The sequence below is a fragment of the Drosophila serrata genome, unplaced genomic scaffold (genome assembly GCF_035046125.1).
Source record: "Drosophila serrata isolate PLE 108 unplaced genomic scaffold, ASM3504612v1 contig_276, whole genome shotgun sequence".
In the NCBI taxonomy this organism is placed as follows: Eukaryota; Metazoa; Arthropoda; class Insecta; order Diptera; family Drosophilidae; genus Drosophila; species Drosophila serrata.
The window spans coordinates 5,326,561-5,899,720 of record NW_028257174.1 but is presented as its reverse complement, the minus strand read 5'-3'; the positions used below and the strand labels follow the sequence as shown (position 1 = coordinate 5,899,720).

The 573,160-nt window shown below is 38.9% G+C and overlaps 38 protein-coding genes, 9 long non-coding RNA genes, 1 other non-coding gene and 4 pseudogenes across 103 annotated transcripts in view; 31 read left to right on the top strand and 21 right to left on the bottom strand.

Moving 5' to 3' along the window:
* The window catches only part of LOC110179475 (uncharacterized), a 2,914-nt gene extending 1,397 nt beyond the window's left edge, over window positions 1-1,517 (bottom strand). Inside the window, exons 1-2 of the mRNA XM_020947048.2 lie at window positions 380-1,517; window positions 1-312 (exon numbers count right to left, since the gene is read on the bottom strand). The exon at window positions 1-312 is cut by the window's left edge and continues 339 nt beyond it. Of these exons, the coding sequence (XP_020802707.2) occupies window positions 1-312; window positions 380-1,211 (1,144 nt within the window). The 5' untranslated portion in view covers window positions 1,212-1,517. The remainder of the gene's footprint in view (window positions 313-379) is intronic.
* Window positions 1,518-2,122: 605 nt separating this feature from the next.
* On the top strand, window positions 2,123-6,445 carry Fpgs1 (Folylpolyglutamate synthase 1). Its single transcript, XM_020947045.2, has 5 exons — window positions 2,123-2,404; window positions 3,458-3,529; window positions 3,598-3,771; window positions 4,819-5,654; window positions 5,727-6,445. Exons 1-5 carry the CDS (start codon window positions 2,123-2,125, stop codon window positions 6,157-6,159), a joined length of 1,797 nt encoding a protein of 598 aa, XP_020802704.2. The 3' UTR covers window positions 6,160-6,445.
* A 581-nt stretch (window positions 6,446-7,026) lies between these two features.
* Window positions 7,027-13,098, top strand: LOC110179544 (uncharacterized). Its single transcript, XM_020947124.2, has 3 exons — window positions 7,027-7,581; window positions 11,752-12,301; window positions 12,410-13,098. Exons 1-3 carry the CDS (start codon window positions 7,509-7,511, stop codon window positions 12,669-12,671), a joined length of 885 nt encoding a protein of 294 aa, XP_020802783.2. The 5' UTR covers window positions 7,027-7,508; the 3' UTR covers window positions 12,672-13,098.
* A 1,205-nt stretch (window positions 13,099-14,303) lies between these two features.
* LOC110179567 (uncharacterized) lies at window positions 14,304-23,179 on the top strand. Of its 3 annotated transcripts, none has more exons than XM_086835762.1 (4): window positions 14,304-14,766; window positions 21,989-22,142; window positions 22,200-22,391; window positions 22,458-23,179. In XM_086835762.1, exons 2-4 carry the CDS (start codon window positions 22,026-22,028, stop codon window positions 23,052-23,054), a joined length of 906 nt encoding a protein of 301 aa, XP_086691888.1. In that variant the 5' UTR covers window positions 14,304-14,766; window positions 21,989-22,025; the 3' UTR covers window positions 23,055-23,179. The 3 variants fall into 3 exon arrangements, with proteins under 3 accessions (XP_086691888.1, XP_020802810.1, XP_020802811.1); XM_020947151.2 differs by lacking the exon at window positions 14,304-14,766 and adding an exon at window positions 15,992-16,089; XM_020947152.2 differs by lacking the exon at window positions 14,304-14,766 and adding an exon at window positions 16,127-16,214.
* Window positions 16,861-24,378, bottom strand: LOC110179566 (uncharacterized). The gene is made up of 5 exons (XM_020947150.2): window positions 24,238-24,378; window positions 19,538-19,681; window positions 19,282-19,473; window positions 18,417-18,914; window positions 16,861-18,345 (listed from the first exon to the last, which is right to left on the bottom strand). Exons 2-5 carry the CDS (start codon window positions 19,679-19,681, stop codon window positions 18,229-18,231), a joined length of 951 nt encoding a protein of 316 aa, XP_020802809.1. The 5' UTR covers window positions 24,238-24,378; the 3' UTR covers window positions 16,861-18,228.
* A 662-nt stretch (window positions 24,379-25,040) lies between these two features.
* On the bottom strand, window positions 25,041-26,536 carry Aven (Apoptosis and caspase activation inhibitor). Its single transcript, XM_020947096.2, has 2 exons — window positions 26,234-26,536; window positions 25,041-26,168 (listed from the first exon to the last, which is right to left on the bottom strand). The coding sequence occupies exons 1-2, from the start codon at window positions 26,260-26,262 to the stop codon at window positions 25,268-25,270; spliced, it is 930 nt and encodes a 309-aa protein (XP_020802755.2). The 5' UTR covers window positions 26,263-26,536; the 3' UTR covers window positions 25,041-25,267.
* A 6-nt stretch (window positions 26,537-26,542) lies between these two features.
* Ns3 (nucleostemin 3) lies at window positions 26,543-28,822 on the top strand. The gene is made up of 4 exons (XM_020946971.2): window positions 26,543-26,799; window positions 26,868-28,158; window positions 28,226-28,431; window positions 28,494-28,822. The coding sequence occupies exons 1-4, from the start codon at window positions 26,698-26,700 to the stop codon at window positions 28,722-28,724; spliced, it is 1,830 nt and encodes a 609-aa protein (XP_020802630.2). The 5' UTR covers window positions 26,543-26,697; the 3' UTR covers window positions 28,725-28,822.
* A 7-nt stretch (window positions 28,823-28,829) lies between these two features.
* LOC110179436 (enoyl-CoA delta isomerase 2) lies at window positions 28,830-29,990 on the top strand. Its single transcript, XM_020946972.2, has one exon. The coding sequence runs from the start codon at window positions 29,145-29,147 to the stop codon at window positions 29,937-29,939; it is 795 nt and encodes a 264-aa protein (XP_020802631.2). The 5' UTR covers window positions 28,830-29,144; the 3' UTR covers window positions 29,940-29,990.
* An 822-nt stretch (window positions 29,991-30,812) lies between these two features.
* RpL17 (ribosomal protein L17) lies at window positions 30,813-32,912 on the top strand. Of its 3 annotated transcripts, none has more exons than XM_020947242.2 (3): window positions 30,813-30,844; window positions 31,076-31,166; window positions 32,335-32,912. In XM_020947242.2, the coding sequence occupies exons 2-3, from the start codon at window positions 31,086-31,088 to the stop codon at window positions 32,812-32,814; spliced, it is 561 nt and encodes a 186-aa protein (XP_020802901.1). In that variant the 5' UTR covers window positions 30,813-30,844; window positions 31,076-31,085; the 3' UTR covers window positions 32,815-32,912. The 3 variants fall into 3 exon arrangements, with proteins under 3 accessions (XP_020802901.1, XP_086691884.1, XP_086691885.1); XM_086835758.1 differs by having other exon boundaries at window positions 30,813-30,856; XM_086835759.1 differs by having other exon boundaries at window positions 30,813-31,023.
* On the top strand, window positions 32,548-47,356 carry LOC110179629 (uncharacterized). 5 transcript variants are annotated; one of them, XM_020947241.2, is made up of 4 exons: window positions 32,548-33,593; window positions 33,671-33,831; window positions 45,399-46,765; window positions 46,830-47,356. In XM_020947241.2, exons 3-4 carry the CDS (start codon window positions 45,430-45,432, stop codon window positions 47,108-47,110), a joined length of 1,617 nt encoding a protein of 538 aa, XP_020802900.1. In that variant the 5' UTR covers window positions 32,548-33,593; window positions 33,671-33,831; window positions 45,399-45,429; the 3' UTR covers window positions 47,111-47,356. The 5 variants fall into 5 exon arrangements, with proteins under 5 accessions (XP_020802900.1, XP_086691879.1, XP_020802899.1 ...); XM_086835753.1 differs by lacking the exons at window positions 32,548-33,593; window positions 33,671-33,831 and adding an exon at window positions 37,725-37,937; XM_020947240.2 differs by lacking the exons at window positions 32,548-33,593; window positions 33,671-33,831 and adding an exon at window positions 39,440-39,733.
* On the bottom strand, window positions 34,734-34,806 carry TRNAF-GAA (transfer RNA phenylalanine (anticodon GAA)). Its single transcript has one exon. It is a non-coding gene; the product is annotated as a tRNA-Phe (tRNA).
* Window positions 35,022-37,470, bottom strand: LOC147643244 (uncharacterized). Its single transcript, XR_015272323.1, has 2 exons — window positions 37,255-37,470; window positions 35,022-35,093 (listed from the first exon to the last, which is right to left on the bottom strand). It is a non-coding gene; the product is annotated as an uncharacterized LOC147643244 (long non-coding RNA).
* A 480-nt stretch (window positions 47,357-47,836) lies between the features above and the next one.
* Window positions 47,837-63,289, top strand: sov (small ovary). 8 transcript variants are annotated; one of them, XM_086835745.1, is made up of 8 exons: window positions 48,085-48,282; window positions 50,986-51,215; window positions 51,463-51,700; window positions 51,758-51,827; window positions 51,892-58,435; window positions 59,268-60,446; window positions 60,510-61,249; window positions 61,315-63,289. In XM_086835745.1, exons 3-8 carry the CDS (start codon window positions 51,519-51,521, stop codon window positions 62,992-62,994), a joined length of 10,395 nt encoding a protein of 3,464 aa, XP_086691871.1. In that variant the 5' UTR covers window positions 48,085-48,282; window positions 50,986-51,215; window positions 51,463-51,518; the 3' UTR covers window positions 62,995-63,289. The 8 variants fall into 8 exon arrangements, with proteins under 8 accessions (XP_086691870.1, XP_086691872.1, XP_086691871.1 ...); XM_086835748.1 differs by having other exon boundaries at window positions 48,144-48,282; window positions 51,466-51,700; XM_086835750.1 differs by having other exon boundaries at window positions 48,144-48,282; window positions 50,986-51,302.
* On the bottom strand, window positions 61,887-63,773 carry LOC110179551 (uncharacterized). The gene has a single exon (XM_086835760.1). It carries the CDS (start codon window positions 63,771-63,773, stop codon window positions 63,318-63,320), a length of 456 nt encoding a protein of 151 aa, XP_086691886.1. The 3' UTR covers window positions 61,887-63,317.
* A 160-nt stretch (window positions 63,774-63,933) lies between these two features.
* LOC110179550 (uncharacterized) lies at window positions 63,934-67,793 on the bottom strand. 2 transcript variants are annotated; one of them, XM_020947133.2, is made up of 3 exons: window positions 65,135-67,793; window positions 64,338-65,070; window positions 63,934-64,283 (listed from the first exon to the last, which is right to left on the bottom strand). In XM_020947133.2, the coding sequence occupies exons 1-3, from the start codon at window positions 65,523-65,525 to the stop codon at window positions 64,037-64,039; spliced, it is 1,371 nt and encodes a 456-aa protein (XP_020802792.2). In that variant the 5' UTR covers window positions 65,526-67,793; the 3' UTR covers window positions 63,934-64,036. The 2 variants fall into 2 exon arrangements, with proteins under 2 accessions (XP_020802792.2, XP_086691881.1); XM_086835755.1 differs by having other exon boundaries at window positions 63,934-65,070.
* A 1,852-nt stretch (window positions 67,794-69,645) lies between these two features.
* Window positions 69,646-71,729, top strand: Coq7 (ubiquinone biosynthesis protein COQ7, mitochondrial). Its single transcript, XM_020947105.2, has 3 exons — window positions 69,646-70,117; window positions 70,887-71,350; window positions 71,410-71,729. The coding sequence occupies exons 1-3, from the start codon at window positions 69,967-69,969 to the stop codon at window positions 71,566-71,568; spliced, it is 774 nt and encodes a 257-aa protein (XP_020802764.2). The 5' UTR covers window positions 69,646-69,966; the 3' UTR covers window positions 71,569-71,729.
* On the bottom strand, window positions 70,165-108,921 carry shf (WNT inhibitory factor 1). Of its 4 annotated transcripts, none has more exons than XM_020947101.2 (8): window positions 108,545-108,921; window positions 73,332-73,737; window positions 73,009-73,269; window positions 72,748-72,942; window positions 71,836-72,036; window positions 70,722-70,817; window positions 70,466-70,663; window positions 70,165-70,393 (listed from the first exon to the last, which is right to left on the bottom strand). In XM_020947101.2, the coding sequence occupies exons 2-8, from the start codon at window positions 73,723-73,725 to the stop codon at window positions 70,371-70,373; spliced, it is 1,368 nt and encodes a 455-aa protein (XP_020802760.2). In that variant the 5' UTR covers window positions 73,726-73,737; window positions 108,545-108,921; the 3' UTR covers window positions 70,165-70,370. The 4 variants fall into 4 exon arrangements, with proteins under 4 accessions (XP_020802760.2, XP_020802761.2, XP_020802762.2 ...); XM_020947102.2 differs by having other exon boundaries at window positions 71,836-72,024; XM_020947103.2 differs by having other exon boundaries at window positions 72,799-72,942.
* On the top strand, window positions 104,122-104,599 carry LOC147643243 (uncharacterized). The gene is made up of 2 exons (XR_015272324.1): window positions 104,122-104,295; window positions 104,363-104,599. It is a non-coding gene; the product is annotated as an uncharacterized LOC147643243 (long non-coding RNA).
* On the top strand, window positions 104,889-108,021 carry LOC147643242 (uncharacterized; annotated as a pseudogene).
* A 575-nt stretch (window positions 108,922-109,496) lies between the features above and the next one.
* eIF3g1 (eukaryotic translation initiation factor 3 subunit g1) lies at window positions 109,497-110,619 on the top strand. Its single transcript, XM_020947066.2, has 2 exons — window positions 109,497-109,586; window positions 109,650-110,619. Exon 2 carries the CDS (start codon window positions 109,650-109,652, stop codon window positions 110,457-110,459), a length of 810 nt encoding a protein of 269 aa, XP_020802725.1. The 5' UTR covers window positions 109,497-109,586; the 3' UTR covers window positions 110,460-110,619.
* Window positions 110,620-112,789: 2,170 nt separating this feature from the next.
* Smyd3 (SET and MYND domain containing, class 3) lies at window positions 112,790-115,007 on the top strand. Its single transcript, XM_086835757.1, has 6 exons — window positions 112,790-112,921; window positions 112,975-113,222; window positions 113,283-113,524; window positions 113,589-113,722; window positions 113,974-114,436; window positions 114,496-115,007. Exons 2-6 carry the CDS (start codon window positions 113,056-113,058, stop codon window positions 114,867-114,869), a joined length of 1,380 nt encoding a protein of 459 aa, XP_086691883.1. The 5' UTR covers window positions 112,790-112,921; window positions 112,975-113,055; the 3' UTR covers window positions 114,870-115,007.
* Zw10 (Zeste-white 10 kinetochore protein) lies at window positions 114,945-117,463 on the bottom strand. Its single transcript, XM_020947086.2, has 2 exons — window positions 115,958-117,463; window positions 114,945-115,873 (listed from the first exon to the last, which is right to left on the bottom strand). Exons 1-2 carry the CDS (start codon window positions 117,299-117,301, stop codon window positions 115,061-115,063), a joined length of 2,157 nt encoding a protein of 718 aa, XP_020802745.2. The 5' UTR covers window positions 117,302-117,463; the 3' UTR covers window positions 114,945-115,060.
* Window positions 117,464-121,304: 3,841 nt separating this feature from the next.
* On the top strand, window positions 121,305-122,397 carry LOC110179523 (nascent polypeptide-associated complex subunit alpha pseudogene; annotated as a pseudogene). The gene has a single exon (XR_015272321.1). The product of XR_015272321.1 is annotated as a nascent polypeptide-associated complex subunit alpha pseudogene (transcript).
* Window positions 122,398-122,548: 151 nt separating this feature from the next.
* egh (beta-1,4-mannosyltransferase egh) lies at window positions 122,549-136,556 on the bottom strand. 4 transcript variants are annotated; one of them, XM_020947089.2, is made up of 3 exons: window positions 135,453-136,556; window positions 124,787-126,086; window positions 122,549-124,449 (listed from the first exon to the last, which is right to left on the bottom strand). In XM_020947089.2, the coding sequence occupies exons 2-3, from the start codon at window positions 125,585-125,587 to the stop codon at window positions 123,877-123,879; spliced, it is 1,374 nt and encodes a 457-aa protein (XP_020802748.1). In that variant the 5' UTR covers window positions 125,588-126,086; window positions 135,453-136,556; the 3' UTR covers window positions 122,549-123,876. The 4 variants fall into 4 exon arrangements, with proteins under 4 accessions (XP_020802748.1, XP_020802749.1, XP_086691868.1 ...); XM_020947090.2 differs by lacking the exon at window positions 135,453-136,556 and adding an exon at window positions 131,916-134,801; XM_086835742.1 differs by lacking the exon at window positions 135,453-136,556 and adding an exon at window positions 130,900-131,841.
* On the top strand, window positions 134,432-135,848 carry LOC147643241 (uncharacterized). Its single transcript, XR_015272322.1, has 2 exons — window positions 134,432-134,573; window positions 134,706-135,848. It is a non-coding gene; the product is annotated as an uncharacterized LOC147643241 (long non-coding RNA).
* Window positions 136,557-137,543: 987 nt separating the features above from the next.
* Window positions 137,544-140,480, bottom strand: wds (WD repeat-containing protein wds). The gene is made up of 3 exons (XM_020947031.2): window positions 139,638-140,480; window positions 138,926-139,551; window positions 137,544-138,756 (listed from the first exon to the last, which is right to left on the bottom strand). The coding sequence occupies exons 1-3, from the start codon at window positions 139,903-139,905 to the stop codon at window positions 138,568-138,570; spliced, it is 1,083 nt and encodes a 360-aa protein (XP_020802690.1). The 5' UTR covers window positions 139,906-140,480; the 3' UTR covers window positions 137,544-138,567.
* A 736-nt stretch (window positions 140,481-141,216) lies between these two features.
* On the top strand, window positions 141,217-142,428 carry LOC110179530 (nascent polypeptide-associated complex subunit alpha pseudogene; annotated as a pseudogene). The gene is made up of 2 exons (XR_015272320.1): window positions 141,217-141,424; window positions 141,562-142,428. The product of XR_015272320.1 is annotated as a nascent polypeptide-associated complex subunit alpha pseudogene (transcript).
* Window positions 142,429-142,576: 148 nt separating this feature from the next.
* On the top strand, window positions 142,577-145,380 carry LOC110179439 (protein GUCD1). 4 transcript variants are annotated; one of them, XR_015272319.1, is made up of 4 exons: window positions 142,607-143,278; window positions 143,452-143,537; window positions 143,601-143,949; window positions 144,519-145,380. XR_015272319.1 is itself a non-coding variant. In XM_020946983.2 (3 exons), the coding sequence occupies exons 1-3, from the start codon at window positions 142,800-142,802 to the stop codon at window positions 143,714-143,716; spliced, it is 735 nt and encodes a 244-aa protein (XP_020802642.1). In that variant the 5' UTR covers window positions 142,577-142,799; the 3' UTR covers window positions 143,717-145,380. The 4 variants fall into 4 exon arrangements, 2 of the variants coding, with proteins under 2 accessions (XP_020802642.1, XP_020802643.1); XR_015272318.1 differs by having other exon boundaries at window positions 142,613-143,278; window positions 143,398-143,537; XM_020946983.2 differs by having other exon boundaries at window positions 142,577-143,278; window positions 143,398-143,537; window positions 143,601-145,380.
* AANATL7 (Arylalkylamine N-acetyltransferase-like 7) lies at window positions 143,896-145,178 on the bottom strand. Its single transcript, XM_086835740.1, has one exon. It carries the CDS (start codon window positions 145,176-145,178, stop codon window positions 144,504-144,506), a length of 675 nt encoding a protein of 224 aa, XP_086691866.1. The 3' UTR covers window positions 143,896-144,503.
* Window positions 145,381-151,966: 6,586 nt separating the features above from the next.
* Window positions 151,967-154,238, top strand: Vha36-3 (Vacuolar H[+] ATPase 36kD subunit 3). 3 transcript variants are annotated; one of them, XM_086835738.1, is made up of 5 exons: window positions 151,967-152,180; window positions 153,052-153,110; window positions 153,181-153,298; window positions 153,357-153,720; window positions 153,777-154,238. In XM_086835738.1, the coding sequence occupies exons 2-5, from the start codon at window positions 153,070-153,072 to the stop codon at window positions 154,004-154,006; spliced, it is 753 nt and encodes a 250-aa protein (XP_086691864.1). In that variant the 5' UTR covers window positions 151,967-152,180; window positions 153,052-153,069; the 3' UTR covers window positions 154,007-154,238. The 3 variants fall into 3 exon arrangements, with proteins under 3 accessions (XP_086691864.1, XP_020802733.1, XP_020802734.1); XM_020947075.2 differs by lacking the exon at window positions 151,967-152,180 and adding an exon at window positions 152,657-152,935; XM_020947074.2 differs by lacking the exon at window positions 151,967-152,180 and having other exon boundaries at window positions 152,654-153,110.
* Window positions 154,239-155,816: 1,578 nt separating this feature from the next.
* On the bottom strand, window positions 155,817-198,388 carry Pdfr (Pigment-dispersing factor receptor). 8 transcript variants are annotated; one of them, XM_086835730.1, is made up of 11 exons: window positions 198,094-198,348; window positions 194,810-194,842; window positions 193,145-193,335; window positions 162,660-163,143; window positions 162,264-162,374; window positions 160,658-161,070; window positions 159,448-159,744; window positions 159,123-159,386; window positions 158,893-159,062; window positions 158,507-158,831; window positions 155,817-156,969 (listed from the first exon to the last, which is right to left on the bottom strand). In XM_086835730.1, exons 4-11 carry the CDS (start codon window positions 163,117-163,119, stop codon window positions 156,727-156,729), a joined length of 2,283 nt encoding a protein of 760 aa, XP_086691856.1. In that variant the 5' UTR covers window positions 163,120-163,143; window positions 193,145-193,335; window positions 194,810-194,842; window positions 198,094-198,348; the 3' UTR covers window positions 155,817-156,726. The 8 variants fall into 8 exon arrangements, with proteins under 8 accessions (XP_086691856.1, XP_086691855.1, XP_086691857.1 ...); XM_086835729.1 differs by having other exon boundaries at window positions 193,145-193,487; window positions 198,212-198,346; XM_086835737.1 differs by lacking the exon at window positions 155,817-156,969 and having other exon boundaries at window positions 157,305-158,831; window positions 198,212-198,348.
* A 7,979-nt stretch (window positions 198,389-206,367) lies between these two features.
* On the top strand, window positions 206,368-207,280 carry LOC110179554 (uncharacterized). Its single transcript, XR_002319398.2, has 2 exons — window positions 206,368-206,528; window positions 206,586-207,280. It is a non-coding gene; the product is annotated as an uncharacterized LOC110179554 (long non-coding RNA).
* Window positions 207,281-211,878: 4,598 nt separating this feature from the next.
* LOC110179553 (uncharacterized) lies at window positions 211,879-212,808 on the top strand. Its single transcript, XR_002319397.2, has 2 exons — window positions 211,879-212,040; window positions 212,098-212,808. It is a non-coding gene; the product is annotated as an uncharacterized LOC110179553 (long non-coding RNA).
* Window positions 212,809-218,747: 5,939 nt separating this feature from the next.
* On the top strand, window positions 218,748-256,823 carry LOC147643239 (uncharacterized). The gene is made up of 9 exons (XM_086835214.1): window positions 218,748-218,800; window positions 219,495-219,833; window positions 252,454-252,985; window positions 253,811-253,985; window positions 254,051-254,214; window positions 254,468-254,614; window positions 254,939-255,151; window positions 256,047-256,220; window positions 256,780-256,823. The coding sequence occupies exons 2-9, from the start codon at window positions 219,723-219,725 to the stop codon at window positions 256,821-256,823; spliced, it is 1,560 nt and encodes a 519-aa protein (XP_086691340.1). The 5' UTR covers window positions 218,748-218,800; window positions 219,495-219,722.
* On the bottom strand, window positions 239,413-240,487 carry LOC147643240 (uncharacterized). The gene is made up of 2 exons (XR_015272315.1): window positions 240,332-240,487; window positions 239,413-240,274 (listed from the first exon to the last, which is right to left on the bottom strand). It is a non-coding gene; the product is annotated as an uncharacterized LOC147643240 (long non-coding RNA).
* Window positions 256,824-262,410: 5,587 nt separating the features above from the next.
* trol (terribly reduced optic lobes) lies at window positions 262,411-325,944 on the top strand. The gene is made up of 41 exons (XM_086835712.1): window positions 262,411-262,587; window positions 269,181-269,324; window positions 290,131-290,241; window positions 290,533-290,655; window positions 291,001-291,132; window positions 291,228-291,341; window positions 291,532-291,657; window positions 292,339-292,845; window positions 293,831-294,009; window positions 295,291-295,384; window positions 295,988-296,158; window positions 296,544-296,693; window positions 296,875-297,007; window positions 297,525-297,610; window positions 297,844-297,960; window positions 298,448-298,645; window positions 299,018-299,266; window positions 300,498-300,725; window positions 300,829-301,071; window positions 301,329-301,409; window positions 304,079-304,212; window positions 304,286-304,379; window positions 304,800-305,186; window positions 305,255-307,497; window positions 307,563-308,661; window positions 309,593-309,757; window positions 310,818-310,954; window positions 311,016-311,196; window positions 311,425-312,031; window positions 312,102-312,364; window positions 312,819-312,996; window positions 313,061-313,461; window positions 313,528-313,975; window positions 314,570-314,813; window positions 314,885-315,059; window positions 320,338-320,567; window positions 320,626-320,898; window positions 320,963-322,613; window positions 322,672-323,088; window positions 323,151-323,298; window positions 325,051-325,944. The coding sequence occupies exons 2-41, from the start codon at window positions 269,222-269,224 to the stop codon at window positions 325,091-325,093; spliced, it is 12,663 nt and encodes a 4,220-aa protein (XP_086691838.1). The 5' UTR covers window positions 262,411-262,587; window positions 269,181-269,221; the 3' UTR covers window positions 325,094-325,944.
* A 177-nt stretch (window positions 325,945-326,121) lies between these two features.
* boi (brother of ihog) lies at window positions 326,122-358,903 on the top strand. Of its 5 annotated transcripts, none has more exons than XM_020946963.2 (9): window positions 326,122-326,654; window positions 327,264-327,350; window positions 345,503-345,581; window positions 350,946-352,212; window positions 352,286-352,439; window positions 355,556-356,272; window positions 356,329-356,523; window positions 356,591-356,760; window positions 357,723-358,903. In XM_020946963.2, the coding sequence occupies exons 4-9, from the start codon at window positions 350,962-350,964 to the stop codon at window positions 358,308-358,310; spliced, it is 3,075 nt and encodes a 1,024-aa protein (XP_020802622.2). In that variant the 5' UTR covers window positions 326,122-326,654; window positions 327,264-327,350; window positions 345,503-345,581; window positions 350,946-350,961; the 3' UTR covers window positions 358,311-358,903. The 5 variants fall into 5 exon arrangements, with proteins under 5 accessions (XP_020802622.2, XP_086691851.1, XP_086691849.1 ...); XM_086835725.1 differs by lacking the exon at window positions 357,723-358,903 and adding an exon at window positions 357,058-357,617; XM_086835723.1 differs by having other exon boundaries at window positions 326,427-326,771.
* LOC147643238 (uncharacterized) lies at window positions 343,858-344,451 on the bottom strand. Its single transcript, XR_015272317.1, has 2 exons — window positions 344,353-344,451; window positions 343,858-344,293 (listed from the first exon to the last, which is right to left on the bottom strand). It is a non-coding gene; the product is annotated as an uncharacterized LOC147643238 (long non-coding RNA).
* Window positions 352,499-355,393, bottom strand: z (zeste). The gene is made up of 3 exons (XM_086835728.1): window positions 354,521-355,393; window positions 353,887-354,449; window positions 352,499-353,819 (listed from the first exon to the last, which is right to left on the bottom strand). Exons 1-3 carry the CDS (start codon window positions 354,934-354,936, stop codon window positions 352,933-352,935), a joined length of 1,866 nt encoding a protein of 621 aa, XP_086691854.1. The 5' UTR covers window positions 354,937-355,393; the 3' UTR covers window positions 352,499-352,932.
* Window positions 358,904-360,020: 1,117 nt separating the features above from the next.
* Window positions 360,021-485,976, bottom strand: LOC110179426 (uncharacterized). Of its 3 annotated transcripts, none has more exons than XR_015272313.1 (4): window positions 440,202-440,235; window positions 382,932-383,028; window positions 372,219-372,318; window positions 360,021-361,342 (listed from the first exon to the last, which is right to left on the bottom strand). XR_015272313.1 is itself a non-coding variant. In XM_086835727.1 (4 exons), exons 1-3 carry the CDS (start codon window positions 485,847-485,849, stop codon window positions 483,175-483,177), a joined length of 2,238 nt encoding a protein of 745 aa, XP_086691853.1. In that variant the 5' UTR covers window positions 485,850-485,966; the 3' UTR covers window positions 382,965-383,028; window positions 483,165-483,174. The 3 variants fall into 3 exon arrangements, 2 of the variants coding, with proteins under 2 accessions (XP_086691853.1, XP_020802614.2); XM_086835727.1 differs by lacking the exons at window positions 360,021-361,342; window positions 372,219-372,318; window positions 440,202-440,235 and adding exons at window positions 483,165-485,138; window positions 485,507-485,666; window positions 485,736-485,966 and having other exon boundaries at window positions 382,965-383,028; XM_020946955.2 differs by lacking the exons at window positions 360,021-361,342; window positions 372,219-372,318; window positions 382,932-383,028; window positions 440,202-440,235 and adding exons at window positions 482,949-483,085; window positions 483,165-485,138; window positions 485,507-485,666; window positions 485,736-485,976.
* On the top strand, window positions 360,030-362,377 carry tko (30S ribosomal protein S12 technical knockout). The gene is made up of 2 exons (XM_020946961.2): window positions 360,030-360,278; window positions 361,915-362,377. The coding sequence occupies exons 1-2, from the start codon at window positions 360,227-360,229 to the stop codon at window positions 362,283-362,285; spliced, it is 423 nt and encodes a 140-aa protein (XP_020802620.1). The 5' UTR covers window positions 360,030-360,226; the 3' UTR covers window positions 362,286-362,377.
* Window positions 384,005-385,581, top strand: gt (transcription factor giant). The gene is made up of 2 exons (XM_020947192.2): window positions 384,005-384,056; window positions 384,188-385,581. The coding sequence occupies exons 1-2, from the start codon at window positions 384,005-384,007 to the stop codon at window positions 385,579-385,581; spliced, it is 1,446 nt and encodes a 481-aa protein (XP_020802851.2).
* Window positions 388,462-390,393, top strand: LOC110179427 (ATP-dependent DNA helicase DDX11-like; annotated as a pseudogene).
* On the top strand, window positions 401,583-402,689 carry LOC110179429 (uncharacterized). The gene has a single exon (XM_020946960.2). The coding sequence runs from the start codon at window positions 401,583-401,585 to the stop codon at window positions 402,687-402,689; it is 1,107 nt and encodes a 368-aa protein (XP_020802619.2).
* Window positions 428,417-451,380, top strand: PsGEF (Protostome-specific GEF). 8 transcript variants are annotated; one of them, XM_086835713.1, is made up of 14 exons: window positions 430,258-430,545; window positions 432,198-433,545; window positions 434,256-435,153; window positions 435,214-435,391; window positions 435,449-435,623; window positions 441,782-442,333; window positions 442,472-444,397; window positions 444,452-444,567; window positions 445,365-445,446; window positions 446,983-447,741; window positions 447,808-448,307; window positions 448,387-449,139; window positions 449,194-449,407; window positions 449,616-451,380. In XM_086835713.1, exons 2-14 carry the CDS (start codon window positions 432,454-432,456, stop codon window positions 449,700-449,702), a joined length of 7,332 nt encoding a protein of 2,443 aa, XP_086691839.1. In that variant the 5' UTR covers window positions 430,258-430,545; window positions 432,198-432,453; the 3' UTR covers window positions 449,703-451,380. The 8 variants fall into 8 exon arrangements, 7 of the variants coding, with proteins under 7 accessions (XP_020802613.2, XP_086691839.1, XP_086691841.1 ...); XM_086835715.1 differs by having other exon boundaries at window positions 430,429-430,545; window positions 441,785-442,333; XM_086835716.1 differs by having other exon boundaries at window positions 430,449-432,107; window positions 441,785-442,333.
* Window positions 452,231-481,859, top strand: LOC110179424 (uncharacterized). Of its 6 annotated transcripts, none has more exons than XM_086835720.1 (5): window positions 469,591-469,808; window positions 472,028-472,122; window positions 476,620-476,938; window positions 477,065-477,367; window positions 477,446-481,859. In XM_086835720.1, the coding sequence occupies exons 3-5, from the start codon at window positions 476,881-476,883 to the stop codon at window positions 481,087-481,089; spliced, it is 4,005 nt and encodes a 1,334-aa protein (XP_086691846.1). In that variant the 5' UTR covers window positions 469,591-469,808; window positions 472,028-472,122; window positions 476,620-476,880; the 3' UTR covers window positions 481,090-481,859. The 6 variants fall into 6 exon arrangements, with proteins under 6 accessions (XP_020802612.2, XP_086691848.1, XP_086691845.1 ...); XM_086835721.1 differs by lacking the exon at window positions 469,591-469,808 and adding an exon at window positions 470,071-470,297; XM_020946953.2 differs by lacking the exons at window positions 469,591-469,808; window positions 472,028-472,122 and adding an exon at window positions 452,231-452,750.
* A 312-nt stretch (window positions 485,977-486,288) lies between the features above and the next one.
* On the top strand, window positions 486,289-486,999 carry mRpL14 (mitochondrial ribosomal protein L14). Its single transcript, XM_020947116.2, has one exon. The coding sequence runs from the start codon at window positions 486,427-486,429 to the stop codon at window positions 486,901-486,903; it is 477 nt and encodes a 158-aa protein (XP_020802775.1). The 5' UTR covers window positions 486,289-486,426; the 3' UTR covers window positions 486,904-486,999.
* A 311-nt stretch (window positions 487,000-487,310) lies between these two features.
* Window positions 487,311-490,976, bottom strand: Raf (serine/threonine kinase raf oncogene). 2 transcript variants are annotated; one of them, XM_020946987.2, is made up of 5 exons: window positions 489,263-490,971; window positions 489,035-489,163; window positions 488,824-488,964; window positions 488,377-488,750; window positions 487,311-488,304 (listed from the first exon to the last, which is right to left on the bottom strand). In XM_020946987.2, the coding sequence occupies exons 1-5, from the start codon at window positions 490,199-490,201 to the stop codon at window positions 487,725-487,727; spliced, it is 2,163 nt and encodes a 720-aa protein (XP_020802646.2). In that variant the 5' UTR covers window positions 490,202-490,971; the 3' UTR covers window positions 487,311-487,724. The 2 variants fall into 2 exon arrangements, with proteins under 2 accessions (XP_020802646.2, XP_020802644.2); XM_020946985.2 differs by having other exon boundaries at window positions 489,035-490,976.
* Window positions 490,977-491,712: 736 nt separating this feature from the next.
* LOC110179473 (ATP-dependent DNA helicase DDX11) lies at window positions 491,713-494,976 on the bottom strand. Its single transcript, XM_020947043.2, has 3 exons — window positions 493,101-494,976; window positions 492,846-493,043; window positions 491,713-492,778 (listed from the first exon to the last, which is right to left on the bottom strand). Exons 1-3 carry the CDS (start codon window positions 494,835-494,837, stop codon window positions 492,134-492,136), a joined length of 2,580 nt encoding a protein of 859 aa, XP_020802702.2. The 5' UTR covers window positions 494,838-494,976; the 3' UTR covers window positions 491,713-492,133.
* A 236-nt stretch (window positions 494,977-495,212) lies between these two features.
* LOC147643236 (uncharacterized) lies at window positions 495,213-561,893 on the top strand. The gene is made up of 3 exons (XR_015272307.1): window positions 495,213-495,344; window positions 528,168-528,241; window positions 561,770-561,893. It is a non-coding gene; the product is annotated as an uncharacterized LOC147643236 (long non-coding RNA).
* LOC147643237 (uncharacterized) lies at window positions 502,131-506,100 on the bottom strand. The gene has a single exon (XR_015272306.1). It is a non-coding gene; the product is annotated as an uncharacterized LOC147643237 (long non-coding RNA).
* On the bottom strand, window positions 502,131-548,959 carry LOC110179441 (Activating transcription factor 3). Its single transcript, XM_086835710.1, has 5 exons — window positions 547,846-548,959; window positions 526,255-526,299; window positions 512,665-513,537; window positions 512,467-512,559; window positions 502,131-507,756 (listed from the first exon to the last, which is right to left on the bottom strand). The coding sequence occupies exons 3-5, from the start codon at window positions 512,929-512,931 to the stop codon at window positions 506,191-506,193; spliced, it is 1,926 nt and encodes a 641-aa protein (XP_086691836.1). The 5' UTR covers window positions 512,932-513,537; window positions 526,255-526,299; window positions 547,846-548,959; the 3' UTR covers window positions 502,131-506,190.
* Window positions 561,894-573,160: the final 11,267 nt, after the last annotated feature.

The window sequence follows — 573,160 nt, the reverse complement described above, 5'->3', positions numbered from 1 at the left end:
CCTCCTCAGTCGGAATGTTGACAAAATACCACTCCACACGCCAGAAGAGACAGGACAGCTTGCAGTCCCAATAAGTGGTGTTCTCCTTGTGTTTGCTGAAGTTTGGCTCCTGCCACTGAAGTCGAACCTTGCGGCTTAAGGCCGCCTTTCGCAATCGCTTCTGCGATGGCATCGAGGGGCTTCTGTTGTCCTGAGTAAAGCGCTTGCCGCGTTCCTTAGAAGCCATTTTCTCTTCATATAACCGACGTTCTTTCTTGAATTTCTTAGCTGGTGGCGAGGATGTGGGTGCTTCTTCTCCCAGGTCCCAGTTGTCTTTAATTGGGTTAAAATAAATTAATTTCAAAGAAATTTCAAATCAAAATGATTGACTAAGCTGTACCGCATTCAATTGCCTCGAATCCCAAGGGCGGCTTCGGCTCGTAGGTAACATAGATGGTGGGAAACTCGATGATGGTCTTGCGGCTTAGATTCTTGCCCAAAGGCTTTGACGCCTCCAGGGCATAGCAACGTGTGGCACTAAATGGAACGCGTTCGGCCTGCAGCCAGAAGCTCAGCTGGCCAATACCTGCCGTTTGGTGGTGGGCCAAACGCTTGCGATGATTCCGCGCCGTCTCCTGCTGCAGATCTACATATTTAAGGGCGAAATTCGCCAGGGTTTCGTGCTCGTCGCAACGGGCATCCACGAAGCGAGCTACTGCCTCCGCCTGACCCTGATCATTCTCCTCCGTCGGAATGTTTACGAACTGCCACTCCACACGCCAGAAAATGCATCTTTGCTTCCAGTCAAAATACGTGGTGTTCTCTTTGTGCTTGCTGAAGTTCGGGAGCAGCAGCTCCAGACGGACATTACGCCAGTAGGCCGCCGTTCGCAGTCGGTGTTGTGCCACCGAGAGGTTTTTGTTGTTGCTGCTGCTGTCGTGGGTGAAGCTCTTGGTGCGATCCGACTTGCGCGCTTCCGTGTAGCGTGTGGCCTCCTCCAGGAAGCAATAGTCGCTCATGAAATCGGTGGACGTCATCTGGTTAAGGGGCACGAATTTGGTACGGTCCCGCTGGCCATCGCATGACAGCTCCTTCTTGTGGATCTGGACGCAGTCCAGGCAACACGTCTTGACCTCACACTTGGGACAAGCGTAGCGGGCCTCCTTGGCGGCACACACCTCGCACATGCCCAGGCGCGGGGTGCTGCTCGAACTACTGGCGGTTTCAGTCATTATTTGCGGATTCGGATTTTAATTTTGATTTCAAAACTATTTCGGCGTGCTGACTGATAGAGATGCTCTCCCTGACGTTGTTCACAATGTGCCAGTGATGTTCAACAACGACAACAAAAGAATAGTCAAATACAAAAGCGGGTCTGTATTTGACATTTTCACATTTGCTTGAGAATGACACGACCTTAGTAGGCGTTGGGTAACCAATCAAAATAGTTAAACAATGGCTGGACTTTAATACGTGCAAGATAAAGTTTGGAAAGCAGTTATTTTCCATTCGCTTCAAATTTCACAACAACTTGGCTTGAAATTCGCCAACCTGTCGCCGCTGAAGCAATAACATATGTTTTTGCCGTCCACATGTTTTATGTTGGGGCCGTACGTGTGTGCGTGAGATTACGTCATAGTTCATTGCCAAACAAATAATGCCCAATATTTCTCAATACTCAACAGGGACGACAACTGAAAAGTGGCTAAAGAACATAAGTCAATAGCGTGACAACACAGTGAGTGCCCATATTCTTGGAAACAAGTGCAGTTCTGTTATTTTGTTTTGTTTTGCTTATTGGAAGTACACAGCGAGTGTGTGTGTGACTGCAGGGTTGCCGTATTTGCCCCCAATTATCGTTATCGTGCTGTGCATGTGCAAAAGCTTATCCAGTTATCGCAATCGGTATCCGATATCCGTTATCTGGCGCAATATTTGAATACATTTGCGAAATACTTTGAGATGATAAACGCGAGCGTTGCGTACACCTTACTAGCCACACACACGGACCGCCGACTAACTGATACAATCCCTTGTTAGAGTTTGTATTTACCAGCATTTCGTCCCACAGATACCGCTGTCCCCGCCAGCGAGAGGTGCGACCAGACGATCGAGAGCGCCAGCCGAGAAGCGCTCTATAAGTATGGCGAATCGCCAGTTGTGCCGTGTCTGTGTGCCCAGACTGCTGCCCGCCAGCTTTTCGAGCACCCTCAGCGCAGTGAGCAGCAGTCGTCGGAGCACAGTGAGCAACCGCCAGAGCATGAGGGAGGCACGTCTGCGTGCCGCCAGGGAGCAACACTCGAGCCCGCCCAGCTACACCCTGGCCGACCTGGTCTTCAATCCCGATTTGCAAAGGAGCATCAGTGATGGCAAAGGAACCATCGAGACCAAAAAATGCGACAAGGATTGCAGTGAAGCCTTCGAGGTGAGTTTGTGCACTTCTTTTGAACTATATCTTCGATATAAATACATATATCTTTCGATATAACTATGCATTATACGAATTTCAATTAAGACATTCAATAAATAGCATTAGCTATTCTATTGAATACGGTTTAAGCTTCTAATTAAAACTTAGAATAGGTTTTAAATAAAAATATTAATAAGCTGACGAGCTTTATAAAAAATATATAACATTTTTAGATATACAAATATTCACTGAAACAGTTACAGATTCAAACTCCAACGAAATGGTGTCTAAAATGCTTAAAAATTATTAAAAGAAAAATAAAATATATAGTACTACATTTCTACATATTTTCAGAGGCACAATTAATGTAGTTTGGTTTGCATTTTATAAAGTCACAAGTTTTAAAATAATTAAAAGGGAATAACTTGTAAAATTATTATGGAAACTTTACATATACCATTGTTATATCTTTTAAAAAGCAAAAATATCTAAAGACAACATTTTTTGTTGCGGCTTAAAGGAGAAAAATAATATATACAAATTATTACTTATAAATATGTATACTCTACTCTTTTCTAAGAGTTCCTACACTACAGTAACAGTAGATCGGATTATTGCAACGCTTTTATTTCTGGTAACCCTTTCAGGGCATTTTAATTTGAAAAAGAAGCTTAAAACGCTGTGAAGGAATCATTTCCGACCCTATAAATCATATATATTCTTGATCAGCATCAACAGTAGAATCTTTCTAGCTATCTCCGGAAAAAAAAAATTTTCAAAAATTTGAAAATTTTATAAGGGGTTACATCGTTAAAATTTAAAAAAAAAATGAGAAAAATTTGAATTTTTAAAAATCTTAAATTGGGTATGCAGATTTGTTAATTGATTAAAAACTAACATAGGACCTCTTTCCGATTTAAAAGTAATGCATTTTTGGCTTAGTTGGGAACGATTCCCTGATCCAAGGGTATACAGAATTTTGCTTTCATTCTAGCTTTTGTTTTTCTTATTTTTTTTTGTAATTTAAAATATATACATAAATATATTATTTTGCTTGATCTTTCGTAGGAAGCCGTCGAGCAGCTAAACTACCTGCTAATAAGCGACGAGACCAACAAGGCTGTGAACGCGGCCTTCGAGGTGAGTCTCTCTGGGAGAGCTTTGGGAAAATAATCATAACAAATATGATCTTTCACTTTAATTTGCAGGCAGCCATCGCTCAGCTAAACTACCTGCAATCCAACGAGGACACCATCAGGGATTCTGTGATTTCCCGGAGGGACGCCAAAAAGTTCACGGTGAAGTATCTGGAGCGGAGCGGTCTGGCGCTGGAGACCGTGGAGAAGCTGAACTACATCCATGTTTCCGGCACCAAGGGCAAGGTCAGTCAGCAAATGAGCTCTATTCTCGTTAACGAATTCTTTGTAACCAGATCTTTGGTGGGTTTCCAGCTCCAAACTTGAGCTGCCACCAGACACACGCACTCGTGCACACCTAGCAATAGCTCAGAGTCACTGCTCTCCGCCGGCTCTCGGCACTGACAAGGCCGATAATCGCTCGCTCGCTCGCTAGCTGGCTGATAAGATTTGTTTAGCTTTTTTTGAATTGGTATTTTGTTTATTGATGGATCTGTTTTGGTCATTGATACCCAGCAGAGTTGAGGGGATAATCGAATGGGAATGGGATAAGAAATTCCTCAAAAGAATACATAAACAAATACACAATTCCTAGACACATTTAATCTTTACTGTTTTCTATATTTATATAAAAGACCCCTATCCAGTTCCACAGTCTTCCTCGGTATATCTCTTAAACCCTAATAATTTCTGTATTATTATTATTATCAAAATTATTATGTTAATTTTATTATGAATTGTTTTCCAAATTCCTGGCTTTCTAGGTACCTTTATTCTTATATAATTGGTAGAACCAATTATATAAGAATTGTATATTTATGTAAGCAAAGTATCTGAAATGTTTACTTCCTTAAACTATAGTATACACCATATATCGTATATGTATCCCCTAAACGATCATAATTTCTGTATTGCTAGAGTATCTTCAAGTCTAGAAACTGTCTGATTGTTTACTTTCCGGTTCTTTCTCGTTACGTTCTGCCGTAAATTGAGCTTTGGCTTATAGGTACATTTAATACTTGGCTTATTTTGATTTGCCGGCTATACTATTCGAGTAGCACGTTCCATAGATAACTCCCATTATAAACAGATAAACAGGTTGTCCGCGACTGGAGTCGAGTTAAGATAATGGCGGGGGGGTGACCTTGTAGCATACATATAATTACCAATCTAAATATAATCACCAAATAAAATAAAAGCAGAGAGAGAGAGTCATAAGTTATAATATTCAAATTATGTTTCCTTCCTTTGAAAACTATTTCTAATCCTTGTTTGACCCTTCCCTTTCTATAGGGCTCCACCTGCGCTTTGACCGAGTCCCTGCTACGCCATCAGGGCCTCAAAACAGGCTTCTACTCCTCGCCGCACATCCTGGCCACCAATGAACGCATCCGCATCAATGGCCAGCCGCTGGACAAGGCCAAGTTCACGGAACACTTCTGGAAGGTTTACAACCGCCTGTGGGAGTTGCGGGAGCATGATCATGATATGCCCGCCTATTTCAAGTTTGTCACCATACTGGGCTTTCACGTATTCGTGGAGGAGAAAGTGGACGTGGCAGTGCTTGAGGTGGGCATCGGCGGTGAATCGGATTGCACCAATATTGTACGCAACGTAGGCACTGTGGGCATCACTTCGCTGGCATTGGAGCATACGGATCTGCTGGGCACTACGCTCGAGGAGATTGCCTGGCAGAAGGCGGGCATCATTAAGCCCGGATCGCATGTCTTCACGCATGTCACACAGCCCGAGTGCCTCGAGGTGATACGTCAGCGGGCGAAGGACAATGGCATCGATACCATCTTTGAGGTGCCACCCACCGAGGATTACTTCAAATCGGAGGCAACCGCCGCCCAGCCGTACGAAGATCTCAGCGCTGTGATTAAGCTGAATGGCTCTCTGGCCGTCCAGCTGGCCATGGATTATTTGGTGCGGGCGAAGGGAAGGAAGCACATCGCCAACGAGGTGCTGATGGATCAACAACTACTAGATGGCCTGGTAAAATCCCACTGGCCGGGTCGATGTCAGAAGGTCGAATGGCGGGGAATGCGTCTATTCTTTGACGGAGCCCACACGCTGGAGAGCATAGAGGTGTGCGCGGAGTGGTTTCACAAGAACGTGAAGGACAGGTGAGGTTTCCAACTTTCTCTCTTTAATTTTCCATTACTTGTTTATTCATTTTTGCTTTCCTTTTCTTGCAGTCCGAATCCCAAGATCCTGATATTTAACCGCAAGGGGCAGTCGGATATCCGGCCGCTGCTGAAGGTCCTCCGTCGCACATGTCCCTTCGACATGGCCTGCTTCTCACCCAATCTGTCCGCAGCGAAGCCGATCTATGCCAGCCAGGTGTTTCTATCCGTTAGCGAGGAAAGGCAGCTGGGCCGGTCTCAGGCCATTGCCAATGACTGGGATGACCTGTGTCGCAACGAGAATACACCGTGCAATAGCCAAGCCTTCGCTCACATGGTCGATGCATTTGTGGCCATTCGGCAGAAGTTTCCACTAACAGAGAACTCCGGACACTTGGATGTGCTCGTCACCGGCTCCTTCCATCTAGTGGGGGCGGCCATAGCTGCCCTCGATGCAATAGATCAGTCTCAAAGGAACAACGAGGAGGAGGAGGAGCAGAAATGAGGTTCCTGCTCCTGTGTTCCCTCTGCATTCTCGTGCATTCCCAGTGCGCATCCTGTGTGCATCCACAGGATGCTAAGTAATGGCTTAAGAATAGTTAATAGTCGAGTTACAACTCTGGCGCGTAAGCAAAACGGACTCTTATTATCCAAAGTCTATTTTAATTTTTACATCGTACGTGTACGTCCAGGTTCTTATGGCCTAAGAATCAATTTATTTTGTCATCAAATTTAATTTGGAATGTAAGCTGAGAAGAACAAATTAAACAGTGGATGGACCTTACATAAAAGTTGTTTTGAACATATTCTAAATTTCGCCTCAGCTAGATTTTGTTGATAAACTTTCTTCGTAGAGGCTTTCCGCTTACCGGCGGCAAAGCAGTGTTTCCTCTCTGACGATCTAACGGTACCTGCACTGCTTGCTCATCCTGATCCGAGCCAGAGCTCCTTGGTCACGCGACTGTCACAGACTGGGATGAAAGTAACGAAAGCAACGAAAGCTTTGCGAGAAGGGTGACTTTTCGTGCTCAAATCAAAAATTCGAGGGTTGTTGGTCCCAACGAAAGTAACGGCCAATGGCAAGCAGGCAAGTCCTGCGAAGAGAGAGAGACAGAGCGGGCGAGTGTCCTGCTCTGCTTAACAAAATGGCTAACGGGACGACGGAAGTTGGCGAGCGAGCGGGATGGCATGAGTGTGCGTCGTCTGTGAGGCGACTGATTAAATAACGGTTAAATGGCAGCGGCCATTGCGAAAGTTTCCTTTTTTTCTAGCCTTATTTTTTGTATTTTTTGTTTGCCTCTGCCTCTGCCGACGTCAGCATGAGCGCTAAACTGTCCCGTTTACAGCAACAAATCCGCGTAATTCACTTGCTTCTCTGACTGTGTGTGTCTGTGTGTGCGTGCTGGCGGGGGTGTGTGTATGAGTGCGTGTATCCTGACGATGTTCGCTAAAAGGATTAATAAACGTTCGGCGTTTCGCATTTCAGTTGTTCATTTGACTCGGCGCTTAGCGGTTCAGTTACAGTTACAGTAACAGTTACCGTTACCATTACTTCTGCCTCCGGTGCCGTCGTTGCGCCACGTCCCGGAAAACTTGATTACTTGTAGAATCCTAAGATCCTGCCCGCCGGCGGGTAAAAATAACACACATTATTTGGCCATTAAAAAAAAAATCTTAATCAAAAACAAAGGGAAACCGAAAATTCAAAAGATTTTTGTTTATGTTAAACGAAGTGACAAGTGTAATCATAATCAAAATGTGGAAGGCGGCCTAAAGAAGTTCGCACAAATAAGAATATATATCAATCACATTTCTAATCGAAAGCGGAGACGATATATAAAATAATCAGTAACAATGCAGAGTTCAAAATCATTTTTAATAAGAGATCTTCTGGGGGATTTGATCACGCGACGACAAACAGATTCTGGTGAGTGAAAATTCTGGAAATTTCTACATTATTTCGTTTAAAATAAAAAAAAAAAATGAAATAAAAATAAAAACAGCTATTTTTCAAGCTAAAATTATAATATAATTTTTTGAGTCAATATTTATTTCTATTTTATGTGGAAAATTGTTTGTTTAACTAAAGGTTAAAATATCATAACTTTGCCAAAAACGCAATAATTTTATTTCGGAAAGCTGTCCTATGCTAGTTTTTTCAATAGTTTTTACATACTTAATAAAAAATGTAAAAACAAATTGGATTTTGGGAAATATTAATGATGTGACCCCTTATAAAATTTTGATAAAATTTGAAAATTTTTTTTTTTGTATGCTGAAGATGGCTAGATCGACTCGGCTTTTGATACTGATCAAGAATATATATGATTTATAGAGTGGGAAATGACTCCTTCATAGCGTTTTAAGCTTCTGACTAAAATAGAATACCCTTGAAGGCTATAAAAATAAGTATTAATTTATACAATTATTTTTATGTTACAATCAAAGTTTAAAAATCGCATACCTCAGCCAAAAATTCATTAAATTCACTGTGTTGCAAGCTTCTGACTAAAATGAAAATATCCTAAAAGGTACTAAAATAGGTATAAATATAGGAATTATTTTTATATGACTATTGAAGTTTCAAAATCTCATAGCTAAGCCAAAAAGGCATTAATTTTAAATCGGAAAGCTGTTCTGTGCTAGTTTTTAACTCGTTAATAAATCTGCATACCCAGTTTAAAATGTAAAAAAATGAAGATTTATGCAAATTTTAACGATGTAGCCCCTTCTTTTTTTTTCAAAAAATAGAACATTTCTGAAAAAATGTTTTTCTGCCGGATATGGCTAGAAAGATTCGCCTGTTGATATTGGTCAAGAATAAATATTAAATATATGGTCGGAAATGCCTCCTTCACTGTGTTGCAAGCTTCTGACTAAAATGAAAATATCCTAAAAGGTACTAAAATAGGTATAAATATAGGAATTATTTTTATATGACTATCGAAGTTTCAAAATCTCATAGCTAAGCCAAAAAGGCATTAATTTTAAATCGGAAAGCTGTCCTGTGCTAGTTTTTAACTCGTTAATAAATCTGCATATCATCAGTTTAAAATGTAAAAAAAATCGATTTTTTTCAATTTTTAAAAATTTTAACGATGTAACCCCTTTCCTTGTGTTCAAAAATTAAAAAAATTTGTTGTGCCGGAAATAGCTAGAAAGGGGTCGCTGTTGATGCTGATCAAGAATATATATGATTTATAGGGTCGGAAATGACTCCTTCACAAAGTTTCACACATAATACCCTTCAAGGGTAAACAAATTAGCATATTCAAAGAAAGAACTTAACCAAAATTGTTTTGATATATCCCTAAACTAGTGAAAGTTATGCTTTGCTTATGCTTGAGTGTAAATAAATAAATTATTCAATGAAATAAGTTGCCAATTCAAAGAGTTCATTTCACATAATAACGATCACATACTAAACGTCTTTGTTGGCCAATTAGCCTTCTCTTTGTTATTCCCTTTCCACCTTTGATGTTCGCTGACAATTGCCAGGCTCGCTCTCTCTTGCCTGGCTCCTTCGATTCCCCTTCCCTCTCCCTTTTTGTCCTGTGGCATTTAAATCTCACACCTCGCTCAATTATCGCAAACAAACTTTTAGCAAATGAGCGAGGGAGAGACGGCGACAGTGGCTGGCTAAGAGAGAGAGGGAGAGAGTGTGGGTGGGAATGAATGAGTTGAAACAACAAGAAAAACGGGCGCTTGGGGCTGTTATTTAATTGTGCACTGCTTGCACTGCATACACGGCAAAAAATAAACTAGCCCACATGCTAAGAAAATATTACAAGTATAAACTATTCTGAATCACATTTTAACTATAATTTATATATTATTTATTTATTTTATTTTCCCTAGAGTGAACGACTTTTTTACAGTGTGGCTGGCACTGCTTGGTTTGTAACCTGCGCTTGAGCAATTTGTCACGTACGAACACTTTAATTGTTTTTGGCCAAAGGGAACAGAAGACCGAAAACAGAAAGGGAAAGGACAGTTGAAAAGGAGATGGAATTAAAAGAGGAACCATGAATGCAAGTTCTGCAATGACAAATACACTTAAAATAATACATTTCAAAGAGGGGATTATAAAAATACATTGAAGCATATTCCCCATAGATCTCACACTTCACATCTTATGTTCTACCCATAACCCAAAGAATTACTTCTATTAAAAGTTTACAAATTATTTAAAAATAAAATCAGAAGAAAATACAATTTAACATCTTCGTTTACACATACCCGATGTATTTGTCTGAACGCTTTTCAGTTTTTATATACCAAAGCATTTGATAATACAATCTTTTTCAGTGTACAGCCTCAGGTACTTTGGCTTTGTTGGGTTTTTGGCCCATGTGTGTGCCTGTCTTCTAATTATGCATGACATTAAATAAAGTTTAACTCAACAATTACAACTATTTAGAAGCTAATTGTTGCCACCAGTTAGATGGAGAAAGTGAAACTTTTGCAGGAGTTGGCGTCGTATGAGCTAGTCCTTTAGCTTTTCCGTCAAGGATATCAGTATAGAGAAGATATTTTTTATACAGGGAAAGATTTATCTTTCCAATTAATATTTTCAAAGTAGTAACAGATCTTTATCTTTCCTCTAATTGAACACTTCACTTAGATTTGATTTGTTCTCCAATTGAGACGAAAATACGTCATTCTTAAAGCGATCTAAATTGCCGGCACATGCAAGGACAACACATCATCCTTGTCCTTCTGCGTTCTGTGTGTGTTTGTGTATGTGTGTCTCACAGTTCAAGTGCCTATTAAATGGCAATTGTGCCGCAAATTGATACGACGTGACTTTTCAAGGAAAAAGAAAGAACTCACTCGAGACGCTCCCCAGGACATCCGCACACACACATATGCATAATTGAATAACCTTTCGTATGTGCTTATATCCCATATATGACAGGACCCCTTCTGCTTTCGTCCTGTGTCTAAGCCGGTATAAATAGAATCAGAAGTCGAAACCCATTTGGGGTTAAAATACACAAATATATAAATAATTTCCGCTTGGCAAAAAAAATAACGAAAAGGAATCCTTGCTGAGCGGACACACGTGAGCGCCTGGGGCGGTCGCTCACGTCAAGTCAGTAAGGCGGCGAAGAATCGAAGATAAGTATCCAAAAGGGGGTTGCTCTCCGGATGGCATTAATGTGAGCGTTAAGTTAAGTGACACAGGGATAAAAAAAACCAAACTTGCAAATTTTTGAGAAATTGAGAAACACCTGATATTTTCCATATTTTAAAATGTTTTTCTGCAGCTTCAAATAAAGTGGTCTTAGAAGGTAGCATTTAGCTAAACCTCCTGGTTATTCGATTCATAAAGATAAACCCCTCAGAAACATTTTAAAACTATTTATATATAGACTAACATGCCATTAGATATTTTAAACTTGTGAAAATTTCACAAACAAAGGTTTGTGGACTACTTTTAAAGTGCATAATTTCATTGGCATTCTTTTCAGTTGAATTAAATAAATATAAAAATCATTTCAGTGTACTCACATACATGTAGATTCCAATGCGAAACAATTGAGCGCTCGACGACACGTGAATTTAATCAGGCAGCCCGCAGAGTCCAACTCCGATTCAAATTTCGATCCTACACCGGATCCGGATATGTGCGGCGGATATAAATAACACATTGATTGCGGCAAATTGCTGCCGCTTCTGCTGCAGCCCATTCGAGTCGCTGTCTTCCTAATGGACCAACGCCCACTTGAGGGTGCGACTTGTTGTCTGTGGCCGGCAGCGCGGTAATGAGTTTCCCCGGGTCGCTTCTTCTCAACCGGGAGTGGCTGCACGCGCTGCCAAGACCGACGGAAGCATTAACGCCACGCTGCGCCCGAAAGCAGGCAACAGTGTTTCAATGCGAGTGTCCTGGCCCAACGCAGGCATCCTTTGCCCAACTCAAGCGGTCAATCGAAGGCATTGATGGGCTCGAAACTCTTCTGATTGAGTCTCTATGCATGACCTGGGGGGTGAAATTGCCATAATTTCTCATCACACTCATTACTTTATACTTACCCAATTGGACTTGTACAAAAGCACCATGTTAATTATCAATATCTCCTCCGTTTGAATGCAGAGCTCGAGCTCTCCAATGATGACTCGGATATAGACATCGAGGACCGATCAACGCCAGACTCAACGGCTCCCGGCTGCCAGCAGGAGCTGCTGCTTGCGCACCACCACCACCGGCATCGATTCACCCACCACGACGAATCTAGCGTGGAGTCCTGCGGCTCGGCCACGCCACGGCCAGGATCGGGTTCCGGTTCTGGTGGAGCTGCCGCTGGTGTGGCCGTGGGCATGGCCTCTGGACTGAGTGCAGCGGCAGCGGCGGCAGGTGTGGCAGCTGGTCTACTTGCGGCGGCCGCCTCTGGCGGAGATGCCAATGGAAGCGGCGCAGGTGGAGGAACAGGAGGCACTGGTGGCTACGCAGAACACAAGCTGCAGCTAAGCAAGAGCGGACGCAAGCCGCGTCGACGTCGCACTGCCTTCACGCACGCCCAGCTGGCCTATTTGGAGCGCAAGTTTCGCTGCCAGAAGTACCTCAGCGTGGCCGATCGCAGCGATGTCGCCGAGACCCTCAACCTGTCCGAGACGCAGGTGAAGACCTGGTACCAGAACCGTCGGTGAGTACTCGCCATTACTCTATGAATCTAGAATTAAGATATTACGTACGATATCTCTAGAGATCACTCACGACCACTTACCTGTTTCCACCCTGTTTCAACCAACAGCACCAAGTGGAAGCGACAGAATCAACTGCGCCTCGAGCAGCTGCGGCACCAGGCGACTTTGGAGAAGGACTTTGTGGTGCAAGATGGCGGGGGCGGCGGTGGCCCCGGCGGATTGGGGTGCTGTCCCACCGGTTTAAGCAGCTCTTTCAGCGCCGCTGCCGCCGCAGCAGCGGCCGCTGGGAATCCGTGCAATTTTCTCACCTCTGCCGCAGCGGCAGCCATTTTCCGTAACGTAGGTTATGTGCACGGCTGTCCCATGTAGGAGTCGTGCCAGGAAGCAGAAACCTTATCCATGGACACCACCCGGAACCACTCCAACTCCCAGTTAATTCTCCAGTTGCCTCTGTGTACATAATATGCAAATAGGAAAAACACTTCTTGTGCAATAACCATCTGAAGATAATCGAGATCGATAACGACTGCGATGGCGATGAGGAAGATGCGATGTGGGTGACGTTGCCAACGCTAATTTACCAAACGATGTCGATGGCGATGTCATTGCCAACGTCAATGCAGTATTTACCAAGCGTACCCGATATTATTATTATAAAACATGTACTTAACGATATAATCATAAATTAGGCTTAGTTGAATTAACTGTAATATACATAAATCAATCAAACCTTTTTTTTCTTCGCACTCTATGAAGGTGTTTTTTTTTTTTTTGCCAAAATAAATATTTAATTTCACGCTCTGAGGAGTTTTCATTACGAATTAGTTCATTGAATTGTTTAATTATTAAATAACTTCTTGGCTTTTCAATCAATTCTAATCGATAATTTCGTGTTTTTCGATATCTTATTGGAAGGTTTTCGCTTTCTTTTGAAAGGCTTCCAGGCACACAAAGAAGAATACGAAAAGGACGGACATAACGGATCAGAACCGTTAAGTGCCGCTCGCCCATCTGCATTCGGTGAGCTGTAAGCCAATGCTTGAAAATCAACTTGAGCGAATCGCACAAAACGTTATCAATTTGTCGCTATATAGAAAATAACCAGCGACATATGCACCCACAAACAGAGGAATCACATGCTTCTCTGTATGTACAAAAATACATGCAAATGGATGCACAACCCACACTAGCAGCGTATTCTTTAGTAGGAATGGTGAAGAGAGAAAAAGAGAGAGACTGTGGAATGGGAAGAGGGGCAATGGACCAGCCAACCGGAAAACAAGCAACAAATCTGCCCGCAATTATAACGGACCAAAGGAGTCCAGACGGCGCATGAGCGGGGGAGTGTGCTAGAGCGGGATGGCACCAGTGCGTCAATGCAACAGAGGCCACGACAGAGGCTGTGGCATTGCCTCCATATACAGTCATTATTCGCTAATTCAAACAGTTTGCACAGTAAGAAGTGCATAAATATGTTTTAATGATTTGTTTACCCTTGCAGGGTATTCCCATTTTAGTAAGGCTAAGAGTGAGTCATCTCCGACCGTATAAAGTATAAATATTCTTGATCAGCATGAATTAAAAATTATATACATTTCAACATATTTTCATCAATTTTTATATATAGAGCTGTTTTATATTATTCTTAAATTTCGGATTACATTTAATGAAAATTGGATTACTATTTCATATAGCTGTCATAGGAACGATCGAAATATGAATAAAATTAAAAATTAAAACTATTTCAAAATATTTTCATCAAATTTGGGACGTAGCCATTTTATATTATTCTAGAATTTCGGTTTTGATTTTATCTTTCTTGTTAAGATTGAGTTTTATATTTTTAGAATATATCTCTTTATTTTATATATAGTATACGACACACAAGTTTTAAACTTTCCACTCTGTGGTAATTATATCATGAGGGCGCACTGTAGTTACAGTTACATTTTCATGCACATTTAGCTCGCTACACAAAAAGGAGGAGAAATGTTTAGCCACAAATTGAATCTGCGGTGAGTGAGTTAACAAGCGCGAGAGAGAGAGCGAGAGCGACGCGGAGCGCTCGGGCAGGCAGAGAAGGACACAGTCGATGGCAGACAGACAAAGTGAGATGATGAAATGGGGGCGGCTGCCGGAGAGTTAGTCAGTGTGGAGTAGTTTTTGAGTGGTGCGGAGCAAGCAGGACGCTAATTAAAAAGACACTTGAAGGGATCCACCGGAAACAAACGCAAAGGCAATGGAAGCAGCAGAAGTAGAAGCAGGAGCAGAAGCACAAGCTGTACAAGAGCCAACAAAATAACGGGAGCTAAAGAGAGCCATAGAAAAATGGCAAAATGGAAGGGAAGTGGAAATGGAAAACGAGTTACGGTTACCATGAAATTGTCTATGAAATGTGAGCGTAATTTAATGAATAAAACGCAGCTAAGCCCCGCACTGCCCCACCGCAGCCACTTGGAGATAGGTATGTACAATATAGATATAGAATCTGGATTCAGATTTATGTACGTTTTTCGTTCGCGTTTCGCTTTACTTTTTTTTTCTTGCATTTTTCGCATTTCCACATTCATGCGGTTCATTTGCGCAGCGCAATTGAGATCTCAATTGCATTTTTAATTGGTACATTTTACGCAGGCATCCTTTGAGCACAAAGGATCAGCGTTATCCTTTACCCCCCCTACCCCACTCTTCACCTTTTCCTCTTTCTTTTGAGCCTGGCGTCCACTTTGATTTGTATTTATTTAATGAGTTATTAATTGCATTAAGCTTTCAGCGTTTGCCAACTTTGCAATTAAAAGCAAACAAATGAAGAACTTGGCAAAAAAGAAAAAAAAAAAAAACCAAAAAACAAAGACAAAGAAAATGAAAAAGAGAAAGGGGAAAAAGAATCAACTTTAACTGGTGCATGCATCCAGGCTGAATGATATGAAACTCTAGACTCGGCAACAACAAAAAAATGCATTATACTTATCAGGGCTAGCTTTTGATTTTCGGACTTTCCTTAACAAATAGACTAAAGTATAAATTATATATATAGTGTGATTTAAAAATGACAAATCCTACGCTGGAAGCACTTGACTTCGAGGCAAGGACCCTGTAACTGAAACCGAAAGTTACTGGCAACGCATTATTTACCAATTTCGATTTAAATCTATGCCGGAGGGCAGGCTGGCATTAAGGGTGTGGGATCCGGTTTACAGATTCCTGATCCCCCAGGATCTGCCGACCGCAGGCATTAAAAAGGACTATGAGGGAGACAGGGCGACACGACTCGACACACTTGACTTCCGGTTGAAGGCCAGGGGCGACAACGAATGGCGGCACCAGGAGAGGAAGGAGATGTTTGCCATATTGTGTGAAAATTTGCGTGTTATCCTGCTGCTCCTGCTGCCGCTGCCATTGGTGGTTGCTTTCCATTCTGTGATTAAAATGAAAAAAACAGAATGCTTCGTCATTATCCGGTTGGAAAATTGTCACAAATTGTGTTTGTGCCGCGGGCCGTGCCACACTTGCTACTTGTTTGTCCTTTCGGATCAGCAGCATCCATCCATCCCGCATCCATATCAGTCATCTTTATCCCTAATTGCCGCATTGTGCCCTCGCCCACTGTGCTGGCCATCGAACCGCACCGCACCGAACCGAACCGGGTTGATAGAGCTGCCCGCATCGAGCCCGAACAGGTTGGATGTGGCGCTCTTGGGCCTAGTGAAGTCCAGGCTCCAAAGGCCGGATCGATCGATCGATTGATTAGTTGCAATCCGTTGGACAATCTGAAAACAATGGAGAAGTGAGTGGAATTAAAAGTGAATTAGATTCTTCAGTAAAACAATTTAAATCGGTTTACTTGCCTGGATAATTGTGAATTAGAGTTGAACCAAGCCCAGATATCTCTTTTGGCTGCCTAAGTAAAATGTACTAATAGTGACAAAATGTGTGGAAAGGGAAACAAAGAAGCACCTGTTTACAATTTAAATAAATTTAAGCTTGCAAACTTAAAAAGCGAAGAACGAAAAGTAACTTCGGAAAGCCGAAGTTGATGTACCCTTGCCCTTGCAATCGAATATCTATCATAACTGAGCTTTAAATATTTGAAACTTCTTAATTAATACTATATATATATGTAAAAGACAATTTTCTAAAAAATCACAGATTTAAAAAACTCATAACTCAACCAAAAAAACATTAATTTGAATTCGGAAAGCTGTTTTATGTTAGATTTTATTAGGTTAAAAAATCTGCATACTCAATTTAAGATTTAAAAAAGTTCCTTTTTTTTTGAAAAATTTGAAAATTTTTGAAAAAAATTTTTTTGTGCTACAGATGGCTAGAAAGATTTCGCTGTTGATGCTGATCAAGAATATATATGGTTTATAGGGTCGGAAATGACTCCTTCACTGCGTTTTGCACTTCTAACAAACTTTATAATACCCTGTTTTATGAACATGAATTTTTTTATTATCCAGAACTATATTAGGTTTTTATTTGATTTTGTCCTTATCTTAAAGATGCTATTCTTGGCATTTACCCCATTCTTTAATTTAGATAGAAACACATTAAATTGGTTGTACATTATTATTTATTAATCATCCGCATATTCATTACTAAAGTGAAAAGTTGTTACAGTTGTTGCCTGCCTGTATGGTCCCTGTTTATATATTTTCTTATAAACAGCGATCCGAAAATGTGTGTGTGAATATGTTAGATGTAAATTCGTGTTTTGTTGATGTTTCCATAGCGATTTTTGAATTGTATGTTTCAGTATAAATCAGATATCGGATGGGTGGTATTCCAGAGATGGGACCGTTATTATCATACAAAATCTACAAGGACCAACCAAGTAACCAAGTATCCGTATGTATGTTTACCACCAATATTAGTCGTGCTTACTAATTGGATCTCCGATAAATGATTAATGGGTCCCTTAAATCCCAAATTTGTCCCCAGCATTGCTTTGGTTTCGTTCGTTGTTCTTCGTTCTTGTTTAAATCATATTTTGCAAGTTATGGCTCCCTCAATTAGCCAAGAAAATCCGTCTTGGCATGACGGATTCTCTGAATGTTTTGTTAAATATGTATATCTAGTTCTTAATACTATATAGTGCGTCTTGGGCAGGTCGTTGTTAAATGCCGTTAAATTCTGTGTTTCATGTTCTCGATTTGTATTCTTTCAGCCCTTTCATAGAGCATTGTGTCTTCGTTCCGCCGATTGATATACTTAGTAGCAGAGCGATATGTTTTTGCCAAGTTGCCAGGTTAAATCATTACCAGCAAACCACTTTTGATTATATCTCAGTGTCTAGTGTGAGCATCCTTGTTTTGTAATAGTGTCGATGCCGTGTGGTGACGCGTATTGTCACTCGGAACGGCTTAAATCTAATATCTTATATTATAATATTCTTAATTAATAGTAGTGTTCCTCTATAAAGGCTACTAGGACTATTTGGATTTCCGCTCATTCGGTTGTTGATGTCCTTTTCCTAATACGTATTAGTATACCTTTATAAAGCCCACATTTTGTCATATTCCGTATCGGATTTTCAGTTCATTCACTTGTTGATAGATAGCCTCTTTGTCTTTCAAGACGATTTATCTACTATTCTAATGCTTAATTCGTAGTAGTGTACCTTTTATAAAGCCCACTTTTTGTCATATTCCGCAAAATATGTGGTTTCAGTTCATTTTTTTTATAGATAGCCTCTCTCTGGCTTTGAAATGTCTTCCAAGGCGATTCTTCTTTTGGTTCTTGGTGTTGTGATGAATATATAGATGTAAATCCAGACGTAAATCCTTTGAATGTGGACTCTGGTTTTGAAATTGAATCCCGTAATCATCAACGGTGGTACAAAAAAATATAAAGAACTCCAGAAAAATTTAGAAAAAATATGAAGAAGAAAAATGCCAATGGCAAAGAAATTGTTGACCTTGGCCTAATCGCTGCTCAGGTTCATGGTGGTCTCCACCATCGCTGATGCATCAAAATCTGGAATACTTTCCTCTCTGCACTTCATCAGCAGGCCGATAATGCCGTGCAAGGGTGCGCCAAACTGGAATAAAAAGATTAAGAGTTTCCAGTAAAGTAAAGTTTAAACTTTGAGTTAGTTCCCAGCCCACTCACCTTTCCACGAGATCCGCACATACTGGCAGGCAGCTCATTGGACAAATCGATGCACCAGTCGGAGAGGAAAGTGCTTTCAGCTCTCTCGAGGACGAAAAAGTGGTCCGGATAGCCAAATTTCCTCAGATCATCGTTGTCACAAGATAGCAGCAGATCGAGGACGCGTTCCATCGCCTCCAACATCACGCGCAGTGACTCCATATTCGCCTGTACGGTCTCCATGGGCAGCTCATTCTCATCTGACAGCCAGACGCTGGGCGAGGTTGGTGGCTTCTTTCGAATGGCCTCGACCAGTTCCATTGGCTCCCTGTAGCGATACATGGTTATCTCCAGAGCGGGCAGGCAATGGCCCAGTACCGTCCACAGTAGGCAGACGGCCAAGACACGGCCGCTAGGGCTTATGTCGTACAGCTTTGATGCGAGTTTGAGTAGGTTCACGTCGTTATCAACTTGATACTCTGCCAGATCCTCCAGCATCTTTTCGAGTAGCTGATGAGCCTGGAAGGAAATTATAGATGTAGTTTATATGGCAGGCGAAGGAAGGGGAATTTAGTTATATATAGAAAAGGTAATCATTCATTTCTATTAAAGTAGCAAATCTCAGAAGAACACATTCCTCAGAAGTTGAGTTATTGTTTGTTATTACTAGAGTTCTATGGAAACTATGGAATAACCCTATATAGGTAGGTTTTATATTTGATTTGTTAGGCAGAAAACCAGCATTTACATTGATCGATACATAAACATTGATTTTCTATGAACTTATTGAAAAATCTAAAGAGAAATTCATAAAAAAATTGATCAAATCTAGGATAATCTATAGGCTAATCTCTTAAGCTATCAAAAGTTAAGAACACGAACTTACCTTCATCGGGTCCAAGCAGTCAACAAACCCAATGAAGCGTCCCATCAGGCCACTGCGTTTGAAGCAGAGACCATCCGTGTTCGTCTCCTTGGTCAGGATGAGCATGCAGAGCGCAGTGAACATTGGTTGGATACGGTCCAGCTCCCAGAATTTGATGCCCCGCAGCAAAATGCGGAAATGGCGTTCCACCTGCTGTAGTTTTCAATTTGAATTTTAGATTCTAATATAGTTGGGTATACTAGGGTTGTGGCCTTACCTCGACGACGCCGCTGGAGGTGCTGAAGCGCCTCAAATGGGGCGCCAGGTTGCTGTTCATCACGAAGCTGCGCAGCTTGGCCAGGGTGCAGCCAGAAGGCCCTTGGCCAGAAGGTCCTTGGCCAGAAGGTCCCGGAGCAGACATCTGCAGAGGAGGGCAAAGAAAAGCATATGAAATTATATGTTAAGAGATGTCTAATAACTAATTTTGTAGGAATATTATCTTCAAAGTTTGTCGGTTTAAGCGTTATAAGTCAAGAAATAAGTTTAGTATTTCCTTTATGTGTTTCTAAGAACTCATGGGTTTCTCTTTTGTGTTTTTTGTTAATATTACATGAAATCAATGTCTTTTATGTGTAGAAAACAAACATTTGAAATGAAATTCAATTTACTTTCTCGGAACATACACAAAGGCAAGTGCCTATATACATATATCAAAATAATTCAAACGAACTCCTCGAATTTCGCTGTCGCGACAAATCGTCAAGGCGTCCGTCCAAGTTTCTCGGATGACAAAAAGTTGGACCTAATTGGTGGGTGGACGATATGTCCCAGCCGCTTGTTTGGGTTATCAATTTGCATACCTTATACGAATGACACACACTCCTCGGCGGCGGTGGCGCATTTGTGTAAACAACAACTTCATTAGCAAACAAAAAGGGGGCGCAGAACCGCCCCCTTCACATAATACAAATCCAAAACCCAAAATCGCACAAATCAACGCATAATGATATGAAAATCTGTTGGCTTTTGTCAAAATGCCTGGCGGCCACAAAGCCCAAAAAACGGGAAAGTGGAAAAGTGGAAATGTAAGGGGGGTGGCTTACATATTTATGTCAACAATTTGCCTTAAATTAGGCGTAAAATGCCCAGATTGGTTACAAGCAGCACAAGCGCCTCATCAGGTCCACCCCGAAAAATTAAAGGGTAGCTGTAGAGCGAGCTTCTGCTAGCCACTTGTCATCGTCGGAAGGGTATGATTGTTATTATTTGTTGCTGCCACACAGTCAGACATCCCCGGGGCGAATATGTCCTAATTGAAACTAAAACGAAGTTGTAAGCGTTTCTGTAACTGGAACAATAATCCCAACATCATCTTTATGGCTTATGGATGTTCTACTGTATTTACAAATCGCCATAAGCTAAGCAAACCCTCGCTAATTGAGCGCTTTTATCGCGGCTAATTGAAGAGCCCAGTGATTGTGCGGCATCCGAGGGGAGTTTCGGCCTTTTGCACTTGTCGTCGCCGCCGTCTTTGTGGCTTAATTTAGATCAGATCAGATTCGTATCCGTATCCGAATCCGCATCTCAAACAAAACAGATCTGATTTGCATAAGTGCCTGTGTGCCTTTCAGCCGGTGTGTTGAAGCACTGCCTGCTCGGGGGAAAAGGAAATAGAAATGCAAAGTGAGGTTATGTAAGATGCTGGCCCCCTTCTTTGTAAATACAAATATGGTGAATATGAATAATTAAAATCGGGAACAAATGCACAGTGACTTGGCTGCGAAAAGTTGTTAATCTTTTCATGCCGGCGCATAATTAAAATATGTGAATATGGAAATTTCAATGGGGAATCTCTGTGAAAAATTTCAAGCAAATGGGGCAAGCGCTCAAAAAAAAAGAAAATATTAAAAAAAAAGTAAACAGGGAGAAGGCAGAAAGAAAGAAAAGGCCAAGCGAGATAGAGAGCGAGAAGAGACACGCACACATACAAAGCCCCGTTGACAGGAACTTAACAGTTTGCGCTGCTGTTATGGCCATCCCGCTTACACCTCTTGCTCTTTTTACCAACCGTTTGTTTACGTCCCGGCGTGTGTGTGTGTGTGTGTGTGTGGGTGGGTGAGTGCAAGTAATTGCAAAATATGAATGCATAATGAGCAGATATTTCGCAAGTACGCAAGAAACTTCAAGCGGCAGTGGGGCGTGGGGCGTGGCAGGTGCAAAGGAGCAGGACGAGCAGCACCAGGAGACGGAGGCTAGATGACTTTTATGCTAAAATGCGCACATCGCGCGTGCATCTGCATTTTGCATAGCCTTTTCGAAAGCAGCGCAAGGACAAGTACACACATACACCGGCAGGCGTTTTGCACTATGAAAATCGTGAAATACAGTGAATGCTGGAAAGAAAACGATCTCCTGGATCATTAAATGAAATAATTGAAATTCGTATAGTTCGTGAATAAAGAATATTAACTTGTTTAGTTCCTGCCTCACTGAAGAATCTATATACCGAGGGAATTGAGTTTGCCTTAGGCAACACACACTGTAAATTCAGCATCTGGCCAAGCCCTCAAAGTGAGGTTGAAAACGGGACAAAATGTTTGGGGAGCACAGCTCATTAAAATGCCGTTGGCCATTTGCACACACATCTATCAAGATGTCACTAATTTGCAAGGAGATCCACGAAAGGACCTGCCATCCGACATCCCTAAATCGTCTTCCTTTTACACAGTTGGTGTCCAAATCCGTCCGGAGAAGCCCGCCCATTCATGGCCCATATGGTGCGACCCCAGGGTTTTAGCTTGGAGCAACTGCGCCTTACTTTGGGCCATTCGGCGATCCGTGAGCAGTGCTACTTCATCTATGGCACCAACAACATTCTGGAGGTAAGAGATATCTAGGAGTTATTCTACCAGTAGTTATTGTGTCCTGTCTATCCACAGATCATAGCCGGATTTGACTGTCTGCTCAGTCAGGAGGAGATCGAGTTCGGCGCAGAGCGACTGGCCGCGATCCATGTCACCGGAATGATGGTATATCTACTGCATCACGAGAATTTGGCCAGTACCCAGATGAAGAGGACTCTGTTCATGCAGCGTTGTTTCGAGTATCTGGCCTGCACCGAGGAAACCTATGTACGTTGCCGCTTAATTCTTCTCTTCCTAATTTCCCGATTCGTGATTACTCTTTCGCCCCAATAGGTCCATCACCTGTGCAGCCATATTCTCGGACTGTTGGAGGCCAGCGATTCGGAAGTGATGCTAAACCTGATCCTCTGCTTCAGAGTGGCCAGTCCCTTGAGCCTGATGGCTCGTGTGGTGGCCAACTGCCTGCTGTGGGCCATGCTGGCCCGTCTGACGGACCTGGGTCTGGACTCGCACCGCCTGCGCCCGTGCCCAGCACTGTTGCTGGTTGTCGCCATGGTCAATCCCCGCGTCTACGTGGAGTCCTATATGCATGCCCTCCATCTGGTGGTCCGCCTAATTTCCTGTCTCCTTATCGTGGGGCCTCTCGCTGGCAATGGACAGATACTCTGTCAGGAGGTTGGTGTGCCTCCGGAACTACTTGAACTCTCCAAGGAGGACTCGGCCATATTATTTCGCTGGCTTACGGCTATCGTTCAGGATTTGCGTCCCCAAATGCTCTCTGGAGATCTGGGGCACCTGGAGGAACGCCTAGTGCTTCTGGAAGCCATCTGCGAACTTATGCAGATCCTGCACGGCCACCTTATCAAGTGCTACCAAGCCAATAGTGCCCTAACCTTAAGCGGGGAATCCAATGACGGAAATCAAATTTAAGAATACACAGACATTCTTGACAGAAGGTAAATTTCTTTAGTCCTATTCGAGCATGTTTATTATAACCACACATTACAAAATAAACGAATTAACTTAAACACAATATAAGCATATTGGCAAATACATTTGTTAGCATTTTTATTTCTGTAAGTTTCGGAATTTATTTTAGTTTTGGATTTTAGTCAAAAATCGGAGTCTTTGAAGTAGTATGCTCAAATTTACGGACGCGTTACTCCGAAACATAATTAAATTAACAAAGAAATATAGTTCAAAACTACTAAAAAAAACTTATTGAAATTGTAAATAAGAGCAACAGAAATGTAAAATGGCTAGTATTATTGCAGGAATGCAACAAAGTTGAATTCTTAAACCCAAAAGAATAAACAGATGTATAAGCAGTGGTAATGCGCAAGCGTCAACGTCAACGTCATTTTTCTTTCTAGACGTTTCCAAATTTATTTTTTTTTTTGAGTTAGCAAGGAACTATAACTCAAAACTAATAAAGAACGCTTTAAAAAATTTATGCAGAAGCGAAATATATGTAAAATTGCTAGTTTTCATGCACAATTCCAACAAAGTTAAATTTCTAACCTCAAAAAGAAGAAGCAAGCACAGGTACTGCGCAGGCGTCACCGTAAAATAGGTTATGTTGTGGAAAATCATTTTTATAATAAACGAAACCAGGTCGGAAAACTCTAGAACATAGTTTTTGAGGTTATCTGCCGACTTTTCACATTTTCTGGGAAAAAAGCTTCTTCTTTAATATAGTATTCTGCAAGTTTACGCACTGTTATGTAGATTATATTTTGAATTTGTTCAAAAGAAACCAAAATACGGTTCAAAACTTGTAGGGATTATATTTATAATATGTAAACTAGCGAAGGAAAGTTGGTGTTTTAATATTAAGAACATGATTACAATAGATTTAATATTCTAACCTCAAAAGAGATTAGCACTATACACGGGAAAACGACCAAGAAATTGAGGTTAGTTGCGACCTTTATGCTTTTTATTGGAAGTACGAATTTCTAGAAAAAGCCTCAAAAAGTTGATTTCTTCTTGGTGAATGCCTACATTGAAAGTCGCGCATTTATGCTAATTTCTTAGAAATTACCGCCTTTTTTCAACACAAACTTTACACAGAAATCGGGAACTGATTTTAAAAGCACTGTATAGGACTCACCTGTGTTAATAAAATAAAGTTTTATGCCGAAAAAGAACACTACTTAAAATTTACTGAGAATTTTGAACTGCTCCGGACAACGTATGAAAACGAAATGAACTTCGATTTAGACAGGAAATGGGTCCATAGCTGCAAAACTTCAGAGGGAAGGGGCTACCAGATCGCTTAACAGTGTAACAGAGTGTAAACGAAGCCAAAATTATCGATTCTTTCTTTTTATCTCCCATTCCAATATTCCTTTGAATAAGTTTAATATCACGTGTTTTTTTTTTTTAATGTTTGAATTGAGGAATTCGCAGCAAAACTCCAGAAGAATTCAATGAATAAAGTAACCAAGCGAAATTGATCAGATTAATATTTAAAACAGTCATTTCTTGAGACAATTTATGGAGCAGACTCTGGACTCCTATCTAAAACTAGATTAAAATGACTTTAAATGCAAATATATAATCCAAACTATTTTGAAAAAGATTGAAAAAGAGACACGTTTACACTTCAAGTGTTACGCAACCGCTTGGTAATTGGGCTTTTGACTCGTTTACACTTTACCTACAAAGCTAATTTGAATAACCCACTTGCCCAATATGTTAATTTCATTGATTTCCAGGGTTGGATTGTCCATAAAAGCAATGAATGAAATAAAACATCAGTTAAATTTAAACCACACAATTCCACTGCAGATCCAGAGTGGTAATCATATAATAGATGTGTGCAAAAATAATGGTTCTTAAAGAAAACTAGGCGATGATAAACCCATCTGTTGCTGAGCGAGCACCTGGCCATTATCGGAAACACGTGTTAAGTCTGCTTTAAAGCTAAGCATATGCTTATTTTAGTGGCTTACAAATTAAATTAAATTAAATTAAAAAAAGCAATAGATGTTGATATTAAATTGTACAATTTGGGGCTATTTTTAATAGTGTTCAAGGAACCAAGTTTCGGGATTTAAAAGCTAAGCGCACTTGGTGATTTCAATTAGCTCGTGTGCGTTGTAAGCGTAACAAGTTCAGATCTCCAGATCAATCCAAGTTCACTCATCCAAGACCGAGTCTAGCCACTGCTCCACCTCGTTTTTACTGGCAGCCGATGAGGGCGTAGCCGGCTGCACCATAGGCATGGGCATAGGCATGGTTATGGGTCCAATGCCTCCGGAATTTAGATCCATTTGCGTATTAGTCATGGCCAGCAGTTCATCGAGCTCATCGGGCTCCCCGGGAGCAGCAGCAGCAGCAGTAGTAGCAGTGATTGTAGGTGTAGGGGTAGGTGCTGCCTCTTTGGTTGACTTGGCTGAGGGAGCCCGCGACTTTGCGCCACCACCATTGGCATCCTGAAGAATGCGCTGTTGGTAAACGGCATCTGCTCGCTCAGCGGCCTCCTCCTGGGCGATAATCTGCTGGAGGGTGAACATACTCGCTGAATAGTCCATGCGCTTGTAAAATGGAATCGTTTGGAGGCCTGCGTTCAGTCGGCTTAGGTTCAGGGTGAAGTAACCGCTTGCGGCCTTGGTGTTCAGCTTGGTCTGGCCCTCGGCCACGCTGTTCCACTCGCGCTCAGACCCGAAGGTGAAGTGGCCGCCGCCCAGATTGGGGAATTGCGCCAGTTGCTGGAAGTCGCCCGCCCTCAGCTGGGCACGGGCATTCTCATCAATGGGTGTACCGTCTAGGCCCAGCTGCTGATCAACGTCGTCCGTGTCACTGGGCAGTGTATTCAGCAGCTCACGGTTTCGTTGCGGTGCAAGGACGCTACGTCCAGTGCCGCCAGATTGCCAATTGCCGCGCGGTGGGAATCTTGGCTCGTCGCTGGAATCCGCCACATCGACCATGCTGCGCCGTGAGTTCGGCGGTGGTGATCCCGACGATGTGGTTGTGGACCTTCCCTTGGGCTGGTCCTTTTTGTGGTGATGATTGTACTGCTTCATATTCCTCCGCTTTCTGCAAGCACAAAATGTAGATTAATTAGCAACTTCTGGGGTTACGTTGTCCGGCAATCAACTCACTCCTTGGATCGATCGTCCTTGCCGGACATTCTGCTGCTGGGGGGTTGGGGTGGCCTGGCTTCCGGGGATGATAAAAAGCAGGTGAATTTCGCGACTTTAAATCGGTTTGTTTACACTTGGTTTGTTGTTGCTGTGCAATCAGTGTTGCCAAATGCTGGCGAGAAACGTACTTGGTTTTGTCAAATGAACAAAGACGTAAATAACTACAACAAACGAGCGATTTTAAGCAAAAGCAAAGGGTAGAAATGTTTAAATAAATTTGTAGGTTGAATTAATAAATAAAGATAGAAATTTTAAGAAAAAGCAGGCGACTTAACAACTCTGTCCGCCGGTTAGAACAGCTGCGAAAAAGCTTTAAAGTATTTTTCAACGGTGAAGTGACGGTCACACTGCCGCCTTCACACGTGTTTTTATTTTGTTAAATTCCACAATTTTATACGTATTTCGGCATCTTTAGCATCGCAATGGGAAAGAAAAACAAGGGCTCGACGCCCAATCTGGGCCGCCAGTTGATCAAGGATCGATTCGGTCACACGCCCCGCCGCAAGGTGGACAACGATACGATGGTAAGTGCGTAGAAGAGAAAGCAATAGGCAAATTGTGAATTTAACGCATATTCCCTAATCCTATCTAGCTGCACACAACCGAGCTACAGGATGGCTATGACTGGGGTCGCCTCAACCTATCGTCCGTCACGGAGGAGTCCTCGTTCCAGGCCTTTCTGCGCACTGCCGAGCTGGCCGGCACTGAGTTCCAGGCCGAGAAGCTTAACATTACGTTTGTGAATCCAAAACAGCGTGTAGGGCTGCTGAGCAAGACGCAGGAGCAGCGAATGCACCAGAAGCACGTCGAGCACCGCGACCAGTTGAAGATACCACGCCGCCCCAAATGGAGCAAGGAGACAAGCGCCGAAGAGCTGGAGCGGGCCGAGAATGAGGCCTTTCTCGACTGGCGTCGTGACCTGGCCCTACTACAGGAGGACGAGGAGATTCTAATGACGCCCTACGAGAAGAATCTGGAGTTCTGGCGCCAGCTGTGGCGCGTGGTGGAGCGTTCGGATGTCGTTGTTCAGATCGTGGACGCTCGCAATCCGCTGCTCTTCCGCAGCGTCGATTTGGAGCGCTACGTAAAGGAGGTGGACCCCAGCAAGATGAACATGATCCTGGTGAACAAGTCGGACCTGCTCACAGCGGAGCAGCGTCGCCATTGGGCGGAATACTTCGACAACGAAGGCATCCGAACGGCCTTCTATTCCGCCACTCTGGTCGAGGAGGAGCTGAAGCGGGAGGCGGAGGCGGCGCGCCATGACTCCTTTTCGGAGGTGCAGCAGCTGCGTGAGGCCGCCGAGGAGATTGCTCAGTCGCTGGACAAGGTGGAAGACACACTAGATGCTATCGAGCGAAAACTGAAGGTGGACAAAGAGGAGGAGCAACTGCCGCGTCTGCCGGGTGACAAGAACAGTTCTCGTCTGCTGTCCCGCCTTGAGCTCATTGAGTTCCTGCGCCACATCTACACTGGACAGCGACATACGGAGCAGCACGTCACTATCGGCATGGTGGGCTATCCCAATGTGGGTAAGAGCAGCACCATAAACTCACTGATGACTGTGAAGAAGGTGTCCGTATCGGCCACACCTGGCAAGACCAAGCGGTTCCAGACGCTCTTCCTGGACAAGGACATACTGCTCTGTGACTGTCCCGGCCTGGTAATGCCCAGCTTTGTTCTCACCAAGGCGGACATGTTGCTCAACGGCATTCTGCCCATCGACCAGATGCGTGACCATGTGCCCGCCGTCAATCTGCTGTGCGAGCGCATACCGCGTCACGTTCTTGAGGATAAGTATGGCATTGTGATAGCCAAGCCGCTGGAAGGCGAGGATATGGAGCGGCCACCGCACTCGGAAGAACTGCTGTTAGCTTACGGATGTGAGTACAATGTGCTTTGTTGTATCTGCCCTGTCGCTAAGCCCTTCCCTCTCTTTCTTTTTCGCAGACAATCGGGGTTTTATGACCTCCAACGGACAGCCGGATCAGGCGCGCTCGGCTCGCTATGTGCTCAAAGACTATGTCAACGGCCGGCTGCTGTATGCCATGGGTCCGCCTTCGGTGCCCCAAGCAGAGTATCACACCTTCCCCGAGCGCCAGCGCAAGGTCATCGAGGAGTCGCAACTGCCCAGTCAACAGCAGAGGGCCATGAGAGTGAGTATTACATACATCACTTGAATTCGATTTTTTTAACATTGAGATCTATCTCCCCTTAGATTGACAAGAGCACGTCCAAGGAGCTGGACAATCAGTTCTTTTCCAACAAGCCCAACCATGCCCATGTCAAGGGTCGCACCAACTTTCCGCATGTTCGCCTGGCCAATGACGGCTCACTGGTGGCCAGCACCGATCCAGCGGCGGCAGCGGCAGCCAAGCCCTGGCGTCACGTGAAGAAGGAGCGCCGCGAGAAGCTGCGCAAAAAGTTCTCCCACCTGGACGAGCACTGAATCGGGGGAGTGGCCCAACGTATTTATTCTGAAGCCAGGCACTTGTATATTATTAGCATTTAGAGATAGGTAGCTATTAAAGTACACTAAACCCAGAACAGCCCAGCTGCATATGTGCATAAAAGTGTCTTGTAAGTAGTCCAAGCAAACAGGTTTCAGATAAGCTACCAAGGCGACGGGCAAGTGTCGATAACCCCGAGCCTATAACTAGCTTGCGGTAGGCATTCTTTTCCATGACGCCTCTATTAATACGCACAGCATGGAGGCGAAACTGCGCTGTCAATTGGCATCTTGCCCGCGAACGGGCTGTGCGGAGCTGATAGCAGCGACGTGTTGCACTTTGATCGCTCGATGCTCGGCGCCTCGGCCTATGCTCACTGAGATCACTTTGGCTCTTGTCAGTCTCAATTGCCGATTCGGATGGAGGCAATGTCGACCTCCGACGCGAGCTATAGCAACTTTAGGGAGCTGGACGTTAGGCGGCGCCGCCCCGCGTTACTCCAAATAGAGTTCCAGAGACGCTGGAACCTTCGCACCATCTATGAACTGATGCGGGTCATGGACACGGCCAACGCAGACACCACTGTCCAGGTGGTGGTGCTATCCGGCGAGTTATCCGTGGGACCGCACGATCCGTTGCTGCTGGAGCAGGGAAAGGTGAAGAGGCACCGCCAGTTGCCTATGACAAAGGAAACACTAGCAGTCAGCGGCGACGATGCCGAGGATCGGTATATTCACGAAAAGTCGGCCAACTTTGTGATGCGCTCGCTGGCCAAGAAGATGCTGGCGCAGCGCAAGCTGCTGGTGGCTTTGGTCCAGGGACGATGCGTTGGCCTGGGCCTCAGCGTGTGTAGCCTGTGTGATTTGGTCTATGCCACGGAAGCCGCCGTCTTCCTGCCCGCCCTCTCGCACCTGGATCCCTGCGCCCAGGCGGGCCCCTTCTGGACGCTGCCACACATCTGCTGGCTGCTCCACCTGGGCGAGCAGGCGGACGCGAGGACCGCGCTCCATTGCGGCCTGGTGGCCAGCGTCGTGAGCGAGTCGCAGGAGTTCTGGGACCGCATGGATCAGTATTCGCGTCTGCCACCGTCCGCGCTGATGGCCACCAAGCGGCTCTTGCTGCGCCATTGGCGGCAATCCATGCTGACCGAGCTGCGACAGGAGGGCACACCGATGGCCGCGCAGGGACGACGCCTGGCCAGATCCAAGCTGTAGTGGGGAGTCTGAAGACGAATTAGTGTAATAAATATATGATATCTAGCCGCATTTTGAATTTTACCGGTCATTTAAATGAGTATTCGATTTGCCGATAGAGAGATGTTTTGATATTCGAATGAGAGCTGGCAAAAATTCGATATTTTCCACTACCGGTTTTCTCGATGTTCATACGACTAATACATCGATAGTATCGATACATCTATATTATACATTTTACATTGCAAAATTACAACTATTGTTATGATTACTGATTAATTAATAATTTAATAAGTTGTTTATACAAATGAATTGAAACGTAATTAATAAATTATTATCATTTTTTTAATATTTAATAATATTTGTATTCGCCCGCTCCCGAGAGTACTATCGACTCTTTATGCCATTATATTGAAAAATTACAACTATTATTATGTTTAACTAATAATTTAAAACGATTTTTAGTAATTAATGTGCAAATGAATTGAAGCGTAACAAATCATTTATAATCGACACATATTTTACCCATATTATATTAAATATTACAACTATTATTATGATTAATGTTCAAGTAATAATTTAATAGGTTTTTTTTTTTGAATTTAATGAGTGTACAAATGAATTGTATAGTAACAAATAATAATAATAATAACTTCTGTTAACATCCAACCGACAGGACCCGAGGGCAAATTTTACATTTTACATGGGAATCCACCCCAAAAGTGAGAATTTGACCCCATGTATCTGTAAACGTGTAGAAGGCCGCTGTAGAGCCTCTGTAAGCGTGTAGGGTGTAGACCAGCAAAATGTTAGACTTCGATTCCGATTCCGATGCCGATTCCGATTCGATTTCGATTCGATTGCAAGTCTGTGCCATCTTTTCCGGTCCGAGTTCTTTTCCGGTTTCGTTTTCCAAGCAACAAGAGGTATAGTTTCGGGTCCGTGTGAAATTTGTGGCATCGGCGCGACGCCGGCCCCTTGCGAGCCCGAAGGCGCGAAATAGCCTGGTTTATGAATGTGGTGGGCCGATGGCCGTTTGATTTTCGAGGAGCGGAGCTCGCAAGCGGCGGGAGGCGCCGCCGAACTTTGTGTTTATTTTTTTGATGTGACGTATATGAAAAGTGTTTGTGCCCGACTAATTGTGGTGTATATTACAGATATCGAACAATGGGCCGTTACTCCCGTGAGTCTGACAACGTTGCCAAGTCCTGCAAGGCGCGCGGGCCCAATCTACGTGTGCATTTCAAGGTGAGAGACTCCTCCGACTGTTTGTTGTTGTTTTTTTATGTGAGTGTGTGTGTGAGTGTGCAGCCCTAATCAGTGGATGACCGTCTCGAGCGGCGTCTCACTTTTGCATCGCTGCTAGAGGAATAATCCCCCCAAAAGGGGGAAAAATGGACGAGTTCATCAGCTGAGCGCTGTCCCCCACTGGACGCGTTCTTCTAAAATCTCACCCACAGTTCCATATTAGTTAGTTCCCCCTCCCCCAGTGCCGGCGTTGACTGGCTGCTCCAGTCAGTGGACGGCTTCTGTCCAGATGTAGGGGTGCATCTTGCTAAAACAAAGGCCCACTGGCGAGGCTCTACATATAATTTGTCAAAATAACACACAAAGAAGCCACTCCGATCAGGGATCTTTATAAACAAACCAGATAGACTATATTGATTGACTAATACGACAGACTTGCTTCCTTGTAAACACTAATACTTCGATTAAAACATGTGTTTTTCCAATTTGACGGCCGAAACTAGTTCAATTTATAGACCCAGCAGTAGGGCAAGTTGAGGAATTGAAAATATATAGTTAATTCTTATTAATGTTGTATTTCATAGCCTGCCAACGTGCTCTGTCGCTGAAGGAAGCTAAATCATCATATATAACCTACAAAATTATTACCTTTATCTGTTGTTAAACGTTTATTACTTCTTTTAATAGTTATGTAGAGCAAAGAACCATGTGCTTTGTGTGAATCATTATGTTAGCCTTTTGAGTGGGCACAACTCTTAATTTCGGTGGCTTCCATGTCACGGGACCACCGTATCGAAAGCTGTGCCCAAAGCAAACTCCAGCCTTTGTAAAACAGCGGCGTGCCGGTCATCAATGCCCACGTCTCTACCTGAACCTTGGTACAAACAAGTCTACGCCATGTGCTTTGTGGGAAGAGTAATGTCTACGAGTTCGTTACCATGTTAGATCTCTGTGCGGGCATAGCTTCTTATTTCGGTGGCTTCCATATCACAGGACCACCGAGCCGAAAGCTGTGCCCAAAGCAAACCCCAGCCTTTGTAAAACAGCGGCGTGCCGGCCATCAATGCCCGCGTCTCTACCTGAACCTTGGCACAAAATTGCAGCAGCTCCCTTCCCCCTGCTCTACTCAAGTTAAGAGCTCCAAACTTAATGAATATTTCTCTTGCAGAACACACATGAGACCGCCCAGGCCATCAAGCGCATGCCCCTGCGCCGTGCCCAGCGCTACCTGAAGGCCGTCATTGACCAGAAGGAGTGCGTGCCCTTCCGCCGCTTCAACGGTGGAGTTGGCCGCTGCGCTCAGGCCAAGCAGTGGAAGACCACCCAGGGACGCTGGCCCAAGAAGTCCGCCGAGTTCCTTCTGCAGCTGCTGCGCAACGCAGAGGCCAACGCTGACTGCAAGGGTCTGGACGCCGACCGTCTGGTTGTCCACCACATCCAGGTTAACCGCGCCCAGTGCCTGCGTCGCCGCACGTACCGCGCTCACGGTCGCATCAACCCCTACATGTCGTCGCCATGCCACGTCGAGGTGATCCTCACCGAGAAGGAGGAGGTCGTCTCCAAGGCCACCGATGACGAGCCCACAAAGAAGAAGCTGTCCAAGAAGAAGCTGCAGCGCCAGAAGGAGAAGATGTTGCGTTCTGAATAAAATGTGTTCTGGGCGAGAGCCGCCCAAAGCCGGTGTAACCTATTTGAATGAAGCTCCATCTTTTTTTTTTTCATAATATAACTAAAACGAAAGTTAAATGTGCATCCTGTGTGTATATATATATCTGTATATTGGCTAGAAGAGTTGGATGTGGACAATACAACACAAGCGCAGACTTGACCACCCGGAAATGTGATGCGTTTTGCTTTGTATTCGAGTCCAGAGAACAATTGTTGGTTCGGAATTGGACGTGGACGAGATGCCCCTGAGATTCAAGTGGGACAAGCTAAGGATTTACTCTCCCTACGCCGTTGAATTAAATGCCAGTCGCTTCATACTGCTGTCTCTTGCTGTGCTCTATATTGATTGAGATGATGGACTTGGTTTACTTTAAAGATGCATTGTTTTAGTTTTGGAACCAATCTACCAGCAAATTCACGAGCCTGGCAGATGAAAGCTAAGTCTAACTGCAGGTTTACATATCTTGTTTTGAATAACTTTAACAAGCATTATTCTTTTCAGATACTTTAAGATTAACAATCGGTTCGTGTAAGCGGTAAATGTCCAGCCAAGCTGACAAAAAGATTCGAATTCAGAGCTTAATGCAACAGCATAGCTCGCAATCGGGCTGCGGGCTTGTTTTTTGTGTGGCATATTTTCCAGAGAACTGTGTATATATAAATATTCTTGAACGGTCAAAGTGTAAAATCTTTTGGAGCCGAAGAAACTGCTATAAAAAATAAAATGAAGCTAACATCGAGAAGTCTAAGCCTAAGCAGGTAGATTGAAATGTTTTATAAAAATTTAAGTTGTAATTTTAATTTATATTTATTTCCCAATTAATTCCATGGAATAGCTTCCATCCGATCCAGTCTCTTACTTTTATACTAACTGCTATAGAAGGAAGACTATCTCGAAAGTTTCATTCTGCTTTAAAATTGTGAGACTAGTGTTTGCTGTTTGTGTTTATCAAAGTGTATATGCTTTAAAGAAAGAGGATTCTAAGGATGCTTGAGGGTAAGTAACTATTCAAGTTTGTAACTAATATTTAAAAATAAGTGACCCAATCGAAATTTGTCCATAATTGAAAGGTCTAGAATATGCCTCACTACTCATTCCAAATATAAGCAAGTACAAAAAATACTTAGCTTTAAGAACTGGAGTCTTACCCTATATAAGAAAGTGATAAAGATAGCTCGCTGTTTGAGTAGGAATCCATTTCAGAGGGCATATATATATATTTAAATTTATGAAAATACGGGAAAATTAAACAAAAAAAAAAAAAGGCTACTTTTAGGAACCAGAAATTTCTATACCTTTGCAGTGAAAGTCAACCATAACTCAGGCAAAAAATTATTTAATTTTTAATCGGAAAGCTGTTCTGTGTGTGCTTACATGTCTGCATACTAGTTTAAAACTTAAAAAAATTGTAACTCTTCTTCAATTTTTGATAATTTTAACGATGTAACACCTTAAAAAATTAAAAAAAAATGGTTAAACTTTTTTCGTCTGCACATGCCTAGATCGATTTTATGCTGATCAAGAATATATATGTTTTATAGGGTCGGAAATTACTCCTTCACTGTGTTCCTGGCATCTGACTGGAGTTTTAATATCCTGCAAGGGTATATCCTCGGGAAACCGAAATTTCTATACCCTTGCAATGAAAATTCATCATAACTCAGTAAAAAATTGATTGATTTTCAATCGGAAAGCTGTTTTGTGTTGGTTTTTTGTAGGTTACCAATCCTGCATACTCGTTTAAAATTGCAAAAATTTAATTTTGATAATTTTACGATGCAACCCCTTATAAAATTTAACAAAAAATGGTTACATTTAGTTTTCGTCCGGATATGCCGTTTCAAGCTTCTTAGTTAAAATTAGAATACCCTGCAATTGTATAAAAAAGGATATATGAATGCCGAAACCCGGGATTGAACCGGGGACCTTTAGATCTTCAGTCTAACGCTCTCCCAACTGAGCTATTTCGGCCCTTGTGCTGTTTCGCTAATCCCGAATTAATGAGATAAGCCGGCACGATTCTTTAGAGTTCATCAATAGTCATATAATTAGTCTTTAAATAAATGAAATCTTCTCATGCCAGAGCCGCGCATAGATTATCCCACTCGGAGGGGGGGCCCGTGGAACAATGGGACATTCACTTGGACCGCAGCACAATTCCCATCGTAGATTTAAAATCAAATAAATTTAGTTAAATCATAAAAATATGCATCATTTATTTGGTCTATATTAAATAGTGGGAATGCCTCAAGTTAAATCTGCAAAAAGAAAGAGAAAACAATGATGATTTAACGATTATATTGAATACAAGAAAATTTGCTAATTATATTGATTGAATTCATTTAGCAAGCACTTTACATTAAAAAGGAATATTTCGGATATGGAAAACTTCCACTAATTAAGAGGATACCAGGCATTGACTTGCCTCCCTAAGCCCGAAGGGCAATGGATTTTAAATGAAGCAAACCGTATAACAACGTATGTACATATATGGAGCTGAGCTGGAGGACCATTAAATTAGCTGGACACTAACCGCATTGTGGCTTCTTCTTGTTAGTCACTTATTAGCGACCAGGTTACCCAAGTGAATCTTGGACGATCCACCAAAAAAAAAAACAATGAAAGGGGAACACCAAACCGGTCGAGGAAGTGCCATCAAACTCGCTCGTTCGCCTGCTCTCTCCCTACCGGCATCAAAGGAGATTGCCAGGGTTCTCGGCAAAGATCGCTTATTGCACTCTGAAATTTGGCATTAAATTCGACAACGCCGAGTATTTTTAGAGTCCATTCGGAAATTTATTCATGATTCACGCCTAATTGCAGGTGTCGCCAGTGCCGGGCCAGTAGCATTCCATCGGAACGTGTGTATGGATTTCGATTTCCATCTGTTGAGGTCAAGTGTCGGAGAACTCTGGCTAACTGTCGCACTGCACGTGCCCTCATGTAAGTCGACGTGGCTCCGTTAGTGGGCTTAGTCCACACACAGTTAGTCCAAGGATCCGGTTCCACCCAGCGGCACTTAACTGGAGCTGCCAACCGAGGGCTGCCTTGAAAGCGCATGCCCGCTTGCCAACGCCGCTTCGTGGGCGTTCAAGCAAAACAAGAGCTAAATAGAACCCAGGCTGCGAACAAAGCTACAACTCGAACTTGACACTCCACCGCCACCGCCGTCTTGAGCCACCCACTAACCACGTCGCTAGCGACGTCATAGCAGCAGCGGTGGAGCTGGGCTGGAAAAAAATCACCCGAAAGTAACAAACACCTGCAAAACTGCCAAAACAAAAACAGAAATATAAAGGCAGTGGCAAGAGTCACCATGGAATGGGAAACGAAACTGGTTCCGAGGGGAGGCTGTGTGCGCAAGATCTGGCGGAGATCCATGTGAGTCAGACAATCTCACTGCACGCACGCATATCTGAGTTTCCTTGGTAATGATAGGCCGAGGCAGCAAAAGCAACCAAAAAGAAATCCCCCCAAAATTGCAGGTCTCTTTTGGACGTCAGCGCATCGCTGGGAACTGGATTTTATGGCGATTCTTTTTTAATGTATTCCCCGAAATCAAAGAATCCATCTCGAGAACTTAACCCACTGAAGGCAATATATAACTAAAACAAGAAAGCCAGCTAACTTTGAGAAGCCAAAGTGTGTATACTCTTTCACTTACCCATAAGATCATGGGTTCGAATGTGAAATCGATCATAACTAGACCATAGATGCATTAATCTTAATTTGGAAAGTTATTCTTGATAGGCCTTTTATTGGGATAAAATCATATTAAGCTTTAATATTGAAATATATTTAATATTTTATGCATTTTTGACAATTTTAATGATTTACTCCTTGAAAAATTCAGCTACATTTTTGTATGCTAATTTGTTGTTTTTCAAATATCATAACTTAGCCAAAAATTCATTAATTTCAATTCGGAAAACGTTTCTGTGCTAGTTTTTAACAGGTTAAAAAATCTGCATACCAAGATTTAAAATTTAGACAATTTAAATTTTTGACAATTTTAACGATTTTAACAACCCCTTAAAAAATTATCAAAAAATGTTAAATTTTTTGTTTCTCCATGAGATGTCCAGTTCGATTCTGTTTTTTGTGCTGATCAAGAATATATATGATTTATAGGGTCGGAAATGACTCCTTCATTGAGTTTTAAGCTTCTGACTGAAATTATAATTTCCTGAAAAGGTATAATAATATAGCAAAAATTTGTGTGTTTACTTTAATAAACGTTTGTATTTTTAATACAAATTGCTGTATCACTTTAAAAAAAAATTAAGTAGTGGGATCCATGGCAATTAGGGGAATAATTTGGAAAATAAATGCACAGCTAGCACAACTGATTCTAGATCTAGGCCTGTTTCCTCCAATAACATCCTTATAATTAATATAATTGTCATTGTTAAGACTTACCGCAGTTGAGGGGACACGTCATTACTTAATTCCTTCCAGTGCAAAGATATATTCTTGGTGGCATCAATTAAGCTTGTCATGGTGTCATCAAAACAAGCACTTCCTGTTTATCCAGATGATACGAATTAGCCACGTCATATTTTTGGAGTCGATTGGTAATCACTATCACTATCACTCGAGATGTTAACACTGGAGGCGCCACGGACCGACTGAGGTGCGCAAGGCGGCAGAGCCCGGTATTTATAGAGAATAGAGCAGGTAAGAGCAAGAGGCAAAGAGGCATCTGTGGAGGCAAGCACTGAGACACATAGAGAGTTCTCCAGAGAATGGGGTGGGTGAGGCCAGTGAGGCCGCTCCATCTCTCTCATTGCTTGCCTCCATAGATGCCTCTGCCTCTCGCCCTCGCTCACACTTTCTCTATTCTCTTCTCTCGAAAAGTATAAATAGCGGGCTCTGCCGCCTTGCGCACTTCAGTCGGTCCGTGGCGTCTCCAGTGTTAACATCTCGAGTGATAGTGATAGTGATTACCCATCGACTCCAAAACTATGACGTGGCCAATTTACATCTTCTGGATAAACAGGAAGTGCTTGTTTTGATGACACCATGACAAGCCTAATTGATGCCACCAAGAATATATCTTTGCACTGGAAGGAATTAAACAATGACGTGTCCCCTGTACTGCGGTAAGTCTTAACAATGATAATTATATTAATTATAAGGATGTAATTGGAGGAAACAGGCCTAGATCTAGAATCAGTTGTGCTAGCTATGCATTTATTTTCCAAGTAATTCTGTAATTGCCATAGATCCATTACTAAATTTTAATTTAAAGTGATACAGCAATTTGTATTAAAAATACAAACGTTTATTAAAGTAAACACACAAACTTTTGCTATATTATTATACCTTTTCGGGATATTATAATTTCAGTCAGAAGCTTAAAACTCAATGAAGGAGTCATTTCCGACCCTATAAATCATATATATTCTTGATCAGCACAAAAAACCGAATCGAACTGAACATCTCAGGGGGAAACAAAAAATTTACAAATTTGTTGATCATTTTTAAGGGGTTGTATCGTTAAAATTGTCAAAAATTTACAAAAATTTAAATTTCCTAAATTTTAAATCTTGATATGCAGATTTCTTAACCTTTAAAAAACTTGCACAGAAACGGGTTCCGAATTGAAATTAGTAAATTTTTGGCTTAGTTATGATATTTGAAAAACAAAAAATTAGTATATAAAAATGTAGCTGAATTCTTCCAGGATTAAATCAAGGGTATATACACTTTGGCTTCTCAAAGTTATGTGCTTTTCTTGTTTTCCATTATTTGGATTACTCCCTCAAAAGTTGAGGGTATGGCTTTAAAGGGTTAAGGTTTTAATGGTTAACTTTTAAGGGTCAACCCAGAGATCACTGGCAAAACAAGTCGCAGACAAGCACCACTCTTCTTTAGAGTTGAACCATCTCTCTTTGCTGCTACTAAGCAAAAAAAATGAGAGATTCAGAGACGATGAAGCCGGCTTGTTCATAAGGGGAATCCACCAAAGTTTCAATCTCGATTATGCGTGGATTTTCCATCATCGCTAACTGGTTTTATTTATATTTTTTCTGCGATGATTCGCTTGTTTACGCTAACCAAGAGTACAATGCGAAGAGCGCAAGCAAATCTACAAAATCTACGAAGCTTATGATGTCTCTAGGCAGGCAGACCAAAATATAGGGCTTATATTGATTGTTAACAAATAGTAAAGACAGCTGGAAGTATCTGGAAGATGGAATTCGAATGCCTTGATAGAAACTATGCTCAAATGGTGCGGTTTATAAGCTTTAAGATCAAACCCAAGCAGCTAAATTAAGAGTTTATTAGCAATTTTTGGACAGCCACCATTAATTTTGTCACCCTGCTTCGGATCTCCCTTTGAATGTGCAATGACCAAGCCTCGAGGAGACACACCACCTGCAGTAAAACCAGAAAAAAGGAGGCACGGCTCAACTGGCCGGGATTAATCAGTCCTTTGTTCCAATCAATGACACTATTTTTGGCCCCAAAGGAGATGAGGTTCTGGACCAACAGCAACAGCCGCAGCCTCCGAAGAGAGAGAGAGAGATCACTTGATCTGTATTCTCTTCTCGCCTGTCTTCTCTCGCGAGCGTTTCTTCCGAGCCGAGCTCAACTTTGCATTGTTAGCCGCTCGCTGCCAGCGTTTGCGCCGACGCCGGCGTTTGGGCGGTTTTCCTTTTTAAATCGACGGTGGGCGCTGCCGTGCTTAGTTCTGTTTGCAAAACGCAGTCAATTGGACGTGTCCAAAAGACCGAATATTCGAATACATACAGCCAGTGTCCAGTGTCCAGTGTCCAGTCTCCAGTCTCCATCTAGCAGAAGTCAAAGACTCAGACTCTCTGTCCAGATTGGACGGAAACAGTGTCTTTCCCTTGCCTGCTCCACAGCAAGAAAAATAAATTGTTTGTTCAGTGTAAGTGCCGGGAGTGTTTGTGTTTGCTTTTTCCTGTCTCGCCGGAGATAAGTCTGGCGACATTCTGGGGAATATTGTCTAATTGAAAAACTTGAGAAAACTGAAACTGAAACTGGAAACTGTTGGCACAAGAGATGTCGGAATATTATTATTAAAAAGCGCCCTGGCAGTGTGCTCAATTGCTCGGCGACGCGTGCTTGTGTGCAATTAATTTAAATCCATCGACATCGACAACAAGGGGTACCAATAATTCTCGAGAATTCTTAGTGTGTCAGTGCCAAACGCTATCGATCGATCGTTGGTCAGAAGAACTACTTACAGCATTCAGTTTATTTTGCATTAGACGCTGGGGGAAAAAAAGTGTATGCCTCAGTGGTTATTCCAGGGGATCATAACAAAGGGGAATAACCAACAAAACCGCAGACCTTTTAATTACGGAAAATTAAATTAAAAGTTGCCAGAGATACAGATATATAAGTGATCTCAAAGTTAAAGACAGAATGCCTAAGGAAAGGTATGTAAACGAGATCGAAACTAGGATTATAAATCTTCACAAAGTGATCTATCTTTTAGACATCACAAATAATAACACTCTAAATGACAATAGTCTAAGGAAAACTAGTAGACTTGAGACCTCCTAAGCTTCTCTTTAAAGAAATGTAGTTCAAGTTTACAGGAGAAGAAGCCCTAAGATAACAAGGAGACTCCTGACAATCCTTCCTAGCAATGTGAGATCCAACCACTTTCACGGATCATTACAGGTTCTCAACTCAAAGTGATTATCCCCTCAATTTATGTAAAAGTAAATGTGTATATACTGATCACCCACGACCAGAAGTGTTAACTGCAAACAAAGTTGTCTGTGATTAGGTGTCTAAGTCTTGAAATTTGCCATATCATTAATAAGCGCGGCAATAATATGAGCTTCCAAACCCCTTCCGATGGGGGTTCAGGCCACTTGAGGCACTATAACAACATACAGCGTAAACCATTAGCGTTTCGTGTTCCAAGCTGATCAATATTGACGCAACTCGGTTGCCGTCAACAAACTACGGACTCCGACTGACTGATGCCATTGCCAGCCACTCCCACGCCCAAAAAAAAAGAAGAGCTAATGAAGCTATCTAATCAGTGAAGGACAGGAAGAGGAGAACCCATCCCCACCCAGGGAAAAGGCAAGACGAACTGGAGCATCTTGAGGTGTTCTTCGGTCTGTGGAATAAAGTAGCAAACAAAGCAATTTGTTTGAAACGTGTTATATAAATCTGACATTATCGCCACAGTTTGAAAGCACCATTTAAACACGAATTTATTTAACAAAAAACACTGGCAATCATTTAATTTCAACTTTGATTTAGACAGCAACACGAATCGCATTTGTATTTCGCATATTCAAACAATATTCACAACAAAAGCAACAAAGTCTCAACTCACATCCCGCTGGTGGGCGTCTTCTGAACCTGAAGCTGAAGCTGGGGAGCGTATGGGGAGGAGATCGGTCCGATCGGTCGATTGGGTGTCTGTCTGTGGGCAGTCACGAAGATCCCCGAGATCCGATGCAAAAAAATAAATATAGAAAATAAACTATGAAGACAAGTTCAAATTGCTAATGAGCAATTGCATAAGTGTCTGATTTTGATTAGCATTCCCTTTTCTTTCTATAGTTAATATATGAGCTAAGTTTTTCGAATCGAAATTCCAATTTAATTGAGTGGAGGAAATATATATAATATTCAAAATTGAATTATTGAAAACTAAAAGTATTTACTATCTTCTCTATAACCTTTTCCATCAGCTAATAGTTGAAACTAACCATTTTTTAGACACTTTCGATACACATATATTATATAGTCCTAGTAATTTCTTCAAAACCCATTAACCCTCTAACAGCTAAGATCACTTGTCCAATTATCTTTCTCCCACAAATTGCAAAAGGGAATGGCAAATTGTCTCTATATTACCTGGAACAATTAGAAAGGTTGCGCCAGGTGTCGCGGATAAATCACTTTAATTAATAACTCTCGCATCGAGGAACGAGTGTCTCAAGAATCACCTAATTGTTCGATCACTAATTATGCCATAAACGTAAATTACGTACCTATATGTAGGATATATATAGTGGGGCACCCCGATCTAACATATGGATCCACTTATGCACTTGTTACGATTTTCAAGCGATATAAATGGTTAATTTATGGCCCTAAACTACAACGATCACAGGTCCCAGGAATTCTAAAACAATAATTAAATATAATTAGTAAAGCCACTCACTTAGTAGTAGAGTTTTGTGGTAATGAGACCTTTGAACAGTTAGAGGGGTATCTCCATAGTCGGTTCCATATATGTGTTTATATATACATATATTCCCCGCTTGATTTGCATTTGTCGAACAAGCTGGAGACGACGTAATTACCCGTAATTCGGGTTATACAGTCCGCCGGTAAGCCAACCAGTCAGTCAGTCATCTCTTTCCGAAGTCCGAGCGCGGCAATGATGATGATCTTGGGACTTGCTTTTGATCGTGTCATGATCCACTTGCTTGACCACCCGGCTAATAAATGCCCCGCATTAAATTATATTTCCATACTAAAACTATTCCATCCTCCCTCCGGCATCCCAAGGGGTGGAGAGCAAATCCGATTCCACGTGGCCACGATTCGCAATACATGGCATTTGCATTAGCTTTGATCGGTATCGATGAAACGGTGACACCCCCGTGTATCAGCACCACCTGCTTCCCAGTTGCCAGGTGCAGGTTTTTTACGGCACACCTGGCAACCACTGATTCACTTCAGCTTAACTCTGACTCTGTCATGATGAACGATCTTCCTGATACGCCCAGAACTCCAGACTAAAATGTGTCATCTGGGGGGGTTACCAGTTGCTCCAGTTTCCTGACTGATCATCCATCCTTATGCAAGCCACAGACACATCCGGCTTCGCACCTTGCTGCCACCATGTGATGGCACTTAGCGACTGCTAACTGACCACACTCAACGACTTCAATGGCTTCATTTGTTTATTTGTTTTGGGCTCGGACCAGTTGTCTCACCTGTGTGAGTAGTGCCAATGCATAAACCAAAAGTCAGAGGGGCGTTACCTGTGTAAATAGCATTATTCACACCGTTAGATGTCGATGTCAAGGTGGTCACGCAAGTCCAAGTGACCCTAAAGATATCTCGCTGCCCGTTGAGCCACCCACTCTTGCGTCTAAGTAACTGCTAATTGCGGGCGAGACAGACACCTGGCCGCGTCTGGGGTCTGGCCAATAAATTAACAATATTTATGAACAATTTATTAAAATCAGCATCCAAGAATCAACGCCACTCATAATTGGGGGCCAAGTTGACCTTGGATGCGGTTGCAATGGCCAGCTTAAAAGCCAGGCTAATACAATTGTAAAATGTGTAATGTGGAATATGGGCATGCTTGAGTGCCGTTGTGTCTGTCCGTCTGTCCGTCTGTCAACTCTGTTCAAAGTGCTTTGGAACGACAACTTAAAAGGGGCCTATTAGAGGGGCGAGAGCTAATCGAATCGGAGAGCTTAGCTTGGCCAGACAGTTTCCAATGAACTCGGAGAAGTTATGGGGAGCACAGACACATGGCCAGGGTATTGGTGGGTACTCGCCCATTACTCACTGTCCAGAGTAGAGTCTCTCCTCCCTCGCCTCTCCATTCGAGGCAGCCAAGCCTGACCGTTCTTGGTCTAATCTTGTCACGAACATAGGCCCAGTCTCGATGCTGTAATCTCAGGCCTGACTTTGACATTCTCTCAGAGCTTTGGACTCCAGCTTCAACTCCCAGATAGATAGAAAGAGACTTGCCTCAAGTGATATCACTTGAAGAAGAACACCAAGTTCGTTGCCTTTGAAAGAGAACTCATTACCAAGTTATGTGCAGGCCCTAATTAAATGCAAATCAAAGCAGTTTTATGCTTGCAACAATTCCAATTTTGCAATAATTTTATTGCTGCCAGTGCACTTAAATTTAATGCTCGAACGAGCTTAGCTCGGCTGGGCAATATTCTGGCATTGCCAAAGAAAGCCAACGAGTGTGAGGCAAGGTTCGCAGCGGGGCAAGAGGCACAAGTCACGTCTGTGGCCGGGTCCGGTTTGGTCTGCTGCAGGCCTGGCCTGGCCTGATCTAATACGCATGGCGCCTTGGCATTGAACTAGAAATAGAAAACGAGCTTTACAGCGCACGCACTAACGGATGTAATGCATGGCCAAAGCCAAGGCTAAGCCTTGCTGCAATGTTGCTTCGAGTTGGAGTCCAAGTTCGAGTTCGATTTCGATTTCGATTTCCATAAGAAACGTTTGATCTCAAGCTTCCTAGTCTCTGTGTATTACCCAATGTCAAGGTCTTGTCTGGGCGTTTCGCTAAGCCGTCAACAATCACACACAATAATGCCCAGCTTCCTACATCGAATCTGCATATAAGACAACAACGGCGGCAAAGACTCACGTGCCTTCGCTGAGCTGAAGCCAAAACGGTGATGCTCATATTTATGGCTCCCATAACTGTCACTGGCCCATGGAATGATGCCCCGTGGAATGATCAAGGCCAGATGGGGTCTTACAATGGGCCAGGCTTAATGGCTATTATTATTTAAAATTGCACCGAACATTAGTCGAAAACGAAGCACTCCAAATTTGATTCACGATCGTGAATCAATCCCTCACACCAGCTCAATGCTTAAATGGTCAATAGAGAATATACATAGCCTAGACCGAAGTCAATAGCACCTGGCAGGGGTCTGGTCTGGTCTGGTCCGAGCATCCGCATTCTTGAGACCTTTGTTCGCCTACCGCATATCCGTCTGTTTGGCAATAATGTTCTCAGCCATTCTTGGGCCTGACCTTGGCGGCTTGACAGCGCAACAATTGTAAGACACAGCCAAAAGAGTATAAAAAAAGAAAGACAGCAAAAGCAAATTAACTTGATTGATTAAAGGAATTTCGGAGGTAGGCATGTTGGCGGGGCAAGCCAAATCAGAGTCAGCCTAGACCTGTTGCCGGGTCAGTTGTGCGAACAACGATTATTGTGAAGCTTTGGCTAATGGAGGTTTGCCAAAAACTCATGAAGGGAATTAACCCGAAAAGTACAAATTGATTTAGACACTTGAGACTCTAGCTGGGTGAGTTTTCTTAGCAGAAACTATTGTAGAATGTTTCGTAGAATCGTTATAATACTCCCTGTGTCTTATAGACATTATCTATTTGTTAGTTTGTAACAAGTTTGAGTTGGTCTTAACCTAGGGATCGACCGGCTCTCCACATCACGTACACGTAATTGCCTTCACTTTCATTCCGCTGCGAGGGAGAACTATGGGGTTTGGTTGTCGTCTCAGGCCAGGTTCCTTTCGAAATTCCAGTCACGACAACAGATCGGATGCAGGTGACCCGTGGCCATCATTCACTCTCTGTGGCAGCCTGAACTCATTAATTGAGAGCTCGCAGATTATTTGTCATTATGTCGCGGCGTTTGATTATAATTTTCCTCGGCTGATTGCTACCTGTTGGATAGCAGTACAAATGAGAAAAATGTAGTTGCTGATGGATTCCCCCAGTTGGGGGTTTGTTTATCTTCTTATTGGGGTATGGAAATGTCACTGAGACTAATCAGAGCACACACACACGGTTCCTCCTTCCTTATCTCATTGCAGTCGCAGAGACACAGACACAGGCACAGTCAAAATGATACCGATTCTGGAGAAGCTGAGTGGATTCTACAACTCGTATGTCCTGGCCATACTCACCATTGGGTATATACTGGGCGAGCTGGGACACTACCTGATCGGCGTGACCTCCAAGCAGACTGCCATCGAACTGGACTATGGTGACCATGCCTGCCAACAGAACAACTCCATGTTCAATCGTCACGAGCTGCCCACCCAGTGCTCGGCTGTGGGCAACGAGTCCAGCTGCTATGCCCTCGATTTCAATGGGACCGGGTACTGCGAGTGGAACTACAATGGTCTGGGCATCGATTACCAGATTCTGGCGGGTCCCACCTTCATCCTGATCTTCACCATTGCCGGCGTCTTCATGGGCTTCGCCGCCGACAAGTACAATCGAGTCAAGATGCTGACCGTTTGCACCGTGATCTTCGGCATTGCCATGATCCTGCAGGGCACCGTCAAGGAGTACTGGCAACTGGTTCTTCTGCGCATGGTGATGGCAGCCGGTGAATCAGGCTGCAATCCCCTGGCCACAGGCATCATGTCCGACATCTTCCCCGAGGACAAGCGAGCTCTGGTTATGGCCATTTTCAACTGGGGCATCTATGGTGGCTATGGCATTGCCTTCCCCGTTGGCCGATACATCACCAAGCTGAACTTCTGGGATCTGGGCTGGCGTGTGTGCTACTTGGGCGCCGGAGTGCTGACCGTGATTGTCGCTGGCCTTACGGGTACCACCCTGCGAGAGCCCGAGCGCAAAGCCATTGGTGAGGGTGATCGTCAGACGGCCAGCGGCAAGCCGGTAAGCCTGTGGCAGGTGATCAAGAGCCCTGCGATGATTATGCTTATGATAGCAGCCTCCATTCGGCACTGCGGTGGCATGACCTTTGCCTACAATGCCGACCTGTACTACAACACCTACTTTCCGGACGTGGACCTAGGCTGGTGGCTGTTCGGTGTCACCATTGGAATCGGTAGTGTGGGTGTCGTCGTCGGTGGCATTGTGTCCGACAAGATTGTGGCCAAGATGGGCATTCGGTCGCGTGCCTTTGTTCTGGCCATCAGCCAGCTGATTGCCACACTTCCGGCCTTTGGTTCCGTGTACTTCGATCCGCTGTGGGCCATGATTACGCTGGGCCTGAGCTACTTCTTTGCCGAAATGTGGTTCGGTATCGTCTTTGCCATTGTGGTGGAGATTGTACCGCTGCGCGTGAGGTCCTCCACCATCGGTGTCTTCCTGTTTGTGATGAACAACATTGGTGGCAATCTGCCCATTCTGGTGGATCCTGTGGCCAAGGTGTTGGGCTACCGCGGCTCAATCATGATCTTCTACGCCGGCTTCTATGGCATCAGTAAGTGGAGATGACACTGCCATCGATAGAGCATATCATCTAATGATTTCCTCCTATTTTATAGGTTCCATACTCTTCTTCATTACGTGCTTCCTGCTGGACGGCAAGACCGCTGAAGACTCGGTGGAGCCGGAGTCGCCAAAGACCCATCCGGACGCCGTGCTCAATGCTCGTCATATGCACGGACACGACAACTCCGTGTTCTCCGTGGACGAGACCCTGCCCTCCAACGGACGTCCGGCCCAGCTGCCGCAGCACCTGCAGATGTCCAGCAATGGCTACGACAAGTCTGCCCAGCAGGCTCCTTCGGCGCGACAGAACGGCGCCGAGAGCAGTAGACTTTAAGTTAGCTGGTAGTACTCTGTTTTTTTTTTTTGCCTTAATTTGTACTATTATTAATTTTTTATTTCGTTTAATCGTACTTAGTACTAAGCAAGAGCGGTCAACGGAGCGGCAGAACGGAGTAGACTTCCGTTTCCTCGCCTGTTGCCGTCCTCTTACACAACCTTTTTAGCGCGATAATTGTGTACTTAATTCCATAGGCGATGCACAGTGTCCGTCATCAATAAAGAGCTGTTTTGTTAATTATAATTAAGTTTCATAATGCTAATTTAATAGAAGAAATTCGATAAAATACCGGAAACACCAATGGCTTATTGGACACCGTTAAGCGTCTTCCATATTTCTCATCTTTGTTTACGTTTCGTTGTGAATGCTCGAATTTTCATTGCCCGAGTTCCGAATTCAGAGTTGCATTATTTAAGTAACAAACGAACACGAACTGGTCGATAAGCCCAAGCCCGAAACGAGTCTATCTTAGACCTATTATATTACATTCGCTTTACGACAACGTTTTCCCAGGAAAAGCCATGCAAACACTCGATAACAACGTTGTATAGAAAAGAGGACTGGCAAAGACGGTTAGTTTCGCTACTCCGTTACCCACACTCAAGATTGTATGTATGCGTGCAATAGAGCAAATAGAGAGAGAGAGAGATTCCGCTAGTTATCAGCCAGTCCGTTTTGTCCTCACGATCCGCCCAGTATGAGCATATCGATATGAATCCTATCGATGAATTTCTACGAAATTACGAGCACTGTGACAGGAATTTTCCTTGTCTTTCAATAAACTATTTCACAGTTTAACTAGTCGAACCGAACAGAGCTCCTGAATCGTGCTAAAAAAGGCTGGAGAATAAAAGAAAAAACCTTTCGACACACAGAAGCAGTGCAGAAACATCGTGTCCCCGATACTTGCGATCCGCGATATTTCCGGCAAATTCAATTCGCCTCCTCGTGTCGGTGTGCACACGAGCGCCGTGTCTGTGTGAGCGGCGCTCGGCTGTGTTCGTGCGGGTTCGCCGGTGGTGGTGCTAGGCGAAAAACGAAGAGAGCACAACGGTTGTTCGTCCATTTCATCGTCAACTTTTGGAGCGTTAACATCGCAGCGTTCTTTCCGGGGTCGTCCAAGGGCACGACTCTCTAGAAACTAGGTGGAAAACATCGAGACAACTTGGGTAAGTCCTCTGAACATTTTGTTAAATAAAATAAGTAAATTGCGAGTGCTGGAGAGCAGGCACGACTAGTCTTGTGTGCTTGTGTTCGGTACAGACTGTGCAAGAAAATGCGCAGCGGAAAAAAAAACTCGTGTCTCTGTGTGCGCAATGGGCATGCGAGCGTGTGTGTGTGTGAGCTTTTACGGGAGTGTGTTCGGTCGAGTGTTTGCAACATTTTCGTGCAGAACGTACCGGGAAGAATTCCATGTCCCCTAATATTGATTGTCCAATGCATAACGACACGTCAATAGTTGTTGCTAAGCCAAAATTAGAAAAGGATGCTTTGATTATCCTGTGCATTTCATGATTTCTCGAATACGTGAAATCAAAGTAGCCCCGGTTTATGCGACACAATTGAATTCACGAATTGATTCATATTAACAAAGTTGCCAGACCTGTAACATTTGTTTGATAATAATGAAATAAAATGAGCAAAGTCAATGCCCTTAACCTGGGCATCATTACCCGGTATAACTCCAATAAGATTTCTTGGATCCACATCCTTTTTTAGTAAATTTAATTGTCTTTTATTGAAACATCGCTCAGCGTGGCCACCTAATGTGAACGAAGTTAGTTTGGTGGTGTCACACTATTTCATGTATTACGGGCATTTAATAGTTTGTAATCGTGTGTTTCAGAACAAATGGGATCTATGCACACGTGTCTGCCCGATTAAATGTGCTGAATGCAGAAATTGGGGATTGTATAAACATAATCTATATTTCCGATATAGAATACATCAATTCTTAAATACGTGATAACGTATTTTATGATATAATATTGGTATACGAAACAAAGTTATATTGTATGGCTATCAAGGGCATGAATAACAATGTAATATAGAAGAAATCCTCCGAAAATAAATTATTCCAAAAAGATAATAATCCAAAGCACACCACATAAATTGTGAAGAATTTATATATTGTGCTCCCCGGCAATTATTTACAAAGCCACAAAGTGTGGACTAAAAATTATAAAACGGTTGGAAAATTTTGGAGCGAAAAGTTCGCAATAATAGAGGCTTCAAGGAAAGTCGGCTAAAATAACAAGTCAAGGGCTGGAAAAGTTTGTTGCTGCAATGCCCAGATGACTACAAGCAGTTGTTGATGCCTATGGTAGCCCAATAAAATTTCAACTTTTCTCTTTTTTATCAATATTATATCATTAAGAAATCATCACTCAATGGGAAAAAATTATGCTGATTGCCATTCTTCAGTTATAATCTGGAGAAACACTGTCCTTAAAATGGGATCTTCAACAGAGCACCGTCCCACTGAATTTATAAAACTTACAAAACAAAGCCACAAAAAAACAGAGCCATTTTTGAACCCTGGTGGCCAATTCAGAGTTAGTTTGACCAGCTGAATCCGAATCAAGGACATTACAAAATCAAAGTATACAAAAAGAGACCATTTAAATAAATAAAATCCCAGTACTTTCGGTAACTCTAAACCGCGGTCCAATACGTCCCGATTAAGGACATTTTAATTCAAATTGATAACAAATATATTAAAGGTAAAAAAATTGAAAATGATGGGATATTTGGAGATTATAAACCGGATTCTGGATCTGTTTTTCACTTGATCCAGCCGGCTCGCTAGAAATCTAAAACTAGGGACCATAGAATAAATATATATCACTTTCCCAAAAATTTTATACCAATGGGTTTTGAGACCTCTTCTCTGATGCCTCCATAAAGAAATTAAAAAATTAAATATATTTCAAGATATTCGTAAAATTAAATTTTTCTAAAGTTGTTCCAGAAGCTTCCAGCTCTCCGTTGGGTAGGTCACCAAGCACGGGTACAGTGTTCTTTTGAGTTTTGCAACCCCTGTGAAGCGAATTAACACCATCCTGTTGCTGCGTCCCTCTCACGTGTGCTGGATGTCTGAACATCTTCTTTTACATTGGCCGTCTTGGCACTGATAGGTATTTGTCTTCCACGAAATGTGTATGCATTGGAATCTCGTAGAAAATAAAACCCTTGCTTAAGTCCAAAGCTGTATCATGTGTTCGCAGATCTTTGTCTCTTCTTTGTGCCTTCCTTCGTATTACATTTAATTTGCCTTCCAAGTTTCCACATTCAGACGGCATGTGTGTGTGTTGATGATGCATCTGGACAGGAAGCAGTCCGTTATTTGTATTTGTCGCTGGAATCAGTCCCAAAAAACGACTTGAAAGTGGAGTATGGCGCAGCCATTGGGGTTCAAGGCCTTCCGATCATCTCCATCTTCGGTGTTTTTTTTTTCTGCCCCAGCGAGCGGAGCCTCTGGAAAACAAAAACAACACAGACAGCGACGACGGCGACAAAACCACAACAACAAAAACCTATCTCCGACCGCGCGCCCTACGATACTAACACAACCACCAGCTCTCTCACTAATACTACTGCAGTGCTGCGGCGAATTTAATGTTTCGCCATAGTTTTGTTTCGCAGTTCTTGGCCGTCCTCTTTGTTTCTCCTGGTGTCTCGTTCAGAGAGTTATTTACCGTATTCCTCTATTTTTCGCCGTTCTTAGATTTTATGTGCGAAAATTGGAACGTGAGTGCGGCCGTGCCTAGAGAAGGTACGATACTCGACTATCGCACTATCTGGGGACTGCGACTCTAGTTAGTCTGAGTTTTTAGTTTTCATATTAAACTAAGTGCTGCAACCTTTTACAGGCTTAGTTTGCACATTCCGGAGCAGGATACGACTTGCGTATTTAACTATCAATATAGAAAAGGGGCGAGCTAATTAGTGACGAAAAATCGATTCATCGATAGGCAGCCGCACTCGGTCATCGGCGCCACCGTTGTTGTCACTCGTGGAACGACGCCGTTTTGTGTGCTTGGCTTCGCCGTCTTTCGTCTTTTCTGGAAAAGAAGGTCAGGATAGGAGTGTATCCCGCAGAGTGAGTCCTTATGCCGCTTTATTATGGTAGTCGCTTTCGTTGTCGTCGTACTTGCCTAGTTGTAGTGTGTTGTTATTCGGCGATACGGTGAGTACATCCCACCGACCGGTCTGTGTGTGCCTCGAAGAGCTGGCAGCAAGCGACCTGACGAGGGACACCGACGCCTACTCTTCTTCCAGGACACCTATTATGACATTTTGCTAACCCGTGTGTGTGTGTGCCCTCTCTCTCCCTGCGTCTACTCCAGCAGCCGCCTTAGAGAAGAGAAGAGACGACGACGACGGCGACGCCGTCGGAGGCAGCATGGACGATAATGACGCAGAATATCGGATGACGAGCGTGACCCACCTGGAGACCAGAGCCAAGCTCTTGGAGATGCGCAAGGAAGTGCCCTTCATTCGCAGCGTGCGAGAGAGTAATACGAGTTCCCTGTCCAAGGTGCAGTCGCAGCGCCTGCAGGCACTAATCGCACTGTTGGAGCGAGAGTAAGTTAGTTTGAAACCCACAACATGGTAATATTATTAATAAACACTCCCACACAGGAACGTCTCCCTGCTCACGCTGAACAAGATCGATAGGATTGTGAACAAGTTAAAAACGAAATTCAATCCGGTAAGTAGGAGTGCATGCCGTTTGTCAGTTTGTAGTTTCACGTGCTCAAATTTTATTCTTTCAGAGTTTCAACGATGTCATCGACATCACCGATCCAAATTCGAACGAATTGCCGTCTTGCTCCGCGGCTGCGGCAAAGCCCTCGAATGCGCCTGGCTCCGAGTCGGCCGATGCAAAGCCACGTGAAGACCCAAGAGCAACTCCAGCAACCAACAAGACTCAAGGCTCCAAGCCATTTCCAGGCAATACCATCAAAACAAGCTCAACTCCACAACCGGCTCCAGCTCCAGGAATTCCAAAACCAAATCCAAAAGTAATCCTCCCGGAGCCAGGCGGTGTACTGGACGTTATGCAGAAGGCGCGCTTAAAGGAGATCGAATTGCGAAACGCGCAGGCGCAGTTCAACCACCTTGCGGCTATTGCCAAGCAGAATAATCCATCAGTAACCCCATTGGAGAAGCTGCCACAGTTAGGCCGCCGATTGCCCAGCGCCCCGGCTGATAAACCGGATTTCGTACGTCGCAGCACAACGCCTCTTATGCAGGAGGGCAGCAAAGATAGCGACCACCGATCGCCGGAGATAGATACTTACAGCATCTCATCCGCATCGACTCCTAGTCCAGGCAAGCCTTCAAATTCATCCAACTCTCTGGAGGAGGCACGCAAGAAACTGGCTGCCCTGCGGGGTGGCGCCGCTGCAACGGGTCAGGATCATTCAGCGATGGCTTTGGCATCGAACAAGAACGATCCGCGTGGCAAGAAGCAGACCCTAGTCACCGCCCTGCCCAAGCACGACAGCAATACGAGCTCGAATAACGTCGGGAATGTCACGCCGCCGCCGATGGTTCGCATAATGTCGCCTATACCACCAGCGCCGAGTATGAAGCCGAGCCCTTCCTCGTGGTACACATTTGGCAACATTCCATCAGGCAACGTTAGCAAAACCAGCAGCACCAGCAGCAGCATCAGCCAGGAGGCAGATCACTCACCGATGTCATCGCGGTCTTATGGCAGCGATTCATGGCGTTCCTTCAACGGATCTGAAAGTTGGGATCCTCGGCGAGAGAATCACAATCCTCGTGATCCACGCATGGGCAGGAACCAATCCTCGCATGGACCACAACAGCACCAAAGTCACACGCTGCCATATTCCGGCGATCTACGCCGTGGTAATGGCACTTACGCCAACATGGATGAAAGCAACCATTGGCCATCCACCAGCAACGGAACTGGAAATGCCAACAAGTACACCAAGCCGAACTGGGGCGCTAATCCGTCTGCGAATCCGAACCACATTCCGGTAAGTGCTTTCAATAGCTCGGCCAGCTCCAGGGGCGGATTCCGCGGCGGAAGCCACAACCCGACGACAATGGGTCGCTTTGGCCGACCAAATGCGGGACCTGCCTGCAATGGATCCGCACCAGAGGCTGGACACCCCAATTACGTAGCGCGCACCTATCGTGAGCACAGGGAGGCCAAGGCTCGTGAGGCCAAGGCCAAGTTAGCCGAGGAGCTGCGCCAACTGGAGGCAGATAAGCAACGCCTCTTGGAGGCCGTTCAGAAGGAGACTCCGCAGGATAAAGACAAAGGGGAAGCGGAAGCTGCCACTGCTGCATCACCAGCAGGGCCAGCATCAGCACAAGCAGGACCTGTGACAGAACCCCAACTGGACACCTTGTACCGCAACTCAACCGGCGCCTCTTGTAAGAAGATTGACTTCCGTATACCGAAAAAATCGCCGGCGGTTGCCTCTAGTCCCAGTTCAGTCAATGGTGAAAGCGATGTCAATGCTGCCGGCAGCGGAAGCTCAACCCCCCGCATGTCTCCGAGCAAATCCTGTGATGCTAGAAAAGTTAGCGATAATAATAGTCATAAGAGTAATAATAAGGACAAGGAAAAGGACATGGAAGTAACCAAAACGGATGAGGAAATCAAGGACAAGGAGAAGTCAAAGACTAAGAAGCATCATAAGAAGGCGGACAAGAAGGGCCGCAACTCCAGCAAGGAGCACAAGAAGCGAGCGGACAAGGACAAAGGCAAGGAAAAGGAAAAGGAGAAGTCATCATCGTCGCACGATGCTTTGGACACTGATAGCGTCACCATTGTTGCGAGCTCGGAGAACAACGAAAATCTGGAGAACGAGCCGCCTGTCGAGGAGGTCTCGCCCATTAACGGGCCGTCACCAGCCTTGTCCGAGGAGTCTGACGAGAAGCTGGACGCCATGGCAGTGCTGCGTGGCGCCAAGAAGATTCCCCCTCTGGTCAATGGCGAAGTCATGGAGAAGGGAGTCGAAATCAACGTGGTAGACGACAGTCAAGAAGGCGAAGCGGATGAAGAGAAAGCGGAGCCACCGAAGCTCTCAAAGATGAAAATAGTGCTCGGCCCCAATGCACACTCCACGCTACTCCATGGCGAGAAATCCACCATTGCGGACAACGCCAATCCTTTGGCCAGCAAGGACACGAAAATGACCAGCGATTTCAAGGCCTTGGAACTGTTTACGGATAAGCACGACGACACTGAAGTGCCCGCTCCGCCGCTGCAAGAGTTGCGCCGCATCATGAAGCGTCGGTACTCGATGGTGCCCAAGGCCAGCCAACCGTTAGTAGACAAGGAGGAGATTCTTACCGGCGGCAGTCTGTTATACGAGGATCTACAGGAGCAAAAGCGTCAGACGCAGCGTGCCCGCCATCTGGCGCACATATTTGAGAAGACCAGCGACAACTGCCGCATCTCTACTCAAAATATTATTACTGGTAAGCGACGCACACGCGGCGCCCCCGAGTCCTCCTTCAACGAGACGCAACTGAGCCGACGCTGCTTCGGCCTGGGGTCGATCAACAAATCGAAGCGGTCCGAGAAAACCAAGGCCACTACGTCTTCAGCTGCCGCCGATCTTGAGATTAGCGAACCACCCAAAGCCACGATGGCTCCAGCTGCCACTGATGTTGCGCTTATCGAGCCATCTACATCGAGCGAAGCCACTAGTCGCAAGCGCCGCAGGAGCGTCCGGGATGCGGAGGATAAGGCGGATGTGGCGGTGCTAAGTGAGGACCACCAACAGCAACCTCAGCCACCGCCGGCACGTAAAATCTACAAGCGTCGTCCCAAGCGCAACGAGCTGGACAAGTTAAATGACGACATTGCCATGATGTACTACGGTGAGGATGTGCTCCGGGCCACCGGCCGTCGGGCGTGTACCCAGCGTTCGCGCACTCCATCAATGCCGCGAGTTTCGCCGCCGACAGAGACCAACAATAGTAGGAGCAGCCACATGTCACCTCCCATTATCATTCGAAATGTGGCCCGCCGGGGCAAGCGCTTCCACGGTCCGAGTTCACTGAACAGCGGCTTGAATCGAGCCACCGTCCTGGCCCAGAAGCAACGCTGCACTGTCAAAATTCTGCGCAATCGCATCTTGGAGCAAATGGTCAGGGAGGGGAAGACGTTTTTGACCGAAGAAGAGCTGGAGAGGCCCGCGAAGCGGCGAAGGCTCAGCGAGACATCTGATCCGATGGATATCCGAAACGTTAATCCCGAATGGCATGCCACATCAGCGGCCACCAGTTCCTGCGTCGTCTGCAACGTGAATATCCGAAAGAGCCCGCTCCTTCACTACATTCAGAACCATGGAGAGCATTACGGCGCCCGCTTGCCGCCCGGCATGCTCGACGAGCTGCGTGCCGGACGCAATCAGCGGCCAGACTACAAGATTACGCAGGGCGCCGTGCAAGTCTATTACTACAAGTGTCCCTTCTGCGTGAAGGTGATCAATATGCGTGCCTTAAACCTGGCCGAGCATCTTATCACTCACACGGGTGAGCGTCGGTATCAGTGCTCGCACTGCCTGATGGCGCTACATCGCTTGCACATCATGCAGGACCATATAAAGACCTGTGCTCCCGATGCCACCGTCGTGAAGCACGACAACTGCGGCATTTTGCCCATAAGCCTGAACGTGTGCCACCTCTGTAATTTCGTCCAGGTCAGCGAAGATCACATGAACTGGCATCTACAGACGCAGCACGGCCTGTTGGAGGCGGATCTTCAGGGTCTCAAGCGTGAGCGCGTACTGCTCTGCACCCTTGAGGGCGTGCCCAGGGCGGCGTCACTGGCAGAGGGTCAGAAGATAGTCAAGCGTAACCAAAGGAATGCCATTATGGACATGACAGATCCAAAGCCCAAGGCCGCCGGCACCTCTACTAAGGCCAAGACGAAGGCTGCTGGAAAAGTCTCAAAGAAAAATAGTAAAGACAATGACAACGGCGACGACGATGAACGTCCTAACTCATTCAAGGCTGCGAAAAAGAAGACAGGACCCAAAAAGAAGGTCAAGATTCGTTTCCAGAATAAGACCAAAAAGTCGTTGCGCAGTGTTAAGCGCGAGAAGGAAGACGAAACCGAGGACCAGAAGGAGTGTAAATCGGAACCTCTGCTAGGATCACAAGGAGAGATATTACCGGAAACCAATGCAGAAGCACCGCTAGCGACACTGCCGCTGCCACCGCCGGAGAAGGAGGAGCTGCCGGTGGTCAACGAGTGCCTGATGGACCACGATATGACAATGGCACTGGAGGAGATCGCTGAAGAAGAGCAGGCCTTGCAGGACAAAGACCAGAACATGTTGGTCGAGAAAAAGCCGTTGGAGAATGTGGATATGGATACGTCTGTAAATGTAGGTCAGGAAGTGGCTGAAGGTGTGAAGAATGACGATGAAACGCCGCCAGTGGAGTCTGCCAATCTTGAGTCAATAGAGACAGAATCTGAGAAAGCAACGAAAGCGCCAATGGAGGCAGAGCCTGAAGAGGCAGCCACCACCGAAGCCACAAAGCCAAAGACACTGCTGAATCCGGATCTTAGTCTGTCCGAACTGGACGCCGATCTGCTCGACGGCATTGGCAGTGATGCCTCCGATGTGGAAGTTAACTTTGACAACGACCCAAAAATTGAGGAACCGCAGGCAGATGACTGGATTGATCTGGAGACCGCCGAAGACAACCGTAAGGCCCCCAAGAACCCCTTCCAGTCATTCTCTCGATTCTGCTCGCGCCTGAACAAGGGCAGCCGGTCGGGCAGATCGGGTACCAATGGAAGTACCAGTGGGAGCAGCAACGATGGCCAGGATTCACCTGATCCCAGCGAGCTAATGCCCCGCATGCGTCCCCTGGAACCAGAGACTACTTCCACCACCTCCACAACCCCCACAAGCATCACTATAAAAACCCAGAAGGATGAGACACCGCCCTCGCAGAGTTCCGCTGCTGTAACGCCTTCATCTCCGGTGGCCGTTCCGCGCAAGAGCCCACTCAAGCGGGTGGAGAACGTGGCATATCGCAAAGGTGGAGTCGGTCCTATGGCTGGCCAGTGCGCAGCCTACTATTGCATCTATCCGGGCTGCACATTCCTCTTCTCCAACGAACTGGAAGGCCTCGAGAACCACTTTGCCCAGGAGCATCCGAAGGTGCGTTGGACCGGCACCTGTGCCCTGTGTCCGCGTGGTCGCAAGAACCGAGATCCTCAGCCACACAACATAGCCGATGAGCTGCGTCACATGACGGAGGAGCACATGAATCGGAGGCGCAGTGTCACTTTTGAAGTAATGGATCTGGACTCAAATGAACCGGCGGAATCTGCAGCCGGTACGGATCAGCCACTCTTTAAGTTGCGTGTTCGCCGCTTCACTGGCGACCGCCTGGCGGAGCCACAAACTGGCGAAGAAAGCCAGTCAGCGTCAGGAGCAGTATCAGCACCAACACCAGAAGCAGCAGCGACTGCAATACCTGCCGGGGAAGATCAACCGAATGGCATGCTCAGGGGTCTGCTGAGGGCGGAGCCACGTCCCCCGAATCAAGTGGACTTCAATGCCGCCGGCTTGGGTGAATTTCTCTGCGTCAAATCTACAACGACGCCAGAGGAGCCGGCCATCAATACCACCACTGGCACTACCAGCGAACAGCCAACGGTCATCAACTATCCGAGTGGCCTGGGGCTGGCCATCAGCCAAGTGTTTAACGGGTCCTCTGTACCCTTGTCTGTCCTAAATACTCCCACTCCGGCCTCGTCGGTAGCTGCACCTAAGCCCCCACCAGCACACCTGAACGTTCCCGTTTTCAGTGATAGCGGCACCCGTGTGGTGCCGGATCGTTTCCGTTGCATGGCCCCCAATTGTGGCTTCTGCGCCCACACCGTGATGTGCATACGGGAGCACATGAGGATCCATCGCTTCAGCTTCGCTAGCAACGGTTATTTGAACTGTGCCTATTGCAACCACATTGCCACCGATGTGGATGACTACATCCGTCACGGCGTCGTTGTCCACAACCTGGCCCCGAATTCGGATTTGCACGGAATCCCCGCCGAAACCCCATCCGTCAGCCAGCAGATCCGTGACATGCTAAATCAGCGTAGCAATGTCACTGTCCGCTCGCTGGCCACCCAGAACTCAACGACAGCTGCTGCTCCATCGGCTCCAGTGAATATCCTGCCCACTGCAACGAATAGCATGGCAGGAACAGGAGCCGAAACCGGAGGATCTGCAGCATCAGGACTATCGGATGTCTCCCTGGCCAATGCAGTCACCGAACTGCTACGTCCCACCGGCTATAGCGGTGAGTTGATCTACAGATTTCTCTTTGATGCCTTTTTTTTATCCAATACTCAAGAAAACCATTGATAAGAAGATCTAGCCCGGCGAAAACTATCTGATTTACAAGTGTTCGAGCGCATCTATTTAAAAGCCCTTTTCTTTGGCTCAGAACACAGTAAATTTAGTGAGATCAAGCTTGAAGTTCCTTCTTGAAGCCTAGTTCCATTTACTGAAGAACCTCACGAACAGACATTTGTATAAATTCAAGACTATGTATTAGAATTCCGTATATACCAACTTCAAGACTTACCTAAAAGACTAATACCTGTGCTTCCATACGTTCAAACTCAAGCATTCAATCCTATGTCTTGTTTCATTTCCTAAAGGAACTTCTTATCAAAATGTGTATAAATCCCATATATACTCTTCAAGACTTTAACTGGATGACCAGGCCAAACCTGTACAAAATCGTTCAAGAACCCTTCTCTGTCAAGCATCTTTTTCTTCGGCGTTTCTGCTTAAACTCCTACACACAGACCAACAGTCCAAGTAAATCAAGAAATCCTCCAGAGAAGGAGGACTGCAACCTCCTGCTGCATACACATGTCAAGCTATTTTATATTTTCATTGAAGCAGAATTGGACCAGCTACCAAAACCCTTTCGGGATCCTTTATTCTGCTCAATCTAAGGTCTTCTATTTACCGAATCCTCTTGCAAGTTCTAAGCAATATGATAATATGATAATGATGATGATTTCGCTTTCAGCTTCTATCAAAAGTTCAAGACTCAACTCTTCTTTACTTTTTTCCTTTCCTATTCAAACATTGTACTAATCAAGAAACTCCTGTTCCAGAGGACAAACTGTATGCCTGCCCACAGAAAGGATGCATCGTGCGGCTAACGGAGGAGCAATTTGTCAACCATGTGCGCTACCATATACGCAGCAGCCTCAACCAGGGCAGCGATCAGGTCAAGTGCAAGTACTGCGCCCAGACTCTCTTGCCTCCGGCGCTGCGAACCCACCTGCAGCAGGCCCACGCCCGCCACAAGCTCTTCTGCAGCATCTGTCTGGCCACGGCGGCCAACAAGCGGCTGATGCTCTACCATGTTCGCATCCAGCATAGCCAGGAATTCGAGCTCGTCAATCGCCAGCTGCAGTTTATCCAGTTGCCAACTGAACCGGATGCTGCGGGAGTTGCCAAGGGTGTAGGAGGAACTGCTGCCGCTGCATTGGTTGCAGACGTGAACAGCATTTTCTTGACGGTCGTTGTCCAGCCATTTGGTAAGCAGGAAATGGAGCGCTTCCAGCGCCGGTTGCTGGAGGAGCTGATGATCCGTCGACAGGGCACAAAGACGGTCTACCGCGGCTCCGAGGTGCGTCTGTTGCCGCGAATCATTCAATTCCCGGAGCCCATACGCTGCGCCGAGTGCAACTTCAGCAGCAATGTGCGGAGTCTCCTTCAACGGCATCTGTACGAGCACAAGGAGAAAGTTGTACGCGAGGCCTACCAATTGGAGGAGAGCCAGCCTGCTGTAGCAGCTGAGGAGGAAATCGATGTCGTTTCGGTGGGGGAAGATGATCCCACTGAAAGCACCGGAGGTGCGGCTGAAGCCCAGGTAGAGACGCCATCAGTCCGGCCACCGGGTAAACACAACGCCGTCAAGCCCAAGTTGGTGTACGTTCCGCCGGATAAGCGCTACCGTTGCGGCTTCAGCCGCTGCATCCGTCTGCTGGGCACGGAGCTGGAGCTGCGCCACCACATGACCGTCGATCATTGCTACAGCGAGGAGACCTTCTGCCATCACTGCAAGCTGCCCCTGTCGGGCCAGAGCAGCGTGGATAAGTACCTGGGGCATCTGATGCTGCACAAGCGACACATTTACCAGTGTGGTGCCTGCATGCGCTACAACAACAAGCGCTCCACGATCGAGCGGCACATCCATGAACGTCATCCGCTCCACGAGGTGGATGTGGTGATTCACCGTCACAGCGACACACATCTGACAACCTCCGCCCGCTGGCTTAAGGCCGGTAAGTTATAATGGTTATGATGATAATTAGCCAAGATTACGATCCATCTGTTCCCTTTTCCAGCCAAGACGACTCGCTTGACCCATCTGGAGTATATATGCAACCTGTGCCAGCTTATCCTGCCGACGGCCGTCCAAATAATGGCCCATGCGGTGGCCGTTCACGATCGGAAGTATCAGTACCATTGTCCCTACTGCATTGTTGGAAACAAGGATGGCAGCGAGGTGATCGATCACATACTCAGCAGCCATCCTGGTCGGCGCGTGCAGCCTGTGCAGGTCTTCCAGCAGATTTCACACAAAAAGAGCCAGACCGTTGGCTTCTACTGCATCGTGTGCCTAAAGGGGGCGAACAGCTGCCTGCGGATCGGCCAACACTGCGATGAGCTGCACAAGTCGCGCTTTCAATGGCAGTGTCCGCACTGCGAGTTCGGGCATCAACAGGAGCGCATTGTGTCCCAGCACCTCGAGATGTCGCATCCGAAGAAGATCGGGCTGGCGGTGATGCAGTTCGAGCGTGTGACCACCGAAATTCCCGACATCATAAGCTGGGAATTGGGTCAGCCCATTGTGGAGGATGAGCCCGAGCCGGTAAAGGTGGCGCAAACGGAAGTAAAGCAAGCCCAGAATGTAGCATCAAGCGTGGCCGAAGGTCAGCCTCAGCCTCAGCCGCAGCCGGAGACGAAGCAGCAAAAGCAACCGGAGCCAAAGCAAGCAGAGCTTGTCATCACCGAGGTGGTGGATCTGCTTGCCTCGGACGACGAGAGGGATGACCATGAGTCCAGCGAAAGTCAGGAGGAACAGGTAAGTCCATAAGAGATCTTGAAAGGCAAGAGATTTCATTATAACCACTATTATTAATCCCATAGAAAATCGTCGAATTCGCGTGCACGCACTGCGGCGAGACGAATGGCAACCTACAGGATCTGCGCACCCAGCACTGGACCCACGCCCATCCCGATCAGCCCTTCTACTTCCGCGTCCAGCCGCAGCTCCTCTGCTCCGAATGCAAGCGCTTCAGAAGTAATGCCAAGACGCTGCGCGACGACCACCTGCTGAAAGTCCACTCCATCCGGAATATTGTGGCCTGCGATGTGCGGCGGCCAGAGGAGTGCGCCTACTGCGAATACAAGTATCAGGGCTGGCAGGATTTGGCACATCACATCAGCCGGGAGGGTCACTTGCCCAACGATCTGAAGAACGTGACGGACGACGAGCTGGCTGCCTTGCAGCAACTCAGCGCCTGTGGCACCAGCGGCGAAGGCACTGTCGGTGCCCAAAACGAATACTACCAGTGCGATCTGTGCAGCGTGGTTATGCCCACGAAGGGTGCCATTGCCCAGCATGGCCGTGTTGAGCACAACAAGCCCGGCGAGCGCTTCTGCTTCCGCCAGTTGACGACGCCGCTCATCTACCACTGCTTCTTCTGCATGTTTACCTCGGGGGAAGAGCTGACAACGCTGCGTCACATGGTGGATCATTACAATCGTTTCCTCTACTGTCACTTTTGTGCGAAGCACCTTCCCGGCGGCTTTGACGAGTACATCCAGCACTGCTACTCCCAGCACCGTGAGGATGTCCATCGCTTCCGAGAGCTGCACTCGTATGGAGACCTACGCAAGTTCCTCATTAACGTGCACTATCAGTTTCAAAACGGGCTGATCATCACCAAGAGCAGTCTGCGTCGCACGCGGTTCAACGATGAATATATGATGAAGGCACTGTATACGGAATTGATGGCCAAGGTTCAGAGGCCGCCCATTCGGTTGCACATAAACTTAAAGTCGGTGCAAGGACAGCAGCCTGTGCATGGGCAGCAGCCTGTGCAACGAAACTTTCCGGTGCAGGCTCAGGAACAAATGCCATCTGCCCTGCGGTCACATCGGATAAACCAGCGCCGCAAGACTCTAAATCCCAGCGAGATGCTTAGCTTATCCAGGCAGGATCAGTCGTCGCCACATCGACCATGGGAGGAACAGCAAGGACAGCCGCCGGCTAAGATGCTCAAGATTCAAACTGTATCGTCCTTGGCAAATCGGGTTCCGAGCGACAATCTACCAGCCACCGCCGCCGTCGCCGTGCCCTCAACTTCAAGGCCAGCCTCTTCAGCTGCACCTGCATACGTGCCAACTGCTCTGGGACAAATGCCAGCTGCTCAGGAGCCACTTAAGCGTATAAGCCAGCGTCGTAAGACGCTGAACCCCAACGAGCTGATAAGGATATCCAGGCAGGTTCAGGCGTCTCAACTGCAACAACAGCCGCAAGCTAACGCACCTAGAAGGCGTATTATAGCGCCTCTGGACAATGCATTGATGAATGGCAATAAATCCGTCACTGCCACCGCCGTCGCCACCGCACCTCGAAGGCGTATTGTAACGTCTTTGGACAATCCATTGATGAACGGCAGTGAACCCGTCACTGCCGCCGCCAATCCCAACTTGCCCTCAACATCGGCTCAAGCTGCTGCTGCTCCCACTGCTCCACCAGTTGTCAACGTGCTGCGCATCGTTAAGCGGCGCAACAGCTATGTGATCCAAACCGGACCCTAAAAGACATAAACCAAGCCAATATTACCAGCCAATCACTATTCGCGACCATTTTATGTGTCGGCTGCTTAGTTCCAAACTAATAAGGGTTTTTTTTTTGTTTAGTTTGTGTTAACTTAACGTAGAACACGTAATTATTATTATTATTATCATTATCAATCATTACTAGATTTGTAAGTGCCAGGAGAATGACAAGGAAATAAGCAGAATGTTCGCAAAGGCGGGCTGCTTGTAAGCATAAAAAAAAAAAAAGAAACCTACAAGAAACATATTAAACGAACGATTTGGAACAATGTAAGCCAAGGCCTTGAGCAGCAGTCTGGGAGCTAGCAGCTACCATTGTGCAGAAACTGGAAGTGAGGCACCGGCTGACCCCGTCTCTGCTGGACGCTAGCGCAGCGCACCTCGTTGTAGAACTCGCAGGGAGTGGCAAAAGTCATCAGCTGACCGTTGCGAAGGACGCAAACGGGGCGATAGTAGCGTGGACAGCTGTACTCGCAGCTATCCTCATCCTCATCCTCAGCAACCTCCAGCTGTCCATTGAGGTTGATCTCATTCACCTCGTCGTCGTAACCATCCTCCTCATCGATGTCTTTGTCCAGCAACTCGGAGTACTCATAGCCAGCAGAATCTCCATTGCTCTGATTATCCCGCCAGCTCCATTCCTGCACAATCGAGTGCTCCGTTTGAACCTGGAACCCAGAGCTAAGACGAACGATCACAAGGATGAAGATGCCAAGTATAAAGCGCATAGTGTTCTGGTGAGTAGCTTCTATTGTCATTCCGTGGCCAAGACCATTCGAGCCCTGCTGCTTAAATAGACAACTGTGGTGCTCCGGCTGCAGCAGCGGCACTTGTTCAAATAGTTTCCGCTTGCGGATTGATACCAGTCGCCCAACTCTACATACATAAATATTCAAAAGTGAATCAAGGTCGACGAAATACAGTTCTTGGCTGGCAGAGATTAGCTAAGTGGGTTGCCAGTACATGGAATATATTTAGTGGGTAATAAGGCATCGGCCAAGCTGCTATAGTCAGTACATTCCTATATCTCGTCCATGTAGCCGTGCTCGTAGGCATGACGCATCGTCTTGAAGATCTCCTCGTTGGCCACGTCACCGGCTATGTCCAGTGACAGCTGATGGAAGGCCGGGCCATGCATGTCCGTGTCGAAGAGTCGAGATAGCTCCGCACAGTCCGTTTCGCTGCCCAGGAGCCAGGGCATGAAGTGCATGCAGACCATGACGCCGTAGAAAGCGTAACGTTTGAAGTGAGCCTCAAAGCGCTCGAAGCTAAGGAGAGAAATGATGTGAATCAGAGAGGCTAATCTAAACTGAGCTTCCCACCTGTAGTCCGCCAGCAACTGCTCCACTCGCTCCTCACTGAGCTCCGCCTGGTTACGCCGCAGCACCAGCTCCAGCATCTCGATCATGTGCCGATGGTACTTGCGCAACAGATCCGCGAAGATCTCCTTGCGACCCTCGGATGGAGTGTTCATGTACATGAAGAAGCTCAGGTCGATGGCCGTGGTGCTGAAGCGTAGCTCCTGGAAATCAATGGCCCGAATGCTGTCCACCTTGTCATCGACGCCGTAGTGAAAGAGGACATTGTTGCGGTTGTAGTCGCCGTGAAGTATCGTTGCAAAATAACTATCCGGCTGATCTTCATCACGGGATGTGGTGCGAATCCGCTCCAACAGGTGCGTAGGATTTGCAAAATACTTTTCACGCAGTCGCTCGATGGCGGCCCCGAAGCCTTCATCCTTGTCATCTCTAAGGAGTTCGTCCTTCTTCCTGTCATAAAACTCATAGAAGCGGTCGAAGGCCACGCGATACAGAACATCAAAGATGCCCCGACCCGAACTGGAGACGAAGGGCATCTCAACGATGCCAGAGCGAAGGCGGGCATGGACCTGAGGCTGCAGGATCCGCGTCGCATAGCCCAAGGCGTGGAAGGGTCCAATCAGACCCACCATGGCCTCCAGCTGGTCCCGACGCAGCGTCAATCGTGGTCCCAGCTGATAGCCATCGCCCTTGAGATGCTTGAGAGCCAGCACGGATTCGCGACCACTACCTAGGCCTGGGAGTTGAGAGAAATAGAGAGGATTAGAGGGAGTCTTTCCAAACAATGCGAGACGACCCACCATCGACCTGGCCGAACTTGGCGTAGTAGCAGCGCGGCACCCAGTTGCTCACCACATCGCTGGCCAGGTGGCTCGCCCTTAACAGGTGCTCGTAGGCTGGCAGGATCTCGGCATAGGCGAAGCTCTCGTTGCCGAACTGAATGTACGAGTTGCTGCTCTCCCGAAATTCCTCCGTGCCCTTCATGAATTTCACCAGTACCACTTCTGTTTGCTTGCGGTCAGCAATGCTCAGTTCAAGCTGCACCGTGTACAGGGCGGACATGAAGCCGTCTAGCCCATTGGAGCACTCCACGCTGTGCGCCTCCAGCTCAGCACCAGAGCCGAAATACTTGAAGATATCGTACACCAGGTAGCGCTCAATGAAGGCCAACTGCTGCTGCTGCGTCGACATTTTGCCTGCAAACTGGATGAGTGTCTGGAACTTGCACGTACTTAAATAATGGTTGCTCCGCCAATTGAATGAACCAACGCCCCACAGCTAACTGCTGATCGCACTGCGATTGTGCCGCCTAAAAGCGACAGATGCACTCGCCAATTGGACAATCTGGGATGATCTTGATGAAATATAATCCATATACAAGATCAAGGGACACGTAAGCAGACTCCTTCAAGGGTGAATATAATCTTTAGCGGCTTTGTTTTGTGCCTTTTTGAATTTTTCGACCATGGATCAGCTGACTGGTGTAACTATCGATAGGCCATCGCTACATTGATCGGCCAGGGCCGATTTAAATGTGCCTTAAACGAACTAAAGTTAATCAAATGCATTTAATTCTTTTGATTAACCTTTATAAAATAATACGAACAAAATAAACATAAACAAAAACATCAGCCAGCAACCATCAGCAGCGATCAGCTGTTGGCTTTCATAGATGCATGCTTATAACGGATGTTTACCATTTTTCAGGAAGGCATATTTGTTGTTGTATTTGTTCTTTTTCGTGTCTAATGTGCGCTTTAGCTTAATAAATTCAACCATCGTAAGACGACTGTACACCAGGCAAACATAAACAGCAGGCAGCAACCCAACAGCAGAACACTCCTGCTAATAACGGATCTTCTCTCCCTTCCAAATCAATTTCCAATGCATTAGGCTACTTGCTTAACCCTCTACCGCATACAAGGCGATATATGGCCGTTCATTTTGAATAATATTTTGTTGTCATAAAACGGTACATACGCTAAGCTATTAATTTATGTTAAGCCTTTGGAAGCCATCATCTTTATCCGCCAAGCCTCGCCTACTATTAATTTATCCTAAATAAATACATATTTACATACAACAAATATTTTGCACAATTATTTTTATGCACCTGCAGTGTAGGGTTAAATTGATCTGAGCTTATAACGGATCTCTATCTTCTCTCCCTTCCAAATCAATTTCCAGTGCATTAGGCTGCTTGCTTAACCCTCTACCGCATACAAGGCGATATATGGCCGTTCATTTTCAATTATATTTTATTCTCATTAAACGGCATATACGCTAAGCTATTAATTTATGTTAAACCTTTGGAAGCCATCATCTTGATCCGCCAGACCACGCCTACTGTTAATGTGACCTAAATAAATACATATTTATATACAAAAAATATTTTGCGCAATTATATCTGCACACCTGCAGTATAGGGTTAAATTGACCTGAATTCGTCTGCTGTTAACCCTCTACCGCATACAAGGCGATATATGGCCGTTCATTTAAAATAATATTTTGTTGTCATAAAACGGCACATACGCTAAGTTATTAATTTATTTTAAACCTTTGGTAGCAATCATCTTTATCCGCCAAGCCTCGCCTACTATTAATTTAACCTAAATAAATACATATTTACATACAACAAATATTTTGCTCAATTATTTTTATGAACCTGCAGTGTAGGGTTAAATTGCTCTTAGTTCATAACGGATCTCTATCACTTTCCAGGATATTTCCCCTCCCATGATTAACATAGCCGGTCGGCTGCTTGCTAAATGTTGTGCGTTCCTGGTGTTCAAACATGGTGTTTAAACCAATTTGTATGGCGAATTTCGTCAAGCTGTGGCATAATTGTTGTTGTATTTGTTGTTATTTGCGTCTTTAGCTTAATAAATTCAACCATCGTAAGACGACAGTACACCAGGCAAACATAAACAGCAGGCAGCAACCCAGCAGCAGAACATGCCTGCTAATAACGGATCTTCTCTCCCTCTTCTCACTCTCTCTTCTCAATTTCCAGTGCACTAGGCTAATTGCTTAACCCTCTACCGCATACAAGGCGATATATGGCCGTTCATTTTCAATTATATTTTATTCTCATTAAACGGCATATACGCTAAGCTATTAATTTATGTTAAACCTTTGGAAGCCATCATCTTGATCCGCCAGACCACGCCTACTGTTAATGTGACCTAAATAAATACATATTTATATACAAAAAATATTTTGCGCAATTATATCTGCACACCTGCAGTATAGGGTTAAATTGACCTGAATTCGTCTGCTGTTAACCCTCTACCGCATACAAGGCGATATATGGCCGTTCATTTAAAATAATATTTTGTTGTCATAAAACGGCACATACGCTAAGCTATTAATTTATTTTAAACCTTTGGAAGCAATCATCTTTATCCGCCAAGCCTCGCCTACTATTAATTTAACCTAAATAAATACATATTTACATACAACAAATATTTTGCTCAATTATTTTTATGAACCTGCAGTGTAGGGTTAAATTGCTCTTAGTTCATAACGGATCTCTATCACTTTCCAGGATATTTCCCCTCCCATGATTAACATAGCCGGTCGGCTGCTTGCTAAATGTTGTGCGTTCCTGGTGTTCAAACATGGTGTTTAAACCAATTTGTATGGCGAATTTCGTCAAGCTGTGGCATAATTGTTGTTGTATTTGTTGTTATTTGCGTCTTTAGCTTAATAAATTCAACCATCGTAAGACGACTGTACACCAGGCAAACATAAACAGCAGGCAGCAACCCAGCAGCAGAACATGCCTGCTAATAACGGATCTTCTCTCCCTCTTCTCACTCTCTCTTCTCAATTTCCAGTGCACTAGGCTAATTGCTTAACCCTCTACCGCATACAAGGCGATATATGGCCGTTCATTTTCAATTATATTTTATTCTCATTAAACGGCATATACGCTAAGCTATTAATTTATGTTAAACCTTTGGAAGCCATCATCTTGATCCGCCAGACCACGCCTACTGTTAATGTGACCTAAATAAATACATATTTATATACAAAAAATATTTTGCGCAATTATATCTGCACACCTGCAGTATAGGGTTAAATTGACCTGAATTCGTCTGCTGTTAACCCTCTACCGCATACAAGGCGATATATGGCCGTTCATTTAAAATAATATTTTGTTGTCATAAAACGGCACATACGCTAAGTTATTAATTTATTTTAAACCTTTGGTAGCAATCATCTTTATCCGCCAAGCCTCGCCTACTATTAATTTAACCTAAATAAATACATATTTACATACAATAAATATTTTGCTCAATTATTTTTATGCACCTGCAGTGTAGGGTTAAATTGCTCTTAGTTCATAACGGATCTCTATCACTTTCCAGGATATTTCCCCTCCCATGATTAACATAGCCGGTCGGCTGCTTGCTAAATGTTGTGCGTTCCTGGTGTTCAAACATGGTGTTTAAACCAATTTGTATGGCGAATTTCGTCAAGCTGTGGCATAATTGTTGTTGTATTTGTTGTTATTTGCGTCTTTAGCTTAATAAATTCAACCATCGTAAGACGACAGTACACCAGGCAAACATAAACAGCAGGCAGCAACCCAGCAGCAGAACATGCCTGCTAATAACGGATCTTCTCTCCCTCTTCTCACTCTCTCTTCTCAATTTCCAGTGCACTAGGCTAATTGCTTAACCCTCTACCGCATACAAGGCGATATATGGCCGTTCATTTTCAATTATATTTTATTCTCATTAAACGGCATATACGCTAAGCTATTAATTTATGTTAAACCTTTGGAAGCCATCATCTTGATCCGCCAGACCACGCCTACTGTTAATGTGACCTAAATAAATACATATTTATATACAAAAAATATTTTGCGCAATTATATCTGCACACCTGCAGTATAGGGTTAAATTGACCTGAATTCGTCTGCTGTTAACCCTCTACCGCATACAAGGCGATATATGGCCGTTCATTTAAAATAATATTTTGTTGTCATAAAACGGCACATACGCTAAGTTATTAATTTATTTTAAACCTTTGGAAGCAATCATCTTTATCCGCCAAGCCTCGCCTACTATTAATTTAACCTAAATAAATACATATTTACATACAAAAAATATTGTCCGCAATTATTTTTATGCACCTCCAGTGTAGGGTTAAATTAATCTGAGCTTATAACTGATCTCTATCACTTTCCAGTACATTTCCCCTCCGATGATTTACGTAGCCGATCGGCTGCTTGTTAAATGTTATGGGTACCTGGTGAGCAAATATTGTTTTTGAGTTATTTATAAGGCGATATAAATTAAATTTTTTGGTTTAATTGTGATTTATTTAAGCTTTAATTTGACTAAAAAGAAATCATATAAAAATACAGATATAAAGTTTCAAAATTTCAGGGCATAAGCTAAACAAAAAATCTGGTAAATCTATATTAATCATCACCATTAAAATCCACATTAATAAATAGTAAAATATTGTTTTGAATTTTGTATTATTTTTAATCGGGCAAACAAACATGTGTTCACACATCAATTTCACTCCGCCAATGTGGTTGTCTATCCCTGGTTAGGCTACAAAAACATCGATAGATCGGACAGACTTTGAAATAATCAAATATTTATAAATATCGATGACATTGATGATATCGATAGTACTCGATGTTTTTTTTTGCAGCCCTAGCTTGTGCGTAATAAACACAGGAATTTCGCCGGATCAGTTTTATTTACTATATTTTTTTTGTTGCATTTTGTGGCCTTTGAAAAGCTCGTGCAATATAATGGGTAAGTGTAACCCAAAGAGCCCGAGAGTGTAAACATCCGCCGACCTATCAACTCTTAGATTTTGTTTTAATTTAAAAATGTTTAAATTACAAAAAAATTTTATCACAATTAGAATTATTTTCGATTCATCCTTTTTGTCGCTGTTGTGGTTGTTGTTGTTGCTTTTATTAGAATTAGTGTTGCAACTTGCAAGTGTTAAATGAAGATTACTATAGATGGTGTGCGTGCGCCTCCACTCGGGTCAACATCGTTCTCAGTGGGCATGACTCCGATTGCCTGTAATGGAGGGAGTAAGGGGAATTGTAAAGTGGATCAGGACGCAGGATCAGGAGAAGCTGGAGCACTTACGGCCGTTGCAGTGTCGACCATAGAAGCCCGGATGACACTTGCAGCGCTTCTGGGAAAGGCAGACACCGTTGCGGCACTTGCAGATGGAGCGCTGCTTGCGCCCGATCTCGCAGTGATCGCCACGGAGTCCGTTGGGACAGCGGCACTTGTTGTTGCCGATGCAGCGGCCCTCGTTCTTGCACGGTATCACGCACTTGGCTGTGTCGAGGTATTGCGATTAGGATGGGGATCGCTTTGGTCGTATTATTCTACTCACAGTACTCGCAGCGCAGGCCGTAGTAACCCTTTGAGCACTGGCACTTGTCCTTCTGTATACACTTGCCGCCATTCTGGCACTTGTCCTTGCAAATACCTAGAGGAGGGCAGGGACAACCGAATGATTGGTTTACAGTTTATACTATATCTATATCCTTTTTTATAGCCGCAATGCTGAAAGGGCTTCCCCGCCTGCTACCCGCACGTTGCCTCAGCTCGACAGCTGGAGGAGCAGCCACGGGCGCAGCGACAACGCCACTACGCCCACGTCCAAATACCCTCACCGACGAGATCATACGCGTCGATCATGCCGGCGAATTAGGCGCTGATCGTATTTATGCCGGCCAAATGGCCATTCTAGGCAACGGACCAATGGGCAAGACAATCGGTCACATGTGGGAGCAGGAGAAGGAGCACCGCCGGCAGTTCGAGCAGCTCATTCAGCAGCATCGCGTCCGTCCAACCATAATGACGCCGCTGTGGAACGTGGCCGGGTTCATGCTGGGCGCCGGAACCGCTCTGATGGGAGAGAAGGCGGCTATGGCCTGTACGGTGGCCGTAGAGACTGTGATTGTGGAGCACTATAACGACCAGCTGCGCCAGATTATGGACTCACCCAACCCGGATAAGGTAAGCCACAAGCACAAGGCAAAAAGATGGCTCGGAAATTAACCTGAAACCTTTTACAGGAGCTGCTACAGACAATCACCAAATTCCGGGACGAGGAGCAGGAGCACCACGACACCGGCATCGATTGCGGGGCCGAGCAGGCGCCCTTTTACCAGGCCATGACCGAGGTGATTAAATTTGGTTGCAAGACGGCCATAGCCATCTCGAAGAAGATTTAAGCGGCCGCGAGCTAAGGAGTACTCCTTCTTGTATATACCAAAATAAGGAACACTCGTTCCATTCTGTTCTGTGGTCTCTTCGCCGTGGTGTTAAGCATTAAAAATATTTTGTAGGACAAATCCGAAATGAAATGTTGCGTAAATTTATATATATTATCAAAGACTCTTCTGTTTCTATTTCCCATTGTATTGGTCCGATTTATCAGTTTAAGTGGAGTATCTCCCATCCGAAATATTATCTAAATATAGCATAATCTCTGTACTCACCGCCTTCGCACTGGGTGCCCTGGTATCCCTCCGGACAGGTACAGACCGAGGGTGCCGTGCAGTTGCCACCGTTGAGGCACTGCGGAAAGCAAAAGGCCGTCTCACAGTACTTGCCCGTATATCCGACGTTGCACTTGCAGATGTGACGCTCGTCGCAATAGCCATTCTTGCCGCACTTCAAGCTGCATTCTGGATCGGGAGCTTAAGTTTTTTTAGTTTAGTTCAATCGTTCGCAGTCACGTTCGCCATATAATAACACACACATTTAACACTCAGGGTCACCCCATAGCATATCGGAGGAAGGGAGCAGCACTGAGAGCGTGCGGAAAGTAGGAGTTCGGATACATAGATTTCAACATGGGATAGGGAATCAAAGCCTCGAATCCTTATGGGGGATTCAAAGAGAGGAATATGTTCCTTTGAATGGACTGACTGATTTCAATGAACAAGGTACTCTGGGAACACTCTGGCTCAGATCAAAGAGAATCCCATAACTTTATATTCAATTAGAGAGTAGCCGTATTCGGATATTCCCCTTCCTGGATAAGAGGCACTTGTTGGAAATGGGTGGAGTGAAAAAAGGGGGAGAAAGCTGGACGCGGAAAAGCCGTGAAAAGCGACTACAAGGCAAGGGGTATGGACAAAGACGATAAAAAAGAACAAGATACATAATGCCGTAGCATCTTGTTGCAGTCGAAATGCATCTTATTCTAAGTATTGTCTTTGGTGTGGCTATGGAATGGACTGGGGCATATGGATGGGGCATGCATGGGCTGGGTGTGGGTGTAGGTGTGGGGGTGTACAGCGCTCAGGGAGCAGACGGATGGGAAGGTGTGCACAACAAAATGTAGATGCTAAATTATACAATTAATAACTAGATAAAAGCATTGCTTGATATTTCATATACACTACCTTGCAAAGTTGTTAGTGAAGTAGGGTTGGAAGCGTCTATATCATACACACCTCTGTGGGCGCATTCCTTTTTGAAGTTGAGGCGTATAGGTGTGCCCGAGAGCGGCTTGTTGTGGCGCGTCTGGATCTTGAGGCCGACGTTGAAGGACGCGGTGCCGGAGCTGTTGCCGGTGCAGGGCAGGAATATGCTAAAATCTGGCCACCAATAATCCTCAATCAAAATTCATGTTCTCCTCTTCTGACAATCCCTGATTTACATACTCTTCTGCTCCTGCGGTATGCGTCCGCTCTTTCGGATGGATAGCGTCGGTGCCTTCAGTATGCTGTCGTCCATCGTCTGCAGTCGATCAAAGTCATAAAAGTACTTGCGCCTTGCACCCGACTTCCAGGTGAAATTCACGTAGTTCACCTCCGACGGGATGACCAGGAAGTTATACAGTGTGGTGTCGCGCAGATCGTTGGTCACACGCCCATTGTGTATGGCATACAGTTTCTCCGAGTATCCTTGGGGAAAGTAAAGCGCTGCAGGGGGAGAAATTAATAGACATTAGAGAAAATATAGATTTATGATTGCGTGCCCTCACCGGTTAGCATCTTGAGCTGCTGCTCGTTGATCCACAATGAGATGCCGTTCTCCTCGCGGTTATGTCGGTGACTACCGCCACCATTTCCACTGCCTCCAGCAGCTGCACCTCCTCCTCCTCCATTGCCGCCGCCGTTTTGCTGTTTTTTACGCTGCCCCCTCCGCGGCTGATGGCTTACAACCATGCCGCTATCGTTGTCTCCAAAGTTGTCCAGGCCATCGCTGGTGTTGCCATGACTCTCCTCCGAGCTAGCTGAGTCCGATCTTCTGTTATTATTATTATTATTCCGATTGTGGTGCTGGCGGCACTCGAGCTGGCCGATGCAGAGGAGCGTGTGCACGATCAGCACCAGATAGAACCACTTGACCAGGCAACCGAAGCTCTGATGTGTCATCTTTATCCGCAGCTGCCAAAAGCAAACAAAAAAGCAGAAATCGAGATTTTAATTAAAATCAAAAAGGAATGCTAAAATAGATCAGTCAAAAATCTATTGATTTACAAATCTTCGTTAATAATTCGTTAATAAATCTGCATACTCAGTTTAAAATGTAAAAAACTGAAACATTTTGCAAACTTTTAAGATGTAACCCCTTATTTTTATTTTCTTTTTTTATTTTTATTTATTTATTTTATTTTTTTTCAAAAAATGGCTTTTTTGGCTTAGCTATGAGATTTTGAAACTTCGATAGTCATATAAAAATAATTCCTAAATTTATACCTATTTTAATACCTTTTAGGATATTTTCATTTTAGTCAGATGCTTGCAACACAGTGAAGGAGGCATTTCCGATTCCATTTCCATTTTATATATATTCTTGATCAGTATCAACAGGCGAATCTTTCTAGCCATCTCCGGCAGAAAAACATTTTTTTCAGAATGTTCCATTTTTTGAAAAAAAGGAAAGGGGTTACATCGTAAAAATTTACAAAAATGTTAATTTTTTTACATTTTAAACAGAGTATGCAGATTTATTAACGAGTTAAAAACTAGCACAGAACAGCTTTCCGATTTAAAATTAATGCCTTTTTGGCTTAGCTATGAGATTTTGAAACTTCGATAGTCATATAAAAATAATTCCTAAATTTATACCTATTTTAATACCTTTTAGGATATTTTCATTTTAGTCAGATGCTTGCAACACAGTAAAGGAGGCATTTCCGACCCTATATTTTATATATGTTCTTGATCAGTATCAACAGGCGAATCTTTCTAGCCATCTCCGGCAGAAAAACATTTTTTTCAGAATGTTCCATTTTTTGAAAAAAAGGAAAGGGGTTACATCGTTAAAATTTGCAAAAATGTTCATTTTTGTACATTTTAAACAGAGTATGCAGATTTATTAACGAGTTAAAAACTAGCACAGAACAGCTTTCCGATTTAAAATTAATGCCTTTTTGGCTTAGCTATGAGATTTTGAAACTTCGATAGTCATATAAAAATAATTCCTAAATTTATACCTATTTTAATACCTTTTAGGATATTTTCATTTTAGTCAGATGCTTGCAACACAGTGAAGGAGGCATTTCCGACCCTATATTTTATATATATTCTTGACCAATATCAACAGGCGAATCTTTCTAGCCATATCCGGCAGAAAAACATTTTTTTCAGAAATGCTCCATTTTTTGAAAAAAAGGAAAGGGGTTACATCGTTAAAATTTGCAAAAATGTTCATTTTTTTACATTTTAAACAGAGTATGCAGATTTATTAACGAGTTAAAAACTAGCACAGAACAGCTTTCCGATTTAAATTTAATGCCTTTTTGGCTTAGCTATGAGATTTTGAAACTTCGATAGTCATATAAAAATAATTCCTAAATTTATACCTATTTTAATACCTTTTAGGATATTTTCATTTTAGTCAGATGCTTGCAACACAGTGAAGGAGGCATTTCCGACCCTATATTTTATATATATTCTTGATCAGTATCAACAGGCGAATCTTTCTAGCCATCTCCGGCAGAAAAACATTTTTTTCAGAATGTTCCATTTTTTGAAAAAAAGGAAAGGGGTTACATCGTAAAAATTTACAAAAATGTTAATTTTTTTACATTTTAAACAGAGTATGCAGATTTATTAACGAGTTAAAAACTAGCACAGAACAGCTTTCCGATTTAAAATTAATGCCTTTTTGGCTTAGCTATGAGATTTTGAAACTTCGATAGTCATATAAAAATAATTCCTAAATTTATACCTATTTTAATACCTTTTAGGATATTTTCATTTTAGTCAGATGCTTGCAACACAGTGAAGGAGGCATTTCCGATTCCATTTCCATTTTATATATATTCTTGATCAGTATCAACAGGCGAATCTTTCTAGCCATCTCCGGCAGAAAAACATTTTTTTCAGAATGTTCCATTTTTTGAAAAAAAGGAAAGGGGTTACATCGTAAAAATTTACAAAAATGTTAATTTTTTTACATTTTAAACAGAGTATGCAGATTTATTAACGAGTTAAAAACTAGCACAGAACAGCTTTCCGATTTAAAATTAATGCCTTTTTGGCTTAGCTATGAGATTTTGAAACTTCGATAGTCATATAAAAATAATTCCTAAATTTATACCTATTTTAATACCTTTTAGGATATTTTCATTTTAGTCAGATGCTTGCAACACAGTGAAGGAGGCATTTCCGACCCTATATTTTATATATATTCTTGACCAATATCAACAGGCGAATCTTTCTAGCCATATCCGGCAGAAAAACATTTTTTTCAGAAATGCTCCATTTTTTGAAAAAAAGGAAAGGGGTTACATCGTTAAAATTTGCAAAAATGTTCATTTTTTTACATTTTAAACAGAGTATGCAGATTTATTAACGAGTTAAAAACTAGCACAGAACAGCTTTCCGATTTAAATTTAATGCCTTTTTGGCTTAGCTATGAGATTTTGAAACTTCGATAGTCATATAAAAATAATTCCTAAATTTATACCTATTTTAATACCTTTTAGGATATTTTCATTTTAGTCAGATGCTTGCAACACAGTGAAGGAGGCATTTCCGACCCTATATTTTATATATATTCTTGATCAGTATCAACAGGCGAATCTTTCTAGCCATCTCCGGCAGAAAAACATTTTTTTCAGAATGTTCCATTTTTTGAAAAAAAGGAAAGGGGTTACATCGTTAAAATTTGCAAAAATGTTCATTTTTTTACATTTTAAACTGAGTATGCAGATTTATTAACGAGTTAAAAACTAGCACAGAACAGCTTTCCGATTTAAATTTAATGCCTTTTTGGCTTAGCTATGAGATTTTGAAACTTCGATAGTCATATAAAAATAATTCCTAAATTTATACCTATTTTAATACCTTTTAGGATATTTTCATTTTAGTCAGATGCTTGCAACACAGTGAAGGAGGCATTTCCGACCCTATATTTTATATATATTCTTGATCAGTATCAACAGGCGAATCTTCCTAGCCATCTCCGGCAGAAAAACATTTTTTTCAGAATGTTCCATTTTTTGAAAAAAGGAAAGGGGTTACATCGTTAAAATTTGCAAAAATGTACATTTTTGTACATTTTAAACAGAGTATGCAGATTTATTAACGAGTTAAAAACTAGCACAGAACAGCTTTCCGATTTAAAATTAATGCCTTTTTGGCTTAGCTATGAGATTTTGAAACTTCGATAGTCATATAAAAATAATTCCTAAATTTATACCTATTTTAATACCTTTTAGGATATTTTCATTTTAGTCAGATGCTTGCAACACAGTGAAGGAGGCATTTCCGATTCCATTTCCATTTTATATATATTCTTGATCAGTATCAACAGGCGAATCTTTCTAGCCATCTCCGGCAGAAAAACATTTTTTTCAGAATGTTCCATTTTTTGAAAAAAAGGAAAGGGGTTACATCGTTAAAATTTGCAAAAATGTTCATTTTTTTACATTTTAAACTGAGTATGCAGATTTATTAACGAGTTAAAAACTAGCACAGAACAGCTTTCCGATTTAAATTTAATGCCTTTTTGGCTTAGCTATGAGATTTTGAAACTTCGATAGTCATATAAAAATAATTCCTAAATTTATACCTATTTTAATACCTTTTAGGATATTTTCATTTTAGTCAGATGCTTGCAACACAGTGAAGGAGGCATTTCCGACCCTATATTTTATATATATTCTTGATCAGTATCAACAGGCGAATCTTTCTAGCCATCTCCGGCAGAAAAACATTTTTTTCAGAATGTTCCATTTTTTGAAAAAAAGGAAAGGGGTTACATCGTTAAAATTTGCAAAAACGTTCATTTTTTTACATTTTAAACTGAGTATGCAGATTTATTAACGAGTTAAAAACTAGCACAGAACAGCTTTCCGATTTAAATTTAATGCCTTTTTGGCTTAGCTATGAGATTTTGAAACTTCGATAGTCATATAAAAATAATTCCTAAATTTATACCTATTTTAATACCTTTTAGGATATTTTCATTTTAGTCAGATGCTTGCAACACAGTGAAGGAGGCATTTCCGACCCTATATTTTATATATATTCTTGATCAGTATCAACAGGCGAATCTTCCTAGCCATCTCCGGCAGAAAAACATTTTTTTCAGAATGTTCCATTTTTTGAAAAAAGGAAAGGGGTTACATCGTTAAAATTTGCAAAAATGTACATTTTTGTACATTTTAAACAGAGTATGCAGATTTATTAACGAGTTAAAAACTAGCACAGAACAGCTTTCCGATTTAAAATTAATGCCTTTTTGGCTTAGCTATGAGATTTTGAAACTTCGATAGTCATATAAAAATAATTCCTAAATTTATACCTATTTTAATACCTTTTAGGATATTTTCATTTTAGTCAGATGCTTGCAACACAGTGAAGGAGGCATTTCCGATTCCATTTCCATTTTATATATATTCTTGATCAGTATCAACAGGCGAATCTTTCTAGCCATCTCCGGCAGAAAAACATTTTTTTCAGAATGTTCCATTTTTTGAAAAAAAGGAAAGGGGTTACATCGTTAAAATTTGCAAAAACGTTCATTTTTTTACATTTTAAACTGAGTATGCAGATTTATTAACGAGTTAAAAACTAGCACAGAACAGCTTTCCGATTTAAATTTAATGCCTTTTTGGCTTAGCTATGAGATTTTGAAACTTCGATAGTCATATAAAAATAATTCCTAAATTTATACCTATTTTAATACCTTTTAGGATATTTTCATTTTAGTCAGATGCTTGCAACACAGTGAAGGAGGCATTTCCGACCCTATATTTTATATATATTCTTGATCAGTATCAACAGGCGAATCTTCCTAGCCATCTCCGGCAGAAAAACATTTTTTTCAGAATGTTCCATTTTTTGAAAAAAAGGAAAGGGGTTACATCGTTAAAATTTGCAAAAATGTACATTTTTGTACATTTTAAACAGAGTATGCAGATTTATTAACGAGTTAAAAACTAGCACAGAACAGCTTTCCGATTTAAAATTAATGCCTTTTTGGCTTAGCTATGAGATTTTGAAACTTCGATAGTCATATAAAAATAATTCCTAAATTTATACCTATTTTAATACCTTTTAGGATATTTTCATTTTAGTCAGATGCTTGCAACACAGTGAAGGAGGCATTTCCGACCCTATATTTTATATATATTCTTGATCAGTATCAACAGGCGAATCTTTCTAGCCATCTCCGGCAGAAAAACATTTTTTTCAGAATGTTCCATTTTTTGAAAAAAAGGAAAGGGGTTACATCGTTAAAATTTGCAAAAATGTTCATTTTTTTACATTTTAAACTGAGTATGCAGATTTATTAACGAGTTAAAAACTAGCACAGAACAGCTTTCCGATTTAAATTTAATGCCTTTTTGGCTTAGCTATGAGATTTTGAAACTTCGATAGTCATATAAAAATAATTCCTAAATTTATACCTATTTTAATACCTTTTAGGATATTTTCATTTTAGTCAGATGCTTGCAACACAGTGAAGGAGGCATTTCCGACCCTATATTTTATATATATTCTTGATCAGTATCAACAGGCGAATCTTTCTAGCCATCTCCGGCAGAAAAACATTTTTTTCAGAATGTTCCATTTTTTGAAAAAAAGGAAAGGGGTTACATCGTTAAAATTTGCAAAAACGTTCATTTTTTTACATTTTAAACTGAGTATGCAGATTTATTAACGAGTTAAAAACTAGCACAGAACAGCTTTCCGATTTAAATTTAATGCCTTTTTGGCTTAGCTATGAGATTTTGAAACTTCGATAGTCATATAAAAATAATTCCTAAATTTATACCTATTTTAATACCTTTTAGGATATTTTCATTTTAGTCAGATGCTTGCAACACAGTGAAGGAGGCATTTCCGACCCTATATTTTATATATATTCTTGATCAGTATCAACAGGCGAATCTTCCTAGCCATCTCCGGCAGAAAAACATTTTTTTCAGAATGTTCCATTTTTTGAAAAAAGGAAAGGGGTTACATCGTTAAAATTTGCAAAAATGTACATTTTTGTACATTTTAAACAGAGTATGCAGATTTATTAACGAGTTAAAAACTAGCACAGAACAGCTTTCCGATTTAAAATTAATGCCTTTTTGGCTTAGCTATGAGATTTTGAAACTTCGATAGTCATATAAAAATAATTCCTAAATTTATACCTATTTTAATACCTTTTAGGATATTTTCATTTTAGTCAGATGCTTGCAACACAGTGAAGGAGGCATTTCCGATTCCATTTCCATTTTATATATATTCTTGATCAGTATCAACAGGCGAATCTTTCTAGCCATCTCCGGCAGAAAAACATTTTTTTCAGAATGTTCCATTTTTTGAAAAAAAGGAAAGGGGTTACATCGTTAAAATTTGCAAAAACGTTCATTTTTTTACATTTTAAACTGAGTATGCAGATTTATTAACGAGTTAAAAACTAGCACAGAACAGCTTTCCGATTTAAATTTAATGCCTTTTTGGCTTAGCTATGAGATTTTGAAACTTCGATAGTCATATAAAAATAATTCCTAAATTTATACCTATTTTAATACCTTTTAGGATATTTTCATTTTAGTCAGATGCTTGCAACACAGTGAAGGAGGCATTTCCGACCCTATATTTTATATATATTCTTGATCAGTATCAACAGGCGAATCTTCCTAGCCATCTCCGGCAGAAAAACATTTTTTTCAGAATGTTCCATTTTTTGAAAAAAAGGAAAGGGGTTACATCGTTAAAATTTGCAAAAATGTACATTTTTGTACATTTTAAACAGAGTATGCAGATTTATTAACGAGTTAAAAACTAGCACAGAACAGCTTTCCGATTTAAAATTAATGCCTTTTTGGCTTAGCTATGAGATTTTGAAACTTCGATAGTCATATAAAAATAATTCCTAAATTTATACCTATTTTAATACCTTTTAGGATATTTTCATTTTAGTCAGATGCTTGCAACACAGTGAAGGAGGCATTTCCGACCCTATATTTTATATATGTTCTTGATCAGTATCAACAGGCGAATCTTTCTAGCCATCTCCGGCAGAAAAACATTTTTTTCAGAATGTTCCATTTTTTGAAAAAAAGGAAAGGGGTTACATCGTTAAAATTTGCAAAAATGTTCATTTTTGTACATTTTAAACAGAGTATGCAGATTTATTAACGAGTTAAAAACTAGCACAGAACAGCTTTCCGATTTAAAATTAATGCCTTTTTGGCTTAGCTATGAGATTTTGAAACTTCGATAGTCATATAAAAATAATTCCTAAATTTATACCTATTTTAATACCTTTTAGGATATTTTCATTTTAGTCAGATGCTTGCAACACAGTGAAGGAGGCATTTCCGACCCTATATTTTATATATATTCTTGATCAGTATCAACAGGCGAATCTTTCTAGCCATCTCCGGCAGAAAAACATTTTTTTCAGAATGTTCCATTTTTTGAAAAAAAGGAAAGGGGTTACATCGTTAAAATTTGCAAAAATGTTCATTTTTTTACATTTTAAACTGAGTATGCAGATTTATTAACGAGTTAAAAACTAGCACAGAACAGCTTTCCGATTTAAATTTAATGCCTTTTTGGCTTAGCTATGAGATTTTGAAACTTCGATAGTCATATAAAAATAATTCCTAAATTTATACCTATTTTAATACCTTTTAGGATATTTTCATTTTAGTCAGATGCTTGCAACACAGTGAAGGAGGCATTTCCGACCCTATATTTTATATATGTTCTTGATCAGTATCAACAGGCGAATCTTTCTAGCCATCTCCGGCAGAAAAACATTTTTTTCAGAATGTTCCATTTTTTGAAAAAAAGGAAAGGGGTTACATCGTTAAAATTTGCAAAAATGTTCATTTTTTTACATTTTAAACTGAGTATGCAGATTTATTAACGAGTTAAAAACTAGCACAGAACAGCTTTCCGATTTAAATTTAATGCCTTTTTGGCTTAGCTATGAGATTTTGAAACTTCGATAGTCATATAAAAATAATTCCTAAATTTATACCTATTTTAATACCTTTTAGGATATTTTCATTTTAGTCAGATGCTTGCAACACAGTGAAGGAGGCATTTCCGATTCCATTTCCATTTTATATATATTCTTGATCAGTATCAACAGGCGAATCTTTCTAGCCATCTCCGGCAGAAAAACATTTTTTTCAGAATGTTCCATTTTTTGAAAAAAAGGAAAGGGGTTACATCGTAAAAATTTGCAAAAATGTTCATTTTTTTACATTTTAAACAGAGTATGCAGATTTATTAACGAGTTAAAAACTAGCACAGAACAGCTTTCCGATTTAAAATTAATGCCTTTTTGGCTTAGCTATGAGATTTTGAAACTTCGATAGTCATATAAAAATAATTCCTAAATTTATACCTATTTTAATACCTTTTAGGATATTTTCATTTTAGTCAGATGCTTGCAACACAGTGAAGGAGGCATTTCCGACCCTATATTTTATATATATTCTTGACCAATATCAACAGGCGAATCTTTCTAGCCATATCCGGCAGAAAAACATTTTTTTCAGAAATGCTCCATTTTTTGAAAAAAAGGAAAGGGGTTACATCGTTAAAATTTGCAAAAATGTTCATTTTTTTACATTTTAAACAGAGTATGCAGATTTATTAACGAGTTAAAAACTAGCACAGAACAGCTTTCCGATTTAAAATTAATGCCTTTTTGGCTTAGCTATGAGATTTTGAAACTTCGATAGTCATATAAAAATAATTCCTAAATTTATACCTATTTTAATACCTTTTAGGATATTTTCATTTTAGTCAGATGCTTGCAACACAGTGAAGGAGGCATTTCCGACCCTATATTTTATATATATTCTTGATCAGTATCAACAGGCGAATCTTTCTAGCCATCTCCGGCAGAAAAACATTTTTTTCAGAATGTTCCATTTTTTGAAAAAAAGGAAAGGGGTTACATCGTTAAAATTTGCAAAAACGTTCATTTTTTTACATTTTAAACTGAGTATGCAGATTTATTAACGAGTTAAAAACTAGCACAGAACAGCTTTCCGATTTAAATTTAATGCCTTTTTGGCTTAGCTATGAGATTTTGAAACTTCGATAGTCATATAAAAATAATTCCTAAATTTATACCTATTTTAATACCTTTTAGGATATTTTCATTTTAGTCAGATGCTTGCAACACAGTGAAGGAGGCATTTCCGACCCTATATTTTATATATATTCTTGATCAGTATCAACAGGCGAATCTTCCTAGCCATCTCCGGCAGAAAAACATTTTTTTCAGAATGTTCCATTTTTTGAAAAAAGGAAAGGGGTTACATCGTTAAAATTTGCAAAAATGTTCATTTTTGTACATTTTAAACAGAGTATGCAGATTTATTAACGAGTTAAAAACTAGCACAGAACAGCTTTCCGATTTAAAATTAATGCCTTTTTGGCTTAGCTATGAGATTTTGAAACTTCGATAGTCATATAAAAATAATTCCTAAATTTATACCTATTTTAATACCTTTTAGGATATTTTCATTTTAGTCAGATGCTTGCAACACAGTGAAGGAGGCATTTCCGACCCTATATTTTATATATATTCTTGATCAGTATCAACAGGCGAATCTTCCTAGCCATCTCCGGCAGAAAAACATTTTTTTCAGAATGTTCCATTTTTTGAAAAAAAAGGAAAGGGGTTACATCGTTAAAATTTGCAAAAATGTACATTTTTGTACATTTTAAACAGAGTATGCAGATTTATTAACGAGTTAAAAACTAGCACAGAACAGCTTTCCGATTTAAAATTAATGCCTTTTTGGCTTAGCTATGAGATTTTGAAACTTCGATAGTCATATAAAAATAATTCCTAAATTTATACCTATTTTAATACCTTTTAGGATATTTTCATTTTAGTCAGATGCTTGCAACACAGTGAAGGAGGCATTTCCGACCCTATATTTTATATATGTTCTTGATCAGTATCAACAGGCGAATCTTTCTAGCCATCTCCGGCAGAAAAACATTTTTTTCAGAATGTTCCATTTTTTGAAAAAAAGGAAAGGGGTTACATCGTTAAAATTTGCAAAAATGTTCATTTTTGTACATTTTAAACAGAGTATGCAGATTTATTAACGAGTTAAAAACTAGCACAGAACAGCTTTCCGATTTAAAATTAATGCCTTTTTGGCTTAGCTATGAGATTTTGAAACTTCGATAGTCATATAAAAATAATTCCTAAATTTATACCTATTTTAATACCTTTTAGGATATTTTCATTTTAGTCAGATGCTTGCAACACAGTGAAGGAGGCATTTCCGACCCTATATTTTATATATATTCTTGATCAGTATCAACAGGCGAATCTTTCTAGCCATCTCCGGCAGAAAAACATTTTTTTCAGAATGTTCCATTTTTTGAAAAAAAGGAAAGGGGTTACATCGTTAAAATTTGCAAAAATGTTCATTTTTTTACATTTTAAACAGAGTATGCAGATTTATTAACGAGTTAAAAACTAGCACAGAACAGCTTTCCGATTTAAAATTAATGCCTTTTTGGCTTAGCTATGAGATTTTGAAACTTCGATAGTCATATAAAAATAATTCCTAAATTTATACCTATTTTAATACCTTTTAGGATATTTTCATTTTAGTCAGATGCTTGCAACACAGTGAAGGAGGCATTTCCGACCCTATATTTTATATATGTTCTTGATCAGTATCAACAGGCGAATCTTTCTAGCCATCTCCGGCAGAAAAACATTTTTTTCAGAATGTTCCATTTTTTGAAAAAAAGGAAAGGGGTTACATCGTTAAAATTTGCAAAAATGTTCATTTTTGTACATTTTAAACAGAGTATGCAGATTTATTAACGAGTTAAAAACTAGCACAGAACAGCTTTCCGATTTAAAATTAATGCCTTTTTGGCTTAGCTATGAGATTTTGAAACTTCGATAGTCATATAAAAATAATTCCTAAATTTATACCTATTTTAATACCTTTTAGGATATTTTCATTTTAGTCAGATGCTTGCAACACAGTGAAGGAGGCATTTTCGACCCTATATTTTATATATATTCTTGATCAGTATCAACAGGCGAATCTTTCTAGCCATCTCCGGCAGAAAAACATTTTTTTCAGAATGTTCCATTTTTTGAAAAAAAGGAAAGGGGTTACATCGTTAAAATTTGCAAAAATGTTCATTTTTGTACATTTTAAACAGAGTATGCAGATTTATTAACGAGTTAAAAACTAGCACAGAACAGCTTTCCGATTTAAATTTAATGCCTTTTTGGCTTAGCTATGAGATTTTGAAACTTCGATAGTCATATAAAAATAATTCCTAAATTTATACCTATTTTAATACCTTTTAGGATATTTTCATTTTAGTCAGATGCTTGCAACACAGTGAAGGAGGCATTACCGACCCTATATTTTATATATGTTCTTGATCAGTATCAACAGGCGAATCTTTCTAGCCATCTCCGGCAGAAAAACATTTTTTTCAGAATGTTCCATTTTTTGAAAAAAAGGAAAGGGGTTACATCGTTAAAATTTGCAAAAATGTTCATTTTTTTACATTTTAAACTGAGTATGCAGATTTATTAACGAGTTAAAAACTAGCACAGAACAGCTTTCCGATTTAAATTTAATGCCTTTTTGGCTTAGCTATGAGATTTTGAAACTTCGATAGTCATATAAAAATAATTCCTAAATTTATACCTATTTTAATACCTTTTAGGATATTTTCATTTTAGTCAGATGCTTGCAACACAGTGAAGGAGGCATTTCCGATTCCATTTCCATTTTATATATATTCTTGATCAGTATCAACAGGCGAATCTTTCTAGCCATCTCCGGCAGAAAAACATTTTTTTCAGAATGTTCCATTTTTTGAAAAAAGGAAAGGGGTTACATCGTTAAAATTTGCAAAAATGTTCATTTTTGTACATTTTAAACAGAGTATGCAGATTTATTAACGAGTTAAAAACTAGCACAGAACAGCTTTCCGATTTAAAATTAATGCCTTTTTGGCTTAGCTATGAGATTTTGAAACTTCGATAGTCATATAAATTTAATTCCTAAATTTATACCTATTTTAATACCTTTTAGGATATTTTCATTTTAGTCAGATGCTTGCAACACAGTGAAGGAGGCATTTCCGACCCTATATTTTATATATATTCTTGATCAGTATCAACAGGCGAATCTTCCTAGCCATCTCCGGCAGAAAAACATTTTTTTCAGAATGTTCCATTTTTTGAAAAAAGGAAAGGGGTTACATCGTTAAAATTTGCAAAAATGTTCATTTTTTTACATTTTAAACAGAGTATGCAGATTTATTAACGAGTTAAAAACTAGCACAGAACAGCTTTCCGATTTAAAATTAATGCCTTTTTGGCTTAGCTATGAGATTTTGAAACTTCGATAGTCATATAAAAATAATTCCTAAATTTATACTTATTTTAATACCTTTTAGGATATTTTCATTTTAGTCAGATGCTTGCAACACAGTGAAGGAGGCATTTCCGACCCTATATTTTATATATATTCTTGATCAGTATCAACAGGCGAATCTTCCTAGCCATCTCCGGCAGAAAAACATTTTTTTCAGAATGTTCCATTTTTTGAAAAAAAGGAAAGGGGTTACATCGTTAAAATTTGCAAAAATGTTCATTTTTTTACATTTTAAACAGAGTATGCAGATTTATTAACGAGTTAAAAACTAGCACAGAACAGCTTTCCGATTTAAAATTAATGCCTTTTTGGCTTAGCTATGAGATTTTGAAACTTCGATAGTCATATAAAAATAATTCCTAAATTTATACTTATTTTAATACCTTTTAGGATATTTTCATTTTAGTCAGATGCTTGCAACACAGTGAAGGAGGCATTTCCGACCCTATATTTTATATATATTCTTGATCAGTATCAACAGGCGAATCTTTCTAGCCATATCCGGCAGAAAAACATTTTTTTCAGAAATGCTCCATTTTTTGAAAAAAAGGAAAGGGGTTACATCGTTAAAATTTGCAAAAATGTTCATTTTTTTACATTTTAAACTGAGTATGCAGATTTATTAACGAGTTAAAAACTAGCACAGAACAGCTTTCCGATTTAAAATTAATGCCTTTTTGGCTTAGCTATGAGATTTTGAAACTTCGATAGTCATATAAAAATAATTCCTAAATTTATACCTATTTTAATACCTTTTAGGATATTTTCATTTTAGTCAGATGCTTGCAACACAGTGAAGGAGGCATTTCCGACCCTATATTTTATATATATTCTTGATCAGTATCAACAGGCGAATCTTTCTAGCCATCTCCGGCAGAAAAACATTTTTTTCAGAATGTTCCATTTTTTGAAAAAAAGGAAAGGGGTTACATCGTTAAAATTTGCAAAAATGTTCATTTTTTTACATTTTAAACAGAGTATGCAGATTTATTAACGAGTTAAAAACTAGCACAGAACAGCTTTCCGATTTAAAATTAATGCCTTTTTGGCTTAGCTATGAGATTTTGAAACTTCGATAGTCATATAAAAATAATTCCTAAATTTATACCTATTTTAATACCTTTTAGGATATTTTCATTTTAGTCAGATGCTTGCAACACAGTGAAGGAGGCATTTCCGACCCTATATTTTATATATGTTCTTGATCAGTATCAACAGGCGAATCTTTCTAGCCATCTCCGGCAGAAAAACATTTTTTTCAGAATGTTCCATTTTTTGAAAAAAAGGAAAGGGGTTACATCGTTAAAATTTGCAAAAATGTTCATTTTTGTACATTTTAAACAGAGTATGCAGATTTATTAACGAGTTAAAAACTAGCACAGAACAGCTTTCCGATTTAAAATTAATGCCTTTTTGGCTTAGCTATGAGATTTTGAAACTTCGATAGTCATATAAAAATAATTCCTAAATTTATACCTATTTTAATACCTTTTAGGATATTTTCATTTTAGTCAGATGCTTGCAACACAGTGAAGGAGGCATTTTCGACCCTATATTTTATATATATTCTTGATCAGTATCAACAGGCGAATCTTTCTAGCCATCTCCGGCAGAAAAACATTTTTTTCAGAATGTTCCATTTTTTGAAAAAAAGGAAAGGGGTTACATCGTTAAAATTTGCAAAAATGTTCATTTTTGTACATTTTAAACAGAGTATGCAGATTTATTAACGAGTTAAAAACTAGCACAGAACAGCTTTCCGATTTAAAATTAATGCCTTTTTGGCTTAGCTATGAGATTTTGAAACTTCGATAGTCATATAAAAATAATTCCTAAATTTATACCTATTTTAATACCTTTTAGGATATTTTCATTTTAGTCAGATGCTTGCAACACAGTGAAGGAGGCATTTCCGACCCTATATTTTATATATGTTCTTGATCAGTATCAACAGGCGAATCTTTCTAGCCATCTCCGGCAGAAAAACATTTTTTTCAGAATGTTCCATTTTTTGAAAAAAAGGAAAGGGGTTACATCGTTAAAATTTGCAAAAATGTTCATTTTTGTACATTTTAAACAGAGTATGCAGATTTATTAACGAGTTAAAAACTAGCACAGAACAGCTTTCCGATTTAAAATTAATGCCTTTTTGGCTTAGCTATGAGATTTTGAAACTTCGATAGTCATATAAAAATAATTCCTAAATTTATACCTATTTTAATACCTTTTAGGATATTTTCATTTTAGTCAGATGCTTGCAACACAGTGAAGGAGGCATTTCCGACCCTATATTTTATATATATTCTTGATCAGTATCAACAGGCGAATCTTTCTAGCCATCTCCGGCAGAAAAACATTTTTTTCAGAATGTTCCATTTTTTGAAAAAAAGGAAAGGGGTTACATCGTTAAAATTTGCAAAAATGTTCATTTTTTTACATTTTAAACAGAGTATGCAGATTTATTAACGAGTTAAAAACTAGCACAGAACAGCTTTCCGATTTAAAATTAATGCCTTTTTGGCTTAGCTATGAGATTTTGAAACTTCGATAGTCATATAAAAATAATTCCTAAATTTATACCTATTTTAATACCTTTTAGGATATTTTCATTTTAGTCAGATGCTTGCAACACAGTAAAGGAGGCATTTCCGACCCTATATTTTATATATGTTCTTGATCAGTATCAACAGGCGAATCTTTCTAGCCATCTCCGGCAGAAAAACATTTTTTTCAGAATGTTCCATTTTTTGAAAAAAAGGAAAGGGGTTACATCGTTAAAATTTGCAAAAATGTTCATTTTTGTACATTTTAAACAGAGTATGCAGATTTATTAACGAGTTAAAAACTAGCACAGAACAGCTTTCCGATTTAAAATTAATGCCTTTTTGGCTTAGCTATGAGATTTTGAAACTTCGATAGTCATATAAAAATAATTCCTAAATTTATACCTATTTTAATACCTTTTAGGATATTTTCATTTTAGTCAGATGCTTGCAACACAGTGAAGGAGGCATTTTCGACCCTATATTTTATATATATTCTTGATCAGTATCAACAGGCGAATCTTTCTAGCCATCTCCGGCAGAAAAACATTTTTTTCAGAATGTTCCATTTTTTGAAAAAAAGGAAAGGGGTTACATCGTTAAAATTTGCAAAAATGTTCATTTTTGTACATTTTAAACAGAGTATGCAGATTTATTAACGAGTTAAAAACTAGCACAGAACAGCTTTCCGATTTAAAATTAATGCCTTTTTGGCTTAGCTATGAGATTTTGAAACTTCGATAGTCATATAAAAATAATTCCTAAATTTATACCTATTTTAATACCTTTTAGGATATTTTCATTTTAGTCAGATGCTTGCAACACAGTGAAGGAGGCATTTCCGACCCTATATTTTATATATATTCTTGATCAGTATCAACAGGCGAATCTTTCTAGCCATCTCCGGCAGAAAAACATTTTTTTCAGAATGTTCCATTTTTTGAAAAAAAGGAAAGGGGTTACATCGTTAAAATTTGCAAAAATGTTCATTTTTGTACATTTTAAACAGAGTATGCAGATTTATTAACGAGTTAAAAACTAGCACAGAACAGCTTTCCGATTTAAAATTAATGCCTTTTTGGCTTAGCTATGAGATTTTGAAACTTCGATAGTCATATAAAAATAATTCCTAAATTTATACCTATTTTAATACCTTTTAGGATATTTTCATTTTAGTCAGATGCTTGCAACACAGTGAAGGAGGCATTTCCGACCCTATATTTTATATATGTTCTTGATCAGTATCAACAGGCGAATCTTTCTAGCCATCTCCGGCAGAAAAACATTTTTTTCAGAATGTTCCATTTTTTGAAAAAAAGGAAAGGGGTTACATCGTTAAAATTTGCAAAAATGTTCATTTTTTTACATTTTAAACAGAGTATGCAGATTTATTAACGAGTTAAAAACTAGCACAGAACAGCTTTCCGATTTAAAATTAATGCCTTTTTGGCTTAGCTATGAGATTTTGAAACTTCGATAGTCATATAAAAATAATTCCTAAATTTATACCTATTTTAATACCTTTTAGGATATTTTCATTTTAGTCAGATGCTTGCAACACAGTGAAGGAGGCATTTCCGACCCTATATTTTATATATGTTCTTGATCAGTATCAACAGGCGAATCTTTCTAGCCATCTCCGGCAGAAAAACATTTTTTTCAGAATGTTCCATTTTTTGAAAAAAAGGAAAGGGGTTACATCGTTAAAATTTGCAAAAATGTTCATTTTTGTACATTTTAAACAGAGTATGCAGATTTATTAACGAGTTAAAAACTAGCACAGAACAGCTTTCCGATTTAAAATTAATGCCTTTTTGGCTTAGCTATGAGATTTTGAAACTTCGATAGTCATATAAAAATAATTCCTAAATTTATACCTATTTTAATACCTTTTAGGATATTTTCATTTTAGTCAGATGCTTGCAACACAGTGAAGGAGGCATTTCCGACCCTATATTTTATATATATTCTTGATCAGTATCAACAGGCGAATCTTTCTAGCCATCTCCGGCAGAAAAACATTTTTTTCAGAATGTTCCATTTTTTGAAAAAAAGGAAAGGGTTACATCGTTAAAATTTGCAAAAATGTTCATTTTTTTACATTTTAAACTGAGTATGCAGATTTATTAACGAGTTAAAAACTAGCACAGAACAGCTTTCCGATTTAAAATTAATGCCTTTTTGGCTTAGCTATGAGATTTTGAAACTTCGATAGTCATATAAAAATAATTCCTAAATTTATACCTATTTTAATACCTTTTAGGATATTTTCATTTTAGTCAGATGCTTGCAACACAGTGAAGGAGGCATTTCCGACCCTATATTTTATATATGTTCTTGATCAGTATCAACAGGCGAATCTTTCTAGCCATCTCCGGCAGAAAAACATTTTTTTCAGAATGTTCCATTTTTTGAAAAAAAGGAAAGGGGTTACATCGTTAAAATTTGCAAAAATGTTCATTTTTGTACATTTTAAACAGAGTATGCAGATTTATTAACGAGTTAAAAACTAGCACAGAACAGCTTTCCGATTTAAAATTAATGCCTTTTTGGCTTAGCTATGAGATTTTGAAACTTCGATAGTCATATAAAAATAATTCCTAAATTTATACTTATTTTAATACCTTTTAGGATATTTTCATTTTAGTCAGATGCTTGCAACACAGTGAAGGAGGCATTTCCGACCCTATATTTTATATATATTCTTGATCAGTATCAACAGGCGAATCTTTCTAGCCATATCCGGCAGAAAAACATTTTTTTCAGAAATGCTCCATTTTTTGAAAAAAAGGAAAGGGGTTACATCGTTAAAATTTGCAAAAATGTTCATTTTTTTACATTTTAAACTGAGTATGCAGATTTATTAACGAGTTAAAAACTAGCACAGAACAGCTTTCCGATTTAAAATTAATGCCTTTTTGGCTTAGCTATGAGATTTTGAAACTTCGATAGTCATATAAAAATAATTCCTAAATTTATACCTATTTTAATACCTTTTAGGATATTTTCATTTTAGTCAGATGCTTGCAACACAGTGAAGGAGGCATTTCCGACCCTATATTTTATATATATTCTTGATCAGTATCAACAGGCGAATCTTTCTAGCCATCTCCGGCAGAAAAACATTTTTTTCAGAATGTTCCATTTTTTGAAAAAAAGGAAAGGGGTTACATCGTTAAAATTTGCAAAAATGTTCATTTTTGTAAATTTTAAACAGAGTATGCAGATTTATTAACGAGTTAAAAACTAGCACAGAACAGCTTTCCGATTTAAAATTAATGCCTTTTTGGCTTAGCTATGAGATTTTGAAACTTCGATAGTCATATAAAAATAATTCCTAAATTTATACTTATTTTAATACCTTTTAGGATATTTTCATTTTAGTCAGATGCTTGCAACACAGTGAAGGAGGCATTTCCGACCCTATATTTTATATATATTCTTGATCAGTATCAACAGGCGAATCTTTCTAGCCATATCCGGCAGAAAAACATTTTTTTCAGAAATGCTCCATTTTTTGAAAAAAAGGAAAGGGGTTACATCGTTAAAATTTGCAAAAATGTTCATTTTTTTACATTTTAAACTGAGTATGCAGATTTATTAACGAGTTAAAAACTAGCACAGAACAGCTTTCCGATTTAAAATTAATGCCTTTTTGGCTTAGCTATGAGATTTTGAAACTTCGATAGTCATATAAAAATAATTCCTAAATTTATACCTATTTTAATACCTTTTAGGATATTTTCATTTTAGTCAGATGCTTGCAACACAGTGAAGGAGGCATTTCCGACCCTATATTTTATATATATTCTTGATCAGTATCAACAGGCGAATCTTTCTAGCCATCTCCGGCAGAAAAACATTTTTTTCAGAATGTTCCATTTTTTGAAAAAAAGGAAAGGGGTTACATCGTTAAAATTTGCAAAAATGTTCATTTTTTTACATTTTAAACTGAGTATGCAGATTTATTAACGAGTTAAAAACTAGCACAGAACAGCTTTCCGATTTAAATTTAATGCCTTTTTGGCTTAGCTATGAGATTTTGAAACTTCGATAGTCATATAAAAATAATTCCTAAATTTATACCTATTTTAATACCTTTTAGGATATTTTCATTTTAGTCAGATGCTTGCAACACAGTGAAGGAGGCATTTCCGACCCTATATTTTATATATATTCTTGATCAGTATCAACAGGCGAATCTTCCTAGCCATCTCCGGCAGAAAAACATTTTTTTCAGAATGTTCCATTTTTTGAAAAAAAGGAAAGGGGTTACATCGTTAAAATTTGCAAAAATGTACATTTTTGTACATTTTAAACAGAGTATGCAGATTTATTAACGAGTTAAAAACTAGCACAGAACAGCTTTCCGATTTAAAATTAATGCCTTTTTGGCTTAGCTATGAGATTTTGAAACTTCGATAGTCATATAAAAATAATTCCTAAATTTATACCTATTTTAATACCTTTTAGGATATTTTCATTTTAGTCAGATGCTTGCAACACAGTGAAGGAGGCATTTCCGACCCTATATTTTATATATGTTCTTGATCAGTATCAACAGGCGAATCTTTCTAGCCATCTCCGGCAGAAAAACATTTTTTTCAGAATGTTCCATTTTTTGAAAAAAAGGAAAGGGGTTACATCGTTAAAATTTGCAAAAATGTTCATTTTTTTACATTTTAAACTGAGTATGCAGATTTATTAACGAGTTAAAAACTAGCACAGAACAGCTTTCCGATTTAAAATGAATGCCTTTTTGGCTTAGCTATGAGATTTTGAAACTTCGATAGTCATATAAAAATAATTCCTAAATTTATACCTATTTTAATACCTTTAGGATATTTTCATTTTAGTCAGATGCTTGCAACACAGTGAAGGAGGCATTTCCGACCCTATATTGTATATATGTTCTTGATCAGTATCAACAGGCGAATCTTTCTAGCCATCTCCGGCAGAAAAACATTTTTTTCAGAATGTTCCATTTTTTGAAAAAAAGGAAAGGGGTTACATCGTTAAAATTTGCAAAAATGTTCATTTTTGTACATTTTAAACAGAGTATGCAGATTTATTAACGAGTTAAAAACTAGCACAGAACAGCTTTCCGATTTAAAATTAATGCCTTTTTGGCTTAGCTATGAGATTTTGAAACTTCGATAGTCATATAAAAATAATTCCTAAATTTATACCTATTTTAATACCTTTAGGATATTTTCATTTTAGTCAGATGCTTGCAACACAGTGAAGGAGGCATTTCCGACCCTATATTGTATATATGTTCTTGATCAGTATCAACAGGCGAATCTTTCTAGCCATCTCCGGCAGAAAAACATTTTTTTCAGAATGTTCCATTTTTTGAAAAAAAGGAAAGGGGTTACATCGTTAAAATTTGCAAAAATGTTCATTTTTTTACATTTTAAACAGAGTATGCAGATTTATTAACGAGTTAAAAACTAGCACAGAACAGCTTTCCGATTTAAAATTAATGCCTTTTTGGCTTAGCTATGAGATTTTGAAACTTCGATAGTCATATAAAAATAATTCCTAAATTTATACTTATTTTAATACCTTTTAGGATATTTTCATTTTAGTCAGATGCTTGCAACACAGTGAAGGAGGCATTTCCGACCCTATATTTTATATATATTCTTGATCAGTATCAACAGGCGAATCTTTCTAGCCATATCCGGCAGAAAAACATTTTTTTCAGAAATGCTCCATTTTTTGAAAAAAAGGAAAGGGGTTACATCGTTAAAATTTGCAAAAATGTTCATTTTTTTACATTTTAAACTGAGTATGCAGATTTATTAACGAGTTAAAAACTAGCACAGAACAGCTTTCCGATTTAAAATTAATGCCTTTTTGGCTTAGCTATGAGATTTTGAAACTTCGATAGTCATATAAAAATAATTCCTAAATTTATACCTATTTTAATACCTTTTAGGATATTTTCATTTTAGTCAGATGCTTGCAACACAGTGAAGGAGGCATTTCCGACCCTATATTTTATATATATTCTTGATCAGTATCAACAGGCGAATCTTTCTAGCCATCTCCGGCAGAAAAACATTTTTTTCAGAATGTTCCATTTTTTGAAAAAAAGGAAAGGGGTTACATCGTTAAAATTTGCAAAAATGTTCATTTTTGTAAATTTTAAACAGAGTATGCAGATTTATTAACGAGTTAAAAACTAGCACAGAACAGCTTTCCGATTTAAAATTAATGCCTTTTTGGCTTAGCTATGAGATTTTGAAACTTCGATAGTCATATAAAAATAATTCCTAAATTTATACTTATTTTAATACCTTTTAGGATATTTTCATTTTAGTCAGATGCTTGCAACACAGTGAAGGAGGCATTTCCGACCCTATATTTTATATATATTCTTGATCAGTATCAACAGGCGAATCTTTCTAGCCATATCCGGCAGAAAAACATTTTTTTCAGAAATGCTCCATTTTTTGAAAAAAAGGAAAGGGGTTACATCGTTAAAATTTGCAAAAATGTTCATTTTTTTACATTTTAAACTGAGTATGCAGATTTATTAACGAGTTAAAAACTAGCACAGAACAGCTTTCCGATTTAAAATTAATGCCTTTTTGGCTTAGCTATGAGATTTTGAAACTTCGATAGTCATATAAAAATAATTCCTAAATTTATACCTATTTTAATACCTTTTAGGATATTTTCATTTTAGTCAGATGCTTGCAACACAGTGAAGGAGGCATTTCCGACCCTATATTTTATATATATTCTTGATCAGTATCAACAGGCGAATCTTCCTAGCCATCTCCGGCAGAAAAACATTTTTTTCAGAATGTTCCATTTTTTGAAAAAAAGGAAAGGGGTTACATCGTTAAAATTTGCAAAAATGTACATTTTTGTACATTTTAAACAGAGTATGCAGATTTATTAACGAGTTAAAAACTAGCACAGAACAGCTTTCCGATTTAAAATTAATGCCTTTTTGGCTTAGCTATGAGATTTTGAAACTTCGATAGTCATATAAAAATAATTCCTAAATTTATACCTATTTTAATACCTTTTAGGATATTTTCATTTTAGTCAGATGCTTGCAACACAGTGAAGGAGGCATTTCCGACCCTATATTTTATATATGTTCTTGATCAGTATCAACAGGCGAATCTTTCTAGCCATCTCCGGCAGAAAAACATTTTTTTCAGAATGTTCCATTTTTTGAAAAAAAGGAAAGGGGTTACATCGTTAAAATTTGCAAAAATGTTCATTTTTGTACATTTTAAACAGAGTATGCAGATTTATTAACGAGTTAAAAACTAGCACAGAACAGCTTTCCGATTTAAAATTAATGCCTTTTTGGCTTAGCTATGAGATTTTGAAACTTCGATAGTCATATAAAAATAATTCCTAAATTTATACCTATTTTAATACCTTTTAGGATATTTTCATTTTAGTCAGATGCTTGCAACACAGTGAAGGAGGCATTTCCGACCCTATATTTTATATATGTTCTTGATCAGTATCAACAGGCGAATCTTTCTAGCCATCTCCGGCAGAAAAACATTTTTTTCAGAATGTTCAATTTTTTGAAAAAAGGAAAGGGGTTACATCGTTAAAATTTGCAAAAATGTTCATTTTTGTACATTTTAAACAGAGTATGCAGATTTATTAACGAGTTAAAAACTAGCACAGAACAGCTTTCCGATTTAAAATTAATGCCTTTTTGGCTTAGCTATGAGATTTTGAAACTTCGATAGTCATATAAAAATAATTCCTAAATTTATACTTATTTTAATACCTTTTAGGATATTTTCATTTTAGTCAGATGCTTGCAACACAGTGAAGGAGGCATTTCCGACCCTATTTTTTATATATATTCTTGATCAGTATCAACAGGCGAATCTTTCTAGCCATATCCGGCAGAAAAACATTTTTTTCAGAAATGCTCCATTTTTTGAAAAAAAGGAAAGGGGTTACATCGTTAAAATTTGCAAAAATGTTCATTTTTTTACATTTTAAACAGAGTATGCAGATTTATTAACGAGTTAAAAACTAGCACAGAACAGCTTTCCGATTTAAAATTAATGCCTTTTTGGCTTAGCTATGAGATTTTGAAACTTCGATAGTCATATACAAATAATTCCTAAATTTATACCTATTTTAATACCTTTTAGGGTATATACATTTTAGTCAGGAGCTTGCAACACAGTGAAGGAGACATTTCCGACACTATATTTTATATATGTTCTTGATCAGTATCAACAGGCGAATCTTTCTAGCCATCTCCGGCAGAAAAACATTTTTTTCAGAATGTTCCATTTTTTGAAAAAAAGGAAAGGGGTTACATCGTTAAAATTTGCAAAAATGTTCATTTTTTTACATTTTAAACTGAGTATGCAGATTTATTAACGAGTTAAAAACTAGCACAGAACAGCTTTCCGATTTAAATTTAATGCCTTTTTGGCTTAGCTATGAGATTTTGAAACTTCGATAGTCATATAAAAATAATTCCTAAATTTATACCTATTTTAATACCTTTTAGGATATGTTCATTTTAGTCAGATGCTTGCAACACAGTGAAGGAGGCATTTCCGACCCTATATTTTATATATATTCTTGATCAGTATCAACAGGCGAATCTTCCTAGCCATCTCCGGCAGAAAAACATTTTTTTCAGAATGTTCCATTTTTTGAAAAAAAGGAAAGGGGTTACATCGTTAAAATTTGCAAAAATGTACATTTTTGTACATTTTAAACAGAGTATGCAGATTTATTAACGAGTTAAAAACTAGCACAGAACAGCTTTCCGATTTAAAATTAATGCCTTTTTGGCTTAGCTATGAGATTTTGAAACTTCGATAGTCATATAAAAATAATTCCTAAATTTATACCTATTTTAATACCTTTTAGGATATTTTCATTTTAGTCAGATGCTTGCAACACAGTGAAGGAGGCATTTCCGACCCTATATTTTATATATGTTCTTGATCAGTATCAACAGGCGAATCTTTCTAGCCATCTCCGGCAGAAAAACATTTTTTTCAGAATGTTCCATTTTTTGAAAAAAAGGAAAGGGGTTACATCGTTAAAATTTGCAAAAATGTTCATTTTTTTACATTTTAAACTGAGTATGCAGATTTATTAACGAGTTAAAAACTAGCACAGAACAGCTTTCCGATTTAAAATGAATGCCTTTTTGGCTTAGCTATGAGATTTTGAAACTTCGATAGTCATATAAAAATAATTCCTAAATTTATACCTATTTTAATACCTTTAGGATATTTTCATTTTAGTCAGATGCTTGCAACACAGTGAAGGAGGCATTTCCGACCCTATATTGTATATATGTTCTTGATCAGTATCAACAGGCGAATCTTTCTAGCCATCTCCGGCAGAAAAACATTTTTTTCAGAATGTTCCATTTTTTGAAAAAAAGGAAAGGGGTTACATCGTTAAAATTTGCAAAAATGTTCATTTTTGTACATTTTAAACAGAGTATGCAGATTTATTAACGAGTTAAAAACTAGCACAGAACAGCTTTCCGATTTAAAATTAATGCCTTTTTGGCTTAGCTATGAGATTTTGAAACTTCGATAGTCATATAAAAATAATTCCTAAATTTATACCTATTTTAATACCTTTAGGATATTTTCATTTTAGTCAGATGCTTGCAACACAGTGAAGGAGGCATTTCCGACCCTATATTGTATATATGTTCTTGATCAGTATCAACAGGCGAATCTTTCTAGCCATCTCCGGCAGAAAAACATTTTTTTCAGAATGTTCCATTTTTTGAAAAAAAGGAAAGGGGTTACATCGTTAAAATTTGCAAAAATGTTCATTTTTTTACATTTTAAACTGAGTATGCAGATTTATTAACGAGTTAAAAACTAGCACAGAACAGCTTTCCGATTTAAAATGAATGCCTTTTTGGCTTAGCTATGAGATTTTGAAACTTCGATAGTCATATAAAAATAATTCCTAAATTTATACCTATTTTAATACCTTTAGGATATTTTCATTTTAGTCAGATGCTTGCAACACAGTGAAGGAGGCATTTCCGACCCTATATTGTATATATGTTCTTGATCAGTATCAACAGGCGAATCTTTCTAGCCATCTCCGGCAGAAAAACATTTTTTTCAGAATGTTCCATTTTTTGAAAAAAAGGAAAGGGGTTACATCGTTAAAATTTGCAAAAATGTTCATTTTTGTACATTTTAAACAGAGTATGCAGATTTATTAACGAGTTAAAAACTAGCACAGAACAGCTTTCCGATTTAAAATTAATGCCTTTTTGGCTTAGCTATGAGATTTTGAAACTTCGATAGTCATATAAAAATAATTCCTAAATTTATACCTATTTTAATACCTTTAGGATATTTTCATTTTAGTCAGATGCTTGCAACACAGTGAAGGAGGCATTTCCGACCCTATATTGTATATATGTTCTTGATCAGTATCAACAGGCGAATCTTTCTAGCCATCTCCGGCAGAAAAACATTTTTTTCAGAAATGCTCCATTTTTTGAAAAAAAGGAAAGGGGTTACATCGTTAAAATTTGCAAAAATGTTCATTTTTTTACATTTTAAACTGAGTATGCAGATTTATTAACGAGTTAAAAACTAGCACAGAACAGCTTTCCGATTTAAAATTAATGCCTTTTTGGCTTAGCTATGAGATTTTGAAACTTCGATAGTCATATAAAAATAATTCCTAAATTTATACCTATTTTAATACCTTTAGGATATTTTCATTTTAGTCAGATGCTTGCAACACAGTGAAGGAGGCATTTCCGACCCTATATTGTATATATGTTCTTGATCAGTATCAACAGGCGAATCTTTCTAGCCATCTCCGGCAGAAAAACATTTTTTTCAGAAATGCTCCATTTTTTGAAAAAAAGGAAAGGGGTTACATCGTTAAAATTTGCAAAAATGTTCATTTTTTTACATTTTAAACTGAGTATGCAGATTTATTAACGAGTTAAAAACTAGCACAGAACAGCTTTCCGATTTAAAATTAATGCCTTTTTGGCTTAGCTATGAGATTTTGAAACTTCGATAGTCATATAAAAATAATTCCTAAATTTATACCTATTTTAATACCTTTTAGGATATTTTCATTTTAGTCAGATGCTTGCAACACAGTGAAGGAGGCATTTCCGACCCTATATTTTATATATGTTCTTGATCAGTATCAACAGGCGAATCTTTCTAGCCATCTCCGGCAGAAAAACATTTTTTTCAGAATGTTCCATTTTTTGAAAAAAAGGAAAGGGGTTACATCGTTAAAATTTGCAAAAATGTTCATTTTTTTACATTTTAAACAGAGTATGCAGATTTATTAACGAGTTAAAAACTAGCACAGAACAGCTTTCCGATTTAAAATTAATGCCTTTTTGGCTTAGCTATGAGATTTTGAAACTTCGATAGTCATATAAAAATAATTCCTAAATTTATACCTATTTTAATACCTTTTAGGATATTTTCATTTTAGTCAGATGCTTGCAACACAGTGAAGGAGGCATTTCCGACCCTATATTTTATATATATTCTTGATCAGTATCAACAGGCGAATCTTTCTAGCCATATCCGGCAGAAAAACATTTTTTTCAGAAATGCTCCATTTTTTGAAAAAAAGAAAAGGGGTTACATCGTTAAAATTTGCAAAAATGTTCATTTTTGTACATTTTAAACAGAGTATGCAGATTTATTAACGAGTTAAAAACTAGCACAGAACAGCTTTCCGATTTAAAATTAATGCCTTTTTGGCTTAGCTATGAGATTTTGAAACTTCGATAGTCATATAAAAATAATTCCTAAATTTATACCTATTTTAATACCTTTTAGGATATTTTCATTTTAGTCAGATGCTTGCAACACAGTGAAGGAGGCATTTCCGACCCTATATTTTATATATGTTCTTGATCAGTATCAACAGGCGAATCTTTCTAGCCATCTCCGGCAGAAAAACATTTTTTTCAGAATGTTCCATTTTTTGAAAAAAAGGAAAGGGGTTACATCGTTAAAATTTGCAAAAATGTTCATTTTTGTACATTTTAAACAGAGTATGCAGATTTATTAACGAGTTAAAAACTAGCACAGAACAGCTTTCCGATTTAAAATTAATGCCTTTTTGGCTTAGCTATGAGATTTTGAAACTTCGATAGTCATATAAAAATAATTCCTAAATTTATACCTATTTTAATACCTTTTAGGATATTTTCATTTTAGTCAGATGCTTGCAACACAGTGAAGGAGGCATTTCCGACCCTATATTTTATATATGTTCTTGATCAGTATCAACAGGCGAATCTTTCTAGCCATCTCCGGCAGAAAAACATTTTTTTCAGAATGTTCAATTTTTTGAAAAAAGGAAAGGGGTTACATCGTTAAAATTTGCAAAAATGTTCATTTTTGTACATTTTAAACAGAGTATGCAGATTTATTAACGAGTTAAAAACTAGCACAGAACAGCTTTCCGATTTAAAATTAATGCCTTTTTGGCTTAGCTATGAGATTTTGAAACTTCGATAGTCATATAAAAATAATTCCTAAATTTATACTTATTTTAATACCTTTTAGGATATTTTCATTTTAGTCAGATGCTTGCAACACAGTGAAGGAGGCATTTCCGACCCTATTTTTTATATATATTCTTGATCAGTATCAACAGGCGAATCTTTCTAGCCATATCCGGCAGAAAAACATTTTTTTCAGAAATGCTCCATTTTTTGAAAAAAAGGAAAGGGGTTACATCGTTAAAATTTGCAAAAATGTTCATTTTTTTACATTTTAAACAGAGTATGCAGATTTATTAACGAGTTAAAAACTAGCACAGAACAGCTTTCCGATTTAAAATTAATGCCTTTTTGGCTTAGCTATGAGATTTTGAAACTTCGATAGTCATATACAAATAATTCCTAAATTTATACCTATTTTAATACCTTTTAGGGTATATACATTTTAGTCAGGAGCTTGCAACACAGTGAAGGAGACATTTCCGACACTATATTTTATATATGTTCTTGATCAGTATCAACAGGCGAATCTTTCTAGCCATCTCCGGCAGAAAAACATTTTTTTCAGAATGTTCCATTTTTTGAAAAAAAGGAAAGGGGTTACATCGTTAAAATTTGCAAAAATGTTCATTTTTGTACATTTTAAACAGAGTATGCAGATTTATTAACGAGTTAAAAACTAGCACAGAACAGCTTTCCGATTTAAAATTAATGCCTTTTTGGCTTAGCTATGAGATTTTGAAACTTCGATAGTCATATAAAAATAATTCCTAAATTTATACCTATTTTAATACCTTTTAGGATATTTTCATTTTAGTCAGATGCTTGCAACACAGTGAAGGAGGCATTTCCGACCCTATATTTTATATATGTTCTTGATCAGTATCAACAGGCGAATCTTTCTAGCCATCTCCGGCAGAAAAACATTTTTTTCAGAATGTTCCATTTTTTGAAAAAAAGGAAAGGGGTTACATCGTTAAAATTTGCAAAAATGTTCATTTTTGTACATTTTAAACAGAGTATGCAGATTTATTAACGAGTTAAAAACTAGCACAGAACAGCTTTCCGATTTAAAATTAATGCCTTTTTGGCTTAGCTATGAGATTTTGAAACTTCGATAGTCATATAAAAATAATTCCTAAATTTATACTTATTTTAATACCTTTTAGGATATTTTCATTTTAGTCAGATGCTTGCAACACAGTGAAGGAGGCATTTCCGACCCTATATTTTATATATATTCTTGATCAGTATCAACAGGCGAATCTTTCTAGCCATATCCGGCAGAAAAACATTTTTTTCAGAAATGCTCCATTTTTTGAAAAAAAGGAAAGGGGTTACATCGTTAAAATTTGCAAAAATGTTCATTTTTTTACATTTTAAACTGAGTATGCAGATTTATTAACGAGTTAAAAACTAGCACAGAACAGCTTTCCGATTTAAAATTAATGCCTTTTTGGCTTAGCTATGAGATTTTGAAACTTCGATAGTCATATACAAATAATTCCTAAATTTATACCTATTTTAATACCTTTTAGGATATTTTCATTTTAGTCAGATGCTTGCAACACAGTGAAGGAGGCATTTCCGACCCTATTTTTTATATATATTCTTGATCAGTATCAACAGGCGAATCTTTCTAGCCATATCCGGCAGAAAAACATTTTTTTCAGAAATGCTCCATTTTTTGAAAAAAAGGAAAGGGGTTACATCGTTAAAATTTGCAAAAATGTTCATTTTTTTACATTTTAAACAGAGTATGCAGATTTATTAACGAGTTAAAAACTAGCACAGAACAGCTTTCCGATTTAAAATTAATGCCTTTTTGGCTTAGCTATGAGATTTTGAAACTTCGATAGTCATATACAAATAATTCCTAAATTTATACCTATTTTAATACCTTTTAGGGTATATACATTTTAGTCAGGAGCTTGCAACACAGTGAAGGAGACATTTCCAACACTATATTTCATATATATTCGGAAAGCTGTTCTTTGCTAGTTTTTAAATGTTAGTTTAAAATGTAGTAAAATGGTGGTGATGCTGATCAAGAATATATATGGTTTATGGGGTCGAAATTGACTGCGTTGCTGGCTTCTGACTGCAATTATAATACCCTGCAAGGGTTTACGTTCGGGAAACCGAAATTCATATACCCTTGCAGTGAAAATCCAGCATAACTCAGTCAAAAATAGATTCATTTCTAATCGAAAATCGTTTCTAAATTAGTATCTATTAGGTTAACAAGTCTGCATACTTATTTAATATTATTAAAAACCTACAATGGTATAAAGATGGAGCTATAGGCGATACCCTGCCAATCCCAATCCCAGTCCCAGTCCTAGTACCCAGACCCACTTCTGCAGTCAGCGATATCCGTTCCGGCCTCTGCAGTTTGTTTATCTTTGACCATATTTGCAGACCCTCGATCTATTTGCGATTCGGTCGAGCTGGCATTATCTATTTCTTATGGGGGATGGGTGTGGGGAAGGGGTTAGTGGATTCCTGGAACCACTTCAGATAGCTCAGCTGCGTCTTATAAATGAATTAATAATGCAAGCAAGCATAATAACCAAAATGCTTCGTTTGTTATTCTGAGGGATACGATTTCACTTATGTGTTACTATTCTGTACTTAATGGGAGCTTATGGAGCCATAGAATCAACATAAGCTGATGTAAAATAGAACATTTGATATAGTTATATTTATAAACTTAAGAAACTATACAATATACTCATTAAAGACGAAAGAAAAGCTCAAAATTTGTGCAACCAAACATGTGATTCGAGTTTGCTTTTGGCTTTTTAAAGATTTTGCCATAATAATCTGATCTTGAATTTAAGCTCATTTATCACTTCAGCTCCTTTTCCCGAATATATATAAAATATAAAATGTATAAGACACAGTGAAAAAGGGTCCCAGCGGTGTCCCCATTCCTGTGCATCCCCTGCTCCCATCAGTGACTCCAACTAAAACTCCGAAGCCAGATCGAGACGGAGAAGAGCAAGGGAAGAGGTGGCAGCGGGAAGAGCAGGTACAAAGTCGTTAGCACTTTGCTTGGTGTGAAGTTACCCAAGTCACAGACTCCCAATCCCCCTCAGCTAACCTTGTTACACGGCCAGAAGACAGACGTTTAACACGGCCAACAGGAGAACGAACAGCGGACAACGAATCTGGCTTTTTCTCAGCTTGAGATACCGTCTTAAAAATATATAAATATTACCAAACTTCTAGTAATCCTGATCATTTGATCCTAAGCCAACTAAAATAGTACCTACTATATTCAAGATATCTTCACTTAAAGCTTAAAGAATAAATAGAAAAACGTATTATCTTTATCTAGATCTTGTCCTAACTTAATGGCATTAGTATTTGGGTAAAATAAGGATTTCTTTCAAAATTCCTGCAACATTGCAGGATCGAGGTCCTGCAAAACATTGAAGCTGATATATCATATTTTGGAATTTTTGGTCTTCAAGCTGATTCAAGATCATTTTCCCTGCAAAGTGCTATATGGCTATTATATTGGGCCAGAAAAAGCTATTTCATGACTGGATAACTGGCAGCACTGAAGCAGACTGGACAAACGATGGATCCCCACTCATCGTTGTCTGACCATCATCACGTATGAATGGTTCGAGTGGAGATCGAGGGATCCAGGAGGTCTTGGGGGAAAAGAAAGACAACGACGACGATGATGATGGGTCTGAAAACAAGTTAAGCTGTCTTAATAAGATCAAACATGGCGATTATGAGGAATTACTTGGAGATAATGACATCCGAATAAGAGTCTTGAGTACTCTACGCTGGCACGAAAGATCAGAGATCGACGCAGAACTCCTCCGCGAAACCGAAAAACCCAAAAACGCTTACGTTAAGTGAACTAATTGCCGCTTCTGGGATTGTGCTGGGTATCGGAATCCCACGGATGCGTAATTGAATCACTGGCTCTGAGGATCGTAGGCGGAAGCACTGGCCCCGGAATGGAACAACGCAATTTGAGCGTGGTTCATGAATATATATACTAATACATACTGAAGTAGCTCGGTATTGTCATATGGCAGGTCGCAACGGGATCGTGATCATGATCGCGATTGGGGATCGGGGATCGGGATCGGGATCAGACCGACCCGATTTCCTATAAATACAGCATTCACGATTTGTTTTGAAATTATTTTTATTTTGTGCTAATTAATGCTGGGACCGATAAGCGATAAGCCGGCTCCTAAGCACATGATTGTCGATAGACGTCGACGACGACGGCGGACTACGCCGGATAGATAATCCCACATATTCTCATGGTCAATCTAGGTCCGAATCTGAGCTGGAATTTCAAAATCAAAATCGCACTGATATAATATGTGACCCGAACCGGGCAGAAGGTGTACGTAGGTTGCATTTGTGGTCTCGTGATCATATTTCTATATAATAATATCTTTAAAATGTCAGAGATTTAAAGTAAAGATACTTTTTGTACTCGATTCTGATCAGTGCACCTCTCTCGCTGCCAAGATCAGGTGCTTCCAACAGGAAGATGGCCAGCTGAAGAGGCAAAGAAAAAAGGATGAAGAGAAGGAGGTGAAGGTGCCAAAGGGGCAGCATTATTATCAAAGTCCATATCAAGCCGATGGAATGAAGATGAAGCCATGAACGACGATCCTTAATGTTTGAAGTTCTTTTTACCTTTTTGTTGTTGTTGTTCACTCGTTGCTGCCATTATCGTTAGTGTTGTTTTTGGTGTTGCTGTCGTCAACGATATAATTGCTTCAACTTGAGCAGCGAGAGAAACGAGAGGAAAAGGGACAGATTAACATTTTAGCGTGAAACGGGGCGACATCAGAAGGAGTTGGGGCATAAGGTGACGGAGAAGCAGAAGCAGAAGCAGAAGGAGGAGCAGTAGCAGCGCTGCTGCAGCAATCAAAGTAGGAACAGCAGCAGCAACAACAATTTGTTAGCTCTTTACGATTATTGCCTTTCTCACACCTTATTACCAAGAAAATAAAGAAGCAGCAACAGCAGCAAATACGCGACGATAAGACGTGAAAAAACAAAACCCAAGGCACAACAAAAAGACACCAGCAGCAGCGGCAGCAGCAGCAGCGGCGACAACAGCAACATAAACGAGAACAAGAAGCTGCCCCTGGTCAGTGCGAAAGGAAGGGGAGGGGGTCATTTTGGAGTGGTTGTGGAGAGTCCAAGAGTGGGAGAGAGAGTGAGTGGAATGGGAGAGGGACAACTCCAAGTGCTGGAAATCGCACACTCACAAACACACACTCACATGGACACACGCACAGGTGCTGCGAAGTGCACTGAAGTGCAAGGGAGAGGCAAAGGGTCCCATAAACAATTCGTTTAACAAAATTATATGCACTTTAAGAAAATCTTAACATAAAATACCCTTTAGAATTATATATTCCCATAAATATGTATTATAACAAAAATCAATTTTTTAAAACTATCAAAAGATATATGAATAAATATTCAACTATGAAAACAAATATAAAAAACGATCGTTTTAATTAAAAACATGTTTAAGTCAGTTTGAGAATTCTTCCCATTTTCTCTGAGTGTACTTTAAAAGAGTGCAAACAAATTGTTGCCCCGAAAAGAAGTCATCGGCTAAAAGGATTTCAAATGCACACACTCACACTTGCTCACACAAATACTAAAGAGTAAGACAGAGCGAGCGGAGACAATCGGCAAATGATGATCGAGAGAGAAAGGGTGGAGGAGGGGCAGGAGGCTGGAAGAGTCACTTCCCCGGCTACCGATTTAAATGATGTCCAGTGCGCAGTAGCAGCAACAAAAAAAAAAAAAACTAAAAAAAAGCAACAACACGGCACTTGCAGGTCTGTTTGCTTAATGATACAACACTCACTCTCTCTCACACACTCACACACTGCCGGGCGAGAGGCTGTGTGTGAAACACCAACAAAAACACCTTCGGCAAATAAGCAGACGGCTTGAAGAGGAAGACTGAAACGACGGGAAGATACTCTGTCGAATTGGAGAGATAGCCACTGGAGAGAATAAGGCTGCAAGTTCTATTAGGTACTCCCATTGGTTGTTTCAATAATTACGTTTTCGCACATAGTTACCATTATGTATCTTTCAGATAAATAATAATAAATAAAATATTTAGTTATCAAGCAATCATTATAGGGTGCCCTAGTAGTCGTTCCCTAAATATTAACCGCCGTAACGCATTAATCCTGGCCGCTACTCCTACTAATGATAACGATCACCGATTGAGTGGCAGAGGCTGGCGAAGAAGGAGGAGCGAAGGAGAGCCAGACAACAGGCGGATAACAACGCCTGTCTCCAAGTAGGCTCAAGTGCCTCACGGGTCGGAGGAGGCGGAGGTGGAGGTGGCAGGAGGCACGCAGACACGCAGGCTGGCCAAGGCGGACAGACGACGCAGAAGCAGGAGCTACTACTCCAAGAGCTACAGAATTCCGATTCCGATGATGCGATCGTGTCTCTACACGGCTGCTGTTGTCTGTGTGTGTGTTTGTGCAAGGCGGCGAAGTCGAGTGGAGTCAAGCAGAAGGAGTTTTGCACCATTCCACTCCATTACCAGTTCCCCAGTTCCCAGATCACAGTCACCAGCTTCCAGCTCCAAGCTCAGAGCTCACAGCTCCCGTCTCCCAGTTGCCAGGAGCCTTGCGTCTCCTCTCCCGAGCTGTGGCAATCAAATGGCCAACGTTGGACAATACTTTCACGCCTTTCGAGCGCGCCAAAACGATCCAACCGAGTATAGAGGCGGTACATGCCATGAGGCCGTATAGATACCCTTCCTTTTTTTGGAATTTTCATTGGAGAAATACTTAGCGAAATGTCACAAATTTAATCTATTAAACAAGGTAATTTTAAAACACAATTATTAAATTGATTATTCTGCGTTTAAGATAATAAGCAATTATAGCTTTTCTAACTCTTTAAAATCCATCTATATCTTAAGAATTTATATATTCCAGACATAACTTAAAATTAATTTTAATCAATTGGACTTTTTTCTCCGTGCACTTGTCCGTTAGGATCGGTCAAATTCACTTGAGCGCTCAATCTGGAGAATCTCAGCTCCAATTGAAAAACGGGAACGGATATTAATTGAAATTGAATGACGAACAATCGCTACATTGATTCGAGAGAGTGTGCAAGTGTTTTTTTGATCAGTTCTTATCGCTAAGTACGTATTGAGCGCGATTTCCCGATGCGATATTGGTTGGGGTTGGGTTAGGGTCGAAATTCAAATGGGAATCAAGCTTTTTCGCACAATTTACCTTTAAACGGGATGATCCTTTAGATTGGCAGGCTGGCTTGGTTGCCAAGCAAAACAAAACAAAAAAAAACGGTAAACCAAACAAAATTGCGGAGCGAATTCTCCTTTGAAGCCTTGCCAAAAAGTTTGTACGAATTCACTCGCGTCGCGACGCCAAGTTTTTCTAAGGCAAACGTGAGATCTTAAGATTTGCGGGATATCTTAAATCCGTTTTAAAATTTAAAACTTGATTATTTTCCCGGTATTCTTTCCGTTTTTAATTTTCTTTTTTGATTTAAACGAAAACGAGCCGAGCTCGGGCAACAGTACAAAGTTTTGTAGAGCTGCGGACGATAGTGCTGGTCAAACCACTCACGACATTATCGATATTTCCCAACTGGCGTGACCGATCGACTATCGATGAAGGGTTCTCGATAGCGATGGTGCCCATAAGATGTATTTCTCCATCCCTGCGTGCGGGTATTTCAAAATAAATATTTGTATGTGTCATATTTTACCTTATGAAGTAGATTTTATAGTTGAACTTGAATTTAAATACTCCGATACATATTAATATTATGTTTATTTCAATATGGGAGTTTAAGAGCAGGTGTTTAGTTTCTTATTAAATTTGTTTCTCCTAAACGATATGACTGAAGCCTTTTATTTAACTATACCATCGTTCTGTATATATGGCCGGGTTTTTTATTTATCGATATTTGCTCACATCTGCGCTGCTCTGGCCGATAGAATTAACTTGCAGCCCTGACAGCTGGCGCTCACCTGAAAGAAGTTTTGTTGGTAGCAAAGTCGTATAAAAATATCGAACGACAGGGATTTTTATATTCCCCGAAAAGGGATCCAATGCAAATTCAACCTGTTAATTAATTAAATTAACCTAAAAGCACGGCTAGGCGATAGGCGGAGCGAAACATCGATAGGCACCCTATCGCTCGCATTGCCATCACCAGCCCTTTTCGGTGTTATCGCAATCCGTTTACTCGTGGCTAAATTTCGCGTTTCGTATTTTCCCCGTAATCTGCCAATTCGCATCGCAAATCAGAGTAAGTGCACTGTAATTGACGCCCCCAGCCGCACCCTCTGACCTAACATTTGAATCCTTGCAGATGCCGGGCGTTGAAACGATCAAATCCTCCTGGGCGGATGAGGTGGAGCTGGACTACGGCGGCCTGCCGCCGACAACGGAGACCTTGGAGAACGGCCACAAGTATGTGACGGAGTACAAGTACAACAAGGACGACAAGAAGACCAAGGTGGTGCGCACCTACAAGATCTCCAAGCAGGTGGTGCCCAAAACGGTGGCCAAGCGCCGCACCTGGACCAAGTTCGGCGAGTCGAAGAACGACAAGCCCGGTCCCAACTCTCAGACGACCATGGTGTCCGAGGAGATCATAATGCAGTTCCTCAACTCCAAGGAAGACGAGAAGGCCAACGATCCGCTGCTGGATCCCACAAAGAACATCGCAAAATGCCGCATCTGCAACGGCGAGCATTGGTCGGTCAACTGCCCGTACAAGGGCACCGCCATGGACACCAATCTCATGGAGAAGAAGGCTTCCGCTGCGGCAGCTGCTGCCGTTGATGCGCCCAAGTCCGGAAAGTATGTGCCGCCGTTCCTCAAGGACAGTCAAAAGGGCGGCATGGGAATGCGCGGACGCGATGATACGGCAGCCATTCGGATTTCCAACCTGTCGGAGTCGATGACTGAGGCGGATCTGGAGGAGCTGGTAAAGAAGATCGGGCCGCAAAGCAAAATGTACCTGGCCCGCGACAAGAACACCGGCCTCTGCAAGGGCTTCGCCTATGTGCACTTTAAGCAGCGGAAGGACGCCGCGGCCGCCATCGAGATCCTCAACGGCCATGGTTACGATCACTTGATCCTCAGCGTCGAATGGTCCAAGCCGCAGAACAATTAGTCGGTTAGTTCCGTTCAGCCTTCTCCGCCGCCCCCTACCCGCGTCTACTGCTTATAGAGAGGAGTTCGTACGGATGAATCACACAAAATATGTCCCTATGCTATAAGTTTGCTACAAATAAATCTTAAAAACAAAAGCCCCCGCCGGGGGCACCGAAAAACACACAAGCTGACTATGGCGGTACGTGGTTTTATCCTTAAAATGTTTAACTTTTGTATTTAGCCTTTATATACTATTGTAGCAAAATTTAGTAGGTTAAATATTCTGTGCACGATGTCGGCTATATGCTGTACTCTTCACTTTCAGGAATTATTGCCGTCTCTTTCGTTTTAAATATTAACAACGGATTGAGTCATAGAATCGAAGGCTTAAAAATGTAAACTTTAAATATGATAATTTCATTGTTCTGAATTTAAAACTCTAAAATGCAATTAAAGAACGGTGCAGTCGCATTCAGTTCCCATTACGCCAATCTCAACTTCGAAATTCTCGTTCCCCACCAGGAACGCACAGCATTCAGCAAGCAGCCGAACGCCTGACTAAATCATGGGAGGGGAAATATCCTGGAAAGTGATAGAGACCCGTTATAAGCAGAGACAAATTTAACCCTATACTGCAGGTGCATAGAAATAATTGAGCAAAATATTTGTTCTATGTAAATATTTATATACCTAGGTAAAATAAACAGTAGGCGTGGTTCGGCGGATAAAGATGATTGCTCGCAAAGGTTTAACATAAATTAATTACTTAGCGTATGTGCCGTTTTATGACAACAAAATATTATTTTAAATGAACGGCCATATATCGCCTTGTATGCGGTAGAGGGTTAACAGCAGACGAATTCAGGTCAATTTAACCCTATACTGCAGGTGTGTAGATATAATTTTGCACAATATTTATTGTAAGTAAATATGTATTTATTCAGGTCAAATTAACAGTAGGCGTGGTTTGGCGGATCAAGATGAGGGCTTACAAAGGTTTAACATAAATTAATAGCTTAGCGTATATGCCGTTTTATGAGAATAAAATTATATTGAAAATGAACGGCCATATATCGCCTTGTATGCGGTAGAGGGTTAAGCAAGTAGCCTAATGCACTGGAAATTGAGAAGAGAGAGTGAGAAGAGGGAGAGAAGATCCGTTATTAGCAGGCATGTTCTGCTGCTGGGTTGCTGCCTGCTGTTTATGTTTGCCTGGTGTACAGTCGTCTTACGATGGTTGAATTTATTAAGCTAAAGCGCACATTAGAAACAGAAAATAACAAATACAACAACAATTACGCCCCAAATTATCGAAATTCGACTAACAAATTTGTTCAAACACGATATTTTTACACTAGGAACGCACAACATTTAGCAAGCAGCCAAACGCCTGACTTAATCATGGGAGGGGAAATATCCTGGAAAGTGATAGAAATCCGTTATAAACTGCGAGCAATTTAACCCTACACTGCAAGTGCATGAAAATAACTGAGCAAAATATTTGTTGTATCTAAATATGTATTTATTTAGGTAAAATTAATAGTAGGCGTGGTTCGGCGGATAAAGATGATTGCTTCCAAAGGCTTAACATAAATTAATAGCTTAGCGTATCTGCCGTTTTATGAGAATAAAATATTATTTAAAATGAACGGCCATATATCGCCTCGTATGCGGTAGAGGGTTAACAGCAGACGAATTCAGATCAATTTAACCCTATACTGCAGGTGTGTAGGTGTAATTGCAAAAAATATTTCATGCATGTAAATATGTATTTATTTAGGTCAAATTAATAGTAGGCGTGGTTTGGCGGATAAAGATAATGGCTTCCAAAGGTTTTTCATAAATTAATAGCTAAGCGTAAGTGCCGTTTTATGACAACAAAATATTATTAAAAATGGACGGCCATATATGCCCTTGTATGCGGTAGAGGGTTAAGCAATTTGCCTAGTGCACTGGAAATTGATTTGGAAGGGAGAAAAGATCCGTTATTAGCAGACTTGTTCTGCTGTTGGGTTGCTGCCTGCTGTTTATGTTTGCCTGGTATCAGAAGGCAGTCAATATGCTTAATTTAAGAGCTGCTTCATGCATTTTCAGCGGTCCTGGGGCAATTTTTACTAACTGATATTATAAATATCGTGTGCGATTTAATAAAAATGTTTTAAATTGATCCAAATAGAGTGAATGCCATAGGAGAAAACTGTAAGCTTATATAAGAGCTTAGGGATACCATTATTCTTTTTTATTTAAGCTAAATTTTAATAAATAAACATTTTTAAATTGACCGCCTACGTTGGCAGCCCTGCCCATTTGTATGAATATCGCAGGCCTGGCAACTCTGACACCAAATAAAAACAGAAACCGTGTGTTCTGTTTTTGTTGTTGTTTTGCATTTCGTGTTTTTTCTGTGTGTGTTTGTGGTTTGGTCAAGCGATTTGCGTAAATTGTGTTTGTTTTCCTATTCGGTGGCTAAAAATAGAAAAAGTAGATGCCGCAAAATATTCAAAAGCGTTTGAAACAATATTTTTGAGCTTCAGGTGTGCGCTCATTTCAGTCGCCCGTGTGACGGGCCCCCAGGCGAAAGTCCGGTAGCCCAAAGAGGGAGGAATAGCAACGGAATGGAGAAGCGTCACATGCCCATGGCCAGCAGCTCATCTTCGAAGGCGGCAAAGAGTCCTGCTGTCCCGCAGATTAAGCGTGGACAGCGGATCCTCACCGAGAAGCCATTCGCCTTTGTGTTGAAGTCCAAGTATCGTCTGGAGCGATGCGACAACTGCCTGGAGGCGTAAGTTCGGCCAGTCCGCAAGTTTCTGACACGTTTCAAGCTTCTCTATCTTCCTCGCAGGACCAAGGTGCTCAAGTGCTCCAACTGTCGCTATGTGTCATACTGCAACCGGGCCTGCCAGTCACAGGCTTGGGGTCAGCACAAGCACGAGTGTCCATTTCTGAAGAAAGTCCATCCTCGTATTGTGCCCGATGCCGCTCGCATGCTGTGCCGCCTGATCCTGCGTCTGGAGCATGGCGGCGATCTCATCCGGGGCTACTACACGGAGCATGGTTCTCGCAAGTTCCGGGACCTGATGTCGCGTGAGTAGACCGAACGAGACGCACGATTCCCCCAGATAACATCCTCCTCTTTCTATCATTCCAGATTATGCCGAGATCAAGAATGATCCGATGCGGCTGGAGCACTTGGACTCGCTGCACGCCGTTCTCGAGGACATGATGGCCGAGAGTCCCAGCACGGTGCCAAACAAGACGGAACTGATGAGCATCTACGGTCGAGTAAGTGGCAAGACACCTGTGCACGCGCAGGCACGGTCAGGAGCGGACTTTCGGTGGAAGCATAGATGTACAAGTCACATACGTATGCCCTGCAGCCGCTCCTGATCGCCCAAATTGGATAGCAATCAATGCCTCTCCTCTGTCGCTCTGGCGTTCTGCCAGGCAACGAGGATGGGCTATACGGTTCACATTCTCCGACAGCTGTTGCGCACAGTATGTCCCCCCTTCTCATTTCCTCTCCTTCCTTGCAGCTAATCACCAACGGATTCAACGTGTTGGACGCCGAGATGAACTCCATTGCCACGGCCATCTACTTGGGCGTCTCCATCACGGATCACAGCTGCCAGCCGAATGCGGTGGCCACCTTCGAGGGCAGCGAGCTGCATGTCCATGCCATCGAGGATATGGAGTGTCTGGACTGGTCCAAGATCTTCATTAGCTACATCGATCTGCTCAACACGCCTGAGCAGCGGCGGCAGGACCTCAAGGACCACTACTACTTCCTCTGCGTGTGCAGCAAGTGCACGGATGCGAAGGAGTCCCGCGAAATGACGGCAGCCCTTTGTCCAAATCGCAACTGTGGTGTCGGCATCAATGTGGAGCGCACGAACTGCCAGCGTTGCGATGCAGGCATCAGTCCCAAGTTGAGGAACGCCTACAACGAGGCAATGGCCCTCACCCGGCACAATCTGGAGTCCATGAAGGATGTGGCCTGTGAGTGTACAAGAACTAGTTATCAAAGAATGTAATTAACCATCTCAAATCTCCTCCAGACTTCGATGTTTGCAAAGTGTGTCTGAATAAACAGACGGGCGTGCTTCATCCCCTGAATGTGTGGCACGTCAAGACTCTGGATGCTGCCTTTGAGGCTGCCATTGATGTGGGCAAGTGGACAGATGCCTTGGACTACGGCCAGCGCCTTCTGCCCGGCTTCCTGAAGTATCATGGGGCCTGGAATCCGCTGCTGGGCCTGTTGCACATGAAGCTGGGCAAAATCCAGCTATACGAGCAGCACGCCAAGGAGGCCCGTCATCATCTGGAGGAGGCGCAGCGCATTCTGACCGTCACCCATGGCCGCGACCATCGACTGCTGTCGGAACAGCTGTATCCGCTCCTCCTTCAAGCTCGACACGAGGCTAATAACTAATTGGGACGACAAGCCGTGCATTCACGCCTTTGGAGTCGCCCGTAAAGATGTGTTCTATTTGGCATTGATGCCACGTTGTGGTAAACCTGTATATTCATATATTCTCGGCTAATAAAAGTAGTAATAATATTTACAAAATTTATGGGCAATCCTTTACATACTAATTGCTACCTACATCCCTAGCTGTGCGTCTAGGAGATCTTTGCCATTGCCTGAACTCGGCGGCTTGTGTCCTGGAACAGCGCCCTAATAAGGTGACGAACCTCGTCCGACTTGTAATTGGCGGTCAACGGTCCGGCGCCGTTGCACCACAGCTCCGTGATCTCCTTCAGCGAGGCGTTCATGATGGTCTTCAGCTGCTGCAGCTTCATCCATAGACTTACCTGCAGCACTTCGTGCGGCTCGGGGAAGAGGGTCGGTCCACGCTCCAGGACAACATCGATTAGATCGCTCAGCTCTGTGGCCATGGTGGCGGATATGTCGCGCAGCGTAAACACACGTTGTATGAGCTCCGCGGCTAAGGCATTGATAAGTTCACAAAAGGTGGCATTGTACACCGTCTCCGGCAGCACATTAGCCCACACATTCTTAAGCAGATCCAGCTGCCGCAGACACTGACGCACCATTTTCAGGGGGCCCGTGCCCAGGGTGTGCTGGCTTTGGAACTCAAAGCCGTCCATGATCTCTTTTAAAATGGAGATCTGGTAGTCGATCTGCACCCTCAAGTAACGCTGACCGGTGGCCTGCAGTGACTTGGTCAGCGCCGGCAGACTCTTGAAGTCCCTGTTGGCCTGCTGCGCCACCCAGTGGGTAAGGAACATGCAGTTGTTGTGGAACAGCGCCGATTGCTGTGGAATGCTTTCGAGCAGCTTGCGATGCACCAGCGGCACCTGGTCGATGTATGTTTGGAGCAGGCTGGCGTTGATATCACACAGCGGATTGCCGCTCTCGGACTCCACATTAACGTTCTGACGCAATATGCGCTCCATCAGCTTGACATAGTCCTGCAGGGGAAAGGAAAATTAGAAGGGGAATAAAGAAATGCCTCAAAATGCAAATCCAAAAGGTATCAATTGCCACCCACTTACCTGTGCACTCTTGGAGATCATGCAGCGGGGAAAGAGCAGGGGATTGGCGGCCACTTCGGTGGGACCATTGTTAGGCGCCACCAGCATCATGTCCTGCAGGTCGCGCTGAACGATGTCGCGCGCAGTCTCCAGAACGCGACGAAGCAGGCGATTTCGATAGTAGGTCGGGTACTTCTCCACAAACAGGGCCAGGGCACGATCCTGAGCAGGATAAATCAGGTAGACGTCGGCCAGAAACTGCTCAAAGTTGGTGACATCCTCACACAGCGTGGACGACTGATACTCCTCCATGGTCTCGGGCACGGCCGCCTTAAGGCACTCGTCCACCAGCAGCTTCAGCATCCTATCCTTCACATGTTCCCCGATGATACTGAACACATGCTGGTCGCTGGACACACTGATGTTGATGCCGCCCAGCGTTTGGAACAGCAGCCGAAAATGGGCTAGGACGTCTTTGTAGTTTGGACGCAGCTGCGTTGCGCTTGGCTCCTTGGTGGAGTAGGAGAGGGACAACTGGTCGTGGCCCTGGCCCTCGGTGGCCTCGGTATACTCGACCATTACCGGTCGCAGGATCAGCGGCTCTATGCAGTTCTCCAGCAGGAAATCACAAAGGCGGTTGGGGCTGTAGCGCTTCTGGAAGACCGCCTGCACGATGTCCTGGAGCTGGGCCTCGTCTCGGCTGACCTGCAGTGTGACACAGCGCGAGGTTGGGAAGGATTTGCACTGCAGCTGGACCAGTCGATCGAAGCGCTCCTGCAGATTCTGCTGCAGCAAATGGGCCTGCACGAGATACTTGACCTTCATGGTGCCGTAGCATTCGAGCTCCTGGAATATGCGCCGAACCTCGGGTGCTAATGTCGTTGCCGCTGGCGCTTTGGCAGCATCAGGCTCGTCGCCGTAGATGAGCCCCCGCAGGCGATTGAGCAGATCCTGGAGAAGCATGTAATCGTTGCAGCTTTTGGCATCCTCCATCGAGTGAAATACCTCGTCCACCTTCAGGATGTGGTCGCTGACCTCCAGGCCCAGTAGGATCTCGCGGAGCTGGCGTCTACTGGCCGCCATCTTGGCATTCGCCTCATCCAGGGCCTCTAATCCCTCGCTGGCGCCCTTGTCCAGCAGATCGTCAACCTCACGCTTCAGCGAGCCAATCTGATCGAGGAAGACTCCCGGCGTGGTGTGGTTGGGCATAAACTCTGTGTAGTTGTCGTCGATGTGTCGCCGGACGTTCACCTGGAAGCGTTCGGTGCGCGTCAGCACATCCAAGATTGTAGATTTGGTGGCGTCCACGACTGCGAACCCGTTGCCGTAGCCGAGGCTGTTCTGCAGCTGCTTTATGTCGTTCATTGTTGCTCTCAACCGTATTCAAAGTCGGGCAGAATGGCAATTACTAGACAAATCTTTAGAAATAAACGACAAATAAATTTACAATCTTTCAAAACCAACAATAATACCGATAGCACCGATAGCATAGTGGTGACACCGTGCATGGGCATTATATGAAATACCGCGTTGCCAGATCGCGGTGACAATCAGCAGAACTATCGTATGTAAACAGTGATCCGTGTTCTTCTTGTGTTGCTGAACGCAACAATTTTTAATGCACAACTTTTTAAATAATTCGTATTACTAATATTAAAGTATTATAAAAGACGTCAGAAGGTTTACAAATATTAGAAATTATAAATATAACAATAATAATTCCGCTTTCAATTAAAAGTCAAAACGATTATGCGTTGGGTGTTTGCTATACGACTTTAGGTTTAGTTTTCTAAAAATATGGACTATATATATATTCAAATTTATTTAGTATTTAAAATTTAAGAAACAAGTTCTACCTTTATTATTAATTTGAACAATCTCTTAATATTTTGAACTGTACCGATAATTTATCAATTAAAAATCTTGTTAATAAAATAATAATAAACAGAATATAAAAAGATATATTTATCGACATTATACGGGCGAAAATGAATCCTCTACTGCGTTGCAAAATTATTGTCTAAATTACAATAAAAATAAAAATAGAATACCCTTCACAGTAAACATATATGTAAATATACACTTTACTTTACTTATTCAATAATCTCAAACTATGGGATGTAAAAATATCGATGCATCGATTTTTCTCCACCGCGACCGATAACCCATATCGGTACCTCTACAATTGCGCGCGCTGACATCCACACACACACTGAGGAGGCCACCATTTTTCAATTTTGGCCACTAATTGCAAAAGCTTAAAGGAGTTGAGCTGTGATCGTTGTTCGGGCTTCGTGTATAGCTTGATTGGTAGTTTCTATTGAAGGTGGAAGCGTTCGGTGCGCGTCAGCACATCCAAGATCGTAGACTTGGTGGCGTCCACGACTGCGAACCCGTTGCCGTAGCCGGCGCTGTTCTTCAGCTGCTTTATGTCGATCATTGTTGCTCTCAACCGTATTCAAAGTCGGGCAGAATGGCAATTAGTAGACAAATCTTTAGAAATAAACGACAAATAAATTAACAATCTTTCAAAACCAACAATAATATCGATAGCACCGATAGCATAGTGGTGACACCGTGCATGGGCATTATATGAAATACCGCGTTGCCAGATCGCTCGGTGACAATCAACAGAACTATCGTATGAAAACAGTGATCCTTGTTCATCTTGTGTTGCTGAACGCAACCATTTTTAATGCTCAACTTTTTAAATAATTCGTATTACTAATATTTAAGTATTATAAAGGAAATCAGAAGGTTTACAAGTATTAAGAATTATAAATATAACAATAATAATTCCGCCTTCAATTAAAAGTCAAAACAATTATGCGTTGGGTGTTTGCTATACGACTTCAGGTTTAGATTTCTTTAAATATGGACGATATATATATTCAAATTTATTTAGTATTTAAAATTTAAAAGACAAGTTCTACCTTTATTATTCATTTGACTTATCTTTTAATATTTTGAACTGTACCGATAATAAAATAATAATAAACAAAATATAAAAAGAAATGGTTATCGACATTATACTGGAGCAAATGATTCCTCTACTGCGTTGCAAAATGATTGTCTAAATTATAATAAAAATATAAAATAGAATACCCTTCACAGTAAACATATATGTAAATATACACTTTACTTTACTTATTCAATAATCTCAAACTATGGGATGTAAAAATATCGATGCATCGATTTTTCTCCACCGCAACCGATAACCCATATCGGTACCTCTACAATTGCCCTCGCTGACATCCACACACACACTGAGGAGGCCACCATTTTTCAATTTTGGCCACTAATTGCAAAAGCTTAAAGGAGTTGAGCTGTGATCGTTGTTCGGGCTTCGTGTATAGCTTGATTGGTAGTTTCTATTGAAGGTGGAAGCGTTCGGTGCGCGTCAGCACATCCAAGATCGTAGATTTGGTGGCGTCCACGACTGCGAACCCGTTGCCGTAGCCGGCGCTGTTCTTCAGCTGCTTTATGTCGATCATTGTTGCTCTCAACCGTATTCAAAGTCGGGCAGAATGGCAATTAGTAGACAAATCTTTAGAAATAAACGACAAATAAATTAACAATCTTTCAAAACCAACAATAATATCGATAGCACCGATAGCATAGTGGTGACACCGTGCATGGGCATTATATGAAATACCGCGTTGCCAGATCGCTCGGTGACAATCAACAGAACTATCGTATGAAAACAGTGATCCTTGTTCATCTTGTGTTGCTGAACGCAACCATTTTTAATGCTCAACTTTTTAAATAATTCGTATTACTAATATTTAAGTATTATAAAGGAAATCAGAAGGTTTACAAGTATTAAGAATTATAAATATAACAATAATAATTCCGCCTTCAATTAAAAGTCAAAACAATTATGCGTTGGGTGTTTGCTATACGACTTCAGGTTTAGATTTCTTTAAATATGGACGATATATATATTCAAATTTATTTAGTATTTAAAATTTAAAAGACAAGTTCTACTTTTATTATTCATTTGACTTATCTTTTAATATTTTGAACTGTACCGATAATAAAATAATAATAAACAAAATATAAAAAGAAATGGTTATCGACATTATACTGGAGCAAATGATTCCTCTACTGCGTTGCAAAATGATTGTCTAAATTATAATAAAAATATAAAATAGAATACCCTTCACAGTAAAAATATATGTAAATATACACTTTACTTTACTTATTCAATAATCTCAAAATATGGGATGTAAAAATATCGATGCATCGATTTTTCTCCACCGCAACCGATAACCCATATCGGTACCTCTACAATTGCCCGCGCTGACATCCACACACACACTGAGGAGGCCACCATTTTTCAATTTTGGCCACTAATTGCAAAAGCTTAAAGGAGTTGAGCTGTGATCGTTGTTCGGGCTTCGTGTATAGCTTGATTGGTAGTTTCTATTGAAGGTGGAAGCGTTCGGTGCGCGTCAGCACATCCAAGATCGTAGACTTGGTGGCGTCCACGACTGCGAACCCGTTGCCGTAGCCGGCGCTGTTCTTCAGCTGCTTTATGTCGATCATTGTTGCTCTCAACCGTATTCAAAGTCGGGCAGAATGGCAATTAGTAGACAAATCTTTAGAAATAAACGACAAATAAATTAACAATCTTTCAAAACCAACAATAATATCGATAGCACCGATAGCATAGTGGTGACACCGTGCATGGGCATTATATGAAATACCGCGTTGCCAGATCGCTCGGTGACAATCAACAGAACTATCGTATGAAAACAGTGATCCTTGTTCATCTTGTGTTGCTGAACGCAACCATTTTTAATGCTCAACTTTTTAAATAATTCGTATTACTAATATTTAAGTATTATAAAGGAAATCAGAAGGTTTACAAGTATTAAGAATTATAAATATAACAATAATAATTCCGCCTTCAATTAAAAGTCAAAACAATTATGCGTTGGGTGTTTGCTATACGACTTCAGGTTTAGATTTCTTTAAATATGGACGATATATATATTCAAATTTATTTAGTATTTAAAATTTAAAAGACAAGTTCTACCTTTATTATTCATTTGACTTATCTTTTAATATTTTGAACTGTACCGATAATAAAATAATAATAAACAAAATATATAAAGAAATAGTTATCGACATTATACTGGAGCAAATGATTCCTCTACTGCGTTGCAAAATGATTGTCTAAATTATAATAAAAATATAAAATAGAATACCCTTCACAGTAAAAATATATGTAAATATACACTTTACTTTACTTATTTAATAATCTCAAAATATGGGATGTAAAAATATCGATGCATCGATTTTTCTCCACCGCAACCGATAACCCATATCGGTACCTCTACAATTGCCCGCGCTGACATCCAGTCACACTGAGGAGGCCAACATTTTTCAATTTTGGCCACTAATTGCAAAAGCTTAAAGGAGTTGAGCTGTGATCGTTGTTCGGGCTTCGTGTATTAGCGTGATTGACAGTTTCTATTGAAGGTGAATCTCCCCTTTTCATATTTTCTCTTGTCTGTATCCGAGAAAGAGAATCTCGTCGGCCATGCAGAAATTAATGTAAACAAATTTTTGTTTACTCCGAATCTTGATTCAAAATTTTTCTGCAGAGTCATCAATTTTTCCCGTAAATCTTGTGACTAAGCTGATAAATACGCCTAAGCCGAATAAAAAGAAAAACAAGAATAAAACCACGCCCTCCCGCCCTGCGGAGGCGAAGCCCGAGGAAGTGCGCTTTGAGGATCTCGGTAGCGATACAGACTCTGACGACTGCATGCCCGAACTGGAGGACATTGTAGAAGGATTCATGAACCACCTGGGAGGCGGTGACACCTGTCAGCCCATCAAGGTGTGTTCCAAAGCGAAGCAGGCGCGCGGCGAGCAGAAGGCCAGGAAGATCATTCTTAAGCTCGGCCTCAAGCAGATCCCGGACGTCCACCGTGTGACCATACGCAAGTCGAAGAACATTCTGTTCGTGATCAACAACCCGGATGTGTACAAGAATCCACTAACCGACACCTATATCGTCTTCGGAGAGGCCAAAGTCGAGGATCCGACCAAGAAGCACAAGTTGACCCCCGAAAAGTTCTGGGCCTCCATGAAAAGTTTTGGTATCAAGAGCAAGGACTCCAACACCTCGATTGGTTCCTTCGATGAGAACGAGGAGATAGACGCCACTGGCATCGATGAGAACGAGGAGATAGACGCCACTGGCATCGATGAGGAGGACATTAAGCTTGTGATAACGCATGCGAATACGACTCGCCCAAGGGCCATTATGGCCCTAAAGAACAACAACGACATAGTCGACGCCATCATGGAGCTGACCTACAGATCCTAAATCTATGCATGCCCCATCTGGGCAGCAAGTATCACAAACTTACACAAAACATTTTAATGTACTTCACTGAATTATTATTGGATCTTAATAAAGGCGGACTTAAGCTGTTATATATGTATACCATATTGTTTTAATATTTTAATTTAATAATTACTAGACACTTTAAGCTTTTACCCAAAAGAAGTAATACATTTTCCGTCATGATTACGAGTGAGACAGACTTATATTGTATGCAGTGCATTCCCACCGCTTTAGAAAATAACACTTGATTTGATTTTCGACATTTTATTATTGTTTTTGTATTTGGTTCTTTTTTCATAACAGTTTAATGTGTTTGTGTGTGTGTGTGTGTGTGTGTGTAGTGTATTTTTGGGCGACATCCTTTTCGCCGTTTTGGGATTTACGAGGTGATAGCAATGCAAGTGTTTTGCACTTTTTGTTTGGGGGTGGTGGGCATGGTGTGGTTCTCAAAGCACCAATAACAGTCAAACAGAAAGACGGACAATACAAAAAAAAGAGGGAATTGTAACAAAAACAATACATAAATAAAACATAGAGTTCAGTACGAAATTAAAGAACAGAGAAATTCGACAGTCGAGGTCTCCTCTCCTCTTTCACAAATCACAATTATTCAAGCACACTCAAGGAGTGCAGCGGAATAATTGCAATAATTGCATCTTGGCTGTGATGGCGAGTGAGTGAAGTACATATCGATAATTTGCACAGGTAAGTACATTGGATTTCTTTTCTCATTTTGTTTTATCGTTTCTTTGCTTTTGGTGTGAATAATATTTTCAACAGATTATAAATTTACAATACATTAATGTACACGAGTTTTAAATAATAATAATATAGTAATAGTAATAATAAATCTACACAATATACATACAATATTCATATTCATATATAAATATAGCGCATTCTTCACTACAGACTATACAAAAAAATAATAATGAAAGTTACACTTAATGGAGAGTTCTTTTCCTTTCTGGTTTGTTTTGTTTCTAAATGTTGGATGTTTTCGTATTTCGTATTTATCGTTTGTTGTGGCTGTGGTGTGTGTTTGTTGTGTGTTGGTTTTCTTTTTGTGTGCGTGAGTAGTGCGTGCATTTTCATACATAGATCGATCTCGTCTCAACACATTTGTCTATAACATTTGTTCTTTCGGGCATTTCAGGCCCTCATCTTTTCTTATTTTCTTTGATTTCTTTTCCATTTTATAATTAATTATTTTCCTTACTTTTGTTTTTGGCAATATTATGAACGATGAGCGGATTTAGAACGAAACAACAATTAGATGCGCTAGTGGTGTGTGTGCAGAGAGTGTGGTGTGTGCGGCGTGTTTTTGGGGGGTGTGGTGGCGGTGTGGGTGAATCTTATGCTTAGGAAATGTACAAATAAAATAAATCAATCAGACGCGAGTGACGTGCAGGGCAACACACTGAAGAACCTGGCCAAAAATTGTGCGATTCCTTATTTTGTTTTCTTTTGTTTCATTTGGTTTGCTGAGGCTGAGGCTGAGGCGGCGGCGGCGGCAGGCGGCAGTCGGCGATATGATGATGACTCCATCTCTATATCTCTCCATCTCCTCAATTACTTAGACAGTCTCCAGTACGCGCACATCCTTCTGTACCACATAGAACTTGTGCTTCTTGCCAACCAATCCCCAAATGACGGCCACATTCTCAATGACCACATTCACGGGTATCGTGCACACGGCACCCAGCACGCAGGCCAGGAACCGGATGAATCCAAAGCGGTACAGCGAGAAGGACTTAATAACTCCGAACACATACATGTAGATATTGATGGCCGCTATGAAGGCGCACACAAAGTCCACGAGATTGGGACACGGGATGGGATACAGAGCGGCAAATATGATGTTTGACGTGGACAGGGGCATGGTGACCCACGAGTAGACACTGATGCCCAGCAGCAGCTTGTGCTTGAGCGGTATCATCTTGGAGTGGACCACCAGCAGGATGCCCTGGAGCCAGCGTTTGCGTTGCTGCAGAAAGTCCAGCAGTGTGAACGGTGACTTCTCGTACATCTCGCCCTCGATGAAGTTGAAGGTATAGCCCTGGCTAAAGGCACGCATTGCAAAGAAGCAGTCCTCGGCCACGGAGCCATCGATGCCGTTGTCAAAGGACACCGAACGCTCGGCACCGACCTGGGGGAAAATAGATAATTAATAAATGTTTATACATCTCATCAGAATGTTTGTTATTCGGCAAAGTGAGTCTAAAGAAGAGAAACGAATTACGCATTTTACTATTAACAAGAATATGGAACAAAACTCACAAGAAAAAGAGTATTAACTACAACAATTCATAATAAATAAACATTATCTAGTCTGTGGCTTAAAGCCGCAAAGTTAAACATAGCTTTTACCAAGAAATATATGTACAAGTTTATGAGCTCGTTGCTCGTTTCTCTTCAGCGACTTAGTTGCTGTCATAACGAAAGGTGATAGGCAAGGTGCGCTGGCTCATTAGGGAAATACCCACCTGGGTGACTACATAGCTACCCTTCCAGCTGAAGAGGGGCTTGTGGAAGAGCTTGAACTGCAGACGCAGCTTGCCCATATCGTCCGACACCCGAAAGCTGTCCGCCAGAGTGGTCAGCCAATTGACCACATTCTCGTTGGCGTACGTGATCAGGCCCTGGCCAAACGGATGCTTGCCATCCAGGACGAAATTGATAATGCCCCGGACCGAGTTCTCGGTGAGCAGCGTCTCCTCATCCAAATGGACAATCCAATCGCTGTCGTTCAGCACATTCACCGTGTCCTCGAGACAGTATTGCAAGGCCCTCGACTTGAATAACGCTCCGGTTCGTGTCTTATACTCCTTGGGCACAACAATCTCACGGATGCGACGATGCTGCGATAGATTCACCGCCTTATCGGTGACCACCTCAATGAGAAAGTTCTCCAATCCAGTGTCCAGGCAGGTGTTCATATTCCTCAGCACATTTGTCTTTACCAAATCGGGGAAGTCGCCGCGCGTGACCACACGGATGCAGATGAAGGGCGCCAATAGGGGGCTGCCCTTGAGGACGACCTTCTCGGGAAAGGCGTTGTAGAAGACGAGGCCGCAGAAGTTGAACAACACCTGCGGCAGCGTGAGGAGCGTGAGAAAGCGCAGTAAGTACAGCAGAACGGTGGCCACCTGGCCGTACTCAGTCCATGGATCGACGATCGTGAACGAGTTCTCGTCGATCTTAATACCGCCGGAGAATACTTCGAAGGTAACTATCACAGTGATGAGCAGTGTGCAGTGCAGCAGGTGCTTTGTGGTGGAGTTCATCCTGATTGCGGGTGTGTGTATGTTGTGTGTGGTGTGTAGTGTGATGTTTAAATTATTTAAAATATATATATGTATATATATATATATTAAATGGCTATAGTCCAAGCGATTCCTTCCTTAAGTAGACTTGTGCTGCGACAGATCCGTCTGGCCCGCGTATTTTGTTCGTTCGTTCCGGATGACTGGATGATTGAATGATGACTGGATGAGTCTTGTTGCTTGCTTGCTATCTCCTAGTGGCTTCGTAATGGTTTTCCTTATGTTTTTTATATATATTTTGTTTTGTTTTGGTTTGGTTTGGTTTGTGCTTAAAAAACGAAACGAAACGGACCGGAAGTTAACCCAGTCACCGGCTTGATAAGTGCACGGGATCCTCTATCAGCTCCTGGGGCGATTCCGCAGCAACTTTCACTTCAGCTATTGGTGGACTTGGATACTCCCGCTGGCGTTGCCTTGCTTGCATTTGAGACTCTCAGCTCTGGTTCCTGGTCAGACATTTCTGCGAAAACAAATGAAACAATGGAATTACTCATTTTGTACACAAATAAGTTAGTTCATTTGAGGAATTGCTTGATTTACACTTTTCCGCAGTTTTCTATGTGTGATTTTAAATGTTATATATTAAAGGAGAAGATTAAAACAAAAATAGTGGAAACAAAAAGATAAATTGGTCCGCAAAAGCACCGAGTTTTTCATTTTATTTCACGAAAAGCTAACAAATATTATTTTAAATAGTTAAACAGCTTTTTATACCATCACAGGGTATTATATTTTTAGTCAGAAGCTTGCAACACAGTGAATGAGTCATTTTCGACCCTATAAACCATATATATTCTTGATCAACATCAACAGGGAAATCTGTGGATTGGATTTACCCAAAAAATTAGAAAATAAAAATATCTGTTTATAATAGAATAAAATTAATATATTTAGGGTTTTATTTTAAGGTCAAAAAGCCAATAATTGCCACAAGTCGTCATATAAATATAATTCTATTAGCAATCAAAATCTGAACCAATGAAGAATAAATAAGTTTGGAATGATTTAAAATGAATTATTCTTCATTATTCATATTCATTCGTTTCTGTATAAAGAATCTCTACGAATCTCTTGGCTTAACAAGGAACCTATAGACATGGTTAAATTGACTCGGCTGGAGTTGTTTCTTGCTAAATGATATACAAGAGAGTTCTTACCTCTAAATAAATATTATATATAGTCAAACCTATTTAATCTAGTTATAATATTTCAAAATTCCTAGTCTACGATGCGTAATTTGGCATTAAAATTAAATTAGTCCCGAGTTAATTTTCCTAACCTTTTGATCCATATTTTTTGTGTGGCATTTCGTTCCATTGGATGATTAAATTAGAACTTGAACCACTGGTGACTGTGGACACCCATATGTAATGTTAATCATCATCATATCAGCATCGCGTGTCCGCCAGTCCGTAACTATATACCTATTGATCATATACATCATATAACCGCCAGTTGGTTGTTGCATAGTGCTCCCATATGAATATTTCCCAAACAGATTCTTCCCGGGGCAACAACAATTACACTGACATATGGCCCCCGTATAATTGTGAAGCAATTGGAATAGTTCAAAGGCCAACGATGTGATTATAAAATGCCTCCTCTGCTCTTTCTCTTGTTTTGTTCAATATTTGAATTCTAGCTCGACTCGCGTCGTCTGTCAATGATTAGTTTTTTGTTGAGTCGCAAGTTCAAGTATTTTTTGGTTGCCATACAGATAACATCCGCCGATCATTATAAATTATATTTATACACGGATACATCTAAATCTAAATCAATATCTAAGTTATATAAAATGTTTCCATACGGTTCTGCTTGGGCCTTTTATAATGACTAAGCGTGATGCGATTAGAAGTATTTAAAAAAAGAAAAATGAGCAAGCGGGGGAAATGAGCAATATACTTGGGGATACCAGGAAATGTTTAGATAAAATCAGGCAATGTTTCTGAATGACAGTTTCGAGTGCATTTCAGAGAGAGAGAGAGAGAAATCTAATTAGTGATAAGAGCGCCACTCTCTACCAACTGACTGGAGGCTATCAGCCCCATTAATTATCAATCATTAATCAATATATATATCCCCAAAGACGTATGCATTATCCATTTCGCAATATTGACCATGATTGACACTTGCTTTCTTTCTTCATTCTTTTGGCAGCTGGAAATAAAAGCATTCCTACGTTCCAGACCCGTATTTATTATTTAATTGCTACAAGCTTATCAACTTTGAAAAATATGCTGTAGCAATCGGAGAACGCCGAAAGAATTCCACGGAAAAATCAAATAAACCTCAAGCTGCGTTTCGGCACAACAGAAAATAGAACTCAATCTCGTATAAACAAGTCAATTAATAAATAATACACTATACAGACGGTGGGTAATATAATACAGCACCCAGAAAGTGACAAATGTGCTGGTGTCAGCTGAATATTGGAGGAGCTGATATCTGGAAAGCAAAATGAATGCCGGGAAAGGAAAGGACAAGTTCAGGTTCACTGCTGAATACTGGAAAGGAAAGTGATGAATGCTGGTTCACTGCTGAATATGGGAAAGAATACTGGAAACGAAAGGGACAAATGCTGGTTCACTGCTGAATGTTGGGAAAAAGGACAAAGGCAGTTTAACTGCTGAATATTGGAAGGAACATTGGGTTCACTGCTGAATATTGGAAAGAACGGAGGACAAATGTAGGTTCACTCCTAAATACTGGAAGAAATTTTGTAAAGAGATCAATACAGGTCTCGAAATCGGAATATAATAACAATGAAAGTACAAAGGAATGATACATTTCCAATGTATATGTGAATCACTTTCACGGCATTGGACTTGAGACCCGAGAAGATTGAGCTGACCAGGCAGACCAGACAGGAATGCCCGCAAAAATTTTCCATAAATTCCGGCGGGTGTGTTCCCAGTAGTTTACGGCTGGTTCATTCACTTAGATAGGCGCACCAGGAATGGCTATGGAGTGTAGGGGAATTGATTATGGTGGTGAGAGTATAAAATGCGGGCCTATTGGGGCGTTTTCCACTGGAGAGGAGGAGGGCGGGAGACATAAAGATTACACACGCCCCATTAGCACCGCCCTCTTATCGATTTATCCGAGGGTCTCCTATTAACGGGAGGGGACCTAGGCAACCAGTAGGCACCCAAGTAACCAGGAGCACAGCCTGGAAACTCTCAAGAGGTGCCTGATAGCAGGGGTCCAAGTGACAATGCTTCGTAGATTGAAGTGGTGGGCTTTGCTCATGTGAGTGGTCCCTATATACAATATATAAACTATATATTTATAGTCCAACAAATGCCTTCAAGTGGCCATAGTAAATGCCTTGTCGGGGTTATTCGCAATAAACAATCGTACTCGTGTTTGTATCGAGCTTATCAAAGTTAAGACCTTAAGTTGTAATCGCAGTGTTTACACTTGTCGAAATATAAGGGATATTTAGGGCATATCTTTAAGGGGTTTCAAGGAGATTCTAAAGCTGGGAGAACTGTTGTTTCTATATTGAATATCTAAGGAATAATGGCATATATTTATACCTATTCTCCTTAGCCAACTTCCACCGTACTTGGCCCGCTTTTATTGGCCCCGATAAGAAGCTCTTCACCTGGAGAGTAAGCCATGCGGCTTGTGGAGTTACGTACGAGTATGTTTTATTTGCAATCGTCTTGTGATAAGCGGCGGCCTTCGACAAATGCGGAATCCTAGATACGCCCGACCGTTCCCTACGTCAGCACTCCTCTTATCCCGCAGCGCACCCTCGAATCTGAATCGGAGAATCCGATTCTGAAACCGAAACCCATCCGATACCATCCCAACCAGCTCACACAGAACAGCCGATGCCGATGCCGATGCCAATGCCAATGACTTCCCCTTGGTCTTAGCCTTATCATTCGAAGTGATCCGCAAGCGAGATTGCAAACAGCGAATGAATCACACCGGGGTTCAACGACAATTCCGGGCGTTACTCGATGACTCGGAGACTCAGACAGTCAGCCTCTGATGATAGCCCGTTCCTTTGCCTTTGCCTTTGCCTCTGAATCGGAATTTGATTTCAAATTCAAATGGGAATTTGAATCTGAAGCAGAAACCGAAACTGAAACCGTTGACGTTGGGGGCGTAATGAACTTGGACCGCCGGCGATAACCGGTCCGCTCTTATATAAACAGCAAATCGGACAGACTGCCTTCGGTGCAATAATTTCCACAATTGTCTAGTGCTTTGTTTGTTTTGTTTTCTATTTTGTTTTTTTCGCAACTGCGAGAAAATGAAAATGAATGCAACGCTTCAGCGATTGCAGGGCAGTGCACAAAATCGAATACAGTGAATAATATGGGTTAGGGGACAAAGACAAGCAAATAAGAAAACAAAAAAACAAAAATCGAAAGTGTAAACAGTACTTGGAAATACCTTAATACTTGAATTAGTCATGAACCTTGGTTTATTATTTACATATTATATTAAATGATTTTAATTTGTAATTATTTCAATGCGTGAAGCACCTTGATATTTTGGGTTTAGCTTCCTTTAGACCTTGTTAAGTAATTTCTGCGAATTATAAGTCATATTAAAAGTTAAAGTTACAGTTTTAATTAGCTTTACATTTAAAAAAAATATGTGTTCCTATATGAATTAGACATTTTGAGGGTTACAGCACCTTCATATTCAAATTATTATTTTATTAAAGCATTTTATAAAAATATTTTTCAATACTTTTTAGGCATTTTAGAGGTTGAAACTCTTTGATACTCTTTATACACTTGCAGGGTATTATGATTTTAGTCAGAAGCCTAAAACCCAGTGAAGGAATCGTTTGCGATCCTATAAATCGTATATATCATGATAAGCATAAACAGCCTAATCTATCTGGCTATGTTTGGGAGGAAAAAAAATTTCGAAACATTTTTTAAGGGGTTATATTGTCAAAAATTGTCAAAAAAATTTTACAAAAAAAAAATTAATAATGTTAAATTGAGTATGCAGATTTATTAAACTAATAAAAACGAACACAGAACAGCTTTCCGAATAAAAATTGATGCATTTTTGGCTTAGCTATGAGGTTTTTGGGCTTCTGATTTATCGAAAAAATTGTCATATAAAAATACCGATAATTATCGATTCAAAGAAAGCAAATATTTCCTAATATTTTTTCAGAAATTTTACAGAATATCGTTTTTAAATCCCATTAAATTGGTAAGAATCTTATCATTGCTGTTGTAAAGTGATTATTGAAAGACGATTGCTCTTATCCGAAGTGCACTTATATTTCTCACTTGTAAAGGTCATTAAAGCGATGTTCCCTTTTGTTTTTTTGTAATTTTTTTTTTTGTTTTTCAGACGATAACTACTGTGGTGTGCACGATTCCATTGCTGATACTGGTTACTGGCTGTTTAATTGCCGCTGCGGCACATTGTTCCCGGGGACAATATATAATACGAGGGGCAACGCAATGTGAAGCTTCGAGTGCAGGTAAATCTAATCGCAGCCGGGTAATAGTTAGCAGCTTGTCGGATAGTGGCAAGTGAGCACCTGCCCTGAGTCACATACCAACGCACTTGGACACTGGAATCGAGGTACTTGGGGAAGCGTTTTCCATTAGTTCCAAGTTCCAAGTTAATAGTACCCGTTCTTATATGCCATATAGGCTTATTCTCACTATTTTTTCCCCCACATTAACCAGAGTGGGGTTTGTCCATTAATTAGCACGTCTCCAGGTTGGCCTAGACGTCAATTAAAGGCACACAGAAAAAAATAAACAAACTATTGAGATCTCAATATGACACAGACACCAAACAAAAAATAACTAAATAACTATAACTTGAATATTATATAGTTTTTCCTTTTTAAATATTTTCAAAAATATTCTCTGAATATTAATTATTGTATGAAGTTGAAGGCTAAACTTTCAACTCAATATTATCAAAGTTGTCACAATAATAATAATATGGAAATGACAGAGAAACCCCTTTCGTTGATTGATAGGGGTTATATCCCATAAGAATATGGTTTTTACGTTCTGAAAACCCTAGGTGAATCATCACGTGCACCTTGTATTTCCATATTCATATCGAAACACTTTAAGTTTATATGTATTTTCATTCCATGCGTTGCTCTTTTTTTGTGCAGTGCACTCACATACACTGTCAATGTCAAAGTCCGTAGTTGTCACCGGCCGTGTGCTCTATGAATGGGAAATCCCCAGTTCACGGGGCTCGTTCCAGGTGTCATGAATTACAGGGCACTGTTTCGGGTTAGCCATCCCCCACTTCCTCCTCCCATCGAGCTCACCAGTCCATGTTGGTAGCGCCTTCGTATTTTTGTTTTTATTTACTATTTCGTATATTTCGTATATTTTTTGTTTGAATATATATTTTTCCTTTATTTCGTATATCGTATTATTTGTACGTTTCCGACACGACTCCCGATATTTCTTTCGATGTTTATTCGCGTTTTCTGCTCTGATTTTCCTCTCGTACTTCGAGCTCCGAAGACGGTCGCCGGTACACTAAGCTCCCCGCCGTACAAATCGGACAGGTACACCTGCCCAGTACTCGGTAGTCGGTGCTCAGTGCTCGGTGCTCGGTGCTTGGTGCTAGGTGCTCGGTACCCACTAGCCAGTCAGCCGGTATCCGGTGCGAGTACCGTACCCACCATTGGCACGGAGTTGCGCCTGTGTGTGCCCGTCATAATAATAAATTAAATACGTTATCAAGCGGAGAACGCAATCAGTGGAGGAGGGCACAACTCGAATTGGGAGAAGAACAGGCCCAATGGTTAGTGGTTGGTGCACCAAAAATAACCATCCGTCCAGCTATATCTATTACGTATTACCCAGAAGGGGTCTTATCACCCGGAAAACTAAAGGCTTTTGAGCACTGCTCAAAAAAACTAAACTGCGGAATTGGTACTTCTTCAATTTCAACTCAATTTCCATACCAAAGGTGTGCTAAGCCCTAAAGTAATTATGATAAACACACAACAAATTGTTAAGATTTTTGCATTGTTTATAGCTGGTTTTAAGGCACTAAGCACTCCCTTATTTTGTACTATTCAAGGTGCTGTTCATATATGTTCATTTTTATTCCTTGTTCTATTAACTAGCTCCTACTTTAACTACAACCATCTTTCTGACAGTGTACTATCGCACCCGATTACGTCTTAATCGTAGCGACCACTTCTTGAATCACTTGAATCACACGCCGAGTGCAGATAGTGAGTACATTGCGGGTATCGAGTCTCGCCCCGCACTCACAATACTGTTGGGTCTGTCACAAATGGGGGAGGTGACTAATTTGGAGCGTGTGCACTCGGCTTGGCTCCATAGTAATGGCATCGTAGGATAGCAGGCAGAGTTCTGTACCCGGGGCTACCAAGTACACTGGTTCTCCCAAAATGTCGTCATGGGTCAAATAGATAAGCGTATGAGCTGAGCATTCCATAATGGTAGTTATAGATAGTGTTGTATAGTCAGTCAGCACACTGTGTTTGTCTTTTTCAGTGGCATTATGACAGTAGAGTGCGATAGCTTCGTTTCATTTCCATATAATACACCCAGATATCTGGCCCCCATATGAGGATTTATGAGCAATTAATGGATAAAAGTAGGTTATGGTGTTAGAATAAAGGATATACATTGAACACTAATTAGTTTTCCATTACTAAAGCTATTAAAACTAAGGAAAATGGGGTCTCTCTCTCTCACTAGCAGAGGAAATTTATACATTTCCTATCCTTAATTTGGTATTCCCTAATAAAAGGTGGTTTCAATCCAATTGATTAAAGTTAGCGGATTCAGAAAGTGTCTCAAAACACTTACTAATACCAATTATCAGGTAATAGTCTTTAGCTTTCTATATTCAAGGAGCTCGTAAACTTTGGGATATATGTATAAACTAAAACCATTTGTACAAAACTCGATGGATACGTGTACGGAATATTAAGGACAAGTTTTACGACTCTCAGAGTCGAGCTCTGAGTGGGTCACTTTGCCCGACAATGACATCATAGGTCAAGCCAGAGGAGGATGGACACTCCATCCAGGCCGACTCCTGGATTACTAGGTGATAGTTTTTGGCTGTTCGTTAGCCTCATTATTATTGTTCCTGTCTTTTGTCCATTTCCCGGCCGTCTGTCTGTCTTTATGGGTGTGTTTGTGTGTGTCACGCGCCTCAGGTGAGAGCGAACTACACAGTAGTGGGCGGTGGGCGCTAGTTTCCCGAATCAGAGACGAAAGTCAGTTAGTTAGAGCGGGAGAGAAAAACGCTTATCGCAGTGGGTTGAGCAAACACCGGCATGTGCTTGTGCAGTGCCTATGTCTTTGTGTCTGTGCCGGTGTCTGGGGGCATTGATAAGCGCCGCCAGAGCACACAATCAGCAATCGTTAATTACCTAAATTTAAGCAAAAGTCGCCCTGTAAATGCACTGCCCCCTTGGATGAAATCAATGGAGGGGAATTAAGAGCTAGCTGGAGTAGACTATGGCATACCTGGTACCAAGAAGATAGATACTGGGAACACCTAGGGGTTATCTGTAACCCTTAGCTTAACCCCCACTGACAACTTTTCCCGTAATGCTTTTTGTTTATGTTGTTTAAATTGAGATAAACTCGAGTTAGCTATTAAAATTTTTGTTGACGATCTCAAGTCTCATTCATTCTTATCTGAATCAGCTTTTCACAAAGTGCAACGGCATCAACTGTATTTTGTTTTTTTCGTAAGAGTAGAATGCTAAACAAATGTTATTTTAAACTGTCGTTACTCTGAAAGAGCAATCTTTGAGATTATTCCGCAGTATTATTTCGACTAATCGAAAAGGAGCGCTGAATAACAATTTTTCAAAAAAGAATACCGATCTTTTATGGCTAAAATAGTAATCAAGAATCAGATAATATATCCATGGAATTTCCTTTCCAATAATATTTCGCTTATATCTTTCTCAGACCGAAACGTAAGCAAAAACATGCATTAAGTAACGTAAATATTAGGGTTGGACAGGGTACAGATCGTGTTCCAAACATTTATATCACTTCCGCCTCAAAAGGAAACAGTTCTTCGGTGTTTACGTTCATTTCTCTTCCAGAATGAATCCATCCAACTTGGAAAGTGGGGGAGGAGGGGGAATAGAAGAGAGTGAAATGAACTCATACACACGTAAACATCCTGTAATGGGGTGCGGTGGTGTTTGTGTGGTGACTGTACGAGGGAGTGCTGGAATAACGGTTTAAACACACACACAAGCACACACCCTGCTCCTGCAAGGGACGGCGAGTGGCGGGTTAAAAGGGGGCCAAATTGCGGGGAAACCCTTGCTCAAGGACTTTCCACGTTAGCTATGAATATTAAAGGCACAGGAGGAAAGTCACGAGATCCCCGAGTAACTTTCCAAGCTAACAGGTCACAATGCCACACGGGAAATAATTAAAAAACACGCGAGCCAAAGGCGATTCCGGTCACTGTTAAAATTCCTTTTTTAAAATTAAGTTATACCACTGAGAGTTCTTTTAATAAATAAATGTTTGGGAAGAATTGAAAAAACTAACCCAAAATTATTTAAAATATTTTAAAATGTAACTCTACAGTTATTTCTCTTTCAGTGCTATCATTTTGTCCCTTGCTGTACTCTTACACACACACACCAGTGCGCGCGGACATGTGCAACCTTCGTGCCAACAAAAACAACAAATAACCGAAATGTGCTAATAGGCAGGCCCCAAGGGCAAGGGAGGGACAGCGAGGCCTGAGGGGGCGTCGCGTTTAGCGGGTGGCTAACTAGATTTATTCGATTTGTTCCAATAGGGAATGGGAATCCAAAATCCAATCCACTTACCATACTATTTCCATGCCAGGCCGGGAAGTGGGAAGATGAAGAGAACTGTCCGAATTTGTTTTTTTCGTTAAGGAAAGGCTCTCTCTCGCTCGCACTCTCGCTCCCTGTCTGTGTCTTTTTCTGGGCTCTCCTTCGTTGCAGGTTGGTGTTGCTGTTTTTTTTTTTTTTTAGGGAGGCGGGGAGGCGTGGCAGCTGTTTTCCGCCTTGGGTGTGCCGCAAAAACGATACACACTACAAACAGAGACAGTCGTGTAAACAATTGAAGATACAATATCGATGACGCGCGCCCAAGACGCCTTGCTCTCTCGCTCTCGTTCTCAGAAATTGTTGGTGTTACAGCAGCTTCTTCTTGTTCTTGTTTTCCGTAACCTTTTTGGCGCCTCTCCCACTCTCTCTCTCTTGCTCGCTCGCCCTTCCTTCTGCTCGCTCTCTCTCTGTCGCTCTGTTGCCAGCGGCGCCGATTTGTTTGGTTTATTTTTGTATTAGAAAATTTTGTCAATGCTGCCGCCTTGTTTTTGTTTCATTAATATTCGCGATTTTAATATGGAATATATATTATTATATTTATATATATACGTATTTATAAGCGCAAAGCCTTGCTAATTGCCGCTGCTTCGCGTTTCTTCACCTCTCTTCACCGGTTCACCGCTCTCGCTCACTCGCTTAGCGTGCGTACTTTGCACCGCAAAAACCGAAAAAAAAACTCAAATAAAAGAGATCCCGAAACACACTAAACTACGGACTATCAATTTTGCAGGCCAGGGAGGAAAATCGATCGATTTTCCCACAGCACGCAGCGCGGGGCACGGCTATTTCCTTGCAGACGCGTTTTTCCTTTTCTATTGCAATTTTTTCACTATGCGTCTGTATGTTTGCGCGCGCGTGTATGTGTCTGGACCCGGGGGGAGGAGGAGTGTGTGTCGATTGTGTGCGAAACGGAGCGAAATTTGTTGCAAATTTATTTATCACTTGTCGGACTGGGCGTTCTCGTGGGTTGGCGCGCACATTTCGGCAAATCAGCCCCTCCAAGTCATTTCTGTTTTTTTATTGCTGGCAAAACATTAGGGTGCGCAAAGTCTCGATGAAAACATCGATGCATCGATATTTTTCGAATTTTCAAAGTAATCGATGTCTTTTCCGGCAATCGATGTTTCTGCTGTCCCTATCAAGGGTGTTTTGTGTGCTCTTAATAAATTACTTCATTTTCTTTTCACGCTAAACATTAATTTGTTGTTTATTCATTTATAATTTTAATTATATTTTATATATTTAGCCCGGCGATATAGATATTTTATACGATTAATTTATTTAAAAGGGCTATCGATACAAAAATCTTGCAGTGGTTGGGGCGCCAAAAAGTTGAATAAAGGTGCGAAAAATACTCACCACACTTCATGCTGAGGCTGCCAGTTTAGCTTATTTCAAGCTAGACTTGGCATGTTTGGGATTTAAACAGCTTATAAGCGTAAGAATTATCTTATTGCCTTAAATCTAGCTTAATTTAATATTAACTTTAGCATTATGCGTATTCGTGATATAAAAATCTTCTTTTATAAATAAATAGACGTACAAATAAAGCAAACGAATACCGAAGTGGCGCGAGAATTCAGCCGAAAGAACAAATAAATCCATATACATAATTCCATGAAATTTTAAGCAGGGAATTTTTTTTTATCAAAATTACTTAATTAAATATGTTTTTTTTAGTTCTAAGACATGTTTTTAGCAGTATACTTCATGATTTGCAAAACAAAACCACAACGATAAAGAATTATACGATACAAAAATATTACAAAATCGACTTATTAATATTCAATTCAATTTAACTAAAAATGTTTAAAATTTAATAATGTATGGTTTATCTCATTGTTACCCTCTCGGACACATGTGTTTTTAATTTGTGGCTTTTTTTACTCAGAATCTAGCTTGCAGTACAAATATTTAATATAGTATATATAGAAAAAAAACATAAAAACCTTAAAACAAACCCAAAACTTTTTACTTTGAATACCAAAATTAATATAATTCTAAAAGCTTAAAAAAAAAACATTTGCAATAAATTAAACTGATAAGGTTACCAAAATATATGTATTTCCGATGATCTATAAAAGTATTAGTTTTATTTAAGTAAATGATAGTTTTAAACAATCTAAGAGAATTGTGGTCAGATAACTAAGTTCACCTTTAAAATATATATTTATTTATTTATATTTTTTCTTTTAACATAGGCTTAAATTAAATAAGTGAATTTCGAATATATATAGTTGCCCAAAAACAAGATGAAAACTATGTTCTCAGGAGTCAAATCATAATACGATATGAAAATTATAGTTCTATAAACAAAAAATACATTTGAAAACGGAATTCTTGAAAGGAGGCTTGGCGCGCATATCGACATAATTTCTTCTTTCTGTATCTTATGGGTAAACCAATTTATTTTTAAACAATATAACTAAAAAACCTTTGGAAACGTACAGATTGAGAATAATAGTCCGTGTTCGATTAACAAATTAAGGGAATTCAGAAATGTTACAGATACATAATCGACTTGCCTCGCGATGGCGAGGACGCCTTTTCTTTTATTTTGTTTTTAAATTTACATCTCGTATTTTATATATATTCTTTCTGCGCTCTTGTCGAGCTGCACGCATGTGTATGGGGGGTGTGTGTGTTGTGTGGAGGGGTTGCTTAAATTTAGGTTGTCTCGTCACCGAAAAGATCATTAGTTTTGTGGGTTTTGTGTGGCAAAAAAGGTTACAAATTACTTTCTTTTTTCTTAAAGGGAGCCATACATTGGGGCAAATAAATATTTATACACTTTTTACGCTTTCCTATTTGTTCTCGTATGCGAGCGCGTTTTCAAATTGTGATTTAAGAGTAGAAACTGTGTTCTGTGCCTAAATATGTATACAAATAATAAAAAAAAAAGAGAGGGGATATTAAACGTATAGATTTTCCATGTAGTATATCGAAGTATTTCGGCAAAAGCATAGCCTATAACATTGACAGGCAATACTTTTGTGGAACTACATCGATACAATATTATCCAAGAAGTGTATGTCTCCTCGTCATTATCCTTGTCCTCCTTCTCCTGCTGGATACCAGCGATACCGCTCTATGTGTCCGATTTCCACAACTTAATGGTCTTGTCGTTCTCGAGCGCCGCCGAGGCGATTATGTTTTCAGTGGGATGGCAGGCGGTGCACAGCACGGTGTCAGTGTGGCCCTGAAGCTTCTGGACGACTTCCTTGCTCTGCAGATTCCAAATGTAGACCATGTTGTCCTCGCTGCCGCTAACGATCCACTGGAAAATGGGAGTAGAGTACGTTGAGTGAGGAAATCATGGGTGTTGTGAAATAAATTTAATTTTCAAACTAATAAATAGTCGTTTTCAGACATTTAGTGTAATAAGTTGCAAAAAACACCTACTTCCCAGTTCAATTTATATTTTATATTAAACATTTCCCACTTACCTTGCCGCCAGTCACCGAGAAGTTGGCAAATATGCAGTACTTTTCATTCTTGTGCCCTGTGTACGTCTTGAGGCACTTGCCCTTGGAGTAGTCCCACAACTTGAGGGTATTGTCCAGCGTTGCGGCCAGAATGTACTTGCCATTGGGCGAGAACTTGACAAAGCTGACGGGCGGATTGTCATCGTCAATCAGCGTCTTCAGACACTGACCGCTAGCCGTGTCCCAGATGCGACAGAGGCCGTCATAGCTGCTGCTCACGATCAGTGAGCCATCGCGATTGAAGTGAACCGCCGACACGGGATCAGAGTGAGCGGGCAGGGTCTTCAGGCACTTGCCCGTGCGTACGTCCCAAATACGAACGCTCTCGTCGAAGCTGCCCGATACGATGAGATTGGACTGCGGATTGAAGTTGCAGCAGAAGACATAGTTGCTGTGACCCTTCAGTGTCTTTAAACTCTTGCCGGTGCTTAGTTCCCACACTTTGAGGGTCTTGTCATCGCTACCGCTGACAAGGAGACGCGAGTCGGAGCTCCAGGCCACATCGCTAATGCCCAGCTTGTGGCCCGAAATTGTCTTCTCGAATTTGCCATCGTAGGCTCCCCAGATTTTGATCAGTTTATCAGCGGCTACAAAGGACAGAAGGTCGAGAGTTTACCATAAAAATCCAAGCTATTATTTGCTCTTCCTCTCCCTCTAGATTTTGTGTACTTACAAGAACTAGCCAGCCACTCGCCGTTGGGACTAAACTTGACGGCAGAGACCGCCTTGGTGTGTCCGGCCAGGGTGAACTTGAGGGTATAGTTGGGCTTCACCGACAGCGAGCTCTTGTTGGAGACGCTGCTGTTCGACGATGTATTGGCCCCGGCTGCCCCAGAGCTTGGTTGCAGTGTATTTGGACCGCTGGGCGCCGTTGGCATCGGTTGTGGCGGCGGATGCACTACGCCGGGATGGCCGCCGTGGACGGATCCGATGGGCACCATGTCCTCGGCTCTTGCTTTTCTGCTTTCTTTACTTGAGTCACTTCTGATCTTTTCTCTGGAAAATCCCCTTTCTCACTTTTCCGCACACTTTTCAGGCAGCGCCGCACACGTGCTTCTTCTTCTTCCGGCTGTGGAAACGCCGCTGCTGGGCCGCTGACCGCTGGAAATGCCGCGAATGGGACGCTGGAAGGATTGTGCCTGGCTATTAGCGTCGGCTGTCCTCGCGGGAGTTTCTCCGTCTGGTTGCCGCCGGGCTGCTGCTGTTCGTTATTGTTTGTTTTAGGCGCTCGCTTGGCGTTTCGTGCCACACGTGAAAAATAATATAAATTGCAAGTTGGTGTGACCGTTGCAGGCTATTGTGAAAATCCCAGCGGCGGTGCACCGCCATCCGGTTGAATGCGCTGGCTGCTGGCGGCGTGTTTTGTGTTTGCCGCATGTTCTTGCGGGGGTTGTTATTTGGCTAATAAGGGTGGGCAGAAGGAAATTTAACATTTTCAGGCTGTTTGTTTGGGCTACATAAGGAATTTAAACATTGAGGGAAAGTGTAGACCTTGCACAGAGTTGCCACATCGCTTGGTTGCGTTCAGCAGAACTATCGCATGAAAACAGTGATCAGTGATTATGTTCGTCTGCTGAACGCAACTATTCTTCGAGCAATATTTTTTAAATTAAGGATATTAAGGATGTCAGAGGGTTTTAAAAGAGTAAGAATTATTCATTTCACCAAATTAATTATGCTTTATCAAAAGTCAACAACATTTATGTTAAGGGCATTTAATTTAAGAATACAGGATTGAGTTTCTAAAAACACCGGCAAATATTTAGCCGGTTAGGAAACGAACCAAAATAGCTGAGTACTAAATTTATCAGATAAATCCTAGTCGAAAACCATGTGGGTAAATAGCTTTCTGATTTTTTATTATTATTTGTTTATTATTTTCAAGTTTATAAAACCCTTTGTATTATTAATATATACTATTATTAAGGATTTCAGAAGATTTTAAAATAGCAAGAATTATACATTAAACAAAAGTAATAATGGTTTATCAAACGTCAACAACATTAATGTCAAGGGCATTTAATATACAACTAAAGGATTGAGATTCTAAAAATGTCGGAAAAAAATTAAGACGGATAGAAAACGAACCAAAATAGTTGAAAGCTAAATTTAATAGATAAATCCTAGTCGAACACCACGTGGGTAACTAGCTTCCTATTTTATTAATATTATTTGTTTATTATTTTCAACTGTATAATACCCTGAGGTAGAAACAAAATTTACATCATTTACATATTTTACATTTACATAAGCATCGATACGAAACATCGATGTTTATTCATCTCAATCGATAGTGCTTATCGAAGCCTCTTCAATTTCGCGCGCTGCCGAAAGCGGTCATACTGACGCCACCATTTTTCAATTTTGGCGACTCAACTGAGAAGTGTAGAAGCAAAAAGAATCTGCTCCCATCGTTGCTCCGTTTTTGATTATTTCTTCGATTTGCAGTTCATATTAAAGGTGAGTTTCCATTCTTCCATTTTTCTAGACCATTTCTCTTGCCAGTATCCGTGAATCGCAGCACGGCCAAAAAGAAATTCATGTAAACGGATTTCTAATTGGTAACTCCGATTTTCTTTCTATTTTTGCACAATAAGACATTTTTTCGCGTAAAAACTAGTGAGAAAACTGATAAAGATGCCTGAGCTGACCAAAAACAAGAATAAGAAGACGAAGGCCGCGTCCTCTACCTCCAACTCTGGGGAGGCGAAGCCCAATGAAGTGCGCGTTGGGGATGTCGGCAGCGATACCGACTCCAACGGCGGCACGCCCAATCTGCAGTTGAATCAAATAGGAGGCGGTAACACCGGGCTTCCTTTCCAACTGATAACCAAAGGCAAGCAGTCGCGCGGCGAGAAGAAGGCCAGGAAGATCATTCTGAAGCTCGGCCTCAAGCCGATCCTGGGCGTCAACCGCGTGACCATACGCAAGTCGAAGAACATTCTGTTCGTGATCAACAACCCGGATGTGTACAAGAATCCACACACCGACACCTACATCATCTTCGGAGAGCCCAAAGTCGAGGATCTGTCGAAGCAGGCTAAAATGGCTGCGGCAGAGAAGTTCAAGGCCGTGAAGGCTGCTTTGCCTATGAAGTCAACCACTGTTGCCAAACCGCTGGCTCCCATCGTTGAGAAGGAGGAGGAAGAGGTGGTGGATGCTACTGGCGTCGACGAGAAGGATATTGAGCTTGTGCAAATGCAGGCAAACACTACACGATCCCAGGCTGTCAAGGCGCTGAAGAAGAACAACAACGACCTTGTCAACGCCATCATGGACCTGACCTTGACCTAAAGCCCACGAAAGGCGCCTCATTTAGTTGTTAAGCAGACTTTTGATACCCTATTGATCTATATTCTGTGCCTGTCCCTTCTGGGCAGCAATCAACACCAACCTTCAGGCATGTAAATGTACTACACAGAATAATTGGATCTTAATAAAGGTGGACTTAATTCATAAATTAATTCATTATTTTATCACTCATTAGTAAAAAATGGTTTGACCCACAGGAATGAACATGTTTCGACATGACAGAGAGGCACATAAACATAGTACGCAAGGGACTTGGTAAGTTATTCCAAATAAAATTAACGCTTCCAAGAATTTTGAACCAGCGATGTGTGACCAGCTCTACCTACGACCAGGGATTTCTTCGGCCGCCCGCTGCTGCCACACTGCTACACACAATCACAGAAAAAAAAACAACCCCAAAGCAAAACATTCCCCCAAAATCAAAACATTCCCCCATTTCGAGGCTAAATTTCGAGTGTGAAGCAGCAGCAGCAGCTGGCACAGGACCAAGGACGGACCCAGGAGCAAGGACCAAGGAGCCACGATGAACGGACTGCCGCCCAGCAAGCACTACAACCTGACGCACTACCAGCAGCGCTACAACTGGGACTGCGGCCTGTCCTGCATCATCATGATTCTATCGGCACAGCAGCGGGCCGAGCTGCTGGACAACTTCGAGGCGGTGTGCCGCGAGGAGGGCTTCGGCTCTAGCACGTGGACCATCGACCTGTGCTACCTGCTGCTGCGCTACCAGGTGCGCCACGAGTACTTCACCCAAACGCTGGGCATCGATCCCAACTATGCCCAGCACACCTACTATTCCAAAATAATTGACAAGGACGAGCGGCGCGTGACGCGCAAGTTCAAGGACGCCCGGGCTCATGGCCTGCGTGTGGAGCAGCGCACCGTTGGCATGGAGGTCATACTGCGTCATCTGGCACGCCATGGTCCGGTCATATTGCTAACGAACGCCTCCGTGCTCACCTGCGAGGTGTGCAAGCGCAATGTACTGGAGAAGTTTGGGTGAGTTTTATGGATAGCCGACACCACCGACTAATTCCTACGAAATCTCCCCACTAATGAATCCCCACTAAAACCCCCACTAATCCCTAACCTAATCCCACACCGAACCGAATGAAAAGCTGTTTTCACCTTCAATGCATCATCCCCAAAATACGCATGCCGGACCACCAAAGGTACGCCGGACACTATGTGGTGCTCTGTGGCTATGACATGGCCGCCGAGAAGCTCTTCTATCACAATCCCGAGGTCCACGACGGCCGTAAGTGTAAATCGAGTCTTGCAACTTTGTAATTTCATTGATTTTTTTCTGTTCCCCACGCAGACATTTGTCGCTGCCTAATCGAGTCCATGGACACGGCCCGACGCGCCTACGGCACCGACGAGGACATCATCTTCATCTATGAGAAGAAGGCCGCCGCCGCCGCCACGAGCGAATAAATGGGAGAGGAGGGAGTTGTGCTCCTTTCCACAATGCAATTTAGTACCTGCAGTTTGCCAGGTTACCAAAAGGAGGAAGTCGCGGATGGGATCTGAGCTATGTGATATTAGTACGTTAGAGGAAGAGAAGGGTTGGATGTATGAACTGGAACTGGAAGCTGCTAAGCTGCTAAGCTGCTTTGCTGGGCTGCTGCTACTTGGTTAACTTTGGCACAACAGTGTACTTTATTTAGGTATTTGTTAGCAGTTGGTCCCCATAAAAAACAACAATTACAACAATGTTTATATGTAAAGCCAGGGTCGACTTTTGCCTCAAAATCCTGTCCAGGCTACGGTTAATACCCAGCTGCACTCAATAACTATTATTTAAGTTTAGAAAGTGTTTTAGTTTATATCAAGTGACAGAGAGATAGAGAAGCAAGCGTTTAAATACACATTTTTGTTTAAATAAGTTCGTATACACATTTGCCCTGCCATAGGAATATATTATATATTATATTCCATACATTCCTTTGATAAAAGTAGTATTTATATTTAAGCTTGCTCCTAGTTACACTTAAATTTAATTAAAAAATCAAGAAATGCTTGTAACAACAAAGGAACTTTCCGTTTCTTTAGCCATATTCCCCGCATTTATTTGGGGTAAATGAAGAGTATTATTCGTAGCCTGTGTCTGCAGAATTTTGTTTCAAAATCGACCCACACATTCCAATACGATTATGCATAATTTTGTGTGTAGAAAATACATTGTTCCAACCTATAGCCATTGCTCACTAAAACCCCTCCTCTAATCCTTGGCCAGTTTCTGCTCGTAGATGTGCTTGATGAGCAGCTGTAGCTTAATGTGCGGCGCCTCCACGGGCAGGATTATGTGACCATCGTCATCCGTGTATTTGTCGTATGGCTGCTCGGCGAAAACCTCAAAACCATGGGATCGAAATATCTTCTGGGAAAAGATGCCGGTGGCATCGGCCTTCAGGAGACAGAAACCATTCTTTTTGGCCAATGCCACCGATTGCTTGACCAGCTCATTGGCAATGCCACGACCACGATAGGATGAGTCCACCGAAAGGATGCGCACATCGAAGATAGATTCTACGGCATATTTCTTAAACAAATCGTTTTTGGTATTGTGACAATGGAGCAGAGCGAAGATCTTCCGGTATCCCGGATCATTGCTCCTGTCTAGCTTTTCCAGCGCCTTGACCGTATCCTCGGACCTGTAGATGCCGTTCAGCACCACGCCGGCTATTTTACAGCTTCCCAGCTGCTGTGGCTCCACGGCCATTAGGCTCATCCCATCCTGCATGGCCTCCACACAGTGCTCCTCCAGCTCAGCGCTGCTGCTACCATTCTGGCAGACGCCGGCGGCCTTGTTCAGTGGCTCGTCGGCGAAGAAGTTACGACGCAGGTGCTCCAGCACCTGGTCATAGTGCTCCGGTCCAATCAGTTTATACTCCATGGTGTCGCCGCCAAGACACTTCTTCTCTGTGACAGATGATGCTGGCCAAGTTCTGGGGAAGATTAGGGGCATTTTAGAGGGTTTTTAAATATGACAAAATTATTTGTGGAATCATTACATATTTTTTATGTATGCTAAATTTTTTAATTTAAATATTTGGTGTCCTAAATGATAATAATAAATTGTTTAACCTAGGAAAAAATTAATTATTTGCAATGACTTTGGAATCTACAAATTGTATTGCCTACTTTAAGGCACATTTAGGAAGGATCTTGGAATTTTATTAATTATCTCAAATTATCTCTTATTTTAATGATATTATATTATTATATTTATACAAAAAATTAAAAATCATAACTAGCTTTAATTAATAAATAAAAATAAAGGTTTCTGCGGGTAGTAAAACTTCTTGAGCAGTAAAAATATAAATATGTTATATTTAAAGCTAAATTAATTGCATTTAAAATTTTTTAAAAATTGCTTCTTGGAAAATATTAAAGCCACAGAAATTGCTGATTATTTATTTATTCAACATTGATTTAAAACCTGCCTAATAGTGAATAATTATAATAAAATAGGACTTTGTTCTGTACGTTTTGAAATACTTTTATGTAAATTTTTCAGTGACTTCTCGATTTAAATTTAATGATAAAATTATATTAACTAATTAATTAATTTATTATCAAGTCAAAATAAGTTCTTGAGGCTAAAATATATTTTTTATAGGTAATAAAGCTCAATTCCTTCATAGTTTTCCACATATTGTCTTTACTTTTTATTTATATTTATATACCAAACAAATTCTCATAGTTATGGTAAAAATATATATATAACAATTTAATTATATTCTTTTATTCCATTAAATATATTTAATTACACATGCAAGTCTTTATACGTTTATGTGAAGGACATTTATTTTTTCCTAAAACTCAATTAGTCGTCATCCTCCACGCACTTTCTCCTTTCCCCCACTTGCACTTTAGCAGGGGGTTCCCCCTAATGACACACACACACATGGACACGACACACCCCCATTTGGCACACACACACACACTCACACACTCCCAACGAACAGGTCAAAAAGGTTGCAATCACCTGTCGTCGTAAAGCGTTAGTTTCTCAAGCGGATGTGGCTCGGATAAACGGCTGGAAGGTATCGTATGGACTCCAGGAGTACTTTGTCCAGGACTCTGGACTCTTGACTATGTTGTGTGTTATTTGTTTTCCTCCTCAGCTGGGAGGGATCACAACAAAAAAATTATGTGTAACCTAGTTCTGGGCGCTGCCAGATGCGAACTGCGACTGGCGACTGACGGCGACTGGCGGCGACTGGAGCAGCAGCAGGAGCAACAGCAGGAGCAGGACCGATAACAGCATCCCAGTTGGAGCACTGAGAGAAAAATTGGAGCACGAAAAAGATAGCAAGGAGTTTTAATTATTTAAAAATTTAGTCTTTTAGTAGGGAATGATATAGGTTTATTTTGAGTTTAAAGTCATTTTAAAACGTATTTTTCTTTGCTTTTAATTTATATCCTAAATTAAGGATAAGTGCATAAGAACAGCAGCATTTTATTAATTTCTTATATGAAAGTAAGTTTTAAATATATATTGCTTTCCCCTAGAAAATGCCATAATTCAAATTGAAAATACATTAAGAAAAAAGTAAAACTAAAAACCAGAATTGAAGATGAACTTTTAAATTAAATTAAATTATAGAATTAAATTGAAAATAGATCATATCAAAGCTTAAAAATATTCGGATTCTTTGAGTCAATATTTTTATGACAAATTTTTCAACAAATCAAAGTTTAACGAATAACATTAATCATACGCAGTGGGGTCCACCATTCGAAATTCGTTTTTATTATAAATCAAGAAGGGAAATTAAAATTTTGAATGCCGAATTTTATATACCCTTGCAGTTTGGAAAAAATTCGCATTCTTTGAATCGAAATTTATCGATATTTGAAATGAAAATTATCGAAAAATCTAATTTTAAAATACTCATAACTCAGTCAAAAATGCATCAATTTTAATTCGGATAGCTTTTCTATGTAAGTTTTTATTTGATTAACAAATCTGCATACTCGATTAAAAATAAAATTTTAATCAATTTTTTGTTAAATTTTAACGATGTAACCCCTTATAAATTTAAAAAAATTTTTCAAAAAATTGTTTTCTGCAGAAAATGCTTAGATCGATTTGCCTGTCGATGCTGATCAAGAATATATATGATTTATAGGGTCCGAAATGATTCCTTCATTGAGTTTCAAGCTTCTAACTAAAATTATAATAATAAATTTTGTTAAAATCGAAAATTTATGAATTTTCGCTCGGTGTACGTCCTCGTGTCTCCCCCACAGCCGAAGCATGAGAAAAATGCTGACTCTTTGCCAGATGAGGGGGAGTTAGTGGGTTTTGAGGCCCAAATAAAGGAAAAGGAGGCTGTGTGCCGAGTGACAGCCATGCGTATACGCAACGTACACCCCAAACACACTCACACACACACACACACACATACACACACACACACACACCATCCGTATGAGCGATTGCCGTTGCCTGGCCGTGACTTATGCCAAATGCCAATACAATTGCTGTCGCAGTAAAATCGAAAGTTGCCCACACCCTTAGTCCCACCCCCATCCTTTCTGGCCAGGACGAACCCAACTGTTGATTCTGCCTTTTGTGAGGTTATATCCTCGGTACAAAGCACGCTCGTATGCGCTTAAGGACTTTGACTTTGCCACCAAAAGCGAGACTCCTCAACGACCAGGACGTGCCGCATTCAACAGGAGGCAAACACGACACACACACATTTCCCCTATTAAATTGTGTGAATAAAAGATATATATATTTGTATATATAAATGGATGTGGGGTATATGTTGTACATACTGGCAGGACTTTGATCTTTCAGGGGGAATTTATTTATTAATTTTGTAAAAGGGAATTTTAAATGGAGTTTAACTAGCTGTTAAATATATATTATTTAAAATCTTTATTATATAAATAATATATCTAATACATAATATATATATAGATGTTACTATATATATTATATTATTATTATATTCTCAAATTTATAATACTTAATTTTTTGTATAGTTAAATCTCCCTTTTAAAAAGGATTTGCTTGTTTTTTATAAGTTAGTTAGTTAGTTACTTGGTTTAACTAAGTTTAGACTAAGCTTAAGCCAGTTCAAAGTATATAGAAATTCTTTCCTGAATTAAATATGAATATTTATGGATCTGTTAAAAAAAAGGAATAAGTTAAAGATGTTTTAATATCAAATATTTATGAGCAAGTTCATAGCTCATAGTGGCAAGCAAAATTATAACTATAATAAATATTTTAAAATTTTGAATAAATATTCTTAAATATTCCTAAGAAAGTTAATAGTATTGCATGAAAATGTATTTATATATTTGTTATAATTAAGGTAGACTTTAAATGTATTTGTTAAGATGGAAACAAATTTAAATATAATACAAGTAAATACATTGGATTTGTTTGTTAATAATGCCATTCTAAAAATCCCTTATAGAAGAAAAAATCTATTTAAATGTTCCTTAATTTATTTATATTTTATCTGTTACGGTTATCTGTTTAATTAAATAATTTCGATTGACCTCGTTTGTGGCTTTTGGCGTCTAGACAACGCCCTCAGCAGCCAACTGTTTGCTTGACCATAAAAAATGCCCCAAAAAATTCCGACCTTTCCCCCAAACCAATAACCATACTATATACATATATATATTTATATATATTTATATTCATACACCCCGCTATGCATATTCATTACTTTAATTAATAACCCACTAGACATGTATGAGGCGGACACACGTGTCTATTGGCACACATGGACAATGGGTCTCCTCTACAAAAATCACCAACAGAAATTACACTGAGATTTAATACGGGGAATATACAGAAAATGTGAATTTAAGAAACCGATAATAATAATTAAAAATAAGAAACTTAGAGAAGGAGAAGTCTCTATACCCTTGCAGTTACCCATGGGATCATGGGTTCGAATGGATAAAAATCTTTTAAAAATTAAGTTACATTTTTATACCCTTGCAGGGTATTATAATTTCAGTCAGAAGTTTGCAACGCATTGAAGGAGGCACCTCCGACTATATAAAGTATATATATTCTTGATCAGGATCAACAGCCGAGTCGATCTAGCCATGTCCGTCTGTCCGTCTGTCCGTCTGTCCGTCTGTCCTTCTGTCCGTCTGTCCGTCTGTCCGTCTGTCCGTCTGTCCGTTTCTACGCAAACTAGTCTCTCAGTTTTGAAGCTATCTAAATGAAACTTTGTAGTTAGCCTTCTATATACTCTCACTCGTATATATGTCGGAACGGGCCGGATCGGACGACTATATCATATAGCTGCCATAGGAATGATCGGAAAATTTTTACAACAAAATTTTTAACTTTTTCAGTTTTCAATAGAATTGGATCAAATTTGAGATATAGCCATTCTACTACACTCTACAATTTTGCGTAAAATTTTATGAAAATCGGACTACTATATCATATAGCTCCCATAGGAACGATCGAGAAATTAATACAATTAAATTTATAACTTTTTCAGTTTTTAGCTGATTTTCATCAAATTTGAGGTATAGCCATTTTGTATTAGTCTTAAATTTTGTGTCAAATTTCATGAAAATCGGACGACTATGTTGTATAGGTGCCATACAAATGATTGTTTGATGTAGAGGAAAAATGCAAATCTGCGAATGTAAAACTGCAAATATAATATGTATAGGTGAATGAAATGAAAGCAGGTATTACTTCATTTTTTTTTAACACAAATAAATATAATTTATATTGTTGAGATTCCAAGTCATAGAAGTTCTATCTGCAAGGGTATATAAACTTCGGCGTGCCGAAGTTAGCTTCCTTTCTTGTTATATGATAATTTGGGAAAATCAAAGTTTTAAAAATATCATAACTAAGCCAAAAATGCATTAAATTCAAAGTGGATAGCTTTTCTCTGCTAGTTTTTAAAGGGTTAACAAGTCTGCATATTGACTTTTAAAATCTAAAAAATATATAATATTATTTTTTTTTTTGTAAATTTTTGATAGTTTTAATGATGAAACCCCTTATACAATTTTGAAGAAATTTCGAAAACTAATTTTTTTTACCAGATATGACTAGATTGATTCGGCTTTTCGTGCTGATCAGGAATATATATAATTAATGGGGTCGGAAATGATTCCTTCACTATGTTGCAAGCTCTTAACTGATATTGTAATACCCTGTAAGGGTATATAACTTTGAGTATGCGCATTAATACATTTATAAAAATTGCTGTATCACTTTAAATTAAAATTTAGTAATGGATCTATGGCAATAACAGAGTTATTTGGAAAACAAATGCATAGCTAGCACAACTGATTATAGATCTAGGCATGTTTCCTCCTATAGCATCCTTATAATTAATATAATTGTCATTGTTAAGACTTACCGCAGTTGAGGGGACACGTCATCGTTAATTCCTTCCAGTGCAAAGATATATTCTTGGTGGCATCAATTAGGCTTGTCATGGTGTCATCAAAACAAGCACTTCCTGTTTATCCAGATGATACGAATTAGCCACGTCATATTTTTGGAGTCGATTGGTAATCACTATCACTATCACTCGAGATGTTAACACTGGAGACGCCACGGACCGACTGAGGTGCGCAAGGCGGCAGAGCCCTGTATTTATACTTTTCGAGCGAAGAGAATAGAGAAAGTGTGAGCGAGAGCGAGAGGCAGAGGCATCTATGGAGGAGGCAAGCAATGAGAGAGAGGAGCGGCGGCCTCACTGGCCTCACCCACCCCTTTCTCTGGAGAACTCTCTATGTGTCTCAGTGCTTGCCTCCACAGATGCCTCTTTGCCTCTCGCTCTCACCTTCTTTATTCTCTCTATCTGTCTCTGTCTCTAGAGATAAACAGAATATTGAAGAGGTGGAGTTGTAGGGAGGCAGAGAAAGCTAGAGATAGAGAGAGAGAGAGTGAGCACTATTCACCGGCATTACAATATTATTATTATTTTAATATTGCCATTCGATCATAAATAATGAATACAATATATATTTTATATATTTTTGTTAAAAAACAAGGAAATAATTCCCAATTTCAAATTCCTTCACTGCGTTGCAAAATCTAAAATTATATGAAATAGAATCCATATATTGATGCTATTTGAATTTTTAAGGCAGATAAATATATAAATATATATAAATATATATTCTGTTTTATATATATTGAATCTATATAAAAAATATATATATATATACATATATAATTAAATTAAATAACATATCACGAATATTTTTTGATTGTCTCCATAATAAAAAATTTATAAAATTTTTATTTAAATGTTGATATTTTCAATATATTATATGGCACTTTGCCCCTCAATATATTAGCTTTTCCAATCAATTTAATTATTATTTGTTATAATGTTATAATGATTTTTTTCTCTGTAAAATAGAGCGATGGGCACATGACGAAGGCGGCACAATACGCGGTATTCAAATTGCGTGACATTGCCATCCGGAGCCGGAGTCGGAACCAGAGACCCATATAGGGGGCAACACACAAAGGTATTTCAAAGTCAGTGCCGCGAAATATCTGCGCGTGGCAGCAGTAGATAGATCCATCCCATTGTCTGCCACCCCAAAAAAAAAGAAATTATCGTTGTGCGTTATTGATGGCAATCAGGTCCAATTGAAGACAATCTGTGCGGAATTGGCAGCACTGCGGCACAAATCCATCAAGTTGACAGTCCCATTTATCGTTAGAAAGTATCGATCACTAACAAAAAAAAAAAAAAAATAATAAAACTGACCCTGAAACGAAATATATATATTAATAAAAATATTAGTTTATACTTGGTATAAATATTTATGTGGATAACATAATTCCTAGCTTTTTGTTCACTTGTCATTGTAAATATTATTCCTAGCAGAACAGCTGATTGATACTCTATAAATAACGGTAATGTCTGTTAATTTGTAGTCCCATTTTGCCAAGTTTTAATTAATCGAATTAAAAGTCCATTCTCATTACAACTCTTGTTGTTCTTTAATTAGTTGTTGAGATATTGCCATTGCCTGTGAGATCATTCACTCATTCCCATTTCTGTTAATCAAGTTCGAGTGTGTGCTGTGCCAAATCAACGACTAGCAATTACCCTAGAGAATAATTAAAATGTTTTTTTAGAGCAAGAACAATTTGAAATTATTTTATAAGTAATTTAAAGATTGAAGAATAACGAAAACTTGGTATCTGGTTCTATTTTTTGATAATCTTGTATACAAGATTTTAAAGTTTCCATTTAAATATTATATTATATATATTATTTAAACAAAATCAAGCTGTATACCAAATTATAATAGTATTAGACGTAGTATTGCCGAGTTACTACAGGTAGTACAAGTTTATATACCTTCTATTTCCACCTCGCCTGTGTCGTGTGACAGCCTCTCTGCTTTGCCCCGTGGACAGCTGTTCCGGAACAGCTGAGTGAAGGGTGGGCCCCCTCCATCATCATCATCATCACACTCTATGTACCCCAATCCAATCCGATGAGATCCCATGTAGCCATACCATACCATCCCAAATGATCGTCACTCTCCCGGCAGGTCGCTCAATGCGTCTTCATTCGCTGGCCCAGTTTGTTGTCGCGCGCTCGTGGTTCCTCCACTCGTCGTCCGTTTTTATTTTCGTGGTGTCGCCTATATATATATTTAGTAAATATTTTGTTGTTGATATTTATAGTTGTGAATTTTCTCTCACACTCTCTGCGTGTTGTTGAACATATTTTTTTGTTGGTGTTTTAATATTTTTATTTATTGTTCTTGTGAAGACTTTGATTTAAAATTAAATGGCAGCCAAAGATCGCCTGCCCATATTTCCCTCCAGAGGGTGAGTCGGCCTAATCCTGATCCAAATCGTTATATATATCTATAATCCAAGTGCTATTCACCGTTTGTAGAGCCCAAACATTGATGAAATCGCGTCTGGCAGGCGCCACCAAGGGTCATGGTTTGCTCAAAAAGAAAGCAGATGCACTCCAGATGCGTTTTCGCCTGATTCTGGGCAAGATCATAGAGGTAAAGAGGTCAATTTAGTAAAAAAATATAATAAATATTATAAATATGTTATAATCAGACCAAGAGCCTGATGGGTCAGGTGATGAAGGAGGCAGCCTTTTCGCTAGCCGAGGTCAAGTTCACCACGGGCGATATCAATCAGATTGTTTTGCAAAATGTGACCAAGGCTCAGATTAAAATACGTACCAAAAAGGATAATGTGGCCGGTGTGACCCTGCCTGTGTTTGAACCATATATGGATGGTGTGGATACCTATGAGCTGGCTGGCCTGGCACGCGGTGGTCAGCAGCTGGCCAAGCTCAAGAAGAACTATCAGTGTGCAGTGCGACTTCTCGTCGAGTTGGCCTCGCTCCAGACCTCCTTTGTGACCCTTGACGATGTGATCAAAGTGACCAATCGGCGGGTAAATGCCATCGAACATGGTGAGTATCTGAGTTTCTTGAATACATATAGATAGATTAATATCTCCTTTTTTTAGTAATTATTCCCCGCATCAATCGCACCATTGAGTACATCATTAGCGAACTGGATGAACTAGAACGTGAGGAATTCTATCGGCTGAAGAAGATTCAGGACAAGAAGCGGGAGGCTCGCAAAACGGCGGACAAGAAGCGTGAGGAGTTGCGTCGCCAAGGACAATTGGCCGAGGAGGCCAAGGAAGTGCAGAATATCCTTGATGAGGATGGTGATGAGGATCTGCTCTTCTAGACCGATCAAAGTCGAGATCACAATGATTATGATGCTGATGATGATGATGCTGATGCTGATGCTCCATCCTGTTTCCACTTTGCACTCAACTTTGCTACCTCACCTTTGTCCACCTTGTTTTCGTTGTTGTTGTTGTTGTTGTCGCTGTTTTTTGTTGTCGTTATCATTATCATTGTTCATTGTGATCCGTATGCTGTTCTTGGAAATACAATCCCTATCCGTAACCCCAGAATATACCCCCTGTCGTCTCTCTCTCTATCTCTATCTGTGTCTTGTGTTTGGTTTCAATTGTCAATTTACTGTGTGTGGTGTGTGTCTCTAAGTGTATGCACTGAGAGAATAGTTTGTGGTTAACAAAAAAAAAAAGTATACGGTGGGAAATATATTAAGTATACGCAGGGGAAATATATTAAGTATACGCAGCGAATATCAAGTATACGCAAGGGAAATATATTAAGTATACGCAATGGAAATATGTTAAGTATACGTACAGGAAGTTTATTAAGTATACGCAGGGAAAATATATTAAGTATACGCAGAAAATATCAAGAATACGCAAGGGGAATAAATTAAGTATACGTAAGGGAAATATATTAAGTATTAGCATGGAATATATATTAAGTATACGCTAGGGAAAATTTTAAGTATACTTACAGAAAGTATATTAGTATACGCAGGAAATATCAAGTATACGCAGGGGAAATATATTAAGTATACGCATAGGAAATATATTAAGTATACGTACAGGAAGTATATTAAGTATACGCTAGGGAAATATATTAATTACACGCAGGGGGAATATATTAAGTATACGCATAGGAAATATATTAAGTATACGTACAGGAAGTATATTAAGTATACGTACAGGAAGTATATTAAGTATACGTAGGGAAAATATATTAAGTATACGCAGAAAATATCAAGTATACGCAAGGGAAATATATTAAGTATTCGCATGGAATATATATTAAGTATACTTCCAGAAAGTATATTAAGTATACGGTGTGGAAATATATTAAGTATACGCAGGGGAAATATATTAAGTATACGCATAGGAAATATATTAAGTATACGTACAGGAAGTATATTAAGTATACGCTAGGGAAATATATTAATTACACGCAGGGGAAATATATTAAGTATACGCAAGGGAAATAAATTAAGTATACGCTGGGAATGATATTAAGTATACGCAAGGGAAATATATTAAGTATACGCAGAGGAAGCCATACAAGTAGTATCTCTACATATATTTTTCTTCCTATGAGAAATTTAAAACAAAACTGGTTATATTTAGTTAATTTAGTAAAAACATAAGACATCTTTCTCTCAGTGCATGTTTATGTCAATACCCTTCCAGAGCTAAAGCCATTCCATATACTCGGAAACCATGTACATTTGCCTTTATGGCATTTGATGACTTTTTTATGAATTCTAAATAGGTCATCAATATGCATACCCATTTCCCCATCATTGGCAATTAGTAGCGCCTCTTTTGGTGGCCTATTGAGACAGTTTAAGATATGGAAATATATATAGCTCTTGGACAGTCATAAGATAGGTCATAAAATTGAGCGAAAATTTAGCAACTATAAGCTAATAATTCTAGTACAAAGTAGGGTATTCAACACTAAGCATTCCCAGTTTTTATAGCACCCCATGATGATCCATTAAAACATCCGATTAAGCTATTTAAGGAGCTCGAAATTGCCAATTGAGCTTTGGTAAATATTTGGGGGGATTCACGAACGGCACGTGCCGCTATTTCTTATAATAACCTGATCCCCCGTAGAAATACAAACTAACCCGATTTCATCTCAGTATGTATGCATACAAAATCATGTTTTTTATTAATTTTTCCATTTTTTTTAGCCTTATACACGTAATAGTTTGCCATTGACCACCACCAACGATGGGGTGTTCCGGTTTTTGAGTTCCACATTTTAAATTCGGCTTGAATTTCTTAGTTTTTTTGTTGTCTTAGTTGAAAATTGCATAAGCGTTTAGTAAAATAACCAAGGACAGGAAATTCAAACTTAAAAAACATGCCGCTCTTTAAAATGCATTTGTAAGCTTAAGTTTAAGTGAATATTCAATATTCGAGCTGATCACTGATCATTGATCACTGATCGAAATTCAGCTAATGTGACTTTCAAGTGTGCCAATTAGAATTAATTTCTTTCGTTCATTTTTCAAATCTCCTCTTTTGTACTCTCTTCACATAACATATATTATATGTATATCCAATATACGATCTATACTCAGACATTTCTATCAGGTTTCTCTTGCCATCCGATTCTCCTAGGGTGTAGCGCAGTTAGTGTAAATACCAAGTATGTAAATATGTCTCTTCTCTTAATGCCTTTCATTCATGTAAATATATATGTATATATTGATCTTAGTCACAAAAAAAAAAAAAAATAATAATAATAACAATTAGCAATTACATTCATCATTACATTCAGTACACACATATTTTATATAATTTCTTTTACTGTAATGATAGGTAGATATACAAAAATATTATATATATATTTATTTATCAATAGATATCGCAGTGCGATATAAAAAAAAAATAATGGGCACACTTTCAGCTTCAGTTTAGTTTAGTACAGTTGCACCCATGAATGCTAAGCTAGGCGTCTCTCTCTCTATCTCAATCTCAATATCTGAGAGTTATATAGATCGATCTATATTCTGAGATTGGAAATCAAAGTGCTTTAAGCTTTGGGCTTGGCATTATTCTTAGCGATGGCCTTGGCCTTGGCCTTGGCTTTTGACTTTGTTATTGTTGCTATTGTTGTGGTTGCTTTAGCTGCTGCGGTTGCGGTTGCACTTGTTGCACTTCCTGTTGTTGTAGTTATTGTTGTTGTTGCTATTGCTGCCAGCGTTGACGTCGGCGGCAATTGTGACGTCATAAATATCTGCTGCGGCTTTTGACCACCGGCCATCACACATTTGTCCTAAAATCGAAAAAAAGAGAGAAAGAAGAGAAAAAAGAAAACGGAAACGGAAACGGAATCGAAAACATTCCAACGGATGCCGCATTTGTTGTTGTTGTTTTTTTTTAAGGGAAAGAAAGAAAGTAATTTATTTAATTTATGGCTTCGTTTGCGGACCCCATTAGTTAATATTGATCGTGGCAAAGTTTTTCGTAGCAAAACAAAGCGCAGCTAGGCAAAAGTCAATGCAGTGACAGTGAGCGTGATCGAACGTGACAGTGGCAGTGTGACCAGCTCATAAACACAAGGTACAGTCACTCCAAAGTAATCAAATAATAATAGAAATATTATACTTCTTTACAGAGATTCACAATTTGCTTTTTAATATAACCATAATATTTACATAACATAGGAAAAATATTAGCCATTAAAGAAAGAGAAAACAATTATTATAATAACTAATAGGAAACAATAAAACCAATTCCATATATTAATAATTGATTAGTCTCTGTTTAATTCTCCCCTGATTTGGTCACACTGCAACAGTAACAATAAGTTTGTGTTATTTTTTTTACTCGAATGTACTAAGTTGTATTATAGAAATAGTAGAAGAACATGCCGCTCAAGTTTTGCTGGAAAATTCAATATCAAGTAGTAACCGTGTGCGAGTGTTTTCTTATTTGTTTTTTTTTTTTTTTTTTAGTGTATTTGCGTGTCCAGAACAGAGAATGTGGCGTTATTTTGGAAAATTGCTTGTCATCGTCAGATAATAATAGTTAAGTAATTTGAATAAGACTTGGAATTATAAATGGGGTCTCAAAGAATAGTATGCTTCTAATTTTTGGATCTGTCTAATTTACACTGGTAAGGAGGGGGCAAAAGGCAATCTAAAATCAAGATTAAACTATAAATCAAACAAAGTTTTGGATGAAGTAGTAAGTAGTAAGTAAAGAAGAAAATTGTGGGATACAGTAATAGGTATTAAGCAACCAATTTATAGGACAGATTACTGTTATTATGATTTTTTTCCATGTTTTTTTCAAAACTAAAAAAGTACTTAAAAGTATTAAATAGCTTAGGTTAGACTTTACTGGGAATATAGAAGGAGGAGAGTTGGAAAACTTGACTTCAGATTGCTTTTAATTTGTGGCAGGACCAAAGACAATGTAAAGAACAAGATGCATAACGCGATAAGCGTATAAATACAATCTCTACAACTTATTCTTTATATAGTCTTTGGTTATACTTTAAGAGGAAATATATGTATATAGGAAGGAGAGAAGGACTCTGTTAGACAAGCTCTTTCTAGATCTTTGTTTAGAGTTGGAAAAGGGTATCTGGTAGCTTGCTAGGTGCTGGCTACTTGTGGTGTATAGGGAATAGGCTTAGCTTTGGAGAGAGGGACTAGCGGGCAATGGGCTGATGGCTACTTCTACGGCTAGGACTACGACTAGGTCTACGTCTACGGCTAGGTAGTTTTTTTGGTTAGCTACTGCTCTGACAACTCAAATACAACTGACTCGGGTGGCACGGATGACGCTGACGGTACTCTCAGTACCTTTTGACCCCGGAAGCAGATGCCCATCATCCACTTGGAGCCGCTTCCTCCTCCTCCGCCTCCACCACCGTTGCCTCCATCATCATCTTTGCTCCGGATGCGATTAGCCGTTGTTATTGTTGTGGGATCTGCAACCGTTGCTTCCGCTTGCGATTGCTGCAATTGTATCCTTTTCCCACGATCCTTATCCAGGCTCTTGTCCTTTTCCCGCGCCTTGCTTTGGAGTCGCGGAATCAGTCGCTGCCGCTGCTGTGGCTCATGGATCAACACAATGCTGGCACTGCTGGCCTTTCGTCCATTTAGCCTTTTATTTGGAGGTGATATTCTGTCCCAAAAAAGGATTAAGGAATTAGAAATTAAGACTGTGGAGAAGACTGTAGGCCTACCTCTTTCCTGTGGCTGGATTCTCGCCTGTTTGCTGATGCTGCTGCACTGCATCCGTGTCGGGGGCGGTATTATAGGCACCCGAGTACATGGAGGCCCTCTTGGGGGCCCATTCCGGATGACCACGTACAGAGAGCTGAGTGGCCAGACTCTTGAGGAGAACAGCGCGAACCTAGGGGAGGAATATCATACTCTCAATATATCATTCTACAAATCCTATTTCCTCACTTACCTCGCCATTTAAAAAACAATAGATGAGAGCTATGAAAAAGCCCTGAAACGAGGTGAGAAAGTACGTGGAATATGACCATACGGCAAAATTCGTGGCCGTCTTGAGAGGTGCCACCTGATGCAGGATGTTGGTGATGCCTAAAAGTGGCAGCAGGACTATCGCTGCCCTCACAGCCTTTCGTGTCTGCTCGATATCACTGGCCTGAGACTGCCTCAACTTCATCACCAGCACTCGTATGATGTTCACCAGGAAACAGAAGTTGAGCTATTTAAATTTAAAACAAGATCAGTTTATATTCCTTAGAATCTTCATAATCATTACTTACCAGTATCACGGCCAGACGCGGTCCCTCGAGTATCCAGTAGTATGGCGTGAGATTATAGTTCCAAAGACAATCTCCCAAGGATGTGTCCATGTAGATCACTGTACACCGGGCCCACACAGTGGTCATCAGTATGGGAACACACCAGCCCAGACGTGAGAAGAATTTCAATGGAAAACTTCCTTGAAAAACGGCCACCGTTACCATATTGTGTAGATAGAGGCCCTCGATGAACATCCACATGAACATGGCGGTGCGAGCGTATTCCAATAGGACATACGATGCCTCACACAAGTAGGGCTAATTTCGAAAGATATTTTAAAAAGAATTAAAACAATTACATTTTAGAAACTCTGACTGATTATAATTGTTATTAAAATTTAATTGATGTTTGACTTTCTTGTTGTGAATTAAGGAGTTTCCATAAAACACGACTTACAACTGCGTATGATCAGTAGGTATCTATGAAGAGTAAGTAACTATGATCAGAAAATATCTATTATCAGTAACTAACTCTGAACAGTAAGTAACTTTAAACAAGAAGAATCTATGACCAGTGAGTAACTATGATCAGTTATTTACTACGACCAGTAAGTATCTTTGATCAGTAATTAACTATGACTTTAATCAGTAAGTAAATATGATCAGTAAGTATCTATGAATAGTAAGTATCTATGATCAGTAATTAACATTGAACACTAATAAACAATGACTTGCAACTTTTGTAACACAACACATATCCGAGACTTGGCTGGTAAGAGCCACTTCGTTCCGGGGAGGTTAGAACTAGTTGGGAATCATATGCACAGATGTGCGAGATTTCTTTTGGAACGAAGAGCAAGCTATTTGAATGAAACTATGGAGATATTCTTGTATATAATTTTACTAGTATATAAATCGGATCATGCCGAATCGGTGGACTATATATATACATATATATAGCTTATATAGGAACAATCGGAAGAGTTATAGAACAAGTATAATTACTTTCTTACGAACGATCGAATAATTTATAGAAAACAAATTATAACTTTTAAAGTTTTTAATATATTCTCATCAAATTTGAGATATTACTATCTTTAAATGTTATAGAATATCGGTTTTAGTTTTATGAAAATCGGATTACTATATATTACTATATATAGCTGCCAGAGAAATGGTTGTTAAATATAGAGGAAAATGGGAAAATTGTTACTTAAATATAAAAACCCACCGTATTTTCAATCACCGATAGACTGGTATTGGTGGCCGCCTCCTTGCTGCCCCTTCGGAACTGATCCAGATACAAGGTCAGCCGGATGATGACCTGCAGCACCATGGCAACGAATAGATTCTTATGGATCTTGGTGCGATTATTTCGCAACGAACGAAATGTGCAAAAGATCAGCAGGGAGACGATCAGGGCGAAGAGTGATAGGCAGAGACCAACTATCTCCAGGGTCCTCGTCCTCCTGGCTATCTCTATGTAAAGATCCAAATCCTCACGGCTGCCCATCTGCTGCATCAACCGGATGACCTCCGGCTTGTAACATGGCCCATAGTCCGTCCAGCCGGTGGCATTCGTTTCCGTGGCATTTGGCCTGCTCCCCCACCGGCCATCCAGTTCGCATTTTCGATTGGCAAACTCTGGGGAAAATCATCATAATAATAATTAAAAGTGAGAGAGTGAAGGAGACTGGGGTGGTAAAGGGAGGTGTATTTCCCATGGATTAATGACTGCAAATCGAACATTTTGACACACTGAGTGACAGCTGCAATTATGCCAATTAGGACGAACCAAGGACAACCTCCTTCTCCTCCTCCTCCTCCTACGACCCTACGACCCTACGACCCAGTTCCCCAGGAAATATTGGGGTCTAAAAATCTACACTCATTGGGGCTTAGGTAAATCAGGTCACGACAAAGCGGCACTGAGCGTTATTTTGTGATATTAATATAATAAATAATAGCTTATTAAATAGAGGATTTCTCACTGATACTTTGAAACACTTAAATATTAAAGGAAGAAAGGAAACTAACTTCGGGAAACCGAAATTTCTATACCCTTGCAGAGAAAATTTATCATAACTCAGTTAAAAATTGATTAATTTCAAATCGGAAAGCTGTTCTGTTTTGGGTTTTTTGTAGGTTAACAAATCTGTTTATTAATAATATCAATAATCCTAAGGAAAATATGGCTTATAGTGCAATAATACATTAAATTGCATACCAAATATCAATGAAATTTTAATATATCATTATTTTCTTTCAACCCTATTTAGATATAATTTTTTTCCCAGTGCACTGGCATTGCTTATTAAATACTTTTTGTTCCCCCGTGGTGTAAAATCGTTCGATTTGCGGGCCCAGGACATATCATCATCATCATCATCATCATCGGTGGGGTCGGAAACCCAGTTGGGATCGTAATTAAGCAATCGATGGCCAGCGGAGAGGCCCCCGAGCTCAGCTGGAGGCACACACCTGGCCAATGTGTGTGTGTGTGTCCACGCCCACCTTTGGCCCACTTTCGAAGTGACCTTTCCCCCCTCCAAGTAATGGGGTTAAGATTGGGGAGTACGGTTCCCTCATGCATGCAAATATTGAATTTCTCTCGTTGAATATGAAATCAAGTAATTGTTTTGCCCGTTTTCGTTTGGCAGTTGAACGGATTCCCAGCAAATGATCCGTATAATTGTTGCCGCCAGTTATATGTGTCCATATCCTTTACTGTTTAATTGCAGATTCACTAATTAAGCTAGGTTTATGGATGTAAGTGAGGCGACTTAAATGGTTGATTGCTCTTAAAATATAGTTAAGAATCTTGATTAATTACTTACTGCGCGTATCCACGCCATGATACCCGCCAGGACAATTCATCCTGGCCAGGACACCGGCCGGAGTTGGTGGCCAGCAGAGCAATGTGTCCCAAGTCCAGTTGCAGTAAAGGCCTATCGAAAAAAATATAAAATTATAAGAAAATATCAATTTAGATAGGGATAAAAAATCGATAAATCGATAACTTCCGCCATCTCGATTATAAATCGAGTTCCCCTTTTAACATTGCAGGAAAAGCCAATCGAAATAAAGGTAAATAATAAGAATATATCAATTCAGTTATCGATAAATCATCTTGAATGTAAATCAAGTTCCTCTCTTAACGTTTTAAATCCCCTTTAATTACACAAATTACTTAATTAATGAATTATGAATTCATTAAACCTCACATCACTCACCTGTCTGTGGCAGGGTGTAATTGGCAAATAACGCCGAACAGTTCTCATAATTGGTGGCTGCCGCCGATGCCAACGTTATATTCCATGGTGCGGTGGCATTGGCATTGGCCAATATCTGTTCCGGATCTGGATCGCGTAGCACTTCCTTCACTGTCGCCTCCAGGGCCATTTTGGCCACACTGGTGACCCCATCGAGGACGAAATTGGGATCCAGTGCATCGGCATCTGGCAGGGGTAGTGATTCGCCCGTTCCATTGTCATGCAGGAAGGGAATACGTCCGCCGCCAAGGACATCGTTTATGGGCAGCTGCGAGGATGTGGGCTCCAGCATAGATCCGGATGCGGATGCGGATGAGGATGAGGACGAGGATGAGGATGTGCTGGACTGGCGCAGCAGGCGAGTGAAGCGTTGAGCGGAAATGCCGCCGCCCGAGTCGAGAATGCTCGATAGTAGTGTCATATCGCCAAGGAAAGCATATTGCAACTGCAATAATCGATAAAAAATCGATATTGTTATCGATAAAATATTAAAGAAATATTTGTAAATGTATTTTTAAGTTTTCTTTCATTAAGAGCTTTATAAATGTAGGCCTAAACTTGTAATAGGATTTAATATACCATATAATATGGTACCTACTTAATAATATTCTTATTTTCTTCTTTGACTAAATATCGATTTCTTAAATTTCAATTATTTTTAATTAACTGGTGTGAACACATTCCAGGAAGCCGCGTGCTAAGTCAGATGAGTTCTGGAGCCTTGATTAGTTGCTTCCCCCGATACTTATGGGATTATAATATTATATATATAATGCTAGCAACCGACTTACTCCCCTCAGCTGCACCTGTCATTGTCCTTGGATTAGCATTTATTATCCAGAATGCATCTTCCATTGAATATTGAAACCTTTTCGCCTCCTATATCCTTCATCCTGCATCCTGCCTTCTGCTTCCGGGTCAGAGTTAATAGAAAGCTTATCGCACAATGCAAAACAACGCCAGAGATGCCTTTTGTTTACGGCTCTTTCAGAGATTTATGTATATATATATAGTAGAGGGGGATCGTTTTGTTAACGCAGTTTATGATTGCCCCTAATAAATGGCTAGATTATTTATAGTAAACATCACACTCAGCACACTTAACCCCCACACATCACAATTTATATAGAGAAAGAACACACCCATTGCATTCGCATTCGCATTCACAGTTCCATATCATTCACATCGACACCGATTTGCAGTCAGGGATTATGTCTGGACACATGGGGCAGGAGGAGAAAGGACGAAGCTGGGACTAAGCTGGGTGGTGTGATGGATTCCAATGAGTTGGCTATTTACAATTCCAAAGAATATCGCCATTGTCCGGTGGATAGGGGAATGCATAAGCAGTCAACCCTTGGAAAAAAATGCCAGACTAAAAAATAGACAAGGAGTCAGTCAAAGGATATGGATATACATTAACATTACTTCAGAGAGAGATATAAATCAATTTTGTACTTTATGTATTAAATATAAGATTTTCCAGAAATAGTTAAGAAAATACTATTAACTATATATGCTATAGATATAAGATAAACGGAATGTAAATTACAAAATTACAATTTCTTTTAGGTGAAAATATCAAGGCATTTCCGTTGCTGTTTGTTTCCGCTTATGGAACATGGAAACGGAAGGCCAAAGAGGAGGAGCAGCATGCCATTCCGGAGAATTGCGTAAACAAGTCATCCGGGTTGGTAGGATTTCGAGGATGGATGCCAGGATGCCAGGATGCGGCGGATGAATAGGTCGCCCAAGTCCTTCAATATTCCCCCCTCTGAAATGCCTTCGAGGGCATTTTATATAATTTCATAAGAATTTCAATTTAGTTGCATATCCAGGAAAGGATACTTATGTATAAAAAATACATCAAGTAAATACATTTTCTTTAAGTCATAACCAATGCCATATTTACATCAAAAAGAGTATTTACAGGTTTATTGCAGGAAATGTTTAAAAACCTGTTTAAAAAATAATGTATATAAATGCATAAAATAAGTACATTTCTTATAAGCCAAAACTAATACAATTTGTACTACAAAAAGAGTAAGATTTACTCTAAGAAATGTTTAAAAACTTATTAAAAAATAAAGTAAATAAATACATAAAAAAAAACATTTCCCATAAGTCAATAATAATACAAGTTGTACATAGCAAGAAGTATCTATTAGTTTTGATATAAGAAATGTTTCAATAATAATTCAATAATAGAAAGAAATATATTTACTATAGATACTTCTTAATATTGTAAGTATAATATTATACATTTTCTTGTTTTTAATATACTTTAAGATATACAAATTTTCAAGCTAATCTACACATACTTTTAATTTTTTTGAATTTTTAGTACAAATCAAATACATATTCATGTATTATCGATATATTGCCTATCGAAAATTAGCAAATAACATAATTAGAAACCACCATTATACATTTTCTTTCATAAAGAAATCTTCTATTTTTAAATTCCTGAAATTTTCACTCATACATATATATATATTTTATCCGTGTATCCGGATGATCATGATTAGTGAGCTTGGGCATGCCACTAGGCTTATCGATTCTAATCGATACTTATCGCTGCAGCGGCCCGAGTCTCGGGCGCGTTCGTAATTAAGCTAACTAAGCGCAAACTAAGCCACTCCAAAGGCAGCCGGCTCAAAGGATTCGTGTTTGGGATTGGGATTATTGCGTTTGGATAACTAACTGGAATGTGGGGCGACTGACGCCACCTCCTCAGGATTACGGATTCCGAGGCAGACGACGAGCACCGCAGACATTGGAGGGCAGAGACTCTGATTTGGGTCACTTGGCAGCAATTGCAGCGGCTTAAAGTGCGTCTAAAAAAGACCCGGTGGCAAGGGGTTAAGGGGCTAAGGGGTTAAGGGTGATGCTGACTCCTGGGAATCCCATTAAATACTTGGGTAATTTAGGGCAAAATGCTGTCAAGCGAATAAAGGGGGTTCAACGAGGGGGATTCCCCCAAAAAAAGTTTAAAAATCAATAGCAAAGGTCAAGGAGAGTTAGAAATTATAAAAACTTTAAGGAGAAATAGGTAAACATTATAAATGAAGAGATATATAATTTTTGAAAATTTATTTTCTACTAATTTCTTTTATATTTTGTATGATTTTAATGGTAAATTTAAATATACCCAACTCTTTGGAATTAATATCTTTAAAATAAATAAAATGAATATATAATAAAGTTTTCAATCGTTTCCTGAGTATTGTATTATTTTTATGCTTTTATATTTGTATTATTTACTAATACTTATAAATAATTTTCCTTTAGTTAAGAGTGAACCCCCAAGTTTCTGTAAAATTCCACCTGCTTCCTATAATTAATAGCTTGTAATAGCAAAAATTCTTACAAGACTTTCATAAACATAAATAAGATTTATTACCCCGTAGATAAATCATAGCCATAAAATAACTTTTAATGGCAAACAATCAACCAGCAATTGGTGTAAATAACAAAAAAACAAAATTCCCCAACACGTTGTTTGTAGTAAATTTAATTTGATATTTATACCCTTGCAGGGTATTATAATTTCAGTCAGAAGTTTGCAACGCAGTGAAGGAGGCACCTCCGACCATATAAAGTATATATATTCTTGATCAGGATCAACAGCCGAGTCGATCTAGCCATGTCCGTCTGTCCGTCTGTCCGTCTGTCCTTCTGTCCGTCTGTCCGTCTGTCCGTTTCTACGCAAACTAGTCTCTCAGTTTTAAAGCTATCTGAATGAAACTTTGTAGTTAGCCTTCTATATACTCTCACTCGTATATATGTCGGAACGGGCCGGATCGGACGACTATATCATATAGCTGCCATAGGAATGATCGGAAAATTTTTACAAAAAAAATTTTAACATTTTCAGTTTTCAATAGAATTGGATCAAATTTGAGATATAGCCATTTTACTATACTCTACAATTTTGTATAAAATTTTATGAAAATCGGACTACTATATCATATAGCTCCCATAGGAACGATCGAGAAATTAATACAATTAAAAATTATAACCTTTCAGTTTTCAACAGATTTTCATCAAATTTGAGGTGTAGCCATTTTATATTAGTCTTAAATTTTGTGGCAAATTTCATGAAAATCGGCCGACTATATCATATAGGTGCCATACAAAGGATCGTTTGATGTGGATGAAAAATGCAAATCAGTGAATGAAAAGCTGCAAATATAATATGTATAGGTGACTGAAATGAAAGCAGGTATTACTTCATTGTTTTTTAACACAAATATATATAATTTATATGGTATGGATTCCTAGTCATAGAATTTCTATCTGCAAGGGTATATAAACTTCGGCGTGCCGAAGTTAGCTTCCTTTCTTGTTTTATTTTTATTTCTGCCCTTCGGTTTTTAGGGCTCTCTTTTGTTTACTCGGTTTCATGCCGCTTGCCTCGGTTTAATAATTAATCAACTTACTTATGGAACAGCCACTCGTCGAATTTAATTATTTAAGACGGCCCCAAATACCACTGCTTATGGACTGTCAATGCAAGGCAAGGACATTCCAGGAGAGAGAAAACCCCGCATTAAGGACTCAATCGTTGGCATTAAAAAGTCATTGAGTATTGCGCCTAAAAACTGGGTTGATTGAGCCCATACAGTGTGTGTTGTGTGTGTGTGTGTAATCGATCGATTGTTTTAACAATTTTCATCGCCAAAAGTGCAGTCACATCACGAGGCCTCGATATTTCCCATGCTTTTCTTTCCATTTTCTAGGCCATGAAAGGGGGCGTTGGGGCGTGGCATTCTCGCCTATAAGTATGTATATTTCTTTGGCATAATTATGGCGCAAAAACACAAAAAAAAAAAACAGAAAAAGAAAAACCGAATAATGAACGAAAATGAATCTCAAGAGCTGCTCTATACCCCATTCATGGAGAGACGAAATGTATAGAATGGGCCAATGTTCGCCAACAAAAGGGTTGTGGAAAATCTGCGGCGAAGGGAAAATGTGGGAGGAAAACTTGGTGGGGGAGGGGTCTGGGTTGGGTTGGGGATTCGGTTAGGCTTCAACGCGACGCTATTTGAAAAGTTTTTCGCGCTATTTGACAAGCCAAAGGACTTTTCACTGCGGGTTTTCTTTGGCTGCCAGAGTACAAGTACAGTGCGTTATGAAAGGTATAAATTTAATTTATATAAATTTGTATTTCTTTGTTTTTTTAATATAGAAATAAAGAAATTTTCATTCAAGTATATGTACCTAATTTTTGACTAGTTATGGTTTTATTATTTTAATGAATTATATAAAAAGAAAGAATTTCTGTAAAACTCCAACTCGAATAATTGTGCCTAATTTATGCCTACCTATAGTTAGCAAGGTCATATTTTATGTGTGTCCTTTGCACAGCCACACTGTGTGATGCAAGGACAAAGGAACTTAAAATGTATGTTCTGCATTTATTTAATTGTTATATTAAATGAAGAACGCTTTTATTTAATAAAAAGAGAAAGTAAATATGCAAATAATTTACAAGCACATATTTCTGATAGACATTTATTACTTTTCTATGAAAAATATATCAACTGTATTTGTCACAAAGGAACAAATATTAAATTGGTTACATTTTTGTTGTTTATATTCAGACCACAACATATGCCACACACAGGTGTGAAATGCAATCATTTGTCAATTGCAATTATTTCAAGCATACCAAATGTGAGCGACAATTCGTTAATAGGGAAAATGGAACTTTGTGCAAATGATATTCCTTGACTTTCGATTCATATTTCTGCTTAATTTTGTGGGATTTATTACAAAACACACATTTAATTTAATTTAAAATTACACTTTGGTAAACATCAATTATTCACAAGCTCCAATGGCCATGAAACACATTGTAGTCTGGGCAAAAAGTCCAGACCACTTATTATTATTCGCTAGAAATTCTATAATAGTTGTTTATAATTTAAAGTAGATGAAAATAAGTTGAAAAATCGACAAAGTTAATTATTTTCCAAGTCAGTTTCCCTTAAACTTGGTTTAATCCAATTAGAAAAATAAGATCCACGCCAGTGATCCACAAAGTGGATCGTGTTTTCAGTTCTGGCCAAAAACAGCTGATATTTGTGACACTGCGGCATCCCCTTTTACGCCCACATGATGTGGGCCACATCGTCCATTTCTCTCTTCCGCCTTTTACTCCCCACTCCCGGCCGATCTATGTTAACGCTTTCCTTTCTGTATGTGAGCAGCTCTGTTAATTAATTTAACATTTTACATGAGATTGGTAACCCAATGGCGAAAATTCCAGCTATCTGTAAGCGTGTAGAACTGTTCTGTACGTGTGCAGAATGTAAACCTAACATGGACTGTTAAGTTCCAGGAGCATTGCCAACAGAACGGACGAACACAAAAGGAAAAAAAAATCGCGAAAAACGGCACGCCTGAAGATCGCTCCTGGAAAAAATTGAAATACGGGAAAACCAGCGCCGGAAAAACGCGGAAAAGTGGTGAAACTTAATAAATACAGTGTGCTGCATCAGTGGGAAGTGATAGTTTGCGGGGGCAAGTGCGGAAAAGCCCCAAATCAAAATCCGGGCCGCTGCCGTGTATTTTGTTTTTGTGTTTGTATGTATCTGCGCAGCCGAGATCAGTGCGTTGCCTTTGGCTAGTTTTTGTTGTTTTTTTAAGGTGAATTAAGTGTGTGTGTGTGCAATAACTTCTAATAAGAAGGTTATCTGTTTGTTTCCCTTCTTTTTGCGACGTTGAGGAGCTGCAGCAACAACAATGCAAGCGAGTGAGTGCAACAACAACATTTTCATTTTCGTCTTATCCTCGACTTTCTGTTGCTTGGCGCGCGCTTTTTTTTTCGCCGCTTGTCCCTGGCTTTGCTTGCTCTCTCTCTCCCTCTCTCTCTCTCTGGAAAGAGGGTGCCAAGAGCGGGAGAACCGTTTTAGGAATACGATCCGCTCTCATGGTTCTTTATTTTGGCATGTGGAAGGTGGCTGCGTTTGTTTAGCTTTTTTTCGGTGCATTTTAATGCGTTTTCAGGGCGCTACAATTTGAATTAAAAGATGAAGGAGTTATTTTCGACCATATAATGTATATATATGCCAAGAATGTACAAGGACACAGGTGTGAAATGCAATCATTTGTCAATTGCAATTATTTAAAGCATACCAATTTGTTAATAGGAAAAATGGGACTTTGTGTAAATGATATTCCTTGACCTTGGATTAATATTTCTGTTTAATTTTGTGGGATTTATTAGAAAACACACAAAATTACAATTCGGTAAACATAAATTATTCACCAGCTCCAATGGCCATGAAACGCACTGTAGTCTGGGCAAAAAGTCTAGACCAATTAGGGGCAACAAAGGATTTTCCCAATTGAAAGTTTTGGCAAATGTTTAAGCAGCAGTAGCGGTAACTTATATAACTGAGCAATCATCATCGTCGGGGGAAGGAGCGTTCACCTTAAATTCGGGGACATCAAGGGCAGCAGCAGCAGCATCTGGCGCATCCTTAAATGCGGATCCAATCGGGGGCCTGTGTCCCCAGCTTCTAGTTACATCACCTTTTCTGGCCAGGACCTTAAAGCATTCCTGCTACAACCAGTGTCGAGTGGGCGGTGCGGTGCAGTGCTGTGCTTTGCCTTTGTCACCGCAGGACATTTGCCGCTTGGCTGAGCCACTGCAGCTGCTTATACAATTTGGCATTGAAACTGCCACTGTTTGCAGTTAGCTACACTGGCAGAAATTGTTTAGTATTTTCTAAATAAATTTTACAAAAAACAAAACCAAATAGACAAATACTTCTACCTAAACTAGTTGGAAATTCAATTTAAAAGTGAACAAACAGAATGTTGTAGTATAGAATTTGGTAACTTGCTTATTTATTTCATATTTTTGGGTATTATAATTTCAGCCAAAAGCCTTAAACTCAATGAAGGAGGCATTTCCGACCCTATAAACTATATATATTCTTGATCAGCATTAACAGGCGAATCTTTCTAGGCATGTTTGAAAGAAAAAAATTTTTATGATTTTTTTTTTTAATTTTTAAGGGGTTTTATCCTTAAAATTATAGAAAAATTGAGAAAAAAAATTTTAAATTTTAAAAATGTACAATTGGTATGCAGATTTGTTAACCTAATAAAAACTAACATAGGACAGCTTTCCGATTGAAAATTAATAAATTTTTGACTGAGTTATGATGGATTTTCACTGCAAGGGTATAGAAATTTTGGTTTCCCGAGGTTATACCATTACAGGGTATTATAACTTCATTCAGAAGCTTAAAACTCAATGAAGGAGGCATTTCCGACCCTATAAACTACATATATTCTTGATCAACATCAACAGGCGAATTGATTTGGGGTATTTTTAAAATGTAAACCAAGTTTTTAAATTTTTTCAACAATATAAGGGATTTTATCGTTAAAATTATCGAAAAATTCTGAAAAAAAATTTAAAATTTTCTACATTTTTAATTGAGTATGCAGTTTTATAAACCCTATAAAAACTAACACAGGACAGCTTTCCGAATTGAAATTAATGTTATCTTGGCTTAGTTATGAGATTTTCAAACTTTGATTTTTCGAAAATATTGTCATATAAAAATATCGATTCATAAAATTCGAATATTTGATGCTTCCTTACTATCGATTTCCGATTCGAAGAAGACTGTTAGGTTTCTCTATTACCTCCGGTTTATATTTTATATTTTACTAATATTTATAAATTTGTATTTAATGTAACAGTTTTCAAATACTTTTCTTGAACTTCTTCCCAGTGCATTTAACTGCTGCTGTGGTTTTTCTTTTCGCACGGTTTAGTTTCTTCTTATTCTTTTGGTGGACCTTGAATCGATGGGAATGTCTTGGTCCAGGCCAGGCTTGTAATTGAATAACTGAATATCTAGCACAAAAAAATAAATAAAGGCTGCGGAGGAAAATTCTAATAAATGTGAAAAGATAAAAGCAGGGCCACTTTCTCGCCTCGTCAAGTTCAATGTGAATATTCCGCATTGAAATACATTTTGACAGGCCGAGCAGATTTTGACAGCTCGTCAAGTTGTTCTGTGCCTTGCCATTGAGTTTTTCCAACGCCCTTCCGCCTCCCGGAAAATGCCTGTCAACCTGGCAGCCTGTGTGTGTGTGTGTGTGTGAGTGTGTGCAACTGTTGCATTACTGATTACTCCCCCTGTCGTTTCTGTTGTTCCGCTTCTCTGCTGTGCAATTTGCCAGATTGACACTCTATAAATCAATATCGGAAGGAATCGAATCGAAGCGGCCTAGGAAGCAGCACTTACTGCCAGTTGGCACTGCCAGTTACAGTCGCCATAATAAATATGGTGCCAGGTTACACCAGTGTCAGTATGTTCACCTGTACCAAAGCCAAAGTCAATGCCAGTGTCAGCGTCAATGCTACACCAGAAATATGTACTCCAAAAGATGTTTTTTCTTTAGTTTTTTATCAAGAATATATAATATAATAATATAATAATATCAATCAAAATATCCTTTTCAATTATTTGTGTCTAAATAAGGCATGGTCACACTCTGCTTAGTCAGCTAGCACAGTCACACTGTGTGATGCAGGATTAATTGATTATTTCTTTATTTTACTTGTAAGTTAATAAATGTTATTATTTTATTCATTTTTCTTTTGTAATGCGTGTTTGTTTCAGTGTAAAGCTTTAACAAAAGACGCTTGAAAGGGCCTCAATGAATAAAATATGCTCAATAGATTATTTGTCCTTAAATGGCCAGACATTTCAATGCAATTTTGTGGCTTGTTCTTGTTTTCTTGTATTTTTTTTTTGTGAAAGAAACTTGAGAAAACAATAGAATTTATCGCATTGTTTAAGCTCTGCTCCATTTTGCCTTTCAATTTGCTTGTTTCCACCTTCAATTAAATGACAATTGAATGTAAGTGGATTGTTAACTCTGTCATAATCAGCTGCAATTTTATGCCCCATTTGGTAGAATGTGAGTTCCTTAGGCCAATACCTGTCTGCATTCATTCAGTCAATGTTGTTATGTAAGGAATTCCATTATTGTTTGGGCCATTCTGTTGCGTCACTCGATAGGCTCGACAGATAGGCTTCTATTCAAAAAACAAACCTTATATAATGTAGGAAGAAGTTCAACGACCAAGCCAAATCGGAAATTGCCTTATGCAAACAGTTTGGCTTACATAAACCTAGAGGGCAGGCGAAATCATTCGTTTACAGCATTACTTAATAATAAGCCAACTGACCCAGTTGCATAAGGTTTATTCAAATTTGCAGAGCTTTAACATGGGCCACCTGTTGATGGGGGCCAAGAGAGGTTCATTCGTTCATTTTGTTGGCTGTTTGCTCTCGTTCACCTCGACGCTGTGGCCCAGGGTGCTGGCAGATTGGCAGCCCGGCATTGGCCCCAAATTGGCTGGCTGGCTGGCATTCCGCCATCCCGGAATCCCTCCGATTGAACCCAGCGACCCCTCCCCACTAAGCTCTGGCCACCAAGGAAATTCTTTACTCGTTAGCCGGGCGCACAAGTCGCACACCAGACCTTGACAACGCGGCAACAGGATCTGCGAGTTTTTCATCGCCCAAACCTCAGCACATTGCCATCTACACGGATGAAAAAAATTAACACAAAAAAAAAAGATGTCATCATTTAGTGACTAATTTATGCCTAGTTTTTGCTAGCAGGGTCACACTGAAAGAGACAAAGTCACACTCTGTGTAGTTAAGTCTATATTCTTATGTTTATAATCCTGTTATAATATTTAATAATATGTTCCTATAACGTTTGTCTGAAAAATAATATGAAATAGGGTTCAATTTTTGAGTTTTAAATAACAAACAACAAAGCTAATTACATTTTTTATGTATTATTAATATTTAATCGGCTTTATATAGTTTTATTTAAAACTTATTGTTCGCCGTGCACTCTTGTTGTAGTTTTTTAATTTTATATTTGGCAGACTGCCAGAATAATTCTCGTAACTCTCGTTTTGGTTCGTTGGCTGATTGTTGTGGTCGCCAGCTTCCCCCCCCATCGTTTCCCTTCTGGTTTTCCGCTTTTCAGGCTTTTCCCTGCCCCCTGTAACTGTATCTGCATCCCGTATCTGGTGTGTTTTGTATCTGTGTACCTCAACCTGTGCCTGTGCTTGATTTGCGTCTCGAATGACATAAAATTAATGAATTGCTCCTAATTGTTGCATAATTATGTTGTTATTTGCTGGTACCCCACTCCACTTTCGGCTCTCTCCATTATTCTCATCAATTTCATTACATTACGTTTTCATGGTCGATTCATTTGTTCATCTGTCAAAGCCAGGACAAGGGTTCGACGAAGTGTGTGTGCGTTATACAACCTGGTCGAAGGACCTGCCTTTGGAGGAGGTCCTTAGCCCTAAGCAGATGTGACTGCTGCTTCCAAGACTCTTTGGGCGCAACACTGGCCAACAAAATCAGAGATTTTCCAAAAACTATATTAAACTTTATTTGAATTTAAAGACTTTAAATATTTTAAATTAATTTATAAAGATTATAAATCAAACTTTTAAATAAAATATATTATACACAGTAAGGGTGATTTAATACACTTCGTATTATCCTTTGAATATAGATTAAAAGTTTACAGTTAGACAAGCTTTTTATTAAATCAGCAACTTTCTACGACTTCAATTTGTTTTTTTGTTTCAATTAAATTTAATTCCAACTTTAGTTTGAACCAAAACTTTGTTGTCGATGCAAATTTAAAACTCTACTCAACTCAATATCTTAATTAAATGGCAACTATTTAATCAGACCCTTGTTTTCCAGTGTAAATGTGTGTGTGGCAGGAAAATTTCCCCCTTTTCCTGGCTACACATTTTTCTTTTGATTATTTTCATTTCTTGGCAAAAAAAGGCGTAGCGGAAATATGTATTCATCAAATTGCGACAGAAAAGCAGTTGGAAAACCTTTTTGCGGTAATGGTTGTGAGTGGCAGAAGTGGGGAAGAGATTTTTCGAAGGTGTTCGAGACAAATAAATAAACTTGGAACACGGTCATTCTTGGTTTATTGCGAAAATATATACACAATAAAGCCTAAATTCAATTCGAAGTTGACCAAAATCTAAGCATTTCCCAGGATAGATCCTCCTGAAATCCCCCTGGGGAAATCAGAAAGGGTGAACATTAATTTTTCCTATGGCAGCTATATTATATAGCCATTAGGAATTCTATAATAGTTGTTTATATTTTAAAGTAAATGCAAATAAGTTGAAAAAATGGAAAAGTTAATTATTTTCCAAGTCAGTTTCCCTTAAACTTGGTTTAATCCAATTAGAAAAATAAGATCCACGCCAGCGATCCACAAAGTGGATCGTGTTTTCATTCCTGGTCAAAAACAGCTGATATTTGTGACACTGCCACATCCTCTTTTACGCCCACATCGTCCATTTCTCTCTTCCGCCTTTTACTCCCCACTCCCAGCCGATCTATGTTAACTTACGCTTTCCTTTCTGTATGTGAGCAGCTCTGTTAACTAATTTAACATTTTACATGAGATTGGTAACCCAATGGCGAAAATTCCAGCTATCTTACGTGTAGAACTGTTCTGTACGTGTGCAGAATGTAAACCTAACATGGACTGTTAAGTTCCAGGAGCATTGCCAACAGAACGGACGAACACAAAAGGAAAAAAAAATCGCGAAAAACGGCACGCCTGAAGATCGCTCCTGGAAAAAATTGAAATACGGGAAAACCAGCGCCGGAAAAACGCGGAAAAGTGGTGAAACTTAATAAATACAGTGTGCTGCATCAGTGGGAAGTGATAGTTTGTGGGGGCAAGTGCGGAAAAGCCCCAAATCAAAATCCGGGCCGCTGCCGTGTATTTTGTTCTTGTGTTTGTATGTATGTATCTGCGCAGCCGAGATCAGTGCGTTGCCTTTGGCTAGTTTTTGTTGTTTTTTTAAAGTGAATTAAGTGTGTATGTGTGCTATAACTTCTAATAAGAAGGTTATCTGTTTGTTTCCCTTCTTTTTGCGTGTTTTCGTGCATTAAATCGACGTTGGGGAGCTGCAACAACAACAATGCAAGCGAGTGAGTGCAACAACAACATTTTCATTTTCTTCTTATCCTCGACATTCTTTTGCTTGGCGCGCGCTTTTTTTTCGCCGCTTGTCCCTGGCTTTGCTTGCTCTCTCTCTCTCTCTCTGGAAAGAGGGTGCCAAGAGCGGGGGAACCGTTTTAGGAATATGATCCGCTCTCATGGTTCTTTATTTTGGCATGTGGAAGGTGGCTGCGTTTGTTTACCTTTTTTCGGTGCATTTTAATGCGTTTGCAGGGCGCTACAATTTGAATTAAAAGATGAAGGAGTTATTTTCGATCATATAAAGTATATATATTCTTGATCAGCATTAACAGCCGATTCCGTCTGTCATGTATATAAATATTAGTGCCTCAATTTAAAAGCTAGCTGAATGAAACTTTGCAGTTAGTCCTCTATATTCTCTCACTACTATATCGTTACTTTTTTTACTACTATAAAAACTTAAATTATACATTTTCCTTGAAGACTTGACCAGTTTTCCTTTATGTTTTTCTTTACTTAAAATTAATTGCGAAATCAATCACTGCAGAAGGCAAACGAAATGTATGGCCAATGGTAATTGGCCAAGTCAAAAGCAAGGCGAAAGTGAGGGTAAAGGGTAGAACTGCAGTTACTTAAAGTTATTTCTTTTTATTTTCAACGAATGGTAATGGAATCCGGATTAAGAATTAAGGATCAAAAGAACGACTGCTGTTGACCAGGTGGCTGAAGGCGGGGATTAAGCCAATTGAGTGGAGTGCCTGGCCGGGGATTGCCTTAATTGAGGCCGGGCGAAGGGTTAAGTGTCAAGGTCGTGGGGTCGAAAAGCTTACTTGGCTAACAGCTGACTGTGACTGTGACTGTGACTGTGACTGTGACTGTTCTGGGCTAATTGCCCTCGCTGTATCTACGCCTACGAAGCTTTGCATAAATTTTCGCTAGCATTTTGCATTCCTCATTTTCCATTTTCCGCATTTTCCATTTTCCATTTTGCATTTTGCATTTCGCACATGTGGCATGCACTAAGTGGCTGGCCGTCCTTAACCGCACCTCCTTTGGCATTCCCTTTGTGTGTGGCCCCTTGGCCAAGCTGCTTACTGCCTGGCTGGATCCATATATGTATATAATGCATCCCAGTATCCGCTATAGCCACTGCCAACCGTATCATTTCAGCGAGGAGGAGGAGTACGAGGAGGAGGCGGAGGCGGTGGTTGCTTTCTGCAAAAAAATTACGTAGCACACTTTGCTGCGCTTTGGTTTCCGTTTGCTGTTTTCCATGGTTTTTTTCGGGGGTTTCCGTTCGGTTGCCCGGCTTTTCGCCGTTTTTCCACGCTCTTCTATTGTGTCAGTTACACTGGGAGAAATATTGGGTTGTTGTTTCTTAATTATATATATTTATATTTACATAAAATTTAGATATTTTGATTATTTGTTGTGTTTAATTTGCTTAATATTAATATTTCCATTAAAGTTTATTATTTATTAGTATTTTTACAAAGTTAGGTAAAACACTTATACTATTTATTATTAACTTTAATGAAATAATCATTTTTAAATAATTAAAGCACAATAAATATTTTCTACATTTTTATTTATTTATTATTTACTACAATTTTTAAGGTAACAATAACTTTAACCTGAAAAATCTATATTTTTTTAAAAAATGTACAGTTTCGTTGAGTTTCAATTTATGTTTTTCGTTAGCAAAATTGATTGAAATTAAATTTTCTTTTAAATTAAATTTTCTTTAGATCATTTACTAAAAGTATACATTTTCCTTAGTTTAATAAATATTTTTTATTATTGGAAATTTATTTTTGAAGGTTCTTGGTAATATTTTTTTAAGGTTTACCCTTACAGAGGGTATTATTATTTTTAAACAGTGAAGCAGACATTTCCGACCCTATAAATCATATATATTCTTTATCAGCATCAACAGGCGAATCGATCTGGGCATGTTTAGAAGAAAACAAATTTTTTAAAATTTTTTCTACATTTTTAAAGGGGTTTCATCATAAAATTTGCCAAAAAAAATGGAAAATTTTTTAAAGTTTTTTAAATATAATTTGAGTATGCAGATTTATTAACCTTCTAAACTAAAAACTAGGAAAACTTTCCGAATTGAAATTATTGCATTTTTGACTTAGTTATGAACATTTTCAACTTCGACTTATGATCCAAACTTCAAGGGCATTAAAAACTTCGGCTTTCCGAACATAGCTTCCTTTTTTGTGCATTTTTTTTTTGAAGTTTCTTATTCTTATTAATTTTTTTACATGTACTTGGGATTATCATAACTGTGGCTGACTTGGTTTTTACAAAACCACATTCAAGATGGAAACTCTGTTCCAACAAGTCAACATAAATACAGCAAAGAGAGGAATATAGTATATATATAAACTTATATACTATATACATAAATCTTGGCTTAAGCTTGCCAGTGGATATGAGGGTCTTTAGTGAGAGATAATTTCTTGGGATAATATTCTTAAAATCCTTTGATATTTGGGTAATAACTCAAATACAAGTAATAATTTGTTGGAATAATGGTTACTTCCCTCTCTATACACCAAGTTTAAGTTGAATATTAGTTTATTAAAATTACTAAAACTCGAACTGAAGTTTATTTTTCAACATAGAAACTCTATTAATTTTTCCACAAAATAAATTATGGTTTGAGACACAACTATCTGCCAATTAAGAGAGCGAAATTAGAACTCCGAGAGGGAAAAAGGATAAAGCTGGTAGTGTTTTCTAATTTCCGCAAAAAGCCGCAACTACTGAGATCGGTGGCAAGCTGCAACCTTGGTCCGTTGTGAGGTAACCAAGGGAGATAAATAAATGCCTGGGCAAGGACGAGGCAGCCAGTTGTTTCCAATTGAGCTGATAAGGGATAAAGGACAAGGATGCTGACCTGGCTAATTGGACACCCTCTGATAGAAGTAGTTGTAGTAGTTAACGCTTCGATTAATTTTTCGCCTGCTAATTGCATCAATTGCAGCAAAGTGCGGCCCGCACGCACGCACCACATGGCGTATGATTAATATCTCTCTTGGTGAAAACTCATTACGCATACGCAACGGCGACCGCAAAACAATGCGGGCTTCAAAAGCAAATCAATGCCTCTGACATAATCGCACACACAGAAAAGGGAAACCCCCACCGTAAACGGTATAAAAAAAATAAATGTTAATCAAATAAATTCGTATAAATTTTTTTTTTGGTTTCCAAATGAGTTTGTTGATTGTCCATCCTATCGATTACAGCAATCAGATTATCAATTAAGCCCCGAAGACCGTTTCTATTACATCTTGATGTGGCAATCTGGTTTTCCTTTTGCTTTTTCGCCCCAATTAAAGTCGATTTTTTTCGCTTTTTTCGTTGTTAAATGATTTCAATTGTTGTCAATGTATTTTTTTTGTATTTCTTTATTGAGCAACGCAATTTGATGATTAATTGTGTGCTTCTCATGCTTCCCATTTTTTCTTCACTTCAATAATCACATTTTTACCAATTTCATTGATTTTAGGGCTTTAATCTTGGGGTATTTAAATTAAGGGATACTTTAGGTGGAGGAAAGGGAATATATATAGGAAAATATTAACATATGTAGTTTATAAAGAAAAACAAAAATAAAGGTTTACTTACATAAGGATCACAGAATATATATTATATATGAATTTATGCTATTATTTATCTCATTATATACAAAATTTAATTATTTTTGAAGTCAAGCTTATACTTTATTCACTTATTTATATACTCTTGTTAAAAATTAATTCTACTACCCCAGAAAACCCCACCTTTTGTCCTCAAATTCATCCCCAAAGTGAAAGTTCGAAGTTTTCTTCGCTAATCACCGAAATCGACAAGAGTTCTCCTTTCCTCTTTTCGGTTAACAATGGATCCAAGGATCCAAGAATATATTTTTGCTGCGCTTTGCATTTTCCACACACACACACACACACACTCTAAACACGCTTTTCCGACGAAGCTAAGACAAAGGGCCACGAAAATATCAGACAACGCCAAGAGGCGGGCCCACGCCCCCATATTGTTCTATCTGTCTCTCTTTTTTAACCATTATGCATTATATATGTATGTTGTTCTTGTTGTTATTATTGTTATTATTATGACCGGCCGACCAGGCCAAAACTGTTGCATTGTTCCGGCTACGCAATCCACGAAATAAAAAAGTAACAACAAAAAACGAAAACAAAACAAAATACACAAGATACAATGGGGCAGGGGGCACTTGCCACATTTATTTTTTTTTACTGCTGAGGGGGAGGAGGGGTTAGCCGGAATCCGGTCAAGACAATGCGGCTATGAAATGTTATATCCCGAGTCCACTGTAATCGCAATATATCTTTAATCTCGCTGGCACAGTGGGTGGCATCAGGAGATATACATTTAAATCAACTATTCCATTTAATTATTTAATTATTTGCTTAAGAAAACTTTTTACTAGGGCCGTATAGAAAGAGAATTAATTCATTATGATACCAAAAATATCATTAATTTCATTATATCACCATTTCAAATAGAAAAAAATATAGAATTTATTGTTAAAATCTTAATATTATTAAACAATTCTCCAATAAATGTTATACCATTTATTTGGTTTATTGAAAATTAGTGGACTAATCGTTAAAGTATTGATGTCGGGATGTAAACGTGATGTAACAGATGTAAATATTGTTTTCAAAATGAAATTGTAGCATATTTTAAGGACCTTTTTTGGTATTTTTTTTTGCAGAGATTTATTTTTATTGGCCCCAAAGTCACTGTTCCCCATTGTAAGTCTGTGGGGTGGTGTGGTGACGTAGTCGCTTGGCCTACCATTTATGTTAATCAGTAGAGCAGGACAGAAGGCAGCTTTCCAACATGTTTGCACATGCTTAAAATGTTCCATTTGCCGGGGTTAGACAAAGAGAGAAAGATAGAGAGAGAAAGAGAGCGAGAGAGAGAGATAAAGATAGGGACAGAGGCAGGCATAACTTGTTCTACATGTAAATGAGATGTTGTTAAAAAGTAACGGCATATGTTTGCATGTGCCAAGTGTGGCCATGTGGCCGCGAAAATAGTGTGACCTTGATCTTGAGCGAATGCATGGATTCAGCAGTAAAAAATGTATTTAAAAAAAGAGTTATATATAAGCACTTTAAACATATATATAAGCACTTTAATAACTATGAATTAAATCCACTAAGAACAAACTATGCAAAGTAGCAAGCTTTGAAACTCTGAATAATAAACTGAGCTACTTAATAAGTGCATTCCTTGAATTGCTCTATTGCCTGTATTATTTGCATTCTTTTTCCTCCGCCTTCCATCTTCTTGCTTTCTTTTTTCTTTTTTTTTACTTTCTGTTAGCCCCGTTTTCACCTTCTTTACCCCCTGCTTTCTTCGCGGTTTGTCTGGGAAATTGAATCGCTTTTATTGGATCCTATTACTTTGCCATTTATTTTCAAATATACCTTCCACTTGGGGGCCACTCTGCGTTGGGGGTATCCAGCTGCGAATTCTCGATGAAACTGGCCGAAACGATTGCCAATTCAGAAGTTGGCTGACAGAAGTGGCACAAGTTTTGCAAAACTGCACTCGAAAAGAGCCATTCGACTTGACTGTTGCTATTTCTGTCTTTCTATTTTATTACTCTCTCTTTCTGTAAAGTTTTTAATTATTATTTGTACTTTTTATTGTATTTTTATGTATTTCTTGTGTATTCATTTTATGTATTTTTTATATAGGCCTAGTGAAATGGCCGCCAAAATGACCATCGGCGGTTGGCCGAGTTTTCTTTTGTCCTTGGAGTGATTTTTCTCTTTCCTTGCACTAAGAATAGGGGTATATATGGGTTGGTATAAGGTTAAAATAATATTGAACCTGTAGGTATGCTATGATTTTTTAATCAAAAGAAAATTAGCTAGCATATCTGGTAATTTCTTTTATTTTTGAAGAGTTTTGTGATGTAGAAAGGGATTAGAAACTAAAGAATACATTTAACTTATTTACGAAAAGTCTGAAGTATTTCTAAATAATAATTACTGGGCATTATATGGGAAGTAATTTACTTCAAGAAGTTTCTTAAGTGTAGAAAAAATAGAAAAATGAATTAAAATTAAATACGTAATGGAACTTTTAAGTATGAAATGTTTCTAAACATGAATTACCGTATATAACTTGCATATTTTAATCATTTTTTGAAATGATATTAACTAGAAAATAAATGAGCAATAATTGGAAGCAAAATCACCGGATATTAAATGGGTACTGTTTTAATTTAAAAATACTTTTGAATGTTGAATAAAATATTCAAAAGACACAAACAAAATTATAATAAATTTTATTTTATTTTGAGTAGAATTGAACTAAGCTTTGATTCTAAAAATTACTGGGTATTCCCTGGTCGTTTCTAATATTATTTGTATCCCTTTTTTTATGGCTTTCGCTTCGCATTTCGCAGACGATGATGATGACGGCGGGACTAGGCCTGCCAACCAAATTCAGCGTTGACCTTGCCACTTGCTTTGTGAAAAACTATAAATCCTGCACACACACACACACACACACGCACACACATAGACAGCTGACCGCGTTATGCAATGGCGTGTGGGTGCTCGAGTGTGTGTGTGTGTGTGTGTGTATGGGCATTCTTAAAGCCATTCGCCTTTTGGCATTTAATTAACTTTCTCGGTTTGCTCGACATACACAGCTTCCTTTTTCTGTTTTTTCTGTTTTTTCTGTTTTTTGCGTCCTTTGTGGTAGGTAATAAATATTTATGAGTCAAATTAATGTAAAAATAATTCAAGCACTTAATTAGAGTGTTCTGGGTAGCCTTTAAATAATAATTAAGAAGGGTATACATTTCTTAAAAAAAATAAACTAATAAAAAAGAAGTTATAAATTAAGAAACCATATTGAAAACACTCGTTATTCCATCCTTTTTTAGCAACAATAGAAAACACATTATTTGAAAACATTTTTGTGTTACAAAAATGAAATTCTATCTCAAGTGGCTTTCAAGGAAAAAGAGAAAGCCAAAGGAAAAATCCGGTATGAATGAATGAAAACCTATGGGGAAAATACAGGCAATTTTTGCCTTAGCCGCCGGCTGTTTGGCTTAGACCCTTAAATATGTTGCCAAATTAAGTTGAGAAGTCAGCTTATAGTTTGCGGCCCCAAAGGGAATTGGTTATGAGTGGCCCAAAGTGCTGCACACACCACACACACACACACACACACAGCACCTGTGTTGCATGCAAATTTCGCACAGCAAGTTAAGTGAAATTAGCGAAAACTATGCCGCCGCCAAGAGACAAGTTGCCATTTGAGTGCATTTTCCAGGCGAATTTTCATCATAATTTTAAGGCAGGAAATATGATTCAAAGCAAGATTTCACTAATATGATGTTGAGCATTTTGAATTTTAATAGTAATACTTATTATTTTTTATGTTCATTTGATTTCTTGTTGTGATACTCCATTTCTGGGAACATTTTGCTGGCATTTTGCATTGAGTGTTGTCTCCTTTTAATTGCCTTCTTAGCTCATTTTCCGACAGGGAAAGCAGGGAAAGCGGGGGAAAGTAAAGGGAACTATAACTGCTAGCTGGCAGTAGCTCCTGGAAGTGGTCCTGACAGCAACTTTCATTTGACATTCGTCTCTGTCGCTGTCTTTGTGGTGTCCTGGCAATTGCAATTTGCCAATTATGTTATGCATGCCATGTGCAAGGACAACTGGCGAGGATGTGCATAAATTAAGGATCGCAAGTGGCTGGAATGGGGCTGCTGCTCCTGCTGAAGCTGCTGCTGATGCTGATGCTGCCACTTTTGCTGCTCTAATGGCGTCGATTCAATTAGAAATTCCCGGCAAAATAATTGCCATGGCAGCGCACAGCACAAACGAAATTAACAATAAGTCAGTCAGTGTGAGTCCGGAATGCAGTCCTTGGTTAACTGCTCCATTGCATTTCTCTTTAACTCTTTTTTTTTTTTTTTTTTTTTCAAAATTCAACATTTCCATAAGGAGAAGTTTGTTTTTTGGGATGCAAATATGTGTATTTTTAAGGAGAATATATATGGAAGAAATCTGGTTCAAAGTTCCAGTAGAGATTTGTAATTATTTTAAAACAATGCCTAAGATGGGCCACAAATTAACGATATAAAATACTCGCACTCTTTGGAATGGATTTTTATCGATATGACTAATTTTTGGACAAAATAAAAGCTTAAAAAACTCATAACTCATCCAAAAGTACTTTAATTTTAATTCTGAAAGCTGTCCTATGTTAGTATTCATTAGGTTAATAAATCTTCATACTCTATTTAAAATGTAAAAGAATTTAAATTTTTTTCGATTTTTTTTTGACAATTTTAACGATGCGACCCCTTAAAAAATGTTGAAAAATTGAAAACATAAAAATTGCTCCCTAAGATGGCTAGATCGATTCCCCTGTTGATGCTGATCAAAAATATATATGATTTATAGGGTCAGAAATGACTCCTTCCCAAGTTACAAGCTTCTGACTGAAACTATAATACCATTCTTTGAGTTTATATTTATCGATAATTTTATATGACAATTTATCTAAAAATCAAAGCTTCAAAAATGTATAACTCATTCAAAAATGCATTAATTTTAATTCGGAAAGCTTTCTTATGTTAGTTTTTATTAGTTTTATAAATCTGCATACTCAATTTAAAATGTAAGAAAATTCGATTTTTTTAATGAAATTTTTGACAATTTTAACGATGTAACCCCTTATAAAATTATGAAAAAATTTGACAATTTTGTTTTCCCTCCGGAGATGTCTAGATTGATTCGGCTTTTGATGCTGATCAAGAATATATATGATTTATGGGGTCGGAAATTAATACTTCACTACGTTACAAGCTTCTGATTGAAATTATAATACCCTGCAAGGGTACAAATATTGTTAAGGATTAATTTTATTTCAAAATAAAGACACCATCTTTAAACTTGAGAATTTTAGGGGACTTCTAAAAGAACAATCTTTAAAATCTATTCGTTATGATTAAACAAGAAAAAATGTTATCAATAAAGATAACAAGAGGAAGATCTAGGGTGGAAATTCCTTAGGAATACAATTTTTCTCTTTGGGAAGTTTAATGCATATATTTTTTGCCAGTGTATCAGTGTGTGTATTTTGATGCCCACAGGCTTTTGCACAAGGCTCAGTCCAATGTAATGCGGCATAAGGACGATAAGGACGACGACGAGCAAGAAGATTCTTCCTGCTTCTCTTCTTTCCCCTCTTTTATCCCCCTTTCATCCTCTTTCACTTCCTCTTCTCTTTGGTCCTGCACTTCTTCGGCAGTTCTTACTCTGCCCACTCATTGTTGGCCTACGGCAACAGCGGCAACGGTTCGGCTGCTGCATTTGCTGAGCCACAAAAAAAAGCAAAATAAAATAAGAACGGAAACGAAAATAATAAAAATAAAAAAGCATATGGCATAATAATGTGTTACACATCATGAAAATGTCAGCGTATGTGTGCGACGGCGAAAACCAATAATGAAATCTTAAAAAAAAAGGAAGAAGGAAAAGTTGTGCGAACCTAACGGGTAAAGCGACATGCACTGGGAAAAAAGGGGAAGGCAACTTTATCACAATCTTTCACATGCACTGGGAAAAAAGGGGAAGGCAACTTTATCACAATTTTTCACATGCACTGGGAAAAAAGGGGAAGGCAACTAAAGTAAAGAAATATTGTTAATTTTGGTGTTTGTTAATATTTTGATATTTTAAGTTTAATAAATATTCAATTAGCCATATAAAAAAAAGGAGCAAAGTAGTTTAAAATTACCTTTAACCTTAATTTTAACTTTATTTGCATTTCAAGTATCTGATTGTTTTTTTTTTATATTTTTTGTATCTTAAAACTAACGCATTTCTTTTCTAAATTTGTTATTTTTGTTGATATTTAACAACTTTTCTTTCCTATAGAATAGAATAATTTACGATTTTGCTTTTGTTATTTTTTTCTGACTGAGTGTTTACATATAAGAGATTTTAGAACCATAGAAAGACGAGTGAAGAGTTTAGGTGTAAATAATAAATATTTATATAAACGAAAGCTATTTATATCAGCTATATAAAATATATATATTTTTCTCTGGGTATGACTAAGGCCCAAAAAATATTTTAAGTGAATTTGGGAAAATTAAAAACTGATTAAGGGCCTCTCAAAACTTTTAAGTGAGAAAAATTTATAATTTATGAATATTATTATTATTAAATATTATATTTTATATATTTATAATATATTTAAATTTATAGATATTTTTATATACCTAAATATAGCTTAAAAGAACTGAACCAGATATAAATAATAAATACTAGTTTTAAACTTATTTTTGTGTGCCTAAAGCGCTGTTAATTTTGTCTAGATTAATTCCCCTTATGCACACACACTTTTCTCCCAGTGTATATTGCAAGTGCAAGGATTATGGGAAGTCAGTCTGTCACGTAATACACGTCTGAGGTGCAAGGATCCCCGCTGCCGGCGGCATCGAATTCCGTTTTAAATGCGCTCAAATGCGCAAATAAATTTAAGAGGTGTTTGCTCCTGTGCCACGCCCATGAAGGAGAGTGTGTGTGTGTGTGGGAGGAGAGTGTGTGCGTGTGTGTGCTGCCACTAAGCCGATTTAGTTGAGAATTTTGCCACAACAAGAAGAGAGCGGGAGAGAGGCAGCTAGAAAACAACTAGAAGAAAACGCTTTCAGACTCAGACACACACACTTAGATACATATATCCAAAAAAGGAGGTGTGTGTGGGGTGTGTGTGTGTGTGACATCCTTTTATGAGTGAGTTCTACAACCCATTGACAGTAAACTCTTGAAGGATTTCGGTTTTTTGTCATCATAAATGTAACCCTAATCCAGACAGTAATTCCATCGAGAACTCTTTCAAAAACAAACACAATTTGTAGCATTTAAACTATATATTTATATATCAATATCTATATATGTATATATATATATCCCTTTCATTATTGATCAATTGTACATCCTATTCATAAAACAAATCGTGTTTGATTATGTTCCAAATAAAAGCGTTTTAAAGTAAACAATTTGTATTTTCGATTCCGTGTCTATATAATTTTTATTTTATTTACATTTTCATAAATTTCAAAATATTGACTTTGAAGACTATTATTGGAAATCAATGAAATTAATGGAATTTTCTTTTAAAACAGAAACAACAGTTGAGTAAACATTTGTGAACATATTTAGGTGGGTTCAGTTTTTGGAATTTTTATTTAAGCCATAAGGAAAGTATTTATAATTTGTGATAAAGCAAAAGTATTTAAAATTGATTTTATAAGGGAAATTAATACATTTTATATTTATACGATTTTGTATTTATATATTTATTATAACTAATTAATGTCATCTAAGGTTTCAACTAGAAAGTACCTTAAGGGAAGGAATAAATTAAGTTTTAAGCCATTTTTTAATAATATGCTTAAGACAAACTTTTTTTTTTAAACATATAACTGAATTCTACTTAAAATTCTTCTTTAAACTTAAAACTTAAACAATTAATTCGCTTTTAATATTAATTTTTAAAAGGCAACAATCAGTTCAATTCCCCAGTTAAGATTGAAGATTTCTTGTTAATATTTGATGGCTGGAGGCTTCCGCTGGAAAAGCATCCGATTTTCAGTAGCAGCGTTTTTTTGTCTGATTTTTTTTTTATATATTTTTTAAAGATTTTTTTTGTTGTCTGCCGATTTCCGTTTATAGGCGGAGCTATAGGCCAAGCGACTGCATTTGAAACTGACGTCAATCCGTGGGGAAAACGACGCTGCCGTTCTTCCTTTTTGATTAAAAATAAACTTTGCCTGATTCGACGCTTCTCTCTGGGAGTTTACCATTTTTTTTTGTTCACTTTCGTCTTTATATAAAAAATATATAAAAATTGAATAAAATGGTATACGAACTATATATAATTGATTTATTGTTTCAATAACATGGGGCGAAAAGCCCCCCAAGCTCATCCCCTTTTGTTTTTTCCGCTGCTTTTATGCGATTTCCCGCCGTCGGATGATGCCAATGAATTTGTTTTTTCATATGTATCAAATTCAGCGTTAAATGCAAACCGGGAACTCAAAGGGCGTGAGAGGGTGAACGCTTATTCAAGGGATCATCTCCCAAAACGCCATTGTCATCGATTGTGATGGATAGCAACTGCCCTCTAATTGAGGGGTATATTCGTTGTGTGAAATTCTGACTTGAATTTTTAAAAAGTCCAAGGTTACTTACTTAAAAAATTATTAAAAACTATCTAAACAGGAAAAAGATATATTGAATGTTAGGTTTTATGGTTTATCAATTCACAGGGTGTTACAATATTCTATGTTTACATTAATATTTATCAATATTTTCATATAATACCTTTTTGTTATGAATCAAAGTTTCAATAAACCATAACATAGCCAAAAATGCATTAATTTTAGTTCGGAAAACTTTTGTTTGCTAGTTTTTATAAGTTTTATAAATCTGCATATTAAGTGTTAATATTAAAAAAATTTACATTTTTGTCGATTTTTTTTTGCCAATTTTAATGATGTAAAATGTTGAGAAAAATGTGTAAATTTTTTTACCTTTAATCAAGGCTAGATCTATTCTCCTATTAATGCTGATCAAGAATATATATACTTTATAGGGTCGGAAATGATTATTTCACTGCGTTGCGAGCTTCAGACTAAAATTTTTATTACCCTAATTTTTTAACAAATTTATTTTATATTTTATTATTTTTTGTATATACTAAAGAGAAAGTATTAAATCTTCGACTATTTTTATAGACTTTTTGCACAACCCATTTGGCGGTAAACAAAGTTCAATTCAATTGTGCAATTAGAGGACGGAAAGCGAATAGTAAAACTTTTAAAGGGTTTATTGTTAAAGCAAACAAATAGATTAAAAAAACGATGGGAAAAACTATATAGGATAAAGGAGAAATGTATAAATAAATCGCATTGCACATGTGCATTCTCTAAGTTGTCCTTGAAATTAAAAATAAAAGGGGGTAGACGCTAATTAATTTCGCTTTTGCCCCGGTTGGTATCCCGGGATACATTCCAATCACAATTTGTGCCAACAAATTGAAGAAGAATTCCCTCCCGGCTCCTGGCTCCTGGCTCCTGGCTGCGCCATAATCACAAAAGCCGAGCTGAGCTGGCGGGGAGGAAGCCAAGGGTGATTAATTAGTTGCGCTGGAAACGGATACAGTCGCACTTTTATATAACAATTGATATTTGAGTACTGCCAACAATTATGACCCGTCAAGCGACACACACAGATGTCCCTTAAAAATGGTAGAAAAAGCGACAGCTGACTAACAAATAGGGAAATGCCTTTAAAAACTACGCAAAAAATACTTTAAATAATAGAAAATGTATATTTTAAAAAATTTTGAATGGTTAATTTACACGGGAAATTAACTATGAAAGCAAAAACTTAAAGTAAACCATGAAATAAAGACTGGCAAAAAGGGAAAATAATTACAAAAGTTACTTTAAATAAGTTTAATAGCTCTACTTATTAAATTAAAATAAATTAGAATAGTTACTCTTTTATTTAAAATGATAAAATATATTATTAGCAGCTCAAAATTTCTGCTTTTATCATAATATAATATATTTCTAATATTTTCAAGCCACTATTTTCTATATAATAAATAAGCTTTTTAGAAAAGAACATTTTCCTTATGTTCCTACCTATTCGAAATATATATAAATATATTTTTTATATTAGTAAATATTAAATTTAAAACCTATAAATATTGATAACCTATTAATTTGAAAGCAAGTGTAGTTGTTGACAAATGACCTATTGCCCGAGGGGGTTCGACTTTTGGACTCAACAAAAAAGGAACTTCGGGGAGACCAATAACTTGTCCTGGGGCACAGATCAAGTTTATTATAAATCCTTCAAGTTCTTCAAAATCGATTTAAGGACATTCTCTGCCAGTGTGTGTGTTTTGCTATGTGATTTCTTTTGAAGTCTTTGAACAGCATCCAAGTCCTTATTCAACGACTTGTTGCGGCCAGTAATAAATTCCAATCTAATTCGTTTTATTAGTTTTTCAAGAAATATGATACTAAAGAATTTCTAATTTCCCAAGAACTATACGGAAATTGAATAAAAATGTGAAAATAAATTCCATGAAGCAGTAGTTGCTTTTTTTATTTCCTTGCAAATATTTATGCGTGTAAATATGCATGAATAAAAATATATGACAATAGATGTATATATATAGGGATTTATTTTTATGTACACACAAGTGGCCCTAAGAGAAGTCTCACGATTCAGACGAAATGCCAATGACTTCTAATGATATCAAGAGCTCTTAACTGGACTCCTTTCCTTTCCTATTTTTGTGTTTTGACGAATTTCGCATTTATTGCGTTCGTTTTGAAAACGTTCTGTCGACTTTGGGTTTGTTTATGCTTTGCTCTTTTGTTTAGACACTTGCTAGCAAAACTCGCAGCTGATAAACAACCATTTTCGGCCACTATTTGCACATTACGCATACGCCACCGTGTACCATGCCGGCGGCGAGGACAAAGGCAATGCATTCGCATTCGTTTTGGGAATCAACATCGGTATCAGCATCGGCATCAGCACCCGTATTTGAATTCATTTATTTGTCATCGACAGGAGCGGGGACATTCCAAAACCCCATTTTATGCCGCCCTCGAAAAAAAAAACAACATTTGACACAGTTTCTGAGCGGAGCAACTTTTGTTACGAACCCCAAAAGAGATGTGTGGCACTTGACAAGAGCAGGGGAGAAGGAGGGTTTTACACTGGAAATAATTGCAAAGAAACGAAGTAGAAACTAGAGAAGGAAATTTAATTAATGCACAGTGGAATATAAAATGAACAACTAAAATGAACGCTGTAATGAAGAATTCTGGAAACTAAATAACTTGTTTAATAAAAATAAGTAATTATTCAAACTAAATACCAGCAGATGAACTAATTAAAAGGTATTAAAAGGTAATTCGAAATTTAGTTAAATCAATTTAAAAACATACCAGTTTAAATGAATACTGACACTTCCAGTGAACACTATTAAAAAAACAGTTCCCATTAAAACTTGTGGAAAATACTAAAACAGAATACTTTTAAAAGGCAATTCAAATGCATACTTATAATGGGGTCTTCAAATAAATGAAAACTTGGAATGAACACCTAAAATTAATACTTATAATAAGCACTTAATATAAAAATAAAATAATATTTATATAAATATATATATAAATTACCCCACATCAAATAATTGAACCCTTAATTAATATGAACTCCTAAAATACAAATTTTCAAGTGAACACCTAAAATGAACCCACAAAATGAACACCAATCAGCAATCAAAGCATTCCAGCCCTGCAATGAATCAATTAAATATAAAAACCAATATGATTTGACGAACTCCATCAAATGTAGAGGCAGTAAACCAACTAAAACCTTAATTAATATATACCAAAATGTATAGAAAATACACCACCTCTTCCAGTGCATCTGGAATAATGTCCAGCGAGTTGGACTTCCAGCAGATGTGGTCGAGATGACATTGCAGTGCCCCGCAAGTGGCACAATTTGATTACAAGAACGTTTAAGTTGGCCACAACCTCTGGCCGATAATGAGGGTGTTCGAAGCGGTTGCAGGTGCTTTCCCAGGTGCTACTGATTCCGGTGCACACTTCCACTGTCAGTTCATTAGAAAGAGAGAGAGAGACCGAGCGAGTGAGAGAGCGAGAGTCAGGGACGTTTAAGGCCGCCGATGCCGCTGAAGCTGTAGCTCTTCGCACACAAAAACACTTCACGACGGCACTTTGGACAATGCTAACGAGCTCACACACCCCAGATCGTACATATGCAAGTCCTGCATAACGTCCCCCTGTGTCTCCCATTGAAATATAAATACAAAATGTCACCATTCTTGCCTTTCCATTCCATTCCCCTCACTTTATACACAGACATATTGTACATCCTGCAGACATATGTACATTCGCATGTAAAAGACGATGGCACAAGAATGTGCATCCTTATTTTTCGGAACATTTTTGTGGAAATGGAAATAGGAAATGGGGGCAACGGACGGTTCGGGGGAAATCTGACAGCGTGTTTACCATACAATAGAGAAGTTATACCAAGTATGACATGAGTAAATATTTGGACCGCAAATCATTTCATATAGATATGTCAGAGAGAGAGAAAACATGAAGCTGCTTTATTCCGGCTAGTTTCATAAATATTTAGACTAACTGCATCGGCATCTGCAAATTTCCCCCAACTTTTCGCACAACATTTTTCTCAGTTGCGCAACGCATTTTCTGGCTGCGCAACAAGTTTAAAAAGAGTTGCGGAAAATGTTATTATTAATTAATAGATTAGATTTGATTTGGGTATATCCTAGTTTGTAGTTTGTTAATTTTTGTATTGAAACTATATATAATAGTTCAAGCAAAGAGCTGCATAAATACTAAGAATAAAGGAAGCGTATTGCAGTTAGCAATTAAAGCATTAAAAATCTATTCATTTTGGTGAAATTAGAATATATTTCTATCTCTGTTTTTTATAGAAAATGTTTATATGTAAAAACACAGCCATTTGTTAGATTTTCCTATTGTCTTAGTTGATCTTCTACGCCCTTAAATCCAGCAATCACTTCTATAGCGAGTATCGTACAATTCATTATGAATGAACACTTAATAGGAACTCTGAAAGTGAACACTGGAAGTGAACATTTAAATGAAATGAATAAATGAAATAAGAAATTGATATTAATACCTAAAATAAATGCTTAAGGAAGTAATGTTACATTTAATTATTTGACACTAAAGGAAACGATTTAAATTAAAACTAAAAATGAACACTTGAAATGAATCTCTATATAAATATATAAAATATTTAATGAGGACTTAAAACTACTATAATTTTTTAGTTGAGAACTTCCCAACTAAAATAAAATACAATTTATTATTAAATGATTATTATTATTAAAAAATTTAATTAAATAAGCTGAGCATAAATCCTACTAAATGTAAAAATTAGCTTTCAAATGAGCTTTGTGTCTTTGAGCAACAGTTTGTAATAATTAAATACCATTAAACCCATCGATAGAAATCGATCGTTAAAACTCTTTCCGCCCGAAATAGATATGATAATTTTCCACAATTAATTCAATTCATTTGGCATTTGCATTTCGCAATGAAGCAAAGATTAAAACAAACAGTTTGCGATACAAATGCAAAGCGCGCGCAAATAACACACAAAATAAAGGGAGTTATTTTTTATTATTTTATCACCGAAAAGTGGTATTTAACCCGTTGAGAGTTTGTTTGCCAAACGATTAACACTCACCCGCCGGCTGTGCCGCTTCTGCTTCTGCTTCTGCTTTTGCTGCTTCTGCTTCTGCTTCTGAGGTTGTTTCTCCTTTTGTTTATATTCAAATATTGGATCTTACAAAATTGTTTGCTTCAGTTCTATTGGTTTTTAATTTTTGTTGGTTTCTTAATATTAAACTCTCGTTCTTTTAGTGTGTGATTTTTTAACTCGCGGTTCAGAGCACAGAAAAAAAATATTAGGTTTTGAACTTGAAAAAAGCGTCACGGAATTTATTTGAAGTTTAGTGTATTTTGGAAATTTTCAAAATTCCCTTAATTTGTTTTAAGAGGGGTTTTTTTTTTGGTTAGCTGCTGCCAATCTGTTGGAAAAGCGTGCGAGGCGTGCGCCACGAGTGCCGAAGCCGTTATGACAGAATCTGCGAGCATCCGAGCAACTTATCCTGCTCGGAAAAGCCGAATGTGTGGGGAGCAGGCCGAGCGGGAAATGCCGAGCGGAAAGGCCGAGCGCCTGTTTTATTTCTTTCTTTTTTTTTTTTGCGACTGTGTGAGTGCAACTGCAGGCGTTTAGTGGCGAAAAGTGACACACTGTGACCAAGGGTTTTATTTTCCTCTTTTGACGGTGATAGAAATCAAAGACCACAAAATATATATTATAGATTGTCGTCAGGTGTTTTTAGGTGGGTTTTTAGAAGCAGAGAAATCTTTCATAAGAGTTTAGTTTTAGCTTTCTTTTTATAGAAGTTGAAATATAGTTTTTAGTTGAGCAATATTGAAATAAAAATTATATTCAGCTTAGGTACATATTTTTTTAAATTTTACTGTGTTGAAATAGTATTTCTTGAATATATCCTATTTAAGTTTCCTTTCAAATTTTTGCTTTTAATTATTTATAGATTTATTTGTTAATCTTATGGTGTTTTTATTGATTTTATTTTAGTATTTTAATTATTTAAATTAGGTATTTTATAGTCACTTTCCTAAATGTGGCTTTAAAAAATAAAAATATCGGTTTTATCGTTTTCGAAAATATCGATAAAATCAATTTATTTGAATCTAATATCAAACAGGTTCATTTTTTTTATTATTGTAATAACACTTTAATAATATTCTAGGAATTTATAAACTACCTAGCTTAGAAGGATTATTCTATTACGAATAATACCATGACAAAGGCAATATATTTTCCGATAAATCGCAATACAAATCGATTGAAAATCTATAAAATATCTATTTACAAAATCATATAAATTTATTCATTTCGATTTTGCCTTTAAGGAATTCATGAAAAAAATTTTATTTAGATTTCAAAATTTATAAGAAATCATACCACTGTGCAACAGCTTAGCTGCATGCTCCCACGCCGCCTAGCCCCATCTCCCTCGCACTCTGATGCCCTCTCGCTCGCTCCCTGGCTACCCATTTGAGGGAAAAGAAGCTTCGGTGTGTTGTTTGTTTGCCTGTTTGTTTACTGTTTGTTGCTGTTGTTGCCCCAAAAGCAGCAGCAGCAGCAGCAGCAGCAGTGGAATAAAAGTGAAAATAAATTTCCGTTGCCGGCAAAATACACTCGCACACTCGCACACACACACACACCTGAAACAATCATCAAAATAGCCATGAAAATAACAAATAAAAAGCGACAGAAACAATGTCGGTGACACTTTTAACCCTCTAAAACACGTACTTCTTGTCAGGCAAACAAAAAAGTAAACAAATCCTGTGAACAAAAGGGAGAAAAAAAGAGTAACAATTACCACTTTGGTTTTTTTTTGTACTTAATTAACATTTGAGGCCGAGATTGGTCTGTTTTTTAGTTTCAGACATTTACATATAAAAATACAAAGAATAGAAAAATGCATAGCAAATTGTAATATTTTTTTGTGGATGCTTTTTTGCTTGTTATTAAATTGATTTAACTAAGGTAGTACAAATATTACGTATACGCACATTGGGCAATTAATTCCCAAAAAAACTAATAATAATTATAAAAAACAAAGAAAATATTGTGTTAAAATTATTCTCTCGATTTAGAATATAAAACCAAGCATCAAAATTGATATTTATTGGTATTAAAATATTTTAAAAAAGAGTAAAGGCAATATTACGTATACGCACCTTGGGCAAGTGAGGCCCATAATTAAATCCTTTGCTTAATAAATGTAATAATAATTTAAAAACAATATTAAAACAAGAAGAATTGTTCCTTAAAATTGTTCCTCTTTTTTTTATTATAGTATTTTAACAAATATAGAAGCAATATTACGTATACGCACCTTGGGCCAATAATTCCAATAATTTGCTTAATAAATGTTTAAAAATTATAGAATATAAATAAAAAAAAAAAATAAAAATATTGCATTAAAAGTACTTTATAATATTTTCAAAATAAAACCAGTATTTTTTGTTGTTATTAAACTATTTTAACAAAAAAAAGAAGGAAAGATAGAAGCAATATGACGTATACGCACATTGGGCCATTAATTCCCATAATCCTTTGCTTATTAAATGTTTAAATAATTATAGAATATATATATAAAAAAAGAAAACATTAAAATATTGCCTTAAAATTACACTTTCAATTTTTTAAATAGTGTTGTTATTAAAATATTTAAAAAAAAAATAAAATCAATATTACGTATACGCACTTTGGGCAAATAATTCCCATACCTTATTGCCTTGCTTAATAAATGTTTTAAGAAATTCAACAAAAATATTAAAACAAAAGAAAATATTGCCTTAAAAATTACTCTTTCGATTTTCCAAATAAAACCAAGCATCAATATTGATATTTGCCTCAGATTCACAGTCTTATTTCTGTCCCGTAATGATGATTGACGTGGCAAACAATCCTGAGTGGCGGTGAACGGACCCAGCTCGGACTTGACACCGAATGATGGATACCCTGAAAGGATGTCTTTGGGGGGCGCTGGAATGTAGGCAACGCAAGTTCTCACACCCAAAAAAAAAGTGGTAGGAAGACGGTGATTTATGTGGAAAAAGGGTCCTGGGAAGGGTCACAGCTGCAAAATGTTGCAGGTGGCAAACTGCAAACTGCAACGGGAACGGCAGAAGCCGGAGCACGTGACCAGGCCAAGATGCTGGATGCTATATGTGTGGCTATATGTGTGCTATATATATATAGGCATATGTGCGACTCGAATCGCTGTCACCGGCATGGAGATGTGCGGACGTCACCAGAGCGAGCGGCAGCAGCAGCAGCAGCAGCAGCAACAACTGTTGCAGCAACTTTTGCGACACCAGCAACAGCAACAGCAGCAGCAGCAGCAGCAGCGACGACGTCAACATTGGCCTAGTCACGTTTCGTTCCGTTTTGATTCGTACTCGCGCTCCTTTCATTTCGTATCATTTGCCACTGCCCCAGCCTTTGTCTCAGTTGAAGGGTATCAGAAGGAGAAGGGTATGCACGTACTAAGATTAGGGAAAAGATATCCTATAGAAATGAGAATATCTAATAAGACTGGAATTAACTTTTCTAAGAGGTTAAGGCACAATTTATACAGGGGAAAAGTTAAAAGATAGAGTTTAAAATTATACAGATAACATACAAAATATCAAACTCAATGAATATATCATTAGATATATACAAATTTGAAATAACAACAAAAGATTAAATTTTATATGAAAACAAAATATGGGAAAAATGCAAACCCAATATCTTATGGAAAATATCGAAACGAAGGATACTTAGAAAAATTGTTATAACTACAATAATATTGAGCTCATATCATAATACAATATTAGAAATATCGTATAGTTTGATACATAGAAGTAATAAAAATCTAACAAAAAAAAAAAAACAAAGCAATATCATAGTTTCGTCAAATTTGATGCAATAAATTTTAAATTATATAATAAAGTATAATATAGAAAACGTTCTGACGTTAAAATATCGAAAAATATTATTCGTATATTACGTTTCTTGATACAATTTTTTTTTATTTTAGTATCTTTAACTTCACTTTTTTGATAAAGTTTTATATTTGTTCAATAATGATAATTTAAACTAAGTTCAGGCTCTTTTTAGGCACAGTTTTACAAATAAAACTGAATGTGGACTTATAGCTGATAATTTAAACTAAGTTCAGGCTCTTTTTAGGCACAGTTTTACATATAAAACTGAATGTGGACTTATAGCAAGTATAAATATTGATAAAAAATGTTATAATATTGATGTAGTAAAAATATTTCAAACACAATACTGATTTATTGCCACTACAAATAATGATTTAAACGTAAAAATATTAATTCGTGTACCAGTCATCGATAAGGTACAGATCAATAGATATTTTCTGGCTTATAATAGCCCAATATTCCTTTTCAAAGGTTGTATATGTCACAAATTGTGAGGTTTTATAATCATAAAATTATTTCATTTAAATGAAAGTTTGTACAGGGTATCTAGAAGTCGATTCCCGCTTAGGAAAGCCCTAAGCTTAGTACTTGCTTTTCAATTTGAACTGGACAAACGGAAAGAGGAACAACAGAAAAAAAACTAAAAGAAAAACTGTGCCAACATCGGCCTGCAGTGTTTAATTATAGTCACTACTACTGACCGACTGACTGACTGACTGACTGACTGATGGAATGACTGACTGGCTGACTGATGGAATGACTGTCTAGCTGGCCTACTCTCCCGCCTGGTAATGCGGTCAAATGCGGCACTCAGGCTCCGCTCCTCACGTCCATAAATCAAATGCCGCTCAACTGGCTTAAACATTGGATGTTTGTTTGTTTGGGCCAAACAAAAAATTTGCAGAATTCATAAATCAGGGAAGCACTAGAAGGATACGCAGGCAAAAGGATGAGATAAGAGAGAGAGAACACTTGGTTAAGGTTTATTTTCAAGTTTGTAAATATCCAGAAATGATGATGAAAAATCTTGAATATGTAGGCAAAAAGGGGAATTACAAGAATTTTGATAAATTTCTTGAAATGAAATAAACCTACTTTTTAATTAAGGAAAGTTTTCAAAGGCAATAAAAATAAGAGAATTGCAGGAAATGTATATTTTTGCACTGATAGTGGCGCCTATATACATAGTTCCGATTAGTCTAATCTTAAGTACTTGTGACTCTTCTTAGTTTTTGTTTTTATACACGCGATTTGAGTGGATTATATATATATTTTTAAATATATATGATTTTTACATATTATTTGCACAACCGACGATCAGGCGGCGTTGACAGGCGACCGGCAACTGGAGGCGAAATCAAAACTGCAACTTGGCTTGTGTTTTGAGATGATGATGAGATGATGCTGTATATAATAGTACCTATATAAAATACTACCTAGTATTATTATATATATGTAGTTATGCACATATAAAGTGCATATAGCTATAATGAGTCAAAGGCGCGGCGGCCACAAAAGACAGTGACAGGGAAAATGAAAATGAGACAAAAAGGGAACAATGCTAATGAGAACAACAGATGCTAAGATGCAACAATGACGATGACGATGTAATATTTACATAGTAAAATTATAGGATAAATAGGTGACACAGAAAATGAAATAAACTAGAGCATAGGTATGGAAAATATGGAGTAAATATAGGAAATATAGGAAATATAGTGGGAAATATAGTAAATATAGTAAATATAGTAAATATAGGAAATATAGTAAATATAGTAAATATAGTAACTATAGAAAATATAGTAAATATAGTAAATATAATAAATATAGTAAATATAGTAAATATAGTAAATAAAGGAAGTATAGGAAATATAGGAAATATAGTAAATATAGTAAGTATAGTAAATATAGTAAATAAAGGAAGTATAGGAAATATAGTAAATATAGGAAATATAGTTAAGATAGCAAATATAGAAAATATAGGAAATATGGGAAATATAGTAACTATATTAACTATAGAAAATAAAGTAAATATGGGAAATATAGTAAATATAGTAAATATAGTAAATAAAGGAAGTAAGGAAATATAGTAAATATAGGAAATATAGTTAAGATAGTAAATATAGAAAATATAGGAAATGTGGGAAATATGGGAAATATAGTAACTATATTAACTATAGAAAATAAAGTAAATATGGGAAATATAGTAAATATAGTAACTATAGTAAATAAAATAAATATAGTAAATATAATAAGCAGAGTAATCAGCAACACCTGTATCCATATGATGTAATTTATACACAAGTGTCAACTACTTCTCAGCAATTATTTCATTTACAATTTATATACATATACATATATATTTATAAAATCATAATAAAAACCGCAACTTTGCTAAAGAGCAACAGGCTCCACCGCAACAATTTTCCCAGGAAAATGGTAAACCACTTTCGACACCCAAAAAGCCTGATAAAGACAAAACAAATTGGAGTTTCTAGCAAACCAACTCAAGGCAGCAGCAGTCACTACAGCAACACCAATGAAATAAATACATATTTATGAAATATATATGTATACATATGCTATATAGCAAACAACATTGCGACTATGTAATAGAAACTGCAAGCAACATGCTTCCCCATCCATGGCACAGGCATAAATTACAGCAAAAAATGCGAAAAGCGGAAAAAAGTAGAAAAATTAAATAAACATGTGGAAAAAAATTAAATGAAAATGTCAAAAGAAAATTTGCCGCAAATGAAAGTCAATAGAAAACTCGAAGTTAAAATACCCTAGGTGAATAATATAGATATATATTTTAAATAAAATAATATAAATATACATTAAATCTTGTGAAATTACAATATTTTGAAACTAAATTATTTAATAATATAAGTTATATACATAAATTTATATTTTTAAATATATTATTTTAATTTCAAGCCATTTCGAAGCTCTTTTATGGTATTTTTTCCCTTTTCCACTTGCATTTAAGAAGGATTTAGTAAGTCAGTTTCCATAAACCGATTTCTGGAAAAATGGAAGAATTTTTTCTATGTAATCTTGGTTATTGATTTAAGGAAACAGCTGGCACCCATTTTGTTGTTATTTTTTGTTGTTTTATATGCTTTATTTGCATGATCAGGCCGCTGAATAAGCGCATTATTATGAAGAAACCTTTGCTGGAGACGCAGATGGAGGTGGATTTTGCAAAAACAAAAGGCAAAGGCACAGCTGATGACATACCTTCCTTCCTCCCACCCTCCTTACCGCCACTCGACTGGAAAACTAAAGCCACTATTTGTTGTTTTCATTTATTCTTCTTTTTTTTTTGAATGAAGCAAATCGCTTGCGTGCATTATAATAATCAGAATCTGTTGTCTTTATCTGGCCTGTCAACGCAGTTTTCATCTTCAGCGTACACTGAGACAAAAAAGAGAGTTTATTTAATGGGAAAAAATTATAAATAAAAAATTAATATACTAAAGAAAAATAAAAGAAGGGAACCTTGGGAAAGAACAAATTTATATACCTTTGCAGTTTGCAATTGAATTATAAAATTAAATCGGAAATCGATAACTAAGTCATAAATATTCGAATTTCTTTCAATCGATATTTTCATGTCTATTTTTTCGATAAATTAAATTTTTAAAAACCCATAACTCAGCCAAAAATTAATTAATTTTAATTCGGAAAGCTGTCTTATGCTAGTTTTTATAATATTAATAAATCTGCATATTCAATTTCAAATGGTAAATAATTTGATTTTTTTCGATTTTTTTTTTTTACAATTTTAACAATGTAACCCCTTAAAAAATGTTGAAAAAATTAAAACAAAAAAATTTCTCCCTAAGATGTCTAGATCGATTCCCCTGTTGATGCTGATCAAGAATATATATGATTTATGGGGTCGGAAATAACTCCTTCATTTAGTTTTAAGCGCCTAACTAAAATTTCAATAACCGTCAACGGTTTAATAATTAATTAAATAAGTTATAAAACATAATAATATCCGATTATTATAATATATTATTTTAAGTTGAACTAAAGTTTTAATTCAAAACAAATATAGGTAATAAATTAACAATTACCAATTTGATACAAATATTTGCTGCTCTTAATATATAAAAATTTTCCCCATTTTATTCTATGAAAAGTCTTGAGCATTTTCCGCTGAATATTATGCTTTTCTTTTCCACCCTTTTCAACTCTCCATGTTGATTTAGTTTTTATTCTTTTTTGATTTATTACTAAGCGTCTTACGATTTATTGCGATTTTCGCAGCGTTCAATGCTGATTTTAATTTTTAAGTGCCACTCGTCGGCACCTGTACCGGGGAGGAGATTTTCCCGGAAAAGGGGGAGAGGGATGGTATGGAAAATGCCCCTTTTTCGGTTTTCCCACACCGCACCGCCTGCAAGCTCTGGCAGCTCTGCGTTCTGCGCTTTGTTTGCCTTGAATGCTTCTCCTTTTGTCCATTTTGAAAAGGAAAATAAAAGGAAGAAATACGGGAAAAATAAAGAAAAACTTGTGCAAATGAAGCGTTAAATTGACTGAGTGCTGCTAGGAAAATGGGGCAGGGCAAGGAGCACCTTTGGCACTCCTGCAACTGAATTTATTCTGCAACTAGAATATATATTTTTTTTGTAGAGGGAAATTGCAACGAAACTTAATATTGAGAGTTGCCATTGAAGGCTTTAATTGATTGAAATGTCTTCGATTGGTGGAAAATCGAAAGGAAAATTAACGCAAGTGGCAGTACTCTTAGAGGTCATGCAATTTTAATGCAAATTGAGGGAATTTTCGTATTAAATCGAACGAAAAGTGGGTTAATTGGTATTCTAGTTAAATGTATATACATATGTCTTATTTTGGACATATGTCTGTAGGTCCTGTAGGCCATGTGGCACAGAAATTTTCTATCATTTGCAAAATGCAAGAACCCCTTTTTCCTTTATGTTATATATTGTTTTCTCAACTCAGTTCTGGGCAATTTGGGCAAGTTTTATGCTTCAAGTGTGTTCACTTCTTTGAGGTACCCTATATTTAGATAAGACAAAGGGTATATTGGGTTTCTTATTAAATATTACTGAAAGTTTATTCTTTTTTCTTGGATTTCATATGAATTTTTACTCTTAAAAAATGAGTTTTAATATTTTTTTAAGTAATTTTTAATTTATTAAATATGTTCTTTATGATATTAAAGTGGTTTAAATTGTATATTACATTAGTCTTTCTTATGAATTATTACTTAACTTTATAGTTATTTTTTATACATTCTTAAATATATTCTTGGTGAACTTAAAGACCTTTTTAAAGTGATTTAAATTCTATTTAATATTTTTTCCAGGTCATCAAAGGGTTTATATCTTTATTTTAGCCTTTCCTGGGACATGCAGACCATACACATACTATATATATTTTTTTTTTACGACTGTCAGTTGTGCCGCGTTTGGCAACAAAATTTGTTTAAACGAAACGCTGGCAGGAGGAAAAAAAAATCATTTTTTTATTGCCCTGTTGCTTCAGCTTTTCTCCTGCTGTTTTTAGCCATTTTTGTTTAGATTTTAGCCGGGCTTTTATTGGCAAAAGAGCAAAAGAGTCGAGTAGAATGTTTTCTTTTTTGCTTTCTTAGCGTTTTATCGCTGTTTTCTTTGGGAAGAAACGGTTGACAAGTCCCAAAGTTTGCACTCTGGAAAAATGCTTAATGAAATATTACAAAATATGTTTTTTTTAAGGAAATTTAAAATGATATTGGATGGGGTTAAATGTATAATAATTATAAGCCTTAATATAAAAAAAAAAACTAAATATTTTAAAAGCTTCTAAGCATTTTTATATGAAGTAAAATTGGTCAGTTAATAAATTAATCATTAGTTAAAATTATACAAAAATATATATTGTTATATCAAACATTGCAGGCATATCATAAAAGCTTAAAATCTTTTTTTCTTAAACTTAAAATGATAAATAAACAATTTGTTTTAACTCTGAATGCAGTGATAAATTTTGTAATATGATTGAATACGCTTTTCCCCAAAACTTTTCTCTTCATCATCATCAGAGGGCGCGTTCCCAGGTGCCCAGTCCAAGAATCTATTTGCCTTTTGATTGCCTTTTAATTACTGAGCGGCAAATAAACATAAACAAAGGCGTTAGCGTTTAGCGAAAAATAGGAAATCTGAAGCACATGCAGACATATATATACAGACTATATACACATATACACTGTTAAAATGAAATCCAAAAATATTAATGATTAAGCCGCGAGAAGGAAAAGGTAGAGCAACGGCCTTCCTTTGTCTTTTGGTCGATTGTTTGTCTTGTTTTTTATTTACTTTTGTTGTTCTTTTTTTCTTGTCTTGTTTACCTATTGTTTTTTGTTTGTTTGGTTTTTTTTTTTGTTAGGGGGAGTTGGAGGTCATTTGACAATAGATTCTGTTAATTAGAAAATAAATGAAAGTCAATTAAAAGTATTAAAATATTAGCTGGTATTATTTGATACAAATTGGAATGTTTTGTAGTGATTTGTTAATGAATTAAGGTAATTATATAGTTCAAATTGTTCTTGTTTATTTATATATTTATTTTTTGAATGTTTGTGTTAATAATTTACCACATTACCTTAATGAAATATACAAGAATTATTTATATATAATTAATTAAATTCATATTGACCTTTGATGGTGATTAATTCCAAGTCAACTTTCGTCGCCCATGGAGGTTTATTATTAGTTCATGGATTACAAAATGTCTTTTATCCAAGCCATCAAAGTGGGATTAAGTAGGAGCAAAATCTCAAAATAGGTTCCATCATTAACTTAACTTAACTAAACATAACCAAAAATATATAATAGAAATGTAATTGAAACACTATTTGAAATCAGAGATATTTTCTTATCAATCATTCGCTTCTTGGTCTCCTAATGCCTAAAAGAAATCCTAAAATATGTGTGTTTCATATTCCATATTAAATCAATATTTTGTATACTATTTTTTTGGGGTAATTCAAAGTTTTTAAAATATCATAACCAAGCAAAAATCGCACTAAATTCAATGTGGAAAGATTTTCTTTGCTAGTTTTTTAACATACTCAAATCCTTGTAAAACTAAAAACAAATTATTAAACATGTAATAAAGTTGTTATCCATGTTTGTCGCCAGAGGTCGCCAATGCTTAATAAATATAGTAAGGATAAATGTCTGTGCAACTTGCCTGTAAAAACGCTAGATGGTGCTGATCAAGAATATATATACATTATCGGGTCGGAAATGCGTGATTTCTGATTCAAATTATAATATCTGAAAGGGTATAATAAAAAATCTTGATATTTGCGATTATCCATATTAGTTTTTTTTTTTTAACTTATTTACTATTTATTTCCTATTGGGAAAAAACGATATCAGCCAGCGATCACCTATTGGGCAAAAAGTGAAAAGGGTTTTCAGAGAGTCCATTTGAATTTGGCGACATTGCTGCATCCTCTCTCTCGCGCTCCTCTCACTCCTGTCATTTACTCCAAATCCACTGGACGAAGCGGACGAAAAAGATATCGCTGCACAAGGAGATCGCTGAAAACTAGGAAAAACGGAAAATTAACAGCGGAAAAACACTGCCAGGTGTTAGAAGTGCGTGAAAACAGTGAGCTGCGGCAGTGGAAAGTGTTAGTAAAGTGGGGGCAAGCCGGAAAAAGCCCCAAAAGTCCTGTCGCAATTTTTTTCTTGTGTGTATGTATACTTGTGCATGGCCAAGATCACTGCATTGTTTTCGGCAACTGAATTTTGTTGTTTTTTTTATGGTGAAGACATATTGTAAGTGGGTGTGCCATGCCTTCTTATTTTCATCCTCTAATTCGAAGTTTGGATCTTCGAAGCTGCAGCAACAACAAGCAATGTAAGCGAGTGAGTGACACACAACTTTTTCTATTTTCTCGTATCCCCGTTATTCTTTGCGCATTCCTTGCCGTTGAAAAACCGTTGCAAGTGCCGTTACTGAGTTTGCTTGCTCTCGCAACGGAATGTGAAACCGGAGAGCGAGAGAGCGGCTTAGAGTACAGATCCACTATTTTGGTTCCTACTTTGGCCAATTGGAGCGTTGGGGAAGCGGCCCTCTTTACTTATTTTTTTTACATTTGATGATTTTTTAACAATGTTAAGGATGTCAAAAATGTAAAATGTAGTTACATATTTTGTCGAATTTTCATCTGCTTATTAATATTTTAAATTCAATTAGAAAAATATGTATAAAGTTAATGGCAATCATTGTCTTTTTGGCCTTACAAGAAATCCAAAAAAATGTGTATATATATGAAAAATTGTTGAAAAAAATATTTTTCTACAGGAAAAATCACTTGTTGATGCTGATCATGAATATATATGAAATAAATTATAATACCCTGAAAGTATATTTAAGTTGGGCTGTTAATACATTACTTAACATTAAAATTCAGTAATAATAGAATTAATTGGTAAATAAATGAATAGCTAGCTGATTCTAGACTTAGGCCTAATCACTTAATTAGTATCTATGCATGTTCATAATATAATTGTCATGGTAAAGACTTACCCCAGTGGAGGACACGTGGCAATATTCCGTTTTCGTCATTGTTGAATTGCTTCCAGTGTAGATTTACATTTCCTGTGACTTTAAGCTTCTTCCTAGTCATCCAGATGTTGTGCATGGGCCACGTCATATTTTTCGGGTCGAAGGGTAATCACTATCACTATCACTCTAGATGTTGACACTGGAGACGCCACGAACAGACTAAGCGCCGCAAGGCGGCAGAGCCCGGTATTTATAGAGAATAGAGAAGGTGAGAGCGAGAGAGAAAGAGGCATCTATGGAGGCAAGGAATGAGACAGATAGAGAGTTCTCCAGAGAAAGGGATGGGTGAGGCCAGCGAGGCCTCTCTATTTAGGGAGTACAGTAAGGCCTCTTTCTCCTTTCTCTTTAATTAGAGACTATAAGTACAAGGCTCTGCATTGCACAGGCCTTTTTCAATACGTGGCCTCCCTACTGTTTACATCTATAGTGATACTGATTACTGATAGTGATAACCCTTCGACCCCCAATTTAATAGAGATTTAATAGTTATTTAGTACTACTAATTATTTGGCAACTAATTAATTTAATTAGAAACCTCAGGTTTGCTTATTCTTGTGTCCTTAACAAAGCTGTTAAAAGCATATACTTGTTTCATTCAACAGCTAAGTTCCCAAGGTTATTTAATTATTTATTTATTTCATATATTCTATGATTCTTAAAAGGGAATTCATGAATTTCTATAAATTTCCACTCATCAAAGTATGCCATGTAAAGGCTTTTAGTCTGTAGAAACATTTCCTACCCGACAAAGCCCCAACATATTTCATTCTACATCTAACCTTTGAACTGGAAGTGTCTCCTGAAATTTCATAGTATTATTTTATATTTGGAAAATTTTTAAAAAGTAAATCAAAACCAATAAAAAGGTAAAAAGTTCCAGTGTTTATTTAGCATCTCAAACCAATCCCAATCATGGACCGCGCCGGGTAAGATCATTACGAGTTCTTGGTCTTGAACCACAATCTCAACGAGAGATCCTTTAGGTAATCTTTTACTCCGGTTGTGGTCCAAGACTTTCAGTGATGAACAGGAGCCTGGCGAGCAGGAATCCGAGTTCATTGACGGCAGTGGCACCATTACCATTACGATTTCCGAGCGTCAGAGACCGATTACACCGCCAAGTCACAGTAGGGGAACCACGTCACCAGTTCCTGGGACTCCAGACTTCAATCCCAACCCAATGCCGAGTCTTGGCATTGATTTCCTGGTACTCTCTCTGGAGTAAAGTGTTGGGATTGGTGGCTGTGGTGCTGGGACCTGATGGCTTGGAGCTGCTGCTGTTTCTTGGTGGTGTAACCGATCTCTGACGCTCGGAGACTGAGGTGGAAATAGTGCCACTTCCGCCATTGAACACGGTTTGCTTCTCGCGCTGAGGTTCGTCCAATAGGAGCTGACCTTCATTGGGAGTGGAGGAGCAGGAGCAGCAGGAGGAGCAGAAGGATCTTCAGGGGAGATCTTTAATCAAAACGGGAGGAATGTCATTCCTAAAGAGTCGATACTGTGGCAGTAAGAGTTTTAGGGTTAAGTGGATGACGCTCTACGAGGATCATCCACCCCGCAAATAAATTTGGAAAAGCCTGAAAGCTTCGTTCGCCTTAAATTCTGTGTGTGACATTGTTTCTTGATGAAACATTTTGGATACTCTCTCTTGATGGAAATAAATAGCTGAGCTTTAGATCACTTTATGGTATAATCTGGCGGAAATAAAGACATACTTAAGAATATAAATAAGAATATCATTTAGGGCCGGATTAAAAGGTTCGCCAATTGACAACCAATTGTTCTAGGATCATATTAAAGAGGTTTCCAGCACACGTTTTCATTAGTTAACTCTCAACTAGTAATTTTCCAAAGTTCCTCTCCAAACTCAATGGGATTTATCTACAAAGCGCGAGTCCCCCTTCTGCCACACTTTTCCTCGCTGACCTTTTGGCAGTTTCCATTTGATTCTTTGAGTTTTAGGCCCCCTTCCCTATACCCTACACAGAGGGTGGTCGGTCAATTTAATTAATTTGAAACGAAATTAAATTTCAATGCCGCAAAATACCTTCAAATGCGTATTGATGAACTGGAGGCACACCGAAAAGCGACAAGAGCCTGGTCTTAATTAAGCTAAAAGCCAACGCAAAAGGTCTTGCAAAATACAAAAAAAAAAAATAGTAATAAAGGTGAAGTAAAGCAACGAATGTATATAATAAATAAAGAAAGCCAGCTGAACAATTAGCAAACGCTTTGGCAACAACAGCGGCGGTCCTTTTCCCTGACAACAAGTTTTCGCCAACAATTGCACAACAATTGAGGGCAAAGATGAAAATGAAAATGAAAATGAAAATGAGACTGAGACGGAAGTAAGGGGGTTGGGACACAGGGGCTGGGGGGAATGTCAACTGCGGATGGCTAAATCGCCAAAAGGTGAAACTTCGCCTTATGCAACCTGCAGTTTTCCACAGTTTTCCCCACTTTGCCAACTTGTTACCGGCCACTTGTTCGGCTTTTCCGGTAAAGGAAAGCCCAACGCGCGGCATCTACGTAACCCAAAAAAAATTCTAGCAATATTTTTTCTTGATTTATTTTAGAAACGGAAACCTGGTGATTGGGAAAATCTGTTGCAAGTGGAAAATTTAAGGTCACAATTTACCTTTTTTTTATATTTTCTGGCATAGATATATGTAAATAAAACAAAGACTTGCTTTAGTTGCTTTATTTGATTACGTTTTCAGGGCTACAAATATTTTTCTAGTCTACATGGCGTATGGGTAATATTTGGAAGCAGTTTCTTAGGAAAATTATGAAGTTTTGCACTCCAAATCGGGAATTTCTTGGATTTATAATTATATTTAAAATTAAGGAAATCAAATCTTATTAAATCAGCACATTTTAAAGTCTTGAATTATTATAAATCATACGCACTGTGGTCTTCAAATAGAATATTATCTCTGAAACTTTAAATAGTTTTTAGTTAAAGTAACTAACTTAAACTTTAAATTGTATTTAGTTTAAGTAATTAACTTGAACTTGAAGTTACTTAAAGCTTAAGTAATTAACTTATTGAATTTCCACATTTTGTATATAATTCACTCTGCACTCTGCCCTGAAATTAATACATTTTGTTTTCGCTTAAATCATTCGCGCCTAATAATTATTTATTCCACGCTTCTGATTAATTATTCCTGAAATTGCTCACATTCCGGGGAAGGACATTTGATTTTCACAATGCCCCACATTTTATTTCATTTGTATGAGCTTGGCACTTGATACAAAAATAATTGTCCGTTCGCGTCAAGGAGACGTGCCGTAAAAATAGGACATGTGCGGACTTCCTATTAAATTATTCAGCGCAACAATTAGTTTTCAATTACACAAAAGCAAAACACACATACACACAGGGGAAAATGGGGGAAAATGTGGAAATGTGTGTGCACGCCAAAGGATGCCTTTTTGCGTATGCAAAAGCCAACAAGTTGCCATTGCAAAACACGTGACTCGACGAAGGTCCTGTCGCTATCGCTGTGGGTGTGTTTTTGGGTGGTGGCAAATATTTTAGCGGAAAACTCGGTAACGGAAGTCGGAAAAGTGCACGGAAAATGTAAAAGTGAGTGCATAAATGATGGAAAAAACCATCCTGGGATATATATTTAAATGACAATTGAATTTGTTTTAATGTAATAATAAGAATAAAGAGAATATTCTTATTATTAATAAGAATAAAAAGAATATTCTTATTATTATCATTGTAAAATAACAAGAAAGGAAGGAAGCTTACTTCGGGAAACCGAAGTGTGTATACCCTTGCAAAGGTTTGAATGTAAAATCGATCATAATTAGACCAAAGATTAATTAGATATTTTTATATGCTAATTTTTTGGGGTAAATCAAAGTTTTTCAAATATTATAATAAGCAAAAATCGCACTAAATTCAATGTGGAAAGATTTTCTTTGCTAGTTTTTTAACAAATCTGCATACTTAAATCCTTGTAAAACTAAAAACAAATTATTAAACATGTAATAAAGTTTTTATCCATGTTTGTCGCCAGAGGTCGCCAATGCTTAATAAATATAGTAAGGATAAATGTCTTTGCAACTTGCCTGTAAAAACGATAGATGGTGCTGATCAAGAATATATATACATTATCGGGTCGGAAATGCGTGATTTCTGATTAAAATCATAATATCCTGAAAGGGTATAATAAATAGTCTCGATATTTGCGATAATCCAAGTTAGTTCTTTTTTTAACTTATTTACTATTTATTTCCTATTGGAAAAAAAACGACATCAGCCAGCGATCACCTATTGGACAAAAAGTGAAAAGGGTTCTCAGAGAGTCCATTTGAACTTGGCGACATCGCTGCAGCCTCTCTCTCGCGCTCCTCTCACTCCTGTCATTTACTCCAAATCCACTGGACGAAGCGGACGAAAAAAATATCGCTGCACAAGGAGATCGCTGAAAACTAGGAAAAACGGAAAATTAACAGCGGAAAAACACTGCCAGGTGTTAGAAGTGCGTGAAAACAGTGAGCTGCGGCAGTGGAAAGTGTTAGTAAAGTGGGGGCAAGCCGGAAAAAGCCCCAAAAGTCCTGTCGCAATTTTTTTCTTGTGTGTATGTATACTTGTGCATGGCCAAGATCACTGCATTGTTTTTGGCTACTGAATTTTGTTGTTTTTTTTATGGTGAAGACATTTTGTAAGTGGGTGTGCCATGCCTTCTTATTTTCATCCTCTAATTCGAAGTTTGGATCTTCGAAGCTGCAGCAACAACAAGCCATATAAGCGAGTGAGTGACACAACTTTTTCTATTTTCTCGTATCCCCGTTATTCTTTGCGCATTCCTTGCCGTTGAAAAACCGTTGCAAGTGCCGTTACTGAGTTTGCTTGCTCTCGCAACGGAATGTGAAACCGGAGAGCGAGAGAGCGGCTTAGAGTACAGATCCACTATTTTGGTTCCTACTTTGGCCAATTGGAGCGTTGGGGAAGCCTTTTTTACTTATTTTTTTACATTTGATGATTTTTTAACAATGTCAAAGATGTTAAGAATGTAGTTACATATTTTGTCGAATTTTCATCTGTTTATTAATATTTTAATTTCAATTAGAAATATATGTATATGGTTAATGGCAATTATTGTCTTTTTGGCCTTACAAGAAATCCAAAAAAATGTGTATATATATGAAAAATTGTTGAAAAAAATATTTTTCTACAGGAAAAATCACTTGTTGATGCTGATCATGAATATATATGAAATAAATTATAATACCCTGAAAGTATATTTAAGTTGGGCTGTTAATACATTCCTTTAAATTAAACTTCAGTAATAATAGAATTAATTGGTAAATAAATGAATAGCTAGCTGATTCTAGACTTAGGCCTAATCACTTAATTAGTATCTATGTATGTTCATAATATAATTGTCATGGTAAAGACTTACCCCAGTGGAGGACACGTGGCAATATTCCGTTTTCGTCATTGTTGAATTGTTTCCAGTGAAGATTTACATTTCCGGTGTCGTCAAGCTTCTTCCTGGTCATCCAGATGTTGTGCATGGACCACGTCATATTTTTCGGGTCGAAGGGTAATCACTATCACTACCACTCTAGATGTTAACACTGGAGACGCCACGAACAGACTAAGCGCCGCAAGGCGGCAGAGCCCGGTATTTATAGAGAATGGAGAAGGTGAGAGCGAGAGAGAAAGAGGCATCTATGGAGGCAAGGAATGAGACAGATAGAGAGTTCTCCAGAGAAAGGGATGGGTGAGGCGAGTGAGGCCTCTCTATCACTCTCTCTGCTCTTCTCCATAGATGCCTCTTTCCCTCTCGCTCTCACTTTCTCCTTTCTCTTTAATTAGAGACTATAAGTACAAGGCTCTGCCATTGCACTGGCCTCTTTCAATACGTGGCTTCCCTACTGTTTACATCTATAGTGATACTGATTACTGATAGTGATAACCCTTCGATCCTCATTTAAATGAGATTTAATAGTTATTTAGTACCACTAATTATTTGGCAACTAATTAATTTAATTAGAAACCGCAGGTTTGCTTATTCTTGTGTCCTTACCAAAGCTGTAGAAAGCATTAACAAAATTAATTCACCAGCTAACTTTTATATATCTCTCAATTAAAGGTCACAAGTTATTTAATCACTTATTTATTTCATATATTCTATGATTCTTAAAAGGAAATTCATGAATTTCTATCCATTTTCATTCATCAAAGTATGCCATGTAAAGGCTTTTAGTCTGTAGAAACATTTCCTACCCGACAAAGCCCCAACATATTTCATTCTACATCTAACCTTTGAACTGGAAGTGTCTCCTGAAATTTCATAGTATTATTTTATATTTGGAAAATTTTTAAAAAGTAAATCAAAACGAATAAAAAAGGTAAAAAGTTCCAGTGTTTATTTAGCATCTCAAACCAATCCAAATCATGGACCGCGCCGGGTAAGATCATTACGAGTTCTTGATCTTGAACCACAATCTCAACGAGAGATCCTTTAGGTAATCTTTTACTCTGGTTGTGGTCCAAGACTTTCAGTGATGAACAGGAGCCTGGCGAGCAGGATTCCGAGTTCATTGACGGCAGTGGCACCATTACCATTACGATTTCCGAGCGTCAGAGACCGATTACACCGCCAAGTCACAGTAGAGGAACCACGTCACCAGTTCCTGGGACTCCAGACTTCAATCCCAACCCAATGCCGAGTCTTGGCATTGATTTCCTGGTACTCTCTCTGGAGAAAAGTGTTGGGATTGGTGGCTGTGGTGCTGGGACCTGATGGCTTGGAGCTGCTGCTGTTTCTTGGTGGTGTAACCGATCTCTGACGCTCGGAGACTGAGGTGGAAATAGTGCCACTTCCGCCATTGAACACGGTTTGCTTCTCGCGCTGAGGTTCGTCCAATAGGAGCTGGTCTTCATTGGGAGTGGAGGAGCAGGAGCAGCAGGAGCAGCAGAAGGATCTTCAGGGGAATTCTTCAATCAATACGGGAAGAATATCGTTCCTCAAGAGTCGATACTGTGGAAGTCCGAGTTTTAGGGTTAAGTGGATGACACTACGAGGATCATCCACCCCGCAAATAAATTTGGAAAAGCCTGAAAATTTCGTTCGCCTTAAATTCTGTGTTACTTTAAATTCTAGGCTTTCTTTGTTGTTAAAAAATTGAATTAATACAACAGATGAAAAATTAATAAACTGTTGATAAAAGATTTAACTATTGACCCAATAATTATTTATTTATTCATCGTAATCATTTTCACGTTAAAACTGATATTAGAGATATATTTGTTATAAATAAAAAAATTAAAAATATATTCAATCAATGGAGAACAGCTTTTGGCAAGCTTTTCAGCAGAACTTTTGTTGACTGGGCTAAAAGCTTATGTCGAGTGACTCTCAAACTATCGCCAGCTTTCTAAGGTGGCCAACAGAGTCTACTCACAGTATTCACCACAAGCAGCTGTGGTGAAATAATGGCATTTGATTTGAAAAACTTTCCTTTTTTTCTGTCTTGGGGTTTTTCTCACCGTTGATAACCTTTTCTCCGTTTCCAGCATTTGTTCCAATTTCGTGCTGCCAGCAGCAGCGTTGCGATAAGGGCCACCTATTGACTCCACCCAAAAAAATATATATATTAATTATTTACTTGTGTCCCCAATCAAATTATTCGGGCCACTGAACAAAATATTTAATTGAACTAATTAAAAGTAATTTAAATAATATGAAAAAGATAAGAAATAAAATGCTTCCATGAAATGTTCTTAATATTCTGAAAAGTTTTTAAAAAGCAATCACTTACTGGTTGAGTTTTTAAAGATTGTTTTTACATTCTTCAATATAAAGCTGTTCCAAGAAAGATTAAGCTGTGAACATGAGTATTTTAATAATATATTTAATAATATAATAATTATTTAAATTTTTGAAAAATACAATTTGGAATCAACTTAAAATCAATTAGAAATACACACAGAGTTACCATAAAAATAGGTTCTTTGTGCAAAGAAAACTTAATAAAAAAAATATTACAAAAAAATTATAAAAGTATATATTATATAATTTATATTATATAAATTTAGTTAAGCTATTAAAATAGTTCAAAAATAATACTTAATGTGACTATTGAAATATTATGAAATAAATAATATTAATCTATATATATAAAAATGCTCTGTTCGTGTCTACATCCTTCATAGACTCGAAAAGTTCTGAACCGTTTAAGCCCAAATTTTTACACAACATGCGTTGAGGTTCCAGCTCGGTTATTGACTACTTTTGATGTTGATAGCTTATCTGCGGTGGCGAATATATCTATTTTTTTAGCGTTTCCAAGTGCCCCTACTGCTGCGCCATCTACAGGCAGCCAGCTGAATCAAAGCATTTCCTGTCCAACATTCAAAACATATTGAAAGAAGAAACTTGAAAAGTTCTGAACCGTTTATGCCCAAATTTTTAGAGAAGATGCGTTGAGGTTCCAGCTCGGTTATTGACTACTTTTGATGTTGATAGCTTATCTGCGGTTGCGAATATATCTATTTTTTAGCGTTTCCCCGTGCCCCTACTACTGCGCCCTCTACAAGCAAATCAAAGCATTTCCTGTCAAACATTAAAAACATATTGAAAGAAGAAATTGGAGATACAAATTTTATTTTTTGTTCAGATTCAGTAAGAAACGAAGTCATGCCACCAAAGAAGTCGAGATTGGGTCGTCGTATTCGCAATACAGAAGCAAAAAGACGTAAGATTACGAATATGACTGACGAAGAATGGGCCTCCATCCGAGAGACGCGGCTGCGCGATGAACTTTTACTCATACATGTTAATGGTTCGGAGGACCGATTGCAATCATATATTGAAATGTCGTCAGTTGTTTCATCAGTACATTGTCAATATGTATGCAAAAATTGAAACAGAACGTTTGCTGTTCCTCCGATTGAATCAGAAGAAACTTCGGTCCGAGGAATATATCCATTTGCGGGATGCTGTGATGAATGACCGTAATACAACCAACGTTGGAAAGCTCACGATTTTGCCATCCTCATATATAGGTAGTCCACGCCACATGCATGAATATGCTCAAGATGCCCAGGCATATGTTCGTTGCTACGGCCGTCCAGACTTATTTATCACCTTCACATGCAATCCAGCTTGGGACGAGATAGTGCAGCTGTTATTTCCTGGACAATCGTATATTGATAGGCATGACATCACAGCCCGTGTTTTTAGACAAAAGCTCAAGTCACTGATGGATTTCATTGTGAAACATGGAGTTTTGGGATCTGAGCGGTGCTGGATGTATTCAGTAGAATGTCAGAAGAGAGGATTGCCGCATGCGCACATACTGATTTGGCTGTATGATAAAATTACTCCATACGAAATTGACGATGTGATATGCGCTGAGATTCCACGGGCAGAGGTTGATACAGATTTGCATGCAGTTGTCATCAAGAACATGATCCATGGCCCATGTGGTACCCTCAACCGAAGTTCACCATGCATGGTAGACGGGAAGTGTTCCAAGCGATATCCTCGAGCATTTACAGCCAACACCGTAACAGGGGAAGATGGATATCCTCTGTATAGGAGACGGTCAACTGAAGATGGAGGGACTTCGGCAACTTTAAACATGAGAATTGGTGATATTGAGGTAGACAATCGTTGGGTGGTTCACCACTATTGTCAAAATCATACAAAGCGCACATCAACGTAGAATATTGCAATTCCGTGAAATCGATTAAATATATCTGCAAGTACGTGAATAAAGGCAGCGATATGGCAGTTTTTGGTGTTCAGGCAGAAAATGGTGACAGCAATGCAGTACGAGTTGTCGATGAAATATCTCAATACCAGGCTGGAAGATACAAAAGCAGCAACGAGGTTGCATGGAGAATTTGTTCTTTCCCCATTCATGAACGCTATCCAGCTTTAGTTCACTTGGCAGTCCATTTGGAGAATGGTCAACGTATCTATTTCACAGAAAGAAATGTGCAAGAAAGAGTCCTGAATCCGCCAGCGACAACTCTGACTGCCTTCTTCACCTTATGCCAGGAAGATGATTTTGCCGGAACATTGATGTATTCAGAAGTGCCCTCTTAACCACAATATGCCACAGAGAAACGTGGCAGGGTACAGCTAGTATTAAATAAAATCAAATAATAGTTAATAATAATAATAATAATAATTAATAACAAACAATTCAATCAAAAATATTAAATGTAAACCAAATTTAAGGACCAACTAAACGGATATAAAAACGGAATAATAGGGAAATCAAGCATCTTATTTGGCTTATTAATTATTAAATTTAATAACACCTTTCATTTAAAATATATTAAATAATAAAATAATAACAATTGATATAGTATCTGTTGCTATTAAAATTTAAACGAAATAAATATAAATATGAATAGAACATTTCTAAAATTGGTAAAGATAAAATTCTATTATTTTAAAATGATCATAAAGAGTATATAAAATTACATATATTTTGAAATGTTTACTATTGAATATAGTTGAATATTGTGGGGGAGTTATGTATAGAAATATCTCTATATTATTTTTATATAATTAATACAATTTAACTCTTTTTGTGAATCACTGAGACTGTAAATATATATTTAGAAATTTCCAGCTTATATTCTCTATTGTATTTGTTTATTTTCAATACTTGATATGGCTTTATTTTCGATTTCAATATATATTTATTAGTAAATATATATTATTTATATTATATATTTGCATATTTTCGAACAGTGCCCGTCCAGGTCAGTGTCACTTATTTTTTTCGGTTGGCATAATTAGGCGATATCTCTCTCGTGTGCGTATTTTTAGCGATTCGTGTTATCAGCGAACGGAAGCTGTGGGCCATTTGCGAAGGCGCCTCTCGATCCGTTCCGAGCTCAGTTTTTGGGTTATTCCATAGGGACAGGAGGGGAGGAGGACGAGGGGCTGAGGGGGGCTCCGAAAAATCGCAACGTGTCCATTGGTCGATGGGCTACCTCCGTTTCCCCCCCGGTTCCTCCTCACGCATGCGTCGTCCGGGATGTCATTGGGTCATTGGGAGAGTCAGGCGCCAATGGGAAGCCGGGAAGCCGGGAGGTCGAAAGTCGGGTTGGGGTTGGGCTGAGGTCGTTTGGGAATTTATTTGGGTGGGGGGGTCATGAAGGTCACGGCACAACCTCTGACCTATGACCAGGCTCCAACTATTAAAACTTTTACCAATTTTGGTTATTTACCATCAACTAGCTCAATTTCTTTTTAATTTCAAGACAAACAATTTTAATAAGGTAAAACTCGGTTGGAAATTAGCAATAGAAACATTCAAAGAATTAATATTCAAATTGAATTCTAAATTAAATAAATAGTTGATTAATTTATGGCTATAATTTATAGTACAAAATTTTTTTTAATACAAACCGGTGGTTTCCATCATCGAAATTTCGAACTAAATTGTAAATATTTTGAGTTTTCTATTAACAACCATCATGAAATTCATTAAAAATTGTAAAAAACATAAAGCAAAGTATGTTAGTTCAACAATAATAATAAAATAAAATAAATTATGCGCAAGGTGAGCAAAATTTGTGCATTTTTTGCTATTTCTTTGTGCATTGCAGAAAATTAGAGGGAATTTTGGGAGATGATGAGAAGGCATCATCTCCTTTTAGCCCGATGACCGCACACTCTGAAACGGTCCGATACACCTGATTTTCATATATGTAATATGTACTTTTCCAACTTTTCCCTCCAGCAAACTTTTCCGCCTTTGTTGTTAGAGCATGAAACACAAAAACACATTCTATATGTGAAAAAATGCATCAAAAGCTGCACATTCCGTTTATTATGAGATCGGATTCGGTATATTCCTCCAGAGATTTACTATATTTTTTGGTCAAGATGTCTGAAATGATCTTTCTGTAATATATATGATATATATATATATATATATATTATATCTATAATATATATATATTATGTAGAGTTTGAGCTAGCATTGGTTTAAAAAAATAGATTTTACATAGGATTTCAGTTAAAAATTTTTAAATAATGAATCCCTTTTCTAATAAATATAATATTTTATATCAACATGATAATAGTACTAGTAAATATATGGTATAGTTTGCAACCAAAATATATATATAAACAAATATTGTATAAGAGTTCCAAATAACAATAATATCAAATAAAAAACTTCTTCAGGATATATTAAAGTCTTTATAAAACAGTTTGTTTTTTATCTTTTTTAAACAAATACACAATTTTCCAATATATAAATTCAAATGGAATGTTATATACTTATTTATTTATTTCTTTAAGGTAATAGGTAAATATAAATATGAAAACATAGTTTTCATATAAAATTTAATTTTCTTGAAGTCTCAAGATTATTTTATTATTAATTATCATCTTATTTTAAACCATCAGAAATATTTATTTTTATTATTTTTTTTCTAAGAATATACAGAAATTTCTTTTTCATTTCTGTCAGTGTAGAAATGCAAAAAGCTTCACAGAAAAAGTGTGTGTGCTCCAGGAGTAAGAGTGAGAGGGGTAATTTGCAAACCGGCTGCATAGTTAACAATAAAAACAACAACAACAGGAACAACGAGAACAGCGAAAGGTGAAAAGTGTGCAAAGAGCAATGGATTTTGTTTTCTTTTGGTTTATTTCACTTGTTTATCAGTTGACCTACAGAGCATCTCGTGTGTGTGTGTGTGCTATGTGGGGGGGGGGGGAGAGAATAAAAGGATACAAAGAGAAAAGAGAGAGAGAGAGAGAGAGAGGAGGAAGAAAGAGCAGGCGCGATAGACTTTGCGTGGAGCAGCGACACCCACGCACAAGCAAGGTGGGGAGCACAGAACAGAGAGAGAGAGCCCCCCAAAAAAGACAGAGAGAGAGAGTGAGAGAGAGAGGGAGAGAACCCCTCGGCTGCATCGACGCAACAGGCTTGCAGTCGCCACTTAAGCGCCGTTATGCCCAACCAACAACAACAACAACAACAACAACAGTAATAACAAGAGCACGCAAAACTTTTGTCGTCTCGTGTCGCTTCGTGTTTCTTCGGCGGCAACTCGCCGGTCGAGCCCAAGCAGCGACGTAGGCAGCGACGCAGGCGGCGTCACCGGCAGCGGCAGCGAGGAGCATCGCAGCACGGTTCTTAGACCATTCGGTTGCGCGCCATCGTTCGAACGGGTCGGACAATTCCCACGGTCTCCACCTCAAAAAAACAAAAAAAAGCTCCCTATTACTACTACTACTCCCCTAACTTTTTTTTTTCAAGTGCTCTCTTTTTAAATACATCCCGCCACACACACACCACACACACTCGAACACACATATCAGTGCAAAAAGGATAAAGAAACCCTTCCTTGTTATTGTTGTTGGTTTTTTTTTTTTGCGAAAAGTAACTGTGATCCGAAAGTTCGTGCGTGAAAGAAAAGCAAATAATAACCAAAATTGTTAAAAATTAAAAAAGTGGCAACCCTAAAAAATAAAGAAGAGAGAGAGAGAGAAAAGAATAAGAAAGGAAGAAAGGAAATTGGAAAGAAAGAAGAGAAGCCGAGGATCCCGGGGATCTACGAGTGTTTTTTTTTTGTATTCGGGGAACTTTTGCCGGTTTTCGGTTTCTCCTTTTCGGAAACTCTTCGAATCTTCGGGTTTTGGGTTGAATTTTTTTTCGCTGATGTTGGAAAACGCATCCAGTTTCTGTGTTCTTTGCTTTTACTCGTTTATATTCTCCGTTACCGTTTTTTGTTTGATTTTTTGCACAGAGAGAAATATTAGATAAAAATTTAATACAGAAGTAAACGCTTTAAACGTGTTAGAGACCTCTTTTTCGATAAGAATCTTACATTATAATGTTTATCACTTAAATTAGTATCTAATTCTTCGATCTCTGTGCAGTGCCATAGCCTTAACCCCAACCTGCCAGCCGTTTAAGAACCAAAACTCAAATACGAACCGAAACTGCCTTTCACACAAGTACCTAAAACCTAAACTAAAAAAAATAGCTGCCAAAAGTAACCGAATACCAAATACCGTATAATATCTGAAGATAAATAATAGAATCAAAACGAAGAAAATAATAATACAAAATATATCACTGAGACGCGTTAAATTTGTAAACAAACGATGACGGGATCACCGGGATCCCGGTGGAGTCCAACGGGGTCGCTGCTCCTGCGGCTCCTTGCCGTGGCCTTCGTCCTCAACGCCTGCCACGTGCCGCTGACCAATGCCAAGGTGAGATGATATATAGTTTGTACATATATCCGGAAGTGGGGAATCGAAGAAATCAGATTCAACCAAAAACTGATAGCGAACACTTTTCGCTTTCATTCACTTGATTTTTTTGAGGGGGGGTTTTGTTTTGCATTAATTAATTAAACTTTGGAACTATAGGTTGTTTTTTTTTATGGCTACTTAAACTGACCGTATCGTAGATAAATATATACAGAGCCTTAAAAGCCAAGATTTTGTTGATATAGGGCTTTTGTATGGCCAAAAATGGTTTGTTTTTTATTAGCTAACGACTTTCACCTTGAGTGTTGGTAAGCTAAAGATCAATCAAAGCTTTGGTCTTTGAATTATTAAGATAATTTAAAAACTTTAGTTAATAAAATTCACCTTCCAAAAACTCTCTAGATTCTAGAGTCTTTAATAACTTACTTTCAAAATCAGTGAAGTAATACCTATTAGCATAATTTATTATTACAAAAACTCTCTAGAGTTATAATATATACAGGAGTTCTTGTCTTAATAAATACTACTTTCAAGATCAGAAAAGTATTAACTATTAGTATAAATTATTGTTTACAAAAACTCGGTAGATTCTCATTATTATATTATAAAGAAAACCTCCTTAACTTTAAAGAGTCTTCAATAAATAGTACTTTAAGAATCTGTTAATATTATGATAGGATATATCTTTCCAAAAACTCTTTAGATTACCTTCATTATTTAATAAAGAAAATGATCAGATATGGAGTTATTTTTAGTATAATTTATGTTTCCAAAAAACTCCCTAGAATTTGTTGTATTATTTAATAAAGAAAACTTTAAGGAGTCTTAAATAAATAGTACTTTAAAGATCAGTGATGGAATTACCCTTATTATAATTTATCATATCAAAAAGTCTAGATTCTCTATATTATTTTTTATAGAATGAATGAAATTTTAAATATCAATTTGTTGATCTATACTATTTCGGTTCTATAGACCCTCTCAACCCAATAGTTTCTAACTATTTCGATCCATTACAATCCCATTACGGATGACACAACACACGAGACGACGAACTTGAACTATATTTAAGATGACACACAAAATACTAAATATAAAACTACAGCGATTAGCATACAAATTGATGGAAATGGGTTTTTCATTTTCAACATAATAAAATAAAAAATGAACTCAAATAACAGACCCACAAAATGTTATATCCCCCTGTTAAGTGAATGTTAAAAGACCGGATTTGGCGGCGACAAGAGGCCAAAAAAATAAACCAAATCTCGATGATTCCATGGGAGGTCATCATCTTGGGGTTATCACTGCCTCAAACAGACGTTGGAATTAATTTCGATTTGTATATTTTTTCTTCTTTCCAAATTGTCGCTGGACACTTGAATATGATGCGATTGTTTCGAATCCGAAATCTGTGTTTTATTTTTGCCAATTATTATGATGAGGAGAAGTCGATTGTTCCAGTTCGAGCTCTAAATTCTATCTATATGACGGGTGTTCCACATATATATACGTACATATAAACCATAATGAGCCGTGATGATAGCGTCTTATCAGCGTGTTAATGACATGTTGCCCATAGACGATGCCCGGCCGTTGTCTTTGCAAATGAAATAATTTCTTAAATTAACATTTCAATTGTGTGTTGTGTCTGTGTGCTATATAGTTCGATTCTTTTTCGGATTGTTGTTTTTTCTTTGATTCAATGTTGTTTTTGCTGCGGGTTCACTTTTTTATCACATCGGAAGTTGCGTAAATGAGGCCAAATTCGAACTGTGTCGTTCGTCCGTTTGCCGTATAAAATATATATTTATATATATATATGTTTACTATATCGCCTGGACAGGGAGAAGGAGGGGAGGCTTATCATTGGAGCTCCAAGAAGGAGCCACTGCAAATCGGAGTGTAACGAGGTCACTGACAACAGCAAGTAGCTTTGATATAGGCTTTAGAGTTTTTCCAAGTTACCCATTTTTCCCTCTCTGGCCCATCCGGCGTATGCGTATTATTTGCTGATCACATATTACGTATACGTTCAGGTGGCCCCCCGGGGTTTAGCTACAATCTTTATCAATGTCTAGATATAGTTTATCGTTTATTTTGAGCCAAAATTGATGACTGAACTTGAGTGAAGGTTTTGAACTTAAAAATAACACTTATCTGAGTATTTTATTCAATCATAACCGAATATGAAAACATTTCTTAGCCATATGGCTATCAGATCTTAAGTTTAAGTTGTTTACCAATGTAAACACACATTCTTCCGTCTTATGGGTTATATCACTCACAGATTGGCCTCTCCCCTATCCCTATATCCCTTATATATATACACTATATATATACCCTTTTTTTGTTAGGAGTCCCGCCACTTGTCTGTCAAACAAACTGTCAAAATATTTGCATCATCAACAGAGAGCAACTGCAAAACCCATAAACATAAAACAAGAGGCCCCGACAAAAATTCATTTTGCAGCTTTTCAGTTTGGTTTCTTTTTCGGCTTTTCGGATTATGTTTTATATATTTTGTTGTTGTTTTTCTTTTTGGTTTTCTGTGTAAAGATGCGTCCGTTGGCACATTCCCTTCTCCTGGTTTTTCTTGTTTTCGTGGCTTCACGGTTTCTGTTTCGATTGTTTGTTTGTGCAACATATGGACACAAGATGTTGGACCCTCGATCACACACATGTGATACATCTCTCTCTCTCTCTCTCTCGCTGTCTCTCTCTGTCTGTGAATCTGTACACTGTTAGCCAGGATCGTGTGTATATATCTGAAAGCATTTTAAATGGGAAAACAAGCCAATTGAAATTTTTGGGAAAATTTCAAGGAAAATAAACGGAAAGTTAAGCCAGACAAAGACTATGTAATAGCCGGTTTTGCTGTGCAACAAAAAGCGTTGCCTACTTAGAGGGGTTTTTCCTTTTCTCTGTTTTTAATATATTATTTCTTTTAAATTCTATATTATTTATATTATTTCTTATATTATTTATATTATGCAATCTCCAATGCCTGCAATCATGTGCATTTTTCAGTGGAAAGAGAGTCAGGCGAGCATTTGTTTAAATATTACATTGAGGCTGCAATACGCCTCGCCCCCCCTCCTACCGCCACCCACTTGAGCTCAAGTTCAACACGAAATGGTGTGAGGGGGGTTTTTAAGGGGAGGGAGGGATGCAGCAGGGACAACTGGCACACTTAAAAAAATTGTTTATACAAGGCAAGAGGTGCGAGGTGCGAGGTGCCAGCGTCAAGTGTCTGGTTCGCTTTTCCTATAATGCCTAAAACAACTGCCCATTGGCGATATCGCCGCGTGTGTGTGTTAACTTTGTCAATTGTCATATATAATATAGGTAATATATATATATATATATATATATATATCTATATATATAGCGCTTGGTGCACAGCTTCCGGACATTATTAGTCATCTGACCCGCCTCTCTCTCTCTGTCTCTCTCATTTGGATTCCCAGACATATCGACTGGATCCAAGATCCGTTTTCCCTGGCCCACGTCCAAGGCGTGACGTATGCGCCTGTTGCAACAAGGAAAATGCAGGGGAAAACTGAGGCAAGACTATGAGGCAAGGCATTTATTTATAGATGATACCAAAGTCTGGGAGTTCGATGAGCTTCGCTTTTCTTTTTTTTGCTATTGATATTGGATTTGTGAGTTGGAATGCAAACGAAACCAACGGTGTTCATTAGAGTTCATTCCACTCGTTCTTCCCTCCTCTTCTAAATGGTTCGAATTGTGGCTATTATATCCAGGTGATAAGGTGATATATATAGTATATATATATATATGTTCTGCAATATTTTGCCCCGTAGACTAAACACACACGCTTTGGAAGTGGAAATGTAAACCAATGCCAGAAAAGTAGTGCAAAGTCAATTTTTTCTCAGCCTGACTTTTTGTGTTTCTCACTTTGCAATGTAATTTAATATTTGCATGAGGCATCTGTACGCTAAATATATATACATATATGATATATATACATAGAGAGAGAGAGAGAGGGAGAGATAGAGAGAGAGATAGAGAGAGAGGCATATGAGCAATTATTGTTTGACTATTGCATTGCGTAAATGTTGAAAATAGAAAAACCAACACCCATTAAAATTCTCATTCTTCTCGAGGGGGAAACAAAAATTCCGAAACTGTCGCAATTTGCCTTCTAAGTTATTGCAAAATGCAATAGTGTCTGCCCAATGTGGGTGCTTCATATATATATATATATATATCTATACAATACATAATGTATTTTGTATATATATATATCCATTGTGTCATCATCCCATCATCTCGTACAAAATAAAAGAAAATAAACAAAATGACGCCATTAAAAAATGTGTGGTGTGTTTGAAAATTGCATTTAAATTTTCTATTTAGGCAAATGTTCTCGCGAAAACAGTGCTAATAAATCTAAGAAAATCAACGAAATGATCCCATCATCATCATCGCATCAGTATGCAGCCAAGGCATATTATATATTATATATATTTTTTATTTTTTTTCGGGAGGGTCTCCTCATTCCCATTCCCATTCCCATTCCATGACCATTTCCATTCCCATTCCCATTCCATGACCATGCTCCCATCCTCATTCCACATTCAAGGCATCATCGATTTAAGCTCTAGGCTATATAAATCTTAGCGTTTTTCTGGGCGAGCCAAAAAATAAAATGGGAAATAAATAAAATAGGAAATAAATTAATAGCCCTTTCGGTAGACTGTAGTATCTACATTGTATGGAATCTATTTACCGATCACGTTGAATACAAATTCAACTATATATTTTATTAACTATAATAAATTGATTAAGATATAGGCAAGTGCCTCATGGAATTTTCTATTCCTAATGTCTTATTTATTGTGTTAAAGTATTTCTTTGAATTTAAATTATTAAATTATAAGCAACTTATACAATTTACTTATTATTTTACATATAAAAAAATATTTCTAGAACACATTTAAATTTAAATACCTTTTTTTCAATATTTTAAATATATGTTCAGAACTTTTCTTTACAGGATTACTTTTTTAATCCTTTATTAAATCTTCCTTATTTCACGTATAGATTTGCTTTGAAAGTGTAGAAAAATATATTCGAGTCCCTTTTTTAATTAAAATATATATTTACAAATATTGAATTATGTTTTTAGTATTTAATTTAATTTAAATTACAGCCTTTCCTTTTATATTTATGGCAAAATGTTTTAAAATAAATAAAATCCCCTCTGGAAATACAATTTATAATAGTTTTGAAAACCTTTTCGGACTTTTTCTCATATATATTTGCTTCAAAAATATACAGAAATATTTCAACATATTTCAACTTATATATTTATTTTGTTTAAATTTGTAAATATATTTTTACATTTTTTCTACTACTTCCATGGCTTTTCTATAATTTAAAACATATTCAAGTCCTTTTATTGTATATCATTGCATCACAAATAAAGACAAATATTTCTAGAATATGTATTTGAAATTCAATATTTTTATGTAATAAATAACAAGTGTACATCTCTTTTTCTATTCTTTTGGAATCTTTTAAAACAATTTCTTATTCTTTTAAACATTTTTTAATAAAGTGTAATTAGTTTAAACTATTCCCGAACCTTTTCGATTAATGATTTGCTTCCGTTTTTAATGGGTTTTCTTTAAAAAATAAAAACCAGCCAGAGAATCGATACTATCACCAATAATCTGTGATCATTCGCAGAAACTTTTTGACTGCCAATCAATAATAGATAAAAATTTCCAAGGCAGATGATCGAAAACGGGTTTCGCTTCGCTTTAAGTTCCATTGGATAAATTAATGCTTTTGCCGGGAGTGAAATTTATTTGAATTTGGAATTAGGCGATAGATTCAGATTGGGATTTTTGGATGAGATTAATCAATGGAAATTCTTGGAGCAATATCAATTGATTGAATTGACTTTCAATTCATTTCTAATCGTTAATCATAAACGGAGCAGGGATGGGCTAGGAAAAATCAAGAAATTAATGGAAATGCCACCCAACAATCATGATGATGATGATGCGGGTGACATCAGCAGTGGCTTCTGTTTTTTTTATGGGGAGGAGGAGGAGAAGGAGGAGGTCGTCGCGGGATCGTCTTCATAAATCTTAAACGCTTTTTTATTATTTCGGGGGAAATTAAAAAATGCCTGCACAGCATCGCAAGGCAGATCGCAGATCAAAGATTAAGATCCATATAAGTTTCGTGTGGCGTCTCCCAAGTTTTCGATGCCATTGGAGTTGCATCATCGCCTGGCGATCTCCATTTGGAGCATGACGGGAGATAGAGACAATAAAAGATGAGAAAAGAAAAGAAGGAGGCAACCAGCCAGTGAATTTCAATGGAAATTCACATCATTTCAATTTGTATTAATTGATGCCCGAGCCTTAATTTCCACCATAAATTCGGCAATCAATATTTCTTCTTTTTCTTCTATATCGCCTCGAGTCCAGTTCCTGTCAAACTGCGCCCAATTAATTAGTAAACAAAGCATAAAAGCAGCAATCAAACAAGCCAACAAAATGATGCATAATTATGCAAATTTGTTAATTTGCCATTGCCTTACGCGACTTGCATATATTTATGCTTTAATAAGCTCCAAAAAAAAGAAACAATAAAAAAACCGAAAATAAAACACAACAAATACGATAAAACCATGGCAAACACTTTGATTTTCAATTTAATTTGAATCGATTTCGATTTTATTTCTAGGCTGTTTAAGTGATTTTGAGTTTTATATTTTTAAGATATTTTTCAAACAAATTTATCGATTCAAAGCGATAAACAAATCAATAACTAAGATTAAGAAATTATAAATATATTGAAATACCTGGAAATAAATAGTTTGCTAACAAATATAAACACTTAGATAAATATTACTATAAATAAATTAATTAAACCTAAAAGAGTTGCAAGTAATCGATTTTAGCGATAGTTTCTATGCAAAATCGATAACAATTAATCGCTTTTAAAGTGTGTTTCCACTTCGATACATAAAATATTTATATATTTCGGCATGTCAGCTACTTTATTGATATTTCATCGAATTTGTTATTTGTTTTTTTTTCGTTTCGTTTCGGCTGTGAAGAACAAAGGCTAACAGTTTTTTTCAGCTAATTGCCGCAGTCAATTAAAGAAATATGTTCAACCAACTAAAGCGGGTCTACTATGTAAGCCCACACAAGGTATACGGAGTATCTTTGGAAGAAACTTATAGCCCATGGGCCAAGATAAGATATAGAGTCCCATATACATAGGTGGCATAGTTTCCCGACTCGGCTCTTATTGCCTTTGCTTTTGCTGCAGTTCATGCTCATGTTGTTGCCAAGTTGATAAGGTGTCCAACTGACTGATAGTGAGGTGTTCCAGGTTATGGGATAGGGAATGGAAATGGGAATGGAGAGTCATTAACAAATGGCTGTCAAACTGCTGCCTGAACTCGTGTGCTGATGAATCTTAATTTCACTTCATTTCATGCATTAATCGCCGGTGACATTTGCATGACCAAAATCGTGTGAGATCGTCACTCCTTGGCCATAATCAAACAGGTTTCTTAAAGATACACTAAAGTTAAGGTGGCTAGTGACAAGTTTTAGGCTGGGAAATGTGACTAAAGTGTTTGAATTTACTTTTTAATTATAAAATATATATGTTCTACTACCTAAAATAGTATATAATATTATAGATGAATATTTCTATATTTTCCTAAAGTATTTGTATAGTTTCTTTCGATTTTTTTCCCCAAATTCAAGCAGAAGCCGCCACAGCTTATGATTCTTTTTGAGGCCAAAACTAGTTGCCTTATCGTGCCGCCCATTAGCCAGACTTTTGTCCAGACCAAACTGGCCAACTAAATGGGCCCCCTACGTTTCTTGGGTTGACTCAGCGTTCAAATATTCAAAGCGGTGTCGGGTTGGATCGCCCAGAACGCGTGCATACTCCACTCAAGATATATATACAGAAATATATATATATATATATAGATTTTCCCCTGCAATTGGAATCATTTATTGTGCTGGAAAACGGTGTCGGCTTGCACAAAATACTTTCTGCCAAGATCAGCGAGTTCTGGAACCAAGTTCATTAGCTTCTGATGGGATTGCGGATCAGCTGGTATTATTATTCCCGAGACAGACTATACAAATCAGATTTCACGGGGCGTTGTTTTTTAGTACAAAATTCAAGGGAATTTTGGTAAACAGGAACTCGAGATAAATGTGAATGAAAAGTGTAAATGAGATGATGTGTGAAGGGAAAAGTTTATACAAATATTTGTATACATATATAAATATAAATGTATATCAAGATATAAAGCTACCTATTTAAAGACTTCTTTAAGCAGGGATTGTATGGAATATAGATATAGATTTATAAATAAATAAAAAAGAGTCACAAGGACATAAAAATACTTATTTAAATAACTTATTTAAGCAGGAATTGTATTATATATAGATTTATATTACGAAATAATTAAGGAATTCATTACTTTTAGAACTCTTATAAAACTTTCATTAATTTGTAATAATTAAATGAAAGAATATAATTATTTTCAACTTAAAACCATAACTTTTTCCTTGACAAATTGAATGACATATGCTTTTACGATTTCGATTTGGTTTCGATTCAGTTTTAAAACGCAGAACGAGGGAAACAAGTTTCCTCCCGATCTGATCATGATCAGCATCATTATCATTATCACTTTATTGATTTATGCATTAATAATTCAATTAATTAAACCCCCTCTCTCTCTCTTTCTCTCTACTTGCAGGTATGTTTGCAAAATCTATATTCATTCGATTCAATTCGATTCGGATCGATTTGAGAGGCTGAGAGAGTCGAAGACTCGAGACTGCTTGACGCTTGCCAGCCCCGCCTCTGGCTATATGCATATAGGTAGCTATAATCATATATATTCACAAATATATATACATATATATACCCCGATCGAACCCCTAAATGAGCCCATTAGCTGTCAAAAGACAAATATTTGTCGCTGTCACAGCAACAACAAACACTCGCTGCCAAGTTGACTCTTGACCAAAAGCCAAACTTGATTTATTTCCTGTTTCTGTGTGTGTTTGTTGTTGGCCACAAATGAAACGTGCCGCCAAATAAAACCAAAAAAAAAATAATAGTCGAATAAAAGCCCCAAATATAAACTTTAGACAGCCACGATTTCTATTTCTTCTTTTTGTATAACAACAAGAGCAACTTGACCTTGGAGATCCCAAGCTAACATCCCACAGATTATATTGGTCACAATTTTTTAAGGGAACAAACATTGATGAGATTTAAAGATAAAAAAAAAGATACTGAGGTTTATATTTCTCTATTTTCTTACTAATTTCTATGTCGATTTTTGGCATTTAGTTTCTTATTTTACTTATCAAAAGCAGGGTTTTCTTGAAGAAATGATTAGTTCTTTGAGTTAATTTATGGCTTTGAAGGGTTTCTTTAACATTAACAGTGGGATTATATATATTATTAATTTGTATGGAGATTTTATATCGATTTTTGGCATATATTTTCTTGTTTTATTTAATTTAAGCGGGGTTTTCTTAAAGAAATTATTAATTATATATTTATTATTAGTTCTTTTAGTTAACTTATGGTTTTTAAGGGTTTCTTTAAAATTAACAGTAGGATTATATATATTATTAATTTGTATGGAGATTTTATATAGATTTTTGGCATAAATTTTGTAATTTAATTTAATTTAATCGGGGTTTTCTTAAAGAAATCATTAGTTCTTTGATTTATCTTAAGGTTTTTAAGGGTTTTTCTTAGTTATTAAGTATTAAACATGTAAAGTAAAAGGTAATTAAAGTTTCTTTAGTTTCTTTTGGGTATTTTATATGGATTTTTGGCATATATTTTCTTCTTTAACTTAATAAAAGCAGGGTTTCCTTAAATAAATTATTAGTTATTCGACTTAACTTGTTTTTTTTTAGGGTTTTCCTTAATTATTATATTTTGAAACCTTTAAATAAAACCCAGAAATTTGTAATTAAGGCCTAAAGACATATTGTTACATATTTAAATAATTAATTATGAACAAGATCAAACTGAAAGTAAAGAGTTTTTTAGTAGCAACTTTAATATTTTCTAGTAAAATGTTTAAGCCCAAAGTTAATGCTAATCTGACTGACTTTTAACCCTTCTGTTGAACTCGATCTCTAAATGCTTGTTGAGCTCTAAGCACATTATTACACCCAAAATAATTTCTTGGAAATTTACATAAAAAAAACGCCGCGTTTCGCCATAACTTGTACGGCAAATTGTTTTTATTTTTTGTTTATAATTTTGTTTAGTTTTTTTTTTTCGCCTAGGTCATAGAACCTGCCAAAATGGTAAATGTTAATTGTCTAGGATGGCATATACATTTAGTAATTACATATAGTAACCTTGTACGTGTATCATAAAGCCGCCAAAATGTGTGGCCTTTCGTGTCACAAAAAAAAATGAAGAAAAAAAACCATCGCACTTTGGACCCCATTGACAGTTTGACAGGCATTGATGTATTGTCAGCTGTGGCAGCTTTAGACCCAGTTATGATGTGTGTGTGTGTGTGTGTGTGTGTGTGTGTGTGTGTGTGTGTGTGTGTAGCTGGGTGTGCCTTGCAGCTTACGCTAATGCAGTTCAAGTGGAATCATAGAAGAAATAACTCTTCTGTTTTCCTGCCAAGCAAAATGTTCAGCAATGCGAGTCGAGTCCATAGTCACAGTCACAGTAACAGTCGCAGTCGCAGTCACAGTCACAGTCACAGTCGCAGTCGCAGTCGCAGTCCCCGTCACTGTCACCCCCCCTTCTCCTTGAACCCTTCTTGAATTCCCTGTCCCCCCGGAGAAGAGAAGAAATCAACAAGCCGCAGTCAAGAGGTTGGACTCCTCCGCCTCCTCCTCCTCTCCAGGTTGCCCCTCCTGAGATATATTCTTGTGTGTGACAATGAGAAGGAGGCCTATATAGCCACAACAACAGCACTGCGAAAAATAGTATATATAATATATGAGAAATTAGAAAGTGTTTAAAAGTAAAAGAAAAGAATATTATTTTGTTATTTATTATATTATTATTATAATATTTATTATTATATTCATTATAATATTATTTTTATATTTTCTCTAGGTTTTTTAAACAGTAAATTATCAATAATCATAATTAAAAGTTAGTAAATGATGAATTTAAGCATTTTTAGAAAAAGTTCTAAAGGGAAATATGAATTTAGTTTGCAGAAAATTTAGTTGGGAATTAGAAGAGCATGTCTTAGTAATTTTCTATTGGAATTTCATAATAATTTTAATAATAATTTAATAAAAATAATAATATAATAATAATATTATTTATTATGTATATTATTATGTTATATTATCTAAATGTAAATAATATAATAAAAAAATTATATTAAAATAATAATAATACTATTTTAATAAGAATCTATATATATTCTATATAAAAAATTCAAATATCGATATTTAATTGAATATAATAAATACTTTTTCCATATATTTACGATTTTAGAAAATTTCCTCTTAAAAAGAAAAGACATTTATTAAGCTGAAAATCTAGTTGGGAATTATAAGAACTTTTCGTTCTGATTTATTTATAGATATTCAAAAGATTGTCTAGAAAAGTAAGACAGAATAATTGTGAATTTTTATTTTTCTCAAATTTGTTAAAAACTGAAAAAGTAACCATTTCTTTAAGTGTATAATCTTAACAGATTTTGAGACGGCAAAAGTAACAGCGACAGCGACTCGTCGGCGACTGTGACTGCGGCTGTAATTACGTTTACTTGTTGTCTACTGTTGCACTCTGTAGTTGTATTTTTACTTTTATTTCCTACTTCTTCTTCTTATATTATTTTTCCCTTTCGCATTGTCTTGCTGTATGTGTGTGTGTGTGTGTGTGTTGTGTGTGTAATACCCTTTAATAAGCAGGATGACGTTGCACTTGACAACAACTGCAGCGAGGCACAGATACAAAGATGCAAAGATACATAGATACATAGATACAAATGCCAAAAGGAGCCAGTGCAAGAGGTTACCTTTTATACCAACGCCTGCCTTTGTTGCTCACACTTGAGGTCAACCCGTCAGCAAACATAATGCAGCTCATTCACATTCCATCGCCCCGATATTTTACGTATATATAAATATTTATAAATATATGTGTATATCTGTGTATTCTCCCGACTTTTTGTTAAGTTTTTGTATTAGTTTTGCCTGGGTTTTTCCTTAAAAATTAAGAATACAATCGAAGTATTAGCTTAAATGATGTTTTTAGTAATTATTACACTTTAAGGTACTGAAAAATATAGAAAATCCAAGTCTTTAGTCCACTTTTGATCCCCTTTGACTCAAAGAGACTGAAAGAAAGACCCAAAAAGACTTTAGTCTACGATCTGAGCCATATATCTATAAATGAAATACTGACGTAGCCGGCGGTTAAGTTATCGTTACCGCCACACAGACTTATCGTTACGACCTCGGTACGGATCGAGGGGGGGGGGGTTCAGGGAGGGGAAGGCTTATCGCTTTACCCAGATATTACCTCATCGAAGCTAATCGCATAGCGATCGTAAATTCGTGGCGAGGAATCAATCAAATGGCCCCAAAAAACTGAAAGAAAACATTTTCAGCCTACCAATTTGGCCAGTTCTCCTGTCTCTCCAGGCTTCTTTTTTTATATATAGATATATCTGTTTTTTCTGCATCTTATTTATATATATTTTCGTTTAGCTTTGAACACCTTTAGACGGTATGCTAAAGGCATAGAGGAACTGTCTTGGAAGCGGCATAAATTATCCGGCTGGAAAGACTGTCTGCTTTGGATTTTTTTTCTCCTTCTCCTTTTTCCCTTTTTGTTTTTTATAGTTTTTTTTTTTTTATTTTGCATTCGTTTATTTTTTTTTTATTAATTTTTTTATATATAGATTTTGTCTGGGGTTCGGTGATTTGAGACGTGTTTGGCGCACCAAAAGTGGGCGCGGTCATATGCAAAGCACGTCGCCAAAAGTCGATCCAATCCATGATCCATGGCGATAGGTCCCCGTTTACGCTCCCGATGCCCAAAAACAGGGACTGAGTATCATAATGACACTAATGTGGATCAGATAAGGGTTACCCATATATATAAAATATAATGCCAAAAGAGAGATGGAGAGTAGAGTAGTAATAATGGGTTATTATTATTTATGGCGAAAGATCTTTAAAATGTTATTACAATTTTGTATTCTCTGTTCTTTCTTTTTTTTGTATAGTAAAAAACAGAAACCTTCAGCACTACTCAGTATTTATTATATGTTTCAGTAGTTTTTTCTCTAGTCATAAAATTTCGTATTTTAGAGAGCTTAAATATGTGCAAGGTTCAGTTGAAATAATATTCATAAATACATGTTAACATGTCATTTTAGAAATATGAATTATGTGTGTTACAGGGGTTTTTTTTTAATGACTTTTGGTTGCTTATTAAATGTGTTGTTTATTTTTATTTATTTATTTAGATTTCTTCAAGACTTTGAAAATATTCGAAAACATTTTATCCCAAAACAATTTCTTCAATAAATCAAAGTTTAAAAAACTCATAACTAAGTCAAAAATTGATTGATTTCAATTCGGTAAGCTTTCCTATGTTAGTTTTTAATAGCTTAATAAAACTGCATACTCAATATAAAATGTAAAAAATATTTTTTTTTTATGAAAATTTGTATCGATGTAACCCCTTAAAAAATCTTCAAAAAAAATTTAAAAAATTGTTTTCGGCCTAAGATGTCTAAATCAATTCCCCTGTTGATGCTGATCAAGAATATATATGATTTATAGGGTCGCAAATGATTCCTTCACATCATTACAAGCTTCTGACTGATATTATAATACCATTTTTGAACCGATTTTTATCGATATATTTATATGACAAGTATTTGACTAATTTAAATTAAAAAAACTCATAACTAAGCCAAATTTAAACTAATTTTCATCCGGAAAACTGTCCTATGTTAGTTTTTATTAGCTTAATAAATCTGCATACTCAATATGAAATGTAAAAAAAAATATTAAAAAAATTTTTTTTTTATAATTTTTACGATAAAACCCCTTAAAAAATTTTGCAAAAAATTAAAAAAAAATATATTTTTCAACCTAAGATGTCAATCGATTCCCCTGTTGATGCTGATCAAGAATATATATGATTTATAGGGTCGCAAATGATTCCTTCACATCATTACAAGTTTCTAATACCCTAAAAGTCTATAAAAACTAGTCAACTTCCCATATTATTTAATATTTTCTTGGTCCTTTATTTAAGCCAACGTAAATATTATTTGTGATAGGTATTTATGTATGTTGCCTGTCCCATAAGGAAGCTGCTTGCACGAAATATATATATATATATAAAAAATGTGTACTCTGCGTAGTGCCGAGTGCCAAACTGACTCCATATTTGTACACACTCCCAATACTCGCTCTGGTAATTAAGTTTAAACTTGGCGAACACACAAAAAGCGTTCAGAATGCAAAACCAAACAAGAAACTAAACAAAATATGGCCAAAACAATAACAATAACAAAATAAGTAAATAAAAAAAATGAGGAGTTCCAAAAAAAAAGGCAACAACAACAACAACAAGCGGCGGCTTGAGGAAAACCGGCAAGAAGCGACTGAACTTTGAAGCACGAAGCCGGCTTCGCAGTTGCGGCGCAGTCGCAGTAGCAGTCGCAGTTAGCGTTGCCGTTTTGCTGACCTACAACGATGCCTTCGTCACCATCGTAGCCGCGGCGCCCCGTCCGGCGTTCGTTACCCCTCCGCCGTCCGTCGTGTGTCGTGTGTCGTCTTGTGCGTGCCTAATGAGTTGCTGTAACGCAAAACCAAAAATTGTAATACCGCGCGTCGTCTGCCCATTGTGAGTGGCTGTAACATATAGCCTGGCCCACATAGACACAACACCAGATCGTTCAGGGTACAGTGGGTACTCGAAGAAGTCACTAGAAAACAAATTGAAAAACATTTCAAAAAATGTATAAAAATATTGGAAAAGAAGGATTTGGAAACAGTAAATTGTAGAATATTTTGAATTAATTTACGATATATGACAATAAAATATTATTAAATTAAATGAAATCTTCAATATTCAAATAAATAATCGATATCAAAATATTTACATGACGATAAATGACCCAATAAATCAATATTTTCTTTGATATATATTAGATTTTGCCAAAGATAAATGCGAAATTTATTTCAATAATCATTTCTGAGAAAAGAAATAAACAAAAAGACTGTTCAGAATAAGCTATTAAATATATTTAAAAAATATTAATTTAAAAACATTTTTTTCTCATGTTAATGCAAAATATATAAAGCTATATTTTTATTAAAAATGTACCTTCAAATATAAATTCTATAACATTTTTGTTATTGTATAAATCGATAATGCCACATTTTTATTCAAATTTTGTTTTAAATGTACATACCTTAAATAAAAACACGATAACATTTTTCTGATATTGATCAATAATTCGATATTTTTATACCCTTTTAGGGTATTCTAGTTTTAGTCAGAACCTTAAAACTCAATGAAGGAGTCGTTTCCGACCCTACAAAGTATATATATTCTTGATCAGCATAAACAGCCGAATCGATCTGGTCATGTCCGGCAGAAAAATAAATTTTTGCAATTTTTTCATAAAATTTTTAAGAGGTTTCATAGTTAAAACTATCAAAAATTTGACAAAAATTTTAAAATCTTAAACATTTCAAACTGAGTATGCAGATTAATTAAACAAATAAAAACTAGCACAGAAATGTTATTCGAATTGAAATTAATGCAGTTTTGACTTAGTTACGATATTTAAAAAAACCGTGAGTTACCTAAAAATTAGCATATAAAAATATCGATTTATTTACCTAAAAGTCATATATATATTTATTTCCAATTACACGTTTGATTAATTAAGAATAAAACAATTGAACTGCAACTTTTTTTTTTTTGCTTAAAAGTTTTCTTTGAGATGTATTTAAAACATTTCCTATATTAATCGATAATGCGTTATTTGCATTTCCTTTAAAATATATTCTAAATATAAATTTTGACAAAAGTTTTCTAATATGTATGAGTAATGCCACATTTTCATACGAAATTTCCTCTAAAGCACATTAAAAATATAAATTCAATAACATTTTCTCGTAAATTAATCGATAATATCGATAATAAATGTTCTCTTATTGCACTTTTCCTTTCGATTAATTAATTTGCGAGTCTCCACTGTGACTGTAGGTAGCCGCGGAGTGTCTTAAACAAATTGCATGCAATTAAACACGCTCCATGCCGACTGCCTGCCTCCCCTCACAGCCTCCAGCCCCCAGCTTCCAGTCTCCAGCCTCCAGCCTCTCGATTCCGATTCCGACTCCGTCTCTGAATTTGGAGCCAGTGACGTACTGCATCCAGGCGGCGTCACCCGCCAGAGGCCTCTGCCATTTGCGATTTGCATCGCCCACCCAAAAGATTTTAGTTTTGCACAGAACTTAAATATTAAATTAAAAATCAAAGATACATTTAAATATATAGGGAATATATATATGTATTTAAAATATATAGGGAATATATTTATATATATTTAAAATATATACAAAGGATATTTAAATCATAATTTAAATGAGGCAGGAGTATATAATAATCAGTAACTAAAATACTTTCTATAGAAACTAGCATTCTTTTATTAGTCATTTCTTTAAATATCTATCTCTAGAATTAATTACTACTTGATCATACTTTAAGATATATTTTTGGTTTTTTTGCAGTGTATTTGGGTGGCTTTTAGCTATTTTTTTTTTGTGTCTTGATCCACTGGTTTGGTGGCTCTTCGGCCGGCTCTCTTCGCCTCAAATTCGGCTTTATGACTATGTAATTTCGATGCTAACATCTTGATGGCCGAACTTTGATTAATGGCCTCCAGGGATTTGTGGAGTTGTTGTTGTGCTCGATGATGATAATGATTTGCCCGCTTTGCTGCACTCACTCAGCGCCAGTGGCAAATCTGATTTATGTGCAACATCCACCAGTGGAAAATCGTTTTTTAGTTTTTCTGTTTTTTATTTATCTTACTTCGAATAGAGTGATATCACTCTGAATTCCCTGGGCTTACATATGTATGACATCATCTGAGTGTGACTCTGTCTTTGCTTGTTCTCAACTTGTTTTTACAGTTTGCCTGGAGTTGTATGCACTTCTAAGAATATTTAGTTTATATATTTGTTATTATTTTAGGTAAATGTTGTTGTGACTTTAATACTAGGAAAGAGAGCAGGTAGATATGGGGAATTTTCTTCTATTTTAAACGATCGTTTGTATGGCAGCTATATGATATAGTATTCTGATTTTTATAAAATTTTACAGAAAGTTATATTTTAATATATAATGGTTATGTATCAAATTTGATGAAAATCGGTTGAAAACTGGAAAAGTTATAATATGTTTTCTTAAAATTTTCCGATCTTTTATATGGCAGCTATATATATGTATATATATATATACACCGATTCGCCATGCTCCGATTTATATAACAGTAAAATTATATAGAAGAAAACCTCCATAGTTTCATTGAAATAGCTTAAATTTGTACTAAAACAAATCTCGCACATTTGTGCATATAATTCCCAACTAGTTCTAACCTCCCCGGAACGAAGTGCCTTCTGCAGGCCAAGTCTCGGCTATGTGTTGTGTTACAAAAGTTGCAAGTCATTGTTTATTAGTGTTTAAAGTTGATTACTGATCATAGTTAATCACTCATCATAGTAATTACTGATCATAGATACTTACTGATCATAGATACTTACTGTTCTGAGTAAATTACTGATCAAAGTTAATTAGTGATCATAGTATTACTCATCATAGTTACTGATCATAGTTACTTAATGACTATACTTAATTACTGGTCATAGATACTTACTGTACTTACTGTTGAAAGATACTTATCGATCCTCTAATATTTAACATTATAATTCCGTGCAAGGGTATAAAAAAGACGTTTATACATTTTTATTAAATGGATTTGTTCATAGTTAAACCCATGCTATATATATATGAAGATATTTTCCATTTATAGGAAATATTTACTCTAAGATAAGGCACAGATTGGGTGACTGTGGCATCCACACCTTGATGACTCTGCCCCTGATGGGCCTGTCAGTGTGTCAGTCTGGCAATGGGTTTCAAGTGAAGCTAACTCTCATCCAGTCGTGCAGTCAGTCACCTTTTTGGTCAGAAGACCAGAGATAAGTCACCGCATATAATTATCGCTGCTCCTCCAGTTGCCACCGTTTCCATTTCGTGATGAATAATGAATATTAGTTAGCCACGCTATGCAAATATCGAGATATAGATATATATATATAGTAAACCACTTCTTGGAGTAGCCTAGAAAATGTTTACCAAATGCCAGCAAAGTTATACAGTTTATGAGATAATTTAAAGGAGGCCAATCCAGGGTGATGTCAGTCTCTCTGGAATGTTGTAATTATTGTTTTGTAAAAAATTAAATCAAGGTTACATTATTTAAAGAGAGTTTTTAATAAACATATTACAAATTTATAATGAAAACTTACTTACAAACCCTTTATGAAATGTAATATTTTATTTAAACTCTCAATTCATTGAATATCTATAAATTCCCTCTAAAAACACTCAATTTTAACCACTGTAAATAATTGAAATCGATAAAGTCTTAAGCACCTGTTGCATCCCTTCTTTCCCTGCCAAAATGATGGTTATAAATCTTTACCATTATAATTATAGTTAGTGACATTTAAATGCCATTCAATGATGACGGATGCTTGGCAAAAGCTGGAGGAAAATTAAGAAAATATATTTCGCCGAGTGACGATGTAAACGGGGGAATCCCCTCTTCCCTTTTTCTGGTAGTGCTTCATGCTGTTGCTGTGGTTACAAGGTCGCTTCCCGTTGTCTGCCCTTTGTTTTTCTTTTTTTTTTTGTGAGGGAAGGGGGAGGCGACCGTGTGCAAAGGGGTTAAAAGGTCAGATTGCAAATTGCGGCCAAAGGAGGGGGTTAGAGTCCGTCTCGCAGTCAGTTAAAACTTGCAAAAGTTTAGATAAATTAAAACTGAAAACACACGTGGCCACAAAGAGAGATGGAGAACGAGAGAGAGAGAGAGCAACAAAAAACTTTAACTGATACTCCCGTCGTCTGCGGATGGATGCTGGATGTGAGGATGCTGGATGCTGGATGCTGGATGCTTCTGCTTCTGCTTTTGTTGTCGGTCAAATAAAATTGTTGCAGAAGCACTCCAGGAACAGTGAGTTTCCAGGAAGCCCAAAAATGTTCCTCTGCTTTTCTAAGCTAAATTCCAGGGGGCGTAGCCCTTGGAGGTGGCGGTCTGAACTTGCTTTTTCTAATTGAGATCGGGTTTCGGGTGGCAAAATGTAAAAAAACAACAAATAAGCAAAACAATGGACCAAAAATATGGCAGCGAACTTTGGCCACAAGGGTTAAGCAGGGCACTTGTTAACTTAGGCCTCATTAACCCCCTCTAATCATTACAAAAGGCACCAAATGAAATTTAATTATATTTATACACATTATATATTTGATTTTGGATTAAAATATAGCCAGAAGATTGAAGATTAAACATATACTTGGCATTCTTTAATGATCTTTGAATCCTACTTATTTTCTTCTATAAATATTTATTTAATCTTGGTTTAAGCATAAAGTAAACTGCAGCCAGCAGCCATATATTTCGATTTAGAAAGAGTATCCAAAATGTTTCATCAAGAAACAATGCCACACACAGAATTTAAGGCGAACGAAATTTTCAGGCTTTTCCAAATTTATTTGCGGGGTGGATGATCCTCGTAGAGTGTCATCCACTTAACCCTAAAACTCGGACTGCCACAGTATCGACTCTTGAGGAATGACATTCTTCCCGTATTGATTGAAGATCTCCCCTGAAGATCCTTCTGCTCCTCCTGCTGCTCCTGCTCCTCCACTCCCAATGAAGGTCAGCTCCTATTGGACGAACCTCAGCGCGAGAAGCAAACCGTGTTCAATGGCGGAAGTGGCACTATTTCCACCTCAGTCTCCGAGCGTCAGAGATCGGTTACACCACCAAGAAACAGCAGCAGCTCCAAGCCATCAGGTCCCAGCACCACAGCCACCAATCCCAACACTTTACTCCAGAGAGAGTTCAAGGAAATCAATGCCAAGACTCGGCATTGGGTTGGGATTGAAGTCTGGAGTCCCAGGAACTGGTGACGTGGTTCCTCTACTGTGACTTGGCGGTGTAATCGGTCTCTGACGCTCGGAAATCGTAATGGTAATGGTGCCACTGCCGTCAATGAACTCGGATTCCTGCTCGCCAGGCTCCTGTTCATCACTGAAAGTCTTGGACCACAACCAGAGTAAAAGATTACCTAGAGGATCTCTCGTTGAGATTGTGGTTCAAGATCAAGAACTCGTAATGATCTTACCCGGCGTGGTCCATGATTTGGATTGGTTTGAGAACTTTTTACTTTTTTTATCGTTTTGTTTTACTTTTTTATGGCCAAAGGTTAAAATTTTCCAAATATAAAATAATACTGTGAAATTTCAGGAGACACTTCCAATTCAAAGGTTAGATGTAGAATGAAATATGTTGGGGCTTTGTCGGGTAGGAAATGTTTCTACAGACTAAAAGCCTTTACATGGCATACTTTGATGAATGGAAATGGATAGAAATTCATGAATTTCCTTTTAAGAATCATAGAATACATGAAATAAAAAAAAAATAACTTAGGGAACTTAGCTGTTAAATGAAACAAGTTGATGCTTTTAACAGCTTTGTTAAGGACACAAGAATAAGCAAACCTGAGGTTTCTAATTAAATTAATTAGTTGCCAAATAATTAGTAGTACTAAATAACTATTAAATCTCTATTAAATTGGGGGTCGAAGGGTTATCACTAACCACTATCACTATAGATGTAAACAGTAGGGAAGCCACGTATTGAAAGAGGCCTGTGCAATGCAGAGCCTTGTATTTGTATTCTCCAAATAAAGAGAAAGGAGAAAGTGAGAGCGAGAGAGAAAGAGGCATCTTTGGAGAAAAGCAGAGAGAGTGATAGAGAGGCCTCGCTGGCCTCACCCATCCCTTTCTCTGGAGAACTCTCTATCTGTCTCATTCCTTGCCTCCATAGATGCCTCTTTCTCTCTCGCTCTCACCTTCTCTATTCTCTATAAATACCGGGCTCTGCCGCCTTGCGGCGCTTAGTCTGTTCGTGGCGTCTCCAGTGTCAACATCTAGAGTGATAGTGAATAGTGATTACCCTTCGATCCGAAAAATATGACGTGGCCAATGTATCCTTAAAACTAATTTAACTACCTAATGCTTTAATTTATGCTTTTTAAAGTAAATGTTTAGTCCGTTTAAGTGTTGTTTTATAATTATATTAACCTATCTTAATTAATTTTGTTTAATATTTTTACTAAGACTTTAATTTATGCCTTTTAAAGTTCAATATTAAATGTTTATTGCTCTTACGGGTTATTCTATAATTATATTACCTTATCTTAATTACTTTTCTTTAGTTTTTGCTTAATGTCTTTATATTTTTTAATAATTAATATGCAAACTATGAGTTGTGACTTCATTTTTATCGCCTTGCTGCCTCTATTTAATATTCATTCAATAAAACGTAATCAACGAAAGGCGAAGGTTGCTTGGTGGCTTTACTGCCTACTTACTGCCAGAATATGGCCAGAACAATCCTTATCAGATATGAAGCACTATATATATATATATTTATATATATATACCTTTGTATAAAGCCAACTATGAGGCGTGCCATAAAACGCACTGTGGAGAGCAAAACAGCTGAAGAACAAATTGCGTAAAGGCTTTTTATAGAAGTTCAAGTCATTGAAATTCGAATTCACTTCCTCAAACCGAACAAACACACAATTATATCTATATATATAGAGGGAGATATATATATGTTCTTTCATAATCAGCTACACAGAGGCCCACAAGAGGAAAATACAAATTGAGGCCATTGGGACTCTAAGCTAAACGATAGACGAGGGAGAGAGAGTGAAGGCCATTTAATATTGAAAGTTCTTTCCAGCTCCCAAATAGAGCAATTCATTTTCATTAAAACAAATAAATAACAATCAAACACGACAAATTATTAATTGAAAAAAAGGCAACCCAAAAAGTAATCAAAAAGCAACCCAAAAAGCAGCCAATTTAATTGCTTCAATTTCTTGCCAAATGAAAATGAAATGTAAACAAATTGAAAACATAGAAATTTATGAACTACATGGAATAAATTAATGTAAATTAATAGAGCTGTCAAAATATATTTTAGAAAAAACAATCTGAGTGTAAATACTTCTCTGCACTTGAAATCATCATTAAAAATACACCAAAAAAGGGGTTAACACACACACACACATGGGGTCATAAAATCTGATACCAAAACCAAAGATTATTATTACAAAATGTGCGCAAGAGAACGATAAAAAGAAAAGAACTCGGAATAAAATGCGAAAAGTGGCAGGGAGCTGTGAAGAAACATGGCCCATAAAAGTTAGCAACAATCGTAATAACCCGGCATTATAATGTGAGCCAAATACCAAGAAGCTAAAAAAAATATAAAAACAAACAACTTTAAATCCAAAAAAGGAGGGAGTGAGAGAGAGCTAAAAAAAGCTATAATTTAAAGCAATCTTCAAAAGAAAATTGAATGAAAATATAGTATAAACTATTATGGTTTCTCTTGTAATATTTCCCTCACAATTAATAGTTTCAAGCGTTTTATTATTCTCAGCCTTATTTTATTTCTATTACTTTACACACTCTTTTTAAGTTGAGCAATTAATGCCTCTGCCTCTCAGTTTTTTTTTCTTAGAAAATTCACAAGTTAATTAGACACATTAATTAAGGGCAATTGTTGAGGGGAGGGAAGGAAGTCGTTCAGGTGGTAATGCAAATTGATGGACTGCTCCTGCCTTCCTCATGGTTTCCCTATATATCTATATATATATATAGATATATATATATTTTTTTGGCTGGACCCACTAATGCAGACAAATGACAAGCCCCAAAGAGAGAGACACCTGAGGAAGGAGGAGCAGGAACGCAGAGTCCTCATCATTGTCACGTAGCTTGTAAGTGCCACAAATTACGCACGCAAATTGGCTTTGTTGTGTCAGGAGGAGAGAGAGAGGGAGGTCAGAGGTCAGGGGATGGAGGTGAGAGCTTGGAGGTTGGAAGCTGGAGACAGGAGCAGCTCCAGGCTGCTGCAGCATCGATAGTTTCCCTGCAATACGCTGACATCCATGCCTGGCACCCGTCACTCTCTGTTGAGCACTGAGAGAAAATTGTAGAGAAAAGAGTAGAGAAAATAGTAGAGAAAATGGTAGACAAAATGGTAGAGAAAAGAGTAGAGAAAATAGTACAGAAAATGGTAGAGAAAATGGTAGAGAAAGTAGTAGAGAAAATAATAGAGAAAATAATAGAGAAATTGTAAAAAAAATGGTAGAGAAAATGTAAGAGAGAATGGTAGAGAAAGTAATAGAGAATATTGTAGCGAAATTGTTAGAGAAAATGAAAGAGAGAATGGTTAAGGAAGTAGTAGAGAAAATAGTACAGAAAGTAGTAGAGAAAATAGTAGAGAAAATAGTAGAAAAAATAATAGAGAAAATAGTAGAGAAAATGGTAGAGATATTAGTAAAGAAAATAGTTGAGAAATTGATAAAAAAAAATAATAGAGAAATTGTACGAGCAAGTTTAAAAGAGAACAGTGTAAAAAAAATAATAGAAAAAATTATAGAGAAATTGTAAAAAAAATAGTAAAGAAATTTTATAGAAAAGTAAGAAAAATGGGTTAAATTTGAATAAGTTTTTATATTATTATTATTATAGAATTTCAGTCAGAACCTTTTAAAGCTTGAAGGAGTCATTTCCGAACCTATAAATCATATATATTTTTGATCAGCATCACTAGCCGAATCGGTCTAGGCAACTCAGGCAGAAAAAAAATGTATCTTTTTTTTCCAAATTTTATAGGTTAATATTTTCAAAATTTGTTAAAAATTTAAATTTTTGTACATTTTAAATGGAGTATGCAGATTTACTAATCTAATTAAAACTAACATATCACCGCTTTCCGTAATAAAATATTAAAGCCGTTTTGGCTGAGTTATGAGTTTTTTTTTAAGTATTGATTTTTTAAACAAAATTTGCCTTTAAAAATATCAATAAATATTGATTTTAAGTGAACATAATTATATTATATATTAAATAAATTTTTTAGTGGTATAATTATTTATATATTTTAAATAATATATTTATTATATTTATATTATTTTTCTTTTTAATATTTCTTTTGAAAAAACTAACATTTTTTCTCTTTGATTTTTTCGAAAAATCACAAAAATTGGCGCCCATTAAACGGGGCTTAGGCCAAGCAACAAAGTAACTGCACTTTCTGCCAGATATCTCTATATATATATATATACATATTTATATATATGTATATATATATTTAAGGAGGGCGGCCCAGAGAGGGGGAGTGGCTCAAGCTGGCTGACAACTTAATATGAGGCACGAACCAAGTCAACCAAGAAAGCCTCAAGTCTCAAGTCTCCTGTCAGAGAATCTCACAGAGAACCACGGAGATAGTGAGAAAGAGAGAGACAGAGAGTGTGAGAGAGAGAGATAGATAGAGGGAGTGAGTGAGTGAGAAGAGAAGAGACGAAATGCTGCCGACAACTTAAAGGCGTTAATGGTCGTTTGTTTTATGAGAAATTGCCAAAACGTGAGCGGCATTCCCAAGTTTGGCGGCATGGAAAGCCAGGAAGCAGGAAAAACCACCAAAGAAAAGAATAAGTAATGGAGAGGGGTTGGTGGAAAGGGACACAGGGACATCAAAGCGGCCAGGATCAACAGTCGCCAGGCGTGCTGGCATTTTCCTCGCTCTCTGTGTGTGTTTTTCTGCCCGATGCTTTTCCGAGGGCTCTCCTTGGACGTGCCAACCTTGGAGTGGCTTCAACATTTAAATGAGTTTGTGAAAACCGAACAAAAAAATACAACAAAATATAAAGACAAGTGGCATAAAAAACAAAACAAAAAAAGCAACACACACAGCAACAAAACATAAATATTAGCGTCAACAACATTGTCAGGGAAATGCCTGAACTTTGACTTGCTTTACAACCTCTCTCAGGCATCGTCATGCCCTTCCACAAATCAAAGCTCAAGCAGGTGTCACTTTGCCACTTTGTTGACTGCTGTTTGCCATAAATACCCTGTAATAGTTGCTAGCTAAGATGGGGGATATTAGTTTTCTTTAGAGACGAGAAGAATTTGGGGGGAATTTTTGTAAGATTTTGTAAGATGGGTTTATTGGAAACGATTGTATTCCATTTATTTTGTTGTTTTTATCAACTAGAGAGTCTTGTTTGTTTTTTAGTAATTTGATTATAATTTTCGTAATTAGAAAAACATATTTTTGAGCTTATTAAACATTGAATATATTTCATTTTTAATGTAAATGAAAGTCTAGTTCGTATTTGTTCAGTATATTATTTTATTAATAATAAACACATCAAATAATGAATTTATATTCAAATATTTTAAATTTGTTTTAATTATTTGATTTATTATTTGATTATTATAATTATTATTTCATCATAAATTGTTAAATATATATGTTTCTATATTCAGTTTGCATACAAAATAAATTTTGTTTGTATAATTATTATTTTAATTATTCGAAAAGTATATATTTTTATCCTTATAAAGGAGAATGTATTTCTTAATTGTGTTATTTACCAAGTTCTCTATGGGTTTATCATCACAAATCTTTGTAATTAGTATCTAGAAATGCAGGGAATATATGAATAAATTTGTATATATTTTGTTTTTAATATATACTTTCAATTTTATACTATAACTTTGCTAAAAAAGATATTTCCCATTCAAATAATGAACAAAGTCCAGTATTACCCTACAAAACAAGGGTATGCTTACCTTCGAGTCCTGAAAATCCGCTCTAGTTTTTCCTAGTCTCTCTTGTTTTGTTCTTATTTATTTCTATATATCATATATATTCATTGTTCATTGCTCATTGTTGTGTAGAATTTAATTTCCTCACCCATTGTAAGAGTTTAGCCCCCACATGGGTTCGTTTTTTTGTTTTATTTTTCTGGAAGAGCAGGTGCCAGGGTTCAGAATCCCAAAGATCGTCGGTGGAAAGAAGACAAAAGGTCAGTTCCCAGTGCTAATCAACGCTGGCAAACTGAATTGAATTATTTGTTTATGTTCGCACAAGTTAAAGGGGTTTCCTGGAAGCTAAAAGATATATATACACTATGCTCATAGTTGGGATATTGTGAGGAAAAATTACTGAAAGAGTTTTCTTATTTAAAACCAATTATTATAAGGGTTTTAGATATAGGATTAGTTTTATATATATTTTAGAAAATATCACAACGATCTCTTCCCCTCCTTTTCCTTTTGGTTCAACTAGAAAAATTCCTCTCATTTCTGAGATGGAAATGAAAATGGACGTAGAGAGAAAAACTAATTAAATCAAAGCAATTGCTAAAACGTACAGTTTAATTAAAGCCAAAGCAAAATTCTGAGGCTAAATATTTCCTGCTGAGCGGGACTTGAGTCTGAGATTGGATCCAGGTCCCCCCATATATCATATATATCATATACTATATATATCTATATGTCGCATGAACGAGCCTCCGTGTGGATCAACGGATCTGTGTGGCATTTTCATGGAATTTTCGTTGCATTTTCATTTGTGGCACATGTGGCAATGATGATTGACGGCGGCAATCTCTTACCAGCGGAGGAGGATTATGGATTACGACGGCGTCAATTGCTTTGCACTTGCTCCACAGACCCAGATTGAGGCACGGCTTGATGTTACTGCAAATGCGATGTCATATGTGGCGTATGCGCAATTCTTTGAGAGGAAATTCCTGGAGGGAGGAAAACTGAGGGAGCAGGAGCAGGAGTAGAGCCCGGAACAGGACTGGAGTAAAAATTGTCTAGCAATTACCTTGAAGCTAGTTTTTAATCAAATTTTCCGCAGGTTTCTACCCTCAATTTCCTTTTGCTTCGGCAAGCCATTTCCCTGTTTCCCTTTTGCCCTTTCCCTGGCTCGGTGATAATTGTGGCCAACACACAAAAGTTGTGCACACACACATGTCTGAGTGTGTGTGTTTGTGTGTGTTTTTAGATTGTCTGCCTAATTCTTGATACTCTTTTTTGTCCTGGGGTTTGGTAACTATGACAGAACTTATAACAATAACTATAAAAGAATTTTAAAATTGGAAATTTTACAACATTTTTAAATTAGTAAAGGGTCTTGGAATTTCTATAGAATTTACTGGAGATGTATTTAAGTGAAAATCACTCTAAAATCTTAAAGATAAACACCAATGAGAAATTTCTTTAAACAATTTTGATTAACAAGGTTTAAATAAATTAAAAATGTATATTTTATGCTTTAAATTTGCCATAAATATTATTATAATGTCTTGAATAATGTTAATGCTAATTATAAATACAATTTTTCAAATATTTAAAGCTTATTTAAAAGGTTTTACAGGCTTTTAGATGTTTTAAAAATGATTTGTTTAGAGATGTCTGTATTAAATAGCCTGAAACTTAAATTAACTTTATTCTATATTCCTTTATATGTTATATTATGTATGTTTTATTTTCTTTATCGAAAGGATAAAGTATATTTGAATTGAATATTTTATTATTATTATTTATTTTCATTTATTCTGCATATTAAAAGTATGGCATGCATTTTAAATAAATATATTTATTTTATTATGATTACCTATGCCCTAAATCAAAAGTATGATATATATTTTCATAACTTTATATGTATTTTTGATACATTTTAATTATTTTGCCCAAGTTCACAATGTCCATTTTGTTATTTGTTATTTCCCTGGGAGTTTTTCCTTTATTTTTTATTGTGTTTTTAGGTTTTTTGTGGCTTTTGTGAGCTGCCGTGCCTGGTGGCCACAAATTGTTCGCAGTCAGTCAGTCAGTCAGTTAGTCAATAACTTTTTCTTTCGGTTTTGTCAGCCGCTCGAAGCCCTGGGCCCCGCACAGTGCCCCCTCCTGCTTCCCTCTTTTTTCTGCCATGATTTTTCGGGATCGATTTAACGAGAATTGGCTGGCTGTCTGTGATTTTGTGTTTTTTTTTGTTGGAACACACATGCAGCGAGTAGATGAAAATAAATTGCCAGCACACATATGTTTGCCAAATTTATGACTGGCCGCCAAAAAAAATAAAGGGGGAGTGGCACCGTCTCAATGTGTAATTTGTCTTGCAGGAAATGAGTCTGGAAAATATAGAGAAAAAAAATTGAAAGGGAGAAACAGGAAAATCTGTGTCCATTTAAGGGTTCAATGCACGCACGTGGAGGGGATTTTTTGTTTTTGTTTGGGAGTTTTATATTCAAGGGGGTGTGTGTGAATGAGTGTGTGTGGGTGGGTGTGCGTGGCGACCTTCCGCCTTCCAGTGACCCAATTTAAGCAACAAGTTGAGACAATTGACAGCACACACTCGCCGTAGGCTTGTTTATCAGCGGGATTTTTACGCTTAAATCTGCCAAGAGATGCAGAGATACAAAGATGCATAGATACATAGATACAAAATGCAAGCAGATGCATCTACAAAATGGGTTCAAGGACACCACGCATTCGCCTTGTCATCCACATAAATAATCTTGTATTTATTTTCACTATTTGCACCACATTGCGTATGCGTAATAATTCATGTCTCATCGTCGTCTCATCGCCATTTGCCTTTTGTTTCAGGCACTTTTTTGTGTTGTGTAATTTTTGGGATTTTCTTATTGCATTTTTCCTCTGTGGGCGGGCGCACAGTTTGAGGGGCACTGTAATCGGGCATGCTGTTTGCATGCATTAGCGCAAAATATGGACTTCCTTGCCTCGCATCTCTAGAGTAATCACAATAAACGCCAAGCAATCTGTATCTGTATCTAGATCTGTGTATCTGCAACTGCATCTTTTGGAATCTGTGTCAAGCATGTCCGCTTGCCGGACAGACGGACAGCCGGACAGCCGGACAGCTGGACTCCGGCGGAATCGTGGCGGAGAATGCAACAGAGCAGATGGCAATGTGAAATTCTTTTGCAATTCATAACAATTCATCTTTTAAATGAACAAAAGAAAATTTGGATCATAAATAATAAGCCATTAGTTTTATTTTCTTTAAATTGGGGAAATTTATAATTAAAATTATGGCATAAATTAATAAGGTATTCTTTTATAAAATCAGAAATTTAGCATTACAAAACCTAATCAACTTTTGTAGTATTAAATTAGCATTTCATTGTAATCTTAATATATTTAAATAATTAATGATGGGGAAAAAGCTGATAATAGATTTTTCAGGCAACAAAGTTTCCATTATTTATGTGAAATATATATTTATTTCAATAATAAATACATATTCTTGAGATTTAATTAAGTTTTGGGGCTTGCAAAAAAATATAATCAAACATTTTATCAATTTATTTCAATAATTATTGCAGAAGATATGATGAAATGCTTTCCAAAATATTTATTTTAAATACAAAAAAAAAAGATTAAAAATATTAATAAATTTAAATAGAACTTTTATCATTTTGGCTCATAAATCAAGCTCAAATTATAAACCATAACTAAAAAAAAAGACAACCCTTAACGAATTCACGAGCTCACGTTTTAATTTATAATCTCTAAATTAATTATATATAGGCTACAATGCTATTAATTATTTTCCTTTGCTTTATTTGTAATTACAGGCTGTAAAAAAATAATTTAGTAATATTTTTTCATAGCAAAAATTAAACCTTAAACCAAATTTAAAGCAAATTTTTTACTGAATCCCAAAACAGACATTCAAGTTAATTTATAGACTCCGCGGAAATCGATGGAAGAAAGCACTCTTTAATGCGTTATCGATAGCTTAGGCTTGGCAATATTATTATTATTATTATGATTATTATGTGTAACACACACCCGGCATAAACACACAGCACAAAGTTGGCCGGAAAACAAGCAGAAAACAAGGGGAAAACTTCAAAGTCTCGTTGAGGCACGTGACTATGCAGCTTCATAAGCCAGCCCACCCTTCGTTCTCTCTCTCTATATATATTTATATAAAATAACCCAAAATATATAGAAAATATCAGACACAATGTAGACAACAAGCAGACAGAGCTTAAAAACTAAAAAGTCCAACAAAATAATCAAAATTTAAGACAAACCAGAGAGGAAATTCGTCACCAAAGTTTGTTCAACTTTTGATATTTATTTAAATTTTTATGGACGGAAAAGTTCGAGAAATTTTAATGGAAAATAATGCAATGAATGGGAAAATTCCAATTTAATTTAAAAAAAGGTTACCGAAGAGATATTTAAGAGTTTGAATTACATTAATTGATCTTCATTTATATATAAATATTAATTTAAAACTATCTTTTGGGAGATTTTTCCGTAATTTCATTTTCCCTTTTATTTATTTTTTTCTTAGATCTTTTCCACCTCCCCTCTCTCTCCCACTCCATCTGCCATTCCCGTGTCTGTCCATTATCTTTTTAGTTTATCGAAGTATTTCGATAAGAGGATAGAAGTTGCTCGGGCCATGCACATTTGGCCCACATTCCATTTATTCCCACACAGCTACACATTACTCTCTTTATTCCTATAAAGAACACTCTAAAAAATACATTATATCTTTTAAATTTTGAATTAAAATCCTCAAATTATCCATTATAAAATTATTTTATGTTTATATACCCTTTCCAGGGTATTATAAACTCATTCAGAAGCTTGCAATTCAGAAAGGAATCATTTCCGACCCTATAAATCATATATATTCTTGATCAGCATCAACAGGGGAATCGATCTAGCAATCTAAGGGTGAAATTTTTTTGTTTTAATTTTTTCAACATTTTTTAAGGGGTTACTTCTTTAAAATTTAAAGAAAAAATCATAAAAATTGTATATTTTTGTAATTTTAAATTGAGTACGCAGATTTATTATCCTATTAAAAACTAACTTAGTGCCGCTTTCCGATTTGAAATTAATGCATTTTTGGCTTAGTTATGAGTTTTTTAAATTTAGATTTTTCTGAAAAAATTGTCATATAAAAATATCGATAAATATCGATACAATTTTTTGCTTATTACTCGTTTAAAGAAAACCCTAGTATTAAAATGTTTCAACAATATTTCTAAGGTTCTAAATTTTAATTAAATTAAATTAGAATATTTTTTATTAATTTTTCTGAGCAATACAAATATTTCTCAGTGTACAAAGTGCAGGGGGGACCTGGGACAAATGTTTCCCGAGGGCAAAGAGAGCATCGAACATCAATTTTGTGGCTAGATATGATCGCTTTTTCTGGTGCAAAGTGGGAGGGAATCAAAAGGGGTGTGTGCCTGTGTGTGTTGTGTGTGTGTGTGGCACATGTTGAACATGCTGGGGCAAGTGCTCTTTATCAGCCAAAGGCAACAACAAGAAATATGACGTAGCACACGCGTCGCTCCCTCCCAAAAACAAAAAAATAATACCAAGGTGAGAAGGAGGGCGGGAGTTCCATAGAGAGTTCCATGGGTTTAAACATAAATAGTGCCACGATGAAAGAAATGTATTGAAATTGACACTTGAAATCAATGCACAATTAAAATGAGTCCAAAAATAGATCGGAAGTGGAAAACAAACAGACTGTAAAGAACGGGGGAAAAGCGGGAAAAAGCAGGGGAAAATCAGGGAAAAATCTACAAATTCCAAAGGCTTTACTGATATGATTTTTTTTTGTTTCTATTTTGTTTTTGTGTTTAGATAACACAACTTGATAAAATCAATAGATATATTTTTATCTATTCATTCATGTTTTTTTGAAAAAACTGCCATGGTGAATATCTATCCAAGACACAGTGCTTCACAAACTGTAGCGGTTCATTTCTTGACTAAGCACAGAACACAACCCAAAATGGGTTTTTTCCAAAGAGAAAACCTGGAGGCGAAGCAAAGAGGAAAATTATGGGGAAAACGAGGAGGAAACTTATGAGGAAACTGTTGAAAAAAAGCGAAGTTTAATTACTTGTTCTCTGCCCATTAAATGTTTAATCAATTATCATAAAATAGGTAAAAATGCATCAATCAAAAAAGTTCTTGTGTAATTGTAACTTCATTTAGTGAGTTTTCCGCATTTTCTTGCAGAAAATCAGGTATTCAGACTAGCTAGTTATTACATATTTATTACTTTCTCAAAATTTCATTTATGTAACTAAAATTAAGATTAAGGCTCTAAAATTGAGACAGAGGCCGGAACAAGAAATTCCCCAAGAAAAGGGAAATATTTATAGTCTATAAACTACTTTAACTATAGTATTTTTTATGTATATAATTAAACTTTACTTTCTGTTTATTTTGCTAATTAAATTTAGCAAAAGAATATTCACTAATTAAATGGCATTGCAAATTTTAAAACTTGTAATGAAAAATTTCTCAATTTAAACCTTTTAATCAATAAATTGATTAATTTCGTTTACAGCAAATAAACAACTTTAACGATGACCTGGACTTTATACCCGCCTACGATCTGTTCCTGCAGGGAAACAATGAGGATAATGAGCTGAAGGCCATTGGCAATGCTGCCGACGAGGATAATGATGATGATGACTCCTTCCTCGATGATTTGCCCGATGATGATTTGATGCCTTTGGCCGAGGCGGAGGACACCGGCAATTGGTTCAGCAAAGGTGTCCATCGCGTTCGCCGTTCCCTGTCGCGACTATTTGGTGGTGGCGCCTCCGAGGATGAGGATAATCGCAGCCATCATCGCGTCCGTCGCACATCGGCCAAGGACCGGCAAAAGGAGCTGCGCCGGCAGGCCCGCGAGGCCAGAGAGCGCCGACAGGCCGAGCTCCGTCAGCTCCAGAGGCAGCGTCTCCTCCAGCAGCAGCAACAGCAGCGTGCCGCAGCTGGAAATGTCTTCAATCGTGCCACAGATCCACGGAGGCGGGCATCCGAGGTCTATGATGAGACCGAGGCATCCGGTTCCCCCGATGAGGAGACCACGCAATGTAAGTACAATTAATCGATAAATTCATCTGTCGTTATCGATCAGAAAATCTGAGAATCAATCGAAAAGATATGCAAACATATGTGTCATCAAATCTTACACTTACAATCTTATGTCTTAAATGAAACAATCGATCGATAATTAATCGAATTATATCTTACACTTACAATCCATTTAAACTAATTAAATTTAAAGTTATACATGTCTTAAATGAAACAATCGATCGATAATTATTCAATTATAGCTTACACTTACAATCCATTTAAACTAATTAAATTTAAAGTTATACATGTCTTAAATGAAACAATCGATCGATAATTAATCGAATTACATCTTACACTTACAATCCATTTAAACTAATTAAATTTAAAGTTATACATGTCTTAAATGAAACAATCGATCGATAATTAATCGAATTACATCTTACACTTACAATCCATTTAAACTAATTAAATTTAAAGTTGTACATGTCTTAAATGAAACAATCGATCGATAATTAATCGAATTACATCTTACACTTACAATCCATTTAAACTAATTAAATTTAAAGTAATACATGACTTAAATGAAACAATCGATCGATAATTAATCGAATTATATCAATAATTATTCTATTGCCAGTTCCAGCATACAAGGACTTTATATAACTTTTTGTTTCTTATTTTAAATATATAAATTAAAAATACATTTTGTTCGTTAAACTATAATTAACGATATTCATTTATTCAATTTTATATCGATATCTAAACTATGAATAATTAACCATGAATAAATGTGAATAAATATGAATGAATTAAGTAATAAATTGCATTTTGTTTAATACTAGATCGCACCTACTTTGCTGTGAATGAGCCCTACGACAATGATTTCACGGATCCCAGCAGCGTTGCCTTCCAAACTCTACAAAAGAATCTGGATGATGCACTGCGTTCCTTCTTCGAGCACACTTATGCTGAATATGACGATGATCAGGATATTCACAGCACTCTGCTGCAAGTAGAGTAAGTCCTTGGCTATATAACTAATATTTATTTAATTTATATTAATCTCTACCTATTATTTCCAGTCCCACCGATGATCGCTTCAAGGTGCACGTTCTCCTCAAGCTGCAAATACCCAACAGGATTACCGATTTCCAAAGCAAACTGGAAAAGCAGCTGAACGATTACAAGCGTATTGAGAATCTGGGCGCTTCTACCGATAATGTCTTCTACTTCCAGGAATCGCAAGGTAAGTCCTTGTGCTCCTGGCTTTCCTACCGTTTTTTCTCCAACGCTGCTTTTGCTGTAAAATGCCAAATATTTTCCTTCTCCATTTCCCCTCCAAAAACTAGAAATGCAAAGCGAATAAATTGAATTATTTTCTTTGCTTTGCATTCGTGTCACAACCCGAAATCATAATTTCCAAACTCTTTCTTCCATCTAACCCCCTCTAACAAAAAAAAAAAACCCTGAAAACTACCTACAAACCTCCTGAAATAAAGGCGAAACCCCAACGAATGTAGAAGCTGTCGAGTCCCCCGTGGTGGCTTCCAATTTGGGCAACGTTGGCGTGGCGGCTCCTCGATCGAGCTTCGATGAGGCTGGTCCCCGTGTACCGGGTCTGGGCAGTTCTCTCTACCCCATTAAAGGTTTGTCCAAACGGAAGTCATAGGGTTTGCCCCACTGTGCTTAACCCCTGGGCAATCCTAGCAAGGTCCTCCTCTAACATAATCTGTGACTTTGGTTTTGATTTTTGAAAATCAAAGTGAACTTTGTGAATGTCTCTCATGTGTGTGTGTGTGATGCTGTGATCGTCCCCCACCCACGTCGCCTTTATCATTTTGAATCTATCAATCTATCTATCCATCTATCAATCAATCTCTGCTGTCTGTCCACTGTCTGTTCTGGTTGAATCTCCTGTTCCTGGTCCTTGGTCCCTGTTTCTAATGACCCTTTGTGACCATCACACACAGATGACGATGAGGAACCAGTCGTGTTGCGGGATTACAATCCCATCAATGTCGAGGGCTCTGGCAATGGCAACGATGATAACGAGTGTCGCGGGGATGCCACATTCACCTGCCAGAAGAGCGGAAGACGCATCTGCGAGGAGATGCGTTGCGATGGTGTATCCAATTGTCCCGATGGCGAGGACGAGGATGGATGCTTTGGTACAGATGCCACGGGTAAATTTTCAAATCCGATTCATCTCAGAGGTCCAATTCATACACTCATATTGTCCGATTAATCATATCCGATATATATGTGTATATATAGTATATATATAAATTATTTAATAATATATTCAATATACACATATATTTCCAAAAGGGAAATACAATTTTGTATAATTAAACGTTAGGACTTACTTCTATAGATGCAATTTTCAAACCCTTGCCAGGGTATTATATAGTCAGTAATATAATTTCAGTCAAAAGTTTGTAACTATGTGAAGGAGTTATTTCCGACCCTATAAATAATATATATTCTTAATCAGCAATAACAGGCGAATCGATCTAGGCATCTTTTGCACGAAAAAAATTTTTAACAATTTTTAAAAATTCATCAAAAAATTTAATTTTTTTAAATTTTAAATTGAGTATGCAGATTTGTCAAGCTAATAAAAATTAACATAGGACAGCTTTCCGAATTTAAATTAATTCTGTTTTGGCTGAGTTATGAAATTTTGATTTATCGAGAAATTAGACATTTAAGAAATATCGATATATATCGATTTAATGAATGCGAATATTTGAAGCAATAATATTAAAATTCTTAATTAGTAAACTTTCCGAATTAAAATTAATGCTTTTTTGGCTGATTTATGAGTTATTTTTTAACTTTGATTTATCAAAATATCGATAAATATCGATTTAAAGAATGCGAATATTTGAAGCAGTATTTGACAAATTCTTAGTTAGGAAACTAATAACTATAAGAGTTTCAGGGAGACCTAGAAATAAAATATTTCCCCCTTTAATCAGTTGTTCATTTCCATTTCATTTAACTTTACCTATTGTTTTATATATATATATTTATATTTTATTACTATTATTTTTATATTGTTTAATTTGACCTCAGTTTGCTCTGAAGAAGAGTTCAAGTGCGATGATAAGTGTCTGTCGTGGGATAAGCGCTGTGATAATGTCTTTGATTGCCAAGATCAAACAGATGAGGCTGGCTGTGAGCGTGCCACGGAGGGAACAGAAAATAACCCAAATTATCCAACATTTGTTAACAGAACGGAAGTTCAGGGTGAGTAATTAACCTGATTTCTTAATTTATGATTATTATAATTTTTACTTTTTGTGTTTGAAAATTCGTTTGTTACTTGGGGTTCCCCTTTCTCCCGTTTTTTGTATTGTGCCTTTGTATTTAGAATAGAGAGCATTCGATTGATCCTATTCTGGGCGCCGCTGATCTCATTTCTGGAGACGTGCCGTAGATTCCATGCTATGCTCTGTAATGGCCAAATAAATTCCTCATATTAATTGGCCCGATAAGCGAATATTTCGCCCTGAGTGTTCACTATATTCTTTGTTGTAATATCTTTTCATTTTAATGTATTCGCCACTTTCAACTTTGAATTAAGTTTTTGCCTTTGGCTGGCATTCAATTTGGTTTAAATATTTGATATTCTAATGGATTTTCAATGCATCGGAATGTAGTGTTTGGGGGCAGGCACCAATCATCATGGCTTTATGCCACATAATTGAATGCGTTCCATTCCATTTGGGATTCGAAAGTGGCATTCCACATGGGCAGTTTGATGCTAATGATCCATATTTAACCTAATTATTAATAAATATTCCAGAAATAAGCATGATTGTCCAGGATATGAATATATGCGTGGCATAAATTGTTTATTTTATGGGAACTTTTGGGATTTCTGTGAATATTTTATTACAGTATTCCATTCCATCATTTAAACTTTTAGTTGCGCAAGTTACTTACGTGTTTCATATCCCAATTCCCTTGATTTGACTTTAAAAATGTTCTCGCTAAAAACAATATCTACCTTTTAAATTTATTCTGATCTTTTGCTCACTATTTAATTATCATAAAAATAATGGAATAAAAAAGAATTCTTAAATAGTGTAGCACTACTTTAAGCATTTAAGACGAGCTTTGTGACTTTTTCCTGATTCTCTGATTGTCTTGATTTCCTTAAACATTCTTTGTGATTTGGATGTATTCTTATTCCACTGTTCCATTTTATTAAATAATTTCCTGGCTTGCCATTCATTTAAAATCTTTAAGAATTTATTTCTACCATTGGATCTAAAAACAAACTCTCTATCAAAGCTCCTTTCTACAGTTCCAAATTGGTTCAATAATAAAGAAATATAGGACATTTTCTTGTTCTACTTAATTATGACATGTTCCATTCCACCGTTTCACTTTGTTAAATAATACCCTGGCTTGGAGTTTATTCAAAAATTCTTCAAAAATTGCTTTCTTAGGCAATCCTTAAATCGCACTATCCTTTGGAGTTCCATTCCACAGTTTCAAATGGGTAAAATAAAAGGATGTGTGTTTTTAGCCATTAATATGATTATGTTCTATTCCACCGTTTCATATTAACCAATAATTCCCTGGCTAGCAATTTATTCAAAATCTGTGACCCTGAACAACACATTTGGCATCAATTTACCCCCCAAAAAAATACAAAAAAACCCAAATCCAATTTATGTCAAGCTCCTACTGTGCCAAATAGAAAAAAACAAGTGAAATTACACACCAACTTCAGCCACCGCAACTCTAGCACTTGTGTTCACTTCACAACGCACAACAGAAAAAAACAAAAGAAAAACCAGATTACAATATCCATGAAATATGCCACAAAAGTACGAAACGCAACGAGATAAAAAATATGTTATATAGATGGTGATTTGGGGCCTGACAGGACCTAGTGTGTGTGTGTGTGTGTGTGTCGACAGCTAACAGCAAAAACAATTTGCAACAGATTAAAATTACCCCTAAGCGTATTATAAACTTAAATAATCTGCTTGCAGCGTGAAGCTAGAGCAAGAACAACATTGGAACCACCCCCGAGCCATCCTGGAGTCCTTGTGGCACAGCTTCGTCCTTCTCCCTGCTGCCACCCCCTCTTTTTTTTACTACTTGGGGGCGTGTTAAGTGCTGTCAACGAGATTAAATGCAATGTCAGAGGTCGCCCCCTCCACACGCACCAACAACAACAAAAAATATAGGAAAAAAGAAGTAGCAAAAGGACTCCGCCCGCCACTGTCCAAAAGTTGTGTCCTTGGAAAATTTAATGAATTTTCCACACGCTTTGGCCGACTCTAGGGCAAAGGACATTCTAGAGTCAAAAATGGGGGTGACATAAAGTCTTGGGATATGGCATACGCTGGAATTAGTTGGGATAGTTCTTCGAGGTGAAAATTGAGACATTTATGGGATTTTTCCTAAGATATAAAAGTAATTTCTACAAAGATTATATATTCTTAGGATTAGATTAAGTTAACTTGAAGGAATACTTTGATCTTGGAGATCTGTATTCTTCATAATGTTTTGTAATATTTATGATCTTCGATCTTATAAACTTGAAGTAATTATCGGTTGGTTTGTTAGGTTCAGTTTCTTTTAGATGTTATATACTATTATAATAGGATGGCTTTAAGTAAAGCTTACACAAAGAAATACTCTTCTTTGATAATATTTATGATATGATAATAATATCTTCAAGATAATATACATCTCTAGGATAAGTTAAAGATATCTTAAGATAAAGTTAACTTGAAGGAATACTTTACTCTTTCTTATAAGTATTTTTTAAGGCTCATAATTCTTGATATTATTTCGTAATCTTTATGATCCTAAAAACTGAAAGTAATTCTCTTTGGGATTCTTAAGTTTGAGTTTCTTTTAAATAATATATTATTATGAAAGGTTACGCAAAACTTCAGCTAAACCTTACACAAGGAAAAACTCTTCTCTAATAATATCTAAAATTTCATTGATATATATATATATATATATTTAATACTTATATTTCCTAATAATATTTGTAGTCTTTGATTATAAAAACTTGATGTAATTCCTTTCTTAGATTGTTTACTTTGAGTTTCTATGCAATGTTAAGGATGACTTCAGATAAAGATTACACAAAGAAATACTATTCTTTGAAAGCTCTTTGGTATATATATAATTCTTGATAATATTTATGATCTTTGATGTAATTCTTGATGTAATTGCTCAGCAACCTTGAGTTGGATTTGTTTCTGATTTTATTTTGTTTTTTGTTGAGTTTTCGGTTCGCTGCCATTTGGGTTAATGAAGGCAATTCGTGGTCTCTCTCCAGAGCAGCTATGCTTTTGCTTTTTTCCTGCACTCTTGCTGCTTTTATGCTTTCATCCCAAAGCGGGTTGGGTTCTTTTTTGTTTTTGTTTTTTGTTATAAAATTTTATACATTGTAAGGGTGTGTCATGTTCTGAAATCTGAAACTTGGTTTCGAAAGTGCGTCAATGGAAGCTGTGCACAGCTTGCACTTGAAGCCCCGAATTGTGTACAATTCTGTTTTCTGTTTGTTGTTATTATTATCATTATGCAAGCGAGTGTAAAACATGATGTGTGTGTGTGTGTTGTGTGTGGTGTGTCTGGTTGGGGAAAATTGCAATTACTCGTGAGTATTCAAAAAAGCTACAATTTATGGATCGCAGCTCCTGTTTGGTTTTGTTTTCTGCTTTTTCCCACTGCTTAGTTTGGATATTGCGCTTTTGCGGTGGCATTGGTTTCGCTGATTAAATTTTGGCCAAGACAACAACTTGCACTTTTCCAGCTCCAACCCTCCACCTCGATTTCTGTGCGGGTCAATTAGCAGCTTCAGTTGCCTGAACTGTGCTAAATGGGCAGCCACATGAATGTATAAACAAAAGTAAATAAATAAAAAAAACTAACAAAAAATTACACATACAGACAAGGAAAGTCCGCGGAAGGAGTACCAGCGACAGCAACAAAAACAACAACAATTGGGTGGCCACATATGCAAATTGAATTTGCCATTTTCCAGGCAGCCAACGCTTTTCGCTTTTCGCTTTTCTCTGCTCGCCAAGCGTCCAAAAAAAAATAAAAAACGGGGCGAAAATTAAGCCAAGAAAGACGGGTACAACAAGTAAAAAACAAACTAAAAAACAATAGTAGAGGAAAGACAAAATATATAGAATAGCTGCCGAGGAAAATGAGTGTAAAGGCAACAAGGATACCCTTCTTTCGAGAGATAAATCAATATATTATGATATATACATAATAATATAAGTGAAGAATCTCTATCTAAACTTTACTACCTGATTTATTTACTTTAATAATAAAATTAATATCTACCAGATCTTAACTAGAATTAATCATATTAATTATTGGTTAATATTTCAAAAGAAAGTTCTATTAATATATAGAAATTATAGAGCTCCTTTCTTATAGCTTTTTATAATATTATAAAAGTGAAAAATCATATAAATAACTTACAGACGGGTATTTTTTAAACTTATAATTTGTCTAAAAGTTTATTAAAAATGTTAAAATATTGCTTAATATTACAGGGTATGATAATTTTAATCAGAATCTTGTAAAGCTATGAAGAAGTCATTTCCGACCCCATAAATCATATATATTCTTGATCAGCATCAACAGGGGAATCGATCTAGCCATCTTATAGAGAAATTTTATTTTCGTAATTTTTCACAGGTTTTTAAGGGGTTAAACTGGCCTAAAAAATTAGTAAAAATTTGCATTTTTTTGTAGTTTTTAATTGAGTATGCAAATTTATTAACCTTAAAAAAACTAACCTAGGACAGCTTTCGGAATGAAAATTAATGCGTTTTTGACCGAGTTATGAGTTTATTAGACTTTGATTTTTTCGAAAAAATTCTCATATAAAGATATCGATAAATATTGATTCAAAGAATTCGCATATTTAAAGCTTAGTTATGAACAGGGAAATATCCTATTTAATTTAATACATAAAATATGAATATGAACTGATAGTTTTTTTTTATATTTCTCATATCTTAGTTGCTAAATAATTTCTTATAATAATTTATAGGTTACAAAGTTTTTGTTTAGATTTTTGCTCTCTAGGTGTTTCCTTAATTTTTTTTGTTATACAATACTATTTCAATGTCAAGTACATGCATTTTGTTTATTATTAGCTACTGTAGACAAAAAAACCTTAAATCTTTTTCCATGAGCCATAAATTGTTGTTTTTTTTTTTTAAATAGAAAAATGCAATGACAAAAATGCTGTATTTAAAATCATGAAGTGCTGTGGCAATGAGTCACAAATTAATCATAAGAAAGGGAAACGGGTCTAAGATAATTTATGTATATATATATATATATATATAAATGTTTTATATTTAAAGAAATATATAATTTTATTGAAAAACTAAATTTTTAATTTATTTAATTGCATTAAATACTATAATAAAGTAACCGGAGTATCAGTTATTAAAGATCTGTTGAATTAGTGTAAAAAAAATGCTTTTTAATATTTAAAAACAAAGAAATTAAGGAAATTTAACCTATTTATCGAAAATTTTAAAGATAATTTGCTAATATCTTTGCAAAAAAAGATCTTTAGTTGTATAACGAATATCTGTAAAAGTAAGATATATATTTCAGATTAACAAATTCAGTGTAAATATGTTATTTTTCTACTGTTAATAATTTTAAAAAATAGTTTTGGGGTATTTTTCAGAAGATTTAAAATACCCTTCCATTATTATTTTTATTTATTGGATATTTTATTTATTTTTCTTAACTTTATTTACAAATTTATATGTATTTTCTTTCTTAAAAAAATATATAAAAAAAGAGAACAAAAACCAAGCTTATCCCCATTCGTGCATACCCTTTTTCTCTCACCAAGATACAGGAAAAAAGCTGTTGAAATCATAAAAAATCATAACAGCAAACAATGGTGGCCCCCTTTTCCCCCTCCCTACCCCCCTGGACCTTCCTGTGCATGTCTGATGAGCTTTGTTTTTGGTGTTGCAAGGGAAAAGTGAAAAGCCAGGCGCGCCATTTCCGCTGATGTTGTTTGTTGTTTCCTTGATTCTTTTTTGTATTTTCTTTACTATTTCGTTATTATTATTATTTTATTATTTTTATTACTTTATTTTTAAACCCTGTGCAATTTGAGACCTTGGCGCAGGCGCAAACAATAAGAAGAACTGTTTGTGTTTTTTTTTTCTTCGGGTCCATGGCAACAATGTTGCGGATACGACCAAACCTGCGGCAACATGTTGCACGACCAAGGGCTCACCTGGTTGGCTGCCCGTGCACGGTTATGTCCCGTCATCGGCATTCGCTAAGCTTCGCCAAGCTTCGTGTGCCATCGGCTCGGCTCGTGCGGCGCTCGGCTGACGGCGTCGGCTTTTCCGCTACGCCTGCTCAACGTTAACGCGGCCAACGCCGACGCCGCCTCAGTCAGTTCAACGTAAAGCGTTTGCGTGTGCGTTACGTTGGGCGCGAGTTCAGACAAAAAAAAATACATCCTCCTCCTGCCGTCACTCTCAGTTTTCCCAACAAAAAAAAATATATAATAACAAATTTGAAAATCAGTAAAAACAGTTTTTAAAAACAGTTTTCCATACTCCAAAGTGTAATTTATATATAATATTTTTTTATATATTTTTTAATCGTGATTTAAAACATCTTTTGGTGTGCGCAAATGAAATCCTCGGCTAATTTCTGTTCTGTGATCTACGATTTTTGTGAACAATTATCTCACTATTTTCTAGTTTCTAGTTTTTGTGGTATTTGCTTTTTGGGTCTCGTAAAGTGCTTTACGTTGTTCCAAAATCTGGAAAATGGAGTGGATTTTATTTCCTGGATTTCCAGGTTCCCATTTCGATAGGAAAACTTTAATGTTGTGTGTGTGTGATAGTATTTATAATTAAAATCAAGGGTATTTCCCTTATTTAAATAACTTTTTGTGCTAAAACAGTGCAAAAATTTGAATATTTTCACTTTATTCCTTAAAGTTTAGCTTTGTAAATCAAAGATTTCAGTTTTATGTGCGTTTCTTTGAGTTTCTCTGATATTTGTTTCCTAGATTTTCAACGATTTTATTAATATTTTGCAAGTTTTCGTTTTCTTATTCAAAGAACAATATTTTGAAATGCATTACTAGCTAAAAATATATAATATTAAATAATATACAAAATATCTATAAAAATTTATAAATGATCATTTCTTTAAATCATGAAATTAGGTGTAAGACAAAGAACATAAATTATCCAACAATTAAAGGATCAGGGAATTTAATTTCATTAAGTTTTTATCCTATCAACAATTAAAATTGAAAAACATAACTCATAAAAGTATTTATTAAGCTTTTAATTTATTTTACTTATTTGTTGAGACAATTAATGGTTGGCAAAGAGTTTGCCAAGCAGTCTTTCCTTTATAAGAACCCAAATTCCTATTAAAAATGTATTTTAAGATCACTTAAAAATGCCATAAAAATCAATTTATAAGTTTAAAAAATATTTACCTAATGTTTGCTTGTTAAATACTCGTTAAAATATCAATGTGTTTCTAAATATTGTGCAAATTTCTCAAGTTCTTTAAAAAGTATATACAATTTCAAGCTTATTAAATTTATAAAAATATATATTAGGTATATAAATATATATAATATTTACAAATATATATAATATATATAAATATATATTTATGGTGTTTTACAACTATTTCTTTTAAAAGACATTATTAAAATGATTCATAATTTTGTTTTATGAGCTATCTTTTGCTTAAATTCTGAACTCAGTTGAATTTGTTCGTAAACTTTAACTCTTTTTCTTTTCGTTTAATGAATTTAATTTTAAAAGATCAGTTTTTTTAAATTATTTAGCCAAACTTTACACTTTAATTTCTTCTACCTTGAGTTTCAGTTAATTTCCCTGCCTTTTTCCTTTTTCATGTTTCACTAAATTGTTTAAGCATTTGAAAATTTGATCGATCGGCAATTTTGTGGAAAATCCAAATGAATAATCTGCCAAACGATTGCTGTTTGCTTAGCTTAAGCCTCTCATTGCGAATCAAATATTTGTTATTGGTTATTAATTGTGGTTCTGGTTTTGTGTCATTGTTTGCCACAAATGCGGTTGCATTTGAGGTGCCTGCCACCGATGCCATTAATGTTGTTCTGTGTTCTGAATTCTGTGTTCTGTGTTCTGTGCTCTGTGCTCTTTGATTGCGATTGCGATTGTCGCCTGTTGCCAGGTCGTAAATCTCAATCAGACAAGTTAGAAGAGCCGCAGAGAGATTGGGCAAATAAATCTCGGCTTTGGCTCGATGGCCACTGAAGCAAAAGCAAACACAGACTGGGTGAAAAAATGTTAAATATTTCTGACACTGATTGCTCACTTGATCGCCTCACGCTGCCACTTCGATTTCCCCCAAAAATAGGCGAGGAAAAATCATACAAGGGGAAACCCTTGGGTGAGGCGTGTGCTGACAAATTTCCCGACGGGGGCTGACAAAAATACAAATTCCTATTTCTGGTTTGGATTTCCCATTTTGAATTTGTGAGTTTCTGGAACTGAAATTCCACAGTTCTTGATTCTCCTTCGGTTGGCCTTCATTTCTTCAGCTGTCTTTCCCAAAAAAGAATGCAATTTGCTTTGCTTGGCATAATGTCAGGATCGTCTTGCTTGTGGGAAAAGCTTTGATTTCTTTTATTTCTGATACTTTTGTTTTTGTTTTGTGCCAGATCAGCGATTATTTTCTCACTTATTTATTTAAACATAATTATTAGCCAGAATTTTGGGCCATTCCAAGTTGAGGAATTTTCAAAGGAAAATAATAACTCATTTGAGTTGGAGAATAATGCGAAAAGCTATCTGTTGCATTGTGTAAATATTAGATAAAGTTATTTAATTAACGCATTTCGGAGTAATCTTTAGTTGCAGTTTTTTTTTTCAGGGAACAGGGAAGTTTAGTTTTTTTAGTGTCTTAATCTTATCTTGTTTATGTTTTTAGAAGGTCTTTTTATTAATAAAATTACCCAGAACTTTGTGTTGCGGAAGTGAATCCTGGTATATCATGTTTTAAACCTCTTAAAACCTTTATAGAACTTTTCAATTAAATTTTATCAGTTGTAAAGGTCATATAGATATTGTATTTGCCTTTAAATGATTATAAAATTTATTTGGTTAATTTATTAAATTAATTCCATACTTTTTTATGAGTCAAATACATATATGCTTTAAATTAGGTTTAGAACTAAATTTTACCGAAAGGAATAGTTTACTTTCATGACTCTAGTTTCTTTAAACATTTTTAGAATTTGTTAAAAATTGTTATTTTTGATGTAATTTGCCTTTACATTATTATTATTCTTTGCTTAGTAAATAAAATAATTGTTTATATTAATATTATAATATTTTTATTGAATATATTTAGACAAATAATGAGTTTACTGAACAGAATTCTTGAAATTCATTCCTCCCAAAATGATAGTACAACTTCTTTAATTTAATTCTTAAATTTAAAATTCCTCTAAAAATTCAATATCAACCTTTAAATTGTTTTTAAAATATTCCTTTCAATATATTAAATTATTTATTATATTTTTTAGTACAAATTATTTTAAATAATGACTATAACTGAGATCTGTTGAAGGAATGCTTGCCAAAAACACCAAAAGAACTTCTTTAAAACTGTATTGTATTAATTAAAATCATTGTTATTTCTTTTAATTAAGAATTGTTTGATTATTTTTATGATCTTAAATTTATAAGGACTATAATTGAGATTTACTAAAGGAACCCCTGTTTTTGCTTACCAAAATCAACAAGAGAACTTCTTAAAAACTTAATTAACTTCTTAAAATCAATGTCAACTCTTTTTCATTTAACTTGAAATGATTTTAAAAATGCTTTCCTTTATTTCTTAAATGTTTTAAATATAATTTTTTATATATAATAATTATAAGGTTCCTTTGAGCTGCCTCACCTCCCTTAAATTATTCACTGAAGCTTTCCCTCATTTTATCTCCTGAATGCATATATTTTTCTTTGTTTTTGTTGTGTCCTGCAGTTTGGCAGCCACTGAGCCGAGCGCTTACTTTAGAACAAGCGACTAACTAAGGCTATTGCTATTGCCATGTATCTGTTTATGTATGCATCATTAATTTTAATGACTGTTAATATGAAGGCGGGTTGGGAGTTTGGCTAAAATAGCTTGGCCGCAATTTCAGTTTCTAATGACTCCGAAAACTCATCATTAACACAACTCCCTGGATTCTTGGTTCTTGGTTCTCTCTCTCTGGATAAATGCAGATTTTCCTTGAATAGAGAATCTGCCAGAGTCTGCATCTCGTTAGTAGAGTGTTTTCCTCTTTTCTATTTACCTTTAGTGTGTAGGTGTTTGTGAAAATTTTCGTTGGTTAAATTGTGCGCTAAAAAGCGGCCCCCGTCGCCAATTATTATGCGTAACATAACGTTGGGTAACTTGAGACTTGAGTCCGCTGGAAAAACTTGACGGCGCTGCAGGCGACCACTTTGGACAACTACAACAAACACTAAAAGCATTCCTTTAATGCCCGGTTAATTGAAACATACAACAAAATGCTTCAACTACTTTTTATTTTATTTTTTGTTGCTTTTGCTGCGATATAATAATTGAAAAAATGCAGGCATCTTGCCAAAATAAAATAGAAAAAAAAGAAACCCCCCCGAGTAGCAGCAGCAGCATAAACAACAAAGCTTTTAGGCGCGTATCTCACAGATACCGATACGACTTGCCGCTCCAAAGTAAAAAAAAAAATACTACAGAAAAAGATATATAGTAGACACAGCCACTCGACTTGCAGATGTCCATGCATATATATATATACCCTACAATATATATATATTTATATATATATACATCACACACACTGCCTGGCTTCAAAGTCAAGTTCATTAGGTCTCACAGTGTGCCATATATTATAATAATAATAATAGTAATACAAATAATAGCAACAATTTAGGCAAGAACATTTTTTGCATGTCTCTCTCTCTCTCTTAAAATATATAGAAAACCGCTGATCCATGTGGATACAAAACAAAGTCTTTATTCGAAATGATAATCCCATGGTTATTAATTGGTCACGTTTCTTTATTGGCTCTGAGTCAGTTGCAGATCGTTTCTGTGGATCGAACCAAGATATGTTTAGGCTTACGTAATGCCCAAATGAAGGTCTACAAAGTCATACTCATTCTCATTCAAGGGAAAATGTGTCATTTTCTGGCTCAATTTTCTCATCTTTGACACCCTTAGCAAAAATGAGGCACAGAAAAAAGGGAATGGGGAGTGGGAAATGGAAATGGGAGTTTCCTTTTTGAATGAAAAATCTCACAATTGAATGCTGATGAAGGATGCTGCTGCTGCTGCTCCTGGCAGGGGGGCCTTGTCCTCGTCCTTGAACAAGAATGGTGCAAAATGTAGCTTGCGTTTATTTAAAATTAAGCAAACACTTAATGCCACTAGGTTCACGACATTATATGTCATGCTGTTTACACTGAGAACAATTTTGGAGAGAAAATAAGCGGACATCACAAGTGGGAAATTATTTTATTAATATTTTGTAATCTAATTTTAGTTAGAAGCTTAGAAAACTGAAAAACAGTAATTTCCGACCCTATAAATCACATATATTCTTGATCAGCATTAAGAGGAGAATCAAACTAGACATCTTTTGGAGACAACTAAAGTTTTTAAATTTTTTCAAAATTTTATTAGGGGTTTAATTATAAAATTTCGAAAAAAAATTTTATATTTTTTACATTTTTAGTTGAGTTTGCAGTTTTATTAATCTAAGAAAAATAAACTTAGGACTGTTTTCCGAATTAGAATTAATGCCTTTTTGACTGTTATGAGTTTCTTAGACTTTGATTTTTTCGAAAAAATTATCATATAAATATATCGATAAATATCGATGCTAATACTTTAAGCTTAGGTATGATTGATTTCCGAATTGATAACATAATTTATTAAGAAACTGCTAGAGTATTGAAACTTAGGCTTTTTAAAGCTAGTTTTCCTAGTTGTTTTAATTTTAATTGGGAAGTACAATTAATTATTTGGAATTAAAAACCAACAAGCATTAATATATATCGTAACTGAATTGATATCTGAAGCTAAATTCGATTACAAATTGATATTGTAACATTGCATTATAAGTGCCATGAAATAATATTTTTAATATATTAAACAGTCTCTCTGAAAAGCTTAGCTTAGTTTGAACTATAATTTTTAATACTTAATAAAGAGAGTTTATAAAACATATAGATCTAAAGATGTTATACCATTTTTAAACGATATAAATTAAGTAACAGTCTTTAAGTCAAATAATTTAGATGTTTTAATGACAGAAATGATCAATATATGGTTATTTATAAAACATTTTCGGAAAAACCGTTTAAGATTATAATTAATTTATTGAACTAGTCCATTTTTCTGATAATATTATTTAAAAAATATTGGTATTTAAAAAAGACGTTCGATATAATGCATTTTTTTTTTAATTTTGATAAAATTCGATATTTTTTAATTTCGATATATTTGAATCCTTTTAATTTCGATATATTTCAATTATTTTATTTCGATATATTTCAATTCTTTTAATTTCGATATATTTTTTAATACTTAATTTCAATATATGAAATTCTGTAATATTTTCAATATCAAATGAGACTTTTCATCACCCAAAACCCCCTTTTTCGAGTGTTTCGAGTTGTTTCCTCCGCTGACCTTTCACCCTTTTCCCACATAGACAAAGACGGAAGTCCGGACTGAACTTTCTTTCTCTCTCTGTGTGTGTGTGTGTGTGTGTTTGTGGGTGTTTGTGGGTGGTGTTGAGTGGGCGTGTGGTCGCCCCTTCTATTGCTTTCATTTGTAGCGGAAATGTTTGTTAAAGTATCCTTCTTTTTTGCTGCTCTTATTTATTTTTTTGTTGTTGTTAATGCGTTCAGTTTGCCAACGGAAGTGTGTTGCCGCTGGCCTTTGCTCTGTTTTTTTTTATTCTGTGTCCTGCGTGTCCTGCTGTGATTTTGATACCAACAAAATATAGTGAAAAAAAATACAGAACAGAAGCTGAAAATGTTGCGCATTCCATAAGCTGTTTTTTTTTGTGTGAATAATATGAAAAGATTTCGAAATTGAGCTGGAGAATTTTCCTTCCCCCTCCTCATCGTATTTTCTTAGTTTTCCCCAAAAAATAGAAGCTCGCGTATCCGAAATTCGCAATGGAACGCCGCCTGAGGGCAGCCCTTTGGGTGCTGGCGGCCCTGCTGGTCCTCGATTGGCCCAAGGAGATCGAAACCCGCGGCACCTATCTTAGTTATGGTGGTAAGTTCAAGTATCTGAAGGGGTTTTCTTTATAGGAAAATCATGGAAAAAGTGAGGGAAATGTAAACCTATTGATTGCCCCTCGCTTGGGGGATATAGATATAGATCTATGTGCGTGGCAATTCATTTCAATCGGAATGGGTTTGGGGGGACCCCCATCCTCATTTAATTGCTACTCTCAAGTGACAACAATTGCCATGACTTGATATCGAGGAATGCAGGAACGCAGCTGTGATGATGATGATGATGACCATGATGATGATGATGATGATGATGATGATGATGATGCAGAGATTGAAAGTGCAGTTGGTTGCTTCTGCCTCAAGTTGCATTGCACAAATCTAGGCTAATTGTTTGTCGCTGTTGTAATAATAATGATGCCAGCGACCAATTAATTTGCACAAACATCTTAATTTAGGAAGCCGCGAAGACGCCACTCGACTTTGCAAAACTGGCGTCAGGCATCAGGCGATAAGTTCCAAGTCTAAAAATATAACAATTATCTTGATAAGCCACGGGGACAATGAGGAGAGCTAAACAAAGAATTTTACACAAATTGAGAGGAAAATGGTACTGGAGAGATTCCGGGGGAAAGAAAATGTAGAGAGCAGGAAAAGCTGGAAGAAAAGAAAGTGAAAATGTGGGAGGAGATCGCTTAGAAATGAAAAGATCTCTTGGGAGAGTATCTTATAAAGATACATTAGTTAAGAACCCAAATAGGAAAGGCATATCACTTGTATATATTTTAGGAAATCATTGATCTTGGTTAAAATCTGTTATATATATATTTCTGATAAAATACCTAAGTTTCTCTACAAAGTTTAGTTAAAGAACCTTCAGAATGAATACAAAATAAAATAAACTTCCTATAAAAACTACAACTTTATCAAATAAACTCTCTAGTAATAATAACATTACAAAGCATGATGACTCAATGACTAAATTAATATTTGCTCAAGTGTTAGGATATTACAAATATGAATCAACTTATTATTCATGCTATAACTTGTATCAGTAAATGATGATCATTTAAATAAATAGTGAATACAAATATAGTAAAAAAATATTTACAAAAATAAATGATTGAAAATATATAGGAAAACAAATAGTGAAAAATATAGTAAAGAATATTTAGTTTACAGTTGAGAATTGAATTAAAAAAATATGCAGTAAATATATACAGTCAAAAGTGTATAGTATCTATGTTTTACTATAAAAATGCAAATAAATTATAAATAAAATATATTTAGCACTAAATACTGAGTTAAAAAATATACATTAAAAATCTATACAGTAAAAAAAAATCTACAAAATATGCAGTTAAAACATACTATCAAAAATGCATATTAAAATATAGAGTAAAAAATATATAGCACAAAATACAAATTAAGAAAGATATGCATTTAAAAATATATAGTAAGAAATATATAGTAAACAAAATATAGTAAATAATACCCACTTAATCACATATATAATATATTACAGAAATAAACCCCATAAACAAGGAAGTTCTTGGCAAGATTGTTGTTAAAACGTTTTAAATACACAGAAAAACATTGAGTAGAAAATGTACAGCATACAAAACAAAGTAAAAAAATGTCAAGTAAAAAATATATAGTAAAAATATCTCTATATATATATAATATAATTAAAAATATCCACTAAATCATTTATAATAAAAAAAATAATCCCCATAAACAAGGAAGTTCTTGGCAAGATTGTTGTTAAAACAGTTAACCATTGTCTGTCCCCCTCTTGGGGCCTTTTGTCATTTTGCTAACTGTTTTCTAGGCCTTTGGTCACGGTCAGTGGGAGAAAGATTCGCTATATATATATATTTCCATATATATATTTGCTATTCCCCGCTGGTCATCGGATACTCCAGGAACCGCCAACAAAGGAGCTAAGCTCAGCTTGGTTAATAACAAAAAAAGAGAAATTAAAAACGTAAACGTGGGGGCCAAGCCAAGTCGAATGCATTTGCTACAATGTCATCCTTGACTTCATTAACCGTAACCCGATCGCTCTGAGGCTGAGGCTGCAGCCTCAGCGGGAGCAGCGGCGACAAACAAATAACAAATAACACTAACAAACAAACAAACAAACAAACAAATAGACCGACAAACACATAAACAAACCAGCAGGCAAGCAAAACCAACAAAAAACACTGCCAGGAAAAAGATGTGACTCAGTTTATAGGGTTTACTATATAATATATATATAATATATTCAGCAGATGTAATGCCAGAAAAATGCAAAAGATAAATGAAAAGATAAGGTCGTGAGTCATTTGATAAAGTTAAAAGTTAGTCAGGCTTTTGTTTGGAAATCGGTAAGCTGTATTATTCGATTTTCTTTCAAAATGCAATAAAGAAAATACCAAAATATTAATAATAATAGAAAGGAAGCTAATTTCCAGATTCCGAAGTTTATATTCCCTTGCAATTCGCAATTAAATTATAGGTTTCAATTGGAAAACGATCTTAACTAAGCTTAGAGTTATATATTTTTATTAATATTTAAATATGACATTTTTTTGAACAATTCAAAGTTTAAAAATCGCATAACTTAGTCAAAAATGCTTTAATTTTAATTCAGAAGACTTTCCTATGTTAGTTTTTATTAGGTTTAATAATCTGCATACTTAATATAAAATGTATAAAAATTAAAATGTTTGATGATTTTTTTTTACAATTTTTGACAATGTAATTAATCCCTTAAAAAATTTTGAAAAAATTTGAAAATTTTTTTATCTCTCTAAGAAGGCTAGATCGATTCCCCTGTTGATGCTGATCAAGAATATATAGGATTTATAGGGTCGGAAATGATTTCTTTATAGCTTTTTAAGCTTCTGACTAAAAATATAATAATCTGCAGGGAATAATGCACGAATATGTCATGAATATTGAAAAATATTTTGTATATACCAAAAAATTAAGGGTTTAATTTATATTTTTTTGCAGAGAATATTAGTTTACGTCTTGAATATTTACATTTATTTTTACTATACAAAAATTAAGGGAAGGAAGGAGTAGCAAAGAAAATATAATGTAAATATTTTTAAAACTTTTGTATCTACTTTAAAATTAAAGAATTGGTCGAGTTAGCTTGAAATTTAAATTATTTCCATTATGTAGCATAAAATATTAATTTTTGAACTTAAAATTAATTTAGTTTCAGACTCAATTAGTTCTTTAGAAATGAATAACATTTATATTTAGTGAAAAAATCTAACAAAAAACCTTTGCATTTAAAGCCTCTTATATATTTTAGCATTATTTAATTTGCTTGTTATTTTTGAAGCCAGTATTTATTTAATTTTTGATTTAAATATTAGAAAATATATTCAAGCTACCATGCAATGTCTGAGGTATTGTTTAGATTTTAAATATTAATTTAAAAATTAGATTTTATTATGTTTTCAAGATTTGTTTAAATTTTATGGTATTTTATATATTTTTTTTTAGCTTTTTGTTAATTTTAAGGGTATTTATGATTCGCTTTTTAACCTGTAAAAACCATTCTAGTTACCAGACTTAATAAGGATTTTCTTAGATTTTACTAAATGTTCTTAGGTTTTACTATATTTTATTTGATTTTCTATTAAGTTATACTCTTCTGCTAGCTTTTTGTGCATTTTTTAAGGGCATTCAATCTTCGTCTTTCGGTTTTCTTTTTTGCTTTGCCTTAAAAATCAACTTTTCAATTCGGGACTTTTATTTACTTCGCTTCTGTTGCTGCCTTGCAATTGCTAGAAGAATGAGATTGAGAAATGTTTATTTTTAGTACAATGTGCCACACACACACCCTCCCCTCTTCCCCTCCCCCTCCCCCTCCAAAAGCCATCATTTGTTGTGACTATTTTATTTATTTTTTTCTGGTTGCCTGGTCAGAGGGCTTCCTGAAAGCCAAAGCCAAGGAACATGAAATGAGATCTGGCGAGGCTCTTGAATAAATAAAGTAAGAGTGCGAAAGAGTGTTTTGGATCTGAAGAATGGCTAGCTGCATGCTCATGCGCTGAGAACAATTAGAAAAGGAAGGCTTGAGAGTGCATTTTCCATTTTCCATTTTCCATTTAACATTTTCACAGCAACAAAGTAAAGCTCGTCTTTCGTGGGTTTCAGGGTTTCAGGGTTAACTTTAGACATTACACTTGGCGCTTGTTTACCGTTCGCTTCGCCAGATTGTTTGTTTGCCTCGGATTAAAGTTTTTTTTTTCCAGCCAAAGATTTTCCTCTGGCCTTTGTGTTGTGTGTGTGTGTTGAGTGGAAAACCCTTCACTGGCCGTCGGCGAATAGATTCTTGATTCTGCTGCTTCTGCTGGCTGCCTTTGCTGCTGACTTGTTTGTAATTTGATGCTTATGCCATTAACAAAAATGTCAAAACGTCTAAATGCCATTGGGCATATGACTACACACACCGAGAGAGAGGAGAGGAGAGGGGAGGTGAGGGGAGGAGAGCACCCTTGCCCTTATGCTTTTCCTAGCGCACTGATTTTCCAACGCTTTTCCAGGCACGTAATTTGCTTGTTGAGAGCGCGTGCGAAATGTCAAGAGAGAATGTCCTTGCAGATTATACGAAAAACTTTTTATTCGCAATGAGATTTGATATTTGCGCGTTGCAGAAAAATAGGAAAATAGGAAAATAGGAGGAAATAACTGAATCGAAATGGTATCTGGATCAGAAGGGGGAAAAAATAAGAATAAGAAAATTGGTAAATGGAAATGGCGGGCCGACACAGGTCCGACTTTGTTGCTGAATCCGTTTTTGTTTAGCTGATTAAATACGTGACTTAATTCCAGGGGCAGTATGTATCTTAAAGATACGCCGCTAAATTTATGCAGTTTGCAGTGCAATTAGAATTACCACTTTGATTGACAGTTGATGGCAAAACACACTCGCATATATCGGACATATCGATGTCTTACCTGGTGCACTGAGGGGAATATTCCCGAGATAATTGAGACACAATTCGAAACACTAACAAGGACCTTTGCAGGAGTGCATCGCATTGGGTCGGGTCATTGGGTTACCTTTATGCAGGAATGCGCTGTAATGAGCTATGGATATGGCTTTGGTGCAGGTGCAGTTTATGCCGAAGATAGTCAATATAATTTAAGGCTGTCTAACTCTGCATTTTGTGTTTAACATTTGCTTCGAGGTGGATGAAAATAGCCATGAAATTGGAAGGAAGTTGGGAAATTAATTGGGAAGATTTTTGGTCTATTTGGGAGTTCAAGAAATTACAGATTTAGCTTGGCATATTTATTATTTACATTTTTTAGCAGTGAATTTTAATTTGTTTGTATCAGAAATGAGTTCATTTTAAAGCTTAATTGGTTTTCTTTTAGTATTTTACGTATATTTCTAGTACGAAAAATATAGAAAACCAAAAAATACCAAAAGATAATTTTGCAAAAACTATTAATTCTGTTAAATGTTTACATTTATTTATAGTACATTTAGTTAAAGTACATTTATTTATAGTACAAAAAAGAAAAAGAAAGCAATTAAGAAAATGTGAAAACGAATTTTTTTGTATATATTTATTAACTAAATTTTTGTTTTAGAGAATTTAAAATTGGAAAACATTTTTTATTATCTATCCTTAGCAGTGAATATAAATATTAAAAGCTTGCAATTAGTTGAAAATCAGACTCTATTGATTTTTTTACAAAATAATTAAATATATTTCTAATGAAGAAAAAACCTAAAAATACTTTAAATTGAAAGAGTAGTATTTTCCAATCAATATTTTACTTTTTTTACAAATTCTTTAAGCCAAAAGTAATTTTTGCATTGACTAATAAAATTTATTTCTATGAAACTCCTGCTTTTAAGTCAAAAGTAAAGCAGAAACTCCTCAAATTTCTGTATTTAATTCTCCAAATTAAACTTAATTGATTTCCCTATGGCCTTATTATACCGAATTTTCTCTCTGTGTAGCTGCTAGCTTAATGCATGCTATTAATTGCAACTTCATCTATCTCAACTAAAGTGTTTTGGCACGTGCAAAGCACGAATGTAGCTTATTTATTAATTTGTGTTTCACAGCATCGCTCTCTCAAGCTTACAGCTTAGATGTCAGGGTTTTGATTTTTCCCTCTGTTTTTTTTTTTTTTTTGCTGTTTGTAGTTTATTTTTTTTTTCTTTATGTAGTTTTATTTCCCGATCTATGCAAATGCCAGAATGCTGACAGACAGACTTGCATGACAGGGACAACCGACAGACGGACAGACGGACAGACGGACAAGCGGACAGTTGGACAAGCGGACAACTTCGGTGACAATCGTCGCTGAAACAACATTGGCGGACAGGAAAAGTGAATTTACGAGCGCACTGCAGATACCGCATAATGTATCTTGCAGATGCATTCAGCGATTTCCTAGATAGACCCTCAATATATCCATATACAGATATATATATATATATGCAGATATATATATATCCAAAAAGGGAAACTGCAGCAAAAAGGCATTTGAATTTCACCAAAAACGGAAATCAATTTGCAAAAAGGAAAGCTAGAAAAATGCTTTTGGGGAGGGGTAGGAAAACTCAATATATTTGAAGGGAAAAATATTCAAGGGAAAATGAAAGTAAAATATTTATATATTTTCTAAAATATATAACTCAATAAAAACAATGAAATATTGAAAGGTTTAATGGGGTTATTTTACAGAAAACTAAAGAACAATTTAAAAAAAGTATAAGTATTTAAAGAAATATAATATAAAGTAATACTTTAAAATATAAAGAAATAATTAAAAATATAAAGAAATGCTTTAAAATATAAAGAAATATTTTTAAACATAAAGAAATATTTTAAAATATAAACAAATACTTCGAAATATTAGGAAATACAATAAAATATATAAAGAACTATTTTAAAATATAAACAAATACTTTAAAATATATATAAAAATATTTTAAATAGAGTAGAAACTTAGGGCAGATAAGATAATAATATTAAGATAGTTAATTATAATTAATAAAAACTTAAAAATGTGTATTCTATATAAATTGCATTTATAATGCTTAAAGCATATATATTCCTATTAAATTCCAGTCACCAAATCGGTTTATTATCTATAAATATAAATACATAGTGATATAATATTTATATGAATAGATATATATAAAAAATAGAAGCCCAAAATATACTGAAATAATTTCCCCTAACACTCCATACCCTTCCAGCTAACTATAAGGTTCAGAAACTATATAAAAATGCCTCAGAGATATAGAATAAGTGGCATAATTTAACCATTTCGTGTCATTAAAATACCTTTTTGTGCCGCAATCCTTGGCCTTCTCGCTTAATTTATTCATTATTCACGAGTACACACCCATCGATTCAGCGATCAATTTGCAATCACACCTGCTTGATGCACAAATTGCTGAAAAATAATGGGTATCCCTCGTGTCTATAGAATCATTCCAATGACTGCACCCACTTCACTCAAAGATGCAGAATTTACAAACGGACGGGGGCCAGGCCGAGTTTACTGGGTTACTGGGCATAAGACGCCTGTGTTTGCGTTCTATCATATTTTATCAGCAATGCAATGCAAAAAGAAATCTTAAAAAAATAAAATAAAAAACGAAGGAGAACGTGGACTGAAACCGAGTCGGCTTCAGCTCCAGAGCACTTCGTTATCTAAATGACGTAAAGAATTTTAATCGAGCATCCGAAACGATAAACGATGTCGGCGAAACGTCAGCGAAAAAAGCGAAAAAGCAGCTGGAAGTTGAGGGGGAAAAGAAGGAGGATCGGAAAAGCAGGGGGGGGGGATCATGACAGTCAGTGCACTGAGAGAAATAATTAGAATCTAGTTAGGCATTAGGTTAGGTTTTTTCTTCTTTAAAGTGAGACTGTTTAAAATCAAAAAGTTGTATGTTTTCTGGGTAAAATTAAAGGCTAATATTTACAGGAAAGTTCCTAGAATGTAACTTAAGTATTTATTAAATATTTAAATATTTAAATTGCTTAAAAATTAATTTAATTTAATTAAATTGTAGTGGTTTGAATTTGTATTTATAATCCCAGTGGCCAGGCAATACATTTTGTTGGTATAATTCCATTATAATAATTAAGAAAACAAACATAGTCACTAAATATGAGTAAAAAACAAAGAAAGAAAGCTATTTTCGGGAAACCGCAGTTTCTATACCCTTACATCAGTGAAATCATCATAACTAAGTCAAAAATGCATTGATTTCAGTTCGGAAAACTTTCCTATGTTAGTTTTTATAAGGTTAATAAATCTACATACTCAATTTATGATTATAAAAAATTCAAATTTTTTCCAATTTTTTTTACACATTTTTTAACGATATAAGCCCTTAAAAATGTTAAAAAAATTTTTAACATTTGTTTTCTGCCGAAGATGTTTAGATCGCTTCGGCTTTTGATGCTGATCAAGAATATATATGATTTATAGGGTCGGAAATGACTCCTTCATTGAGTTTCAAGCTTCTGACTGAAATTATAAAACACTGAAAGGTTATAAAAAGCTTAAATTGTTTGTTTTAATGTAATTAATATATATTTGTCTTGATATATATATTTTTTTTAGTTCTTTACATATTTTATATTATAATTTACCTAGAAACTTCTTCAAAATATTTTTTATATATTTAAAAATGTAGAAGTTTAAGAGCTTTGCTTGGAATAAATATTATTTTTCATCTACTTGATAAAAGTACTTAAATTTTTATATATATTTGTATATATATATAAATTTTGTATGTTATTTCCATATGCAAATATATACCTAGATTTTTTTCCCAGTGCACAGAATTCTGGCATGCAAAGCTAGAAAAATGCATTTGAACGATTTGTAATTGCTATTACAGCCAGCTTGACATCATCGCCCGACAGCTGATGCCACGAGGATGACGATGTTCTACACCAAGATAATGATGATGATGATGATGATGATGATGAAATAAGAATCAGAGAAAGAGATAGAGACAGGGAATGAAAGAGAGGGATAGATTCAAAGGCATGAAAAAGTGCCGCCGCAGCAAAAACAAATCTGAATGAATTGCATAGCACCATTAATATTCCAGAACAGAAACGGAATTAGATCGTATCTGATATATGTAGATATATATATAGTCTATATATATGTAGACCAATTCGGTCAGTTCTTTAATGGAATCAATGTCGGTAGGGAATTGAAAGTGCATTCCAATCAAGTTTTGAATTTGAATAAGCCACGAGCTTGCCTCAACTCAACTCAACTCAACTCATTCATTAATATTCATTCAAACGATTACGTGATGCGCGTGAATCATGATCCTATTTAAAAAGTAGAGCTTTGTGCACTATTAATTGATAAAAATAATATAAAAGTGCAATAAAACAATACCTCTAAAGCTAAATAATGCCTACAAAGTCAGCGAAGTGACTTTGACCCACTTAAAAAATCAAATACATTTGCATTATTTCTCTAGTTAATTATCTGAGTAAAAGAGCCTTTAAATAGTATTAAATAAATAATTATTAAAGCAAAGTCTTGCTGAGTATTAAATAATAAATTCAAATAGTGAAATCTATGTCAAACCTGTGTTCTTCTTTCACTTTCTATTTTGTTGATTTAAGGCATTGATGTTTATAAATGTTCAACTCTAACTGAACATTCATGTTTTCAGTCTTTTGGGCCATCGATCAGGGCTTAAATCATGAAACATTTTCCGGCCTCGGACATTTGCATATTTCTCTCCCATGGCAATGAACTTCATGGATTTCCGGTGGCATAGGGTACTAGAGAAAATTAAGGGGGGACAGAACAGGACTCTGTTGAGCGTGTCCTGGCTCAATCATAGAAATTGTTACCACGCTCCGCGCCAACAAATATTTGGCCACAAAATGGTTATTATGGCCATGTCTCCCTCCCGCCCCCCATTTCTGTGCTCTCATTCTGCCCCGCGAATGATTAATGACAATTTTTGGTTTGTCCATTGTCCATCCCTACTTATGGCACTGGACTCTGACCCCTTCAGATACAGATACAACATATATCCCCGATCCAGTATATATATCCATACATACATCCATTTTGACGTCTCGCTGGCCGATAACATTTAATTGCTTGGCGATATATCATAAGATAGCGCGGCGGCTACTGTGTTGCAGGTCGTCTGGGTTGAGCTCTCTCTTAAGACTTGAAAATTAAATAAAATAAATTGTATGAATTATATAGGTGTATATATATGCATACGGATGTTTTTACATATATTTGCATTTGCATTTGCATTGCCTGGGAAAAGTCAACTCATAAACCAAAAGACAGCGCCAGAGAGGTTGCCCAAATCACGCATACGCCGTGGTGTGCAAACAAACGGACATGTGACACACTCCTCTCCTCTCCTCTCCGCGTGTGTGTGTGTATTTTTAGACGGTTGCATTTGCGGTTGGTATTATGAGCAACATGTGTGTGTGGTGTGTGTGCGAGCATTTAAAGTTTAAGCGTGGCAATTAATCCATTTAAATGGGATTCCGTTGTGACATTTTAGGTAAAGGAAAGAAAATTAGTTCTATGAGTGGAAATAGTAATAAATTTAAACAAATATTTATATTTAGTAGGGGTTTTTAATGCTCTAGGTATTTTTTAAATATTTTTAATACCCTTTCTTATGTAGATATGTCTATCGAGAGCTTTAAAGTGATATCATATATAATACATTTCAAAGAATTAAATTGATTTAAGGCCTAGATGAACCAAAATATGAAAAATTACATAAGAAAACACTGATTTTACAGTAGAATTTAAATATTTATCAATATTACTTATGATCAGTGATCATTGATCATAAAGCTTTGGGTTTTCCTTATATTTTAATCGTTTATTTAATATTTTATACACTTTTTTTTGGCAAATGTGTCTAAAGGAGCTCATATAATGGATTTAAGATCTCAATAAAGCAAAATATAAACTGTAGTATTTATATATTTATTAATAAAACTTGAGATTAGTGATCAGTGATCATTGGGCTATGGGTTCTCTTTTTTTATATTTTAATTTAAATATTAGGTACCTTTTTATTTGAGAAAGTGCATATAATTTATTTAAAGTCTAGATGAACCAATATATTTATATATTTCTAAATATCAGTGGTGATCAGTGGGCATTGATCATCAAACTATGGGTTTTATTTATATTTTAATATATTATTTTATATGTTGTATAACTTTTCCTTTGCTTAATGTCTTTAAAGGGACTCACATATTTATTATAATATTTAAATGTATAAAACCTATTGGAAAACCTCTATATATTTTTTTGCCAATTTCCCCAGCGAATGTCATTAATTGCTGGCCATTCTGTGTCTTTTGGTTGCTTTTCTGTTTCGCTTTTGTGGCTCTGGTTGCGGTTAATTGTTGCTGCTGCTTTTGCCGTTTGCAAATTGTGGCTAAAAAGGGGGTCTTGAATTACCACCTCACCGCCCCCTTTGCGGGCGTTTTGCCGCACACAAAAAAGTATTTAAGAAACTTGCAAACGGAACGAAGTCAAAACGCAAACAGTTGGCAAAGAAATCAGTGCACTGAGAGAATAAATGTAGGACACAAAGAAATTAAAAATTAAAATATATCTTTATATGATAATGTATTATTTTGTATCATAATTTCACTCAGAAGCTTTAAACTCAGTGAAGAAATCATTTCCGACCCTATAAATCATATATATTCTTGATCAGCGCAAAAAGCCGAATCGATCTGGCCGTGTTTGGTGGGAATTTTTTTTTCGATATTTTTTTTAAATTTTTTAAGAGGTTACATCGTTAAAATTGTCAAAAATTTTGACAAAAATTTACATTTCTTTCTATTTAAAATTAAGTATGCAGAATTATTAACGTATTAAAAACTAACATATGAAAGCTTTCCGAATTGAAATTAAAGCCTTTTTGACTGAGTTATATTATTTTGAAAAACTGATTTACCCAAAAAGTTTGCATACAAAAATATCGATTTATATATCGATTTCGCATTCGATTTCATGATACTTTAGATAACTGCAGGGCTTATTAAAAAGAAATTGTTATCGTCTTAGATAGAATTGTTAAAATGTTTATACATTTTGTAACTGTGTAGAAACCGGCTCTTCGTTTTCTGAATTTTTGTCTCCCACTGCCATTTCCGGTTGGATTTCCTTCCTTTGCTCATCCTTCTCCGTCTCCATTTGCTGCTCCTTCTCCGGTTTTTTTTCTGCTTTTTTTCGGTTGTCGGTCTTCGGTTTCCGTGCCTGGCACGCGCTGACACTTTTACTTTGTCCGGGAACTAACTTGCAACCTGCAACCTGTGAGCTGAGAGAGAGAGAGCGGCGACCTGCCACAAGGGGCAAGGAGCCAAGAGCTAGGACCTAGGCTTGCCTTTAGGAAGTTCCTAGTGTGATGTCATCTGGCATCAAACCTGACATAATCCTTCAATTGCAGGAAATGTCTCATTGAACTATTGCTACTTATTGTTGCCAGTTGTCAAGTTAGATTATGGTGTAAATCTGGGTATTTTATGAGCAATTAATTGATTAAATATATGTGCGAATAAATATATATTAATATATATTTAAGTATATATAAATATGCATATAAATTATATATTTTTTATATAATTTTTATATATTCTATTGTTCCTCTTTCAAGAACTTAAATCTAATGATCTATTTCCATAGCATTTTTTGCATACTTTTTGGCTGTGACAACAAAATTAAGAAAGATAAAGCTACTGTTGGTTAATTTTATATATATATATATATATCTATATATACATATATAATATATATATCCATTTTTTAAGTCCCTCCTGTCCCTGTGGCCGCAAATGATAAATTTATTTAATTTGCCATAAATTGCCAGAGTAACTAAGACGACGCACGCAATGACAACGCAACCGGCAACCCTCAAGGCTTAACCCCCCAATGCCTTAACCCCTCAATGCCTTAACCCCCTCGACCTGCAACAGAAAGCATGTCTTACAGCAAAAGTTTATGCAAAACAAGCCACAAAAATTAACGTTTGTCACATTGCGCAGGGAATGCGACAAATCAGTGGCAAAACTTTTGGCCCGCAGACAGGTCGCGGGTTACTATTCTTTTTTTTTTTTTGCTATTTTTTATATTTTATTTTGTGGGGGGGTTGGGCTTTGAGGGGGGCGTGGCAGGCACACATGCCAACGTCAAACAATTTCATCGATTTAGCAGGTTTTTTTGCTGTTGTTTGTTGCTCCTTTACTCCTCCTTCTACCACTTTTTTGTTGGCCAACAAGTTGTCGTCGCTTGTTTTTGTTTTGCGTTTTATTTATGCGACATTTTCATAGTGTGTTTACGGTGCCCGAAATGAAAATGAATAAGTGAAATGCGGGATAGATTGAAGAAGCGACGAATGAGGTGGAAAATGGGGGTGCTGAGAGAGTGGGTGGAAAATGGAACTAGCTGAGCGAGCTGCTTGAGCTTGAGCAAACAGAGTCACATGCAAAGGCGCACTTAAAACTGCAGACGCCACATAATTGTCGCCCCTTTCCTGCAGCAGCAGCAGCAGCAGCAACAGCTGCAGCAACAGTAGCTGTTGCAGGCACAATTCCCCCCTTTCTGGGAACCCCATTGTCACACGGAAAACTGTGAAAATGGCACTAATTATTGCATATCAATTCTTTGGTATTCTTCTATCTAAAGTTCATATTTTTTAAACTAAACTGAAAATTGTTGATCAATTCTTTGGTATTCTTCTATCTAAATTCTTCTATCTAAATTTATATTTTTTTAAATTAAAGCGAAAAGTCTAGATCAATTTTTTGGTTTTCTTCTATCTAAATTTCATATTTTATAAATTAAACTTTTAAATTTTATCAAAAAGTTTAAAAATACATTCCTTCATTATTTTCTTTTGGATTGTACCTTTTCAGGGTATTATATTTTCAGTCAGAAGCTTGAAACTCAATGAAGGAATCATTTCCGACCCTATAAATCATATATATTCTTGATCAGCATCAACAGCCGAGTCGATCTAGCTATGTTTTTAGGAAAAAAAATTTTACAAAATTTTTTCAATTTTTTTAAAGGGGTTACATCATAAATTTTGCAAAAAAAAAATCGAAAATTTTGAAAATTGTTTTAAATAAATATTTAGTATGCAGATTTGTTGACCTTAAAAAAACCAACCCAGAAAAGCTTTCCGATTGGGAATACATCAATTTTTGACCGAGTTATGATTGATTTTCACTGCAAGGGTATCAATATATCGGTTTTCCAAAGATAAACCATTGCAGGGTATTATTATTTCAGTCAGAAGCATGCAACGCAGGGAAGGAGTCATTTCCAACCCCATAAATCATATATATTCTTGATCAGCATAAAAAGACGAATCGATTTAGCTATGTTTAGAGGAAATACAATTTTACAAAATTTTTTTCAAATTTTTTTAAGAGGTTTCATCATAAAACTTGCCAAAAAAAATCGAAAATTTTTAAGATTGTTTTAACTATATATTTAGTATGCAGATTTCTTGACGTAATAAAAACTAACATTGGACAACTTTCCGAATTAAAATTAAAGCATTTTTGGCTTAGCTATGAGATTTTTAACTTTTGATTTGTCCAAAAAACTGTCATATAAAATTATCGATAAATATCGATGCAAAGAATGCAAATACTTTAAGCTTAGTGATAATCGATTAAGGATACGATCCTATAATTCAATTGCAAACTGCAAGAGTAAAAAACTATGGCTTCCCAAAGTAAGCTACCTTTCCTCTAAATGATAATATGTTTTTATAGTATTATTATTATTAGTATTTTTCTCTCAGTGCATCCACTGACAACTGTCACTGGTTTTTGACACGGATTCCCTGGCTCTTTCTTCTTCGCTTTCTGGCGAACTGCAACCGTAACTAAACACTTGCGGGCAACCTTTGCGACCTCCGACCTCCGACCTCAGGCTTTAGGCTTCTGGCCTCCTAACCGCGACCCCCTTAACCCTCCTCTGCCCCCTCCAGCTAATGACTCATTAAATAACGCGCTGCAGCAAGGGGTTAAGGGATGCCATCCCCCATCGATGTGTGCATATTCATGAGCTTCGTGTTAAGCTGCCATTTTGACGTCCAACCGTTGGCAGTGTTTACATAGCCGAAAAAGCCAAGCCATGTGAGTCGGAGTCTACTCAGCTCGAGTACGAATATGAATATGAATATGAATATGAATCAAGCCATCAATCAAGCAGCTTCTGTCTCTCCCAGCCACTTGACATGCATTTCAGGCCGAGGGCCTGCCATGGGTTAAGCCTAACAACAGAATTTGCAAGGCGCCATCAGTCACTACAAAACCGATTTAGTTAAGATTTAAACAGCATTATAGTTGGGGGTCTTTAAATAAGTTAAGAGAGCAGGAAGATTAGCAAAATTTAAATATATATTTTATGTACAACTCAGAGAAGGAAATTTAGAAGAAATACTATAACTTAGAGTCTTTATAAAGACTACGATACACTTTCCTTTTATTTTTCCGGACCTATAAATCATATATATTCTTGATCAGCATCATCAATTAAACGATGGGAACATTTTTAAAGAACCAATTATAAATTTTCTAGTTTTTACATATTTTTATCTAATTTGATACAAAGTATGTCGTATTTTATTTCAATTATTATTTTAATGTGATTAAAATCGGACGACTATATCATATATCTGCCATAGGAACGATCGTTAAATGTCGAAAAAAATACAAAACAGTGTCTTATTTACTCTATCTCTGGAGAAAAATATCCATTCCTCTATCTGTTTGTCTGTCTCTTTCTCTCTCATTCGCCCTACCTCCCTTCCTCTCACTAGCTCTCTCTCGCTCTCTGTTTCCCCAACATTCGTTATGTCCATCTCCCTCTCTGTGCATCTCTAGAGATACCCCTTACTCTCTAGCTCTCTGTGGCTAACTCTAGATTCTCTATTACTCTCCCGCTCTCATATTCTCTATTCTCTTTGCTCGAAAAGTATAAATAGCGGGCTCTGCCGCCTTGCGCACCTCAGTCGGTCCGTGGCGTCTCCAGTGTCAACATCTAGAGTGATAGTGCAAGTGATTACCCTTCGACCCCAAATACATATCTTTGGTTTTCATATATTAGATATCATATTCGAACCAAAGATCCTGCAAAGGTATACAATCTTCAACTTCTCTATTATTTATTTATTTACTTGTTTATTTATTTTGATGAGCTATCTTTGGAGTCAAACTAATCACAAGTAATGAGTTAATACCTCAATTAGGCATATGTCTGGGTCATTTCCCTCATTTTCCGGCACTCCCACATTCATTTTCCTGGCAATTACGCATATGAGACATCACGCATACGCCACATATGCCAGATCTGCATCTTTGCTGCCATTGCTTTTCCGGCTGAAACCCTTTTTCCGCTAGCTCTGGAAAAACAACAAAAACAAACTCGGAAATCGATTAGTCATAGACATAAAACCCAACTGAATGTTTATCGCTGATAGTTTTTCCGTTTTCCACGTAATTAAGAGGTTCAAGGGTAATAACCATTTTGCATGGCAGACGATACTCCTTGGCCTGACTTAAAGCTCAAGCATTTTCCCCCACAATGTATTGTATATTTTAAATATATAGATATATATATATATTTCGTGGAAAAGCAGCAGCACTTTGCTGAGCATAAAGCGAGTTAATGATTCGTTTTGGGGAAGACGACGCTAAGCGCTAACGAGCAATAATCAAATCAAAAATACTTTTTATTCACCATCTGCGCTGATGGCAAATTGCTCTTAAACTGATTTTCCCTTCATAGCAATTTTGATGTGCCGGGAAAAGTGCAAAAAAAAAGATGTAGCGAAGAGAAGCTGCTTTTCTCCCCCTTTCCCGCCAGAAGCACACCTTTTAACCTGTTTGTTTGCGGCTTTTTGGACTGTTGTTGGCGCTTTTGCGTTTTCCATATCAATTATCGACTCGAATTTAGCCCACCTTTCGGACGACGACGACGACGTCGATGACGATGACTCGTCTTCCCAGCAACATTTCCCAGCCTTCCTAGATTTCCATTTTCCGCCAGGTTTTTCTTTCTCTCCTCTTTTTTCTGTGTGTGTGTGTTGGCGGCATTGCTTTAAGTTCAAGTGCAAGGGGCCAAAAACTGATCCCATTTCAGGCAGCAAGAAAAAAACGGAGAATATTCATTTGACACTCGTTGAAGTTGGAGGAAAACAAAGTGCAACAGTTCGAAAAAGAAGCAGTAAAAGATATAGAAGATAAAGATATAGATGATAAAGAAAATATAGAAAATAAAGAAGATATATGGAGATGGTAAAGAAGATATAGATGATAAAGAAGATATAGATGATAAAGAAGATATACAAGATATAAAAGATATAGAACATATAGAACATATAGAACATATAGAACATATAGAACATATAGAACATATAGAACATATAGAACATATAGAACATATAGAACATATAGAACATATAGAACATATAGAACATATTGAACATATAGAACATATAGAACATATAGAACATATAGAACATATAGAACATATAGAACATATAGAACATATAGAACATATTGAACATATAGAACATATAGAACATATAGAACATATAGAACATATAGAACATATAGAACATATAGAACATATAGAACATATAGAACATATAGAACATATAGAACATATAGAACATGTAGAACATATAGAACATATAGAACATATAGAACATATAGAACATATAGAACATATAGAACATATAGAACATATAGAACATATAGAACATATAGAACATGTAGAAGATACAAGCTATTCAGGAGTCTTACTATCAGTTAAGAAAATACCTAAACTCAGTTTTTCTAAAGCAAAAGTATCCAGGAAAAGTAAAGTCATAGAAATTTAAATATTTCCTTCATTGAAAATTCTGTAAAACTTAAAAAATAACCACTAAAGCCTTGCAAAATTCCCAAAATATACAAAAACCATCCTCCGATGGACAAGGCTTTTCACACTCATCACCTTTATCAAGAAAATCAAATGTGGGGGGCGGGGGAAAAACTTGTTTTCCCACTTGCGGATGATTATAATCCGTTGTTTGTGCGGGAAGGAGCAGGGTGAGGATAAGGATGAGGAGGAGTCCCATCCTGTCAAACGGATTAGGATCACACACGTCTGCTCTGGCCACGTAATTGGAGTCCAACAAACATCCTTTGGCAGCCCCCAAAATCCTTTATGTGTGCTGTCTTGTTCTTTTTTTATTCTTGTGCTTCCTGCCTTAACCCCTCACTATTTTGAATGTTTAATGTCAATAAGCGGCAGGTGGAAATAAAAACAAACAAAACCAAGAGTAAAATCATCATATTTGCCTTCTTTGCCAAATTGACTTGAGGCGCCTTTTTCCCTGCCCCAAAATTTTCCCTTGTCTCTGGCTGGACTCCTTCTGAGCTCCTTCTGTCTGTCCGCAATGAAATTGTCAAATTGTTGCCAGCAAATTCCTCGCCTTCGTGTTGAAAATTGCCAAAAAAAAAAAAGTCAAGAGGGGGAAAAGGGGAAAAACTTTTGGGCGAAAAAGTTGCAGTTTCGCGGCAGTTTCGGTTACGGGCAACATTAACTGCCACATTTCACCTGCCGACTGCCGATGACAAATTGTTGACTTGCCACGGCCAATGGCCTCAAAAAACAAATAATAAATAGGAGAAACAGCAAGCTTTCCTCAATTTTAATTGTTTTTTTACACACACAACAAAACACTAACTATATAGATCCAAAGAAATAATTAAGGCTTTGAAATTCATGATGGTCTTGGTTTTATATCAAATTCGATGTTACTTTATATTATATTTCTTAAATGGAAAAAGTTTTTGTGTTCATTTCTGTATCTAGCTCATAATTTTATAGAGCATTTTATAGAGTATTTTAATATTTTAAAAGAACTATACAAAATGTAACAAGTCTACCCTAATTCTTGTTATTTAAATTCTCAAATATTTCCTTTAAAAGCTATGCACTTTTATTTATTATTGAATTTCATATACATTTTATTAATTTAATTCCAAACTTAAGTTACAAATTTACCTACATTTTTGTTGTATACGTTTTTGAAAAGTTTTTAAACAGGTTAGGTCTTTTGACTTATTTTTAAAATCTCTTGCTTTTCATACCTTTTCAGGGTATTATGTTTTCAGTCAGAAGCTTGAAACTCAATGAAGGAATCATTTCCGACCTCACAAATCATATATATTCTTGATCAGCATTAAAAGCTGAATCGATTTAGCTATGTTTGGAGGAAAAAAAATTTTACAAAATTTTATCAAATTTTTTTAAGGGGTTTCTTCATGAAATTAAAAAAAAAAATCGAAAATTTTGAAAAGTTGTTTAAATAAAAATGTTGTATGCAGATTTGTTAACCTTAAAAAAACCAACTCAGAAAAGCTTTCCGATTGAAAATTAATACATTTTTGACCGAGTTATGACTGATTTTCACTGTAAGGGTATAAACATATCGGTTTCCCGAAGATATACCATTTCAGGGTATTATAATTTCAGTCAGAAGCACGGAAAGTAGTTAAGGAGTCATTTCCGACCCTATAAACCATATATATTCTTGATCAGCATGAAAAGACGAATCGATTTTGCTATGTTTGGAGGAAAAAAAATTTTACAAAATTTTTTCAAATTTTTTTAAGGGGTTTAATCATAAAACTTGAAGGAAAAAAATCGACAATTTTTAAAAGTTTTTTAATTTAAAATCGAGTATGCAGATTTGTTACCCTAATAAAAACTTGCAAAAAACTGATTGTCAAATTAAAATTAAAGCATTTTTGGCTTAGTTATGATCGATCGAAACTGCAAAGGTATTCAAATTTCGCTTTTCGGATATATACTTCTTTTCTAGTTTATTATTATATAGCTTAATGAATTATTTTTGGTATATCTTTAATCGTTTATACAATAAATAATAAATAACTACATCTTGTTATTTATTGCCTAATAGTATTTATTGTTTGGTTAGACATTAACAAAACCTTTTAATTCAAAAGTTGAGTGTTTTGTTTTGACAGTGCAAAAAGTATCCCCGTGAAATCTCCGCTAATTGTTTGCTCCCGAATTGGCTTTTACTTTAAGCTGCTCTGATTACAACACTCCCCCCTTCCCCTGCTCTCTAATGTTCACTTAACTTTTCTTTACTTTTAATTAGCATCTGCGCTGCCTTCCACCCACCCACTCCAGCATCCTTTGTTATCTATATCCCTATATATATCCTGCTGGCTTCGCCTTGCTGCTTGTAATCAAATCCGCGTTGTGTCACTTTGTGTTGTGCGAAAGAATTATCCGAAAAATATTTGTAAAATTGCTCAAGTTGTTGCTGCTTGGCTCTTTGGCTGCTGCTGCTTCTGCTTTTGCTTTTGCTGTATGAAATATTAAGCGGCGGCAAAAAAGGGTTCAAAAGGGCCGAGTGGCATGCACAGGAAACTGTGGCTAACGAATGGACCTGTCACTGGGTGTGGAGTCTGCCTTGCTGTCTGTCACAACACAACAGAAAAAAACATACACACACACCTAACAAACTTTTGCTTTCAAGTTGACGGGTGGTTAGGGCGGAAGTCCTTGTTAAACTGCATCCGGTTGTCATCTAATTGCAGTCAGAAAAGCCAATCATCCTGGGCCTGTCTCGGCTGCTGCTCCTGCTCCTGTCAGGGTCTGGAATTTCACACTTTTAGCCTTTGCTATTAATAGATTTCATATAGAATTTCAATTTAAATTTTATTCTAGCATAAAGTTTAATCCTGAATCCTGTTCTCTTTTTTTATCCTTTGCAGAATGCCAACCAAACGAGTTCCGTTGCAACAATGGCCAGTGCATCGATTCCAGGAAACGTTGCGACTATCAGGAGGACTGCGAGGATGGCGAGGATGAGAATCACGAGTGCCGTAAGTGCTAGAAGATAGAGCTACGTTAAGGCCGAGATTTATGATACCAAAAACAGAACCAGTTATAGTAGATAATACAAATGCTAAAAACTATAGTTAAGCCGCTTTCGTAGTAGTATCTAAGACTAGGATAAGTCCTAGGAAACCACTAAACGCCTTCGGCTATCCCCCCGCTCCAGCGACTAACCCAATGTCTCTCCTTTTTCTCTCTCTCTATATGTATAAATATCTCTCTAACCGCCATGCTAACCACCACATGACCACACTAACCCCCGGTTAACTAACCATTAGCCGCCGCCTGCAGCGACATGGAGTATCAGTGTCGCGAAGGCACTCGCTGCCTGAGCCTAAGTCAACAGTGCGACGGTCATGCCGATTGTGCTGATGGCGACGACGAGGAGCACTGCGACGGAAGTGAGTAACCGCCATCTTGGTAACATTTTCATTAGCCATTCATGACATCCGTCATTTGTTATTCAGTCATCCGCTTAGGGATATGGCAGGAGAAACTATAAATATAGGTTCTTATAACCTCAACTATGAATATTAATCAGAACATGACCGAACAAGTTTCTTCTAAAAACCAGTGTTGCCAGTGAATCAATTTATATATTTATTGAGTTTTCTATATATTCTTTTACAATCTTTTTTATCCTAAAACATTCCCAAAGGTTGACAACACTGAGTATTAATGTCTTTACTTTCTCTATATTTCTTTAAATTCAAATCTTTAAACATGCTGCTTACTGCTGGGTACAGTTGTGCCCAAGCTGCGTTATACCTGCCCCAAGGGCAAGTTTACCTGCCGGGATTTAAGCTGTATATCGATAGTCCATCGATGTGATGGGCGGGCAGATTGTCCGCATGATCGATCAGATGAGGAGGGCTGTCGTAGGTGTTCAAAAACGAGTACAATCGATAACTAGTCAAAACTCTCCTCTGTCTATCTATCTGTCCGTTTATTTTGCTTTTCATTGGGAATGCAGCCTGTCTGTACGACAAATGGCAATGTGATGACGGCACCTGTATAGCCAAGGAACTGCTCTGCAATGGCAACATCGATTGTCCCGAGGACATATCCGATGAACGCTACTGCGAGGGTGAGTAAATCCTGCGAAGAGTTGCTCTTGGGGGGGTCAAGTTAGAGGAGGTAAGTGCGCACCATTTCATGAATCACTTAATCACAGTCAAAGTCACCCAAATCACAAATATCTATATCACATAAAATCACCTCGCCCAATAACTAACAATCGCGTGCTATCGATTTACTATCGATATCGTCGTCGTCAGGTGGCTACGTTGAGGATGAGTGTCGGTTCGATGAGTTCCGTTGTGGGACCGGTGAGTGCATACCGATGCGTCAGCTGTGCGATAATATCTACGATTGCAACGATTACTCCGATGAGAGTAGCTGCGGTAAGAGTTTCGTGTTTGTGTGTGCGTCGATAACAAATCGATCAATTTCCTAAGTGTGTCCTGTTTGATGCGAGTCCCCTTCAGACTCTCTGTCCTTCTTTATTATGCTTTCGCCGATCTTCGTGGGTAACTAAAATCAATAAGTTTGGTGTTGGTATTCTCTCTCCCTCTCTCTTGTTCTCTGCCATTGTCTTATTTGTGCTTTCTTCGCTGATATCGCTTTTATATATATATATATATCGCCGTTCTGGCGATATCCTACTGTCCCAGTGTGTGTGTGTCAATCGATGATTGTTTGATTTTGATTTTAACTCGATACATTTTATTTTTCTTTTCCCTTCCCCTCAAAAATATATATAAAACAAAACCCCGAATCCGAACCCGAACCTGAACCCCCCTGGTTGTGGTTATCGAATGCTCAAAATTAATCGATTAACTGCACGTCAACCTGTTTCGGAAACAACAACAACAACAAACCCTGCATCGACGACCAACGGATACCAATGATACCGATTACGATCCAATTTTAACTTGAACTAAAAACTGCATGAATTTAATCACAAAATCCCCCTTAACCCAACGCCCATGGTCTGCATGCGGTTGTCCTGTATCACGTCCTGTCGTGTTATGTCTCGTGTCCACATCGATAACAAAACCTATCGGTCGATCGCTCGGGATTAGACGACGGTGATGAAGGTCCAACGGATGCTGTGGGCATTCCCTTGGGCGGCTATCGCCCGCCACGTCCTCATCCCAGCCGGCACAAGAGCGATGGCCTGGACGCGGAGGACATGTACGAATACCAGGTGGTCTATCAGCCAAGCAATGTCTACGAGAAGGCCAATTCCCACAATCCCTGTGCGGAAAATCAATTCCGCTGCACCACCACCAATGTGTGCATACCGCTTCACCTGCGCTGCGATGGCTCCTATCACTGCAACGACATGAGCGATGAGCGGGGATGCGATCAATACCGTCGTCCAGCGGTCTCCACACGGCGTCCACCGGTCACGGTCACCACCTGGTCACCATGGCATGCACCTGGCCAGTTGGAGCATAGAACCAGCACCACCAGGACCACATCAGCCCCAAGAACCACAACGACCACCGATGCACCGCCTCGGCGAGAGACCCCACCGGCATGGCCACCAACGACCACTAACCCAATAACAACAGTCGGCGTAGCGAGTAGGTGTCTCCAATAATCCGGAGAATAGTGTAGCATATACATACATATATCCGGCATAGGGGTAAAGCGTAACCAAGCCATTATAGAAAACCCTTAAGGTGTTTACTTTGCAACAAAAAAGTGGCTGGTGAAGGGGATTCTTATTTTCGATTTTATCCAAAAATGTAATAACGAATATCTCTATACAATCGATAAACTTGCTTGAAATATCGACAGTTCATCGATAAATTGTAGATTTTCAAGGGCTTTCATTAATTTTATTGAATTTAATCATTTGCTTTACATGTTTTAAATCGTTTATTAAAGTTAAAAGCATGTAAAGTGAGTTAGTGTATTCAAATTTATCGAATTAATTAAATTTGTAATATCAAAATTTATTTTTTTGATCAATAACGTTTAAATTTCCTTACAAAATGAAACTATCATGCCCTAAAAAGAGCTTTGTAACCGGAAATGGGCACAAAGAATGTAATTGGCCCTTTCCTGTATTCATTTTTTGTTTCCATTTGTATTATTTTTTTGTGGATTTCCCCTAAACCATTGTTAATTTTGTTGCAAAGAGTAAAAACACAACATGGGCATGGAATTGATGGCACAGGTACTGGTTAATTGTTAGCATTACCTTTAACTCTAAGTTTTGACTAGTTGATGGGTCAAGAAGTGGATGAGGAAGCGGAAGTAAAAGTGCATGCTATGTTTTTGGAACATAGAAACCTACTTTAGTCATAACCACACACAAAACACAAACACAAACACAAACACACACACACACCTCGGCTAGCTAGTTAAGCCTTTAATTTAAATACTTTTTTAATTGATTTGCCTCACTTGTACATATATATCCCACTCTGCTCTCTCTCTCTATTTCCGTTCTCCTTATGGCTTGTTTTTACTATCATTGCGATTATCCATTCGTACCGCTGTGTCACCCATCATCATTCCACCAAAAAACCAAAACATACAACAAAAAAATACATACCGTAGGCAACCCATCAATGTCCCCCTCATCGGCGGCGGGGATTGGGGGCAACTGCCTCGAAAACATTGAATTCGCGTGTCACAATCGCGATTGCATTTCGATTGAGAGTGTCTGCGATGGCATCCCCGACTGCGTCGACGCGGAGGACGAGGATTATTCGCTCTGCAACTGCAGCGGTGACAAGGTGAGTCCTGGAACAGGACACCACCCCCCCCCCCCACTCCAATCCCCAACACAAACACAACACACACACATATTGCTCATCCCAATTAAGTAGAGAACTTTGGAGCTTTTTGACAATATTTAATAGTCATTATTTTTATATTAATAATCAAGTTCTTTTATTTAAAACAAAACTTATTCCTAATTTATTTGCAATCATGTTGGTTTCAATTTAAAGAATAGGGTTAATTTACTGCATTTTGTATATCTTTACACTCTAGAAACTTTATTGATTAATTGATAAATTTGTATATTTTTGTTCATTGGACGTAATCATAGATTAAACATATTTTCTTCCTCGGAAAATTCAACAAAAGCTTCCTTAACTTTCTTTAGAAATCTATTTAGTTATGATTACTATAATGTATAATTAATACAATTCCATTAAATATTTGATACTTGATTGAATCAAGTATTGTAGGTTTCTAAAAGAATTTTCCATTTCTTTAAAAAAAATTGAAAAAAATTCGAACTTTATTATTAAACAAGTAAGAAGGCTAACTTTGGCACGCCGAAGTTTGTATACCCTCGCTATTACAAGTATATAGAAGATTTAGTGCATAGTTTCATAGTTAATTACTGATCATAGTTCTATAAATCGTCGGATTGTTCCTATATCAGCTATATATATGTATATATATAGTCATCCGATTCGGCATGCTCTGATTTATAAACTTGTAAAAGTATATAGAAGAATAACTACATAGTTTTATTCAAATAGCTTGCTCTTAGATTCATGCCAAAAAAATTCTCGCACATCTGTGCATATGATTCCCAACTAGTTCTAACATCCCCGGAACGAAGTGATTGCTGCCGGCCGCGTCTCAGAAAGTGTGGTGTTACAAAAGTTGCAAGTCATTGTTTATTAGTGTTCAAAGTTAATTACTGATTATAGATACAAACTGTTTATTATTACTTACTGTTCATAGATACTTCCTTGTCAGGGTTAATTAGTGATCATAGCTAGTTACTGATCATAGTTAATTACTGATCATAGTTCTATAAATCGTGCGATTGTTTCTATAATCTAAAGTCGATAGATAATCGAATTATTATAAATTTTTGGCTAATTTTGAGCTATATCAATATATATTACCTTCCAGAAGTTTAAGCTCTTCGTTAGATACATAAACACACTGCTACACACACCTAAATACCCCTACATACCTCTAGACACCATACACACACATACCTACGCTCTCACCTGTACAAAAACAAACACACATTCTCATGCTTTCTTCAGTACAAATGCCAACGCGGCGGAGGCTGCATTCCGAAAGTCCAGGTTTGCGATGGCAAATCGCAGTGTCGTGACCGAAGCGATGAGAGCGCCTGCCGTAAGTACCATCTCTAGCATACTCGCTTTATATTCTTCTACCATTACTACCATTAAGATCACTCGCTATTTTAAGCTATCTTTCACTCGCACACTCTCTCTCTCACACTCTCTTTCACTTTCTAACGAGTTCTTTTTGGTTAAATTCAACAATTAAATTAAAACCTTAGGTTTAGTTTTGATTGGTTAAACTGCATGATCTCAGGTTAAATTTATCAACTAAACTTTAACCGTAGGTTAAGTTGGCCTCCGCTAATTGGACAATCCCTGAAAAATAACCATATATGATATAAAATTTTTGGTTAAATTCACCGATTAAGCTTTAACCGTAGGTTAAGATTGAGCTGCCTTCGCTAATTGGACAAAATGCTAACTGCTAGTGCCACAAAACCCCACAATTCCTCCATTTACACCACTTTCTAAGAGCTACAAACTGCTCGTATAGACTTTTGTTGCTAACTGTACTCTCTGTTTTGTTCTCTCTTCGCCCCAACGGGGTTAACCCGAAAACCCGTGTAAAAAAAACACACTATCCCGTACTCTGATACTCTGAAACCCGACTCTCCGACTCTGTACTTTCCCGCTCCGATCCCTGATCCTGCAGACCTCCATGGGCGCTTCAATAGAACGCGCCTGGGGGTCGAGTGCCTGAGCCATCAGTACCAATGCGGCGACGGAAGCTGCATTTCCGGATACAAACGCTGCAATGGCATCACCGACTGCGACGATGGCGCCGACGAGAACAACTGCCCGTTTACCTACGACGATAACTACGGTAGTCCTCCTCCATCTGATCCGAGTTGCCCATCTGTGTCTAGATCTGTGCCTCGGGAGCTGTGCCCAAGACTGTACTTGAACCGAAGAAAAAGTCAAGAGAAGGCTCCCATTTAATGGCAACTTTGAGGGGTTTTCTGTGATACTGAAATCTCTTATAGATAATATTACTTGCTGAAAATCCCTTAGAATTTCCTTTAAATTAAAGCTTTTCCTTTTGGCATTTTCTTTGAGGCATTCCTAATACATTTTTTGAGCTCAGCTGCCGCCTCTATATAAGCCTATCGATCTGTCTCAGGGTCCTTGTCCCTGCTATAAACATTACATTTTTCTTTTTATTTTTCCTCCAACTTTTCACACACACACACACACATAAACCCTCACAGACACCGACCCGGAAAACAATCCGCTGAATGAATGTGAAATCCTTGAGTTTGAATGTGACTTTGGTCAATGCCTGCCGCTTGACAAGAAATGCGATGGCAACATGGACTGTGACGATGAGACGGATGAGCTCGATTGTCAGTCCTATACAGGTAAAAGAGATGCCCATCCTCCAAACCTAACCCCCAAACCCCCCTCTAAGAGGCTCCAGGTGCTACTTACCACAACTACTACTACTAGCAATAACCACCACCCACATCCACACTCAGTCAAAACCCAAAACCTCATCTCGAGTGATCACCATCCCATACCCATTCACCGCATCATTCGCAGAGCATTGTCTAGAGAACGAGTTCGAGTGCGATGACTACTGTCTGCCCCGCGATCAGCTGTGCAACGGCATTGCCAACTGCAACGATGGCAGGGACGAGCGCAACTGTACCTTTTGCCGGGACGATGCCTATCTGTAAGCCCATTGCCCAAAAGTCATATACCCATCAAAATCATATTACTTCTACGTGCCGTATTTAAACTATCAATTATACTCAATGAAAAGAAATATTTAATTCTTAAATCAGTGTCTTGCCTGGACACCCTTGCTTTTAATCATTATTAATTTTTTCATCTCTAGAATTCGATCCATTGCTAAAATGATTCAATTAAAATATTAAATAACCTGTTTAATTTGTTAAAATGTAAATTTCAAGTAATTCAAAAAACTATTGCAGCAACCTATCAGAACTTTATTGGTATGATCGATCTTATAATCTATAGCTCAAACCTATTCCAATCTATCGCCTATCCCATCCCTATCGTATCATAATCATGTTTCTCCCGTTCCATGTCATGGCTCCTACTCCAACAACAACAACACACGACAATACCACATCGACACTCAAAAACCACACCAACATTATCTCCATCATCATCATGATCATCATCATTATCGTCATCGTAACCGATATTCATCGCTATAACGATAGTTGCAACACTGGCGAATGCATTGCCGACACGCAGCGTTGCAACGGTAAAGCCGACTGCGCCGATGGCAGCGACGAACGTCACTGCGGTAAGAAGCTCCTAAAACCGATCCTGATCCTGATATAGATCCTGATACAGACCCTGATCCATTAAGTCCCATCCCAGCACTATCCTAGACTGTACTTAGTAGTTGGTTTGCTTCGCTTTTGGATCGCTTTCTTTGGTTCTTTGATTTTTAGTTAGGAAATACGAATTTAAGTGGGAAATGTAGCATATACCCTTTGTTTCACCGAGTGAATATTTTATTTTTATAATTTCAAGAAAGGAAATTATGTCTGCCGAATCAGCTGGCCTGCAATGGCACTTGCGTTCATCGGAGAATCAAGTGCGATGGCAAAATCGATTGCCTTGATGGTTACGACGAGAAATATTGCAGTGGTAACAAGTCCAATCAGAAATTTAAAATCCCTTCAAATTATTTCAAGAACTATAACTGTGAATTTGTTATCCTTTCAAACTATATGAAACTCCTGAGTTCGTTATACTTACTATTTGAGACTCTGAAAGCACTGCTGTTCTTCCACAATTCTATGACACATTTCCCTTCTGAACTTCCTCTCAAGAATCCTTATTTTTATGCCAGAAACTTGAAAACAGAAAGTCCTAGAAGCTGATTTCATCTATCCACTATTCAACTGAAACCTAATTCTCCCTATGCATTGCTCTTTCTATATCTTTAATCTATTTTGCTGCCTCTAACCTTTGCCTTTTTCGTTTAATTAACGATTTATGTCTTGTCTTGTTTCATCTCTATGTTAAACCCCATATACAACCAACATCACCGCCAAACAACCAACATCCTTGCCACATGCCACATGCCAAAAACAAAAAAAACACACACATACAACACCAACAACCCACTCAGCCACAGGGACCCGACACTACGACACAACAACCACAATGAATGTCCTTGTTCCGCAACCAGTTCCCATACCAAGACCCAGGCCCTGTCACCTCAATCAATGGCGTTGCTCGAGTCTCGAATGTATTGATGTTGAATTGCGCTGCAATGGCATCGATGATTGCGCCGACGGATCCGATGAGGGTCTAACCTGCTTCGATGGTAATCGCGTTAGATTTCATCTTCTTTTTAGGATCTACAAATATAAACAATTTGATCTTATTTTGTGAGAGGGGGATCTTAGAAAAAAATCAGATCGAATTGTTATAATTTCATATACATTTATATAACACATTTACGATACAATGCACAGTAGCTTATAAGTCCCCAAATCCAATTTTGGAAGCAGGTTTGTATGAAAAGGCTATTGCTAGTGCTTAAGCTGCCTTCAAGAGGCCTCTCTCTCGACATAATCCATAATCATCCCGCTTTCTTATCTCTATTTCTTGCTGCAAAACCACAACAAAACACAACGCATCCAAAACATTCAACATATACACATCGCATGCCGACCTATATATATATCATATATAGCCACCAATCGACTCAAACCCAGCGACTGTGCCCCGGATCAGTTCTTCTGTGATGAGTCGTGCTACAACCGCTCGGTGCGATGCAATGGCCGAGCGGAGTGCGCCGATGGCTCCGATGAGGTGTCATGTCCACCAATTAACTCATTGCCGTGTCCGCAGCATCAGTGCCGCTCCAGTGGCAAATGCTACTCGGAGAGTGAGCGTTGCGATCGCCGGCGGCACTGCGAGGATGGCTCCGATGAGGTCAACTGTAAGTCTCCGTCTCCAGCATCTCTCCCATCTCGATCCTTTCTCCTCTCTCTTCCATCTCGATATCGTCTCATCAGTGACAATGGTCGGATTTCCGACCTTTAAGTGTCTGCTTATATACAATTTATATATAGATAAACATTTCTTTGAGCACCTTTTCTAAGTGTCTGTATCCGTGAGCACTAAGCTTCTTAAGCACCCACAGAGTCAAAGCAAAGACAATGTAAGGATTAAAATGCATAACGCGAAAGGAATTTTTCAACTATTTATTAAATTTCTAATATCTTGTTTACGTTCGCCATATTCTATATATTGTCTTTGGTCAGTGAATATGAATATCGTAAAGCACTTTTGAATATCGTTTTTTTTTCAATATACGAAACCATAAATTACGGAAAGGTAAAGATACACAATCTGATCTCTGTTTCATTTTGCACAATATACATAATGAATATGAATATCGTAAAGCACTTTTGAATATCGTTTTTTTTATATACGAAACCATAAATTACGGAAAGGTAAAGACACACAATCTGATCACTGTTACATTTTGCACATATATCTATCCATATGTCGTACTGCATTTGCATATATCGTATGAATATCGTATGTGCTTTTTCATTTGCTAATCTGTCTCTCTTTCTCTCTCTCGTTCTCTCCCACTATCCACTCCGCTTTGAATTGAATTTTGTGAATATATATTCGTTGCATTTCACTTGAGTTTTCTGCACCATAAAAAACACCACATACTCCCCCCTGAATATCGCAAATCGTAATTCACTCTTAGGCACTAACATCCTGTGCAAGGATCACGAATTCCTCTGCTTCGATCGACAGTTTTGCATAAACGAAACGCAGCACTGCGATGGCTTCTACGACTGCCGGGACTTTTCCGACGAGCAAAATTGCATTGGTTAATGATCTAATGATCCGAATTTTACTTAAAACCCTAGATCTCTTTTGATTTTTGATCAATTTACTACCTCAATTGGTATTTATAGTTTATGTATAATTATCCTAAGTTTGCTTTAAGTCGACGACCCGCATGCCTCAAACATATTATGCACTGTTTTTCTTATACATATATATTCTAGATATATATTGTCTCTCTTTCTCTATATATATATGGATATTCCAAATCAAAATTGTTATTAGATTTTTTCAGCAAAACCTTTACAGTTAACTCTCAGTTCTTGTACTGATCTAAGACTTTTGCTTTTCCCCATATACAGGTTGTGCCGACAATCAGTTCCGCTGCCACAATGGTGACTGTGTCCAGGGATCTGCTCGCTGCGATGGCTACCCCGAGTGCTCCGATGGCTCTGATGAGATCAATTGTGCCGGCTCTTTGGAGTGCCAACCCAATCAGTTCCGTTGCGATAGTGGTCAGTGTGTTAACTCGGCGGTGCGATGCAATGGCATCTCGGATTGTCGCGATAGCTCCGATGAACGTAACTGCGGTAAGTCCTTTAAACCTTTAGTATCTTTACACTCTCTTGCCATCACCATTTGCCGGGGTTAAGCAAACAAACAAAGAAAATCAATGAAATTGAATCATATAAGGTCATCATCCTGCCGAGGGCAATACGGCCAGGCCAAGCACGACTTCTAGTAGCACCACTAGCACCACCACCGCCACCACCACCACGGCAGTCACCCCGCTGAGAATCCTCTGCCCACCGACATCCTTCAGGTGTGACAATGGACCCTGCATCTCTCTGGCCATGCGCTGTAATGGAAGGATTGATTGTCCCTATGACAGCAGCGATGAGGTGGATTGTGGTCCCATTAGCAACGAGATTGATCGTAAGTGAGAAGAGAGAAAGGCACCTGAGAACCCGAGAACTTGAGATCCTCAACCGAAGCACCAAAGGAGAAGCTCCCCAAATAACTCTCTCTCTCTTCCCCCTCAAAAATGTAGCTACTAACTAAGAACCAGGGCTAAGGCTACCTCCCACACAAAGAGTTGTATTTAGAAATCACACTCATAACACTAGACATAAGTTCAATCTATACTAGTTAACTAAAAGTTACTAATGGTAATGGTTATATCTTCCACACAGCCTCCGAACATTCTCCCGGATCCCGTGGATCAAATCAGTTGAATCTCAAAACCTATCCCGATAGCCAGATCATCAAGGAGAGTAAGTATCCTCTATAGCTCACAGTCTCTTTGTTTTGTCTCCCAATCTGAAAATATTACGCAAAAATAATGACATGACACCGTTATGTTCGATAAACCCCTAATTGCCGTTCTTTGTTCTCGTTAAATGCTTAACAAACCAATTTTTTTCAAAACCAAATATAAACTAAATAAATAAATAAAAAACCGCAGGATATATTAGGGAGGGTAAGTTGGCCTAACTACAAGTCACAGTCACCCCCACCGCACACAATTATGCATTATCGTAGTTCAGAGAGAATACTCGACCAGCACCTGGTTGTCCCTTAGCACCCACCAAGCACCATGAAAATCTGCACGATCCATTGGCTCGGAGTGGAGTTGTATATTTTGTCGAAATTCTTGAAAATCCCCACAAGTCCCCTGTTAGGCTTTAGATTCAAGCTACAAGCTAAATTACTTAGGAATGACGGCTTAATATCTATATATCTTAACTATATAGATATTTTAATGTAGCAATAAATCGATATTCTGTTTGATATATAAATATTTTCATATTTTCATACCCTTGCTGAAGACTATTATAATTTCAGTTAAAGGCTTAAAACTAAGTAGAGGAGTCATTTCCTACCCCTTAAATCATATATATTCTTAATCAGCATCAACAAAATTATATAGAAGAATAACTACTTAGAACTTACTTAGAACTAACTTACTTAACTTTATTCAAATAGCTTGACCTTAAATTTATACCAAAACAAATCTCGCACATCTGTGCATATGATTCCCAACTAGTTTTAACATCCCCGGAACGAAGTGACTGCCGCCGGCCAAGTCTCAGAAAGTGTTGTGTTACAAAAGTTGCAAGTCATTGTTTATTAGTGTTGAAAGTTAATTACTGGTTATAGATACTTAATGTTCAAAGATACTTACTGGTCATAGATACTTACTGTTCATACTTACTTACTGATCGTTATTTTCTGATCATAGTTACTTACTGTACTAAGTTACTTTCTGTTAAGAGTTATTTAATGTTCATAGATACTTACTGTTCAGAGTAACTTAATGTTCATACTTACTGATCATTGTTGATTAGTGTTCAAAGATACTTACTGGCCATAGATACTTACTGTTCAGAGTTAATTACTGATCATAGTTACTTACTGTTCAGAGTTCTATAAATCGTCGGATTGTTCCTATATCAGCTATATATATTTATATATATAGTCGTCCGATTCGGAATGCTCCTATTTATAAACTTGTAAAATTATATAAAAGAATAACGACTTAGTTTCATTCAAATAGCTTGCTCTTAAATGTGTACCAAAACAAATCTCGCACAGCTGTGCATATGATTCCCAACTAGTTCTAACATCCCCGGAACGAAGTGACTGCTGCCTGCGACGTCTCAGAAAGTGTTGTGTTACAAAAGTTGCAAGTCATTGTTTATTAGTGTTCAAAGTTAATTACTGTTCATAGATATCATACTTACTGGTCATAGTTACTTACAGGTCATACTTACTTACTGATCGTTATTTACTGATCATAGTTACTTACTGGTCTAAGTTACTTTCTCTTAAGAGTTATTTAATGTTCATACATACTTACTGTTCGGAGTAACTTAATGTTCATAGATACTTACTGATCAAAGTTACTTACTGATTATTGTTAATTAGTGTTCAAAGAGACTTACTGGCCATAGATACTTGCTGTTCAGAGTTAATTACTGATCATATTTACCTACTGTTCAGAGTTCTATAAATCGTCGGATTGTTCCTATATCAGCTATATATATGTATATATATAGTCGTCCGATTCGGCATGCTCCGATTTATAAACTTGTAGAAGTATATAGAAGAATAACTACTTAGTTTAATTCAAATAGCTTGCTCTTAAATGTGTACCAAAACACATCTCGCACATCTGTGCATATGATTCTCAACTAGTTCTAACATCTCCGGAACGAAGTGACTGCTGCCGGCCACGTCTCAGAAAGTGTTGTGTTACAAAAGTTGCAAGTCATTGTTTATTAGTGTTCAAAGTTAATTACTGATCATAGATACATACTGTTCATAGTTACTTACTGGACTAAGTTACTTACTGTTTATTGATACTTACTGATCATAGTTACTTATTGGTCATAGACACTTATTGCTCATAGTTAATTACTTATCATAGTTAATTACTTATCATAGTTATTTACTGATCATTGTTACTTACTGATCATAGTTTGACTTGGCTGTTGCTGCTGATCAAGAATATATATACGATATTTTAAACTGAGCCTGAACTATACAACTATATAAACAGGTTCTTCCAAATGAAAGTCTTAGATAAGTTTAAAATAATATAAATATTTTCACGTCATCGATATTTTGTAAATATCAAACTTGATTATAAATATTTGAAATGCAATGCCTATTTTTCAATATATCAAACACTATGCTATTTTCGATATATTTTTGTAACTGCTTTCGATACACATCCCTAAATGTATACAAGTTGTATTTAAGTGTTTTATATGAATATTATTATATATACATATATATTAGCCTTGTATCCCCCCCTTAGAGTCTTGTTCCCGCAAAACCTTATCCTTTTATCCTACCTTATATCTTAGCTCGTTTTCCTTATTATACCCCAAAAAATTGGCTCTTTTACTTACCCCAATTTGTGTGGTTCACCTGCCAGGTCGCGAGGTGATCTTCCGTTGCCGTGACGAAGGTCCTGCCCGCGCCAAGGTCAAGTGGTCACGTCCCGGTGGACGTCCCCTTCCGCCCGGTTTCACAGATCGCAATGGACGCCTGGAGATACCCAATATTCGAGTGAGTAGATCGTATAGAGTATATTTAATATATCTTTTGTACTAACTATATCTTTTAATCCTGTTCTAAATAGGTTGAGGATGCCGGCACCTATGTATGCGAAGCTGTGGGCTATGCCAGCTACATTCCCGGACAGCAGGTCACCGTCAATCTCAATGTCGAACGCTGTGAGTATGATTCCCTAGTTCTAGATAGCATTCTGGATACATAGGTTGCTTAGAATGTAAAATATATATAAGATCCAAAAGATATATCCAAGATATTTGTATTAAATGCAAGCAGCCTGGGGAGAGCACAAGTTTGAGGAGCTGCGCTCTAATCGCATACGTTATGGCACTGTACCCCACATTGATCTGGAGTTTTTTGGCCTAGGTAGGAGGTTTCTCTACAAAACCTGTGACTGAAGGGGATTACTATCCTGTTTCGTCCAGGTTAAGTTGTGTTTAGAATTAACTAATAACTTTACTTTATTACCCACCAAATGCCGCTTATGGCTGTGGAATGGTAAGCTATTTGATTTGCTTCTTGTTTAGTTTAATTGATTGCTACCTCAATTTATTATTAATTAATCTATCTATCTTCCATAGACAACGAACTGGCTTCCCGTCCATCATCAGCCTGTACCGAATACCAGGCGACTTGTATGAACAACGAATGCATTGACAAATCTGCCATTTGTGATGGCATTCCCCATTGCTCGGATGGTTCCGATGAGCAAAGCTGCAGCCAGGGTAGAAAGTGTCAACCCAATCAGTTCATGTGCTCCAATTCCAAGTGCATTGATCGCACCTGGCGCTGTGATGGTGAGAATGATTGCGGTGACAATTCCGATGAGGCCACCTGTGACCCAGAGCCAAGCGGTTCTCCCTGCCGATACAGTGAATTCCAGTGCCGCAGTGGTCACTGTATTCCCAAGAGCTTCCAGTGTGACGATGTCAGTGATTGCAGGGATGGCAGCGATGAAGTGGGTTGCAGTAAGTAGAAATCTTCCACTAGAATTTCCTTCTTCCATAATAACTATTAAACCACTTTATTTATACAGTTGCCCCGCTGGCTATTCGACCACCGCCGCCGGTGAAGAACCTCCTGGAGGGTGAATCCCTTGACCTGACCTGCGTAGCCACTGGCACTCCCACACCCACAATTGTGTGGCGTCTCAACTGGGGTCATGTTCCGGAGAAATGTGAATCTAAGAGCTACGGCGGCACTGGCACTCTCCACTGTCCGGACATGAGGCGTGTCGATAGCGGTGCCTATTCCTGCGAGATCATCAACACCAGAGGCACCACCTTTGTCACTCCCGATACCATTGTGACGGTGACACAACAGAGAACCGATGTCTGCGAGGCTGGATTCTTCAATATGCTGGCCAGGAAGGCGGACGAGTGTGTCAAGTGCTTCTGCTTCGGCGTGGCCAGCTCTTGTGACAGTGCCAATCTCTTCACCTATGCCATCCAACCGCCAATCCTATCGCATCGCGTGGTCAGCGTGGAGCTGAGTCCCCATCGCCAGATCGTGATCAATGAGGCCGCACCGGGACAGGATCTGTTGACCCTGCATCATGGCGTCCAGTTCCGGGCATCGAATGTGCACTTTGGCGGTCGGGAGACACCCTACCTGGCCCTGCCCACGGAATATATGGGAAATCAATTGAAATCCTATGGCGGTAATTTACGCTACGAGGTGAGCTACATGGGCAATGGACGACCCATCAATGGACCAGATGTGATCATCACAGGCAATCGCTTCACCCTCACTCATCGGGCACGCACCCAGCCGGGACAGAACAATAAGGTGAGCATTCCCTTCCTGCCGGGTGACTGGCAGAAACCCGATGGCCGCCGGGCTACACGAGAGGAGATTATGATGATTCTGGCCAATGTGGATAACATCCTCATCCGGCTGGGCTATCTGGATAGTACTGCACGCGAGGTGGATTTGATTAACATTGCCCTGGACTCGGCCGGATCCGCAGACAAGGGTCTGGGCAGTGCCTCACTCGTGGAGATGTGCTCCTGCCCACCGGGTTACGTTGGCGACAGCTGCGAGGCCTGTGCCCCCGGCTATGTCCGCCAGCCTGGAGGCCCCTGGCTGGGACACTGTGTGCCCTTCACCCCCGAACCGTGCCCGGCTGGAACCTATGGCGACCCGCGACGTGGTGTGCCCTGCAAGGAATGCCCCTGCCCGCAGAGTGGCAGCAATAACTTTGCCAGCGGCTGTCAATTGAATCCCGATGGTGATGTGATCTGCTCCTGCCACGAGGGCTACACGGGCAGACGCTGCGAGAGCTGTGCCGCTGGCTATCAGGGTGATCCCCTTGTGCCTGGCGGTGGATGCCGCAGGATTCCCGATTCCACATGCAACGTCGATGGCACTTTGAGCATCAATGCCGATGGAAGCTGCCACTGCAAGGACATGGTAATTGGTGACAAGTGCGACAGCTGTGCGGCGCAGAGTTTCCATTTGAACTCCTTCACCTATACCGGCTGCATGGAGTGCTTCTGCAGTGGTCTCCAGGTGGATTGCAGCAGCAGTTCCTGGTATCGCGACCAAGTGTCCAGCACCTTTGGCTCGTTCCACAACCGAGTGAACCATGGTTTCGAGCTGGTCAACGACTACACTCGACCCAATCCCGAGGCTTTGCCTGTGGCCTTCTCGGAGGCGCGCAGCGAGCTGAGCTTCAGCGGATCGGCTGACAATGGAGGTGACACTCTGTATTGGAGCCTGCCAGCAGTGTTCCTGGGCAACAAACTCACCGCCTATGGTGGCAAGCTGAGCTATACCCTGAGCTACAGTCCCCTGCCCAGTGGCATTATGTCCCGGAACAGTGCCCCCGATGTGGTCATCAAGAGTGGCGAGAACCTGATGCTCATCCATTACCGCAAATCCCAAGTGAGTCCCAGTGCGGCCAATACCTATGCGGTGGAGATCAAGGAGAGCGCCTGGCAGCGCAGCGATGGCCAGTTTGCCAATCGGGAGCATGTCCTGATGGCTTTAAGCGACATCAAGGCCATCTATATTAAGGCCACATACACGACCAGCACCAAGGAGGGATCACTGCGTCAGGTGACCCTGGACACGGCCACCACCACCAATGTGGGCACACAGCGTGCCTACGAAGTGGAGCAGTGTCGCTGCCCACCGGGTTATCTTGGACTCTCTTGCGAGACCTGCGCCCCTGGCTACAAGCGTGATCAGGACTCTGGCCTCTATTTGGGTCTTTGTGTGCCCTGTGAATGCAATGGACACTCCACCCAGTGTCACGGCGAGACGGGAGAGTGTGAGGTGAGTTGGAATCAAACGTAATTACAATTGATTTCTTGTTAATTTTATTGGTTTCGTTACTTTAGAACTGTGCTGACAACACCGAGGGCCCCAATTGTGATCGCTGCTCCTCTGGCTATGTGGGTGATGCCACGCGTGGCACTCCCTATGACTGCGAACCGGACACTGGCTATCCACCGCCACGTCCGCCAGTAGGTCCGGGCAACCAGACCCTTGGCGAGTGCGATAGATGGTGCCATTCGGATGGCACCCAGGCCTGCCGCGATAGCTACTGCCAGTGCAAACCGAATGTGATTGGTGATCAGTGCGATCAGTGTCGTCCCGGTACCTATGGTTTATCTGGACGCAATCCCGATGGCTGCAAGGAATGCTACTGCTCTGGCCTGGCCACACAGTGCAGCTCTGCAGAGTTGTATCGCCAACTGATACCGGTGGACTTTATCCAAACGCCGCCGTTGCTGACGAACGAAAATGGTGACATCGAGGGTGATGTTTCGCAGGATTTGAGGCACGACCTGGCCACCAATATGTACACTTACTCGCATTTGACTTACCTGCCCAAGTACTGGAGTCTGCGGGGCAGTTTGCTGGGCAACCAGCTGCTTGCCTACGGTGGTCTCTTGCAATACCGCCTGGTGGTGGAGTCGTATGGCAACTACCAGCCCGGCTACGATGTGATCCTCAGCGGCAATGGTCTGAAGCTGATCTGGTCACGAAACGATGGAGATTCCGAGGCCGAGAATTATAGTGTTCGTCTGCATGAGGATGAGAACTGGCAGCGCAAGGATCGTGACTCTGCCCGTCCCGCCACACGTTCCGACTTCATGTCTGTCCTGTCCAATCTGGAGGCCATCCTGATCCGAGCCACACCCAAGGTGCCCACGGAGCGTACTTCGATTCGTGATATTATCCTGGAGACTGCAGTGTCCGTCGCTATGCCCGGTGCCACGCATGCCGCCGATATCGAGGTGTGCCAATGTCCGCCCGGCTATACGGGTAACTCCTGTGAGGTCTGTGCCCCGTTGCATTATCGCGATGCGTCCGGAGTGTGCCGTCAGTGTCCTTGTGAGTCTGCGAACAGCGAATCCTGCGGCCTGGGCGCCGGTGGATATGTACAGTGCAAGTGCAAGCCACGCTGGAAGGGTGACCTCTGTCGGGAGATTGGTAAGTGAAGAAATCATTATTCATAATTACTACATTATCCACACATCCAAACACCGCTCTACCCCAGCCCCCATCTATCCCCTATGCTCACACAGTGGCCTCCTCCTGCATACTCTCACCAGCTACAAGGCATACTCTCTCTTCGGCTAGCGTTGCGGGGTATACTGTAGTCGTGTTGATGTATGTAACAGACGGAGGGAAGCCTCTCCTATATCATATAGTCTTTATATATACATATATGCGCTCTCATGCCCGCTCAGAGTTTGCCAAGTACCCTTAAGGTTAATTAACTAGGGATCTGTCAATGCTTTAACCGAACCCTTTGGTATACTTAATTTTATCCAGCCTACGAGCTTTCATACATAACATCAAATCCTTTGGTGTTAAAGAAGTCGAAAAAATAGTTGACGCTCAGGATCTAAAAGTATTACCACCTAACCCTTTGGTATGTCCAACTTAAATAACCTAAGGAGTTATTTTAAAGTGTTTTGAGTAAAAAATAAAAGTCCCATAACTCGGGAACTATAGTAGCTACCACCAAACCCTTTGGTATGCCTAACTTTCTTTACCTTAAGAGTGATTATAAAAAGTTTCAAGTCTCAAAGTCATAAAAATAAAAAGATATACTAGTAATTGGGCTTACTTTGAGCAATTCTGAGCCCTGGGCATCACATGATCGGTATCCATCGATCATCCAGCTCTTACCTCTTTTATTTACTCTCTCCTTTCTCTCGGACTTTGTTTTTGTCATTACTCCTACTTCGCCGTCTACCCCTACCTACTTTCCCCAATCCAACCTCATCATCGACTCTGAAAAACAAAACCAATTGAAATTCGATATTGAAATTATTATGAAAAATCAAATTGAATCTAAAAAATTTGCAAATCACCAAACAACAAACAAACATCCTACCATCCATCCACATTCTAGACACATCGCCCATTATCGAAGAACCGCCCAAGAAATGTGATATTCGCGAGGGCTATCAGTTGAATATCGCGGAGAACGAGACAATCTCGTATAATGACACGCTGCAGATATATAAGGGCAACAGAATCATAGGAAATATAACCAAGCTGAGCTACCGCTGCCGAGGTTCGCTCCATCGAAGTGCTCGTGCTCCACTTTAGCCACTGAGCACCACAATTTCGTAGCTTTCTGTCTCTCACACAATCACCTATATCCAAAAAAAAAAAAAAACAAACAACAAAATTAAATATCAGCACAACTCCCCTAAAACTCTCTCCTAAAAAAAGTACTTCTCCAGCGTAGATTTTTGTGTAGAGCTCTCTGTGTCTAAAAACCAAAAGAAATTATAGAGAAGTTTCGCTGTAACTGGGTTAGCTCCCTCTGTCTCCTCCATCCTCTCTCCACCTATCTCTTTCTCTCTCTTAAAGTATACACAAATTTTGTGATCTTTCGGTGATCTAAACCTAAAATTAGTCTCTGTCACTATGTGTCTTAGTACTTGTCCCACTCAAGTAGTTGTTTGCCGGCGTAGTCCTCTTCGTCCTCTGTCTCTGTGTGTATATTATCTGTTTTATATATATTGTACCAATCGCAGGATGTGCAAATCAAGTAAAGCCAAGGACAATTGGCCCAGAGGATTCTACCATACAGTTACTCGTAGCCAACTAACCCGAGACTCTGTTCAGTGTGTTCCTACCCCACATGTAACCCACAGTGCGTTTCATTGCCATAGGTTCAGACTTTAGGTCTGAATGAAGGACCTAACCACAAGTTTTTCTAGTACTAACCCCATGTCTCTTATTAGTGATCGATTGATTTGCTTTGATTTCACCGAAATAAAATCCAAGTTAATACCTTAAAAAATAGTTTGTGTAAATAAAATAAAAGTATCAAGTTGCAATTGCCCCCGAAGCGCACTGTCTTTGTGTCTCTTTGTATACCTAACCCCTCGGAGTTAGCTCCGAGATGGGATCTCAGTCCCAATAGTAGTCCAAACTTCGTTGTACTTCCCCTGATATAGGTGTCATTAAACCGCAACCACCTGTCACTAACACCTTATCGAAACAAAAGGCCTTACCCATTGTGCCGTAAGGAACTCTGCATTCTTCTTATTTTATTTGGGTTGTTCCTGGCTAGCGAAAGGCCTTGCCTAATTCAAAACTCTTTATACCCCTCGCTACTCTAGACAACGGCTCACCACAGAGTCCGAATGTGACTGGCTTCAGCCAGATCATTGTGTCCATTTCCAAGCCGGAAATCACCATAGTGCCCGTGGGTGGATCCCTAACCCTTACCTGCAACGGCTACATGCGACGGAACAATGTAAGTCATGGAATTAGTTTGTGTTTTATATGGATTTAACTATAATTTGTGGTATTTGCAGGACCCTGTCTTTGTGAGCTGGCACAAGGAGAACAGTCGCATGACCCAGGAGTCGGAGGTTCGTGGCGGTACACTGTATCTGTATAACCTGAAGATTGATGATTCTGGCACCTACACTTGCCGTGCCATTAGCAATGAAACATCTGAATTGTTTGAGGATCGTATCTCCATCACCATTACCCGTAAGTTCTGGCTTTATTTTCTTACTCTCTGAATCTTAAAATTAACAATTTAAAATTATAAAATTTCTAAAAAATGCCTACGCTGAAACAAAAGGATATGCCAAGGAAATGCTGGCACGCTATGGTATTTCAAGCTTAGAATTTACTTACTCACTTATTTATATTGCCTTTTTAAACTCTATAATATATGCTATATATACTAATAAATCTTTATTATTCTTCCAACAGCTGAGAGCCAACGCAGACCCGCCCAGATTGTCAATTTGCCCAACCATGTGACCTTCGAGGAGTATCAGCAGAATGAGATCGTTTGCGAGGTGGAAGGTAATCCCACGCCGACTGTCACCTGGACACGCATCGATGGCCAAGTGGATGCCCACTCAAGGACCTATGGCAATAGCCTGATCTTTGATTCGCCACGGAAATCCGACGAAGGTCGCTACCGTTGCCAGGCTGAGAATAATCTGAATCGCGATGAGAAATACGTCCAGGTGTATGTCCAGAGCAGTGCTCCGCCACCGAATCCGCCGCGTGATCGTCTGTATATCCAACCGGAGGAGCATAATGGTGTGGCCGGTGAATCCTTCCGTCTTACCTGCCAGACAACGAGTGTGGCCAGCCTGAGATACGAGTGGTCCCAGGAGGGCTATCCGATTTCCGCCTCCGGTTCGCGTAACATCTTCATCAATGGCAACACCCTGGAGGTGCGAGATGCCAGCGATCGTGACTCTGGTACCTACACCTGTGTGGCCTTTGATCCACGCACTCGTCGCAATTTCACCGCCGATGCTCGTGTTTACATTGAGCCTAATCACCAGCCACCGATTGTCGATGGGTAAGTTGAATCCTTAGTTGATAACCCCAAGATCTGTATCTCTCTAACATTTGTTTGTTTTTTGTTGCAGTGTCGGTCCCACAATTGTGCCCTTGGAGGAGCTAATTGTGGTGGAGCAGGGTCGTGATCTGAGCGTTACCTGCCAGGCCAGTGGCTCACCGCATCCGTCTGTGAAATGGACCAAGGTGCATGACCAGATGGCCAACAATGTCCATGTCAGCGGCAATGTCTTGACCATTTATGCAGCCCGTCCTGAGAATCGTGGTCCGTACTCCTGCATAGCCGAGAGCAGCCATGGCACCATTCAGTCTAGCACGAATATCGACATTGAACGTAAGTGGTCAGAGATCCAGATCTGAGATATATTCTACATCCTTTACTGTAGCTTTAGCTTAATAACTAGCTAGGTCTCGTTGTTGTCTAGCTGAGGCCAAGGGTTAACTCCTACAGGATCTCCCCTGATCTCAGCTGAACTCCAAACTCTATCTCTCTTTGAGGAGAATAAGATCCCCAGCTAACCATGTCTTTGCTATCTTGTCTCTCGTCCTGTTGTCTCTCTCTTTCTTCCCCCATAAACACTAACACTGATTTTTACCCTTTTTGAAAACTATTATTTAAACCTGAAACCTAAAAACCTGACCCCGCCCCTTGACCTCTTGATTTGCATTTTGAAACCAAAAAAATAACACACACTTAGTGCACAAGAGTGGAGTCGGTAATAAGACAGGTCCGCACAATCTGATCCTTATACTAATCGGTGCCACCACCATCGTTTGCTTGTTTGCAGCTCGGGAGCGGCCGAGCATTAAGATAGAGTCCGATCCCATCCAGACCTCCTTGGTGGGCGCCCAGGCGTCGCTATATTGCACAGCCACTGGCATACCCGAGCCGAGCGTGGAGTGGGTACGCGTTGATGGCCAGCCGCTCTCGCCACGCCATCAGGTAGAAGGTCGTGGTTATGTTGTGTAAGTGCTCCTTAAATTGTCTTTTAGAGGATTCATTTATATTAATTCAAAAATACATTTGCAGGATTTCTGACATTGTGATTGCCGATGCCGGTGACTACGAGTGCCGGGCCAGGAATGAGGTTGGAGAGGCCTCTGGCGTTGCCACAATAAGGGTACTCGAGGCACCACTGGTGGAAATCCGACCCAGTGAGCACATTCGCCTCACCGAAGGCGATGAGCTGGAGCTGGAATGCATTGCCAGTGGCTATCCCAATCCCCAAGTCGAATGGTCGTCCACAGGTCAACAAAATACACGCGGTCTGACCGGAGGTCTGGGCGGCAGCAATACTGCTGAGATTCATATATATCGCGTCACCCAGGCCCATGCCGGAATCTACACTTGCACAGGCACCAACGAGGTGGCCACCGATCAGCGCAGCGTTCGCGTCGAGGTCCATCCCAAGCGTGGTGATGTTGGCATACGTAGGTGTTCCCCCAAGGGATGTACATCTGTGAAAGGGTAGTCTCTCACTTTCTCTCTCCCCTTAGATGATGACGACGATGGCAACAATCAGGGACCGGAGCCAGGATCTGGTCCTGGACAGCTTCAGCCACGCATGGATCAACTGCAGACGAATATCGGCGACAATGTGACACTGACCTGCGGTCTTCCGGCGCAACTAAATCCACGCTGGGAGCGTGTCGATGGCGCTCCTCTGCCCAGCAATGCCCACATTACCCGCAATAGTCTAGTGATAGTGTTCGTCCAGGAGGAGAATCTGGGACAGTATCGCTGCAGTGCTGTGAATCCCGCTGGCCATGTGGTTTCCTTTGTGGTGCGAGAATTGGTTCAACTACCACTGCCCCAGATTACCTTCTATCCGAAGATACCGTTGAGGGTCGAGGCCGGACGCAACGTGGACATTTATTGTCAGGTGACCAATGCCCGTCCCGAGGATGTTTACTGGAGCACCGATAATGGTCGCCCACTGCCCAGGTATGGATTTATTTATTAACTTGATTATTCATCTATCCATTTATTCATTTATCCATCTGTGCATTTATCCATTTATACATTTATCCTTCTATCCATTCTATGCATTCTTTGCATTCTATTCAATTTATCTGTTCTTTCAATTCTACTCATTCTATCTATTATATCCATTCTATACATTCTATCCATTCTATCTATTATATCCAGTCTATCCATTCTATCCATTCCATAGAATTATCCATCTATCCATCTATATATTCTATCCAGTCTATCCATCTATCCATTCTATCCATTCTATCTATTCTTTCCATTCTTTCCATTCTATCCATTCTATCAATTTGATCAATTTTATACATTTTATCCATTCTATCCTTTTTATCCATTCTTTCCATTCATTCCATTGTATTCATTGTATCCATTCCAGCCATTCTATTCACTCTATCCATTCTATGTATCTATCCATTTATCCATCTATTCATTTATCCATTTATCCGTTCTATCTATCTATTTATTTGTATATCTATTTATCTATCTATATCTAATCCATCCTTATCCCTGATTTGGCTATCACTGAACCCCATTGATTCACTCCGCCAGCTCCGTTCGCATCGAGGGTAATGTCCTGCGCTTCGAGGCCATCACTCCGGCTGATGCCGGTGGCTATCGATGCACTGCCTCCAATGCCTATGGCAATCGCACTGCAACCCACCAGGTCCAGGTCAAGCCCCCCTATTACCAACCCCTGCCCCAGTCGCAGGTGCAAGAGGCCCGTGAGGGCGATAGCATTCAGCTCCGCTGCTCGGCCACGCAGTATGGCGTCGAAGTGAATGTCAATACCCAGGTGAGTATGCCAAGAGTAAGTCCTTGCATCCTTGAACCATCTTTGTAATACTCGTGGTCTTCTTCTCACAGTTCCGTTGGCATCGCGAGGATGGCAGTGAGTTGCCCCATAATGCTCGCCCGGACAGCCAAGTGCTGATCCTTACCCAACTTCGGCCAGAGGATGAGGGTCGCTATATCTGCGAACAGTACGATGTGGCCAGAGGACGAAGCCTGCCGCCGAGCTCCGTTGATTTGAAAGTTATAAGTGAGTAATACCCAGCGGGTTTTGGGTTCCCGGTTTCCCTCAGGCTCCAGGCTTCCCAGTCCTGTCCGACAAATGCGAAAGGACGAAAGCCAAAGCAGCCTCATCTCCTATCTCTTCCTCTCTGTCCCCCTGAAAATTTTAAAATTTTAAACCAAAAAAGAAATATATATGAATATTAATATTGATAAGATGAAGGAAAGAAACCGAATCGCCCGACCCATTTTTGACCCTGTTAGGCCAGCCCAACAATCGAAAATCAAATGAACTAAAAGCCAGAAACAACCAAAAAAAAATATATATAAACAAATAAATCTTAAAGAAAAAGAGGATAAACTTTAACCAGAGAATAAAGTTCGAAAGGAATTTCCCCCCAGTTAATGTCCAAGGACTAGGCTTTGTTTAAGCAGGTTAGATCGTTCGCTGATTTTACTAATTCACCACTATCTCTCTATATATACAAACACACGACTCTATATCAACTTGAATACGCCTCTATATATATATACATATATAGAAAACACATCTATGTACACGTATCTGTTAACCTAAGCTTAAAACCGACCTAAATCAGCTAATTAAGCAACAACAAAAACCTGTAAATATGCAAAAGGAAATTGCCATCAAAACAAATCGAACACAATGTCTATGTATGTATGTCCCACACTGTAGGGAGCAGGGTTTTACACACAAACACACACGAATACACTCTGTATATAACCAAAAGCGATATATATATATTTATATCGGTCGAAAATCGATCAATATATATCGTTCATTTGCAAATACTTTACAAAACATTTTGGTGATGACTTCACAAAACGACAACTCAGCTCCCGACCCGTGTTAAACGATATATATGTAGATATATATATATATGCATGCAAAGCCAAGAATATTGAAAAAAAAAAAAATCTTGAAAAAAGAATTCTCTTTGAATTATGATTTTTGTTTTCGAAATTGTAGAAACCTAAGCTGCCAAAAACACACATATATATACATATATATTTACGAACGAACATTTATCTTTTTTTCAAACTTGATAAATCTTAAGTTTACCCAAAAATGGCTGCCAAAGTAAAAAAAAAAAACAAACCAAAAACATTACAAACATTGCTAATACGATACACTTAAGTAAACCCCACTAAAAAGTGAGAAATAAAACATAAATATTAACATTAAAAACTTGCACAACAAAACTGTGTAAAGCAAACAACAATTGTAACATATATCTTTTTATTTATTTTCAAAAGACTCTTGCAGTAATAGAATTATTTAAAAATGTATTGCAAAAAGTTGATCCGAGTTTACAAAATAACCCAAGATTTTTTTATAATTTAAATAATATTTTAAAATTGAACTGCAAGGGTATTTCAAGCGTCGGTACTCCGAGGCTCATCTTCTATTTGTGTTGTCTTTATTTTATTAACAAGCTTTTAATGGTGTCGGCTTTCCCCCATCATCGGAGAGATATTGTATCTTTACTGGGCTTTAAGTATCTGTTCGATTAAGTTTTTCTTTTTAAAAGGTTATGGGTTATCTAATGGTCCACTGTTTGTTTGTGTTTTTGTGTAAAAATAAGTGTAAATCAATCATAAAGTTAATTAACTAAAATAGTCACTGCACACAAGTTCTCTCTCTTCACCTCTGTGTACTCTCTGTACTTTATACTCTATAATCTCGACTCTTTACCTGCCACCTCATCACCTGAATTGCACTGAAAAAAAATATATAAAAATATACAACATAAAAAATAGCACCAACGTAACTGTAAATAATAACTTTAAACACTCTTAATGATGTCCTTTTTAAATCAGTTAAAATCAGTCAAACAGTCAGCTGTCAGTGAGAGGAAGTATCCTATATTCAGAATCAGAAATCTATAGTTTTTACAGAGATTTTAAGATTTTTAATTTTTGCAATGAAAGAAACAAATAGAAAACACATTAATTAAACTCATAATTTATTTCTTTCTCTCTCACGCTTTTCTCTCTCTCTCTCTCTCCCACTTTCTTACATGTGCGCTTGTTGAAATATATATATTTTTAAATTTACCTTTTAATTTGACTCTTAAATGGTATATACATTATATGAAAAAAACAAAACAAAACACAAACAAATTTAATGGTATGGCATGCAACAATGCAACTCAAAAAACAAACACGATAAATCGATCGATAAATCAATCAATCCAACGACCAATCAACGCCACAATCGAACCGCCAACGAAACAACGAACATAAAAAATCAACAAATATATATATTAATATATATATATTGAAATGTGATAAATCTAGGATACAATCCGTACCCGTTCAAGGGCCACAGCCCCAAAGATATGCCCTGCATGTTTCTGTATATCTGTACAGGTGTGTTACCACATCCCCAGCCGCCCAATCGAATCTAGAAATCGCAGCGAGCCTTCCTTATAAACACAAACTTTATATTATCCTTATCCTTACATATTTTTATTTTTTGTTTTATTTTATTTTCGTTAATTATTATTTTTTTATTATTTGTTTCGCATTTGTTTTGTATTATTAATCTAATGATCTTGAAAAATAATTTGTATTATGTAACATACTACTGCCTAACCCCCTAGAGCAATACAAGTTTTATATAAAAAAAAAGAAAAATGAAAGAAAACCCAAAATAATATCACATAAAAAAAACCTATACGGTTGATATTTTTTAATGACCACAAAAACCCTCATTATACAGAAATCCTGAAATCCTCTAATATATAATAATATCACGATCCCGATTAGAAGATCACTCTCCTCTAGTCTTTAGTCTCCAATCTCCAGTCTCCTGCCTCCAGCATGTGTGTGTGTGGAGAATAAGTAATTTTCGTAGCTTTACCTGGGCTTAGGGTAGATCTCCCTGCTCCTACCCTTTTGGTTTTTTATACCCATCCTGTACATATATATATAGTATATAGCCAGGTTGAGGTACTAACTTGCAACCGATGGGCTTAGTGCTGAATGTGAGGCTGCATATACTTTGCTAATTTTATTTATTTTGTGCATTTCCACAACGAAATACTGAAAATACAAAACAATACCAATAATAATGAAATTACTGAAATATCAAAAAATACTTTAAATACTAAATATTATACCAAACAAAAAAATACTCACATTGTACGGAAACCTACTGAAAATTAACGATATATCGTAAAAATCAAAAACATCGAAACATAAGCAGACTTCAAAAGCGGCAAACTAACGCCTGCGAAACACTTGACCTCCGGATCGGCTGCAGTGCGTCCAGCTCCACCGTCCACTGTCGCTGCATATGCCTGCCAGCCCAGCGATTTCAAGTGCGTCTCGCATCCGCACACCTGCATCCGGGCGGGAATGGTGTGCGATGGTATCTACGACTGTACGGATCATTCGGATGAGTTCAATTGCATTGCCGGAAGTAGGGGCAAGTCGACATCGAGTGGCAGTTTCAAGCGCTGGAAGAAGGATCTCGGCAGGAGCCCAAGGACAATGCGTGGAGAAGATGGACAAAGGATGAGGATCAGGAAGCGGCATCTCACGGAGCTGATGGGCAGCGGTTGGTCCCAAGTTATCTCTCTCTTCCCACAACCCAGCACTGCAAATGACCCGTCCTACTCCCTCTCTCTCTCTCTCTCAATCTATCTATCTTTCTCTATCTATAGTAGCATATCCTTAACTCCTCTTTGTATCCTGTTCCTCGCACCTTTCCGTTCCCCAACACTTAAACTCAACTGTACCCAGCTGTTATACAATTTCGTTCCTCTTTCCCTTTGTCTCAACTGTACCAATCCCCACGTATCCTTTTTATCTTCTATATCTTTCTATCCCATCCTTTTCCCATCCTGTTTCTACCCCTCGCTGTCTAATTCCCTTATGCTCGTGGGTGCACAAAATCGTAGAGTTGAAACGATTGCAATTGGCACTCAATGGATAAGGGTCTATCGATATCCGATAACCGATAACCGACCAGCGAAATAACCGATCAACAAACAGCACCAATTACAAGCTTCCTGTGGATGCTATCAAGGAGCAAACGACGCACGCACTCGATGGGTTTCAAGTAGCTTAAGACGTAACCGTTAACGATGATGAAAGTAACCAACAAGTATTGATAAACGATAACCAAACGATCTGCCAAACGATCGATCGCATAACCTAGATACTTTTGCAGCATTCTTCAGGTTTCGGCTATATGTATATATATAAATATGATCTGCATGCGCCAGGCTACGGCTACGATATGTTACTAACTATAGCTTGTAATTTAGTTTAGAATCTTTTGAAATTATTGTATATAACACTAAACATTTACAAGCACATACACACACACATAAACATATACATACGCACAGTCACCCGATAAATGATAGATAGTAATCGCCTCTTTGTATAATATAAAGATATATATATCAATAACTGTAGCAAAACACCTCTGTATATGTGATAAACAAACCGGAAATGAAACATGTGCGAAATTAAAGTGGTAACCCAAGTCCAAATTAGATATGTAGAATTCGACGACAAAAAAACCCATAAAATTAAAACAAATACTACGAGTATAAAAAAATACCAATCTAAATGAACCCATTCGTAACCCCACATATATTCGTGTATTCTGTGTGATTCGATCCTTAGAAGTACTGAGTAAATGTAGCTCCATCAAGTAGTTCCCCCAAATCACCACTCCACCTAGTCCCCTCTCTGTCGATCTCTCTCTCTCTCTCTCTGTCTCTCCTTATGTATATCGTATATCGTATATCTCTATGTATTGTCTAACTAGGAAACCAAATTCCAAAAACAAAAAACCAAATTAAAACTAAAACAAAACCAAGTGCGATATGCAATCGAAGCAGGATCGGTTACTTGTTATCTTTATAATAAAAAAAAATAAATTTGATCCATAACAAGATCGATATTAAATCAATATCGATTAACCAAGAACCGATTATTTCGATAAGTATCGCCTTATTTCTGTTTGAACCCATTTTGACATGTAATTTTGCTAACTGTTTTTCTCTCTCTGTGTATTTTTTACTATCTTATTCCCATTTCCATGACTCACTACACACACTATACACACTATACACACACACCTTACACACACCCATATACGCCACACACATATATACATGCACCTTGCACTTGTGAATTGTCGCTGAATTGTGAACGTTCCGCCGACCATCCTTCGTCCTTCGTCCGTTGCCGTCTATCTGTGTGTGTCCCGGTGTCCGGTGATCGGTGATCGATGGTCCTGGTGTCCCGTTTGGATCCTATAGCGGTCGGCCCCGTGCCTCCACCGATGCCCCACTATCCCGAATACCAGCCACCGGCTCGTCCGGAGCCGCAAGAGGAGCGTCCGCGGGACTATAGCCTGAAGCTGGACCAGCAATCGTCGAATCTGCGCGTTGGTGAGTCCACCGAAGTGGAGTGCTACTCCTCCGATGATACCTACACGGATGTGATCTGGGAACGGGCGGATGGAGAACCGCTCAGCAATAACGTGAGGGTAAGTATCCCCTCCTCCAACCTAGTTATTTGATATTAATAGAATCTCATCCCTACAGCAAGCGGGCAACCGTCTGGTGATCAGTCACGTGGATCCCTCCGATGCTGGCAACTATGTCTGCAAATGCAGGACCGATCAGGGAGATCTCTACACCACCAGCTATGTCCTGGAGGTCGAGGATCAGCCCCACGAGCTGAAGAGCTCCAAGATCGTTCATGCCAAGGTCGGTGGCAATGCTCAGCTGCACTGTGGTGCCGATGAGAGTCGTCAGCCCACATACCGCTGGTGGCGTCAATACGGACAACTCCAAGCCGGACGCAGTCTGGCCAATGTAAGTTCTCTGAAAGGAAGCTTTCCATTTGCAGCAATTAGTAACCTCTTCCCATTTTTTGCAGGAGAAACTATCCCTGGACAGTGTTCAGGCCAACGATGCCGGCACATATATCTGCACAGCCGTTTATGCCGATGGCGAAACAGTGGACTTCCCCAACATTCTGGTGGTCACCGGTGCCATTCCACAGTTCCGTCAGGAGCCACGCAGCTACATGAGCTTCCCCACGCTGCCCGACTCCTCCTTCAAGTTTAACTTTGAGCTCACCTTCCGCCCGGAGAACGGTGACGGTCTCCTGCTCTTCAATGGCCAAACGAGGGGTACTGGCGACTACATTGCCCTCTCCCTGAAGGACCGCTATGCCGAGTTCCGCTTTGACTTTGGCGGCAAGCCACTGTTGGTCCGTGCCGAGGAGCCGCTGGCCCTCAATGAGTGGCATACGGTGCGTGTGCATCGTTCCCGACGCGACGGATATATCCAGGTGGACGAACAGCATCCGGTGGCCTTCCCAACGCTACTCCAAGTGCCACAGCTGGACCTCATCGAAGACCTGTATATCGGTGGCGTGCCCAACTGGGAGCTACTTCCGGAGGAGGCAGTATCCCAGCAAACCGGCTTCATCGGTTGCATCAGCCGCCTGACCCTCCAAGGACGCACCGTGGAACTGATGCGCGAGGCGAAGTTCAAGGAGGGCGTCTCCGATTGCCGGCCGTGTGCAGACCGCCCATGCGCCAACGATGGCGTCTGCCTTGAGAGCCAGACGGAGCAGGCCTACACCTGTGTCTGCCAGCCGGGCTGGACGGGCCGTGACTGCTCCGCCCGCGGGGCCCAGTGCACGCCAGGCGTTTGCGGTGCCGGACGCTGCGAGAACACCGAGCAGGACATGGAGTGCCTCTGTCCGCTGAACCGGACCGGAGACCGCTGTCAGTACATCGAGCACCTGAGCGAGCACAGTCTCAACTTTAAGAACAACAGCTATGCGGCCTACAACACACCACGGGTGACGCGGATCAACATCACGCTATCGGTGCGTCCCTCCAGCCTCAGCGACTCTGTGCTCCTGTATGCGGCCGAATCGAGCCTGCCCAGCGGTGATTACCTGGCGCTGGTGCTCCGTGGCGGTCATGTGGAGCTGTTGATCAACACGGCCGCCCGCCTGGAGCCGGTGGTGGTGCGTTCGGTGGAACCATTGCCCCTGCATCGCTGGACCCGCATCGAGCTGCTGCGACGCCAAGGTGAGAGCATCCTGCGCGTGGGTGATGCTCCAGACCGCAAGGCCAAGGCCCCAGGCTCGGGACGTATCCTATCTCTGAAGACGCCGCTCTATGTCGGCGGCTATGATCGGTCGACGGTGAAGATCAACCGGGATGTGAACATAACCAAGGGCTTTGATGGCTGCATTTCACGACTCTACGACTCGCAGCGTTCCATTCAACTGCTGGCGGACATCAAGGATGCAGCGAATATCCAGAACTGCGGTGAACTCAACGAAATTGGTGGCGCCAATGGGGACAGTGACAGTGATAGCGATAGCGAGCCAATTCCACCGCCATCACCGGAGATCTCGGACAATCGGGACGGAGATGAACTGCAGCCATATGCAATGGCTCCCTGTGCCAGTGATCCCTGCGAGAATGGCGGCACCTGTCGCGAGGAGGAGCAGCAAGCCATCTGCTCCTGTCCCCTGGGCTTCAGCGGCAAACACTGCCAGGAGCGTAAGTTTAAAGCAATCCCTATATAGTTTCAAAAGTAATCCTTGTTAATCTTTTATAGACATCCAAGTGGGCTTTAATGCCTCATTCCGAGGCGATGGCTATGTAGAGATCAATCGCACTCAGTTCGATCCCGCCGTGGAGCAGGAGTACAGCTCTGTGGCCATTGTCTTCACCACCACCAAATCTGATGGCCTGCTGGTCTGGTGGGGCCAAAAGGCTGGCGAGGAGTACACCGGTCAGGATTATCTGGCCGTGGGCATTGTCGATGGCTATGTGGAGTACTCCCTGAGGCTGGATGGCGAGGAGGCGGTTATCCGCAATAGCGATACCCGTGTTAATGACGGAGGTCGGCATATTGTGATTGCCAAGCGGGTAGATAACACCGCTATGCTGGAAGTGGATCGCATCCTGCACTCGGGCGAGACACGACCCACCGGCGTGAAGAAGATGAAGCTGCCGGGCAATGTGTTCATCGGTGAGTCCCTCTTTCTATGCTTGATCCTTCTTTGACTGAAATCCTTTATGTATTATGTGCAGGTGGCATTCCGGACATTGCTCGGTTCACGGGCAACCGCTACACGCAAAACTTTAACGGCTGCATTGTGGTCGTCGAGGGCGAGACCGTGGGCCAGATCAATCTGAGTCCTGCCGCCGTCAACGGAGCCAATGTCAACGTCTGTCCCGCGTAAGTATCCCAATTATCTTTCTCCTAGATCAGTTTTCCTCCTTGTTGTTGGCTCTGCTTCGATTTTAATCCCCGCCTGCCTTGCCTCAGTCATTGGCATCCCTCTAGCCTTGTCTACCAAGAGATCGGTGATGACATCGATGTGGATTTGGACACGGCCTGGGAACCAAGGGACTCCAGCGAGGCTGGCTTCTTTGATGAGCTGGATCAACCGCCACCGGTGCATATCTTCTATCCGCGTCCCAAACTCAGCGAGTTTCCCGTCAGCCGGGCTCTATCGTTATCCATATCGATCTTGTTATCCATGGGCCCATCGATCGGGCTTCTGGGAGGAATTCCTCCCTGCCTGCTGCCTGCTCCTAGCTAGGCTTGTATAATTGGAGATCGATTGCAAAATCGATATCAAGTCTGACTGAGCAGAGTCTCCATGGAAGCCCCTTCCTCTCCATTAACTTGTAAACGGATGTGGAACTGATCAATAATCGATATCGATAAGGATATCTTGGTTCCATATCCGTTAATCCTAAAACAGAAGAGTGGCTATGACACTTTTGAAGTTTGCGGAACTCGGAGCCTTGAGCAACTGGATAGTATTATAATATCCCATAACTTAGGTAGTTGAATTAGAAATATATATAGTTTCTAAAGCTCATATATATTTTGCGGAATTATTTGTAGAGCTCAATATTAACTAAATATTATTTCCAAATTTGATGACGAGTTCCAAGCAAAAGCGCCATAGCCCCTGATGATTACTATATCATACCATTGGGAGTGTTACAATTGAAATTATCGTGCCATATCATCGCAGAATATCATGTTATATTATACAAAGTATAGTTAGAGTCGCCAGCCACATACATGAAGTTAGATAATCGTCTAGAGTTAAGATATATCCTAAAGGTAACTAGGACTATAAGCTCGAACATTTTTTTTTCATAGTCAATTAGGTAGCACCAGAAATATGTATTGTTACAGATCTTATCTAGTCTTAGCCACTTCTAGTTGGATTGTTCTCGTTTCGAAGCCAAGCTCAGGGCACACCACTTGATAGCTATATACACACATAAATCTGATTAAATATCGATCTATATATAGGTAGAAATTTGTGCTTAGCTAGGAAGGTTCCTTAGATCCCTGCTTAACCCTAAAGTCTAGGGCATTTCCCATAGTTATACTTGTGAATTAATTTCCCTGATCTCAAAAAGAGCCATCGTTTTATCTAGTTCTGAAATTTTAAAAGCGTTTCCAAATTATCCTTTACATATATTATATGAAGTAATTATTATAAATATATATAATCTGGTCGATCTATATGTAATCTAAGTAACGAATGATGGAGAAATCAAAGTTCTTCGCGTTGAGACAAAGTCTGATATTGCAGCTTAGCGAGGCTTTTAACCAACACTGGCTTATCCTGTTTTGTCCAGCACTAAAAACAGTAATTAATGAATATTTAGCTGACTTTTAGTTAGTGAATTGAGTTGGGGAAATATGAATGAGTGTGTTTATGTTTTTTTACATTATATTTATTGTGTTTCTTAGTTAGAAAATTTCATTTACGAAGCCTTTTAACCAACTCTGATTTTATCTTAGTTTTGCAACACTGTTTATAAATATCAAGTTATGTTTTTATTCCTATATTTTCCTTCATTTTTATAGCCTTCTTTTACTTAAATTAAATTTATGATTTCCCTAATTTCCCCAATTTTCCCATATTTTCTTATATTTTTTATATGATTTATACATCAGTCACGAAGAGCTCCTGGGAGGAACCGAACCGCCAGTCGTCTGAGGACACAACCAGCAACCGAAATTAGCTTTTTAATTAAATAACATTAACAAAAACAAAAAAACAAAAAGAAAACCATTTTTATATATACACAACATACGAGAATAAGCCCAAGCAAAACAAACCAACTAAAAAAAAATATTAAATATTATATGGCGTAAAGATATGAAAACCAAAAAAAAAAAGAAAAAGAAACGATCACTTCTACAACTAAATTGAATGCTTCTTCGATCCTTAAGTCTAAGTTAAAGATTGTTAGCAAGGAACAAGCGAATATCACAAAAACAAAATACACACGCACATCTGTTTTTTTTTTTTTTTTAATATAAATCAACCTGCGAGAAGTGAAACGAAACAGAAACAATAATGCAATTTAATGCAAATTACGCAGATAATGCTGAATAATACAAATACATAATGCAGATAAAGCCTAGGATTAAAGAACTAACTAACTAACTCGAACAACAACAACAAAAACGCATACTAGCCAACTTGCAAACCACAACAACAAACAACAGCAAAACACACCACCAAAAGCAATAAATGCTCAATAGTTGAAGGCATTTGATATATTTTATATTTTTAGTTTCCTAGCTTGTAACTACAACTACGACTCTATTGTTCTTTATTATTTGTTTTGTGGAAGACATCCCCCAGTGTAAAATCGGAACGCACACACTCGTGTTATTAATTAAATTAAATACCAATTGATACCGTTTAATGATAAACAACAACAACAAAAAAAAACCTACCAACTATGAATGCAACTATTGTGAACGAACGAAAACTGTTGAGTGGATAAAAAGCAACAAAAGCAACAAGCAGAAGATATATTAAAATGAAATCAACAACAATTTTGGCACGTGTTTGCTTTCGGGTTAAAGTGGGAGATCACAGGACCAGCGAAACCTGCAAGGGAGAGGGAGAGAGTGATGGTGAGAGAGAGCCGAGCCACTCGCGCAGCTTCTGGCGCTCATTTGTGCTTCGGCTCGCCTCGTACGACTGCAAGCGGTAAGTGTTGTTCGTTTAGCTTTTTTTAAATTAAAGCTAGCATAGTTGAAAATCTAACAACTTCAATGTAAATCAATATATATTTAAGTATATATGTTTATTTACACAGATATTTATTGAGCAGAATTTGTCATAATACTTGCCATGCCTTACTAACTATAAAAATCGATTTACATATATACGACCTAGAAAACATACGAAATTAACATATTAAGTATCATTTTAATATAATTGAAAAAAATGTAGGTCAATAATATTTGCATTTGAGTGCAGCATGTACTTTTGAGTGTAACTCGTATTTTAGCTTTTTTCACTCCAAATCTAGCGTGGCCGGTCCGTCACATCTGGCAACACAGCGCGGTGTTCTCTCGGCTGCTGCCTTTGGTTCACTTCGCTTCGCACCGCCGAGCGACACAGTCGAAGAAAAGAAAAACAACGAAAAAACAAGAAGAAATAAGAAAGAATATTAAACCACCGACTCTTGGCGCCTCGTCGTGTTAATTTAATATATTTAGTTACTATTTTTTTTGGTTCGCGACTGTTTTAAAACCCAGTGAGTGTTTATTTAAACTGTACTTGCAAACCCAAAGAGAAGAGAAGAGCAGAAACGAAAGAAAACAGAAGGGTCCCAAAGAAAATACCGCAAATCTGCCGCGAGAGAGCGAGAAAAGTGCGTGTGCCAAGTTTGTTTTTATTTTTATAACGGCAACCGGCTAAAACGAAGCGTCGTCGTCCCCGCAAACACTCAATAACAATAAATTATACGGTCCGGTCAATAATTCCGAAAATGTTTGTCAAATGTAGTGAATGAAATGAAATTTCCGTATTCAGCAGGGATGCCGCAACCGAAGATCGAACATTAAATATCGGCGGATGTGACTAAGGGCCACGAAATTCAATTTAAAGTGATGCCAATCTCTGTGATTTTCTTTTTTTTCCCGTTCGTTCTCATGTGTGTATGTGTTAGTGGTCGAAAGGCTTTGAAAATGCCATAAAATTTTAATAGGTTTATTTTATTTGGGTTGCCTTCTTTTACTTTGCTTTTTTTTTCTGTTACTTCGTTTTGTCGTTTGCTATTTTTTTTTTTTGTATGAGAAAAATCGCAAGAATGCCGACGCGCAAAGTGATCAAAATCTAATCAAAATATTTACCGTTCGTTTAGCGCTGCAAAGAGAGTGAGCGAAAGAGAGGACATCCCTTGCCTTGCCCTTCGGAAATCGCAAATCGCTGGAAATCGCAGCAGTTGCAGGTGAGTGTGCGTAACGGTAAAAATGTCTTGTCTGGAAAGTAGTTCAGCTGGTCAGTTGAGTCCGTAAATGTCCGTAAGACCCAGACCCCGGGGCCCCCCTGCTCTGCCTTCCATGCAGCCATACTGCCATATCGATCGATTCCAGTTGACAGGTTTGTGCCTATGCTTGTGGTTATGTCCTTTTTTGGGCCGCCAGGTGACCAACTGTCGTCCGATCGTTGGCCGAAGGCCAATTGCCAATTGCCAATTGCGCCGATGGCCAATTGCCGACCGCCGACTGCCGTTACTTTATGTGTCAGCAGCGATGCCCCCAAAACGATGTAACAACAACAACAACAAGAATAACAACGACAGGCAGAGCAAGTGCTGCACATCAAATTTATCACGAACATAAACCAGAGAACATCCAAGTATCAAACCTGTCAGGGGGCGGTGTGGGGAGTAGTTTGGCTCCTCACCCCGATTTTAAGACCATCCTTCATTTCCCCTTTTCTGCTCGTTGATAACATTAATGAACTGTCTACGACTGAGCACCAGAATAGAAAAGCCAAAAAGGAGAGAGGTGGAGAGTCAGAGTCAGCGAGAGAGAGAGAGAGAGGCGTGCACAAATACAGTGGGACCTCCTTTAGCAATTTCCAACTCCTTTTGGCAAATTAATATTTAAGCTTTAAAGTAAAGTATTAAACTATACAGATTCTTGATTATTTAAAATGTAATATTTACGCCATAAGTTGGCATCTCTAATTTAATGGTTTATCCATATCAAACTTTTCATACTCAACAAGTTCGTGTTAGCCAGGTTCGCCTGTCCTCGGCCAGAGAGGCACGCATATTTTGGTTGCCATTGGCAAAAGGTGAGAGAGCGGAATGCAACAGGCAGAACCAGATCAGGGGAGAGCGCGTCAGAGAGGGAGAGGAAGAGGGAATGCAAGTGCTGCACATGCTGATCCTGGTTGGTAACGAACGCCCCTTGCTGTTTCGCTTGTTGTTCTTGCCTGGTAACGAAACTCAGTATTCCCATTTTCCTGCGCAAACTATAAATCAATGGCAGGGGGAAAAGCCCAACAATAAAAATCAAGGCAAGTGTCGTCGTCGTTGTCTCATTCTGCTGGCTAAAAAGGGAAGGGCCAGCCAGGACAGGGACTGGGACTGGGCAGTGAGATGAGAATGGGAATGGGAATGGGATGACGATGAGGATGAGGATGAGGATGGGAATAAGAATGGTCACTGGGCAGAGGCCTCCGCAGCGACGTCGGCAGAGCCTTTGTCTTGTTGTTGATGGGATTTCATTATTACTTTCGATTGTGGCCCATTGAGACGGAGTTCCTTCTCCTCCTCCCTTTTCTCCCTCGTTCTTCACTCGCCAGGGCTCTTGGTTTTTCGTTCTTCATCGAAAGTGCAGACAAACAAAAAGGTCTCTGGGTCCAAACAAAAATAAACACACCGGAGAGCAGCACCATCATCATCATCATCAACGTCATCGTCTCCGTCTCCGTCTCCATTCGCATTCCCATACCCATGCCCAATGCCCATTCCAAATCCCAATCCACATCCACATCGTCATCTTGTCGAGCTCCTTTGCTGCACTCTAATCGCATAAGCAGATAGACCAGGTGAATGAGGATGAGAATGGGCCACACTGAACGAAGGTAGAAAATAAATAAAGCGATAAATGGAAAATAAATTTCAAAAAATTGCTTTTCAAGTGGGCCCACGAAGGTTCTCTCCTACAGCTCACCCCATTCACTGGGCCCCCCGCCCACGAGTTGTGTGTTCCCTGGTGGCCTCGACGGGGCTACCGATCTGAAACTTGGCCAGAACAGGTCCTCTGCCTTGGTTTATCTCTGTGTAATGAAAACATTTGAATAGGTTTAGCATAAACCAAGATAATTGGGTTGGTTTTTCGTCTATGTCTTTTAATCAAGTCTTCATGTCCTCTTGATTAAAGCCTTCAACTAATGATTATTTCAGTTAATCAATTTGCAGCCACAATTTATTCTGTATGCCATTTCTTGCCATAATTCTCCCCTATTCGATGCGCTCAAATTTCATGGCCAAAACGATCTTAGAGATCGATTCTCGCACTCCATTAATACTGATCCACTGATCTAGTTTCCCAGCCATACATATATCCCCATTAAAACCATATCTCACAGTCATAATGAGGAAAGCAGAACGCCTTTTGCCCGAGTGCATTTACCATCAAAATTAGACATAGACATTGACACCTTTTTCCCCTGACCAGCGATTTCGATTTCGACTGGTATTTGGATTTTGATTTGGATTTAGATTTGGACTCAGATTCAGATTCAGATTCCAATGAAACGGATTTTGGTTCCGTAAAAACGGCGCATAAAAATCATTTCACGCCAAACCGAATGGACCCCAGAAATTATGATTAATGTTGAAAACATAAATTGGATTTGATTTCTGTTTGTTTGCCGTTTTCGTGCAGCTTTTTCTCGCTCTTTTTTCGGTGGTTTTTTTTTTGGGTTTTTTGTCTCTCGGCCTGGTCTTCATGGGCTCTTTTTATATATTTTATTTAATTTTTTTTTTTGCTAGGTAGCCGCCGCCGCCTGTTCATTAGCACAGACTAATCATTGGAGCACAAGAGGCGGCCGCAGGGCAGGCGGGCAGCTGGGGCAGAGAGGAGGGCGGGTTCAAGCCCCAAAGGTGGCAATCAACGTGAATGAATGAATGGTTGAACTCGCCTCGACTCGAGTCTTGTGAATGAGCCTGGGTTTTGAGACTGACACAGAGACTGCGACTGAGCCTGAGACGGTATGAATGGGGGCCCTCTACTTGGAGGAGAAGGAGGAGATCTTCACATTTTTTTTCTTACGTTTTTCGTTGTGATCTTCCCTTGAGCGGAAGTGTAATTGCAGGCCGAATTGGCCCGGATTCCGATTCGGATTTGGGATTGGGAGTCGTCTCTTTACGAGCGGCGTCGTCTCTGCATCAAAAAAGGTAAATTAGCTTCACAAACTAAACCAAGAAAAAAATAAAAGAAGAATAAAGACAAATGATGCTGAAGTAGCTGAAGAATCCAGGGAAGATAGAAGAAGCCGCAACCGAAAACGGAAGCGCATTACAAGCCGCCAACGTAATATGATCACATATGTTCACCGTCTGAACATTGCCACGCCCACACGTCCCCGACGAGGAGGGGGGAAAGAAAGGTTAATCGAGGGGATGGGGGTATAGATGCAGAGGTGGAGGCCAGATTCTTAGGCACGTAGATCTCCAGCTTATCTCACTAAAGACATCGGTAGCCATGGATATTGGATAGAGAATTTTGTTGGTTCCCCAAAAACTAGAGGGAACTATATAGGAATTTTATGACTGAATACGTGTGCTCAGTATTTTATACCAAAACTGATAAATTCCATAGAAATTAGAAATATTAGTGACTATTTCCAAGGATAACACCATAACTCACTAAATATATGATACTGTACGGAAATGCCTTAACTACCAAATGTCTAAACCCAAAACAGAAGCAGCAGCAGCAGCACGAGGAGGTAGCAATCGGGAGCAAAACTGGGTTTTGGAGTGGGTTTTCGGGTTCTAGAGTGGGAGTACGGAGACCAGGGGCGGGGACACACAAAGCGAGAGTAGACAGTAGTGCATAAATAAATGTTCCCCGCCGTGTTCGTAGCACTTTTCTTATCAGCGGGGACATCGGCGGGCCGTGACGATGACAACGGGCAACATGGATGGCACCGGCGACGGCGACAGCAATCAGAGCGCTTTGCGGCTGCGCGACAGCAAGAAAGGGAAACGGAGACAGACAGGAAGTGGGCTATTTGCACACCAATCCCAAAACAAGTCATAATTTTCGACAATGGGCCGACGACAGACGACATGGAATCCGGACGGACACGCTCGGTTACGTGGAATTCGGAATTCGGTCCTCTATCGTCACAATCTCCTCCTCCTCCGCCGCCGACTCCTCCTCCTCCTTTTGGCCGGATCAGTCCTCAGTTTTGATAAAGTGGCTCGTCGGCGGGACGAGAGACATTTAATAAGCGACAATTTAGCGCTGAGTCTGACATTGACACAGGTAGAGGAGGGTCGGGTCGGAGTTAACAATGGTAGCTGGCTGGCTGGCCAGGTAGCGCTCAGAGGAGGAACTCTGGCAAGTGTTCGCTGGGAAATACAGAGGGATGTTGCGGATGTGATATCTTCTGGAGCGGATCAGTCCTGGAAATGGGCCCGGGTTCTGGTCTATAAAACCAATTTTAAACGCTTTTGAAGGCAGACAAAGGAGGTCTAGGAATATCGGATCAAGAGCAGTAAAGTGAATGAAACGATTTTGGAATTTAAATAAGGGTTACTTGAAAATTCAAAAACTAAGAGTCAAGCAATTGAATCATAATCTGGAAAAGAATGTAAACACCTAGGAGGAATATATCAGATCAAGAAGTAAGGCAGAGTCTAGCAGAATCAAGTAATTAAGTTTATCAATTTGAATCATGGTGCCCTCAGCAACAAGGCAATGAATGAATAGAAATAGGAAACGGGTCGCTGGAATCAAAGCCATATAATAGAACATCAACCGAAACAATAGAAAGCTCATGGCTAATCAATGAATCAACATAAAACCAAATCGACTTGATGGATTAGAGTCTCCCCACCTTGCATCTCTGTCTTCAGCCGCTCGTTCCTCTCTTTCCAGCACACACCTGTTGAAGGCAGTTTTTAATTAGAGCCTTACCCAGAGTGTCTAGGGAGTCAGAAAGGGTTACGGGGGTCTTGGGTTCGGAGCCCTGGGGCTGCAATGATGTATTCATTTCCCACAAAACGCTGTGAAAATATTGAATAATCGAACTGCTTTGATTTCCGACCAACTAACTAACTAACCATCGGCACTCGACTCCCTCCCGGGGGTCACTGGGAGTTGGAGCTGCCCAGCACGTAGCTGTCAGCGTTAGAAGATCGGGTGGAGACCGGTGGTGACCGCCAGCTGTGAATGGGTCTCGCGGTTGAGAACATTTGTGAACTCAATTAAAATAGCAGACGATCATCAACACGGGTAATGTCTACCTCGAGAGCTTGGAGATCCCTTGAAATGCAAATGCTGCCGGGCAACCGAGATTCCAATTCCGATTCCGATTCCCCGATTCTGAGTCTGAATCTGAATCTGATTCCGATTCGAACTTTGCACGTCGTCTCCGTGGTAATTAAACCTGCGTGGAAACGAAACGAAACGAAATAAACACATACCAGAGTGAGGCAGTAACTTGAGGCGGAGCGGAGCGGAGCGGTACAGACCGCGAATGAATAGACAGACATTCCTCGGCCACCGTGGGGCAATTAGAAAATGAGTTCGAAGCCAGGCCGGCAAATGCGAACGCGAACGCGAACGCCAACGTTCCGTTCCAAGATCCAAGATCTTTGAGCTCTCCAAGCTCCATTCGCAGGCCAACTCGAGTCATAGATCAGCGTTCATGATAAGCCAGATCTGGAAAGAGTTAAAGCAGTCTGGAAACTCCGCCACATGCGGACTATGGAATACCTTCCAAAGATCTAAATATATAGATGTTATTTTAATGAATAACAAGTTATTAGAGTCCATTTAAAGGGAGTGATTACTACATACTTGACAGATCATTTCCTCTTCTAATGAAAATATCTAAATTGCACTCTGAGACTTACCTTTGTTCACAGAAAAATGGTATGTGACTTCAAGCCGAGGTCACCAAGTGTCATCACATTACTCTTCTTACCAAAGGTTAGAATTAGATTATGACACATTCCGGAACAGTAAAGTACTTGTTATGAACAGGGTACACCCTGGCCTGGGTGAGTGGAACAGGGTATCAGAGTGTCGGAGCTGCGTGAGTAGAAAGCCAGATGGGAGGTAGATCGCTCCCAGCCTCAGCTTGGTATTTTCTTGTCTTTCTCCCTCGTTTTTTTTTTATTTAAGACTTGCTTTTCTTTAGTTTGATTTTTTGAAAGTCTCTTGCACCGGTTTAGAAAAGTGATTAGCAAAGGGGAGCGATATACATATGTGGCAAAATCTGTAACTGTAACTGTTGCTGTAACTTAACTGTGTAACGGCTTAGGCTTAACCTTTTGCACCCGTTTTGAAAGCAGAAGTTCCAGACATCGATCACTTTTAATGATGTCTCTCGCCTCTATTCCCCCACGCTCTTTCCTTAATTGGAGGATCAATTTGCTCACTCGATCGAAACCAAAGGGGTTTGGGATTGGGGCTGGCAATAATGGGAATGGGTGGCCGCTGGAAACGGGGGTGAGCCAATTTGGCATCTGCACTGAATGAATGCAATGAACCGTGCAATGAACTGCTCGAACTGCGTTCCACTGCCAGCTGTTCCAGCGCGAGGCGGCAACAACACGCTCGCACATTCATTCATGGAAATCAATGGAAAATGGAATGCTTGGTAGCTGGAAGGGGCCGACGAACATGGGGTGGGGGTAAGGTAAGCCGCTAGCGGTTCGGGCTTAAACGGATTTCATTCATAAACAGACGCCGCACAAAGTTCGAGTCCACGTCGGATTGAGGCATAGAGCGACGAGAGGCGAACACAACGGAGTCGCCCACGCGGGCGGTGGTAACGAGAGAGAGAGAGGGAGGGAGAGGGAGAGAAGGGGCAGAAATAGCTACCTGGACAACAGGAGATGAATGAGGAAGAGAGAGGCTGGAAGACTGCATTCTTAACTGCTCTATTACAAACAATAAAAAAAAACACAGTGAAAATTGAGTAACAAATTTCCAGCCAGAAAGATTTCAAGTTAAAGAAAAGGTTTTTAAAAGATTTAAATAGGAAATGAATCTATATCGAGGTCATATAATCCTCCAGATAATCCCACACTCCGTTTGGAGATTTGTAACCTAAGCAAGTTCGCTTTTAAAGAAGTACCACTGTGGTTGAAGGAGTAAAAGGGGAAAAGGTAAAGGTAGATATGAAAACAGTGGCTGCTGCATCCGCATTTGCATAAGGGACAGACAGGGAGAGATGGAGACCGAAGACCCACAGTCACGTTTGTCATTTTTTAGACTCGAATTTTTTGTTGTCGTTCCGTTGAGTTCACCTTGAAGCGCATACCAAAGATGAAGAAGAAGTTAAAGAGGACCGGACCCAAGGCAACCTTTTCATCGATTGTGTCTCTGGTCCAGCCCCGTCCCCCAACCACCAACAATCATCAGTGATTTTTCCCCCTTCCCGTGTTCATTTCACTGGAAATCCGAACTGCATTCCAAGGCATCGGCTGCGAGATCATCGGGAATCAGTGGAAGAAGAATAAATCCAGGTTGTAGGTACTTCCCTCTCGCTCAGCTAATTGTTTCCGACTTTTGGCTATACTCTTCCCACCTGTGTACACTCTCGATTCAAGGCCAAAGAATCAAATATATCAATGGAATATTTCTCAAGAAAAGGATAGATTTCGAATATAGGAAATGGAATGTACTGGATTGTAGAGCTTTAAATAAATATTGGCTTTAAATAATTGTATTTTTTAAGCAAAAACGTAATAGAAAACTGATAACTTGAATGAATACCAGCTATGCAAATATATATAAAGTTATAAAGGGGCTTTCTTTTAAAGGATTGTAGGATCTCTCCCCCAAAAGGCGAGTGTTTCCGGTCCCAAAATTTTCGGGGACTTGAAGCTTCTGGCATTCAATGAACCCCCAAAAACATTAAAAGGGGGAAAAGCGAAGAATAAGAATTTTCTGTATGTTGTTTGCACTTCAAATTTCTATTTCTTGGTTTATTTTGGTTTGTTTTCATTCGGCTTGTTTGGGCTTTCGTTGTTACGTGATAAAAACTTTGTTGTCCATTGATTCGGTGGTCTGATAAGAAGTCCGTGTCCCTTTTTGGACCCCCAGTTATAAGAAGCCGAAGGGGCAGGGGGCATATAAACACACACGTTCCTCGGCTGTGAGTAAATAAGCGAAACAAATAAAAACAAAATTAAATTGGGTTTATTGCATTTCATGTGAAAAGCAAACTGTGCACGAAAACGAACCGTCGATCCACCGAGCCACCGATCCGTCGACTTTTCCACTTTCCAGAATCGTTCATCAAATCTAATGCATTCAACGCGGTTCAATCATTCAATCAAGCACGAATTGGGGGCAAAGAGACCGCCCCGGCTGTCAGCTATGAGTGGCCCCCCCTTTTACGCACCACTGAGCGGGGGCTTACTCTTCACTATCCCTCTCCCACACTCGCTCTGTCCCTCTCTTGCCATGTTTTTCGTTTGTTTTCAATTAAATGCCAAAATGCCAATTAATTAAAAGCCCATAACGGTAGGCAAACGGTACGTCCCCCCCTTCAAGCATCCAGCTAACCCCTCGAAAGCAACCAACCGCCGCCACTGCGGGTTGATCTAAATTACAAATTTGTCGTACCCGAAAATAGATAATATGATCTAATAAAACTGAAAGAGCAGTCGCACGACAATAAAAAGCAAGAGGCGGCCACAAAGGCGGAGCCGCCTCAGGTGAAAGGGGGTATGTGGGGGGGCGGAGGTTTCCTCAGGGGGAGGGGTGCGAAAGGCACTGAAAATAAAAAGTTTTAAAAGTATATTTAAACTAAAATTAAGCCAAAAATTAGGAAGGAAACTAACTTAGGGAAGCCTAAGTTTATATAGCCTTTATGTTTAAAATCTATATATATGGGTTCGAATCGAAAATTGATAACTAAGCTTTAAATATTTCCTTTCTTTGAATCTATATTTATTGTTGTTTTTATATGGCAATTTATTCGAAAAATCAATGTTTAAAAAATGCATAACTCAGCCAAAAAGGCATTAATTTAATTTTTTAATTCGGAAACCTGTTTTTTGTTGGTTTTTATTAGGTTAATAAATCTGCATACTCAATTTTAACTTAAAAAAAAATCGAAATTTTGCAAATTTTTTTTTATTTTTAACGATGTAACCCCTTTCCTTTTTTTTTTTTTTTTTGAAAAAATTAAAAAAAAAAAATTTTTCCCAAATAGAGCTAGAAAGATTCGCCTGTTTATGCTGATCAAGAATATATATAATTTATAGGGTCAGAAATGACTTCTTCACTTAGTTTTAAGCTCCTGACTAAAATTAGAATAACATTATTTAAATCGATTTTTATCTATACTTTTATGACAATTTTTTCGACATATTAAAGCTTTAAAAAACGCATAGCTCAGCTAAAAATGCATTAATTTCAATTTGGATTGCTGTTTTGTGATAGTTTTTATTAGGTTTATAAATCAACATACTAAATGAGAAACATTTTTAACCATAAAATTTTTATCAAATTTTTGACAATTTTAACGATGTAACCCCTTATAAAATTTTGAAAAAATTGAGTAAATTTTTTTTCTTTAAGACATAGCTAGATCGATTCAGCTTTTGATGCTGATCAAGAATATATATGATTTATAGGGTCGGAAATGACTCTTTCATAGTTTTACAATCTTCTGACTTATATTATAATACCCTGTAAGGGTACACTAAATTAAAAAAGGCCTTAAAATTCATTTGTTTTCTGTAGAATTTGGAGAGTGTTTAAAAATCCATATTTTTAAAGAGTTTATATATTTTTAAGACCCTAAAAATATGTAAATTCTTCGAGTGTAGATTGTAGAATCGGAATATTTTTATTTGCTCTTTCTTTCTCTGCTTTTTTGTTTAAGTCTCCTTCTGATTCTCCTCCTCTTCCGTTCCGCTTTGGTCTCTGTCTTCCGTTTTTCAGTTTGCTTTCCGCTCATGTTTATTTCTGTCTGCCACGCCCCATTGCGCCTACGTGTCTGAATTTCTGCATCAATTGCATTTTTCATGGGAAACCAACTCGAGACGGAAAGGAAATCTTCACTTAGTTCTTTATGCCATTGCATTTCGTCGTCTTACGAGCCATTCCATCTTATAGCCCTATTTTTACTATATATATTCCCATTCTTCCCGCTCTCCCCAACCCGTTTGCCCCCATATTATGGTCAGCGGAATACCAAAATACTCGAGATGACCACTTAAAGTAAGCCTACAAAGTTGCATATGAGACAGTAAACATCGCTTAAGAGACCCTAACATTCCCCATGAAGTGTCATTTTAATGACATTTTGGATACTACGTAGAGTTCTTTTTAAAATGCGGGTTTTGTATTTTAATATCTGGGGAATAAACTGGAGTACAGGTTCAAAAATACCTTAGAAATATGTGTTATGTTTGACTATAAAGTTACCTCAGAGTACAGCTTAAACTTTAAGATTCTTTTACAGAAGAATCTCTATTTTAGAATTATTTTCATACTAAGTACTATTCTTTTTTAAGTGTTACTTAATTTTAAAGATATATTTTTGTATAGATCTCTTATAGTTAACAATATATTAATGCTTTTGATTAGTAAATATAAAGATAATAATATTTGAAAGACTGCAGTTTATTGTTCACATATTTTGTGTACCTTATTTAGATACTTTTTGTATACCCCTTTCAGAGTATTATAAACCTAGTCTAAAGCTTGCAACCCAGTGAAGAAATCATTTCCGACCCCATAAAGTATATATATTATTGATCAGCATCGACAGCCGAATCGATCTAGCTATGTTTCGAATAAAACAAATTTTACAAATTATTTTCAAAATTTTATAAGGGGTTACATCGTCAAAATTGGTAAAAATTTAGCACAATTTCATGGTAAACAATTTTGTTAATTTGGTATGCAGATTTATTAACCCAATAAAAACTAACACAGAACAACAATCCGAATTGAAATTAAGGCATTTTTTGCTATGCTATGAATGTTTTGAATTTCCAAAAAAACAGCATTATAATAAAATATAGCTTTAAGTTTTTGTAATGCACATCTTTTCGGTCTTGTTAGTATATACGAATTGTAAATTATTTGGCTTAATTTATGATTCCCATTGAACCAATTACCAGGGTACACAAACTTGGACTTTCTTCTTGTTTATTCGCAATATTACCCTGTAATTTACTGCCATACGTTATGATTATTGAGTGCGACAAAGAACATCGACGCGTGCTTAATTGCTTAATTAATTTGCATCTCTTCTTTGTGACTGTGCGTTGTGTGTTGATTGCACGTTTTGTTTATTTCACTTTTGGCCGGGTCCAATTGAGTTGTTGTGATCACACCCGCACCGGCACCGGCACGCCCCCTCTGAGCTTTATTTAATTTCCACTGTCCGTCGATGACGCTCGAGAGAAGCTTGTATTTCAGTCGCCAATTCGGTAAAATTTTGCGACTGCAAAAATTTATGCACTTCACATACACTCGTACACTGGCACACTCGCACACCCTCGAACACACACACTCCTTGAAGCTGAAAGCCGACACCGCTGCACGTTCCTTTGCCAAGTGAGTTGAGTGGGCAGACTTCTCAGTCTTCAGTTTTGAGTTTTCCGTTTTCGGTTTCTCAATTTTCGCCTACGTTTTTAGCACAGACAAGGGGAATCAATTTCGAACGTGCCAATATATTTTAGGGAATATTGAAAATAATAATAATACATTTTTAATTGAGGAAATTGCATGTTTCCCTTTTTGGCAGGGGATTTGTATAGAGTTTGCAAGAGGTTTTAATATATATATATATATTTGTACTATATTCCTTCATATATAGCATATAGTTCTATAGAGAGAGTGCTACAAATATCACTAGGATTTTTAAAACCCTTTCAAAAAGGTGTCAAAAAAGTATGCAATGATATTTGTAGGTTTACGAAACAGTGTTTAGTTGATTATTATTATTATTATTAATTTATTACTTTATTAGCGCACTGTTTAGTTAGTCACATTTTTTAACGAAGTACAATTTTCTAGTCTAATTTTAAAAACATTTTTTATATAAACTTTAGTGAATAAAATGCTCATTAGTATGTCCTAATCGATTTCAAGTTTAAAAAGCAAAGGTAAATAACGAAAATATTAATACAAATAATATGCTTAGGTTTCATGTAATGACAGCTAGACTTTAAGGGTATCCTTCAGTCGCTACCCTTCGCTGACAGTTGAGTGGCTTCTTCCCTTGGGTCTTTTTTGGCCTTTTTTTATGGTTACTCGCGTGCCCTTACAACTTCATATGTATATAGTATGTATATTCGATAAGTGTGTATACTTTACTATATGCATGGTATCAAATTTTATGCATGATGTTTATTCTGTCCAATATTTTTTTGGTAATTTTATTCTCGAGTTTTTGTTGCTGTTTCGGCTGCTCCTACTCCTACCTCTCCTCCGGACACCGACGACTATTTATGCATAATTAAAATTAATGAACATATTAAGGGAGCTGGGTGTGGTTGGGGCAGCAGTGGGAGTGGGAGAGGAGGAGATGCGGGGCAGAGGAGGAGGAAACGCCGGCGGCGGTGGCGGCAACAATGGGCCAAGTGGTTGACCATTGTCTGGGCCCGCAGGTAATCGAAGAACTTGGCGCGCGTTTTAAATTACCTTAAAAGAGAAAAAATATAAAAAAAGTATAAAAAAAAAAACGACAACAAAAGCTATACAAAAAAGTGAGGCGAAAATTGTGACGCAAATTAAAATGTCGCAGCTTAAAAAAAGAAAATAACCCAACCCAAGCCAAGTTTGTGAATAGAGTCTTCTGTCTTTGACCCTTTGCTTTTAATTAATTCGTCAAAATAAAATCCAAATGCTATTAATTTACACAAAATCCTTTACCAAATAATTTTTAAAAATATGCCATGACTAATATAGATAGAGATGTATTTATAAATGACTTCTAAATGGGGAAACCCCCTCCTTAAAATCCCATATCCATTGGCTAGCACTCACTGTACTTAAGAAGGGGTTTCCCCTGCCGCCTGTGAAAAGCCTGGCAAATGTGGGCCAATTTGGATGCCACCCGGCTAGTGGCAGAAATGAAAATTGGGAAATGAAAATGTAAAAATGGGAAAAGGCGAAAAGTAAAATACGAAAACGAAAGGCGGCGACTTTTCGGTGACTCTTGTGGCCGCCTGCCAGCGAGACAGCAACAAATGCAGCCGGGAAAATGATCAAAAGTTGCCAAGAAAAAATGATATGAAAAGCGAGAGGGAAGCCAAGGCACCCAAGGTGTGTATTTTGTTTTTCTCTTGTTGTATTTTCATTTTAATTTTCATCATTTTTTATGCCGCCTGCCCCACATGTGTGGGGAGGCTTGTGCCTTGCATTTCCTGTTTTGCTGCCAAATTAGTTGATATTTTTTTACGTTGATGAATTTCATATTAATTTGCGCAATTTGTGGTGTGTCTATGTGTGTGTGTGTGTGTGTGTGGGCAGACAGAGCCTAAGAGCCCCATTAATACGCCAAGGGGGGAGGGAGGGGAGAGAGAGGAGAAGGAAAGCAGTGGAAATGCGGGGAAATCTAATCTCTGACCATTAGGGCGCCCACATGAAACCCAACTCGAAAGGAAATCGCTTCGAAAAGCGCCCGCAAAAGGTAGAAAATATTTAACTGGGTAGCCGGGACACTTAAAGAAAAGTTGTAGATCTTTGTTAAATTTGTTGTTTAAAAATATGGTAGGATTTATTTAAGATAAAACAAGAAAGGAAACTCAGTTCGTCAAGGAAAAGTTAGTATTCCCCTGATACTGAATACTAAATTTGAAATAGATAACTATGCCAAAAGTGCATTAATTTCAATTCAGAAATGTATAATATAAAGCTTATAATATAAAGAATTAAATTATTTGTTTTCATTCGTTATGACATCTAAGATTTTTTAGTTTTAAAAAGTTAAAGTTTTATATGACAAATTTTTAGGGACAACCAAAGTTTAAAAATGTCATAGCAAAGCCAAAAATGCATTAATTTCAATTCGGAAAACAGTTTTAAGCTAGTTTTAATGGGTTTCACAAATCTGCATACTTAGTTTAAAAATTTTGTAAATTGAAATTTTTGGTAAAATTTTCACAATTTTAACGATGTTACCCCTTATAAAATTTTGAAAAAATTTAGTAAATTTTTTTTTCTCAGAAACATAGCTAGATCGATTCGGCTGTCGATGATGATCAAGAATATATATGATTTATAGGGTCGGAAATGATTCCTTCACTTGGTTGGGCTTAAATAACTTGAAATAATAGCTAATAGTACGTTTTTTAAGCTGTGGAATATGGTGCTAGTTCATTATATAGAATTCCCATAGTATTATAAGGGAATACATATCAATTATATATAAAATACACTCTAATTTAAAGTAAATACAACCATTAAACACCTTCAGTTCTACTGACAAGAAAGTATAGGCAAAATATATCAAAAGTATATGATATTTTTCTGTACAATGCTGGGAGTTTCTCGCTCTGCAGATGAAAAGAAAGGCAGACAGATCGCTTTTGGTAACCTCAGAGGCCGGCTGCTGCAGGGTGACATGGAAATAGAGATGGAAAAGCGCCCCAAAAAAAAAAAAGCACAAAAATATCTTAATGATGGCGCGGTGCCCCGTTGTGGAATTTCAGCTGACGAATGTTTATGATAAATGGCTCAACACACTCCTCCTTCCCCCCCTCTACCAATCCATTGACAAGCTTGTTACGTGGAAAACCAGGGGGGATTCCCCCCCACACACCAAACCAATCCTCCTCCTCCTCCCTCCTCCATTGCGCAAAAGCCAAGAAACGAAACGTAACGAAACGCAAATTGAAATTCCAAGATCAGAATCAGATCGAAGGGAGACAGAGACCGACCGGAGAGGAGGGTCAAGACAACAAATTATGGCAACGCACCAGGAAAACAAAGGCAGCAAAGACGGAGCAAAAAATTTAATGCAATGAAAATCAAATAAATTGCAATGAAAAAGCCAAAGCCACCACCAGTAACAGCAACAGAAACAACAATGACAACGATAGCAATCACTGAACATGGTGGGTCCCAGCAAAGACTTCAACTCCAACTCCGACGAGGAGGAGGAGGAGAAGGAGAAGGAGAAGGGCTGGAGCCCCAGACAAGTATTTGAAAAATTTATAATAGGCATGCAAATGAGGGGGATCGAAGGAGGCGGGCTGCCCGGGGGGGTAGGATTCGTTGTTAACCGAAAAAACAGGAACACCGAACCCAAAAACCAAGGCAAGAAACAAAACCGAAATGCAAACCGAGTGCACCAATTGAACGATATTCAAAACTGGACTGAAAGTGGTGAGGGAGAGCCAGAGCCAGAGGTAGAGCCACCCATCCAAGCCCACTTGGAGCACCTTTCCCAATCCTTAACCCGCCAGATTCCTCCCGGAATTCCCGGCTCCTCGAAAACAGGCAAACGCATAAATTTTTTGGAGCAAGCCTGATCAACTCTCTGGGGGTCTGCAATACCCTACAATTTATGTATTTACAAACAGGGGGAATATATAAATCTATGTACCCTAAAGTTTATTTTAAACCAGAGAATGTATAGTACTATAGTGCATATATATTTACATAAAATTTATAAAACCTTATTTTATAAAGATTTATTTCTTTTTCGATATATTACAATGTAGATATTCATTTACAAACTAAAGAATATATGTATCTATATGTATATAATATAATATATTTATATATATTTAAAAATCAAGACAATCTCATTAAGACAATAGTTTCCTTTATATAGAAATCAATGCAAATTTATTGACATTTTTTCAATTCAATTATTTGCATTCAAGTCACGCCAGTCACAGTCCAGAGATTTGTTTCTAATCAAGCAAATATATAAATACACAATATTGATATAATATTATATAAATTCCTGGAGAATTTCAAAGTAATATAAGTCAAGTTAAGACCCCGGACTTATAGAGAGCCTTTGTGTTAGTTTTTAACTTATTCAAAAGTCAACAAAGGCCTCATTCTGTGTGGTTTATCTTGTATATATTTTCGCTTATTTTTCAGGGTATTCAAGTGTTTGGTTTCCTACTGTCGTTATTTTTATATATATGTTTTTCTTGATTTTTTCTTCTGTTGCATTTTGCATTTTGCCAGAATGGCGCGTGTTTGCCATGAATGTGAAATGTGAATGTGAATGTGAAATCAGATGTCGATGGCTTTCACCCGCGGAATGCGAGCACCGGGAAAAATTAGCTCAAATGTCGTTGTTGTAATAATAGTAATAATAATGACGAGGGAAAAAAGGGAGGAAAATAGGGAAAAATCTGCAGCAAGTAAAGGAGGAGGGGGGTTGTAAGAGGGAGGCTTTAATTATGACAAAAGTAAGAGGCAAAGGCTGCAACAGCAATCTGCAACAGTTGCACATCTGTGAGAACGAGCGGGCTTCGCACGCCCACGGAAAAGCCGAGAGAAAAACTCAAGAAAAACTCACAAACACACACACACGACACTCTTAGCCAGAAGTCGGTCGGATATGTTGGTGTCAAATGAAAAAAGCTTCTCTGTCATTTATGCTGCCACTGTTTGCAGTTGCTGCCACTGCAGTTGCCACTATTTCTAATTCGCTGCCAAGTGAGTCATCATCACAGAGGAGGCAACACTTGGCTGACCAGGCAACATGTGGCTAAAAAAAGGAGCCACAAAAAAAGCGTCTTTCGATGCGAAATATGATATTTTTCGGTTCCCCAAGCAAAAGCAAATCAAATAAGAACAGAATACAGATTCAAGTCCAAAGGTTTAGCTCTTGGAAGAGCAACAAACACATCCTGATTTATGGAGAACAAAACCAACTATTATAAAACCATTGAAAATGATTAGCAAACACGTTTTCCAATTAATTTTAATCGTACCTGAACCAAATCTATATTCAAATTATTATTTGTCCCCTTCCCCGTTTGATTAAGTCATCATTTTTATTCAGCTTGAGCCATAAAATTATTAATTTAAACTCAATCATTTTGAGGGAATTCATTTAATTCTATCAAATCACAGCGCATAAAATGCTAAATTTATTTATCACGATTCAGAACTTGATTCCATTTGGCTTCATTATCGCCTCCTGATGACCGACAAGTGTCATAAAAAATACTAAGTTTGGAAAAGCCACCTGAGAAAGACGACCCCGATTATTATTAATATTATTATTATGGTATTATGATGATGGACCTGTGTCAGTGTGTTGCAATATCCCATCCAAAAAGAGATTGGGGGAAAATCTCTCGACCTCTGTGACTGTCTTGGCCATGTTTTGTGTCTGTTTTCCACGTTTATTTCTCACTTGGCTTTTAGAACAAACAAAAGGAGAAATAAAGAAATAAATAAAAATGGGGAAAATATTTATGAAAAATGACAACTGTCAGTCACACACGATACACACACGCACACACTCTATCTCCGGAAAAGCTGTTTTCCATGAGGGTGGCGCTCGTTTTATTTTTATTGTTTGTTCTTTCTTTCTTCTGTTTTTTTTTTTTTATACATTTTTTGGTTGTAGTCAAATTTGTGTTAAGTTTTCTACTTTTTTTTTTTTTTGGTTTAAGGCCCTGCTCGACTTGGCGACTTTTCAAAAAATTCTAGAAATTATGGCCCAACAACTGCAAGAAGAGTGTGTGTGTGTGTAAGTGTGTGTGTGTAAGTGTGTGTGTGTGTGTGGGAGGCTGAGGGTTGGCAGTCAGCGAATCGCATAAATTAATTAAAAGTATCGGATGGATATCGGAACACTGCCTGCCTTTGCTGCCCCTCTATTATTATTATTTATGTGCTTTTTGGCATAATTTTTAGCCAGTCGCATGGAAATTTGTATTTCGAGAATATTTATGACACTGGTTCTTTGCTTGGGAATTTCTGTTGGTTGTCTCTTTTGGGGGCAGTCTTAGTTTTATGTCTTTTTAAATGGACAGGCAAAACACTAAAGGGGAGTTTAGCATAAGACATTAAGCATCATCAGCAGGGGTATTCAGGAGCAGGAATTGTTATTTTTATAGAAGATGAAGAAGGCTTACCCCTTATTCTAAAATACATTTGTAAATATTGATATTCTGTATTCTATTATTTCTCTGGGAATTCTTGGGTGTCCCTAGCATTACTCACACACACGTGTCTTGTCTTTCGAGGCGCCCAGTTAGTGGTTTATTTATAGTCTTCGCATTTATTTGCCTGTCGCTGAGCTTTTTTGTGCCACTTTAGGCCTCAATTATTTTGAAATTCATTAAAAGTGTCGTCTATTTTCAATATTATGAGTGTCGTGTGTGTGTGTGTGCTACCCCAACTCTCTATTTTGGTTAATTTTCTGATTCGTTTTCTATCTTATTTACAGAATGCATCTCTGAGTGCAGCGAGGATCGTCCCTGAGACAGCAGAAGAAGAATTCCAGCTAGTGACAAAGAGAACAAAAGGTAACTAAACTGCTAATCTTAATCCCAAAGGCGCCCACGCAATATGCACTCAAAAAAATATGTATATATGATCTTAATCCCAAACAGGGAGAGAATGGAGTCGAATCCCATATGCACTCCTTACTCCTGATCCACAGAGGTGGGCGTGGGCAGGCAGCTTCGATTCCGCACCCATAACCATAAACCTGGCTCCAGTTCTTCAGTCGAGGCTCCCTAACCCATACAAATCGTTCTTTTTTCGGGGCCCACGCACTCTCTGAAGAAGATATATATATATATTGGGGAGTCGATGGAGGAACCTTCCAACCAACAACCATCTCCATCTCCACCTTAGTCCCATTTCATTTCATTTCATTCCACAAGCCACAACCAGAACAGAATTGCAACAGAAAAACAGGTGTGGGGCAAAAGCCCATCCAGCTTCATCATCATCATCATGATTGCAAGATCATGATCAGGAAGGGGGGATACGGATGATCATCATCATCCTTTGTGGCAGCAGTAGAAAATCCTGTTGGCTGTCGTTGGAATGCAGATTTCGAACTCGTTTACATGCGAGTTTCTTCACCTTCTGCGCCACCGCCCTGGCGCTTAGTTTAGCCCTCCAAGCAGCTGATGCACTGTGAGAAAAATACGAGGAAATAAGGATAAAATTCTTGCTTCTCTAGTATTTGTAATATGAGTTTAATATAAACAAGAAATAACTATCTACCCTTTCAGTTTCCAATTGAACTAAAGGATAGAATCGAAAATCGATCGATAACTAATCCTGAAATATTCACATTTGTAACATTATTTATTAATATTTTTATATGACAATTTCTTTGACTTATCAAAGTTTTAAAATCTCATAACTCAGCCAAAAAAGCATTAATTTCAATTCGGAGAGCTGATTTATGTTAGTTTTTAACAGGTTGATAAATCTGCATACTTGTAAAAACATTTTTAAAAATTCACATTTTTGTCAATTTTTAACAATTTTAATGATGTAACCCCTTATAAAATATTGAAAAAATTGAAAAAAATTTGTTTCTGCGGGAGACAGCTAGAAAGATTCGCCTGTTGATGCTGATCAAGAATATATATAATTTATGGGGTCGGAAAAGACTCCTTCATTGAATTTGAAGCTTCTGACTGAAGGTGCATTACCATTTTTTAATCGATATTTACTATATTTTTATATGAATATTTTTTTAACAAATCAAATTGTAAAAATCTCATAACTAAGCCAAAAATGCATTAATTTCAATTCGGAAAGCGTTCGTATATTAAGTTTTAGCAGGTTTATAAAATTGCATACTCCATTTAGAATGAGAATTTTTGGACGATTTTGAAAATTTCCTTTATTTCAAAAAATGGAACATTTATTTTTTCTGCCGGAGATGGTTATAAAGATTCGCCTGTTGATACTGATCAAGAATATATATGAAATATAGGGTCGGCAATGCCTCCTTCATTGGGTTACAAGCTTCTGAATAAAACTAGAAGTGCTAGATCTGTTCTATTTCACAGATTCTTCTCTTGGCCAAATCTTTAGTTATTTCTTCCCTTGATTTCTCTGATCTATATTTAAAGTCAAATTGTATTTGTAAATATAGATAGAGAGGATTCTAGTAAGGATCCTTTCTTTTCTTGGAAATTCTTCTCTCCTCGAACCAAGGCCCCACTTTGGGCGCCAAGTGGGTCGCTCCTGTGCTCTGTTGCGTATGTATGGGTTATGGGTTTTGGGTGGATAGTTGTGTGTGTGTGTGTGTGTGTGTGTAGTGTAGTGTAGTTGTGCGACTTGGCATCTTGTTTTTGGGCTCCGGTTCCGGTCGCGCTCAAAAGAAGATTTCAGCTGCTGCTGCTGCTCCCGCTGTCGCTTCTCCACTTCACTTCTCCGGGCAAGAAAACAGGTTCCATTTGCCCAAGAATTTTCGCCATACCTTTCGCCCCGAGAGTGTGTGCTCTGTGTGCACAGTGAAGACCCTCCGCAGTGAACTGAATTCTAGTTTTGGGATAGTAGTGACCATGACGAGAAGGGCGTAGCGGGTGAGCTTTTCAATGAAATTAATTGCAGAGCCATTGAAATTGATAGGCTTTCAGGGTAATAAGATGGCATTATAGGTAGCTCTTGTTGACATGTACTTGATTTTGTTTTTTTGGGGCTTAAATGTGACACTGTCCGGTTGTCACTGTGATTGGGAAGTCATCCGGAGAGACTCCAAAGTAGTTTGTGATTTTTTCTATTGCTCCTTTTCTGCCAACAACTGCGGCCAATGACGATCATGATGATGATGACGATGATGAACTGGCTCTCTCAGGTTTTATTGAACCCTCTGTGGCCAGAACAACTTGTAGCAGGTGTTAGTGTTTTACAAGCTGTTAACTGCCGCTGCTAATGGCCAAAAGCAGTCGGGATCGGGATCGGGATCGGGGTTGGGGGAAGCGGAGTGGAGTGGGCCACTCTTATGACAAACAGCAATTCATATGGATAAATTCCACCACCACCATTGTTGGTCCGGCCTCTTCGCTACGCCTAGCACTTATTTAATGAACTTGGCTGTGAGCTGTGAACTGTAAGCTGTGAGGTCTTAAGCCTGAGGCCCGACCCGAGACCTTCTCTCTGGGATCTGGAAGATCTCCCCTCCTTTGTAGCACTCTGTGGGCCCTTCCGCTATTCAATTCAATTGTCTCAAGACACTGGGCGCCACGCCCAGGCCATCATCATAGACTACGACTATGAATGGCCTTTTCTAACAGTTTTATGCTAATTTTTGACAAGCAAACAAACAGACAGCGAGCCACTAAGTTAGTACACAAGAAGAAAAGGTGGAAGGAGAATCTGAATCGGAATTGGAATCGGAATCGGAATTGGTATCCATAAGCCTTTCTCAGATTACAAAAGAGGCGAACAAAAGCGGCGAAGAAGACTTCATCAAGATTGTGCCAAGTTTGGGATTCGTTCTCTCAATCTTTCTCTATAGAGATTAATACATATATATGTCTTTATCTCCGTTTCCAAGCCGCCTTGCTTGGCCCTGATGGCCGTTTGTCATTTCAATTAAGTGTCATTAGCCAAGTCAGTTGGCCAATGAGACAATAAATCAGTTTTTAGCAAGTTAGAGACAAGTCAAGGAACTGCTTTTGCTTTTCGCTCAGTGTACTAGGAACTCAACATATTTATTCGCTATTAATTAAGGTTTGTTTTTTTCAAATTCGGTGATTAATAACCCTTCCTGCTGAATGGCCAGCCAAATGAGTCAACAAAAGGGGAGGGAATCGTTGTTGTCCGTGGCTAATCAAATTAGCTTTTGGCTGGAATACTGCTTTACTATGTTGCGGGCCAAAACAAACAGCCAATTAATTGGGCCAACAAACAGCAGCAGCTGCCTGTTGGCCCAAACAGCTGACCGAACGGCAACGGTGAGAGCCATAAGGAGACTCAAGATCATTGGCCATATTTGGTAGCAAACTAAAGTGGCAACATGTTGCTGCTGCTGCTGCTGCTGTGTTGCTGCCCCCTACTTGATGTTGCTGCTGTTAATGTTAATCTTTAGCCATTTAATTGTGCAAAAACAAAAACAAAAACACACATGTTGCATGGAGCCATTAACAGGCCCCAAGGCGGTTGCTTGTTAGTAAATCTGGCACTGGATGCTTAGATTACAGCCAAGAGTTGTTAACAACCAGAAACAAACAAACAAACAGGCAGGCATAATAGCTGGACATTGTTGTCGCACTTTTCCAATTTAAATAGTACAAAATTTATGAAACAACAGCAAGTTTCTTGGACTAAAGTCTGGAAATAATCAAATAAAGAGGTTTATTATCGCCTGCAATTATCCTTGTTGCATGATGCAGCAATTAAAGGTAACCTGCAGCAGCAGCAACAGATGAGAGCATCTCTGCCAAATTGCATTTAATTTGACCAACTTTGAATTGATATCTCCAGGGGTGACGTCATGGACCCCATAATGGACCCTTTTTTGCCGCCAACTGTTGACTCTTTTTTCCCCTTTTTGTATTTTTGGTTCTGGTTTCTTTTCTCCTTGTGTTTTTTGTTTTCCTTGCGTTATTATTCTTGCAGCGCCCCATTCATTTTCTCGGCTGTTGCAGTTTCCAGGGCTTGGTTTTTGTTGCTGCTGCTGCTGTTGCTGTTGCTGCTGTTGCTGCTGCTGCTGTTGCTGCTGCTGTCTCAGGAATGCGCATTAATTTTCAACACACGCAACTGGCAAACTGGCAACGAGGAGCAAGTGGATGCGGGCTACGACGTAGCCATTCGGGACCACAGAAACCTGCGTCAATTTCGCGCTTTACTTTTGTTGTCAGATGTTTTAAATCAGCGTCGAGCTGGTTTAAGAGCTCCGTGCTGTGCTGTGCCTGCTGTCCCCTACTCCCGTGTAGGCAGTCCGGTTTGCTCCTTGCGTTAACAAGTGGCCACCATCAGCAGCAGAGCAGCATGCAACATCAGCAGCAGCAGCAGCAACAACATCAGCAGCAGCAGCAGCAGCAGCAACACAAGCAGCAACAGCAACAGCGGCAGCTGCACGCGCCTTGGACCAATAATGACTATCAAATGGGAGCCGCGTTGCGATTTATGTGCGTCAGGAGCTGGGCTGGAGAAGGAGGTGCAGAAGGTGTACACCGCTCTCCAAGGGGGCGTGCCTAAGGGGGCAGGACCGAGAGGACCTAACGACTGGGCGGCCGTTTTCTTGGAATTCCGAGCGCGCTTTTGTGTTGTGGCATCGTTTAAATTTCAAATCGAGGCCCCGAAACTGTCGCAGGCCAGACGCTCGCCTGTCCAACTCGTTCTGGATTCTGGAGGTGCCCCATCTCCTGCTCCTGTTGCAGGGCAGGGCAGGGCCGCTCATAATAATGACACGCCATTAACAATCTGGGGCCCCGGACGACGAGTCCTTGGCCCTTTGCTGTAGATGAAGATGAAGATGAAGCTGGAGAGACGATGGCAAAGAAGCTGTGCAGCTGAAGCTCCAGTTTAAATGGCACATTGCTGGCCCCGACTGCTTCCGTTGTCACGCCCCCTTTTTGTGGCAGGGGGAGAAGGAGCAGGAGCAGGAGCAGCAGAAGGAAGAGATGGGGATGGAGCAGCAAGTGCAGGGAAAGGCAGACACCAGGCAGGTTGAGTGGTACAGTTGGGCCCAAGCAAAGCTGCCTGCGATCGCATTCCGAGCATGTCAAATGGTCAGGAATGCCTGGCTAGGCAAGGGTTTAATGAAGCTCAGGATCTCTATGGGTTATAAGAAGCCTCTACATCTCTCTGGGATCTCTCCATAACCAAGATTAATCAAATCCTTAATCATCTTCATTGTTAACTAAAATCATCCTTGAAATAATCACCTCTCCCCATTCTATCTTTTCCAGACTCTGCTCCCAAAACATGGCTCGAATTGGTCCAGTTTCCACACTGATCCTCTGGTGTATTCTGTGCAACAGGAGCATCACCAGCAGCAGCAGCAACAGCATCTCCAGCACCGATAGTGGCTCTGCACCCGCCGACCTGGGCGTCTTCTTTGAACGAGCACCGGAATCGGCGGTGGCACCCAAGGGCGATGAGGTGGTCTTTGAGTGCGAACTAAACCTCAAGCCGGATCGTCTGGAATGGCGTTTCCGGCGCAGTGGCTCCACCGAGCCGTACCGCATCCTCAGCCCCACCGCTGGCTACAATGTGACCAGTGGCAGTGATGATCGTGCCTGGCGACTACGCATCTATGTGAGTGCCCAGACCGCTGGTGACTACCAGTGTGTGGCTACATATGGTCCTGGTATCCTGGTATCAACATCCGCTCGACTGGCACTCGTTTCCATTGCCCTGGAGTCGTCGGGTGGTCATGGGTCCGGTCGGGGCTCCGTCCGTTGGAGTGTGGCGCCCAGGAACTGCATCCTCATCCGATGTGGCAGCGTCATTTCAAATCCGCCCGCCATCTGGAGCTTCTACAAGAACGGCGAGAAGCTGCCGCAGTCGGAACTGCTGCCGGGAGCATCGGGTGCCCTCGTCCTGGACTCGGTGACGGCCAAGGATGCGGGTAACTACAGCTGTGCGGCCACCAATGCCATAACGGGCGAGGAGCTGAGGCTGCCGCAGGCCATCGAGCTGCGAGTGGACTACACGGACCGCACGGCTCCCTTCTTCCTGCAGAGACCGCCCTCGGAGCTCTCCGCTCGTCCCGGCGAGACAGTGGTCCTCGAGTGCCCGGGCGTGGGCTCCCCGCGACCCGAGGCCGTCTGGAGCAGTCCCAATTTGACGCGGATACACCACAATCGGAGCAGGACCCTGCCCTACGGCTTCCAGATCAGCGATGTGCGACCCGAGGATCAGGGCTCGTATGTCTGCCTGCTGGACAATGGCATTGCACCGCCGCAGGGACACATGATCAAGCTGAGTGTCCTGCAGCGACCCATTATCCAGAGCGGACCGGCTGCCACGCTCACGAACGAGACGAGCTCCCTGGAGCTGGAATGCCGGGCCACGGGCAATCCCCAGCCGGAGATCTACTGGCTGCTCAACGGGCGAGATGCCACCGCCGATCCGGAGGCCAGAGTGTATGAGCAGGGCAAGCTGCGCCTGGAGAGAGTCCAGAAACGGCATGCGGGTGTGGTGCAGTGCTTTGCCAGGAATAGCCTGGGAGAGGTAAGTTTCAGGATGCTGCCTGGTGCGTCCTTCCTGAGTAAAGCAATCTCTCTTTTTCTTTTTCCCCAAACAGACCAGCGAGGCCAACATGTTGCGAGTGAATCCCCTGGACATTAGCGGCGAGGAAGAACCCATCTTGGGACCCTTTCCCATACGCCACGAGCCTTCACCGGCCTCGACGCCTTCGGCAGGAACCAAGAACAAAGGCGGCAGGCGTAGACGTCCAGGTGAGTGCTAGTCCTTAGTCATTGATGATTCCGCGAATCACCCAAAAGAAACTCGATGATTTTCTAAGTTTCATTCGTGGATTAGCTGGCCACGCCCACTGTATTATGTGTGTGTGTGTGTTTGTTGTGTGTGTGTGATTGATTGATTGCGATTTACAATTAGTGATGGCTTCGTCAGTAATCCTGACCAGCGGCAGACTAAACGCCCACCGCAGCCCCCCGCCCCTGTGAAAATTTAAAAAGGGAACCTAAGTAAACAAGAAAATGTGAGGGAAAGCGGAAGAGGGGACTCGAGAGGTGGGATGTGGGGAACCAGGAACTGGGACTGAGACAGACTCTGGGAGTTGGGTGTGGGGTGTGTGGAAAGGTAGCAGTTGTGGACCTAAAACTATTAGAACTAAAATCCCCCAGTGGTGAAACGGTCCAAGTAGGCATCCGTCTCCTCCTCATCCTCCTCGTCGTCATCTTCGACATCGCTAATGTCCTCCAGGTCTCATGAGTTGGAGCATTTTCGTAGCTGCTCCTCCTCCTTCTGCAGGATGCGTATCTTCATTTTGAGCTCCTCGACCCGCAATCGATGCACCTCTCGCATATATTTGAGCTCATCCTGCGCCTTGTTCAGCTCAATTCGCTTGGCCTCCGTGGCCAGCTGCTGCTCCTTGCACCGCAGCTCAGCCTCTCGGATCTTGAAGTAGTTCATCCGCTCCTCAAAGTTATCCGCTGCCGCCGAGGAGGTATTTGTCCCATTGACACCTCCCAGACTGGTGTTGTTGCTCACCGAAGAGGTGTTGTTGGCACCGCTCGTTGATGAGTTTAACGCTCCCGAGTTGGCCGCAGCCGAGGCTGTGGCCACGGGCACAGGAACAGCAGTTGGCACTGTAGTCGCCGCCGTTGCCGTCACTGTGGGCAGGGCGCTGAACGTAAAGGTGGGCGTGGCGGCGGTGAGTTGCATCTTAACAGCCGCCGCGGCCGCTGCTGCCTGTTGTTGCGCCTGCTGCTGAGCAGCGGCCGCCTGTTGCTGCTGTTGGACCACAACGGCGGCGGCTGCTTGCTGCTGCTGCTGGTGATGCACCTGGACGGCGGCAGCCAGTTGCTGCTGCTGAGCGGCCGCTAGCTGTTGCTGGGCAAGCTGCTGAGCCTGTGCCTGGGCCTGAGCCTGAGCCTGAGCCTGTGCCTGGGCTTGAGCCTGAGCTTGAGCCTGAGCTTGAGCCTGAGCCTGAGCTTGCGCTTGAGCCTGCTGTTGCTGCTGGGCCTGGTATTGGGCCAGCGTGATCTGTTGTGGTTTGATCTCGCTGATGATCTGCTGGTTGTAGCCGCCGGCGGTGATGGTGGCCATCGTGTGCTGTTGCGCCTGGGAGGGTATCGTGTGGATCTGGGTGGCTGCAATAAGGCGGGGATTCGATAGATTAGCTTTGAGTTGACCCTTAACAGGATGGGCACTGCTTACCGGTTGCCTCGGCGGGATGCTTGATCTGCAGAATGATCTCCTCCCGGGGCCGCGCCGACTTGAAGTGCAGCAGATCGTTGAGGGTAAGCTTCTCGGCACTGATTTGATCCACATTGATTTGGTGATTGTTGAGCATGTTGGCATTGGCCGCCGCCGCAACTGCTGCCGCCGCGGCGCTCACCTGCTGCATCTTTTGCATCTCGACGGCGGCGGCAGCGGATTGCTGCTGCTGGGCCTGGGCTTGAGCCTGAGCCTGGGCTTGCGCCTCCTGCTGCTGCTGCTGCTGCTGATCCATGGGATCGTCATCCATTTCGCTCACATCGTTGGCGTCCATCTCGATCTCGTCGAAGTTGTCCGTCTGTGGATTGTGCTCGGAGGTGTCGGGGCTGATCTGGTACTCCGGCTCCACCTTGACGCCGTCGTGCTGGTGATGCTGCTGCTGTTGTTGCTGCTGCTGCTGGGTCACCGTCGTCGAGACGGACAGGGAAACGGTGCCCATCTTGGCACTGCCAGAGCTGAGATTGGTGGAGCCGCCGTCTCGGTAGGGATACTGCTTGCGGAGTCTGTGCAGAGAGAGCGGGGAGAGATGGTTAGATTGGTTTTTAGGGCCTGGTCTCTGGGACTCAATCCTCACCTGGAGTTGAGCCAGAACTTCTGGATCTGTTTGACATTGCGCAAGGCGCTGACATGCGGGTGGGAATTAAAGTCGGAAACGATCTTGTCCCAGGTTTCCCGGACGGAGTACTTGTTGCGCTGCTTCTTCCGGTGCTTGATGTCGATGACCTCCTCGTGCAGGTGGAACAGGGTGTAGAGCACCTCCTTCTCCTCGGCGGTGAAGCGAGGCGTTAGCGGCAGCTGGCTCTTGTTGCTGTTGCTGCCGCCGTCGCCACCGCCTCCACCGCCATTGCCACCGTTGCTTACCACGACGCTGGCCTGGCCACTGGAGGCTCCAGCTCCCGCGCTGCCACCTTCCGCTGTGGAATTACCGCTGGCGCCGCCGCCCGTTGGGGGGGCGCTGCCCCCGCCACTTCCGTCGCCTTGAGCCGACATTTGAGTTTGTTTTGAGTTCGGCCTCGTTTTCGGACTCGAATTCGGAGTTCGAAATGCGCTATTGCACTCGTTTCACGTATACACACAGGCCACTACACTCGCACACAGACGCACACGCGAGCGCGCCCGTGCGTTGGTGTGCGTCAGTGTGAGTCTTTTTAGTCGCTGGCGCTGCTGCTGCTTCCCTCTCGTTTCCCACCACGGCTATGGCTGCTGCTGGCATACGGCCACCTATTGCACTTGATTCGAAATTGGTTTCTGTATATCAATTGATCCCTCGGACGCGCGACAGCGAATCGCCGCTTAATTGGCTAACACACACACATCATTTCGCGCTGCCGCTCTTGCTTAGCTGTGCTGCTTTGTTCACTCACTCGAATACAAAAAAAAAAAAGATTTTGGCTCAAAATGCGACGAAGCGCTGAGTGTGCCCGATACTGAGTGAGCGCAAAATGGCGGCGAGTTGAGAGTAGTTTATCGAAATATCGATATACTTAAAATGGCAGCGCTGGTCACACTACACTCTCTCTCCCAAAATCTGAAAGTCATTCATTCATTTTAATCTTACTTTAAGTGCAAATTTTAATCAAATCTAAATTGCAACTCAATTATGTTGCAGCCAACATGGTTCCGCCATCCCGGCCGAACGTCACCCGGCTGTCGGACGAGGCGGTGATGCTGCGCTGGAGCGTGCCGCAGAACCTCGGCCTCCCGATCATCTTTTTCAAGGTGCAGTACCGCAACCTCGGCGACGGCAAGTCACGCCGCGAGGGCTGGCAGACGACCAGCGAGAACATCCCGTACGGCAACAGCCACTGGCGGCAGCGGGGACGAGAGCGGAACCGGGATCGCGAACGTGAGAGGGAGCGTGAGCGTGACCAGCACGAATTGGGGAATGGACCGAAGAATTTCACCTCCTCGGTGACGGGACTGGTGCCCGGCATGTACTACCGCTTCCGGCTGGTGGCGGTCTACTCGAACAACGACAACAAGGAGGGCAACGCCTCGCTCAAGTTCCTGCTGCTGGCGGCGGGTAATGCCAAGTCAAATCTCCCCGTTCCCGAGCTGCACGAGGTGGAGCCCGTCTCGGAGTCGGTCGTCCAGCTGCATTGGTCCCTTGCAGCGGCCAGTGACCACAATATCGACGGATACTATGCATACTACAGGCCAGCGGCGTCGGCGGCAGAGTACCTCAAGTCCACCGTGGATGGCGGGGGCAGTAGGAGCTTCCGGATCGATCAGCTCCACCCGGGCACCACCTACGAGTTCAAGCTGCAGTCTTTCAATGCGGACGCCGCCTCCGAGTTCAGTGCCATCAGGCAGGCGCGTACCAAGCGTGAGTATGGCCCGCAGGAGCGTGTAGAATCTATACTAATCCTTTTTCATTTACAGAGTTCCATGATCCAGCGATATCCCAGTCGCCCAGGGCTCCTGTGCCCGCCAATAAAACGGCTACGGGTGGTGGCCACCACCAGAACTCCATCTATCCGGTGATCCTAGGAGCGTCTGGCGGTGCCCTCCTGCTGCTCATAGCCGTCGTTTGGGCCTGCCTGTGCCTCCGGCGGAGGGACAACTCGCAGCCAGAAGGTGGGTCGTGCTTTGGGCACTCAGTGTCTTCGCTATGCTAACCCAGCTGCTTTTTTCCCTTTTGCAGATGAGAACAAGCCGCAATTGGAGCACATCCAAGCGGACTTTGTGACCTCCGCCGTGCTGGGCGTGGGCGGCCATCACAAGAGCGGCGATGTGCGTCGCCTCAACGGAGTGATTCCCCGCATGAACATCACACCCAATCCGCTGGCGGCCCAGGAGGCGGCGTCCGATAAGGTGAGCATCCCGTGTAGACCGGTGCATCCGGCTAGTTTGCTTTCTCACAGCTTCATCCTGTTCGAAACACACGCAAAACTTTCGCTGGTTGGTTGGTCAAAATTATAATCATCCCCCACCCCCCTCGTATGATGCCTCCGCCTCTGTCTCTGCCTCTGTCCCGCTTGCCCCATCCACCCCCTTCTTCTCCTCTCTCGCTCTGTTTCGCTGTCTCTGTCTCTTTCGCTTGCCACTGTGCCTAATCTCCGCCTGGAGTTGGCGATGCGTTGCATCCACTGAGCGTCCACTGTTCCCTAGAACCGCAACGTGATGGAGCTACGCTTCCTGCCCCCGCTGGCGAACGGGAACTGCAATGGGCTGCCCAAGCAGGAACAGGAGCACCAGCAGCAGCAGGAGCAGTCAGCTAAGGAGAAGGATAAGGAGGAGGAGGAGGAGCAACAGCACGAGGAGGTGGAGCACGAGGACGAAGCGGAGCCAGAGGGGTCCGAGCAAGAGGATGACGATGGCCCCGGACCAGCGGCCGCCTCATCCTCCTGCGAAACCCTCGAGGCCTGCGACGAGGGTCTCAAGCTGTCCCTCCATCAGAGCCACAAGCTGCAGCCGGAACCGGTCGTCCAGCTGGAGGCGCCCAGCAAGCCACTGCCACCGCTGCCGCTACCCAAGAAACCAGCTCCCAGTGCTGGACAAGTAAGCCAGCAGCAGTGCGGTGTCCCCGGATAATAGCACCGAGAGCAGCAGGACTACCAAAACCATTCCAGACTAGAGCCGCCAATTGGTGCTATTACTGGGGACACCTGCTGTAATCCGTAATCCCGGAAAGGGAAAGCCAACCCCCCAGCCGAGTTTGTTTTGTCCACACCCCCACCAGCCATTCATTCATGCAGATTCACCCAAGCAGACGCCCTCGCACCTGACCAGCTCACCCCTACTCACACTCTTTTTACCTTTTCTGCCCTCCACAGAGCCACGTCCCGCATCAGAATGGCCTGCACCATGCCCAGCCCTACCATCCGCCGGGCACGCCCACGCTGCTGCACAAGCGTCTGGACTACCATCACCAGCAGCACCACCACCAGCAGCCACCGCCAGTGCCGCCGCACTCTGCTTACTACCAGCAGGCGGCTCCGCCCGCCCATGTCCATGGCCACCAGCCCTCGCCTATGCTGGAACGCAGTGTGAGGAGCCTCCAGCAGCAGCACTCCGGCTACCATTTGGAGGAGGCGGTGGGCACGCCCACGCCCTCGCGGATACCGTCTCTGCGAAGGCAGCGTCGCACCTCGGGCAGCCAGCACAATAGCCACAGCAATCTCAATCTAAACCACCACAACAACAACAACAACAACCTGCCGCCACACCACCAGCACCTGCACCTGCACCACCAGCAGCTCCAGCAGCAGCAGCATCCCGGCCACGTGGGCATACCCATCGTGCCGGGCAGTCCGCGTGTCCAGCGCTCGCCGATGCCCAGTCGGGCAATGATCAAGCGGACGCGCCTGGGCAGCCACACGGACAACATCTCTTCGGGCAGCCTCAACAGCATCGAGGTGTGAGGAGCTGGAGCTCCACCTAGGATTAAGATGACGTGTATTATTAGGAATATTTGTAGGACAGGCGCCGGAAAGCCACTCCAGCTAAAAAGGTTTAGGAATTTATTTTGTAAACAACTGAAAGTAGTTTTTAAGTAAAAAGCACAGCCAAAAATTGTCAATTGAGTTGGAGTGAGCCAGGAAGAAATTAAGGATTGATTCATCCGGTAGCAGAGCTGAGTCCCGGCCTGATAGTCAGTAGCCTTATTGTTTGGCATCCTTTTTCCTTTTTTTTTTATCTCTGTAATGTAGCGTAAGTAGTTTTTAGTTATTTATTGCAGCAAGTGACTCGAATTAGCCAAGTTAAGTTCGTAGTTTAAGCAGACACTCACTCCTAGAAGGCCTAGAAAGCGTAGAAACCTAAACTAAGCTAGCTCCTAAGGCAAACCGACTATCTAAACATTAACTCGCTGCGTATTTGTAACTAACATCACGCCCCACACTGTATTCACTTCGCTCGCGTGGAACACGGACTCTGAAGTTCCGGAAGCGCATCCTAAACTAGGCTTAGGTCTTTAAAAGCGAAATTTTCAAATAAAAATGAAAAGAAAACATAATTTGCATTTTTTGTTCTCAAATGGAAAAACAACAAACACAAGGGCAGCAACAACAGCTATAATAACGTTTGAACAACAAAAATGAGTTTTTGTTGTTGTAAAAATGTGTTTTTGTTGTTGTTGTAAAAATGTGTTTTTGTTGTTGTTGTAAAATTGTGTTTTTGTTGTTGTAAAATTGTGTTTTTGTTGTTGTTGTAAAATTGTGTTTTTGTTGTTGTTGTAAAATTGTGTTTTTGTTGTTGTTGTAATATTGTGTTTTTGTTGTTGTTGTAAAATTGTGTTTTTGTTGTTGTTGTAGTGAACGTTTGTTGTTGTTGTTGCTGTGGCAAAAAACCAGACCTCGATCGCCTCATTTCGTTAATTTTTGGACCTGAAGTACCAGGCGAACAGAAATCAGCAGAAGGTGGATTTCATTTTGTGCAGTGACGTCATAGTTCAGCCCAAACGAAATTCGTTAATTTTTGGACCTGAAGTACCAGGCGAACAGAAATCAGCAGAAGGTGGATTTAATTTTGTGCAGTGACGTCATAGTTCAGCCCAAAAGTATGCTGCATCGCAGCCTAGAAGTATGCTATAGCAAAAATATAAACTTTTTGCCAGTGTCACCACACTGTAAATTTTTGGCCAGTGTGTCCATATTTCAAACTTGCGGTTATCGATTAATTTATCGTTGGCGGTCAATTTAAATTTAAATTTGAATTTTGCACTTTTGGCCAGTGTGACCATATTGTGAACTTTCGGATGCATGATTTATCGATTAGTTTATCGGTGGCGGTTAATTTAAATTTAAATTTAAATTCGAATTTGGCGGTTTAGCTAAATTGCACTACTGAGAAAATAAAGCATCGCCATTGGATTTAAGCTATAAATCTAGATATTTTGCACTATTGGGAGAAAAAGGCATCGCTCTAGTATTAGAGATGTCAATCTACCTGTAGTGCACTCTTGGAAGAATAATTTAAAATATACTGCACTGCAAAGGAATACAATAGACAATAAATTTCAAAATACAACTTTCTTTGTTTCGTAGGGTCATTTTTACCATTTTGACCACGATCTAGCAAAGTTTTCAACCAACCAACTTTCTGGTATAATCCTAAACGCGTTTTCATAAATCTTTGGTATTTTGCAAACTGGTCATACTGCCATCAAAAACCTCATTTTTGCCGAAGTTTGTTATTATTGTCATTATTCCGAAGCTTTTTAACACAAAACGCCCAAAATACTAATTTTGATCAGCTTGCAATAACTCAACGATCTGTTGGGCAACTAGAGGAGACATTGCATTTGGCCAGAACCTGGGATAAACGGCACAGCAACATCATGAACTTCTTGCGGCAAACTTTCGGCATTACGAAACAATTGACGACGCTGGGTGAGTTTTAATTGCGGTATTTACGGATATTGACGATTGTTTTGGTTTCTAGTCCCCCGAACTTCATGACTTTGCGGATTTTTTCAACCCTTTTCACACCGCTGCTGCGATCGGCGCAGCGTTTTCGTTTCCCCATCCCCCCGCTCAGACCCAGCGTTCTGCCAGTCAATTTCCATTATTGCCGCTGCCGATGATGGTTTTCCTAGTGCGCGTGGCCGGCTCACTTTCTGCCAGCGCCTGCGAATATTTTCATTTCGACTTTCACACATGCACATTCAGCCGGCTCCTCCTGCTTTTAATTGGAAAACGTAGAAAAAGCAATTGAAAACAAAAAAGGGAACCTGTCACTCCGAAAAGGGGCTAAAAGCGCTGACCAACAATGGGCGCACACAGAAGATCGCACAAACAACCGCAAAAAAGGTCGCAGGTGTGGTTATCCATTCCCATTGTTCGAGCTCCTTTTTTGCATATTTATAATCCTGCATTACCTGCTTCGGTGTGTGCGTGTGTGCATGTGTGTGGCATTTGCAATTAAAATTTATGTTTGCATTTGGAAACTGGACGCAGCATGGCATCAGGATGCGGGGAAAAGGCTTGACGGGACCGAATACCGCTTTCTATACGGTGGGATCGATCGCCGCCGCCTGCGCGTCATTTGGCCGCAATTATTTGTGGATTCCGCTGGAAAATGGAAAAGCAGAATAGCCGAATCTGTGCGAGAGCAAGCAGCAATTGCCGATTTTCACAGGGATTAGCCACAACAAAGGATGCAGCCAGCCAACGGGCATTGTCAATCACTGACCAACTGTCCCTCCACGGCTGCATTGACCCTTTTGTCCACTTTTTGTCCCCGCTCGAGGTACAGTTGTGTGCCCCGGGGATGGATCATCGGAGATCGCTTGATTGGCAGCTCTTGATATATAGAAACAAATGCATTTAGCAAGGCAAGGGGTTTGTTTTCGCTGATCACAGCTTGTTCCTTGTTCCAGTTCTCAAACCAAATACTCAGGCGTTCTGCCAATGTACTTTCCATGCTCCAATTGAGTTTTCGCAGTTAAAAATAACTAGAAAGTAAAAAAATATTATGTTATTAGTTAGGTATTTATTGGAATTGAAGGATCATAAGGTCATAAGATACAGATTGTTAAAGTTATTCAAAATGCGCTTCTTTTCTTGAATTTTCCGGAAAGTAAATGTATCATAACATGCTCAGTTCTTAACCGATTTGGGTTGGGTTTTGATTTACTATACTGCATTTAATGAGTAAATTAATTTTGCATATAAAGTTTAAGAAATGTGAAAAATGGGGCTTTCTTCAATTTTTTGATATTTTCATGATGTTACCCCTTACAGAAATTTTGAAAAAAAATTGCAAAATGTGATATCTTGAATATTTTTAGCCCATTTTATAGACCTGAAAAATAGTGATAAGAAAATGTATACCATATTAGTATACTATTTATTTTGAGCATTTTATGGGCTCCTGAATACATAAGAGATGCCAAAATTCATATGAAAAATAAGGATTTATATAATATATGGAAATTTATGTTGTTCAGAAAACTTTTAAATATAAATAATAGCTACTACAAATGAATTCCTCAATAATTCCTTACAAAATTCTTTCTCCTTGCAGCCATCCAGAGCAGCTATGAGACCGCCGTGCGTGGCATGGCCTCCCTGCAGCAGATGCATCGCTCTGGGCCCCACATCAAGACGCGTCCACCGCGTCAGCCACTGGATGGCAAGCCCTTTGCCAAGGGTGTCGTCCTCAAGACGTTGATCAAGAAGCCAAAGAAACCCAATTCGGCGAATCGAAAGTGCGTACTGGTACGCCTCTCCACCGGCAAGGAGATGGTGGCCTACATACCCGGCATTGGACACAATCTGCAGGAGCACAACATTGTGCTATGCCGTGTGGGACGCCTGCAGGATGTGCCCGGCGTTAAGCTGAAGGCAGTGCGTGGAGTCTATGACTTGGCGCATGTCATCAAGAAGACGCAGTAGTAAGCAACACTGTTCTCCTGCTCCTGCTCCTGCTCCTGCTCCCAAGTCACATTGTACCATAGACCATATAGTAAATGCGTAACCATTGTTAATATTGTTTGTTTTTTATGGAAAATTATGCAGCTCAGACCGGCTTAAGGCGGTGTAAGCAGCGACAAGTGAACAGGGAATGAGAGGAAGAGATCTACGCTTTCATCCTTGGGATACGATCCCTTCTCGTAATCTTAAGTCAACAAGGGCCAATGTCACGTCACTTCTACCTAAAGGGACTGAAAAGGTTTTAACGGCATTTTTACACTTTAGCTGCTAAATCCTTTTGCCGGAATCTTCTTGCTTTTTAACGGAATTGCCAAATTTTCTGCCACATAATCGTTAGCTGAAATGGGCGTCGCCCCGTCAGCGCCCACACTTGGCACTCTCTCTCTTCGCATAATTGAGAAATTCAATAGAAAATCCAAGTAGTTATCCCTTTTTCAACATTTAGTTTCTAGAAGCAACTCCTGCAGAGAGAACTGCCGAAAATTAGCCAAGAGAATTGAGTCTTTGAAGGAAATTGTCTAAGCAGAAAGACTGTGTAATATTGAGACCTCTTCTTTGAATAGGAAACTATATATTTAATAGATTTAAATACTTTCTAGTTCATATTTCGTTTGTAAATCATTATACTTTGTGAATAGTTAAAGTATATCATCAATGCTGTAAGATATTTTTGTTTAACATTCAGTTTAAATAGCTAAAAAGCTTTTTAATTTAATATCGAAATGATTTCTATGGGAAATACCAATTAATTCTTCCTAAATCAAACCCCTAAGCTTAAACAGACTGTTTGCCTTTTGTTCTTGCCTTAAAATTCAGCAATTACTAGGCGTATTTGTGCGGAAGTCGGTTCAAATCAAAGTGTTGACTCTGGACTGACCATCCCAGAACTCTGCATTAACCCATCCGGACAGTCACAGTCGCAGGATCAGCAGGCGAGGAAGCCCGAAACAGTTAAGCAAATACCAGCTAAAGGATGCGTTTTATGTAAGCCGACGGGGACAAGTCATAGCTGTCGCCATGAAGAAGGCAACCGACTATGCCATGGATGGATGACATTTCTGAGCGGTGACCACAGTTCAGAGTTCGCTTCCTTTCTGGCCAGACATTGTGTCAACAGAAGAGCCCGGAGTTACCGTTAGCCACAGGTCCTGCTGCCTTGATTGAGCCATTATGACAGCAGCGTAGGAGTGGGGGAAGGGCAGGACCTTTGTCTTGGCTTGTATGTTTCGTGTGTTTTTTTTTTCTGCTGAGTCAAGTTGTCCAACATTCTTTGGGCCTCGCCCTTTGTCTCCTGAGCGTGCATAATTTTTATCAATAAAAACTGCATTGTCCGGAGAGCAGAAGAAAAAAAAAACACACATACGATAATCGTCCTGTCTTGGCCAACTTCCGTTGAATCGCCAAAGGATATTAGCCGCCGCCGATCCTTTAGGCTTTCTTTTTTTTTGTTTTCTGCATTAACTGTAAAATTTGGCAAATGAAAAATGAATCCTTTAAGATGGCCAACTGGACAATCATCGAAGTGTTCACACGTTTGTGGCTTGGCCAAAAATGAGTTGCCAAAACATCTGGGAAAAATGCAGCAGTAAAAAGACACAAGTTTTTCGCCTTTTTTGATGTCAAACGAATTGTCCGTTTCAAATCTGCATTTCTTTGGGTTAATTATTGTGGACAATTGAGTTGTATTTCAGAAAGGGAAGGAGAGAAGGATTTATTTGAAATGGCAGAGAAACAGAGACTGAGTTCTCCAAGATAGAAGCTTCATAATTTGAATTTTGAATAGGCTTTAGGGGTAAACTTCTGGTTTTCACTTTAAAATGGTTACTAATAAGATTTAGGCTTGTTTCTGAAACAGCCATAGATCCCAGGTAGCTTAAGCTGTCTTGTTTCTTAAACTGAAATATTTAACTAAAATATAGAATATTTCAAAAAGAAAAAAATCGCTTATCTTTAAAATAATAGCAGAGACTTCACTATATAAGAACTCTTTCAGTAATCCAGGTTATTTTTGTGTTTAGCTAAAGGCTATTTACTTTTTAAGGACCCTTTTAAGAGTCCTAAAAATAATTAAAATAATTAATTCAGACATCCAGGATCTCTAAGAAACATTGTTTATAATTTCACATATTATGTTTAAATTTCATAAATTTTCCATTAATAAATATACTCAAGTATACTTTATTTTTAGAAATTCGCAGTGAAAAAGCCATTTCCGACCCTATAAATCATATATATTATTGATCAGCATTTAAAGCCGAATCGATCTAACTATATTTGAAGAAAATTTAATTTTTATACATTTTTTGAACATTTTATAACATCGTTAAAATTATCAAAATTTGAGAAAAATGTTGAATTTTTTAAATACTAAATTGAGTATGTAGATTTATTAACATAATAAAAACTAACATAGGAACGATTTCTGAATTGAAATTAATGCATTTTTGGCTTAGTTATGAGATTTTTAAACTTAGACTGTCCCAAAAAATATTAAAAAATATAAATTATAATAAAAATTTAAATTTCAAGAATCTTGCTGAGGAATATATAAACTTATTCAGTGAAGAAGCCATTTCCGACCCAATAAATTATATATATTATTGATCACCACGAAAAACCGAATCGATCTTGCTATTTTTGTAGGAAAATGAATTTTTATGAATTTCTTTGAAATTTTATAAGGGTTACATCGTTAAAATGATCAAAAATACGAAAAACTTTCAAATTTCTACATTTTTAAACTGAGTATGCAAATTTATTAACCGAATAAAAACTAGCATAAGACTGTTTTTGAAATTAATGCCATTTTGGCTGAGTTATGAATTTTGAAAAACGTTGATTACTCAAAGAAATTGTCATATAAATATATTAATAAATAATGATTCAAAGAATGGGAATATTTTAAACTTAGCTATCGATCGATTTGCGATTCTATCCTATATACAAACTTTGGCTTCCCGAAGTTAGTTTCCTTTCTTGTTTTCTTACCAAAATTATATAAATTTCTAGAGATTAAAATTAATACTTTTTAAGGCTTAGTTATAATCGCTTAAGGATCGGCTTCCTATTTCAATTGTAAAGTTCAAGGACACACATGTACCAAAGTTGGCTTCCTTTCTGGCTTGGGTTTATATTATAAATCAATAATACAAATATTAAACCCGAAAAGACGTTCAACTTTGGCACAGACTGTACTATACTTTCCAATACCTCTGTGTACACTTTTTGTGGCATTCACAATTGGATTTCACATCCCCACCATCATTGAATCAATCTATATCTTATATATCTGAATTTCTGGTCAATTTTGTGACCACAAGAGCTTTAATTGTTCCTGTTTGTGGCAGACGCAAAGGGCATCCTTTCCCTCCCCCTGAAGGACCAAACCAAGTCCAATCGATGCTGTCAGTTTGCACTCCTTGTGGAAGGAGGAAAAGTTGCAGAAGGACATCGAAGGCTTGAAGCTGGAGGCTTGAACCTGGAAGCAATCATAAAGGGGTAGCTATGGGGGAAGTCAATGCTTGACCAGAGAAATTGCCAAACGTTTTATTTAATCATGGACACGTGTTCCATTTGGGGTGGATTCTGCAATGGGGTTGACTTCAGAGTCCCGGAGTCCTTTCCACCCTTGTGCAACCCTTGCGTGATGGGAATCTCGTAATGCTCAAGCAAAATGGCGACGAATCGATGCCAAATCCCATCATCGATTCCCAATAAAAATGGTGTGGTTTGTCCACAGGGAATGCAGATCAGTCGAAAGATTGCAAATCACATTCTTCTCCTTGGCCTAATTGGCATCTTGTTTGCTTTGTGTGCCTTTCTTGGCCAACAATCGAGATGTCAAGTGTTTGGGCCAAATAATGATGCATAACCCTGTGACGGAGATGTTGCAATCAAGATTATGGATTATCCTTTCGGGAACATAATAATTTCCCTGTAATCGATCGAGACTTGAAGACAATTCCATCTCGGAGCTGACAAAAAAAGATGCTGGAAGAAGGAGTGAAGAACGACGGGCGGGCCTAACCGCACAAAAAGGATCTGTGTCCTCTCTCTCTTTATACATCCTTCTCTCTCAGTGTGAGTGTTTTGTCCTGGGCCACGTGCAGAGCACACTCCAATCACAAATCACGAGAGAGGTGAGTGAAAAAAGGGCACACGATCATCACCGCCGCCAGGTGAGAAGGCAAAAATGTCAATCAGGATTCGCATACATATTATCCTCGCGTGATCGGCGACTTTTATTTCTATATGTATATAGGATTTCATCCCCCCAAAAGTGATCGGGAATCGGGCAAAACTCTTTTTGATTCGCCGGGATCGAAGCAATCAGACCTCTGCGATCTGTGTTGACATATTTTGCCCAAAAAGGGGAAAAGGTGTTTGCTCACGGCCTTAATCCTGTCGATCCTTTTGGGGCGTCACGATCAACGCTTCGATTGCCAATCCTTTCCAGCGACTGCCAATCGTGCGATCAGCACGTGGCGATGTTCCTGGCTTTATCAATCGAAGAGGGATGGAAATCATATTTTAAAAATGATTTCTCTTACTAATTTTGAAAGAATAAGTACCGCTTTTAATTATATTCTTAATAAGGAATCATTTTAAACGGAAAAGAACATATTTGGAGAGGTTTTATGCCAACTCAATTGGTCTCTAAGATATTGTAGAGTCTTGTCTGAATTTTTTCATCTTATAAAATCCTAAAATCTTTAGCAACTTAACTAAAATATAGAATTTTTCAAAAATATTTCTGTAAAATAATTTCAGAGACTTCACTACATAGAAATTTGTTCCATAAACCAACTTGTTTTTGTGGTTGCTAAAGGCTATTTACGTTTTTAAAGACCCTTTTAGGAAATCTTTTTTAGAGCCTTGAAAATAAATAAAATATTTAATTCAGGAATTCAGGATCTATAAGAAACATTATTCTTGATATGCAAAAATAAATTGTTTAATTGCATTAATTTTTAGTTGATATACACTCCAAAGTAAACATTATTTTTACAAATTCGCAGTGAAGGAATCCTTTTCGACCCTATAAATCATATATATTATTGATCAGCATCAAAAACCGAATCGATTTAGATATATTTGTAGGAAACAAAATTTTTATGAATTTTTTGAAAATTTTATAAGGGGTTACATCGTTAAAATTATCAAAAATACGAAAAAAAATTGAAATTTCTACATTTTTAAACTGAGTGTGCAGATTTATTAACCGACTAAAAACTAGCATAGAACTGATTTCCGAATGGAAAATAATGCATTTTTAGTCAAGTTATGATATTTTTAATATATGATATTTCCCTTAAAAAATGATCATTTAAAAATATCAATTAAAGTTGCTATTATTTAAGTTCCTATAATTCATATATTTTTAGGTTATTTTGATGGTATATAAAGGCTAAAAGAAAACGTATAATTCACAAAATCCATGTTCATATCGATTCGTTATTAGAATCTTTATAAAATAATATAAAATATTAAGTCAGAGACTTCACTTAATATGCATTTTTTGAATAATTTAGCTTGTAACTTTGGGTTTATCAAGGGCTATTTTCTTTTTAAAGCCTTATAAATTCTTAAAAATATTTAATTCAGACAACCAGGATTTATAAGAAGCTCTATAAATGATATGAAGAGCTTTAAATATGTATAATAGAGACCTTAAAGCTATAGAAATGGGGTCGAAAGTCAATACAGGTCGTGGGACTATGCTGGGGTTTAGAGATCGTGGATCGAGGTTCAGAGATCAGAGAGCGGGAATCAGGGATCAGAGCTCTGTGATCAGTGATCACAGAAATGAGATCATCGGAGGCACTGCTAGCTTTAGTGGGCATGACCAGTGGCTTTCCAACAGCTACCTAGGAGGGGATATTCAAAACCTCCCGTGGCCCAGTTCCCAGCTCTAAACTCTCTCAGAGAAATGCTGAGATGCTCAAGTGATTTGGCAATTGACCTAACAATTGGGCTAAGCGCACGATCAGTGCGCTGAGAATCCGGGAATCTGGGTGATCTAGACTTCTAATCTTATGGATTTACGTGAAACTTTTGCAATCGAGAACTGGCCCCGATGCCGAGAGCATTATGTGGCAATATACGAGCAGGCGAGTGGCCTAATCTGGCGGACTGGACTGATCCACGAGGAGATCCTTCGGGCGTAAGCTGAGATTAAATTAAAGTGTCGCAGGAGGCATGAGGCATGAGGCATGAGGCAGAGGCAGGAGGCAGGAGCGGTGGGCTTGGCCGGGACTCACCTCTGTTTTGCGCTAAATCCCCCGTACCGGCGGCCTAATCCTTTCGCTCACATGAACCATGTGACCCAGTAACCCAGTTACAAACAGTGACCTGAGCTACCTGAGCCGCGCCTGATCCCGATACCGTTTCCCGATCCCAATCCTTATCCCAGGACCATGCAACACTCGCACTGCTCTGCGCTACACACGAATTAACCTGATTAAAATTGTATTTTTCCCAAATTTATGGGATTAAGTTCCGTTCAAGTTCCTTTAACTCGTTTAAGCTACCGGATTTAGTTCAAGTGCGAGTGCGAGATCGCGCTGGATTCTGGATTCTGGATTTTGGATTCTGTATTCTGAACGCAGGCCGCGCACCTTCTTTGAGCCCACTTTTATTGGGCTGGCTTAATTAGCACAATTGTTTACAAAATTTACCTTTCGTCATGCAGCAGCATCACAGGACACCAAGATCCTTACAGGATCCTCGCTGCCTTTGCTCGGTGTGTGAAATCCATGGCACGCACACGCCCACAGCTCGAAGTGGGTTTTGAGTTTAGAATTTAGAGTTTAGAGTTTAGAAACCGGAATCCGGAATGGAAAGCATCTCTGCCTACTATGTGTGAACTGATCGGATTGCAATTCCATTTAAAAATTAGTCTAATCCAGAGCAAAAGAAGCTGGGCCAGAGACAAAACCATTCCTTAAGTAGAGTGAGCCAAATGTTCTAGCGATTTCCATTTGCCCATCAATTAGCTTTCGCAATTTCAAAATCAAAGATTAAATTGAGGCAATGTTCTCTGCAGGTGACTGAATTATGAACTATACTTTTACTGTACTAACTTGCTAAAATAACTCTTCAAAAATCTTCAAAAGTGTGATTCTTTCAAAACCAATATTTGTATACTTTTTCAGGGTATTACAAGATTAGTCAGAAGCTTCTAACGCTATGAAAGAATCATTTCCGACCCTATAAATCGTATATATTCTTGATCAGTATCAAGTAGGAATCAATCTAGGCATATCCTGCAGAAAAAATATTTTTCAAAAATTTTTAAATTTTTAAAAACAAAAGGAAAGGGGTTTCATCGTTAAAATTTTCAAAAAATCGGCAAAAAATTTACATTCTAAGAGGAGTATGCAGTTTTATTAACTTACTGAAAACTAAAAACATATGAATGCTTTCCGAATTGAAATTAATTCATTTTTGGCCTAGTTATGCGATTTTTAAAACTATGATTTTCTAATAAAATTGTCATAAAAATTTAGTTAATATTGATTAATAATTGGTATTGCCCCTTCAGTCAGAAGCTTAAAAGAAAGTGAAGGAGGCATTTCCGACCCTATAAATCTATATTCTTGATCAGCATCAACCGGGGATTCGATCTAGGCATGTCCGGGAGAAAACAAATTTTTGCGATTTTTTTTTTAATTTTATAAGGGGTTACATCGCTAAAATTGTCAAAAATTGGCCAAAAATTGTATTTTTTAAGATTATAAATTAAGTATGCAGATTTATTAATCCAACAAAAACTAACAGAGGCCCGTTGTCCGAACTTAAATTATTGCCTTTTTGGCTTAGGTATGAGTTTTTTAAGATTTGATTTTTAGGAAAAATTTTCATATAAAAGTATTGGTAAATATCGACAAAAAAAATGGTATAACAATTTTAGTCGGAAGCGTAAAACGCAGTGAAGCTGTCATTTCCGACCCCATAAAAAATATATATTCTTGATCAGCATCAACAGGCGAATCTTTCTAGCCACCTTCGAGAGAAACAATTTTTTTTAGATTTTTTCAATATTTTATAAGGGGTTACATCATTAAAATGATCAAAAATTGGCCAAAAATTGAATTTTTGAAAAATTTAAACTGAGTATGCCGATTTATTACGCTATCAAAAACTAACATAGCACAACTTTCCGAATTAAAATTAATGCTTTTTTGGCTGAGTTATTAATTTTTTAAATATTGATTTATCCCACATTCAAATAAATGCTTTTATTTTTTAACATAAGCTTAAACCTTGCCCGAAGTAACTTGGGATCTAATGAAACTACCTTAGCAGGACTTCGTATAAGGTCTTAGGTCAGAGTAATATATACTATATATCAAAATTAGTGCACCAAATAGATATTTAAGCAGAACTTGGTATAGGACTCTTCTGAAGTGTATAATATATCATATAACAAAATGTATCTAAGTCCCAGCACTAGCAAAAAAAATATCTTAAGTAACTTGGGCTAAGATGTACCTACTTTAGCAAAAGTTGGTAGAGAGTGTGACTATTTAAAAATATATTATTTCATATACAGAAATTGATATGAATCTCTTCAAGAAAATGAAGTAACTAAACCCTTAAATAAACTCAACTTTAAAAGAAGCTAAATATATATATAAATAAGAATATAGCTATATATTATTTCTTTGAAATATGTTACTCGATAAGTCCATCTTATCTTGACTCATGTCTGCAGTCTGTTACCAATGTACAAACTATTATTTATTATTATTCTTAGATGCTCGCACAGTGAAAACATGGGACATGAGGCTATTTTAAGTAAGTTTGGACTACTCGGTATGGCCTCTGGTGGCAGCTGTAAAGGCTTACAGAGAGGTCCTCGATTGGCGCCTGGTCAGGGATTGGGACTTGGACCGAGACTCAGTTCCCTAGAAGACGACGACACAAATTTTGCGCTTAAGCAAATAAAAACAAATATTTTTGTGGGTAAAAACAAACCGCAGACGTGGTTGATTCCGTTGGCCCTTAAAAGGCCTGTTGGTCATAGAAAAACAAATCGTTTGTATATCCTGTGGAACACACGTGCCCCTTGCCCACTTATTATATTTTCATTGGCCCTCACAGATCCGAGTTTTCAACTTCCAACTCCTTCGCCTTGGAATAACAAAAACGCAAGTCAAGGCAAGGCAAGGCAAGTCATGGATTTTGAATGCCTTTTTCCCCGCACATAAAGTTGCAATATGTTGTGTATTAGAAGTCAGAGCATAGTCTCGATCCATTCTAGATCCGGACTTCGATCCTAGATCCCCGATTCCCGATCCCATTGAGAACCAAACGCACGCGAGCGGAGACGCCCCCTCGAGATTAATGAGGATGTGCGGCGTTTTGTTTACTCTGCTTTATAGCGACGAGACATATTCCCCGAGTCCCTTCGAGTCCTGATTCCTAGCTCGAATCCTTTCACTGGACATTGGGCATGAGCCACATGTGTTCCTTTTTCCAGCTGCTGACCACACTGGACACTGGAGACACCGATCACTGTGACTGCTCATTAGGCAGCCTTCCACTTAACCATGAGTTGGCTCTTTTTTGCATCTTTGATAAATTAACCAAGAACATTCAACAATGGGAGTTTGGCTCGTGTGTATCCTCAAGGAACTCACTTCTGCAGCGGCTATTCGGATATGATTTCTTTGGCTACGGTCTGTCAGCTCAAAAACTAACTTAGGTAACTTGGGCACGGATGCTTTAAACCAAGCTGGATTTGGTATAGCTTCTTGATTTAGATTGGAATATACTATATACCAAAGTTGGTATTAATTCCTGCACTAACCTCAAGTAACTTGAAACCTGCAGCAGCTTTTTAAGCAAGACTTGGTATAGAATGAGTAAAATAGCGTAAAAAAAACTCACCTGAAGTAACTTGGGGTTCAGCAGCAGTTTCCTTAGCAGAATTTGGTATATGGTCTTGGTTCGGAGTAAAATATATACTCTATACAAAAGATATAAGTTCCTAAAATAAATAGATAATTTCTTAAGTAACTTGGGATATTCAGAAGCTATTTTAATGCGGTTTCATGCAAGTTGCAGTTGTGATGCTAAAGATATCGTATACCAAAAATCAATTAAATTAATTATCAAGTTTTCATGTTATTCTAAATAGCTCGATAAATTAATATAAATATATTTTATATATAAATATACTAAGCAAAAGAAACAAATAATCACCCCAAAAACTAACCTAGAGATTAGCCACAAAAGGCATTGAGATGCAGTCTGGCATAACCCAAAATCGATTCGTTTGCCACACTCCTAAGAGAAAGGATCAGGCCAGGGGATTCGTGGTAGGCGTTGGTCGAGAAACTTTCTTCCTGCAGCAGTTTCCTACGAATCCTTTGCCAGCCAACAATTAGTCGTGTGGCTCGTGTACCGAAACAATTCCACAGTCAGCGGTCCTTGGTCCTAACTTTGCTCCTAATTATGCGCCGAAAAATTGAGCGCCTCAAATTACACGCAGGACAAAAACGCAACATGAGCCAGGGAAATGGTAGAATGGGAAATGGAAAATTGTAGTAATGCTAATGGTTATTTGGAGTTGAAAATGCACATGCAAATGCCATTCGAGTTAATTAATCACGGCAAAACTTCTTGTGGCAAATTGTATGCAAAGGAGGGGGAGCCAGATCAAATCAACCGGAACCGAGGATCATTAGGAGTCCTGTCCCCGAGTTCCAGGATAAGATGGCGTGGCATATGTGAGTGCCTCCCTTTGAGAGAGAGAGTGGAAAACCCTGGCTAATGGACTCCGCTGACAGGCGAAACAATAAGTCTACCATATAGAAAATATATATATAGAGTAAGATTTACTTTGTTTCTCAAAAGGAAGATATATCTATAAAGTTGATGGGTTCCCAGCAGCAAACTCTTTTCACTTTTCGCTCCACTGATCTCTGTTTGGCAAACAGATCCTGATATTGACAAAAAGATAATCGAAGGGTAAGACAGGAAGTGGATCTCGATTCTTCTTCCACTTGTCTGGCCACAAATTCGAGGTCGACTGACCAGATAATCTTATAATATTTAAGGTGCTCTCTCACCCTCTCAGGTTTCCTCTTGGTTTATATACCCTATATCGATGACAAAGGTTCGAAGCTAAAGTTAGAGGTAAGCCAGAATCGATTTAGGAGGCCAAAAAGTAGGAGTTATTTGGCCTAATTCCGGGTAACCCCAATAAATGTGTCAACGCACCAAATTGATGAATGAAGCGAGTCTATTTCTGTCTTTCCCCTGCTGGGTTGGATTTTCCCCCACAAAACAAAAAACACAGAAGGGAGTTGACACTGGCAGTTGTAGGAAATTGCCAAAAGTGACCGCAAAATCCCACCGAGCAACCACTTGTAATCAACCCAACTCAGTCCAGTCTCTGCCTCATCTTCCTCTCCATCCCCAACTCTGTCCAGTCTTTGTTATCATTAAGCAACCGCCGGAAAGTAAAGGGAATCCTAACTCGAATCTGAGACATAGAACCCTTTCATTTGCGATAATGAAAGTGCCCCCGATGCTGTCTGTCGCCTGCTATTTATTTATTAAATGCAAGACTCTCCCTTGCTGGACAATGGACTGGGACTGGGACTGGGACTGGGACTGGGACTGGGTTTGGGTCAGCTGGCACAGCTGTCACATTTTCCCTAAGCCCATCTCTGGACCCGTCACCCACTATAGTTCTATATATATATATATATAGATATATATGGTGTCCCCCATCATGTTGTCTTCTATATGTTCTGGCTTTAATGAAGTTGCCGGAGATTCATGGCACGGAAACCAGTTTCCCATTTAGCATTCACACACAAAATGAAGTCATGGTGGTGGTTTCTCACACAGCTGTGGCTTCAGCCTCTGATTGGCTGTCCTGAATGATTCCTTGGCGAGTCCTTGGTTAGGAGTTTTGCACACAGAGTTTACGATATATCATTGAGGAGGCACAAATTATATCGCCATCAAAATGGCGCAATCTCTGGCAATGGAGGATATCATGTAATATGAAGATATAACATCGAAGATCTATAGATAATTCTTGTTCTTTTGGGATTTAAGTATCTTGAATAGTTGTTTTATATTGTAAAATATTTAAACTTGTTTTTTAGTTGCATTTAGTTGCATATTTAAGGGTTGTAATTCGATATTAACTTAAGCCTCTTAAAAGTGCTAGCTTTTCTTTGAAAGTAACTTGAGTGTTTTAACTTTTATTATATTGCTATAATTTAAGCATATATGTTATATATTATTATGCAAATTTTATAAAATATTTTATCTAAATAGTTTTATTAGATTATTATTTGGATATATCAAGGGTCTATAGAAGATATTCAAGCTTGATTCACTCAAAGATCTGGCAAATGTTTATAGATGGAAGTTACTGAGCATTAATAAGCCTAACTATTTTTTCCTGATCGAAATGCTTTTTAAATAATTAATATTTTCCTTATACTATGCTAAAGTATCCTACTGAATTACTTTATGTATATTATGCATATATTTTAAATATTAAATTCTATTTAGAAGACCTTTCATAGACGATCTTGAATACGAGCAATCACATTTATCACTTGAATGACTGTCCTACGATTTTAATATGAATAAAAAGGATACAGAAATAGTAAATATTTTTGAGACTAATATAAAATTATTTAGAATATATAATTATAATATTAAGCCCTGTAAACTATTATCATTTATTGTCTTATTTTGTTAAGAACTTAAATGTCTAAAATAACTATGATAAAAAAAGACATTTTCCTGTAGTTAAAAAGAATAAAAGACCAACTTCAGCAGCCTGATCCTGGCTTGATCCTGGCTAGCCAAAACTAGCTTAACTTCACTTCACTCTCCAGGTTAAAGTCACGTCACGTTTTCGAATCGAACCCGGCTTTGTAGATCTCCCAGGATTACATATTCCACACTACGCAATATTATGCGAGATTAACTTGAGGCCGCCAGATAGTCAGGCTTAGTCTGCTTCGAACTCTGAACTCCGAACTCTGAGCTCTGATCTTCGAGCTGAGAAAGTTACCTGCCGCAAATGGTGACTAGTCACCTGTCGGATCAAGCCCGTGCTCGCCCTGAGCTTCCCTCAAAATATTTATGTTGCCCTTCTCAGAAGATGAAAAAAATAAAACTGCACTTTTGCAGATGAAAATGAAAATTATGAAATGATATGCGAGCCATAATTTTGCGGGAAATGCAGGACAATAGCCTTAACGGCAAATGGGAAGCGGGGAAATGGGAAATGGTAAATGAAAAAAATGTAAATGGGAAATGCAAAATGGAAAAATGACAAAAACGGCAAATGGCACATTTTGCCACCTACAAAACTCGGCTCACAAAAGGCTTAAACCGCTTAAAGACCGTTTAATCTTGTGGATTTCACGGCTCTGTCGTTTTTAGTTTCATGTGAAAAAAAAAAATGAAGAGGACTCCGAGACTCGAGACTCGGAAATTGGCAAGCCAAAAGGCAAAAATCGAGGACTCTCGAGGAGGAGATGCCGGAACGGAAGAGCGGATACAATGGGCGTAACCCTGGCCAGGTTAAGTGCTCATATTACGAGCTGGCCAGGAGTGACTGACTCCTTGAAAGAAGGAAGAAAAAAAAGAGTTAGGCGGAACGGGGCTTAGGGGTTTTACCCAAAAACCCCTGTGCTCCTTATTCTTTTTCCCAATGATTTCGATTGTATCTGGGCAGCATCCGTTCTGGAGATCCTGCTGCCAGGATATGCTGATCGAGAGATGGTGCGAACTGACAATTGACACAATTACCAGGACCAGGACCTAGAGGAGGTGTCCACAGAAACCACTGCAATGTCATTTTGACAGCCGTTATTGTCCTGGAATGGCAACGGGAATCGAGGATTGACGATCTGGATGAGAAGGAGGAGTAACAGTAGCCTGTCCGAGGAGCCATTCTAACGGGGTTTTGTAGGCGGCTTTGCACCGAAATCCAAAAACAATAAGACAAAAGGTGCTGAAAGGATGCGAAATCACAAAAGGTGTGAAAAGTGTTCAAGAGCCGCTTGATAGATTCGAGTTTTGAATGGGGGTGTGAGAGACAATCGCACAACTCTTTTTATGTGGGTCCCAGGCACTTTGATTAACTCCCAGGATTCCCCTACCCCCGACCCAGGAGATTCCCGGGAATCTGGCATCTAACGGTCTAACCCGCTAGCCACACAATGAAAGATGGCAGCTAATCAACAGTAAAATGCATAAAATTAAGTGAGCAATGAAGGGGGATTACTCTGGCAATGAGGGTTCGCTGTCTCTATCTCTTTCACTGTCTCTATTTCCATCTCTCTCTCTCTCTGTCTCTGCTCCGGATCCCGAGTTATTAAAAATGTTTCACATTTTCCAACATAACTGTACAGATATAGGAAAAACGTGTGAGTGAGTGTGGGAGCGTGAGGGAACCTAGGACAATGGCCTAAACGTTGACAGTTCATCAAATCGAATGATGCATGCAAAATGAAGAATTCAATTCCCGCAATATATATACAAAGATACGAGTTGTATGGATATGCACTGAGAGAAGTTACCAAATATCTTCATAAATATAAGAAATTTAAATTTAAGACAAATCCGAGAGAAGTCTTAGGAATGCCAACAAATATCTTTATAAATATATGGAAATAAAGTTAAAGATATATGTTTTAGAATTCTTTGAAAAAGAATTCTATTTATTACAATTACAACTATATGATGGTATAGAAAATATATCATTATTAAGCTTAAAATATTCTCATTCTTTGAATCCATATTTTTATATGACAATTCTTACGAAAAATCAAACCGTAAAATACTCATAACTAAGGCAAAAAAGCATCAATTTTCATTCGGAAAGCTTTCCTATGTTAATTTTCATTGGCTTAATAAATCTGCATACTCAATTTAAAATTTTTAAAATTTCAATTTTTTTTTTTACAATTTTAACCCCTTTTTCTATTTAAAAAAAAATTCGAAATTTGTAAAAAATATTTTTTTTCTTTTGGAGATAGCTAGAAAGATTCCCCGCTTAATGCTGATCAAGAATATATATGATTTATAGGGTCGGAAAGAACTACTTCACTTAGTTTTATGCTTCTGACTGAAACTATAATACCATATTTTTAATTAATATTTATAGATAGTTTTATATGACAATTTTTACAAAAAATCATACCTTAAAAAACTCATAACTAAGCCAAAAATTAATTAATTTTGATTTAGAAATCGCTCCAATGTTAGTTTTTAGAAGGTTAACAAATTTGCATACTCAATTTCAAATTTAAAAAAAAATTCAAATTTTGATCAATTTTTGAAAATTTTAATGATGTAACCCCTTATAAAATTAGCATAAAACAAGAAAGAAAGCTAACTTCGGCACGCCGAAGTTTATATACCCTTGCAGATAGAACTTCTATGAATAGGAAACCATACAATATAAATTATATATATTTGTATTAAAAAACAATGAAGTAATAGCTGCTTTCATTTCATTCACCTATACATATTATATTTGCAGTTTTACATACACAGATTTGCATTTTTCCTCTACATCAAACGATCGTTTGTATGGCACCTATAAGATATAGTCGTCCGATTTTCATAAAATTTGACACAAAATTTAAGACTAATATAAAATAGCTATACCTTAAATTTGATGAAAATCAGCTGAAAACTGAAAAAGTTATAATTTAATTGTATTAATTTCTCGATCGTTCCTTTGGGAGCTATATGATATATTAGTCCGATTTTCATAAAATTTTACACAAAATTGTAGAGTATAGTAAAATGGCTATATCTTAAATTTGATCCAATTCTATTGAAAACTGAAAAAGTTAAAAAATTTTTTGTAAAAATTTTACGATCATTCCTATGGCAGCTATATGATATAGTCGTCCGATCCGGCCCGTTCCGACATATATACGAGTGAGAGTATATAGAAGGCTAACTACAAAGTTTCATTCAGATAGCTTCAAAACTGAGAGACTAGTTTGCGTAGAAACGGACAGACGGACAGACGGACAGACGGACAGACGGACAGAAGGACAGACGGACAGACGGACAGACGGACAGACGGACATGGCTAGATCGACTCGGCTGTTGATCCTGATCAAGAATATATATACTTTATATAGTCGGAGGTGCCTCCTTCACTGCGTTGCAAACTTCTGACTGAAATTATAATACCCTGCAAGGGTATAAAAAATTTAAAAAAATGTGTTTCTTCCAAACATGCTCAGATCGATTTGCCTGTTAATGCTGATCAAGAATATATATGATTTATAGGGTCTGAAAAGACTACATCACTTAGTTTTATGCTTCTGAAAATAATCTTCCACTTGTTTCCCCCCAATTTTTCCCAGTGCACACTGATATCCCACACAGAATAACAGTTACTGGCACAGAGACACAGTGTTTTCCTGATCAGCCATGAAATGTGGCTATCCTTTTAGATTGCCTTCCTTGCAGGAAGATGGGCGTTGACAAGGACACACCCCTGGCATTGCTCATACCTTATACCTCATCGCTCATCGCATCCTGACTCGCCGGATCCTTGGAGATCCTTGGAGAACGGGGAAGAACAACGGTTACAATGCGAGTGGCGTAAGGAAGTAGCAAGTTAGTTTTGCCCATTTAAATGACACTCGTCCATTGAGGTCTTTGTGCATCGATTTGACGAGCATTATTCGATTGTTGTGTGGGGTCCCACACACTCACTGTTTTGCTATTTAATAGTTGTTTTTCTGCCCATCGATCACCCCTAACCTTGGATCAGAGCCCTGAACTCTGGCCTTAATCTCGGACAAATAACGCCCCCACAAATGCAACTCTTTATTCCTGGCAAATACTTTGAGACTTTGAACTCTTAATGTTTATTTAAGAAAGAGTAATTATTAGCTTGAGTGTATAGTGATCTTGAGCTTGGATTAGCTTTGATTTGGTTTAGGAACTTTGTTTGAGTCAGACACATCGACGCCTCATTGCAAGTAGAGATTAGGAATTAGAATTACTTATTTAATAATGGGTAATCAGTGTTTGCTTTAGAGAAGAAGCTGGAGTTGTTCAACCTTCAATAAACATGTTTATTTTCCTTAGTTGTTCTCTTTTGTGAACATGATTTTATTCTTACTCTTTCCTGTTAGTGATCAAGTTTATGCTATTTCATTAATATATATTAATTTCTTTCATTCTTTAGAAAAGAAGTTAATTCTACTTGTTCTCTTCTATGAATTTGTTTATGCTAGTTACTCCATCTCTTTAGGAAATGTTAATTTTGATACTCTGTTTCTCTACAGGTTTATTGAACTTAAGTTAAGTTCGGCTTTCGCCCAATAACATTCATTTCTTGATATTAATTAAATTTGTTTTTCTTATACATTGTCTATAGAAGAAGTTATTTTATATAATTCTCTTACACATTCTCTATAAAAGAAGTTATTTTATATAATCCTTCGTTCACTTAACATGTATCCTAAGAAATGTTTATTTCATTACTGCTTCTCGTAGTGAACAAGTTATATTATCTAGACCTGTAATAAAAATGTTTATCCTACTTACTTCTCTTCAATATGGTAAACACATTCATTATATTTATATTGTGCCTCAACTATTACTAAACATATTCAATTACCCAAAAGAACAAATCATTTTTGGGGTTCACCTCAATCATTCCTGACCAAAAAAAAAACCTAAAAACCCATTAGGAAAGATAATGTCCGCGAGACAAAACTAATCCTTGCTGGCAGTCTGACCAAATGTCCTTTGCTTACTCTACTCGCCATTCGTAATCAAAACCACAGTAATTGGCATAGTAATGCAATACTGGTTCGAGAATATATATATATATATATATATATACCCGGACATTGAGATTGAGAGGATATGAAGATGGAGATATGTACGCTTCGATGGTTGCTGGTCATGAATGGGAATGGGATCTGTGGATCCGGATTCTGTCTCAATTAAGGAGATGCCATAATTGAGCAGCCTAAGGATTTGGCCATAGGATAACAATTAGCAAAAGGATTTGACGACGGAAGCTGCCGCCATTGTGCCGAGATACTCCTTGTACTTAACTTGTGTCTTTTTGGTCTCCTTGGCTGTGCACTTCCGTTTGCGGAAGTGGCTAATACCTGTTCCTGGCTACTGTTGCCATTATCTTCGGCCAAGTGTGCACTTTGCATATGGCAAAGATGAAAACAAACAAGGGATCCTTAAACCCCGATCCTGGTTAGTCTTTTTAGCCATTGTCTGGAGGAGCACGTGTAATCCCCGCTCTCACTTCCTCGACGACTGACTACTTACTTCCTCATTAGGATGTCCGATGGGAAGGAGTCGGGACACTTCAGGCGAATTGCCTGATGGGCTTAGGCTTCATGGCTTCCATGGCCCAGGACTAATCATATATTCAGGCACTCGTAGTTTTGCGGCTAATCTTATTTCATTTCAACAATATTTCAAAGGGAAGAGAGAGAGAGAGTGTAGTCTCTTCTTCAATGAAAGAAATCTATAAACACTTTCTAGAGTTATTTAAATTGTGCTCAATTCATGTTATACATAAATATTATATAGAAATATTACTGATCTTTGCTTAAGAGTATCTTAAGATATAGATAGGGCAGTATAAATCTCTTGGTATAGATTAAAAAATATTAATACTTTATACCTAGTTAGATATTTTATACCGATTTCTTTCCTTAACCATTTCTATTTTACTTTCTGCGAAACAAAATGGTTTCCCTTTGCCATAGCCAAACCAAAACCCTAAAAAGGACCTTTCACATTATGCATTGCAAATGTTAACCCATTAAGACAAAGGACCGCGAAAGGAGTTAACAGCAATTCCGCGAAGCCTCACCCTTTTTATTTCATTATATGTTCATATATATATTGTACATACTTTTTATTATTTTTTGGGCCATATAAGGCGAAACCCCTTTCAGTCAATTAGTCGCTGATTTTCTTTGTGCTCGTCGCCTGACAGCGAGCCAATATACATATATAAATAATAAAACTGACGTCTACAATGGGAACCCTTTTTTTTACAGGACACAGGACCTCAGAACCTCAGGCTCTGCGAACTCCTAGACCTTGGTTTATGACTAGCTAAAAAACAGCAGCTCTGGTCCTTTTGGGAATCGGGACTCGTCCTAGGTTTTCGCTCGAACACTTCATTATGCAATAAAACTCTCGCCGTTTTTTAGGCAATATCTATGCCATATAATGGTGAGCAACCCGTTCGGCGGCTCTACCTGATCCTCGATCTCATAAAAAACGCGCTCAAGGACATCGAAAGGATTGCACAAATATTGCATCTTTGGTCCTAGAGCTCATTATGGGCCCCGTTTTTTTTTACAGTTTGCCAGGTTTGTTTGTTTTTTCGCTGAATCTGGTTTTTACCATGAATTTGGCAACTCTTTTTGGCTTCGAGACTCTGGCCGCGACTTTTTATGGCCCTGGCCCAGACTCAGGCCACGGAGGACCTCCAGAAGGACCTCCGAAGCGAGGCAGGTAAGCAACTCTAAAGGCTAAATGACACAGAACGGTTGCGGGAAAGGGAAAGGCGGAATTTTAGTTTAATCCACCATTTTTACGGTTGGATTAGTGCGTGGATTAGCGGATAAGTTCGCGGTTTTTTACTGATTACTGAATCGGTGCCGAGAACCCTCTTTTTATATTTGCAAACTGAATGGGATTTGGGCTGTAAAAAGTGAATGAATGAGTGAGTTTAATTCTTGAATTGCAAGAGAAGAGGTACAGATCATATTTATATAGTTAAGAGATCAGAGTCCCGTTCCCATGACTCGTAAGCCACTTCCGTTGGCCAAGTTAAACAAGACCAGACAAGACAAGGACAGCGGAAGACGATAAAGGTTAAAGGATATGCCAGAAAAAAGGATGCTCAAGTGGGTCGACAAACATAACGGACACTTGTCGCAACGATCCTGCCGAAAGAGTGGCCACGTCGGCGTCATGAATCAAATCAAATCAAATAACTCAGAGTCCAGACTCCTTCCCGCGCGAAGGACACTCGCTTCTGGGATTCTGGGAAACCTATCGACGTATGCAAAACTCGACCTAATTTCCATAATTTGTCACGCACAAATTTGCATTTTTGTGCAAGATTTTCTGTCCAGCGAAAATTCGCAGGCCGGCAGGCGCGCATCCTTCGCTGGTCAGCGGAAGGATTTGCAGGACAATGGTTGAAAACAAAACGGATTTAGCATTCGCAACCCTTGAGCATTGTGCATCTATCATCAGCAAAGCCCTACTCCGTCTGCGTATCCTTTCGCAAATATCCTTTTGCTGTGCTAACGCCTCCTCCTCCTACTCCTCCTATACTTTTCTGGCAGGACACGCTCCCTGCTGATATAGCCAGAAAAATGATTTGGTCCTAATGAGATATATTCCAGAATCGAGCAGGGGTTAAAGACGAGTAAAGACAACTTTAATTATAGATTGGATTTGAATTGATATGTAAAAAGGAATATATAATATGCTAGGATTTCAGGAAATTCTTTTGATATTTTCCAAGGAGAGACATTGGAAATTGATATAGAAATTATATAAGTATCATCATTCTATACATACCTTATGATCAATTATAAAGGATATTACATATTTCCGGGTGTTCTTAGTTCCTCCTTGGTTTTTTTGTTTTTTTCAATCATATTTACATGAAGAAACGCTGGAAAATAATATATATTATATATTATAATCGTATAAAACAATTTAATACATGTATGAATGTAACAACAAGTTTCCTAGGAAATTGATATTCAAACAGTATAAGAATACTTATATATTTTGATAAAATGTAAAGGCTTCTTGTAAATGTATTACAAGGATTTCAAGGATTCCTCTTATTATTTTCTATAAATTTAACAAGAAGAAACCTCTACCCTATATATCAAAATAAATATATAATAATTACTATTAATATCTTAGTTCAACACTTTTTCTCTAAAAAAAACCGAAATAAATCTAGTCAATTTCTTCTTAAAAACATCAAAACCATTGCATACCCTACTCTTAGTTTTAGTTTAGTTTTCATAGAAGACTTCCTTTATCGCCTTCGAATTTCCCTGATTTCCCTCATTGAGCTGCCTCCCATATAACCCTTGAGAAAAAACAAACACCAATATCCTTTCGCGGAAACTGTTTTGAAATTTAGAATAAAAAAATATGAGAGAAAACTCTTTCTTTTTTATATTCTCTTACTTCTCGTTTTGTGAAATTACGCTAAATGGCGAGGCAACAATGGACAAAGGGACCAAGGAGGAGATTTTCGCGAAAAATGCGAAAAGCCAGACCCGTTAGTTACCCTTGTAAAAGAAAACCCTTTGAGGGCGGTGGGAAAGAGACGGCACCAGGAGTCACCCCTTTGCACAGTTCGGCTACCTGCTCGTGCCGCTTCGGCTGACACTTCGTGTCCGCCATTTGCGCAGCAGCCGAAGGTTAGCCGACCGTTAGCCGACGAAGCCAAAGCAGCGTATAAAAGCCGAGCTGGGCCGAGGAAGGAAATCAGTTTACGTACGACATCGTCAGCGTAAAGATATAGACACACACACATATAGACAAAAGGATCATTAACGGAAACGGAAATCCATCCGCAAAACAGATCTAGACACGCACACAAAGTTGGATAAAGGAAGTGGTGAAACATGTTGATGCACGAGAAACTTATGGCCGGGCAGTTCTTCGATCTCAAGACTGGTAAGTAGCAACACTAAAGAAAATTAGGAGTTATTCCATATAAAATCATATAAAAATAAAGACTAAATGATGGAGATTTTAAAATTGATATAGAAACATTAAACTAACCCACAATTCCCTCTTCTTTACAGATCGCAAGCCCCTGATGCACCACCATCAGTTCCAGCAACATCACCAGCAGCAGCAGCAGCAACAGCAGCAGCAGCATGCCCAGCAGCAGCAGCATCATCACCACCAATCCCTGGGTCAGCCACTGCACCATCACCAGGCCCAGCTGGGTTTGCCCCATGCCGTTGGCCTGCCCAAGATGGATCTCTATGCAGCCTATGCCTACCAGCAGCAATTGCTGGGTGCTGCTCTCAGCCAGCAGCAGCAGCAGCAGCGGGAACGAGAGCAACAGCCGGCTCCTGCCGAGGTCCTGGATCTCTCCCGTCGCTGCGACAGTGTGGAGACACCCAGGAAGACCCCATCACCCTACCAGACAAGCTACAGCTATGGCAGTGGCTCACCCTCAACCTCGCCCACCTCCAGCCTGATGTATCTCCAGCAGCAGCAGCAGCAGCAACAGCAGCAGCAGCAACTGGCCTCCCTGTATCCCGGCTTCTACTACGGCAACATCAAGCAGGAGCAGCAGCAGCAACAGATCCAAATCCCCAAGGAGCAGTCTGCTCCACTAAAGGTCACACCCACGGCCAGTTTGCTGCAGACCTTTGCCGCCGCCGCTGCAGCAGCTGCCTCCAATCCTCGCCCGGCTAGCAATGCCAGCCATGCCAGCACCATGCAGATTGATGTGCTCGAGAATCCCCAGTCGCCGCCCAGCTCTAACCCTTCGTCCTGTGTACCAGCCACCACCCCGACCAGCTCCAGCTCCAGTTCCCAGCAACCTGGTGATGCGGGCAAGAGCACGCGTCCCTTCAAGGCCTTCCCCCGGGATCCTCTTGTGATTGCTGCCAACTTTGCGGCCACCGATGTCCTGCTGGACAACCCTCGTGTGGAACGCTATACCGAGTATCGCAAGCGAGTGCTGGAGCAGATTCGCAGCTCCAATGGCGGTGCTCGCACGGTGACCAACCCCAAGATGAGGAGGACCAACTCACGCAGCGGCTCTGTCAATGAGGGCAGCTCCTCGAACAACAACAGCGAGAGCGAGGATCGAGCAGCGGCCGAGGAGTCCAGCGACTGCGACTCGCAGGCTGGCCACTTCGAGGGCAAGTCATCATCATCCATCTCCTCCGCCACAAATGCCAATGGCTCGACGAACTCGGCCATCGCTGGTAGCCACTGCTCAGCCTCGTCTTCGTCCTCCTCCGGCGGACTGGGCGTGGGCCAGGTGAAGGATGCCGCCTACTATGAGAGGCGGCGCAAGAATAATGCCGCCGCCAAGAAGTCGAGGGATCGTCGCCGCATCAAGGAGGACGAGATTGCCATCCGGGCTGCCTATCTGGAGCGCCAGAATATTGAGCTGCTCTGCCAGATCGACGCCCTGAAGGCACAGCTAGCGGCCTTCACCGCCAAGGTGGCCTAGGATGCCAGCTCCTTGGAGGCTGCCCAGTCCGGCTGCTCTTGTTGCGTTGAACGCGAAGATTCGGCTTCGATTCTACATTATTTTATTATATATATATAGATTTTTTTTTGGGTCAGCTTATCTGTGAATATCTTGCGAACTGAGCTGACCGGAGGACACACTCGCATTTAAGTACTCCAAGACCTTGTCACCAACGTTATTATATTTGTGAAATGCCCTAGCCCTAGTAAGTGCATCGCGCCATTAACCAGTTGACTAATCAATCGCAGCATCGATTAGCCTTTAGTCTAGCCCTAGTTTAAGTCTCGGTCTCAGCACGCTTAGATTTAAGGACATTTTTTTGAATAGCCCTAAGTACAAAAAATTACAAAAATAAAAAACTAAAAAAACAAATAATTGAATTGTTTTTTTCTTTAAATTATTTACTTTCTTAACTGTTTTCCAACAGATAAATGAAGTATGATTGAAAAGACATTAATCTTGGATTATTGAATGAAATTTTGATTGAATTTCCATCAAGAGAAATAGCATAATTTCTAGTTTCTTTTGCATGTTTTAATTTAGGAAAAAATAAAACTAAGCAATTAGAGAAAACAAGTTCATTGAAATATTTATAATACCCTTGCAGAGTATTATAATTTCAGTCAAAAGCTTAAGACTCAGTGAAGGAGTCATTTCCGAACCTATGTATTATATACATTCTAGGTCAGCATCGAAAGGCGAATCTTTTTAGCCATCTTTGGGGATATCAAAAATTTTATAAATTTGTTCAACATTTTATACATCGTTAAAATTTTCAAAAATTCTTAAAAATTTTAATTGTAAATAGAGTATGCAGATTTATTAACCTTATAAAAACTTACATAGGAGCGTGTTCTAAATTAAAATTAATGGCTTTTTGGCTTAGTTATGAGAATTTAAATATTTGATTTTCCGAAAAAAAATGGTCATATAAAATTGTTGATAAATATATATTTATTGAATGTAAATACTATACGCCAAGATAAAATATATTTCCGATTTTGTCCTATAATACAATTGCAAACGGAAAGTTTAAATACCCCTGCACTTTGTAATTGAATTGAATGTAAATTGAATAGGATCGTATCGTAAATGGATAATAACTAAGCTAAAAATAATTACATCCTTTAAATCAATATTCATCCATATTTTTCTATGAAGATTTTTAACACAAATCAAATATTTAAAAACGCATAACTAAGCCAAAAAGGCTTTAATTTCAATTCGGAAAGTTGTCCTAATTTAGTTTTTGATAAATTAATAAATCTGCATTCTCGATTTTAAAAAATTAAAATTTTGCAATTTTTTTAAAATTTTGACAATGTAACCCCTTTAATTTTTTTGAAAAAAATTGAAAATTAAAAAAAATATTTTTTTTCTCTCGGAGATAGCTAAAAAGATTTGCCTGTTGATGCTGATTAAGAATATATATGATTTATAGGGTCGGAAATGACTCATTCATTGAGTTTTAAGCTTCTGACTCCGTTAATAAGTCCCTGCAAGGCTATAAAAATATTCATTGCAATGCAGTTAACACAAAAACACATAAAAACATTTAGATGAATATTTTTAACCCAAGCTAATCACAAGCTAATTTTCACCGCCAAGGTCGTTTACGCATTAATCCGCCTTCTCTTGGGCGCTTGATTTATGTGTCTGCATTTGACGCACACACAACAGAGCAGCCCATAAATTTAAACAAAAACTATTAAGATATGCAACAATAAGTCAGGTGCAGCAATTGTTGCACCTACAAATATATATGTATGTACCTGAAAACATTTAAAATAATGATATGAAAAAATAATTATGTTATATACAGTGGGCAAAAATAAGTCTTAAATTAAAAGTCAGTATTTGCACTGTTTTCCCCATTGTACACACCTAACAGGATCAGTTATAGCTGCCTCTTTCCCGTCTTTACCAGAAATACAACAAAAATCAGCGAAATGACTTATCCCGTTAACTTGGACCCGCAACATATAGCTGACCCTCTCACTCCTACACAAGAAAAGAAAGACACAGCAAAGAGACGGCAAGAATTCCCATTGGGACCGAGAAGCCTCAAATTTGTTTGCAATTAGCAGCCTGCTGTAGCCTGAGGTCAAAATACACGCTAATGCCGCACATGCATTAGCCGCCCACACAATGGCGTTATTAATTGCAATTTGCGATCTTAACACGGCTCAAATCCATTCGAAATTCGCATTGAAATCGAAATTTAAGCGGTCGCCATCTTGCCAGAGCGAGCCGAACATGGGAGAGGGGGGTGGAGCAAGATTTAGCATCTACAGCAAATTAATAGCGCACATGACTAATTGGCAATCAATCAAGCTTTCATGTTTCTTCGCGCATTACTAAGCGAGTGCAGCACTCGATTTGCATATAGCTCAGTTATTACTCACCCCGCAGGCCAGGTTTCCAGAATCACAGATTGTTCACAAATTTTTGCACTTTTTTCTCTCTCACCGGCAACAAGTTTTTTTTTCCACTATGAAGTTTGGCGCCATTACAGAATTCGTGATTTTTTAGTACCAAGCAAAAGGCGTTAGTGAGTCGTGTAATCATCGGCTAAATGAACTGTTATCGATTATATATTTTTTTAATTACATGTGTAATAGGTTTGTTGTTTCTTTTTTAATAAAAGAAATCGAAAGGTATATCAAATTTAATATGTTGTACTTCTCAAATAATTGTTAATATTGTAAAATAATTAAATAAATAAGTTTGTTCAATTGAAGTTTAGCCATGTTCCGCACCTCAAAGTGCCTTCGCTAAGCAATACCGCATCGCCAACGCGTTAGGCCGTTTTTACTGCCAACCTGTTGTTGTTGATTCTCTGCTGATTGGGCGCGTCGTTTTGTTTTCCCGCTTTTCGTGCCCTCAGGAAAAATGTGTATTAATTGTTTTGTAGGCTGAAGATGGCGCAATACACGCCCCGCCAGGCGCTGGCCACGCCGGCCGCCCACGAGTTCGGGTTCCCGCACACTCCGTACGAAATCCAGGAGCAGCTGATGCAGGAACTCTTCCGGGTGTTGGAAAATGGTGGGCATATTCGAGAGTCCCACAGGCACCGGCAAGTCCCTGACCCTCACCTGCGGTGCCCTCACCTGGCTGGACCGACACGAGGCCCTGGTAAAGTCCGAAATGCTGGCGAGGATCGTTGCCGTCGAACAGGAGCTGGAAAAGTTGCAGACGGAAGGCGAGCGGGCGACCGACTGGCTGGAGGCTCAGGGTAAGTCCCGACTGCAGCGGGAGGAGCTTCAGAAGCTGCAACACGTACGGGGACTGCTGGAGAAGCGGGAACAGCAGCTGGCGGAGATGAGAGAGCGTGTGAAGAGCAGGAAAAAGCAGAAGAGCAGAGAGTCTAGGCCGAAGGTGGAAGCGAAGGAGGAGGAGCCGGCCTCTGATTCCGACTCGGATGGAGAGCATGAGACTGCCGATAGCACCGAGGAGACTTGGAGGATCGGTATCGTCCCGTACAGATATTTTTCTGCAGTCGCACGCACTCGCAGCTGGCGCAAATCGTGTCAGAGCTGCGCAAGACCCCGCATGGCAATTGGGTGAGATGCATCTCCCTGGGCTCTCGCCAGCAGCTGTGCGGCAACCCCCAGGTGCGGCGTCTGAAGCAAGTTGGGCTGATGAACGAGCGCTGCTTGGAGATGGCCACCCAGAAGAAATCCCAAGCGAATCCCAGCAAGAAAAGTCGCCTTAGCGAAGCAGAAACATCCAGCCAAGGCAGATGTCCGTTGAAGACGCAATCTCTGGTGGACTCCCTCAAGGACTTGGCCCTCAGTGAGCCCCTGGACATTGAGGAATTGGCCACGGAGGGTGCAGCCTGTGCGGCCTGCTCGTACTATGCCTCCCGAGCTGCACTGGATCAGGCCCAGCTTATATTGCTGCCGTATCAGCTGCTGCTTCAGAAATCCGCCCGCCAGCAGCTAGGCATCAATCTCAAGGGAAGCGTTCTTGTTGTGGACGAGGCACACAATCTCCTCGATAGTTTGGCACAGCTACATGGCGCCGAGATCAACAAACGGCAGCTGGAAAGGGCCCGGACCGAGATCTCTGCCTACAAGGAGCAGTTTCAAAAGCGTTTCAGCACCAGGAATCTCTTAAAGATCAACCAGCTCATCTTCATAGTCAAGCGGCTGCTGAAAATTCTGGAGCAAGCAGAGTCCTCGAGGATGCTGCGTACCTACGAACTGACCGCCGAGGGTGACTTCTTTAACATTGATCTCCACGAGCTATTGGAGTTCTGTGCGCGTACCCGTTTCGCACGCAAGGTGCAGGGCAATGCGGCCAGGATGCAAAGGGAGCCGCAGCCCAGCGAGAATCAACCGCCTTCGGCGCGAAGTCTAATACTCCAGCGATTGACCAAGGAGCACGAGGAGAAGGAGAAGCCCAAGCAGGGCAAGAGGAAACTGGAGGATATGCAGGAACCTGCAGGGGAGAAGAAGGAGCCCACAGTGAAGCCCCTGCTGGAAGTGGCTCCCTCGCCGATTAGACCTTTCTTGGCCTTTCTTGAGACACTCACCAGCGATGCGGCGGATGGTAGGATACTGCTTGATCCTCAGGGAGGAACCTTTAAGTATTTGCTCCTGGATCCCGCTGAGCAATTTGCTGAGATCCTCCAAGATGCCAGAGCAGTAAGTTTGCTTTAAATTAATCCATAACTGAATGTAAAACTCGCCACATGGTGAGTGGTAAGCCTGATGTCCTGCTTGCTACGCTGCTGCAAGGAGTTGAATTTTTAAAACAACCCAAAAAAAAGCAATGTATAGTTTTAGAGCCTTACGAAAAGCAGTCCTTGTCCAAGGACCTTTTCAAAAAGCAGTGTTAGCTGGTACAACCTGGTAGGGAACTTGGCTAGAATTTAGCAGGGGAACAGTACAATTTGATCGGTTGGAGTCTTCACTTCTCTTATTGGGGAATCCAATTGGACTTCGTTTTTCAAATGTAAAATTAAATTATTTAATTACGTAAAGAGGAAAGTAAACATACAAAATTGTGTAAAAAAATAATAAGCCTTATAAAGAATTAGAGATTATTAAAGATATAATTATTTAAATTTAAAAATAAGTCCCAAAAATAAGAACATAAATACATATTTGATAAAATGTTAAAATTTTACTTTAAATTCAATTTTATATTTAGGCGTGAATTAAAGGCTAAAATATTTAATGTTATATTGTCAGTAAAATTAATATTGTAACATTTAATTGTTAAAATTGGTCTGTTGAAAATTGTTAAAAGAGATTGATATCTCTCTATATAATTTAATAATCTGAATTATTTAAGAGTTTATATATTTGTGTGTAAAAAATCTAAATTATATTTTTTAATCGCTTATTAACTAGGGGTTTTAATGTAATTATCATTTACATTCAAAATAATGTCTTTTGTTATTATATTTATATTTAAAGAAAAAATATAGCAAGCCCTAAATGTTTCTTTTTACTTTTAATAATTTCTTTCGGAACCTCGTATAATATTTATTTTAAAGTATTTTTCCCTGCTAGTTCCCATCGCCATAATAATTTAGAAATCAATAATAATTCGAACTTATCGGGGCGTCTGCAATCTGCAAGAAAGAACTCAAGTCCTTCGTCCCCCTGCCGTAAATTGCAACTCTTTTCAGCGTGGCTAATCGCTGGTGGCATCGGTGCAAAAGATACAGATACAGATACAGATACTGGGCCTGGGCTATTGGATATATCATCGATTATGACGGAGGAAGTCCGCCCATTAATAATAGAAATTATGGGGCGTTCACAAGAGGTTGTCGTGACAGTCGCCTGACATTTATGCAACTTTATGAGGAGGACAGGACGGGCGCAGGATATTTTTGAGGAAGACTCAACCCCGTCCTGCGACACTGACAAGTCTATCAATTTTTCACACACTCCGCAAGACGAAGGGCTCAGCTCACTCCAAGGGTTGAGTTTTGAATTTTATATCCTTCTTTCGGTGGGCATGCAAAATGCCCATTGCACAATTTTCTAAATTGTTCATTTTCATTTGCGCAATTTTCCCTCACTCACAAATGCATATCGAAGGCAATAATTTCTGACAATTTGCGAAATTTAGAGGTCTTAAGTTACAACCCTTTGTTGCTCTTTTTTTTCGTATCTAGGATCCTTAGAGATCCTTGTATCCCTGTACCCCTGTTGTGTATTTGCAAGTTTTCAACTGTCAATTTGAAATGAAGAAAAGTTTTGACAAGATTTCTGGTATCTATTTCAAGTTGTAGTTTTTCTCTAGCCTCTTCCCGGATTCGGATTCCGATTCCTGACTTTGTGTCCTGTCATCTTTGGGTGACAGCTCAATCGGGACATTGTCCTGTCCTCGGAAAATGTCTTGCGTCATGCCTGGGCAGCCGCAACAACATGGGGAGGTACCTCTAGAGGATGTCCTTGAGATTTACATGACAAGTCTGGGTAGTCTAACTTCCTCTTTTTCCACTTTTTTTAAGGACGAATCCAGCGAGATTCCCCTGTCGGACAGATGTCAATCAAATGAAATTAACACATCATCATCATTGAGGAAGGTAAGTACTGTAGCTGACCTGGTCTGGTTTCGGTTTCGATTAGCCTAGGTTTTTATTTTTCCAGTTTTTCACTTTTCACATTTCTATTTTTCGAATTTTTCAACATTTCCCAAGCCCAGGGGGAACCGCCTCTCAATTTTTCCCCCAGCTAAGTCGCATTAGTCGCTAATGTTTTGCTAGCGATTTTCGCTTTTCGCGATTATTGCGGTTGACTGCCTTTCTTTCTCTACTTTTTTTTTTGCCCAAGGCTGACCCGTAATGGGATTACATAATATCATTAATCAGTCGAGTGAAATTGAAATCGAAATCGGCATTGAAATCGGAAGACCATATGACATGTGCCACCTTCTAGTCTATGGAGAGAGAGAGAGGCATCAATGTTAGAGAAAGGTACTTACAACGGACACCCCCGATTCTAAAAAGGACACGCGCTATGCCGTTGCATCTGTAATTACGTAATTAGGAGATAGGGAAAAGGACCAATGCCGATACTGATACCGATAGATAGCTGCACTGACCATCGCGTATCGCGCACTAATTGCATTAAATTGTCCAACACAATGGCCAGATGACGCTCTACCGATACCATATCATCCCACACCATCCCAGGGAGCACTATATCTACACTACACTCATCCCATCCCATCCGAATCGAACTGAAGCGACGTCCTTTTTTATGTTTTATTGATATTTGCTTAGTCCTGCGTGCAAGTTGTCTCAACTATGTTGTTTGTACTTTTTGATGGGTCTAAAACGAATGCATTTTAATTGGACATGCACCGCATTGTAATTTCTTAATTTCGAGTCCTGCAATCCTGCTGAGGGGGGTGGGTGGTGGTATCAAAGGTCCTGTCGAGGGTGGGTTTTGTCATGGCTGTTTAGAGCTATTATTTTATTAGGGCCAATACTTGATGGACAGCAATTCTTCAACCCATGATTGAGTTGTCCTTGCTAAAATATTTATATAGTTTCTATAGGATATAGAATTAAGTGGAATTTATTGAGGTTTTAGCTAACTAAATCATGACATAGATGTTTTTGCATTTACAACATTAAAAAGTAGTATAAGCTTTAACTTGATTGCTTTCTTTTGTAATATATTTAGAATTAGAGTTTGTTTTTCAGTATTAGCTCAATGAATTTAAGGAATTTCAATGATTTTTTGTTCATAAATTTAAGATACTTTAAAGGAGGTTATCGATTTTAATGCTTGCTAAACTAAAATCAAATAACATCATATTTTCTTTAGTTACTATCTAATAACGACCCTTGGCCACAGGTTTAAAGCCTTATTTTGAAATATAATTAGAATAAAAGTAATGTTTAATCAAAGTTTCTTATGTTAAAAATATTTCCAACTCTTCTTGGACAAAAAATAATTATTTAAACTGTATAATATATATTATTAATTACCCTGTGTCCTGTCTATACCCCGCTGCTGCTTCCCAAAGTTTATTAAATACAAATTATGCAATAACAAATAACAATAACATCAGCAAAGAGTCAGGCGAAGGGGCGCACATATATCCTGCTCAAATAATTGGCCAGGACATGCACTATATATGTATGTGCATAAAAAATATTGAATATGGAAATTACAAATGATTGACAAGCGATCTTCATTCGATCCGATCTGGCAGAAGATCCCCTCCTGGCAGCACCACTCATAAATGATGTTTTGCAGGACTCTCGGAATTCATAAAAAAGGAAACATTTCCCACGTAACCGAAGAAGATGGCTAGAGGAAAAAAATAAAATAAACCTCGCACCCCCCGGTGAAGAAAGGAGCAAGGAGAAAGCAATGTTGTTGCAACCATAGCTAACAAGCCTGTAATTACTCGCCGGCAAAGATTGTTGTTGCCGTGTAACACCTTAATGGACTTAATGTCAGCCAGGACTTCTGCCTGAGTCCCGAGTCCTGAGTCCTGACAGTCACCGTCACACCGTCACACTGTTACCCCCTGAAATTTGCATAAAAAATCCAAAGATCCGACAAAGCCAAGATGAAAAATGAATAACGAAAATGAAAATGAAAACGAAAAAAAGAAAAGGTGAATCCTTTCGATGATATTTTGACATGACATCGTGGAAATATTTATTTGTCATCGCCTTGACAAAGGGATTAGGCGCAATCATATTTTACGGACATGAAAATCCATGTTGCCCTGTCCCGGAATTAGCATAGGTCCAAGGATCAAATATTTTGACACCCCAAGTTCCAAGACCGGAGTCCCGCAATCCCGAAATCCCTTTTCGCCAGGACACACAAAGACAGTTCAATTATGATTACAAAGGGTTGAGGGTTATAGTTGCACTTGGAGTTTTGAGTTGGAGTTGACCAGGCTTACATAACCCGAGCAAAATCTGTAATAAGTCGCTTAAGGAACTCTTCCCGGTAATCCTACCATCTGCTGGCTCCTTGGCCTTTCTTAGTTATTATTTGTTATCTTGCCTTTCATATCGCAGTGTCCCTAAATGCAGCAATTAACCTAAAGACTGCCTTCAAGGAGCAGCGGAAGAAGGGGAAGTCAGTCGAGCGCGGAGTCCGAGGAGTCCCAAAGTCCAAAGTCAGCGTCTAAGTAACATATTTGTACTTCCGACAATTACCAAAGGCCAAAGGAAAAGGATCTTTTGGGAAGGGAGACAGACTACACTGGCGGGGGAGTAATCGCATTCGTAATGATTGCGGTCACCTTTCCCAGTTTCTCAGGGTCATAGCTGGCCAAGCACACTCATGATCATGATCATTCTCAGCCTATGAACTTCCTGAACTTGGAATTTAAATAGCTGTCTTACCTCTTGAAAAGAGATCTAGGAATGTCTCAAAATATAATAAAGCAAAGACTAAAAGTCTTCTAACTTTAACTATATTAAGATGTAAAATTAAAGCTCTTCTTTAATTAAACAAAAAATAAAAGTACCTAAAGATCTGTAACAAACCTACAGGACCTTCTTCTTAACTTCCCTGCTCTTATTAAGTCATACCCAACAATAGCAAATTTCAAATCGAATCGAATCAAGGCAACTCCCGCTTCTGTCCCAACTTCAATTCCACTTCCACTTCCTTGCTCCCTTTTCCTTATTTAGTTTAAGCAAAAAAGGATAATAGCCCAAGAAGTCCGAGCGTCTCTAATCCCGGTAGCCAGCGGTTGGCGCAGCTGCCTCATCCTGCATCCTTGCGTCCAACCACCGCAACACCAGAGTTGCTCTAATTTAGAGAACGTCTCCTCCGTTCCTGTGTTCTTGGACTTTCCTTTTGGGTAATTTTTGCACAAGGATCTCGGGAATTGGTATTGAAAATTGCAATTGAAAATTAAAATTGGCTCATATCCTGGACAAGGATGAACGGTGAGTGGACAGATCCTATTGTTGAGGTCCGGCTGCCGGACTTTAGGGTTCTTCGGCACTTTCACGCTTCTTAGTCCTTGGGCACAGCGTGTGGAACGTGAGCTAGGAGAGAGAGAGGGTGGGGTTTGTCCAAGGACGAGCCAAGGACCCAAGCCAAAACAAAGCCAGAGGCCAATAAATCTGCTCAACGATCGGCCACGCATCGGCAACGCATCAAAACTGACAGGCCGACCATTGTCCGAGTCGAGAGCTCGTGAGCCGAACAAAGTCGCCGGCAAATGTCCCAATTTGAATCGGATCCTGGGGCGCAAAAAAAAGGATATATATATATATATTGATCGCTGTTGGATCATAAAACCGGAGGCGCCAATTGCGGTTCACCAAAGGCTGGCCAAAAGCAGCGGGAGTGAGGAGCCACCTACTACTTTTGGGCATAAATAAATTCAAGGATCAAGGATCAAGGTTGGGAAGTGCCTTGAAAAATATTTTTATATATTTTTTTGGTATATTTTACTTGAGAATTTCTCTTGCCTAGGTTGGTCTAGTAATATTTAAATTACTAGAAATATAGACTTAGCTTGAGGCCTTAAATAATTACGAGCAAAAAGATAACATAGAAGAACATTTAATCCTTTACTGGAATTTATTTAAGGACTAAAGTATAGTATACTATATTATATCTTTTAAGGGATATTATACTTATATATTTTGAAGGATAAAGTACCTGGCATTATATAGTACAAAATATAATCAATAAATATATATTATCATACAATAAAATCTATTTTATTCCCAAGTTCAACTCAATAAGAAATCCATGTAAATAACTTGTATAAAAACCAATTAAAATCCCCTCAAAATAATAATAATTTTCAACAAAACTTAATGATTTATATTGTGCATTATAAATGTCCTTCAACTCGTAAAAACTTTTGTGTGCAAAAACCATAAAAATTCGCATTTGCGAGGTCAGTCTGTGGTCATCTCTCGTGGGTCATCCTGCCGTGGGTCATCTCGTTGGTCATCTCGTGTGTCCTCCGCCCATTTTTATCACTTTTTTTCCTAAACCAGAGACATCTTCATTGGGACTTTCTCTTTTTTTTGTTTTTTCCCGGACTCTCCCTAGTTTTTTAAGTGGCCTGTTGAGATGCTGAATGCCTCCCCATTCGGAAGGACACACCCAGCAATTAGGCAGAGGGAATATGGGCCCGATCCATTTGGCAGCAGCTTCTTTTCGTCCTTGCTGCTATCCTTTGAGTGTGCACAAAACTGTCGCACATAAATTTTAATTAACTCTGTTTTTAATTGTTGCAAATTTATGTTCGAAGGCGCTCGCTTTGCTCGGGGCGCGGTCCTCTTGCAAATGGCAAACGAACAAACCGAAAAAGGGATCAAGGATCTCACTTTGGATTGCTCAAGGATCCCTTCCTTTTTCTTTTTCTTTTTTTTTTTTTTGCGGATGCGATTTCTGCTCTAAATTATTTGCAATAATTTCAGTCCACTTCCACATCTCCCCCCCTCCCGGCGCATCCTTTCCCTGCAGCCTCCTTTTGTTGTAATTTACTTCTGCTTGTTGGACGCTGCAGACATCTCCCGTCGCGCATCCTTGTATCTGTATCTCAGGCCAAGCGATTGCATCTGTAGCTGTAGATGTATCTGTATCTCTAGCTGTCTCTGTAGATGTATCTGTATCTGTATCCGTATCTGCTCTTCATTATGGCATCCATTGTTTCGCGCTGTCTGCCGCATCCTTTGGGCCTCGTGTGTTCCAGTTTGCTTCCCTCTTTGCCTTACTATTATTATTATTTTTTCAGGGTCACATCTGAGTCTGAGACTCAGACTGAGGCTGAGGCTGAGTCTGTGTCTCAGTTCGTCCTGGGTTTCCTTTTGCGAATCTCCGAAATTGTCTCGTATTTGACAGTTGACAGTTGGTCGACTTTTGAGTTGGAAAGTTATGAGCATAAACATGATATTTGCCAGGGGGCCCTGGGCCCGTTATTGCCATTTTTGCCATTTATCCTTTATGTTTCTGCCAACTCACTGTTTCACTTACACACTGAGAGTGGTAAAAAAATAAAACTATATATACAATATACAAGAAAATGAAAAAAGGAAAGGCCTCTAATGAGAGCGTAAAAAGTTATGGAATCAATTAATCATTTTCGCTTCATTTATGATTTAATGGCATTTTTTTTTTTGGCTTGTGGGTTCCGCAAATGTTCCTCCTGCTGATGATGATGATGATGATGATCCTGGCGGCCGCTAATGAAGTCGCGATTTTCTCCCCCCTCTACCTTTCCCTATTTTCCCTTTTTTTCGCATATTGGAAAATGCTTTCCCCTTGCCTTTATGCAAAACGCAAACAAAGCCGCGCGACAAACATTTGATACACTTTAGGCATTTCTCTCTCTACTCTCGACTCCTGAATCCGAATCCGAATCAAATATCGATAAATTCCGCAAACAATGCCCGACATCGGGGCATTAATCACAGACATCGGCCATAAAGCAGCCCTATATCTGCATGCGAGTTCATTATAATATGTAAGCACACAATCAGGAACAAAACATACATATATGCAAAGGCAATTGGAAAAGGGCTATGAACAAGGTACAAGGCTGCGAAAAGGGGAAGATTAGATCGGAGAGAGGATCAAGTGGCTATATAATAATAATATCCCAAAATCAGAAGGGTTAGATCATAGTCTTTAACACGTTTCTAAACGAATTAACCATAATAAACATTGTTTAATAAAGATTTAAGTCTTAAATCTTTAAAAGTACAAAGGAAAAATAGTTGGATTTCTTTGAAAAGATATTACTAAAATCCCATTAAGTTCTTCAATTGAAGAAATTAAATTTACTTAATTTAAAATACTTTTTAATAACAAATGGAAAAATAATATATTCTTTTATATCAATATTAAACCTCAACAGAATATATATAGCTTTGAAAGAGAATTACCACATAATTTACCAATATCCTGTAAGACTTATCCACAATAAACCTTTTTAAAGGCTAGAAACTTTTTAATAGGAGATATTAAACTAATATTCTCTCTTTATTCAGACAAAAGATTCTATAATATCTAATAAGTTCCCCTTCTTAATAGTAAAAACAAATACCCTCCTATAGAAATATAAATCTCATTAGGGACACACTTTATAAAAGGAAAGTACCATATGAATTATGGTTTTCACCAGCCTCTTAAACGATTCTTAAAATCTTTAATAAAAATACAAAATGACATCTTAAATATTCCAGAATATTACAAAATATTCCCCTACAAAACTGATAGATAAATGTAAAACCATGTCACTACTTTTTTTGCAGTGCAAAAACCCTTTCAAAACTAGCCTGAAAAAAAACGGTGCAACACTCGCTGGATTTGCAATAAAAAAGTGGCCAGCATTTAGCCACAGGCCATTGAGCAATGCAAATTTCCAAATCAGGATCTGCAGGATTGGCAGGATCTGCAGGATGTGCAGCAGTGAAAGAGAGAGAGAGAGCAAGAGTGAAAGTCAAGTGGCTCTTGGCAAACGCGCTCTGAGAGGGTAAAAAACAATGCAATTTGCATGGCAAAGATCTGTGATCGCTGATCGGTGATCCTTGCTGCCTGTCGCTCCCCGAGTCCTGTGTGTGTGCTCGTTAATTAAGCGTAAAATCGTCGTAAACTCAAATTGAATTTGAGTGGTTTTCCAGCAGTTCTTTATCCATTTACTATGCATGTTTTTCTACATGTTTTCTGTGTGTTTTTTTGTCCTCTTGTAAACCGCAGAAAATGCGAGGATTATGGTAATTTCCCATCTCTCTTTGGGCTACGCCTTGTTTGTCTGAATGCTCGTTAAATCATATTAATCAACATCGTTCTATATATGTAAGCCCCTCATTTTCCTTCTTATTTTTCTTTCTTTTTTTTTCTTTTTTGCCCAAGGAAACTGTCTCTCAAAAACGCATTTAATCCTTTTGTGCGGCTATGTAAACAGCGATAACTCAACGCCACACAAAAAGGAGCCGCAGGATCTTGGAGAAAGGGATGTGTGGAAGAGTTGAAATATTGAGGGAAAAATTCCCTTAAAAAATTGGCAAAAATTCGCAATGGAACGAGGCAAAATCAATTAACTAACCCCTTCCTTGCAACCCTTTTGTAGGCTCTGGATCAAGGATCGAGATAGTCTACAAAACCAAACAACTTTCACCGCAAAAAAAAATAAGAGAAGGATATAAAAGAAAAATGCGAAAGGATAACGTGCGAAATATACGATGCTTGGCAAATGAAGAGATTAGAAAAAGGGATGCGAGACAGGACATTGGAAAGTAAATACGAAAGGAGATCCCAAAACGAGATCATCCACTAGATAACCACACAGATGATGACGATGATGGTCACGGATACTTTGAGTGATCGAAGGAACTCTGATGAGTTCCATCACTTGAACAGCACTTAGTACACATCACTTGAGGATCACTCAGGCGGAGGGATCAGTTCATCATCACCAGGACACAGCTGGTCAATGGAGGGGACTTCACACATGTGGGCAGTTATCCTTGATCTTGTCATCAGTAAATCGATCTATATATTACTTGTTCATATTTTTAAGGATATTTACTAGACTCCTTGAAGAGTCAGAGAAATCTATATCTAAATGCATTGTGTGGGAAAGAAAACTGTTACTATAAGGGGTTTTTTCAGCTTAGTTAATAGTTAGAGGTTTTTCAATTTACTATTTTCCTAAAGGAAATGATATATAAAACTTGATAACTCGATAATGATCGTACACAAACTTTAACCTCACAACTGACGCTAGTAAAGGCTCTTTTCCAGGACATTTCGTAACGTTTTTCTAATGCTTTTCCCCCCTCAGGAAGTGCTGAAGTTTTTCAATTAAAAATAATATAAAAACTGCTTTTGCGGCTGCTAAAGAGCCGCAATTAATACTGATATGAGACAAGTGGCCAGGAAGTGAGCAAAACCTGGCTAATTAGCTTGGGTTTCCCCGTTCCTTTCCCTAATCATTTTCCCTTCTTCCTGACCAGCAAGTGCGTCGCCGAGTTGCCTGTTGCTGATGGACGAGCTCAATGTTGAGGCATTCAAATGAGGGGGGAAAATAGGAGGAAACAACGACAGGAGGGACACCAGGAGGGACACCAGGGTGAGGGTGAACCAGGAGGAAGCGGACCACGATCATTTCCTTGCTCAAGGGAAGGAAAAAGCAGGATAGTCCCAAATTCTATCTAGATGTCATTTTCGTGAGTTGGTGCACTGGCTGAGTGGCTTCGAGGAGGGGAAAACTGTGGGAAAGGATGAGTTTGCTGAGGAACCAGGAATAATGTAATATATATTTCACAAACAAATTATGAGACATAAAAGCAAAGGAAAGTCAGGAAATCTAGGAAATCAATGTATTATCTTAGGGGAAATATGTGATCTAAACAAGTTTAGATAAGATTTAAGGTTTAGATAATTTATATGTAGATCAAGAACTAAGTAAAGGTCTAGGTATAAATATGTTTGTGATATAACTTAAATTTGATTTCAAAATAAATATTTCTTGCTTCTTAACCAAGACTTTTCACTAGGAAAATCTTTATAAGACTTTATGTTAACCATAAACTTTACAAGACTCCTGCCTTGAAGCTTTTCCTTCACCTTAATCAAAGTTAAGAGCCGCAGAGATACTCCACATCTAGAAGATACTTCTCTGCAGAAGATACTTTCTATCCAAAGATGCTTCTTACAGAGACAGAGAGAGAGTGAGAGAAAAAGAGAGTGAGACAGACCTTTCAGAGCGCGTCGAGTGTCCTATGCCTGCCACTGACGGCTGCGCTTGCGCAACAACCCCTAACTCCCGGCAATACCTCGTCAACCCTCTGGCTCCTGGCTCCTGGCTATGACTCCTGCTGCTCCTGCCTCTCCTCTCTCGACTCCCGACTCCCGGCGGGTATAAAACACCGCCGTTGCCCCGTACCGCTTCAGTTTGTCAGCCAGAGCCGTCGAGAGCGGACACAGAGTCCAAAGCCATTCCCTTTTTTTTTCCCCGGAGTCGAAAGACGAGAGAGTTAACCAACCAAAAGCAAAAATATGCTAAAGTGGACAGCATCGGCACAGCGCCTAAACGAGATGCAGCTCGACCAGGATGCGGCGGAGGGTCGCCAAAGGAGAAGACAGCAGCGACGTCATCGACGTGCCACCATTGCCAACAAGGAGAACGTGCCCGATTATGGCTACACTTCCACGCCATTGGTGGTGATGTCACCACTGCCAGGAGTGTCACGCCTGCGCAACAGTCCTTTGGTCCTGGCGCCACTCAGCGATATCCGTAATGTCACACCAGAGGCAGTGGCTCCAACGGTGACGCAACGTGTCCAGAGTGTACGCTATGCCACCACCTTGCCACGCTTCGCCGAGGACTATTCACCCAATGGAGTGCTCATGCCGGGTCAACATTTGGCTCTCAGAGGACTTGCGCCCTTGGATCCCTTCCTGGGACAGCCGCAGCGATATATGGCAGCGACGGGTTTGAGGGAGACCAAGCGGAAACTGGATGCGGATTTGGTGGCCACCATGGAGGAGCAACCAAAAGCAATTTCAGCTCCCGTTCCCACTCCATCACCAGTTCCGGCTCCACCTACAGTACGTCCCACTACACCACAGCCAGCCTCCACGCAGATGGGTGACCAGACGCTGGACCGCTTGATAGATGCCATTCTGGACTCTGCCTGCAAGGCGGATGCCAGTGCCAAGAAGAAGCCACGTCGCTGCCGTTCCACCTTCAATCTGCGACGTCGCACGCTGGTCAAGCAGCAGCTGGATGCGGATTGTGATGGTCGTCCGGAGGTTCTGTCGCCCTCCTATGCACCCGGAGATGATCCTGCCAGTGATCTGAGCTTTGGCATGATGCCAATGATGCCACTGACTATGACAACACCCGAACCGGCATCGCCTCTGGTGAGGATACCACACCAGGTGCTCGTCCAACTGCCCACGCCAAAGGTCACAGTGGCACAGGAAAAACTGGGCGTTGGAGACAACACTTTCTGTCTGGAGACGCCAGTGAGGAGTCTGAAGAGGAGCCGGGTGGCTGTCAAGGAGGAGGTTGCCAAGGAGTCGCCACTCAAGCGATACAAGGTCGATGAGCGCAACTACTTTGAGGTGGGACTTGCACTGCCATCGTCCATATACGTATGAGAAAAGGGATTTCATAGAGAGATCCTGTCAGGAGATCCCTTTCGGGAGATCCTTTTCAGGAGATCCAGTCAGGAGAAAAAAAGAAGCTTATGAGAGAAGAGGAGCAGCCAAGAAGCCAGCTGACAAACGGGGGGAAAACGCTTAACTATGACGCTTAACTAGTTCCTAAGTCCTTTAACTAAACCCTTAAACCCAACCTCTGTACATACTTTATCCCTTTAGTTAATCGAATTATTTATTTCTAGTATTTAATTTCCCTTTTTTTTAATGCTGCTGTTATGTAGTTTTTGTGTACGCAACAATTTTTTTTCCATTATTTAATTTTATAACAATTATTTATTATTAGCCTAAGCGAACTATTTAGCTATAAACTTTTTTTTATATCAAAATAAATGCAAAGAAATCAAAATAATTATCTATTCTTTTGGGTTATGGGAATTATATATAATATATATTATCTTTGGACATATCTTGGGAAATTGAATAGAATAGTAAGGCTATTCCAAGGATCTTGTTTAAGAAGTTGTTATATATAGTTTCTTAAAGTTGCTTTTTATACTACATCATGAACTTTTTTAATTGGATTTGACTTAAAAGCCAAAAGTCAGTAAAATAATTATTAATAAATAAATAAAACAAGTATCACTTGGAAAATTAATCCTATTATGATCCAAAGATTTAAAACAGTAGCATTAAATGTTAGATTTTGGTAACGAACTAATGCTTTGGATATTTTTAATGGCAAAAATCAATTGTAAATTGATTAAGATCAATATTTTTCCCCTCTAGTTTTTGTAATTAAAGCAAAGACAATATTTCAGCAAATATATTATAACAATGTTATTGTTTATCTTATAAAGAAGAAAGCAGCTACATCTGTAACATATTTTGTAACATTTGTAACAAAAGTACATTTCAAATCGATTTAAATTAATATTTTACCACCTCTACTATTAGTATAATATTTTCTTTTAATAATATTACATAAAGAAAGGAAAAAACATCTGCGGTCAACTTCCTTGTTCTAGCTCGTGTCCTGTCCATATATATATACAGATATATATTTATACAGTTGCTTGACCAACCGATTTGCTTTGCTTTTCCAGGCGACCAAAACAAACAAGGAAACAAACACAAGGAAAACCCGGCTGTGAGACAGGTTGAATAGCCGTCAGACAGGTACACACGGGCCAGGATCAAGCGGATGAGCGCGGTCCCGTGACAACGCCCCCAGGAGTCAGCAAAAGAGATACACCTACAGATACAGATACAGATACAACAGCTGGCCAACAGCCTCATTGTAGCTCGTGGATACAAAGATACATGGATACAAAGAGAGAAAAGATAACACACAGCCTCAAAGGAGATGCTTCAGTGGCTATTTCCAAACTAGAGGTGGATCTTTTCTGTAATATCTATACAGATAAACTTAATCTGGTATTTTATTCACTAATTTTTGATACTTAAAGTAACTCTTTGTATCTATTAAAATGTTTTTAAAGGCTTCCGTAAATATAACTACCTAAACCCACCCTTTTTAAAGCTCTGACAATATTATAAGCTTAAAGTAATCCAACCGCGGCAGGCTTTTATATTATATATATAATTATAAGCCTCTTTTTGGTACTTCAATTTAGTAAACGATCATGATAAAGTGTGTTACAAAAAAAGGGTTTAATTAATAAAATATTCGTGAAACCAGAACAAAACCAAAAAGAGTTGGAACAAAGTAAATTTTCCTGCTTTTCTAGATTGAAAATATAAAGAAACCCTCCTATAAGTATATATATTTTATGTCTCCTACCAAAATCTGGCTAGTTTTTGCCTAGCCAGGAGCACCACTGATCCTTGTCGCAGGACACTTGTTAACACTTTAACGCCCTCGCACACACGCGTTTTTGGCACCGTAATTCGATTTGAGTGCGGTAAGGGTTTCCAAAAGGATACACAAGACCCATGCCAGGATACCATAAAGTATATGTTATGTAGAGAAGTCAGAGAAGTTAGAGAAAAGACAGCAGTGGAAGGAAGGAAGGAACCCGCTTGATCCCGCTCAAGATCCTGTCCGATGCAACCTGTCATCGCCTCGCACATTCCTGTGGGCTTGTCCCTAATTTGTAGACCATTTAAGACTGCGATGCGTTAGATAATTGAATTATTTTTTATTGTTCCATATTTCCTGGCTTTCCCCGTATTTCCCCCTGCTGGCTGCACTTGCTCGAGATGGGATCGCCAGCTGTGCTCACCCGCATAGTTAGACCAATTTCCTAATGTCGCCAGTTTTGGGTCACGCCCCGTCTTAAACCCCTACGGGAAAAACCCTTTTCTTTACCATTTACCATTTACCTTTTGCATTTGCATTAACATTTCTTAGTCCCCGCTTCCGTTTCTTGAGCTCTCCTGCCGTTGCGTGTCACTTGGTTAATCGATAAAAATTTAATTAATTGCTTGTACAAGTGATAAAAAACAAAAGGAAAAACTACAAAACAAATGGTACGTGAGAACAGCAGTCATGGGGGTTTTCTCTTTGGAGTTTTTCTTTTAACGGGTGTGGAAAATGGTCACAGCTGACGGGGCAGGGAAAACGAAGGGGTTAACTTGGGGGCTACTGTGAAATGGAAAATTCAAAGAAGATCTTGTCTATGAGCAGAGAAATCTATTAAACTATCCATCTAACTAAGCTTTAGATTCCCATTATTAACATATGTCTTTAAAGTGTGATTAGTTATTAAAAACACAAGTACAGGCTTCCAAAAAAGCTTAGATTTAACTATCAAACCATATTGCATAAATAAACAAGCGTTTATCAATAAATATGCCTTTTGGGCTATTTTTAAGAAGTAGTTAATATGTTTCTTGAAGTAAATATATTTTTACTCTAACAAATATAATTTTAATAACCATATTTTAGCATTTCCTTATTTAATATACGAAATATTATTTGATGTATCAATATACAAATAGAAATGTGATTGATTTTAAATAGTTTTAAATCACACATCAAAATTTTAGTCAGAAGCTTAAAACTAAGTGAAGGAGTAATTTCCGACCCTATAAAGTATATATATTCTTGATCAGCATGAACGGCCGAGTCGATCTAGCTATGTCCGGGAGAAAAAAAATTTTGACGATTTTTTTTTAACATTTTATAAGGGGTTACATCGTTAAAATGTTTAAAAATGAAAAAAAATGCAAAAGTTAAAATAAGTTGAATAGAGTATGCAAATTTATTAACATAATAAAAACTAGCATAGAACAGCTTTCAGAATTAAAATTAATGCTTTTTTGCCTGAGTTATGCGTTTATTAAGCTTCGATCAAACGAAAAAAAAGTGTCGATAAAAAAAATTTGCCACTTTATCTATTTCCTTAATTTATCTCAAACATGACTTAATCTATCCTTCATATTAATCTTTTTAAGATATTAATTCATTTAATAACAAAACTGAATAAATTCCAAGTCAGCTGTAAATAACTTAACTTGCTGAATGCATGTTTTTTAGCAAGTATAATCTGTATTTGTGTTTTAATGAAATCCCAAACAAAGCCACCAGTCGAGGCTATTAAATATATATATATATAATAAGTAAAAGTACAATAATAAACCCCTGTCGCCCTTCGGCGATCCTTCATTATGCAGTTTAGTTAATCAACAGCTGTGGCCGCAGAAAGGAGGAAGTGCTGCGGCTGAAAAGGATTTCGAATACAGAATTAACAAACCGATCTTGCAGATCTCGAGCTCGGGGGCAGGACCAGATTTTGCCAGATGCATCGGCATTCGCGAATCCTTCCTCAGACTCAGACTCAGACTCCGACTCGTTCTTGTCCTTGTTCTGCTTCTCCTTCTGGTTTTCATTTTCATTATCGTTTATTTCGCTTATTATTTGCGGATGGTTGATTGACAAACACAAGACTGCTGCTGCTGCTACTGCTGCCATCGCCGCGGGCGAAATATATTTATTTTTTGGGATTTTGAAGGAACCTCCTTGGAGTCGAAGGCGAAGTCCTTAACTCGCGAATCAAATATTTTTCGCACTTGGCCCCGGGGGCAAGAAACTTTCTTTCTTTCTTTCTTTTCCTCCGGCAAGCTGCAAGTCACAATAAATACAGAGGAAACCAAAAACCAAAAGGAGAACCGAACCCAAGCAAGGGCTGGACCAAAAAAAAAAAAGCTGGTAAGCCGGCTTAGGCCACATTTGTGTCCTGGCAGGATATACTCCCCCCGTCCCGGATGGAGGCCGAAGGTGTCCTGTCAGTGAGTGTGTTCCCAATAATTGCCAAATATTATGCAAACAATGGGCATCCAAATTGAAATCCCCGCTCTCATCGCCGCGTGTGGCATCGCACAGGATGCGCAGCACTCGCAGGACTCGCAAGGACTCGCTGGCATTAATATTTAAATCCCGAGCAAGGGTGGTGGTGGCTTCGCATAATTATAATTCATTTTCCAACGCAAGCCCCTAAGAGCTGCTGCAATCTGTTAATGATAAACAAATTTTCCACTGCAATCCGTACAGCGGCGACAAATACAAAAAAAAAATTTCAACTGAAAGGTGAAGTGAAAGGGTTGCAACATTTTGTTGCAACGCCGCATGCGTGTTGCCATCGCCGCCGGCGAATTAAATATATTTAAATAGAGGGGGAAAATCAACGAACCCAAGAGCAGCGAAATGAATTTTGCAAGTCCCTTAATTAGCTTAGCGATCCCAATCGCAATCGAAATAGGAATATATGTAGCATCCATCCATCCATCCCGAAGCGATGCGATCTGAACCCATGAAGTGGCCGCTCGAGAAGTGCGAAAGTCAAGAGTGCGGGACGGTTTCTTGCACAGCAAAAAATAATTAGCATATTCTGTGTTAATTGATTCGATTTGTTGCCAAAATGGGCAGCTAGGCAGATTGGAAATGATATATAAATAGATGTGCAGAAGTAGGTATGGTGCTGTCTCATACATTTTTGTTACATTTATAACTACTGTACATAACTATGCTCAGTAAGTATCTGTGATCAATAAGAGCAAGTTATTTGAATGAAACTATGGAGTTATTCTTCTATATAATTTTACAAGTTTATAAATCGGAGCATGCCGAATCGGTGGACTATATATATACGTATATATAGCCGACATAGGAACAATCGGACGATTTATATAACTATGATCAGTATGTATCTTAACCAGTAAGTATCTATGGCCAATAAGTAACTATGATCAGTAAGTATCAATAAACAGTAAGTAACTTAGTCCAGTAAGTAACTTAGTCAAGTAAGTAACTATGATCAGTATGGCAAGTAAGTAACTATGATCAGTAATTAACTTTGAACACTAATAAACAATGACTTGCAACTTTTGACACACAACACATTTCTGATACGTGGCCGGTAGCAGTCACTTCGTTCCGGGGATGTTAGAACTACTTGGGAATCATATCCACAGATGTGCGAGGTTTGTTTTGGAATGAATCTACGAGCAAGTTATTTGAATGAAACTATGGAGTTATTCTTCTATATAATTTTACAAGTTTATAAATCAGAGCATGCCGAATCGGACGAATATATATATACATATATATTGCCGATATAGGAACAATCGGACGATTTATATAACTATGATCAGTATGTATTTTAACCAGTAAGTATCTATGGCCAATAAGTAACTATGATCAGTAAGTATCAATAAAAAGTAAGTAACTTAGTCCAGTAAATATCTATGGCAAGTAAGTAACTATGATCAGTAAGTATCAATAAACAGTAAGTAACTTGGTTCAGTAAGTATCTATGGCAAGTAAGCATCTATAATCATTATTAACTTTGAACACTAATAAACAATGACTTGCAACTTTTGACACACAACACATTTCTGATACGTGGCCGGTAGCAGTCACTTCGTTCCGGGGATGTTAGAACTAGTTGGGAATCATATCCACAGATGTGCGAGATTTGTTTTGGAATGAATCTACGAGCAAGTTATTTGAATGAAACTATGGAGTTATTCTTCTATATAATTTTACAAGTTTATAAATCAGAGCATGCCGAATCGGACGAATATATATATACATATATATTGCCGATATAGGAACAATCGGACGATTTATATAACTATGATCAGTATGTATTTTAACCAGTAAGTATCTATGGCCAATAAGTAACTATGATCACTAAGTAGCAATAAACAGGAAGTGACTTGGTTCAGTAAGTATCTATGGCAAGTAAGTATCTATAATCAGTAATTAACTTTGAACACTAATAAACAATGACTTGCAACTTTTGACACAACACATTTCTGATACGTGGCCGGTAGCAGTCACTTCGTTCCGGGGATGTTAGAACTAGTTGGGAATCATATCCACAGATGTGCGAGATTTGTTTTGGAATGAATCTACGAGCAAGTTATTTGAATGAAACTATGGAGTTATTCTTCTATATAATTTTACAAGTTTATAAATCAGAGCATGCCGAATCGGACGAATATATATATACATATATATTGCCGATATAGGAACAATCGGACGATTTATATAACTATGATCAGTATGTATTTTAACCAGTAAGTATCTATGGCCAATAAGTAACTATGATCACTAAGTATCAATAAACAGTAAGTAACTTGGTTCAGTAAGTATCTATGGCAAGTAAGCATCTATAATCATTATTAACTTTGAACACTAATAAACAATGACTTGCAACTTTTGACACAACACATTTCTGATACGTGGCCGGTAGCAGTCACTTCGTTCCGGGGATGTTAGAACTAGTTGGGAATCATATCCACAGATGTGCGAGATTTGTTTTGGAATGAATCTACGAGCAAGTTATTTGAATGAAACTATGGAGTTATTCTTCTATATAATTTTACAAGTTTATAAATCAGAGCATGCCGAATCGGACGAATATATATATACATATATATTGCCGATATAGGAACAATCGGACGATTTATATAACTATGATCAGTATGTATTTTAACCAGTAAGTATCTATGGCCAATAAGTAACTATGATCACTAAGTATCAATAAACAGTAAGTAACTTGGTTCAGTAAGTATCTATGGCAAGTAAGTATCTATAATCAGTAATTAACTTTGAACACTAATAAACAATGACTTGCAACTTTTGACACACAACACATTTCTGATACGTGGCCGGTAGCAGTCACTTCGTTCCGGGGATGTTAGAACTAGTTGGGAATCATATCCACAGATGTGCGAGATTTGTTTTGGAATGAATCTACGAGCAAGTTATTTGAATGAAACTATGGAGTTATTCTTCTATATAATTTTACAAGTTTTTAAATCGGAGCATGCCAAATCGGACGAATATATATATACATATATATTGCCGATATGGGAACAATCGGACGATTTATATAACTATGATCAGTATGTATTTTAACCAGTAAGTATCTATGGCCAATAAGTAACTATGATCAGTAAGTATCAATAAAAAGTAAGTAACTTAGTCCAGTAAGTATCTATGGCAAGTAAGTAACTATGATCACTAAGTATCAATAAACAGTAAGTAACTTGGTTCAGTAAGTATCTATGGCAAGTAAGTATCTATAATCAGTAATTAACTTTGAACACTAATAAACAATGACTTGCACCTTTTGTAACACAACACTTTCTGAGACTTGGCCGGCAGCAGTCACTTCGTTCCGGGGATGTTAGAACTACTTGGGAATCATATGCACAGATGTGCGAGACTTGTTTTGGCACAAATTTAAGAGCAAGTTATTTGAATGAAACTATGAAGATATTCTTCTATATAATTTTACTACTATAATTGGTGGACTATATAATACATATATATATATATATATAACTGCCATAGGAATGATCGGAAAACTATACAAATATTTATAACTTTTCTAGTTTTCAACCGATTTTCATCAAATTTTATATATAGCCATTATAAATGAATCAAAAATGTTGTGTACAATTTTATGAAAATCGGACTATTATATCATATATGCAGCTGCCATACAAAGGATCGTTAAAAATAGAGGAAAATGCAAAATAGTAAATGTAAAACTATAAATATAAAATGAATAGGTGAATTATATGAAAGCAGGTATTACTTTATTGTTTTTTAACATGAATATATATCATTTATATATTTTGTTAATTCCTAGTGATTGAAGTTATATTTGCAAGAATATATAAACTTCGGCGTGACGAAGTTAGCTTCCTTTTCTTGTTGTTATCTTTTATATGTTTTTGCGTATCTAAAGCTATATAGATATATACTATCTTTTACAGAACAAACTAGTATTCTAGTATTTCTCACAGTGCAACGATGAGTGGACAGAATGCAGAATGAGCGATCGGCGGATGACGTCGCAGTTCCGCCGTAGTGACAGTTGGCCGTGTGTGCATTATGCGATATGGATGTGCCACTATGCCATATGCCACGTGCCACATAGCCTCGTATGTTATGTCCCAGTGTTGCCGCAGGTCAAAAGGCAGCGCCGGCACAGGGAGTCATGCAAATTTTGTAGCCCGAAAACTAATGAGGCAATGGGTGGAAGCTTTTCGGGCCACACCACCCTCCTCCCATGAATGGTTACAATGCAATGCCGCGGATGTTGCAATGTTGCACGTTGCACATTGCACGTTGCTCGCTGCAGACACACACACACATGCGGCAAAGGGGGTGACTTGTGCGACAAACAATAAAAAAATGAAATATATATAAAAATGCAGACGAGGAACGGGAATGCGAATGAGAAACGCTTCCGGGCGATTACACGCGTGCCACACAGCCTGCTTGCTTCCCTCTTCTATTTGGGTGAAAATTTACATTTTTTCCGGTGGCTGTTGCTTATGAAAAACAAATATGTGTGCCGAACAAGTCGAGTGGAGTGGAGGGAAAGTCCCTGGAAAATGCTACTCCGTTGCCGTATTTGTTGTCGCTGCGCAGTGAAGTGGACAAGCGGCGTTCCCGAGCTTAAACGTTTTGTAAATCGCTGACATTTGCCTGTCACTTTGTCAGCCAGACAGCCAGTCAGTCGTTTGGTTACAAAAAAAAAGAACGAAAAGGGATCAAGAATATATATCACAAAAAAAGGGAAGGGGGCGTGGCAGTGCGACACATAAATTTTTTAACGGTCCCCTGGCAGGAATGCCATCCCAATGCCCGCTGATTGACAGGACGTCTCGCACTTGACTTGCTGCGCAGGCGCAACATTAGACGCCAAAGCAGCCAAAAAGCAGAGCAGCCGAGCTAAAGCAGAAAGCAAAAGCAGTTAGCAAAATCAGTAAGCAGCAAAAGCAGGAAGCAAAAGCTGAAAGCAACTCGACAAAGAAATCCTTTGCCAGCTTGTCCGAAATGGGAATAGCTATTGAAACCGGGTCCTGCCACTGAGCAGGATAACCATTCCCCTTGAGCCGCGCTAATCGCCTAATGAAGCCAAAGCACTTTTTTTTATTTATTTATTCATTTTTTTCGCTTTACTCGGTTTCCTATCGCTGGCTAAGTACATGCGGCTTGGGTGCAAGTAGGGCAGGCACAGTGGGCTTAAGTAAAAATAAGTGGTGGGAAAAGAATTCCAATTTCCAATTTCTTTCTAAAAAAAATTAAATTAAATTTCCTGCATGCATACCGTAAAAAAAAATACTATTTATGTCAATACAAGCTTGAAAACAAAAGAATCGGACTTCGAAAACTCTAATCAATCAAAATTAAGAATGCATAAATTGTTGTTTATAATAATAATAATAATATTTTTATACCCTTTCTGGGTATTTTAATTTTAGTCAAAAGCTTAAAACGCAGTGAAGGAGTCACTTCCGACCCTATAAATCATATATATTCTTGATCAGCGTGTATAGCCGAATCGTTTTAACCATCTCCGGCAGAAAAAACAAAATTTTTAATTTTTTCAAAATTTTATAAGGGGTTACATCGTCAAATTGTCAGCAAAAAAACTGGTAAAATTTGAATTTTTTTAAATTTTTTATTTTGGTATGCAGATTATTTAACCTAATAAAAAATAACATTGGACAGCTTTCCGAATTGGATTTAAAGCATTTTTGGCTGAGTTATGAGTTTTTTAAATTTGAGTTGATGAACAAATTTGTCATATCATATTATATCGATTTAAGTTTACTTATGATCGATTACCGATTTGATCCCTTAATTCGATTGCCAACATCAAGGGTATATAAACTTGGGTTTTCCGAAATTAGTTTTCTGTCCTATTAAATATTAATGTTGTCTGCAAGTTAACTTAAAGCTTAATTAGCTTCCAGTGTACAATATACCTGACCCACTGTGCAGCCCACTCGAGGTCTGTTCCCCTCTCCCTCTTTCCTTGTCTGCTTTGTATGCTACTATCTCACTTCCTCCTAGTGGCCTGCTCCGCTTTCGAAGGGTAACGAAAGCAACTTTGGGCACTAAGCTGTGCATCGCGAAAGAGGGCAGGGGGAGGCGCTGCTAGAGAAGGGTGAGAGGACAACAAGGAGGAGGAGGATGAGGATGAGGATGAGGAGGAAGGTGGTCCGCGGGTAATGCAGATTTCTATCTGATGGGCAAACAAAAACCGCAGTGGGTGCAGGCACACACCACCACCACCACCACCACGACGACGACGACGGAGCTAGGCACTCGGCACTCTATGGAACTCCCTCCCTCCTCATGGCAGGGTATAAAAAGTGGGTTGGTGGCCGTGCAACGTCATTGGCAAAACAATGGACCGGCGTCGTTTATGTTAATTTATGTGCTATTAAAAGCGGCGCGGGCACTTACCTCGTCACTGCCCCGGGCACAGGGTTCCACTGTACTGGCTGCTCTATATACATGAGCTCGTGTGTCCATTGATTGGACGCACGTGACGCTGCCGGACGCGAAAGGATCTTGGCAAAACGGATCCAGGACGAAAACTAAGCCGGTCAAAGCTGTCAGCAACTCAGTTCCCCATTTCGAGTTATCGAGTGGTTTCCGTTTTTGTCGTTGTACTTTTATCACAGGGAGTCACACAGTCATCGTCACTGGATCCGGGTTGGTGGCCCTTCAGTGGGATTAACACGGCAATGGGATTAATTCGAAATGCCACGTAAATTAAACATTACGAATGTGCTTTTCATTTGTACAAATGGAGTTAAAAGAATATACGGGGGTTTTATGAGGCATAAATAGTTGAAGTTCAGGGGAGAATGTATAGTTCTTGGTTTAAATATATCGACAATATATATTTCAAAAAATAAATTAAATCAAATTCAATTCCAAAATATTTTCCAATGCTTTTAGGTTTTAAATTAATTTTAAAATGATCAAATATGTATTTAAGGTTCTTTTCTTATATTAAATTAAAAATAAAGAGCTCTTATATTATGAGCGCTTTTAAAGTTCGTTTGACCTTATAATTCCCAAGTACAAAGCTGTGGTAAACACTATGAAGTGAAACTATTAAATATTTAATCATATATTCTAGCTGAAAATTATTGAGTGCCTATATTTGTAGAATTTTTTTAAAAAGAAATAATAAGTAGAATTCTACAGTTCTCATTACCTTAAAATTCTCAAGTTTATAGTTGTGATAAGCACTCTTAAGTGAAGCTTTCACAAATTTCATAAGCTTTTGAACCATTTAAACTATTTTTAATATTATCATCATAATTATTCTTATTTTACTATGTATACTTATTAACAATAAATACTAAAATATACAACATTGCTGTTAAAATTATTATTTTCTTCTTTAAAACTCTATAAAACCATACTCATAGTAATTAAAATCCCAAGTCATAGCCCAACTATTTCCAAAGCAATAAAGCTTGCATTTCCGCAACCTTCACATACTTAAGCTCTTACATCGATTTATATAGTTCGATTTCAAGTATATAGTATATAGTATAGCATATAGTATATTCGTAACCCCGGTCTGAGTGCCAAATTCCCCCTTCCCCCTTGTAAATCCATTCGTTTGCCGTTAATGAGGTGGCGAGATTGATTTAGCCGCCGTGACAAATTAAACTGCGCTCGCTTAATGAGCTGCCAAGGGCCTTCACCGGCTTTCCTCGGGTGAAAAGTAATGCAGCAAAAACTGCTGAAAAGCCGAAGCACACAAAAAGGGCGCAACAAAAACGATTTTTCTTACATTGGAAATTAAAAATAGACAAAAAAAACCGAGAGAAAAACAACAAAAAATGCGTCGAAAAGTGCACACAAAAAAATAGATAGATTTTTGGGTGTGTGTGAATCAACCGCAGCAAACCCCTTGCTAAACTTGCTCATGTCGAGGGTTTGTTTTTCCTTTCTTCGCAAGACAAACAAAGCATTTTCCCATTGATTCAGCCTTTTTTTTCTGTTGCTATTTTCTTTTCTGTTTTTTGGGTGGATTTCTGCGGAGTTTTGCACAAAAGAAAAGCGAAAAGTGTGCAAATGAAGCGTTGATAAAATGCGTTTGTTTTTTGTTTCCCAAGATGCGCGGAAATTCGATCATAGATCATCCGATCCTGTAGCTTGCCACCCCGTCTTGCAAAAAATAAATAAAGAAAAGAAAAGAAATCGAAGAAAGCAGCTGTGGGCTGCGATCATTTGCTAATTGCTGTCAAAAGTTCTTAAGCCATGTAACAAATGTGCAATGCGAAATTATTTATACGAATTTAATGACACTCGTATTGTGGGGAGAATGGGTCACACAGAGGTCTTTCCTTTAACCAGAAAGTAAAGAAAATGTATAGAAAAATGAGGAGAAAGTAGAATTTTCCCACTGAAATAATGTCTAAGGAAAGCACAAGAAATAATATTTAATATATTGAATCTACAATGAAATCTATCTCTAGTTCTTGTCTATTGATTATATAAATCCCAAAGATGATCCTTGATATACCCCAGGATATCTATAGATCCCCTATCTGTCTACTAATACCTTCCAGATAAAAATCAGAGCAGCGATCTACACGAAATTATCTAACAATCGATTAATTGGCTATTATGTGGCTTGGTCAGCAGCCTCCCCGATCTAGCCATAGATCATTCCGGCTGGACAGCAGCTGCTGGTGTTCGGTGCTCCTTGATTATAGGGACTGGACTAATTGCATTGAGTGGACAATCCACGCCCAGATCCTGCGTTTTTCGGCATAATACATCCTCATATCGGTGCTAATCTAAAACGTTGCCTGTTACACTTTTCGTTTCTATTTTTTTTTTAGAGAGAGGGAGTGTGTAAGTGTGTGTGGGCATTCAACTAAACAAACGCCACGTGTCCTTGATGCTTCCTGGCCGAAGGAGAGGGAGGTGTCCTCTGGCAAGGGTAGCAAGGACATGCTGGCCGAGTGACCGCAACAATGGTTGCGTTTAATTACAGTTATTGTCGCACCCTTCGCCTCACATTTGCATTAGCATTTACATTTACATTTGCGTTTCACTGGAGTTTCCATTTTCACGTTTTCATTTCGAAATATTTCCACCTTCGGCACGTGGTGTAATTGTGCAGAGAGAGAAAATTAAAGGACTTTAAGAAACTTTTTGTACTCTTATTTAAAGTCAGAAGCTTGAAACGCAGTGAAGGAGTCATTTCCGACCCTATAAATCATATATATTCTTGATCAGCGTGAAGAGCAGAGTTGATTTAGCTATCTTACGCACAAAAAAAATTTTTAAAATTTTTTTGTTAATTTTTTAAGGGATTACATCGTTAAAATTTTCAAAAATTGACAAAATTTTAAAATTTAGAACAATTTTAAATGGAGTATGCAGATTTCTTAACCCTACAAAAACTAGCACAGAACAGAAGTCCAAATTAAAAATAACACATTTTTGGCTTAGTTATGATATTCGAAAAAGCTTCAATTTACCAAAAAAAATTGGCATTTAAAAATACGAATTAAAAAATCCTGGAATACCTGCGAGCACACTCTAAAAGATTTCTCTTTCTATAAATGTTTTGTTATTGAAAAAAGAACTTGAATAAATATATTTTAAGTTGTTTTACTATTCAGTAAAGGGATTCCTTAATATCCCATAACACCCAAAACATTACTTTTATATATGTACTTTATTTACCATCTTTTTCTCGCAGTGCCCTGGACAGTGGGCCACATGCGTAATTAGCATAGCAGAGTTGAGCTTCCCCCTCAAGAAGTTACACAGCCGCGACAATTGCGCATTCTTTGGAAAGTGCTCTCGGACCGTGCCAGGAGTTTTTAGTTTTTTATTATTTTCCGACTCTTTTTAATTTCTCTCCTTTAGCGAAATCAGCCAGCAATGAAATTTATGTAAATTAAATTAAAATTTTAACAAAGAAAACAATGAATAAAGTTTAGGGCCAACAAGCGTAACGAGTAAGTGGGCGCGACATATGGCCAAAATGATCGTCGAGCAATTGTGGATGAGTTAGAACCAAAACTCGCATAAATTTCAAGCAGCGTCGCCTGTCAGCGCCCACGAACAAGGACAAGGATGAGGTTGCTCCTTAAGTGGGTAGTTCCTACGTGGAATATATACATTCTATATAGGAAGGGGTTCTTCCAGGAGGCACTTGAGATAAGGATCAACCAACTGACACGCCCGACGCGAAGTCGAAGATCGGAGATAGGATCCTGACAGCCAGCAGCAGTGAGGCGATCATCGCCAGGATATGTGTGAATAAGGATATGGGTAATGTGAGGCCAAGGACTTGATATTTCAGAGCTTGATCTTCATGATCTTGATATTTAGTCCTTGATATTCCTGATCATATATCAATCTTATTAAGAAATCTATATTAGCTTAGTCATAATATCTCATGTAATAGATACATCTCATTTTAAGGCAGCAAACTATCTCAAGTAAGGTTACACAAAAGTCCTTTGGTGTTTTATGACTCTAACTCATATATACAAACTATATATAATTCCTACCAAAACGATCATTATTACCAGTGAGAAGAACATCTTTAGGAAACCACAACAAATTGAAGTGATCATAAAACCCTGTTATATTATCACCCATCAAAGGAAAGGCTTAATAAATAACCCGCAGAGAGCACCTACAACCGTGTGAAACCCTTTTCCCCGTCGGTGTCCTAGGGAATCACTATGCCTTACTATACTTTACTATATATACTTTATGCTATGAATATTTTAACCTACTTTTCATCAGGACATGGCATCATCAGAGACATTGACATTTATGGCACATAAATTTGCCTCACTTTCTACTTTCTCTATGATTTTCCTGCTCATATAATACCGATACCGATACAGAATCCTGGCCAATTAAGTGCATCGAATCGGAGCTGCCGCCACTGCCGATGAGGATTCGTCACAGCCTGACAGGGATTGCAAAAATTTAAATACGGAACATCTCTCAGAGTTGGGACAAGGGGACAAGGGGAATAGAAAATCTGCCCCTGACTGACTGCCCCTGAGTGTCATCAAAACAATGTTTGCCAGCTAGTTTATGAGCTGCGCCTCATTTTCAATCGCATATTTCGTATATATTTCCCATCCACAATTTTGCATGTCACCTTTTTTCTCATTTCGCAATGCCTTTGCCCGGGGTTTTCCCCCTACCAACATCCATTTCCATTTTCATTTCCATTTCTATTTCCCTATACCTTTTTTCAATTTCACATTAATTTCTTTTCAATGCCCAATGCCATCCCCATTGCTGTCCCAGAATTATGCAAAAAATATTGACCGCAACGAAATGTGCCACAAAAAAGTGGGAAAAGCCTCGTAAAAAGTATAGACGAGAGTGTTTGCTTAATTTTGGGAGGGTTTTCATCGGGATCGTGGGTCATATAAAAAATGGTAAGTAAGTAAAAAACCAACAAGCCCATTTCCCTGGTCAAGCGCAACTACACAGGGGTTCGTAAGGAGACTCAAAGAGAGAGATGTGATGTCCCCGAGGAATGGGATTAGGTCTGAAGGTTCCAACTCTGATCTCTGGCTGATCTCCAGCTGAAGAAGAATCCTTGGGCCAGCGGGTGGTCCAAGCCTCGTTTATTTAGCCAATGAATGGAATGTGATTAGTGTCCTCTTTCAGTGGCAGATATTTATGCAATCTTATTCATGATCTTTATCGGACTTCCCTGATTAGCCATATGGGAGATCTCGATCTTAATCGGGATCTTGATCTTGGGTTATGCAAACCACCCATGGGGTCCCCCTTGAGGTCCTGGCTCTGACAAATACGCTTCGGGTGGGGGAACCTTAAGTGAGTCTATCTCTGATTCTATTTGAATAATGGATTGCGAGTGGAGTCATATTGTGGTCTTGGGATAGGTGTGATATCATAAGATTTAATAAGATAAGATGTAATTAAGATAGTATTTCAAATAACTTAAGATTAATAAATATGATTAAATAGGTTTTTATATGATTTCGAATCGTTTTAAATGATGCTAAATAGTTATTCATGGCTTCAATAATTCATTATAGTATCTTTACTGATCTCTGATCTTATTCAAAACATTTTGAGCCAAAATATAATCAATTTCCAAATCAATCCCCTTTGATCCTTATCCTCTTTGGTCAAAGATCTGCAGGATCAACCCACACACCTTGACCGAAAGGTTAATGGAATACCCCGATACAAACGATCGATCAGAACTGACATATTGAATATAGATCACAGCTAAATATCGATCGATCTGCCGCCTACGAGCTCCGCTTAAGGGGGTAGACCACCCTGACATTTTTTAAAAATCTAATTTTTTTTTTTTAATCAATCTTGATGCTGATATTCTTACGGTCATTTTAAGACATCGGGCTTAAAAATATCTCGTTACTTGTGCATTCTACAGCCATTAGAAGTGAGCGCTGCCGGTATACCGTAGAGTACTTTCTTTATCTTCTTTTGCGTTTTTCTCAAAACAACGTTTTTTAAAACGGTGTACATGATTTCTCAAAAACCGCCAGACCGATTCTCTTCAAATTTTTTACACAGCTTCTCTATAATGCCCTCTATGGCATGACGTAGGATTTTTTCGATATGTTTTTTTGTTTTAAAGTTATAAATTTTTAAATCAAAAATTTTGTTAAAAAAAAAAAAAATTTTTTCAAAGTGCTCCCATTTGCTCAAAAAAAATTATTTCCAAAAACGGCTACGTCATGCTATAGCCATACTTATATAGCTTATAAAAAATTTTTGTTTTTGAATTTCGGATAACAAATGTGGTGTGCAGCATGTACACCATCCGACCATTCCCTAAAAAAAATTCGTTTTTTGACTGGCTATATCTCCGAGGTTCGTAAATATTTTTTTTTCTTTCAATAAGTATTTTTTAGTTTAACATATGTACTTTGATGTACTAATAAATAAAAAGTTGTATTCCCAATAACTTAGTCAAAATGAATTTTTGAAAAACCCTCCAAATTTCATGCGTTCAGGGTGGTCTACCCCCTTAATGACTCACTTAACCCTGGCTCTGAGTTGAAACCATCATTCAAATGAAGTGCTGCCACCGATCTTCCTGCATTTCCGGGGGCGAACTGTCAACGGGGACTAATTAGAATGTCAGGGCCAGGTTTTTGGTCAAGGACTGGCCAGGACTTATAGTTAAGGTCCTGGCATGGCATGGCATGGCACACCACAATCCCGATTCATTCCCTGACGGATTGATTGGAATGATTAATGATGTGATGGTGGTAATGGTGGTGGTGGCATTGCGTGACAAGTCTGTTAGTGGCCAAGGATGCGGTTGTCCTGCATTATCCTGCAGCTTGCAGCGACCAAAACCCAGCACCACAAAACACATAACACCTTTACCGACAGCAGTTGCATCATTAATCTTCCTCTCGAAGTAAAGTCTCAACTGTACTCTATACTATACATATATGCAATATATGTACTCTATATCTATTGCAAACTATCTGTAGTTGCATTTCCCACGGCGATCCTAAATCGTTTTTAATGAAGTCCTCATAAACTGGACTGTCATAAGTTCGGGGATTTTTGGAATTGAAATCGCTGTCCCTCCAAAAGATCAGCGGTGCGTGAATTTTTGCGCCGAACTGACCACAAGAACAAACAGATTTTAATAGGGAATCAAAGGAAAATCAAAAGGAAATGCGAAGGAAAATCAAAGGGAAATTTATTGAATACTGAGATCGTGCGACCACCGCACATTGTCCTCTGTGCGACCCTCACGAAGAGAGTTTGCATATTATCCTTGGGTCTTCTCCTACCCCAAATGGGAAGATGTAAATACCTTAAAGATTAATGAGATTTCCTATGGGTGATTTTTTTCTACATTTTAATACAATTTTCTCGGCTTCCTTCAGGGGTTTTTTCTCTCTTAGTTTTTCTTTTCTTTTTTTGTGGATTTTTTATGGCTCGTTTAGAGATCGGCAAACAGGGCGCTTGTCTCGTAATTTACATGAAATTACTTCATTTGCAGGGGCATCCTTTGTCCTGCGGTCGTCGTGTCACAGTGCGATCAAACAAATCGTGAGAATGCAAATCAGTCAGGCTTCGATCGATCTTCCATCAATGTCGGAATTGAGATTGGTTTTCGGTTTGGATTTGGGATTCGGAATTCGGAATTGGGTTTTTGCTCCCGATTAGCTCTAGTTTTTGGTGGTCCTTGAAGAAAATGAAAGAAAAGTGCGAAGAAGTGCAGCAGCTGCTGACCAATGGACACGCTCGCAATTAGCCATGAAATTTTCCATTTCCATTTCTTGCAAGGACCCTCAACGGCGGCTTTTGTCCTTTGGCGCTGGACAGTGAAAAATCAATGTGCCAAAAAAAAAATATGGACCCAGACATCTTTGCCATTTTCATAATCAGTCTGAGGGAGTTATGAATGGATTTATTGTTTAGAATGTATTTCATAACTACAGATGTTTTTATTCTGAATATGGTATAAGGGTTTTAACTAGCTTGGAAAATTATATAGAATTTATACATTGGGTTCTTAAAAGAGGGAAAATTGTATATTATTATTTGCAAGTATGTATATTTCCATCCTTTGTATCGATATTTATAAATATTTTTATGTGACAATTTCTACATCGAAATCAAAATTTTAAAAATCTCATAACTCAGCCAAAAAAGCATTAATTTCAATTCAATTGGTGCTGATCAAGAATATATATGATTTATAGGGTCAGAAATGACTCCTTCATAGCGCTACAATCTTCCAACTAAAACTAAATACCCCAAAAAGGGTATAAAAAGGATCATTTAAAAGAAATTAAAGTAGAAGTCTTATGCAATAGCGATTCCCTGCAGGCTTAAGCCTTGTCTCTGTATATTTTAAGGATTGTATTTAGATAGCATAGATCAGAGATAGGTAGAGGAAACCCTTCTATATTTTTGCCTGAGTAACTGCAAAAAAAAAAAAAATCTAAGAGGACTGAAGATTCAAAAAAATTAAGGAGATCTCCGGCTGCATCTTTGGACTGGATGCGCTTCCTTTCTCTGGATCCTTTTGGTGATCGTGGTGATCCAGTGCGCCGCCTTGGGCCTCGTAAATCAGGCTGCCAAATGTCATTCGGCGACTTGACATGCTGCATAACAAGTTTCCGGCTTTTTTCCAAAAAATAAAAAAAAACTGAGCTGCATTCTCTGCGTTTTTTATCTTACTATTTTTTTTCGTTCATTCGTTGGTTCTTTTTTTTGTGAGCTGCCTGTCAAATTACTTGAGGGCGCCGCAATGTCTGAGAATTATTTGTGGGTACGAAGAGGCAACGCGACGGACAAAAAAAGGACGAGGACGAGTGCAACTGCTGCAGAGGCACCGAGGATATGCGCAGGAGCCGCAGGATCGACAGGACAGGATCTGTGCAGTGTGTGTGCAGACAACTCTTTTTTCGGGTGGATAAACCTTTTTTTGTGCCTCGTTTTTTTTCTCTCTTAAATTTTTTGTGTGTGTGAGAAATGCAAATTTGGTAAAGGAAAAAGTTAAAAAATTTGTTAGGACAACCGGACGAAGGATGTAGGAATAAGAGTGGAAAAAAAGCGTTGCACTAATTTGATTTTTTCTTTTTTCTTCTTCGGAAATGCAGTCTTGAGAAGGGTGTCCTTGCTCCTGGCAACAACAGCTCCTGGCTGCTACTCCTGGCTGCTGCCATTTTTTGGTCATTTATCAAATTTCAAAATTCCAGAAAGCAAAAGCAGATCAGTCTCCGTGTCTGGGTCTGAATCTGTGCCTGTGCCTGTGTGAAGTGAATATCAAAACAAAACAAGGACATCGGAGTCGACAGTCAGTCAGTCCTTTGCTCTCTTTTGCGGCAAAGTCCTTTTTCGGGGCGCGTCCTGTCGGCCTGTCAATCAAAAAGTCCTCTTCGATTTTTCCATCCCAAGTCTCCCATCTCTTTCTACATATATATATTTTCGTATTTATCCAAGTCTCGAATAAACATTTTCCCACACATTTTCGCATTTTCCTTTTAGCAAGTCAAAGGGACATGGAAATGCAAATTTTTTGCGTCCTTCATTAACTCGCAAATCCTTAAAATCCGCAATATTTATCGCTTACACGCCGACATCAAGTTTCTGGCTCAAATTAGGCAAATTTTCGGGGCCACCCAAAATACCCAAAACATCGGAGATATAAAAACCCAGATATGTCAAGGGGTTTAAACATATTCAGTTAGGGCCTTAATGCATTCGCAATTAGTTTGCAAAACCTTAAACCCTCCTCGTTTCGGGATTCAAATTGAATTTATAATCGATTTAGATCAATTTTTTTTTTTTTTTTTTGCAAGTCTGTCAGATTGAGGAAATCCACCCCGTGTGTAACCCTTCCCATTTCCCCGTTCTGTTGTTGTTGCTAATTTCGATTCTAATGAAGCGCGAATTACGAAAACATGGAAATCGTATCAATTACAGAGACAAAGATCGCCTGGCGGCCATGAAAAGCGCAAACATCCTTCCATCGAGGGCAAGGGATCAACAACAACAAAAAATATATATAACAAAACGGTTGGAAAGCACTTTGGGCTTATGCAAAAAGATCAAAATAAATGTGGGCTCAAGGGTTCTGTAAATGTTTATCTTTATAGATATAGATTTGTGTTATTTTTGTGCTTAAAATTTTGATATTATAAGAGAAGAGTGTAAGAATATATATGAAAATGTAATTCTATTCTATTTAATATTATAGATTACAGTGTTTTTAAAGAACATTCTAATATACTTTTATAGATCATATTTTTGGCTTGCAAAATTGATTATGTAGGGAGTGAGTGGAGTGAAATGTATGAAACAAATATTTTAGAATATATATAATATTATATATTACTGTTTTTATAAAGAAAATTATAATATTTTTTTATAGAACCTCTTTTGGCTTGAACCTAAGGAGCAAAAAGTATAGAAAAATTAAACAAAAACATAAGAAAACACATCTCTTATATTGCTTTAATTAAGAAATGTGTAGTAACCTGTATAGATATGTATTTTCATCCTCAAATACTTGATTATATAGGGTAAAAGTTCAAGTAAATTAATACATATTTAATAAATAAACTATAAAAAGAAAGTAAACTATAAAACCCATCAAAATTATATACTGATAACATTAATTATTAATTATACAATTAATTAAAACCGCTTTGTGGTATTTTACCTATGTCTATAAACATATATTGATATGCAACTATAAAAATCCGATATTAAGAAACACAAAGAAACGGCATTTTCCGGCTCATTAAATATTCTCCTTAGATCAGGACAGAGAACTTTAGTCCTCTTGAAGGACTTCTTGAGCATACAATGACATAACAGATTCGCGGCCAGCTGTCCCATCTTCTGACTTTCTGACATTGAAGTTGAGTTGACAGTCCTTGAGAGTATCTCCCAGCGGGAATAGCTCAAGTACCCTTCCACCCGACCCAAGTTTTCCACGAATCCCACGACTCCCCCGCTCGCTGCCAGCTCCCTGACCCTTGATCCTTGATCCTCAAGGAATACGCAATGAGAAACGCATTGCAATGCGATTTGCTATTATGCCAGGATCTTGCATTGATCGAACGAGCTCGTAAAATCGTAAGATCGACAGCGCATGTCACATAAACATGGCCAGGACACCGGGGCCCAAACGGCTGCTAATATAGGGCACGAGTGACCATGTCCATGTCCTGCCAGGACATCTGGACAAATATTTACCGAAGCTTCAGCTCGTAAATTGCCGCCTCCGCACAATGGACAGAGATTGAGAGAGAGAGAGAGAGAGCGACTCCTAGAGGACAAATCAGAAATCAAAGTGAAAGTAATGACCGCTTGCCGGGAAGAGAGACAGAGACATTAGGCTTCTGTTTCGGCTTCTAGTCCTGTTCCTACTCCTGCTCCTGCTGCTCCTGCAATTGTTCCACATTCTGGACAACACACGAGGCAAATCTGGGCTGAGACACCTTGCGACGTCGCCGTCGTGTGGGTTTCCTTTCTTTTCCCACCTTTTTTTTATATATATATATATATTTTTACTAGCTTGCCAGCTGTCCCAAGGACCAGATCTCTCACATTGTTGTTTGATCGCTGCTGCTCCAGGATCAGGCGGATGGCCTGACACAAAGGATACATTCGCCCGGGATTTACCTGCTTAGCGGAGCAATCCTGTGTTCTTTCACCGGAAGAAAAAGAGAGCGGTCACGGGAATAGAGAGAGCGGGAGAGAGAGATCTAGGAGAACTCAGCGTTCAACAGGAGGTTTCCTCTAGCAAAAGAGAGAGCTAAGAGAGTGCTCTTACCTTTCCCTACCACAGCGACCTCTAACGACTGCTGGCTGAAACTAGCCAAAGGATATACTTTCTCCTTGAAATCTCTTAAATATTTTCTAAACTCTTAGATGGATTTTATATGAGGATAAGTAACTGAATTTAAACAAGAAAGGAAGCTTATTTCAGGAAACCGAAACTTGAAGGAAAAACCCATCACAACTAAGTCAAAAATGCATTAATTTCAATTCGGAAAGCATTTCTATGTTAGTTTTTGTTATCTTAATAAATCTGCATACTCAATTTTACATTTTAAAATGATTAAATTTTTGACCAATTTTTTTTTGTCAATTTTAACGATAAAACCCCTTATAAAATGTTGAAAAATTTTTTTTTGCCGGAGATGGCTTAATCGATTCGGCTTTTCATGCTGATCAATAATATATATGATTTATAGGGTCGCAAATGAGTCCTTCACTGCAAAAAAATCCTTTGACTGAAAGGGTATAATAAACTAAAATGGGTTTTAAATTTCTAGTTTACTAGGCTTTACTTAAATTTAAGTTTCAATTTTGTTTCAAAAACTAATTAGGAAAGTCAATTAAATAAAGATAATTTTTTCTGCTTTAAAAGTAACTAAAAATACTACATTTTACAAGAAATCCTTTCCTAATTAACAATTTTTTGTTTGATTATATTTATTCGTAAAAAGAAAGGCAAATATAAATATAAAGCTTTCTGTAACTGAATAAATATAAGAAATGAATAAAATTAAGAAGAAGTCAAATTTCTTAAACAAAAAATCATGTTTTTATAGTTTTTCCTTTTGATTTATCAATTCACCATAATATTTATTTTCGTTATCAATAAAATTCCCACACTTGACTCCCTAGTTTTCCACATTTCACAGATATCTCTGCATTCCCTAGGAAGACATAATATTTGCCTTGGCACTATCAGCCTTATCTAATCTTAAATATTATACATAAACTAACTAAATAGTATGAGAATTTTCCCACTGAGATTCCGTTACTCTGGCCACAAAATCAGAACCAAAGAGAAACTATAATTACTCAGTTATATGCTCTCACTCTCTCTCTCTTTGGGGGTTAATTGGCCACTTCGGCTAAGTTCGTCAGACTTCGGCTGCCTTCGGCGCAAAGCCTGCTCATCTCGGCTTCGGCGCGAGCCTTTGCCGAAGGTTGCGCATGCGCCTTTCTTCATTTCCGTTTCAGAACTCGTGCAGTGCAGACACTGCAGGCAAAAGTAATATAAAAAAAAAAATACAAACCCCTACCCTTTTTGGCTTTTAAAAGCTTATTTTGGCAACTATATTTTTTTCTGTGCAAAATTTGTTAAAATAAAATTCAAAAACATAAACAAAATCATAAAGTTGTGTGAAATAAACGGTAGAGTTAAGAGTTTTTGCCAAGGATCACAACAACAATTAAGAAGCAACTGGCGCAGGACACCAGGCGACCTAGTCGCAAGCAGATCAAGTTTCCAGGTAAGTCTTAAAATGGTCATTCAATCCCTGCCAAAGAGAAAGAGATCGAAATCAAGATCGAGATCACCGATCGATCAAATCCTATATCGATCTACACCTGGCAACTCTCGCACACTCACACTCACGTGTTGGTCCTTGCTCTAGATCTAATTTAGAAAAAAAAAAAAAAGGAGGGAACCCAGTGAAAGTGGGAAAATAGCAACAGAAACCCCTAAGATCCCCTACCCCTAACCAGACCCGATCCCGATCCCAATTCCGATCCAGATCAGGGCCCACAAGACGCTACAAAAAAAAATAATAAAGGGGTGGTGAGTCGTCCTCTAATGCATTTAATTTGTTGCTGCCTCTCCCCTAGACTTATAGATCCTGCTCCTTTTTCTTCTTATTATTTTTCGTTATATATTTTTTTTTTGTGTCCTGGCTGCCACCCTGTGCCTAATCCTTCGGGCACAAGTCACACGCACACGAAAAGGATCTGGGACTGGCAAGAAAATATTTTTTTTGCTCGCCTTTAAAAGCGGCTGCCTTTCTAGTGCAATTTTACTTCGACCGGGGCTGGGATGACGTTTATGGATTACATGAAAACCCATTTTCTCTCTTTCTGTCTGTCCCTGGGTGTGTGTGTGTGTGTGTAGGAAAATACACACATCTAACCATTCAGCTAAAGGACAAAGACAAGGATCTAAGGCAACTGGGATGAACCATTGACGATCCCCTTTTGGCTTTGCGCAATGCCGCATTTTTTTTTCCTTCCTTCTTATATATATATGTATATATAATATTTTTTTTTTGCAAAATGGCATCATTAGGCTGGGGCATAATTGTTGCACACACACACACACACTGAGATAGATATCCTCACAGGATCAGGAGCATAGGGATCCGCTCAATTTTATGGTTGGCAACCGCAGCAGCGCGAAAAATCTGTCTTCTGAATTGAAATTAGCATAAGTTTAATTTCAATTTAAATGCAAACCTGAATCGTGATCCTTGGACCAGGACCTCGAACTTGTCGAAACTCGTTTGCCGCAAAAAAAAAAAAAAAAAAAAAAAAACAATTTGCAAAAATTCCGGCTTTGTCCAGGAGTCTCCTTCTTTTCTCTTTGAGATTCTTTCTTTTTTATTTTTGCCTCGAAATTGTCGGAAAGAAGTTCCCAAAAACCGAGCAACAAACAGGAGCAGAGAATGGAAATGAATGGGAAAAAGGAGGAGTAGAAACAAACCAGAACCCTGCCTGGCACTGATCCTCTTGTTTGGCAGCCAGCTGCCAAAAGGAGCAGAATTTCAGGATTGTTTCGCCAACCAGATTGGTATAGAAATCAGCCAGAAAAATACGAAGAAGTCCCTTGCTTTTTTTAACAAAAAAAAATTCCTATTAATTGCAACATATTTATTGACTCAATTAGTTGGCAATAAGATGCACAACGCCCAGTTAATAGAACTTCAAGAACCCTTAAAATGGAGATACGAACCACGTTTTCATAATTAATATTAGAGTGTTTAATGTATCTCATTATTATATAGTCTATTTCTCAACTATTAAACTATAAAATTCTTCTCCCACAATTTCCCAATTTTCTTAATTTTCTTAATTTCCTTAATTTGACTTAAATCAAATCCCTTCCCTTAGGGACATGCCAACCATGACACGAATGCATCGCCACTCCAGCTCCAGCGCCGTGGTGGAGGAATCACGTGGACGACGTCGTCCCGTTCCCGGTCTCCCGGGCGATGCCAACAAGGAGAACTTTGGGGTGCACTTTATGAGCAGTCCCTTTGGTAATGCCAGCCTGATTGCTCTCCAGGATCTGAGCAATGTCCATGGCAAGAGTCCGCAGCGTAGAAGCTTCAGCGAGGGCAGTGGTCCACGTCAGGCCACACCCCAGCTGGCGGCACTTCGTTGCCTGCCACAACGATCCACCGCTCTCGAGGATTCACAATTGTCCTCCTCCCGCATGGGTGATACCACTTTAGATCGTATGTTGGATGCCATCATAGAATCGGCTAGAAAGGAAGTGCGTTGCAAGGTGGTCCCGGCTCCACCTCCACCCAGTTCCAACACTAACACGGCGGACAATGGAGTCGGCGATGAGTGGAGCGAGACCAGTGTCCATGAGATGGAGGTGCGCACACCCACGCACCTGAAGAGACAGCGAGTGGTGCGCCGCAAGAATCCACAAAAGACCACCGGGCCCAAGTTGATGGACAAGCAACTGGAGAAGCAGAAGCAGCTGGAGTTGGAGCAGCAACTGGAGCATGTGCCCAGCACTAAGCGTTGCCTGAGCTTCTCCTCCAGCTCTGGTTCGAATAACTCCAGCAACGAGGAGGAGGAAGACGAAGATGGGGAGCAGGAGGAGGATAACCAAGTGGAGCAGCAGTTGGCCAAGAGGAGTTCCCTAAGTGCCAGGAGCAGTAGCAGCCGTGGCAGTTCCACTTCCAGTTCTAGTTCCCGTGGAGCGGATGGTAACCACCGGGGAAGCATTGATCTGAGCATTGTCTATGACACCAAGGAGCAGCAATTGAATGTACACGGTGAGTTCCAATTTCATCAGCTTCACTCCCCTCTAATTATTGGGGGATTAACCCCTCGAGAGCTTGGCCACTAATTGATTTACTTTTCGTTCTCCCTTTTCCCCCTCGATTAGTGATTCGTTGCCGGGACTTGCAGCGTTCCCATGGCAGTGGCTGCATCAATGCCTATGTGAAGGTATCTCTCTCTGGCCATGGCCAAGGACACTCATCATCTTCGGGGGGCAGCTTGAACTCTGGCTATCAGCGCACAGCCGTTCATCGGCATTCGGGACGTCCTTTCTTTGATCAGAAATTCAGTTTTCCTATTACTGGACCTGGCACTGCTGATGGCGAGCATCTTCAGCTGGCTGTGTGGCATCGGGATCGCCATTTAAAGTGAGTACGAGTACGGTCGAAAGCCAAGAAAGCCCAAGAAACAGGAAAACAAAACAAGAAAATGTATAAGAAACAACCCCCCCTTAACCATAAGCAGGGATACACTGGAAACTTTTAGGAATTGAAGAGGGAAAATAAGCTTAAAGTATAAATCATACATTTTGAATTAGGTTTTGGAAAGCCCAGAGGTTTTGAATCGGTCTAATTTAAGCTCAAAATTATGATATATAACTGGGGAATAATCTCCCAATTTTCCACTAGAAATCACTTGAATATTATTTGTAATATTTATACAATATTTTATATCATTATAAAAAAAAACATACAACCCATTTCTTTGCCCCTGCCAAACCATCGTTCAACGTTCGAGTTGAAGTCCTGTGGCCATGTCATTCACCCCGAAACGTTTATCGAGGGAAGAAGCTCCTTGGGGCTCCTTTCGAGTGGCTTTCAGCAGGGGGGCTCTGGCTGCTTTGGATTTTGGAGCAGGCAAAAGACCAAAGCTGCCATAGCGTCTGGTTAATTGTGGCGCCCTTCCTGGCCTCGTGGCACCTCCAGTATCCTTTCTCTTCCTGCCTCTGAGTGTGTGTGTGTCTTGTGCATTTCCTGCACATAAACAAGCCACCCTTTTGTATCATTTCCACTACGCTTGCGCAGTTTTTAAACAAATTTCCAAGCGATACGCGCGACTTTCCCGGGCCCAGAGCCAAGCGCTTTTCCAGCTTTTTCCCCCAAAGAGAGAGCGAGAGTCCAATGCTCAGTTCCCGTTACTCAGTCCGAGTGGCAAGCTCGCGTGCGAAAAGCGACTGGCAACGTTCGAGAAAGAAAAGCGCAAGGAAATTGAAATCGGCAAAAAGTAGGTGCAATTTCTACTATATGCACTTGAGGTTATATATCTTTCTAAAGAGATACATATACCTTGAAGAGGAATTAATAACAAATATTTTTTTATATTAATTTTTGGTGTGTGTCCTTGCCAAAGGAGCAAAAGTATGCAACGGAAAACTTATATAACAGTGTGTGTGCGTGTGTGTGTGCATGGATGGAAAGAGTGTAGCATAATTTCGGGGGCATGCTGCCTAAACAAAATGCGAACAGGAAATGCCTGAAGGTCCTGCCTGCAAATGTCTGCGTATGCGTTTGTGTGTGTGAGGTGTTCTCTTCAAAAAATGTTAATTAAGCTTCAAGGACATCATTAGCTTCAACAAAAAAATAATAATAAAATGAAGACTTTGTGCCGGAAAACGTAAATTTAATGCCAAATCGATGTGGTTGATTATGCAATGCCCCCCAAAAAAAGAAACTTAAAACTCATACACGCACATCTCTGGCAGACACACACACGCAGCATTATCCTGGCGGCTAATTGAAGTGGCCAACTAACTAAATGTACGCCCGGGACTACAAAAAAAGGCCGGCCATAAACCTTACGAGGCACCCCTACCTCCTACATTAAAGCCCATTTCCCCCATCATTTAAGCCAGCTTACCTCACGCACCACCTGCTTCTAGTTGCCATTTCCTTCCTCATTTCCCCATTTCCCATTTCCCATTTCCCTATTCCCCCATTTGCCATGCATAATTCAAGACCATGCGAGTTGTGAAAATAGTTTTGGCAGCGTTTTAAGTCAATTTACAAAACGACAAAAGCCACTTAATAATTGATGAGGCCCTGTTTACAGGACCTTCTTGCCCCCAAAAAAAAGAAAAGAGGAAAGGAAAGGCCAGTGCACCTGACAGCTGCGATTGCAAATAAATACAAGTAAGAAATAAATAAATACAGAGAGTACAAGAGAGAGTACGAGTGCGAGTGCGAGTCCTTTCCTTACTCCCGGAAAATCAATAAAAGTGACCCAAATACGCGCGCCAACTTCAGAACCAAGTGGCCAGTGGAAGAAGAGTGGCACAAGCCACTGTCATGCTGACACCACCACCAGCAACCTCTACAGAAGCCAGCAGGGGGTGGTGGTGGGTGACAGTGGGTGGTATATATATATATATACATCCATTTACCGCCCAACAAATTGGCCGGGCAAAGCGCATTTCCGGGCCAAACACACAACGTCGACACATTTCCAGCTAAGGAATGTGGCAGCAGCTTAAAGCCGCTAATTGATTTATGTCACGTACAGGCAAAAAAAAATAAAGGAGGGGGAAAAACTAGCTGGAAAAGCTAGTGAAAAGCGGGTCAGGTGCTCGACTGGGATCAGCTGTAGACAAACTATAAATAGACAAAGTCCATCAAACAACGTGCCAAAGACAAACCAAAACCTAAGACTAAATATCCAACACAAAAGGGTTGATATATCAATCATTTAAACAATCAATAGTTAGAATAAAGCCCTGGCATTATCAAATATTTAAAACTTTCCAGGGAAACCTCGAAAACTTTCGAAGGATAACTCAAAATCAATAGAGGGTGGGTTGTATACTTGTATCCTTTCTTTGAGTTATATAAAAATATGTGTAGTATACTTTACTTATGCATTTCCCATCTTCATCCCCGCAGACGCAGCGAGTTCCTGGGCTGCAGCACCTTTCCCCTAAGCGAGCTAGTGCATCCAGAAGCGGCAGCCTCCACCACCACCACCACGGCGGGATCCTACAAGTTGCTGGCCCAGCCATGTCCCCCGAACAACAATAATCACAATCACAATCGTCAGAGCCAAGCGAAAGTCACAGGTCAGGATCGTCCAAGAGCAGAGCAAGTACAGGAGCAGCAGGAGCTGAAGGAGCCGAAGGAGCAGCCGAAGGAATCCCTAGAGATGGCAACGACTGCCGCAGTGACAGTGACGCCACAAAAGACGGCCAATGGTTCGGGCGTGGGTGTGGGTATTGGAGCCACAACGACAACGTCACTACCTCTCAATGACGAGATCATTAGCATCAGTATCGATAGCATGGGACGGGAGGATCCCTTGATGCCACAACAGCCACAGCAGCCGATGAGGCTCAGCAAGAAGGCGCTCCATCAGCGGGATGCCGATGAGAATCTATTCCTGCGTTTCCTAGAGCTAGATCCGCCGGCAGATGGTAATGCAAATAGCACAACCAATGCCAGTTCGGGAGCGGGAACGGGAACGGGAACGGGAACGGGAGCAAGTGCCTCGTCAACGGCCAAGGCCAATGAGAGTAATGCCAATCATTTGAATGGAACCAGTGGGAGGCGTCAATCCACCATGCCCGGAGGAGGAGGGGGAGCAGCAGGTGGTAGCCATCGGCAAACGGGACGCACGCCCTTCACAATGACCAAACGGCTGACAAGGACCGAGGAGCGTGGCTTTGGCTTCTCCATTGTGTGGACACATCCACCGCGAGTGGAGAAGGTAGAGGCTGGCCTATCCGCCGACCGTTGCGGCATCCTGCCCGGCGACTATGTGATCTTCGTGGATAAGCACAATGTGGTCACGATGCCCGAGGCTGATGTTCTGAACTTGATACGATCGCAGGGCTCGGCCTTGACGTTGGAGATTTTCAGAAGGTCAGGCGCGGGCGCCACCACCATCATCACGAATCTGGGTGGCTCCAATGCGAATGTGAGTAGCAGTACCGCCACCACCAGCAATACCCGCCATCAGATGCCAGGCAGTCTGGGCGTTGGAGTGGCTCTAGGATTGGGCAGTGAGGAGCATGCCACAACCACGACAGCCACGGGAACGGGAACGGGAACGGGAACGGGCACTGGCACGGGCACAGCTATGATGAGCCTGCAGAGAACGGCCAGTTCCCGTATCCAAGGCTCTGGCCAGATGGGCAACAGTTTGAGTCGACCGGCCACCGCCTGCTCTGGGACAACCTCATCGATTGAGGCGGCCAAGAGGAGGTTACACCTGCCACAGGTCACCTTTAGCAAGGAGGTAGGCAAGGGTGTCATCGTCTAGGACACTGACTCACCTCATCTACGGTCATCCTACATACTACATATTCTTTTTTTTGTCGTCTTTGTATTTATACATTTTTTTTTGTATTTTTTTGTGTCTGTCATGTGTACATATTGTCCCCATAATTGCCCTTTAATTCGTTAAGTTTTATTATTAGCTTAATATTAATTTCCTTTTTTTTTAATAAATTTATAAATATATATTGTGCCTAGCCCTTAGTTCTTTTGAGAACCCATTGAACCCGCTTGACAATAAACTTTTTTTCGATTTCATGTGTCTGAGTTTTGATTTCTTTGATTGGTTTATACATTGAAATGATAAGGATTGGATAATGTCTCTAAAAAAACATAACAAATATATGATATTACAAGAAACCTATATATGACACCAATTATATATAATGTATAAATAGGACTTGATATCTTTAGATCTTGTGTTCCTTGTTTTTTCATCACATCACCTATGAAAAAGCTTTTTACCTCATAGATCATAATCCTGAAGACGTTTTCATTCTGTATACTTATATCCTATATTACAATTTCCCTCTAGAATTAATCCTTTTTTAAGACCTTTTCTTACCCTCATTGTTAACCAATAAGCCTTAACCCCTTGACCCCTTAATTTTTCAATTAAAACTAACCTAAATCCCTGTTCTTTAACATTTCTACTTTAACCACTCCCATTAGTCCATTGTGCCCATTACGGATAACCGGCGTCGTTTTCTCCTTCAACTAATTAGTCGCGAGCAAAACTTTACGGCAGCCCTGCACTTTGGAGTACAACGATTCGTGCAGCCTTTGCTGGAGCGAAAGGATCTAATCTCCCCGAATGACCACCGCACCCTGTTCCAAAACATTGACGAACTGCTACGCATCGCTGAGGATATCCTTGAGCAGCTGTGTAGCAGCCAGGATCAGCAGCATCAGCATCAATCGGATCAGGAGCCTCACATGAACTTCGCCTCGCGGGTATATCTCTCAAAGACGACAGCGATTTGTGCGGCATACAAGAAGTATTGCAATGGAATCAAGCGGGCGGACTGTGTCCTGGTCAACAAATCACGGCAGACGGGCTCCGAGTTCATTGCCTTCATCACAGAACCGGCTGTGCCGCGCAAGCGTCCCGATCTCACCATGTTCATCCATCGGCCACTGCAGCATTTCCGGGAGATCCTTAAATTGATGCAGTTGCTCGCTGGCAATTGTCATGTGGATACCGAGGAGCACAAGAACTTTAGTACGGTGATAGCTGAACTGCAGGCAGCGTATCGTGAGATCACTGTGAGCAGTGGCCTTATGGAGCCTTTGGGCGAGGGACGACCACTGCTCACGCTTCAGGATCTGGAGTCAAGGATGGTGTTCACCAAGTGTAAACCTTTCACCCTGGCCGTCCAGGGTCGCCAGTGGATATTTGGCGGGGATTTGTCCCGCGTTGAGGGGCGATCTGTGAAACCCTACTGGACGCTGCTTTTCAGTGACATTATTGTCTTTGCAAAGGTTAGCCGGGATCGAGTGCTGTTCATCACCGAGGAGCCTATACCCATAGCCAATGTTGTGGACTCCTGCTTTCACATGCGCAAGAAGAGTGAGTGTTACATTGATGTTTATCCTTGAATCTAAACCTAATTCTAATCCCTAATTACAGCCACCGAATTCCGTCTAACTGTGGATCCCAATGGACGTTTGGCCGAGAGTCCTACGGGTTACTGTGCCCCCGATCTCACCCGAACGCCTAAGAGAGGAGCCCGCCGCAAGAGTCTTATCCTGCGAGCGCCCTCCCTGGAACTCAAAGCCGTCTGGCAGAATCTCCTCCAGCGACAGATGTAGGTTTCGATTCAACTTCAACTTGAACTAAAACTAAACCCAAAACTCTCTCGCAGATTTCTGGTTAATGCCGCCTTGGGTTCAACCCCTTTGTCCAGTCCCTTGGACTCGCCGGATGTCCTTAATACTCTGGTGCCGCTGAGCGATATTGGACTGACCTCCGCCTCGATGGGCTCCATGAAGCTACCATCGCTGGACAGCATCCATTTGAAGCAGCAGCAGAAACAGCAGGTGCGTCTCTTTCGCAGCAAGCGTCTGGACAGCGCCGATTCCTATGAGAATCTACAGCGCCTGGCCAGTGCAGTGCGTCATCATTGCACCAGTGCCAGCACCACCACGAGCAGCGCCACCCAGACCCAGTCCCAGTCCCAGTCCCAGTCGCAGGCCCAGACCTTGTCCCAATCTCAGACCCTGTCGCAGACCTTGTCCCAGTCTCGTACTCTGTCGCAATCGCAGACCCTGTCCCAGGTTCAGGCACCGCAGAGCAATAGTTCGCCGGCAAGGAATGGTTCGGTGATCAATGGTCTGGGCATCGGCTCCTCCTCCTGCCTGAGCAGCAGTGGTGGTAGCCTAGTCCAGGTGCATACCCAAACCCTAACCCAGTCGCAGACGCATTCGCAAACCCAAACCTCGGTGCTGTCCTCTCTGTCGCTGACCAACTGCAAGTGCCTCACGGTTATACCGGAGGTGAGCACTGAGCAGGCGCCGATGGTACCACCTTCAAGGCCTCATCCCTCCAAGAAACTGCTAGAATTTAGTCTTAGCTCCGTGGGCAGATCCTTTATCGATGAGTCTAGTGCGAGCATGGCAGGTAATCCGATGGGTCAGGTTTCACTGACCACACCGGAGACACCCACACCGAATATTTCGCCCAGCTCACAGCCCTGCAATTCGGATGCCTTTTCCAATGACTTTGTGCCGCCTCCAGCGACGGCATCGGATCGACCACCCGGTATTCCCTTGGCCGAGTTCGGTGGCTCTTGGGATCTTCTGGAGCTGGATCTTCAGCTGCATGAGGTTAATCTTGATCCCTGCTATGACACTGATGTTGAGGAGTGTATATTTTTGGGTGACGATGCCGATGGGGTTTGTGACCAAGACGATGACGATGATGATGATGATGAGGAGGAGGAGGAGGACAGTGTGGTGGTGGATGATCCCTTTGGCATGTTGCCCACTAAGCCAACGCCACCGGATTCCCTGGATCTGTGATTTGACTTTTGGCTGCAGTCGGAACCCAATCTTAAGAACCATCCAAGTCCCAACACCGATAACGATAACGATACCGACACCGATACCTTGCCGCACAATCTTTGAACCCTTGAACGAGCTTAGACAACTATGTAACCACCACTGAATCTTTGGATAAACTCCACACCTCCCACTTCTACACTCTCCCTCTCTCTTAATATAAAGATATATCTTTCTATATATATCTCTCTTTATATATCCCTCTCTATCCTGCTCCATTGGCGAGGCTCCCTCTGCTCTGCTTTTGCTCCGCCAGCTTCGCTCAGTGTATCAGCGGCAGTTTCTCTGGAAGATTGGGTAATGACTTTGCCAGGATATCAGTAAGGAGATCAGATCAATTAAAAGATCTTAAACAAAACTCCTTAGAAGATCAGTAAGGAGATCTCTCAGAAGATTAGAAGGGGTATCCTTTGGAGGATGAGTGGGGGGATCTCTCAATTGATCAGTAAAGGGCTTACTCAGAGGATCATTAAGGGATTCCTATAGATCACTAAGTATCTCCTTAATAGACCAGAGTGATCTTTGAGAGAATTCCCAAGAGAATCAATAACAGAATCAGAATTGAAATCAAAAGCAAAATGCATTCATTGGACTTTCAGAAATACCTATAAAAATTCCCCATTTTCGAAGGGTATTTTTTTGGTCCAGTGTATGTGTCCAACGATATTTGCGAGTGAGAAGTGACAATTATCCGTGGGAATTGTACATAGAACTATACCATCTCTCTCTACCCCTCTCCCTCTCTATGTGTGTGTGTGTTGTATTGTATATACCTATAAATATATATATACATATAATATAAATGCTCATAAATCCCCTGAGAGCACCCGCATATGATCCATCCAATTTGATTCAGAATCGAGTGTACATAAAAGGTTGGACAAGAGAGAGGTGATGGATGATGAAGTTGAAGATATAGAGAAGCAGAGATACATTGTACTAATACTTGGCTCTCTTTAGTCATATTTATATTTACATAGTATACATAGTATACACACCCTAGATATTATAGCCATAATTATGTACAATTTGTCACAAAAGTGTTTTCGCACGAACTTTTTCTTATATTTTTCCCAATTTTATTAATATAAATCAACTATGAAATAAGTTTTGAACAAATTTTTTTATTATTTTATATTCTACATTTATTTCTTAATAGTATTCAAAAAACAAAACTTAAATTCTTCAATTAACAAAAAACATATAACAAAAACAAAAAAAGTCTCCCTAAAGCCCACTGTCACAAAAGTGTTTTCGTTTTTAACATATCGGTGATATTTTAAAGCTAGACTTATAATTAGAAGAAATTAATATTTTGTATGATGACCTTTGGCCTTAATAACAGATGTTAGTCGTGAATTCATCGAATTTATTAATTTTTCTATGTAATCCAGTGGGATCTGATTCCACTCTTCCAAAATGACTGCTTTTAGCATTGGTCGGGATGTGGGATGTCTTTTTGCTACCTTCTTCTTTAAAAACGCCCACACATTCTCTATGGGGTTAATATCCGGGCTCTGGGCAGGAGTGTCGATCACTTTACCGCAATTATACAGTGTCCATAGTCGTACATTCTGAGCTTTATGCTTTGGGTCGTTGTCTTGGTAAAACTTAAAGCTCTGTCCAAATCCAAATTTTTTCGCGCTATTTACTAAATTGGTTTTTAAAATATCTAGATATTGATTAGCATCCATTGTACTTTCAATAAAAACCAAATCGCCGACACCTTTGATGGAGATGCACCCCCACACCATGACGGACAATTTGCCGAATTTTACTGTCGGTATTATGTTTTTATTGTTTAGAGCTGTCAACGGCTTTCGCCACACTCGGTTGGGTCCCAAGTTATAAAATAACATTATTTTCGACTCGTCACAAAAAATAACGTCGTTCCAATAAGTTTGGGGTTCATTTACAAGAATTGTTGCAAAAGAAAGGCGCTTCTCAACATTTGCCTTTGATAGCAAAGGTTTCTTCCTAGCTACCCGGGATGTAAAATTATTGCTTTTAATTGTCCTTCGAATAGTTTCATGAGAAACATCCACTCCACATTCCTCTCTCACCTCAGCCGCCAGTTGTCTTGTCGAGATCATGGGGTTCTGGTCCACCTTCCTCATAATAAGACGAATTACTCTGTCAGAGAGCTTACTCGGCCGACCATTTACTGGTTTATTTTCGAGTCTATTTTCATTTTTGGCGCGACTTATTATATTTTGGACAGTGCGTATATGCAGCTTGAACATATTTGCAAGTTCTGCAGTGGTTTTTCCATTGTTATGGTTGTAATACACCAGTTGTGTTACATCGAACGACACTCGTTTTCCTGGCATTGTAAAACATTTAATTTCTCGACTGTCTCCGTCTGCATATAACCAAAAAATGACCACGAAATGCTCGAAATGCACATTAATTTCATCTATTCGCAGAAAAACTACCGTTATAACGGTACAAGCATATGCGAAAGACGAGAAACAGCAGAGATGGTAAAAACGAAAACACTTTTGTGACAGTGGGCTTTAGGGAGACTTTTTTTGTTTTTGTTATATGTTTTTTGTTAATTGAAGAATTTAAGTTTTGTTTTTTGAATACTATTAAGAAATAAATGTAGAATATAAAATAATAAAAAAATTTGTTCAAAACTTATTTCATAGTTGATTTATATTAATAAAATTGGGAAAAATATAAGAAAAAGTTCATGCGAAAACACTTTTGTGACAAATTGTATATTAGCTAGTCAAAATATACATTGTTTTACAAGAGTTTTTAGCTTTTAGATACATAAAGTATATATAGAATATTACCCAAACAACACTCTTTCTCCTCTTGCTCGCTCTCCCGGATTCGTAAAATATTTAAAGCTCGATTCGATATTATTAACCAAAGTTTTGATTGCCAAGAAGGAAACCCAAAGAACTAAGAGAAGAAAAAACAATAGGAGTTATACTATAATGTTAATAATGCTTCCATTTTGTAGCCAAAAGAAAATTTTAGAACCTATTATTGGATCACTGTTAAAGCCATTGTTATTCCCACATTAGCCTAGTCCTAGTTTCTATTATTGAATCGTATGCTAAGTTGTTTGAATTAGCCAAAAGTTAACCTTTGACAAAATTATTAACTAATTAAGTTAGACTGTTGATTGGCCAAACAAAAAAAAAAAAGAAAGAAAACCTGAAAAAACCCAGTTGTATATAGACACAAAGACATTCCTTTGAATATTTACCTAGAGTATTCGTATTCGTATCCGTATTTGTATCTATATTTGTATCTGTATCTGTACCACCCTGTTGTGTGTGCGTGTGTGTAAGTCTTGGCTGGTTGTGCTTTCCCACACTTGCTACTTTCCATGTATCTGAGCCGACTATAGTCGATATATATCTATATAGTCGATAGCTATCGATGTCAATTATCTGTGGCAAGCATACTTTGTTGCCTTTGCGTATATATAACTTCAAGCTAATCACAAGTATCTAAATATCTGTATCTCTTTAAAAAACAGAGAAAAGGAGCACTTTATTGCTATTTGCATAGTGGTGAAAAATTAAATTAAAGACTTACCCAGTAGAGATTCATATTCATCTAGTTAGTATCCTGAAAATATATCGATTTTTGTAGTATTTGTTAAAGAATTTATATATACCTTATATATTCTAGAGTTCTATTTTTTTATTATTTTTTTAAGCCCCTTTTTTAACTTTTTCTGACCACTGTGCTTGTACAATTTTGGTTCCAGAGCTAGAGCTGTCAAAAAATTCAATATTTATCGATTTTAAATCGATAATATCCAGCTCTAGCTTAGAGCCTGCCAGCCAAGGGTTTTTGTAGATTCACACACTCTTTCCACTAGCACACACACTCTCCCTACACACACACACACACTCTCCCCTCTATGCTCTTAATTGTTGAATATCAAGCATACGCCGTGTTGTCTTTAATGCTCCGGTTTTTTCGAGTGTGCCTTGAGCAGTAAACAACAACAACAACAAACGAAAAAGATTTCTATACACACTCTTATATATATATATATGTATATGTTTAGAAGCAGATTTATAAACATATATATTTCTATATATTATACATACTATTTAGATTCATATTCTCATATTCTGTAAACTTTGATGTACGTCTAGAAAGGTTTTTGCGATTTATTTACATTTAACACGAAATGAGGAACGAGATATACACATCTATATATATGTATATATAAAACATATATATATCTTGATATCTTGAGTCCATTTGAGATTGAGATTGCGAAGAGAAACGATGAATTAAAAGAAAAAAACAAAATAATAACAATAAAAAACCAAAATGATTCTTTGACTAAAAACGCTTGTGATGTTCTTTTTATTTCACTTAAAAACAAAAATAATAATAAAAGAAAAACACAAAGGAATAAAACAGGGGAATGGAAATAAAAGAAAAACCCACCGAGCACGCTCCGCTTCCTGAATTGTAAACCACAAAAAAAATATATAAACAAAATATATATATTAAAAATATATATCTTATAGATATATAAAAACAAAACCAAAATTGATAAATTAAAAATTGTGATGGACTCAATTTTAGTTTTAAGTTCGAATTGCTTCTTCCTGTTCTCAAAACTGATTTCAAATTTCCATTGCTTCTTAGATGTTTTTGTTGTGACTTGTACCCAACCTGTACACACACCTTGTATTATCCCCACGATCCTGTATTATCCTTGTTAACCCGCTTATATATACCCATCTTGAACCTGTTGTTAACCGATAACTAACTCCATTCAGAGCCAGAGATCAAGCGTTTTTAATCAAAGATGGATCGCGATTATTATTGTTTCCGTTCCGTTTCTCCGCTTCGCAAATCAAAATAAAATATAAGAAAGTTCTAAACAAAAAGGGGGAAAGAGAGTTCTAAATGTAAAGAGAAAAGAAAGAAAGTCAAAGACAAATCCCTAACAAAGTTCAAGCAAAAGCAAAAAGCAGCTAGCAAAAGCAGCTTTCAAAAGCAGAAAGCAGAAAGCCTTAAGCTAGAGAGAGCCCATCACAAATTTTAATTTGCCAAACCTTAGTGGGTCTAGTGCTGATGGTGGTGGTGGGTCCAGAGATCCAGGTAATGTATATGATTCACATCCACACCTCCTCATAATCTTCCAGCAGCGCGGATTGAACTCCTCGCATGCCGTCCTAGGAGGAGGAATCGGTGGTGTCACCACCGATCGTTCCCACTCCCATAGCAACAATGGTGCCGGCACTGGTGGTGGCCATGTGGAGCAGATCGAGCTACTGATCGATGAGAAATGCCGGATCCTCAACAAGACGGGAACTCCCAAATCCAGTGCCTTGCATTTGGCCAACTGGATGAAGGGTCAGCTGGATAAGCAGCAGCAACAGGCTCGCCTGGCAGCCATTGCCAGATCCCAGGAGAATGTAAGTGCCGAGGATGAGCAACTGATTTTCAATAGCGACAGCGAGCAGGATGAAAGGATCACATACTGGACACGTCAGCAGCTGGAGAAACGCACCAAGGAACTCAATTTGGCCAAAGAGAATGGTGGATTATCGGCCAAGCCAAATTTTGGAGGCAAACGACTGAGCGGCGTGGAGGAGCTGAGTATGAGTGCCACCTCGGATATATACTCCACCTCCGATGCAGAGGCGGTGACCAGTGTGATAAGTCAATCGCATAGCACCACCTCGGATAGTCAGGTGAGATTTGAAACAAAACCTTTCACCAGTATCTCTTCATTCATTTTATCCCCACCTGCTTAACTTATTGCTAAACCTGCTCTTTGTCTCTCTCTCTTCTTAATCCTTAAAACCCGCCTACCTTCCCTGTATGATTAGATCACCGTAAGATCCAGTCCCATTGTGCTGGACAAGCTGGCCGTGTGCCGGCATTGCCACAAGAATTGCCAACAGAGCGGTCCCGGGGGCAGCAATCGTTCAGCCGGTGCCGCTGCCGCCACTTCCGGTTCCGGTTCGAGTCCTGTCCTGCTTTGCAACTCCCTAAAGGTGCAACATAGCCAATCCTCGCCCAATCGCTGTTGCAAACTCAATGGCATCTCCTCGGATACCCTGGCCATGGAGCTGGGTCTGGGTATGGGCACAAGGACAGGCACCACCACCACCTCCGCAGGCACTCGAACCGGAACACGAACTGGTGGCGGTGGCGGCAGCGTGACCAGCATGTCCAGCAGCACCACCAACACCACCATCACTGGGGAGTTATCCTCCAAACGGGTGGCCAGCAGCAGTACACGCCGGGAGACCGGCGACACCGAAAGCGATGTGGCTCAACTGATCACCGATGAACTGTCCCTGTCCCAATCAGAGGCCACCGATGACAGCGTCGGGGCGATGCCCAATAGCAGCAGCTTCAGTGCCGGCGAAGGGATCAGCTCCAAGCTACGTCATCTAGATCAGACATCAGCTCCAGCTACAGTTCCTGCACCCTCTGCCTCCCTGCCCAACGGCCATTGCTCCAAATCCAACTCCAATTCGGTGTCTGGCTCCCCAAAGCCATTGCCTCCTCCACGGCGTACTCGCATCGTGGCCCAGTTGTGTCAGGAGCCAAGCAGACCCAAGGCCAACCAGCAGGTCAAGGCCATTGTGACCATCACAGAGACGGCAAGGATTATGAGAAGTGTGGAAAGAAGTCCCTCAAAATCTGTGGGCGCTGGAGGAGGATCACCCGCCAAGTATGCTGCCTGCCATTGCCGTTGCCAACCGGAGGACTTTACCCATGCCCAGCTTTCCCCCGACAAGATGGAGCACCAGACTTGCAAACTGTTGGAATCACCTAAGCAAACCACCAGCACAAGCACCATTGAGCAACAGAAGCAGGAGGATGAGCAACTGTCCCTGATGCTCATAGGCTTGGCACAGTTTGCTCCAGCGGCTAGGTTGTGCGGTGGAGGAGGAGGAGGTGGAGCACAGCAAGGACATAAGGTTAACCAACGAGAGGAGGATAATGCCACACCCACGATAGCCGTAGTGCCGCCCACACCAGATGCTGTGCTCACCAAGACCAGCACTCATGTGTGGGATAATAGTGGTTGCTCCTCCTCAAATGGAGGAGGAGGAGGAGCAGGGAACTCAACCACCACCACCACTAGCACGGCCACCACAACCACCAAGCAACCCAGGCAGGCCACCATTGAGAATATACCCGAAGATTCCTGCGATGAATCCCCGCTAGACGAAGAGCCACCATACCGACCCATGAGCAGTGCCCTCCGACGTTTTGGTACCATGTCCAGTCTGGAGAAGCTACCCTCCGATGATCGCATGGATGAGGCCGATGAACTGGATGATGACCTAGAAGAGCCCACCTCCTACACACCCAATGGTCACGATGAGGATGGGGATGAGGACGATGGAGATGGAGATGATGAAGAGGTGGGCTCGGATAAGGCCTTGGCACAGAACCTCATTGAACCATCCACCTCGGCAACGGGCATTCACTTGGCCAATGGCGATGTCCTGGCCAGTGGAGCCTGGACGAATCGTGCCGGGGCCTATGTCACCGACAAAATGTCCTTTTTCGAGGAATCGCGAGCGTTTATAGACAAGTATTTGGGTCGCTGGAATGCAGGAGATGCCCAGCAGCAGCAGCAGCAGGGAGGAGGAACTGCCTCCGAAACGGATGAGCAAATGGATGAGTGCACTTCGGGAGCCACAAGCGGGGAAGAAGTATGGGGTACACCCACCAGTGGCGGGGATAATGATGATCAGGATTTGCAGTTAATTAACTCGGAAAATACGCATTCGGTGAGTGGAAAGATGTGATTTAAAGGATCTTTATCTAACTATAATGATATATAGTCACCCACCAAGTCGAGCACTTCGCTCAATGATGACGATGACACTGAGTTGATGATGGATGAGCTGCTGATGGCCCCGCCCATGACAGCGAGCACTATACGAGGACTTTTGCCACGGTATGTAGATCCTTTTTTGGGGAGTCTCCCTCTCCCCACCCCCCCAAACCACCTTAAGAAAGCTCACCTGAAAAACTCAAACTCACACTCACAGACACACACAGCCGGTAGTTGAGATAAAACCCTAGATTAGAATCTATGAAAATCCAGCTGCGAATATATATACATATATATATATATATATATATATATATAATATATAATATATATATGTATACTACATCTATCATATAAATATATAGTCTAGTATATAGTTATATATCGTAATAGTGTTTTTAATAAGACAAAATGAATTCTCTGTTTTTTTTTTTCGTGTACTCCTTTGGTAACTTTCTTTCGTAGCTTTTACAGGTGTTTATCTACCTTTTGGTTTCCATTTACACACACAAACAAACCACTGAACATATCCCTAATTCGATTCGAATCAGCTTCATCCTTCTATATCTTGATCTCTCTCTCAATATATACATATATATAGCCTTTGTATTATCTAGAATTTTGCTCACTCATACGCAGGCTATAGTCATAGTCATAGTCATATAGTCAGGCTAGGGTAGCTTAGCCCTCTCTCTTATGTATATCTATATAGTCATAATGTATCGGAATCGAGATCTATATCATTTATGTCATCTATATACACACACATCGAACCAATCAACACACATACATCGATCGACTGTTGCTAAATTCCAATTGAAATTCGTTTGCATACGCCACACACACGTATTATCGTAACGTATATACCGTATATCGTATATCGTATATCGCATCCGTAAAACGTATCCGATCCAACATAGACGTCGCCTTGAGCCCCTGTTCGAGGAAGAGACGGAGAGCGACGAAGAGAAGACGCAGCAGGATAGCGACGACGTCAAAAAGGTGGGTCGTTATTACAGCAAAATCCCAAGACACGTCCCAAAATATTTAACTTAATCAACAAAATACTATCAAATATCAATAACTACTTTAAAATTTAAAATAATATAAAAATATATATTAGAAAAAGTACCAAAATAATATATAAAATATACAAGAAAAAGTATCAAAGTAATATATAAAATATATAATAAAATATTTAAAATATGACAATTTCTTAAAAAAATCCAATTTTAAAATACTCATAACTAAGCCAAAATAGCATTAATTTTAACTCGGAAAGCTGTCCTATGTTTCTTTTTCTTAGGCAAAAAAATTTGCTTACTCAATTCAAAACTTAAAAAAATTAAAATTTTATCAAATTTTTTTGACAATTTTAATGATATAACCCCTTAAAAAAATTTACAAAAAATTTAAAATTTATTTTTCTTCCTGAGATGGCTAGATCGATTCGGCTGTTGATGCTGATCAATAATATATATGATTTATAGGGTCGAAAATGACTCCTTCACAGCGTTTTAAGCTTCTGATTAAAATAAGAATACCCTAAAAGAGTATAAGAATTACTACAAAAACATCTTTAAAATATTTGAAAGGAATACATAACAAATATAAAAAACTAATAACATATGTATGTACAAAAAAATTCTAACATATGTACATAATAAAATATAAAAAACTTTGAAATTAATAAAACCGTGTCGCGTTTCGTTTCCGTTTCCGTTCCGTTTTCGCATTCTGCTGCATGGCAAAAACAGTGTCAACTGTACCTGAGCACCAGCCAGAAAGAGAGAGAAAGAGAGAGTGAGAACGCCTCAGGGGACGAGGTTCGAACTCTAGATCTAGATCTGGATTCTATGCCCCTCAGGCGGCACTCTCTCCTCTGATCTGTGGCCTATATAAGCAACCCCACCTAGCACACTTGCATGTAGCTTAGCCTCAACTCAATGAACTAACCCAAGAACCTTGGTTTGTCTTTCTCTATTTTGTCTATACTTTCATAAACCATCATCGACTGCAACTCGCTCATCACCATCTCTCTCCATCTTCATCGCTCAAAATCACCATCAAACAATCAATCAATCACGCTCTAACATGTTTTGACTTTGTATGTAAACTGTACTTCCGTTTTGCCTGTCTATTTTTGTATATCTGTATTAATGTTGCTTACAAAATCACAAACAAATAATGTATCTTGGGTAGAAGGTCGTAGTGAAATTAGTGAAGCTTTAGCCCATCCTGCAATATTGCGAGCTCATCACCATCACGAACACACGAACGGGTCCGGACAAGGACAAGGACAAGGACGACGCCGATTGACAACGACGACAATCAATCCGATCCTGCTGTCGAAATTCCGTACTGTAAACGAAACACCGAACCCCACCACCATCACCATTCGCCACAATACACCAAACTCATCCGACCATTTACGACCTTCCTATTCACCTTCATCCCCGGGGGCGGCGCCAATTGCCAGCAGGAAGCTCTATCCCAACCAGAATTGATTAGTTGAATTCTATTCCCAACAATTGGTAGGGGGAAGCAACGACCAATGGCCACTACCTAGAGGATTCGGCTGGAAGTTCAGACGACAGCGAGGCAGCTGCAGTCCCCCAACCACAGTCACTAGTTCCAACAGCGGTGGTGCCGGATCGGGAGGAGGATCCATCGGAGTTGGAGCTGGAGCAGCAGCAGGAGGAGCAGGAATCGGACTCGGACTTGAGACAGGTTGTGAAAGCGGAGAAGGAAAAGCAGGAGGAGAAGATGGTGGAGCACCGGCATACGAATGTAATGATGGGGCCACGGCCATTGGTAACCACACGATTGCTACCCACCACGGCCATCGTATCGGAAGTGGGGCCATTGGTGGCCTCATCTTGCGAGTATCTGCTCGATCAGCGCCCCTCGAGCGGATCGAGCGGGTCACCAGGACGAGATCGAGTCGCCGGCAGCAATACGAGCACCACGATGCCATTGCCACCTACTCGGGTGATGCCAGTAGCGATGACTATCGATACAGGGACAGGGATCGAGATGGGGATGACATCGAGGACAACGACGACGACGACAGCGATGACAACGACGACTATGGTGACGACGACGATGACGACGACGTCGATGACGATGGCGAATCGAGCTCCCTCATCGATTATTACAACAATCAGCAGCGGGAACGTCACTACCAACTCCGGAGGCAGAGCCAGCGGCAAGCCGCCGAGATTTGTTCCACCGCCGCCGCCACCACGTCGCTTGCTGCTCACCCAGACCGATCTAAGCGCTGCTCCAGTCAAAACGGTGAGTATTCCTCTACCTCCTAGAAGCTATCAGAGATCTTAGTTTTATCCTTAATCCCTCTTTTAGGAGCCACCTCAAAGAAAATCTGGCGCTACTGCTGACAGTGGCTCCTCGGCGGCTGTCGGCGTCGCCGCCAGCGCTTTGGGCCCAATCGGTATCGAGTCAAGGATAATGCCAGCATCGGCACCGAATACCATCAACTCCAAGCGAGTACCGTCCTCAACGATAATCGAGACCTGCCTGCTGGGGGCACCCAGGCCCGCCTCAGTCACTTCATTAGCAACAGTCTCGAAGATGGCAAAACCGATTCCCACAGTCGAATCCCAGCGGGAGAGGAAGTCTCGGGAGGAAGAGGTGCCGGGGGAGCAGGAGGAGCAGAGCCACAACCCAGTTGCAGCGGAGCAAGACGCAACCGGTCCACATTCGGTGGCCGGTGTCCAAACGCCCCACGCTGGCTGCGGCCTAAGTCCAAGGCTGGAAATGCGACTGGCCCTCAATCACGACATCCTAGGGGACGAGGACTTGATTTGCTACGAGCCTGGTCCCGATCTAACAACTATTCTGGGGTGAGCTACAGGATATATCAATATAGTTATTAATTCATATAATACCCAATTAATTAATAAATGACTGAATGCATTTCAGGCACGACCTCTCCACATTTCATCGTCTGACGGGTCGCGATTTATTGAGTCGTTCAGCCACGAACCGAGTGCAGCCAAAAGAGGCTGTCATATCGTACTCTCAACATCGCAACTCAAAGATGGACACACCGACGGTGAACCGACGACCCCGACCCCTTTCAGCGGGCGCGGCCTTGAGTCACAGTCACAGTCACAGTCACAGTCGCAGCAGTCACAGCAATACCAACAGCAGCAGTCACGGCAGTCCACTCGCCGCTGGTGGATCAATCCGTGCCGGAGAAGATCTGGCACAACAACGGCATCCGCATCAGCCGGGACATCCGGCGGGTTGGAGCGTTGGTGGATCTGCGGCTCGAGCCGGAGGCAACGGGAACGGAAGCGGAGGCGACGTGAGCATCGGCTCCAAATCCAACAGAGACGGGAGCAAATTAGGAGATCTGGAAATCTTAGCGAGACGCGAGAAGATATACTCCATGTCTCAATCGAGGAGTGGCTGTCGAGTCAGGGAGACATCCACAATGTCCACGACTCTGGTGGCGATGGCTTCGGAGATGCGTACGGAGATGGAGGCGATGGCGACACCGATGGCGGATTCAACGAGACGCGACTCTTCCTGGCCGACCCGAGCAGCTGCAGCAGCCTCTCTGACGAGGACGAGGAGTACTACTTCGATGGACGGAGCGGGAGCCATCACTACAACCACAACAATGACTGAGGCATTCCTTGAGACCGATATAGGCAGATCCAAGCGATTGTAAGTCGTTGAGAAAGTATATATTTATGATCCTGACTATGTCCCTGCTTTCAGAATAAACTTCATTAAGCGTCGCAACTCTGAGATAACCGCCAGTAGCACCACCAGCAGCAGCACTCCCAACTTCTCCGACGGCACCGTCCAGCTCGTCGATCAGCAGCCTCAACCGAGCCACAGCCAGAGTAGCCTAATGCTCCAGAAGCTGCCGTCCTCGTCGGGCCAGGACTCGGCGGCAGAGATGGCCCAGATGTCGCCACGAAAGGATAACGTAAGTTAGACTCACGTAAATTGGGTATATCAAGAGGAAAAGTACGATTTAATATCGATAAAGACATTGAGCATGATCTCGATAGCTTACATTTTGATACATATATATCGAAATATCAAAGACAAAGATGTTTTGTTTACATTACTGATAGATAGATAGATAGATAGATTTTCCAACATCCCTTATATCTTTGTATCTTCTTTTCCAGGACAAGCCATCATTGAACCGCCGCCTGTGGAAGCAGATCACCAAACGCCGACGCACCAATTCCGTGTCCCAGATAGTCGCAGGCTAGGGGAATCCCCGGAAGAAGCACTCACTCAAGCAACACCCACTTCCCTCCTCCCTGGAAGCACATTCGTCCAACCCTCACACACTTAACATAATGTGTTCTAGAAGGGGTTGAATTTTAATTAAGAAAAGTAAAGCCCTCAAACAGATTTGGATCAGTGATGATGGGCCATGACCGATAAGGATAACGAGTAACGGGATATTTGCACAGGGACAGGCAAATCGATAGAGACATCTATCTATCGATGGTGCATATCGAAGAAGGAATCGGAAGACAACACTTAGTAGTATATTAAGGTTTTTTGATACGACTTTGTAGCTAGCGAATCCCCCGGATCGCAACGATCACGGGCAGCTCTAGGCGTCCAAATTGCGTCCAAACAACAACAACAAGAAAACGATAGATCGACAAATCGATGTGAGTCGATAAAGATATCGAATCGATACTCCTGCCAAGGAAGCAAGGAAACGAGCCAGTCCCAGCCAAATATGAAACAGACAACGAATGGCAATTACTTAATTGGCAGAGAGAGAAAGAGGAGGCATCCACACACACAACACACACTTGACACAACAACAAGTAAAACCAAGCACTCGGAATCCAAATCCAGCCAAAATAATGACTTAGGACTTAGGGGGCGTTCCGTACACACTGACTACATATATTTTTTAAAAAACGAGACAAAGTCCGGCATTCGTTATTACATGTATGTCTTGTAGCTTTTAGCCATTTCGGGTTTTTGTTGCGCGGGATTAACAGTGTGAAATTGCCTTACGTATTCAATGAACTATTGTATGGGTAGCTTAACGTAGTTGTCTTTATACATAACATTTACTACTACAACATTTACACTAACATTTACATTTACATTAACATTAACATTAACAATTAAAATTAACGGCCACAGCCTCAGAGCAGTTAGTAGTAGAGTCAAAGTTAGAGCTAGAGTCAAAGTTGGAGTCAGAGTCTGTTGTCGGTAGTCGTATAACAATTTTAAGTATTTAAATTCCACGTTTTTTCTCAACTATTTACAAGCGAAACTTTTTGCATCAGTTAGATCTTATATATACATCAAATATATATACATATTTATATATATGTGTATATATATAGGAAATCTTGGTAGTTCATTTCACATTGAAATTGTAATTGAAATTGAAATCGAGAAAACACAAGCAACACACAAAAATTTGTTTGTTTTGAAGCTAATAAAAAATTATACGAATTAATAACAAACGATCAAGTACATTTATCAGCTTTAATAGAAAATCTAATATATGTATATATATATAAAAATATATATACATGGATCTAAATAGTTCTAGTTGTAGTTATATAATTGACATATACGAATTACTTTTGAATAGTGATCGCCGATCGGGGTTATTAGGCATTTAACACTCACATTCACACACTCACGAGCCAATCGTTGCGTCTCTAGGCACCGTTTACAACCACGTGAGAGAGATTGATACCCTGTAAACTCCCAGAGTCCATTAATTTGCTCTCTCTTAATATTTTTTTTGTCTTGGGGTATTTTTAGCAGAGTAGTACGAGTACGTATGAATTTTCCTCTTGAAATTCAATAAGAAATTCAATTATATAAAGAAGAAATTCCACAGAAAAGCATCCAAATAAATTCAATATACAAAATAAATCAAAACGAAAGTTAAAAAAAAAAGAGTGTTTAAAAATTTTTTAAAGAAGGGGGTGGTATTCTTATACATTGGTTAATGGAATTTAAAGAAAAAACCTTTTCAGTCACTGGTCAAAGCTTTTAATACCCTTTTGTTTACAATATTGTAAAGAATATGATGCGGATATGTATATTTGATTTCATATGTCGCGTTACACAGCTTATTTTGTTATAGTATCTTTTGGATATAGAATAGTAGATACTTGTTTACATTTTAGTTTTATATACAATGATATATAGCTAAGCGTTTCAAAATTATTATATATTTTTATAATCAAAATCTTGAAACAATTTTGCAGCCAAATTAAGATTTGTCGAGTTACACATCAAAACATTATTACAGATTTCAGTGAAAAGAATCTTTAGGATTTACTTGGTTTAAATTTTGATTTCCTAGATAAATTTTTCAAGACTTTCAACTAGTTTTATTTTACCAATTGATAAAATGTTAATTATAATAAATATATTGAATAGATATCTTTCCAATTAACCTGGTTCCGGTTCCCTGATAAAACTAGATACTATTTCTTGTAGCACCATTTCCGATTACAATATCTGCTATACCCTTTCTCCAGGAAGAGTACTCTTACAACCCGAATGATGGTCAAATTAATTGTAAATTCCCCCTAGAACTGGGTTGGGCCAAACCCGAGTGCGTGCGTTCTCTCCAAAATTATAAAAATACCTCCAGCCGAGGAGGCCGAGAGAGAGGGTGGGCCAGGTGGCCTTTGGATCTAAGCTCAAGAGAGGATTGAGAGAGAGAGGGAGAATCGCTTGCCTGGCAGTCAGCTGTTGCAACGCTTTCGGCTCAGCGGCTTTCAGCTTTTCAGCTGATAAACTGAGCCCGCTCTCATTCGAGAAACAAGTTTCGTGTCGAACGGACGCCACGCTGCGTCGTCACTCTCTCTCGCGCGTAGAAGAAACTGAAGCTGGAGCCGAGGCTGGGAAGAAACTGGGGGAAGAATTCGCCAAGGCTTTTGTTTATATTTATTTATTTTTTTTTGCATACGTTACATGCCTTCTTCTTTTAATTGGCGACGCGAGTGTAAGTGCCAGTCGAGTGTGTTTGTGTCTTCGGTTTGATCTAGTTTATTATTATTTTTTTATATCAAATTTAATTTATATTTTTTTGAAAGTGAAAAAATATATATAAAAAAAGTAAAGAAAATTACTCAAAAGAGAGTGCATGTGTGGCTGTTGCGGCTGTTAACCTGGCCACAGGCATTATGGACCGATGCATGTGAACTGACAGGAAATAAAGAGAGCGCGCCATTAAGCCATCATTGTCGACGTTAGAACAAACCATGGACAGAGCAGCGGCCCAAACAGATTCGCTAATTGAGGTCGTTGTCTAGGTAAGTTGTCAGTTTCATCTCCATCTCTCTCTTTTGGCCCTTGCCGCTTCCGTTTGCATCTTAAAATTCACTTAGTTGCCACTGCAACACCATCAAACCACCAGAGATCTCCTCTCCCATCTCCGATCTATGCGATAAAGCCACAAAGCTAGTGCTCCAAAACGGTAAATTATGCCGGTGTGCTTGGGGGCAAGAAACTCGCCGCGACTGCAAAAATTCACACGTTGCACAGTGGGGCAAAGGATATGGAAAATATAATACAAATTGGCTCCATCGAAGGAAAAGGATGGTGCCAATTTCACATTCCGAGGCAAAAGATATAACATTTGTGGATGGAAAATTGGCCTCTTGAAGGTGTTTACAGATTTATAAATCTCTAAAGTTCAGGAAAAAATAGTATTCACTCTAAATAAAATCCATATTAAATAAGTTGTGTCATAAAACTTTCTTGGCCTTATAGCCAAGTTTTTGTCCGCCCAAGAGAGAGCCTGTAAAATGTCCTTCTAAGGGACCTTGCAATTTGTAGGCTCAACAACGCGGAATTCTGTTACTATTATAAAACTATAAGATCTCAGAAATACTTATTTAATCCACAAAGAAAAATTGCCTCTTTTAAATACTTATTAACGAAGTGGTATAAAAAATTGGCAAGTAAGTCTTTGTCCGCCCAAGAGAGAGCCTGTATAATGTGAAATGTCCTCTTTAGAGAGAGACAACAATTTTTAGGCTCAATATAGATTATTTTTATTACTCATAATAAAAATAAAAGCTTTCAACATCTCTTGATTATTGATTTGAAAACTTTCTGGCACTGGCATACAAATTCTTGTCCGCTCAAGAGAGAGCCTGTTTCCTCTTAATATGAGAATAAGCTTAATGGGCATTATTTTATTTTGTATATTTTCTATAATATACATTATATAGGGTCTCAAAAAAGATCTCAAGATCACATCAACCCTTAAGTCTTTGTCCTTGAGTCCTTTTCATAAAATGGCACATATTTGTCCTTCTAATAGAATTTGTGTTTTATTTTCTTTTTTGTTACCCTATTGTGTTATATTCACACATTCCCTCAATACACATTATACTGTTAAATTCTTTATTTAAAGCATACGTGCTATTTGAAATATATATATAAATATATATGTATGATATTAGGTTCTTAACTTGTTTCGCTACATACTTCAGGTGATTTCTCATCTTAAGGAAAGTGCCTTGCTTTTTTGTCCCAGAGTAGACTTTGGCAAAAAGTGGAAAAACAAAATGACAGATAGTCGGGAGTCGGTCTCCGATTGTGGCAGTGGCAGTGGCACCGTTGGCCATCAGAAGAGGAAAAAGCCAAGCCAGCAAGTTGTTGCCACACGGCTGAGTCAGCAGTGAAAGCAGCAGCAGCAGCAGCAGCAGCGGATCGGATTGGATGGGGATTTAGATTGGGATTGAGATTGGGATTCGGATTGAGATTGAGAGATCTCACGGCTGAGAACCAGAACTCCAACTCCAACTTTGATAATATAATTATCCATCGCAGCGGCGGCGGCCACAATCAATGGTTTTATGGCAATAATGATGAGGCTGAGATCGCTGATTGCTGAAAACCGCAGCGGAAACGCTTTTGCCGCCAGCTCCGACTATCGATCAAAAAGAGCAACAAAAAAAAAAGCAGCAAAAAAGCAACAAAAAAGCATAAACTATGTAAGGTCGAAGCACGGCGGCTAAATGCATATTAAGTAATTTCCAGGCAAGTGAGAAACGAGATAAAAAACAACGTAAATAGATACTTGTACGTCTCTATTTAGCGCATGTTTCCTTTTCCAAAAAAACATTCGCAGCGTGTTTTTTTCCTACTATGTTTTTGCTTTTGTATTAATTTTTGTTTTTCCTTGCTTTTTTTGGTTCCGCTAAAGGCAAATGGCAAGTGCAAAAATTTGTTGCGAAAATTGATTAACATCAAACAGGTTGGCACCCTCTCCACACCACACCACTTCATTTTCCCCTCGAAACTATTTATGAAATTGCTGGTCAAAAGTTTTTAATTGAAACTCACAGAAAACGTAAACAGAGAGGAGAAAAAAACGTAAAGAAAATCCCAAATAAAAAGCAAGGCGAGCAAAAAAGCTGCGACAAAGATGATGATGATTGGGACATGAAGCTCGGAACTGTCGACGATATTCGTTTATATATATTTTTGATTTTTAATGTTCACATATATACTATATAGGCATATATATATAACGTATATTATTTGGCAACATTTCACTGAGAAACCAAGCTGATAAACTGGTTTCGCAGTTTTTATTGAATTTTATACAACATTTGCATTGCTCACAGCCACCGTCGCACGAACAATAAACAATTTCAATGAGAAAAAATAAATATGTGAGCATCTCAAGCTCGTTAAGCCGAAGCTGAAGGTATTTGACCCATCAGCAATCCGTAGAATTGTTCTCCGAATCAGAAGCTGAGATCCCTTGGGGACCCACTGACAATCCATCCCTCCCTGAAACCTGGTAGAGCCAGCTGCTCTCGGTCTCTGAAAGGCTTTTCGGATATTCTGAATGAATGAATGAATAAACATTCGAACAAAAGCTTCCCGAAAAGGGGGAAAATCTCATGCTCTCATTCACTTCCTTTAGCATTAAGATCTTTCCCTTCCCTGTATTTATTTTTGGGCGCCATTATCTCTGAGCTCTTTATTTTTATTTTTTTGAACCTGTCACTCTTCTCCGCTCCTCTCACTTTCATTTCGATTTTGATTTTTGATGTTTATATATTTTTTCTGGTTTGGGCAACCCGCTGATGAAGGGCCTTTCTAAATCTTTAATGGTCAGTGTTAATGCGACTGCTCCCCTTTTACCTTTTCTCGCGGGAATTCTTGCGGGAGAAGTGAAAGAATTGAGTTGAAATCTTCCAAAGATTCGAAGAGGTTCTCTTTTACTAACAGACTCATATTGTTTACAAATTAAACTTAAATCAAATGATTTATATTTTCTACTTAAAGATTTCCCTAAAAAAGAAAATCCAATTCTACAGTCTCCTCTCCAACCCATTATTCCCACCTGACCTGTAGGCTACCGGCTGTCTTCTGGTTAGATTACGGTTTGCTTAAAGACTTCCTCTATGATCTATGGCTATCATGTAATGCCTCTGTCAGGGGGTACTTGAACTTCCCATTCTACATTCTCCACTCTCAGTTCGCCATTCTCCGTTCTCCGTTCTTCACTCTGCATTCTCCCGGTTCTCCCTCTCTGAAGCGATTCTCCATTCTCCTGAACAGTTCGCTGAACAATGGAGTTCTTGTTGCTCTTTGTGTGTGCATTGTCTATGTAATCCATGGGGCACAAAGCCCGGCTGCTCCATACATAGTAATTAGAATCATGCACGGAGGAGCCTCCGTGCCTACCTCTATGTGTGTATCTGTGTATCTATGTATCTGCGTATCTGCGTATCTCCGGGGTTCGCTGACTGTGACTTTAACCGTCAGTCGTTAATTTGGGCTTCGTTTCAGCTTTTGCTTGTAGTTCGTAGTAATTATGAGCGACAGAAGCGGACCATTTCCCGCTGGAGTTTTTGATTCGGGATCGGATGGCCAAGACAAGACTACTTCTATATAGTCGCCCAGTCATTAATCACTCGAATTGGTCAGTTGAAAATTCAATTTCGTGGCCACAAAAACGACGACAAATTAACGTCTTTTTAATTGCTCGTATGTGTTTGGCTCTGTCTTTGCCACGTTCAACAACAACAACAACAACATTCAACAACGTTCAACAACGCTCAACAACAATATCCAACAACAGACGAAGCCAACACCAACAATGGCCAATTGTCATGTGAAGTCGTTGAACTCAAGAGCCCCCTTAACAGCCAGAGTTTATTTAGTCCCCCTGTCTCTTTTTAATGTATTTATCTTTATCTTCTTTTTTTGATTTGGCTTTTAAGAGTCGGAGTTATACAATAGATCAGCTGCTGATCCATCATAAATTGTGAAACAAAAAGCTGCACTTTTTTTATTTTGAATATATGTAAATGTAAATAAAAAACAAAAACATCAAAATGATAGAAAAAGAGCAGCATTTGACTGGGCATGACCTTGACAAGGGCAGCCGCATAGCAAACGTGTTTACCAACAAATCGGTCTAAGCAAACCGGTCTCAGCCCGGCAATCTGCTCCCCATCCTCTCCTTCCCGGTTCAGCAGATATTTTCAGACATTTAGTTTTTTATTTTTATTTTTATTTTTATTTTTTTTTGGTGACGCTTCACAGATTTCCCGCACGTAAAATTGTCGCGCAAAAAAATATAAAAATAATAACAAAAAGAGCGAGCAAACAAAACAGAACTTACCACGTGCCCCCAAAGCAGACTGGCGCCCAAGCAAAAAGCAGACTTGCAACAGAGCAACCAAGCAGAGCTGAGCAGTTGGAATGGAATTAAACACTCTCCATGAGAAGGCAGGCATGCAAACAATTAATGCCGAAATTATAGCACTGTTTTTGAGATCAAATTTCAGTAAAAAAAATGTTCCAGAATTTAAAAACAAATTGAGAAGTGACAAGAAATTCAATCCTTCAATGAGAATAGAGAATATCCAAGTTGTTCTATAAGCTTCGGCTTGAAATTGCTCAAAGGTGATTAAAAATTTGTTGAGGAAAACAGAAAAGTATTTCAGATATTTAATTTCTAAATGATCTATAACAAATTTCTGAACACTGGCTCCTACAATTTGCTCCCCAGTTGTGCTTTTTGGGTGAATGTGCATGTGCCTGGACTGGGTCTAACAATTGCAGTTGATTTCTTGCCGCCGCCTCTCTGTTTTCTTCCCTTTCAATTGCAATTCGACTCAATTGAGCTGAGTACGAAAGCGTGAAAAACTTGGCGAATTCAGCCCAGTCATAATAATAATAGGAGTTGACCGGCCACTGACCACCACCAGACAGGCGACGCGACGCGACGTTGGATCGTTGGCGGTATTGCAAAATTAATGAAGATTTTCTTTAATTTAATTTGACGTTAGGTTTGGGAAACTAACTACAAATTGCTGTATTACAGCAACTTCAGGAGAGTGTTGGAAAGGGATTTAAATAAATGAGACATCCTTATGATTACTCTGGGGAAATTCTTTCGAAATTAGAACTTTTGGTGTTGGTTTGGTTTGGTGTTGAAAAACGATCACAATGTTAATTCAACTTAAATGGGATGTTGGAAAAACTTTAACCATTGTTTTTACCTTAAGAGAGACAGCTCTTTTTAAGTGTTGAAAAGCGGTTATTAATCATAGTGTTAATTAAATTCGTAGCAAGCATAAAAAAAGCCTTTAGAAACCTAGTATCTATATGCATTTGTAAAGATGTTTACTAATCTTTATTAATATCATGACGAAATGAATTAAATTCAAGTGTTGAAAAACATTTAGTGATGCCACTTTACATTGCAGATTTAAATCGACCTTGAAGTGAGTTTTATCGAAAAAAGCTCAGCGATTCCAGTGTGGAAATTAACCACAAATGGGGTTTTTATTTGAACTTGAAGCGAAATGCTTGGTTTTTTATTTATTTTTTTTATTGTGCTTTACAGGTCGGGGGCCTCTAAATCACCGAACCATGGCAATCCATCCCGATGGTTTCTTTCGCTCGCGGGACTTGCATAATTTTCTTTTTTAACGCGTTTTTTTCGGGGTTTGATTTGTGTTATTACTTAATTGCTTTGAACCTGAAAACAACACACAACACACATACACAAAACAATAATTTATAGCGCGTCTTTATGCAAATCTTCAAAGACATTTACATATGATTTTGTGTAAATTCTGGTTTTGAATTTATTTCGCTTTTGTTTTGACTGCAAAATGCAAAACACGCGCTGGATAAAAAATTAAATATACAACCAAAAAAACTAATTGACAAAATGCCTCCTCCCCGAACCCCAGTTGACTTCATTGTCACCCGAAAAAAATAAAATAAAACCCCATGTTGACATTGAAAATTGTATAAAAAAAAACTATAAAGAAAAAAAAAGGGGTTAAAGAAATGAAAAGAAGGCCAAGAAAGCCGTCGCGAAAGAGTGAAGGAGCGAAGAAAGAGAGTTGAAATGCGATCGGTTTTTGGAGTCGGATTCGGATTTGGCTTCCAACTTGGCTCGCATTGGGGCAAGTGGGTCAAAATGTTGGGCAAGGGCCAAAGAAGACACCCGAGAAGAAGCCGAAGAAATCAAATAAGACGTGCGTGAAATACGCCCCAAATAGATATATATTTTTGTATATATATAGTGGGATATATTGTATAATCATGGTAGATTTTGGTACGTGATCTGGCTGGGTTTTTTGCTATCTGAAAACACAGACAAATTGCGAAGTGGATCTTAAGTATTATATCTGAAAGTAATGCCCAAAAATAAAAGGTTCTTTAGAAAAGATACAAAATATTGGTATGCGGAATACTGATTGAAGGGGAATTGCATAACCTTTTTCTATATAATATAGTGGGATTTCATTTAATAGTAGATATATTTATAAAGAAATTATATTAATACCATTTAATATGTTTAGAAAGCTTTCTAGTGAGCTGGTTAAAAGTAAATTAAAGATAAAGGAAATGAAATAGCTAAGATTCTGTATAATATTACAAATTAATATTAAAAAATATACCTATAGATAAATAAATAATCCTATTAAAACATAATACTAATATATTTAGAAGAACTATCATTCTCTACCCCCTAGTCAGGCGCCCCTGTTCTTCTGTTTCCTCCTCATTTCCCTCCCCTTGCTCACACATAATTTAAGCAATGGATCAATCGTTTGATCGATGAATCGATAGCTTAACTCTTGGCTCCCATTGGACTTGGCCAATATATAAATATATATATCTAAATGGCTCGAGGACGTGCCTCACATGAACGAGAGACGCTCCCAAAACACACATTTCGCCTCCGATCATTGTATAATCTTTGTCTCCGCCAGCAAATGCGACTTTGGACACTAGCTACGTGACATGACTGTGTCTAATCTTTTATATAAGTGAAGGAGGAGATCGGGCCAACTGGAATTCCATTAGCCGAACTCCCCGAAATAAAATAAAACGAACCAGAGCTCAGATCAAGCGCGGCGCTTGCGTGTTGCAAGTGTTGCAAGTGCTTCCTGCTTGGCGGCATGCAACACGCATCCAGCTATTGGTTTTTGGCCAACTTGTTTGGCCAGTATGCAAGCCAAGAGAGAGAGAGAACGAGAGGCAGGGAGACTTGTTGTCGATACTTTTTGGCCACTTTTCTTGGTTGTATTTTGTATTTTTTGGGACCGAAAGTAAAACTTGCCACAGCTGTTTTTTTATATTTTTTTGGTTGCACATTCTGTGCACTGCAGGTGACATACTTTTCTCAGCGCCTGTCCTAAAATAATTTTACTTTTTCTCAGGCAGGCGACCAACTGGTTGCCTAACTACTTTCTCTGCCCTGCCTGGGGCCAGGTTTCTTGGCCAGATTTGTTGGCCAGTTTTCTGGCCAGGTTTCTAGGCAGCTTTTCTAGCACTTTTTGGCATAGTCAGGGGTCCATTTCAAGGTCAGCAACGGTCATGCCAGGCTTTCCCACCAACAATAGAAAGAAAAGAAAAAAACCTGTGACTTGCATTTCCAATGAATCTGCATTATTCGAGAAGCAGAAATAACCATATTATATACATTAGGGCTCTTTGGAGTCCAATGACACTTGTCACCCGGGTTTGTTCCCCTCCCATATATATATTTTCCTATATACATATATATTATATGCACTGCGAATCACATTCCATGCATCCGGCTTCCTCGAGCGAATCGGGGTAATCGGATCCCATTGCCTTCCCGGCTAATGTCCAGCTAAGATATTTCCATATTTGCACTTGATCCGAAGGGGGTTAGCTGGTCAGCCGGCCAGATCGGAAACTGGATATAGCAGATCAAATGCTAACCCAAAAAAAAAATAAATGCATAAAAAAGGGAATGCATCTGAAAGCTACAAACAAAATCACAATAACACAAGTGGAAAGGTTTTCTATGTGAAAGCTGGACCAAAGAAAACTAAAAAGAAAAGGGGTTTAAACTGTAGAAATTATTTCTTCCTTGTGTAAAGATTTTAAAATACATAAGATTCTTTTTATTTATAAATTTTTGAAATCTTGTTAATTAAAAAAAGACAACTTTAAGTCAATCCTTGCAGTTTTCAATCTAATTATAGAATCGAATTGAATATCGATAAGATCCTTTGAACCCGATACTCATCGATATTTTTATCAAAGTTTAAAAAACTCATAACTCAGCGAAAAATGTATTAATTTTAATTCGGAAAACTGTCCTATGTTAGTTAAGGTCAGGTTTATAAATCTGCATACTAAGATAAAAATGTAAAAAAAAAATATTTTTTACCAATTTTTTTTTGCGAAATTTTAACCACTTAAAAATTTTAAAAAAAAAATTGAAAATATAATTTTCTTTCTTAGATGTCTAGTTTTATTGTGCTTTTAATGCTGATCAAGAATATATATGATTTATAGGGTCGGAAATGATTTCTTCATTGAGTTTTAAGCTTCTGACTAAAAAATAATGATTAATTTGAAAAACATTTACATTAAAGACATTAAAACCAAGTTATATATTGTATATGAATTCCGTCTGGTTTTCTGATCTTATTCAGATTTCGAACCCCAATTGTTTTCAAAACAAACATATCTTTACATTGTAATCATTTTAAGTACATTTTTAGTTCCTTAACTCTTGACATTTTTCTCATACAAAAATATTTTCACCCACTAATTGCTGAACCTGGCGGTGGCGGTGGCGGTGGTGGCACCTGGCCACCCAGTTACCCATTCAGCTGTCCAATTTCATTGATAAACCAGGGGCCCAGCCCCGCCCTCGCACACACACACACACAGAGACAAAAAGATACAGATACATAGAAGTATCTTGAGCCAAGGTGAGCCACATTTGGTTCAATGCACCTCGCAGACACTCCAATTCCAATTCGAAATCCAATTTCAACTCGAACTCAAACTCAAAACTTCGATATATGCAATAAAGCCAAGCCACTCTTTGGGGTCTTTCGGCGCCTGTCCAGGCGATCGGGGGGTTCCCCTTTCCCCCCTCCCCCCCACCACCAAATGATCAATCGGTGCAAATGGCCAAAATGAAGTTAGCCGCATTTTTGCGCCTTGCAGATACTTGCACTTACGGATACATGGATACACGGATACACTGGCAAGGCAAAAGCAGAGATAGAGATACATAGATACATTCATATCGAGACACTGAGATACAGGTACAGATTCAGATACGGAGATGGCATGGGCGGCAATTGTTCAAGTGACGCGCAATTAAAACAAAAAAGAGAAAAATAAACGCGACCAGCCGAGACAATCTAAGTACAGTCAAACATCTATAATTTCAACGGTTTAATTTAATTTTAAAAAATATATATATTAATTCTAATGATCCAAGATGATTTCTATATGAATTGAGAGCTTAATATAAGCTTAATCATTCTTCTTAATACTCAAATAATAAAAGATATATATGATTTTATATTATATATATTTCTATCAATTTCTACCTATCCTTCATTAAGCAAGCTTCCCTGTAAAACGAACTATAATGAGGTGAGGCGAGCTCATCTCTGTGTGGGATTGCATTGGATTGATTCGAGACTAGAGACTGGCGCGGATTGCAGATGGGATTGAATGGGATTGGGCGATGCGCACTTGTTGGCGATTTCCTGTCATTAGTTTGGCTGCCATGTCAAGGTTGTTTGGCAAGCCCAGCAGCAACAGCAGCAGCAGCAGCAAGTATCTAGTAGCTACATGCCGCATCCGATGGATGCAACTGCAACATTACAATTAAGGCAGTGCGTTAAACGTCTTTTCAAATGAAATGCAAGCCAGTTATTAGCCAAGTAGGAAAGCTGCATCCACCAAGAGAGAAGCAAAAGTTGTTAGTGGCAAGTTGCAAGTAGTTGCTAGTTGCAAGTTGCTGCTAGTTGTTAGTTGCTGTTGTTGCAGCTGCATTTCATTTCGCTTCACTTTCTTCCAGGTTGTTTTTCCAGCTCGTTTGGCCAGTGGGCGGGGTTTGCACATAAATACCTATACGAATATAACCTTATATATATACTAAAGATACATATATATATCTTAAAAGAAAGAGAAACATCCCCGCCATGGCCCACGAACATTGCAATGTGGAAAATGCACTCCAACAAATTATTATGAGCAGCAATTGGATGTGGCTTGACTAGGCCTGGCTGGATGTGTATGTTGCATGTTGCTGCGACTGTTGCTGCTGCTGCGGTTGCAACACTCAAACACCCGAAAAAAAAAAACAACATACAAAATAATCATAAAAAAACCCGATCTTGACAGGTTGCTCCGGCCATGCACCGTTGCCGTTTATTGGGCGGCGATTTCATAGCTCTCCAAAAGCTACCCATAGCTCTTTCTTGGCTATTTCACAGCTCTCCGAGTTAACAAAACACTTTGCAGCTGGCCACCAAATCCCAAATAGATCCAGATCCACAAAAGGTAGCCATTTAATGAGGGCTTTAGCCAGACAATGAAAAGCAATTACCCGGCAAAATGTTTGTTTAGAGAAATAATACACTGCTCTTTCGATTGGTGTCACAACGAGGGTTTTCAAGGGTTATTTGAGGTTTTCGAATGGGTTTTTAGTGGGTTTATTGGCTTTAAATTTAAGTTCTTGACATAAAATGAGAAACCACAAAATAGAAAACTTAAAATAACAGGCTTTGGAAGCTGTTAAATATAGTGAAGAACCTGCAGACCAACAGATATTTAATAAATATTTGGTTTTAAAGACCCATTAAATACAAAACTATAAACTTTTAGCACTATACTTGATTATAGTTTAGTTTTTAGTATAAGAAGTATAGAAGAAGTATATTTTTAAGGTATTATTCCAAAGATACATCTAGGATACACACACAGCTTATCCATCTCTTGAGGGAATCAAATATATATCCATGTACATGTGGGTCACACTTGCCAAAGTGTCCACTTTAATCAACTCTGGCATGTGGGCAATAGTTCAGCTTGTATAAATATATACATATATATACTTAATGGATTAATCTGTGTAAAATGTGAAAAGTGACAGAGAGCGAGATCCCCATGGCTTGCATTTGTGTAATACAAGACAAGGTTTCACTTGGATGTCGTGTAAGTGGATACACCGCATAGCTCGGGCCGCAGATGTGTCTCTCCATCTCTCAAAAGATTGAGCCACATTGAATTGTCCGGACGGCTGACTGCACTTGCAATGCAAACGCAATTCGTAATTGAATCAGCTGCTCTGATCTCCGAAATCATTGAAAACCCAAACCCAAACCCAAATCTAAGCCGAAGTTAAAGCCCAAAGCCAAACGCATGCAACTGTCGGCCGCACTCGAGTCAACTCTTGAGAGATTCCCCCAGAGTTCCACTGCCCGTTCCCCGGCCTCCGATCCACGATCCGCGATCCATGATCCACGATCCCTGACTGCTATATGGCAATGTTGACCCCATTCTTCAACTAATGACTGACGTCAGAGTTGAAGTTTATACACGGGGAAACTATAGAAGCACTGATCAAAATAAAGACTACAGAAGACGAAGGTAGTAGTAGTCAGTGCTTGTTAGATATAAATTAAGTTTAGTATTTAAAACTTAATTGTATTTTACTTAATTAAAAACTTAAATATAAAGACTATAGTATTTTTCAAGTTGTATTTCTAATATTATCAATTGAAACGACACTATTTCAGAAAGAAATCAACACTTTCTAAGTCAGTATCCTTATTCTAAACTCCTTACCAGCTGTTGGCTGCCAGACTTAGTTGAGAATTTTAGTGCTTCCATTAAAGCTTATAAAACCCCAAAAATATTTATTTTTAATACGTTTATCTTTTATTCTTTACTAATTTTACAGTTCTTATATCAGTATCTGTTTCCTTAACTGCTTATTAGATGTTTTCTGCAAGACATAGTTGGAAATTTTAGAGCAAAGCAAACAGAAAGCTTAACCCAACAAAATTCTGGAGTTTTTTATGTCAAAATTAAATTTTTTCATAAGAAAATAACTTTCTTATTTTATCTAGCTTACTATATAAACACTTTTTTCATCAGTATCCTGTTCCTGAACTGCTAACTAGCTGTCTTCTGCTAGACCTACTTGAGAATTTTAGAGTAAGACCAGCAATAATTTTGTACTAAGCTGCAGCTTATAAAAGTCTTGTATATGTATACCCTTACAGGATTTTATCATTTTAGTCAATGAAGGAATCATTTCCGACCCTATAAATCATATATATTCTTGATCAGCATGAAAAGCAGAATTGATCTAGCCATCTCCGGCAGAAAAAACATAATTTTAATTTTTTCAACATTTTTTAAGTGGTTTAATCGGTAAAATTAAAAAAAAAAAATTCCGAAAAATTTTAGTTTTTTTAAATTTTAAATTGAGTATGCAGATTTATTAACCTACTAAAAACTAACACAGGACAGCTTACCGAATTAAAATTAATGCATTTTTGGCTAAGTTATGATCGATTTGCTATACAATATGTATAGACAAACTTCGGCTTCCCAAATGTAGCTTTATTTCTTGTTTTTATATATTTTACGATATTAACAAGTTCTTTACTATATCCTAAACTCCTTACCAATTAGTTTCAAATTCTAGAGCAAAGGAAGTAGAACCCCACTTTGGAATTCTTGATTCCCCATTTTCAATCGAGTTCAAGAGTTACCTTTCAAGTTCTCTCTCTCTCTTCCTTCAAATTCCTTAAAATTCTTGAAAAATAGTGTAACCTACTATATACCTTCTCCAAGTGCATTATCTTATAGTGAAGAGCAGCCACTGGGGCGCTGACAGCTGCCTCTGGCATTGATTGAAGTCTAATTAAAGCAAGGCATGCAAAAGAATATAAAAAAAAAATAACAAAAACGCATAAGAAAAATGGGAAAGAAAAATGTATCAAGGGCCATGGCTAACGGAGCTTGTTGGTATGTAGATCAACTATTTTCCTAGACTAACAACAACAACAACAAGAGGAAGGAGGGCCTAGGCCTAGGCCTAGGCGTGTCTAGCGATTTATGAAAGATTTTGCCTAAGCCAAAGAAATACCTCTCTTGGAGCCAATAATGATCATAACTGATCATTACGCTGATCATATGGTTCCATTGTCGAATTTGCCATCGTGAAACTTGTTTACAACGGCTGCTTTGGCTGCTGCCACTCTCTGTTGTTCTTCTTGCCGCTTTTCGGAATGAGTTTGTGCCACTTTTCGCAACAACTACGAACAAAAAATGAGGCAAAAAAGAAGAAAATATAAAAAACAGCACAAGAATTCCCTCAAATCGGGGTCACCAGAGTACCAGAGAGTCTCAAGTCTCGAGTCTCGCGTCTCCACTGGAGAAATGCCCCAATAATGTTGCTGATCGAGATATATATATACATATATATATACACTCCATGCTGTACAAGACTGATAGCAATGAACGCCCCCGTCTGTCAAAGAAAACCTTCGCCAAGACCAAAGACACGATTGTTAAGGTTGAGGTTATCACAGACCCCGGAACGTGCCCCACACACAAGAAAACACTATAAATACAACCGAGTACGAGTTCGAGTACAAGTTCGACTACAACAAGTAGAAGTACAAGTACAAGCACGACCCACCGCCAGATGTTAGTACTTTCGGTGGCGCCCTCGAAAAAAATACAACAAAAAATTAAAAACATAATAGCAGTACCCATACCCCCTTTCATATCATCTGGCAAGAGCCCAAAATTTCCGTAATCCCAGACAAAATTTATTGGAATTCTTTGTGCCGCGATAGCATAGTATATATACTATATACTATAATGCGTCATCGACCCACACTAATATGCGAGTGAAACAAGCCTTAAGTGATCAAGATAGTCGCCGGTGGCAAAAGGAAGTCAGAATCAGAAGAGATGGTTGCGATATCAGCAGGGTATATAGCTGAGGGGTTCTGGTAATCAATTTTTAAGTTCCCAAAACTAGTAATTCTTTCGGGGCCAAGGGCTCGCTTTTAACATGGATTTTGATAACAATTTAAACTTGTTAATCGGGATGTTAAGCAGCTAATAAGAGTACTTATAGGGGGGCAATAAAAATAACCCAGAAGAATTTGGGTTTCTTAGGGAATTCTTTGGTATTTTCTTGGTTTTTTATTTTTATTTTGTTGGTATTTTGGTTTGGCAATTAATTCACCTTTAAAATTATATATTTAAGTTTAAGGAATATATCTATAATAATAGAGAAAGAGAAGAACTAGTTCCTAAGAATATCGTGTAAACTAAATATATATTAAGAATCTTAAGATGGAGTTTCTTGTGCATTTACTTTCTAATTCCTTAACATTTCTTTGATATTTTGTTAAATTAATTGCCTTTATAGTTATATTCTAGTTAATGGTAATATGTATATAGTAATAAAGCAAAGAAGAGATAGTTTCTTATTTCGGTAAATCAAAAGATATTAAGGATTATTGGGGAATTCTTTTATATATCTTTTGTATTTCTTTGATAGTTCTGTGGTATTTCTATGATATTTCTATTATATTTTCTTGGCATTTCATAGGTAATTTAATTACCTTTAAATTGTTATTCTAATGAAGTGTAATATCTCTATAATAAACCAAAGAAGAGCTCGGTGCAAGAATGTCTTGTAAGCTAAAGTTAATTTAAAAATCTCAATGTGTGATAATCTTTGAATTCTTCTGAGACTTTGCTCAAATACAAAATAAATAATTGAAGACCTTGTCAAGACTTTGGCTCCAAGTTCTCCCTAGAAGTTCTTAAGTTAGAATTCTCCCTCAAGATGCCATTCACTTTTGTCATAGAACTAAAACACCGATGTTCGACTTTGATAAAATGTAAGTAGTTACAAGTCAAAGTCAAAGATGGGGAGACGTTGTACGAAACACTCCCCATTATAGGGTCTTAATGTTTATAGTTCTTTGATTATTTTTCTTCTTGGAATGTCCATTTATGGTGTGCTACCACCTATGTATCTATGATGTCATTGGCGCTTAGCATGTGCGTGTGCGTTTAGGTGAGGCTTCCTTCCTTTCTTTGGTCTTCTTCTTGACGATGGCAGCCGAAAATGGTCACGGTTTTAAGCGCTTGCCACTCCTGCGGCGAGTGAAAAGCGTTGGCGGTTTTCTAGCACAAGGAGCGCCACTTAAAAAACACTATATAGAAAACTAAAAAAGCAGCTAGAGAAGGTGGTTGGGCTACCCCCACACGAAGTGGAAATAGTTGACTGCGATTGAAGGTCGTCAATCAGAACTTGCCAGACTTGCGCAATTCTGCTGCCGCCGCTTCTGTCTTCTTCCAGTCTCTGTCGCCGTCGTGCAGCGTCGCTGGCGCAGCTCATCATCATCAACAACATCTGAGTTATGCAACGCACTTAGCTGGAAGTTTTAGTTCAGTTCAGTTTGCCCAAGTGCGGCGACAAGTGAAGATACAGATACAGAGCAGCAGCAGATACTAAAGTCAAACACAAGGCAAGCATGCTAAAGTCTAGACTCTAGATACAGTGCTACTTCAGCTATAAAGATCTTGACAGCGCATCAAAAAGTTATAAATACTAAAAGGTCAAGATTCTAACTTGACAAATAAAACATTCCATGATCTTTGAGAAAGGAGATAAAATAACCAAAGTTCTTCATCTGTGCTAAAACTGCTAAAACTTGCAGCTTGAACTATTTGGAAAAGGCTTTATCTTTTTAAATTGTTAAAAACATATAACCGAAAAATCCTAACAGTGCGAAATTATATACAAATTTTGATTCATTTTCTGGTTTTTAAATACCAAAATCAAATACTTCAGAATTACAAGAAAAACGTATTTTTTAAATGTTTTTAAGGCTTGTGATTGCAGAAAACCAATCAAAATTTTTATTTTACACAAGTCACAGCTGATTTAATTAAAGACAAACTCAAAGCCCTTTAAGAAATTAAGAAACACCAGCCAAAACTCCAATAGGTTAATTTCAGATTATCAAACTACAAGTTCCAATCGGATTCTAATAAATAAATTATTATTATAATAAATATAAAATAATTTTGATAAATTTCTTCAATTTAAAATACGAAAACCGTTTACTTGATAAGTTAAAGCGAAGTTTGCCTATCTAAAATCGCTTTAAACTCCGCTAAATATGTGTCTACGTCTTAAAAACATGTTAAACCCAAAATCAAATACTTATTTTACAAGTTCTATTTATTTTCTAAGCAGAAAACTACAAAACTTAAAAGAAATTGAAAAAAACCAACCAAAACTCCAATTGGTCAAATGTAAGATCATTAAACTCCCGATTCCAATCAGATTCAAAAAATAACTGCAATTGGTAAATGTTCAATTATGGCTATTTAACTGTAAAACCAAAACAAAAAGAGACTATTGCACTTTTTGCCTTTCTCCTTAAACGCTTTTCTCCTGGCTCTTGCTATTGTTATTGTTATTATTGTTGTTGCTATATCAATCTGCAAGGTCTGATAAGATAAAGCTCCAATGCGGCGGTAAAGAGAAGAGAGAGAGAGAGCCAAAAAGGAGCGAGTGAGAGAGAGAGCGGCGTGGCGCGTGAGAGCACCAACAGCTGAGCGGAGCAATTTTCGTAGTTGTTGTTGTGTTTTTTTTTGCTGTTCTTTCATTTGCGTTTTGCCTGCGGCTCTATTATTAGAGAGTTACCGTTGCTTTATTATTGCCACTATTATTGTGAGTGTGAGTGTGCGAGTGCGTGTGTCTGTGTGTTGGTGTTGGTGTGCTGTGTTGTGTTCTATGCATAATTTGCGCGTTTTTTGTTGTCAGTTTTGTTAACGTCGTCGTCGGCAAAAGTCGCTCCCTCTCTTCATCCACACATTAACTTCTTCTATCCGCGAAAGAGAGAGAAAGCCAAAAATATAGAATAAAGTAACAAAAAAAAAACGAAAAAACACCGCTAACCTAAGTTAGTACGCAATTTTTTGTTGTTTTTCTAGTTAACCTTTTAGTAGCTGGCGTATATAATTTTTCAAGTGTGAGTTTATTAATTTAGTTTTGCTTATGACAACGTGTTAAAGAAGCAACGGCAACAAACAACAACATAAACAAAAAGAAACAACCAAAAAAAGCAGCAAACAATGCGTTTAATTGCAACGAAGTGACGCGCAAAAGAAAGCCCAAAAGAAACGGCTGGAAACTGAAACACACACAAAAAAATTTGTACAGTGACTCCTGTGAAGAGTGAACTAGCCATAAAAGTGATTTATAAATAACAATATATATTTGTTTTTTTTATGTTAAGGTGCAAGACTTGAAAATACAGTTAAAACTCACAGTGAACTTTCTTGAAAGTTATTGTTAAGTTAATAATTACAAAGAAATGAAGAAATGAATGAAAAGGGAAATTTTTAAAATTTGGTAAAGAAATAATTCAAAATAAATATAATTCATAACACCGAAGAAGAAAAACTTCTTTAATATTAATAAAATATTTAAAACATTAAAAGCGGAAACTTTCTTGAAGGTATTTGTTAAATAAATAATATAAAATAAATATTATTTACTAAGCTTCCTGAATATTGATACAAGTAATAAAATGTTGAATATAAATTAAAGTCATGTATAGTTAACAATCATATCGAGCAGTCACTGTGAATGCAGAATGTGAGAAGTGCACAGTAGGTTCTCGTCACGTAGCTACCGGGATTCCGCACAACCGATATATAAAATATACATTTATTATATATTTATAAATACACACATGTAGATATAACCGACTCATCTAATAACTATATAGCATATAGACTCGTACCATTATGGCCATACGATACCATGCAACAGCAGTTGGTAATGCAGTTGGCTAATATCGTTATCTGTGCTAAATTAACGGAAAACTTGCAATTAGCCAAGCGTCGGGCGTCAATTTGTTTTCAATTAGCCAAGGAACTGGCCAAGAAGTCGGCCTAGAGTAGCTTCAAAAGGTGGTAAATAGTCGGAATATCGATTTTTTGTTTTACTACCTTTACTTTTAGTTCTTTGACGTGTTTCTCACCACCTCGACCCATAGGACTTACTTGGATTTTAACCTTTTCCAACCAGTGTTTAGTTCTGGGGGGAACTCTGCCAATCGATTATCTTTCTTTAAACACATTTCTTTTTGCTTTTTGTGATTTATTATAACTTTGGGTTTTAGTTATTTTTATAGCCTTTCAGAGTATTATATTCATAGTCGGGAGGTTGTAACTCTTTAAGGAATCATTTCCGACCCTATAAATCATATATATTCTTGATCAGCATAATTAGCTGAATTGATTTAGCTACCTTCGGAAGGAAAGAAGTTTCGAAATTTTTTCAACATTTTTCTAAGGGGTTTCATGATTAAAATTGTGCACAAAAAATTGGAAAAAAATTGAATTTGTTTAAAATTTTAATTGAGTATGCAGATTTATTAATCTAATAAAAACTAGCATAGAACAGCTTTCCGAATTAAAATTAATGCATTTTTGGCTGAGTTATGACTTTTCGAATATTTGATTTTTCGAAAAAACAGTCATATAAAACTATAAATAAAATTCGGCTCAAAGAATGGTATAACAATGTAAGTCAGAAGCTTAAAACTAAGTGAAGAAGTTATTTCCGACCCTATAAATCATATATATTCTTGATCAGCATCAAAAGCTGAATCGATTAAGCTACCTTCGGAAGGAAAAAAAAAGTTGGAAATTTTTTCAACATTTTTTAAGGGGTTTCATCGTTAAAATTGTCAAAAAAAAATTGATAAAAAATTTCAACAATTTTTAAGTTTTAAATTGAGTATGCAGATTTGTTAACCTGGTAAAAAATGATATAGGAAAGCTTTCCAAATCGAAATTGATGCCTTTTTGGTTTAGTTATGAGTTTTTTAATATTTGATTTGTTGATTTTTGGTAATATATTATAATAATGATATATTTTTAACTATATCATAGATTCAGATCTTTTTGTTAAGCTTGTATCAACAGAACTCCATTATATATTTGTTTCCTTTTCGGTTTGGATATTTATAATTGGCTCTTAGAGGTCTTATTGTATTTATAACTAAATTGGTTCAAAGTGCAAAGACTATTAAGCTTTGATGACTGTTGGCTATATAAAACCCAACTTTAGAGACCAGTACAAACACCTTTTGATATCTTTTGGTTATGCACATTAATCCCTCAATGTCTTTTATCATTTTATCAATAAAAACCCTACACGTTCACGTCACTTCCAAAGTTTGACTGGAAGTTGACAGTACAATTGGATCTCCCGGACAATCGAGTGGACGGACAACAGCGGGACAGGTGATAATTTCTAGGCCATTTAAGGCGGTACGTGATAACTGGCATATATTTTTATATATTGTATAGTATAGTATAGTAAATATATAGCTTATAGCATGTGTTATGCAAAGCTAGAGACAGCCGGTAGGTAGGTAGATCGGTCTAATCAAGTGGCTCAAATTGCCGTACAAATTGAAATAGATAATGGTGGCCAAAGTGACAGTGGCGGCGACGACATAACGACAACAAGACTGCGACTTAGCATATTCGGTTTGGGATTAGTCATGCGTATCGCCCTGAAAGCCCGATAACTGCTGCAGATAAAGCTGTCCGCGAAAAAATAATATATACAAATGCTAAAAACAGGCACAGTGACTCGAGAAAGTCAATCCACAGGTGTTTTCTTTTGTTTCTGTGTTTCTGACTATCGTCTTACCGCACAGAATTAGCATAGCCGTCTAGTTGGATTGGGTGATTATTTTTATATATATACACAATACATACATTTATAAAGAAACAATGATGAGCACCAATAAAAATTCCCTCACGTCGTCTATATATAATGATATCATCGCCTAACTTTGGAACAACCTCAGCGCAAAGGCGATGAATCTCCGTGAATGCAATGCCGCAAAACTTCAATGTCAGTGTCAACCGTTGCATATATTGTACGGGAGAATATACATATAAATATATATACACACATTCGATTGGAACACAACACATCTCTATATTTAAGTCTCGGATATTCCAAGAGATTCCGACATTCCAATATCCAATTCCCGGGACCATTAATCATCGATTCCCATCTTCTGTTTGCCTTACTGATTCGCCCTCTTTGGGTACTTGAACACTTCCAAAAATATATCTATATAGTATACAAAAAATTTCATTATTTAGGCACGATGTGTAACGGTAGAAAGTTGCCAATTTGTAGTGTACACATAACGGATTCCCCTTTTCCAAAATGAAGAATAAATAAAAGGCAGACATTAGCCATGAAATTAGCATTCAATCATGGAAATCAATGAGTTATCTAACCCATCAAGGGTGATGTATTCAGAACCACAGTGGGGAGTTCTTTAATGGCATCCATTTAAAGATCTTGTGTCGAAGATATTGATATTCAAACCATTAGCTCTTAATAGTTTCAATTAAATTTGCAAATTAAATAAGAGTTTGGTAGTAAAAATTGGAAATCAGAACATGATTCACAATATGTAAATAGAAATGAATAAAAAGTGTGCGTTATGCATCTTCTTCTTATTAAATAAGATGAGTAAGCTCATAGTAACTAATAATATATAGCTCTTATTTTACAGAACCTACTCTTTCCTTGAGATCCACTTAAGAGATTCAAAATTTTCAAAGCCAAAGATATGGGCCAGGCTAGGTTAACTCGTGAGACCTTAATGTGACTACTGATCGATCAAGTTCACGCAACGATAAGTGATCTGATTTCGTTAGGTTTTAAAGACCTTGTTTGGGGATCGATCGATTTGATAAATGTAAAGTAAATGGGGAAATGCTCTGACCCCTATGGCAAACGGCAATTACAAGCATTTGTACTTTGCTCTATAAATATATATGTATATATCACTATAAGTTTGTATACAAATATATCAACAACTTAACGTGTTTGTCTGTTAACTGGGCCGGCAGAGTCGCACTACTTGTGTTGGAAGTGGAAATCGATAGAGAGCGTTACTTAACCATCTTCGCCAACAACGTGTGTTAAAGCAAACAGTTCAATTACGCCAGATTGTTAACAATATATCTATCATATAGCAGTAATAACAAGCCATATATAGACAGGGATAATTGTGAGCTTATGGTAAAGATTCGAGTACATATATATCCCTCTAATGACATAAATACCAAAGTATAGCCGATAAGCCAGAGTATAAAGTTCAAAACAAACCAACTAGAGAGTAATTTAATTTTTATTTCAATTAGCCAGGTTCAAAAGGCCCCCAAAACACACACACACTTTACGTTTTTTGCGGCTGTTGATGTGCTATTAGCCAAAGCTCATTATTTTTTTGGCAACACACAGCGACCGCAAGCCATGTTTATGGAACGTGATGATTTATGGCAAGAAAACATTTCTCATCGCCCGCCTCAAGATAGCCGAGGAATTTTTTCAACTTACTCATGTTTATTTCAAGGGGAACTTTAGTGACTGACTATAAAGGCCAAAACCAAAAGACCAAAAACAACTGCAATATCAATTTGATAACCAAGAACCAAAAACAATAACAGGTGGAAAAGAGCGGCAATAACAGCTGAGAAATCGACTCCCTCTCTCCTCTGGTGGTTTAACCAACTGAAACTAAAATAATAATATGCCAATAATATGAATGGGAATGGAAAATACTACAACCGATAATCCCAAACAATTGAATAGTTCAGCGAATTCGATTAGAAATCAAACCTTGATGGCCAATAAAGGGAGTGCCAATATACATATACCCAGCAATATATCTATATTATTCTTCTTCACTACTCTCTCCATTTGGGATCGAGGAGACTTGGGACTCCATGCTGATTTTAATATCTAATTAGGCTGGCTAATAGTTGGGCTAATTAGTTCGGGGCTGCTGCTCATTAAAAAGTAAACACAAATCGATTTGCCTCAGGCAATCCATGGGAAAGGGGCGCGTGTCTCAATCACGAATAATAAATATACAGTGCGGATCATGAGCAGCGATTTAGTAATTGAATATCTTGTATTACATGTTAATTTGCAATAGTTTCGGTTAAGCAAAATATATTAGAAAGTATCGAGTAGAGTTTTCAACATATTAATAATTCATTTTAAAGAACTTATTCCATATATTTCCTTTAGGAGAACCCCACTGCATAGTTTCTAAAAATCAATTATAGTCAATTATTTGAAAGGTTAACTATGGATTTAATTGGGAAAATTAAGGGAAGTCTACTTCCTGTGGGAATCAGCTACTAAGCATTAAAACCTTACAGCTGTGAAATCTACTGTACTTGGGATAAGTACATGTGAAATTAAACTGTATCTGTGTATTGATTGTTACAGAGAGAACAATTTTAGGATACAATATATAAGAACTCTAGTCTATATTTGGAAAACAATGGTAAAATATTTTGAATTTTTTCTAACAACTATATTGGTCTAAGGTCTTATTTTAAAGAGTCGTATAATTTTATAATAGTTTAACTATTAGTTGGATCTTAAATTAGGGGTTTATGTAACGAAAATATTGTAAAGTTTGTAATATCAATATTTTTATAGACAAAAAATATCGATTAGCTTGAAAAAGATTGGGAAACGGAAATATTTGTGTATCGATTCACATTTAAAATATATCGAAATGATATCTTATTTTAGAAAATTTAAAAAATTTCAATTATAAAGAATAAAATCGAAGAATCTAAAGTACAGAACCTTCTTAATTATTTTTCAATGAATTCAAATAACAATAGCTTCTTTTTCGCAGTGTATGGCTGTAGAACTCAGTTGTTGCTGCGGCAATTGCCCGTAATTTGCATGGCCTCACACTCACACTGCTGCACAATCTAACTATGTCATTAGACAATAAGTAAACAGCGCCTACCTACCACGCCCCCATCCGCCTACTCCCCCCCGGAAAATCTTTGCGATTTACGATTTGCGATTTTTTTTCTCATTTTCCATTGTGTGCAAATTCGAAAAAAACGCACGCGACAAAAAAAAACGCTTCTCATTTTCCCTCATTGCCGCCGATTTCGATTTTCTTGAGCTTATCGCCGGCAATAGGTGTTTGTATGATATATGTATGTATATGTTTGTGTATGTGTGAGCCATTAAACAACCTGGCCGACAATTAAGCACTAAGCCAGGCGCAAAAGGCGCAAAGCAAATATCAAATAGCTACGAAAATAAGAACAAAGGCATTTAATTGATAAAGCAAATACCAAAAAAGTACACTGAGAACTAGAAAATACTCTAAGAAAATGGGAAATATATATAGATAATTATTTAAATAATGTTTTGGGTTGATCTTTGATGAAAAAAGCTATGAAATGCTGGCTCCTAAATTCGTACTTGAGAATTTTAAGAACACTCTTTACATAACCCTGGCTAAAATTTCACCTTTCTTCTCTTTAAACTTTAAAAATTGCTATAATGTTTTTGTACCAACAAAGTCGACCTTGGAACAAATTGTATTATTTATTAAAAACAAAAAAAAAACAAATTTAGTTTTCCCAATTCCTTTACGTCAACAACACGACAACACTACACTACGTTTTTTTTTCTGGGGCATTAGAAGGGTATCATGGATGCGAAGCCTTACTCTAGGCAGTGAGTATATGTATCTGCGGCAGATATACAGGTGGCAGGTGATAAGGAGACCCACCACCACCACCGCCCCCTCCATCATCCTTATCGCGCCAAAAAGCTGATAAGAGAGGCAACCGGAGCGTTGTGGATGGAGTGGAGCGTCGTCTTGTGGTTATGCGGGGGCATTGTTTTGTAATCGGCAAGCTTTTAACTCACTTTCTGTCTCTGCCTTGCCTTTCCACTTGCAGATTTCGCAGCGCACAAATCGCACGCCATTTTCTAGCATGCTCTAGGAATCATCTACAATATTACGAAACTCGAACATCCAAGTAACAAGAAACAAAACAACAAAAAACTGAAAGAAATCACAAAACAAATCGAATAAAGCGAGCAAGTCGAAACACGTTTGAGGAATACGTAACAGGAAACGAAAATCGAAACGGAAACGGAAGTTGGAGAGAGAGGGAAAGAAGGAAGGATAACACAGTTCAGAGGCCACGCCCACCAACATGAGCAGCATGAAGGGCGGCTTCTCCACACTTAACCGCTGGTTTGGCCGCAAAAAGGGTAAGTCAGCGATCTAATCTATCGATAAGTTAATCGATCAGTCAAGTAAAGAAGAAAACTTTTGGAGGAATCTTCTTTCAACATGAATAAATACATAATAAATGATTAATTTAATCAATTTTTTAGACAAAACCAGCACTGGCAGCACCTCCATCGGCAAGCTGTCCAAGTCAACCACACAGCTGCATCACCTGTCCACGGACACGGACATTAACGAGACTAGTCAGCTGGAGTACAACAGGATAACGCCGGTGCCGGCTGCCACCAGTAATGCACCCTTTGAGCAGACATTCCGCATCACGGTCCTGCTGCCCAAGGATCAACTATTTGTGGCCAGACTGGGCGCCCGAGTGCCGCTCAGCAAGCTCCTGTCGCTGGTCTGTGACAACAAGCAGCTGGATGCGGATAAGTACGAGTTCCGGAGTCCAGGTGGGTCTAGTTCTCTTACAAGATCCTATAGATCCTTACTAAATCCTACTCTTTGTTAATCCCCAATCTCCCCCGCAGTGGACGCTAGTCAGGTGTATAGCTGCGAGTCGACCATTGGCGCTGTGGGTCTCTCAGAGATCCGTCTGTGCCACAAATCCGAGTCATATGACAACTTTAATCCGGATGCCATGCACCATCACAAGTTCCAGCGTACCGGCATCGCTCGCGATTCCCTAAGCAGCAGCTCGGACTTTAGCAGCAGTCGCCACTCGAAGGTGACAGCCAAGACGCCCAGTCCGTACAGTTCGAGCAACTCCCTCAACTCGATGGACTCCACTGGGATGAACTACACCCGAACGCCGGTGGTGGTGCCTCCACCGCAGGCAACAAAGGTCATGGCACCGCCGCCGCGCAAGAAGCGTGCAGCGCCGCGTCCTCCAAATCAAATATGCATACCAGAGCAATCCGTGCCGGATATACCCTCCACAGTAGGAGCAGGAGGAGGAGGAGGAGGAGGGGGATTGAAGTCAGAACCCGCCTATGCGGTGATTGTAAAGCGTCCACAGTTGTGCATGTCCACGCCCAATCTCTCAGCCGGTCAGCTGGAGTTGGATTGCAATGGCAATAGCTCCAAGTCACTAAAGGATGAAGACTCTGCCTCCGATGGTCACTATGCCACGCTGGATCTGAAGCAGCCACCATCGGTTAGTGGTCCAGAGCCAACGCCCAGGAAGCGTATAATCCAAATCAAAAAGAAAACAGCACCGGCACCGCCACCTGGCGAAGATACCATATCGCTGGCCTCCATACCAGAGCCTGTGACACCCACGGCAAGTGTGCCGCAACCGGCGCCAAGGATCACAAGCCCGCTGCCAGTTGGACAGCCACCACTGCCCGTCAGTGCAGCGCCACAAGTGAATGGTAATGGTAGTGGAACCCCGAATGGAAGCATGCCAGGAACTCCCAATGCCATGTCTTTGGACACTAACAAAGGTATTCCCAATGGCACACCCAATGGAACCCCTCTTGGCACCCCCAATGGCAATGTATCCAAGGTACTCCTGAATCGGACACCCACACCAGAGCCCCGATCTCTGGGCAGTGCCACCGAAGAGGATGACAATGATGCGGCCTCGAAGCAAGCAGATTCCGGCATTGGGGAACCAGTACCATCGCCATCATCTGTTACGCCCGAGCCAGAGGCCGAGAAGTCGCAGCAAGAGTCCAGTTCCGAGGACGATGAGGCCATCAAAGTGTATAACTTCAAGCTGTGCCAGACCTCCTCCAAGAAGGAGAAGGAAGAACTAATAACGCCACCAGTGGCCACCAGTCTGGCTGAGCTGGCGGTGCTTACAGCTGCCGCTGCCGAGGATGAGGAGGAAGCTGGCAGAAAGGACGAGGGACAAATGGTCAATACACCCAGTAGTGCCAGCGAACAGACATCGCTCTCGTCGTGGAATTACTCGGTGCCCATATCACCGCCGCCAGATTTCTCCGATCAGCAAGGACGCCAACGAAGTGCTGGCTCAATGAGTCCCGGTTCGCCGCTGGACGAGATTGTGGACGAACTGTCGGCGATAATCAATCACCAGGGACTGGACACATTGATTAAGAAACAGCCCGATCCTCGGCTGGCCGAGATTGAGGCCGCAAAACCGAATCGTTTGGCAAATTTCAGTATAGCCACGGCCACGGCAAAGAGTACAACAAGGATTACTAGAGCTGACTCCTTTCAGGCAGGATCCGGTGCCGAGGCAGAGGTAACATCGCCCGGCGGAGGAGCACTCAGCCTGCGCAGCACTTCCCATGTCTCGCTGAATAAGTTGGAGCAGCAGAATGGTTATGGCTTGGGTCAGCGTCGCTCCTCCAGTGAGCTAAGCATTGGCGAGTCACCCTCGCTGCAAAGTCTGGAGGTGATCAAGACTATCCTCAACTCCAGGAAGAATAGCTTGGCCGAGAGTGGAGGCAGTACGTCACCAACTGTGGAGCAACCAAAGAGCATAAAGCAGGAGCAGCCCAAAGAGGAGACAACGGTGGATGGCGGAAATAGAGCTTTGGCAGCTGACATCGTCAAGGAGCAGCAGCCTTCACCAAGGGATCTACCTTCCCCTGTGACTTTTATTGCTCCTTCTCCTACTCCTGTCCAGGAGGCATCACCCAAACCCATGGAAAAGCAAAAGCCTGTGCCTGTTGCCAAGCCAGTGTCACCTGTTATCCCCAGACAAGTGGTTTCTCTGGTTCAACGGCAGGAGTCTCCTTCTGTCATTAAGAAAGAGTCTCCCCCTGTCGCCAAGAAGGAGTCACCTTCCCCTGTCGCAAAGGATTCACCTCCTCCTGTCGCTAAGAAGGATTTACCTATCGCTAAAAAGGAGTTATCTCCACCAGTCCAAAGGCAATCCCCTTCAGCTGTCAGCAGACTCATCCTGGACCAAACTCCAGTTCAGAAACTAGATGCAGCTCCAGTTGCAGTCTCCACAACGCCCCCGAATACACCAGCCTCACCTGCCACCAGTCCCGCGGTCACCATGAGAGGCAACACAGGCCAGGTGGAGAGTCCACAGCCGGCCAGGAAGCCCATCGAAATGTCACCCAGCTCCAAGCCAATGCCACCCACATATCGATATTCTGGACCGCCCAGCATTAACTTTGCCACGTGGAGTGAACGACCCAAGTCCCAGGTGGCCATTAAAAACGAAGGTGACTACATATTCGGTGGAGCAGGCAAGGCTCAAGGAATGCAATCACCACCACCACCAGCAGCAGCAGCAGCAGGAGCATCAAACTCCAAGCTCACCATTGAGGTGGCTTCACCCATACTGAGAATGGGTATTTCACAGCGAAAGGAATACCATGTGCCCATCACGGTCAAGCCGCTCAAGGATGTTGCCATCCCAGAGGCAGAGACAGAGAAGATCCCCGAGGAAGTCAAGTCACAATCACAAGTCCAAGTCCAAGTCCAGCCCCAAGGCAAGCAACAAGTCCAAAACCAAGCCACAAACCAAAATCTATCTTCGACGCTGCCGCGACCTGCCAAGAGTCATCGCTTCACCCTGCCCGCCGGCGGTGGGAATCATCACATCCAAACGGTGACGAGCAGCAGCAGCAGCAACTCCCTGCCAAGACCCATCTCGAGTCTGGAGAGGAACACCAGGCCGGCAGCAGAGGCTGTGCCTACGCCGGCTCCCTTTGGCCAAAATACATTGCGACGCACTGGCTTCAAGGAGCGCATGCTGGCCCGAGAGCAGCTGGAACAGGAGCAGGCTCTGAGCATACGAGTGTCTGTCAATGGTACAGCTCCTGCTCCCACAGCAGCACCTACTCCTACTCCAGCTCCCGCCAAAGCTACTGTTGTACCAGTCTCTATAGTAGCACCTACTCCGGCTCCCAAGCCCACATCCCCCAAGCCAACGCTGCCGGCCAAGAATGTACAGCAGCCGGTCTTCAAGACCACGAAAGTGGAGGTGAAGCTCCAGCAGGAACCGGAGGAGTCAACCAAACCGGTGGTGCTGCAGGTAAAGCTGCGACCCAGCTCCCAGCCAGTAGTGATGGCAGCCACAACGACGACACCACCACCACCGCCGCCGCCGCAGCAGGTGCAACTGAAGCCGGTCAAGTCATCGTCCGTGGGACGCAATGCACCCGGTGGACCGATGGCAGATCCCAGGTCGCAGCTCCTTGAGGCGATACGCAACTTTAAGCGTGAAGAGCTCAATCGATCCTGAGGATATATATGAGAGCGGAAGAGGAACAAACCCTGGGCACAAGAAGCCGCACAAATTGTATTTTTTTTCTATGTAATGTAAATTTTGCTGAGAGCATCGCCTTTCTTCAGTTGTAAATAATTAGAGAGCAGATAAATTACAGGATTTAGTAGAACCTATCTCTGTGTGTGTTTAAATATATATATTTCTTTAAATATATATATTTCCCTCGCAGAAAAAAACCGCTTCTATATTTCTGTGTGCGCTTCCAAAGCGCCCCCAGCTTATTACCCTTTATATATACATATATTTTTTTTAACTAATCTTAGTTTTTTTGTTATCAACTATGTAGTAGTTTTTTTAAAACTTTGTTTTAGTCATTAGGTCACAAGATGCCCCCCAAAAAAAAGGAGAATCAATAAGCAAAATGAAGAAATTAAAAAAAGAGTGAAGGAAAGGAGAACGATAAAAGCGAAAATAATCGATAATATATGCATAATATCGTGTGTTATCATAATATCGTATGTTATTATATATATTTCATATGTCTTAGTGAATTATAGTAACCAATTTTCTAACCAATATGGGACTGGTCTACTTAGTCGTGTCAAAAACAAAAAAACAAAAACAAATAATGCGATACCAAGAGTTAATAAAGCTAATAAATTATTATTTAAAACGAAGCACCATGTAATACCCGGCAGCCAGCAGTAAATGCATTTAGCGCTCATGTATATACATATATGGCATTGTATTAAAGTGAATAATAATAATAAAAGTATACAAGTTAAGCGATTGTTTTGTTTTATTTATGCAAATTTTTAATATTTCAGTTGAAGGTAAGGTTAAATGTTACACAGTTTTCTGTTTGCAGATTACAAAAGTTTGCGTTAAAGTTTAATGTCCTGTTTAACAGGTTTCAAAGTGCAATATCGATTGTTTTTTTATAAATTCACAAATGAATTCTGTTTTTATTTTTATATCAGAAATGCGTACGTTAAATTTATGTTTAAATGCACTTGTTAGCAGATATACAGTTTCAATATTTTCCGTATTTCTTTTATAAAATTACAATTTGTTCAAAGATAAGCCAACAGTTATCTGCTTTTGTTTTCATATTAAAAATGTTTACGTTAAATTTAAGGTTACATGTTTAAAGTTTCAACATCATGCTCTATCATTGTTTTTTTTTTTTTTTTAAGTACGAATGAATCATGTATGTAAGGCCAACATTTTTTTGTTTTTGTTTTTAAGACAAGTTAAATAAGCTGGTTAAGAAGTTTTCAATAGCAATATCATCCTGAATTTTTTTATAAAATGACCTTCAAATTTGTTGTATTTTTTTCCTCAATTTTTGAATGTATTAAAGTTTTGATTTAATGTTTTTTTTTACAAAATCATTAATGAATCGAATCATATTATGGCAAAAGTATTATATTTTTGGTTTTTAATTAGCCATTTAAGTTCATGTTAAATTTCTTGCTTTACTGGTTTAAATTATAAAATCATTGCTCTTTTTTTAAAAAATACATATAAATCATTCAACCGACAATTTTTGTTATTGTTTTTAAATTAAGATTTAAGTTTCCTGGTTGTTATTATTATGGAATCTTTCTTATAAAATGACTTCAAAATGAATTAGCCAAGATTTTTAAGGTTTCCTTTTTTCAAATTACGAATATGTCTGGTAAAGTTACTATAGAACTCATTTAGGTTTAGAATAACCATTTTTTTTTTTTTGATAAAATATAAATAAATAACGTTTAATACTTCTGTCTTTATATGAACTAAAAGAAACTTAAATGTGGACTCTTTCCATTGTGCCAGCTAAAGGATAAGTTCCCTATTATCAGGGTTTCAGTATCGCTTTGTTTTCTGACAACAATATGACAAAAATAACGTTTAAGACTTCTGATGTCTTACAAAAATTACAAAATAGGTTAAATGCAAGTTTTCCATATCAGATTCAAATGTCGATGAAGGTGGTTCTAAATTGTCCGGGTATCAGATAAAGGTTCTTGAAGACACATTTTTTAAAAGTAAATTCAATCATATTAAACCCAAAAAGAGAGAAAATAAAGAGATTCGTCGCTTACCGAAATCCTTTTAATCGAGTTGCTTCGAGTTGGACGGATAACGATTACACCCGCTATGGCGTGAATATTCCTTGGCCCTTGAGAAGCCTTTTGGATCCGTGGCTCTGTCACTCGAAGGACCAGTGTTAAGCGCAGAAATATCGTCCGAAAATTCATCAGAAGAGTCGTGTTGGGTGTCAAGAAACGAATTACGGTGATGTCCGCCTTGGCGGTGATATTTCTTAGCCATTGGACAGGAGCCTCTCTTTTCCATGGCTCCGTAAGTACCAACCGCATTTGAACGACGACCGTCTAATGTGGTGATTTCGTCCCAAAACAATACAGGGGAATGCCGCTGTGAGTCTACTAATTGATCGGGGTGATGGTGGATATAATTCTCTGCCTTTGAGAATTCTTTTTGATTTGTGGCTCCATGTTGAATAGTCTTACTCGGACGCCGACTGGTATGCGGTGGGAACTTGTACGAAAACTCCTCAGATGAGCGGAATTGCGAGTCAGTTGACGGCCCGTCTTGATAAGGATACGCCTTAACTTTTGGGGAGGAGGCTCTTTTATCCATTGGTCCGTCGGGAACAATCGAGGTGATGTAGTCGAAAAACTTCTCAGGGGAGCGACGCTCCAAGTCGACTTGGCGCTGATAATTGTTTTCCTTTAAGACGCCTTTCTGAGACTCCTCCCTTGAACGAGGATGGTTAATCGGAGAGGGAGGGAGAGAGGGCTCCGAAAACTCCTTATGACGACGTCCGCCTTCGCTATCAAATTGCTCGTCCTCCCCGAAATCGCTTGTGTCCGGCAACTCATTGGGAGCGCTGTGTTCGCCCTGATAGTCAAATTTCTCGATCTCCTTCAAGTCTTTTTGATTCGTGGCTCCATTAGGAATAGGCTCACTAGAACGTGGAAAGTCATATTGAGAACGGCGCTCCAAGTCACGGCAATGACGTCTTTGGCGGGAAGATTTCCTGACCCCTGAGCGGCCTCTTAGACCCTTGGGTACATAAGGACCGCATGAGCTCGAAAATTGACTGCTAATCGGTGAAGTGGCCCCCGAAGACTCCTCATAACGATGTTCGCCATGCTGGTTCTCGATGTCCTCAAGCTCTTTTTGATTCGTGGCATTGGAGCATTGACTGGCAATCGTGGAGACATCCAAACGCTGACGACGACTTTTGTTGGCCTGGTTGATTTCCAAGTCTTGAAAAGTTGCCAAAGATTGAAAGGAATCCAGCAAAGTTTCACCGACGAGCGCCGCGCTTCTGGTGTCAGGCGTATGGGTTTTGTAATTGGTCTTTAGCTTGGATGGTACATGCTTGCCAGGTTCTATAAAAATGCCCAGATCACGGCACATATAGTCGCTGAAGGTGAAGGCCCAGCGTATCACCATGCTCTGAGCGCAGTAATTGGCGCAGTCCTTCTCCTCATGGAACTCGCAGCCGATGTGGCTGGCAAACTCAAAGAAATCCCTTAGGAAGAATCCGTCCGTTATTATCAAATTGATCTTGTCATTCAGCTGGCCGGCTATATCGAGGGTCGCCTTCTTCAGGGTCATGAACAAGTACTGGATGTCATAGACCACAATTTTTGGTAGAAAATCCTCTTTGGCGCCGCTGGCCAAGTAGTCGAAGCATGACTCCACGATCCGTCTCATGGCCGTGGTGGTGAACACGATCGCTGGCATACGATCCTGGAACTTGCAAATATATCTGTTTATCTGAGAATAGAGCTTGGACATGTTGCTCTCGCCCAGGGCCATCGGCGGCAATGGGAGCTTGTGTGTAGCCCGGGAATGATCCTGGGCAGTCCGGCCCAGACCCAAACTGAGATGGCCGGGGTCTATTAGTGAGCTAAACACGGAAATTATGCCCTCTTTCAGGGAGTATTCGCAGGCGCCGAACTCGGCGGGCACATAGAAATCGCCATCAGGATCTCTGACGAAGTGAACAAAGGCACAAAACAGGAACTTGGTATTCTCCAGATCTATAATGAGACTCAAGAGTGTAAGAAATTGCGAGTGTGTGTGTGTGTATGGGTGTGTGGGTGTGTGCCTGTGTGTGTATGGGTGGGTGTGTGTGTGCTTGTATGTGTATGGGTGGGTGTGTGCGTGCTTGTGTGTGTTTGGGTGGGTGTGTGCCTGTGTGTGTATGGGTGTGCCTGTGTGTGTGTGTGTGTGTGTGTGTGTGTGTGTGTGTGTGTGTGTGTGTGTGTGTGTGTGTATGGGTGGGTGTGTGTGTGTATGGGTGTGTGTGTGTGTGCCTGTGTGTGTATGGGTGGGTGTGTGTGTGCCTGTGTATGTGTGTGTGCGTGCGTGTTTGTGTTTGCGTGTGCGATGAAGAGGTGCTGCTGACCTTGAGACTTCTTTCCCTCCATTACCATGCGCTCGATGGTGCGCTGCATGTTCTCCTCCTGGTCGCTTTTCTCGCGCATCACACGGTCCATCTGGTCGAGCGTCTCTTTGCCGCTCGCACAGATGCCGCCGAAAGTCAACCGCTCCTGCGCAGTCATATTCTTGGAAAAGCAGTCGCAAGAGGCGCGGTGAAATGCATGCATGGCAACAACAACGACAACGAAACTCACCTCCCAAATGGGGCTGCAGTGAGACACCGCCTCGACAAAGTCCATATTTGGGTGATCCTTGCGCCAATGGTTGACGAACACCATAAAGCTGCTCCGCTTGGTCCGAGGAGCCATGGCAAGTACGTGAATTCTTGGGAAAAACACCAGAAAAAAGCAAAAGAAAAATTCACCAGCACAAACTCTCGCCAACAAGAAAAAGAACTGCCAACTCCGAATCTCAAAAGCAACGGGATTTGCAAAATAACGGAATCAAGTGACAGAAAAGCTGTCAGCTTGACATTCTGTTAAGTTAACGGGCTGTGAAGTTACCATTCTGTTAAGTTAACAGGCTGTCAAGTTAACATTACGCCTAAATAACATTTTTATTGTTTTCAGTGGTACCAAAGCCAATTATTATTTAATTTCAATTAAAAACAATGTAATTTGTCAAGTTAATCAATTAAATAAATAGTCCGGACGTGTTATATGCATGTATGGCAATTTTTAGTGAACTTTCTTTTTAGAATTTAAGCTTGCCGCTCGTGAGCAGCCGGAGTGGCTTAACAGAGACAGCTATCGATTGCTCACGCACGCGATATATCGATAATAATGTTACCACCACTATCTGGCAATAAGAAATTGTATAATTTCTTGTTTTCATTTTTGTTGAATTAAATTCCTGCCCCACGAGAGAAAAATCACACACACTGCAATGTCGCTACGAATACTGAAGACCTTGGGGCCAGCCACCCTGACTGCTGTCGGGCGGCAGCAGCAGCAGCAGCTAATCCATACGACGCCGGCGTGCTGCGAAATTAGGAAACTCGCCCGCCTCCGGGTGGTGGACAACAGTGATCTTGGCAAGCGGGCCATGGCCGAGGGCCGGCCACCGCGCTGTATTCATGTGTACAACAAGCGTGGCGTTGGCGTGATCGGCGACAAGGTGCTGGTGGCCATCAAGGGCCAGATGAAGAAGGGCATCCTCGTGGGCCTCAAGCAGAACCAGAAGCCCAAGCAGCCCAAATTCGACAGCAATAACCTGGTGCTCATCGACGACAATGGCAGTCCGTTGGGCACCCGCATCCATGTACCAATACCCACGGTTCTGCGGACGATTCTCAAGGAGAAGACGCTGGCCAAGGGAGCGGACTACACCAAAGTTTTGGCCATAGCCAGCAGATACGTTTAGAATCAGTCCTCCTGCCGTCGGTCGGCTTTTTTTGTTTGTTAAACTTGTAAAGATACGAAAAATATATGAAAATATAAAATTATAGAGAAAATTAAATACTTTGAGGTGTTTTTTTAAGGACCTAAAGGCTGTTTTAAGGAAATTTGATGTTTTTGATATAATTTTAAACTTAGGAAAGGCTTTGTAATGCTTTTAGGGCAGTTATGGGCACTAGGACAGGCTTTTCAGCTGCCAGAATTAACTTTTTACATGACAATTAAGCTGATTGTCGATTTGTAAGCATTAAAAGTCTAGGCTTTTCCGATTTTATAAGGAAAATATGCACCTAGTTCCATCCATTTACAATAAAGTCCCTGTGGGACCCTTTAGGTTTCTGTTTTTAAACCAAAAACAAAGAAACAACTTGCTTTTCCGTAGTATAAGTATATGTGTATAATGTAATTGCGATCAGCTAGTTTAGTTTTAGTTTTAGCTTTAGTTTTAGCTCAGTAGTCTTGCCTAACGTATATAAGTTATGATGCAGTTATGTACACATGGGCGTTGCAGTTTTTAGTTTACAGTTTACAAGTTTGTAGTCATTAATTTGTCGCAACAGAAATGCACTTTGTCAGTTCCAAGGAAAGCAGCCATATCTTCGCCAGCATGCGCCCTCTCGCTCTTTTTCAGTTTGGCGCCGCCGCTTATTTACAGAGGGAAGAAAGGTTTTGGGTGTGTTTTGTCGTGTGTTAAACATATACATATATCTATATATATATTTAGTTATAGATCACTTCGAAGAGGCTTTGGCTGCGCAGGGATAAGTACAGGTACAGCCTGACCGCTTAGATGTTGCCGGCACTGCCAAAGAATTGAAAATTGTTAAAGTTGACCGGCGTCTTCGGGCTGGGCAGGTACAGGAAATCATCGTTCTGCAGCTGGGACTGCGTAAGGTTTGGCTCACTGGCACTGCAATGGATCTTGGGCAGCGTTCGCAGCATATTCTCCAACATGTTGAGCAGCGGCCGGAATAGCGGACGATCCTTGGTCGTATACTTGATGCAGTCCTCGGCCAGACGCTTGAGAGCCTGTGGTGCATCCGAACGCACTTGGCTCATGTCGGGGCGTAATAGACCACGTCCCACCATAAACAGAATCTGATCCTTATTGCTGATATGGCCATAGGGCAGGCATTCCGCCAGCAGTTCGTACATCACAATGCCAAAGGCATACACATCCGATTGGAAGGAGTAAGGGTTCAGCTCCTGCATGCGTATCACCTCCGGTGCCATCCACAGAATACTGCCCGTCGGCTGATTAGCCTGCTTTTCGCCAGACCAACGAGTCTTGGCGGTGGCCAGACCGAAATCTCCAATCTTCACCGACAGATCCTCGTGCAGGAAAATGTTGTTTGACTTCAGGTCTCTGTCAAAGGGAGAAGAATTTGTAAGTATTCCCTTAAAATGGTTCACATTTTTGTCTTAGCTAATCACTCACCTGTGTATTATGTTCTTGGCATGCAGATAATCCATGCCCTGGGCCACCTGGCGACCGATATCGATGAGCGTATTCAGATTGAACTTTGTCTCGCTGACATGGACGTGCTTATAGAGGCTGCTGCCCTCGCACCACTGCGTCACAATGGCCAGCGAGGGTTTGGATACGCAGCCCATGAACAGAAGGATGTTGCAATGGCGCGTCTTTTTCAGCATGGCCACCTCGTTCTTGAAGGCCTGCAGCTGGGCCAGGCTGGGCGTCTTAACGTTTAGCGTTTTGACCGCCACAGGACCATGCCAGTGGGCGCGATAGACGGTACCAAAAGAACCAGAGCCAATCCGTGGGCCAATCAATATCTCCTCCGCTTGGATGTTCTGCAGGGAACAAAGGAGAATTATTAATACATCAATTGAATAAATGATTGACTCTTGAATTCCCCTAGCTTACCCAGTTCTCCTCGGAGCTCTTGGCATCCCGGGAGAGCAGATTCTTGTTGCTCTCATCGGCGGACCTGGCTCGCGGTCGATTGTGCTTCAGCGTGCTGGTGGGCGAGGCCTGCGTGGAGTTGGAATGATCCGTGCAGGGATGCTGTAACGAAGAGAAGGAAATGAATACGTTGAAGCTGGGAGCAGGGCAATTAATTATCTTAAACTCTCACCGGCAACGGGGGCCTGGCCTGCATAATGAGGCTACGTTGCACATCGCTGGGCACCGAGCGTATATTGTTGATGCAAACATTCGGCGCCGAATTGGAGCGATCATCCTGGCTGATGCGCGGCGGCCGACCCTGTCGATGGTTGGAGGCGGAGGATGAGGAAGGGGGTTTTGAGTTGCTGCTGCTGCTGCCGCTGCTGCTACACCGCCGGCTGCGGCTGCGGCTACTCACGTTGAAGCGTACGGCAGTGCCGCGGCCGGGGAAGCCCACACCGTTGTCCGGATTCTCGGCCAGCAGCAGCTGATAGTAGCTATCCATGGGGAAGGGCTGGCACAGCATTGGCACTCTGCCAGCGCATCGCTGATGGAACCGAAAGTTGCACTGGCTGCAATAGAAGCCCGTGAAGAGCAGCCGACGGCAGCCCTCGCAAAAGACCAGCGAAAAGAACGTCTTCCGGATGAACTGATGCTGCGTGTGCGTTCGTATTGGGAACTTCTCCAGCAGCCGCACGAAGATCTCCTCCACATGCAGTGTTCCGATATCCGTGTGCCACGGTATGATATGTCGTCCGCTATGCGTGGTGCTCACCTCGCACATATCCGGCGTCAGTTGGCGCAGCTTCAGGGCCTTCATTAATGCATCGCACAGCCGGACGCCGGCCACCACCTCGACGGAGGTGCGCTGCTGATTGGGCAAATGGGCGCGCAGCAGGATCTTGGGCTGGCGGGTGAGAGTGCCACACTGGCTGGCCGGATTGGAGCCGCCCAGGCCGGAATCAGTGAGATCAGTGCCACCGCCGCCGCCGACGCCGCCATGGATGCGAGCCAACTGACGCTGCTGCTGCAGTATTTGCGTTTGGTTTTGATAATGCGGCTGCTCGGCCGCCGTTTCCTCTGGCGTCTCATGCGGCTGCTGCTGCTGCTGCTGCTGCAAAGCATTGAGCTGCTCCATTAGCTCATGCTCCTTGACCTCTAGCTCGTGCAGCTTGGAGGTAAGCTCCTGGTATTCGGTTAAGTACATGGCCGGCGGCTCTTGCAGATTGGCAAATTTGGCATTTAAAGCATCGATGTTCTCGCGGGTGACATGCTTGACCAGCTGCACATTGTGCAGCTCCTCGGCCAGCGGATCATACAGCTCGCTGTCGCTCTCCGCCGATGAATCGCTGGACATGATTGCTATTGCTGTCGCTGCAGCTGCTGCCGCTGGTGGAGATGGAAGGTGAATATGGAGCTGGAGCTGCTACTGGTGGCCTATGAGGATGCACCAACTGATGCGACCATGACCCTGAAAATGCCAATGCCAATCGCTATACGAAAGCGTATCCGTATCCGAATCCAAATCCTTGACTCTTCGTGCGCTTGCGTTTTAATGGAGTTCAATGTCGAGGAGCCACCCACCAGCCGCTTTCTTGTGGGCGGGGGGCAGCATGTCGTCCTTGCAACCGCTGGCCTTTCCTCAGTTTCCTTCTTTCTTCTCGTTTTCAGTTTTTTCTTGTTTTTACACACAATTTTCTTCTTTTTTCGTTTTTTTCACCTTTTTTCCAGTGCACCTACACACTCACACCCACACCACCTGCCTACACACACACACACACGCACGCACGCACTGGTACGCACGCTAAGGTATGTACATATATTATTTAATGCGAAGGTCGCGCGCTGCCCGGCCCTCTCCTGACCCCGCACTCACAGGAAGCTGTGCAAGTGTCGTCCTGCCGCAGGTTGAGCTGTACGGTAAAGTGGCGTCCAGGGCAACAATCCAGAATCTGGCGTCCGTACTGGACGCTGTGCTGCGCTGTGTGTGTCGGGCGGCAGCTCTCGAAACGGGACGCGGAGGACGAAGGAGCCGTTTTGGCCAGAAGTTGAGATTTTGGCCAGAAGTTGAGGAATTTGTTTAATGCGCAGCAGTGTGGCCAGCTTAGCTTACTTCTGGCTATTTCTGGTATATTTGGTATATGGAAAGCTTATGAAGCTAGTTTATAGCCAAAAGATAGCTTGTTTTAGTATTTATCTAGCTTTTTGTTGTTTTGTCTATACAAAATTCTTGTTAAGAAATATACTTTATATATCTCATATTAATGTGAAATTATCACCTCTACCCAGCAGAAACAATAGAGTAGATAATTTATTTGTTCCTGGAATTTAACATTCCCATGTTTAGATTAACATTTCACATTTTACACTTGTACATAACCATTTTACACGTTTACATTTACATGAAGTAAAACTCCCAAGCCGCTCTCATATATCCCTCTCATTGTTTGTCGGAGTAAGCATAAGTTAACAGAATTTTCCCGACTCTTGAGGACACAAGCTGTGATGCCGCTTTATTTATTTTCCTCTAGGTCTAACGCTTTCTAGGTCTAACGAATCTGGCGTAATTTGAGCTTTTTTTTGCAGAATCTAGCTAATACGGAGAATTAGCGAACTGACGATAAAAGTGGCCAGAAAGCACTATCGATACCATCGATAGGCGTGATAGGGATGCCGTACCGGTCGGATTAAGGGTCTATCGATTGCTTATCGGCGAACGGTTTGAAGGGTTTTGTTTATTTAATTTTATTTATTCGATTTTGGCTGATTTTGCTTTGTTTGAATGAATTTAAGGTATATATTTAATGGAATTGCAATTGTCGGCTTTATTTTAACTCAAATAAATTGGCAAACGAGAAGGGCAGCAAGTAGTTTTTACCTTTTCTGTTTAATGCATTTATTATTTATTATTACTACAAGTTTATGTTATTAGTGAACAATATTTGTAATATTTATTCAGTACAAGCGGTTGACTAAGGTATATAAAACATAAAGGAACTTTAGCTTGCAAAAAAAGGTATTAAGAAAAAACAAAGAAATCTAATATAAATTCGAGAAAAAACTTGCTCTCAAAAGAGAGAAAATAAAGTGTATAATACAAATAATGCGACCTTAACAACTATAGTTTACAAAACGGTGAAAAAAATTCACAAATACTTCATAAAACTGAACATTATTGATCCTGCAATTTTTACAAAAATAAATTGCCTTTAAAACATAATTAAATACAAAAAAAATAAACATAAAAAACATATTTTCCAAGAAATATAAAAAATTTAGATTCCTGTTTCTATCTTCCCTTAAAAAACCTTGCTGTTTGGGCTTGAACTGCCCCGAAACCGCCCTTCCCGGCGGCCGCCTTCACAATGTGACGGGCTATCCATTCCGGCAGCTTGCCCCGTATCCTGGGACTAGCGTAACGCTCATCCAGCAGGTAGACGCAGGCATAGTCCCTGATGTGGCGAACGGCTCGTCCGATGCATTGATTCACCGCCTTCATGCAGAGATTCTCGTAGAATTCGTTGCCAGAGCCGGGGCCCAGCTTCTCGTCCAGATGCCGCATGCGCTGCTCCAGCTCCGGCGACTGACGGTTGGGATAGGGCAGACCCACAACCAGAACGGCTCGGCCGAGATCATCGGCAAAGTTCAATCCCTCGGAGAGTTTGCCACCAACCACACTGAGAAGTAGAGCTCCCGACAATCCCGTTGATTCCGAAGATTCCTTAATGGCCTTGGCATACTTCTCCAGCAGCTGATCCGCCGATCCGGAGACCTCCCGAAAGACAGTCTTTTTGCGTAAAATTCTCTCCAGGCTGCCCGATTGCTCTAGATGCTTGTGGACCTTGTCCAGATAGTCATAGGAGGGCAGAAAACAAACCACACCGCCTGGTATCACCTGGCAGAGATTCTGAAGCACCATGGCCAGCTCCTGAAGCTGCAAAAGAACGATTGAAGATGAATACAGCAAGAGAGCACCATGCAAGTATGCCAGGTTCACTCACCATCTCCGAACTTCCTCGCTGGGCAAAGTTAAAGCGCAGGGGAGCACCCTTGGGGCCGTTGGGTATCACAAAGGGTAACACCGCATCATCGGGCACCACATGGCTGTAGAAACGCTCCACCAAACGATCCTGGCAAGTGGCAAACAGCTGCTCCTTCAGCTCCTGAGTGGGCTGCATGGTGCCACCAGCAATCACAATCTGTGCGGGGAATCAGTAAGGATTAATCAGTTATGGATTAATTTAAAGCAAACGTACTGCTCTGGCATCTTGGAGGATCTCGGCAAATTGCTCAGCGGGATCCAGGAGCAAATACTTAAAGGTTCCTCCCTGAGGATCAAGCAGTATCCTACCATCCGCCGCATCGCTGGTGAGTGTCTCGAGAAAGGCCAAGAAAGGTCTAATCGGCGAGGGAGCCACTTCCAGCAGGGGCTTCACTGTGGGCTCCTTCTTCTCCCCTGCAGGTTCCTGCATATCCTCCAGTTTCCTCTTGCCCTGCTTGGGCTTCTCCTTCTCCTCGTGCTCCTTGGTCAATCGCTGGAGTATTAGACTTCGCGCCGATGGCGGTTGATTCTCGCTGGGCTGCGGCTCCCTTTGCATCCTGGCCGCATTGCCCTGCACCTTGCGTGCGAAACGGGTACGCGCACAGAACTCCAAGAGCTCGTGGAGATCAATGTTGAAGAAGTCACCCTCGGCGGTCAGTTCGTAGGTACGCAGCATCCTCGAGGACTCAGCTTGCTCCAGAATTTTCAGCAGCCGCTTGACTATGAAGATCAGCTGGTTGATCTTTAAGAGATTCCTGGTGCTGAAACGCTTTTGAAACTGCTCCTTGTAGGCAGAGATCTCGGTCCGGGCCCTTTCCAGCTGCTGTTTGTTGATCTCGGCGCCATGTAGCTGTGCCAAACTATCGAGGAGATTGTGTGCCTCGTCCACAACAAGAACGCTTCCCTTGAGATTGATGCCCAGCTGCTGGCGGGCGGATTTCTGAAGCAGCAGCTGATACGGCAGCAATATAAGCTGGGCCTGGTCCAAGGCAGCTCGGGAGGCATAGTACGAGCAGGCCCCACAGGCTGCACCCTCCGTGGCCAATTCCTCAATGTCCAGGGGCCCACTGAGGGCCAAGTCCTTGAGGGAGTCCACCAGAGATTGCGTCTTCAACGGACATCTGCCTTGGCTGGATGCTTCTGCTTCGCTAAGGCGACTTTTCTTGCTGGGATTCGCTTGGGATTTCTTCTGGGTGGCCATCTCCAAGCAGCGCTCGTTCATCAGCCCAACCTGCTTCAGACGCCGCACCTGGGGGTTGCCGCACAGCTGCTGGCGAGAGCCCAGGGAGATGCACCTCACCCACTTGCCATGCGGGGTCTTGCGCAGCTCTGAAACTATTTGCGCCAGCTGCGAGTGCGTGCGACTGCAGAAAAATATCTGTACGGGACGATACCGATCTTCCGAGGGCTCCTCGGTGCTATCGGCAGTCTCATGCTCTCCATCCGAGTCGGAATCAGAGGCCGGCTCCTCCTCCTTCGCTTCCTCCACCTTCGGCCTAGACTCTCGGCTCTTCTGCTTTTTCCTGCTCTTCACACGCTCTCTCATCTCCGCCAGCTGCTGTTCTCGCTTCTCCAGCAGTCCCCGTACGTGTTGCAGCTTCTGAAGCTCCTCCCGCTGTAGTCGGGACTTACCCTGAGCCTCCAGCCAGTCGGTCGCCCGCTCGCCTTCCGTCTGCAACTTTTCCAGCTCCTGTTCGACGGCAACGATCCTCGCCAGCATTTCGGACTTTACCAAGGACTCGTGTCGCTCCAGCCAGGTGAGGGCACCGCAGGTGAGGGTCAGGGACTTGCCGGTGCCTGTGGGACTCTCAAATATGCCCACCTGACCATTTTCCAACACCCGGAAGAGTTCCTGCATCAGCTGCTCCTGGATTTCGTACGGAGTGTGCGGGAACCCGAACTCGTGGGCGGCCGGCGTGGCCAGCGCCTGGCGGGGCGTGTATTGCGCCATCTTCAGCCTACAAAACAATTAATAAACATTTTTCCTGAGGGCACGAAAAGCGGGAAAACAAAACGACGCGCCCAAGCAGCAGAGAATCAACAACAACAGGTTGACAGTAAAAACGGCCTAACGCGTTGGCGATGCGGTATTGCTTAGCGAAGGCACTTTGAGGTGCGGAACATGGCTAAACTTCAATTGAACAAACTTATTTATTTAATTATTTCACAATATTAACAATTATTTCAGATGTACAACATATTAAATTTGATATAGCTTTTTTATTAAAAAAGAAACAACAAACCTATTACACATGTAATTAAATAAAAATAATCGATAACAGTTCATTTAGCCGATGATTACACGACTCACTAACGCCTTTTGCTTGGTACTAAAAAATCGCGAATTCTGTAATGGCGCCAAACCTCATAGTGGAAAAAAAAACTTGTTGCCGGTGAGAGAGAAAAAAAGTGCAAAAATTTGTGAACAATCTGTGATTCTGGAAACCTGGCCTGCGGGGTGAGTAATAACTGAGCTATATGCAAATCGAGTGCTGCACTCGCTTAGTAATGCGCGAAGAAACATCAAAGCTTGATTGATTGCCAATTAGTCATGTGCGCTATTAATTTGCTGTAGATGCTAAATCTTGCTCCACCCCCCTCTCCCATGTTCGGCTCGCTCTGGCAAGATGGCGACCGCTTAAATTTCGATTTCAATGCGAATTTCGAGGGGATTTGAGCCGTGTTAAGATCGCAAATTGCAATTAATAACGCCATTGTGTGGGCGGCTAATGCATGTGCGGCATTAGCATGTATTTTGACCTCAGGCTACAGCAGGCTGCTAATTGCAAACAAATTTGAGGCTTCTCGGTCTCAATGGGAATCCTTGCCGTCTCTTTGCTGTGTCTTTCTTTTCTTCTGTAGGAGTGAGAGGGTCAGCTATATGTTGCGGGTCCAAGTTAACGGGATAAGTCATTTCGCTGATTTTTGTTGTATTTCTGGTAAAGACGGGAAAGAGGCAGCTATAACTGATCCTGTTAGGTGTGTACAATGGGGAAAACAGTGCAAATACTGACTTTTAATTGATTTCATATCATTTCATATCATTATTTTAAATGTTTTCAGGTACATACATATATATTTGTAGGTGCAACAATTGCTGCACCTGACTTATTGTTGCATATCTTAATAGTTTTTGTTTAAATTTATGGGCTGCTCTGTTGTGTGTGCGTCAAATGCAGACACATAAATCAAGCGCCCAAGAGAAGGCGGATTAATGCGTAAACGACCTTGGCGGTGAAAATTAGCTTGTGATTAGCTTGGGTTAAAAATATTCATCTAAATGTTTTTATGTGTTTTTGTGTTAACTGCATTGCAATGAATATTTTTATAGCCTTGCAGGGACTTATTAACGGAGTCTGAAGCTTCAAACTCTATGAAGGAGTCATTTCCGACCCTATAAACCATATATATTCTTGATCAGCATCAACAGGGGAATCGATTAAGCCATCTAACACAAAATAAAATTTTACAATTTTTTTTTTAAATTTTTTTAGGGGTTAACATTGACAAAAAAATTACATTTTTTAATTTTTTTACATTTTATATTTGAGTATGCAGATTTATTAACCTAGTCGAAACTAGCATTGGACAACTTTCCGCGTTTAATTTAATGCTTTTTTGGCTGATTTAGGACTGTTTTTGACATATAAAAATAAGGATTCAAACAATACGAATATTTTAAGCTTAATAATGAACGATTTTGCATTCGGTTTTGGATTTTGGTTTCCCCAAGTTAGTTTTCTTGTAAGATTAAGTAATGTATATTATTAGATAATAGATATTCTGAATATTCTTTTTTAAGTGCCTGGAATATAATTTTTAAATTCCCCTAAACTTTCTAAAACTTCTTTTGTACCCTAATCTCATCTTAATCTTTAAAGTCAAGGCCAGTTTCTGGAATATCCCTTTATTTGTAGTGATATTCAGTTGGAAATTCTCACTTAAACCATGGCTGAATTTTATCTTTCTTAAGATTTTAAACTTATATAAATTATGTATTTAAATCTGGACATTATGTCAATAGATCTAGGCTTTATAGAACATTTTTTAACAACAAACAACTATTTGGAACCGCACCCAGCTAATTAAGTTGACAATGCCTTGGTGTCGAGCTGCCTTGCACTCGACCTGACCGCTGTGCAGTCCGTTCTTGACCAGGCCACGCCCGTCCTCCTGCCCCGTGCCCCCGTGTTCCCACATTCGGTTTGAGTCCCGCTCCCTGACCTTCTAAGCCAACTGAGTCATGGGACTTTTTCCCCCAACGATCTGTAGGGGGACCTTGGCAGACAGCGAGTCGGCGTGGTGGTTGAGCGATTGAAATTGCTAATCTCGGAGCCTTTGCCCGAAGACATTTCCCATTTATCACAATCGCACTTGTGCTTGGTGCTTGGTGCCTGTGCCTGTGCCTGTACTGCTTTTCGGTGGCATAATTTTTCACTTAACGCACGACTATAAATACCCATGCTGCAACACATGTAAGACTCTATCTAAATACAAATACAGGTACAAATACACCTGTGTGTGATTGCTAATAGTTACCTCAATGATAATGCTTTCTGCTGTTGATTATTTATGACCGATATTTTATGCGATTAAGTGCCATAATTTATCAAAAGCTGTGCTCTGTCGATTGCTTTTACTTTGATTTCCATATGGGCACAGATTTCTGCTATATTTTTTTTGATATTTATGTAGGTTCTTTACTGTTTTAAATTATATTAAAGAAGGTCGTTCTAATTTGAAGTTTTATTTGTAACAAGAAAGGAAGCTAACTTCGGCACGCCGAAGTTTGTATACCATGCAGATTGAAATTCGATCACTAAGAATTAATACAATATAAATTATATATAATTATGTTAAAAAACAAAGTAATGCCTGCTTTCATTTCATTCACCTATACATTTTATATTAACTGTTATACATTAACCGTTTTGCATTTTCCTCTATTTGTAACTGTCGTTTGTATGGCAGCTACACGTATGTACACAAACTTTTAGATTCATTTATAATGGCTATATATCAAATTTGATGAAAATCTGTTGAAAACTAGAAAAGTTATAATTATTTTTATAATTTTCCGACCGTTCCTATGGCAGCTATATGTATGTATATATGTATATACATATATCCTTCGCATATCCCTATATAGTATAGTATAGGCAGCAAGTGAACAGTACTAAACACTGAAAGAAATGAGTCCTAAAATATCTCTAATCAAGATATATTAAATCCATATTTTAAATGATTATTTTTGTGGGTAAATCATAGGTTTGCAAATAACATAACTAAGCCAAAAATGCTTTAATTTCAATTCGGTAAACTAATCTGTGTTAGTTTTTAAAGGGTTAACAAATCTGCGTATTAAATTTTAATATTTGAAAAATTCAATTTTTTGTTAATTTTTTTTGATAATTTTAACGATGTAACCCCTTATAAAATTTTGAAAAAATTTCAAAAATTTATTTTTCTCCCGGACATGGCTAGATCGATTCAGGTTTTCATGCTGATCAAGAATATATATGATTAATAGGGTCGGAAATGACTCCTTCATTGAGTTTCAAGCTTCGGACTAAAATTATAATACCCTGAAAAGGTAATATAGCAAAAGTACACGTTTGTATCTTAAATACAAATTGCTGCATCACTTTAAATTAAAAATTAGTAATAGGGTCCATGGCAAGAAAGGGAATATTTGGTAAAATAATGCATAGTTACCATAGGTGAGTGAAGACTTGGGCCTGTTTCCTCCTCAAGCATCCTTATAATTAATATAATTGTCATTGTTAAGACTTACCGCAGTAGATGGGACACGTCATTGTTTAATTCCTTCCAGTGCAAAGGTATATTCATGGTGGCATCAATTAAGCTTGTCATGGTGTCATCAAAACAAGCACTTCCTGTTTATCCAGAAGATGTGAATTGGCCACGTCATATTTTTGGAGTCGATGGGTAATCACGATCACTATCACTCGAGATGTTACCACTGGAGGCGCCACGGACCGACTGAGGTGCGCAAGGCGGCAGAGCCCTGTATTTATACTTTTTGAGCAAAGAGAATAGAGAAAGTGTGAGCGAGAGTGAGAGGCAGAGGCATCTATGGAGGAGGCAAGCAATGAGAGAGATGGAGCGGCCTCACTGGCCTCACCCACCCCTTTCTCTGGAGAACTCTCTATGTGTCTCAGTGCTTGCCTCCACAGATGCCTCTTTGCCTCTTGCTCTTACCTGCTCTATTCTCTATAAATACCGGGCTCTGCCGCCTTGCGGCCCTTAGTCTGTCCGTGGCATCTCCAGTGTTAACATCTCGAGTGATAGTGATCGTGATTACCAATCGACTCCAAAAATATGACGTGGCCAATGCAAAACAAATGGATAAACAGGAAGTGCTTGTTTTGATGACACCATGACAAGCTTTATTGCCACCACTGGCCGATTCGGCATGCTCAGATATATATACTAGTATAATTATATAGAAGAATAACCCCATAGGTTCCTGCTCTTAAATTTGTTCCAAAACGTATCTCGCACATCTGTGCATATGATTCCCAACTAGTTCTAACATCCCCGGAACGAAGTGGCTGCTGCCGGCCAAGTCCCAGATATGTGTTGTGTTACAAAAGTTGCAAGTCATTGTTTATTAGTGTTCAAAGTTACTAACTGATCATACATACTTACTGTTTATTGATACTTACTGATCATAGTTTCTTATTGGCCATAGATACTTACACATCCTTTACATTTAACAACCGTGTTTCTGGCAGTTATATTATATAGTATTCCAATTTTATAAAATTAAAAACGAAATTTCAGAATAATAAAAGATAGCTTTGAATCAAATTAGATAAAAATATGTTAAAAACAATAAAAGTTTTAATATTTTTCTAAAAATGTTGACTGCTACGTTGCAAACTTCTGACTGAAGGGGTATAAAAATTCCAGAGATTTCTACAGATCCAAGTAGACCCTGATTTCTCACTCCCTATTGGATTGTCCATTGTCACTTGTGTTGGGTGCTATTTTTCAGTCGCTTTTGTGGAACTATTGTCGACTAAAGCAAGGAAAATTATAGAAATTTATTGGAAAAAATGTATTTCGATAACCTTTTGGGCGATGATAACGAAGAAGAGGTGGTGTATTTAAATCTTAGACAAAAGCTTACAAAGCGTATCATTAAGAAGGCGCCCAATAATGCTATTAAACCCAAAATTGGATCTCTGGTGACTATCAATCTAGTTGGGATAGTTGAACCTAATATTAAAGTGGAAGACCTGAGGAGTTTCCAGTGTCATCTCGGTGACTATGAGGTTGTCGATGGCCTGGAAAGGATCCTCCCCTCGATGAAGGTGGGCGAAATAGCAAGTGTGTCAATGGATTCCGACTTTGCTTATGGTATCTACGGACTGCAGGATAGTGCCAACTTTACTAACGATTTCCTAGTTCCGCCCTATTCTCCTATATCCTATGGTATAGAGCTTGTAGCTATAAAAACCGAAGAATCAAAGGATTTAGAAGACGATGAATTACTGTGTACTTATGTTGCTCGCAAGAAGGCTCGTTGCGACTTTTGGCTCATACGCTTGGAGTTCAAGAAAGCTATCCATCTGTTCAAACGTGCTAGGACATATCTACTTAAAATCAAGGACGAAGGGAAAGCTAAAGCTCTTATGCAACGTCTGGCTCTAAACTGTGACCTTGGCTCCTATATGAAATGTCGTGTTGTGAGAGTTTTTAATGCAGCTCTGATAGAGGTTGAAAGTGTCCTAAGTTTGGAGCCGGACAATACAGATGCTTTATTTCGTAAGGCAAAAATACTAAAATGTGTGGGTAATACAACCTGCGCTTTGGATATAATGATTAGAGTAACCGAGCTTGATCCAGAACATCAGGATGCTGCAGCAGAAGTTTCCGAACTCAAATACACCGAAGCTTTTGAGAACTACAGAGGTTCGCATCAAAACGTATCTGGCTTCAATATACGCCGTCCAATTATTTGGTTCATGGTAACCAATGTCATCTTGTGGATTTATTTTATCACTAACAAAGTACTAAACATTTTTACAAAGACCCGTTGAAGAGCTGTTTCTGCTGTTGCATTAATAAATTATATATCTGAGCATTAATATTATTGAGATCTACCAGTTTAATGCTGACAATCTTGAGTTTATCTATTACAGTAACACTGCCAGGGTGACATCTCGCCCAGGGGGCTTGTCCCACGAGAAATCATCATCATCATAATCACCGGTGATTGCACCCACATCGTGTGTCCAGTACATGTGACTCCCATCCGTTGTCCCATAGTGTCTCGGTGACCCAATCTATGACACATACACTGCATGGAGAAGGATTTTGTTCGGTGTTTTTCGTTCTTTTATTACTGTTATGACATTCAATAAGCAATTAGGCATTAATCACAGCCGGGGGCAGCATTAATCACCATAGCCCGGCCAGCTAGAAGCTTGGAGCTCGGAGCTTGGAGCGTCGAAAAGCGAGCCTTCAACTTATGCATATTAGCGGAGAGCTGGAGCTGCTGCTATTGGCTTCTATCCACAAATAGTTGGCGACACGACTCAAATAGAGACGGAATCCCGCTTGCAAGACACACAGCAGCGACATGATGTCACCGCCTGTTTATAGCCAAAGCCCGTCAGCGATGCAGATTGGATCTGAAATCGGACGGGGAGTGGAGTGGAGTGCTGGGATAGGATCGGATTGGTTTGGTTTGGATCGGTAGAACAGATTGTCCCACGCCCACGCCGAGACACGCGCCAAGAACACAAGCGCACAAGCTCACAAGCGAGTCGAAAGATCTCAAGGAAACGAAGTTTGGAATACCCTGTATCAAGAATTCTTTAAAGGAAATTCATGAAGATCCTTGAGGATCCTACCTTGGACCATTTATCATAAATGTATCATGGATGTTAAAATAATATCAAACCTATGACGAAGTTTGAAAAACTCTGTACATGAAGAAAAAATGTCTAAGGATCCTTGATGATCCTACCTTGGACTTCACACTGCATTAATGGAACACCCTGCGATTCATCATACATTTTCAATGCATTTTAAGATAATACCAAACCTAAAACCCCCTTTATTTAAAATAATTAAAAGGTACAGTTGCCGAGGCAGGTCAGGTTGTTGTTGATTCAGCTTTTGCCCCCGGGGCCCGTCGTATGAGGTCCAAGATCGATGAGCGATCATCAAGCAATCAGGCTAATGCATAACCAAAAGCAAACTCAGTGGGTTATATTATTTTGGATATTAAACTTTAATTTTATTGTAGTTCTTTTAGAGTGTGATCGGTTTTGTAATCGGATCGGAGATGGTTTACAGAGACAGTTTTAGAGATACGGATGGCGGATACAGCGAGCTTTAGAGACACGGATACAGATACGGCGGTTGATGATGGGATATGAGTGGAGTTAACAATATATATATCGACTATCAATTGGACATAGATTGGATTGGACTTGATTTTCTGCTGTTTTGTTGTTCCTTTTGCTTGCTTGGCTTTCACAAATAGTCTAGATATATTTATCGTATAGTTTTGCTCTGGTCAAAATTATACAAATAACATCTTGGGGGACTCGCGCGCTCTCTCAACACATTCGACACATTTCTTAATATTTTCTTACAATTGTTTCTTTTTTTTTTTGTTTTGTTTTTAGCACAGTTTGTGGGAGTTTTCTTTTGTTTGTTTTTGCTGCTTGCTCTTGCGGTCGTGGACATACACACACATTTATAGATCTTTAACTTTATCAATATCTTGTAATTTAATTTAGCAAATATACATGGATATATATATAATAGGGCTCTATATAACTATACAATTAAAAAGGCCTTTTGAAGGTGCGTTTTTCAGATTTTGCGGTCAGTTTTTCTTCTGCCTGCAGCTGAGTGATCGATTTTTTCTTTCGTGTGTTTAGACATTAAGCAACCCTGATCTATCGGTATTTATCAGTTGATCGTTAATCGTTACATTACATTGTCCAGGTACTTTTGTAGCGCATTTCTGTTCAAATTGAAACAAACTTTGTGTAGTTATTGTAGCCTAAAACTAAAGCTAAACATGAGGGGTCAGTAAGAGGTCCTTTTCCGTCCCGTTTCAAGGTCAAAGTGGTATCGTCCAGTGGTCAAGAATGTGCGGGAAGGGGAAATGCAGAGGCACCATAAGTCCTGAATGGTTTGATCAATGAATGGATATGGATGGTTGTTATATGGTGTTTCCGATGACGTTGTTCTACTTCTACGATGCTCTATTTTATACTATATATCCTCGCACAGCTGCAGCCAGAAGCGAAGAAACCCACAAAACCCAAAAAAACTAGAAACTCAAACTCGACTCTTTTGTGTTTTTTTAGGCCATATTTATATAGATATATATATATATTAGAGAATATTAATCGAAAACAAACAAAACAAATCGCGAAATAATCGATTACAAATATTAAACAAAAAATGTACAAGCGAGAGAACTTTGCTTCTTAATATTTCTTCTTTTTTTTTTAACTTGTTCCTCGCTTTTGTAGGGTATTAACATATGGAGTTTTGATTGCATTTTGCCATTTTTACAATTTATGGTTTTACAGTTAACATTTACAGTTACGAATTACATTTAACATCGAATGTGGTGGCAACCCTGGTGCAGCTTGCTTCAATCGCCTGACCTGAGTGTTTGAAACTTGTTAAAGTTTTCTTATTTTTTGTGATTTTTATGTTGTTTTGGTTGGAAGCTGAACGTAATATCAATTGTCGGCGAAATGGAAGTCATTCTGCTTTAAAATTCTCCAGAGTTGCCACTTGTGTGTGTGTGTGTGTGTGTGCGAGTGTGTGAGGTAAACTTTTGCTTAATGCTTAAGGCTCAAATACAATTTTAATTTTGAAAGATTTTCCATCTCAAGTGGAAACAGAGAGTTTTTCTTGTATGCTTAAAATTCCTATTCAGGGGCAAATAGGCAGGCATTTTTGTGGGTGTGTGTGTGGGGGGGGGAGGGGGGATACATAGTGTGTGTGTGTGTGGTACATCTAGAAAAAGGCGGTGCTCTGGGGAGGGGCTTCAAGAGCTGGTATCGGTATATCGTTTATATGTTATAAATAGTTACTTTTGCGTATTTAACATAGTTATAATTTATCGATTATCATTTATCGTTATCGTTGGTTATCTCTTTAGTACAAATCGAGGCAATTATCATTACAATTACGAAACAATTTCAAAAGCACTTGTGTTGGTGATGGGGAATTCATTTTGTTTTTTTGTTGGGGTATGATCTTTTAGGCCACTTTTTGGTGTTCACAGCTGTTTATACACACACATGTTTTTGTTTTTGTATATATATAATTGTTATATCCGTGTATAAGTATGTTTTTATATATATAAATGAACTCTGCTTCAACTCGTTGATCAAGCAATAGACACACAAATATATATATATATAATGTTTGCTCCTTCGTTTTTTAGTATATATATAATTTTTAAACTTCTCGTACCATCCATGTATACATATATAATATAAATTACAAAAGTTGTTCATCATTTTTTTTGTTTTTAACTGTAATAAGGCGCAAGTTGAAAGGAGTTGCAAAGTTTCAATTTTTTTTAGCAGCACTTTAAGGTCTTCGATTCCACCGAAAATACATATAATATATCTTCTCTCTTTTCCCTTCTTGTATATATATAGATTGTTTAATTTTGTTGTTTTTGTATATGTAGATTAGTTGTTTTTTTTTGCAAAAGAATTAACAAAGTGTAGATTAGTAATTTAGTTTTAGTTGTCAATTGAAAGTTTTTTTTTTTTTTTTTTCTCATTTTTTGATTAAGGCAACAGCTTACACAAGTTTTTATCGCTTATCATTTAAACATAGCTTACAAATTATGGACACGAAAAAAAAAAACAAAAATTCATACATGTATTTTGTTTATATATATAGTATATATACGGGTTTATCACTGACTAAGCCTAGGATTTAGAAAAAAATATCAAACGTCATCATATATCGCATATATCAACTTGAAATTCTCCTCTCTCTCTCTCTCTAATCTCTCTCTTGTTTTTATTTTTACACACATAAGCATATATAGTAGTAGTTATCATTATTTTTAAGGCTTCGTTGGGTGGAGCAAAGAGCAAACAAAAAATACGTTACGCATAGAAAAGAATTGAACAAATTAAAATTAATAATTACTGATGCGGATGTGACTGCACGCAGTTGATCACTGCGCTCTCTCCCTCTCTTCTTCCTTTCGTTCATCTCTCTCTCTCGATGCAGGCTTGCAATGGAATGTTATCGATAAATGATATCGTATCAAAAAGTTGGGTTATGTACAGTTGTGCAAGTGCTACTTTCTACTATCTTTCTTTCCTTCTTGTTTTCTTTATATTATTTTCGTGTGCTCTCTTCGTTTGCTTGTTTGTTTTTTTTTTGTTTATTGTTAAAACTCTTTAATGATAGTTACTTGTTAATTGTTACTGCTTCTTGCTTCATGAGGTAGTCAAGCCACAGGCTGGATGCCGCTCCAGGCGGACTTGGGATCAGGGAAAAGGGATATACATACATATAGGGTATGGGATTTTGGGTTCGGCGGATGATATTCGAGTGGTCTTGGGATCTTGGGAAAGGGGAAACTCAGCTATTGGAAGAACTTGGATTTGTAAGAAATTTAAATATTAAATTATAGCAAAAATTCCTTAAAAGAAGATTACAAAAAAACATCCAAGATTGTGGCAGATTTGTTAAACTTTATAGAAAGTTTTCTAGAATTTATAGAAATTACTTTTGTGGAAGAAATTATTTCTTTGAGGGATGGGATTTTCTTGGGAGGGGATTTGGAGGGATCTTCTTCAGCTTTTCCTGCTTTTGCTTAGTCGATGAGTGGCGGTTAATTTTAAGATTAGATTGTATTTTCTTTTTTTTTTTTTTTGTAATTTTTGTTTTTGGGATGATGATGGGTTGATTAAGCCTTAGCACCAGTAGTCTACATGGGCCCAGGCCGGATCCTGCTCCTCGCCCAGCTGCAGCTCCATTTCTAGCTCCAGCTCTACCTGCTGTTGGTCCAACTGTGGACTGGACGACTGTTGTGCCTGCCTCTGATTTCGATCCCTTTGCTGAGTCACCTGCTGGGGTTGCTGCGATTCCTGCTGCTGATGATGATGATGTTGTTGGTTGTGTGGGGTATGCTGATAATGGCCGGTGGACTGCTCAAAGGCGGGTAGCATCAGGTCACGGTCTCGATCTCGTTCTCGTTCTCGTTCATGTTCACTTTCCCGTTTCCGTTCTCGATCCCGCTCCCTGTCCGGCGCCCTTCCTCACGCCAGGCAACCGCCATTGGTCATGAATGCCGTGGCTGTATCCAAATTCACATACTCCCCGGCAACGCCATCATCCACCAGCTGTGACAGCAGATCCGATTCATAGCAACCGCTCTTCATGAGCATCAGCTGATGATCCTCATCGTAGCAGGATGTCATGCCCACACCGACGCCGACACCGACGCCAACATTTCCAATACCAATACCAATCCCATTGCCATGCTGCAAACCCTGATGGAAGTCCATCAGATGATTGTTATTATTATTATTGCTGCCGCCGCCATTAACGCCACCGTTGGCGTTGCTGCCGCCACCATTGCTGCCATTGTGATTGCCACCGCCAGTGCCCACATTCGTTGGCACCACACTGGCCATGTTGAGGCCATTGATGCCACATGGCGAGGGTAAAACACTGACTGCATGCTTAATATCTGGAAAACCATCACTTGGCTCGAACAGAAACCGCTCGGCACTCAGGGCTGTGGTATAGGGACTCTGTGAATCCACCAGCTCGTTCTTTACAAACTCAATGGCGCTGCTGCTGGCGGTGAGGCTGGACGTGGTGCTGGTGTTGCTGCTGGTATTGCTGCTGCTGTTGCTGCTACTGACGCTGGTATTGCTGCTTGGATTGTTGTGATTGCTACTGCTCAGGCCATCGCAATTGGGCACATAGTCGGAGAGCAGGCCGGGACTGGGATTTGGCTGATGTTGATGCTGCTGGTCGATGTTGCTGCTGGCGGGATTCATTGACTGTTGCTGATTGTGTTGCTGCTGCTGCTGTTGCTGCTGTTGCTGCTGGTGCTGCTGGTGCTGCTGATAGCCGGCATGCTCAAACTCTTGGGCACTGGGCGAGGGCTTGCAATAGCCAGTGGGTAGCTGTTGGGCCATTGCGGCTGCCGTTTTGGAGCCAAACTTGAAGGTGGCCATCGATGGTATGCTCTGGACTCGTTGCTGATTGTTGCCACTGCCGTTGCTGCTGCTGCTGATGTTGTTGTTGTTGCCAAGTGATCCCGCTGCCGCATCATCTAGTTCCAGTTCGGCGAGGTACTTGTGAGCTGGGGACTGCGTCAAATGCGTGGGCAACTGACAGCCACCGGAGCGCAGGCATCCATGAGATTCCAGCATATCCGTTAGCTTGCGACGTTCCGTTTCCAGCTGACGCACTTGGTTCTTTAGCTCCACATTCTGCGTGTCCAGCACTTCGGACTCCTTGATCAGATTCTGGGTACGTTCGCGCTTCTTCATCCGGCACTTGGTGGCCGCAATCTTGTTGCGTTCACGGCGTCGTCGCCGGCGATCCTCATCCTCGGGCGTCAGACCCTTTGGCTGGGACTTGGTCTCGCTATCCTCATCACTGGACTCCTCCAGGTCATCGTCATTGGCATTGCTCATGTTGCCGCTATAATGATTGCTACTGCCGCCACTGTGCCCGTTGTGGTTACTGCTGAGACGGGAGCACTTGGAGTGCGGCTGCTCCGATCCGGAGCTGGAGTCGCAGGTGGAGAGCTTGCGTTTGCTCTGAATGGACAACTTCAGGCCCTCCTTGATCAAGCGAGAGCAGGTCTGTAAGATAATGTAAAGAAAAGTTGGGGTATTGGTAATGGAAGTGTGGTTTTTGGTATGATTTTATGTTATATATAAGGTTTTTCTTAACATTTTCTTAAAACTTTTCTGTACATATAAGGTTTCTAAAAGAAGTTAGTTCTTAGGCTTATTTTCTATTAGTTTTTCTCTTGGTTAGTGGCCCCTCGAAAAGTGGTTTGTCACCATTGGCCAAAGTTGTTTACTCTCTATTTAACCGCCAAAGAAGGCAATCCAAGTCCACCGACTTGCTGACATTTTCAACATATTTCGAGCTCTTTTGATCTATACTTTTTATTTCACTTAGGGATGTATATCGAGGGGTATTGTCATATAGAAAATATCGAATAGAATGGTATATGATATATATAATATTGAATGTTCGATTAAAATATCAAAATTATTAAGGTAAACCTTTCAGAAATAGTATATATTTATAACAAATATATTCTAAACCAAGTTTAAGCTTCACTACAGTCCGATAAATCAATGAAAATATCGATTTATTGCTTAGATATCATTGAAAATATCTACTTATAGCACATTTAAGTATCGCTAAATGTAAATATGGATTCATTTATCGATTTTCACCTCAAATAACGATCAAATATGAACAGATTAATATTTCCTCTGCTAGTCAGAATTAAACCCAAAGCCTCTGGGAAATTTCCTTTATTTGTTTTGCACGCTTTTCCCCCAGACCTTGTCACGGTGTCACGTGTCATGTAAGATTATATATCTTTTAACCCAGTGATCCTATTTCCCATCACCTTGTGGAGTTTTCCCCCTCAAGGACTGAAAGGTGATGAGTGATGCGTGAGAAGTGAGAGCTCGACACAGTTTCTCGAGAGTTTCGACGCCCTTCAGGGCAGGTAGATATGACGAATCGCAGTCCCGCTTATTTCGATTTCAAGAGGAGATTATCTCCCCATCAGAGCAAGCGGCATTTTTAGCTTTTTGTTTGTTTGTGATTTACTCCAGCGACCTTTTTTCATATTTTCTTATTTTCTTATTTTTTTGCGCTTTGACTTAGGGCTTGGCTCTGGAATGGGGCTCAAGTTTTGGGTTTCAGTTGGGTTTGGGTTTGGGTTTGGGTTTGGGTTTGGGTTTGGGTTTGGGTTTGGGGACACACACATACTCGAGGGTTTGCATGAATTATAAATACTATAGATAGAAATCTGCGAGGGACACGCCCAAAAGGGGTGACTCTCTCCCTCTCTTCCCCAGTGGCAAGTGCAACCTCGAAACAACCTCGAGTGAAGCTCCATTTATGGAGATCAGGACAGGAACAGATGGTCATCGTGTTGCACTCCGGCACGTTGTCAACTTTCGTTGAACAATCGCTGATTGACAATTGCAGCATATGGTTATATGAGCTAAGGAGATGCCCTAACTTTAGCTATTTTATAAATACTATATGTTGTCTTATGTATTAGACTAAAGAAATATAATCTCTTTGGCTTGGCTTGAAAGTTAATATACCATAATAAATCATTTTGCAATATGGCATCCATCAAGGGGTTTGCCTGTCAAAAGTTGTGCCTTCAATTAGCCCTTTCAATCTACAGCTCATTGAATTGTCGGCCAGACCCATGATATATTTCCTTTTATTTATATTTTGTTTTGTTTTATTTTTTTGCTCATGTTGTCTGGTCGAGAAATTGTTGGGATGCCCCAGTCCCCAGTCTCGATTTCTTTCTCGACTTCTGTTAATTTTTTGGGCATCGCCTCGCTTCGCCGGGGTTCATTTGAATTTTAGGCACGCTGCCCGTTGCTTGCAGCGCTTTATTTATTGACCCAGAAATCAGATAAATACATTTTTTTGTTTAAAAAAAAAGCGAAAAAAAAATAAAATGCCGAAATCCAAAAGGCAAAATCATAATAATCGCATGCGCTGGCCAAATTGGAGCCAGAAAAACATGGAGCAGCACATACATGACCATATGGTCAGCGGACAAGTTGCTGCTGGTGGAAACTTCTGCTGGAAAATTGTGCAATTGCGTTTTTGGGGGAGAGAGGGAGAGCAGCACAGGTTGCTTGTAGTATCTTTGTATCTTTTAGTATCTCTGTATCTGTATCTGTATCTGTATCTCTGTATCCATATCTGCCGGCCGAGCCTTTCTTTGCACTTCGCATCGCTGCAACTTTAGTCGCAAAATTCAAACGAAATGGCAACAGTTATTATTTCTTCTTATTTTTGGGTCTGGCAAATTTGCATTTTTGTTTGTCTTGGGTTTGCACATTTTTTGCACATTTCACTCGCTTGTCTGTTTGCCGTTCTTATAATTTTCCCTCGCCTTTTACATTTCCATCATTTTTGTGGTTGAGTTCTGTTTTTTGGAAACATTTTGTGCAAATATTTGTTGCGATGGAGTCCAGGTTCTTTGGGTCCCACAGGGGGTCACGATCGGAATGACAAATCTCCTGCTAATTGTGCGAAAATACTTTATACTTCATTAGTATTCACAAAAAATACACACCGGAAAGAAACCGAAAAGTACGCAGAGTAAAGTCTTATGAAAACAAGACATTGTTAGCGTAACTTTAATGCCATACTTAAATGTAAATTGAGTGGCATTAAAGTGAAAAATAATATACGAAAAAAAGTCGAACGAACCCCAACCTTTGAGCTGCTAAAAGTATTCGGCAAGGGAAACATTGAAACGTGTGTTTGGCTATTCAATTATTACTTATTTCACTTATTTCTTTATACATTTCTTTTAATTTATCAAAGACTAATGCCTGTTTTTATTTAAAAATTAACAGAAAATGAATCTTCTGTTAAAAATGTTCATTTATTTATTTGGGTTTAGAAATGTCTGGTTTTCTTACAGAAGGACATACGTAAGAAGATCTAAAAAACTGCACTAAACTTGCACCAAATGTGCTGTTAAGTGTACTAAATGGTCTAATCAGTATCTAAAGTGAAGCATCGGGAGCGAAAATTAACTTTTTTAAGTCTTAAGATGCTGTAGAATGTACCAAATGCAATTTAACACCCACAAATTAACTTGAAAGTCCACCAAATGTTATCGAATCTGATGTAAAGTGTACTAAATGGTCTAAAAAGTTCCTAAATTGAACTGTAAGACACCAAAATTGGGTTTCTTTGATTTGATATTATTTAAAATCAGTATTTAGTTCCACCTTTTAAGAGTTAACATTGACATAACTCATATTTAAGACAAGCAATTTGTCTAAATCTGGTCTGAAATTTAGGAAAATCATTAAATTTTGGTTGGAAAAGCCTAACCATGAAATTAAACAGCCTTAAGTGCTTTTCCTAATTTACAATTAAATCAAAGTGAAATGTATTTGCATAGATAGAATACACTTCCCCAGACACTTGCTTCGTCAAACCATCTTCAATCTGACCGCCTCAATATGACAAGTTCTATCTAATTCATTCTAACCGTTCATTCATCCATTCCTTACACCATTCATTCATTCATTTATTCATTTATTCGATGACTGTTTTTGACGCCCACGCAACCACACGATGCCGTGCAAAATCAACCCACGCACTCTGCATCTTTTTTTGTGATTATTTTTTTTTATATACATGTATTCTTACTCTCCATTGGCCATTGGCCGGCGTCTGTCTGTCTTTTGTGTCTTTCTGTCTTTCTGTCCATGAGTTTGTCCCCTGTCCGGCCGGCGTCTTGAGTTGGTGGCGGAGTGGGCGTCAATTGCGAGACGCAGCTTGAATTGATTTCACTTTTTGCGGCATTGCGTTCGAGTATCTGCAATTGCATCTGCATCTCAATCCGTAAATGTGTATCTGTGCGAGGTGCCAGCGTGTGAGTGTTTGTGTGAGTGTGAGTGTATCTTGGGGGGAGAATCACACTCTTGACTGACTGACTGACTGACATTGGCCTTAATGAGGCACGTAACTGCTGCGGCTGCTGGTGTCAACTTCAGCGATTAATTCGCATATGAAGCGGGCGCGGATTGCACTTGCCACGCGGCAATTAGAGGTCGCATCCCTCAGATAAATATATAGATAGATGTATAGATAGATAGATGTATAGACGTTTAGATACTTTTGCACTTTCCCCGCTGAGAGGCTCACCCCAAGTAATTGGCAGGTGTCTATGACTGTGCCCACACACACACACAATCGTACTCGTTTACTATGTATCTTTGTGATTTATGATTATTACTTCCAACAAATTTATAGGCTATATCTTTTTGGGGAGAAGGGTAAGACGCTTGCACTTTTCTATTTGTTGTTGTTTTGTTTTGATTTTTTTCAACACAAATTTTTCTCATAAACTGAAGGCCTCCCCATTTCTGGGGATTCATCTGTATAGTTTTTCAACTGAAAAACTACTTAGTTGCGGGGGGTTTGGGTTCAGCCCTTTTTGGAAGTCATATTCAGAGCTTTAATTGCACTTCAATTACTAGCTGATTGATGGATTGTTTGTCTTTGATTTATGTATATATATACTTTCAGTTGGTGCTAATTTTAAGGGGGAAATATTGCAAATATTAAAGAATTTGGAAAGGTTATGAAATGTTTCAGAACTAGTTTTAGGTTTGATATAAGAATAAGCTAAGTAACCCTTTTAGTTACCTAAATTTAAACCTAAAATATATAAAATTATCTTCACTTTGAAGCCTTTTTAAGCTTAGCATTTTGAGTATCTATTCTATATATAATTTTTTGTTCAAAATGAATTTAAAACTTACCTGTTGAACGCTGGGCGTGGTGGCCGTGCCTCCCGCTGGTGAGTCCAATGGCGAGCCAGAGCAACTGGAATGACTGCTGTCCTGCGAGTGCAACTGTAAATATATGTATAGATAAAATACAAATATTAAGTATACGCACATATCAAGTATACGCACACATTAAGTATACGCCTCAAAGTTATATGTATGTTTACTAACCTGTCCATTGGGATGACCATTAAAATGACGCACTGTTACCACTGGTGTGGATGCAGCACTGCTGCAGGAGGCTGCCGATGAGGCTGCCGAGGCAGAGATTGCAGCCATTGCTGCCGCCGAATCGAAGCTATAGTTATCCAATGGATTGGTCATGGCAATTAGCGAGTTAACAATCTCCGGGGTTTTGGGCGTATGAGCGCCCAGGCCACCCAGGCCGCTGCTCTCGATGCTAAGCAAAGAGGCGGCCGGTATGTTTGAGTTGAACATGGCTATCGTTTATCGATACGATACGGTTATCGAACAAGGCAAAAAACAAACAAAAAAAAAGTAGTATAATAAACAAAAAACTAAACGTATCTCTCTCTATATATTATATATATATATCTGATTTCTTTTCTTTCTTTCTTGTTATGCTTAAATCACAGTTGAAGGCCTACGCGTTGCACTTGTTGGTTTTGGTTGCTTTTGGACTAATCAACAAGTCTATCTATCTTGTTTTTATTTATATATATATATCTGATCCTTGTGTTTATATATATATTTATCGTTCTCGCTATATATCGAGTGGGTTCTGGAGGCACACTTATCACAAGTTTCCTTCTAGAGTTTCCTTATTTGCTTTCTTTTGAGGAGACTGTTGTTTGCTTTGCTTCTTTTGTGGGAGTTTCGCAGATGATCCATCGGTTTAGTTTCCGTTTCCGTTTCGGGTTGGGTTTCCGTTTCCGTTTCCGTTTCCTTGCTGGTGCTCCCCCGATCTGATCCTATATCCGATCTCTCGAGTCTGTGTTGTTGCCCGAAGCACTAGGGCCGAGCGAATGCGTTGCTTTCAACGTTGAACAACAGCCGGCAACTCGCTTCACATCGATAGCGAATCTGCAAAAATTACAGAGACAAAAACAGAGAGAGAGAGTGAGTGAGTGAGTGAGTGAGAGAGTGGAGAATAAACCAGAGAAAAAGTGAATCAGAGAGACAGAGAGACCCACAGACAGAGAGAGAGAGAGGGAGAGAGTCACGTACGTGAGTGCGGGCCATGTCAACGTAAACAAAAGCAATTAAATTATAAAATAAACTCGGCTAAATTGATTTATGTAAGTCAGCGTGTCGTCGTTTGCGCGTGTCACGCGATCGAGAGCTCTGGAAATCACTATCACGATCGTGATTGATCACGCACCCCGCCCCACTACCATCCCCCCATCCCCCTTTCAATAAGATGCCTCCCAATTAAGCCATTAATCGTTTAATTAAGATCGGGCACACTTTATACACAAGAAAATACTACTAATAATAATAATAATAGCCAGAATAATCAAAAGGGGGCATTCCATTCCTCCTCAGGGGTTTCGTTGTGGGGTGAAGGTGAGCAGAAGGAGAAATTGCAACGAATTCCAAACACACTTACACACACACACAAACATACACTACGGTGGCTGTGCCGGCAATTGAAACGGAATTGAAATGCAATTGAAGGCAATCATCCATGAATTCGCTTGACTCCCGAGAACCTCTTAAAAAAAAAAAAACAGGGTTTGGAATGTATGTGCGGTCTGGCCAAGAGAGCTTAGGGTGTTCTAATCTCAAATTTAAGATTAAAACCTTAAGGAAATTTATTGCTTAAAGCCTATAATAATAATCCAAATATTGAAATACTCATAACTAAGCCAAAAAAACACTAATTTCAATTCGGAAAGCTGTCCCATGTAAGTTTTTATTAGATTAACAAATCTGCAAACTCTATTTAAAAGTTTTTAAAATTTCAATTTTGAACAATTTTTTGTTGACAACTTTAACGATAAAACCCCTTAAAAATTTCGAAAAAAATTGAAATTTTTGTTTCCCCCCTAAGATGGCTAGATCGATTCCCCTGTTGATGCTGATCACGAATATATATGATTTATAGGGTCGGAAGTGACGCCTTCACATTTTTTCAAGCTTCTAAATTAAATTTTAAACCATTCTTTGGACCGATTTTTATCAATAGTTTTATATGACAATTTTTTAGACAAATCAAATATTCAAAAAGTCATAACTCAGCCAAAAAGGCATTAATTTTAATTCGGAATGCTGTCCTATGTTAGTTTTTATTAGATTTATAAATCTGCATACTCTATTTAAAACTTTTAAAAGTTTAAATTTTTTACAATTTTTTGTTGACAATTTTAACGATAAAACCCCTTAAAAAATATTGAAAAAATTTGAACATTTTATTTTCTTCTAAAAGTGTCTAGATCGATTCCCCTGTTGATGTTGATCAAGAATATATATGGTTTATAGGGTCGCAAGGGGTTTCTTTACTGAGTTTTAACCTTCTGACTGAAATTATAATACCCTGCAAGGGTATACAATTAGCAATTACTTCAGATTAATAATTTAATAAATTAAATAATTTAAACCCAGCTTTCTTGCTTACAACCCTTTTTTTTGCTTTATTTCCCCCCTTATTTAATTTCTTTGAGGAATTCCAGCCTCTGTATGTATATTCTCGATGAACTATATATCTCTCTGAAAGGCAGAGGGGTTGAGTTGTTCAAAGAGACAGGGGGAGGTAACTTAATGTGATGGTGGTTGGCCACTGGAAAACCGGGGGGGAATTTCGCTCAAAATGCAAATTGAGGCTGTCAAACTTCAAAAGCCGAAAAACAGAACGCACAACACACACACAATACACACAGGAAAACATCTCATTTGGGGTTTGTGTGCGATTTTAGAAGCTGCCTTTGACCATTTATCATATGGCCAAAAGTGTCTGCACTGCCATTATATATTGGTATTGATGCACTGACAGAAAACGGGGGTACATTATTTAGAAATATTAAAACATACTTGAGAATTTTAATATTTTAAGCATATTAACTAGGACAAATGAATAATTTTTGGGAGTTATTTATATATATTTTATTTATTTCGATTAGTTGGTTTTTTTTTCAGTGCATTGACATTTGTGGTTATGTATGCGTGACATGCTCTATAAGTTTTAGAGCTCCCCTCTCTCGTTCTCTCTCTCTTTTCCAAAAAGAAAAAACCCCAAAAACCGAAAGCCAGAAAGGCAAACGAACAACAAAACGAAGGCAGAATAAAGAATTATGATTTATGACTTTCGCATGTTTCTTTATATATTTTTATTATTTTTTATATTTTTATTTTTTCCTCTTTTTTTCGGGGGGTTTGTTTCGAGAGCTTTTAATGCTTTTCTTGCCAGCTTGCCAGCCTTTTGATGTGGTGACTCTGGCTCCTGGCCCCCCTTAAAGTTTTTGCTGCAACGAAAATCACTTTTGACATTCGCCTCGCACAGAATCTGAACACACAAATCGATGCGATTTGGCTTACTTTTTTTTGTGTGTGTTTTTTTTCTGTTCTCTTGGCTTCCAAAATGAATTCGAAAATCAGAAATCTAAAATCCACTTCCACTTTGACTCGGACTTGAAGCCAAACGTTCATTTTGACCAAAAGCGGCGGAGACGTCAACGTCAAAATCGTCGGCATCGGCATCGAGACACACACAGCACATGCGTGGCCTCCCCGAGAATGGAGAACATTTGGGGTCAGGGCGATCCGATGCCAACTGAAAGCCAACACTAAACACTGAAAATTTAACTCGGGAGGAGTTGGAAAATTAATACAAAAATACAAGAAAGTCTTCATAATGTATTATAGTATTTAATTTTGAAACTTTAACGACCTTAAAGTATCTTTTTCTCTTCTAAAAAGTATTTCTAATTTGTATTTCCCAGTTGTTTAGGATCTTCTAAGCATTTTTCCTATATTCTTCTTATTTTTCTTTCTAAAAAGTAATATTTAGCTAGTATATTTTTCGGTTCTTCAAAGCTTTTTTGCTAAATCTACTAGTTTTTCCTTCTGAACAGTATAAATAGTATTTATTTTTCAGTTTTTAAGAACATTTAAGGACTTTTTCCCCTACTCTACTTACTTTTTCTGATAAAAAAACATATATTATATTTAGTTTAGTTTAGTACTTATCTTTCTCCCAAAAAAGAATTTGTTATATTTATTTTTTAGTCTTTATATGACCATTATATAGAAATTGCTTATTACCTAAGCTTCTCCAGGTCATCTAAATATCCAACAAGACTTTTAATAGGCATTAACCCTACCAAATGTCGTATATACTATATCCCTTAGTTTATTTTTTGTACCTCATTTTCTTTATTAAAGAAAAATGTCAAATTTAAATAGGTATAGATTAAAATGTGAGTGGTTAATATCGTTTGCCAGCAATGTGTCTCATCGCAAAATGTTTGACTATTGATTGCGTAAATATCTATCAAACGATACGATCTTATATGCTGTCCAGCTGACTTGAGATTGCGCATACGCCGCGTTGGCTGACCGAGTCGTTTGTCAAAGCAACCGATAAGTTGACAGGCCTCAGGCCGGCGCCCAGCAGGATTTTTGAGACAACACAAAACACACAAAGTAAAAAGTGAAGAGAAAAAATCGAAACATTTTAGCTGGCTGCACTTGCCACATTTGACATTCCCCAGTTGTGCTTTTGCTACTTTGGAAATAAAGTCATTTGCGGCTGATTTGTGGCCGGCATGTGAATTGCCCTCAAGTGTGCGAGTTTTTGCTCGATCGGATCGAGAACAGAGAACAGAAGCTTGCTTGCACAACGATTGAACGATCGAAAGATCGAACGATCGATGAAGATATATGGAGAGATCGTGTGGAGATCGATTTGAGGACCGAGTCACTGGGGGTGTCCGTTCCATGCCATGAATATGCGATGGAGGTGCCAAGAAAATTCTTGTCATCGATCAGCTAACATCATACTAAATACTAAAGAATGTATCGATCGAGGCATTAAATCGAAATATATTCTAACTAAATAGCTTTATTTTATTACCCTGTTAAGACAAGCGTTACCTAAGCTGATTGCTAAACAACTAATTTAACGATTAATTTGTATGAGCATCTCAATCTTATGATTACTCAATAGTTTTTTGATTACATTTTGTCTTATTGAGTTTTAAGCTTCTTAATTAAATGATTTCTACAGTGTTTTCGATTAAATACAATCTTTTCAATTATAAGACTACTCAGTAGTTATTTATTAAATATTGTCTTTAAATATCTTATTATTGCATTCATCGATAATTCATCCAAATGATCGATTTTATCGATTCAATCACTATTTATCGCTTCTATTTTCTCACGCAACAACCGATTGGCATTCGACTTGAATTGTTGTTAAGCAATTTTCAATGGAATTATTACACTTGAATTGGTCACGTCGCTGAATATATATATATACAAACATATATATATCCGAAATATCCCAAAAAGTGTGACTTACTGACTGATCGATCGATGACTCAGATTCCCGTTCCATTTGCATACGATTAGGTAAATTCGATCGCATGCGAATGCGAATGTGAATGTGAGTGCAAGTGAATGAATTATGAAGCAGGGCGATATTGCACAATCGAGTGGCGAGCATTATATTAATAACACTTCATAATTGCGATACATAGGAGCACGGATCGTGGCCCGGACTTGCATTTATCATCGTATCGGCGTGAGTGTCCGGCGGTTCGTGCGATGTGAAAACGCTGCATACTTTGCATTTGGGGGTGCACTCGGCATTTGAGTTATTGTATTATTGTGTGAAAAGTAATATTTATATATAAATGTATATATTGTCCGCACATCTGCCGCCACGAACGTTTATCGGCTCTTTGCTCCGCTTACGTGCTACGTGCCTCGCTCGCACTCTGCATTTCACACGAGCGAACAGCACAAATGGCTAAAAAGCCGGCGAAAACAGTCAATAGAGAGGGGGGGAGACAATTGTTGAACAGGGGCAAACGTTTTTAATTCGAATTAGAAATTTAAAAGCTACCAAATAATTTTAAAATAATAATATTTAATGAAATATCGATTGCATTTAAAATTGAAACGTTTTGAATCCTTGTAGTGACACATTTATTATAAAAAGTGTAAAGTGATTGATTGTTTTCAATATATCTCTGATAATTTATCCATTACGTTGTACAACTTTCCAAGACGTTTTTAAAAAAGGGACAGAGCATTCGATTCTTCTCGATATTTCTTATGAATTTTATCGATTTAATTAAAATATTGATAACACTTTTCTTCTATCCTAAATAATTCCTCTATTAAATATATAGAACATAAATTATACAACTTATCAAACATTTTCCACATAAAAGGGCTTTGCTATTAAACCTTTCTTATATTTCTTGGATTATTTATCGATAAACCTTTTAAAATAAAAGTTGTATAACTTAAAAGAGCCTTCAATAACACACTTTCAATCTCTTTTATACCTTATAATCTCACTGGTTCTTTCCGATGCATTGAATCACCTATTTCTTTTAAAAATCTGTGTCTATATCTGTCCCAAATCCTGAAAATCGATATCACTTTCGATATTAAAACCATATTATGCTTTCAGCAATTAAATTTCAATTTCGTTCCAAGTAATTCCCAATCCCTCCCCTTGGGATTCTGTTACACATTCGACGACTGTCGCTTACATATCGATCTGTTAATTATTCTTCTGCATCTATCCATAATACTATGTACTTTGATATGTACATATCCATGGCCATTCATATCTGCAGTAATTCGTTTCACAGTCGGAATCAGTGTACATATATCTTGAAGGGATTCCGGGGAATTCCGAGGAGTTACTTGCCACGTTCTCTTGGCTTGTTTTTTCCCTGCGTCATCGGATTCCGTTTCACAATCCTTTGTAGTAATATGCTCGTAAAATGGAAAAACTTTGCCAACTGACTGTGCCCCCTTCTATTATTGCTACTCTCCTGCCGCTGGGTCATATTCCTCCTCCTAATCCTCCTCCGCTTGAGGTCTTTGGGCCGAATTGGATTTCTAGCTGAAAGTAAGTTGGCCATTATTCCGCATGTGGGTGTCTCTCTCTGTATATGGACTCTGGTCATAAAAATAAACTTTGGTTGTGCGGCAACTTGCTTGCCTTTGCCTTTGGCCAAAGCTTAATTAAAAGCCAAAGTAAACAGAGACTATATATCCGATAGATACTAGAAAGGGGATAGATAGTAACCATTGTCAGCTCTAGCCTACTTTTTTTCTCCCCTTCTTTTTTGTTCCTTCTAATTAAGTGTCAGTGCAGCAAATCTGCTCAAAGATGGCACGAAATTTACACTTTAATTGGGCATTTAGATAGTGTATATCTATATTGGCCTTTGATTAGTTTGCTAATTGCTTTTCCAGCAGGAGTTGGGTGCTGTAATGTAATGGTCTCGAGGCAGCAGGGGTTGGGTTTTTGAGCTATTAACATAAAAGTTGACGAGAAACCAGAGAGATTGGGGATGGAGTCCCAGCTATCCTATCCATCCATCCATCCATTCATTTACTTCCTTAAGCGATCCGCATTCACGCCCCGCCCGCATCTGAAATTGGGCCGCGTGGCGATTCAATTAATTTATTATTCACTTAAGAGCGCCACGGGAGGAAGATGGGGCTTTCGGAAGGCGGCAAGATGGAGCGTACACATAAAAATGTTATAAAAATTAAGGCGCACAAACTGCTGGCAAAAGACACTACGAAATGGTGTGGAGACGGGCATTTGGGGGGAGAGTGCTGAAAGCTGAAAGCCAAAGAGAATTCATTTTCGCACATTTCGAATGCCTCCCGCAGTTGTGCCAAAAATGTCCTGACAGCGGGATGTGCTCTGGCCCCTCCTTAGAGGGGGACAGATTTCTTATTTTTTTTGGGGTTGGTTTTATGTTCTGTGTTTTCTGGCTTATGGAGAACGCGTGGCGCAAGTTTTATAGTTCTAAACATTTCCGTGCACGTTCCAAGCGTTAAATTTGAGAGCCAGCCGCAAAAAAAAAAAATAATAGAGAAATATAAATATGAAAATTGTTCCAGAAAATTAAAGGAAAAACAAATAAAGGCCGAAACGAAGATGAAAATACTCTAGGAACTATGAATAGTCAAGAAAACATAGGTAGAAAATATAGAAAATTATACAAATAGTTCCAGAAAATGAAAGAAAAAAAGACCAAGCTAAAACTGGAAATTAACTAAAAAAAATGGAATATTTAAGAAAGAATCAACCATAGAGTATATATTTTATTACAAATCTGGTTTTGATGTTGCAGTTAATCGATTCATAATCAATAATAATCGATTTATAATCAATATTAATTTTTTTCTAACCTATTTTAATCGTTTTTAACCATAATAGGTTTTTAATTCCAATTAATCGATTTGTATTAGTTATTCATTGACTTAAAATCGATAATTTGCTTGTAAAAATATCGATTATTTGTCATCTCTAGTCATTTACTTCCAACCCTTATCGAGGGTATCGCCTGACCATAAAACTACTCCAACTGTCATTGGAAAAGTGAATGAAATGACTGGGAAATGGAAAATTATGGAAATGAATTGCTTTCAAAGGGATATAAACATGTTCCTTTCACATATAATCAGAGAGTGAGGAGTACTAGACCTTGGAATGCGCATCGATTGTGTAATCAAGAAACCGGGAAGTATCTAGATACGAATGCATCTTCACCTGTGTATAAAGTGTGTGCTAGAACAAGTGACTAACTCTAGTGCAGATAAGGGGAATACGTTCTTCAAGTGCGTGCTTTTGTATCTTTGTATCTGCAAGGACGTTGGCAATCAGAGGAACTTTCATTAAACTTTGGTGTGTGTGTGTGGTTGTTTTTTTTTTATCATTGAGCTTATCAGCTCACTGGCTGGCTGTGTCAGAAGATGTCTTATCGAAGGAAAACACGAGCACGAGAATCTTATCTCGAAGCCCAATTCTCTCTTTTATTTTCTCTCTCTGGTTTAGTCTCTTGTTTCAATTTCGATTGGAAGTTCGATTTCTGTTTCGGTTTTGTAGTACAATTTGTTTTTTCGTTGGGTGAAATCTAATTAATTTCCAAAGCTAATTCATTTTGTGACATCGTTGCGATTTATGCTGATTAAGGTGACATTATCGGGCCCTGCTCGCCGTTTGCGTGTTTCCCTTTATTTATTGTTATTTATGGGCACTTCTTTGTGGCCTCTCTTTTTCTTTTTTTCTTTTTATTCTGTTGTGTGGAATTTTATCAAAAAAGAGCTGGGGTTTTTTATATTATTTTGTTTGCCTTTGGCTTTTTTTCATTTCGGATGGCTTTTCGTCCAAAGCCATTTAGAACACTTTTCGCACCTCGTTGTTCTTTGGGGGCCGGCGAAAGATACATTTGTATCTGCTGCTCTTTGCTGAATGCTCGCCATGCGACAGCTGTCACTGGATCTAGAGATCTTTGAGATCTTTCTGTGGCCAGCACATCATCATCATCATCATCATCATCACTAACATCATGATGATCACGATCATCATCATCAGCTTGGTGATTTTTATGAAGGAATTCGCATTAAAAATGTTTATTATGTTTATTTATTGCGAACGAGAATCGAGAACGGGCCAAAATGGAAAGACTCACACACAGCTACAAAGTAGATCTAATGGATTTTTGAATTTTCTGTGTTGGCTGTAACAAAAAAAAAAAAGAAATACGAAAAAAATAAGAAGAATACAACAAAGCAGAGGCGTCTCTGCGAAGGGGTTTCAGATTCTTCATTTTTTTTACACTTGTTCGTGCTGGACAAAGGCAGAAGCCAGAAGCCAAAAGTCAAAAGCAGCTGGCAGCTGGCAAGTTAAGTGTTTCTTGTGATTTTCGGGGAAATCCTCAGATCATTTGCAGTTCATAGGGAATCCAGACACTGCTAGAAACAAGTGGGTATTGTAAATACTTAAATAATAAAATGTGCAAGGGACAAATCAAGATTAAGTCTAGAAACTAGAAAGTTCCTTCTTTGCATTGCTCAAATTATTTATATTCTTGTTCTCCCTCTCAAAAAAAAAGTACTTTAACATCAAGCTAAAATCCAGTTTAAAAAAGCAAGCAACAACACTTGAATATAACTGTAATTGCTATAGAAAATTAAAATCAATTAAACAATCGTAAATCGTTAAATTAATTGAAACAACAAATTTGAATTGCAAGTGAATATATATTGTTTAATTAAAAGCCATATTGTGTTTACTTTTGATTCTGATATTTCTCTTTCTTTTTTTGTTGTATTACACACTTTTATGCCGAAATTAAATTTAAAATAAACATTCCATTTCCAGGCTAGGGATGTTTATTTTATAAAGTTGTATCTTTTGTTGCCTAAACTTTGGCCTCTCTTTGACTTTTAATTAAAATAAATTTTGCCGATTTGCCAAAACTGAGAATTTCAAGGCGGGGTCCCAATGATATATGTTTGCTTAAAGGGAGTGCCGAAAAATAAAGCCCCGAAAAGGGAGTTGGGAATTACAAGAGGTGTGAGAGAAAGGGAAAGATATATATTTTCTGACAGAGAAAGATAGAGATAGTGTGTGAGTGAGTAGGTGACAAGGACTGGGAGGCGACATCAATTAGCGCCGGACAAATGTGTCCCAAATGTATAGAAAAGAACCACGCCCATTGCACCCACATGCCACACACACACACTTCAAAGGAACCCACGCGGCGCACACACACACCCATGCCTATGTATAGCTTATGGCATGTCCTTGACACATATCCTGGCATTTGCTCAGCACGCACATTCCACACACACACACACAAGGTCCTTAAATGTGCGAGGCAACGCCTTGCGGGGCTTCTTCCTTGCGAGAGCCTGGCCCTAATCCATTTGAGTCCTCTCTACCGCTCTCTATCTCTTCCGCTCTCTCTCTCTCTCTTAGCCAAGGATAATAAAAGCGAATTCTCTCCTACTTTATGGCCGGGGCGAAACTTTTGTGGCTTCCTCATATGTGTGTGCAAGTTCTGGTAATATAATCCTAATGGAATTTACACTCAAACTTTACAATGGCAGGGCAACAATAGCGAGGACACTGCGTGTCCTTTGTCGTTCGCAGGGATCTCTTCGTCCGGATATAGAGGAAGAGGCAAATACAAGTAGGAACCAACTACAGTTGAAATTACATCCGCGAAAGTTTAAAAAACAAGGACGAATTCGAAATCGTATTGAAAAATCGAAATGGAATTGAAGGGAGAATAGAACATTGGATTAAAAAGAAAATGGGTTAAATATTTAATCAAATTAATAGAGAATCGTTGTGAAAATTAATTTACTGGAGAAATGTAATGGAGAAGAGTTAAAATTCTTAAAAATTTATGTGTTTCGATAGAAGTTATATTTTTTTACATTTAAAATTTTAATCTTTATAATTTTTGCCATTTTCGATACAATATTTATTCTGTCCATATATTCATAGGATCTCTCCTTGATCATCAAAGTTAGATATATTTTCGATATTTTTATTATAATTTCCGTCGTGTTATCGGACTTATCCTATCGATATACATTTCCCCTAAAAATCCTATATAATAACCAGCTTTTAAAGTAATTAATATTATATTTATATAATGTATTTATATATATTTTATTCCAAATGAAGCATTTATTATATTTTAAATCAAAAATGTATTCAAAAAGTAAAGAGTTTGCCCCCTAAAATGTGGCAACCAAACATATTGCAACCAAATGCTGTCTCGCTTGAGTTTCCAGGGGGATTTGATTCTATTTTATTCTATTTTTTTTGTGTTGTTTTGTTTTTGTTTTTGGTGGATACAGATTCAGATTCAGATTCAGATACGGACTCGAATTTGAATAGCGATCTGGCTGAAGGTCAAGTGCATTAAGGCGCAACGGAAACGAGGCGAAATGGAAATGTTAAATGGCATCGAAAATAGTTTGAAACAAAAACAGAAATAAATAGAGAAAAAATACATTCTCTCTCTGAAAGCATAAAGATAGTCTGCGTGCGTGTATGTAGTAAATTGTGATTTTATTTGATTTGATTTTGAGACCAGCGGCTTCTAGTCCCCTATTATCCTTGTACTAACTTTGGCTTAATTGTGCGTGTCAGGCAGCCACAAAGCCGCAACATGGACACATGTCCGTTTTTTTTTTTTTTTTTTTTTTGTTCATTCGCTCCCTTGCTGGGTGTGTTTTAACCAAGGTCCAACCAGGACTGGCCAAGAGCAGGAGCAGGGAGCAGTTACTAAGGCAGGAGTACGAGAACGAGAAGTCGTTAATAAGAGCGGAAATGCTGGCGCCGACATTATCATTTCAACCTCCACCCGCTTACATCGCAATTATGATAATTGAGTGAGCAGAAAAGGCAGCAAAGCTGGCTAACAGCCTGGCCAAGAGGGGGGCGAGTGTGGCCAAGTGGCAGACAGGTTAAATTGCGCGTAACTCGACAGTAAATGGTGGCAGATTCCCGTCTTGGACTTTGCTTTTCTTTCTTTTTTTTTTTTGATTGATTTGCCAACAAGTTTGCCACGCACGCACGCAAAGAAAAAAAAAAGGGAAAAACACATTACCAACTGGCGCCCAATTGTCTCGAGGACCTCAAACCAAAACTCTCGTCCTTTTTCTTCCTGCCTCCCCATACAAGATGCAACAACAAACATATTATTTGCCTTGGCCTGCGGCGAGTCCTTTTCTTTTTTGTTTCCTCCTTTCACCTTGTGACGCACAGTTGGATTTATGAATTGATTGCGTGCTAAAAATTCCTTTCTATCTTTGATTGATTTCGCTTGGCTCTTGTGCGTGACTCTGCTGACCCCAGTGCGTATGCGTAATATTCGTCTATCGTCTTGCTCTCCCCAGGAAGCTGTGTGTGCACAACGACAAAGCAAAGACTATATTTAGGCACTGTGCCACCATTTAATGGATTGTTTACGTCCCAAACAGAGAAAAAAACTGAGAGAGAAGAAAAACACAAATTGGGACGGCTGCAAGTTAGCATAAACAGCAGCAGAAATTGGAAAATGAATGGATTGTGCCATACATAGAGTTTATTTTTGAAGAATCCAAAAAAATAAAAGGGATTGAATGAATTAAATATCTTTATATTATTATAATTTCAGTCAGAAGCTTAAAAAGCAGTGAAGGAGTCATTTCCGACCCTATATATCATATATATTCTGGATCAGCACAAAAAAAGGAATCGATCTAGACATCTTAGGCAGAGAACAAACATTTTTAATTTTTTTGCTAAATTTTTAAAGGGTTTTATCGTTAAAATTGACACAGAAAAAATGTTAAAATTTTCAACTTTTTTAAATTTTAAATAGAGTATGCAATTTTATTAAACTAATAAAAACTAACATAGGAAAGCTTTCCGAATTGAAATTTATGCATTTTTGAGTGAGTTATGACATTTCAAAAACTGCTATTGACCCCAAAAAAATCGAATTTTAAAATATCGATTTATTGTTTAAAGAATAAATATATTTAAGGGGGTTTTCTGTAAATATGGCAGAAAAATATAAAGTTAAAGGAAAATTATCAAAGTTCAAAGAAAATATATTTAGATTTGCTCGAATTTTCTTGAAAATTAATAAAGTTATCAAAAAATATATGTACTATGAATTCAATTAAAAGAAGCTTGAATCCTTTTAAAGATTAAACTCCTTGTAGTAAATAGTTTACTAGTTTTATAAAGTTTATAAGGGCAGCTCTCTCTCTCACTTCTCGATGCTCTAACCTCGCACTTTGACTTACCATTAATTGCACAAGTCGCCGGGTTCCAGAGCTGAGTTGCTGGGCCTGAGGCGAAAGATAGAAGGGAAATACAAACTGTTAGCATTGATTAGCGTCTAATGTACAAACACAATGTAGATTGCATATACTGTGATTGCTATAGAGATGGGGGAGATGGAGATGGAGATGGGAGCAGGAGTGTGAGGACTGAAACCGAGCTGAAACCAAAAACTGGGCTCAGAGTGGATCGGGGGTACCGGGTCCCCCCATCAATAATTGCGGCTTACGGCCATCTATTATGTGTGTTTACTGTGTGTAAAGACGATGGATGGTTATTGATTAGGCGGAGTGTACAACGACGACGACGACGACCGCATATTATGTATGAATCATTGCGAATACAAAAGAAGAAACGACGAAACGACGCTAAAAACAAAACTCGCGTAGGTAGCGCCAATTTTTTAGGCAAATACAAATATAAATAAAGCGAGTGTGTGTGGATATTCGTATAAGACCAAAAGCCAAATCAAACCAAGCCAAACCAACCCAAGAAATACATGAAGAAAATACAACAAAACAACAAAGTGTTTTCTGTTTGTGACTTGGTCTTTATGGAACTGAAATGTACCCTGTAAGCGAGGCAAAATATATTGATATAGCAATACTGGATCGTGTTTACAACGTATTAATTTTCAATGTGATATTTGTAGGACATCAATTTGTATCTAATAATTTGCCTGCCTGCTATACTTATAAAATTTCGAAATTCAATATTTTAAAGTATAGTGCGATAATTTCCAATATTTCAAATATCGATAGATTGAACTTTTCAATATTTTCTATACGATATTGGGCGTTGTTTTGCTTTTAATTCTTGCAAATTGAGATGATTTTTCGATAGAATAGACATTCTAATCTTAAGTGGTATTTTTGTGATTTTTAAAATGTCGATATATTATTTTTATCGATATTTTCGATACAATATTAATATATCATATAATTTTCTCCCGATATAAACATGAAATTGAGATATATTTAAGATATATTCCATATCATTTTAAGAAAGTTATCAAAGTTTTTCTATCGATATATATTCCTAGTAAACATCAAAGTATTTAAGCTCATAAAAAGCGAATTTAAAATATTTAAAATGACCAAAACTTGATCAATTTTATTAATTACAATACTCTAAAGTGCAAAGAGAAAACCCCATCTACCTTTTGATTACTCAACTCAATGGATGCAAAAAAAACACCAAAGGAGCGACGAAGTCAACTAAGCCCACTGTCCATTAATTTGGCTTAAATCCCCAGCAATCGCTGTGGCACAAAAAAGGGGAATTTGTGTATTTATTTGGCAGAGAAGAACGCTCTTTTCGAGAGTTGGCTTTGTTTGCTTTGGTCTTTGCAAATCGCCAGCGGAACCGCTACTTCATTTGCATCGATTTTTTGCCCCTCATGTGTGTGTGGCTTTATTTGCACCGAAAATTGCATCTTCTGTTTGTTTGCACTCTTTAATGTCATTAATTTATTTGGGCGAGGGAATGAAGGTGGAAAAGGTGGATTTGGCTACCTGGCAACGGTGTTGCCGTTTCGGGTCTTGCTTTTTGTTATTTTGTGTGAATTTTCGCATTGAATTCGCATTGAAATGTGCAAAAACCCCAATTAGGTGCAATTAACAGCAATTTTGTTGCTCCCGGGCATGGTAGTTTTTGGCCAAAAAGGCTTCAATTTGTTTTGAAATGTTGTTGAAAGCCCCAAAAATTGAGAAGAGTTGAGTTTTTTAATTGGATTTTTATTTTTTATGTTTTTGGGAATGCAGGGAGCGTTAAAAGATCGTTTAACAAGGGTATACTTTTCACTTAATTAATATTCAGGTTAATTTAGTTATAAAAGCTAAGGATTCTTTAATTAAATTAATGTTTTTATTTGCAGATGTGCAAGGAACACAGAATATTTTCAAACAATATCGAATTAAAGAGAGTTAAACGTTACAATCAACAGAAATGGTAAGTTTATTTGATCAATTATTATATTATTTTGAAAATAAGTTAGTTAATTGTTAAACAAATTCATAAAAATCATAATCAAGTAAACAAGTATACTCTCCCAACTTAAACAATGCTTTCTTTAAATGCTTTAAATCAAAGTAAATAAGAATTAAGATCCAAATGAAAGGAAGTTTGCCAGGCTAAACAAATCAAATCCTGTTTAACCAGAAACATGTTTTAAATGGGGTTTTTGGGGAAAAAGAATATATTATCTTAAAGGTATAAATAGCTGTGTATTTTTTTGGCTTGTATTTTTTCTGAGTCCGATATGGAACAAGCTCTGAAACACGTTTGGCATTTAGTCTCTCCTCTCCTCTCCTCTAGAGGAAAAGATCTCAGTTAATTTGCGCGTAATTGCCACAGCTGGGTGCGAGATCCATCAGCTCATCAGGGCAATATACTGGGAGGAGGAATATATGGGCTTTATGGCCTAATCAACATCAGCGGTAATATTCAATTCCCCTCCACTCGTAATATTGAACATTAAATGGAAATGCAATGGGAAATGGAAATGAAAATGGAGATGAGATTGAGACTTTGACTTCGACTTCGACCTGACCTTGACTGGTTGCCATCGAGGAGGTTCTAAGATAGAGATACTGAGGGCAATTTGCTGTTGCTTTTTAATGCCCATTTTGGTGGTAATTAAGCAAACGGCAGCTGCCACACACACACACACTAAATTCCAATTTCAATTTCAGCAGCGGCATTAAAAATTATTTAATTAAGTGATTTTAATTTCGCTTTTTGCTGCCGCTGCTGCTGTTGCTGCTGTTTCCACTTGAGACTTGCCTTCTCTTGATTGTCTAATTTCATTAATCTAAGTCGGTGGCTATGCTGAACAAAAAGTGAATGAAGGCAAAACTGGCAGTCAGCCAGAGTGCCTCGTTTTTGACCCACTGTGCGCGTTCTCTTTTGTCAATTAGAATTTCGAATTTGACCTCTGTGCATCCACACAACACAAGTTTAGCGGAAGACGCAGATGAGGATGAAGATGAAGATGATGCTGCAGACTTTGATCGAATCGAAATGGTTTCACTTGGCTCACTCTACTCTACTCACTGGCATAAATCACACTTGAGTGCCAATGCCAGAATAGAAATAATCGTTTAATTAGCCCAACGGGCAAAGTCCAATTGGTAATGCACCTTATTTTCTAAATACCCTTTTTTTTTTGTTAATTTACTTATTTCCGTTTGGCGCCAGGCATTAGCATCCGTGTTTCTTTTGGCCACCAAAGTCGATGCTAGTGCCAAAGATACAACTAAACAAATGCCAAAGATGCCAAAGGTTTAACTAAAGGCACTTTTAAGATGGGAAATCTTTTAATTTCATTTATATTAATTATAAACAAGAAAGAAAGTTGATTTAGGGTAACTTTTGCAGTGAAAGTCAATCTTAACTAGGCCAAAAATGCCTTAATTTTCAATCGGAAAACAGTTCTGTGCTAGTTTTCATTGGGTTAACAAAATTGCATACTCAATTGAATATTAAAAAAAAAATAAAATTTTTGAATTTTTTTGTCGACAATTTTAACGATTTAACACCTTAAAAAATGATCAAAAAATTTAAAAAATGTTGTATGTCTCTAAGATGTCTAGATCGATTCCCCTGTTAATGCTGATCAAGAATATATATGATTTATGGGGTCGGAAATGATTCCTTCACTGCGTAATATGCTTTTGACTAAAATTATAATACCCTGTATATCTTATAATTCTCAATTTTAAAACTAAAACTTTACCTAAAAAATTGGTTTTGAACGATCTCTATATATATTTATTCATATACGAATGAATATTCATAGTTAAATTAAATTCTTTTATAATTCCCAAGTGCTTTATGATAAAAAGCTAGATCAACTGATGACAGTGTTTTATATTTAAAACCTCTGACTTCAAACTAAGATCTATGACTCATAATTATATATTATTTAAGTAAACAACAAATTAATCCGGATGTTTTTGTGTATTTGAAAGGCCTAACCCCTTAGGGATAACCATATCTTAGAATGTGGGACTTTTGAGGCCTAAAAGAGTTAACCCCAAACTCTATGAAGTTTTCAATGCCTTTGTTTTCGCAGCTGGCCTTCCGCCCTTTGGGAATCATCTCTGGCTTGATTTATGGTCTCCATAATCATGGATCGCACGGATCATGGTGGACCGGGGCGTGGCTGGAAATGTGTGTTTTTGTGCGGGGGCTTAGGCCTATGGGCCCTACAAACTGACCGACCTTCGGCGACTTAACTCTTAACTTAACTTACAAAACTATGTGTTTGGTCTTTGATGTTGTAGTTTTTTTTTGTTGTTTTGCTTTGTTTTCTATGGACTGTGGGCTTTGTCTTCTGTCGGCTTCTAATGCTTCCGGTTCCACACACACTCCCACTTCTCGCTCTCTATCCCTCTCTGTTGTAAGTTGAAGGCCTCACCTTGCTGTAGCGATAAGATACGTAGAGCCGGCTCTATGGTATTGATTACCCCAGCTCTTGGCCTGGCCAATTTGGTGGCAAAAGTACTGACTGTCGACCATTAAAAAGTCATTACAAAAGCACGGCACAACACACATCACATGCACATGTAGTTTTTTTATTCCGGAGAAGGAGAAGCTAGGTGGAGACAAGTACGTGGCATAATTGCAGAGTGGCAATCAAAAGGTTTAGACCGCACACGGGAAGTACCATGCCCAAAGACCGAACCAGCTCAAAGCCGAAAGCCGAGCTCCTCCTCCTCCTCTACTCACTGTTTTTGGATTTCCGCTATGTCGAAGCCTGAAGTCGTCGACATGTCTGGGAGGGATCACCCCTCTATCTCTCTCTCTGATGATCACTTAAAGGGATTTTGGATTGACTTGTATGTACCTCGTTTATTTGCCCACTGATAATGAGCCTCAATTATCGTGTGCCCGCGTTGTTTGCTTTGTCGAAAGGCGAAGAAGAGCTTGGGATGCCATATGCCTTTACTACTACAAGTTCCCTCTGGTAGATATATATATCTATATATGTCTGTATCTGGTAACTCGTGTCAGCTGGCCGTGACTCAGTTTGGTTAACAACCAACAAATATTTGGTAAATATTTGCCAAAACCCATTGCACTTCTCTATTACACTGAGCAAAAGGAAGTCGATAGAGGATTTATAACCTCCCAAGTCTGGTAGAGATAATTCGTTTCTAAGAAATTAGTTCCAAGAAAAACAAAAAGGAAAAGGAAGCTTCAGCTGGACTGTAAACCGATGGACTGAATATATCGATAAGCGGGTATCTATCTGTGACCCAATTAACCGATAGCACTTGAAGGTGATCGAGAAATAAACTGCATTGCTAGACACACAGTTTCTAATTACGGGGAAGAAACTCTTTAGTAAACAGAAAAGCTGTAATTTTTCACCGAAATAATACTAGTTAATCGCTAAATTTAATCGAAATTTATTCTATTTGTTATCGCTTATCGTTATGTTATCGATTTAACATAGCAACCAGCTAAGAATACCTTAAAAAAAAGTGTTCCTCCCACCCACTGAAGAACTCAATAAATTTCGTAGACCCGGTGGTAGTTTCTTTGATCTTTCAACAAAAGAAATTTAATGAAATTTATTTGCCACCTGAGAGGAGAGTTCGTTCCCCACGTCGTGTGAGATCTAGAGGAAGGCTCTTTGCTGGCCTGGGAACCAGTGGCACTTGGAAAGGCATTAAATGCTATGCGAACTATGTAAATGTCCGGCAATAAATTTGTTCAGAGACTCAAGGTGATCATCCTCCGCCTTCTACCTCGCACTTGGCACACTTTGAGCATAAATTTTTGGTGGATATATAGAACAGATATATAGTATATATATAGGTTTGGGGGATGGGATTGCTGCGGATGAATCTTGTTGGGCGCCGCCGCCTGCCTTTGTTTGAGCGGCATTATTACATTAATTGATTGATTGATTAACTTGCAGTCGCGGTAATTGAATCGAAAAGTGACCGCCGGGCATGTGCCATAGAATCCATTTCGTATGACCAACGATGGGGCGTGGCACTTGACGATCGGTCGTGTCAGTGGTGTAGTTATAGTTGTTGCTCCAATGTCGCCGCTTTTCAGTTGCAAATTAATGCTGACAATGCGGCAGAAGTAGATCCAAATGAACGAACGAATGGATTATATATATATTTATATATAGGGGGTTTGTGCACATCCGATCTTGATGCGATCTATTCGCAAATAAAAAATGGAACAATCGGCCGACTGGAAAACTGCAAATACAACTATACTGGAATACTGTGAATACTAAAAACATTAAAAAACTAAACACTGAGCCACTGAATACTGCCCGAATGCCAGGCAAACACGTCCAAAACAACAGAAAAACAGGCAACAGTGAATAAAAAGCACAGAAAAAACGCCATAAAACAATCGTAAAAAGCGACAAACAAATTGGGAGGAGGGGTCTCTATTTTTTCATTTTTTTTTAAATAATGACAAGAGGTTTCCGTACAAAGTAACCACAAAGTGAGAAGGGAATTGAATCCAAAGTCGACACTCAAAAGGGGTTTTTAAGTTTACTGAATATGTACTTTTTGGGATTTTTTCTAGGGAGTTTACTTTATATTGTAAAACCGATATAAAAATATCGATTTTATTGAAAAATAATCGAAAATGTTAAATGTAAATCGATAAATGTACAATGTGAAATATTAAAAATGTATATTTCCGATTACATTGATCAGATAGACTAAACATTTAACGGAATGTTATAAGATTGATTTATATATAGATTTTAAAGAGTTTGATATCGTTTCTCTATCGATGTATAAATATTTTTACCATCTTTAAGATATTCTGTGAAGACAAGACCTTCCGTAACACCTGAAGATGAATGGCTATGTGTACCCTCCACCGCCTTATGATTATCATTATCATTATTAGTATGATTATGAGACAACAAATATTAGATTGCTCCGAGTGTGTGTGTGTGTGTGTGGTGGGCTCTTTATGATATTTTAATTTATTTTGAATTCCAAATGAATTGCTTATTGTTTTAAATGGAGGTACGAACGGGGATGGGTTTTGTTTCGACTGCTAATTAGCATAGCAGAAAACAAGTTGAACAAAGCTCGGAAATACGAAACTAAAATAAATAGAGGTAGAAGTAGAAACACGAAATATATATACTACTATATAGGTATGTGTATATATCAAATAAATGGGAAATACTAAGAGAAACTAGTTTTTTTTTCTTTTTTGTATTCGGCGGCTAATGAATGGTGCGTGAATGGGAAGTTGCAAATAGAGCTGTGGATAGAGCTGGAAAAATTGGTAAGAGGAGTGGGAAGTGGCAAAGAATATGGCCAAATGAAATGCCAATGAACCAAAGAGGCCGAAACGCTGTTGTCGTTTTTTTATATATATTTTTTCTTTCATTTGATTTGATTTGTGTTGACTTTTGATTTGCTTTTGTTTGGTTTTTGCTTTTGCTTTGCTTTATGTTTGTTCTTGCTTTTGCTTTTGCTATTTTTCATTAGCTTGAATAACTTATAAACCATTTGGCTAGTGCAAAATGGAGGAAAACGATTCAGAAAACCAAAAAGACTTATGGCCATTCGAAAGTAGTCGTCGTCCGTTTGTTCTCTTGGATATGGTTATGAAAATGGAATTGGAAATGGAAATGGGAATGGCAATGGCATTGGCCAGCATGAATTTTGGGCGTGGACTTGGTATAGGGTTTGGTATTGCGATTGCATTTCCAAATCCGGTCAGCGTGTCAGCAGGGAAGATAGTGTGTGACTAATACGAAAAAATCTGTTAAACAAATTTTGCAAAGAAAATAGAAGAGGGAAAAAACTAGCTAACTTAGTCGAACTTAAACAAGAAATATCCGACAACTCCCACTCGGACATGGAGCACAAAGACCTGGGACGGGGAGGGAACTCAGAGGAGAGCAGCAAAGTGTAACGAAGTTAGAAATCCACACACAGAAAACAAAAAAAGCTTTTAACGCCCACGCCAAGGCCAAAGCTAATTTGCATATCTCGACGCGCATACACAAAACCCGAAACAGCAACGAACAAAAAAACACAAAAACAAAACAACCATACTAAAAAAACACTAAATAAAACGGCGAAAAAAGCAGGCAACAGCAGAAAAGTACATAAATACCTAATAGGAGTGTGCTGCCAAAACTGGAGACAGCTCAATAAACTCCTCGGGTTTCTCAGAGGGAAGCATGAAGCATTAAGCACGAAGCACAAAGCACGAAGCAGAAACAGAACTTTGGACATACGGAGAATGTATCCTGTTTTTGGGGGTCACCATTAAATGCTATTAAATGTATTTATTTAAACACATATCTATATATCTATGTATATTTTAACCTTGAATATATTTGCATTTTGTTAAACTCCAATTAATACATATATTTATTGGCTTTTTGCTTCGCATGTCAACGACCTATTGGCAATGGTCGGGGTCACCATTAGTTTAGGTTAAAAATATACTTTTTTGTAGCTATTTAAGACAAGTTTTTAGTGGGATGATGCACCTGGTCAGGTTTTTTTGGTTGTTAGAAATGTTTTTTTTAAAGGAAGTAGAGATCATAGATCACTCTAGAGTCTACACTCCCTCAGAAGTCATCGGGGTTATCACTTTACCTTCAATATAATTTTGTTATCTGTTTAAGATATAAAAGTATCTGAAAGTATAGATGTGTTTATAGACAATTTTTTGGGTTTATTGTTAACTGTAAACCTGGAAGTATTCATGTATAGGAAGTAGGGATCACCGGATGTCATGGGGTCACCACTTTACCTCCAAGATACTTGAGTAATCTGCTTAAGATATGAAAGTATCTGGAAGTATATATTAGGTTATATTCCATTTTAAGGGTTTATTTTAAAAAGCAAAGCTGAACATAATGATATATAGATAGAAAGGATCACCCTGGACTCCCTTTAGACATTGTGGGGTCATCACTTTACGTTCAAGATACTTTTGTTCTCTAGTTTTATGGAAGTTTTGAAAGTTATTTAAAACTGTAAGAAGAGTCTAGTAATTTAAGGAAGTAAGTTGCTAGGTAGGTGTCACCCTAGATCCCCCTTGGACATTGTCAGTGGTGACCAGCTGCTGATATTTTGGTGAATGTGCTGCGGATATTCATGCTAATGTATCTCCGACATGTGCGTGTGTAACTAAATACAATGCAAATTTCGTATTTTTTCGACTCAATTACTCAAAAGAGAAAAAAAAGCACACACACAAGTAGAGCGGCACATGCAAATTATATATTTGTTTGTATATATTTTACACCCCCATGACGTTGCAGGGGCATAATTAATTAGTTGAACAGAGCACGGAACTTGGACTGCTCGGTTTCGGGTTCGGGTTGGAGTCGCTCTTTATTTTAATGCTATATATATTCTGTATATTTTTCTGTTCTTTTTTTCTGGGTGTTTATTTTTTTGTCGGTTATTTTTCTTTCCTTTTTTTTATATACATATACATTGGTGTCTTGTGCTAATGAGTCCATATTGTGCGAAAAAAAAGGCAAGCGAAATGTATATTTGCCGGCAAGCAAACAAAAACAATATAACAAAAGCAAAAGCTGAGCTGAATGCCGGCTAAAAGTTAACTGAAAAACATGGTAGGACCGTGTTGCCAAAAAATTAATTTGGTAAAAGTTTTCCACATTCGCTGTGCCCTATTGGAGTTGCCTTTCCTTTTTTTTCTATTTTTAATTAGTGCTAAATTCTTATTGGATTGAAAATTATGGTTGTTTTATGCATTCTACAGTTTGTATATATATATCTATACTCGTACATTGTTTTTGAAAAATGTGCGCTATCGAAGGCAGCTATAAATAGTTGGTTAATATTAGAGAAAAGCAAACTCATAAACATTAAAATATGCTTTTCAGTTTTGCTTCAAAATCGATTTGAAATTGAAATTAATTTTCCCCCACAAAACTTTCCAGTTCAAATTTATTTTCTTACTAAATTTTGAATAAGAATTGATCTTCAATTCGTGTCAATATTTCAATATTAGGGAAGGGAAAGTTAGAACTGTTTCCGAGGAAGGTGAAGAAGGAAACAGTAGCTGGCAGTGAGCGCTATTAAAATGGATTCCCGCCGGACTTCCTGGCCATATCATATTACCTTCGCTCTTCGCATTCTCTCTGTCTCTTTCTCTTACTCCTGACCAGCTGTGTGTCCTGTATGTCCTGCCTGTCGTCCTCCTCCTCCTTTTCTTGTATTGTTTGCCTTGATGGACATGACCCAAAAAACACCAACACCACCAACAACAACGACGACGACGTTGGGGCAAGTGACCCATAAAACCCGATATGCAGCCGGGGAAAGTGATGAGAGGAGAGACTGAGGGACAGTGAAGCCAAACCTTTTGGTTTTGGTTCGGGCCAAGCCCCCGCACAGTGCATTAATATGATTAGCAGGAAGATATATATACTATATATATGTATGGGGAGACCAGGAGGAGCAGCTAATGCCATTTCCTGGAACGCGCCCAATGTCGGTGGAAGGTCACCAGCGTATAGAGCGCCGTGGGACATTGGTGGATCCACCATATGGCCAGCCAACACCACCACCACCAAAAAAGCAAAAACCAAGCCGAAAAAGACAACAAATAAAATTCAACCACCGGCTCAGAAAATATAAAACTCAAAGTGCAGCCCACGTGCAGTAAGCCAAGATATATCTATATCTATATACATATATACCATGTTGTGTGGGCCGACTTGGAATACAAAAAAAATAAAAAATAAAAAGAGCTACGGAAGTGCAACCGCCAACGTAACTGTGACTTGGAAGTACAGTAAAGACTGGAAAATAAGGAATCTTTTCTTAACAAATTATATAAAACTTAAAGTAAAATGATTGGTAAGACTTTGCAATATGCAAATGCTCTATATATATAATAAAATAATAACTGTAATAAACACCTAATAGATACTTATGACAGATAGTATAACAGTATTATTAAAATTGAGTTTGCAGATTTATAAATCCAATAAAAACTAATATAGGACTGCTTTCCGAATTAAAATTAATGAATTTTTGGCTTAGTTATGAATTTTTTAATATTTGATTTGTTGAAAATTTTTCATATAAAAATATTGCTAAAATCGACTAAAAAAATGGTATTAAAATTTAACTTAGAACCTTGTAAAATTGTGAAGGAATCATTTGCGACCCTATAAATCATATATATTATTGATCAGCATCAACAGGGGAATCGATATAGCCATCTTAGGAAGAAAAATAAAATTTCAAATTTTTTGAACATTTTTAAGGGGTTTCATCGTTAAAATTGACAAAAATAATTGATAAAAATTTAAATTTCCTAAAATTATAAATTGAGTATGCAGATTTATTAAACTAATAAAAACTAACATGGGACAGCTTTCCGAATTGAAATTAATGTATTGTTGGCTTAGTTATACATTTTTTAAAACTTTAATTTCCTCAAAAAACTGTGATATAAAAATATCGTTTAAGAACGATTCAAAGATTGTGAATGCTAACTTATGATCGTTTTCCTATTTGATCTTATAATTCATTAAGTACACACAACTTGTGTAATTCATACGTTCTTTGTAATTATTTTCCAGCTATTTTTGGCACGGAAAAGTTTGTGATTTTTTTTCAATGGGATTTTTTTTGTGGAATTTTTGTAGCAATTTACGAGCGGCAACTGTAATAAAGCTCATCGCTTTTTTGCTTAGTGGAAAAAGGGAAGTGGAGTGTACTGCATATTATATGTGTAGGTGATTTGGGGAAGCCCTTGACTGACCCTCTCTTTATCTCTATCTGTATCTGTATCTCTTTAGAGATGCTCTGGAGAGCTCGTCTTGATTGATTCCCCATTGGAGACCGCACCTGTGTGTCTTCCATGGCATTTCTTCGAGGAAGTTTCTTTTTAGACCACGACAGTGATGATGATCATTTATCAACGGATTGACTGAACAACATTCAATTTCCCTATGCAAATTAAACAGCAGACAATGTATTATTCGGTGGCTTTGCCTTTGTTGTTCTCTAGCTAGCTTTTTCGGTGTTTTCTGTATTTTTATTTTTGTTCGTTTTTTTTTTTTGGACCTTGAACAAGGTGAAGTTGATTGCTGCCGCTGCCGCTGCTAATGCTGATCTCTGTTTGTTGTTTTGTTTTTGTCTTGAAGTTCAAAGTTAACGAAACGAAACGCAGACTGAAAAAAACGAGGAAGAAGCATAAACAATGCAAAGAAAACGAACAAAAATTCACACCTCCGGAAAGTGAGCATGTGAGATGGATGGATGATGAGCAAAATAAAAAGACAACACGGCGTATGCTTGATACAAACTAATGCAGCAATTAATCAGTGATCGTTGAAGGGTTACATTTTCGGAGAGATACAAAATGCATTATTTCACACTGAGTCACCTGAGAAAAAGGGAAAGTAATTGGGCCCAAAGATGGGGAGTACAGGAGGTACAAGAGTATGAAAATATCAATGTATATGTGCGTTATGCATCTTATGAATTGTAGACCTAGCTATGATGTATCCTAAATAACGCATTAAGATGTTCAGCTTAAAGAGAGTCCTGGGTAAAGTCCTAAAACTATCGTAAATATATAACATTTAAAATGTATGGGTGGTATCCATCATATAATTTACCAAAAATATCCAATATATCTTCTAGTTCAGTCCTATAAAAGACCATAGAGTAGGTTTTCTATTTCAGGGAATAAAAATACCTTAAATGCATTATTAATTCCATTAAATTAATCAACTCGAGCAGGCACGCGTGCGCCAGGTGTTCCTGACTTTTACCTGTTATGCTAAAATACAGTTTCAATTTCAATTTCAATTCCAATTTAAATTCCTCACTCAGAAGTCCATTTAAATTTTTGTGTAATTTTGTTTGTGTTGTGTTGTATTTTGTTTGCTTCTCCGCTGGGTTTATATTGCGCAATGAATTTCTGTCGCATCCCAGTACACAGATACAGATACAGATACAGATACAGATACAAGTACAGATACATTTGAACCCGCACGAGGTGACAAATTGCCTTTTGCAATCGGGCGACCTTGAAACTGCATCTAAAACCCCCTCCCGATTATCATCATTTTCCAACCGAGCAATTTGTTTTTTTTGTCAAATTTTTTGTTTTCTTTGTCTCAAAAAAAATTATAATAAATGGAGAATAATTTGGGAGTTTGAAAAATTGAAGCTCTCCCGCTAGAGTTTTCCCATATTTAACACAATGACCTTCGACATTGGGGCTGGGGCATCCTCAGCTCCTCTAATTGTTATATAATTAAGATGCCAAAACTGTTATTATATTCTACTATTATTAATAACAATCGTTCGTATATTATTTTGGAGTTTTTTTTTTCGGGCATCCGACATTAGTTTTTCCTCTCATTTTTGTTTCGTGTTTCATGTCTTTATTTTTTTGTGTTTTTTGTTTTTGGCAAAAACCTAAATTTACTGTCTGATTTTATGGATCAAAAAGCGTAACACCGACAAATCATAAACATTCCCCTCTTCTTTTTTTTTTTGTTGTTGTGTTTTTCACTCTGTTCATCGCAGCGGAAAGTCATTAACAGGCGGAGACCCACCGATTTGGGTTTGAATTTTTTGGTTTTGGTTTCAACTCTGAGCTTCTAATGAGTTTTGCAAGCCATTTGTCTTGGCCTGGGAAATGTTTTTTTTTAGCTGCAAATATACACATACACAAACTATATACTATATACTATATATGATATGTTGTATATGTGGTAATAAAGAAGGTAACCCTAAAGATACTATAGGGGTCTTCAAGGGAACCCAGCTAATGTTTATGAGTCCCTTTTTTTCTTGTGCATTTTTTTATAGCACTCTTTTAAATTCTGGTAAGCACAAAGATTTAATTACTCTTTCAGTTAAGATGGGTTTAGTGTAATATTTAATAGTGTCAGTAGTTCTTGCCATATTTCCCATGCCGAATCTCCAAGATACTATTAGGGGTTGTTGGTAGATAGAGAAAAGAGAGAGAGAGTGAGCCGCATTCATGCATTATTCATTAATGCCACCCTTAGGAAAAGCAGTTATAGACGATAATAATTTTCACTATTAAATTTATGTATATATATATAATGTCTGTACATCTAGAGTATATTGTATATTAAATATTAAAGCTCTTGAAATTTTAATTTCATTTTAAATATCATTTAGGGATTTCCCTTTTTTTTGGAGGCAAACATTTTCAAACATGGTTTTTGGTCACGCCCATTGGCTTACAAGAGTTGTTAATTACTACTTTTTGCTTATTTTTTAAGCAGGTTTTTTTTGTATTATTTTATTTTATTTATTTTTTATTTGTAAGCTGTATTCTTTTTGGCAAGCGTGAGAAGCGTGAAGAAGCCAACATTTCAAGTTCAATTTCGACTTTGAATAAAACGTGCGATGAAAGCAAAAGTAGCGGCAGCTCTCACCCTTTTTTTTTAAGTTAACCCCTCTCACCCCTCCCCCCCTGGGCGGCGCCTCTGCCCCCACCCCCGCCCCCGCTTCTGACGTTTTGGGCCATTAAAGCGCAGCAGAGCGTAACGCTAGCTGCGACGTCGACTGCAATTGAAATGACCAAAAAGTAAGGCAGAGGCGGAGAGGCACATAGTGCGTATCTTCGAAGGGGCGGGGAGAAGGGTGCCAAAAAGGGGGTGGCATGTCAACGGAATGTAATTTATTGATCAGCATATAAAAAAAAAGGAAGAAAGAGAGGAAAGACAGAGGAAATACAGAGAGAATAGAAGAAACAAAAATAAAATAAAAGTCGAACGCATAAATAAATAAATAAAAAAAGCCAAAGACATGGGTTCGCTCATTATTTTTATTTTCTTTATTTTTTATTTATTTACTTTTTGTGTGTTCCTTTAGTTTTGGGCAAAAAATAAATTAGAATTAGATACAAAGCTACAGATACGGCCAAGAAAAATGCGTAGATACACACACAGAACGACGACACATTTCCAGTTTCTTTTTTTGTTATATTTTTTTTTTTTGGCCAAAAGTCTCTCTCACATATGGCTGCAATTAAGTAACAACAACATTCAGCCGGATAATGATATATGGACGAGACATGCTAGACGCAAAACGGAATAGGACAGAGATACAGATACAGATACAAGCCACAAGATAGAGATAGAAATAGCCAAGAAGCTGGCCGCAAAAAAAAAATAAATAGCTAAAGTGAAAAAGAAAAATATAATGGAAAGAAATACGAAATGAAATAAAAACGAAAACGAAACGAAAATTCGACAATTAAACCGAGAAAAAATCATGAGGAAGAAGAGGAACAGTTGTTTGTTGGAGGGGCCACATGAGGTTTTTTTAATATTATTATTTCGTTGAGTTTTGCCTCCATATAACCCAGGTTACAGCTAGGGGAAATGTTTCAGGAACAAGTAATAATTATTATTTAAAATATAACAATAAAGAAACTATTAAACCACAGCGAGATACATTTTTTTCTGTATATTTCCATTTCAAGATACATAAATAATGTTTAGAAGCTTGGTTACCCTTCAAAGTCGAATAAATATGCTAATTGCAAAGTTTATTTATTTAGTCAAGCTTATTTGATGTTTTCATTTTTTCTTTCTAGTCAAATTTTTCCACTTTTACTGATCACTAAACTAGGTTTATATTTAAATCAAATATTTATTTATGAAATAATATCTAGTCAAGTATTTATTTATTGAATAATATGTTCAAGACAAATATTTGTTTGCTAACATATTTAAGACAATTATTTATTTTATATATTATTTATAAAATAAAATAATTAAGCTGCTATTTAGATGACCGCCACTGTACTTCCCCCATGTATGTATAATATTTACTGTACATATATACATACATATATGTAGTTAGAATCCCCAATTCTTCCTCTTCATCTTTTTACTCCAAGTAACTGCTGCTGCTCCCATTGTAGTTGTTGTTGATATTGTTATTGTTTTTCCCCTTGTTGTTGGAAAATAAATACAACAACAAACGTAAAGAAGGAGAAAGAGAATCAGAAAACAGAAACAGCAACAGTAAAGCCAAAAAAACAAAAAATTTAATGTGCTTCAAGGTTAGGCGAAAAAGCAGCACCAGCGACGCGCACAAAACGAAACGAAATGAAAAAAAAAAACAAAAAAAACAACAAAAAATAGAATACAAAATAAAATACAAAAAAATCTTGTACAAAAAAAAAACACAAAAAAAAAGAACAACAAAACCGTACGCCGAAAAAGAACGCACAACAAAATAAAATTCGTGATGAATTTTAAACAATAAAAACAAACAACAAACAAATGTTCAGTCTGAAACGAAGTGATAGAATTTGTGGGAAGTGAAGGGGAAGTGGGGGGGGGGGGGGTAGGTAGAGCGGGTGGAAAAGACGGGGGGGTGGTGGAAAGTAGGAGGCCCCAAGGAGAGGTTAAGGCAAAGGTTAGAAGCAAACATTTTTGTGGGTTTTTTTTTTCCTTTTTTTTTTGGGTAGAAAGAGAACCAGTGCGATTACGAGTTGAAAGTCGAAATGGAATTGGGAGTGGAATTGGAATTGGAATAACTGGAAATGATAGCTGTTCGATCCTTTGTTCTTCCAGAGAAGAATTCTTCTGGATACGTAAACAAATGTTTAATATATTACACTCACTTGGTTTACCACAATCGAATCGAATCAATCATTCCTGTTCTGTAAAGGGAATTCTTGTGAAGGAAATAAGTAATACTATTAGTGCAAAAATGAGTTCTGGAATTACTTGTTCTTTTAAAGGATGAATTCTTTTGGAGACGTTTACAAACTTTTGAGAATTATCTTCCAGAATTACAATCGTAATTCCTAGTTTTCAAGGGGAATTCTTAGAACAAAATTTTCGTAAATGTAATTTTGGAAAAATAAGCTCTGGAATACCCTGTACTTTTCAAGATAGAATTCTTCTCGAAATTATTTTTAGACAATCTTGATTTATGCAAGGAATAATTCTTTCAATCCCTTCATCTCATGCTGTTTTTTAAGAAGAATTCCAAATTATTTTCGTGAGTATTCCCTATTCGTAACAGATTCTTCTCAGTGACTTCTAGTGCTACAACTGCTGCTGCTTCTTTCTTCGGTTTCAGTTGAAGAGAATTGTTATTTTGTGAAGCTTTTACGGGCCTCGCATTTTCGACTGTCGCCGACAAGTTGACAAATGGCAAACCGGTTTTTGGCTTTTGGCCAAGCTTCTAGCCCCCCGCTTAAGTCCGAGCTCAACTAACACTCATTTGGAATAAAATAAATATATAAATAAAATAATCGTTAGCAAATCAAAATGCATACAAATTTCAACAAATTTCGAGCCAGCAAAAAATATAAAAAAAAGGGGGAAAAGAAAGCGCGTGGGCGAGCCCAAGCCGGCATCGGGAATTCGGGTATTGGAAGCGGAATTGGAATTGGAAACGGCTCTAATCGCTCGCTGGAAGAGGGTTGGGAGTAACATCAATTGGTTAATCAATTTGCCCAAAAGTGAATTGAACGAATTAAGCTGATTGCTGCCCAACAAATGCGGGCTTCGATGTTCAATGTTCACCCTTTTTTTTCTCTCTCGGGGGGATTACAAAAATCGCCCAGTGGCGTCGTTTTTTGTTTTATTTATTTTTTTTGTTCCCTCAGCTTTGAGGGGTTTCCTTTGCTTCTATGATTTTTCTAGTTTTTATATATATTTATTTATTTGCTTTTACTTACTCTTTCCCTATGGATTCGCAGTATTTTTTCTAGCTATGTCTGGGTATTTTCCCTAGTTTATTTTGTTTTGTTTGTTTATTTATTAAAAAGTTCTTAGTTTTGTTTGTTTAATATTTGTAAAGTTTTTCCTTTCATTGTAGTTTTAAAATCTTTTGTTTGTTTACCGAAGATTGAATAATTAACAGAGACTGTTAAGGGATTAAAAAATGAATAATCTAACACAGCCTACCTTCGTATATATATTTAATTTTTTTATATATTTATATTTGTATATAAATTTATATGTATATATAATATTTTTTTAATTACTTTGCCGTATTTTGTAAGTAAGATACCAGGATTTTCTCAATCTCTGGTTTGTTAACCAAAGGTTAAAGAATAAAAGAGGCTGTTAAGGGATACAAAATGAACTAACACATTCTTGCTTTGTATATATTTCATTTCTCTCTTCTCTCCGTTAAAAGTTAACTTAAAGTTCTGTTAACTGGCAGTTTAGCTAACTAGACATTAAGAAACTGGATGAAATACCTAATAGTCTTTGCAATTTCTTACAAATATGATTCTTGAGTTATCTATAAGTATAGTAATCACCTGGTGATTCCAACCACACACCCCTATTTTCTGCTTACTTGTTGATGCAACACCCACACCCCTTAAAGGCAGACAGACAGACGACCAGTCCTCCTCATATATATATACCTCCCATCTCCCCATCCCGATAGATAGTTCGATTGTAGTATTGGTCAAATCTGTTGAAATGTTTACACTTGCCACATGCATTGTACACAAACAGACAGCAATGGGAGGGGGTAGGGAGGGGTTTTGGGGTTTTCATATTCCACCTCTAGATGTATGTATGTACATATATTTGCCCGCGGTGTGCGGTGACAGTTTTCATTGCTTTGGCACAACAACACACATGTGTGCATTCAATGGCGCACAAATAACACATATTTTTGTGGAAATTATTCACGAAAATGCTCGACAGACAGCGCAGCTTTTGACAGCCATCTCCGCAACGCATCGAATGGATTTTGTACTGGGATTTGGATACGGATTCGGGTTCGGGTTCGGGGATGATGTTTGGTATGTGGTGTATGCTGATGCTACATGCTTGGCTGCCCGGCATTGAGGGGGTCTCTCCTCGCCTCGTCCGCCTGTCAAGGCCATAAACTAAGCCCAACTCCCCGGGTTAGAGCTAGAGCTACGTCTCCAGTACCCCGGAGTCGGGCTCATTAATGCGCACTATGTGTGCTTAAAACGCCATTTGGGCGTTAGCCGACCAAAAACCAAACCGACTGTCTCTCCAGCTGTCTCTCATTTTGTTTGGTTTTTGTGAGTAGAAACACTGGGGAAAACAAGGTTCATTAATTCTAAATAATGCACTAGAAGTTATAGGTAAAATATATATAATTAAAAGCACACAAGTAGGGAGATTTGTCAGGTGTTTTCTAAAATATGCCAGGTTTTTCATTTGATATCTACATTAATTTGTTTTAATTTAAACTATAATTTACTTCTTAAAGGGTGCAAAATATATAGTAATCAAAATAAAATTAAATAATGGTACATGCAGGTTTTGTCATTTTTAAATAAATAAATAAACTATAGTAGTAAATTTTCCTTCTAGAACTTATTTACTTTCTGCGATTTCAAATAAAGTTTTGTCTTAAAATAAATCTTAGGAAAAAATATAATTTAATAAAAATGCGTACATAAATATATATTTAATATATATAAAAATTGAAATGATGAATTGTATTAAATAATATTTATAGAGTACACATACACATTAATAGGAATAGGAAAATATTTAATATAAATATATATAGTGAAATAGAGAATTTGTAAGCTTTAATAAGCTATTTTATAATTGATTTATGAATATTTTAAATAATATTATTGTGTATACTTTTATATAACAAGTTAATTAGAATATTTCTTCTAAATCTTAATACTCTCCTCAGTTTCTATTTAAACCTTTTTTATGCATATATACATATTTCTATTACTAGTTGATTAGAATATTTCTTCCTAAAACTTTCTAATTTGCTGAGTTGCTATAAAATAAGTCATCTTAATATTATATATATTGAGTTTTCAGTTATTATTTATCTTAAAGCCTGAATCATACCCCTGGGGGACCCTTTTCTAATCTTTTTGATATTAATTTTTAAGGGTACTCAATGCTTATAGAATATTCCCTTTATTTTCTAACAGTGTCCCTGGAGATACTGCTACTACATGTGGTTCCAAAAAAGAACATCTTGATATTCGCTCTCTTTTCGGAACATTAGACTGGGTGGATTCTTCCCGCTCCCCCTTCCCTCCCCTTTTCCAGTGTTCAGTTACTGTAACTACTGCGTCTTCTTCGATGTTATTTTTTGTTGTTGTTGTTGTTGTTGTTGTTGTTGTTGGAATGCCAACAATGGGCATCATTCATCGCTCATTCACATAGCACACACTCGCAGTGGCAAAAGAGTTCTGGGGCACAGAGCGTGTACATTGTACACACTATGTACCCCCCCTTTCCTCAAGGGGAGGGGGGAGGGTGTGCAGGGTGTGGGGTGTGGCGTTTTCCGCAATACTTGGGCATAAATTCGCTCTGAGCGATAAAATGCGCAACGGGCAACAGCGATTTTGGGATAAGTAAGTCCTTTTCGGGGTTGGTTGCTAAGCAGGGGAGGGTTTTTACGCTAGTAATATTATTACACTAGGCAAAGGGGGGGATTGGAAATGGTTGAACATAAAAATATACAAATATATATTCATTAATGAATGCATTTGCCAGCGATACAGAGCACAAAGTTTTTGGCCAAATTGTCCATAAATCCAATTGGCAATGGTTCGAAATGGCAGGCACACAGTATCTCTATATCTTTGTATCTATGTATCTGTTGGCTGCGTATCTGTGAGTGCCTGTGTGCAGCCAAAGCAGAAGCCAGCTGATTAATGAAGGCACTGCGAACGAGCAAAAGAAGTGCGCAAAGAGGCAAAACACCTGTTAACCTCCCCGTGTGTGTCTGTCTGTGTGTATATGACCGGTGATGAGTTGGCAATAGCCACCTTGCCAATGCATTTCGTATCTTTCCCCCAGAAAGAGTATCTAATAAACCCTAAAGTACTTGGTTATCCAACAGTATTTTTTTCGAAAGGGTATAAATGATATATAGTACACATCATACACCAGTTTCCATTCATAACCTTAAAGCTGTTATCTATCAACAACAGGGCTTTTCGAGTGTGTGTGTATATATATTATCGGAGAAATGAATGATTCTACTGAAAATGTCAAGTGATGTGATAAGTGCCTTAGAGTTTGCCAAAAAGGTATGAATGGACCTTAGCGGCAACTCATCTGGAGTTTACTATGAAAAAATGTAATAAATTCCTTGAAAGTGTAATCAATGAAGGCCTTTGATGTTGTTTTTTATTTGTTCATCAAGAAGGAAATTATTGCATTTAGGAATAAATACACTTTTCAGTATTATTGCAAAATCCAGAATATTATGAATTGCGAAACCTAGAAACCCTTTCCTCTCAATGGGCACCTTTGATCAATGATCTCTCTGTAAAGATTCTGGGTACTTTCCAGTACTTTTCTGACCGCAATGAGAATGAGAACGAAGGGCTTTTAGCTACGGATTCCCCCACATTTGTATGTCAGGAGGTGGAGACTTTGTTTACTCGCGATAATATGTGGAACTGCTGCAAAATGTGTGATGAAAGTCACGTATTTTTTGTATTTTTAAGGTTAAGAAGATGGGTCAAGATGGGGGAATGAATTCTCATAATCTCAGATTCTAAGACTCTCAGTTTTTGGGTTTCTAAACCAATTTGCTCACCTGTTTGTTCTGTTTTCGGCCACCTGCTGCTACTGTTTCCTTTGCTTCGTTGGCCGCTTGCTAACACTGTTTCGCTGCTGCGCTTGGCAACAATCTGTTTAGTTGCACCGCTTACCAACACTGCTCCCAGTGGCAGACTCTGGCAAACGGGACACCTGTTTTAGTTTCAAAAATTGGTCTTGCAATTAAGGGGTGGGGACTTTCTAACACTTGTGACACTAAAGCGTGACGCTGTTTAAAGGCATTTTGGTAGAAGTAGTTGTAGTAATAGTAGTTGTTGTTGTTGTTGTTGTTGGTTTAAAGCACTTTGTGGGTTCACACTTTAAAAAAATATGTTTGGTATTTGTATAATATGGTCAGAACTTGTGATTTTTCATTAAACACACAATAAACGTTTCGCGAGTTTTGTGCGGGGGGACTTTTATAGGGGAATATTCTGTATATTTTAGTTTTTCTATTCATCGGTTTGTGTTTGTTGTATTTTGCTTGTTTATAATTTATTTGCTTGTAATTTGTTGTGAATTTAGTGTTGTTTCTGTTTCGGGGTTTCGGTTTCAGTTTCCGCTGCGAATGCTTGCCGCTGCTCGATTTGTGGCAGAGTTGCTCACGCGACGGAACCAACACGTTGAATAAAAGTCCGAGCGACGTTCAAATTCGCTTAAAGCCAATAAGTCAGCCAGCGGCAGCGAAGCCGACGCCGGCAGCGACAGCGGCTGCGACAGAGACCGAACGATTCTAACGCTGCGAGAACGCAACGAAATGGCATAAGGAACGAGCACGCGCGAACGGTCCAAAACGAAATCGGAACGGCCAAAAGGCGCGGCCACCGCTGTTGTTGTAGTTTTTGTTGTTGTTCTTACGTGCCCCTGCTGCCCCTTGCTGCTGCTGCTGCTGCTGTTCTAAGTCAAAGTCGCGCCGCCATAAAATCTAATAAGAACGGCAGTGTTGTGTCAAAAAGGAGGGGGTGGTGGTGCGGGGAACGGCTCGAAACGGAACGGGGTGGGTTGGTGGGAACGCGTCGTCGGTCGTTCTGGCAGCGGCGTCAGTTGGCGACAGCGACAGCGACTGTATGGCGTTGCGTTCGAGTCCGGTACACGCAAAGCATTGAGACACTGGCGACGCCGATGCGACCGTCGAAGCGACCGACCGACCGGTAGGAACGATTGGCAACGGGCCACGTCAAACAAATAAACAAACGCACTACAAACATCGAACAGAGGCGTTGGGCCTAAAAAAGGGGTTATACATTTTGAGATACTCAAGTTAGATGGTATAGATAGGTAGATAGTTTTTCTACAAGAGCTAAATATCTTTATATCTGTGAAAGCTAACGATCAGTTAAGCTGTGGATTGTTTAGCTAAGAGATTTATAAATCAACAATAATAGAAAATTACTAATCTGTGTCAAGGGATTGAAATAAAAAGAGAATTAGCAAATTCGATATTAAAAAATATGAGGTACTTCAAAAAAAGATAATGAATATAATAATACAATAACGAATCTAACAATATCTATAGCTCAACTGAATTAAACCAAAAGTTAATGTTTGAATTAAAATTCACAAGACTCCCTTTTGCGCAGCCACTGGCTCTCTGGCCTGGAAGTAGATGTGGAAGTGGAATCGGAACGGCAAAGCAGATATCCGAAAATCGAATATTCATGTGTGCTGTGTGTGTGTGTGTGTGAATGTGCGTGGAAAAGCGAAAGAGCCAAAATTCGAAAGCAGAACGCAAGAAAGCAAAAACAAAAAAGGGGAGCACAGTGGGACAGCTCCCCAGGGAATTTTGCTAGGGAGTGGGAGGTACAGAACACTGTCACTACTCTACGGATTAATACGACAGATCGATCGATTAACTATGGATCTTTGTACACATTTATAGCGGCGGATGTGTGGGAATGGCGAAAATAGCGAAAGCATTGTCCGCTTATCAATATTAGCATTTTATTTCGGCTGTCAAATTTGCCACCCACCACCCCCCAGACATTGAGTCGTTCCACCAATTGATTCCAGCGTTTCGAAGCTCTCTTTTAGCCTCCCTCGCTACCTCCCTCTCTCTCTCTCTCTCTGTCTCTCTCTTTCTCCGGCTCTGTGTGGGGCTCGTGACTGGGGCGGAACGTTTGGCATCGGACCGGGCGCTGCACACACGCATTCGCATTTCAAATGCAGCGACGTCGGCAGCAGCGACGCCATGACCTTGAAAAAGTTTTTTATGCTCATCGATCCCTCTCGCTCTCCCTTACTCCTTCTCTTGCCTCTCTTTTTCTCTTGAGCTTAAGCGGCATGCGCAGCCGGTTGTGTTGCACAATTAATTTAATAGAATTTTGAAGATAACTCTATTAATATTTTTATTTAAAAAGTGCAATATTTTTTTTAAGCAAGCAAAGTAATAATATAAGGTCACAATTGATTAAAACAATTATTTGATAAAGATAAAGAACAAAGGTATTTACACATTGTATATCATGATTTACCATAGGTATTCTCTTATCTAAGATTAAACAAAATTAAATAATGATAATATATATGTAATACATATTGGAAATAAGGAATCAGCGAATCAAAAGATCTTCTTTTAAGTGAATTGTTTTTTTAAGCGACTTTGATAATTGTAATGATTATTAATTCAATATTTTATTTGATATTTATAAAGTTTCGTAAAAATATATAACATAACATAATGGGCTTTATTATATTATAAAATATAATCAGTTAAATGCCCATTTTATGATCCTGCTTAGGGTTTTTTCGCAACAAACTTTAAAAGCAGGAAAACCGCAAAAGCCGAGACCCAAAGACCCGATAAAGCCCAAGAACACACTTAATTATTGCATAAATACCAACAACAACAGCATTAACTACTACTTGTGGCTGTGTGATAAGTTATCGGTTATCGGTTATCAGCTAACGGTGCACAAAAAAGGCGACAAGGAAAGGAAGTAAAGAAAGGCCGAATGTGGGGACGTGACAACGCTCAAATAGGGGCAGCGAATACGCCGAGAAGAAGGACGCCAAAGGAGCTGCAAGTGGGAATTCTACCCGCTATCAAGCGGTGGGGTTGGGTGGGAATGGAACACCGGCGAAAAAAGCAACCTAAACGCCGGCTACAAAGTCGCATAAAAACAATAACAAATGCTCCACTCGACCAGGCAGTGTGAGAGCCAGAGAGAGAGAGAGAGCGAGAGTGGAGCTGCTGCCAACCGGCTGTGTTCCATATTCCATTCCGTTTCGTTTTTCGCTCACACAGTTTGTTTGTCCCACTCACGTTTCCACGCGACCGCCGAAAGCAAAAACAGTCGAGTCGAGATGAGGATAGGGATAGTGATGGGGGGGGCGAAAAAGCGAAAGCTTCGTGGCTCTGGTCCGCCTTCGTATCGCTTCGTGTGCGCCTTCGTGCCCAGTGAATGTACAGTGGGCTATTTTTAGACACTTACTCGCATCATGCTGCCCCACCATTCGCTGTGGATCCCGTCATCTGTTCTCTGATTGGACAACGGACTCCAATAGAAACGGCTAGCGGCAAGAACAACACAATGGCAATAACAGAACCCACTGTGGGGCAGCAACAACAACAACAACAATAACAACAACAACACTACCGGCAGGCACAGCAACAGCAATAGCAATAGCAACAACTACGGCAACTAATATAAGTATATTCCAACACAAGAAAAGTTCTATGTCGCCGTCGACGCTGTTGGCATCTAATAGCGAATTTATAAAGGAATAAAATGAGCATTAAAAGCGCCAAGTGGCGACGACGAACACAGGGGCGCCCAGGGGCGGAGGGGGGTCGTGTGGGTTGATGAGGGGTAGGTGGGTGGGTGGAGCGTTTGCCAGTGGCATATGGAAATTGTTGCAGCAGCTGCGATGTCCGAAGCGTGCCAAAAAGTGCCCCAAAAAGAAAGTGCACACAAAGCGAGGGCGACTCACAGATACAGTTGGGGTAAGGAAAATAGGATAGTTAGTTTATAGAATCGAATCACAAATCGATGAGAACTAAGCTTAAAATATCACAATATTTTAATCAATATTTTATGATAATTTTATATGGCAATTTTATCGACAAAATCATAGTCTTAAAATCTCAAAACTAAGCCAAAAAAGCATTAATTTTAATTCCAAAAGCTGTCCTGTGTTAGTTTTTAATGGGTTAATAAATCTGCATACTCAGTTTAAATTAAAAAAAAAATCATTTTGAACAATTTTTTTAACGATGAAACCCCTTAATAATTTTTGAAAAAAATTGAAAAAAAATATTTTTTACCTGAGGTGGCCAGATCGACTCGGCTGTTGATGCTGATCAAGAATATATATGATTTATAGGGTCGAAAATGACTCCTTTATAGATTTACAAGCTCCTGACTAAAACTATAATACCTTTGGAAGGGTATAACACGAAAGAAAGCCGACTTTGAAGTTTCCAAACCCTGACAGTTTGGCAGTTTAGCTTAGGCAACTTAATTTGAAATCAATTTTAAAATATGCCAAATATGCATTAATTATAATAATAAAATCTTGTGTATGTTGGTTTTTATTAGGATAACAAAGTACCATATGAAGTTTAAAATTTACAAATATTAACAAATTTTTTGTTTTTTAATTTGAAACAAATTTAATGAATTTATTTGGGCATATATACATAGATCTTAGCTAGCTAATTCTTTATGTGCATGTGGCAGTGGAGCCGTGAAGCTCTCATTTTGACCGCGTCTGTATGGAAAGCAATATCGCACCCAATGGAAATGGGAATTGGGGAATGCGAAGGGAAGATTGGAAGTGAAAAGATTATAAGCGACGGATCTGTGGCTGCTGTGCTCCTGTTCGCACTTCTGCAAGTGCAGTGGGAGAAGCTCTCGTACACACACACACACACTCTAATGCATTGCGTGTGTGGGGGCGGAGGTGTGTGGGGGTTAACACTCCCACTCCTTCCCTTGGAAGCATCCAGTGCAGCGCCGCAGCTCTGAGTTAGTCAATTGGAATTGTCAGTTATTGTTGTTGCTGCTGCAGTCAGTTGCGCATTCATAGCTAAAATTTTGCTTTAATGAAATGCTAAAACGTGTTATGTAAGCCAACAACAACGAAGCGAGGCGGATGTCGACCCTGTGAATACCCAGGGAATTGTGAACAAGTCATATGTCTTGGTTGGGCCTGATAGACCGTAGACTCTACAGGGTATTTCAGGCAATTTCAATAGCAATTGCAGTGCTCGCTCTCTCTTTTTTTACATATGAATATGCAAATAAATATTAATCATTGCAAACTAAGGAAAGCCATAAAAAAATCAACTTAAACAGTATTTAGAGTGTCTGGGTCGCTGGGTCGCCTAAATGATACCCATCAGCCCACACATCATTGAAATTGGAATTGAAATTTGCTGGAATGTAATAGAGAGTTGGAGATTTGAGACTGGAATGCAGTTCGGGGGAAAGAAAGTGTAAGCCTTACTCTTACCCTTTAAATGTATGTTAATTTTAATAAATTATATATATTTGATATATATAATATTTAGCCAGTGCCAAGTGGTACGTGTTAATTTCATTTTCCTGACTATCAAGAAACCAGTCTATAGTCCATATATTTTGTATATTTTGGGGATCACGCAATAATTTGCACTCTTTGACCCTGAAATTGTGACAATTTTAGGTATTTAAGCTACACAATTTTCTATATATTGTTATTTAGCTATTAACCAGAGATTTATGATATATAAACGTATGTATATCCTATTCATTTTTCAAAGGTAATAAAATGTACTAGAATCTATTGAATCTCATCATAACTTTAGATTTTTAAACCTCAAACTTTAATAGTTAAAGGAGCTTGTGCTTAGATGATTTATTATTAAATAAATTAAAAATAAACAATAAAATGCGAGGGACCTGAAAGTTTCTCAGAAAAGGATCTGTTATATACTTACTTGTCTTGTATAGACTAGAGATCCTTAAGAAAAATCACCTAAGGAAATGCTCAATCTAGGGATAAGTTTCTTCTATATATTCTCATTTAAACGATGGATCCTAAAGAGTTATTGCCTTTGGAAATACCCTATCCAGAGACAGAGATATATATAATATCATCTGATCAGCCAGAATCTTTTTTTGGAAAGACTATAACTATTGTTTTTATGACTTTTCTAGCCGTTAGTCACCAAGTTCAAGTAGCCTCTCTCTCCTTAGACCCCTTGGCAAATGACTTTGTGGCATTAATTAGACACAAATTGAAATAGTGTCGCGAGTCAAAAAGGCTAAATGAAATGAAAATAAACGGATTTGCATACTAATCGATCGGGATCCCAGTGGGAGGTGGTAGTAGTTGTGGGGTTGCATTAAGGGAGATTTATATACAAAAATATCTATATAGTATATATGTTAAAAGCGGAAATGCCGGATGAGCTAATGGTGTGTGTTGGGTAAGATCAGGGCCAGGAGTTAATCACCAGATCAGCAGACAAGCCATCGATCAGCCCTCGCTTTGTCTACAACTCATATATATGATGAATATATAGGTTTGAATGTATATAGCTTCCAGTCACTTGATTTATCTATCGTGTAAAGTGTCCAAGTGCCAAGCCCAACAACTCAGAACACACACGACGAATGGCCAAATGGAAGTCTCTGGAGGGGATTAGGTGAATATTTCAGTTGGAGCTGCCGAAATATCTGACAGATCACCAATTGTCACCAGCCACTTGTTTACATCGGGGACTTGTTTACATACCACACGGCGAAGGGTTTTCTACGATCTACGATTGAACTCTATGGTCTATGTATGGTCTCTGAGTTAATTCCATTGGCTCGCTATTGGCTACTGGACTTGGCCTCTATTGTTGGGTAATACTCTTGGTTAAGAGTTGAGAGATTTTCGGAAGAGGTTTGTCTCTTTGCTAGAAGGTTCTAACTCTATCTTAGAGATCTTAGATTACTCTATAACTATGTATAACTATACCTCTGGGTTTATTTTTAATAGAATAATGCCCTAGTTTAAATATGGAATTCTTTTTTTAGGAAAGGCCTTCATACTAATTCATTGTTGTGAGGCATGGAATAAAAACAATACTATATACTACATATAGTACTTCTTATCAATCCATATCGATGTGAGCTTTGAACGCAGTAAAATCTGAAGTCACTATTGAAAGAATAATTCTTATCAATTCAATGACGTAGGGCTAAGAAATATTCAAACTTGAACAACAATAACAAAGCAAGTCATACAAATTGGTATAAATATTTTATATTCCTAACATAGTGTATTCTAAACTTTGGTTTTTAAAGGTGATCAATCTGTTTCTCTAATGATTTTTGTTATCTTTAGTTTACATATATTCCAATTTTTATATATATTCTATTTCTAACAAAGTGTATTGGTTCTCCAAAACTGAGATAATATCTTTCTCTTATGATTTTTGTCATCTTTGGTGGTTATATATTATATTATTAGAATATATTCCATTCCTATTATAGTGTATTCCCTACTTCGGTTCTCTAAGACTGAGAATATCTCTTTCTCTAATGCTTTTTGTCGCCTTTTGTTTATGGTTTTCGATAGTTCGAATCTTGTTTTTCCGCATGCCAGCACCAGAGCCAGGTCCAGCACTCAGCCATTAGATGTATCGACCTGTTGGAGTCGCTTTTTTGAGATTAACACATCGAGGCGGAGCAGCGGCGGGTTAAATGACACGATCGATGGTCAACCTGTCCCCAAGTTCGAGCCACTAAGCGGCGGTTATTGATTAGTTCGACGCTTGGCAACATCTTAATGCCCAACGAAACGAGATTCAAGAGATTCGATTGCACATAAATCAAATTTGGTGGTCGGATCTTTGGTATATATCATAATGGATCTATCGTCGAACTTTACCCGAAAGTGGTATTTAAAGCTAGCCAAGAGTAGTTGGAGATGTCGTGCCAACTGTGGCACAATGTGGCACATTGTCCGGCTCCGTGCATCCTCAGTCGGTGCATGCCTCAGGGTTTTATGGCTCACGCAAGACCATAAAAAAAATACTTGCCCCAGTTGGAGTTGGGGAAGAGACAGAGACAGAGACAAAGACAGAGAGAGAGAGAGAGTCAGAGAGCCAACGAGGCGTATGAGGAATGTTAGAACTACAATGTAGTTGACATTTGACAAACAACCTGTGTCGAAAGTGATTGAAGCACTAACTTCACTTGCATTTTACTTTCATCAATTTGTACTTTTAGCCATTAATTTTCATGACAGTTTCAAGCTTATTACTTGAAATCAATGGAGGGTGGACTTGAGACTGGATTAAAGATGGGTTATATCACCAAATTGCTATTTTCTCCATATAAATCGTAATAGTATATGTTTTTTAGGGATAAAAAATGCTTTGCATATGGGTTGCCGGGTATTTAATGGTCGCTATTTCTTACTTTAAAAATGATTCCGTTATCGAAATAAAACATCGCATTTTAATAATTTTCATTTAAGATTTTAACTTTATATTTTTTCTCTTCACTTAATCAGTGCATGAGTGTGCAGTGTGTAGGGAGCATAGTAAACAAAGCAAATAGTCATATAATCATAGTCAGAGGTTCGTAGGCGACAAGTGACGAATTTTCTGATATCGAGATATACGGCGATAACTAAATAGGAAAACATCAACATTTCCGATTTGATTCACGGGAAATCCGCTGACTGGAACCGGGATGCACTCTGTCTAATGCTTTTCCCTGTGTTTTTCGACACCGAAAAAATATATTTATTTTTATATACTGTATTGATATTTAAAGCGAAGTTCGATATGTTAAAGTTGCTATAAATCGATTATTTCTTCGATACATTGAACAAATTTCAAAACCAGTTCTATAATTTCAATCAGAAGCTTGTAAAGATGTGAAGGAGCCATTTCCGACCCCACAAATCATATATATTCTTGATCAGTATTAACAGGGGAATCGATTTAGCCATCTTAGGAAAGAAAACAAAATTTCAAATTTTTTCGAAATTTTTTAAGGGGTTTTATTGTTAAAATTGCCCAAAAAATTGTTAAAAATTAAAATTTGTTTAAATATTAAATAGAGCTTGCAGATTTATAAATCTAATAAAAACTAACACGGGACAGCTTTCCGAATTAAATTTATTGCCTTTTTGGCTGAGTTATGAGTTTTTTAAAACTTTGATTAGTCAAAAAAATTGTCTTATAAAAATGTAGATATTTTTGACTCTACCCCTAGATAAACTATTTATAGGAAAATTATCTCTTGATTAGACTAGCTTATATTTCCCTGATCTAAGCTGACAGTTTTCTCTGTTTTTGTTAAGTGTGCACTTGCGTTTTCCTAATCGCTGCACCAGAAAGGGGGAAAAATCGTAGTTGGAGAAGGAGAGGGCCCCGGCAAGGCAAACATTATTGTCTGTGGGCAGCACGCGAGAAAAGCTTCCGGAGCCCCTGGCTCCTGACTCCGATTCCGACTCTGGCTCCATTATTTACTCCGTGTGGGTTGCCAGTTTTCCTGGGAAAAAGAAGAAAACCCCGTCGGATCAATAACAGGGGCGGCGACGTCAAAAACACACACACACACACGACAGCCAAGGGCGCCACTCTGCAGGCTTTAGGTCCTTCAGCAAGTCAGCCAGTCAATCCTTCAGTTAATCCTTCATCAGGACCCTGGGCTGCCACTGTCGCCTCGCATAAACTTCAATTAGAATTTAAGCGAGTGGAAAGCAAGCAGAGACATCGATAAAGGGATCATATATATAGATCTAAAGGATACCCTTTAGGCATAGAGAAATATATATGTTTTTTTCTGTTTAAAAGGTGTATAGTCGAACAAACTAAAAATTGGTAAAAAATCCAAGATTCTTGCTTAGGAAATTGTTCAAAATGTAATCTATGTTATGGTTAAGGTTTACCTATTTTACAATTATGATCTCATGCTAGTTGTAGTTTTACAATATTGATAATTTTCGGTAATATCAGGGTAATATCAATGCTTATCAAATAATCCCAGCAATTCCGACAGCTTGATATTATTCTTTATGGAATGTTCTGGATGGAAAAAGGGAAATGGACAAGATTCCAAGAGGGCACCTTCCTGCCTTTCCCTTAACTGTTGCACATCAGATTTTTTCGCTCTGCGAATAATGTTGGCAACTGGTGACCCATTTCCATAGCTTGGTCAGGGAGGAGCCACATCCACAGTCAGAAGAAGAGTCAGAATCGGTGTTAGGAGGCGGAGGCCACACCCGAAAAGCTTTTGCACAAAATCAAAAAAGAAAAGAAAACCATACCTTGAAAGCGAAACTCTGCATTTGTTTGGGATCCACTTGGGTATCGATTGAAGCTCAGAGAAGAGAGCTACACCACTCCCAGTTACCAACTTCGAACTCCAACCCCTGGTTCAAAAAAATAAAAACAAAAAATACTATGAAGCGAGGTCCTGCACGCAACACGAAAAACTTTCTTTCACATTTTTTCGACGCCCGCTTTTACGATACGAAATTACGATTGTATAATAAAGCGGACGACAGCTGGAGAGCTCCAGGAGGTGGAGATGGAGGAGCCAGCGTCGTCGACGATGGAGACATTGAAAGAGAGAAGCACGGCGGCCGGATCCGAGTCCGAGTTCGAGTCCGGGTCCGGGTCCGGGTCTGGGCCAAGTGGGCCGCCATTTTGTGTGCAGACTTGTGGCGCCAGTTTTATGTACTCGACGAGCAACACGCGTTCGCGGACAGGCAGGCGGAACAGGAGGAGGAGGACATCGGCCAGCGGACAGGCTGTGCAGGATGTGGGCTGTGCACAGTGATGGCACTGGGAAAAGAAAGCCAACAAAAAATAATAAAAGGTTAAATTTAAACATTAAACTGCAATGCGGTGCTTAATAGTTTCATAATTCTTGAATCCATAATTATTCCCAATTGATTTACTTTGATTAAATCACAGTAATTAACCAAAAAATTGAATAAGAATATAAAGACTTAGCTGGTTCATCAATCTTCGGTTTAAATATCTCAAGGTTTCTCCACTCTACCAACTTTAACTTATAGTTACTGTCTTTAAAATGGTGTCTAAAGGTTAAGTTATAGTATCAGTTTACTTAACTCTTGGTTAACGATTAACGATCAGTTGTTTTGGAAGCTGTTTTTCCATTACATCTCAACAATCAATGAACACTTGAGGTACAATGTAAGCTCTAAAGCTGTTTACTTCAATTAAAACAAATAACTTAATAATTTAGGTGCCAGTTTCTTTAATTAATGGTTTAAATTAACGATCACTTGATATTCCAGCTGTTTTTCCAGTAATTCTATATATGAACCACAAAAAAAAGTCACAAAATATGCTCTAAGTCGGTATATTTTTATAACAATAAATTAATGTATGTAATATGTCATTAATTTTGTTTGACAATTAATTCGACAATTGAAAGATTAAAGAACTCATAACTAAGTCAAAAAGGCATTAATTTCAAATCGGAAAGCTTTCCTATGTTAGTTTTTATAAGGTTAATAAATCTGCGTACTCAATTAAATATGTCAACAAATTAAATTATTTTTTAATTTTTTCATAATTTTAACGATGTGACACCTTATAAAATTTTGAAAAATTGAAAAAAAAGTTTTTTCTGCCTAAGATGGCTAGATCGATTCCCCTGTTGATGCTGATCAAGAATACATATGATTTATGGGCTCGGAAATGACTTCTTCACTGAGTTTTAAGCTTCTAATTCAAGTAAGGGTATAAAAATATGCTGTAAAACAGTTTACTTTTATTAAAACGAATTAAGTAATCAAAAAGTAAGGTAAATCTATTCATTAAAGTCTTAGTTAAGGTAGCCTTTTATTAAACTCTTGGTTAAAATACCAAACAGTTTTCCTGGAATATATATACTTATTTGTATTAACCAAAGGGTAAATAAGGCTTATAAACGAGCTGGCTTTCGGTATGTTAATTTAGTTAGGAGTTAATCCTAACAAAATATAAATTAAATATTAAGAAATGTCTTTATAAACCAGAACATAGATAGAAATTAAGCTATAAAGTAACCAATTTACCTCCACTGATTGTGGGATGTCAAAACCGAGTAACTGGTATCCGAGGAGAGGAGGTCCTCGGACTAGGACATAAACTCATTTATTGTGTGGGCCGTGTGGCAGGCACCCATCCCCCAGTCCTGTCCAGTCCAGTCCAGTCCAGGTCCAATCATCCCTTCCCTCTTCTAGTCTCTAGTCTCTATATAGTCCCCAATGGTCGCCAGGCGGGCGTGCGCTACGCAATTAATTCAAACACTCGAAGGACACAGGTCACACACACGGACACCCGTTGGCTTTTCCTCTTTTTCCACCTTATTTTCCTTCTTTTTTTTTAATGAAGCCTGCGCTCGCAGGTGAGAGTTTTTCTTTTTTTTTTTTGGGGTTCGTTGCTGGCCCAGAATATTTGCGTATGTGATTTGGTTCGCCGGCAAGTGGTTAATGGCGTCAACAAACGATTGCCAGAACCAAAAAGACACCCCCGAATACCTCAAAGTTGAGTCCTCCTCAAACTCTAGAGGAAACTATTAACATTTTGACCCCAGATAGTGTGTGTTTGGTGTGTGTCATGTGTAGGTGCAATTGTCGCTGGAAATATGTATGCCGTTCCCTGATAACAGAGGCATTTTCTAAAAGGTTTTCTGGGAATAAATTTCATTTAATTTTTGTTAGTTTTCTCTTTGAGGAATTTTTTAATTGAATTTTAGACCAAGAAAGGGAAGACTCTTCGTTGTTTATTAAGTTATTAGGGGAACAACTAACTTGTTATTTAATTTATTATTTTTAAAATTCTTCTATATACCATGTAGTATTCTTTTTGGTAAGAGGTGAAAGGGAAACCTCTACAGGGACTTGGTTCCAACTCAGAGGCTAAAAGGGAAGACTCTTCTTTATTTATTAAGTTATTAAGGGAAAGAACTAACTTATTTTCTCTGTGTTATTTATTTAAAGTCTCCTATATACTATAAAGTATCTTTTACGGTGGAAGGTTAAAGGGGTTAAGGGGTAGCTCAAGGGGCACTTGGTTCCAGCTCAGATGGAATCTTTTGATATTCCGCCGGCAGAGACATATAATGTTCATTTGCTGCTAAGCACACCGAAGCTTGGAGTAGTGCCTCTCCACTGATAAGACTCTGTGTTTGTTGTCCAGAGGCGTCTGCCCAAGGGGGCTTTGCCCCACTAGATGGTCACATAGTAGTCCCCCTTTTGGGGGATGCCTCTGCCTGTGGCTCTACTGGAATGTTCTCAATTGAAGTGAATCGTGAATCATATCCTCAACCTACAAGTGAACTCTGAGTGGAACGGAATCAGGAATGGAGATTACAATATTTCATTCACACTGCGTGTTGCTGTTATTCTTTTATACCCTTGCTGGGTATTATAATTTTAGTTAGAAGTTTGCTACGCAGTAAGGGTGACATTTTAGATCCTATAAAGTATGTATATATATTCTTGATCAGCATAAACAACTGCCTATCCATGTCCGTCTCTCAGTTTTTAAGCTATGTGAATAAAGCTTTGAAGTTAGTCGGGATGGATCGAATGACTATATCATATAGATGCCTTAGGAATTATCGGATAATGATTAGTAAACAAATTTAAAACTTTTCCATTTAGTATGATTTTATAATTTCGGTATTAGTTTTATTAAAATCGGGCGACTATATTATATAGCTGCCATAGGAACGATCGTTAAATATAGAAGTAAATGCAAAACTGTGCCTCTTTTACTCCATATGGCTCCCTCTCCCTCTCTCTATCCATCCCTCCCTCGTACTCGCTCACTCCCCCTCTCTCTCTCTCTCTCTTCCTCTCTAACATTTTCGGTATGTCCATCTCCCTCTCTGTGCATCTCTAGAGATACGCCTTTCGCTGCATCTGCCTCTGCCTAGCTCCGGAGTTCTCAATTTCTCTCCCGCTCTCAGTTTCTCTGTTCTCTTGCCTCGGATTCTATAAATACCGGGCTCTGCCGCCTTGCGGCCCTTAGTCTGTTCGTGGCGTCTCCAGCGTTAACATCTCGAGTGAAAGTGATAGTGATTACCCATCGACTCCAAAAATATGACGTGGCCAATTCGCATCATCTGGATAAACAGGAAGTGCTTGTTTTGATGACACCATGACAAGCCTAATTGATGCCACCAAGAATATACCTTAGCACAGGAAGGAATTAAACAATGACGTGTCCTCTCCACTGCGGTAAGTCCTAACAATGACAATTATATCAATTATAAGGATGCTTTAGGAGGAAACAGGCCTAGATCTAGAATCAGTTGTGCTAGATATGCAATTATTTTCTAAATTATTCCCCTAATTGCCATGGATCCCATTACTTCATTTTAATTTAAAGTGATACAACAATTTGTATTAAAATACAAACGTTTATTGAAGTCAACACACAAACTTTTGCTTTATTATTATATTTCAGGGTATTATAATTTCATACAAATTGAAATTAATGCATTTTTGGCTTAGTTATGGTATTTGAAAAACATAGATATACCAAAAATATTGTAAAATTGTTAATAAAAATAAATAAATAAATATTGTTAATATTATAAATAGTATGCTTTCCAATTGAAACTAAAGAATCTTGAGCTAAGCTATCGATTTCATATTCAAACTCATGTTTATGGGTATTTGCAAGGGTATACACACTTTGGGATCTCGAAGTTAGCTTCCTTTCTTGTTTTTTTAAGTTTTGTTTACTTATTTTTGCACACACTTTTTGATTTTTATTTATTTTACTTATTTGTATTTAGTTGGAAGTAAAGGGAACACAGAGATAGCTATTGATAGAGTAAAAGAGATCCAATTGATATATTTCCTACATAATTATCAATAAAATTTACTAAATAAAGATAGTAAATTTAAACTCTATGCAATAAATAAATATATAATAAATTTAAGTAATGTTTAAGCTGTCAAAAACTACAATTAAGATTTTAAACTGAAAAATATTTTACTGTTGTCAGAATATCTTATTAAATTCTTCAAAATTAGGAAGTTTGAAGTTAACACTAAAAATTTAGTTAAATAAAGCGCCTCACTATATATGATTTTGAATTATATATTTGCTTTCTTATATATCTAAAATCTTAATTAGAAAAGAAAAAGTTGTTTTTCTGTAAATCTTTTAAAAAATGTGCAAATGTATAGAAAAATTTTCTTAAAAGCTTTGAGAAATGTGGCTAAATGTTGGTAAAACTTTTTAAGAGAAAATACATCAGAGATATTCATGGATTTTTTAATAAAATTTTTTAAGAGATTATATTTGAGAATTTCATGGATGTTTTTATTAGATTTTCTTTAATATTTTATGGTAAATATTTGATTAATGGATTTAACCAATGACGATAAAGAAAGATGGTCTTGTCCTGGACAAGAGTAAAGAGCTGAAGGTACTAAAGAAATTAAAATTATATTAAATAAAGGGACTAGTGTACAGGAATCTCTAGCTAGTACAAGTTCTAGTACAAGGTATCCCCACCTAACTCTACTCCCTCTTCAGATCCTTTCGATTCCCATTTATAAACCCATATTCTATACTTCAAATTATAGTTCCCATAATGTGTGTTAGTCACCTTATGTAGAGATATGGTTAGGCCCCACCCCCTTGCGAATTAACCAATTGGACAATTGTCAGATTACGAATACGACTCGGTGCAGAGGGGAAAGGGATAGAGTGCCGCCTAGTGAAATCACTGATGCGAAAATAGCGACAATTACTTAATGCATTTAATAAATTCAAGCTGGCAACTATTGGCCATAAATAATAAGCGCCGCGCGGAGCCGATAAAGCCCTGGATCGGTCGATCGATCGATCGATCGATCTATCGCTCGTCTGTCCGCAGTTGTAATTGCTAATTATAACCGAGGGCCGTCGCGAATCGCAGATCGGAACTGGCTGTCGCGGATTGGCCAGCCATCCAGGGTTTTGGTTATCGCCCGCCAATCGTTGGACTGATTGATAGGAGGAGCGAGGAGCACCAAGGGCTAACTGAGTGGACTCCGTAGTCTCCGTAGTCCCGATTAGATTGCGCATTAAGTCATCCTCTATAACTGTTGTCCCATGTCCACTCTAACCATTCAATGGCCTTTGGTGGCATTTTCCGCCCAGAGATCTGTGTATTTCCATCACATTTTTGCACTTGGTATTCACTTCTCGATGGTAAATCAGCGTCAGGTCTAGATTAAGTCTTGATTTCTCACTGCGTAGTTCATAGTTTTCTCCTGCCAGTTTACTAACGTGGACTTTATGATTGGTTTATTTAATTATAAAGTTGATGCTATTATAAAAAGTGATGAAGATGTTGATAGTTTGCAATGTTTTGTTAGAAAGCAGCTATTTTATTATGTATTATACCATATTAATTATGTATTTTAAATGCCCTGTTAAAGAACTAACCTTTGGTTAGTAATTTAAACTAGACTTAATCAAAAGCAGCTCCATGTTTTAAGCTTTATAACAAAATGTGTGGTTTTAAAAGCCTCTTTTTAAAGAGCTAAACTCTGGTTAATAGTTTAAAATAAAAAATAAAAAAGTCTCTGTTAAAGAGCTAACCTTTGGTTAATGATTTAAATTCGAAATAATTATCAAATAGAACGGAGACTTCGGTACACCGAAATATCTATATCCTGGCATGGAAAATCTTTCATAACTCAGTTTAAAATTCATTAATTTTAAAAAGGAAAGCTGGCGTGTGTTAGTTTTTAGAAGCTTAACAAATCTGCATACTCAATTTAAAATGTAAAAAAACTAATTTTTTTTTTAATTTTTGACAAATTTAACCCCTATATTTTGTTGAAAAAAATTGTCAACTTTTTTTTTCTTCCAAAGGTGTCTAGATCGATTCGCCTGTTGATGCTGATCAAGAATATATATGATTTATAGGGTCGGAAATGAATTCTTAATTGTTTAAAATGCTTCTGACTGAATCTATAATACCCTGAATTGGTATACAATTAAGGAAAATGGGAAAGTTTGCTCAGAATCCATCAGAGCAGCTCTGTTGTTTTGCTGTTTAGCACATTTCTTTCCATTAAGAGTATTCGTCAATCACCTAACATCTGGTTAATATACTTTACTCTATTTAATTGTTACAAATACTAAAGATAATTTATCAATTTCCGTATTTTTAGGAATAAAAGCTCATATTACATCAAATTATCCCAGTTTACTTTGCATCTCAGTTTATTCCCCCAACAGTCTCTGGATAAGAGCTAACCTTTGGTTAGTAAGCTGTAGGTTAAGAAATTGTATAACTTTCGGTTAGTAAACTTTGTTTATGAAAACTTCTTAATAAAAGACTTTGGTTTGCTTGAAAAACTAAAAGAAATGACAAACCTTAACCCCAAATATTGACTTGAAATCCCAAATATTCAACGGAGCTAAGCTGATTAGAGCCTTTTTGGCCAAGTTTGCAGTGGTTTGTCCGCTTGTTTGCCAAGCGAGCACATTGGAATTGCTAAAAAGACACAAACACACACACAGAGTCACAGAGTCACAATAATTTATATGCAAATCAAATATATATTTTGTGATTAAACCGTTTTGCTTTTTTCATTAACACCCTGGCACCACCTTAACCCCTGCTGTGCTGCCAACTTGTCAACCAACCAAAACCAAATCCAACGATTGTCTTTTCTTCTTTTCTACGGAACCAAAAGATGTGCGTGAGTCACGATTAATTACAAGTCACGACTCACGACTTCTTGTCAAGGAGTCTTGATTAAAAACTACAATATTACGTATACGCAATGGTGGTGCATTCCCTCTTTAAGTATCTGTAAATGTTTTAGTCTTTGTAACAATTATTATTATTATTATTATCACGAAAGAAAGACATAAAAGGGGAAGTAAAATGTAGTTATTAAAAACACGTTTTTTATAGTACTTATCATTAGGTATTGAACATATCATTATCGTATATATATTACCGGTATCCATATCATATTTTCTATATATACTATTTAAAGTTCATCTCCATTGTTATTTAATACAATAATATATAACTTTTGTCTTTTCTATTGTCTAGTTAAATCAGGTTAGAGGAACAAAAAGAGTAGAAAGGAAAGCGATTTAGTATATATATTTTTTGGGTAAATCAAATCTTTCCATATATAGTTTTGATGACAGTTGGCACAGATTGATCGATATGCCATTTTGGTATGCAAATTTTCTGTATTATTTTAATTTTTAGGGAAAGTATAGATATTTAAATTTTATGGAGTGATGTTTTTTTTTCAAGAAAAAATATATATATAATTCGATAGAAATGTTAAGTTTATAATATATGATTACTTAGCTATAATATTAAATCAATAGATTTCAATTTCAATTTACAACAGATTACATTAATTAAGATAAAATCGAATACAGGAATATTTCTACATATAAATACATACGGTTTTATAAATATTTAATGATATCTAGGAATCAAAGCAAATTATATTTAATTTATTATAACAGTAACATTAATATATTATTGATATATATTCTTTACAGATAATACTATTAATTTAAACATAAGCCTCAATAATAGCTACTTTTTTTGTATAGTTTTATGACAACTTTTAAGAATATCCCTCGAAAGGTATATTTATTTTTAATCTGCATCATCAGGCGAATCGATTTAGCCATGTCTGATCTAAGATATCCCCCAAAAATAGCAACGATCGTGACTTAAAAATGGCGCTGCTCGCATCGCTAGCCGACTGACTAACTGACTATTTGGCCAACTGACAGACTTTTGGGCCTGGCCAAAAAGCCGCTCAGACGCTGCGTCGGGCAGCTCTGCTTTTGATTAAGCTCATTTGCATTTGAATGGCAATGCTGGCTGGACACTGGGTTTTATGTTACTCCGCAGGAACCCCCCGGCATGAAGGGGGCCCCTGCGAGGCTTTGAATTTCTAATAAGCCAAGTTATTTGCGCATGACTCAACGACAACGTCGTCGATAATATTCATGATACTCAGCTAGCACCTCCGATCGGTTCGGATATCGATGGGGATCGGCTCTGGGCTCTCCAGCTATAGTTGGGTTAGTTGGGCAAATATTTATAGAAGCGGTCGCCCATTCGAATTAAATTTACATTTGCGACTATTCCGTGGCTGCAAGCCCAGGCCAAGTTGCCTATTTTTAGACGATTGAGTCTCAGTTTCCCCGAGTACTGAGTCTCTCGAGTCTTTTGAGTCTGGAGTCTTGAGTCCCCAGCCAATCAGTCTGCAGTCCAGCGATGAGTCGCCCCTAAAGAAGACCGAGCACGAATCTATATTCGAATCCCCGACGAACCTCAAACCGAACAGTTGACTAATTATATATCTCGGGCATATTTGTCACATCGGCCGTGAAGGTCGTCGCTGAAAATTTGCTCCTAATTTCACCAATGACAGCGGGTTGAAAGGTGAATCTACATATATTTGGTTATAAAAATAAACTACAAATTCAGTTTAATATTATTCAATATAATTTTGTATAAATACATAAATTAAGTCTTTATAAACTAACTCATTCAAATAATAAACTTTAAGTTGGGGAAACAAGTCTTGTTACTTTTTAATTCTTAAAAATATCTAGTTAATTATAATACATTTTTAAAAGAGTTGATTCAATTATTCTTAAATATTATTAGCAATATTCTATTGCCTCTTTGGATCATTATAATTGTTAGTTTATTAGTTTACTATTATTTTTATTATTATTACCATTTAATATTCATAAAATCCCACAACCTGTGTCTTCATTTAATGACTAGTTCTAGTCACAATACAAATAGCAAATGTTTATTCAGTTGTAACCAACAAATGAGCTGGAAAATTCGCTTACAAGAAAATATATCTAATATTTATTTATGACAACTGACACATTATTTAATATAAGCAGCGTGTTAATGAAAAAATGCGAGTAAAATTCATGGAAATATGTGGTAAATTCTACTCAGAGATCTTGTTTTTCGCTGAATTTTTCCATTTTCCCGTCTCTAATGTAAAAATTTTCACAGCCAAAAAAAAAAGCAAAACGCAATCATTTCCAATTATTCGCAATTACCCGCTTTCCATCTCTCCTCCCCAGCTCCTCTTTTGATTTGAATTTTTGTTTTTATTTTTATGCTGGCTCCAGCGAGTCGCGCATTGTGGATGAATTAGTCAGGAAATTAATTAATCAAAACTAACGCAAAAAGCAACAATTCGAGAACAACAAAGCGGGCAAAATAGCGGAGCGAAAGAAGCCGCACGGCAAAAAATAAAAAATCAATGAGATGCCAAAGCAAATAATCTTTTGGTAGAATAATAATATATTACACACAAGTGAATATAAATAAATATAATAAATTTAATACTCATTAATATTACTTTAGATAAATATTCTGACGAGTCAGAGCGAATGTGTAAGCCAATAATCTTCTACACACATGATTTGCTGTTGTGATCTTGGGGAATAAGATATAACTAAATTTATCAACATTTTTTAATCTTACGAAGCATGTAATATAATATAAATGATATTTTTATCAACGATTATTTAAATATTCTGAAAAGAGTCAGAGAATGAGCCTAATCTTCATAAGAGTAGATCAACACACATGATTTGTTGTGGCAAGTTGGAGAGGTAACAGTGCTAAGAGAAATTTGCATTAATATCAATACTCAGATAAATATTAATATAATTAAAGTATCTATTTCTATATATCTATCAATATCAATTGTTTTCAGTGCACATTTCGTTGCCGAAACAGAAACAGAAACAGAATGTTAAGAACAGCGTCGCTCTACAATTTGTTGCCTGTCATTTTTGCTTATTTTGTGTATGGCGCTACCCTAGCTTTTTTCCCCCTCCCCTCGTTTTTGTTATTGTTTAATTTGTGTCGCCGCTATTGTTTATTGTTTATAGTGGTTGCTTTGTTGTTTTGGTGTCCCCCCGCGTAGTAGGGCATCCGCCAGTCTGCCAGGGCGACACTTGGAGGAGAGACCTGTTTGCCGGCGAACAACCTTGGCAGGCGCTTAAAATGTTTTGATAATTATATTATTATTATTATTCTTATTGTCTCTTGTTTCGGTTTTGCGTTTTCGGTTTTATGTTTTCGTCTAAACAATATTTTATTGTGGGAAGTCGCAGGGAGAAACTGGGTGGAGTTTCGGAGGAGATAATTGCAAAGCCATAACAGGGATTTTAATTGATTGAGTTACCAATCAACAGTTGCGTTCTTTTGTATTATTTTTTAAAGAACATTCACTTTAATCCTGCTAAAAAAAAACAATAGAGAAACGGGTATAGGGGATTTGGCAATTCTGGAACTTTTGTTTCTATATAGAAGTAGTAAAAAATCAATGTTTTAGCATCTTTAAAATACAATTTTACTGCATATTTTTATGGCCTTGGAAGGGTATTATAATTTTAGTCAGAAGCTTAAAACTAATTGAAGGAATCATTTCCGACCCTATAAATCATATATATTCTTGATCAGCAATAACAGGGAAATCTTTTTAGCTATCTTTGGCAGAACAAATTTTTTTCCGAAAATTTTCCATCTTTTTTCATGAAAAAGAAATTAGTTACATTGTGAAAATTTGCAAAAATTAAAATTTTATTTTTAATTTAGGAAAAGTATGCAGATTTATTGACCTAAAAACTAACATAGGACAGCTTTCCGAATTAAAATTAATTCATATTTGGCTCAGTTATGAGTTTTTTAAAATTTGTTTGGTCAAATAAATTGTCATATAAAAATATTAATAAATATTGTTTCAAAGAATAAGAATATATTAAGCTTATTTATGATCGATTTCCGAAACGAACCTTTAATTCAATTGCAAACTGCAAGGGTATATAAACTTTGGCTTTCTAAAGTTTTAGTCCTTTCGTGTTATGCATCTTACATTAAACTTGCCCATTTTTGTGCTCCTTCAATCGTTTTGTTTATATAAACGACCTTCGGTTAGATATAATAACCAGGACATTAAGAAATTCAAATGCATTTCCCATCAATTGTGACTGAGAGTTAATTAACTGTCATCTTAACTGAAACTGGCTGCAATCCAGGGCACTGGCTTGTGTCGGAAAAGCGTATGGAAAGCGTCTCGGGGCTGTTGTTACTACTACTTAATCCATGCCATGCCACTGCACCCCCAAGGACCTGCATGCAGGATGGCGGTAATCGGACTCATTTAAATGCATTGAACTTGTCTCATTATGCCGCAGCAGTAATGGCATCTGCAAGTCGAAGCCCATTCCCATTTCCATTCCCATTCCGCAACCACAACCACATCCAAATCGATCCATCGGACGGCCCCGGCTGTCCCGTCCTGACTCATCCGGACATATGGCAGCAGTGGGCCGCAAATTGTTGAACAAACAACATTTCATGCAATTTGTACGCGCCAAAAGGAGAAGGTAAAGTCCGTGCACAGCTGTGGCAGATATTTTAGTAGCGAAATTTATGAATTAATAATTAAAAATCGTGAGAAATTCAGGTGATTCCCCGCCTCGCAGGGATTAGCTGGCACACAAACCCAAGGGGGAAATTATCCATGCAAATCCTTGCAGTTCAGACATCAACCAGCCAAGGATCAAACTGGAAATTTCCCCCAATTATTCCTTGGGAATATTTCAAAATTTATATAATTAAATGTAATTTTAAGCTAATTAACCGACTACTATTGTCCCAAAAAACTAATACTCGCCTTCGGGCCATGTTGTTGCTGGTGTTGCCTAGCCTTTTGGCCAATTTATTGTTGCATTTTGGCAAAATGGGCGATGAAATTTCGTGCTCGCTTTGATCTTGACGCGTTTTTGACACTCACCGAGCACATTTCGTCGATTTTGCTGGCTTTTCTCCGCAATATGGAGGCGGTTCTGGGTTGGGGGGGAACACAGCGGACAGCCGGCGGCATGTGCCGCGCATTTTTCATTTCATTATATTTTCCATCTCATATAGGCGAGTTTTATTTTCCCCACAAAAGAAAATATATACCGCCGCATTTCGGGGCATTACTCAGCTGCTGCAGCTGAGCAAGTGGCAAGTGGAAATTGACGATCGTCAAATGTAAGTGTTTTTTTTTGGTTTGTTTTAATTTTATTTTGTATATTTATAGCAACGCTCGGATCGCGCGATTCTATATGCAAAGCATATTCGTAATTTGTAAGCGGCATAGAGGTCAGGCACAGGCATCATCATCCACCGATAGTCATTTGTCTTCGTTAAATAGAAGGAATTAGGGGATGGTCACAGCCAGTTTGGTTCACAACTTGGCTACCTAATTATGCTAATATTTTAAATTAAAAATGTATATAAATTACTAGAGGTAATTATTTAAGTAATAATTAGATAAGGCAAGTGCAAATTTAAGAGTACTTGACAAATAAGTCTACTTTCAGACACTAAATGTTTAAAACTCGAAGGAAATTATAAAAACATGTGGTTAAAATTTTAAAGTTTTCACTTTCTAATTTTTAATCATTGAAAAATTAAAAAAACAATCAAATTAAAGGGCAACTTTCTATAAAATCACAAAATTAGGTTATGGAATATGTACAGGAAATATATTCTACTTAAACATATATAATATTCTACATTCTAATTTAAAAATTAATAATTTGCCTTATTTCTGCTATTATTTATTAATTTCAACAATCAACATTTCTTTTTTGCAGTTTCCTGCTGTGTACGATTGATGCCTGGACTAACTTTAGAAAGTCTGACCTGCAAATATCCCTTAATTAACAGGCTTGAGCTACTAATAATTTTCCCCATGCCCTCAGTCCAGGTAAATATAGTTTGAAAACTCAATAACATTATTTATTTTATTTTTTATTATAAAAAAATACATATTAATATGAAGAAAATATGGTATAATAACAACACTTATTTAAACTTATTAATAAAAAATTTCTTTGTTTTCTTCTAGGCAACCCAACACTGGCCACTCCAACCTGTCCTTGCCAGCGGATGGGCAGACACGCACGCAACGAAAGCGGGCCAATTAAGCGGGACGGGAGCGTGGAGTGGGGGCGGTGGCCGGAGGCAGGGGGCGTTGTTGCTGTCAACTGGCAGCTGGCCAAGGCGCACGCACAGCGGCGGCGTCTCCTTCGTCGACGTTCCGCTGGAGAGGGGCATCAGGTGGCGTAGAATCAGCAGCAGCACCAGCACTAGAAGCACTCAACGTAGTGCGTCAGAGGCGTCGTCGATGGCGCGGAAGTAGCATCGGAACGCCTCATCCGTCGCCCCTTGCCCCGTGCGCCAGCCCCAGCGGGACCTTGACAGCGCCCGTTTTGATTTATGCGGCATTTTGCAAAAGTCAACAAATGAAAATGACACAGAAATAATGCCAAGAGCGAGCTAAAGCACTCCTCCTCCTCCTCATCCTCATCCTCGCATCATTTCGATTTCATTTGGCGCCCAAGGTCAAACGCCGCGACAGCACAAATAGATGCTCCTCCACGTCCGCCTGCGAGCGGTGGTGTGTGTGTGTTGGTTGCGTTCCTCATCCGGTGATGTGTGTGTTTGTGCTGCTCCATTGGGAATTAAAACCTTTCAACCAGGGGAGCTTAGGTGTTATGTCCACCGATTTGTATTATTCGATTGATTATTAATGGAATTTTGGGATATAAGTTGTACATGCTCCTCGTCACAGTGCCACATGGCTGCATGTCATCAGCTGATCGCCGCTGCTGCACATGGCGGCTACATGCAGTTGATAATCAAAGCTTTACAGGGCTGCACACCAGCAGCTCTTTAGTCAAAGCTTTACAGGGCTGCAGCAAACCGATAGTAAAAGCTGCACATGGTTGCATTTCTGCGGTTAATCGAAAGCTCTTGCACTAGTGTGAGCCGGTCACACAGCACAAAAGTTCCCGTAATATAAGGTTGACAAGCTATCTATTTTATAGCTAGATTTAAAGCTTTCCTACAATATAGCTAAAGGGACAACTCTAATTTGCACCTCGTGCACTAAAATTATTCAGCTTGCTGCGGTTTCTGTTCGCCTGGTACTCAGGATCCAGAAATTGACGATTTTGTACTGAAATTAACCAAACGAATGCCGGATTTCGCCGACAACAACAACAAAAACAATAAACAACTCGTTTACAACAACAACAATTTAAAATTTCCAACAACAAAAGAAATTAAATATATATTAATTTAACCGCCGAATTTGAATTTGAATTCAAACGGACTATCAGGACCCGCCATATACGTTAACCGCAAAATTTGAATTTGAATTTAAACTGTCGATCAGTTGCCGCCAAATTTGAATTTGAGTCAAATGGCGCCATGTCAACGGCTGATTGTCAAAGCTTTACAGGGCTGCACACTAGC

Excerpts from the sequence above, each read along its gene's own strand:
- Aven (XM_020947096.2), bottom strand. The coding sequence starts at position 26,262 with ATGTCCGGCAAGGACGATCGATCCAAGGA. Across the intron at positions 26,169-26,233 it reads AAGGACGATCGATCCAAGGA|AAAGCGGAGGAATATGAAGC; the intron begins GTGAGTTGATTG and ends TTGTGCTTGCAG.
- LOC110179566 (XM_020947150.2), bottom strand. The coding sequence starts at position 19,681 with ATGTCTGCTCCGGGACCTTCTGGCCAAGGACCTTCTGGCCAAGGGCCT. Across the intron at positions 19,474-19,537 it reads CCTCCAGCGGCGTCGTCGAG|CAGGTGGAACGCCATTTCCG; the intron begins GTAAGGCCACAA and ends TGAAAACTACAG. Across the intron at positions 18,346-18,416 it reads TGTGCGGATCTCGTGGAAAG|TTTGGCGCACCCTTGCACGG; the intron begins GTGAGTGGGCTG and ends TTTTTATTCCAG.
- LOC110179550 (XM_086835755.1), bottom strand. The coding sequence starts at position 65,525 with ATGTCGACGCAGCAGCAGCAGTTGGCCTTCATTGAGCGCTACCTGGTG. Across the intron at positions 65,071-65,134 it reads CAAGTTCGGCCAGGTCGATG|GCCTAGGTAGTGGTCGCGAA; the intron begins GTGGGTCGTCTC and ends CTCAACTCCCAG.
- LOC110179426 (XM_020946955.2), bottom strand. The coding sequence starts at position 485,849 with ATGGCTCCTCGGACCAAGCGGAGCAGCTTTATGGTGTTCGTCAACCAT. Across the intron at positions 485,667-485,735 it reads ACTGCAGCCCCATTTGGGAG|AATATGACTGCGCAGGAGCG; the intron begins GTGAGTTTCGTT and ends TGCTTTTCCAAG. Across the intron at positions 485,139-485,506 it reads GGAGGGAAAGAAGTCTCAAG|ATCTGGAGAATACCAAGTTC; the intron begins GTCAGCAGCACC and ends GTCTCATTATAG.
- Fpgs1 (XM_020947045.2), top strand. The coding sequence starts at position 2,123 with ATGGCGAATCGCCAGTTGTGCCGTGTCTGTGTGCCCAGACTGCTGCCC. Across the intron at positions 2,405-3,457 it reads ATTGCAGTGAAGCCTTCGAG|GAAGCCGTCGAGCAGCTAAA; the intron begins GTGAGTTTGTGC and ends GATCTTTCGTAG. Across the intron at positions 3,772-4,818 it reads TTTCCGGCACCAAGGGCAAG|GGCTCCACCTGCGCTTTGAC; the intron begins GTCAGTCAGCAA and ends CCCTTTCTATAG.
- LOC110179441 (XM_086835710.1), bottom strand. The coding sequence starts at position 512,931 with ATGTTCAACTCAAACATACCGGCCGCCTCTTTGCTTAGCATCGAGAGC. Across the intron at positions 512,560-512,664 it reads ATGGTCATCCCAATGGACAG|TTGCACTCGCAGGACAGCAG; the intron begins GTTAGTAAACAT and ends ATATATTTACAG. Across the intron at positions 507,757-512,466 it reads CCACGCCCAGCGTTCAACAG|ACCTGCTCTCGCTTGATCAA; the intron begins GTAAGTTTTAAA and ends ATTATCTTACAG.
- LOC110179473 (XM_020947043.2), bottom strand. The coding sequence starts at position 494,837 with ATGGCGCAATACACGCCCCGCCAGGCGCTGGCCACGCCGGCCGCCCAC. Across the intron at positions 493,044-493,100 it reads TCCTCCAAGATGCCAGAGCA|ATTGTGATTGCTGGTGGCAC; the intron begins GTACGTTTGCTT and ends TTCCCCGCACAG. Across the intron at positions 492,779-492,845 it reads AGCGAGGAAGTTCGGAGATG|CTTCAGGAGCTGGCCATGGT; the intron begins GTGAGTGAACCT and ends GTTCTTTTGCAG.
- Ns3 (XM_020946971.2), top strand. The coding sequence starts at position 26,698 with ATGGGAAAGAAAAACAAGGGCTCGACGCCCAATCTGGGCCGCCAGTTG. Across the intron at positions 28,159-28,225 it reads ACTGCTGTTAGCTTACGGAT|ACAATCGGGGTTTTATGACC; the intron begins GTGAGTACAATG and ends TCTTTTTCGCAG. Across the intron at positions 28,432-28,493 it reads AACAGCAGAGGGCCATGAGA|ATTGACAAGAGCACGTCCAA; the intron begins GTGAGTATTACA and ends ATCTCCCCTTAG.
- egh (XM_020947089.2), bottom strand. The coding sequence starts at position 125,587 with ATGAACTCCACCACAAAGCACCTGCTGCACTGCACACTGCTCATCACT. Across the intron at positions 124,450-124,786 it reads GTAGCTATGTAGTCACCCAG|GTCGGTGCCGAGCGTTCGGT; the intron begins GTGGGTATTTCC and ends ATTTTCCCCCAG.
- LOC110179439 (XM_020946983.2), top strand. The coding sequence starts at position 142,800 with ATGAACGGACTGCCGCCCAGCAAGCACTACAACCTGACGCACTACCAG. Across the intron at positions 143,279-143,397 it reads AATGTACTGGAGAAGTTTGG|CTGTTTTCACCTTCAATGCA; the intron begins GTGAGTTTTATG and ends CCGAATGAAAAG. Across the intron at positions 143,538-143,600 it reads TCCCGAGGTCCACGACGGCC|ACATTTGTCGCTGCCTAATC; the intron begins GTAAGTGTAAAT and ends TTCCCCACGCAG.
- LOC147643239 (XM_086835214.1), top strand. The coding sequence starts at position 219,723 with ATGACGGGATCACCGGGATCCCGGTGGAGTCCAACGGGGTCGCTGCTC. Across the intron at positions 252,986-253,810 it reads CGATGAGGAGACCACGCAAT|ATCGCACCTACTTTGCTGTG; the intron begins GTAAGTACAATT and ends GTTTAATACTAG. Across the intron at positions 254,215-254,467 it reads CTACTTCCAGGAATCGCAAG|GCGAAACCCCAACGAATGTA; the intron begins GTAAGTCCTTGT and ends CCTGAAATAAAG.
- wds (XM_020947031.2), bottom strand. The coding sequence starts at position 139,905 with ATGGTGCCCATCGGATCCGTCCACGGCGGCCATCCCGGCGTAGTGCAT. Across the intron at positions 139,552-139,637 it reads CGAGTGGCTGGCTAGTTCTT|CCGCTGATAAACTGATCAAA; the intron begins GTAAGTACACAA and ends TGTCCTTTGTAG. Across the intron at positions 138,757-138,925 it reads TCTCGGTGACTGGCGGCAAG|TGGATCGTTAGCGGCAGCGA; the intron begins GTAAGTGGGAAA and ends CCCATTTTCCAG.
- sov (XM_086835744.1), top strand. The coding sequence starts at position 51,519 with ATGGACGATAATGACGCAGAATATCGGATGACGAGCGTGACCCACCTG. Across the intron at positions 51,701-51,757 it reads ATCGCACTGTTGGAGCGAGA|GAACGTCTCCCTGCTCACGC; the intron begins GTAAGTTAGTTT and ends ACTCCCACACAG. Across the intron at positions 51,828-51,891 it reads TAAAAACGAAATTCAATCCG|AGTTTCAACGATGTCATCGA; the intron begins GTAAGTAGGAGT and ends TTATTCTTTCAG.
- tko (XM_020946961.2), top strand. The coding sequence starts at position 360,227 with ATGAACTTCTTGCGGCAAACTTTCGGCATTACGAAACAATTGACGACG. Across the intron at positions 360,279-361,914 it reads GAAACAATTGACGACGCTGG|CCATCCAGAGCAGCTATGAG; the intron begins GTGAGTTTTAAT and ends TTCTCCTTGCAG.
- AANATL7 (XM_086835740.1), bottom strand. The coding sequence starts at position 145,178 with ATGGAGTATAAACTGATTGGACCGGAGCACTATGACCAGGTGCTGGAG.
- Coq7 (XM_020947105.2), top strand. The coding sequence starts at position 69,967 with ATGACATTGATGATATCGATAGTACTCGATGTTTTTTTTTGCAGCCCT. Across the intron at positions 70,118-70,886 it reads AAGCTCGTGCAATATAATGG|CCGCAATGCTGAAAGGGCTT; the intron begins GTAAGTGTAACC and ends CCTTTTTTATAG. Across the intron at positions 71,351-71,409 it reads ACTCACCCAACCCGGATAAG|GAGCTGCTACAGACAATCAC; the intron begins GTAAGCCACAAG and ends AACCTTTTACAG.
- LOC110179429 (XM_020946960.2), top strand. The coding sequence starts at position 401,583 with ATGCTAAAGTGGACAGCATCGGCACAGCGCCTAAACGAGATGCAGCTC.
- Zw10 (XM_020947086.2), bottom strand. The coding sequence starts at position 117,301 with ATGAACGACATAAAGCAGCTGCAGAACAGCCTCGGCTACGGCAACGGG. Across the intron at positions 115,874-115,957 it reads TGATCTCCAAGAGTGCACAG|GACTATGTCAAGCTGATGGA; the intron begins GTAAGTGGGTGG and ends TTTCCCCTGCAG.
- shf (XM_020947101.2), bottom strand. The coding sequence starts at position 73,725 with ATGACACATCAGAGCTTCGGTTGCCTGGTCAAGTGGTTCTATCTGGTG. Across the intron at positions 72,037-72,747 it reads TTCACTAACAACTTTGCAAG|CTCCCGATCCAGAATGCAGC; the intron begins GTAGTGTATATG and ends AAAAAACTTAAG. Across the intron at positions 70,394-70,465 it reads TGGTCGACACTGCAACGGCC|GCAATCGGAGTCATGCCCAC; the intron begins GTAAGTGCTCCA and ends CCTCCATTACAG.
- z (XM_086835728.1), bottom strand. The coding sequence starts at position 354,936 with ATGTCGGCTCAAGGCGACGGAAGTGGCGGGGGCAGCGCCCCCCCAACG. Across the intron at positions 354,450-354,520 it reads AAGTTCTGGCTCAACTCCAG|ACTCCGCAAGCAGTATCCCT; the intron begins GTGAGGATTGAG and ends CTCTCTGCACAG. Across the intron at positions 353,820-353,886 it reads GCATCCCGCCGAGGCAACCG|CCACCCAGATCCACACGATA; the intron begins GTAAGCAGTGCC and ends GCCTTATTGCAG.
- LOC110179424 (XM_020946953.2), top strand. The coding sequence starts at position 476,881 with ATGAGCAGCATGAAGGGCGGCTTCTCCACACTTAACCGCTGGTTTGGC. Across the intron at positions 476,939-477,064 it reads CTGGTTTGGCCGCAAAAAGG|ACAAAACCAGCACTGGCAGC; the intron begins GTAAGTCAGCGA and ends TCAATTTTTTAG. Across the intron at positions 477,368-477,445 it reads GTACGAGTTCCGGAGTCCAG|TGGACGCTAGTCAGGTGTAT; the intron begins GTGGGTCTAGTT and ends TCTCCCCCGCAG.
- mRpL14 (XM_020947116.2), top strand. The coding sequence starts at position 486,427 with ATGTCGCTACGAATACTGAAGACCTTGGGGCCAGCCACCCTGACTGCT.
- LOC110179629 (XM_086835753.1), top strand. The coding sequence starts at position 37,858 with ATGACAAGCCTAATTGATGCCACCAAGAATATATCTTTGCACTGGAAG. Across the intron at positions 37,938-45,398 it reads GACGTGTCCCCTGTACTGCG|TCGCAGAGACACAGACACAG; the intron begins GTAAGTCTTAAC and ends ATCTCATTGCAG. Across the intron at positions 46,766-46,829 it reads CGCCGGCTTCTATGGCATCA|GTTCCATACTCTTCTTCATT; the intron begins GTAAGTGGAGAT and ends CCTATTTTATAG.
- LOC110179544 (XM_020947124.2), top strand. The coding sequence starts at position 7,509 with ATGCAGAGTTCAAAATCATTTTTAATAAGAGATCTTCTGGGGGATTTG. Across the intron at positions 7,582-11,751 it reads GCGACGACAAACAGATTCTG|AGCTCGAGCTCTCCAATGAT; the intron begins GTGAGTGAAAAT and ends GTTTGAATGCAG. Across the intron at positions 12,302-12,409 it reads ACCTGGTACCAGAACCGTCG|CACCAAGTGGAAGCGACAGA; the intron begins GTGAGTACTCGC and ends TTCAACCAACAG.
- LOC110179436 (XM_020946972.2), top strand. The coding sequence starts at position 29,145 with ATGGAGGCAATGTCGACCTCCGACGCGAGCTATAGCAACTTTAGGGAG.
- Vha36-3 (XM_086835738.1), top strand. The coding sequence starts at position 153,070 with ATGGCAGCCAAAGATCGCCTGCCCATATTTCCCTCCAGAGG. Across the intron at positions 153,299-153,356 it reads TTCTGGGCAAGATCATAGAG|ACCAAGAGCCTGATGGGTCA; the intron begins GTAAAGAGGTCA and ends TGTTATAATCAG. Across the intron at positions 153,721-153,776 it reads GGTAAATGCCATCGAACATG|TAATTATTCCCCGCATCAAT; the intron begins GTGAGTATCTGA and ends TCCTTTTTTTAG.
- LOC110179567 (XM_020947151.2), top strand. Across the intron at positions 22,143-22,199 it reads GCACCAACAACATTCTGGAG|ATCATAGCCGGATTTGACTG; the intron begins GTAAGAGATATC and ends GTCTATCCACAG. Across the intron at positions 22,392-22,457 it reads CCTGCACCGAGGAAACCTAT|GTCCATCACCTGTGCAGCCA; the intron begins GTACGTTGCCGC and ends TCGCCCCAATAG.
- eIF3g1 (XM_020947066.2), top strand. The coding sequence starts at position 109,650 with ATGCCGGGCGTTGAAACGATCAAATCCTCCTGGGCGGATGAGGTGGAG.
- PsGEF (XM_086835713.1), top strand. The coding sequence starts at position 432,454 with ATGGCAACGACTGCCGCAGTGACAGTGACGCCACAAAAGACGGCCAAT. Across the intron at positions 442,334-442,471 it reads GCACCACCTCGGATAGTCAG|ATCACCGTAAGATCCAGTCC; the intron begins GTGAGATTTGAA and ends CTGTATGATTAG. Across the intron at positions 447,742-447,807 it reads GCGCTGCTCCAGTCAAAACG|GAGCCACCTCAAAGAAAATC; the intron begins GTGAGTATTCCT and ends TCCCTCTTTTAG.
- trol (XM_086835712.1), top strand. The coding sequence starts at position 269,222 with ATGGAACGCCGCCTGAGGGCAGCCCTTTGGGTGCTGGCGGCCCTGCTG. Across the intron at positions 295,385-295,987 it reads AAGCGATGAGAGCGCCTGCC|ACCTCCATGGGCGCTTCAAT; the intron begins GTAAGTACCATC and ends CTGATCCTGCAG. Across the intron at positions 314,814-314,884 it reads AAGTGAATGTCAATACCCAG|TTCCGTTGGCATCGCGAGGA; the intron begins GTGAGTATGCCA and ends TTCTTCTCACAG.
- RpL17 (XM_020947242.2), top strand. The coding sequence starts at position 31,086 with ATGGGCCGTTACTCCCGTGAGTCTGACAACGTTGCCAAGTCCTGCAAG. Across the intron at positions 31,167-32,334 it reads ATCTACGTGTGCATTTCAAG|AACACACATGAGACCGCCCA; the intron begins GTGAGAGACTCC and ends TTTCTCTTGCAG.
- Pdfr (XM_086835730.1), bottom strand. The coding sequence starts at position 163,119 with ATGACACTACTATCGAGCATTCTCGACTCGGGCGGCGGCATTTCCGCT. Across the intron at positions 159,063-159,122 it reads ATTGTTTTTTAAATGGCGAG|GTTCGCGCTGTTCTCCTCAA; the intron begins GTAAGTGAGGAA and ends TTCCTCCCCTAG. Across the intron at positions 156,970-158,506 it reads TCTGCTTCCGGGGTCAAAAG|GACAAATGTGTGATGGCCGG; the intron begins GTACTGAGAGTA and ends TTTCGATTTTAG.
- gt (XM_020947192.2), top strand. The coding sequence starts at position 384,005 with ATGTTGATGCACGAGAAACTTATGGCCGGGCAGTTCTTCGATCTCAAG. Across the intron at positions 384,057-384,187 it reads GTTCTTCGATCTCAAGACTG|ATCGCAAGCCCCTGATGCAC; the intron begins GTAAGTAGCAAC and ends TCTTCTTTACAG.
- Smyd3 (XM_086835757.1), top strand. The coding sequence starts at position 113,056 with ATGGAGAAGCGTCACATGCCCATGGCCAGCAGCTCATCTTCGAAGGCG. Across the intron at positions 113,525-113,588 it reads GTTCCGGGACCTGATGTCGC|ATTATGCCGAGATCAAGAAT; the intron begins GTGAGTAGACCG and ends CTATCATTCCAG. Across the intron at positions 113,723-113,973 it reads TGATGAGCATCTACGGTCGA|CTAATCACCAACGGATTCAA; the intron begins GTAAGTGGCAAG and ends CCTTCCTTGCAG.
- boi (XM_086835726.1), top strand. The coding sequence starts at position 350,962 with ATGGCTCGAATTGGTCCAGTTTCCACACTGATCCTCTGGTGTATTCTG. Across the intron at positions 352,440-355,555 it reads CGGCAGGCGTAGACGTCCAG|CCAACATGGTTCCGCCATCC; the intron begins GTGAGTGCTAGT and ends ATTATGTTGCAG. Across the intron at positions 356,761-357,057 it reads AGGAGGCGGCGTCCGATAAG|AACCGCAACGTGATGGAGCT; the intron begins GTGAGCATCCCG and ends ACTGTTCCCTAG.
- Raf (XM_020946985.2), bottom strand. The coding sequence starts at position 490,201 with ATGTCCAGCGATTCATCGGCGGAGAGCGACAGCGAGCTGTATGATCCG. Across the intron at positions 488,965-489,034 it reads AGGCCAGGCCCCCGTTGCCG|CATCCCTGCACGGATCATTC; the intron begins GTGAGAGTTTAA and ends TCTTCGTTACAG. Across the intron at positions 488,751-488,823 it reads AGAGCTCCGAGGAGAACTGG|AACATCCAAGCGGAGGAGAT; the intron begins GTAAGCTAGGGG and ends TGTTCCCTGCAG.
- LOC110179551 (XM_086835760.1), bottom strand. The coding sequence starts at position 63,773 with ATGACAATAGAAGCTACTCACCAGAACACTATGCGCTTTATACTTGGC.